Raw genomic sequence first — 484,370 nt, forward strand, 5'->3', positions numbered from 1 at the left:
ATATGATAGAAACGCAGTGTGATACCGGGAACATAACAGTGTTTAAGGGCCGTGTTTACCATCATTTACTTTATATGAGATGAGATGTGAATCTGTAAGGAATATTTAGCTGCTCGAACTGCTGGGGCCACACAGTTTATTGGTTGATCTGCAAAACAGCACAGGCACCGTTTTATTGTCTCTTCTCCCGCATGAGTCTTTCAGCTAAATTATCATTTTCTGATGCATATATAGAAGCAATAAAAGACGCAACAGCTCCCGATCGCGACGTTTCTACATTCCATTAACATGCAGTTACACATGCATGCAAATGCTCCCATATTTGTGCCTCAAATGGATGGATCACCACGGATCAATACTCCAATACGAGCCCGTCAATAAATCTCTCCATCAATCATGGCATTTTAATCGTTCCGTGGATAAAGGAAACAGTGGGAGTGGATAAAACACACGACACGAAGGCAGGATTCAAAGCGAAGCTAAATTAGCTTGATAAATATTTGGTAACATAACGCGTGGGCTCTGCCTACAACAGGTGTATCTCCCCCTGTCCTCAAATGTGAGCCGTCAGAAGCAAACAGCTTAAACAGAAACAATTCCACATAATTGTGGACTTTAATTTGTCTGAGACGGCAGCTATGGGATAATGTGAATAAATGCTGTAAAAATATCAAAATAAATAATAATCATAAATAGATCTTCAATAAATAGAAATAATACATTTTAAACAGAAACTGGGAAGCACGAGTTAAAAATGTGTTCAGGTTTGCCGAATAAATTGTCCAAAAAAAGTAAAAAAACAAAAACAAAAAAAAAAGAAACACAAAAAACACAAAAAGAAAATATGCAAATGGACTTCCACAGTTTCTATGGGCAATTAATATGAGTTTGTATCTTCGTTTACATTGTGTAGATAGGAGCGCAATGGGATGAGTTGAATTTTAATATTCAAATCAGAGCACCAGTCTGAAGCCGGAGAGAATGACAAATCGTCTGAGCCCGTTCTTGCATGAAGAAACTTGCCTTTGCGCTTCTTGCGTTAAGCATCCATCGTTGTAAGCAAATAAAGGTGAAGCCTGATTGAAAACGATGCAAACGCCAATCAAAACATTTGCAGACTTGCCGTGTAACGCACGATGCAGTTCAGGAGTTCAGGGGCAGGTGTTTGTTTGTTTGTTTTGATTTTTTTTTTTTTTTTTTGGCTAGGTCGGTCCGTGGAAAGGGCAGGTGTCCAAAGTGTCGGCGTGTGAGTGCGGAGCCGCGGGCCTTGGGTCGGAGAGTAGCCCGTCTCTCTGTAATTTCTTCTCCTTCATGCGTCTGTTCTGAAACCAAACTTTCACCTGGGTCTCGCTAAGCTGCAGGGCGCCGGCGACCTCCACCCGCCTGGCCCGCGTCAGGTACTTGTTGAAGTGGAACTCCTTCTCCAGCTCGGTCAGCTGCTTGGTGCTGTAACTGATCCTCGGGGCTCCGTTCATCGTGGGATGGCCGTCCGCGCAGATGCTGCGATTTCCAGCCTCCACCACACCGAGGCCCGAGTCAACAATACTGAACCCACAGGTCATGCGCGTCCTGACTGGGGAGAGAGAGAGAACATGAAAACCTTCTTTAGCAAGATCAATGAGGCTACTAACAAAAGAAGCACAAAACCTTTCTGAATTAAATTATCCACGCCCATATCCTCGATTTAAGCTGAACCCAAAGCTGAAAACGTGAAAAGTTCAGTTTGTTCGGCTATACGTGAAGTCATAACTTTCTGTTTCCAGAAAAAAATAAATTCAGTGTTTACTGTGGAAATAAATGATATGCAGTCCAATCTCAGTGATAATGGAGAATAAATAAATAATCGTTATTATATTTTTTTACTTAAAGAGTAGTTCAGTATTGAAGCATTCACCGGGGATAAAATGATATAAAACTCATTTACAGGAATTGGCTCTGTGCCAGTCTAATGATTTAAAGTGGCCCTGTATAATAAAGATGTTTCATCAGAGGTATCAGCTTTACCAAAAAGCCTATAGGCAGGGTGCAAAATCCTGAGCTGCTGTAAAGCAGAGAGGCTTGAAATGTTGTGCTATCTACATGGGACATAACAACAGAAAGACCTGTGCAGCACATTGCAGTCCACAAGCTCACAGCTTGGAAATCAGATTTAAAGTGAAACTTCTGAGTGTGAGAGTTTGGATGTTTTGCAGTATTACTGGGCAGTATTATATTTTAAAAGTGTGTTCATCAAAACATTCAGCGAGTTCATTAAAAACCATATAGAAAATAATATATGCCGTATATTCTGATATAAAGCAGTCAGATGTTTGGCGATTCAACACAACTTTGTAGCATTTACAGTCCATTAACTGTATTCATCGGAATCATTAATTATTTGCCTTCGGGTCTTTCTGTGTCAATGACAGTTTAACAGTTTACAAATCCTTTCGAACGCTGCATTAATGACAAATGTCTCCATTTTTGTCCTCTGAGGTTTCTGGGTTACACATTAAAGTATCATCTGTGCTACTTATGTGCAATGAATGACAGGAAGTGCAGCTATATCTGGATTTTTCATTGCTGACATTGTGGGTAGTCGTCAGTGTGTCTTTGCCTCTGAGAAAATGGGCTGCTGCTTCTGCATAATGGAGTCAGTGTGCCAGGTGTAGAGCAATGCCTCCCACCACAATTCATAGAGAGGAAGGTTAACAGGCCTCCAGCCACTTGGAAAAGCATAGCAGATGGAAAGGTCAGTTATAGGATAAATGTCAACATCTGTGTTTTAAGAAAATGAATGCGAAGGTGACCAAGCCTGAGAATTTGAGGCCAGTGAATATGAAGAACCAATGCAGAGAAACTGTACGTAATTAAGAACTTAAGCTTTGTGGAGTGCAAATCACATGCGCATTCTGATTAATGGCTCCAAAGATAATAGAATTGATGCCGGCCAGAAGGCATAAAAGAATCAAACTAAATATTTGAGGAATGACTTGCATGCTTAAAAATAGCCAGCCAGCAAAGGGAATGGAAGGGCCTTCCAAGCCAAGGAGAGGGAAGAAGAAAAGGGATAGATCAATACACATTGCCTCAGTCATCTGGGCATCCAGCCCACAGTAATTCAGGTGCTGTCAAAGCATAATTGAAGAATGACGCACTGGGAGTATATACACTGAGCCAGGAGATCAGGTTACAGCAGGTCTATGGAGGCCTTTCAACACGGAAGAATACGCAATACTTTTTTTTTTTCTTTTTTTTTTTTTTTGGGGGGGGGGGCACAAAACCAATACAACCTCCAGAGGAAAGCATACTTTCACTAATGACTCTTTTACAAGTTACACAGTAGTCCTAATGAGTTACTCCTACAGATGATCTCCTTCAGAGAGATACAGAAAGAGGTTACAGAGATACAAACAATACTGGCAGGAAATGTCTTTTTGCGTGGGTGGGTGTGAGCAAATGGTTTTCCCAAGCACATGGATTTGGATCATGTGAGTGTGTCTCTAATGTGTTTGATGGATAAAATGACTTTGAGATCAATCAGCAGTGTGCCTGCCACCTTCTACCTTCCTCGCTTTGGCAATATATCTGGTCTAAAGAACATGAACTGTAGGTTTTTCTATTTGTTTGTTGGTTTGTTTGTTTCTTACACCATTTCATTTTTTATAATAAATCACCTGTGTTTATGCCACATTTCTATTTCTGTCACAGCGGCATCTTTAAAAGAATCTGCAAATGCAGATCAGTAGCTAAGCCACTAATGTAACCAAGGATTTTTATTGTATTTTTTAAAAATGTTATTTCATTAGTTTGAGCTTGACCCATTGCCACATAGTTTTTTATTCTGCGACCGTCCGGTGGACTAATCTGAATATTGAGCAAACAGTTGGGTTCTACAGATTTTATGTTTGTTGAGTCACAAAATGATCAAAATTAAAATCAAATGTGATGTCTCTCCTTTTTTGAGAGCATACAAAGGTAGCAGAAAGATTATGACACTATTTTATGTTCAGATTGTTTGTTGCGTCCCTTAAAAGACAAGCTGGGCCCTTCTACCACAAATAGTTTTTTTTGTTTGTTTCAGATTTGGTCACTGGATATTTGGGTCAGCAGCATTCTTACTGCAGACACAAAAAAAAACAATACTGGACCACCGCTGTTGTAAATCTTCCTCCATGTAAAATTTATGAAACCCAGCCCAAGTACAGTGGCCAGTCAATCAAGTGACATTATTGATCAAATGAAGGATCTACATAAGATACTATAACTCACATAAAATTGAGGATTGATGGGCATTTTTCACATTAGTATGTTCCTGATATATATATTTTTTAAAGTCTGGGATATGTATTCTTCTGTGGGCTCTCTGCCCAGAACTCATCAGTCAGTGAAATGATGATCTGTGACAGCAATTATGTTAAAAAGGTGGACACATGTAAAGGTGCTGCAAACTGAAATCAATACACAAGGGCTTTCATTACAAACAGACAACTAATCAATACTCAGGGAGCACTTCAGCTTACAGGAGTAAGTTTTACTCAACTTCCTGTGAGCCTCGACAGGCAGTGGTCTGTTGCATTATTCAAAGTCTGCTGGTTAGTAAGGGCAAGGGTAAATAATTGATTGTTTTCTGGGTTGAATATACACTGAGGCTAAACAGGCTTCTCACTGTACTTCACCTTCTCCCTCTGTGCACAGTCTAAATCCGGCTTGCAACAGTAGGTGGAGCAAAAAAATGTTAAATAAGCTAACAGACATATTAACATGAAACCGTTAAGAAAATTGCACCCGACTCCTCATGAGCATATTCAAATGTGGCGTCGAGTAAGAACAGCTATAGCTGCCTTCGAAGCGTTTTGCTTTGCTGTTTAAGGTGGGAGCATTTATCTTTGAAATTCATCTTTTGTTTGTTGGTGACGGAGGAAATCGTTCACTGTGACGCATCACACACGTCAGCTCCCCCCCCCTTTTTTTTTCTTTTCCTGCTCGAATAGAAAACTTCGATCAAACTTTCTCAACTATAAAGGGAAGTTATTTAAAAGCTAAAAACCGAACAAAATAAATTTACAAATTATCCCAAATTAAATTCGCGGTCATTTCATCCCTCCCTCTCTCGCTCAGTGTCCCTGAACACACACATAAAAAACTTACCCGCCCGGTGCTGACTCCTCTTTACTCTCATCCACTCAAAAGTTTTACTCCTTTCATCCGTATCAGCTCCTTTACAGTCCGGGCTCGTGGAGCTTCCCACGGCGACGTGAATCTCGGGGATATTGTGAGGGTAAATTTGAATTTCCTCCGTAAGTGACCCAAAGCGCTGTGGCTTCTCTTTATTTGACGCGCAGTATCCACGTCCTGGAGAGCCCTGCCCCTGCACCCTGCACCGCCAGGGGACACGGGACGAGTGGGGGCAGGCCAATGTCGAGAATCCCTCCAGAGTCTCAAACCCTGGAGGAGGAGGGCTGTCCGAAGAGGTGCACAAAGTCAGACGCGGAGAATAAAATCCCGAGGCAACTTCCACCTCCACTTTCCCCTCCTCATCACGACCACCGAGTTCAGGATGAGACCTGCTGCCCAGGTCCTGGTTTATAACCTCTTTTGCTCGGCAGCAGCCCGTTAACAGAGGGCTATTCTCCCCTTCGGCCGTTAACTCTTGATAGGAAGTCATTATCACCTTTCCCCTGCATAATCATTGGACGGGCTTGCACTTCATGCCCGGCCTCTCATGCATGGTCAGGCGGCTGGACGACCGTGGGGACATTCCTCAGAGGAGAAACAGCAGTCCCTGATTGATGGAGATGACGTGCCCTCCCCTTCTCGGCCAATAGCTGGACATCTCTGTCATCAGGCTGGACAAAACTGATTAAGCCGAGCAAGCAAGTTGCGAGACTCGCTTAAGGTCAACATTTTTAATGGTGTCCGAGCACAACAAGCAGGCCCACAGAACAAAACTGCAAACATCCTTAGAAAGCAGCAGGAAAGTCAATCATCATCACACTGAGGACCTCTGTGGGCCTCTCACCTTCAGACAGGTAGGACACGACGCCAAAAAACACAGTTTTTGTCCATTTAGACAAAGCCATATTCTTCCTCGCTGGTTATTTTTCAAGATAACAATAAAAAAACTTTTTGTCCAAAGTCGAATTAGCATAATATAAGTCTGCACTGATGTAGTTAATGGATTATGTAAATTTTTCAAGGCTTCTTGAAAAACCCAGGGCCCTCTTTAGCAAAGGGCTTAGGTCATGTGAAAGACACACTTGACGGGTTCAGAGGTCGTGACAGCTGGTATTTAGAAGTTCAGTGGCAGCAGATTTGTAATTAGTCTCGAACAAATACAAAAAATGGCTCCGCGTGAAGATCGAGAAGCTGTAAGTGGGAGAGAGGACGTGTTCAGCTCAAGTTTGACGTGCTCCTCAGCTGGGTTAGCAGCTGCTTTTACGACTGTACTTTTCTCGTGTTTAACCGGAAATGAACTGCTGTGGGACAATTTTCGCGCATGTGTAAACAGGGTTACATGGCTGAAAGTTGAAAGAGTGACAGAAAATATATTTAGATATTAAGAAGCGCAAAAAGCTGCTGGGTCTGCACCGCCCTAAAGACATTTGGTGCATAAGCAGATCTACAGGCACACAGCTACAGCAGCTCAGTATTTTTCACTCACAGATCAAGGAGCTCCACAGTGCAGCTGTTTGGGGTTTTTTTGTTTTCATATTTATTAATGTATTTATTTCTGGTGACCTACTTTCAAATTCACGCATCACTGTGACGCTCAGCTTGGCCGCATACATTTAAAACCATGGGAATTAATAGAGCTGATAATGCCCTGATGCGCCAGTGCTAACTTCTAATATTCATTTGAAAACCACGTTTATTTTCGCTTTCACTTTGATCCCACTTCACAGCTTCTATATATCCAATATTTTGCGAGGGTATAAAAAAACAGAATGACAAACATTAAATAGCTAGCTTGGATTGGCACTTTTATTTATTATCTCTGTAAAAAAAAATGCTGTGATCCTGCAAATAAGTTGAAGACGTGTAAAGTTATTTAATAATTTTAACTTATTTACACCTGTATTTTTGTTTCCCACGGACTCTTAGTTTAGTTAGTTAAAAAAAACCAACCTATTAATTAGTACATTTAGTTTTTATATATTCATTTTATTACTAATTAAATATAGTAACTTCACGGTTATATTTCCTTTTTATTATTATCGTCGCTAGTGGTAGTAGCAGCAGCATAACTGTTATTAACATTATTAATATTAGTATTATGTGCTATCTAACAGGTAACATTTAATTAAAACCCTAACCTATAAAATATCTGCCTCCGTTCTTATCGCGTTATTTTAACTATATTTCCTATGTCTTTTAAGTCTGCAGTAATTACAAAATAATTCAGCGTAATGAACAACTTCTAACTGCATTCTTACAACACAGAAATATGGTCCCAGCTGTGGGAGTTAATGGGATTCTACAGGCAGCGATGTGCTGAATGACTGAGTGCAATATATCCCTTCTCTCCATGCATTTGCATGGTGCACTGATCCATCTTCATGTCAGCTCGGAGGTTACTCAGGGTTCACGCGCTAGCTTGTTTCTCTCCTCCACACTCTAAATAAATCTCTGCAGCTTTCTGTTTACCGCCTGAATATAAATTTGTTTGCAGTCGATCGAAGACCTGTGCGGAGGTATTAGAAATTGTATTTCTGTAATGGCTTTCAGCAGAGGGAGGCGGGGGACGGGAAAGGGTTGCAGAGAGGGGAACAGAAGAGGAAGAGGGGAAAAAAAACAGGTGCGGGCAATCTCGGTTTTTACATTTGCAAATGATTTTTTTCCTTCCCCTTATTTTTGCTGCAGCCACAGACTATTGCAGCCTTTGGATGCATTCAAATTGCATTCAAAATCAAGTAACCTTTTTTTTTAATCTCATAGAACAACAACAACAACAACCCATGTTTTATTCCTAGAAGTGCCATATGTTTGATTAGCATATATGAGGTGCTGTTCCACATCACTGCCCGGTGGAACAGAAGTTGCATGATTTTGTTTAGCTCAGACTCCTTCCTCTGGACAGCTTGTGTCCCCTAAACCACAAATTTTGCACAAGATTTAGAAAGAGTATAATCTCCCTGTTTAAATGAAATGGATCCTGCAAATACAATTCTGAATTTGAATCCCCCTCAAACCAAACTCTGCAGTCTTACACACATACCAGGAATGGGAATATTCTGCCCATAAACACCCGAAATACCCTCTTAAAACTGAGTGCAGACATTTTCTTCCTTTTCATCATTATCCCCGTAGTCTCTATTGTTTTGACTGGAGGTGAGGTAAACATGGCAACACTTAGGTGGCTGTGTCAGGAGCCAGGAGGAGGTGGGGGGAGAATATTGACTGATGTTAATTTGTTTTGCGTCCATGTTCTGATGTGTGTCAATAGGCAGTCAAGGCCCTGGGATCAGTGCGGCCGTGCTCGGATTACCTCCTTGGTTTTGAAGTGAACTCTCATCCTGCTGCTGCTGACATAATGCTGCAACCGCAGTTGACACCAGACCCTTGTGTAGCCCTGCAACACTGTCAAGTCTCATTATGTGTCAGCTCTTGACCCTCACAAGGCTGAGAATTAACCAGCGCTGACAGACGACTGCCACCACCAGCCAGATGGGTCACTGCTGTTAATGCAGTTCCAAGATGGGCAGATGACAGCTATCTATGCCATGTTTATGGTGGGAAGGCTCATCAGACATCATGATAGAGCTGTAATATGGCAGAGGGACAAAGAGAAATAATTCAAGGTACAGAGAAAGGACTGAAGAAGAAGCACACACAGGAAGCGTGGCACACTGACCAGTTGAAAGATGGCTATCTGAGTGATTGATGGAGCCTGTCGGCTTTTTTCCCCCCAAATATTGACATTTTTGAAAAATCCTTAGGTCAGAAGTAAGGTTTATCTTAGCGTATACCCAGACCACACACACAATCCAGGGAATACCAGCTGAAAACAAAATAACCCATCCGCTCAGTGTGAAATTCTAATAATTGTTCTTGCTTCATTGTTGAATAGCAGAAATCTGTCTCGGCACATGAGCCATAATCATAAATCCAGTGCAACTACTGTGCAAATGGCCAGGGACATTACAGATAACTGCATTCTGCACAGGCTCAACAGTGTGACAATGAAGCAATACCTTACTAATACCAGGACTTTTCAACTATAGCCTGTAGTATGTGCTGCAGCGCTTCACAGCTTCAGTGAGCCAGGAGGCTTCGAGTCGGCAGAATCCCAAACATCATGACAACAAGCCATCAGTCATCTTCCCCCCAAGCTGCTGTGCACACTTGTGTGTTTCCGGAGTTCTTACTGTGGGAAATGAGCAGGGTTAAACATGAAACAGGAGGAAATGTTCATCATTGCAGCACACTCTGTAATATTCTCCCTCATACAGCATTGTTTTAGCTGCAGGGAAAGAGGAGTTGCTTTTATTTATTTATTTATTGTTTACTTAAACATCCCCTGCTTGTTCACAGCACAAATCAGTAGTCTACTGTGCATGCTAAGCATGGTTAATAGCAAAATGTTGATAGAACAGCGATGCCATATTAATAAAACACTAATCCTCTGTTTAAGTTAAAGATAGATTATTCTTTTAGTCTTCAGTAGGAAAATGTCAGCAATGGAAAAAACGTAAAGGTTTGAAAGAATGCCGGGTTTTTAGAATATTCATATATTCGTTATATGTCTTTTGTGTCTTATTAAGTAGTTTTAAAGTAGTGAAAACAATTTGTGTCGCCATGTCTGCCAGTCTGTCAGCTTATTCGTGCATTTAAGAAGATTTAGGTATTCAGACAGAAATCATATTTTCGTGGCTCCAGTTTTGGATTTTCATGGATCATGTTAAACAAATTTCCTTAACAGTAACCATGAAATATGTGGAAAAGTTTAATTTAAAGTTCTGTTATGAAAATTACATCAGCAACATTATTACACTGCAAAATTAATACTGCAGTGAAAATGAATGTCTGTCTTTTTGAAGTATTGAATGTTTCATTAAAGTTACTTTCTGATGGTTTCATTGTCCCACAGTGCTGACATAAAAATAATACGTTTGCAAAACTAAACAAGCTACATGTCTACTCGATTTTCCTTATCACAGTTCAGGAAATAGCCATTTAATTGGAACACCTGAAAGCCACTTTATTAGGTATTCCAAGTGAAACCCAGTTGAAATAATAAAAGATAAATCAAGCTGAAAACACCTTTGGCTCAAACTGTTTTAGAAACCTGCTGTTTGTGCTGCTGTTAATAATATTTTACTGTGTACAGGACTGTGTTATTACACTATTTTAATGTATTTGCTAATGAGAGTCCAGTGAACTGGAGCTGTAAAACATCTGGAATATCTGTTGCTATCCAGGTACTTCAGCTGAACAACCTAAAAATGAACTTTACCTTAACTTGTGTATGTCCGTATTAGGCATTATGTAATTGGGATACAGCAGCATAAAATCACACTGTCGACACCACCTACAGATGTAGCTTATAGGATATCTGAGAATCCGAGCCGAGTCTTTCCAATCTAAACTCCTTTCTGTGTGTGTCAAAGGTCTAAAACATTACGTCAGTTTGCAAACTGTGTGTGCAGGCTGATAGGTAACACTATAAAGTATTAAGGAAAATCAATTATGTTTATTTTCTTGTGCTGTTACAGATGGTCTCCTGTCTCCAGGGGAGACAAGACACAAAGCAGTGGGATTTGAAGCTTACATACAGTTCATATTTCCAGCAGCCTGATATCACTATTCTGATAACACTGCAAATCCTTTTATGCTGTGAATATTAAAATGCGTTTTTATGTGAGAACAAAAAAAAAGTCAACTGATTAGACCCTGATGAAGTCATTGGGTATTGAATAAGTCTTGGATGATCAATAATGGTCAACGTGTGACATTTAGCAGGGTGACTGTTGTGATTATAAGTTCATTCAGTTACGCAGATCTCGTCTGGGGCTGCAGTAGGTGACTCCCTCACTGCGCTGAGTGCAGCTCACCACAGCAGAGACAGTTTCATCACCAACTTACCTTTTTATTGTCACCGATCATCCTTAACTGGGAAGCATTTAAAATGCCATTGATCTTGATAATGCTGTGCCATAATATGACAGTAACAGTTGTATAAGATTCAGGAAGTCAAATTTCCAAGATTGATGAGTCGTAGCAGTTGAGTTATAATCCATCTACCTGAGTGATGCTCAGGCACTGTTCCACAAGAAGGAGCAGACAAATAAATAAAACCCATAAAGGTGACACAGGAAATTGATACTTAACAATCATCTTGAGCAACAAGCACCTGGAGAGACTGGTGGGCAGCACTTACTACTGTGGAGGGAGAAAGCTAAGAAGGTTAGCGGGTCATAAAAAGAACAAAACCTCCTAAAGGCCAATCATAAAAGTTCCGCGTTATACACCAGAACTGAGCAAAGTTGTGTTTGTGACATTCACAAGTTTTTATTTTAGTGATTTACTTTAAAAATTAAAAGGAAGATTTCCCAGTTTGGTCATGAACCCTACCATTATGCTTATACAAATTATTTTATAAAGGTAGATATTAGAGTCTGACCATAAGGCTGTGAGAAAACTAGGAGAACATGCAATGCGTGCCGGAAATTTTAAAGATTTTATTTAATGAAGCAGTAATTCACAGGAACCAGTCTGTAGAACATATTCCCGCCAAAGTGGAAATGACTTCTAGGCCTCTGTTGGCTTTTCTCCTGCATGTAGCAGCAGTTTTTACCTCTCTGCTTTTTTCACCAAAACTTTTCCAATAACGTCTTTGTTGTTGAGTGGCATGTTCTTACACTTAACTGTTATTCTTGAGTCTTTTATATGTTGTTAAACATGTGTCAGTTATAACACACTTCCACATTATCGACACCGAAATCTGCGAAAGATTTTATAAATAACAAAAATAAGCCTTTTGATGATATTTCATGTCTTTAAATAGTACAGCCATCCATCTGAACTCCTTTATGTAAGGAACAAAAGCAAATTCACACAAATTCCAAAGGTGTTGTTTGTTGTCCAATGAAAAGTTTTTTAACATGAATTTTATTTCTGCAGGATGGACATCGATGCATACACGCTTTTGCACAAACTTGGTTTCATGTTTATATTGTAAAGTTTTATGTCAGAATAAACAGCATCAAGAACAGTACTTTGGCGCATGTATTCATGTTGTTTAAGAGACACACATACTTGTGTTGTTGTTTTCTTTCCTTTTTTTATTCTTTATTCCTTGCTCGAGCTCGCCTTATGATCTGAACTCATCGGTGATTGAATAAGGCCATAAATTCAGTAAATATTGAGGGTATATGCCTACTTAGAAACTGTGCCTACAGAAATATTTTCCTAAGATACTGTGTGATAATTTCAAAAGGGGATTTGAACATTTTTGTTTAATGACTTTTAAATGTAAATAATGTCCATTGTTACTACCCCTGGAGATGTTTTTTTAATCGCTATATAATGAGGAGGTTACCTTTCTTTGTGTTCTCTGATAAAGCATTGTTTGCCAAAGCAAAAACCTCATAAATAAATCAGTGCTAAATAAATGGAGGTCATTGTACTGAAAAGACATCGTGCTTTTCGGTGGACACCAAGCCCAGCTTATGAAATTTTAAAGCAGGTTAGTCATTGGCATTAATTACTGATGTAAATAACCGCATGCATGGATCGTGGCCAAGGATGGGAAAACAAATTAGCAAATGAAGAATAAACTGAGGGGAAAACCTCCTAAATGGAGCTTAGAGGATTTTTAGTTACTCTCAGGCTTTAGGAATCTCTGATTTAGGCTGCAGGCCAATCAGAAAATAAACTGTTTATGGAAATATATACTAATAAACGAAAGGGTTGACTCATAAGCATTAATTATTATCATCATCATTTATTTGCTTTGATAGAGCCCCGTATAATGAATGGAATTATCACTTCTCCAATGGACAGCAGCAGCTTATGGGATGGTAAAATAAGAAGCAGCTGGCATTTGTTGATTATAGTGAAAGATACTTAAAGCAGCACATCTTTGTTAAACTTAGAGCAGTTTTGTTTTCACTGCAGCTTAAGAAAAGTCTGGATGCAGGGAGCATTTTTCAAATCTAAACCCCAAATCAGTTACACAACAGCTGCAAATTGGACAGTTGCACATCAGTCACTGTAAAGGACATAATGCAAAATTTTGAAATTAATGATGGACCGTAACCAAAGCTGGTTTCACGGTACCACGGCTGGGATCATTTGTCACTTCAAAGATCTACTTAAGGCAAAGCCCAGAATCTGGAAAAACATGTAAGGATTTTTTGGCTTTCCTGATCCTCGCCCCCTAAAAACACATGTGATCAAACAGGGCAAAGAAGTCAAGTGAGTGAAAAGGAAATAATGACTTTATGCTGCTAACTAGGAGTGAGCCAGCGTGTGAACAACTGGCTAACTTAATGTTGAAATGGAAGCAGTCTGTTCGCCCTTGCACTGGGGCCCTTGGGGGAGGCTTTCTTTGACCCTTGGGGACCCCCCCTCCTCCTTGACCTCATCCACAGAATTACTGCACTTCAGTGTGTGGATCCTCCAGCTTTCAGTGGCTGGAAAAAGATCATGTAGAGGAACCAGAGGTAAAAGTCCTATTGAACCTCAGCACCGTTAAAATCATAAATCACCCAGCATATGGAAGAATTTCAGGAATCCAGCGCTGTCTGCTTCTTCTTCCTTACACTCCCCTCCCCTCTTTCTGGCTCTTTGTAAATGAACATGTTTTTTCGAGGAGAACTTTTCTTTTGCCCTTTATTATATTTCTCCTAAATTACCCAGCTGTCACCACCTCTTCTCTACAGATGTGGTGTGGACGTGGCTTTATTTAGATCGAAATGTTCATAGACTTATAGGTGCTATATAACTCCCCTGACACCTACTGAGGCGTGCTGCAAATGGTGTCAAATATTTACCAAATGCCAGCTGATGAAGCAATGAATTAGGAGCAGGAAGGCATTCCATCCAGAACAACTAGGGGATCAACTTCCTTGTTACCCCCCATTTCATAGCTGTCAGTAGTCATCTGTGGTAGCTCATTTACAGCAACACAACTCTTATACATCACATAGCATGCTTATAACTCATGCGCAGTATCGACACCAGGCCTCACATTATCAAGAATAAGACAGGAATTGCTCCTTTGGAAGTTGCAATCTATCTGATAAACATGTGCTCTGAACATGTGACCCACTTCTGTCAAATGCGTGCATAACGCCCTCCCCCCCAATTTTAAAATCAAAAATAGATGATTAAAAATAACCCTTCCATGACTCTGTTTACATTTCAGAATCCACATGTCACAGTGACACAGTGAACGCCATTTAAAAAAGAAGTCTTCTCATTGTTCTTTAAGATAATATGTTGTCATAAGTGACTGAATGCCACTGGTCTCTGGTGCAGCCCTATAGGATGTTGGAAGGGCTTCTACGCTACACAACTAACATGCCCCCTGAGCGGGAGGCCAGCCCCAACTTGCAGCACTACAATTTGGCTATTGAAAAGGCAAAGGCTGGGAAGGAGGAGGCAAGAGATCTTGTCATGGTGCCCAATGGGTTCAGAGCTTGTGGTTGGAGTGCTGGAAAGACTGCCTTGTCTCAGTGATTAATGGTGGGGAACTCATAGGCAGAAGTGAGGGAGAGGCTTATGTGGCGGGACTGTGCAACATGAATGCACAATACTATGGAGTTTTCAGTCAATCTAAAGCACGCCTTAATTTGATTACAGAGTCGTTCTCATTTTTTCCATTTGGGATCTAATCCAGGAATCTTTAATCATAAAAATACTGCTGGAGAAAAAAAAATGTAAGTCTAATCAGCGCTGAATAGGGTAAACATTGCACAAGAGCTACAGTTTTCCCACATTCATTTATTAAGCCTGTACAGTATGTGACATCTCAATTAATCAATAGAAGTATCAAAGACTTGCCGTATCATTTAATAGTTTTAACAAAAATATAACATCATTCAAAACTAACATTAATTTGCCCATTTAACACTTACTAATATTTCACACAACCTGCTATTTAGATGAAAACAAAAATCCTAATGTAACACTTAGAAAATGACAACCACTTAGCAATTGTCTGACAACAGGAAGGCAATGGAAAACTCACTCAAAGTCTACATCATGCATGCATTAACCATGCGACAATACACCCGTAAGATTACAGAACAAAAACATGTAATTATTACTTCATGTCTTGTGCATGCTGTGTGTATGTACAAAAAGCACAGCAAGTTTGAGGCCCTGCAGTCTTCAGTCACTGTGTTTGAGAAACACAAAAGATATCGCTGTAGGTTTCCTTTAATTAAGATGTGTTCATATGGTTTAATTAAAATGTTCCATGAATGCTGAAAGGGTGTGTTGAGGGAACTTCAACCCTGCTGATCAGACTCATCCTCCAGTCTTTCATAAGTAAGTGAAAGTAGATGAATCATATTGAGATTTTGATGAGCACAGGAGGAGTTGGCCATTATGGGGCCCTAGGGCCACTTTGAAATGCCAGCATGGTGATGACTATCTATGCCCGTAAAGGAGGCCGATGGACCATTTGCAACAGATGGAAGTATGCAGTTCAAATGGGCCAGGTCTGATGGGTGAATATACTGACCACTATTGCTGTTGCTGAAAGAGCCAAATAGAGAGGCGTGCAAGTCTGAGGAGGAGGAGGAAGTTCTAACAATGTTTGCATCTGGAAAATTCAGGTGGTCTGCAAAGGAGGTTGAGCTGGAGGACAGGTTGCAGGTGGCAAACTGAGATAAACTTGTCATCTTTCCATACTTCTGCTCCTTCTTGTACCTCATCCTGCGGTTTTGAAACCAGATCTTAACCTGACGATCAGTGAGCTGGAGCCCAGCAGCCATCTCCAGCCTCCTAGGACGACACAGGTAAGGGCTGAAGTGGAACTCCTTCTCCAGCTCCAGCAGCTGGTTGTTGGTAAAGGCTGTCCTCTCCCTCTTCACACTTTGCCTTCCTCTACCTGATAGACCAGCTGCCATGCCACTGCTGACTGATGATGGAGGAAGCACATAAAGAAGAGAGGGTGTTAAAAGGAAAAGCCACACATCTAACAGTTCTATCCTGAAATGTATAACCTGCACATGGAAGACTTCAAGTGCCAGGGAGGCCCGTGTTAATCCTCAGACAATCAACCTGTGACCAAGTAAGAGCCCTCAGCTCTTCCTGCACATTCAGTCATGGTTGAGACACTATACAAGACTGGCTGTCTACTGTGTCATGTGTTCAGGGAAAGTTACCTCCCGAAGAAGCAGTCTGGGGGAAACATCTGACGCCACTACGGCTGCCTGACAGAACACATTAATCAGAGCTACACACGGAAGCAGACCTGTCAAATCCTCATCTCAGTCACTTAAAAGGTACCTTGGGACCACCACTGAAAATAACCACCATTAGGGATTCAATTTGACATGTATATGAGCAGTACCAGGCTCTGTTGATAATAATGTAACAAAGCCAGGGTTAATGGATACTTAATAAGACCTATAGTGAAAACTATATAACAATAATCTGCCGCACTGGAGGACTGTTTCCTTGTTATATGTCAGCTTGTCGACACAGCAATGTTTAACTCTTTCAAAGATTTAAAAAGAAAGAAAAAAAAAACCAGCATGATTAGAACATTAAATTTAAAAAAAATCAAAAAGTTTTTCTCTCTCTCTTTTTTTTTTTTAAATATATGGAGATTTTGCTCTCAAAATAAACACACTCGCCTCTATAGTCATGATGTGATTGAATTAATGAACTGATACAATCCATTTTGAGACCGTGTCAAGAGATGACAGATCGCAGAGTGCTGATTTTTTCTTTTTTGGGGGGGGATTAAAAGAAGTGTTTGTGCAGCATTTGTGCTGCAGCTTGTCTGTTTGGAACATCACTTTGCCTGCAGCACTGAAAAACAGCCCCGTATGCTGTGAGCATGACAGTGGCATTTGGTTAACTGTTCAGTAACACCAGCACTCATTCATTGACAAAGCAGAAAGAGCGCTCACATTAGAACAAAGTTCTCTTAAGTGTGATCAAGCAGATGACTTTGACCACTCCTAAAAAGTTACTTTGCTGTAGCTGTTCTGCTTCCAAAGAAAGGTAACAAAGACAGTGAGTGTTTGAGTTACATATTCAGTCGAAAAAAGAAACATTTAAAAAGAGGGAAAAACGTGTTTGTAAAGAGCCTAATGAAGCTTCTTGTGTCACAAATATTTTGAACACTCAGTGTCAGCTTTAAAAAGGCACAAATAATGAACAAAACCAGTTACCAGATTGTTCAGAGCCAGTGGTCCGTGGATTCATCCAGGGAAAAATTACTTCTGAGCGGCAGATGGCGAGTAGACTGCAGCTCCTGCTCTTGATGTCCAGCTTGCCCTTGCCATGGCAGTGAACCACGGGCTCCAGTGGGCACTCAGATTGTTCATCTGGGTTCAACCTGGAACTGACACGAGAAGAGGAGGTCATGTTTTGCTGATTAAGTTCTGCTTCTTGGCCTCCTCCTCCTCCTTCATTGTATCCCGCGCTTAATTTTGGCACCTGTCCAGAGCTCATAGCAAAACTGTTGCCATGCAGCTGCAGCGGGAGGGCAAACTGTTGGGGGTCCATGGACCCAGCTCATCAAACTGTTTCAAATAAAACCAGGAGTCCCTCAACAGCAGTAAAAGGCGAGGACGTGTGTCTATCTAATATTCGATCACAATTAACCTGAATGTAAAAAGGCACGCGGGAAAGTGCACTTTGAGTAACCATTTGGAACAATTGAATAATATTTACCAGAAGGGTGCCGTGGTCACGTGTGGCAGTCCTCCAATGACGGAGCTTTGGAGTTGGAAAGTAATCCGCCGGCAACTTGGAACCCTGAGGAAGCTTCTGCCATATTTCTTCAGACATTTCTATGAGCAGCCTGCATTTCTTTACCTAGGATATTAAAAAAATATATAATGGAATATGAAAAGACGCCAAACGACTGTGCAATCAGTGTAAGAGAAAGAGGGAGATCTGTTTAAACGGAGAGACAAACATTAGGAGAAAGGGGGGGAGACAGACAAAGCTTACACGTGCGGTGAGGAGCATTTCATTAGAAACTGGGCGCAGATTTCTTGTAATATTGTTACTCTTTTGACAGGACTCATTTTCTCGTTTTATTTTTGAAGGAACCGCCGCTCGCAGCCACACATCCTGAACTTTTTGGTGGTAGGTTTGAATAAATACGATGCGAGGATTTTTTTCCTCTGCGCTACAATACGCGTCTGTGAGGTGGAATAAGAGATGGTTAATAACTGGTTATAGATCACAGCTCATTATTCTGCTGAAGCTTTTCTAGGTGTAAAATTATTAAAAAGAAATTGCGCTCCTTGTTTACTTGTTTGTTTGTTTGTTTTTTCCCCAGTCAAACGCTATTATAAATAATGGTGCTTATTCGCGTATTTTCATTCTACTAGGGGCACTAACTGGAGTAAATCTGTTTTAAGCCTGTAAAACGAAATCATTACGCTTATTTTGGATAACTTAGTCTGAAACGTATTTAAATACCTATTATAAATCGGCGGGCTTTATAAACACACAGAGCGTGTGTTTATAACAGTGTAGCTTTGGCTTAATGGGATTCACTGGGAGTGGTCAAACAAAGACATGACAGTCATTGCCACACAAAGACAAAGGAGGCAATCGTCAAAGATGTTTTTTTCTACAGGACAATTCAACGCATTTGCATTAATCAGGCATCAATGTACAGCATCGAGTCCACTGACGGTGGCTCCAGGAGGCAACACTCAAACACTATGGACATCTTTTGGAGGGGTTAAATTCCTCCTTCTGCACGAAGGCGTGAACCCAAACATGAGATGCTCAGTTAAAGGCTCTTGCGCGCCTATTTGCAGCCACAGTACCAAACATCCAAGACAACTGGGACTTAGCTATGAAGGCGTAAAACACCTAAATAAAATGTGAATTTTTCAACTTCATTTTAAAACCCATAATAAATATTTTTTTCTAGGAGAAGTTATTTGGGATAAAAGCTACATCAATTGTGGCCTAACTGAGTTATACTGTAGGGGAAAAGGAACTCATAAAACGTGTTTGTTTAATTCCAGCAATGCGCAATTTTATGCAAAACGGCCACATAACGAGAATAATGAATCTATCACAAAATTATAAATAGTGCTCCCTAAAACATGTTCTAAATGAGAAGGTTTGGGAGACTATACTGAATATTCCAAGCCAGTATTAATCTTAGCTGAACCATGTTTTGGATGTAAGCTCCTTCTGGTGTTTCAGTACAGAGCTGCAAAGCTGTCGAGAAAACCCTCTTTAGATGTCTCAGAGGTGATGGATTAGGCACTCAGGGTTTGCGTGGAAAGAGAGGAGCCTTCCTCCTTCTCCGTTTCACCCCTGCTGCCACTATCACCGATGTTTTACCTGAACCTTTAGAGTGGTGTCACATCCTGAGATTTTTTATTTTTATTTTATTTTATTAGTTGAATTTATTTTTACGTAATGAAATATTTTATATGAAATCAAGGACATGAAAGCACAATGCTTACAACAATAATATAATTTCAATTTGACTGCTGTGAGGCATTAAAAATGTTTGTTGACACTAAAAACTATAGTGTTGATATTTCTTTTCCCCCCTTTTGAATTGTAGCCAGTTAAATAAAGTCTGTGGAAAGGTTTAGTACTTACATTTAAATTGGCTAAAGGTTAAATTTGTCATTTCCACTGTGAGGTAAATGTGGGCCAGCAAAACTAAATAAACTGATAAAACCCTGACATATGTTTGTGTTTTCGTCTCACGCATAAATAAATCTATTATTAGTAGTAAAAGCAGCATTAGTGTTATTATCAGCTGAATAAGGCAGTGTACATCAGGACTAACTGAAAGTGGGGAAAGTAATTAAATTCGTTTTGTTTTCCTTACCTCACACCCTTGAACATACTCTCTGAATTGGAGATAGAATCTATGATATACTAGCTCAGCAAGACCATAATTTAGCTCCTCCGCGCCTCCACCACAATTCTCCGTGAACTCTGTTTGAACCGCCTCAGTGGCAATAAATCATTTTTCTCTCTCACACAAAAGCGCGCCGGTCGCTCTGGGTGTCAACCCTTTTACAATTCCTCCTTACCTTCTCCGCTCTCTCGCCTGCTGACACAAACAACCAAGGAAATTGTCTATAAACTTTTATTTTTCACAACAATAACGCAGACAGAAAATGGTACTGCAGAATATCCGCAGCTGCGCACAAACGGTGAAATCCGGCAGATGCAACACAATTACGTTTTTCTTTTCTGTTGTCTTTCCCCATATATATGGGGAAAGATACACACACACACACACACACACACACACACACACACACACACACACACATATATATATATATATATATATATATATATATATATATATATATATATATATATATATATATATATATATATATATATACATATATATATATATATATATATATCTTCCATATAAGAAAAAAAATCTATAAATAGCTAACAAAGCACAAAGGAAGCACGGATCAGTTAATGTATTTCCAGGGGACAGAGCTCCGCAGATAAAGGGAGACTGAGAGAGAGCTGGGGAGAAGACGTTAATGGGCAGAGGATGCTGTCGGTTAAAACGGTGCATACAAATGGCGCTGTCTTGGCAGAGCAAGGAGAAGATTTATGGGCCCGGTGCCCTATATTGCTGTAAACAATGCAGAGTGAAATGAAAAGACTAGAGTTTGCAGACTGCACTTCATAAGTGAGTAAAAGACAGACAATGACAATTTCCCAAACTAGTCCCGACTTTCCTATAAGAGTGTGCATTAACATGAAGTATTAATTTGGGCCTAACTCTGATGTAAATCGTGGCCAGTCTGGAGAATAGAGACAAACCTCAGTACCGTACTGAAAAGGTGCAATTTAAAAGTGCAATAATTAAAATAACACTCAAAATATTTTTGCTTGTTTTTGAGTGTTTAGGCCTATCTATCTATCTATCTATCTATCTATCTATCTATCTATCTATCTATCTATCTATCTATCTATCTATCTATCTATCTATCTATCTATCTATCTATCTATCTATCTATCTATCTATCTATCTATCTATCTATCTATCTAAACGTATATACAGAACAACCTAAAGGGGAAAACCTGAACCGTTAACCCCTCCAGTAAGAAGATCAGGGGGCTTCGAGCTGTGGGGTAAATTTTACGGACATTGTTTGGATCCAGTTGTTAGCTTAGAAGGAAGTGTGCAAAAGTTGTCCTAAGTAATCATCTTTATCCTTTGATTAACAATTTCTACCCAAATGGGGTCTCTTCCAACAAGATCACTCACCCATCCACTGGGCACAAGGTCACTGAATGGTTTAGTGGGTATGAGAATGGTCTGACTCAAACTTTATCATATCAGAGCTCAAATCATCTGAAGACCTATGGGAGATTTTAGTGACCTCCACCATCATCCTCAAACCAAAAACTGGGCTTATCTTTCCAGCAGAGTTCAGGAGACTTGAAGAATCGATGCCAAGTTGCATAGAATCTATTCCGGCGACTAGTACCTTACTAAGACATTTTATGTTATTTTTTCCCTTTAATTGATAGATATACATGCTTTACGCGGTATTTATTTGTTTACTTATTGTATGGTTTATTTTAAAGTCCTGCATCTTAGATAACAGAGGTCATATGACCCTTCGCGTTAACATCCAATCAAATACAGTACACACAAAGTTAAACTGCAGCAGCAGCAGCTGTCAAAGTGCTCAAAGTTCTGCATGATATGCAACTGGTGGTCACGCAAATACACCGGATAATCATTTTCAGAGAACAAATCAAATAAAAACCGCATCTCGCTAAACTTCTACATAATCGTGGATCTATAGTCTCAGGATCGCATATTCAGAACACTTTTGCTAATGAAAAGCGAATAACATAATCATAACTCAATCTAGTGACTGTCTGGGCCCCCTTGTGACACCTCTAACGGAAGAAAATGACTGTAATTTCGAAGGTCCTCAACGATGCAGCAAATGGGCTAATTAAATATTTCTCAACGAGGCGTTATGATGACAGAAAGTATACTCGTAAGTTTATCCAGGCCATCATTTCCTGTGCGATGTCAACTCTACAGTGGGACACCAGTCCAAGCTGCTTCGTCGTCTCCTGCTTGAAATGTTTGCCAGCGCCGACACTAAATCATTTTTAACATTTCTGATGGCTTTTTAAAATCTAGTTTTATGTAAATTAATCAAACTCTACCTCCACCACGCATGCGCGCACACACCAGGCCGACGCATTTGCTCCCTTGAGTGAACGGATAGGAGAGAGATTTACGGATTTATGACACACCCACTGCTGGTCAATGTGAGACAGCCTCTCTATCCCTGGAAAATAGCAGCATGACCCCTGTTTCAACTCTCAGCCTTTATGCAGCTGCCATGGCTGCCGTTTAAACACACTACAGGATAACAATGCACCGGCCCCGGACCTTTTATGACAAACCAAAGTGACTGAAGAAGACACTCACCTGGGACGAGTTTGAAACAGTTTGCACTTAACCCGGCGCAGACAACAAAAGCAGGCGATCAAGCGCGCAAGCGTCACAACACAGGCGCTTCGTATTTGGTTTTGTTCAAACATTTCGATAAAATGTTTGTGTGCAAAGTTCTTCTTTTTTTCATACATATATCTTCACAGAGAAAGTCCTCGCCCGAGGTGCTCGTAAAGCACATGCAGCCTGTAGCAGTGCAATGTGAGCTGAAATTCATGTGTGATTCAACAGTCTCAAGTCAGAGACGAAACCAGTTAGCTGAGTAAAGACTGAGGAATTTATACACTCAACTTCAAACACACAAAATGCACCAGATCCCTGAAAGGCGGTGAGTTTAAGAATAACTCATCTCAAATTAATTCTTCAGATTCAGCCCGGGGGGCGGGGGCAAAATAATAAAGGTAAAAAAGATCTACCATGACCTAAAAAGCTGAATGGACTGAAACCAAAAATACTTCATTCTAAACTTAAAGAATTAAACTGCTATCCATTCTTGTAGATCTTGTCACAGGTAAGGCCGTATCACTTTGAAGTTTCTAGAGAATTATTTAGTGAGTTACGCTCTTTCTTGGATCACGTGAGAAGAGAAAACGAAAATATTTGTGTACACGATGATTCATTTTCTATCGTTAAATTTAATGCAGTTAAACATTTGTGTTGCTATGAGGAAAAGTTTCCATTGTGTATTAGAACAAAGTTTAAAAAAAACAAAACAAAACAAAAAGCAGCAGAGTGACACTGATTTATGACTGACTGGCCTTTTGTTTGAATAGCAATAATATTAAACCGCACGTTTTGTTTATTCCCATAATAAATCAGACAACGCCTAATACAGGTGTATTAGTTAAATCCCTGGCAACGCTAAGTCAAATTGTGCCTCATACACTCTCATTCCATTTAACGCAAATCTTCAGTTACAAGAGCTCAAACAAAGAGGACATGTCGTCATTGTTCGAAGTGTAATTCGAGCTGCACCTGTACAGACACGATGAGGAGGATGAATTATCACATAAACAACTGACAGACGGTGAGATTAGTTTGGCTTTCAGTGTCAACTGTTTATCCTGGAAGACGGGCTGTTGAATATTTTTCCATCACCGCTGAATATTTGGTTCACACCAGAAAGATCAAAACGCTCTAACACGCTGAAATCTGCCTGCAAAACCGGATAAGAGTTTCCGAATATCATTAAAAAAAAAAGCGGGTAGTGATTTGCCCCATCAATAATATCTCAAGGATTGACATCATCGCTTATATTTTCGAGCATCTTCTACTTCTAACAAAACTTAATTAGTAATCTGTTCTGAAGTTCGCTCTCCTCTGTGTCAGGGGAAAAATGCATGTGGCTAAAAATACAAGTTTGGGGAAGTGCCGAGCCTCCATGGGAAGTTTGAAGGTTTTTGAAGGTCTTTGTCCATAAACTAATCAAAATGACCAACTGTCCCAGTACTGTCAGAAACATCTATAATTGGCAGCTCACTTCTGAATGCAAGTGCTGACCGGAGACCAGCTATTCTCTTAAGCCACACAGGAGTCATGTGACTGCATCAAGAGACACTCTTTTTAATGCTCCTGTTTGGGTATGGGGTCTTCAGGGAACTAAAAAGGTAGTTTTGTTTACATCTTATTTATAATTTCAATTTAAAAAATAACATTTTAAATAAGTATACAAAACAATATTTCTTCCTTTCCTTCTTTTCTCAGACAGACTTAAAAAAATATGTTGTAAATTTATATATGTATGTTGCCACTCCGTTGACTGCAGTAAAGGTTACCACAAAACTTTGCCACTTTGATTTGGAAACGACTTCACGGGAGATCGAAAGATTGTTAAATTAAAGAAGAAGGTGTCTGTGTGGAAATCCTGCAATTCTGCTGGGTGCAAGGAAGAGAACCGTCCGAGAGTTCAGCCCTGTCCAGTGTCGTCGCCCCCCCCCGCCAAATTAACAAAAGAAGAAACACATTGAGTGATCCCCCGCAGCAGGCCTCTCTATCGGCACAACGCAGAAAAGAAAGCCGAGGCCGAAGGGAACCAGCGAGGGCGCACACAGAAGGTACACGTATAGAGAGTGAGTTGGGTCACAGGGTTGGAGAGGTCGGCCATCCAGACTGAAATGAGCCTAATGGGACAGAAAATGTGTCCCCGAGGTGAACTCGGCCTTCTACCATTTCGCCCCCAAACTTCAATAAAGTACCTTTTCAGCTTCGCGACATGGAGGCGACAGGGCCTAGAAAGAGGCTGGAGGGATGCTGGGACTGTGGCGAGCACATTAATTTCTCTAATCTGTCCAGCAACATAAAGGCTTCTGGATTCATTTTTCAGCGCCGTCTCACCACTATTCTACTGCCTATCCAAAAGCCCTGTCCAAAAAGTAGGTTTGAACCTCTTTGGTCCAGCTTAAAGTCCAACTTAACTTTCACATTTGTGGGAAAAGCAGTCAAATAAAAAGAAAAGTGGCAGAGGATGCGACCCCGTCTACATAATATTTGATAAGATCAAAACTGGTTGTTGTCAGAGCTGTTTTCCAGAACAGAACACAAAGCTCTATGGGGAAAGATTGATGATGGAAAATACCTCATCCTTTTGTGCTCTTTTGCCTCCCACTACGCGAGGCATTTTATAAGGCCTATTCATGTCACAATTTCAATAATCTATCAAATTCTTGCGCGTCTTTGGACTCAAGCCATTTTTAAACCGAAATCCTTCTTCCCAAAATTGTTCCCAAAAAAAAAAAATGGGGGGAAGAATGGGAGACAAAATGAAAGCACTTCAGTTGATGATTCAGTTAAAAAGACTTTCTTCAAATTATTGCATCAGTCCAGCAGGTTTTCAGCAGCAAAGAGTCCTGCAGTGAGCTGGTCTCCCTGCCAGATGAAAGTCGCACGATGACGTTGCACAGAGACGCCTTAGCGCCGTTTTTGAAGTTTCTACAGTCTCGCGAGCTGCAGCATACTACGGAGGCAAACTGCCCACTGGGGAGTCAGCAGACAAATGAGCCAAAGTGTTTATACAAGCAAGAGTCAAAGAGTGAACAGACAAGAAAACAACAGCATTCCTTTTTGTGGAGAGGGCACCGCTTTAGATCAATTAAAAAAAATGTTTAAAAAACAAAAACAAAGGTAAGCTAGTGTACTTCATCAGCATCTTCACTCAGATATTTAACGAAGACCACACGACGCATTATACTGAATCTATCGGCAGATCACGACTTTATTTTTTTTATTCATTTCACATTTGAAAACCCAGTCGCATGGCGCAGAGGACTATAGAAAAGCAGGGCAACCACTATTGTTACAAAATGAATAATTTCACAACAATCTAAAATCTCTAACACATTGCAAATGTACTCTAAATTAAACGCATGCATCTTTGTGTTCAAGTCAGGACGAAGGAAGCGAGTAGCTTCTTTTGTGGCACTGGCAGAGGCAGTGCAGTGTGGACTGGAGGGCCTCAGTGGCTTGTCTAATTGAATGCCCTTCAGACTGATGAGGTTGCACGTATACTGCACAGCGCAAACTATTTCATTTTCATATTTTAGAAATAACTTCAATCCATTATGAGTGAAGCTTTAACACGCACACACACACACACACACACACACACACACACACACACACACACACACTCAGTGTCTGTACACATTGCAAATATAAACACGCAAAAAAGGGAGCTGCAGGATTGACAAACACAGTTTAAAAACACAGTGATTTTTGTTTCCCTCGTGAAATGTCCAGTATTCACACATCTGTACACTTTTAAGGAGCTTCTCCAATTTGCAACAGTAGACCTCACCTTACCTAAAATAACGTATTTAAAACTAGCAGACACTCACTGTTTTATTGACCAATATGATTAGCACAAGTACACTAAACTCCGTTTATTGCATTTCACAATAATCTGCTTTGAACGGTCTAAAACACAACATCAACACCACAAAACTAAATTGCAAAAAATGAAAAAGAAAAAGAAAAATCCTGTTTCTGAAATACACGAGGTAATTCACACATTGTTATTCTCCTAAACATACAAGTTCAAGATCAATGGTGTGTTCCAGCTTTCTTTTTTTATATACCAAAAATAACTATTATTATAGTGATTTCCTTCCAGTGTTGTTTGAAATAAATAGATTGTGCATTTCACCTTGGGCAGCAGGGCAAAAGAATGGCCCACAATAACATTTTGATAAAATGTATATTTTTTTCTACTTTTTCATCCTTCATTCAAAACATTTTTTTTAATAAAAAACATCATTTTAATTGAACTTCAAATAAATTAAACCCTGTGTCACGTAAAAATAATTCATCGGTATTCGCAGTAATCCATGCTATATAACATGCATTTTATATAACTTTGGACTTAAAGGAAACCGCACAAGATAGCTACGAAAACAAAATATATAAGTGTTCTATAAATAACCAGTTCTTATTCTACCCCCAGTAATGGTTCGTGGTTTTATAACCTGGTAATATCCTCGCCATGCTGAGCTCCGGTAAGTTCGTCGGGGGCCCCGGTGTTAGTGGCCGAGGCAGCGGCAACAGCGCCGGCTGCTGAGCTTGTGTTGGACCCGGAGGAAGAGGAGGAGGATCTCACTTTGGTGTTCGGGAGCCTGTGATCCTTTTTCCATTTCATCCTGCGGTTTTGAAACCAGATTTTAATCTGCCGCTCGGAGAGAACCAGGGTGTGTGCGATCTCGATGCGCCTCCGCCGAGTTAAATATCGGTTATAGTGGAATTCCTTCTCCAATTCTAAGACTTGCTGCCGGGTGTATGCTGTCCTAGACCGCTTGGGCTCCGTCCCATTGTAACCAGAGTTCACTGGAAGAAGGAGAAGAGGAGAGAAAGGGAGACAGAGAACGGAGGAAAGGAGGGGTAAACAAGAATGGCCTCAACTGAGATATGGCTGGAAAGATTTATTGGTTATGAATGTTTAGCTGTTTGAGAAATTTAAATGGGAAGTTAAGAACTTCTCAGCGTAATGAGAGGACACTCACATCCAACTATGAGCTAAATTATTAATGCAAGATTACAAAGCTCAGATTTTTTTTCTTATTCATTTCTCCCCCTCTCTCCATCGCGCAATACATAACAGCAGAAGCCACATGGTGATACGGCTGCCCTGAGTATACCTCGGCTATAAAATTTATGGTGGGTGTAATTACCAATGCCGAGTCGTAAATCCGCCTCAATTGTGCCATTTCAAAGGCTTCCCTGCTATCGGAGCAGGGGCTGGCAACGAGATGGGAGTCAGAGGGACTGATAAAGGGAGGGAAGGGGAGAGAGGAGCATGAGGAGTGCAGGGAACATAAACACACAAGTTGCCTACCAGTGCTGACGTGAATTTTCTTCATCCATGGGTACACCACAGGCTGTTTGGAGGAGGCTGTGCTGTTTGGATGCTCCGGGGTAGCTTGGTTGCAGGCGGAGGTTGCGGCCGGTGGTGTGGCGGGGGACATGGACAACTGTGGGGTTTCACATGAAGCAGGTTGCCCTTTCCCTGTCAGTAGATGCGCAGAATGGGGTATTCCATGTCCCCTTGGCGTGTCAGGTTCAGGGATGCTTGCACAGTTAAACTGGCGCTCTTGGTAGCTCGCCCGCGGAGGATATAACTCCTGATGGTGATGCTGGTAGCCAGTGTCCCTTGCGCGGCTGTAATATTCTGGACTATGCTCGGGGATGTAGTTATTTTGCGAATATTCCTCGCATGGAGGAAATTTCGGATCAATGTAGTTAGACTCCATCAAATACGAGCTCATGATCATTAATTTCTGGAGTGGAAAATAATTTTTCTAGCTTTGTCGTTTTTCTGCTCCATAAAGCCCTCCTACTTGCGAGCAGCCCTGTAAAGTTACTTTTACCACGTGACCCAATGGCCCAATAGCAGGGTAAGAGGTAGTTCCCGGATAAGGAACCAGAGGTATTTAGCATACCTACAGTCGCCATTGTGGGCACAAATCTTTCTCTCTCGCTCTCTCTCTCTCTTTCTCTCTTTCTCTCTCTCTCTCTCTGGCTGCGTTACCAAGGCAATTGATCTTGGGGACAAAACTAGTAGCTAGTTGCTGACCAAGGAAAAAATATAACAGGCAAATACAGTGGTCTCAATTATTCAAAGGGACAAGGATGAGGTACAACAACAAACCAGTCATTGTGTTAGTTATAACACCTGATTAACAAAGACTGTCTCTGACAACAAAGCTTCAGCTGTGACACAGCCCAGGGTCTCTTCACAAGACTAAGAATAAAGTCTTTCTTTCTTTCTTTCTTTCTTTCTTTCCTATAAAACATTTCAGCAGTAACATAGGTAGGACATCGTGACTATGAATGTCAGTGGAGAGGTGGAGAGGTGAATGCTCTCCAGCTTTGGAGGAGATGAAGACTGATCATTTGTGGTGCTGGACAGAAGTGGACAGAGAGAAACAATCTGCCTCAGTGGCAGGTTCTTCAACAATGAGATATTTAGGTCTATCTATTTCGAATCCATATTAATTTCTTTAAGACTACACATTTGTATGGATTTTTTCAGCTTTTAAATGAAAATTGGTAAGAATAATCAGAATCAGAATGCTTTATTAATCCCTGCGGAAATGATGTGGCCACAGTAGCTCCAAGACAGTAAGAACAGTAACTAACTAAACTAAATTAAATAATACAGTATATTACAAAATTACAAAATATAACAAAAAAGATTTAAAAGATACAAATGGCTCAGTTATGAATATCCCAGTATATAGCATTAAGACTGGGACTGAATTACAGAAGGATTCTGTATCTGAGGTTGCTGCTTTAAAGTCACAGTAGCCAAAATCTGTTGGAACAAAAGCTGCAAAATGCTTTACAACATAAAAGATTGTAAGAGTGCATCCATGGTGCTTCTATTCTATCCTACAGAAAGACAAAGCTAAACTCTTTTAATCTCTAACCTTTGCTTCCATAAGGCACAACACAACAAAGCAACCATAGAAAACAAAACATTGCATAAATCCAAATTTGAATATAAACCCTGACATGCCACAGACGAAAATGTCATAGACACAACAAAACTGCAACACAAATGTGGGCTAAGCAGGCGTCAAACATCCAACTGATCAAACTTACATAATATCACTAATATGATGTCACAGATCAGGGGCACACAACCCTGCAGAGAAGCATTCACCAGGAGCTCACAAACCAGCCAGCAGTGAAACTACATCACTATTATGTCACAGAGCAGAGGGTGTAATGAGCTGCTGATTTAACTGCAGGACCAGTATTGTGTCACTGTGAAGTTGCTGCAGACAAGAGAGTCTGCTGTACACGCTCTTGACTAAGTGAACATCTGTCCTAAATGCAGGATAGCAATTCACGACACGTGTAAATAGAAATCAGCCACCAGTCCTTGTGATCTTGAGTGGTGCTAATTCCCCTCTTCTTCTGACTGCAGTTTTACAGCTTGAAAAAGCCCTTATCTGTTACCTGGTGCACATGTTTCTGAGCTTTGTAATGGCCCAAATAAAAGCGCAGGAACAATCAATGAACAGCATCTATGTGAGGAAAAACAACACTGTTAGGCAGATGAGACAGGCCATTGAAACTACAAGAAGTGCTGAAGAAGAATTGCAGAATGCAACATCCCGATGATTAGTAAACAAACATGGTTACACAATGCTTCAAACTAGAATTTAAACAGTAAAATACAAACACTGAAAGTATTACAACATTTTCTTTTGTTCAGCAGCCTTTGGGAAAATCCACCCTGAAAATGTTGCATGCTAACCCTGGCTGAAGCACTGACCATGAGCCAAGGCATACAGCACTGGTGGTCTGTTGTTTTATTGTAAACTGATACTGCCTGGGTGTATAAACTTGTCATGTGCTGGAAGCTTCCCATTGTTTTCTCAGAGTCAGCTGTAGGCAGACAGAGTGAAGTTAACCTCCCTATCACCTCAACACCCCCATGTTTCACATATATGTCTTCAGGTGGAGAATAATAATAATAATAATAATAATAATAATAATAATAATAATAATAATAATAATAATAATAATAATACAATGATATATTTCCATTCAAACCATCACATTACAAGTTAAGCATCTATTTTCACAGCAGCAGTTATTAAATACGGTTAAAAACGACGTGAAATTGCTTATCATAATTCCGGCTGTACTGTTTGTAAAGAATGCGCACGACATTTCTATTACCCCTAGTGAGGATGTTAGAGGCGTTTTATAGAGCAATAAAAGCCGTAAATCAGTCACTTTTAAACGACCCCTGGTTCCTAACGTGTTTTACAGGGTCTGACACAGTAGTAGCCGCACACTGCACGTTCTCTGTGGCCTACCTACACATTCTGTGGCTGTCTGAGCTATGAATACACTTTGTGACAGCGTTATTGCACTGCCAGAGCCCGTGGATGGGGTGGATGCTGGCTGTATGTATCATCGTTGATGCTTGCATATGCAAAAGCAGGAAGAAAAAAATGCCAGAGAGACATGAAGGGAAGCAGATGCAGAACAATTCATCGACTGGCGTGGTATTTCAGTTGCCCATGTATTCCTGTAGAGACGTATTTGCGACTGCTTGTACTTCACACAAATTCGGTTCTACAGGGTATACATATAGACAACTAATGTGTTTTAGGTTAGACTCTGTAAAAGGTCATCTGCCGGGCAAATATCTGTGGCAAGCAGGTTATCGTGCATTTCACAGTCGTGTCACAAGAAGCATCAGAGTGGAAATACCACAGAAAGCGTGCGTCAAAGCGGATTCTGTTTATCAGGATTCAAGAAGCAAAGCCGCAAACAACCCCACTCCTGCTATGGATACATCTACAAGCAAGGGAAAACACACATTTTACGTCCTTTCTCTAAAAATAAAATATCCGTGAGTGCACACGTATGCCTACACACACACACACACACACACACACACACACACACACACACACACACACACACACACACACACACACACACAAAGCATAAAGACGCCGTACGCAGAGAACAGAAAGGGTCTCTTTTTCTCAACATCCAGCCTCTGCCTTTGAGGTGCCTCCTATATGAATATTCAGCTACAAACACGAAGGATACAAAGGGACGGCGTGACAGCACACATGAAAAATAAGTTTCTATTGTTCCCAACCATTTCTTCTGCTTGCTATTACCATACTGACCGCTCGGTAACCTTTCTTGCTGCCACTCTGGAAGCTAATGAGAAAAGCCTCGGATGAAAAATGCAATATCAGACATGTGACCTGTTTCGGGGTTATTAAAAACAGCAAACATGCTCAGATTGTGAATCAATGGAATTGATTAGAGCGGTGATGCACAGGGTGCTTCAAACACTGTCAAAAAACATCTCAATCTACATATTTCTCCGCCAGCATCCCGCGCATCAATTTGATTTTTTAAAATTGATTAACAAAGCCTCCCGCCCCAACACACAGTGAACTCCCGAGAAGTGGTAACAAAAAAATCTAACTCATATTCATTTGGATTTTTTTCATATTCTCATCAAAAGACATGCTGTTTGTCGTGCACACAACCAGTGTGAAAGGAGCTACATACACACCATCTACTCCCTCTCGCCCCATGCGCTCTGGCGGACGCATTTTAATATTAGTTAGACAGCCTGACCCGCGTTTCACCCCTCGCGTTTGACTGGTTCCAATAGTTCACTGCCAAGGATTATTGATGGAGAGACAGCAATGAATTCTTTCTCCCCACAAATGGCTTTCAGATCGTGCACCTAGTTCAATAACTAGTTATAATGTAGAAGTACAAAAAATGAGGCCCTGAGGCAGACTAATTTGATGTTTCATTTGTTCATTTGAGAAATTAAGCTTTCCCTTTTCCTCCCCTGCAAAATAACAGCCTTACAAGCGTGTTCACACATGTACATATGTAAACAAAATAAATCTGTGCAAAACTATGTGGAGGTCGTTCTGTCCACGCAGTGCTGCTCTTTTTCTTTTTTCTTTTTTTTAATTTGGTGGCCGAGTACCTGACCTGGATGCAGACAGTGCAGCAATATTGTGCTCCCTGATGAAAACGGTTACGATGCGCTTTTAATCAAACTCTTAACCTAATAGCCTTTCCACGTTTACTCTCCCCAGGTGTAATAACGTTAAGCTGTATCGTCCAGTTAAAATAAAAAGTTTTAATGAAGTGCAGACAGACTGGAGACTAGTTGGATATGAATACTCTTTAAAAAGCAGCAGCCAAGGGAGCAGAGGCGGTTTCAGAAACGAGATTCCTCCTATAAACTGTTGGTTGGTTTCGAAGCAATGATGTGGTTCATAAGACTCACTGCGCAGTTAAATCCGGCTAACTGGCACTGCAAGAAGTTGAGAGGATAGGATGGTAATTCCATCTTAAGTTGGAGTTTTTGTTTAGGCGTCCAATGTTTGAAATCGTAAGAAACGAGACACAGAACATAACGCCAGAGTGTCTGAATAAATTAAGTGGAAGTGCAGATATTAAGGTGGTTGCTGTCATTGAAAAAGCAACTCCGTCAGACAAGCTTTACTCTCAAATAAAGGTCGGCAGATAAGCGTGGGGCAATGCGTAACACTTACTATTAAATCCGCAGTCTCACTCACTTTGGCTCGTTGAAATGCCTGAAAAATAGAGAGAAAGAACGAAAAGAATTAAAAGGGTAATCATGACAAAATGGTTCATAAAGGTCCATAAAAAATTTCCTCATTAAGTGACAAAATGAATTTTTGCACCCAAACTGCAAAAATAAAATTCTCGAGGAAGAAATTAGCTTTATAATTTGTTCAATTAATATTTTATTTTTAAAACATGTATTAGACCCCCCCCCCAACCAAAAAATAAAAGAATAGAAAGAAAATGTTACTCAGTGTTCTCTAAATTAACGAAGCAGCCTATTTGTCACGGATATCACGCATTTGAGGATGGCATAAACATATGCGGTGTCCGTACCATATTTCCGGTTTTTTGCTCCAACTTTAAAAAGCCACTGTATAATCTAAAAATAAATCTAAATATATAAATTGGCCACATACAAATATGAAAAGGAGATTATATAATACAATCGAAAGCCACAAATGTATTTCATTATAATGATTTCCTTCGTGTTTCCTACAGTAAATCACTCAAAGTTCAAATACAGAAAGAAACTGTTTGCATGTGTTTCCTTTTTTCCTAATGACCCGTCAGTCCGTCCCTTTGCCTCTCATATCCTCTGCTATCTACTTAAGCGAGGCTGTCCTAGAAAAGCTCTGACATGTGTAGGGCTGCTGCAGAACTGGGACCGAGGGCGAAAATTTAGGACGGGTCATTTTCAGACAGTAAAAGTAAATTTACAACCATTTTTGTATTTCCTCGGGCAAATTTTCTAAGAATAGAAATCCCTGGACTTCCAGAGCCCTGTGGAATTATGGCGAAGAGTCAATAATAATTCAAAAAAACCAAAAAAAAACAACTAGTTTGTCTTCACATTGTAAATAAATTCTTGCTGAGTTAAACAAAAAAAACCGATGTAATAGGACTTTATGGTTTTTATTTGGGCTCAGACAAAAGGATGTTTGTGTTCACCCGGAAATGACCTCCGAGGTTTGAATGATGACAATGTCAGCTCCACAGGTCAAAGAAAGGAATACGACAGCTCAGAACATGGCAGTGAAAACGGATGTTTGTGCCGTTTCACTTTTATTGTGATGCTATAAGAGTGTTTTTGGAAAGGTCTGTCCTAGTTTTAGTGAGGTTAAACCAGGTTTTTAATTCAAAGTGACTAAAAAGTACTGAGAGTAAAATTATTTCGATTGTAATAAGCGCCCTGCAGCCCCATGAATGTGGCAAAACACACGTTAATATTTGTTTCTAATTTATTGTAAAAGAAAAAATATATTTACTAGTCATTTCTGCAGGAAAACAAATATTTTCCTTTTGTTTTGTTTCATTTTAGTGCGAGAGTTATGGGAGTTAATGGGATATGACAAATGTCTGTATTACGTAAAAAAGCAACGAAATTGCTTTTGAAAAAAGGAGGAAATAAAAAATAATAATGAGAAGAAAGAGGAACTAACAATGCCCTGACTTGGACACGTTGCCCCCGCAGTGTATCACTCACACAGCAGCGTGTTATGCAGTGCCCCCTATTGAAAGTGTATAATTTTTCCCCTGCACACCTGAAAGAAAACCAGGACAGACTTTACGTATTCCACATAAAGAAAATATTAAAAATAGGTTTGTAAAGCCAGGTCTGGAGAGATGCGGTAAGTGGTCAACCTTCAGTGCATTTGTGCACAACCTAAAGCCTCAAAACTCCTCATTTGGAAGAAAGCTGACTCAAATACTTTGTTTTTGTGAATTTTAATTCCCACATTATGCAGCATTTACAGCCTGTAAATCCCTGCTTCACCTTGTGCCTAACAGCATAGCTGAACACACCCAAAAAGTCTTACTGTTAGATTCGTCCATTCGCAGTTTCACACATTGAAGAAAGAGCAGCTTTTCTAAGCTGAACTATTTTTAGGACGTTTTTAAAGTAATGTAGCCTAAAGAAAAGTAGCAACTCGTTTAGGTTATAAGATCACATAGTTTTAAGACTGATAACACATTTCTGCAAAACATGCACATGCACGCCTCGAGCTAACGCTAGTGCTGCCTTTCGTAATATTTCAGTTTGGATAATGGTATATTTGAACTGCAAAAATGCCTTTGACTCAAGCCTGTTCCTTTGGCCCAGACATGACCCTAAAACAATATGAACACCGGCTGATGAGTGCAAACAGTAACTTCGAGTCATGGTAGTCAGGTGGTTTTGCACTAATAAGCCTCTTTTTGTGGACTAATGCATTCTTTTAACCATCAGAGCCACCTTTTAGCACAACACAGAACAGCACAGAACAAATGTCACAAAATATGCTTCAAAATGTTGTGTATATTTTCAAAAAAGCGCATTTTCTTCCATCCAAGCGTCTGAAACCACGGCGCTTTTATTTAGAATTTCCGTATGTCACATGCAGGTAAGAGTACGAGGGGGTATTGGAAATGAGAGGGAGAGAGAGGGTGTAGTGGTTAGTGAGACGGGACGCCAGATTATTTTTGATAGTTCTGCCTGAACTTTGCATTTTCCTCACAGTCACCTTTCTCTCTCCCTCTCTCTCTCTCTCTCTCTCTCTCTCTCACACACACACACACACACACACACACACACACACACACACACACACACATATATTTTTTTCTCACTCTGACACTAAGAAGCAAACTGTTGAATCAAATCACATCCACCGCATGAAAATATGCGTAGGCCTATATTCTGTTATTTGCCAAGAATAAAATGCAACAGCCTTCAAATAAAAGGCTAATAATGGTTTAAAATGTGGCTCCTTAACACAAAATATCAGTGATCGATATATCCGCAAGAGACACGTTTTGAATATTAAAAAAAGAGCAAAGATACAATAAAACGTGTGAAAACAATCATTTTTCCGGGTGCTTAAAAATATGGCACAGTTTCATAAATACTCGCTGCGAATTAGTACATAGCGTCAATTTTGGCGTTAATCTGCTTAACAGTCACACATTCAGTTACACTGATATAAAACAAAAACTACGCAGTTCAGTGAGATAACGGCACAGCTCGCAGGCCTGTAGGCAAAGTAAAAACCAACTTACTGCAACAGCTCTCAGTCCTCCGCACCACTCGACTACACAGTCCAAAGAAAGGTACTGCATCCTCACTGCCACAAAGCCCTTTCTTCCTCCGATAAGGGGAAGCAGGCAGCTGCGATTCCGGACAGTTAAGATTATATATGATGTGTATATATCGAAGGTTTGTCAGCTCTTCCAGGCCATAAAACCCACTTAAATGACACCACGTGCTTCCTATGCACCATTCACAGGCCCTGCTTGAGGCAATTGGCATATGTAACCTTGTAAACTTTAAAATACCCTAAAAGAAAGACATACAAAAAGGGATTGAATGCGTTGTCCATGTATAGGTTAGGCCCAACAGAGCGCAGAGAAAGTGGACGCTGCGCTGACCGGTTCTCATAACCGTCAAGGAAGTCAATAGGAAGCTATTAGTTTAAGAGGTGAGTTGATTTTTATTTTCTTTAAGTAGTGCTAGACAGAATTACCTCATAACCTTGGGCTATTCTGCGTCATGCCACTTCTTCTACTAAAACTGCCGCTACATTCAACAATGGCGTGATTTTATGTCCGCTATGCTACCACATAGCGATGTTTTAACAGCAGTGTAATGATAGCAGGATTAAAGAGCAAGGCGACATGACAAAAGTAGCCATATGGCCTCAGTGGTGATGACGCGCCAGTGTGCGGTCACAGGAAACCAAAGTTTTGCATCCACGTTGTGTCGTGCGTGAGTGTTATCACAGGCAAGTGCGTCCCTTCCTTCCCTGACAAAACAGGAAACGGAGTGTGCGTGTGGTGGAGTGCTGGAGAAGGGGGCAATAAAGTTTTATGGGGGCCTTAGACTTCCGAGCGCGTTTGTGAGTCAATGAAAATCTGTTGATTTCGTGGCTCAAATGGGACAACGCATTTATAAATGGCTTTGATAGTGAACTGAATTCCGCCAGCCAACCCTCGAAATGTGTTTCAAATAATAATAATAATAATGATGATAATAATAATAATAATAAATGATAATAATAAACGTGCATGCTGACAGCAGGGAATTCCCTTACTTTTAATGAGTCTTTATTGGTTACAATCAACGAACAGGCCATCTATCAGTTATTGTAGGCCCAGTGTTAATCAGGCACCTTAAGTTTACAAAGGAGGGAAGAGAAATTGTTCCATTGCACATTACAACATTATCACAAACAGCCACTGAATTGTACATAATGATTCAAGAGTCACAAGAATATGACAGACAACAGGGATGGTGTCTTCACACGAAATCCACTCACGAGGACATTGCTTATTGAACACACATTCAACAGCATCCTAAATGCAACATGTCACAGAGTAAATTTCAAAGAAAAAGAAAAAAATGCAGAGAAGTAATATTTGTAAGACAACTTAACTGTTGCTAAGGATTTTCAGATAAGTCAGAATTAGTATTTATTTTGACTTTATTTGATTCACTGACCCCTTTGATGCATGGTGATATAAAGTTGGGAGCTATTCAGGTTATCTCTCGCTTACATAATTTAAAAACATTTTATTTTTTTCTTCTTTTAGTGTTTGTGTGCACCTTTTCAGTGTACTGCAGACCAAAGCTTTGCAGCGGGACGGTTCCAGCTCACCCTCGACCCCCTGTTCCTCTCGTGCAGTAAAGTGAGGCTATCATCGCATGGGCAGCAAATTAATTTAGAAATGTAAACCGATTGATCAAAGTGAGCGATATTCAATACATTAGGTCCCAAACTGCAGCAAGTGACACATAATTGGTGATGAAGCACACAGAGCGGTGTCATGATGTCATTGCTCCTAGCAGTTCATCCGAAGGTCAGGCGGCACTCCAGCATTGTGCAGTGAGGGGCTGAAAACGTGCTGCATGCACCGCGTTCGCTGATGCCATTTTTACTCCTTCACTTTGATTTTTGAGTCCTTCTTCCACTTCATTCGTCTGTTCTGGAACCAGATTTTGATCTGCCTCTCGTTTAGACACAGAGTGTGGGCGATCTCTATGCGCCTGCGGCGGCTCAGGTACCGGTTGAAGTGAAACTCTTTCTCCAGCTCCAGAGTCTGATAGCGGGTGTAACTGGTCCTGGACCGCTTACCCTCCGATTCTGAAGTGGTATTAAAATAAGTTAGCTTTCAGCAGCATTAGAGTGGAAAAAAATAAGTGGAATATAAATAATAGGCTAATAATATCATTACATTCATTACTATTACATGTTATTACAAAGCCTGGATACCCATAAGCACTACAAGCAAGGATCCATTCATTTAAATCCCCTTCAACCCCCATTTAAAAGATCAAAAATCTTTATATAACCTAATTTTAACCCGATATTACTTACTGTGGACTTGTGCAATAAAAATTTATGTTCATGCAGATAAGGATGGTTAACTAGACCCTTAATATAAATATACTCAGTGCAGGGGAAGAGGGCCCACTTAATCCTTTCACAGCAAAACATAAAAAATACAAAATATTACTTAATGCATCTTATCATGAGTTGATAGCTAAAAATATGTGGGCCTCTCGATAAAACCCTGGCCTCGGTTTAATAACGATGCACTGGAGTAGGATGTTGTGGGGGAGAAGCAGATATGTAAACTATTTTTAAAAAAAAAAGAGGGGGGGGGGGAGAAAAAGTGGGTTGAAGAAAGTGATGTTTTCCAGATACTTTTTTCAGATTTCCGTGGGTACATGCGTGCAAAGCAACAGAGTTGTGCTTTTGGAAAAAATAAAATAATTTCAACAACCCTGCAGTGTGTTTCTAGATATTAGCATATGGAGGCTCATAATAAAAACAGCATCTTTTGCAGCAAATGTGCTCCTTGTACGTCTCGCTGCCTCAACAGTACGCCAGTGGTTTGAAGGCATAGAGAAGAAGCATGTCTATTCAGATCTTTTAGAGGTGAAAAGTTCATGATTGGGTCAGGGCATTGGTGTTTGACAGAGTTCAATTTAAGGCTAAAGCTTCTCTCTCACAGTGTGTATGCTGATGCAAAACACATAGCTAGACCAAGTCTATAAACGAAGCATGGCAAAAACTAATACTTAATGCTGCATTTGTAATATTATTCCATAGTTTTATCGCATTTTTGTTCTCTTATCCAATTATGCCACCATAAATCACAGCGCAGATCACATCTTCACCGTAACAGAGCAGGTTTACGAGCAATGGATGCCTTTGTCATAAAATTTATGACCGCGAGTTTTTATTATTTCCTGCGTTTGGCCTATAAAACTCAAGAGGGACACTGGAACGGGCAAAAAGAAGTGTTGTAGCGTTAAGAGTGAATAAGGGAAAGCATCTTAGCTGCACTTTAGAAAATATGCAAACTTTACCGTGGCTCATGTGCAGTTTTGTCATCCATGGATAAATCTGTGGTCGCTGCTCACTATCCTCAGGCTGGTTCACGTTTGTGTTTCGTTTCACGGACTGCGTGTTATCCGCGTTTCTGTCGCTCTCCTGGCTCATGTTGCCGCCGGATTTTGCGCTTCTCTCCGGGTCTCTGCCAGCCCCACGTCCGAGCAGCTTACTGCTGCCGTAGCTGAGCCCGCTGGCGTCCACAGACGAGCTACTGGAGACCATGGTTATTTGTGGTCCTGACGGGAGTGGAATATCCGTATTGCCACGCAGGCTAGTTTTCATCTCCTCCCGTTGAACAGAGGTCGTGGGGACGGGACAAGAGAATATCCCGTTCACATTAACACCCTCATAATGGCTGGACACGCGCCCAGATAGATCGAAACTAAACATAGTGTTAGGAGAACTTGTCTCGCTTGTTTGCCTGAGACTGGAGCTGTCAACAGAGCTCATTTCAAACTACCACCGACACTTTCTTTTTAAACTAGACAGGGCTGCGGGCTACACGTTGCGGGTATTTCCTTGTTTTTGTTGATCATTGCTTTTCTTTGTTGCCGCTTTTGGAAAATTCACAGCTGTCTGCCCTAAAAAATAATCCAGGATTTATAGGTGGAGTAGGCTTTGGTATCTTTTTTTAATTCTTGATCCGACGTGGGCTGCCCAAATATGGGGTATTTGTACGGGATCACGTGCGCATGTTGGCCAGTCATAAATTGGCTTTGATACTCAATGGGGATATTGATGAATAGGAGAAACGTGTCCGGTAAACTTTGAGCTGTTGGTTGTTGAGGACCAGGCAGGGATCTTTAGCGCAAAAAGGGCAGGACAATAAGACAAGAGCGTCATCTGGTGTCTGGTATGGGGCAAGACGGTCAAGACCGGTCAGCTCTGTGCCCTGGACCCGCTGCCAGTCCACCATCACCAATAATAATAATAATAATAATAATAATGATAATAACAATAATAATAATAATAATAATAATAATAATAATAATAATAATAATAATAATAATAATAATAATAATAATAATAATAATAATAATAAGCTAGGTTAAAATATATCTACGCGGATGGACTTGAAACTTGAACGTTGTTGGGAGTTTATATTACTACAGCTACGGGGATGTTATCGTGTTTAACAGTAGCTTAACAGTAGCTAATTCCTGTGCCATACCAATATCGGCGTCAAACAAACAGGTCTCATGTTTTGGAGAAACAAAAATTGCTTAAAAATATATGTTTAACGTCAAATTCTCCCTTTCTTGCCTATACAGCCTCCTGACCAAACAGGCCACGACAAAAAAAATCTTTAAAATTTAAAGAAAAGCAAAAGAAGAAAGAAATAGCAAACTTTCACAGTCCAAGTTTAGTGCGTATTTAGGAAATCTCTTCGTATTTTTATTACGTATTTAAGGGACCTGTCTTCATCTGACTCATGAAACAGACAAGACGAAGGTGAAAGTTTTACAAACATTTTATTCCGTGATACACAGTTATGACAAAACATTAATGTTTGACTCTCAAACAAAGGCGAAGAATTACTAGTGTACAAATCTATCTCACGAGGAAGCATGTTGTGTCAAATGGTCAATGATCTTGTGTTATGCAGCGTCTACCAAAGCGGCTAAATGCACATTACGTTTCCACGGGATTTACGTTATATACCGTTACTTTTATCATGTACAGACATTATGGTTTTTGTTTGTTTGTGTGTGTGTGTTCGCGCGCGCATGTGTGTCTGTGTGTGTCTGTGTGTGCATGTGTGTGTTCGGACTGGAGACTACTACTTTTAGTTTGATGCAGGGCCCATTTTCCTGCGGACGATTCAAGTAATAGATTACATTGTGATCAAGTGTCCGCCCGCTCTTTTGCCTCCATGGAATGCGCATGTACAGTAATGAGTTTAGTCAGATCAACACTGTATTATAGTGAGGTGATCAAAGAGTTTCACAGTGATGGATGGGGTGTGTGAGAGGGGGGTAGGTAAATATACAGATTTCCTGGCATAGGAAGATAGGTAGAAATTAATACTTCTTTTTATTTCCACAATACAAGTGTGATATTTGCAATAAAAAACAAAACAAAAACAAAAAACCCTCAGTTCTCCACACAACACAGCGGCCAAACTGTGGCTGAAATAATTTTGGATTTCTAAGGATCAACACTCCTGTGGTCCAACACGAAATAAAATTGGTGAGAGCTGCGTGGTAGCAATCATGCGGTGAAGTCGCTCTCGAGTCCATGTAGATTTTTAGGTAGTTATGTTGGTTTGTAATGGTCATCGTGTGGTTTTTATAATTTTTTATTATTATTATTATTATTATTTTAGCTATTCTTTCTTCTTGTCTTCATCCTTCCCTTCTTCCATTGCGCTATTGCGTTCCTGCTCTTGAGACGCTCCTGTCTGTTCAGTTCCTGTCACCGTGGAGGTCAGATTGCTCTCTTTCTTCCATTTCATGCGTCGGTTCTGAAACCAGATTTTGATCTGCCGCTCTGTTAAACAAAGCGCATTCGCGATCTCGATGCGTCTGCGCCTGGTCAGGTAGCGATTGAAATGAAATTCCTTCTCCAGCTCAAGCGTTTGGTAACGAGAGTATATTTGTCGTCCTCTGCGTCTGTCTGTCCCGTAGCCGACTCCTGCTGGGAGACAAAGTAAAGTCACTCATTTAAGCGTTAACAGCGCGAAGTCACGTTTGGATTTCAAATAAAACGTGCCTCTGCCTGGAGTCTGTTCATACTTGGAGGCAACTGAGCATAAGTTGTTTTTTTTTTTTGCCTCGTCGTTAGATTCATAATTGCAATCTAAATCCACAGAGAAAAATAAACGCATTTTAACTGGAAGGGAAAAATATATCTCAAAGGATATCTTTGCTGTATTATCTAAAATTATTAAAGCTTCTTGAGTAGTCTCTCTATCTCACTCTACTGATTATGGCTACTATATCATTCTTAAAATGAAAGCTGTTTGTTTGCACATGTTAAGGCCCATCTACAAGTCGAGGGGATACAGTAATGTTTTATGGGGCCATAAAAAGTAACTTGCTCTCTTGGTAAGACATATCGTAAAACTGGCCCATTTCCTTAATTTATTTGTCGTAGTAAAACTCACCGCCGTGTGAGTTCATTCGCTGCATCCACGGGTAGATCGGGATGTTACTTTTCTGCTCCTGAGCTGCTGCTCTTCCTTGATCCAGACTGTACTCTTGAGCAATGTGGCTTTGTGTATTGAGTCCCATATTTGTTTGTCTGCAGCTGGGAAGCACGTCCTTGTCTTGAAGAAACACGTTTGATCCATACTCATACTGTGCCCTGCCAGACCCAAACACCACATTATCTTGAGGAGAGTAGAAAGGTGCATATATCCGATTCTGGGTCACAGCGGCACCGTACGACGAAAAATGTCTAACTGTGTCATAGGTGGTGGAGTTTAGGGGTACGTTAGGCAAAACATCTTGACCACCGGATAAATGGCAGGAGAGCGACGGGTTTGCGAAATAAGAATTCATACCTTGCTTGTAACCCTCTCTCCAACTCTCCCCACTTCTTTATCGGTCTCTTTTCAATCTCCTTCTCAGTAAATCTCCTTCCCCTCTGTGTCAACCAACCACACCTTTCTCCAAGGTCTTCTTTTTTTCCTCGACTTTCTGCCTCTGTAACTGGACGTGAGCTACTTTGAGGATTCAATATTATTAATTTCCAATCTCCGGTTAAGACGCACAAACCCGAGTGTTATAGCCGAGGCTTGGCTCGGTGAGAGACAATATGACAATGTCAGCTGACCATTCTCAACCAATTGAGAGGCAGGAGTTGAGGAGAAACTGTAGCTTTTAGCTCAGAGCTTGAACATTACTGCTAAATGTCGATAAACACAACGTAGACTTGGAGTGGCACACTATACAGCTTGGCTGAGTGAGAAGTTTTTGGCTTGAAGTTTATGAGCATGTGGCGTTTAAGCAGAAAGCAAGATGGAAAGCGTGGCCAATGTCATTCAGGACAGAGACCACATTCAGAGGAAGGAAGGAGATGGAGAATTCTGATTAAAAACACGTGAAATATTATACAAAATGCCTATTTATTAGTGACCAATAGAAAAAATAACACGGATATTAAAGCTGTTTACTAATGCAAAGCCATGAACTGTCATACTAAGTTCTCGTGTGAGTGATCGTGTGTGCGCATGTGTGTGTCCTATACCCAGTTTTATTCCATAATACAACATACACTGCTGTTTATCTCAGCCATATCAACGACTTTCCAATTTCCATGCTTTTGCAGTGAACTGGGGGAGGGTGTCGGTGGTAAGAATGCGTTTATGGTCTCTCTTCTGTGAGGGCAATAAAACAAGTGACGTTCCCCAGTTCACCAACAACTATCTCTGCAGCAAAGCCTTGAAACACAGGCAGCAATCTCTCCCGCTAAGAATCAAAAAAGCACTGCACAGCATGTGGAGGCAAAGCAAAGACAAAATCGCGTGCAGGACAGGTATGGCACAGAAAGGGGAAAAAAGAATGAAAAAAAATGCTCCTGTGAAGATGACTTCTGCCACCATCTTGAAAAAAGAATCCAATCAGTTGTGCGATCGTGCAAACCTGCTCATCAATGCTCACTGCTATTTCTCAGGTATAGTCTGTTCAAACTCACAACAAAGAACACTTTACTTCAAATTAATTAAGCAAAAAAAATGTAATAGGCAACATGTTAAAACGCTTATGCAGATGTTCCAGTCTCTTTTTTTCTCTCTCCTTGTGATCGTGCTTTGACATTCCTGTGACACACACAGAGGAAACGGGAACCGATTATTATCTCAGCACCAAATGATGGGTTTGGAAATTACTTTAGAGGCGTTTTGCAGAATTCTAGAAAACCTTGATCACGTGTTTTGACCTAAACGAGCTGCCTCCAAAATCTGCATTAGACGAGATCGCAGTGCGCTAATTTTCATTTTCATTTTAGAAAAACTTTTCAGATGAATTAAAACTAAAACGCCACACGTGCTTTCGAAGTAGTTTTCCAAATTAATGTGGCCGGTTTTTGTTTTGTTTTTTAATTTAATTTAATTTATTTATTTTTTTAAAACAAGCCGCATCAGATAGCAATATAATAATAATAATAACAACAATCAATAACGCTATTGAAAATGTCTGTTAAACGCAGCCCCACTGGCTGCAACAGCCTATTGGTTCACCTCATTGATTTCTTCAATGGAGTGAATTCGTGCAGCCTAAACGTGCAACACTGTTTGGTCTGTTGTTTGGGATCCTGAATAGCCCATAAAAGAGACAAGAACAAAGAGAAGGAAGTAGCTGGTGCAGTAAAAGTTTCCCTTCAACTATTTGTGACCATATGTGACATCCGCGTCGCACAGATTTGAGGAAAATAAAGCGCAAAAGTTGGAGCCTGCAGTTTTCCTAAATTTCCGTCCTGGGACTGTTCTTTTTCCCCTCTTCTTTTTGATATCCAGAAACGAAATCACTTGATGACGGAGGTTAAACCAACACTTATAGCAGGAGTAAACTACTCGGGGTCCCAGTTTGTTTAGTGAACTTCTACCCTTCAGTGTGGTGTAATTTCAAAGGAGACCAAATTGTTGCAAACATTAAAAAAAAGTCAGTTCCCCACTTTGACTGGAACTTGAATTCCACCAACGTAAATATGAACAAAAACGCAAATAAAATAGAAGTTTGTGATATCATATTTTTAGTCAATCCGCCCTCATGGTGGCAGAAACGGAATGTGCAATAGATTTGTGAAAGCTTTCCTTTGTTTAACCATTTCTGCTGTCGTCACCAAGTAGTCGGCAGAATTTATTCCACACTGCAAAGTGTTTCAGATTAACACAATTTTCAGCAAGCTCTATTCCATCAAAATCCACTCGAATTATTTGAGTTCCCAACCACAGATTTTCCTTATTGTTATTTACAGAGACACAGACACACACACACACACACGCACGCACACACACACCCACACACACACACACACACACACACGAAGAACAGAGCGGTCTGTAAACTTTGGGTTGTAAATAAAAGCTGAACAGTAAAGCCAATGTGTGGACTGGAGAGACTGGAATGCAGGAGAGCTTGTGTCAGTGTGCAGAATTAGAAAGGTCATTCTTTCCCTTGTGTTTTAGTGTTTTATTGCGGCCCGTGAGGCAAATTACGCGCACGGCATTTGATGCAGGGAGGAGAGGAACCGTTTGGTGCGCGTTTCCACAATTTTTAAAAGAACATTATGTCCAGCGACGAATGCGTGAACCAGGAAAAGCAAAAATATAAATTACTATCAATACCCTAACATCCTGTTTCTAACCATGGGAATTAATAAAGATCATTCATAATTAATTCCTCAGTGTTATATGCCATGAATTTGTAGTTTTATATGGTGATGCGCAACGAAGGCATAAACTAAGCTATTATTATTATTATTATTACACTGGTTTAATTCTTACGCTTTGATGTGTTCTTGTGCTGAAGGCCTAACTTTGATAGCCCGCGCTCTGCAGCACAACATGGCCCATCAACATCTACGGTTGCTTCTATTTTTTCTTAAACACAGCTTTCAATATCCAACATCACAACATCACTCAGCATTAGTTATACGGGACCCTTAAAATTTCTACATTATCGGCCATGATTAAAAACGCAGCAAGAGGGGCAAAGTCTGGTCATCCTCTGATGCTTTTTCCTCTCCCCCGCTTCTAACCTTACTAATAAGGAGTAATTCACATACTAACAATGTAAAGCCCTCTATAAGCACTTTACCATCGCTGGCTAGCCCAATTAATGTCCGGAAGTGTTCGACTTTATGCTCGTTAAGCACTCAGGAAGCTGTTGCCCAATGAGCGCATGTTGATCCACACATCATAAATTATGGCCATTAGTAGGCAAAATTTTGGTCCTGTCGGGATTTGTAAGTGAGGTTCAAAATGTGGTGATGCGGACAGATTCATGACTTCATGGAGTTTAATGCGGGCCTATCTCTGGGTTTAAAAAACACTGCAGGGCAAAACAATGGGCTGTGGTTTTCCCTTATTATTTCAACCAAGATTTACCTAACAACTCAAATGGCATCTATTAAATGGGCCCTCTTTCGCTCTCTCCCTCTCTCTTTCTCTCTCTCTTCTGCAGGCATAGTGCTGGGCAGCAGCGGACACGATCCATTGCAACAGCAATGTTTCATAAGGGAAAAGCAAACAACGTGTTTAACAGTAGGTTATAAGAATTTAAAGGCTTTCACAACGAGGCTTTGCCAATAATTGTATTTTACAAGATTGAAACGCTGGACTGCTGAGACAGAAACAGATCACGTCGCTTTATTACATAAAAAAATATTTAGTCTCTACACAGAGAAGAGAGGACAATTCCTCAAGCTAAGCTCTGATGAAACAGCATCGCCAAACTTCAAATGCACAGCCTGCAGTCTCCCACACACACACACACACACACACACACACGCACACACACACACACCGTGTTATTTAAGATGTCTTTGGATACTTGTGCAATGGATACACTTTGTATATATTTTGTCTTACAGTGATACTCCCATTCATTATCCTTCTGTTTTTTTACTGAGGCTTTCGTGGTTTCTGTCTCTCCCACACAAACACACACACGCACACACTTGACGAGTTTAAACCTCATTCTGTGTTTTTTTTCATATGAAGTCCAGAATAACGTAAAATAATTGATCTGGATTTATTTTAATCAATACATTTATTTAATTGTTTTAGTATTTTTAGACGTGTTTGAAAGAAATTTGGGGAAATGAAATGTATATGATGCAATGTCCCACCATTCATGCACAATATGCTATAAACAATGCACTGTATACACTCATTCTGTCTCACTTATGACGCCACATTTGCTACTGTTAAATGTCCACTGCTGTTGCTCTTGGTGTTGTTGATATTGTGAATATTTGAAACAATTTTGAACTTATTACTTACTCGTCCTATTTTATTTTTCTGCCGGTGGTGTAAATAAAATGAAATGTTAACTCTCACGAATGTCGTGGCGTGCTTATGTGACAAAGCAATATCTTCTACAAATCACTTCATCTCATCATGCTAAAACGAAAACAATAAAACAGACGAATCTCATTCTCCAAAGTGACAACAACAAATCAGAAACACTCCTCGGTGTCAGGTCGAGCAGTTACTCGCTGGCAGCAGTGTATCAGCTGACATCCGCAGTGAACCGCCGCCGAAAACCAGCAGCCATAAACATCAAGCCTGAACACCCGCCCACTTCCACATATAACGCCTCTTGTCGCTAGGGGGCACTGCCGGGAGACACCAGTGTGTCACTGTGTACATACTGTGAGCCTATGTGTTTCTCGTGTGTGCGTGTGACATAGGGGTGTGTGAAATTGCTTATAGATGTTATGCAGGCTTCTGGCAGAAACTGGGTTAAACGTGTGGCAGCAGATATGAAAACAAACCATAATTAGAGAACATCAGCCAGAAATTAATATCATTCGTCACTGCCTGGTGAGAAGGGCCTATGTGAGTGATGAGAAAGTTTACTATCACAAGGCAATCAATTACATCGGGTTGGCACAGCGCCTTTAAAAATACACACTGGGTGTAGGCTGAAGCAGCCACTACCCACACAGGTGCTGCCACATCAGCCAGAAAGAAATAATGACAACCGCCCCGGGCTTCAGCACCCTCCCAGGCTACAGGTCAGGTCACAACTACACTGAATAGACACCTTCAGTTCTCATGATCTCACACGCTCATAATTTTCACAATCATTTCAACGCCACAAGGACCAGCCGATGGAGAAACAGATCATTAAACAGTTAAGAAAAGCAGCTAGTAAAGTGTATAATCTTACCCCCAGCAGGCTCTCCACAATTTCGAGCGTCACTGTGGTCCAACAAAGCAGCTGAAGGGTCACGATGGCGAGTGGGATATATCAACACAACGCACATCTCCTCTGTGCTGCTGGCTGTGTTCACATTCCGGCGATAAGCAGCTTATGGAGACAGGGTGTCTGCCGGGAAAAGTCTTTTCTAGCAGGCTTTCTTCTTCCATTTGCTGTCCCAGTGGTTTTATTGCCTCCGGTGGGGGAATAAACGCAGGCAGCGGCTGGTAGAGGCGGTGACTGTCCCGAAGATCTCTCTGTCAGGAAGTCGGGGATCGAGTGAATAACACGCGCGGCAGTGCCAAGATGACTGTGCAGCATTTTTTTTCTTTAAATATTACAATAAAGGGAAATAATATGTTTCTACGCCCCAGCTTAGTCTGCTGCTGATACAGGGGAAGGACCAGAGAATAGACAACAGCATAAAGTTCATGTTCATAGCGCCTGTGCCACGTGGCTCGCTTCAGCCAATGGCAGAAAGGATTCAGTCGTAAACTTTTATTACTCAGCTGTAAATTTCTCCTTTTAACAACCAGGAATGTTTGCACCCATCTTGTCTTTCCTCTCTTTTTTTCCTTCTTCTTTTTTTCGATTGAACAAAACTAAACCACCAATAATATAATACATGACAGCGAAATTCCCCATATGTCACATATCAGACATGTGTCAAAATATGACAGTTCCCCTGGTGGATGAGCTGTATGCCAAGATGTCCCCCAGACAAGTTGGGAACGAGGAAATAAAAGTGTGTGAGTGCGAAGGCGAGGTAGGGGAGTTAGAAAAGGACAGAAAGCGACGGAGACGCAACTAATTAAACTTCAATTAGGCTAAACTCTACTTCCATATAAGGGCCTGTGCTTCTCATATGGGAGCAAACAGATGTCAGGATAGTCTGCACCTTACATCCAATATCAAATACGCAGACACACCAGGTGCAAGCATAATATCAAAAATTATGCCTGCTGCAAGTCATTTGTAACAAAATATACATTTTAAAAAGCAGTTGAGATTTGAGCTTGAAAAGAGAACACTGTCTTATGAAAAACTTTTAACGAAAGCTAACATCAGCACACGCAGAAAGAAAACAAAATATCTAATCGTTGCGAGTAAAATTCCTCACGCATCAAAAGTTAGGAGGTTAGGTGTTTTTGTCTTGACCTTCAGCAAATATACTGTATCCTAATACTTGCGTAATAACGGAGAGACACGGATCGAGATGAAGAGAACAACAGCAGACGTATTATTTAATTTAACACTAACACGCAGCTTTGTATCTCGTAAATCCTTTTACAGGAAGTCCTCTGGCTTCGCCTTGAAATAATCACCTGATATGTCGTTTGATGACGAGTAACGCGCATTTTCTACAAGCTAAATAACCAACAAAATTTCCCTCACTTACTAGTTTGAGTGGTGCATCTTGTCCTTGCAGGCCGTCATCGCCACACGGAGCTGAGGCACACAAAAGATGCAGGCCGAGCCGCGTCTTTACCACCGCCAATAAAGTTTACAGCAGGTACACTTAACTTTATTGGTAATGTCAACCCTCTGTTAAAACTACACACACACACACACACACACACACACACACACACACACACACACACACACACACACACACACACACACACACACAGAAACACACACAGAAACACAAAGGGGTAATACGGGATGCTGGATAGCTGTGACTAAGGGACACTTCCGGAAATTTTCTAGAGACAAAGCGCACGTAAACAGAGAAATAAACACCCTGAATGAAAAGGTTGCGCTTTGGCGCAACACTGTTTGATCCGAGAGAGAGAAAAAGTCACTGCTAGGGGGAAAGCCATAAAAAGAGGAGACGTGAAAGACTCCGACAGCTTTTGGTCTCAGTCTGGATTGAGATGAAATGGGAATGTTTGATTGAAAAATAAGTTTCCAGTTAATGTGGATAAGTTTGCGTTTTTGCGAGTAATGTTCACATAAAAAGCCCTGAACACTGCTTTCGTTCTGTCTTCCTTCGTTAGGCTGTGTTATGTTGTTACCCTTTAATACTATTTATTTATATTTATTAATTCATTTTGTTAAAATAAAAGAGGTCTGAAGCACAACAAGAGGTTAGTTCGTTTTTTGTTTTTTCCTTTTCTTTACAAAAGAATTCTTAGATGAGGATAATTTTCCAATTACGAGTGTGGGCTTAAATATAAATAGTTTGAATCGCACATTTCAATATGGACACTTTTTAACTACACATTATAAAATCCCCTAACACTTACTCCTTGGCATTGCATTGTGATGTATTTGCGTCCACAATGTTCCATATATGCACTGAAGCTTATTTGAACCGTTTATAAGTGAGCAAATAAAAAGCAACAGACTTTGAATAATTTAGCTGCCTAACGCTGAAATTCGGCAGCTAAATTATTCAAGTCCCGGGTCATGTTATGGTGTATTTACTACTATTATTTACTTTGAAATTACGTCTAATATTGCATTAAACTTGCAATAAATGCATTTTTTAAAAGAAACAATATGTTGAAAATCATTCTGTTCTCAATTTGAAAAATTCAGATCCGGTTAAAAAAGGGGGGGGGGTGAGGGGGGAATCAAGCCGAGAGAAGGGTGAGGTCGAATTTCATGTTTTGAAAAAGAGGGTTCAAATTTCTGTTGAGGGCTAATATGATTGGACTGGTATTTTACCCCGTTAACAGCACGTTCAGAGACCCACATTGGTGTACCGTTTGATACTTATCGCAGTTTAGTCCTACTTGAGTGTGTTACTCAGATTTCACGTTGTCTGCTCACGTCCTCTGTCTATTCCAAACCGTCATCATGAAAACCAGCTGGACTGCCGAAGAGAGATGTTACCTGTTACCTGCACTTGGCCTCCCCCGTTCGCTTTGATTTCAGCGCTCTGGTGCTTTTCCGGCGGATTGTCTGGACACAAGATTCACGCAACACCTTGCAAATGTATGGCCTCTGACAGATAAAGCCTCCCTCAAGCTCTGCCATTACTTTGTTTGATTATTAACATAGCACGTCAAATGTTTGCTCATCTCATCTCTCAAACAGCAATCAGTCATCCCGAGATTCATTAAGGAAAGCTTCGTGTCCTCCCCGAAGAGAGGAAGTTTCTTATTAAGAGGATGAATCAAATACGACTCAGGCTTTGGAGAGTAGGCCTGCTGTGAATGGGATTCGCTGTCTTTCCTTAAAAGGTAAAGGGATACATCCGCAAACGCGTGTCTGGCGCTTTTTTAATCGAACAGTTCTGAAAGTTTAAATTGGGAAAACTTTATTTAGGAGGCTTCTGCACTATCTTCCCTCCTGCCGAAGCACATTTTGGGTGCACAGGCTGAAAATCGAGGCATCATCAAATCATCAGTTTTGAATTATTCAGGGGGCTTTTCTGTTGCACGTTATCTACTTATTGTTGTCCGTGCATAAAAACAGGGGTTCATATTGAACTCTTTACAGTGTGTAAAAAAGAAAATACTACCCTGCATATTTTCACTTCACCTATGTCTGCATTGCATTTGTTTTATGTACACGGAGAAAGGGTGGTGATGATGTTTGTTCTAACAACAGAGTGCACAGTCTTAATAAAACCAGAAATGATAGTGAGCCATCTTGTTTATTCGTGATTTTACATCAACAATGGCGGGGACACACAATTCCGTCTTTCACAGGAGAAACACCAGAAAACGAGCATATTGTTAACATCAATATATAACAAGACGTACATAAAGATTATATTCAGTGCAAAACAACTACGCTATATCACCAGCACATTAAAATAAAAATTCCCTTACTTTAAAATCGTTGTAATTGTAGCTGTTGTTATCATACACAGTACATGTGCGTTATAGGCAGTTTTAGTTGTTGGGGAAATAGCTTGCGATCAAATCAGAGCGATGCCATAAATGTGGAATATAAATTCTGCAAAGGCAAAGCTCTGAGTTTTTAGGTAGTGCTGTGGTACAATCTCAAAAGTGTTTACTTGGCTTTGAGCTAAGTGTCTTCCCAAGACTCGCAAATTGTCTTCAACAAGTGTATACTGTTTGTTGGGTAAATGCTACATACATAACTTAATAATATAAGGTCGATATAGAACACTTTAAAATTAAAACCATATGAAATCTCTATATTCAGAAATCTCTATTGCAATTTCCCCAGGTTTAGGTAGCATCAAAGGATTCCAAACGATTGCATTTCCCTGGTAATCCTAGAGAAAGATGTCTGAGGAGCTAATGGCTGTCACGTGAAAACGAGTAAAACAGTAACAGTAACAATTATAATAATAAAACTTGTGGTTTATACAGAGGCTGCTAGCCAATGCAACTGTTGCGATGATGTTTTAACACTTACTACTAAGTTATAGGCCTACATTTTTTTTTACAATTTCAGAAAGGCTACTTTAAAGTGATGTCTTTTTTTTTAATGTAGGCTATAATCTATTTACAACACAGGTCGGCGTTGGTCACGTTTTGATCTTATTTGGCTACGTTTTTGATACAATTATTATTAAAAGCAAATTTGTAAAAAATAGCTAAGCCATTTTCCATCCAACATGCGTTTTAATTTACCCTCCCTTATTTTTTAAAACAATGGCCAGAGTTCTATGGAAAAAAAACAACGCTACAAGCGTTTGTAGCTTCTACAGAAAAATCCAAATGGTAATGCGCATCATGTTAGGATAAACGAAAGAATGGAGAATTTTGTCTATTTATGACAGCAATATTGGTGGGATTCCTGATCCCTCTTGACAAAATAGAAGGGTGGTCATAAAGTTGACGCTCTCTGCCTCCTTGTGACTCTTCGTCTGTTTATGGGACCTCTCCTTTTTTTCCTCTTTTTCACCCATATAACCATAAAAGGACCATAAAATCACTCCTTGGTCTCTTCTTTCTCTTCCGCTTCTTTCTCTTCTGCCTCTTCCCCTTCACCGTCCTCGTTCCCCTCTTCTTCGGCCTCGGCTTCGGCCTCTCCTCTTTGACCCGGAAACTTGTCTTTGTTGTTCTCTTTTTTCCACTTCATCCTTCTGTTCTGAAACCAAATTTTCACCTGTCGCTCGGTGAGGCTCAGGGCGTGAGACACCTCGATCCTTCTCTTACGGGTCAGGTAAGGGTTGAACAGAAACTCCTTCTCCAGTTCAAGAGTTTGGTAGCGACTGTAGGTTTGCCTCCCATTCCGTCTTCCTGGGGCTTGAAATATGAAATAAAGCCAGAGGTTAACAGGGCTCACCACGATTTTCCCATAAAGACATTCAGATGGCTGATAATTCTTTCTGAATTTACTCATTTCCTCTGCACAATCACTAACCCATTTCAGCTCTCACACATGCCAGATCACACTCAATGAAAAGAAAGAGCGAGTAGATGTCTTCTTGCAGTGTTAAGCTGGGTAAGTTAGATTTTCCATTAGCAGGAACATATATCAGTGTACACACATACCACCCACAATAGAGTCCGTAGTTTGCTTGGGATCTGTAAATAAATGTCTTCAAAGTAATAATAATTTACACACATGTCTGCTTCATTTACAGTTCATTCTGCAGGTCTGATGCAACTTTACAACCACATCCCCCAAGAGTTAGTGGAGTAGGATATAGTATTATTACTTTGAAGTTCAATTTTTAATCTGTACATGAAGGTAAAATTGCCCTAGATCCCCCATCAATTTAATGATGTTAAAACTCTACAAACAAAATCTATATACTCCTGCATGTCAGATTGGGAGGGGTGTCTACCGAAACTACACTGTTTCCTCTTGCAGCAGAGCTCATATAAACTTGACTGACATTTTCATTCATACTCATACAGGAGGACAATAACTGGTAGGTAAAAGTATGAGAAGACAGAGATAAAGTTGGGGACAATATTGGGATGCATGTCTCTGAGCAGAAATGAAAAATGAAGCGCACACCTGTGTGGAGCTAAAGTAGCCTTATAGCCTGGACAGAGAGATCCATGAATGGAAGGGGTAATATCTACAAAGCCCTTATGATTATGGCTGTATGTGTCTGAGCCTACAGTGGGCCTGTGGGTCAAATTACCCCCAAAACTCTAAAACCCGGATTCTGGATAATCGTGGTATGTTGTGTTTTAGCTAACCCCCCTGTCACTCTGCATGCTGCTAGTGTGCATGGTATTATCGTATTTTAGACTATGACTTATCCATCCATTCTCATAGCACTATTAGAGTTTGTGAAATATCTTATGTGAACGATAATTGACTTCAAAGAGCGTGTCATGTGGCTGTAATCAGCAATTCAGCGTTTAAAGGCACTTTGGAAAGCAACCATTCAGCCCTGTATGGGCATGTGCTGCAGAGTAACAGCAGCCTGCACTTCAGGTTCTATGTGCCCCATCATGTTCTCTGACTTATTTCGTTTTATAGTTTAGAGACATACTCTTGTACACCCTACGTATTTAGCACACATGCACAATCACACACACACACAGACAGGCGGATACACAGTGACACGCGCGCACCACACGGCAACACTGAAAGAATAGGAAAAATTTGTATGATTCTGACCGTGGGGTCTCATCCAAGGAAACATAAGACTGGGAGAGGAGTTTTGATTTAAGTGGCCTTGTCCTTCTCCGGGGTTAGAGCTGCTCGACGATTTACAGTCTGGGTATTGCGCTAGGCTTGCGTCTTGTTGGGTACCATAAAGCGTTTGCCTTGGAAGGGCTTCATATCCATAAAATTTCGTTGCGTCTCCGTGGCAAGCCAAAGCGCAGGGGTTTTGCTGGTATCCGGGGTTGGAGATCCCCGTGGTCCCGTGGTGAAAAAAGTCCTGCACATGATGGGATGGGTGCTGAAAGCCCGGTGCGGCTGCTCCGGGTCCGTAAACTAGCGTGTGGCTGCGGGCAACGCTTTGTGGAAACCTGCAGTCGTAGTAAGTTGGCTCCAGTGACTCGCTGCCTTTGTATTTAGAAAAAAGAGGGTTAACAAAATAGGAGCTCATGTTTAGTTAGCATCAAGCAGACGGGCTCTCTCGCAGCAGAATATCTCCTTTAGGATGATGGCAGCCTTTTGTTTAGGGTCCCAACTCGCACAGCGCACACAAGCAGACAAACCGGAACTAGGAGAAACGCTGCCCCTTTGGACAATCTACGGCAGCTCACTCTCTCTGAGCCGTTCCTCTCATCGGATTTCTCCTCGCAGTCGTGAGTGGGTTTTTTTCCAGGTTTTGCAGTCTCAAACCCGGCTCGTGGCATGTGCTTTGGATGTATGTTAGCTAAGGTTACAGCTGGCTCGCTCGACCGGCACAGTCACAGGCGCTGCTCTTTTCTTTCTTTTTCCTTTTTTTAGATTCCCACCCAACCACCCCCACCACAGGCTCCCTCACCCTCCTCCAACCTCACTCCCCCCCCCACCCCTTCATCTTTCCATGACCGGTCAGACGTGGGCCCTACGTATATCCACCTTGAGAAAGGCTTCACTAATCATAACCAACAATCTAGGCTGTAAATATGATCAATGTTAAGTTTATCACACAAAAAAACCTTCCTTACAAGCTGAACAATTCAGTTGTGAAATGGTTACGATATAAAGACGATGAAGCATGATACATTTCCTGTGTAGTCTGAATTTATAGTTTTGCTTCTTTGTATGGGGGTTATGAGGTGTTTAAAGCAGGGAGGATTTCCCCCCTTTCTAAGCGGATTAAGCTGCTGTGATGAGGTATTTTTATTTTATTTATTTTTTTATATTATGCCCTGAAGGTTATATACAAGTTCCCAGAAAACAGTTGGCCTTTCTTGGGCTCCATTGGTTCGGGATGATATTTGGGAGTTTATCAACAGCATTAAAACGGTATTAAAAATAAAAACAACACAGATTCGGAGCTATTCAGTCCCCCGAGCAAAACACCGAATTGAAGACAAAACATTCCTCAATGCAAAACCGAGTAGAGGCCAAGGCGACAGATTTCCGCCAGACGCTCCAAAGCACCGATGCACGCAAATATAAACACGACCTATGAATGCTATAGGTGCCATTTACTGACCCCGTAAAACCGACGAGGATGGGCAGTAAATCTCACACGGGGGAGTTCATAAAATTTAACATTGAATGTTTAGGTGCAATCAACTCGCACGATTCCCAGCTCAGTACTCGCGTGGTCTCTATGCCTGTGTGGGTTTTTGTGGGGTTACTGACGGTTTCTACACATCATCGTAAAATATGAAAGGCGCACTGGACGAATTTATAGACCTTTCACACTCTATAAATATGCAGATTGCCAATCACTTGTTGGAGAATTTGAATTGTTGGTACAGACGTTACAACCGACACGGACTGAGGACTAAAATGGTACAGGTAGCCCTTTCTTTACTGGACATATTATTATTATCATTATTATTGTTATTATTATTATTATTATTGATGCAGCGGTTTATGCTTTTGTTGATTTTGTTATCGATGTGTTGCTTTGTTGCCATTTATTTATTGCACTGATTTTATGTTACAGATGCAACTGTTTAAAAACTGCTAATAAAGGAGTCTCTGGTTGAATGTGATTTTCGGCTCTTTATTAATTGTGGACTTTTTAAATACTTTTTTTAATAAAGTGTCTCAGTCTGGTTTGAATTTACAGCTTGAAAAGCAGAGGCAGCAAATATAAAAAAAAACACACAGATTCTGCATTATTATGTATTATGCTTAATTCAGTTTTTGTAAAAGGCTATGAACATGTACTGCATGTATATTGCAGATATGATTTTGCGTTTTTAGAATTGAGCACACAACTACCACCCACAAAACAGCCGTATTAACTCATAAATTCACAGACAATGAAAGAAGCTACAAAAAAAACGAGTAAATAACAAAAGCATAATCTTTTTTTCTGAAGTGAAAAAAAGAATACTATATTTGCACAGATTGTTTGGCCAGCACAACAACCAGCTGGCAGCATTCCGGATTGCTGTTCTGTGGCCTATTACACAAAATGTGGTTGGTGGCCATATCTGTCATTTTGTCATCGATAGGTTACTCTTCACTCTTCAGCCAAGCCACAGAGCTGTAAAAAAGCTCTTCAACGCAGACACACTCCTCAAAACGTGGACCTACAGCGTCATCTAGTGTCGAAATGTGTCATTAAACCTGAATAACTCCACCAATCAGCGACAACTGCTATGTGGCCAGAAAGGGTTGAATGTATAGAGGATGTGTGCACCCTGTATTTTTCTTTAAATAAAGTTAAAGCAGTTAATTACTGTGGAATCTATAAAACACGCGCCTTCTGTCTTCGTCTTGCTTGTCTGTAGACTTGAAATAGTTGCTGTGCTGTCGTTTCCTGTCGTGGCAGCTGATCACTTTTATACAAGAGATAATAGCGCTCTGCAGCACTCACATTTATGCACAATGGTTATTGACTTTTCCCATCTAATTGTAGACTAATAGACGACTCATATGATGAAGTGCAGGGGGTTTTGCGGCTGGCCCAGTCAGGCAAAAGTCCCCAGAACAGTGCGCATGCTTCTCCTTTGAACGAGTCCACCACCAGCGTCCATTAAAACCATAAAGTAATTTAGCCCAGACGTCTAGCCAGTTAGTCGAGTTTGCTTTGTTGGACTGCATTTGAGACAAACAGCCGAGCTCCAACAGGGGCTGTAAAACTGGCATTTTTGTCCAAGCAGAGCGGAAATGCACTGGATTGGGCTTTGAAATTACAGCATCCTGCCCGTATTGTTTGCCACCACAAAAAGGCAATTTAGGTCTATCCCAGGAAACAAATGCGAGACATGGGAAACTGTCTCTCGTTTAAAACGAAACTTTTCAAATCCGGTCTCAGATTTTCTGATCGCCAATGAGCCTGGCAATGCAATTAACATTTAGTTAGAAATTGTGTTTAATTGCCTAAGTGGTTAATGTTTTCTTTTAGTACTCTTTCGGAAACTGCACAAATGTGGTTGATGGGCTACTTTCAACTCATATAGGGCATTGACCTAATAAAGAAATAAATATGGTAAAAACCTCGTGCATTCATCTCTGTCCCTATGAGAATATTATATGAACAATTTAAAAAGGATCACTTATTTTAAGCCAGCATTTAAAATGTTTTGGTACATTTTAAAACCTTAAAGAGAAGTGCTTTTGGGAGAAATTTATATAAAAAAATTACTATGTATTTTGTTATTGATATAAAACATAATTAATTCTGCGTTGAGAGTTTTTTTCAGGTCTACTTACTCTCCTAAAATGGATAATGTATAAAACGGTATGAATGTGAATGTTTGCGACTAAGAAGCTGTAATTAAGACACAAGTGCAAAGCGATGCCAAGCAAAATTAAAATAATGTTGTCCCAGTAAAGCCTTAAATAGGCTACGCCAAACTTTCTATATCGCCATTATTTGTAATAGCAGAGCTCATTTAGGCCTTTAATGTAATGGGGGCACACTCAGCGGCCAAAACAGTGCGTACTAAAAAATGTGAAGGAATTTTTATTAATAAATCAACCGTCTTTTGCGTCATATAGTTTTGGTTGGGTCCGTTTTCCTGTTGTTTTGAATTTCAGAAATTTTTGTATCCATTTACTTATTTTCTAGTACGGGGTAATACTGTTTTGGATTCCCCTGTACAGCCGTGTAGTCTGCTAAATCCGATCGCAAATACACAGTCTGCAAAGCCACAATAAACACAGAAAACAAGAGCTTGGGATTATGGTTATATTTGCAGAGGTCTATATCTACACTCTATAATTAAACTCGTAGGCTACAGTCAAAAAAAGGAGAAAGAAAATGTGCACAAATACAGCTACAACTATCACAAAAATACAAGACAGACATGTCGACCGCAGATGTTGCTGTACAAAATACTACACCTGCACAACAGCGTACAAAGAAAATAAACATGAAAGAAAACATTCACAGCATAAATTATGGTTTTTGTGATATTCAAAGGAATTCAAGTATTCTCTTTCTCCGGACAGTTTAAGCGTATCCAAACTGCGCTTCTTTAATTTCTTTTACAAAACCACATATCTCGAAGTGAAAGCAAAGTGTAATTCTCTCCTTAGAAGTTTTCCGTTTTCTTTTTTCTTTCTTTTTTTCCTACTTAAACGCTCGACACATAAATGTACACTAAAAAATAATATTCGGCATCAAACAGTCTGGAAGTTAAGGTTAATACAAAAAAAATCCAACAAAAGTGATAAATATAAGGAGGAGAGGGGCGCTTGTCGTGTGTTTTGGTACATCTGTGCTGTCCATTAGACTAGTGGTTATTGTTGGTTGTTTTGTCACTGTAGTCCACATTATTGGTCTTTGCTGTCGGTCTTTTCTTTGTTCATCTTCTTCATCTTCATTCTCCGGTTCTGAAACCAGATTTTGACCTGCCTCTCAGTCAGATTCAGCACTCTGGCGACCTCGTATCGGCGGTCTCTTGTAAGGTACATATTGAACAGAAACTCCTTTTCCAGTTCGAGAGTCTGGTACTTTGTGTAAGGACATCGCTTCTTCCTTGTGGAGCGGGCGTGTATCCAATTTGCCACAGGGTTATCTGCAAATACAAACAACAACAATAATAAAGACAGAATAACAATATAAAGCTAAATTGTGAAACAGATGACATCAGCATTAACTGTTCGGCCTTTAAAAAAATAAAATGAATGAGCCCCTGGATTTATAGGAAATCTGTGGACTCATCAGAAAGTGCAACAAACTGAAAACAGTGCCAAGGCACACACAAGTTTGGGTGTACGTCGTTAAAGCTAAACTGCCAGTTAACATTTTAAGGAAAGATTCTCAGTCTTACACTTTCCAAGCCTCCACTGATTTGCTTCCTTGTCCCCTTAACTTGTGAGTAACACCGTCGTAAAATACTCAATGCGCTTATTCACTTTATTGGCCCATAAAATGGCCCGTGGTTCAAGCCTTTACAGGTCCGTGGTGAAAGTCCTCGAGTATGTCCCTACATTCCTCAAGTTGTCTGAAAAAAAGAGTCATGTGAATTTGTTTTGGACCCAGAGAAGAGAGCAGATAGTCATATGCATCCATACACATGTATGTAATCTTTTCACTATGTGAGAACCGTTTTTATTTCCTTTTATTCCATCTGGGGGTCAAACAGAGCCAGAATGTGGCTTTTCCACACAGGAAGGGCCCATCTAACAATACAGGACTTAAATTCGGCTTACAGGGTTTGCCGTGCCATCTTTAATAGCACGGGGTCAACATAAAGTCGTAACAATGCACCATATGACGAATATGGATTCTTAAGTGAGTTTAGGCCGTTCACTTTAGAACACCTTGCATGTGTTTTAAGCTTATGCAACATCCTCCCAAATTCAACGTCTTCCTGTAGGTTTGAGTCCATGTTAACAACCCCGTCTGGTTTTATTGCCCCAATATTAGCCCAGAAGCATTTGTCTTTTATAGTTCCTAAAGCTTGCTCCCTATAGCAAGGGGCGATTCAGAGCTGAGCTGAAAGGAAGAATGTAGCAGTTTATAATTTTACTTTTAAGCAGGACGTTCAAACGGCTCTGAGCAAAAGCATATTTAAAGCTATCCCAAAACAAAACACCCACCGGGCTGTAAAAAGATCGTATAGGCGCTTGAACTTACTCGGATCTAGCTCCGGTTTCTCATCTTTATGTTTTCCTGAAGCCATGAGCTCCGACTCAGGAGAGGGGAGATTCTGCTGCGTCTTGTCTCGCGTGTCAGTGGATGAGCAGTACAGATAATCCGTGTAGGTCCGTCCGCTGGAGCCGAGACACTCGCCGGCTCTGTGTTCTTGAAATGCATCGGGCTTCAGCCCGTAGTGCCTGTTGTTCCCCGGATAGCCATGGAAAGGCACGGCGCCTGATATCGGCTCCAGCCATGACCGCACATATCTCGAGTCTGTGCCTAAGTGAGGTTGGTGACTGTATGGATGGTAAACCACTGATGACTGGGAGTGTACAGGGGCCCAGGAGGTGGAGAAGACGGGTGGCTTGGGTGCGAAGCTGCAGGAAGGATAGTCAGCACACTCCGGTACTAGCGACGTCGGACGAGGACCGGCTGGGTGCGAACCGGGCGCCGAAAAACGAGTTGCAGTAAGGACATCGTCGTTTTCATGGTTGATCAAGGAGTCCACATAATAATTACTTATGGGACCCGTGGTCGACATGTCGAAGCTTCACCGACTCTTTTACATGTATCCGATTATTATATGGAGTGTATGTGTACTTTTTTTTATCTAGCCATAGAACAATCAAGGCAGGTAATTATTTCTCAACGCTTCCCTGGCTGCTATTGGCTGCCTCACCAACACGTGATTATATTTACCCCCACAAAAATTGTACAGTGGATCAATGCGCCACTTATCTTGGGATACCAGTGCACATAAATCGGATTAAAGAATATAATCTTTTACTATTTTTTCTCGGAGGCACAGAGGCAATTCCAAAAACTATGTTCTTTCATGAAGAAAATACGCATTTGTAGTTCTAGAAGTGGATCTACCTCTAGTCGCACAACAGACCTGCGCACATTACGTCTAAGAGCAAGGCACTATTTGATGGTGTAATCAATCTTTGTCTGGCAAAATCTACCGTAGCGCCATGCTGTTGCAAGGGATAGTATTACAGCAAAGTGTTTACCGAATCGTTTACTCTTATATCTTTATCAAACCACGCTTTAAAGCACGTTTGATAAAGCGGAGGTGTTAGAGTTTCCTGCGGCATGAGGTTTATTTCTTATTTAGGAGAAAAGCCTCCACGGTGGCTAGATATAGCTGGATTGGATACTGGAGAGACTGAATCAAAAATACGAGGATGTAGCATACGCCACTAATAAAGTTTGCACTGTTTTAACGAGGATACAGCAAACATTTCCTAAATGGGATCTGCAGAGATAGGGGAGGAGGGGATTCAGATTCTTGACAAGCAGCCCACTACGGCGCGCTATATTCGGCTAGTGACCGTTCATGTTTTTATGCCCATCAATAAATTTTAACGAGGACCATTTGATTGTTCATAAACGTGTCGTTAATAAGACTGCATCCGAGTTCCTCGCTCAACATTAAACCGGCACCACCACCACCACTATGAGTATCTGAAACAATTCATATGAAACAAGAAGGGCCGAAGACAGCAGAGCGGACTTTGGAAGCAGAAGAGGTAAAATGGTTCATTAAAAGGCTAACTGTGAAAGCTTTAATGACAGGGGTAATGTTACTGCTGTATCCAGTGGCATGAGTCTGCTGTTTTTGCCCTGCAATGCACATGGGTAGCTTGTCAGTTAGCAGGCAGTGAAACAAGAATTGATTCTTAAATAGAGATGCAGAGACACAGCAAATAGAAGAGGATCAACTATACGGTGATACAGGAGCAACTAAAGTAGCCACCGGCGTCATACAGAAGAAAATATAATGCATTTGCGGAGGGTGGATGAGGTAGATAATATAGATGATGAATTATTAATTCCTAAAAGCTGCACACGTTCCAATGTGCCTGCGTGTGTGTGTGTGTGTGTGTGTGTGTGTGTGTGTGTGTGTGTGTGTGTGTGTGTGTGCTTTTACCCACAGTGTTATATTTTGCCCATATGTTGTATTTGGACTATTTAATCTGTTTTATGTAGTATTTATTCTTTTATGTGCAACTGCAGGTTTAATGTTTCAGATAATATCGTTTCTGCTGTGGACTAGTTGTTTATAAAAGGAATTGAACTGGCAAAAAAAAAGGTTAACTGATTGCAACCTTTAAGACAAGAAATCCATTTTGGGACGTGCAAAGCTGACAGTTATGTGCAAACGAGAAAATATGTGGTGCGGAAGAACAAGTCACACTTCACTGTGGCAAACATTATCTCAAACTGGGCTAAAATACAGTTTCATGCACTGAAATATACGAAATAAGAGTTTAACAACAAAGAAAGAAAGAAAAAAGAGCGAAAATAATGATTGTAATAAAATGATAATTATCCCAATTTGCAACATCTGTAGCTTTGGCGTTTAAAAACGAGCCTTTGTCAGCGCCAGGCTAAGGAATAAACGATGCCGGTAATTATCCTAGATCAGCTAGAGTCAAAATACAGTTTTATATTTGTTGATTAACCGACACGATATTCAACATTTTGGCTTCGTGGTGTAAAACAACGTGCATCAAATCATATACGCAGTATGAAGTCCTACGTTTGTCCTCGCTGCTGAGTTCAGATTCAACCATGAAATTTAAAAGACCAGACGGCGGACCTTAACCCGGATAACTCCAAACGGTGTCCTGGTGTGTGCTGATGAATGCGCAGCTCTGAGCCTAGTTATTGTTCACCCACAGGTTAATCGAGACAAAGAAATTTACCAAATGTGCTAATCAGTTATTTTATTCATTTGTTTTTCTGGAGGTTTAACATTTGCAGTCTGCTGATTTCAGATATTCCAAGTATAATGAAATAGTACTCAATGAGCAATTATTACAATCTGATCGTAAAGACGGATTCGAATATATCCTGTATCGATGTCTGCAACAGTGCACTAATATCATTTTTATTGTTTTGAAGTGTGCTTTTGTTTCCGTGTGTGCGTGTGTGTATGTGTCATTAATGAGAAGTAACTTCTGTTCAATTATCTCCCATCATCCATTTCACTCTTTTGCTATAAATAAAAAGTATTTTTTTTATATAAACCATTTGTTGTTTGTCGTTTCTTTTTTCTTTTTTTGAATGTCTGTCCTTAATCTCTATTCTTCCAGGGCACAACTACACTTGCAGCTGAACCAGCTGATAATATAGTGTCGCAGAAAATCCCCTTTTGTTGCATGACCAAACACTGTCCTATTTTAGTTCCATAACATTTTATAGAGAAACACAACCTCGTGTAGCAGAAGTGACTGTTTTTGTTGAACACATGCACTCTAAAATCAGCAAATCAAGAGTGAAACTTGACAAATCAAATGTATACGGGTAAAAGTTTAACTGGAGAAAAATACAGAACCGTCTGTTTGGCTTGTTTATGGGATTTGTAGTCGTCTGTGGCACAGTTGGTTTTATATCTGAGGTTTCAAAAAATCTCATATTGGTCTAATAACGATTTGTAATCTATGCAATATATGACACTGTCTATCCACAGACTCTGTGAGATTACAGCGAGTCTACGTTTTCATTTTACTACAGTCGTTTGTCCTTCTGGCATGCAAAATTATTTATCCAAAAAACGGCTTCTTGAATCAATGATGACAATAGACTAACTATAACTCCGCCAACCTATATGTACGTCAGATTCTGACATGTATCACTTACACACATTTCCCATGGACAAAAATACACACAAATACAGGTGTTGTTGCAATTTTCAAAAGGCCTATTTGTGCCGCATGAACCAAAGCGTGTGTTTGCGCGACTGCAGTGCACTGATGCTTCTTATTAATACGGACTCACAGGCATGTAATCAGTGTTTGCTCCGTCAAAATAATCTTCGCGCCCGCGTTTTTAATTCAGCATCCACCTTTCACCGTAAAAAATGATTGTAGATGAATACAGCAACATGCTTCTCGTGATAATATTAGAAGGGGAACTTCAGCTAAGATCATTAGTACACTTGCATGAAAATCGCCGTGTGTGCAGATTGCGAATTTCTCTGTAAGTGTATCTTTATAAACCCACAAGGCTACTCAAGCTGATATTACACCCAATGCTTATTCAGATAAACTGACTCATCTTGATTGTCAAGTGAGTCAGAACTGTATCTGAGTCTGCTTTTATCAGCAAAACCAGTCCGGGGGAGATAATAAACATGGATACGAGGTGTGCGTTGGAACATGACTTTCTTTTATTGGACATGCCCGTTTAGTGCCAGAATGGAAGCGCATTATTTTTCCTGTTTAGAGCAGAGATACTGAAAGTAATTATTCTGTCAAATGAATGGTAAGAGCAAGATAACTACTGCAAAATTAACAAGACATCACAAGACATCACAAGTTCTCCCTCACACATGCGCGCGCGCACACACACACACACACACACACACAAATACGAAATAAACGCGTCTCATTTCCCTTTTCCAAAATTAGTTAGTCACGTTCAAATACGACATCTAGGCTATGTTATCTGTTTAAACTACACACATAATTCAAAGAAACGTTAACACAATGTGTTCATAACGCCCCAAACGCTGAATATTAAGGACCACAGAGTTGCACTATGATCTACTGAAAGGCCAAAAACTACAATAACAAAATATATATCTGTATTTCTCCTCCTGTATTGGATGGAAATCCCAAGATAACCGCTGCACGTTAGTGTTTCAGAGAATCAATAACTGACATTCTTATTCTAATAAATTAGCTTTAAAAATGTCTTTCAAACGCATTTTGTGTCAAAACAGCCCGTAAAGTGATCAGTTCTGAAGCTGATCAATTACAGTGCTGGTGAGCAGGCCTGTGACAGTTTGAATTTTTCGCGCAGTTAATATATAAAACAGCGTAAGTCTCTTTCTCTCTCGCTCCCCCTTTTTCTAAGGCCTCGAGTGTCACTTATTTACAGAAAAATTCTATTCTTATTGAGGCTTTCCTTTATAATCCATCCTGAGGCTGGAAAGCGTTCTCAGTTATTAAATGTCATTCAACAAATCCAAAAAAGGCGCATTTTAAGAGTCATTCCTGCACCGCACAAATTGGCAATAGAGCAGTCTTCACATTTTCCATTCCAAAGAAAGAAGGATAACGCCCCTTCTGAATTCAAACCCTAATCAATCTTCTTGGTAAAATGGTAAAAATAAAATAAAATACATTTCGAAGCGCTAATTTTTCCTCTCTATCATAAAATAAACATAATGAATGTGGAAAATGACAGTAGAAAAAAGGTAAAGGGGGAAACAAAGAAAGAAAGAAACGCTGTTAGCATATTTGGTTCATGTCTGATCATGCCAGTAGCAGTGAGACATCTTGAGCTGTCCCAAAGGAAGCGGCTGTGTAAAGGCTTCAGTTCCTGTGCGCAACTACAAAGTGGAATAAATTACTTTATGTGTATATGGTTTTAGGGTGAATCTGTGCAGCTCTCGGGGCTGTTTTCGGCGCTGTAAAGTCTTTGTCAGTGGTGCATTCCAAGAGAGACACTCATTCACTGAGCTGAATGAAAGTGACTTTGGATTCCAGACTGTCTCTTCCACTGGTGCTACCGCTACAAGGAGGGGGCTGAGAAAACAAGGGGAGATAGTGACTAGCATAAACACTGGACTGCCTTTCCCCCCCCAAAAAAAGTGCTTGCAGAATAAGCAGCTCTTTCATCAATAAGTTATTTTGTTTCATTGACCGCTGACGTAAGCTAAAAACCCCTTTCCTGACAGATATCTAGTCATTTTTGAGAGTTTCTTTTCTATTTTCCTTCTCCCGCTTTCATTAATTTTAACTATAATAAAACAATGTTTATTACAAGACATAAAGTTTTGCCAACTATCTGTGACCGTCAGTGAGTTTAGATTCAAACATAAATATCATTCATTTCTAAATTCACGCTAGAAATGAATGTTTACTCTGATAATTTAATTAATTTAAGTGCCATTAGTCCAAAAATGTACACTGAAAGTGTTGCGGGTCGACTCCAATAAAGATATAATGTGTGCCCATTATGTTTTGGAAACTTAGCCACAACACATAACAGATGAAACAGTGTAAAACCCAGGATATTCTTCCGCATAGTGGTCCGTGGAAAGACAAAATAAAGTTTCAAACATTTAAGTAGAACCAGAGGAAACACAACTGAAAGACATAAAAGACCCAAGTTCTTTAATGCACCCAAACACACAAAGATTTTTGTAGGAATTTGTACTAAAAATGTAACATTTTGAATCTTCAATGCAAAATGTGGCTAACGGAGCGATTGTTGTTTGTGTGTATTCTAATGTTTTCTAGTAAACAGTCATCAGTAGCTATTGCTGGAAATGACAAAGTAGCTTTTTGTGTTGACGTTAGGGAGCCTATCGCTGCAAAACTTCCTAGCAAATTGGAAGTTGGAACTGAACGGCCTTTTGGTTTTAAACACTTAAAAGAAGTTGTGTATTAGCAGAAGAAAGAGCTCAGATGAAGTCCTAAAAGTGTCATTAGCATAAATTTTCTGTTACACATTTCTCTGATAATTTAATTAGTTAAGTCCGCGACATATCCAGCCACCTATGTATTCATGTCTCTTTCTATCTCATCATAAAACAGCTGAAACAACGAAACCTAAACGGACAACCAGTGATGACAGATGCACCACTACGCAGTCTAAAACTTTACCCCATGTTGTTTACAACCTATTCTCCTTCTGAGAGCCTCTGGGAGGTTTTACAGCCCACCACAAAAATAACAGCAAAGAAAGAAAACGTCTCTGTCCAAGGTATTGCAACTCAGTTCATTTACAATGCCATTTGCGGGGACCTGTGTGACTATAGGGGGTAATTCGGCGGAAATTGTGCCCTTGATGAAGACGAACTGACGTAATCAAGGCAGTTTCTTGTTGCCGAGCCAGGAAGCCAACCCCAACAACATGAAACTACCTAAACCACGCTTCAGCTTCGCGCAAAGGGGTTTACAAAAAATATCCATGGACAGGACAATGCATGAAAAGCCAAGTGGGGATTAACACTATCCAGCACTAAGGGAAAAGGCGAGTATGATACACACTGTGGTCTGCAATCATGCTGCTTTTCACGCTGCCTGTAGACACATTAGATGTGCCATGACTTTTAATTGTATAGTCTCAAAAACCGCATCCATGTAATTTTGCTACTCTTCTAAATTCATAAATATTATTGTGTCAGCGCAGCGTAAATTTAGTCCATTCGTTAAGTAAACATAGCTTAAAAATCCAGTCCAGCAAATCTCCAGAGCTAATCCAAAAAACAAACAAACAAAGAAAACAATCAGCAACCAGCATCGTGATTCGAGAAAGAAACTGAGTAGCAATCAGCAGCACGCTGAAACAACTTCATTCAAACTACGGACGCGAGCAGGCGTGCACCGTGCGTGCCAAATGAGCTGTCAGGCAAACTTCTCTGACAGATGCGCCACACTTCCCGAAACAGGAAATAAAAATATTACGTAAAACCGGGTCCTACCTTCACTTGCCTTCGGTAGACGCCTTCCAGATGCGCTTTGTTATCCACGTGTTTGCCGTGACGCTTGTTATTATTGTCACTGGAGCCGTCGCGGTCGCTGTCCCTTTATCCACCATCCTCCTTATCTCCTGCGCCCATGAAGCTCCACTATCCCCGGGGTGGAGGCGCCTGCTCCTGCCAGCCCAGCGCCCCTCGGCTGGGTCCTGCACACTGCAGTCTCTGCTGTGTGGATTAGCCCTCCTCCACACACACCTTTAAACGCATCTTTACTGCTGCAGCACATTATATTTGCAGATCATAAAATCCACCCCCAACGCTTTCCAGGGCGAACCTGACATTAGAATTTTATGACCTTGACTTACTGTGGTCACCTGGATAATATTTAAATCAACGTTATGGTCTCTCACTTCTATTAAAACTGCCATGATCTCCTTCTCTCATCCGCAGTGTCTCTCCCTCCCTCTCATTTTCATTGCTATGCTAGGGGAAGGACAAAGTTGGAAATAGCTTTTTATCTAATTCGCCCTCCTTTCTTTCTTTTTTATTGTTTTGGAATCGTTCGCCATGACATAGTTTAATATCATCGCGTGCATGCACATTACACACCAAGGAAGAAGCAGCACAAGTGGCATTTCATTCATTGAAGCTCAGCAAAATGAAACCGCTTACATGCCACTAGTTATTTATAGACTGCGTGAATGTCGCCTCCTCCTTTCCTTTGGTTCATGTTATATTACAATTAAAATTACAAGCTAATAGCACCTTACTGTTCCAGTGTCGCTACAACTGTTTACCTGGAAAACTCAGGTCTGGTCTGCAAGTTGCAGCGTTTAGATCGTTCATATAGGAAGGCACGATGTGTGCACGTGTGCTTAGTGTGCACATAAGGAGAAAGATCACTAAATAATTGCTGGATGTATCATTTATAGACACATGCATGTCTGTTGATATCTTTGCCTGGGCTGTCTGTGTGCGTGATTTGGATGTAATGGATGTGATGCATGATGTGTGTGTGTGTGTGTGTGTGTGTGTGTGTGTGTGTGTGTGTGTGTGTGTGTGTGTGTGTGTGTGTGTGTGTGTGTGTGTGTTTGTTAAATATCTGCTCAGGAGTAGTTGTAGACTGCGCTCTGTTCCCTTTCTCGGCTCTCCCTGTTTAGCTTCTTGAGCTTCATGCGTCTGTTTTGGAACCAGATCTTGACCTGTCTGTCGGTCAGGTTGATACTCCGGCTGATCTCCAGGCGGCGCTCCCGAGACAGATACATGTTGAACAAGAACTCCTTTTCCAGCTCCAGCGTCTGATGCTTTGTGTAGGGACAGCGCTTCTTCCTTCCACTTTTGGCTTTTAACCAGCTTCCCGTTGTCTTCTCCGCGGACAAATCATCTATCGGAGCGAGAGAAATAGGACAGTGAGCAAACAGGCGGCCAAATCCCGACATTTTGCGCGGAGATCTTCAAGGCGTTGATCAGTACAGTAGATGCTAGGTACACGCCCACATCTTCTAAATGCACATTCAATACCGTTCAAAGAAATCCAAATTAGTAGTTTAAGAGAACAGCTTCACCTGGGTGCTTTACCTCCGCTCTTACTCGAACAAATGAACTACATCGAGCATCGCACCTTTTCTAACAACTCCTACTGCTTGCAAATTGCTTCTGTAAGATGTACAACTATAATTAGATCGAATCAAACGAGGGTGTGCAGGCACTTCCTTTGTCTATGTTGGACCTCAGACTCCCATAAAACTTTATTACCTTTGCACACCGGAGCCAGATATTTTTTTTATTATTTTTTTTTAGCTTCATCTTAAAACAAGAGGCGGTCTCTGCAGCATGATACCAGATTTAGGGGGGGTAAGGACAAAGAAACAAGGCATCGAAGTACCAGCAGCGGAAAAAATCACACTGCTGCTCTGCACACTCACTTAATTTCTTGATTAGCTCGCAGACTCTAGGGAATAACGCCCCCCCCCCCCCCTCCCCCAACGCCACACACGTATAAACACAGGCAGATTATTTTAATAATTACCCTAATGTGAACAGTCGCTGTGTGCCCAACATTTAATCATTACCAAAACATTTAATTCCGTAATTTAATTCTCACGAACACGCGCAAACACACAGACAAACACACACATCCCACCCTCCCACACACACACACACACACACACACACACACACACACACACACACACACACACTCTCCCCCTCCCAAATCCAAATATACACAAACACAGACCCTACAGCATTGTCCAATTAAATTAAAAATAAAAGCATATGTTGATCTTCATCTATAAATAACAAGGTGAAATTCACTTTAAATAAGCTAATGAAAAATATGTAATAACTTTAAGATTCATTACGGGTGTTATACCAGTGCCACTACGACTAATCCTACTAATACTAATGCTGCTGCTATTACTATAACTACTAATACTACTACTAATAATAATGATAATAATAATAACTAGAAATACAAAAAAACGATCAACAGATTGTGGTCTTACAGAATTAATTTACCTCTGCATATTTTGTCAAATATAACGTGTCAGCTTTCTTTCCTGAAAAAGCAAAAGTATTGTCCAACGTGTTCTTTTAATTTAAATGTTTTACGTACACCGTAAAATTAGTGGCCTTTCATGAGCTTACATTCTGTCTATTATTATTATTATTATTATTATTATTATTATTATTATTATTATTATTATTATTATTATTATTATTATTATATCCTCGATAATTTGGGTCGAAAAGTTTAAAACTTTGGAGACAACCCGTACAATTTAATACTGGCTCAATGCCAGAATTTTGAGGCACGAAATGGTGCTGTTACTTCTGTCAATAAATAACCAGAGCTTGTATGAAAGAGAGAGCGCCGGGGGGGGGGGCTGTTTATTCTAATGATAACTGCCCATCTCACGTTGTCACATTAATGGAAATGTGTTAAATGCCACGAGCACCGTACCCCCTCCTAGGCCAGGCTATCAAATCCCCATGCAGACCGTATGACTGATATCAAACACAACGCTACATTAAAGTTATTAATTATTGCATCTGTGCGATCCTTTTAGTAACACCGTCAACAACCCGCCTGCGTGTGCGCGTGAGCATTGTATTGACACATTGACACATTGTATTGACACATATGCACGTGTCTGAGTTAAAGTTGGGGGTGGGGGATGAGGTGGGGGTGGGCGTAAATTAGCATTCTACCTTTTAATTCCCCGTCCGAGATATCTGTGCAGCTGTCACTCTTGGCCTTCTCTTCCTTCCTGCTCTGACTCTCCTCTGTTTTGGAAAGCTCTCTCGCTGTCTCCTTCGCTTTGCTGCGACTTATTGTCGATTCTGCTGATGGTTCAACAGATGTCGCCAAGTGGGTCAGAGAGAAACTGGAGGGGAACTGCCGACCATCCTGTGGCGGCCTCTCTCCGCTGTACACCTTGAAACATCCGCTGGAAGAGGAGGCAGTTTGCTGAGGCCGGCAGCTATTGTCCCCAAGCCGGATGTAAGTGGCTGACTCTGTTGTCTGTTTCCCCTTATTGCTGTCATCCTGGTAGAGGCAACAAAACGCCTCCTCTTTGACGCTACCCATTGGAAACGAGCAGGGTTGTAAACACTGGGCAACAGGTTGCTCGTCCCTGGAGGTTTTGGAGCCTGGGGTCCATGTGGCCAGTTGTGTTGACAGGTAGGCCTCATCCTGGAAGCCGCTGAGCGGCACACCGCCCGGAGTAAGAATCTCGTCTCCTTTCGACAGTGAAGACAGTCCAACCTTCCCACTGTTTCTCATCACTGAATATCCGTACTCTGCAGCTGAGTGGATGTACATTCCGGGGTTGCTGGAATAACTGTCACCCCTGAAGGAAGATGATCCTCCCATTAAGGAATCCATGAGGAAGTTACCGGGAGCTATGTTGTTCGGACATGACATTTTTGCATTTGGTAACACAGTAATCGTTTGGTGTGTTCCACTGGTCTAAACTACGGGATTCTCCGGGAGAAAAATGACAGTAGGATGCTGACATCTTTTGGAGGGGGGTGCAAAAATATCAGTAACATAATTATGGATGCTCGGAGACATGTCATGTGAGTTTCAGACCAATAGCTGCGTGGAAGTGGCCTTGATGCTCCAGACTGACGTGACGTCAGCGCGGTCAAGTTGGGAAGAGTAAGGGGTTTTTGGTAGAGCAAGAGCGCCACCTAGTGACCATCTGGGGGTCAGACCAGCAGGCCCATACCAGGAAGAACAAAGGACGGCAGGTCTTGCTGCAGTGATTTTAAAGGCTCTTACTACGTGGCTTTTGGATGTTTTATTTCTAGTTCAGCACAAACTTTTAGATGCTTCAAAGCAAATTAACTCAGCCATGCCTCGATTTTCTTTTCGCCTCGGAGCTTATGCTGTGGAGATGAAGCCGCCTGGATTTGATCCAAATGGTACAATTTGTGTATTTTCTTTTTGTTTTCTTCTTTTTAAAAGTCCAACCGCTTTGTTGTTGTTACAGGTTTAGCGAGAAAAGCTGTAAGCGGGTAAGAAGATGTGTTGTTTTCTTAAACAAAGCCTCAGCAGGAATGAGGACATTTTTTTACGGTTGGAAATTTAAAGAAATAGTACAGATGAATGTGTGGAGCAGCCCAAAAAGTAATTGGCCAGTAATGTTTTTCTTTTTGCTTTTTTTGCTTTTTTTCTTTTGACCTGCTTAATATTAAACTGTCATCTTTTGGGGAAAGACTTTTTGACTGATTTTGTAGCATTACCACCATAATTTGGATTCTCTGATTATTCATTTGGATTTGTTTTTGTATTACCATTGTGCTCCAGCTGAAATGCACCAGAATTCATTAGACTAATCATAATAATAATGCCACATCTTTTTAAAGCAATTGGTCAACTTTAAGTAGACTGAAATAACCAACGAAGCAGCACTTAGCTGTTTAACGGGGTGTCGCCTTATAATGTGTTCAACTGTACGGGGAAATTGCAAATGGATGGCCTACAAGGATATTTATGTTGTGGTGTACAGAATTATATTAAGTGTCTTTTACGTATCTATAGCCTAATAAATAGGTATTTGCTTACTTGAGCACATATAGTATTTCTATAAATGTTTCAATTCCTTTGCACATGTTTGGTTGTGTTATTATTAGTACTTTAACTGTTTTTTAATTGTTTGTTGTTTTGCTTTGTTTTTATTACCATTATTATTGTCATCATTATTTCACACGCAGAGTAGCAGTGGAAACAAGGATTTGAAAATAATTTCCTCTATTCAAAATACGAGCTTTGAAAGTGTTTACGCACAGAAAGTTTTTTTAATGTGATTTTGTTTCTTCTGTCCTCAAAGCTAATTAGATCATGTCTAAATTATAATAACAGTTATCATGTAAAAAGCATAAAAACATGGGGAAAAAACATGCCGTTTTATTCAGCAAAGTAGAATAAAACGGATATAAAACAAATATAAATGTAGGCTGTTGTGCAACTTTCATATCACGTAATTTAAAGCCTACATTAAAAGTCAGAAGAACAACAGCGTTATATTTTATACCCACTGGATTGAAACTAAACCGTAGTTTAGCTAATGTTGTTGACTTTTCCTCGTTAACATAAAAAAACTGGCTAAAACGAGTTAGACCTCAGCATATTTTGTATTTCAGCAACTGTAAAACTTGGCTGCTAAAGCAGGCTATGTTTAAACGCTTTAAAATGTTTGTTAAAATGCTTTAACCACGGAGACGGTTCGCCTGCTTGTTTACTCTGTGAAAGCAAATTCACGCGAGGCTGTGTTTCCAGTTCAGAATCATTTCCAAAGGCAAGGGCAACATGTTTTGTATCACTTTGCGCTTTTGGTTATGTGTGTAATGTATATAAAATGGTTGTGCGTCAAGGTGATATAAAACCTTTTGCTTTTACACACACACGCACACACACACACACACACACACACACACACACACACACACACACACACACACACACACACGCACACATGCACACACACATGCACACACACACACACATATACATAGTCAATGTAGGTGAAATAAATACTCAGAGTAAATGATGGTTGTTTTGTGTTTTTTTCCAAACACGCGCCGTAATCATGAAGAAAAATTACACTGGTGCAAAACAAAATCTTGGCCGTGTGGATACATTACTGTAGTGAACGTGTTCATCAAACACCACAGAATAAACAATACCCTGGTGTTTAGCAGCGAGGAGACAATATAGACAACATAGAGAATGAATAGAAATGTAGCCAATTTTCACACCTAAAAATTGTGTAACAAAGGCAGGTTTTTGCTTCATAGAAGGACACAACACCCACACGTTATATTGTCAGCTCATTTCACAAAGTCACACCACTGACAAACACGCACAAAAATGCTTTATGACACATTCCCACCTAGCCCGCAGGCTAACAGCGACTCAGCACAAAGCCTGAAACAGTCACGAGTAAAAGCAAATTATATGCGCACTAGTTAGATTTAATAACAGACGCATTTCACAAAAGACACAAAGAAACCTCACAAACCTGGCATTGCAGAAGAGTGCATACTGGAGTGATATATCTGAAATGATAAAGTAAAATGACACAACGCCTGTTGTTATGGTAGTACCCAAAATGTGTGCTGGGGTGTCACAGATGGGACAGTAATGTGCTGTTGCAGAGCTGCCAGCAGCATGGAAAATGTGCAGCGATTTCACAAACCAGTCATGGAAATTGTGCTTGAGGCTATAATAACAGAAAAACACGAGCGTATGACTTGATTGTTTTTTTGTTGTTTATTTTTTCCTACAGCAGAATGCACATTGACCCTGCACATGATGGCAGAAGAGCTCCACTTGAAACAATCAGATTTGCGTGACTGTGATTATCATAAGCTAGAAGTGAAGGGAGCTAACTGTTGTGAACTACTTGCTGTAGAGCCCAAAGATTGCGGTAGTTAAAGCAAAGCTATGTAGCAGGGTTATTATCCCCACATTTATGCTTTTCTTAAAAAGAAACTGAGGAAAACTTTCAATGGGCATTCATTCTTCTCTGCTTCCATAACAGAATGTTGTTTGTTTATACAGATCCATTTCTCCCGTGGAAACGCGAGAACCACCTTATTTCCCAATAAGTGGTCCCTGAAAATTTCTGGATTTTTTCCTTTTTCTTTTTTTTTCAATTTTTTCCTTTTTTGCAAGACGCCTAAAGCCGGCTTTGTCGTCTGGCTAAACATTTTGAAGAAAAAGCTGCCCCCCCAACACACACACGCACTTTTCTGGCACTGTTTTTTGTTTTGTTTTGTTTTTACCATGGTCTTTACACTTGTCTAAATTTCAGCCAGCAACCAACACTAAATTATCGTATAAATTATTGCAAACCTGGAGGTTGTTATGATAATGCCAGCAGGTATGGGTGTTGAATGCTGCGAGACAGCCTACATGGTAGTGGGTTTCCTGCACTAATCAGGAGCCACTGGGGCGACATAACTAATTTGCTCCTGGCGGCCACTTTAAAATATCTTTCCAGTTGCAAGCAGGCAGGCTGTGCTTTGTGAGCTCTTTCATGCTGTTGTCCACTCCGTGGCTAACTTCAAATTTATGGTGCCAGGATCACGCAAGCGCTTAATTAAATAGCAAAGCGATAACCACCGTCAAAGTACAGCAGGATTACATTATTACCTTTTACCGAATACCTTACACCAGATGCCATGTGCATGGGATTTAAACTTTCGATAAGTTTTACCAAAACTAATTTTGGTGACAACAATCCATAAATGGCAGCCTACAAAAGCGCTAATGTAAATGAAGGCGCTTTGCAAGCTAGTTGGTTGCAGCAATAGGTGCTCGTTTTACAGCGACGAACTGTTTTATGGCCCAATAGAACCGGTTAGGTGCTGAGATGTAAGTACAACATCGTAGTATAAAAGCATTCAATAGCCTATAATCACTTGATTAGAATTTGCAGGAGGCGGGTAACAAAATACCGCCAAGTATACTTACAAGAAAAATAAAGCAAATTTAAAGTCAGAACAGTTTATAGATGAAAACAGCAACAACAACAAAAACAAAAACAAATGTCTGCCTTAAATTTGTAACAAAATGGAAGAAAAAAATGAACCAAAAAGGAAAATGTAACAGTTTTTCCCTGTATTTAACTTTTTTTTATTAACTTTTTAGTTTTTTACTGGTGTGAAATGTTTTCTTTTTTCTAAGTTTATGAGGGGAAAAGACACACACACAAACACACGCACAAGACGGAGACACCCTCTACCCGGTGTTATTTTATAATTTAGTTTTTGTGCATAATAAATAAAAACATGATCTTATTACCAGTTTTCTGGCACAAAAATATTACTTATTATGTAGGCGAATTAAATAAATTTCCTCGTGCATAATAATGGACCCAGGCTACATCGTCTCCATTCTCTTTCCTCTGCTCTAAATGAAACAAACCGCCATGTTTTTCATCACCGCAACACCCAAGTGCACAAGCCAGACTGACGCATGGCAAGAGCCGCATTCCAGCACAGTGGACTGTCCTTTTGTCACACATCGCCAAAACTGATGTCTGCTACTACTACTACAACTAATAATACTACAGTGATGTCACCGAGGCATCTATCAGGAAACGTTTTCAAGATCCCGTTGAGGAAACAAAGCAGTTCAGAGGCCGGGAGAGTCCTGGCCCCCGTGTGGCTGAGAGACAACATCTGCAGAAGACTCTGCAGCACTCTCTGTTAGTGACGTTGGGTGTTGGAGAAACCTACAAATTACCACGTCACTGTCCCAGGGCCAAGGTTGGTGGGTGTGGCAAAGAGGGGCTGGTATAGCCTTGATCTGGTCGGCTAGCGTGCTTCGTCTTTCTTGAGTCAGAACAGCCCCCTGTCATCCCTGATGATATACTAAGACGGGCAGATTAAGTCTGATTTCACTTCATGCAGATAAAATACATGACCTTCTAAAAAGATGCACAAAAAAGCGCCGGTCATCCCTTTTACTCCCCCCACCCCGTTTTCCCACTTTAAACCGTTTTTAACTTGAAGAAAAACCTTATTTCCAAATAACCAAAATCACACCAACGGGAGGAAACACAACAACGTGCAAACGGTGCGGTAATATTTCTGTTGATCAGAACAGCCCGTGCAGTCTTTTGTTAAGTCAAGAATCAAAGGGTAGACTGACTCACAAGGACCACACACCCACGCACTCACAAACCGTCATGTTTGCACTTACAGAACCTCCCATTACGACAAATACACTGGGACAGCCACACACCAGCACGTTTTCTTTTCTTAGAGAATACAAATCCAGATCTACAGTTTACACCAAAATGTTTTAAAACGCCTCATGCGTGAAAACGTATACATTTTACAAGGACAATAAAGTGTATTTACTGGACGTGCTAAAGCTGGCAAAGTTACCTGCTGTAGTTTAATGCGAGGGGTCAAAGTTGTTCTCTGTACACATTCCATTTTCTGTTCCCACTCACTCTTATTGGCCCATTCCGCCGCTGCACACATTTCCGGGCTAAAGGGGCTCCTTGATTCCACTTTATTGCATCGGGTTAAAGGTGAAGGCCTTGACATTATGGAAGTTCAAAGACTACATTTAATTATAAATTGTACTTAATGCACACGTGCAATCATCATGCGCATATGTTTAGCGTACACGCACACAAACTAAACACACATGCGCTCACATAAGCCACACACCCGCATATATATATATATATATATATATATATACATAGACAGACATAGTCGGTCTGTCTCATGTCGAAACCTCTTTGCAACGTTCCTCGGACATGTAGTCCTGCTTGTTTACTATTTACTGCGGAAGTGAACGCCATTTCCTCCGAACAGACGGTGCAATTAAGAGAAAAAATAGGCATTTAGTGCCTGTGTCTTTATGGCAGTGTCTAGACTACAAGAGTGGCGATTCCATTTAGTGGGCACTAAAAGAGGTTATCATTGAACCCTTCTTCTCTACATTTCTAAGATCTGAGCTTCACCTCTCTTTTCTTTTTCTTTTTTTAACAGTTGTGCTAAAATTCAAACATAATCTTTTTTACACCGATGTAACCTTAAAATTGTCAAAAAGCCCTCAAGTATAGCCACTATTCCTTATTTTCCCAATCGACACCAAATCCACCGCACCAAATGCGTGTAGACTCGTGAACTGGCATTTAACAGAGGTTTAAAGTGTGCACATGTTATGTGTGCAAGCCAGCAGTGTTAGGTTATACACACATTTATGAGCAGTTGGTATTTCCAAAAGGTTTTGACTCACGACCAAGACAAAGTAACAAATAAATGCACACAGAACCACTGGTAAGGGTAGTAATTAAAAAGACAAACAGCACAAAGTCATTGTGATTTGCCTATAGATTTTCTGTTTATTTCATAGGTATTATGTTAATGATACACAGGCCGACAATCTGCTTCTGCTCTCTGGAATCGAAAGCAGCAACGCTTTAAGCAAATAATTTAACAAGTGTTGGCGTTAAAGCTGTTAGAGTTGAATGGGCACTGTACTGAAAAATAGCAGCAGGGATAGCGGAAAGGAAATTCAACATACGGTTATTTACAGTCATGATAGCACATTGCATAGGCTACTCTGTACAGGGGGATATACTTTTTTTCACAGATTGGACGTCACAGTTCTCAATGGCGAAATATGCAGCTTAATTAAAGATTCCCTATAATTTGCTCGTACTCCGGTAAAGAAATATTTAGATGGGGATAAGCTATATACAAAGACCAGAGCTGGGGGTGAGAGCTAAAAGTTGTCTGCGCAATAAAGGATTCAAAATGCTTGTTATATTTCATATTGTTTTTAACAAATATGTGAACAATAGAATAAACACAATGAAGAATCATGATAAATAGAGGGACATATTCAAGAACAGCATATAAATGATTATTCTAATCGTGTAGGCCTTTTTCTGGGGACCAGCTAGAAATTCGACGCCGCCCGTAGGGCTATAAGAAAATGGCGATTTTTATCCCATGCAGGCCTATTTCTGCCACTGTCCACTTTAGCATTGCACTGTTGGTGATGTGGGCTGCCTTAGAAAATGGGTATGCCCACAGTGACAACTCAGTGAGATAAGAGGGGGCCTAAATGCCACCGTCCCACACCGTGACACTCTCTGCTCCTGCTCACAATAGGGGATTTCCAGAGAAGTACTGGAGGCGATCTCTGCTCAGCTTCTTCTCTTTCATTCTTCTATTCTGAAACCAAATTTTAACCTGGCGGTCGGTGAGGTTTAACATTCGGGAAAGTTGAAGCCTTTTCTCTTTGTTGATGTAAACGTTAAAGAAGAATTCCCGCTCCAGCTCTCGAATCTGAAACTTGGAATATGGACACCGCTTCTTCCTTGTTCGAGGAGCGCCTGGAGAAGAAATAAAAGTGAAAAATAAAATTCAAAATAAAATCGAGCTGTCACGGAAAATGATCAGCGGCGTTACATTAATTAACAACAACAGCAATGCGTTTTTAAAGGGGGTCACAGCAAGCTTAAGTGCTGAAGAGGCGACAGACTTGCCAGATGCTAAGAATTCAGTTTCAGTGGCATTAGTACTGATAACATTTCAGTCAGCATTCATCTAGTGAACTGGCTGAAGCTATCAGATAAACCAACCATAAAGAGTGTTAAATATCCGAATCGCTTGGAGTAAATAATATCAACTTACAGCCTTTAAGTACGTGTTTATCTGTTATAAATATACAACAACAAAAGTATTTCACCGCATTATGTGCGCCACATTCCCCTGGAGCTAAACTAACAATTTACACAATCTTTTGGCAGTGGGTTTAAATGCACTGCCCTTGCCTGCAATGCCATACCAAGACCTCTGTGGCCCTGTAATTTCTTATCAAACAGGTGACCAGGGAAATGTGTGTGTTTTTTATTGTTTTTTATGTGTGTGTGAAAGAGGGCTAAACACAGGTCTCAGCTTGTGTCTGTTCCCTAGCTGAGCTAAAACAATGCACATGAGGCTAAATATGTTTTGAACACAAGCACCAAATCTCTAAAATTTCCTTTTAAAAATAAAATCCATTTTTAGATTTTTTTATTTTATTTATTTCTTTAGATGAAGTTAGTCATTAATAGAAATGACAGGCGACCTCATGCAAATCATTAGGAGAAAAGAAGCCTAATGTGCGGAAGGAAACATGCACATTAGTGAATTTAAGCTTTTTCCAGCGGATTGTGGGGAAGTGGAATAATGTGCAGCCTATGCAATCTCCACATACAAGGGAAAACACTATTAAGTGTGCTCGTAAATGAAGGAAACGCTTCTAATCTATCATCAGATAGATAGATAGATAGATAGATAGATAGATAGATAGATAGATAGATAGATAGATAGATAGATAGATAGATAGAACGCATTTAACCGTAAAGTGTGTAATACTCTTCGCAGCATGTCTTTTGCGAGCAAACCCTGTACTAAAAGAAAATTCACAAGACGCCAAAAGCAATGTTCTGCCCAATTGGTTTTTACTCTCGACAGCCCAACGAGAAAATCCCTTAAAATGCCCAACGCAAGTTCATGATCAAAGTTAACATTTGTCACAATAGCTCTCTCTTAAAAATTTCACAGACTCTCACCATAGAGGCGTCTGTGTATAACATCCCCTTTTTTTCAAAGCGCTTTCCCATCGTAAAAATTCTTCTCGTTGCAAGAAAGAGCTTTGTAGGGTTATAATAAAATCGTTTGAATGCTTATAAAACTCCACATAAAATCTGACCGACAAAACACCGGGTTAGTCCCCTTAACCTTCCCCCATTTTACAGCTCGGTATACCTACTCGAGTGGCTGCTCTTGCTGGCGTTGCCGTCCTTGGTTGTTGCAGAGGAAGACGTACATGAGCCTGAATTTGTGTGTTCCTCCTCATCTTCTGGGTCTTTTTCCTGCTCCGCGGCTCCGGGTACAGACGCTGTGGGCTGCTGTTGCTGTTGCTGCTGCTGTTGGGAGTCGCTTTCCAGCTTCTCCCCTTCGCCCTTTTGTAAACAATTGTCTGACTGATTGTCCGTGCTGCTGCAGTACGCCGTCTCAAAAAAGCGATCGAAACCTTGCGGGAGGACATTGTTTTTCCCCACGCCGGAATAAAAACCTGTGGAAGGGTGATTGGAGCCCGGATGGGTGTGATGGTGGTGGTGGTGGCTGTACACACTCTCGTTCTTCATAAGCATTTCTGTCATGGTGGATGGTGGAAGACAGTCTCTATGCACCAGATCCTCTCCCGAGTAGCACGACGCATAGTTGCTTCTGTGGTGCCATTTACTAGCAGGGTCCAAGCCGTAAGAAACTTCCCGTACCGGCTGCACTTGAGACAGATTTGTGGAATAGGGGTAGCTGATTTGTCTGGACGGGGCCTGTGGAAGAAACGAGGAGACGGCAGAAAACTCGGGGACGTAGTAGGTGCAGCTGGGGAGGTAGATATTGGACGCACAGCCCGTCCTGTCCCCAAACTCGGATGTCCGGTCTTTGCGCGTCTGGGAGCAGAAGTTGCCCAGATTCACCGAGTTAAACATCTTTCTCTCTCTCTCGTGCTCCGTACTATAGATAGATGTTTTGGATAGGAGCTGCAGCAGAAGGGGAAAATTTGGGAAGGCGAGATGACGCGCAATCCGTCTAAGTCGCCCCGCAGACACGTGATCGAAAGTAGATATTGTCATATATCAATTTGGAAGAGTTGGATGTGTAGGAGTGGTTGGCTTTAGGTAAGATCGAGGAGGTTCAAACGAATAATTTCCAAACACCACGGGACCACTAAGAAAACCAGTAACAGATTCCTGTTTGTTGGCTTATGACAATTAGAAAGATATGTACTGTGTATGTTTATGTTTATGGGCTGCTGGTAGGCTAGCTAAACAGCTACAGCTCCTTAAAAAGGCATAGCACAAACTGCAGAGTCCACTCAATGGCATGCTTTTCATAGTGTTATGGCGTTTTACAGGTAAGATTATTACAATTAATATTATCATTGCAATAATTACGCTCACTCTCACGAGTGAGTACTACTGGATTACTAGCAATGTAAAAGTGTTGACCAATGAATTGCAAATTATGAATACTGATCTTGCACACAACACAAAAGAAAGGAGGATAGTGATTAGCAATCACAGAGAATATAGCCCATATAAAGCATAAGCCCGTTAAAAAGCAGCCCCATGAGCTCAGTCAGCGCTTCAGAATTTATAAAAAGTTGCACAAATCACAGCAAATGACTCGTCTTTTTACGCTTTTTAAGAAGATTATGAGCTATTATTTATTTTTGATGCATTTCCACTCGTAAGTGCTTATCCGAGTTCGCTGCACATAAAAGCGTGATTAATAAACACATGTCTGAATCATTCATAGTTATGTTTTTAAAATTATGCAGCAGCCTATTGCATTACTTTGCCGTTCAGTTATTTAGGGTTCATCAAATGAAAAACGGGGAAGGAAACCGTAATTACACTGCAAGGTGAAGCATGTTGGTTGAGCAAGTTATTCGGTCCACACTAATTATTCCATTTGACTCTGGATAGTGACAGAGTTCATAGAAGACAATCAGACAATTCAAGACCTCGATCCTGGAATCCCTGCAGAACCATGGGCCATGCATCTAACCCAGACCAAAAGTGTGCCCCAATATATATAAACACACACACACACACACGCACGCACGCGCACACACACACACACACACACACACACACACACACATAATTAGTACCTCAAATGACTGGCTTTAGCATTACTCCAGTTTGGAGTGGTTATTGGCAACACTCCTCAGAATATTCAATGTGTTGAATAGCTTACACTTTCAAAATGTTCTGATTTATAAGTTTGGAAAAGGTGTGGTTGGACTTTATTGGCATGAAAATCCTTCTATAAGTATCTATAAGATGCAGAGCAGAGCAAGTATTAGTCCTTTCAGTAATGCGCTGCGCTACTTAAAGGCCTATTGACCGAGTAGTAGGAGTGCATCCGACGTTTCCCTCTAAAATTAAATAAGTCCCAGCTGATGGTCCAAGCTGCTCTGATTATTTTATTTTCACCAGGATGTCGACATTCATCTGTGCGTGACAGACAGGGACGTGTTCCTCGAACTTTAAAAAAATTCCAATAAAATGAATTGTTTGGAGAAAAGATGCGCCTGCGTGTGATTTCCTGCGTCATTGTAAACTTTTAATTGTACTGTTGAGGGCCATCTCAGAATCTTTATAGACTAACTGATACTATCTCAAGGTGAAATTAATATGATGGCCCATTGTTTATGATTATAGGCTGCTTCCTAAACGCTGCAATATACTCTCAAATTATTACCCAATTTTCCAATAACACAATATCGTTCTGTTGCAGTATCTTAGGGGACACCTGTGTTGCTATACATATATAAATTCAAAGAAAGTTAGTGACTTCGGTGATTCCCGACAGCAATGGGAAGAAGAAGCAACATCATCCGACCCCAAGCATTGGAAGTGAGATTCCACTGCAGACGAATTTGTGAAAACGTGGCAATGGCATTAGCTTGTTTACTACCCCTACAGACAAAAGGTTGCCTCACATGATGCATCCTGAATCCAAGTACAAAGAAAGCAGACAGCTGTCCAGACACAGCACTTGAATTTGACCACTAAAATCCTCTCTACGTCCACCATAAAACTGCGAATGGCTGTAGTAACGCTAAATCCCTTTGTTCCATAGAAAACCATAAACGCTGAGAATGAGAGGAATTTGGATTTCAGGAAGTGGATATTGTGCAACCTTTCTACAAAGAGGCAGCGAGATTAATTTCAGTTTGATTTTTTATTTATGTTTGGGGTTTTTTTTACTTCGAGCCGGCAAACGCACTTAAGAAATATTTAAGAAATCTGGTCTTTTTTTCCTCGAATATCGGAATAAAAGTTTCAAATCTGGCGTTTGGGACGTTTGCGAGGCAAAATATCTAATCAAAGTTACTCAGAATAAAATATACTGAGATAAGCAAAGAAAGAAAAAGACAATAAGAATTTATTTGTGATGCGTGAAGCCCGGCTGCTGTATTTTTTTTGGTTTTGTTTTTCTCATTAACAATCACAGCTCTGGAAATATTTGTGTAAACACACTGGCCCTGTGGCCTATATGGACACATGTTTGACACATGCTGCTCCATTACTGTTGTGCTGCTGTGCAACAACAATAATAATTCGCGCATCAAAATGTCATTGCCAATATTAACACTATGAAATATATAATGCACTGTGTGATTAAAAATAATAATAAAAATAAACCCAAGACTTGCATTTGAAGTTGAATTTCTAAAACCCGAAAAGCCGCCATACTAATTGGCCTTGGCTGTAATAAGGGTTCTGAATTATGACATTTAAAATGCATCCTTGTGTGAGCATCGCTCTGATCATAATATCATCCAAGAAATAAAGAATAAATAATAATTAAAAAAAAAAAAACAATAAATAAAAACTCCAAACTTTCCTTTCAGCGGGCAATAACAGAATCGAGGCAGACAGTCCAAAACAATACTGGCAATTCATTTCCTCATCATAATCATTTCAATGATGCGTAATAGCCCGGCATAAATAAGTAATGCGAGGGTATGAATAAGCGATGCACTAATAAAATTTAAAGGTTAAAGCTGCTGATCACGACAACAGAAACACAGAAAGGCTTCTCTGGACTCTGAAGTATTTCTACATTTAAACAAATGGAAAACGGCACTCCTGGTTGCATTTAAGTTGCGGTAATTGTCATAATATGGAAAAATATGACCAGCCAGCGTCCATCACTTGGCAATATCCGCTTCCTGTGGGTTCAAACACTGACTGCTTTCACCTTGGTGCGCAAGGAACAAAAGTGAAAGAATAGGATTTACCATGTGTTTATTTCACTGGATGTGGGAGCCGGAGCAGAAATTCCGCTAGCAGTAGGACCCAGGAAAGTTTGATAAGGCTGCACCAAATGAGCAGGCAAAGCGTATGCAGAGTTTTAAAGCAAAATGGCCTGTATCCCAGATATGTCTCCTTATAGTTCTAATTAAAAATAACTCAGACAATGAAAACATTTTAAGTGCACGTTCCAGTAGTCTTCAGACATAATGTTCAGTTTAGTGCATTGCTAATACTCCCTTAAATATCACTGTCAAAGCACTGTTATAGCTGTGTCTGAGGAATTTACGCTATTGTTGCTACCTAGCACCAAAATTACAACTGTTAGCCTAGGCGTCACCTTCTTGTAAAAAAAAGAAAGAAAGAAAGGGGTTGCGCCAAAGTGTCGATAAAGCCATTGCCAAAAGATACAAGTTTCACCACAGACACAGAGCTACACACACACACACAAATACACAATGGGTGCAGTTTACCAGGACACTGCTCTACAGTTAGCTGAAGTCAAGGCTAAATGTGGGAAGCCTGCGTAATCATATTACTGTCCCCTCATGGCCTAGATAAGTTTAATTGGATGTAAGCCGGGCAGTTAAACTTCCCTGTATGAGCTGTGAAGAGTTCCAGGCAACACTAAAGAGGCTTGTTTTTCTTGTCTCTCTCTCTCACTCTTTTTTCTTTTTTTTTAACTAAGATCTCCGTGAGTGCACCTAGCGTAAAGCGTTTGTGGTGACAACAATAGCTGACAAGATAAGGCTGTGTGTTGCTGTTACATTTAGAGCAATCTCCAGAGTGTATTTCACTTTCAACCACAAGGACATAAAGCTTTCACAACAATGTGTTAACGCTCTTTTTTTATTAGAAGTATTAAATGATTGCACATCACAAGAAATCGCTCAGTATAGTGACTACTGGATTCAGCTCCCATGTGTTATTTCGACGCCCTAAAAAGCACAGAGAGAGAGAGAAAGAGAGAGAGAGACCTGGAAACCATTTAAGCAGAGGAACAGTGAAGCGAGTCTATCTGAACAAATTCTAGAGGAACTAAACGTGAGCTTCTATTTGTGTTTTGCTAGAGGGACACTCGGCTTCACGGTTAATACTATTCTACAAAAGTCAGAATAAAGAGCATTTTATTTGAAGAGCCTACTTGAGGCTATGGTCTGTCACATGCTGATGTATTTTAAAAGATATTTTTAGGCTCGGCGTGCACTGGAATCTTCTATTTACTAGAGTTAATCTTCTAAAATACCTAAATTATCACATCACATAATAAGAAGGGGCATTTAAAATGTGAAAAAATGAATAAATTCGTTTTCTTTTCTTTCCTTTTTTTTTTTTTTTTTTTTTTTTTTACCGCGCTTACGATATTACGCATTGGAGGACCCAAGCGTGACGCATGTGTTTATTTTGAATTTGCTAACTTAAAGATAATGCATTTCCTTTGGTTTCGTCATATTTCGACATAACTCAACTTTAGTGTAATAATTATACTATTTTCTTTTTTTCTTTTTTTTTCAAGCGTTACAAGCAAATTCCTGAGGTTATTGGGTGTTTTTTTTTAAATATTTGATCTAATCTTTTCTGATGTTACCAAGCCCAACTGAGAAAATGTACATATCCACGCATACAGCAGGGTAATCGTGATAAAGTTTTGAACGTGAATGCAAACTGAGATACTGGTGGCTGATTTCTGCGTGGGTGTCAAAAGTCGGTTTTGTTTGCGTTAGTCTTGCGAAAAATGGTTCAGTATGCCCAAACTAAAAGCGACGAGTTTCCTGCTGTCATCTCAGATATGTTTGAAATACTTGCTTAAACTTAGTGCTAATGTTGTGTTAGCTCTGATATATGTTTGCTTTTTAAGGAGCCCTTACATTTACACCGTGCCAATGCATATAAAATAATAGACGGTAATATAGCTCAAGCTACACCACACATGACTTGAACCAACGCTGATCAAACTTGAACAGGTGACACAAAATTTTTCACCATGTATGAAACAGTTAATGCAGTTCCATGCTTGCATACTTGACCTTCAGTGGGCACTTTAAGGCCCTTGGAAAGACAAGTCCTCTATCAAAAATACGGAATGCCAATTAAAAACGCCTTAAGTGTCCTCGTCAGAGAGAAAATCAAACAATTTGTCAAGAAAAAAGAAAGAAAGTTCAATCAAAATACCGGCATTATATAGCCCAATACTGCATAAACACGAGCTGTGCACAATGTTTACATTCTTTATATTATTGCGAAAATATAACATAAAGCCCTGCCGTGATAATATAACTGGCTGATCGAGAAACATTACAATGATTTCAATCGATTCTGAAATGTTTTGTCTTTCTTTACACCAGGGACAACTGGTCTAAAAGGAATTCGGCTCTTTTGAGACAGCAATGAAACCTTCACACCCCGTATTAAGGGCTGTTGGAGGCGCGATGCTATTGAAAAACAAATTGATACGGGCGTGCATTTCAGAAAAAAAGCAGCTAGTGGCGAACTCATTTCAAATCATGTCAAAATCAATATATAATAGTTCTGAAAGACGTAAAACGATATAGATCTCTTACGTTGAGCATCCTACCTATCTTCTTTTTATCACATTAACAGTCTCCTTTAAAACACACACATTCACACTCACGCACGTCCACACACTCCACACTCCCCCTCTGCCACACACTTTAGTAGGAATAACAGAGCTTTCTATTTCTCAGGCCAGCTTTGTACCATAAACGACAGTGGGGTGACGGGGGACGTAGACCACACTCCACACAAGTTCTCTGCGAAGGGCACTGTGAAGCTCAGTGACCTTTGGGACGCGGAGACAGGCTGCCATAAACAGATTTAGCCAGTCTCAAAGTCAAAAGTGCTCAAGAGCTGTGAAAGACCTATTGTAAAATCCTGCAACGCCAAATATCACCAGATTGTCTGGAAACGCAAAGCATATCTTTGATTGTTTTTGGTTTTTTAAACTCATCATTTTGTAGAAAGGGAATTCGATCACTTTAGAATGCAGACAAGACATGTAAAGGCAAACTAAAATTAGATATTACGCAGTAATCATTTTTAGCCTTAGAAGAACAGAGTGGCAGGTAATGGCGTCGTGAACTGGTGTTTCTGGACGTGGAAAACCTTCCAAGCAATGATAAAGTAAAGCAAAGATCCTCTGTCTAAATATACAAGTTACAAAACGTAATAAATAATATTAACAGATAACTCTGGCTTGAAGTTCAAGTTAAAATTCCGTGTTCGGCATTTGATTCGACACAGTTCAAAGGCCTGATTGTCAAGTTAATGAGTCCCAAAAAATCCAACCATTTTACAAATGACGCATTGAACTAGCCTCTAAATACACACGAGTGTTTGTGTCATTTACTCATGACACTAATCGCATTCACGCTGTGCTGAAAGTAGACTTGTTTGGGTGCTTAGTCTAATTACGTAGCTGTCAAAATACATTCGAATTAAGGTGTTATGCAAATTGTTGCTGCTGTGAATTGCACTTTACTCTTTCTTTGTTAAGTGAGCGTTAATCTACCGCAGTTTGTTACAAACCATGGATCCTGGTTCATATCTATTGCTTCTCGCCCTCGTTTTCATGTCAATAGGTTCTTTTGCGGGTTATAGAAGCAGATCCATGGAACCTTAATGAGTTTCTGCTAGTGTTGTCAGCGCTTCATGGCAGGTTTTCCTGACTCCTTCTAAAAATATATTTGTATATTTGTAACATAGTACGGCCACGAAGGTTTGCGATTAAACAAAAAGCAAGAAAGACAATGGTGCTTTTTCCGTATGCCATTCTCTTCTTACCAATTTAACAAGGCAACGCACAAACATAAGATACAATTTTATCTCCTTTCATGGTCAACAACGCGTTTGATGACCTGAAAAGGCTGGAGCTGTTATGAACGACGTCCTCTCGGTGATCAAATTCAATAAAGCCACTTTAAGATCGCCTGGCATTATTTCATAGTCTTAGTTAATTATTGCAACAAATACTAGGTGCGCTTAACGAGTAATGTTTTGCATCAGATTGGCGTCGCTTTGTGAATATGATGCACTGTGTATTCATTAAAACATACACGGACACATGTGTGTTGTCATCGCTGCGTAAAATGGAAAATATGAGAATATTACGCACTGCTTTCTTCTTTTAAAGGTAAAGAAATGATTAAAATTCCGTTGACGTGATATATCGAAACGATTTCAAATCACCGTTTTATCAGGTAGGCCTGAGCAAAATCTACATGATGCCAGCATGTGTCTTTCATTTACGCCTTCCCTTGAAGTGTCATGTATTTAAATTCATAAACAATTGGAGAAGTGTTAATTACATTTACTAGGGTTACTTAAAAAATCAGCATTTCGATTTTTGTTTTCATATCCGCACATACATCGTGCCCTTTTTGAAGCAGTGTGTACAGACAACCTCACGGAGGACCGTACAGCCGTTATATTTATTAAATCATATGTAGCACATAAAAGTACAAAAATAATTCTGAATTGATGAAAATAATAGAAGGGCTTTTGTTGCGGTTTAAGATCCGCCTAACTAAGGAAGGTGGTTGTCGGTATTAAGGTAAACAGGCACACATATCAGCTTCTTTTACTTGCGTAAACAGCAATATGATATAGCTCCGGTAACACTCCTGCAGGACTTTTATCAACTCAAAATAAACGTTTCGAAATTTCAAAAGCTCACTGATATATCTTAAATCATAAATATCCGAGGCAATAGTTAATCGAACACCAAGGGGATTGTGCCAAGTAATGAGCTCACGCCATCTTACATTTGTACATGTATGCCTGATCACGCACAGACCAAGTCAGGAATGTCATTCAGTCAGGCGGCTGCAAGGAGCAGACGTTCACAGTTCACTGAAATGGCAACATCTGATTCCAAATGCAGACAGCACAGCAGTTTCCAGTGAACATAGCCTACTTCACCATAACTCAGACTGCAAACTGTTGAAGACAAACGTACAATTGCATGTTTAGATAGCTGACAGGACAACGCTGCACTGCCGCGCATTGCTTTACACTCATTTGCCAGTAGGGAGAGCCTTGTGGATTTTAGAAACGGTTCATTGTAAAGGAGTGTGTGCGTACTGTGCATGTCATTTAAGGGAAGAATGTTTATTTGGTCTGCGTGCATGTTATAATGAACTTTACTTTGATATATAATTATCACACTTAGAAATCCGCACTGCAAGGCAGAAGATGGGATACACAAGGAAAAGGCAGTCCAAAGGGCTTGACTATATGGAGCACTGGGGTGTAACCCCATTACTGCTTTACAGAGCTATTGCGTGTTTAGCTGCGCCGTTATAGGCTTGTAGCATACCAGTGACATTGATTAGGTCGAACTTCAAGAGAAACCACAAGGACGGGAAAGGGAATTTTACTTTAAACCAGTCTAGGTGTTTTGTAGTTGCTGTTGTGTCCCAGGCTTTATAAACACAATATTCAGTGTTAGTTTAAAATATGCACCTGGATGCAATTTTGCATTTTAACCTATTTGCCTATAACCTACCTTTGCATCTGTTGCGGCAACAATAAAAAAATAAAAAAATAAAAAGCTCCCCCTGTGTGGGCTCTATTTTCTTACGTTTCACAGCATGTGTAATTAATGTGCCAACAAAACACTCTTTCAAATGCTTTCAAATGTCCTATTAATGTTCAAATCTTTATTTCAGTGTGGTGGACGCGTGTAGCTTTTAAACCGTGTTACAGGTCACGTCCAATAAAATAATCCCCACAGTTATCACTGGTGTTGAAGCAGAACATTCAGATAAGCAACATAATAACAGGCTAATACCAGTAACCTTTTCAATACTGTGTTTTATTGAAGACCTTACGCATATACATTCATATCATTATTACTTTTACAAGACAACGTAGCAATCCTTACAAGCGCAAAGAAAGGAATGCAATCGGAGTGACATAAAATAACGATAATAAACAACTACTACATTGAAACGTCGTTTCTTTAAATGTCATGAATGGTAAAATAATAATAATAATAATAATAATAATAATAATAATAATAATAATAATAATAATAATAATAATAAAAAAATAAAAACATTTGTAAAATTTTAAAAAATTAAACAAACCTTACATACCATTTCTTACCATTCTTGACACTATACACTTTTGGCCTACATTTCCAGCCCTTACAACCACAAATAGGCTATAGCCTATGGAATGCGATATTGTTACAAGACGGTCAATAACATAAAGCACTAGCCTATTACATAGCGATAAGGCCTCCTCAAATAGGATGCAAATACCAACATATGTCATTTCATTGAACAAAGTTGTACACAAGTACAGGGTAAAGAAAGGGGCAACACTGAGCACATTGCAAAAAGCAAGTACATTAATAGGTCTAATAGACCGTCCTCCCTCCCTAATAATAATTCTAGTAATAATAATTCTAATAATAATAATAATAATACATTCTTTGAAGACGTTTGAGTCCAAAAAGTTTTAGTTTGTTGGCATTTGTTTGGAAGAAAAAATATAAAAGTCACCTACAGAAAAAGTGTCCTGCAGAACATGACTTCTGATTATTTCACATCAATAACATGCTGAGAACATTTCACTGCTATAGCTTACTCATTGTACATGACGGATAATGCACTGCATTCACTCTGAATTAAGGGAGCACACACATAAGCCTATGATTACATTTTTTTAATTCTACATATTGATTTTAAAAAAATCATAAGCACCGAGTTTCTGAAATGCGCTTTCCCCAAAAAACAACTTATTCTCCCGCTGTTGCAAGTTTAGGCGGGTCCCTCGCTGTAACCGAGTTGGCCTTGAACACAGTTGTGTAGTACTGTTGAATCTTTCCATTACAGGTCCTCGCTAGTTCATTGTAAAATACACTTTTTTTGACTGGTACAGTCTGGACTTAAACTTTTTATAGCAGCTCAAACCCGTTTTCTAACGGTGACCTCACTAAACGAAAGAAACGCAACCCATGCAGGATTCAGTGGTTGATGTTAAGACACGTTTAAAAGCAATAAAAGTAGGGGTGAAAGAGGAAAATACCTTCAGAAATCTATTTGCACATGAACAAAGTCATGGCAATCAATTTTCAATGCGCAGTCATAAAAACATTGATATGAATTACACTGCGGTTTTAGTTCTCGCCTCCTCACGCAGACTCCCAGACTTCCAGATCTGCCGCCCGTGACCGTGAACGTGCCCATAAACGTGGCGAAAACTATGGAGACAAGATAAAGGCGTTGCTCCTCTTACCTAACAAAATATGGCATGTGGAGGTAAAGGCGACCGAAACCGAGATTCTTCTTTATCACTTCATAACTTCAGACATTTCTTTTTGCACTGATTCGCCCCAGCCAGGCTTCCCTGTCTGACTTCAGTATTATTTTTAGGCCTATTTCGAGGGCTCGCCGACTCTCCCGCCTTATTTTCTCTGACTAAAACGGTAACAATCCTGATGTCGTCACTATGTGTCAACCGAAAAAGATGTTACACTAAAGACACATTTAGGCCGTACACTAATGTCATGACAGATCGGGATAAAGTAAAACACACGCACACAAACACATTCTCACAGCTTCTTCTGTGCGAGTATGCCAAAACGTGAAGACTCACTGACGTGTATAGCTTTGGATGCCAGACAGCGGCTTGTTTAGGGTTTTTGCAACCCGCACCTTTGATATAAAAATATTAGAAATAAAGTAGGGTAATAAATGCTTGCAATGTAAAAGATGGGTAGATGGTTGCATGCACTAAAAGAAGACCTAAGGGAGCGTAGAAGGCTTGGCTTTTTCTTTTCTTTTTTTTTCTTTTTCTTTTTTACTGCCTATCGATTCACCTTCTGCCGCATCTCTAAAAGTAGGCCAAAGCTTGCTCCCTCAGCATGAGTCTCTTCTTCTTCATCCTGCGGTTCTGGAACCAGATCTTGACTTGTTGGTCACTGAGGTTCAGACGATCGGAGAGTTCCCTCCGCCGCTGCCTGGTGATGAATTCGTTCAGCATAAATTCACCTTCTAACTCAGCCAGCTGAAGCTTGGAATAAGGTTTGCGCTTCTTTCTGGTCCGAGTGTGCATCGGGTACCACGGGGCACCTGGAGAAGAGGGGAGAGGAGGGGAGCACACAGTGGATTAGTCACCACGGTTGCAAAATCACGGTCACCTCCAAGGTTATGGGGAACCTACTGGGGCATCAGCTGTCCAAGTCAAGTTGCCTCCCTAGTTAAGTCAGTATGCAATGCGCCATGTTAGAGCAAACCTGTTAAATAGCATTGTGATAAGGCGCTTTTCTAAATATGTATATATGTCAATAAATGTATTATTTTGGTTTAGCTGGAGTCAGCTGATGTGATTTGCTAAACATCCATGATGTAGGGCTTGTGCTTTACCTTAAACTGAGAAAACTAATGCCCCTGGAAGCTGTCATTCCCTGCACATGTACCATGAATTTGTTTTGGTCTCTGACTCAAATCCCAATATTTGTAAATCAGGACTTGTCCAGTTTCGTTTCATTTTTGTTCCCCACGTTTAAAAAACCCAAAAAAAATCAGCCACCTTTATGGAGCCCACCAATATACCGCGGTTTGTGTCACAGGAAGTTTTATTGTTGCAGTTAAAGCAGCATTAACGTGGTAATTGAGCCGTGCTTGCAAATACCCCGTACTTATTTGCGACTTTCAAAGCATATTAAATGACTCCTGAGTCTACAGCGACAGAGATTAATTCTGTTTACGAGTCATTAAAAAGAAAACTGTCTCTATTCGATGCAGTCAACCAAAGCGACTCACTTCTTTAAATCACTGCACTGATCTGTGTGAGTGCGAACAAAATAGACCAAAGTCAACCGTTTATATGTCTAAGTAACAGAACCTCGCCTAAGCTATAAAAAATAGAAGACGGAACTAAATTGTTTACTCAAACGCTGCTTGTGATATGGATTGTTGGGGGTTATCTCTAACTGTACACACACACATGGCGCATGGAGTATTTTAGGGCAACCCCTAGTGGCGTTTGCACACCACGCAAGTACCCTGCAGGCTAACCTAAGCTGCATGTTGTGCATCAAGATAACGAGCTCTAATGACGGTTTAATACCGCAAATGTACGCTGTGCGCAGCCTGTTCTTTCTTATAAATAATGTGAAGGTGCGATTGTGAGAACTGTGGTTAAAAACAAAATACGCTCACCTCCGCCTGCGGCTATGTTGCTGGAATGGCTTCCCGGTGACACCAGGGTCTGTGTGTCGCTGGATGAAGGCTTGCTGCCCTCGTTGAGCAGAGAGGAGCTGGAATCGGACTCCATTGACTGACAGGATGGCGGGTCTTGCGTTAGCTGCTCGGTCCCATAATCGTATTTAGAAAAGGCAGCCGTGCTGCCAATTCCACTGTGCATCCCGTGGTCAGATGTTAGGGATGATGTGTCTCTCGCCCTATCCTCTCGTTTGAGACTGCTGCCACCTGAACAGGTCTCCCTATTCCCGTTGCCATTGTTGTAATAGCATTTGCCTTCCTCTGGTCTGGTAATTTCACACGACCGATTGAAGGAAGGGTTAATAGACACGGGGCTGCTAAAGTAGGATTGAGAGTATCCATTGCACGGCTCCGAAGGATTCCACGGGAGGGAGCAAACGTTGTCCCTTCTCGGGTACGAGAGAGACGGTAGCCCCGCCAGTTGTCCCCCTGAGGCTCTAAAATTCGGAAAGTAAAATGTGTCTCCAGTGTGGATGTTTACCAAAGGTCCCACAAACCCTGGATTAAGGAGATTATGCTCGCCCATTTCCGCGGGCCCGACCAACAGCTTCTAGTTTATTGCAATCTGACATTTAACGTAGTTAAACCTGGAGGAGCGCCTGATTGGTCATTCTCAGACCACGTGTCCAGGCTAAGTTCTGCTACACATGGTACCACCCACTTGGTCCATCTCAGACAAAACAAAACATTAACTTCTGTATTACTGAGGTTTATATGCTTTTTAAAAATACTATAAACCTTTTATTAAAAATGTAGAATCTTGTTTTTGCTCACTCGAGCAACGCCGCGTCCAAAAGGAGCCCAGGCTCTTTCTCCTTTTACACTCGTGGAACTGTCCATGGCCTCGTTTAATATCTTTATAAGCTGGCAAAAGTTTTTTAAATGCTATTTCTTATGAAAACTATTTTTTCTTGAAGGAGAGGGTGCATATGACATCTTGTTTTCTAGCAAATTATGGTCGAATTCCGTGTCATATAAAGCTGTGATGTCCCAATTTTACAAGCTTGTTTTAAGAAAAGACTGATGCTCATTGCCGCACTCTACTCATATTTACAGTAACGGGGTCAGCAGGTTGAAGCCACTGGCTCTGTAAAGGAGGACGATATTCTACAAGGTTACTTTAAGAGGGTATATTTCACATAATATTCTCTAGTACACCTCACATGAACAACTTTAACAGATACCGCCAATAAACGTTCGCAGCCAAACTCTGGTGGGATTGTTATACCTCTCACAATTCTTTTATATGAATTTTACAAGATATCAGAGGGCCCTTAGCTGATTCAATCAGCCGAGAGTATCTCTGCTTTATATCGCACTAATTAGTTGATTTGTGGATGCAGCTCGGAAGACACTGAACAAATATGAGATATTCTGTGATACCGTCATCCTATTTTCTGACAAAAGCGCTCTGTTTACGCACGCACACACACACACGCAAACTTTCCACACTCCGCCAAAGTGCAGTTTCTTTCAAAAAATAATAAATAAAAAAATCACTATCATATGCACATGATTTAGGCATTCTGCAAACAGCTGGCCCAACTATTTCTAATGTGGTCTGTGGTCATCAAATTACCATAATCCTCGTACATATTCTTATAATTGATCCATGGCGTTTGCATTCCCCTCATGGATACACAGGCTTCTTATTCTTGAAAATAAATAAATAAATCTAAGAAGACTGCACAGTCGTTTAAACTCTTTCAGTATTATACGAGTCCAGCAACAGTTTATTGCAATCGCCCTGCAAATTCAAATTTTGCTACCACCACCACTACCAAAAATCTATTTATATAATTACTAAAGTTGTCATAATCCAGTCTCCGCTTATTTCAATCAAGGTGGTTTAAAAAGTCCGACGACATATATTTTAAAAAAATCATAGCTATAACATAGCCCACTTATGTCATCGTCAGCCTACTCAAGTTCACGACACAAGGTGGGATGAACTTGATGTTGAACTTTAATACTCCATTAAAATAAAGGAATAGATATGAGGTTCAGCAAACTTCAGTATGTATTGTGAGAGTTGATATCTCCATTAAATTTAAAGATATATAATCCGTATATTTGATAATGCACCGAATTCCATGTTGCTTATTAAAAACAAATGTAGAAATATCACCCTTGTTAACATAGCACCAAGAAAATAAAATCTATTGTAAAGGTCCAAATATAAAATATATTAATATTCCCTTTATTTATTGACAGCAACACTATGAATTTATGCATTAACAGAAATGCGCCGGCTTACAGGAGCCTGCACATGCGTGCTGAATGTCGCTAGTTGCCAATTAGAAATTTGCCAATGAGGTGTTATGTGAGAACATTAGCATTCACTTAAACACTGGTTTGGGAACGATTTGCAAGTCAGCCGATATCTGATAGCTGTGTCCGTAACTTGTGACCATGTATCCAATCTAACCGAAAGGCACCGGGCCTCGCTCTAGCCTTAAATAGAAAGAACAAATATCAAATGTTTAAACTGGAGAAGCTCTTGGGGATCTGTCGGGGTTTATCTCTCTCCCTTGGTCTCACTGCCTCTCCTATCACTGCACATTCTTGCATCTAGTTAGGGAGTCTCGCAATGCAGCACAACATCAATCCAGTATAATATCTTAGGCCTCGGTCTTATGAAAAGCATTTGGGTGCCTCGCTATCACTTCACAGCTTCTCGTTATTATAACAGTTGACAAAAGCAAAACAGCACAGTGTGATGTTTACAACAAAATGTCCCGGACGTCCATGCGTTAAGTAATGTGCAGGCTTAAGTCGCCACTTTACCTCGGAGAAAGAGGCCATGTGTTGCGCCTCCTTGCCTCGTCTCTCCACGCCTCTGATCCAAAGTATCCCACAGATCCGGATTTCACGTGCAAACAACTGCCCGTCTGTCTGTGCATCTTTAGCTCGACGATGATGTCATATGTGACCGTGGGCTATAGGCCTTGTGCTCTAGCATAACGAAAATCTATTATTTAAAATAAAGAACTTAAAGCATATAGCACTGTCAAGGTCACTGTCTAGTACACTGTCTGCTCGATATTGAAAACAGTCTCGTGCAATCCCCTGGTCCCTGTCCAGACAGGGCAATAGCCTAAACAAAGGGCTTTTCTTCCCCTTTTCTCTCTTTGATTCTCGGCAGGCAGGTTGCCACAGTTATAGCTATGTGCAACCCCTTAAAAGCTTCCTTCAAGAAAAACTAACCACCAAGGGAAGTATAAGGAACCACAAAGGTGGTAACGTTTTAGATGAAAGGTTTTGGAAGAGCTTTTTTGTTTGTTTGTTTGTTTGTTTGTTTGTTTGTTTGTTTGTTTACAGCAACACACTATGTTTTATGCGGTTTTCTTGCCAAAATAACTATATGCATTCTTTTGATAAAATACGAATTCTGCTATTTACATCTCTAAGCTACTTGTATCTCTAAGAACAGCGCATATCATTCCGAGGGAAAATGATATTATTATTATTTTGAATTTCAAATTAAGGAAGCTAAAAACAACCCAAATAGAATACGTATTCATTATAATTTAACCCGGAGATTGTTGTGTAAAAATAAAAAATTAAAATACGCAAACTAAGGATCAATAGTAAAGCTTCACTTTATAGAAATGAATATCTGAACCTGACCGTCACTTTGTGCTTAGCTGTATCGAAAGAAACTGTCACAAAATGTTAAACAAGAATATTTTTTCTTTGATTTCTTTATTTTATTAGCTGGTTTAATTTTTAATCCAAACTTGACAACTTTAGTATCCTGTGCGCCTGTATAGTAAAATGTTTAATCAAAAAATTTGACTATAAAGTGTTAATTAACTAGGGCTGTTTATGACTATTAGATTATGAATTTTCGAACAAAACTTGGCTTGTATGCCTAGCAAGATTTAATTCACTTGAAACATGTTTGAACAGTGTGCAGCTTTTTAAAAAAATATGAAGTCGCCTTTTTTTCCAGTGAGGTCAACAAATAAATGCATGAATAAATAAAACAACTAAACGCTGAAAGTCTCGGTAGCCTTTTGCGTCTTACATTGATCGGGCATATTATGCCTAGAATACATCAAATAACACATTTACAGACATCAAATAATTTTGCACTGATGGTATAATATAAGGTTTAATTCAGACAGCAGTGTCCTTGCAAAATAACTAAGATAAAAGTGGCATTCTGTCAGCTTTAAACGTCAGGCTTCAACTTTAAATGCTGACAGAAAACTTTCCTTTTTTAAAAATCTTTTTTACATTAAAATAATTGGACAAAATGAAACAAAGGTAAGCTCCGTGTTCCGCAAATATTGTCAAAAGCACTGAAAAAAAATGTCAACCAGGCGCTAAAACTAGACATGAACGAAAACACATTAAGAAAAATGCTGTTGCAACACTTCCTGATATTTTCCTCTGGTCACCACCAGAGGTTATCAGCCCCCTTTTTCATAGCTGACGGTGGCCTGCTGCTTTCACACCTCCACATACAGCAAAACGCAAGGGCTACTTTTTTCTTTTAGTTTTGAAGCAGTCGAGATTATATGATGCATAATTCCCCGTTTGGCACATAAAATACTAATCTGGCTATTTAACATATTTGGCATAGATGTCGATTTGGGCCTAAAACTGAGCAGAAAAAAGGGGAACCGTGTAGCTTATTGCGACGCTGATACATTTACACATGAGTTTATGTACTGTACCATTTCTCTTTCTTCATATATGTATATGTATAACGCTTTAAAAACATGGCTGTTACAGCATTACACACCCGTATGTTTTAAAGCGCATTTTCCGCTCGTTTCACTGCATTTTGCTGGTGTAGATTAGCCAATTTATGTGGCAAATTACTGGTCGGACTTTAAATACACAGCTAAAGAAAAAATATGTAGCGCACACTTTTGTTCTGAAACAAAATACATATAAACAGCTGTGCATTTTTACATATGAAAACGTTCACGTCGTCGCTGTACGAAGTGTAGCTCATCGACAGAAATAAACCACATTTAAAAATTAAGGTTATGCTTGTCACAGCATATTCTTCTTTACTTTTGTTTTTTCAGTGTACTTTTTTTGAAAGCTACACAATGTCCTAAAACAAAGTCCATGTAGGCCTACTGCCATATTAGGAAGAAAACAGCCGTACCTTTAATTGTTTTATTGTGGGCGACGTCGTATAATTATTTCCTCTTGCTGTGTAGGCAGTATGGCTGCTTGCTGAGGGTTACTGATGTTGGTGTGAGGCGTCAAAAGTTCTACCTGTCCTCCGTGGTCAATAACACACACACCTCATGATGAGTGCATGAAACCATTGGTGGTTTGGGAGGTACGGGCTAGAACAAGTACTTTTAGATGACTTCTTAAAAAAAGCGGGGGGGGGGGGGGGGTGAAAGAAAAGAAAAAAACAACTGAGTGAAAATGTTAATGCACCGCTCTTAGAGATGGTCAGAGTCGCAGGTCAGAGGATATCGCTACACTTCCCCTTTTTATGTATTTATGGCATGTCATTAAGCCCGTCTGTCTAGACTGGGAAATAACACCTTGTTTGCCTACAAACAAACCATCAGCAGTGGTGTCCAACCCCCTATTTATTATTCACAATCCGCTGTGATGTCAAGGTCAAAGTGACTGCATAGTCATGGTCAAGGGTAAATTAGAGGAGCCAGAACTTTTTACAGGGACTGAAAATCCAGGAAACGAACGAACAAAAGTTGAAATCTGGCGGCTTAGAGCCTCAAGTCTGACACAGCGCGCCAGAAATAGGCACATAAAGAAATGAAAGTGAACAACAAAACTTAGACTAATGATCAATTCGGTTGGATTTGTTTGTTTGTTTTTTAGGGATTAACTTTAACGTTAGATTTAATAGGAAAGGCCTCAGACGTTAAATGCTAAGACTAAAGAAAGGCACAGAAACCGTTTTCACGCTTTACATCTCACACGAAGAGTCATATACCTTGGTTTTAATTCAGATAAAACATTTAATCACAGACTTGATGTGAGCTAGTCACCAGGAGCTTAAAATAAACTGACCGCATCTTCAATTATTCTCAGGACACTCGTGTCTAACCGTTTATGTCCGCGTATTATTTTTCTCCAGTCATTTCCTGTTGCACAAGTAGCCTAGCCTAACTTACCTTTGAGAAATTCATGACTAAAGTCTGCATGTGAAACAAGTGGGTGCGTGTAAAATACAACAAAACCTTCTCTTTAAACACATAAAAACATGTACATAAACAAAACCACACAGACTTGTTGGATAATGTTGCCTTGGTGGGGAATTGTGTTTTAGCGTCAGTGCGTAATTGACCTACTATTAAGACGCAGATAGACTGTGTGTGTGTGTGTGTGTGTGTGTGTGTGTGTGTGTGTGTGTGTGTGTGTGTGTGTGTGTGTGTGTGTGTGTGTGTGGCTGGGTGAAATGGCTCCTCAACTTAACTACAACTGCAACCTGTGTATAGGCTTACCTGTAACAACTCCGTACTGCAATTACAGCAGGCTCGAGCCTGTATACCGAATCCAGCGAAGATCCAGGACTAAAACTACATTTACCAAAGCAAATGCTTTGCCCTTTAAATCTACTCAGGTTTTGTCAGTATGTTGGAAAATATTAATCAGCAAAATATGTTATGAATAAATACTCTCAGTACAGATGGTGTCTAATTAAGACAATGTTTCTTGCCCTCTTAAAGGTTGCCGGTTTTTACGTTTCCGTTAGACCCACAACAAAACACTTTTGTACCTGTGGACGGAAAATAATAAGGATTGAAAATAATAACCCGCTAAATGTTCGCGTGAGAGCGGGTAGATCTGATTCGCTGAATGCCAGCTATTCTGAAACTTGAACGAATGCTAAATAACAGAAAAAATTGCGCTGCCTTTAACTTTGATGGAAATTGCGGTGGAATTTTGCGGTACAAACTTCATGAGCACATTTCTCCGTTTCTCAAAGCTGATCTATGTAAATAAACGGGTCCTGTAAGTCTCAACATTGTAGTTCTATGTGGAAAAAAGAAGTAAATTCCAGCATAGTTATTCATTTATGTTTTTCTGACTTTGCAAGTGCCAGTATGCCTTGTTGCGCACTAATCGCGACTAATCACTGTATCATCCCTACTTGCCAACAAGATGACTCCAGGTTGCCCAGTTATTCTTAATCGAGTATTGTGCGAAATAAAAATCCGCCCATCCGTTGCTGGGATGTTGTAGAGGAAAAGCGATAGTGGTCTGGGTCTCTACTTAGTAGCACCGGTGTAACTTGAAACGAAAGGAAATGCTGCGAGGAGGGTGGCTGATTGACTTGGATATTTGAGCATTTTCATAATCATCATTTATTTATGAAACACGTTATCAGTACGTAATTCAACACCACAAAACAGTTCACATACTGCACCAAAGTAGAAATTACAGGCGTCGTACAAGGCGTGTGATCATCTCCAATGTTACACTAACGAAGTCAAAACAAGATAGAAACGATTGTGCATTTATGTGTAATACTCACTGACTTTAATGGTTTACAATCATTCCGGTTGCATGACAGAATCCTTCACTGATAAAAGGAAAAAATACAAGTTTGGGGGATATTCCAGTTTACATTTCCGCCATACTAGATAATATGAATTAAATAAGAAAGGCATTGCACTGTACAGATTAACGACGTAGCAGCCTTTGTTTTACCCCAGGCTTAACATATCCCACACACATAGCTTTTGAAATTCAGATGTAACATTTTTTTCTTTTTCTCTCTTTTTTCTTTTTTTATTTAGAAAAGTATTCTTTCTTCCGAAAGTCTTTTGTTGAAGACGATAAAGTCTCAAGTTCAGCATGTCTTTTCGCCACCGCAACCATTGTCCATGCGGCGATTACAGTTCAAAAATGACATTAAACCGTGTCCTCTGTTTTGATCAGTTGCAAGTATTGAAATATCATCAGTCCTTTTGAAATCTTAGAAAAAGGAAACAGGAAAGGAAACACACAATACTTGTCTTTGAAATACTAATATCGTTTTAAATATTATATATTTATATATGTACATTCCTATAAAACAAAATGTGAAGTGAATTTTTATATTTTCACAGTTTTTAGAGCATTATCTCTAAATTGAAATCGGAGACCTTGGTTGCGTGGTCGGTGGAGTTGATGATGGAACTTAAATTAAAAATACAAAAGAAATTTCTTCAACTACGATTGGAAGAGGTAAATATATGGCAAGATGATTTGGAAAGTGTGACTTGCAGTTTCAAGAAAGTCGCTCATCCATTCAAGTGGTGTGCATATGACTGTTCTTGGATTTACTGACAAATTTCTTTTCCTTGACTCGTCGGTTTTGGAACCAGATGGTGACTTGACGCTCTGAAAGGTTGGTGGCGGCCGAGATGCGCCTTCTCTTGTCTTTGGTGATGAACTTGCTCGCTGCATACTCTTTCTCCAGTTCCTTGAGCTGGATTTTGGTGTAAGGGACACGCTTTTTACGCCCTCGACGATAACTGCTGACCTCGGGCTGCAATGGCACAACATCTGCAAGAAAATAGGAACAGTTCCAGGAAAATATTAGTCGCTGTGCAAAATAGCACAATGTTTCATTTCACAAAACCAGCAATGCTGCGTTTGACAAGGCCGGTCAAATTTGGATGGACTCTACTGGAGTGAAAATAGGAAAATACAATCTCTTTGACTGTGTGTGTGTGTGTGTGTGTGTGTGTGTGTGTGTGTGTGTGTGTGTGTGTGTGTGTGTGTGTGTGTGTGTGTGTGTGTGTGTGGTGACGGGAATGGGATACAGAGTTAAAAATTTCTGGAAGTCAGAATCTCTGGTGTGCTGCACCTGACATGTGGAGAGGTGACTGAATAACTTCCAGTTGTTGTAAATGATCTTTCAATATCAAGTGACAGTTATGGTTCATGTTAATACTTTATCTGATCTCACTGATAATCTGTGGACCAACGTAACTGCGGTTATTGTTATCTTAAACGAATCTCCCGTTGACATCTAATGAAGCTGTGGGTAAGACTGATGTGTAATTATATTTGGTCCGGTTGTGTGTGCCACACACCAGTCACCAGTAACACACAGGAATCACAATCTGGCATCTAACTTGAAGACAGCTGGCAACTTTAAGTTTTTAATTCTTACAATAAAGTTATACATGTTAAACATATTTTATACTTTTCTTTAAAGGCTTTCTTGAAAGATTCTACGTTTTACTCATAATATAAAGCAATTTTCTTTTTTATACTCTATTCACTTTTTTTTGTTAATTCCCCATAGTTCTTTTTTTTAAGTTAACCTAACTTTTGTGACTAGTCTCTTTCGTCAAGAGTAAAGCTAAATGCAAAAACAGCCGTGCAAAAACATGACAGGACAAGCATGGCAATCTTAACACAAATACTGGCAAGCTGTAATACATGCAGTTTTTCACCCCCTATAATTGGCAGCAAGAGATTGTTACGATACACTATTCTTGTGTAAACATGAAATTGGGGGGAAATCCACATTATTTAAGCTAAAGGATTTTAAAGCAATGTCCTAATATTTGACTCACTGTCCTCAAGCATTCAGTTATATCTTGTCATTAAATTGAGGATAACCGACTGGATATGAGAGTCACTGCATGTGTTTTAGTTGCAAGAAAATCAGTTGATGAGCGTGAGAGGACGTCAGTCTGTGTGTGTGGCTGAAACAGCACAGAAAGGCAGCGCGCACTTGTGTGTTCGTGCATGTGTATGCGCGTAACTGTCTGCGTGCCCGTGCTTGCGTGGCTTGCTCTTGTGTATTTATAACATTTAAAAAGCAATGGGGTCCCTACCAGAAATTAAAAATAGCTACAGATTTCAAAAAGATAATAAAGTCATAAGCTAAACAAAGTAGCCTAGTAAACACTCTGTAAAGTGCATACTGGCGCATGCTGTTGATATGAGGCATGCTGTGTGATGGCAAACAACGTAAAAGGTGAGCCTGTCCGTCTTTTTGAACCATTTATACGACATGATGCAAAGATCTGTATGTAATGCAAATGTTATAAATGAATCCTAATATATGCAAAAGACGCACCACGGGGGCGCTAAGATTTATTGGCACCATCCAAACGCAGCAGGCTAGCTAAGCCACTATATTGTCATACAAGGGGCAAAGGTATGCAGTGCTATTCCTCTCTGTTCTACGTGACGAAACTTAGCTATTGTCATCATATGACTGTCAAAAGCAAATACTCAGAAAGGATGGGCTCCAGAAAACCCACCTTAACGTGGAATTCCAATTTACTTTCAATTTATGCATCTTTCAAAGAAATGCATGGGGATTTGTTGAACTTCAAACCATAAGAATATATCCGCATAAAATGAGAGATGCAGGAAAATTACACGTGATGACAGACATGGGAATTTACAGTTCTGTGTTTTTTCATCAGATTTAGTTTCCCGTGGCTCATTGGTAAGTTGATACGGAGACTTTAACACAATAAAATTAGATGACCACAGTACGAAAGCAAAGTAAACTATCTGCCTGCATTTTAATAGCCCTAATGCGTATTAAAATACTGCAAGCAGCTGGACTACTACAGAAATTCCAATCTGCCGGAACACTTTAAAAATCATTATACTTTTCCATACCTGGGAAAGGTGATTTCCAAATATGAGTTGGTTGTGTTGGCTCTTTGTAGCCATCCCAGCTATTAGGGAGAGCCCAGTGCTGGTAGCCCTCCATGGGAATCAAGGCGTCGTGGCGCGGTTCAGGGTGGGCACTGATACTGGGCACCACCGACACGTCGAGATATCCGGGAACAGCCTGATACGAGCTGGCGAAACTCGGGTAGAAGGCAAACTCTTTCGCCCTGGTAGACAGCTCTTCCGTAGGCAGCGCTGTGCTGGGCTCGGCATATTTCTCTGTGGGATGGTACGAGCAAGGCTTCTGCTGCAAGTTCACGTTGTGCGAGTGAGATAATCTGCAGCCGTAATATGGGTTTCCAAAGGGATAACCGTAACTCAAAGATGCACTTGATGATGTTTGAGAAGCGGGACACTGTCGGCCAGTGTCTGTGGAGGAAATATCCGAGTAGACGGAGCCCTGGTGGGTCGCTATGGTGCCAGAATGTCGTCCCAGCGCGGGGTGCGACATCAGGTCCCTGCAGTGGGTCGCAGGGCAATTACCGCTCAGTCCCTCCATTGTTTGGCTTTTATTCTGGTTGTTTTCATTCGGGCTTTTTTCATAAACGTACATCAAGGTGTCCGCCCAGCGTGGATGCAGAACTAGCGAAGTCGTCATATCACGGGCTGCCGATGCTTTTTAAAAGTCGACTACTCCAAGACGGACACCTCATTTCCAACTACAGTTTACACCGAGCGCATGCGCACATAGTGCTCTTGTGTGTCCACTTCATTAAGAATCTGGCACGTGATACGCTAACAAGTCCTACGAGATTGAGCTTGTGAGCAGGAGCAGAGCAGCCCTTTAAAGACCCACTGCCTCAAGTGTCACCGTTTTTCCTGCAGAACACCGAGTCATATCATTGGCTTAAATCACCTAGACCCACACCCTTAAAGGGGAGTTTGGATACGTTCACGATCTGGAGCAAACGAAAGCAACCTGTGAAGTTTAGCCGATTTCTGAAGATGCCAGGGGATATAACATTGTGCAAAGAAAAAATTAAAATAAAATATTTGTATTTACATTTGTGAATAGTATTTTCAGCTTCATATGACACAAACGCTTATCTCTGTCCATTACTTTGTGGTGGATATGTTGCGTCTGTGGTTTTGTTTGAAATATAAAAATATATAATATTACAGAACGATAATGTAATATGGAATATTAATTATGTAGTCAACTTAATCTTTATTATCTCATACTGGTCTCAGGTATATGTGGGACACTATATATGCATATTCAAACCTCTTATCAAGGCTCCTTCCTAGAAGTGCGCATTCAGATCCGTATCTTCTACTAATTCGCACATGAATATAATGAAGAAATTCTGTTTTGTTTTGTTTTTTTGCAGCAGGGAATAATCAGGATTTTACAAATATTACATTTAAGATGTTGATATTGTGAAAACTATAATATTTCATTTTATATATTTCTTTTCTTTTATTTAGTTATTTTTTTAGAATGAGGTAATTATTATTTGCAGCATATTGTTCTTAATTAAGTAAGTATCTACAGGTTGGCCGGGTGTGTGTGCGCCGTGTGTATGTGATGCAGACCTACCAGGCTGAGTTTTAGGATTATCAACCGTGAATGTGCTGAATGACAGTCACTGCACCGCAGTACCAGCCGCCACAGGACGAGATGAAAGTCATAGCAGGTAAGACGCCGTCATTACAAAATAAGCGAACAGTGTTTTGGTATTTAAATATATAAATGCCGTAATTGCCCATACTGACTGATAGCGTTTAGTTTATACAGAGTTTAATCCGTTATATGTTTAAGTAAAGATATATTTAGTTTAAAGATTCACTCTCAGGCCCAAAGTGAGTTTCAGCGACAAGAAGACAATCAAAGTCACCATTAAGCGAATTCATGTGATGTTTCCGTTTCACTGTGCACTTCATTCATACTCTATAAGTGGATGCTGACGCTTCCAGGGGAAAATAAGAACAAGGGCCGCTTTGAGCTGGACTGTATTTTGGCTAAAGAGCTTATTTAATTATACTCCATGATAGATATGCGGTCCTATTTCTTCCAACAACTCTTCCTCTGTTGTTTTATCTGCGTCTTCCTTTAGATTTGTAAGACTATTCAAAAAGTTTTAGTTCTTCTTATTACCACCAGGTTCTATAACCCCCCCTCCCCCCCACACACACACACGCACGCACACACACTTTCTTCTGTTCTGCATTTCAAAAATTACTTCTGAGCTAATATATAAAACTTTACTGTATTTTCAAGTTTCAAATATGGCCGATAGGCTAGGCCCACAGTGAATCCATAAAGGCTTTTTGTAATGCCTGTTCCATGAGTCACTCATAAAGCAGGCTACAAGCTACCCTGTAAAGGGTGGATAGTTTATCAACATTGTTGCTCTTCTGAGTTGTCTTAGGAATAATCGAGCAACCGTTGCGCATTTGCAAACAGCACTGGGGAAGCCGGACCCCTGTCGTTCCTCGGACAGAGACTTTAGTTCTTTTGTCTCAAGGAAATTACAACTGCGAAAAGCTCATCCAAGCGGCAGCTGCACGGAAGTCCAAGGTCAAGGTAAAAAAACGCAGACAAACAAGGTCGTAATCAGAGTCTAGACAGGCAAGAATGAACTTCACACTGAAGTATGCCGCAAACTAGAAGTTATTTGGAGACCCTTACTCTAAAATATTTGCTATGTGCGAAGAGGGGGAAAGAATTCCAAATACTATTTAGTTTCTGCTTGAAAATCAGGAATTTGACAACATTTGCGCGGCAGAAAACCGGCACCTTCCAAACTAAGAATTTAGCTCCTTTTTATTATTAATGACCGTATATTAAAAATCTTCTTTAATTGTTAGTATTTTTAATCAATGCTGTCTACTATAACAGATGCAAGTGCATATTTCTTGCTGATTATAGAAACAGTTCCTCCAGACTGATGATGTAGCGTTGGTCGAATAGGCAGCCTGATAGTTTAACATTAAACAAAGCAAAGCCAAAAAAAAAAGAGAAGGAACAATTGCAATCAACTATCTTTTTTCGTATACAAATATATAAATCACGTGTTAATCTGACCTGTACATTTCTCTAAAATAGACTGGAAATGTCCGTTTCTGATTTTATCAATCATTTCTGAAAAACTAGACTACACTACATTATCACAACAGATTAACATCTTAAATATACGGGTAACTGTTGAATTTGCCTTCTTTAACCCTTTGTAAGTAGGATTAAGTAGTATAACTATCACGTTTATGGTTAGGAGGGGAAAAAAAGCAAAAAAATATAGATTGGATAGTATGTAGGCGTTTAAGGAACAGTAGCAAAGATACCAGTAACTCCATGTTAGCTATAGTGTTTAATTAGCCCCACAGAAAATATGTTAACGTGAACTTCAGAATTCATTATCTTTCATTAACCCTTAACCTGCTTAAGATACACAGATTCTTATAAATATTTCCCGCAAGTTTCCGCATGCCCAAGTTTCACATTGTATTTAAAAATTCAAATTAATATCATCCGAACTACCCATTCACAGCGAGATTTATAAATAATTAATTGTAAAATGAAGATTGCTATTTTCTTGCCCACGCTGAGTTGCTCTGGGTAAGTACGCAAACTTGTCTCTTATGCTGGGAAATCAGACTAAAATTAATTCGCCTAAGTGGGTTTACTTTTTTTGTCACCGCATATTATAGTTCTTAAATTTGCGTATAATGATAAGAACGAAGGAAACGCTTTCAATCAAAGTCGCGATGCTTGAAGGGGTATTAACCAAACTACAAAAAAATAAATGACTAAATAAATTACGCAAATACATTTGCAGTCAGAGACAATAGTGAAAAACTCTCACTGCTCAGTTTTAAGCAAAGGATCTTAGAGAGGTTCTGGATACTTCTCCTTATTCGGTTTATGGGAACTTCGACCAGAAAATTTAAAAAACATGTAATTTTACAAACATTCATCCATCTTAAATATTAAAACTTTTGTTTAAAAACTTAGAATGATCTGCAAGGATGAATCAAATACTCTTCACTGCGAAAGCGGAGGAAGTGTTAATAGAAACGACTATCCTGACCACCAGCAATGATGCCTCGCAGTAAATACATTGACAACCAGACATCACGTCCTGCCAGACAGGCCCTGTCAGGCGGGGAGAGCGCCTGTCTGGTGCATTGGTTTGTGGGGGAGGGGAACCTTCCATCCTCATACAACGGCTCCCTACCTGCAGCTTCCGCTGTCAACTCACTGCATATGCACACGACTTAGCCGATGGCTATTAAGCGAGAAGAATATGCGTTTACAACATGCACCGAGCGCCATTTTGACTCTGCAGTACAAGGCTGTAGTGTGTTATTGTACAGCCCCATTCAACCCAATCCCATTTACCGCAGGCCCATATCTTATTCAAATAATAATGACACTGCCATCATAACCTACAAATTAATCTTTTGAGGTGGAGACAAATTAACATTTCCACCTAAAGCTAAGCCTAAGTGAATAATTTTTCATCTATCTATGAAATAGTATCTTAACAGTTTCATTATGATGCAAATCCTTGGATATATTTAAGAGTTTCCAATCAGCTGCAGGCTGAACCAATGTTATAATGAAGTTAAAATCACTGGTAATTCAACTGAAAACCACACGTAGACGATGACAAACCAAAAACCCAAATAGATGTGCGCAATATAGTAAGGAGCCCATGGAGACTTTTAGCGGCTTTAAGTATACTGTATATGGGCGAAGCAATTGGACCCAAACTGGATTGTGATACTCAATATTAACTTGAAAGCATCGTGTAAGTCACACGTTACTGCTTGAGTCGCAACATGTACTTCCATGCTTGCATTAATCTTTGTTCGTGCAACATTTTCATCTGAAAAATACAGCACTTCTCCTCCTCCTAGGAATCACTTGTGTTGTGCGCATGTGTGTGTGAAGGTGGACTATTGTTCTGGAAGCAGGACAATGCTTTCCTGTCATGAAAGCATTCCTACAAAACTAAAACAGCATCTCAATCTGGTGTTTTCCTCTCCGAGCTGCATTTAATTTACGATCAGAAGAGTTCGTAAGCATAGAAGCCATCATCACTGACTTTCTATGCCAACTGTCAGGGCATAGGGCAGCATGTGATTTTTGTCAAGGTCTGAAATATATAACTAGGCGGTGCAGTGCTTGGTGCGTGACAAAGAATGAATTTGCAAAACAGTAACAAAAAATGTTAATTTAAACGCAATGCGTAAATAGATCAGGGTACAGCTTTTAGTTTGCTAGAACCTAGGTCAACAAATTAGCCTGGTTGTTGCATTTTCTGTGTCTTGCCGCATAGGGATGAGCAGCTGATACTAGCAGCCGAACCTGGATAAGGTATTTGTGACCCCAATCTAATGTAAACTACGTGGCAGTCGCCTATACGTTTTCAGGAGATAAATCTACTGTAAAATCGTAGTCTAATTTCAGTGGTAGGAAGACATGTTTGCCAGGCAAACTTAAATTACATTTAGTATTCGTGAAACAGCATACAGTGAACAGAAGACACAAGTGTATTGAGTTTAGACAATACAGTGCAGGGAGTGTCCCAGCCCTTTAGATTCAAACCACTAATACTTTCTTAAATAGACTCTTACCAACTTAAGGTTAAAGATGTAAACTACTGCAAAGCCAAGTAACAAAATATGGCGGACGTTTGAAAATTAGTACGTTTGCTTGAAGTTGGTCATCTTTAGGATAATCACCGACAGGTTTGGCCATTTTACGCGTCAGGGATAGCACAGTGTAGAGAGTGGCTGTATGTCATGACTCTTTCAAACACGCTGCATGAAAAGGACTACATACACATACATATACATTAGGCGTAATTTACTTCAGATTTGACTCTTTTAATTTCACCCAAAGCAGGTAGACTATGAGAGGATGGCCGTGGACTAACCGCAAACTAAAGGAGGCCAAGCAGAGCCGCGCCCACAGAACAGAGGGTATGGCTGGCAGACCACCGCTCCAGCCAGATGGATTTACAAAATACAACGCAGGCTTTACAACCCTTTTTTAAAAGTGTGCTTATCATATTTTTATTACATTGTCCATTGTTCATCATTCGTTCACTGCACTGAACTGATAGCAGGGTCTTTTACAAAATTCGAGAATAAGAAATTGTGCAGGTCATCAAGTTGCAATGCAAAGTGTATTTCTGAAATGCAATAAATTCGTCAGGAATACAGCACCGATTTAATGGGGAGCATGTAAGCCGCAAACATTTGTAGAATTTCGCACAATTCAGATGACAAGCTACACCAGCATCACCACAAAAACAGACGGATAAATAGATCTGATAAGGTGGCTGGTGTAGTTACACAGCAATTTATGATTTTAGACACATATCTTGCTGTATATTAGGCTTCCTGACGTGGATAAAGGCAGTTTAGCGTAACCTTGCGCAATTATCTCTTAAACTCATCACAAAATGAGTACTGCCACTATAGACTTAAGGTTTTTATTTTAATTTCTGCAATGCATTATTTGATTTGATATTTACTTTTATAACGACACATGACACCAACACGTTACTAAGTCTTATCTCGTCCAACACTGCAGGCCCAAATTTTGTCCAAGTTTTGCCTTTATGTGCGCCGTTGTTAATAAAATATTCTTTTGTATATGCCAAATCTTTGATTTACCACTTAAACAGTGGTAAATCAAGTTTTGCAAGAGTCACTGCTTAGTGTTCCTGCTGCAGTCTAGAGGGTGGACCGGTGAGAAAGCTGACAAAATAAATCCACAGTTTGACGCGTCTCGTCGGAAGTCCAAGTTCAAGTTAAGAGAGGCCGTCGCTCCATCTGCCCAGACAGCAAAACAAAAGACACACACGTTCATCATTAATCACCTCACTCCTTCTCTCAAAGAATAAAGCCCTTAAAACTTTTTTTCTGCGCATTTCAGACTGTCACTACACAAGCTGTCCCTTAAATGAGTTCTACCCACGCCAGAAGTGTGTTTAATATGTTTGAAGCTTCCCAATTGTTGCCGAAAAAGATCTTTGTGAAGCTATTTTTCTGATGAAGAGCTATTCTCCTTAATAGCAGGTCTGAAAAAAGAACAACACAGTCATCGGAGGTTAAGCACGTTTATTTCGAAAGTGATTATCGCGATGAAACTGATCCAAAATATGTTTGGCCATTTAAAATATAGAAATCTGTATTCAAATAATCTTCAAGGGTATCTTGCGGTTTTTCTTGTAGCCTAGTTTCTGTGCCACCAGCGTTCATTACAGTTTCTAACACTATGCAGTCTTCAAAGAGTTCTTATATAGAAAATGTGTCAGCATGCAAACAGAGTTCCGAGGAGACGCGCTCGGAATATTTTTGAGCTTAAGACGCCACTATATCAACTACTGAGAGGGCTGCCAGTTGAATTAAAAACTGTTTCTAAACAAAGTTTACACAGAAAAGCCGAATAAAAATAATCGCTTTCTGATCAGTAACTAGTGAGGAAACGTGCACGAAGAACAGAACACTGCAGATCCAACTCTGCGTGAAGTGTTTCTTTATAAGTATGTAGCTAAAATAATATATTTTACTTTTTGCTCCACTTAAAGTCCAAGTATCCAGACTAAGATGCAAATATTTAATTTGAAGTCCTAAATGTACCCACACGTTCCTTATCATTTTCACTGTGAAATCCATGCAACATGTGAAATGCACTATATACTGTAGTATTACTTATTTTCAAAAGGCGAAACATGCAGATTGCATTTTGAGGTACAAAATGTAAGCAGTGGACTCGGTTGTAACATGCACACGGCTTGTTTGGATAACCCACCCTGTGAAGCTCACTTTACTCTAGCACACCAAATAAAAATGCGGGAAATTTACTGGAAGAGATTTTTAGAATAACTTCCTCACCTAGTCTGCAGCAGTTCAACGGTGACTGTATCAAGAGCTTAAAATCAAATAGGCTGTTGGTTTGGAGGAGCTGCGGACTGGAAAATGATGTCAGCACCTGCATGATGTTGTGATGAAGAAAATCTTGAAGTGAAACGGTGCACTTGAAACCAAACGGAATCATATGTGTAAACCAAAAAATATGTATGTAGGTAACTACTATATAGATTTAGTTTAATTATGAGTTCTTATGAAAGAAGTGAATCATAATCTAATACACCAGAAGCGCGCGGCTGTGTGTTTTTGATGCCGAGGTAACAGATTAGTTATGCAGAGGTGCTTATTTTTGCCCAGGTTTGTCATCTGAATTTGAGAAACTGACATTAAACTACTAAAATTACTCTAAAATCAGTCATTTATCTTTGATTATACAAAGCAAAGTTTTTCAGTTTCACTGAAGGGGGTAGCTTAGTAGAGTTTATAGGGGGTAAAGTGCTTTTTATTTGCGGTTAAACCAATAGCTAATTTGTGAATTTTGAAAAATCGAACAGTCCTTTTTAACAAAAATAAAAAAATAAAAAAAATAAAAAAAATTGAACAATTGAACAACTGCCGCAGTTTCGATGGGCTACACCTGAAATAACATTGCTTAAAATAACTCCAGAAAAGATTTTGTGTGGAGTGCGATCTCTTTCATCGCTTCTACCTGCAACCCCTGTCTTTACATCAACAGGATTACTTTGCTGTGCTGATACATTGGCGAAAACAGCTCGGAAATCTAAATATAGTGAACATGTAATGAACACAGACATTTTTTTTAACTATGACGGAAATCTTTTACACAGCTCCCTCTTTATGATAAACAGATACTAAGTTGAATATGTCACAAGTGTGACTATTTGAATTCTGCTCAGTCAAATGATCTTTTCTGCAGAACTACCGCTGACCCTCCTTCTAAACATACTGGTCCATTTGACCGTTTAAGAGATAAACATAGCTGTCCTCGAGAATGGCTGTTCGTGCAAAACTAACATTAGGCCACACCTGGAGCATAACAGAGAAGAAATTATAAGGCAAACCATAGATAACCAAAGAATAATTGATGGAGTTACACATTGACTACGTCGTTCACTGTCTAGGTGCGTTTTTCGGCTTCAAGTACATAGCCTGGATGGGCGGTGGAAAGGATAAAGGAGAGAGGCAGATCAATTCATGGACCAAAATCAGTTCTGGCTCATTTGTTCCGGTGTATTGCGCACATAAAGATGAGCAAGGCGAAGTTCAAGTTCAAAGTCCCCGTGCTCAGACAGAGCTGTGTGTGCTCAGGAGAGGACACTCCACCTCTCTCATAAACCAAAACAGTAGCCGTGTGCATAAACAGGGTCCAAATTCGAGAAAGAAATGTCTCTCATATAACTCGTGAGTCAAAAATATAATAAAATAAAAATAAAATATAAAAAAGGAAACGAAACTGCAAACAATCTTATCAACCCCGTCATAAGGGGTTAATCTATTTTTTGATCTGTCCTTGACTCGCTTTTATCTTATCTGTAGTGATATTTTAAAGCTGTTGGCTGTAGAGAGAATGTCTTCTTATCAGCTCGGTGCTGGGGCATCTTATTGACTCGGGTTTTCTTTTTAAGTCTGAATGATATTACGAATTCTGGCTGAATTGGGCCACCCCTTTCACCCAACTACTTAAAATTTAAAATAATAATAATAGTAATAACACACCGTTATCAAACTTAAATCTGCAAATTTGATCACCTGTCCAATCACGTCCTCATCTAATATTTCAAAAGTCAAAGCACATACTTTGTCAGGCATCATATCTCAGCAGATGAGGATGCCAAACCTTCTGAACCTTGTGGTGTCAATATTAATTCTGGAATTCATTCATTATTCCCGTTTGAACCCATTAAAAAGTCGTGCATAAAAATAAATTTTTATCAAATATGCCGATATCGAGATATTTGTGGAATGTAACCCACGTAAATAAACGAAAAGAAAATACAAATAAAGTAAAAGGAGCTCTGATTTCATAAAAAACAAAAATTATTTAAAAAAAATAATAATAATAATTACACTTTGCAACCAGATCTCTTTGGCGCTGATTTCTTGCCATTTTCTTTTATAATGCTTGGCTTAAAACGTGTGCCTCCTTTAAGACACGAATTACTTCATACAAATCACGAAATACAAACCAAACTTAAGAGTTTATAACACTTTTATTAACATATTCGAGGACTAATATAAGGGATACATGACCACATTCTCAAACTTTTCTTCGCGTGGGATTTTTATGAAGAAACCAGCAAATTCCAAAATTTCGGACCTTGAACTGCACCTCTGTATCACCAGAGGACTGCATCGGCTTAAGGGCTTTAATTAATTTTTAATTTAATTGCACAATTAACGACTGGAGAAGCTGTAAAATAATCCGCATCGCTAAGATATTAAATGCGTGAGAGCGTTTTACATGTTGTTATGGTGATTATTTTGAGAGTCGGATGCAGCGTACAAATTAATATAAGTATCAGGCCGGCTGACTGACTGTGAACAGTTGACTAACAATGTACAACGCAAACAACAAAAACACGTTTCGGCAACATTTAGTTCGGATATTATCTCTAACTAAGAGGAAAACATGGCATACGAAGAAAAATGTAAAAAGTCTGTTTCTAGTGGTATAAATGCAGTCAAAATAGTAAATACAAATAAACAATTGAAAATCAACGCATTCAAAACATATGCTTAACAATGGGACCGTGGGTGGGGGGTCATATTCATTTAAGAAATTGGAATTATGTATCTCTGTTGCACCTGCTATCGATGCTGTTTGTTTGTTGATGGAATTTTTTGACTTTTTGAATGTATTTTTTTCCAGCTTTTTTTCCCTTCATTGTTCTACAATTACAGCTTTCATATTAAGCAGCTCTTTATTATACATCACCCAGAAGAGAAAATCTGGTAAAGCCTGAGTGACTGTATCAACACACCAACCTATAGTTTCATATAATAACATTTAATTGCAATATCTAAGCATCTATGGAACTTTTTAGTCAGGATTCCTAAAGACCACAAATGTAATTTCACAATATAACCAGGAGTTTAACCCCAGTTTTGGAAAACATGTTTTCAAAAATCTTTTTTTTTCCTCAGTAAAACCAGGTGAAAACACCTCACTGAATCACCTCCCTTGCACATTCCCGTGTGTAAATGGTTCTCCCAAGCCTACGTTGACTGTTGTGGAATCCTGGAAATGACCCAAGGTAGAAACATTTGGTCACAGCCTTGCTCAAGGTCAGAACAAACACAAAAAGACCATTTAGTTTGGCTGAATTTGGGCCAGTGTGCGGAGAAGTCTATCCCAAGAACCTGTAGAGATGTACAACACATCAGAGGCAATTCAGTGTTTATTTATCCAACCTTTCCATAGGAACTGCAATTAACTGGCATTCCTAAAACAGCTAACTGACTGCATGCGCTAGCCCTTAAAGCTAAGAAATTGGTTCAGGCTTCAGTTTTAAGCTGGAGCCAGATGTGCCCTGGAGGCAGCAAAACGAGCCTCACTGTTTTAATTCTGTGACTTGCCCTGTCCTCATATGATGCAGTTTTTTGTTCATATCATTCCTTTAGCAATGTTTAAATTACAACAGGAATAACTAGAAACTGTATACACATAGGGCTAGTGCACCATTTTTCTTTTTTATGTTATTTAGTCTTTGAGTAACATACTGTTAGTATGATGATTACACAATAACAAACAATATAATAAGAGCCATAAGCAACAGCATTTCATCTTTATTACTACCTAAGATTTTGAGGTGAAATGTGATAAAATTAAGAAAATTATGGCATTTCTGAATAAACTAATAATTATCCTATTTTGCCCTTGGAAAAACTGCATCATTAATGCAACGCATCCAGTAATGAGGAAAGCAACATCATAAACTACTAGTAGTTTTTGTCCTCTGACATTACTTACATAGCAGAAGAATGTTTCAGATCTTACATCAGTATTTTGTTTATGCATGAAAATGGACAATCAATAAATAACAGTGACACATTTTAGACAGCGCTAAAAACATTGTTTCAGACACAGTACATGTCTGAAAAACTGAAATGCTTAAATAAATAAAAAATCATGCATACAGTAAATTGTGGAATTTACAACAGTTATCAAATATTACAAAGAGTGAAAAGACTGTTGGTATAGTATTTGTCAAATTTGTACTGTTTTCAGTTTTGTCTGCTGTAAAAAGCTGTATTCATTATATAAGTATGTTCTGTTGAAAAAAAAAGATTTGCAAATACAGATTAACTTTTCAAATAAAGGTCTGGATTGTTTTTAGAAAAGAAGGCTGGGGGGGTTGCTTTTTTTAACTAACAAATTAAAATTCCACACTCCATCCTTACTCATATTGCTAAAATAAAAAACTATTACAAAAATAATGACAGATATTTTAGAGTAGGCTGGGGAAGGAACTTGGTGGGATAAAACAAAATTACATGACATCTGGCACATACCTTTTTGATGAATGAATGTTTTGATTTGCAGCACAACACTAAAGAAAGCAAATTATATTTTTTTAAAAACATAGTAATTTTCGAGACCACAATGGAGATCCACACAGTTCTTACAGCCACGGTATTGCTGCGTGTGAACACCCTGAGATGACAGAGCCGTCTAAAGGATCATGATGGATACTATGCATGTACGTTTCTGAAAATCAACTCAGAAAAGGAAAATGCCTTGCTCTCATTCAACATGAGGGTGCATGTTTAATATTCAGGAGAACCCACAGTTTTTCAACATGCAAGAAAAAGAAACAGCTGATGTAACACTTTTAATAAAAAGTTCAAAAGTTGCAGTTTTGTTTCGTGTAGCACAATTTTGCCATTGTCTGCATCTATCCCCGTCAAGCATTCTGTATAGGATGTTCTTTCACCTTAATACCAAAACACAAGTAGCTAAAAGAATAAACAGAAGTCTTTGCCAGCTATAACTTTTCCTTGTACTTCTCTTTTCTTTTTGTATGTGTTAAGAAGATTAAAACAAAGATGTATTTCACATCTTTTAACAGCCTGTATTTCACTTCTCAAAATATTTAATATAGTGATACAGTTTTTATGTGTACAGTTTTGTTATGCAAACCTATACAAGTATTTAATGCATGTACAGGAACCCTGCAAACCCAAATAAAATCCCTTCCTATTAGCCGATTTACTGCACGCTACATTAAGTGCCATAACAAAAGAAAAACGTTTAAGCTTTAAAAAAAATCTGCATAATTTTTAAAATGTTATCATATTTTGATTCTAGTTCAACTAGAATCAACCTTTTTTTACCCAGTGTGTCTTATATCTCTCTTACATTTCAGGATTTTTAACATGAATTGCTTTTCAAACAATAAACCCTATCTTTCCTATTAGATTTTTCTCATCATCATTTAGCATATTCTAAAGAAAATATTAATGATAATTTCTACTCTGTGAAACTGATACTTAACTAAACAATTTACATCAGACCTTTAGTACTCAAAGTCCAGCTGAGTCAGTTTCGCTGACAACGCCTTCCAAGTGGCTACAGCAGGTTTTACATCCATTTTATGGTCCAAAGACAAATAAATCCTGACTGGGTTTTTCTCCCCCTTCTTTACCTTACCTTGCAGTCTTCTATGCTTTTGTTTCTTCTCCCTGTTAGGTGCAGACGTCAAAACAAGTCTAGTAGTCTGCCTTCTTTGTCACTGATATCCTGGGCTGTGAGTTTGAGCGGGTTCACTTTATGAGTAGCAGATTTATAAAAAGTGCACTCCAAAGCCTCCAAAACTGCAGTTCTAGCAATAAAGCATTTGTGAAAAGAAAGCCTGGTATGCTGTATAGTTTGTTTTCTGTTTTTTTGTTTTTTGTTTTTTAAAAAAAGATCTTTTCCAGTGTGCTGGTCAGTGTTTGAAGTCCGTCTCTTAGTACCTTTAACTTGAGGGAAACAAATTGAGATTGTGACGGTGAGGTGTGGGCACAAATGCTCAGACTGAAAAAAACAAAAGGTAAGCCCTTTTATTCTTATACTCTTATATCAGTGTACAAAATAAGCAAACTATAAACTCTGAAACCAACAGAACAAAACACAGGAGCTCACTGACACTTGCAGGATATAGGGAAGCAACGACAGCAGACTCTTTGACTACAGATACAGGAAGAGAGGGCTATATACAGACAGACCAATTACTAATAAAAAAAAAACAGGAAGGAGAGGAACGCACATGAACACAATTAACAACAGGTGAAACTAATCTGGGAATCCGGGGAACACAGACAGGAAATAAAACTGACACAAGCCACAAAATAAAATAAACCTTCAAAGTAAAACAGGAAAAGTCAAGGGAGACATGAACACTAACACTAAACAAAATGTAAAGACAAGGAAACAAAAGAGACCAAGGTACAAACAGCATATGAAACAAATGGATGTGTAACAGAAACACCAAAGAGGCAATTTCTAATATACACACACACACGCACACACTAACAAAAATGCAAGAAACCTCTCTGGAATTGATATAAAGTAAACATAATAAGCCAAGACTGAAATGGAAGAAGATCCAGACAATAGTAGGATAATAAGAAATCAGAAAAAAAAATCACCAAGTGTAAAATCAGACTCTCAAACACTTTAGAAGATAAATAATGTAAGATAAAAGATTGTGTAAATAACAACTCAGAACCATAAAAAAAATGTATTCTTTGAGACGACCTGGGGCAGTTCAAAGGTGAAATGTCTCAGCTGAACATTTTTGTCCCAGGCCTTCAGCAACAACAGGAGCAGCAGCTTAAAAAAACATTATCAAACATTTAGACAGAATACACTGATTTACTGGACATTTTTTTTAAAGTGAAGCAAACCATGAGGACATGGGACATATACATGCTACTGAAATGAACTGAGATCACAAACATCATTTTAACCATGGAAAAGTGCAAAAACAGAACGGGCAAAGAAGAACGGGAATGGAAAACACAACTGGAGCACGATGGTCATGTTGTATCTACAATTCTTTAAGCATGTACACTACAAATTACTAGCATACAAGTTCATACAATTAATTACAGAAGAGCCATCGCTTTATGTTAAAAAAAAAAAAAGTGCAGCATTATGCACTATTAACTTGCAAACTATAAGTTAAAACTATGGGGTTGTATCTGTGCTATTCCACAGTCATATGCATTTCAGCTGTTCCCTAGCAGTAGGAGGTAACAATGGTTTTCCAACATAATTACAAAGGGAGACAGCATAGAAAATGTCTCTGGATGCAACCAGGCTGTTCTGTCACCAGAAATGTGCTGATTCAGTGTACACGTTTTAATGGAAAAAAAACTGTTCATTTGTTGAAATCTTGCTACATTTGGTTGTCAGAACATTTGTATTTTCTAATTCTGCAAATGAAGTGGAGTTTTGTTTTTCCCACTCTATTAGATGTTGTATTGCATTTAATATTTTTGTACAGAAAATAGTGACTTTAGTGATACTTTCCCTATAGCCACCAGCAAGTTAACATGATTGGATTTTAGAGAAATGTCACCACAAATATTGCATAGACTGGCATTATATTTAAAGCTATCCATTGCACCAAGTGGAAATACCATTGCAATTCTTATATGTGCATGCCAATTGCTCTCTGATTATCTTATGAGTTTGCCCTTAAACGTTTTCAGAACCTTCGACCTTCAGCATTTATTGCTGTTTTAAACTGAATAGTTTCAGACTGTTCACTATGGGCTGGCAAGGACAAGTTGATCCTGTTCATCTGGACATAACGTTTTTAGCGGAAGAAAAGTTTCGTGACTCATCCAAGTGACTTCTTCAGTCTCAGCTGACTGCAGGTTTCCCCACCCTTATAAACTGTATAATGCATAATGAATGATATAATTTGCATAATGAATAAAACTAGCACCACTGTTGAGCAATGTGAGGCTGTGAGGTTGGTTTCTTGATCATTAATATGCAAACTGTCATCACCATTGATCAACAACCGCTGATCAAAGACTATTGATCAATGAACATAAGTACCATTCACATAGAGTTGGGGAATGTCTGCAATCACAGCATTGTAAGATGCTGAAAGATCTACCTTTAGGCCCCCTCCTCTATTCAGAGATGGTCTTTCCTTTTTCACGTATATTGCCTCCTTGACTCCACACTCAAACCAGAGTTCCTCATCATTGAATGGGTGGCCACTGGGCTGTAGGTGTAAATAGACTGCAAGTCTGGCCTGATAAGTTAGCTCTTCTGTGTTGTGCCATCCACTTAGCCAGAGGTTGTTTGGTTTCCCTGATATAAATCATGGCAATCCTCCTGGCTTCCAACAATGTACACTATATTACTCTGTGCCGGGGGACCGGATCCTTGGGGTGGACCAATTTTTGGTGCAATGAGTTTTAGGGTTTGAAAGCCACAGAGATGTAGTGTTTAGAGAAAATGTGTCTCAGTTGTTCTGATAGTCCTGAAACATACGGGATCTCTAAGGGTTTTTGCATAGGCACCAGTTGTCCTCCTCACCTGGATCACCTGGAGCATTCTTTAGTTGCTTTCCCAGCTTTGACATATGTTCAGCTGGGATAACCACATTTACTCAGGGCCTTATTGACAGGATGTTCTTCTGCTTCACTGGCCTTACCTGGCCAGGATGATAAAACACAAAGAGAACAACAAAACTGAAGAAGCTTCTCGGATGAGAGGTGAAACATCTTCAAGCAACTTAAAGAAGTCCAGACGCTTTTCTTTCCAAGCTCCTTAGACAAAGAGAACAACATCCTCACCGTCCTTGCTTTCACCAATATAAATCTGTTTTTGACTAAAAACAAAAAATCTTGCAGATCACCATTGAAAGTGGAAGTCAAAATCTCAACAAGTCCTTAGATAGCTTCAACGAAAGCAAATTTTCACAACTAGAGTGTTTGAAATTATCAAAGCAAACAACCTTTTGTATCTGTTTCTACAGGAAAGCAGCGGGCTCTGCTGTTGAAGTAATACTTTGTAATGGTATTAGGAGAGCTATAAAAGTGTCAGAGACCTGTAAACAGGCAATCAGAGAATGAGCCATGGTCTGTTGCTTTCACGGGCATCAATCACTAAGTAATGAATGTGAAGTCTGAAAAACAGGCATTTGACGTAATGGAATAGGTCTACACTGTAAAAAAAAAAAAAAAAATATATATATATATATATATATATATATATATATATATATATATACATATATTGGTATTTTAACTATTAATTTTAGAGAATCTTTCAATACATGAAAAATCAATAAAATTACAAAAATAGACAAGTAATCTACTGTTTTTAAATTATTTTAAAGACCTATCATTTTGAAAAATCTACTGTACTTTTACAAATATGCAATGTTTATTAAACAGAAAATGAAATAATTAATACTGTAAATATATATGCAAATTTTTTATTCACTGAGACAAAATTAAAAACAAAACAAGTTAAAATTATTTAAAGTAAAAGCAGAAAAGAAGAAAAACAACAATAATAGAAATGGGTCTTCTACATAGATTTATATTTAAGGTTAAGAGTTTGAAGAATAAAATGTTAAATGTCCGTAAAATTAAGTTCCTATAAGTAAAAATACAATTAATAGCATCTTTTCAGATACTTCCATTCATTTTCTCTGCTTATCCAATTCCTTGTCGTGGGGGTCTTTTCAGATATTTCTCGAGTAGCACTGAGTAGCATTAGCTTGCTAATATAAGAAACAAACCTCATTTGAGCACGGTATTAAACATCTATGACCAGACATATTGCATATAGTTAACAGAAGAGTCAGCTAACTATTAAGCAATTAAACTAGCGCTTAATAGGCGTAGCTTATGTGCTGATTAAATTCCCCCCAAAAAATTACCTCAGTAAAATTTATTTATATAGAATTTTTCACAGACAATTCACAAAATACTTTACAGAGCGAAATAACAAGCAAGTCAAGTATGTAGTGGATTCTACATTTAATTACTGATTGCTGATTGTGTTTTTGCATTGAGTTTAACATATGAAAAGATGTACTCCAATCAAAAGAGAAGAACATTTCAAGAAAGAGGATTGTACCACACTCATGCAAGCCACTATTTTCCTAATTTAAAAAAAAAGGCAGAGACCCACTGAGCTGCACATCTTATTGACCAATATCACTCCTCCCGTAGACGTTAAAATTCTCGCAAAAATTCTAGCCCGGCGATTAGAATCGATCATGCCCTCAAATATTTCAGAGGATCAGATTATAAAGGGAAGACGTTTACATTCCAACATAAGAAGACTTCTTGGTGTCATTCTTTCTCCATCATCTTCGAATGTTCCAGAAGCCATAATATCTCTTGACACCGAGAAGGCTTTCGATAGAGTGGAGTGGGCCTATCTTTTCTTCTCTCTAAGACAGTTTGGTTTTAATAATAATTTTGTCTCATGGGTCAAACTACTCTTCTCCTCTCCCTGTGCCTCTGTCTGTACAAATAATCAAAGCTCCACCCCTTTCCCACTTTTTCGGGGAACAAGACAGGGGTGCCCATTATCCCCGTTACTATTTGCATTAGCGATTGAACCAGTATTTCAGTAGCTGTAAAAATGGTGGAAGCATTCAGAGGGATTGATAGATGGGGTATAAAACATCAGGTGTCGCTTTATGCAGATGACTTGCTTCTTTATGTGAATGATCCTTTATTAAATATCCCACACATTTTGTCAGTATTAAACTCCTTCGGATACCTATCGGGATATAAGCTTAACATTTCCAAAAGCGAATACTTTCCAGTTAACCAAATGGCTGCAGACATACCTACATCAACTATACCCTTTAAAATGGCTAAGTCAGGGTTCAAATATCTCGGCATTGCAATTACACGATCTCTGCGATTAATGCGAGAACAGAATTTTACCTTACTTACAATGAAAGCTAAGTCTGATCTATAAAGATGGAACTACCTACCGCTGTCTTTAGCTGGTAGGATTCAAATTATAAAAATGAACGTATTACCTTGATATCTATATGTTTGTCAAAGTTTGCCCATTTATCTTCCTAAATCATTTTTTAGGACTATAAATGACGCTATTTCATTGTTCATTTGGGCCGGTAAACATCCAAGGGCTAGTCGTTCGCTTCTCTATAGGGATAGATCAGCTGGAGGATTAGGACTGCCTTATCTAATTGGGTATTATTGGGCATCCAGCATGTATAAAATATTATCGTAGTGTACGTCTCCCCATACTAATTGGTGTCAGAGCGAAGCAGCCTGCTGTTCCTCGTCATCAGGTGCTTTAGCATGCGATACCTTACAATCATCCTTATTAAGCCTACCTTCCAACCCAGTTGTTGCTGGAACATTAAAAATTTGGTTACAAATAAGACGCCACTTTGGATGGCTCACCCTCCCTCCAGCAACCCCGATTTGCAAAATCATTTATTCGTTCCAGCAAAGATGAAGATAAAGGACTTTGTAGTCTAGGTCATTTATACGTAAATTATGTTTTTGCAAGTTTCAATGAATTATTTACTTTCTTTAATTTCAATAAATCCGATTTTTTTCCAGTATTTCCAGTTGCGACATTTTGCAAAGAAATGTTCAACTTTATTCCCACAAATCCGAACTCCCAGAGGAATAGAGTGGGTTCTTAGAGCTAATACTTTGTCAAAGGGTCATATTTCCTACCTTCACAAACTAGTTTCTCCACCTAGTGAATCTCTTTTACGTAGGACCAAGATGGGAGTCAGAACTCCACATGAGTTTTTCTGAGTCTTTCTGGGAGGGAGCTGTAGGGGCCATTAATTCGTCTTCTAGTTGTGCCAGACTTTCATTAATACAATTTAAAGTTTTCCACAGACTACACTACAGTAAAGAAAAAATGTCAAAATTATATCCAGATAAATTTGATGATAAATGCTCACAGACACCTTGCAACCTTACTCATATGTTTGGGCGTGCCCCAGGCTGTCTGAATTTTGGCATCAATTCTTCAAAACAATTTCAGATATATTAGGTATAAATCTAACTCCGACTCCACACATTGCTATTTTTGGCAAACCACCAAATAACCTTAGTATCACAGCTATCCAAAATAACCTTATTGCCTTTGCTTCTCTTATTGCCCGAAAATGAATTTTGTTGTTGTGGAAATCATCTCAGCCACCATTAATCAAAGTCTGGTTACATGACATCCTAGGACTTCTACATTTGGAGAAGATAAAATTCTCCTCAGAGGCTCGTCGAATAGATTTTTTACTTACTGGAAACCATTACTTAAATGCTTAGAAAAATTACCAGCACGAGAAATCTCTTCGTAGTCCACCATATGACCGTGCACAAATTTTCCTGCTATTGCCGGCAGTGGCTGTTCCACCTCATAACACCACTTCATTTAAGATATTCCAGCATTATTAATTTGCTTCAACCGCGGAGCAAGTAGTCATTAATATTAATATTAACTAATGTTGATTAATGTTAATATTAATCTATAAGGATAAGCACTAGCACTTTATTGTTGATTTATTGTTGTTGTTTGTTTTGTTTCTGTTTTTTTTCTCCTTGTTCTTTTTTTTTCTTCTTTTTTTCTTCTAAAAAAAAAGAGAGTTGGTGGTCTTTCGGTGCTAACAAAAACTGCGCAAGCCTGCTCTCCACGGTGGTGGGCTATTGGCACAGGTCTCACTAAGAGAAGTTGGGCTCTCATGGAGTCGGTTTCTGACAGTTTTGTCAGAAACATGCACGAGTAGCCTCCTCACACAAAGGAGGAGATACTGATCCTGCTGCTGGGTTGATGCATTTCTACAGCCCTGTCCTCCTTTCCGCGTGTAGCAGTCTGTGTGCTGGTCTCTCTACCACACTCTTTACTGGGAGACACGGCAAGACCACATATGAATAGGCTATTCTAGAGGATTAGGTCAGCAATCTGAATGGGCTGCAGCTACTGTTTCGTGATGCTAGTCATAACAAGGACACTAACGAAATGTAAAATAAATAGAAGGGGGAAAAAAAGAAGGGATAAGAAGTGAGCAATGATGTTTGGCCACCTTTCCTCAAGGATGGCAAACTGTTTTATCTGTTTTAGAAAATCCTGATTTTCAATGCTCAGGATTTTCTATGAGTCTGTTGTGGTCAGTGCTGTCCTCTATGCTGTTGCATGCTGGGGCAGCAGGTTGAGGGTTGCTGATGACAATAGACTCAATAAACTGGTCCGTAAGGCCAGTAATGTTGCGGGTATGGAGCTGGACTCTCTTAAAGTGGTGTCGGAGAGGCGGATGTTGTCCAAGATAAGGACAATGCTGGATGCCTCCCACGCAGTCCATGACTAGCCACATGGCTAGCCACAGGAGCACGTTCAGTGAGAGACTGAGATTACCAAAAATCACCACTGATGGACACAGGAAATCATTCCTGCCTCTGGCCATCTCCCTTTCTCCTTAATAATGTTGTCTATTTTCTTGATATTCATTTATAATCACATCTGTCAACCCTGGATATTTATTATTTGGTGATTTGTTTATAGTGTATATATTGTACTATTCCTTATATCTTGACATACTGTATTGCTAATAGTCTAGTGCAGTGGTTCTCAAACTTTTCACAATGAGTACCACCTCATAAAATATATGGCTCTTGAAGTACCACCCTTATGACCGACATTAAAGTACAGTAGTATAGGCCTATTTAACACTACATACAGTTTACATGAGTCAATTTTATTTCTTATATAAATGTTATTTATTTTTAATATCATAAACAGGATGTGACAAATGATAATAATAACAACTGTACTGCATTAAAACATTCACAACAGGTGGAATATCCAATCTTTAAGTGATGACCTGATGAAACCTGCTTCCGAGTCCAAACTACTCTGCATTTATTAATGCTTTTATTTTGTTCTATTTAATCTGAACAAGCCCCTATAAAGGTCAGTGATCACTGTTGGCCTCTCTCGGTTTTTTATCATCAATATTCATTTTAAAGCTCCGTTTTTAAAACCTTACGATGTAACTACAGCCCAGCCCATGCAGCACTAAATTAATGACTAACCTTACATTGCAGTTGTTCTTGTTTGGTCCATTGACAGCATCCTGCCATGCAGTTACATTTGTTCCTAACCATCGGGAACCCTCACTGAGTGGGAAAAAAGTTAGCGTTCATCCTCCAGCTTCACTTCTCACCCAAGAGAAATACACCGCTCTCAAGGCGCTGCTGCTGCGGCGCTACTCCCTCTCTGATGCAAAGCGGCCAAGAAACTCCTCTCTCTCTCGGGCCTGGGTGATGGTACCGCACTCGAGCTCACGGAGAGCACACTGTCCTTGCTAGGAACGGATGACGGCAGATTCCTCTTCACCCACGTCTTCCTCCGACAGTTGCCGGTGCGAGCTGGCCTCGACAACTCCCCGCTGCTGGCCACAAAGGATAACCACTCACTTGCAGAAGAAGCAGATTGCATTCTCCTGGCTACTAGGGGCTTCGGCACCCAGGCGATAGTTCCCGACTCACCAACGGCCCCATCGATTCTCCCGGGGGCCTCCAACTCATCAATGGTGGCTGGGATCGCAGCATGGTGGCTGTGTTTTAACCATCAGCGTGACAGCGCTGTGGCACCTTTGCGGGGAAATGAACCCGCCAGTGCTCCGTAGTGGCCACGACTCCTTGTGATAAGGAAAGGCTACTCTTTATAGAGAACTCAAGCTCGGGGACACGTTTTCTGGTTGACTCCGGCTCCCAGAAGAGCCTCGGGAACTCTCGTGTCGTCTTTGCATACCTCCACAATGGTATATTATTTAATCTTAAAGAAATTCAGAGTTTTCCCGCGTACCACTAGTGTTACACGTACCACACTTTGAGACAGACTGGTCTAGTCTGTTTTCGTTGTATTTTTTTGTTTCTGTTTTTCTTAATGTTAGTGTACTGGCGCAACCGTAACCCACATAATTTCCCTAGATATTAATAAAGTATTCTGATTCTAATTTATTCACTTTACTTGTGAACCTTCGCTGTACCTGTTGTGAGCTGTACCTGGGGTGAAGCACAAGTTTTTAGTCTATAAGTGGCCAGAATTCTTCCGGTATAGGCAGCACAGGGAAACTTGTCATATTCAATGTGATTCAAAGTTTAGCGTTCCAGCTTAAGACCAGGAAGTAATTATGCCCAAACTGTATAAGAGCGGTCACCGTAAAACTAAATCTCATTGTTCAATAATTTATCTAGTTCAACCACAGCTTCAAATGCAAAATATCTCCCTGTATAAATAAGTAAAAATAAAGATGAAGACAAAGTAATGAATCTACCAGATCCCACTTCTTCAAGACTGCTCAAGGAAGTCCTACCATTAATTACTGCTTCAGCCTTAAATGATCGATCTCGCTCTATTAATGGGATATGCACCACAGGTCTTTAAGATTTCAGTAAGTAAACCATTACTTAAAAAGCTATCATCTGACCCCGCTATCTTGGCCAATTATAATCCAATAGCCAATCTTTCTTTTACTTAAAAGATTTTTTGAAAGAGTACTTGTAAAGAGTTAACTGATCATCTGCAGCAAATACTGTTGACCAAAATATTTTATTACAGCGATTAGAGTATTCCATAGAAATAAAAGGTACTCCACTGCAGTGGTTTGAATAATAGCTATCAAATAGATTTCAACTTGTTAATGTAAATGTGGAGTCCTTTTCATACACAAAGGTTAATTCTGTGTACATTATACATGCTTACCTTTGGGACTATAACTCAAAGGCATAGCATACATTTTCGTTGCTATGCAGATGATACCCAGGTTTATCTGTCATCGAAGTCGGATGACGAACACCAATTAGTAAAACTGCAGGAATGTCTTAAAGACAAAGACCAGGATGACCTCTTAATTTCCTCAGATAAAACTGAGGTAATTGTACTCTGCTCTAAAAATCTTAAAAACATTGTGTTTTTAACCAGGAGAAGTCCTTGACTGCTTTCTTGTGTAATATTTTTAATTTAGAAACATCTAGTTTCAGAGTGATGCTGAAAAACTAGTTGATGCATTTTTTTTTACTTCTAGGCTGGACTATTGTAATTCATTCCTTCTTCAGTAGAACCAGCTCCCAGTTTGGACTCAGAAGACAGACACTCTCACTACTTTCCAGATTAGGATTAAAATGTTCCTTTTTGATAAAACATAAAACACATCAAGTGATCCCAAATCCTCCTTTAGTTATGATGCAATAAGCTTAGGCTGCTGGGGTCATCCCATGATGCGATGAGTATTTCTTCTTTACTCATCTGTTTCTCTCACTATGTGTTTATAAACCACTCTGAATTCAGTCATTAATTATTATTAATCTCTATCTCTCCACAGTGTGTTCTGTCCTGTCTCCCTCCCCTCCCCTCCAACTCATCACAACAGATGACTCCCCCACCCTAAACCTGCTACTTCCAGAGATTTCTTCATGTTAAAAGCCAGTTTTTCCTTCCCACTGTTGCCACTGTGCTTGCTCAAAGGGCGCTGTTTGTTGGAATTTTCTCTATTATTGTAGGGTTTTTCCTGACAATATGAAGTGGCTTAAGGTGACTGTTGCTGTCATTTGGTGCTATATAAAAAATGTCATTGAACTGAAGCAGTCTTACAGTAGCAGAGCTACTGTAAGACTGGAAGCTACTGGAAGCGTCTGGACTTCTTTAAGTTGCTTGAAGCAACTAAAAGAAGTCCAGATGCCTTTCTTTCCAAGCTCCTTAGACTACGATGACCTGGATGACCGATAACCTTCACAGACATCTGACAGTGTAGCAGACTTTTCACATTGTAAAATATCACTTTACCTGACATTAGCTTAATTACATTGCATACAATGCTACTACTGCACATTCACCTAATGTATATAATATATAAAGTTCTTCCTCTCTCCCCCCTTTTGCACAAGTCGAGGAGCATGTCAGGTTACATTTCACTGCGTGTTATACTTGTATAACTATGCATGTGGTGAATAAAGAATCTTGAATTATAGATCAAGTACAAAATAAAGTTGCACTTTATATTATCTGTAATTAAGAGTACATTGTAATTGCAATAACATGTTCTCTTACATATATAGACTATATAGTAATATAAAGTACATATTATAATTATTAAATCATTAATGGAATCTATAACATTAACAGCCATAAAATTAAATATGGATCAAATGTAAAAATATTTAAATAAAATGAAATACAAAACACAAATTATAACAGTGTTTTTTTCTGTGATATTAAGCCTGATTATTTGTATTACAAAAGTATTTGATTTTTTTTTTTTTTAAATATAAAGATATTTATACACCTTTTTTAACATATATTATCTGCTAAACTCACAAGAACCTGCGTAATTTAAAACTCTTAAACTGTATTTTACAGTTTTGTGGGTAAATGTCTGTTACTGTACAGCATTTATATGGCATCCCGGCTGCAGAAATATTAAATCTTTTTAAGATTTTTTTCCTACTGTGTACACTTTTTGGTTATACTGAAGAGTAATGTTTATTTCTCTTTGCCACAAATGTTTGTGTAAGAGTAGTGATTCAGACAAAAAGACAAACATAAAAATGACATTATGAAATTTGAAAGGAAATTTTACAACTGCTGAGCATTGTTGTGTTTTGCCATCCTTCCTTTAATGCAACGCCATAATTATGGAAAGTAACTGGCTGTTTCATATTTTACTTGTCAACACACTGTTTCTCATTTTACTTCCAACAGTTTGGATATGAAATCACAAATGTAATTATAGAGGAAAATACATGCTCCACTCCATCTTAGGAGTGGTGGTCAGGATTTTCACCAAGAAGACTGGAGTTCATGTATGACCATTGGTTTTAGACTGATGTTTTGTTTCCACTCACCCTTTGTTTTTGTGGTTTGTTCTTTATTGCACTTGGTACCATTTGGTGTGGTTTAGGAAAAGATTGTGATTTCTGCTTAATACATGCAAGCATAAAACACCCACGGGTTGCTAGTTTATCACAGAGCTAACACAAAGAGAGAAAAATAACATTAACACTCACATCCACATCTTTGGCCCCTTTAGAATCATCAGTTAACCTCACAGCGCGTCTCTGCACCCTAAAATCAAATCATAGCACAATTACAGTCTCAATAATGTCTTTTTATCAGTGAAACTTTGATCCTGACTAAAAATTCTCAATGAGTGTTACATGGTACATATTACATGTGTTAAGATCTTCACAGATCATAAGCCTCTGGTGTTCCTGTCTAGGATATATAATCATAACCAATGACTTTTGCCCAAGTCCCTGGTTATTCAAAGCTATGTCCCCATATCGCAGACATCCATTACAAAAACGGTTCACAGAATATTGTAGCAGACGCTCTCTCTTGTGCTGTCTAAAATAATAATAATAATAATGGATTGGATTTATATAGCGCTTTTCAAGGCACCCAAAGCGCTTTACAATGCCACTATTCATTCACTCTCGCATTCACACACTGGTGGAGGCAAAAGATTGTACCCAACCCTGGGTTTGGTTTTTAATGGGTGTTACATGCCAGGATAGGTGGCACGGTTGTTTTTCTGTCTCTCTTTTCTCTTCCAGGTGTAAAGCTTCCACCTACTGGCCTATTCAAACTTTATTAGCACATGCCTATTGGCTGATCTGGGCACAGGAGACCAATCACTCACCAGGGATCATCACAAAGGGGGCAGCTCCTTGACCAGCTGGGCAGCTGTTAACGCTGTCTGAGTAGTGTTCTGTATTTTCTGTGGATGGGTAATGTGTTTGTGGTGGGAGGCTGGATAGGTTTATTTTGTGGTACCCTATACATACGCAACACATAGACACACGTTAGAGACACTAGGTTATGCGGTTGATGCCACTTCTGTATGGGTTTTGGCTAACCTTTTAGTAGACCAGCTAGATAGGCCTTTTTATTATGAGTTTGTTTGACTTAGACCTTAGAGATAAGATAAGATAACCTTTATTAGTCCCACACGTGGGAAATTTGTTTTGTCACAGCAGGAAGTGGACAGTGCAAAAGTTATGAGGCAAAAATTAGGATACAATAAGAATAAGAATAAGAATAAAGAGAGGCTGTAGGCTGCTTGTATTTTATTAATTTCTTTTATTTGGCGCAACCACTTGGTCCTCCCCCCTCACCCAATTTTTATCCAGTTGAGTATTGTGCTAACATGCAGTAAATAAACACTGCATGTCTTTTACACTTGCCATCAACCTTCTCTTTCATTAATTTTAGGTCGTCACGTGCTACTGTGGCCTTCCTTCCCACTGGGAAGGGGCCATAACAACCAGTATTAAATAATTACCAGAAATGGTACCTAGCAAACAAACTGCAATCACCACATCATAAAAATGTGTTTCTATGAGCTTCAGTTGTACTTTGTATTTTCTGTCTAAACTAAAACAGTGTACATTTTACCCAGTATACACAAGTGTGTTAAAATTGCCGTTGTGCTCAGTACAAAGACAGAATGATTAGCACAGCTGTAAACACAATGCTAATCTTTTCAAAGAATATGTAAGAATGTGTGTGATAACAATTTTTCTAGTCTTACTGACCACTTGAAGCAATTTAGACTAGAGATGGCACGATACCACTTTTTTATGTCCGATACCGATATCATAAATTTGGATATCTGCCGATACCGATATGAATCCAATATAGTGTGTTTTTTAATCAATAAAACAGTTTTTTTAATATCTTGCTGCTTTTTGTATAAGTTCATACAAAAAAAAAACAAACACTAAAACTATTCTGTTATACCTGTATGCAAAAAATACACTGCACCCAAAATATTTCATAGTTCAGCAATACTGATCAATCTAATAAACTTAAACCTGCTCCATCCTCCCTATTCTGGTATTTTAAAGAGTAAGCAACCTAACTAATAGGGTTCTAAAACTCTCACCAAAAAAAAATAGGGAACCACCCCCCACCCTCCACCTCATGATGCTTAATTGACGTAATCAACTTTAATTTGATGCAGTGTGAAAAAAATGCACAGAAATCAATTATTTTTCAAGAATAATTAAATAGATTCAAGATCTTTCTTCAACAGAATTGCAGACTGCACAGATGGTACCTTCCCAAAGGAAAAAGTACTATAGCTTACTAGGGTATATTAGACTTAATAGTTACTATATACAGTAATGGACTTCCATACATTTTACATCAGATTAAAACTTTGGGTGTAAGAGTCAGATAATGTTTTATTAAAAGCTCGACATTTTAAATGAGAATAAGAAAGAAAAGTATGTCTTTGTGCCCCCTTCTCCCTGTTCATGCCCTATCGGCCCCCCTGGCTAAACTTTGCTAGATCCGCCCCTGCACAGTTACCAGCCGTCAGCTACATAGAAAAGGATCCTGGTGTAAAAAGTAATATAAATTCTAAAAACAGCTTATCAAGCTTAAACGTGCTGCTGTTGTTCAGCCGCTGGTTTCCTCTTTCTGGCGAAGTGAGCAATAAACAAACAAGAGAGACGGACTCGCACAGAAAAGCTGATCAGCTGATCATTGATCAGTTTCATGATTGAAGTAGCAGCAGGAGAGAGAGGGAGAGAGAAGAGGCAGCCGCTCCATAGGTTGTTAAGCTTAAAGCGGGAATGCTTTACAAACATTCAGAGATGAACTTACACATTTGCTTTACTTCTCTCTGGGATAAATTCCTCGGAGATGAAATGATGGATTGCTAGCGAGGCTACAAATACACACAGCCGCTCTATCACTTGATGCATACTGCTCCATGTCGCAAGTTTTGTGAGGTGCTTTTTTGATATTTAATGGATCGATTACATTTTTTATTTTTCTCCGATATCCGATCCAGTAATTTACGTCAGTATCAGGCTGATACTGATATGTAATATCGGATCGGTCCATCTCTAATTTAGACTAGTTAAATTTTAACTCTACATTCACAGAGCACTTACTGTATGCACTTCGAGTACTTTATCTACTTCACATCCATGCCAAATTCTCCATTAAACCTACCATGCATATGGTGTGGAAGGAAGCAGGAGTACCCACACAGGCATAGGGAGAACATGCAAACTGCAGAGAAAGGCCCAACTGGCATTCGAATCAGGAAGCTTCTTGCTGTGAGGCCACAATGCTAACCACTCCACCATCATACTGTCCGTAAAATCAAATAGACAGCAAGAACTTTGCTTATGTATACACAAGAAAAATTACTTCAAAATCTTCTTTGGAAAATGGGTGTTACAGAGTGTTCATATGGACCCAAATATAGAAAAAAAGAATCATTGTCTCCAGGCCCCTCTGATAGCCACCATCAGAGTCTTTTGGTGCTCTTGAAAATATATGCCACATTAAATTGGAACCTTCAACTTGTGATGTTAAATGGAGTTGCCAAAGTTGACCATGAATTTCTCTTCCAAAATGTAGCAGCAACCTTTCAAATAGTTGAGATTTTTTTAGTCTGGACTGGAAAGGTAAATAAAAGAAAAGTATACTGACTAATGGACAGAATGAAATTGTAATCTTTGTAAATAATTTACTCTGACTTAGCTGTGTACACAGTTCTAATGCAGAAATCCAGTTAAAAGTCATCAGTTATGTACTTTTGATTAAATGTGCATACATAATATACATGATATTTATTATCTATCTATTTAAAATAAAAACCAAAGAGAATTTAGAGGAATATGTAGCGATTTGAGACATATTTCTTCCTTGTTTCTTAGAGAAAAGGGGTTAAAGAAAGGGTATTTTTAATATATTTGGACAAACAAAGATGTAATCTTCTTTACAGCAGTCAGGATTAATAAAGAGAACACAATCCCCACTAGCTTTCAATTCCATACAAGATTTCAGATTACGAGCTTGTAATTACAACCTCTTTATGCAGTGGAACCCATCTTATGTAAACCTCAAATTTACCAACAAGTAATAAGAAATCACCTAATTGTTAAATAGATTTTGAACAACGACTGCTGACTGGTTATGCCTGGCTTCTCCAATTCAGCCCCAGAACGTAACTTTAGATGCACAGAGAAGTCAGGTTTTTCATTTCAAGATCTGCAGATAATTCTCACATTTGTTCATGTCCCCATGAATACTTGTAAATCAGTAAGAGCAAATACACAAAAGGGTACAGTGTGTTTTTTTTTTAATTGAAATGATCATTTCAACCTTTAAACTTTGCCTTTATCAATACTTCGTTTATAGCAGCCTTTCAGTCCCTATGCCTCAACATCTGAAGATCCCCAAACATTTACTCAAAGCTCACAATGAGTCCCATTTTAAGATGTCCTACTTTAGAGCAAAAAGAAAAAGAAAGAAAGAAAAACACATCTTTATAGCACAACCCCCAAAAAACAGGTTTTGTTTTTATAGCACATTTTCCCCTTCATTACAGTTGTATGGGGTGCATTTTTATTTGTTTGGGTGTTAACACATGAGCCTATAGCCACCAGCTGATGGCTAGATGACACAGCAGCTAATTTCACTAACTTTGGGAATTTTGAATTTATATTTCCTGCAATTTTCTAACATAATCCTTACCACCTGGTTAACCACTTAACCATAAAATATCAATAACATCACCATGAACTACAATAGTAAATACTGAAACATAATTTTTTGAGGTTCAGATCAAATCTTTCAAAAGAGTCTATACGCTTGTAGAGTCAGTCGACCACAACAACATGTATCAGAACACTGCAGTCCTAGTTGAGCTCAGATCTTCCTAAGCTGTCTGTAGAGCAGCCAGGAACAGCCATTTGTAATCTGTGCTTCACATCCTGTCTTCCTACGGCATCCTTATAAACACAACTGTACCAAAGGACCATCACAGTAAGGGCCACATATGCCATTCTATCAAAAGGATCTATCCATCCAAGCACAGCTAAATTATATCGAAGCCAATGAAGATGTGACAGGTTTCACAACAAAGCCAGGATATAGAAACCACACATCCAGCCAATACACACACAAAGCAAGAAGGCTATAAATGCACATAAGAGAGCTAAAGCCAGCTGCAGAGAAGCATAAATCAACAAGACTGATTTCTATGGTTTTTATTGGTTTACAGTACAGATAAACAGACATACAGAGATAGAGAGCGAGATAAATAGATACAGATACTTGAACTGCTTTAACTGCGCAAGTCTAACAAGTTAGTTCGCATTGGCTTCTTTTGCTATTTCCACACAGAATGCATGAAAATTGAAGGGATCGCTTAGGGTTAGGGTTTTTGACGAAGCCATTATTATTTTCAATTTAGTTTATGTCTAAAATGTTTTTAGTTTATTCTCTATATTCAGTGTAAATTCCAATATATATAAAAAAAGAATGCATAAAGAAACAAATTGGGTTGGAAGTTCATAACCGTATTTATTGGACATCAAATGTGAATACAGTGTTTAAGAAAGAGAGAAAATGGTTACTTAAAAACACATACTTGTGAGATACATACACAGTTCTTAATATTTTACACCTGGACACTTTGTACTTAAGTAAAGAAGCTAAGCATGCCTTTATCTGTATATCATTATTCCTACTGCAGAAATTAGCTGAGTGATGGATCTGCTCCTGGAAAAGTCTTTTACCAGCATTAAATGTTTCACTGATAATATGGAATATGTGTTATAGTTTGTGTCTCCATTTAAAATTAAGTGCAACAAAATTTATCACATTTTTGTCAACATTCTGAGTATTTATAGATACTTCATGAGCCATAGCTTTCAGTTTTTTCATCACATCGTAACTTAAAACTAAAGCTCTATTTTTTTTTTTTACTAGACCTTTAACAGTCAGTAAAGTGTTTTGTTTTTTTTTTAATCTTGTTTAACAGTCACTTACTGTCAGTTATTGTATAAAGAACTCGGGCTATAAATTTAGGAATGAAATTTACTTTCAATCCCTTGTTTTAACTTTTGGTGGGAGGTTGTCTGTTTATTTATGAGATGATTTGGCACAGATCCTTGAAGTCATCAAAAACTGTAGAAGCTGTGAATCAAAATCACTTTTTGCCACTGCTTTACCTCTTAAGTGCAACCACTAACGGACATTTGACATGGTCTTTAATTCTCTTCATCTAAGCAGTTTTTTCTTGACTTCAGTGAGTTTTCCATGTGTGCATGAGCACACACCCCTGTCTGGTGCCTTAATGTGTCCCTGTGAATAATTACGCAAGTATATGCATATACCATTGTCATAAAATTCTTGCAGAAGGACAACAGTATTATTTTTAACCAGACCACAAAAGCCTTGGCTTTGTAGTACAGAAAGGTGAAGTATAGCATGGCTTTTTGGACATCTTTGGTCATGTAGGTGGAGTCCAAACTCCACGACAGAAAAGGGTGTAGTATTTCTTTGCCACTTCTGATCAAATGGAGGAAATATGCATCCGCACAACATGTCTCCTCCAAAACCTTTTCTGCCACGATCTTCAATGATTTTTCCATCGATATCATTCACAAATGTTTCCCGTCTTTCAGTTAGACATCTAAATCTCCAATTTCATGACGGTAAATACAGATAGTATGTAATTAGACTTCATGTGTTTCCATTTACGTATGCTGATTTCACTCTCTTTTACTACTGCTTTCCAACACTTTCCAACCATGACGACTAACCACTGCAGAGCGACATGGAAGCGATTAGGTGGTCTCTAATTAAATAGCCAAAATGCTTCTGTCACTATTCATTTTCTTGCAATAGACTGCATGGGTTACATGTCAATGTATAAATTTTGCCAACTGTCACTCCCAAGTTCCCACCTAATCTGTAAGTATATTTGAAATTAGTCCTTAATTTCCCACGAACATACTCATAATTTACAGCTACTGTGTGAAAATGTATTGACTGCTCTGTCTCTTCAGTTGGATTAAACTGATACAAAACTTCAAGCTAATATTTATCTCTCAGTAGCTTTTATAGTTGTGTGTGTGTGTTGGAGATTCTGCTTGTCTTAATCATTTTTCCTTATGTCAGGCTTTGCTTAGGTACTGACATCTGGGCATTTATAGTGCTGGCAAGAAATTGCTGCTGGCTGCAGTTTAGCATACTTCAAGCCATACCTTAGAGGGCTAGGCAGGGGTTTGTTCAAATGAGCAGATATTCCAGCTCTAATTTAAGTGAAATCCTGAGACAAGGCAAAAGTTTCCCAGTTTGGATTGGCAGAGGTAGCAACAATATCCTCATACACAGACTTATTTAAGCCTATACTAGCACAAATGTCCAGAAATTGCTGATCATAAGATTGTTTTGTAACCTATTTGAAATATAAGGAATTGGATATTGAAATATACAATGAAATGCATATAATATGTTAGTAAAATACAAAAAAATGCTTTTTTTGACATGGTGAAGATGATCGTAACAAAGGTGTAGTTCATGTTGTGAAAAGTCACACACAGACTTTTTAATCTTAGTCTTCACTGTGGTTTCAATCGCTGAGCCATATCTACTAGAGTATTTTATAAAAATAAATACAGGCATGGTAAGGCATAGCATTTGACAGCAAATATGTCTTGGTCAAAAAATTTAAATGGTAATGGAAAACTAAGTGAATTATTTCTCTGTGTATTGATGAGATAAGCAGGAAGCAATTGAGATAAAGAAGGAGGGAAGCATGAGATCATCTTTAGTTCTAGGTTACCTTGCAATGTCTCATTTATGCACTCTACACAAAAAAGATTAAGCAATGTAACAGAATAAACAATAATATGGACCTACAATTACAGTATACTGTTCAGCACTTTATGTAGCAGCAATCAATAGATAACTAACATTAATTAAATATAGTGTTTGAAATAAACTCTAAAAGCTACCTCACGAAGAACATTTTCTCCTTGCATTTAATCACCAGCATTGACAGAGAGACTGCTGTGATTATGAAATCCACAGCAGTAACCAAACCTGCCAGAGAATGCAGCAGCAAAGGCATAGCATACAGGTTTCATTTATATGTATACTCCTACAGCATTATGATTTCTATCAAATAAAGATAACATAAACAAATGAAATTCATTATAGGAATTCAACTTTGAGACTTCGGTTGATTATTAAGTTGTCCTTGGCTCTAAGAAACAAAAGACCTAAGGGTCAGCAATAAATCAATGCAGACCTTGTTTCCCCTAGGCTATTGAGCCACTTGGGGTGTAAAACACTCAAAGGCAATGAGCACTTGAAAGTCTGGAGCTACGGACACATTCTGCTCACCAATTATCCTGTCTGCGTGCCTTCTAAACACTGCATACCAGATATGTTTGGGCCTCTTCGGCCAGTTATGGAGACACAGATGCTAATGACACCATATTTTCTGAACTGCATAGACAGAGGGCCTCTGGCCATCACTTCTAAAACACATGCCACACAGCCTGCACCACCCACACCACACAGACGTGTTATTGACGACCACTGACAGCTCTCCTCTTCACTCGACTCAGGGTGGCTGCCATAGGCAACAAAGCAGTAAATACAACTTGTCAAGGTAACATAACTTACTGATAACTGCTTATCACTTACTTACACTTGTTAGTGAGGATGAAAACCATATTAAGATTTGTTCATTTAACTGATGCAATTTCTCTAGCACTGGTAACCTTGCAATGTTTAAAACTTTTTAGGGTGCTGACCAGTGAGGCGCTGACTGACAACCACCTGTCACATGGATTGATGTGCCCAGCTGGTGAGCAAGAGGCAGGATAAGAGACAGAGCAGAAGGAGCATTGCATACAAAGTCTCATTGTCGAGATAAGAGGGATGTGGCTGAGACTTGAGCAGAAGGTTTGAAGGTGATAGAAAGATGAGGTAAGATAGACAGTGGAAGGGAGGGCGGATTGGAGAAGGGATGAAGGAAAAGGTGACAGGAAGTGATAGTACCTTAGATATCTTCAAGGTGACTCAGCATGACAGATCATTCCTAAGGGTTTACTACTGCAAAGAGAAATAGACAGACAGAGACAGAGAGAAAGAAAGATTGGGAGAGGGAGAAAAGGAGAGAGAGAATTTCAAGGTGCAAGAGCTCTTTGCAGATGTCCAAATACATAGTAAATCACTCCGAGGACCTGAGGGTTCTCGGAGCTTTTGACTGAATCTGTCTCCCAGCCCAGCGGCACCAGAATGACTAAAACATTAACAGAAGTCTTCATGGTAGCGGCAGTAGCTCGCCCATCCCCCACTTGCAACTGCACAATCCCAGGACTGTGCAAACATAAAGCCAAACCAAAATGGCCTCCGTTCAGATGTTGTCCAAATGCATGTTTTGTTTGAAACCAGGGGAATATTCAACCTGGAAGACAAGCTTGTACACAAACTATCTATTTAGCTGTGTGTCCCCATTCCCATGAGTCATGGCCCTGGCATTTTAGTAGAGGGGTCTGTGTGTCGAGTTACAGGTGTTCTTTTTAACACGGCTACTCAAAAAAGAAAAAAGAAGAAGAAGAAAAAAAGGTTTATGGCTTTTTTTTTCTATGGAGGCCTAAGGAAACAGCAGCGACATTGGGCTTAAAAGCCAAGTTTAGACCTAGGATGTAATCACATTTATAGCACAATAACAAATAAGGTTAAACAGGCTACTATGAATTCACAGCGAACACTTCCTGACATTTCATAACAGCAGAAATGCTGATGAGTAGACAAATTAATTCTGAACGAAAACATGAAAGCAATAGCAATATTTTATTTTAATATGTTCTATAGTAAACATACAATGAGGAATTACAATAAATATAAATAATAAGAAAAAATGAAAAGTACTTCCAAACTAAATTATAAGTGGTCTGGAATCATAACTTGATTTTACTTTTTTGGTTAAAAATAAAGGGAAAACACTGAATGCTCAAGAAGAGGTTTAGTGCAAAACCATTATTCAGAAATGCAGTAACATTAATGTATCTATTCTTATTGCTCATAAATGGCTGAGTAGGAAAATGAGTGGTAGTGAAATGAATAAAATTCTTTCAACAGTTTTATTGGTACAAAATTACAGCTCTCCAACTTAACTTCATTGAACTGTAGCTGGCAAGCTTACTTATGAGAATGAATATGTTCTTGTTATGTATGCTGTTTAAACTTGTTGAACATTTGAACATAAATTTGTTGTAATGCACATGTAATATCATCACTACACCACTGCATCACCATATTGTCTCCTCTGACCTTCAAATAGAGAAAATGACAGATATAATTAATTCTAATTAAGCGAACCTGAATAGGTAATATAAACCACAGTGTCTATAATTAAATAGGCTTTACAAAATTATATCCATAATTCAAGTCAAATACATATAACAGCAATAATATGAAGAAGTTTGCATATTTATTTAAATACCTTCAGACTCAGAAACAGAAACAGCAATATTACCACAAAAGAGGGAGTGAAGCTCTGCAAAGGCAGGGCTGCATGTGGCTCTCTGCTGCCTTGATGTGTGTGCTTGCCTGCCCCCTGGCAGATACAGCTGTCACTGCAGTAACATGTCAGCAAGAAGAAAAACCACTCCCTAAAACTGTATTCCACAAAAAGGTACTGCGCTCACCCATACCCACCCGGCAATTAATGCCATCAACATTATTTGGGGGACCATGTCAGGACGAATCATCTACTGATTCAGGAATGATAGAAAGAAACAAAGCGTCTGAAACTTGGAGAAGTTTTTCTTTATGAGGAATCGGACTCTGAATAAAAAATATATGACGCATAATGGATTTCAGAGCACTGCAAAAATGGAAAAATCTTAAGTGGAGACCAGATCTTGTCAATTTACGTTTCACAAGTTTTACATTAGGACTCACTCTAGCCTAGATACGCGTAAATTAAACCAACCATTCCTAGTCTCTGACTTTGTGTATTAATACATGGAAGAAATCTACTGCCATCCAGCTGAGATTAGAGTCTTTTGTGTTCAAAGTAGCATGTCTGGAAATGTCTAAATGTCAAAACCTATAACTGCTAGTGCTGATGCAAAAACTACACATGAACAGAAAAAGGTTCAAATCTGTCCTGGGGATCGGTGTTTTAACGATGCATGGAAAAAGGCAGGCTCACAGCTTTAGCAGCAGCACCATGACATATCTGAATGCACACTCTTGAGTTTTTTTTTTTTTAAAGCCAATAAAATGCCTAGCTAACACAAGGCAATACTTGAGACACACATGATGCAAGACAACACTGCTTACAAAGTTAGTTGTTTTCAAATCACACTCACAGCATGGAACAACTTAAACATTTATTCTATGTGACAGCCCCTTTTAAACAAAGTCTGCATGTTCACAGGTACACTAGCTGTAATGCAGTAGGGTTAGATGTGTTGTTAAACTACCCTCTGTCACAAAAAGATGCTGTGTGACTAAACTGCAGAATAGCCCACGTAGAGAGATGATGTGGAAATGGGTACTGCATTACAGTACCTCAGGCTAACTAAAGGTGGCAGCACAGCACCTGACACAAGAGTTGGATAACCACTCATCATCAGTACATCTTTAATGTCTGAGCATAAACCCACCAGAACCACAAAGATCCACTGTAGATGATCAGCGACTTTGGTGAAGAAGTCTTCTCTGAAAATATAAGAAATTTTACAAACGCATCCAGACAACAACAATAAGCTCTTTACACATAATATGTAGAGTCTGTACAGTAGTTCCTCTTCATAATTATTACAATGTGAAAAATAAAATTACAACTTCCACTTCTTAGGTAGTGGTTCATGCACAGCAACACCTTCCCGTGATATATGGTCACAGGGCAGGACATACTGAAGGGCCCTCTGCAGATGAACATGCTTCACTGCATTCATTTCACAATGCTTAAAGTCAGCTCAGTACAGAATGACATCACTCATCCAAGACCACTGGAGCAGAACCAAAGCCTGTAGGGCTATTCAAATTAATTAACAAATGACCTTAGATTACAGGGGGAGTCACAGATCACACAATGGAGGCATTTATCAATTCAATAGGCATGGATACTCTCACAGGATGCCTTTATATTATTTCTACGCACTAAAGGCACGTACTCCTTCATACTGGTGCAAATAAGACACATTCTTTAATATATATAGTTTAAATAAAGAAGCTATGGGATATTGCATAATTTGCTTTTGGATTTCGACCATTTCAATAAAGACATGACTTGTAGTAGAATGCCTCAGCATATAAAAGCATCACTGGTTGTTTTTCTATTTGGAAAAAATCCCCAATAAAGAAGCAACCAGGAATCCCGTCACAGTGCTGTCTGATAAAATGTGAAATAAGCTGCAGACAAGATGGCATTTTCTTTTATTTCAAGAACAGACTATATCGGAACCATCTCAGAGAGACAGGTCAATTTCGGGGTTTACTAATACAGTCCCATGGACAGGAGATAAATCCCTGCTAGGCAACAAAAAGCAGATCAATAAAGAAAGCATGTAAACAAACCACAGTGTAAATGAAGCTGAGACAGATAGAGAATGGGGAAGTGAGAGTAACCAACAGTGCTTCGAATAAAGAACATCGCCAGGGACTGAAAGAAGAATAAAGGGCGGAAAGCCAGGGGGACCGTCAGGGTGGGAGTGCAAATGAGGAGAAGAAGATGCACAGCCTTGAAGTACAGAAAGAAACAGAGAAAGAGGCAGAGCACAAGTGTGGGGATGGGGGAAGTGAGAAATTGAGGGAGAGGAAAAAAACGGTAGTGTAGAAGTGATTTATGGTAGTTGTATAATTTTCTACAATGCTGCCCCCACACCAATGCACCCCTCCCCCCCTTGCTACGGCTCTTCTTGCCTCCTCCATATCCCACCCTCCCACTAGGGTGTGCTCCTCCTCGCTGTCACAGCGAGGAACAGTCCCTGACCACACCAGCCAGTGATTAAGATTCTGCAGTGATGCGACTGCAGCACTTCGCAAATGGAAGACTGGACATAATTTCCCTAAAATGCTGTTTTTTATCACCTATTTCCCCTTCATCAGCTTGCCGCACACGATTGATAGCTGATGGCACCTCTGACAACTTAACGTTTTTATGGCTAGATTTATGGGCTATCTGCTCCTCTCCTTTTACAGCTCAAACTCTGTAAAAATGCTTATTTCTCAGATAAGGAGAGGGAGGGTGTGTGTCTATGTGTATGGAATGGTATCACACCCAGCTAAATGTATGTATGAGAGAGAAGGGCCCCTCTCACTGCATTGCAGTCGAGATCTGTGCTAGGCTTCCAGCACTTTATGGCTACTCTGAGACTGAAATTACCTCTGCATAGCACCATGGATTAAATAATGTCTCACTTCTTAGACACAACTAGAACTCTGATCACCTCATTAGCAGCAAACATTTGCTGTCATCCTCCTTCAAGGAAATAATAAACACTTGAGCACAAATAGAAACTCTTCTTGAGTCCAACGATATGCTTATTCATACACAGACAATTTGCCCACAGATACAGGCCTATAATCATGTCATTTATTGTTTTAACAGGAGGCAAAATTGACAGTATTGCAAAATATTAACAATAACAAACACAGACACTCTGTAACATGTTAATCCTCTCAACCTTTATATAAAGAGACAGAATGTCTGCATCAAAATACCTGGTGCACATGTAAAAAAAAAAAAAAAAAAGCCTAAAATCCCATTCCTTGGGTCAGGTTGCAACAGGATTAAGTGAGGTTAACTTTGAACAGTAGGAGAACAAACCCTTGTTGAGTACTTGTGTGAATGCATTTGCACATGCAGACAGATTGTAAGTGTCTTAAGTGTACTGGGGGCTGGGGGGAGGAGAGGTGGCTGCTGGACTTACTAGGCTGCAGTGGACGTGTGGCCGCTGCAAGTTCTCCACCCTCTCTGGATTTACAGCCAGTAAGGGCTCCCAGTTAGCCTTCTCCTCTCCTCACTGATGAGCCTGGCAGATCCCAGACAGACGCCCCAGGGGACTGGACGGTGACAAGCAATGGGGGAGGGAAGCACACAGGGCGATCTGGAGGGAAGGATAGAGAAAGAAAGGAAGAGAAACCCAGTTTGATGAGATCAGTGATTCATAGACACCCAGGAGGACATACCGTGGAATGGGGTAATACCACACATGTTTTAACTGGGCTGGCCCATAATTCATTAGGGTTACCAAGGCTACAAGGAGCACCTTAGGAGATAGGCCTCAGAAATAATCTCTGCATGTTGCTGGATGCAGCCCATATAGAGTGAAGATTAACATTCACAGCTCACCATTACTGGAGAGGACCGTTCGTGATGATTTCTGCATATTTCCACATCAAGTCACAGGTTACTCTGCAGCTAAGGGTGTCAGTGGAATTTTTATGACATGAAATATGTAACTGGAAAAAGCACAGTTTTAGGGAGCTTAAATTCCGCCATCTTCCCATGCTATAATTCCAGTATGCCCTAACCTCTTCCAGAAAAAAGAAATATGCAAGTTTGCAAATACCACTGTGCTTTGTGCTTCATTGACAGCACAAAGCACAGTGCTCAAAACAAGGGAACACTTGGTTAACCTTTGATTTTAGTGTGATTTTGAGTATGTCTGTAAAGATTTTCACCATGAATATTTCATTCAGATGTCCAACTTAATTTTGGACACCTTAATTTTATGAGCAGTACAATAATAACTGAACACTAGGAGTAACAAGCTGGACCAGCAAAATGAAAACAATAACCTCACACACTATAATCTCTGTTGATTAAGGTCTTCTAAGAAAGCTGCCACTTTTATATAGACCCTATGCAGCCTATGTCTTAATCATCACATTTCATCTAAAATACAAAATTATTTGCTTGGATCTCAGCACAGCACAGAATACTCCAAACAATATAAAACAATATGCTCTAAAAAAAATTAAATTGCACCTACAAAGAATTTACAGGATTTGCTTAACACATTACTATCATTTTTTTTAAACTACTCAATATTTGGAAAAAATGTAATTGTTGTCTTTTATTGTGCTTTTCTCTGCTGTATCCATTTTATTCTTGCTTAAAAATAATCCTCAGTCTCAAACTATTTACACAAAGGTTATTTAGATATGTATAGACAAAATAAACGTTTGTAACACATTATAGTGAATCTGTATATGTACCAAAAGTAAACATTACAATTTCTCACCTGAGTATCAGTGCAAGACACTGATCTCTGCCAGTAGCCACTAAAACCATAGTTTTTAATGTAGCTCAAAACAGTCTTGAGTCCTCACTGAAAAGTTTAAATGCTTTAACTACTCCCAATAATTGCTATCACTCCCTCTATTTTGAGTTTTATAAGGTTTCAGTGAACAGGTGAGGTTGGATTGTGACCAATTATGTTTAAATTCAAGCCATTTCTGTATTTAAATTATTCTGGTTCCTCATTTCCAGGGGATGGTGGTCCTGAACAAGTCATTATGCTTTTACTCAGCACCTGGGAGGTCCTGCGTGACTGTATTGCATTGTGGTTTATGATAACCCGATTTCCTAACATGGCCCAAGCCTATTGACATCATACTATAAATTCTGCACTAATATTAAGACAAATGCTGGACTACCAGGTAAAAGAACTATGACCTCAGCGCAGTAAGAACTTTTTATCATTTCAAAAAAAAAATTATTAGAGGCCTATTAATCACATAATGCAAAACATTGGTCTCTTCTAAAAGGCCACAAACTGTGTTATTCATTGAAAAATGGTCTCTTTCTGATTAAGCAATCATAATGCAAGCCCTGGATGCCCAGATTTCATAAATCACTTCAAACATATGTGGCATTTAATTAGACCCCATTAGCAATGAGCAACAGTATGTGTATGACGTGCATGTCGGGAGGCACATGCATATGTCTCTTTTCACATTTTCCATGGTCTGCTCTTTAGGATGTTCCTCATTAGTGTGAATATTAATGCAACCAGAAAGGGGGGAAGAGGCAAAGAAAAATGTAAAAGGAATTTGGAAGAGCTTTTTAAAGGGGCCATTTCATCAGAATCGTTATTTTTTTGCGGTTCTCTGAAGGCTCGTAACTGGCGATCTATGAAGAGAGACGTGCCGCAGTGGGGCTTAATTTAAAACCAGAAAGGTCACTGCACCAGGAAAGGTCCTCAGCTCAGCCAAAAATATAAAATGAAGAGGAGAAAAAGAAAGCAATGGGGGAGGAAGAGTGGGCCAAGAAAAAGAGCAAAATGAAAGGAGATTAGAGAATGCCAACAGGGAAGGGGGGAACCCAAGCAGGAGAAAACACGTTCAAATAATTTGGAATGAGTGTTATGGAAGGAAGGACAAAAACTCTAAAGTACTGAGGAAGGAGAAAACAGAGAGGATAATGAACTGAGTTGCAATTGAACTGGAACAAGTTTTTGTTTACTTTAATGGTGTTTTTGGAAGTGATTTGTTATAATTGTGCACAATTTGAGGGAAAAGTACTGCATCAACACATAGTGAAGGACTGCCAATCTGTCCAACAATCTGTGTTGGCAGAAACAACCCTCCCCAAGCCTTTGCTGAATTAGGCTCTCCATGCTTTGGACTTGACCAGAGTACTAATGGTCAGATGGGAAATTAGCTTTGCCATATGCAACTCAGCAAAAAAAATAAAAATAGGTGCAACTCTGAAAACTGTGTCTCCAGTTCAGTCTGTCTACGTGAGATGTTGTGTCTTGTTAACAATAATAAACCACTAAAGTGTCCCTCCCCCCAACACACAGGGCATTCCACAAACTAAGATTCTGGTCTTCAATCACTTCTTTATCTATCAGCTCACTTTAATTGTCCACTGGGTTTTTGACTGCACCACATTACATAAAAGCACAGTGGGGCCTCATGGCAGTAGCACGACAGCCTATGATGTAAAGCCTCGCGGTTTGCACAGATAAGACGAGTTCAATTTTAATGTTGCTAGCACACCGAGACGCACCAGGCTCACTTGTAAAACAGAATGCCCCCTTCGCTTGTAAACGCAGCAGCCCAAGAGGAGGAAAGAGATGGGGGTTGGGAACACTGAGGTGGGGCTGAATTAAAACGACGAGAGGTATTCCACTTGTCCAACTCCAGCAATCCATCCAATGGATCAATTTTTTTTCTCTCTCAAATTCCCAATCCACTCACCATCTCTTTTAAAAACTAATACCCAATTCCAATCACAGCTGCAGTAAAGCATATCTTGTAAAAGGTCATAGTGTGACCTCCGAGTTCTCTAAATTGGATGCTGGTTGTCCCACTTTTCTTTGAAATACCGCACAGCCTAATATAAAAGTGCCCTGTGCACATTCACATTACCAGTGGGACCTGCATCCAGCACATCAGTAGGTGTTCACATTGATGTGAAGTGTCACAGCACAGAGAATTTTACAAGATGTTGGATGTTTTTGTTGAGGGAAATGCGAACCAGAACCTAAACATAAACTACAACATGGGGGCCCAGGAATTACTCTGGGATAGGTGTATCTGTGTGTGTGTGTGCTTGCCATAGGCAACATACCGGCATATAGTGGAGCATCTCTCAGCAGCCAGCCAAGGGAACTGATCAGATGGACGATCAAACACTAATCATTCCCTCACGGCCCATACCGAGTAAAGCTGTCATTAATTTTGCGGAATTACATCAAATCTGAGACATTCTTTATGTGGCCCACGGCCTGCAGACAGTTATACGACAGGGACTGCTGCGCTAAGCAGATGGGGCAGCTTGGCCGTGCATACTAAATACCACCGTCCCCCATTTCTCTATCTCCACCCTCCCAACACTCTACCCTCCTTCTAGGCACTCTGCTTCTGCTCTTCTTTCTTTGTTTTCTACCTTGTAATGCCTTTCTTTGACTATATCTTAAAACAAGACAACATTACTTCAAAACACAGTAACTACCATTATTAAAGTCAAAACTGCCCGTATAGTTTTAAGTAATACCCAGCCAGGAAAAAAAATGCCGCCAACTTATATTCTCAGTTTTATTTCCACGCAAGACACGCTACCCATTAACTTAGTATGATGAGAAAATAAATTGTTTACTGACATAAATCTTTAATGTTTGTCTCTTGGATCTTGACAACTCTAACAATTTGCTTGGCTATACACAACAGAAGGTCATAATCCCATTTGAGGTTTCCTTGGCAACTGATTACTGCTGAAGGCTAGTTGCAATTTATGACTAGTGACACATACCTGCCATTCCCTTTGAATGAGACATGTGGTAAGCTATATTCAGACAAACCACCTCAGGTAATAAAACTGCAGTAACACTCAGGGGCTATACCATTTTCTAGCATTGAGAGAAATTCCAAGCCAAGCTGCTAGAAATCAGCAGATGACAGGGATTAAATTTGTGTGGAGTACTTCCACAACAGATAAATAAACAACATGTTGAACGTTTTGTGCCAGAACACTATTTTTACCCCCAACCTAATGCCTCAAAGTGTGAATGTTAGCCATCTCCTCCCAAAAAACAAAAAAGAGCTGTAAATTCACACGGTCAGCATAACTGCATGTGTGTGCAAGTTTGCAGGGTAGAGGTAGGATGTTATGATAGGCAGAGGAGCCATAACAGCAGGCAGCCAGGTCAAGATCAAGCAGTTTCATGGACAATCCACTTTAAGTCTAGCCTCTATTATGGTGAAGCCTTCACACTCCTACTGCACAACCGTCTTCTAACTTTACACAACAATGACGCTTCAAAGTCAAGGCTATGTGAAATCAGACACAACACTATCATAAAATAAAATAAAATAAAATAAAATAAAATAAAATAAAATAAAATAAAATAAAATAAAATAAAATAAAATAAAATAGGGTGGCACAAAACCAGCAGAAATAAGCATATAGAATTAATTCATAAACAATACTTATGCTAGTATTTTTGGTATATCTGATTTTTCTGTGTTCCAGGGAACTCATAAGACATCCACACTGAATTATGTTGAAGAATTCAACAGAAGAAATCTTTTTCTTTAATAATACCTAAGGCTAAACACGCATGTAAACAGTGGCTACTGAATAAGCCAGTCATCACAGTAGAACCTATTTAATTATCCCACTGTGAGAGCGAGCCACTATTTCCATCACCACTTTGCTCACACAGGCTCAGCACACTATTAATCCACTTAAACACAATTTATAGGGTCTCAGCATTGACTGTCCGTCGGCATAAAATTACATGAAGCATCCTTATAGTGTCGTCAACAGACTAAATTAGCCAAACTGGACTTACTAATTGAGGAGGAGTAAAGTATTGTGTGACTGGAGTGTCTCATCAATGAGCAGAGATAAATAGGCTGGCTATGGGCAATGAGGTAACATCAATAACTATAATAATACAGGCTGAGCATTATTTAACTTGTGGTTGTGGAGGACTAATAACCTTTAATAGAGAATGCTAACTTTTAATTTCCATTTCTGTTAAATAGGTTTTTGTTATTGATGGCTTTTTGCAGTTAAAGACTTATTTGCCATTTTAACTCGAATTTAAATTTAAATCATTTAATATAATCAGTTCAACTAAAACCAGTATTTTAATGGGTTTTTTTTTAATTAAAAATCTCAAAATAACACATTGTGAACCCAGATAGACAATACTACTACTGTAGCCTTGAGACCTATCTGCACAGCCATATTTGCATTTCTCTTCTGATATATCTGCAAAATCAAAACTATGAATTAAGGAAAAGCTAGAGATGGTGAACCCAGGCTTTGTTTTTAAAATTTGCAGCATAGAGAGACAGTGCCCCCCTCCCCCCCTTTATCTTGTATCTAATAGTGAAAGGACAAAAAGGCTGTGATATATTTTCATTGTGGACTTAAAAGACCGCACTGTGTGTTTAGACTTGCATGTGTAATTTTGGTTTTCAAGATGGTATACTGCCATCTGCTGCCCGGCACTGTAACCTCGTCATGTGCTCTATTTGTCCTCATGTTTGAAGACGTTGTGGGATATCAAGCTTATCCTAAAGAAACTGCCAAATTGGGACGCTTCCAAAATGCAGGATCACTGGATTATTTTGGAAAATGTTTTTGGCTAAAATCCGAATTCCCCTCCATCAAATCTGGAACGTGGGCTGACGTCAGAGGATCTGCTGTGGTTCCTGATTTTCCTCATCAAAGTACAGATAATACATGAAGTGGAAAAGGCTCCCGTGGGACACTGATTTAAACTAAAATAAATAGGCAACAACTATACAACCTGTAATACTTTAACATCAAATTAAATAACCGTTATAGTGCGAAGTCTACCTGCATGGAAAATAATGCGCAGATTTGTTTACAGCGCAATGTAGCAAATATTTATGAACTCGAACAATCACTGCAAATAAAAACATCCGTTTTCATTATTACATCCGCTAAGAGTGTCTTCCTCTCATCGCAAATAACACACACTCTCTCCATTGGTGAACGAGCAGGACAGCCGCGGTTTGGCAGATATCCGATGCGAAAAACAACGGCGGCCGATGAGACGCGTCAGATTACATTCAGCGGATCTGTTAGTCTACTGTGAGCCTGGGGGCTGTAGTTTAAAAAGGAGTATCTCAGCATAGTTTCAGCTACATCGTGAACAACAGCTCCCATAATTCCGCGGTGCAGAAGAAGCTGTGGTGCTTGTGTTTTGCTTTGGCTTTTTTGTTGTTATTTCGCGTTGTTGGTCCAGCTGAGCTCCGTGAGGAAAGCGAGTCTGCATCGGCCGTGTTCTTTCGTGGGTTTCTTGAGGACTGTCAGTCCGGTGTCTCGCACGTAGAGGGCTCCTTTAGACCGTCTGCAGAGGGCTGAGGACCGTAAAGGTAACAAAGACATCAGAAACGGGTCGAGATAATGTGCGCAGATCTCTTTTGGTAGTTAACAAAGCCCTGCATTGTCTCTTATTATTTGCATTTCCATCAAATTAACAAATATAACTAACGTGCACGGATTCAGGTCTGTCCGTAGTGCCTGTGTTTGTTTGTTTGTCATCTTAAAGCTTTCATCGACGGGCATGACACTGTTTTCTTGACATGTGCTACTGTTGGGCCTTAAGCCTCGTGCCATGTAAAACGAGTCCACGGAAAGCTATTTTGATCACTGGTGTATTGTTTTACGCACTGTCTGTATTTTATCTTGTCCGAACGTTGGGTGTTTCACCAAAAATAGAAAACTTTTATCATCTGTGATTATTGACTCTACCACAGGGAATAAATGTAAAGTACAGAAAGTTAATCCAAGTTTAAAGAACATGCTCGCTGTAAATCCTCACTGGGTTTATAGTGCGCTTGCTTTATTTTTGTTCCTTTTGAAAATCTCATCATGCTTGTCTCTGCTGCTCTATTAAAATGTATATTTACCATGTGTTTCACCCTGTTTGTGTAACAGTGTACCATCACATCATAAATGTTGCCTATACCATAGTTATTACGCCACACACAAAAATAATGCTTTCTGTAGGCAAGCAGTGTGGTTAACTGCAGGGACACCACAAATTCGTGGGAAGTAACCTCTAGTGGAATCTGAGCCCATATCCTGCATGCTTACACGTGATGCTGTATAATAGCAAATGATTTTGAAGATGACTGAAATAGCCCCTGGTGACAACCTGTGTAACGTGTCATGTTGCCTTAAGACCATGCTGTCACTGAGGATTAGCTGTGCATCGGTGCTGTTTCCTTAAGTGTGCACTCAGTCTAGATCTTACACTGAACAAAAATATTCACACACTTGGGGCCTCTTGTTTGTTCAGCTGGGACCACCTCTTACCTATATTCCAGAAATAGCTGTGTAATGTAATGTGTAATGTAACTGTGCATGTTGGTTTCTAGGTTGATTTGGGGTTTGTTTGTTTTTTACCTTCTTTCTTTCTTGTAGGTGCAATAGAGCATTTGTTTTGTGTTGCCATGGACAAGGACTGGCAGGTGGAGTTTAGAAACGTGGGCTGCAGCTACTTTCCTGAGAGCAGAGTCGACTGCCACTACACGCTGAGCTCACGGCACATATGGGCCAGTAATGATTGGATAGGGCTCTTCAAGGTATTGCTATTCTGACGAATTTCTGGAAAAGCAACTAAATAAATAATATCCAACTGGAAGTTAACACTGTGCACACATTTTCTTCTTCAGGAGGGATGGACATCAGTAAAGGAATACCACACCTTTGTATGGGCACTAGCCCCGGCTGACTACCAAGAGGGCACAGATGTCAACTGCTGTGTTCAGTTTCAGGGTATTCATACCTTTGTTTTCTAACTGTGTTTACCTCCCATAGTCACACAGGATCTGTACTAGATCAGCACATAAAACCTTCAGCAGGAGATTGATGCCTCTGTAAAATGAATTGCTCTGTTGTTTACAAAATGCTAGCGAATCACATACTGAGTGGAAGCAAATGTTTATTTCTATCTTAAAATAATTCTTCAGCAGAAAAAAGGGAAAAAAATCCTGTGCACAAGACAAACATCTAACTTGGTTTCTAACAGAGACACTCTCTGTCATGGTTTGAATTCATTTCTTTAGTAAGCAGGAGGTTGAGTAATGAGGATGACAAAGACAATGGCCCAAAGGCTGCTCTGCTGACTGCTGCTGCTCACTGGAGAATACAGTGTTCACTTTGTCCTGTGTGTCAGGGGCAGCTGATAAGCCTGATTGAGGGTGAGGGGCACGTGTGCAGCAGGTGTGGCATTGACCCCTGGTAAAGTGATTTATCGCTAACTTAAACATACTGTCAATGTCATTCTTCAGTACAGAGAAAGGAAACTAAAGAAAGTAGAGATGGTTCCTTATCAGCAGCAATGCTGTGATTTAAAAAGAAGGTCGCCTCTTCTGTGACCTTAGCCGGTGCTCGAAGTTGAAATACAGCTCATAAACTTTACCGTGTGTCATTCCCTCTGTCTGTTTTCTATCTTGGCCCTTTGCTGTAGCCGTATTGTGAAACAGTAATTCTAAGTAAATCACTCCAAACATGAAGCTATGGTCTGTGTGAGATAATGATATTAGATCAGCTTACTTTATAGGCTGGAAGGAGTCACAGAATAAGGCTGACTGCTTTGTGGTTAGTGTGGGAGGCAGGAGGTGTATCATCATCAGTTCCAGTATGCTTGGTTAAAGGTGCATGAAAAGGAAACAGATTCAGGTGATAGTGAAAGTCTTAACGTTATGCAAGTAGCACAGCTGGTCTGAAAAGCAGTTATTTTGCTCTCGAAATTTGTAAGCCTTCAACTTTATGAGCGACAGTCTTATGCGAAACAGTGATTGCTGATGTGTTTTTATGACTAATAGCTTTGCTTATATTGGTAGATAGGCTGTAGTCAACAAGATTTATTAAGTGGTTACGTACAAAATAAAGAAATGACCTGTTCTGCAAGTGTCTTTTAACTCAGCGTTATCATACCCACTTTGTGCTCTACATTTTAACCAATCCAGTCCTGTTGGGCCACTTAAAATATCTTTATAGAGCTGTTATGTTATATTTGTTGCAATTTCTCCTGCCCTCTTGGCCAGCTCTCTTTTGAAGAAGACGTTTTTACTGTCAACGATAGTTTTTACATCGATTCATAAAGGATATATAAAAGTCACTTTGCCAAAAACTGATTGTAGCTTCTACTTTGTGACAGGAATTTTCTTTCTGGCACATAATGACTTGATATCCTTCATGAGAGATACGTTTGACAGATTATAGGCCAGCAAGTCATTTACAGCGGTTTAAATAGCAGGAAAACATTTTTGGCAGGACAGCTGAAAGCATGGACCGCGTCATTAACAGGATGTTTGTTGAACTGATACTAGATTAATTTCTGTGGTTTCAACAGGACATAGCAGCATAGCACAAACAGTCGAGGCGACTGAAAAGCTATTTTATAATGTGTTATACAAACACGTGTTGTTTAATGAGCGTTTAGCTTGCTGGAGCTAGCTGTTTTTGACACTACAGGACAAAAGCAGAACATACAAAGTTGTTTAACTGCTTCTGTTACGCCGAAGATGTATACAACAAACATAAATACAAGAATGAATAGACGCTTACAGACCTCAGCCCATGGGACACAAGTTACATACAAGACGTCATCGTTTTGTCGCTCACCTGCGGTGAATGGCCGCACTGCTGCCACTAGTGGCCAGAAGCTGTATTACAACATTGTGAACCTGGTGTTACTGAATTGAAGTATTATCAGACAGCTTCTAAGACTAAATGAGAAGATAGCTTTATTTAATAAATGTTTTAGTTTAGCAGTGGGCTTAATCCAAGTTTGCAAAGCTAGGCCATTTTAGACTGCAGTAAGACAGATGATAAATTAAACGGTATTAAGTTTACAGCGAGCAGTTTTTACTTGAATTTGTCACCCGTGTATTTTTAGTTGTCACAGTAGGGGAGGAGCAGGTCAAAGTAATGTTTTCCTAGTTCCATTAAGTTTCCTATTTCATGGCAATAAAACAGAATGTGCAAAAGGGGGACCTCCCCTAAGTGGAATTCAGCCATTATTCATACACTTTCCCTACTTTGACAAGTCAAAATGTTTGCTGTAAATAGGGTCTGTGAAATGGATTTTTGATGGCAAACACATCATCTTAACCAGCAATACAATGCAAATAAATGTATTAGACTCATAGTTCATATTTACCAGAACATTAATTTAAATTGTGATTAGATGTTCCAAAATTATAGGTATGTAATTTAGACTGACTAAAAGTATAATGGGAAGTAGGGTCTAAATTAAAGCACGGCTACTTTGAAAAACAATTATTCTTCTCTGCAGATTGTAATATAACCTTTTGCTTTTTTTTCTTTTTTTTAAATCACTATTTTAGCTTCCTACCTACCCAAGCCCAGCTCCCAGGAGTATGAGTTCGTATATATTGATGCTAAAGGGAAGGTGTGCTCTCGCAGCTCTAAATTCACTTTTTGTGCACCAAAGCCACTTGAGGATCTGGTGACTCTTGAGGAAGACTCCCATGGAGAGGAGGCAGGCACAGATATGCTGCTGGTAGTCCCCAGGGCTGAGCTGCTGCAGGTGAGTGGATAAGATACTGCATGGGAGAGTGTGTTTTCAGTTTTGCAAAATTAACGAGTGCTTATAAAACACATCTGCTGGGGGGGGGGGGAATCAATACTCTTGTTTACTGCAGTTACACAAAGACGAGCACACAATCATGCTGCTTGCTTCCTCTGTTCTCTGTCTTGTTAGAATCGACTGCAGGAATGTCTGCGAGAGCGCGCTGAGCTTTTGCAGGTGCAGGAGGCGGTTAAAGAGCAAAGAGAGAAAGAGAATGAGGAGTACAAGCGAGCGAGAGAGGCCTGGGACAGAAGACGCAAAGAGCTGGAGGGTGATATCGCCAGGCTTCAGAAAGAGCTGAACCAAACTCTAGAGAAGCTTGATGAGCTGGAGAAGAAGCAGAAGGTGATGTATGAAGCTTATGCAAATGGTGGGCACAGTCATTTGATTAGAACCGATGTGCCTGCTTCCATTTCCCTACAGCAGTGCCCTCATTCTCAGATAAAGCATTTCTGCTTAAATTATGTCCCTGTGTGTTAAGTGTAAAAAATGTAAGCAGGAGACATTTAAGAAATTGCCTGAGTTATTATATTAACACAAAAATTAAACACGCCTCTGGTCTGTTAGGAGGAAAAGGCATTAGGAGAATCACTAGCCCAGGAGAAAACTGCTTTAATGGATGCCAGGGAGGCAAGCAAAGCGCGAATCCGAGAGCTAGAGGACGACATCAAAACCCTGGCACAGAGAGCTGTGGAAAAAGAGACAGAGTTAGAGAGGTTTGACATGGTTTTCTCATTTGTCCTTCTTTTACTTTTATGTGGGTCCTGTGAATAGTTTTGATTGTCTATAACAAAATCTGTATGTGCAGAATTAAGGAAAGAGCCAGGAGGGCAGGAGCTCTGAGAAAAGAAGAGGAGAGTGAGAGAAGGAGCCTGCAGGTGCACAGTTCAAAACATACTGTGTAACATAGTAAAACATGGTCCTTTCCCCACCCCCAACATCTCAGTTTTCCCATCTCTTGCCTTTTTTTCCTTAGACTAAGCTGGAACAAACAGAAAGTGAGCTCAAAATCCTGTCAAAGGAGTTCCAGGGCCTGAGGAACTCCCTCGCCCAAAGAGACACCAGTGTCCTGCAGCTTCAAAACACCATCACCACCCTCACCCAGAAACTCACCACAGCCCACAGGAAAGAGGTCAGATCATTTTTGGAAACCAAAGGACTTATTAATGAATGATTTAGTGGTTGAAACTCAACCAGGATGCTCACTCAGAGGATGTAAAAATAGGATTTTTGTTTGTTTGTTTGTTTTCAACTCGACTCTTGTTAAATGTGTTACAAGTATTTGGACATAAAATCAGAATTGATTTTTGGGGGGAAAGTGATCACTGCTACTTTATTTGGAACATGTTTTTTTGTATTTTAACTCAGCAATTATGTTTTAAAAGAATTACAAACAAACAACAATGACCATTTCAAATTCACTCTTAGATATTTTTGGGTCTGGCAATATACAGAAAATCACCTAAAGTATGGGATGAGTAAGCAACATGGTTTCTTGGTCCTTTATGTACAGGCGGAAAATGAAGCATCTCTGAAAGAAATGCGTAGCCTGCGTGAGCGGCTGCACATGAGCGAACGAGCTGCTGAGGGCTTGAAGAGTGACCTCAGCTCTATGGTTGCCCAGAGGGATCAGGGGCAAGCTGGACTGCATCAGGCTCGCCTTCAGGCTGCTCAGCTCACCCTTCAGCTTGCAGATTCCAGTCTGGCCCTGAGGGAGGGAAGAGCCCACTGGGCCCAGGAGAGGCAGAACATGCAGCGCTCGGCTGAGGTACTGCATCGCTGTAGAGCATGAAATCTGGAAAATGTAGAATGTCACTAATAAATGCCACGAGGTTTCAAAGTGAAATATTCCCATGGCATTAATAACAATTGTATGCAGCATAATAAAAGAAGAAAAAACGGTCAGTTTTTAAATGCTTAAAGAGAAATCAGAAAAGGGAGATTTATATCAATATTAGCAGGTGCGACATTATGTTGATATGAAGGTGCAAGGAATACATGTATAGAATATTTTTTAAAAGGCAGAGGGTAGCAATATATTGCTATTATACATCTGAACAGTTTGTTTTATTTTTGATAAAAATGGGTTAAGTATGTCACACCCAGTAGACCTGATTTTATTTTTACAAGTCTTCGTTTTGATTCAGAGTTGTTGCAGGGTTTTTCTCTCTCATCTCTTTTAGTATGTGTGTATTTGTAATATTTGATATATGTAACATTCGATGTATGAAGTGGATATTAATAATAATGAGAAAAAGAACAAAATGTTCTATAGTTCTCAAAATGGGCCTATATGGCTGGCACTACTAAAAGTACTGGGTCACACCTCTGACTCTTTGAATTCAGGTGTGTTCAATCCTATTGCCTGATGTGTATTACATGAAGTGCCTATTCTGAAGAGCTTAAATTGAGCGTGGTACCGTAATATGATTGCAATGAGTCAGTTTGGGAAATTTCTTCCCTCCTAGATATTCCTCAATCAACTGTAAGTGGTATTATTGGAAAGTGGAAGCATTTAGGAACTACAGCAACTCAGCCATGAAGTGGCAGAGCATGTAAAGCTACAGAGAGCAGGGGCCCCAACGCTATTCTGACCCAATAACTCCAGAGTTTCAAACTCCCTTAATATCAGCATGGAAACTGCACCAGGAGCTTCATGACGTAGCTTTGCATGGCTGAGCAGCTTCTGTAGGTGTAATGTGTAGGTGGTATGACATCGAGTCAATATTTTAGGCCATAACCTAAAGATCGAACGGCAGAGGCAAATAAATTAAAGTAAATACAGTAAGTAGTAGTGTCTGTGTGTCACCCTCATAGAAAGACCATGAGCGTTTGGAGAAACTCAGCCAAGAGATGCAGGCGATGGAGGAGAGGCTGCAAGAGGAAAGGATGGAGAGAGTGAAGCTAGAGGTTGAGCTTGGAAGAGAAAAAGATTGCAACCGGGTGAGAGAAGCTGCTTCATATACATTATAGCCTACTCTGTATCTGTGTGAACAAATAGTTTTGTTTGAACTGGCAAAAACAAGGTCAAACTCAGTATGAGCATCATTTAGATGTTGGCAAAAAAATACCCTGTTTACTTCTAGAACATCACACAAAAGTCAAAGTGTCTTTCAAGTGTTCTAATATACCTCACCCTGCTGTTTTGTGATATCTGGCTTGTAGGTTCAGCTGAGCGAAACCCGTAGGGAGCTTCAGGAGCTGAAGGCCAGCCTGAGGGTTGCCCAAAAAGAGAAGGAGCAGCTGCTTGCAGAGAAACAGGTTAGAAACATTGTCTGCCACGGTGGATGATTTGAATCAGTACTGACAGAAACTATTTTTAAAAAGCAGCGAGCGATAAACTCTGGGTGGGTAGTGTACTTATTTAACACTGTGCATGTGCGGTGTCACAGACTTTGTGCCATTATCAGTTGCTGAGGTCTCATGGTTTAGTTTTTAAATGTAAATCTAGTTTAGTGTGTGACTATAAAGCCCGGGCACACCCCTGCAATTTTTTCTAAAATCTTTGCATTAATAATGAACGCATATCCTTACTGATATAACAACAGTAATACTCTTATTGTGAATGACCCTGCTGTTGGGAATCATCTCCCTGTGGTTGTCCTCTTGTTATTGTGCAATATAATTTGTTTACAGTGCAATATAAATCGGTGGATTTCAGGGCAGTCGGTGCTGTTGTTGTTAAAGTGCCTGCAGAGTTTTGTTGGCTAACTACCATAACATTTTCACTCTGAAGGCAGAAGTAAATATTCAGTTCTTTTTCTAAATTACTGTCCAGCCTAATTATAACTCCAGCCATATCTAAGTACAACAGCCAATGTGTGGCACATGAGAAACCAAGGAAGGACTTAAATGTTCTTTGTACTGTGGTAACATTTATATAATGGCAAATGTTTCCGTTGTGTTTTAACAGTGCAATAATGTAGTGCTGGTTTGAAGAGGTCGGCATTTTGAGGGTTATAAGGGTGATGACTGCATTTTTCACCACAGGAGTTGATGGAGTACATCTGTCAGCTGGAACAGAAGATGGGAACAGTAGCAAGCGCCAAGTGGAACTCGGCCCCAGTTGCCTCTACAGGTGAATTGAGCTACACATTAATCTACTGTATGCCCTGCAGATGTGAACAATAAAAGTGTTAACTATCATTCAAGAGCCACACTAAATATTGTTCAGATTGGCCCGTGTTGTGGACGCCAAGAGCAGCGCTCTGAGGAAAAGTGACCGCTATTTCTTAACTAATGTTTCTGTCTGGCAGGCCGTCCTGACAGTGTGTTATCTGACTCGGAGGATGAGAACCCAGAGGCTTTGCAGATCCTCCACCCACCGACCCCCCTGGCACACTACAGCCTATGTGAGCAGGGGCAGCCTGACTCGTTGCTCCTTGCCACCCCTCCTCTCTCCCCCAGGGAGGTAAGCAGGAGGGAAGTGGTCATCAACCAGCCGGCACCGCTCTCCCTTCCACACCAGGCCACCGCTGACACTCTGGCACACAGCTCTGATTCGGTGAGACGTGCACCATAATTATATGTGATATTGAAACTGAGCTATGCCTTCATGCTGATAGCCATGCACACCAGTTAAACACGGGCAGTGGGTCGTTTGATATAGACATTATCTCCTAGTACCAATTAGGCTGCTAGTGTGCAAGTTATTGGATGGTAATAGCTGCTGGATAGATATGTGTTAAGTGTCATCCTGTGCGTGTGTGTGTGTGTGTGTTTTACTGTATTAAGGAGGAGGAATGCGATCCACGTGAGTGTAGAAGGAGCAGCTCTGGAGAGGAAACGGCTCTTTTGTTGCCTGACCCCATGGATACTTTTCTCAGGTACAGCTTTCCACTACAAACGCGTACCCTTATATGTTTATACATGTAACACTTACTCTTTATACCCATTACTGTAAAGTATTAATGGAGTAATACTCTTTTTCTTTTCTTTTTTTTAACCAATATTAAAGTATAAACTTTACAGAATAATTTATTTACAGAAAATTAAGTTAAAATGTTAAAAGCCAAAGTTATCCCTTTGATTTTGATCAGCGTTAGGATGGGGTACGATAGTATAGATCATAGAATACATTGCATTGTTAAAAAGTATTTTTTACCAGTGAAAGAGAGACAAAGTGTACAATATATAAAGAAGCAAAGATTTGTGATTATTTTTCTTCTTCACTTCTTCTTTTAAACACTTAGAAATCATTGGCTGAAAATACCTTAATTCACAAACAATACCTCCATATTGACATGCACCATGCTATTTTCAGATTATTGCATTAGTAGTAATAATCTATTAATATCATATCTAATAATATATCAGTTTTTACTCAAGCATATTTGTTCTTCAACCGCTTCCTTTTACTATTACAAGGAAGTATTTAATGTCGCAGATGATATAACAGTTTCATAAACTGCTAGTGTTATAGCCTCTAAAAGTCAGAAATAACTTCTTGTCGGCACTCAAAATACACTGAAGGATATTCTCAATAAAGGGTGTAGGATTGCTAAACACGTGAGGGATTGCAACAAATTGTGCACAGGTGAAGATTTAAGGTTCAAAAAAGATTTGCGTTGCTGACTGCATATGGAAATGAAAATTTCTCTGAGGCAAAACAAGCCACCAGATATCACCCCGTCATGCTGGCTGGTTTTAACTCTAGCATTGTCTTTATGTTTTATGAGCTCATGACTTGATTTGTGTGTACAGTCTTAGTCGGCAAAGTAATTAAAGAACAAAGCCGCTATAAAACTGCAGTGGGGTAAAAAGTATCGTATTTCTCCCTGGAACGTAGAAAAGTATCTCAAAACTGGGGAGTGAATTAATGTATGTATGCCCGAGTAAATGTACTCCGTTACTTTCCTTCACTGGCTTCTCGCAGAAATGGTTTGATGCGTGCACAATGAATTCAAACGTATCTAATGCACACAGACATGTGCAACTAGTTATTTATGGTGGCACGGTGAATATGACTCGAAGATGGAAGTTTTGAATACGTGGTCGTAAAAGAAGTTGAGTCAGGGTGAAGCGAGGGAGGCTGTTTGAGACACATTCGGGGCATGGGAGGGGCGAGATGGGAGGACAAGGGGACAGACAAGTTGACAGCAAGCTGTAGCAATGATTTACCTGAGGGGTGTACCGCAGTCACGGGCCAATTTTCAGCATCATTAAGGCTCTCGCTCTCCCACTCACCCACTCCTTTCGTCTCGCCTGCTCTTTCAACCAGAATGTGTGTTTCTTTGCATTTTTAACACACTCACACACACACATCCTTTCTCTCTCCTTTGTTTCTTCCTCCAGTGGTTCAGCTGACACCTCGCTCTGGTAACCAGTGGACACCTACCCACAGCAAGTGATCAAAAAGGGAAAGAGGGACCTTGTTGTTTCCGCATTACTTCCTATAACAAGCACAAATACAGCTTATGCTCTATACACAGACAGAATTTTAATATGCAATTATGTTGTATCTGCCATAAACCTTGTTTTTTGTCCTTCTAGATTGCTGTGTTTTTACCCTGACTGTTTTTGCCAGCGGTGGCAGGTCAACACAATATTTATGACTGACATAAGAGTGGTGCACAGTTTGAAGCAGCAGGCTTTTAGACATGGGCTCTGGCATTTGAGAGTTTGCAGGCTGTAGCAGAATGATTTCTGTTGAATCATTGCTATGTCGAGAGCTTTACGATGGATGTTATGTCGTTTTTATGGCATTTGTGATCAGGAGTCATGACAGGCACTGTAATTATGATGTTTTGTGCAGGCCCAGCTCCGCTGGAAATCATAGCAAAACTCTCTTCCAGCATTAAATTCTCCACAGCAGCTTCGAACACTTTTCATGGCGGCATAAAGTAATGATACAGCATCATGCTAAATTATATTGCAGTAATGTAGGTCTATGACATCATATTTCTCCTCCATTTACTCAGAACTAAGATTTGATTTGAACTTTCTTGTGTGCATTAGCAGGTGATTGTTGTCATGCAGATGCAGTTAAGGTGATTTAGGGATGCTGACGCTTAGGACGAGCTTTTGAAATAGAAAGCTTATTCAACAGATTGTGCTTCAGGTCTATTTAAATAGGGACGACATGCAACTTTCTACTTGAGTAACTTCACATAATTGTTATTATGAAATTAATGTTCATTAGCTTTACACTGCAAAGCTGCAATTTTTTTATTTATTAATGAAACTGGGTTTATTGAAATTCTCTAGCTGCTCATTTGGGATATTTAGCATCAGCCTTTATTACAGCTAGATTGCACAGAAATCATTGTGATGCAGTTCTAAATTTGTGCCTAAAATAATGAAGTAGAATCATCTTTATAGATCCTGACATCAGAATCATGGTGTTGATACTTTCCCCCAGCCCTGAGGTAATATACTGCCTAATAAAAGAAATGCTGCCTACGTTTTAATCAATATTATATGCATTTTTCATGATTTTCTATTTATAATTAATTTGAGTTATGCTGCAATTAAACTATATTCAGGTTTAGTTTGAAACAGGTGTACAGTTTTCACAGTTTGTGCAATGTGTAACAAAATTTTCCATGCTTGGCTAAGAGAATTTACTAGATACCTTGATGCTTGATTTTATCTGCTGTATTTGCACCCTATTTTTACTAGAGAAGAGTTTTTAGATGAAAAGTTGATATTGATACTCACCAATATGCCATCTGTGTCCTTCATCATTGTTATCATAACCATTACCCACGTGTGTTGTGTTTACTCACGTTTTATCTCTTTTCTATTTTTACTTTATGTTTTCAAATACTTTAATGGGTTGTTTAAAGGCTACGTTGTTGCAAGGTATTGGTGCTAATGGAAGGGAGTGATGCCAACATCGCATGGTAAAGGTAGATGTAAAAAAAATACATATGGAAGGAATTGATCCTAATGTTTAAGTTTATAAAATTAGGAGTGAAAGAAGTAAACGTCTTTCCGACGCCTCATTTACCTTGTGTTACACTACGTATGTGGATGGTTGAAAGGTTTTAAGGAGCCCCGTGTTCTTTCCCAGAAGATGGCACACTAAACGTATTCTCAGTAGTCCTTGTTTGTAGTTGTAATCTGACTTTATGTCTCAAGGAAGTTATCTTTTTGTTGTTCCACTGAGATCTCCAGTGCGAGTGCTCCTCATCAGGACACTGTCTCACACCGCAATAAAACTCCAGTGGTTACGGTTTGTTTTGAACTTCTGTATGTGAAGGTTATCCCACATGTACACTGTGTATTTTCTTACCAGTCATGTAATGGGGTTTGGGTGGGGTTCTGCATAATAAAAACGTTTATGTATCCATTATTGGGTCTAATGTGTCTTTTTCTGGCCAATGATTATAGCAATATTTTGATCCTCACATGACATTTCACTGGTAATTAACTATGCCATTTCTTTTCACACGGCTATATAGCCTATATTCCCTTTTGGCTCATTGCCTGTTTCATATACATTCCCATTCTGGGTTTTTTTTCTCTCTCCTCACCTTTGACTCTCCTGCAGTCCCCCCTCAGGGCTGACTTCCTCATCATCTTCATCCTCCTCACTCCACCAGCAGAGTCGCGCTGCTCTGTCTTTTGAGCTCTCGTCGTGCCCCTCTACCACACTCCCTCCATCTTAAGTCTGGGGTGACGATAGCTAATTATAAAATCAATGATGCCGGGCTGCCTAGTTTACAGCCCCCTCTAAAACCTTAACTGGGAAATCACTGTGGGATTGATGACTCCCTCACTCTTTATCTCTTTTAATTAGAAATGTAAAAGATATGAAGACCCAGAGGCCAGAACACATCTCCTAGTTTTTATGACCCCGACGCCTGCCCGCCCGCCCGCCCGCCTTCCCAGTGCTTGCTCCTCATTCCCAAATCGCCCCCACCTCTACCTGGCCTTGTTTATTTCCTCTGGCTCCCTTCTGGCACGCCCTCCATTCTCACTCTTGTCACAGATACCTTTACCCGTTTCTTCATCACTTTCTCCATTACCCTTTCGGTAAGATGGCCCGTCTGCCTTCTTGCTCGTACAGGGGAAGGTGTTAAATTTATGGTCTTTGCACATGAAAACGTTTCTCACCTTCTCCTCACCTCTCTCTTTCTCTCCCTCCTTGACTGTGATTCCCAACCCTCAGTGGATTCGCCGCATATGTAACAAATGGCAAACGTGTCCTTTTTGTCTGTTCTGACCCAACCAGGAGGCACACAGTAAATGATGTGGTATTTCACATTATGACCCTGCACCCAGCTCCATGCTTCCAGCACATGACATATGCACCTCTCTGTCTTGTATATAGCTTCAGGTGCACACAGAAAGACCCTACAGTTTTTTATCACATCAAACCTGGGTCACATGCACCAACACTCTCTGCCTTTATCACACCCCGAGCCCAGCACCTTCCTCACTAACTGCTGCCAGAAGCATTTGGGTTCACTGAGCTTTATCCTGCAGATCACTCTCTGAAGCCCTGCAGCTGCTGCTGGTCCATTATCTCTCCTGTGTGTTGACCGAGTTGTAGCTACAGCTCAGATGTGCAGCGGGATATCAGTGTGGGTTTAAATATTCAAATGATATTCGTTGGTATGCACACTCACGGCCTGCTTTTATGGATTCTTTACTATTTTTAATAATTGATGTCCTTTGGTTGTAAGAATATTACAAGGGTGATTTTTTTCTCACACTTTATTAAATCATTGTGAAGTTGTACCTCTAGGTGTCACATTTCCATTCTTTAATTTCAAATGAATAAGCCTGCCCATCTCAAGTCATTATTTAATCAACCGTCACTAATGTGTGAGGATGAGCATATAGAAAACTAAACCGGCTCCTTTAAATTCCCCCCAAGCATGCCCAAACCCTCGCATGGGTTCCCATGGCAACACCTTCCAGGGTTCAGTATATGAGGCAATTTGATTGTTCCTTGTAAAATAGTGTATAATGTATGGGCCTTATTTTAATTCCAGTCTGGTGTTATTGATCTGTCTTTAATGATAATTAAAGCAATCATATAATTGATAGAATCTCATCTGTGTTTATCACCCTGCTCTGATTCTCTCTTTCTATTAATGAAATAAAGGTGTGGCATTAGTATCAACTTGGCCGGGTTTTAAAAAGAAAAGGTTTACTGTCAGAAGCCCTTTATAAAGAGGATTCCCGCTCTTGTGAGAGTGAGTGATCATATCAGCAGCAGTGATACAGTAAAGATAGGCAGTATAACCTTGACACAGACACGCGGGCAGATTTTTGGTCCTCTTAAAAAAAACTCTTCTTAACAAGGCCTTTCCTTGTTTTATTTATTTGCTTGGTTTAAAGTTTGCACAGCATACTCTGACAAAGCTTTTGACTTGAGTTCAGTGACTGAATGTCCTTTCACAGGCCATTAGCGAGTGCTGGATCACTTCTGCAAGTTCAAATTTCACACAGTTTCAGTATAATTTGAGCGCACTGGCTTGAGCAGCTCACTGACTGTAAAAGAATCGCTTTCATTTCCTCCAGCAGACCTCTAACATGAGCCACATTAACAGCTATGCAGGAGCTAAATGATATTTTCATTATGAATGGATTTTCTGATTAATACTTGGGCGTATTTTTTTAAACATCCTTACCACAAATTTGCACAGCCAAATGTAATTTTATCTTATTTCATTTGAGCCAAAGCTTAATGGCACCAAATAATAATTGATATATCATGTAATGCATCTAAAAACTGAGATAATTTATTGTGCTGTTGCAGCCTTCTCATACAGCTTTCATTAAAGAATTCATGGCTAGATATACTTTAACTTTCTGATCACAGTGAGATGAAAGCAGAGGAAAAGAGTCGTTCTCTGATGATTTTTATGCTGCCACCTGCACTCCTTTAACTGCAGAGTGAACAAATCTTAGGAACAGACCTTTATCTGATGTCCTTGTTCAGCAGGAGGCTGTGATTTATTAGCCTCTGCACCCACAGCTCTCCATGACCCAACAGACCCTGCCCTTATCCTCCAAGCAGTAAACGCAGCTGCATGCAGCACACCCTACAGTCACAGTGCAAGAGCTCCCTCTACTGCTGCACCCCGGTAATGAATGATTATGTTCATTCAAAAGTGCAGTTTACAGTGTTTCATAAGTTTGACACTGGTATAAGCAACTTACACATCACGTCATTTTTAGCACAAAGAAATGGTAATAAAGAAAAGTCCAGGAATCTCTCAAAAGTAGTTTATTGTGCCTCTCACTGTTTATATGGCTTTTCTTTGTATGACAAGAGTTGACATAAACAGAGGAAGAACAACACCTTGGCCATGTTGAAAAAAAAAACCAATAACATAACACATAACATAATCTCAAAGTTTTGCCTGCATTACCGTCACTATCACCGTGACGGCGTAGCAGAGAGAGAAAGGATGAGGTCACACAAGAGTTTCTGTGTGACAGCACCATGCCAAGGACATCCACCCATGACTGAAAACTTTCTAAAGCATTCACACTCACGTGCACACCCACGCGCACACACACACAATGAGGAGACCTGCCCATATTTAGAGGATGGGACCTCTCGCTGCTACAGAAACTATGTTCGTATTGCTTCAAAGAGGGAGAGAAAAAAACCTCTGTACTGTATATCAGCCGTGCTTTCCAAGCTGATCGCCCACTGTGACATTTTGGCAATAAAGAAATGATACATGAGAACACATAATCCTCCACTGTTCTTCTTCTTCAAAAAAAAGTGAGAATATACACGAGAAGACAAGATGATATAATGGCTTTTTGGGATGAGGGGGCAGTTTCCTGCATGGATACCAGTGTGAACGCAGGTGGGACGGTGATTGTGATGAGGATGACGACGATGGTGGTCCCTCCTCGCTCTGTGGAGAGTCAGACTGGTATCCATGCTGTTTTTCAGACTTGTCATCTTCTATTTACACAAAGTGGGGTTGAGAATCGCATAGTCAAGAATGCACGCATAAATATTGCCTGTTTCTAGCATGCTGGGAAGCAGCTAGGGTTTGGTCCTTACTGAAAAGCCCTGAGTCTGATTCCAAAATGTCTTCCATAAAGATTCCTGCTTTGCATATGCCTTTAATGGTTGTGTTGATGCTTATGATACTAGTATGTTTGGAGTGTGCTAATCTACTGATATCATCAGGGAGTGCTCTAAGATCCGTCGTATTTAATATGTTGATGTTACCATCAGTTTTGACATGCTAACTGGGATATATGCTCACAGACAGCTGCTCTATACTTAATGGAAGAGATGTGCCTTGCTTAAACAGATGATCACAAAGGTGCTACATATATGCGGTCAAGTCTAAATCTCCGATCCCGGCACTTTGTGCCAGGTTGGCACATCTGCTACCACTCAGCATAGAGCGAAAGGAGTGTGTATGTTTGTTCTGCGCTTTTGTGGATACACTGTCCAAGATAATTAGAGTGTGTTTTTAGTGCATATGCGAGTGAGCATTCTGCCATGAGGACCGCTGGATTGTATCTGGAGTCCCTGCCAGTAGTTAAACTCATGCTCCACAGATGACTGTTCCTAACTTTGGCACAAAGATACTTCCTGCACTGACAGCACATGCTGGCCGCAACAACAGCATAAAAGAATAATGCCAATTACCTGATAACAGAAACTGGTTAAGTCACTGCAACAAAAAAGAAAGTCCTGGGTTGATTATCATCCACAGGGAGCCAAAGTGCTCCAAGAAGCCCGAGCTAAGCATATGTAGCTGATAAGGAAGACCCAGCCAGTTCTGATTACCCTCCTTTCCCTCTGAATATCTTCTCAGGAAAGCTCTTCAAAGATAAAAACTTGTCTAAAGGATTCATATATAAAACCAGAATAACAAATAAAAAACAAAATATAATGGTATATAGATATGTAAGGACTTATTCATAAACTGAAAAAAGGAAAAAAAGAATGAAAACAATATTTAAAAATAACAACAAAAGAGTTGCATACTCAATTTGGCTTTGCCCTGTACTCTTGCTCTAAATGTGCTTGTTGTAATCAATCAAAGTCAACTGCTTAGTTCTGGTGTCTAATTTGGAGGCTCCCCTGTTTAGATATAAACAACAATAGTAAGGGGGGTAGGGGGGAGAAAACAACAAACATTTAGCTTTCTCAAAGAGGTTATGTTCTTTTTGTCACGTTAACTTCTCTCTTGGCCGTGCCAGGAGTTCATCTGGTTTACCGTCATCTCTCCCTTGACCTCTCATTTTTTCTGCATTTCACTTGTCATGGACCGTGTGGCCTGAGTTAGAAATGTCTATACGCTTAAGGCTCTGCTGTGCTCAGTGGAGGAGGACACAGTGATGTGCAGTCAAGAGAGAGACTGGGAGAAGGGAAGGCCAGCATTTTCTTGAGGTGGAAGAGTGAATGAGGTTGTGCTATATATGTGTATGTTTACTTATATGCTTGTATGCGTGTGTGTGTGTGTGATGAATCTGTGTGTCTATGTATGAAATGCTCTTTTCACTGCGCCCTCCGAGCAAGGCCTTTCCTCAACCCATCTATGGAAGTTAAAACACCCAGGGCTCCCCGTCACTGTCCGAGCCCCTATCTCGATCTTCATCTCCCACATCGTCATCGTCGTCTTCGTCCTCCTCTTCCGGTGATGGCTCGCTGCCGTTTTCGGTGGCCCAGCTGTCGTCCTCATCCTCAGCCTCCTGCTTTACAACCAGGGCTGGAGGCGCGGGTGGTGGTGGGGGCGGTGGTGGAGGCGGCGGGCTCTCATTGCTCTCTGTTTGGTCGTCGAAGGCCTCCGGATTCTCGAGCATTTCCCTGATCAAAGGAGGCATCGGCCCTGGGATCTCCATCTTCAGAGTGATAGCTCTCTCTGCACCTGAAAATAGAAAGCAAGGCGTTTGTGGATAATTTATATAATTACCTCTCAAAATACATGGACACATCATAAAGAATAAAAGGAAGAGTGAAGCTGAACTAGTAGAGTGTCCTGTAAAAGATGTATTCTTCTGGCAAGGACCTTAGGAAAGTGTACAGAGTTCAATCTTAGAAAGCACTCTCTCCATTCTTACCCTTCGTACTGATGCCCCTGAGGTCAGTGATCTTCATCAGCATGCGTGGGAACATGTGGGGTTTGTTGGGGCGGCGACGACGGGCATAGATCTTCAAAGCCTCAAGCAGAGGCTCCTGTAGCTTATCCACTTTCTGGGGCTCTTCTAAATCCATGCGGTCTAGTGAAAAAAGCAGCAAACATATGTTCTCATTCTCTCTTTTTTTAAATAAATGGCAGAGTTTTAAATAATCTCTTACATACAAAAATCAATTATGTTTAACTTTTATTTTGTTAAAGTCCTTTCCTCTTTATAACGGACCAATCAAGAGTAAGTGCATGCTGCGGTACCTCCACAGATGAGGCAGATGGCGCTGAGGAGACCGGTTTCTGTATCATCCATCTCCAGGGGTAGAAGTTGGCCTGCAAAGGCAAAAACCAGGTCTGTAAGCGGTCCAAAGCCCGCATTGTGCATCTGAGTCCGGTTCAGAGTCAGGCCATCTGAGAACGTCATAGTGTCCTGTTCTGGAGTGTAGCGTGTGCAGATTCTCAGCATCTGAAAAGCAAAACAAGGTGTAAAACTTTTTGAACATTAAAAAATTTAAATAAAATGTAAAGTAGTGTAATATGACTTCTTACAACACTAAAAATATCTGCAGTAGCTAAAAATGGTAGCCAACTACTCCAGTCTGGTTGTGTATATTTATATGATAGATTTTGCATTATCTGGGAAAACTTGAATGCACTGCCACTTCTTACCACCGGGTGGAAGCATACCCATATTTCAGCATAAGCTTTGACAGAATCATTTATTTTAAAAAAGTGAGTGAAGAGGGCAGAAGGGAAAACAAAAGCTCCTCACCAGTATGTCCAGGCAGGCGGACTTAAGCAGAGTGATTTGGTCAGCGATGGTGAGGCTGGTGAAACCTGGCAGCCGCTTGGCAAATTCTACTATCTTGATGATGCATTTGGTGGAAAGCTCACTAAACTTGTCCCATAGCCCTAGATCGAGCTGGACTCGATGGTCCGAGCTGGAGTTCTGAACAAACAAAAACACCCACAGTTCAGCATGTCATACAAGAGGAGGTGTGCAACCACGTTTGTATCAAAGGCAAGATTCACCGAGCCTCACATTTACATTTTACATCAGTCAACTGTGGGGAAAGAATTCCATTTACATGTTGCATCAATCATTCCGAGGCCACACAGATGGCTTAATGGGGAACTGCATTAGTTAAGCCACCACTATGTTGGGAAAGTTACTGCGAATTTTCATAAGCATGCAATCTGGGAGCCTTCACTGCTGACGTAGCTGAGAGAAAGTTTCCAAATGCAGCAGTGAAAGATAGGGGTTTTTGTGCATGACTTACGGTGGTGTATTTGCCCAGTTGGCAAAGTGATGGGAAAGTTTCTTGGTGAGCTTTGCTGACTTTATTGACTAGTTCCTCTAGCTCTCCACTTAGCTCATAGCTCTCCGGAAGAACAACCTCCTCCTTCACGTCTTTCTTCTTCTTGTTTCTGTCATTGCGCACGGCTATGTAAAGGGGAGGAAACAAAATTAGTTCCACATACAATGTTAAAGCTCATACAGAAAGTTAATTTAATCTATCTGTAATGACATTCGAAAACAAACTCAGCATTCATGTTCAGTGTCTTTCACTGCTGCCAAGGAGATGTTACACGCTAGTGGAAACCAGAACCTTTCTGCTCTTAACAGCATTAACATATTTCCTTGAGGCCCGGCACGGACACTGGCTATCTCCTTCTTATCACCCGCTGGCTTCCTTGTCCATCTCTCTATCCACTTGACCAGTGCACATAAGCCAGTACACTCTCTCCCTCTCTCTGCCTCTTCTCCCACCACCTCCTCCTCCTCCCATACTTTCCTTCCTCTCAGGATATCCAGTAATAGCAGAGGCACAATGTGATCCCGGTCTTAACACACATCCCACACAAACATTACACCCACATACATGTCCCCCGGGCTTCATGAAGGGCAAGAAACTGCCACTTACACGCAGCTGGCTACACAAAAGATTGAAATAAAAAGCCCCCCTCCCCCCAACAAGCTGGTGTTTCTGACTGCGCAAATGGCGTGAATCCTGTTCTCAATACGTTGGTCAAAACTCCCAAATCTTGTTTTCTCCCGTGTTGTCTTTATGAATGAAAGCAGTGTCTGTGTGCTGGCCAGAGGGGCGAGGTTTTGTGGTGAAACAGGAAGTCAGATTCATTTTGTAAAGGGATTAGTCATATGATTGGTACAGTGCCCAGCCTCACCCTGATCACCACCCCTGGTGGGCTCATCATCTGCTTCTGTCTTTGCTGCCTAGTTTCTCAGTCTCTATGTGCAAGTGAGAGAGTGACCCTGTTTTCCAAGCGGGTCTCTCTATATCTTCAACGCTGGGGGACTCACCTTCCTTGGACATGCCGACCTCGAAGCACTTCTGCAGCCTGCAGTACTGACAACGGTTGCGTGTGACCTTGTTGATCTGACAGTTTTTGTCTCGGTGGCAAGTGTACACCATGTTCTTCTGGATACTGCGACGGAAGAAACCCTGGAACATCAGGAAGCAAGACACAAAAGGGAAGAGGGCAAGGGAGAATGTGCAATACAGTTATCATTATAAAGGCTGTGACATATCGCTGCATCTCTTTCAGCCTGCCCTTTGTCCATCCCTCTTTTATCATGTGAATGCAAAATAGAGAATCTAATTTTTTTTTATTTCAGAAAACCCAGTGTTCAAAACATTGGTTCTTCTCACCTTGCAGCCTTCACATGAGCTGACCCCGTAGTGGTACCCGGAGGACTTGTCCTGGCACACAAAGCAGGGCTTGTAGACTCGAGGTGGGGGAGGTGGAGACGGAGAACTGGGTACCATCTCCTCTGAGCTGTTGCTCTGGGTCTCCACCGCTGTGAACATGGAAAGAAAAGACAGTGGAGCACATGATCAGTTACTAGTCATTATCTTACAGCTATTACTAACTCTGCAAATGCCACATGTGGAGCTGTGAATACATGTAGCAGATGTGGATAGATAACTGAGGTTCCACCAACAGACACCGATTAACAGTCATGCTCGCTTGGTAAACATTTTGCCTGGACGTGGAGTGAGACACATTTAAGTCTCAAAAGATAAATAACATATGAACTATGAAGGAAGTGTTCCTATTTCCTGGTACCAATTATCACTAAGGAGCCAAACTCAGGGGCCCTTTGGGGATATCGCATAGAACATATTGTCATATTGCCTTCGCATATAACTCTTGTCTATGTAAAGGCAATAAATAAGAGAAGAAGGGCTCTTTGACAGCTGTGAGAAAACTGCTTTTACATCACTAAGATGTAACTGACAGTGTCTGACAGGTTCTTTGATAAGGACAGGTAACAGAGCGAGCTAATGAGTTGAGAAAAGTCAAGAGTCAAAGCTGGCTTTTCCTCATTCCACACATTGACAACATTTCATGTGAACATCTTGCACGCACAGCACAGGCACATGACAAATGCACGGACACGCAAAGCTGGTGCAGAGCCCTGATTCTATGGCTCAAAAACTGAGGCACAGCTGTGACATCAGTGCTTACTCGAGTCACATACTTGATATGGTACATTACACTTCATTATATTCCAAAGTGGACCCCATATAGGCTCTTTTGGAAGGTTCAAGTGTGCAGGGTATGGATTCCATACTCCCCCTGAGAAATATAAGATGCTAACCACACATGCCACAAAACCACAAACACACACAGACACACACTTGCACACAAACAGTTTCACCCTTGGTCACCCTCTAACTTCAACCCCCTACTCTGCATCCCACCACCATCCCCTGACACACAAACCCTATTTTTCTCTTGTTTCCTGGCCCTAAATTCCTCAGTGCAGCCCTGCCAGGTTTTAACAGAGGACTAGGCTCGTAAGTTGGCTTATAAAGGCAGTCCCATGGCTGGACTGGAGGCCCCAGCCCGGCTGGCCTGCACTTTATTGGGACTCGGTCACCTTGGGCAGCTATTCACACCACCAGCTGTAGCTCACAGCCCGTAAAAAGAGAGCGAGAGAGAAAAAAAGCCAATCATAAAATAAAAAACAGGCAGGCTCTAAAATTCTAACTTTTACTGCCCCCACCTCTCCCCAGCACCTTCAATGGAAAGCACAGAGGACTTGCCTAAACTTAACCTACAACCCCCCCACCCAACTTACTCCCCCCTCTCACACCCAAAGCAGAATCAAAAACCACCAGCATGGCTTTTTTTACTAGAGAGAGGAGACTTCAAAAAGGAGAGAAAAAAAGAGGGCGTAAAAAGAGGAATTTGATATAAAACAGAGAAAGGGGAAGAGGAGGGGGGGGAGAGGGGGAGGACAAAGTTGCTCCTGAGGGCAAGTCTTGTTCAAGACCAAGTTGACGATTACTACTACTTCTGCTGTAGCTGCTCTGACTGGCCTGCAACTACCTCATTAATGATAGTAACAGAAATATATCAGACATTTTTTATTTGTTGCCTGCTGCCTAAACATCTGTTTTTCATATGCATTTTTATATGCGACTCTTCAGAAATCCACAGTCCTCCTTTGAAAACCTCATTTTGCTGAAGTCAAAGATGTTTTCCATTAGGTTTTAGACCAATCCCAAAGCCAAATGCACAAATCAATCTAAAATCCAAAGTTTACGCCCCCTGAATGTTTCTACAGCAAGTCTCATATCTCCTTGGCCAGAATGTAACAAAACGGCAGGGTCAGTGGGAAAACAGAAACCCTCTGAACGCACCATGAACCACTGTTTATGCAATAATAACAGCAGCAAATGAGGCTCCAGACCGAGCGCTGACAACCCCTTAGAAAAGGACAAACCATATGTGGCGTCAAGTAACGAACACTGACTGACACCGTCTAAACGGATAAAGAAAGCGGGCAAAACACAGAAAGTCCATCTTGGAGAAAACCCGGGCAGCGGTGACAGACAAAATACATCAGGCTCTGTCAACACGTTGAACCTGGTTCCTGCCAGAGAACATGACTCCTGAATCCACCTCCAAGACTTTGCCTCATTCAGCCTACTCCATTCAAATCCCCTGTACCACTTACCCCAGGGCGCCACAGTCAGAGGGCCCATTCAGACAGCTACCCCGAGCCCCTTTTCTCAGTCTCTTCAACTCAGCTCATCACTGTTTAGAAAACAAAGCCCAGTGAAATGAGAGGCCCTCCTTATCAGCGCTTTGAGGCTTGGGGCACCATTTGCATGACAATCCGCTGTCTAAGGCCTGTGAGCTGATGACAGACAGATGAGAAGAGGAGTGGGGTAGGTGGTATGGGTGCTGCTGTTGGGGGAGGAGAAGAAGAAAAAGAAAGGCAAGAAGAAGGTATAGTTAAGTTATCAACAGTCACTGTTAGCTTCCTGCTAAGTATCAGTTTATTCTCTGATCCCGTGTTGCCTTGCTGTGCACAAGTGGTCCCGCTGCCACTGAGCAAGTTGGTCCCATATACACACTCAGTGGCTACAAACTACAAACACACAGCAACATTACACTAAAATACTTCAGCGTGATGGGATGAGCATTGCAGCATTCACCACAGCCTCATTAGATGTGAAATATAACTGCACGAGACAGAAATAGCTGTGTAGCTGAAGGTGAATTCAACTAGGTCAATTACAGTGAATTCTAGGTCAAGTTAACCGAGCCAATCAAACTCCCTTTAGTACCAAGAGATCCAACAGAAGAGAAAAGAAAGCCAGAACAAGGAGAAACACTAAAGAAAAAATCAGAAGACTTCCTGGCAACACTGAGGCTGCCTGCTGTTCACTCAGCTGGAAAAAAGGAGTGTTTCTAATGTATGTGAGCAAACACATGACTATGCAGCTCCTGTTTTGTGTTGCAACACACTCCTCTTAACTGAGCAGCATATGACATTCTGGCACTGTAACAAGTATTCTTTCACAATAGGCTTGCAGATTTTGTGTACGTGACCTGTTGGAGTGATTGAATCTTCAGTGCGACACTGCTCCAAAAGTTCTAGCCTTGGCATGTGAGAGCAAACGCTTAGACGTATTCTTTCTGGGCGCAGTGCACTCACAGTGCAATACATCTGTAGGATACGTGTAGGTGTTTATTTTTGTGCTTGTCCAGCATTCACGTGCAACTCCAGCCAGCGGCTCTGCTCTGTCTCTGTAGTGTATATTTCACTTGCAAATGCCCGGACTGTTTGTAACAGTGCACCACTGAATTCCAGTGTTCCCCATTAAAACACCCCCTCCTCTATGTGTGCGACTCACTCTGTTGATGTTTTCCCTGTTAGTGCTAAACTGCAAGCATGGGCATGCGTGGCCTTTGTCTCCACCTCCATTTTCACTAAAGATCCTGTAAAGTTGTACCTCTTGTCGAGACTTTGAGGCAGAGGGGGAGAGAGGGGCACACAGTAGGGTTCAATGTGAAAAGAGGGTTGGGGACTGGGCAGAGAGTAGTGGCAGAAGGACAGCAGATTGGGAGAGGATGGTGAACAGTGGGCTGGGAGAATTGCTGGCACACTAGGTGGGGCTTTCAAGGGCGCCTTTGGCCCTCTACACCATGGCAGAGGCTACAGCACCATAGGGTACGACTGACCGACCATCAGCACACAAATAGGTTTCCGTAAAGAAATGGGTTTCATGAAAGAGGAAAAGAAAGTAGTACCACACCCTTGTCAGTGGTGCCAGCACATAATACTCTCCTTCTCTGTTTTGTTTCCCCATGTCTTCCTGCTATCACTCTTGAGGCTTCTGCTACAAGGTCCCACACAACAGACCTGCTTCCTTCCTCTTTTCAGTACCAGCGTTTCCAGAGGATCTTCGTCACTGGCTTTTGTAGCCACTTCTCAGTATCCCTTACTGCTACACCTCCATACATGTGCTCTCATTTCCCATTGCTATTCTGTTTCACCTATATATAACCCATATATATATATATATATATACACAAGCACTCAAAATGGCACCGGGCTATAACCGAGAGAAACAAAGAAGTGGAGGAAAAAAACCACTGAGAAAAATGGGAGGAATTCCTGACTGTGTTGACAGGGGAGGGGGGACTTTCATTAAAGGTGATGAGCAGTAGCAACGCCTTTCAACAGCTGTCAGAAAGCTCATCACCTGGTCTCCCACAGACTCACACACTAACACGCCTGTAAAGAGGCTTCACTATATAGGAAAAGAAGACGGCCAATCAGGAGATGGCTCGGGTTTGAGAATAGAAAATAGATATTAAGAAACACATTCCTGAAGGGAATTAAACCCATTCTCTGGGAACGAGAAGAAAGCAATGAGACAAACATCGATAAACATTTGTGACGCATGCATGCGATCTGACGCCAGACCAGCATGTTGAGTAAAAACATTTTCCCATTTGCTCATGGCTTCTGTCAGTACTAATGACAAAACTGTGGACTTTTGAAGAATGACACAATGTGAAATGGCACACAAGCTGCGCCAAGGCACATTTTAATCTTTTTTTTTTACCCCTTTTTCCTTTAAAAATGAAAAAAGCAGGAAAGGCAGCAGGTGGGACAAGAATGTATCCTCGGGGCATGTTTTAAAAAGTGGAATTACCCTTGGAGTCTGGTGGTGTTCTCAAAACACCTGGTCTTCTTTACAGCACCTCATAAAGGGCCTTTTGATATTTTCTTGATGGAGTCAGCAAGAAAACATTTGGCAGCGTGCACCCCCCTTTTCCTGCACCACACAACCCTGTCAACAAACACACAAGCTGCTTTCAAACAGCCAAACTCGTCTGCTGAGCCGCCTGTCCCCAATGAACCCAGCAAATAAAGTTTCCTTCAAATGTCCCTGTACCAAACCAGTGCAAGAAGGTATTAAGGACAGGAAAAAATGAAGAAAATATAACGTCAATAAAAATATTTCAGACAGTCAGTGGCCTTTTATGACCAGCGCTGGAAAAACCAGACAGTCAAGTGCAGATCTGTGGAAAAGATGCACCTCCTCATCCCTGCCGTGAGCTCCAGCTGACTCTTCATCTGCCCACCACAGAGGAGCACAACTCACCTCCAGTGACTGAGGAGTGAACCCAAACCTGGCAACCCAGCACAGTGCTGCGCCATTGATCATGTCAAGAAGACAGGACAGTTCACAGGCAGGCAAGGGAGCAGACAGAGAGCAGAAACAGGCGCGCAGGCGAGGTGAAGAGAGAGGAGAGGAGAAAACAGTCATCGAGGGAAACCCTGAGTCTTTGATCCTCGGTTGTTTCTCGTCCTCCCAGACTTCCTCTCACCATCTGTAGCCCTGGCTCTCACCTGCCTGTCTTTGGCAAGGCCACTAGCGCTCGTTCAATTGCTATTGCTTCCTCCCCACAACAATAGAAACCTACAAAAGTAGAAGTAGCCCAGCCGTGGCTGCAGCCTTGCTCTGTCAGAGGAAGTGAGTGGAAAGGCGGATAATGTAAACAACAACAGTAGTATTCACTCCGGCACATTGGGGAAGCACCACACACCAAAGCATGCAAACGCAAACCTATTGGAAGGAACAACACGCCCACGACTAGCAGCACACAGTTCATTTCCACTCAACATGTAAATGTCCACGCCAAAGAGTTTGCACACACTACACAAAGCGGTTTCTCTTGCCTTTTTACTTGGCGTTACATAGGATGCAGATCACTGTTAAAATTTAAAAATCATGCACCCAGCTTTTAAACTGATTTCTGTTGTGAGTTTACTCTGCCAAATACATATTTATCGCAGCATTTTCCTCTATACAGTCACTTGGAAGAAGTTCAGAAGGAAGAACTCAGAGAGACTAAGATCAAAACTGGCAGAGCAGTGACAAAATGACTGTGGCTTCCTGACTTCTGAGTGAGCAATCCATGCATAAGTAGTAACTTTTGAAGAATCAGCAGTCCCCTTCAACTGGCATAAAACCACAGAGTCCTGTAAGGTATTAAAGCCACTCTGAGAAACTTCTGCTTTGAGTGTCTCAGTGAAGCAGTGATGCATATCAGAGTTTTTCACTTTTGCTTGGCAGCAAACCGCCAACAGGTTGCCCAACTCCGTTTGGGTGGAGGCGCTCAGATCACTGATGTGACAGCCAGATTTTGAGCCACACGGTAATTCATTTCCTTCCATTACGGTCTCTAGAGGTGTCACAAAACAAAGTTCCACATAAGACTAATACATGAAGTATTAAAGGTACATTTTGACAATTACCACTGAATGAACACATCACTGGGAACGTAAGCAATACCCAGCCAGTCAGTTCCCTTAACAGCAGCTAACCTGAGTCAATCGAGCATTCCTAAACAGGCGATAAATCATCCCAAACAGCCCCTAATTCATTTGCTGGATTGCTTCCTGTCAAACTGGCTGTCCGTCTGTCTGTTTGGTTTTGTCTCTAGTGTTTTATGGCAAATGGGAGATGTTCTTACCGTGAGGCAGAAGTTTATAAATCCAGGCGTGATAACAGGCTACTGCAAGTACCCATTCACTCACAGGTCAAGCTATGGTGGAGACATGGACATATTATCTGCTCCTGTGTAGCCACTGAAGAGCATGTGCTGCTTTTTTTGTGCTTAAGAGTGTCTCTCACGTGTCTGGGTGAGAATGCACTTCTTGTGTCAGATTTAGAGCAAAACATTGACTCTAGGGGCCCAGAGAAACAGTAAGTGTGTTAACATTACTCTAGTAACCTGGTAGTAGCTCTTTTTCTGGAGTAACCTGATTTTGAATGAAACCTTATTTTGCAGACACTAGTTTACACTTAAATGGATTAACAGGATTAACAGGGATATTACAAGTGTGCGTGCCAAAGAGGGAGCAGGGAAACAGGAAACGCAGCACTGGAAAGGCAATACAGTGGGATGAAAGAAAAGATGAATGCTGAAACCGTTCTTTTATCCAAAGTATAAATATCCAAAATCTGCCTAAAACAAAGCTACAATGAATAAGTCAGAGCAGCTAAAAGGCAGATTATTCCTAATACTGAGAGACAAGAGGAGAAACTGTATAGCGTGACGGTATTAGTTAAAAAACACAACAGAGCAGAGAGATCTGATTACTGACCAGCTGTATGTAAAGTTCTGATAATGTGAACACATTCTCCTGTTTCCTGGTTTAACCTGATTTCTTCCAATAACCTGGTTTCATGTGCACTCGTAAACGCACACACACGCACTCAAATAGACATCTGTTAATTTCTCCACTGGCATTCATCATCTTTCTGTAAAAAGTCCCAAACTGTCAGCTAGGCTCACAATTACAGGCATGCCAGCTTACACGCACACACACCTGTTCCTCCTTAGAGAAAAATACACCCACAAGGAACACAAACAATACAAGCTAATGCATGTGTACACAAATGAACTCATGCACCATTTCCAGAAGGATGGTCATGTCAGTTGCACATATGCGCACTGGCAGAATTTGACTAATGTCAAAGAGAAAAACAACACCAATTTGCCTCCCTCCCCTCGGTCCTCCCCTCCTTCCACCCACTCTAGTCCAAGTCCTCATCCATCTCTCTCCACCCCTGAGCCCAGATAATAGCTGTACTACACCAGCCGCTCACCACTCCCTGCCAAACGCTGTCGGCTGCATAAACACAACCCATTCACACATACACAGGAGGAGGACAGTTGGACTCGTCTGGGTTTCTAGACCCGACTTGGCTATACGAGGGCTCCACTTCTTCTAACGCCGAGCCCGTAGCAACACTCGAGCCAAGCCGTCAGTCAATAACACGCTGGTAACAGAACTGCTCGTTCCACAGCCAGCTCACACACAGCTCTGAGCTTACATGCACACTCTTCTATGCTATAAACAAACATGCTTGTGCAGTGATACATCACATGCTCACCAGTGAAATAAACTCTTTCAGGTGCGTGCACTAATACAGCACACACACGCACATAAGTATGCATAGTTTGCCAAATGTCCACGCCTTTGTGCAACGGAAAATGTGCCTGGCAGGCAAAGAGCTGTTCTCAGTAAACAGCTACAATAGCAGCAGCCAGACACGGGTGTTAGGGTGGGCAGCCACAATACCTCTGGGACCAGCAAACTATTGTGAAAGAACTCACAAAAGTCCAGATTTTAGACTGATCTGGAGCTCACGCAAACTGCTAGCCCAGTTGCCTCATAACAGTCACGTTTATCGTGCTGCAATCCACAAATCATCAGCTCATCATGAGTCCACGTAAAATTTCAGAGTACTCGCTCTTGTGAAATACTGTTTAAACACGACGGACAGGAAAACAAAAACAGCCCTTTCAAGGACTCGCATTCGGTTGACGAGTTTTATTTACAGCGGTGCGACTGACGCTGCTGAGGGGCTATAAACTGCTGTTAGAGCGGAGCCAGATTCCAGCACAGGCCTGAGGAATCCAGCTTGGCACACTGTCCGTCTCTGCTTTTGACACAGCAGTCTGGGTGCCCAACAGCAGCCAAGTGGACACGTAAACTTGAACTGTACATACATTGATCAGAGGAGTCCGCATACAGGCACCACACACACAAGCATAGGTTAACACTCTGATTTATGCATAAGTAAAACCACGCACAGGAGGGGGCTCTGTGGAAAAAACTTGAAGCAACTGCTAGGATTGAATCTGTTTATTTATAGACAGCGCTGCCTATTAATGGGCTCAGCTATTACTGCAGGGCTGACAGAGATCTGTGAACAAGGTGGTGTGATACTGCAGCACAAGCAGGTCTGACACCAAAAATGGCTTCACCCTATTAAAATGATTTCCACAGCGTAATATAACAAGTAACATAAACTATTGTGAGGTTAGAATGAACCAACAGGCCTGCGATTTTATTCAATAACTATCTTGGCTCTGATGCTATGTATTATTTATTACAAAACAAGGAATACTGCAGCTGCCTGAGCTACTGTATTATATCACGCAGGACACTGTATTCCTCAACACATTAATAAATAATTTAGAGCCTATTACAATGTAGTGCAGGCCTGGATATAATGACAGTTTAGAGTGCACTTTAAATGAGGTACTTTTTATAATTAAAGCTTGCGACCAAAAACCAAAAACAGACTTTTCTTTGATGCCAGTTTTTTTCACATTTCTAGCTTAATGGTTTTTTTTGTTTAAAAAGTTAATTTAGTTGCAACCTGCTTAACGTTTTTTCGCTCCTTCATATCAATTACAACTCATTGACCCTGGACTGGCTTATTCCTTTAAAGTTGAGCACATTGTTTTGACATTACCTTGAGAAAATCAGCGATATAAACACATGAGGTTAGTGACAATGATTAGAAGTGTAAGTATGGGTTCTTTTTACTCTCCCTCTTTCTTTCTAACACACAAACACACACGTCACCCACTAACCAACATACCACCATCTATTTCCAGCCCTGCCCCCTCAGGCATTCTAATCTTTTAATTGAATCTTTTGTAATTATAATGAAATAACTGCAGACTTCTATCAGGGAGAAAATGATCGGGCCAGAATGTGCCAGCGGTCACAGGAAGCTCTTATTTCTCTACCGCTGCTGCCGAGATCTATACCCCCCATTTCAATTAGCCCCTCAATTCACATTTGAACAGCACATTAAGGGAAAACAAAGAGGCGTGTGTGCCCGTGTGTGTGTGTGTGTGAAGGCACACATAGTGACAAATTGCTCAAGTAATCTGTTACTGTCATGTCCAGCTCTTATATATACCGTTTGTTAGACTTACAATCCAAAGTGTGCTCAAAAACATCGAGCTAAGAGTGTACTTTGGTGAGAAAAAAACACTTTCCCTTCTTTTGACCCTGGAGAACTGCTAAACGTAATTGCCTCATTCTTCTAAGCAAATGAACATTGACAGAGAGGGGATTTGTCGGCATGGGCTGTCTCAAATGGCTTCCCTGGCAGTTGACTAATTCAGTTCTCATTGACGTACGACTAAATCAGTGTCCATTATCCTTATGTGTAGGCCAGCTCAGATGTAGTACCAGCTCTGTGGCATAAGGCACTTAAGAGCATTACACAAGCCAAGCTGGTTGAAAGAGTCTCCTTTTCAGCAAGCTGACAAGCTTACCACACATGCAGTAGATCTGACATTGGCCAGGCTGTAGCCTCTGCCTAACCTCTGACATTAAGGTCTCCCGCTCCTGAACAAAAAAACAAGAAAACTGACCACACACTTTTAAGTCCTCTGATTGTCCCTGGCTAATGGCCAACAGCAGTGACACTTATCACCGCTGAAGATTTACTGCAAAGAGAGGAGGTTATACTCATTTTGTGAAAGATTTAGGGCAGACAAACATTTTCTCTTCACATTCTCCACACAGGTTATCAGAGAAAAACAGTTTTTGCATTTCTGGTAAACCTTGTTTTTTTTTTATCCTCACATTGCAGAGAGCATTGCTAAAGAGTTGAATTCTTTTTACAAATGGAAAAAAAAAACCCTGTGTGACAACAGTATATTATTGTATTAATCCAGGGCCAGGTGACTTGCTTTACAAACACAGTGGCTATTTTGGTGTGCAGTGTGCGTGCTTGTGTGACTGTGGCATTAAGAGCCAGACAGGTCCCTCTGTTGTGCAGCTGGGCTGGCTTAATGAGATATCAGACTCAAACATCAATTCATCAGCTTCATTGATGAGGACAATGAGAGGCAACTGCTTCAGTAAAGAGGGGCATTATGGCTCCTTGTGCAGGGATAGGACAGCTTTGTTTACAAAGGTTATTGGGCACACTGGGTTTGAAACAGTACACCACACCAGCCACTTTGCTCTGCTCTGCTAACTTAGATCTCTCACCCTCAGGGCAGCGTCCCTGGACTTTTTTTTCCCCTTTCCTTTTTTTAACTTTGATTGTGTGGAACAAAGACCTGAAAGAAAAATATACTTCTGGAATCTGAGGCCTAATTTTTAAATGTGTGCATGTGTGTGAATGGGTTAAAAGGAAAGGACCATAGAGGCCTGATTGATTAAATAAACAAATCTCATCTTGTTATCATCAGGGCTCCCCTAGCTAAGCAGAGCAGGCTGGCGTGGCTGGAGTCCCCTCTGGCCTCAGCCTCCACTGACAGGGCATCTGTCTTCATTAAAGCTCAGCCAGTGTGCATGACGGCCACTGAAATGCTGGTGTCTTCACGATTAATGAAGACAGATGACCCCCCCCCCCAAGGAAGTAAAAAGGCACAAAAAAGAAGGGAGGACGAACAAACGGAAAAGCATGGAAAAAAATTGAAAACACTTTCAAGCAGCTCTGAAAAATCGAGAGCAAAGTTAAGCTGCTTATCTGATCGCTCCGGCTCCTCTTATATTCTTGATTGTTTTTCCACTGTCATATCTGGCTTGGCTCCCTCCACACTTCTCCCACCATACCATGCATACACACCCCACACCCCCACTCCTTTCCACTCTCACACACTCTCTCACAGCAGTAGCAGCCCCCTGGAAGTAGATGAAAATGGACCCCAGTTGTTGTTAGAGTCGGAGCCTTGTCTGAAGTCAGCGGCAGAAGAAGGGAGAGGGGGGGAAAATGAAGTGGATAGATGCAACGAGCAAAAGAGAGAAGAGAACGCTGGCCAGAATATATCTCTGCTTTCTTGAGATTTGTATGTATTATTATTTATTCATACATTTATCTGCTAAATAATTAATCCGCTTACTAATTCATGGCTGTTTGGCTCTGGAGGAATATCATTATCCATCTAGTATCAGCAGCATAAACAAACCTCTGACCTATGAAGACTGCAGCAGGCCCAGCAAAACTTATTATTAACTAACTGTATCATTAAAAACAGGCAACATTTGTCATTAACTTTTCATGTGAAATTCATCAGAGACCTCACTTCTAGTGTTAAACTCATGCTGTGAATAGACAATAACCCAGACAGAGTACATCTGACACGTCACTGTCATCTCTTCCTGTCACTCACCAAAACCTTTTCCTTTTCTACTATGCAGCACCTGGCAAGGTCAAACCCCAGGTGGCAAACATTGTTACTGAAACTTGACTCTGTGGGCTCAAACTCACAAACTCACCACACAGACGAATACACACAAGCACATTTTTTTAAAACCCAACACACACACAGTGCATATAATATCATAGCAGAGAATTTTTTTCAGATGGCTGAGCAGCTCAAACTGGCTATGGGCTAGGAGAGGAGAGGAGAGGAGAGGAGAGAGGAGAGAGGAGAGAGGAGAGGAGAGGATTGTCTCTGTCTTTTCCTGTGTTGCTCTGTAGCCCCTGACAGCAGCCCCCTTGGCCGAGCCCTGAGGGGTAAACAAGCCAGCAATGAGAAAATGAAGGAAGGAGTGACTGAAAGAAAAGGAGAGGGAGAAGAGAGGGGGAAACATGATTGTGTCATAGAAGAAATCCAAACAGGATGCCACTTACATTGAACACTGGCAGTGCTCGTCCAAGCAAAGGGGTCCAACCCGGCAAAAAAGGGGTTCGCTTTCCGCAGCATGCATGCACCACGGCTGGTGACATCATAGAGCTGACGGGGGCCCATTCCCAGAGCCTCCATACAGTCGAACATGGTACCCCCCCACCCTCGGCAAAAGTCAGTGAGAGCCCTCAGTCCTGCCTGTGTCCTACCCTGCTTCCACTGCTCACGTCACTCACTGAAGCAGTGACAAGAGCACACAGCAGCAACAGCTATCTGGATTCACTACCTTCCTTTCCCTCCCTTCACTTATCTCGCGCTGTCACTCTCTCTCTGCTGTCTTTTCCTTCCGATGCCGGAGTTTTCCTTTTTCCCTCTCAGCTGGAATGCAGATATGGTTCCTGACTGGCTGAGCTGAGCGTGACTCTGACTCTCTCCTCTCCCCCCTGCCCCTGGGTGAGCTGCTCCCAGTCTGCTGTAACAGACCTAAATAACAGCCTCTCACAGCTCTCGCTGAGCCCCAGACACGGCGGAGTGAACCAACTGCTTTGGCATGACGCTGCAAGAGGGGGTGGAGTGAAAGACAGAGAATGCCAGAGAGGGAGGGACAGAGAGAGAGAGGAACCCAGGAGGAGGAGGGGAGGTGTAAGGGGCCGTCCAGCAGAGTCTGCACTGGAGTAAGAACTGATCTGGCTGGAGCACAAAACTTTATTCCCCATTCTTCTTGTGCTTTTTTTGTTTGTTTGTTTTTTTGAACACACGATTTTTTGTTTTTCATATTTCAGCCCTAAATGCAAACAGTGCCCCCACCTACCCCAACCCCACCGTCTTCCATTCAGATCTGGTCCCTGTCTCTGGCTTTCTTTACATTGCACCTCCCCCAGTTCCCTGCAGTAAATAAGACCCCCTTTCCCCCTCCCTCCCTTCACTGAGCCCCCGTCTCTAATCATAACCATATTAAAGTCCAGCCACTGGCCCGGGTGTGTATGTGTGTGTCAAAAAGAGAGCCAGAGAGAGAAAGAGAAAGAACATTGTGCTGTGGCTGAACCCAGAAACCAGATGCCAGGGTAAATCCCTCCCTCTTCTCTGTCTGTTTGAGGGAACAGAGGATGGGCAGTTCTTTCTGTCGCTCCCTCTGGAAGTGCTTTAACAGTGATGAACGAGGGCTGCCTTGCTCAATCCCCGCAGTGCATTTACACAGACAAATATCTCCAATATACAAACACACCATGCGCTGGACACACTTCTCACAGGTTTACTTGACCTTGGTTGTGATTTATATCGCGACGTAGCAATAGCAAAAGACGTCCAAGGAAGCAGCGTCGATGAGGTTGTTCAAGCAATGATTTTAATGCAGTAAAAAAGCCTCGTGGCAGCTGAATATTTTAGTGGTTGTGGATTCACAGTTAAAACGTATACCCTACACATTTAACCTTCATTATAACAATGGTTTTTCTGTGCACTGATTAAAAAAAACAATTCAGCTTAAAAAATTGCAGTGCCCTCAGAGTGGCAGTAAATCAAAGGAAATCAATGGGCAGTATGAGGTCAATAAAAAAGCCTGACACTGGTCCTAACTGTTGCTCAGCAGAGGGATGGACTCTGGCTGGGCTAAAGCAAACAGCGTGATACAATGGGAGATATATGATAATAGAATAGCTTCAGTCTGTGAGCTCCTCACATTCATCTCCCCCTGTCAAAGCAGTACAAGTGGTACAGCCCAGCAGGCAAAAAAGACACCATTTCCTGTCAATCTGTGCTGCTGGCTACGCTCTCCATAAACACACAGCGTCCTCCCTCCTCCCTCCCTCCTCTGTCTAACACTTCACTCTTTTTCCTGTCTCATGAAAGAAACCATGCTTTCACATTTCTGGCTATTTTGAATGATTTTCATTACTATGTTTATTGGTTTAAAAGCTATTCCTCCAATGGAGACTTCAGGTTTATTTTCTTAAGCTGGCACACACACACACACACACCTGTGAGTTGAGATTCACACACTCAATCTCGCAAACTGACCTTCTTGCCGCACAGCAAGAAGGTCCTGAGTTCAATTCCAACATCAGGCCGGGGTCTTTCTGTGTGGAGTTTGCATGTTCTCCCCGTGTTTGCGTGGGTTCCCTCCGGGTACTCCGGCTTCCTCCCACCGTCCAAAGACATGCAGCTTGTGGGGATAGGTTAATTGGGTAATCCAAATTGTCACTAGGTGTGAATGTGCGAATGAATGTGAGTGCGAATGGTTGTCTGTCCTTGTGTGTTGGCCCTGCGACAGACTGGCGACCTGTCCAGGGTGTATCCCGCCTCTCGCCCTATGACAGCTGGGATAGGCTCCAGCGCCCCCCGCGACCCTGAAAAGGATAAGCGGTAGCGAATGGATGGATGGATGGATGGATGGATAGCTCTTTTTATTTCATCAAATAGTAAACAACATCAGTAGTTTTTATGTGCTTCTTCATACAGCTGTCAGGTCATACAGTGAAAGCTTTATGATGGCAAGAATACAACACAGGGATAACAAACTGGCATCTATCAGAGATGCCAATGCTTAGCTGAAGTTTTTTGTTAAAAAAAAAAGGGGGGGGGGCACTTTTCTTTTCTCTAGCTCTCCACCCATTTTCACAATAATTCAAAAAATGTCTTGGTCTGGATACATTTCAGATTAAATCATCACAGCCTAGAGTCACATTTTTATGATCCACAAGCATTCTTCTCACACTCGTCTTTCGTCTCCTTCCTGTTTTCTTTTCCTCGCTGCTAGTTTCATACAGCATCCTGGAAACTAAGAACTGGCTAATCCCCCGGTGCTCAAATGTTCTATGTAACATCAGCGCGGTTTGCCAGGGCTGCTCTGTGGACTGACAAGCTGCAAAAAAAAATCTATTTAAAATATCATGTGTTCACACTCTTTTGTTTTTAGAGATTTACGAACCCTATCCGGTTCCACTGGTTTTGACATTTCTTTTTACTGTGTTTGAGACTATAATTCAGACCACTAACTCCAGGTTCTCCAGTTAGTTGGCAAACTACACTGTGAGCTGTGAGCCTTCCAGGGCTTCAGAGGGTTTGCCGAGTGAGTTTAGACATCTAATCTACACATACTCCATACTGCTGCTGACCCAGGCTGGTCCCTGCCTCCCCTTCTCTCCCCTCCCTCCTTCCCTTCCTTCCCCAGCCAGAGAGGCTGAACTCTGGAAGAAACCCCCACTGGGCCACTAACTTTCCCCCAAACTTATCCTGCCCTCCCTTCTTCTCTCCCTCACTCACTGGCTCACAAGTCTCTCCATCTCTCTCCATAATACTCCCCCCCCCCCCCCCGTTTCTCCAAATACTCTCCCCATTTCATCAAGTTCCCTATGGCCACTTTTTCCTGACTGCGTGATTTGTTTTAGTTGACAAAGTTTCTGCTTTTGTTTCTGGTTTTGGAAATGGTTCATTTTCAGTGGCTGCCAACTCACTGGCCACTCCACGTTGACGTCTGCTTTCAATCATGTTTCATTTAAGCAATTAGAACAAATCTGAGCACACGTTTAAAATGTTGAAATAGGTTTTGTTTTTTTAATTACGATTTTATGTGTGTGTCTCACGATTTTATCCAGTCAGCTGGATCTGGTCTGCTTACTGCTCCACGTGTGCTGGAACCCAGTCAGGCTTTACTACTGTCTGACACTCTGATGCCAATTACAGATAAGACGTATACAACACATTGTTGCCACTTCCTCTGTATACAGTCATTCAGGTTCTAGCCAAGCAGTCAACAACGCAATTGTGTGTGAGGTAATAAAGACAGAGACCTTTGCACTAAACGCAACAGAGTCATTTTGAAAGGAATGTAAAGTTTTTCCATTTCTGATGTGGGCATGTGTGCAGCGTGCGGACATGCTGAAACAGATTGCTGGTGATGATAGAGACACTGAACACCAGCCCAGGAAGCCTTCCCACCACAGCCAGATTCAGGTTACGCAGAACACGCACACTTAAAAGTGCACACATCCCATCAAGGGTTGTTCAGTAAGCAGAGCAGAGTTTCTTTTTTAAACTAAAAAAGTAACATCTTATTTATGTGATACTGTGTTTTTGTTCATCAGCCAAAGAAGAAGAGCAATCCTTGTGCTGTTGTCCATTTCATCCATCAATTACTCCACCAGTCAAAGATCTGACACATGCTAAGGTCTTACACTCTTGGCCATCTTTCTGCAAAGTCTTTTTCACATTTTCTCCCTCCTTCTTTCTCTCACTCTTTCTGCACTGTCGTGATGTTCTGCTACCCATGTTTTCTTGTGAGAAAAAGAGAGATTCAGCCAAAAATGCAAACCCCCGTCTTGTTTTCATGGGCACGTCCTGGACCCGTGTGCCCTCCCACGTCTTCAGAGAAGCCAGCCTTCCTCTCTCGCCATTGCGCAATTTTCATCCTGCACGTGCCCACAAAGACTGTCTGAAAACAGCACCCTCCCACTTTTGATAGTAGCATGTTTATCTTCATCTGTCATCATGTCAGAGCTGTAGTACACTTTGTGGTCCCTCTGTTATCGGCAACCTTTGCTGACTTTTCAGATGCACACACACACACACACACATTTAAGTCCTGCAAAGTTGCAGAAAGTTTCCAGCACTTAGGGCAATCTGGCTCCCACTTGCAGTGTGGGATAATGAGAGGAAATCCAAGGTAAAGGCAGAGGAGAAAAGAGGGAACCGAGCGAGAGAACTCTGAAGTGCATAAGCCAGCGGGGTTTAGGTGGATATCATCATGGAGCAGCAGATATTCTACTTACTATCATTTTTTACGGTGTTGTTGCAGACCTATGCTCCACCAGGAGTCTACAGGAAAACTGATCATTTTTTACACAAAAAAATCAGTGTTACAGAATCAGGGCTAGCATTAGTGAAAAAATAATAAGTGCAACTGATTGCCAAAAAGGAGTGGAACACCTTAGAGAGCTGTCATTTGAGGCCTGTGATCGCCTAGGGAGATAAAAGCAGGGATGTCAGACAATGCAGAGTTGTTTATTACAGCCAATAGACTCCAGTCTCACTGACAGATGAAGGACAAAGCCAAACAGCGCTGCATATGTTGTCATCACACACAAGTATAGTCCAAAATGGTCCAGTGCTTGCATTGCTAATTTGCAATGAAGATCATGGTCACAGGAGCAGAGATGCCAGCAAGAAAACAGCTATATGAGAGCTTTTGTTTGTTTAGGTGTTGACACTCACAGCATTTAGTACCAGAGTCAGAAATAAGAAGAGCTAATAATGACAGTGTGATGATCAAGCGCAAGAAAAATTATTTTTGTTATTATTAGTAGTAGTAGCAGAAATTTAATATTATTAGTTTTTCCTTTCCACTGTTGCAAAGTACTTACTCGTAGGGGTCATCTGATTGTTCAGATTTTCACTCTATTACTGTTGAGGTTTTACCAAACAATATAAAGTACATCTTTCACAATTCAGAAGCTGCAGCCAAACTAAGATTATTGTCTTTGGCAAATGAGTGTAGTTCACTATATCCATCCACCTGCTCTCTTTCAATGACCTAAATGATCTGGTATTTATTTCTTGCATGGTTTTCATTTGGTCTTTGAAGAAACACAATTTATGGGAATTTGTCTGGATCCACTCAAAGGAAAGATCACGGCAAATGAATACAAACTTGAGTTTTTATCCTACGAAGAAACATTTCAATGCCGATGAGAACGGATTCTTCCAGAGCGACAACGGTCAAGCACAGGGGGTGGGAGTGGGGAGCCACAGAATGGTTTCATGTGGATGAAAATGATGTGAATCATGTAGTCTTCAACCCAATATAACATCTAACTTGTGACCAAGCTGATAAAACACCACGATCAAATCATGTGTGTATGTTTAAGAGAGAATATTTTTTTAGAAGAAAGGTTTGTCAAGCAAAATCAATGCAAAGGTGCACTGAAGCCATTGTAGTGATATGTCGTGACCTAAGCTGTTGAGCCTTACTAATGAGGAAATTTTGTGTTGTGTTTTTCCCTTTAAACCGACACCCAACATAGCAAAAAATGTAATGTCAATTATTTATAGCTGTTCAAACAATGAGAAACACAGATGAGCTTGGTTTGGTTTTCCTGTGTGTGTAGGGAAATATGTACCTACAAGGAAGTATTGGGTTGCGGGGCTGCAATCATCATTTTCAAATCCATACATAGATCACTTCATCTTTTTTCTCTGCCCCTTGCTTTCATCAGATATGTAGTATGCCCACATTAGCATACACATGTGCACAGAGGCAAATCCTATTAATCCTACTCTACACCACCAAGGCTAGGCTTAAAGCCAGCACTTCAACCTTATGAAAATAAATAGAGATTCAATGTGCCGTTTGTGCTCTGCTTCACCTCCAGTGGAGAAAGCTTCACTCTGCTAGCTGACATCGTTCGCCTCCATTTAAAGGTTTGCTTTGACGTTCCCTGCCGTACCACATTTCCCACCAAAATGGCTCCTTTACGCAACTCCCTTAGCTCCCTAAGCCAACATGACCTCCTTATGTTGTTTCTGTGTGTGTGTGTGTGTGTGTGTGTGTTTAAGTATGCAAAGAGTGTTTTTAATTATGTCACTCTGCGTGTTTTTTTTTTCTTTTTTGTTTTGCTGGAACATTTTGGCCATTTTCACAATCTGCCTAACTAGATGTTTTGTGTTGAACTGCATATGTGTGTGTGTGTGCAACCGCAGATCCATGCATATGTTCTACACTGCTTGTATGCTAATGCTGGTGCACGAGTCCATCATGTCTAACAGACACTTTAAACGAACTGCTATTGCCCTTCTCTCCACCAGAGGCACAAAAGAGCAAACCCAGCCAGCTTTTACACAGGTTTCAACACGCTATTCATTCCATTCTATTATTACAGTGCTTTTGATTTCATCCCACTGTGATGCAGCTCACAGCTGGGCCTCTCATGGGTTTTCTGTATTCATCACTCAGCATAACCCTACAAATTATGGCATGAATGGAAAGTTTGAGCCCAGCAAAGGACTTTAGATTTTTCGGCCAGGCCATGTGGGCTGAAGGAAATGACCTACTAGCTTTTCAAAACATCCCCACGGCTGAGTTTGAGGCCAGCGCTCTGGCCCTGATTGGTGAAAGCTTAGCGAGGTGTTTCAGGGCTCAGTGACGATGTTATCACATAATAAGTGGCCTTAATGGGCTTCCAACTGTTTGCTTGAAAGGCTCCCGTAATGACAGGGATCAACTGATAACAGCCTCAGCAACACACTGCAGAGAGCCATCAGACCTTCTCATAGATGAACAAACGCCATTGCACGCTTATTCAGATATCAGCAGCTACAGTGGGAGTCTGCAGCACACCCAGGTTGAAGAGAGGCACTGAGGTTTTCTGGATCTTCCATTTATGCATTAAGCAAAAAGAAAAGCTTACTATGCGGACATGTGCAAACACAGTCGGCCCACCCCTTCCCATCCCTCTTCTGTCTCTTCCCACCTCCTTGCAAAACAGGTATTTCCAAAGAACTCTGGTGCCAAGACAGAGCACCGCCACGGGAGGTGCTCTGGCAGGTCAGCAAAGTGTGCACATCTAAACAAAAGGTAGGTGTCACCCAGGGTACCTTTCTTACAACAATTACGCAAAAAACTCTGAAGTTGTGCAAGCATGAAGAGCTACTGACTACACACACACACACAAAGATACACGGTGAAATTTCCACAGTGCTACTCCCTTTATGTGAAAGGTATTTTCTCAGTCTGGCCTACAGACAAGCCTGACAACAATGAGCAGGACTGTTAAGTCAACTCCTGAAGAAGGAGAAGGAGAAGAAAAACAGGGCCTGGGGAATGTCCAAACCGAGGCCCTTTGTCTTCCCCACTAACATTTAAGAGAGCGGGGAATGAGACTGGTGTCAGCAAAATGACTTGTAACATTCCTTGTCAAGGGATACACCAATAGGATGTTTTAAAAGCAGATAAAAAAAAAAAACAACAGAGAGTTTTCCACTGAGCTGCCAGCATTTAAACTGAACTAAGATGTATTTTTGTACAGTGAAACGCAGAATTAGTCCAGCAGGCAATTCTTTTATTATTCAACTGACAGGCATTTATTTGACATTCAAGCAATAGCTGCAGCTCGTAATGTAAACATAATGAAATAGTAAATTGTGACAGTAAACACCACTCAACCAGCACGGCTATGTTAATATAGAGACACTTAAAAAAACATGTCAGTCTCGACAAATTGAAGCTAACTGTCACTGTGATCCTGACTTGATCTTTGTCCCCAGCTTTTCTCACACTCTGACCCAAAGCTTAAACCAAATAACTGCAGTCCTTAACCCCTGCGAACGATACTACTGCCAGCGTGGATGTGTCAGTACAAGCAGTCGTGTATGAAGCCCCAGTGCATGTGGTTGCCTGCGTCTGTTTGTGCTTTGATACTTGTTTTTGTTTTAAGTCATGCCAGCATAAAAACCATAAAGAATCCATCTGTCAGTGTGGTGGGATTTCATTCTGCGTCAGGGGTATGTTTCTAGTTTTTAGATGAAAGAACTGCTCTGTGTGTGTGTGTGTGTGTGTGTGTGTGTGTGTGTGTGTGTGTGTGTGTGTGTGTGTGTGTGTGTGTGTGGCTTCATGAGAGAGAACCAGACAGAGAGCAAGAGAAACTGAGAGGGAAGAGTGTCTCCGAGTGCATGTTTGTCTGTGTGTATATATATGTGTGTGTTTTTTTGCTGGGTGTGTTCTTGGATTCCACCACACCAGGACATTACCCCCAGGTGCTCTCTCTCTCTCTCTCTCTCTCTGGTTCTGTGAAAATACCTTGAGGATTAGGTGGGCAGTGGCAGTGAGAAGGAAGAGAGGGGGTGAGGTAGTGATTGACGGCTGAAAGGCTGGAGAGGTGCTCAGGCATGCTGCGGTGGTGGCGGGGGGAGTAGGGGGCTGCACACACAGGCAGGCTCCGCGCTCAGCTGTTGCCACCCACACCCATTATTACTCCTCCACTACCACACACCACCACCACCTGCCGCCCATTTAACACTGCACCCAGATCAGATTTCAAATAACTTCTGCTTACCTTTACCTCATGGCTTAACCTCAACAAAAGTGCTCATTCTTTTCTCTTTCTCTCTCTTCTGGCATTATTATCATCAGTGAATTATACCGCAGTGGTTCCACACAAAGATCCTCCCTGACCTAGAATCCTGTTGCTGATTAGTGGTTTTGAGACAAGCAGGTGTTTTGAACAACGAGAAATGTACGTCGGCACCGTGCGTTTCATCTTGCTAGTTTTTGCACAACAGAAAAAGACTCTGGATTGCCAACAATCTCCTCTTTGTGCTCTGTTCTCTATACATCATCCCCATCTCAGCGCTTCAGAATGTAACAGTGCCCCCTATGGTCAAGCATAGAAGTACACAGTTGACAGGGGAACGCTGCTGTGAATCAAGTCCAGTGTCTAGCTCACCTTTCATTTTAATTATACAATCAGTCAGCCCTGTCCAAGTCAAATGTTTGAACTGCATTAGTACTCATTTGTAACTATTTTGATGCTCATCACTTAATACATAATTCAATGTGTTTTGTCTATAATTACAGACTTGTGCATTATCTGCCTCACAAAAGCTCTGTGAGAGGTCCAGGCACGCACACGCGCACAGATACACGCACGCACCGTGAAGCCAGAGCCAGAGCTTGCGGTCATAACCACACCATCTACAAGCATAAAGCATATAAGGAAACCACAGGAGCAGAGTAATCATTGTACTGATGAAAGTAGACTTTTTCCTCATGGTCTCTTTGGGGGATTTTTTTCTACCACTGGTCCTATATCACAAACAGACGCTAAAGTTTTCCATTTCCACAAAATTACACATAATGTAGTGCAATTTAAATTAAGCCATATTTCCCCTTTTCCAGTAGATGGTGTTTAATGCGACCTGACTAAAACTAAAGTAATGGCCGTAAGCATACTTGGAACTGAGATGGAAAATGAGAGGAAAGGCAAGTCGAGCACAAACACACAGAGTAATGAAAATGACTTACAGAGAGCAGCCATCTCTTTGGGCAGGTCAGCCCCAAATCTCCCAAACAGGCTGCTGTTGGCCAGCAGGTCGAAGGGGGAGTGGCTTCTCATGGAGTTGAAGGGAAAGGGGTACACAGCAGGTGGGAAGCCGGTCATGTGACCCACCTGCTGTTCCCTGTTTGTAGCCATGGCGACGGATCACCCAGGGTCCACAGCAGGCGGCTGGCTGAAGGTAACGGCTCTTTCGACACCTGGAATCCTCCACAAGGCTGAGATGTGTGTCCGTCGAAGAGTCTTAAGACGTGGAGAACGTATGGGCGACAGGGGGCCTCGGAGGTACTGAAGGATAGGTGGACTCCACTTTAGAAGAGTCCTGCTGTCTCTTTTCTGCAGATGAGAGGATAAGAGTAAATAATTTCCTATTAATTTAATTCCACATAAAATATAAGAATAAGTGCCTTTGATTGCCATGAACATGATGATACGATTAGTGTTTTGTTTGATGCTAAGATCTGCTCTAGAGTCAACAAACAGGATTCACCTCACATCAACTCTGATTCCATCTGGGTCGGATAATAGTTCATCCACAGTTTTAATGCGAGAAGGATGTGTAAACTTCATACCAACAGGTATGAGCGAATGGGAAGCAAGGAGGAAGTGAGGAAGGACGAGATGGCGAGAACCATAACAGATAGAGACGGGAGAGAAAAAGAATGAGTAGGCTCGGAGAGGGAAAAGCCAGAAAGAAAAGAAAAAAACTGGGACTGGGTGAGGGGAAAAGAAAATAAGAAAGAAGTTTGGAAAAAGTTATAACAGTGAAGAGTGGGAAGGAAGGAGGGAGGAGGAAAAGAGAGGGGGAGAGAGAGAGGGAGCTCTTGTACAGTTTTGAAGAGCTTCCAGACTTCTACAGTGATTCCAGGCTATACCATATGATTTAAATCACCAGAACTCTATTATAAAGAGCTCCTCTGTTCCTGCTGCCAGCCTAGCACAGCAGCCTGCCTCTTTGCCTCTTTCCCCTAGGACCAGGGGCCCAGACACGGGGTCCAGAGCATGAAGAAGGGAGGAGGGGGGGTCGATGAGTAGGGAAAATGAGATCCACTGATTGCTAACTGCTGCTGTCACTTCCAACTATCTTCTCTTGAGGTCAGGCTCCCATCCCACAGAGTCATTTTGGCTGTAGCCTCCTGCAGCCTTCTCGTCACTTTGACACCACACAGTGGGCATAGACAAGTCAGGCTCAAGTGCAGACAAGGCTGCAGTTATGCCCCCTCTGTCGACTCTCAATACAAAAAGGGGGGGTGAAATATAAAAGAGGCCTCCCATTTTCTTTTTCATGTTTTCCTTTTGCTTGTGCTTCCTTAGTGTGATTTCATGAGTGGGTGGTGTGATCAGCTTGTTTTTTATATGTGGCTTTGAAAAAGAGCAGAGCCAAGGAATTTGGAACTGCTGTGGCTTGTGAATCTGGGAGAAAAGACAGGGAAAAAATCCTGGTAATGAATTCGGTATAAACAAAGAAATGGAGGGGTGGGGTGGTGGAGTGGGGGTGGTGGAAAGATCTAAGGCTAAACCAGTGAACTGCTGAACTGAGCGAAAAAGCACAGTGGAACAGTGACAGGGTCTGGGCACATGGGGGCACTAAGAGGTGGCGCCATGCCCGGGAAAAAAGAAGGCAGAGCTTTCCAAGAAGCACACATATGCGCCACACACGCAATCAAGCACTCAAAAACTCCACACATCACATGTGTGAGAGCATCCCCTAACACACGCACACATATGAACGCACACACACCTCTCACCCCGTGCCTTTTTCCAGGGCTCTGGCTCCCTCCCTGCCTCTCTTTCTGGCTCTTTCTCTTTCAACAGAGCCAGTTAATTACACCCTACTGCTGCAGGCAGCTTCAAACCACCACTAATTTAGAGTTCCATTACAGTAAACTGTTCCACATGTGCATCCAGGGCCCAGGCAGGCTCGGGTGGCCACGTTTCAGGAAGGAGCAGCCGCGGATAGGCACCCACCCCCATCCTGCCAACACAGCCATACTGCCATCTTTCTTCTTCTTTCCTTCTTTCTCTCTGTTTTACGTCTTTACTTTTTCCAGTATATTTCTCCTCCAACCTACCTTGGACCCCACCCCACCCCTTCCACTTCTGACCCGCCCTACACCTCTTCTACATAATCATATCCTTATACCCAGTCTTATCCTCTGTGCCCCATCCCTCCATCCTTCCACTGCTTATACAACTTGTACCATGACCCTGTGTAGTGATTCCACTGTGCAGCCAAGGCGCAAAAACATTACTGGAGACATCACACGATTTCACACTGGGCCTAATGAGAGAAGAGGTACAGACTGCAAAAACAAGACTGCCAGCAACGCGTAGCCTCATAATGTGCATGTGTGTGCGGGTTATGAGTATGTACTTGGCTAGCGTTCGGGCCATTTGGAGATCTGCTTCAAGAACTCAAACCAGACCAGGCCCCATAGAGGCAGCACAATGTGTCTGCAAGAGCTGGAAGAGAGAGGAGGATAAAAAGAAATGGGTGACTGTGTGAGAAAAAGAAGACTGACAGCGGAGTTTACAAATCAGTGCGTGTGAATTATGTATTCTGACAGGAGGAAAGCGTGGCATATTAATTCAGAAATTAAGTTTAAAATGGGTCTGAGAGACAGTCCAGAGGCTGAATTCTACCAGAATAAACCACAGCCCCACTCCACATTCAAATATGTGTTGCAAAACAAAGGCATTAAAAAAAGAAAGAAAAAGAACACTTAGAAGGAAAAGAACTGAAGCACAGAGACGCAGCCTTTTAAAATAGAACCCAGTAACTTTACGCTCCCTAAACACAATAATGAATTAATAAAAGAGTTGGCGCCAGAGTTTTTTAATGAGTCACATCAGCCCAGCAGCTTTTTACAGAGCCATTTATGTTTTATGTTGGGTCCTGTGGTAGGCTCACTTCGCCAGCCCGTCTGGGGCTATAAGGGGATAAGGGGAATTTGGAGTGACCTCATCCCCTGTTAGCCAGGGCCAAATGGGCATGGAGGGCCTCCCCACTTCCCCTGAGCCTGGGGGGCACACAGGAGGCAGCAGGCAGCCAGGCAAGCAAGGAGAACCAGGGCCAGCTATGGGTGGGTTTACGGCTGCTGCTGGGACTTTCCATCATTGCCTAAGAGAGGTGCACTGTAGCAGTTTAAATTTGCTTTGGTTTGTTTCTGTAAATAGTGTCAGAGCACACTGTAGTCCATCATGTTAGACTAAAGTCATTGGTTACACTTGAGATAATCCAATGATTTTCATGTAGCAAATGAAGTGGGATCAATCAACCTGGCAATATGGAGACAATGCAACAAGATCAGGCATGCTGGCGGAGAAGGAGATTCTCTTGTTTGCTGAGGAGTTTTGCGGAGGAGACGGAGCAAAATGAAAAATCAAGTAAGAGTTAAAAAGACAGAGAGAGAGAGAGAGAGACAACAGTTCCCACAGATTGAATGTCTGTCAGACAAAGGGTATCAAATCCTCTGTGAGCAAAACAACAATTGTGCCTTAACTGTTGTGACAGAGCCCCTCAGGCAATAAGAACTGCAGTCAAACATAACAAATAAATCACGGCATCACAGGAAGCTCTGCACCACACTACCAAGCGAGGCAGCTGGGTTTTTTTAACTCTGCAAAAGAAACCACAGGTGATTACTCGGCATACGCGAGCAGAACTCTGGATGCCATGACTTTCCTGGTTTGTTTACCGGTTGAGGTTCTTATTCCAGTCAGTGAGAACACAGAAGAATATTCAGTTAGAATTTTATATTTGTATGGCTATAAAGGCACTTTTTTCCCACTCTTACCACACTGACACAGAGACCGCTCTTTGTTTCATTTCTCCAGAAACTGAGCGAGTTCACAGATTTTTTTGTCGAGCTTCATCAACTCAGCAGAGGGTCAAAATATACACGTTTCTGTGAGGTAAAATTAAAAACTGTGGAACTATCCTGTGCAGAGCAGAAACCCAGCGCCTTTACCAGAAGTTCTGAATTGTACATTCACAGCCTCAAGATAAATGAACTGTGCCATCTATCCTGGCAGGGAAAACATCCTCTCACTCTTTTTCCACTTCTGACTTGCCCACTCCTGTCAGTTTTTTGACAGAAAACTGTGCATGCCTTCCAGGCACTGTCTTTAAACTGCTGACATCACAAAGTGAGTTATGTTCATTAACTCTATAAAGGAAATGATGTGTTGCAAAGAGATATATTTTAAGTAGTTTGTACACCAAGCTGTTAAAGAATGATTTCAAAGTCCAGGTGTCCAAACTGCACCAACGGACCAGTGTTTCAAACAGCTCGGAGCTAAAAACACGTTTACTGTAATAATCACTGCTTGATATGCCCGCATCGAGCCTTCAAAAGCCGTTAATGGATTCAGAGCTGCACAGGCAAATTTAAACGCTCCTACTGAAACAGGTTCACAGGTGATCTTGTTGCAAACGTCAGCAGTACTTTACCTGAGAAAACAATAGCCGTGACGCTTTTATCTGATGCAAAGCTGACAGCTTCCACTCTTTCAACAAGTAGCTGGTTAATGGCTCCAAAATGACAGACGCTCCAAACACAGTTGCATTCCATCACCTGAAACTTGTTTGACATCTGCCTGTTCTTGGCATCACACAAATACCATTTCCTTGAAGCAACAATGCAAAGAAGCACCTCTGTGTAATCGTTTGTCACTTACAAAAAGGGTTTGGTTTTTTCCTCTTTTTTTAAAAAAAGAGCGCCATGACTGTTGCTGTCACCTAGTCACTAATTTAAAATAATTTTTCTGCTCTCACTCTGTCTCACTTAATCATAATGTCACATAACGATCTGAGTTGACATGCATTTGTGAGAAGAGCTATGGAAAGAGTGAGAACACACAGTGAGACATAAAACACTTTGCGACATGATGAAGTCATCCTGACTGCTTGCCGTTTCCATGATGCGCCTCTCTCTGCAGTACACAACACAGAGACTTTTAGCAGTTGGTCAAGCAAAACAAGAAAACATGCAATGATGAGGAAAAGGGCAAGTGGCAGTAAGCAAACATGACAAATATAGAGAGAGGCGGAGAAAAAAAAGGTGAGGGAAGAAACTTTAAAATAGCAGCAGTGTGAAAGTCAAAGTCTGTGCTGCTAATATGTCTGTGTAGGAAGACGTAAAGGAAGAACTGGTAAGGATCCACAGAGGCAACAATGGAGGTGTTTCCCTTCCTAAACACACACTGAAAACAATCCTCTCTGTATAGAGCGAAGAGTAATGGATGGGTTTCACCACTGCTGCCTTTAGCCGCAGGACTCAAAGCAGCAGTCAGACACATGCAGGCCCAAACACACACACACACATAAGCGAGCACAGCATTCAAAAGGCCACACTTTCACACAAGTTCAACTTTTTTTGCCATTGGCACAAGGTCTTTTAACAAGAACTTGGGTGGAGGCTTAGATGTAAATCCTCACATCAGAATGGCACACCTGCAAAAACAGACATAGGAAATGGCGTGCAGATAGCTTCCTGGTTAATTATAGTGCGGCAGCAGAGAGCCCCTCGATTTTCCTAAACCACCTGTCTAACCCCTCCCCACCACTTCGCCTTAATTGCTAAAGAAATTCCAGAAGAAGACAGGTATCAACAACTCCCTGATTTACCACTCAAAGTCATGTCACAAAGAAGGATTGTTAGCAGATTTTGCAATGCAGACGATTTTATGGCTCAACTGCTGTTTCAGTAATTCCACCAAAACCAAGGATTTATCAACAGCACCTACACACAGAAACACACACAAAGAGACGTACACACACAGCTTTGGCATTACTAAACTTTGACGGATTTATAGGAGATAAAATATTCTTTTATTGCTGTCTACCATACTTAGAACTAAAGAAATTACCACTAGCTGTACAGGATAATAAAATGTATTATCTGCTATGTATTAGTTTTAAAGTTATTGCTTTAATTGAAATACAGCATATTGCTGCTAATCAGTAATGACAGATGATACAGCATGTGAGCAATATTGATATTGAGAGGATGTTTTCAAGGCCAGTGATGCAACACTGCACACAGGTATACTGAGCTAAGGCACACACTTATCTGGTGTGCAAAACAGCAAACATATTAATAATTGATTCCAAACTGTCATGGAAGACAAGCAATTTGCCGTGGCTGTGCACCATGAAGGTAAAGCTGCTTCTGTATGGGTACCCTGTCCTTGAATAAGGCCCAAGAGCGCTTTGCTGAAGGCGAAAAGTGCTGTGACATTTTTCTGCCACAGAAATGAGCTCGGCTTCTTCCACTCCAGATGACACGACTTGTCACACTGATAGACCAAAGCGGAGCGGAAACATAGAAACCACTGGCCTTCGAGCAGGCATCCTTCACTGGGCCAAGTGGCTGTTTATTTCCAATTCACTTTAATTAGCCTGTTCCTCATGCGAAATACATCCAGTTCACCGCCGAGTGTCAGCAGGTGGAAAGCCAAGGGATTCAAGGAAGGCAGTTTACCGTGGCTTTGTTGCTCACCAGTGGAGCGACAAAGCCAAACACTGTGGAGGACACTCTGAACTCTATCTGATATCCAGATCACACAGCATTAAATGCACTGTGTTACACATGGCTGTAACAAGCTGAACCTGTTAACCTAGCACAGATGCCAGCATCAATAAATAATCTTCTCTGACATCATAGCTAAATAACTATGGGAGCACAATTAATAAACATCCCAAAAAACTAAAACCGGGGTTACGGGCACACCTCACTCCAGAGGAATTAGTCTCCGCTGTTTAAAATATGGAAAACAACACTCGTATTTTCCAAGTGTTCATATGGTGGTTATAAAAAATGGAGAAAAAAACAGGTCAAGGACTGGTGACTCCTCTAGTGAATACACATCAAACACATGCAATTGTGTACACACTGACACACACATACACACGCTCACATATGCTAATAATAAAGAGCTCCACAGGCACTGGGTAACACTTGAAACACTCGCTAATAAGCACATGTGTGCACATGCAGGCATACACACATGCTCGAGTATGTTTTCACATAAACTCTGTGTCGCTCTCGTGTTTATGAAGCACAAAGAAGCAAACATACTGAAACAGGCGCATCCAAACAAACACGTGTGGGGACGTTTTAGTGTTTACACATGAAAATCTGCTCGGACTTTGTAACACAATGATTAATTGTCTCAAAGTCTCTCAAGTGTCTTGCACATTCGGTCTCTGTCTTCAATTAAAACCGCTGAACCAGTCTCAGAAGAGAATGCACTCTCTCACTCTCACACACACACACACACACTCTCTGTTAGCAGTAAAAGAGAGAGAGAGAAAAATAAAAAGCAAGCATCCACAAAAGTTAGCGACTCTAAACTTTTAAAGTTCAAATTACTTACGAGATGTCGAGCTGATGATGCAGACGGGGAGATAAAGCACTCGACAAAAGGGTCCGATGACCGGAGCGAGCCAATGAAAAGGAGAAAAGATGTGTGCACATTCAACAGAGTCCTTCTAACAGCAAAGACAGAGCAGCAGTGAGTCTCTCTCTCTCTCTCCCTGTCTCTGCCACCCTCCTCCTCCTCCTCCTTTTCCAGTCTCTACCTTTTAAAAATCAGTCTTTCACTCTCCAAATACAGGCACACACTCTCTCACTCACTTAGAAATAATTATACTCTGATTCATAAAGCCTTCCTTTGTCACGTGACCCCGATGCTTCAAATATACAGCACATTTTTTCACAAGCCACAAAATGCCTGGAGGGAAGAAAAGGGCCCAGAGAGCTTAAGTTTCTGTTTTTAATTCTCTCTCTCCCTTCTTTGTCTCTTGGGTGAATTATTTTCTCCCCCCACCTCTTAACTTCTTGGCTGAACAGTCAGTTTACCTACAAATTGTTTGTGCATGCTGAACCGCATGTCGTGATCTTAGATCATTTGTGTTTCATCAATAAGTTAAGTAGGTTTATTAGGAGAGGATGTTTTCGTATCCCGAAGAACACAGATCATCCACTTTATATTGTTTTGATTTAACACAGACACTGTTTTAATAGCGAGCCAATCTGTTTATCCCTCTAAGAATTTCTATGATGTTTCACTATGTAATTTATCCCTGGTGTGATCAATTTATGGAACAATCTTAATGGACTGTCTGCTCGGCACAGGCCCACACTGGAGGTGCTCCTTTTGTGTGACTCATATTTGCATTGGCCTGCGTTTTACTGCTTACAATGTTTCTGTGCCAATCTTCCCACAGTTGAGACAGTAACTTACTACTATTATTGCTATTACTAATGCTACTACAACAACAGCACTTTAAACACATTAAAACAGCAAGCATGAGGAGACCTTTGAAACCTTTAAGCCAGTATTGGACACCAAATAATTGATACAATAACATTTGGCACTGGGATTAAATAAAAAACAGAACTGGGCCTTGACCGGCATGATTTTTTTTTTCTTTTTGGGGGGGGGGGAGATACATGACATTTGCCTAATTACTGACAAACTTTATAAGGTATAGTTTGGGGTTTTTGTTTTTTGTTTTTTAAGGCAGAAAATGTGTTTATAAAAAAGCAGACCCATCTCTCTAAATATATCACTTTGGTTCCTGAATCGAAACTAGCATTGGCACATAAGCTGCAAGGAAGTCACGAGTGAGATGGCAGGGCTGTGCAGCGACAGCAGCAGATCTGGGTGTGCCCCTGAACGTGCCCCTCTCTCCATATGAGATCATATGTTTCAGATCTGTGTTTATGTGTTTGTGGTTCTGGGCGTGTGCCCTGTTTTTTTCTGAATGTCATGTTTCTCAAGTTGTTTTGGTTATGAGGAGCACCTCAAACCTCAAAACTGGGAGGGGAAGGCACACCTCAACTGGCACCTAAACAGGCACCTCTTCATATCGACAATGGTTTCTCAGATTACCCCCCCACACACACACACACACCCAAAAAAAAGAGAAAAAAAAGGAAGAAGAACAAACCACATACGGTCAGTGTAACTACATGCCTACTTCATTCAAACAACAGATAAGGAACACCTAGTCTAAACAAAGCAAGTACAACACTAAAAACAAAATTAAATCTGAACTAACCTATACGTGTAATACTTACTATGGAACTTCATCTAAAGTCGTGACTTTCAGGCCTGTTGGCCATGCATCACGGCACAATCTCCTAAATAAGATAGAATAGAATAAAAATATCCTTTATTGTTCTTCATTGGGGAAATTCATGAATCTCATAAAGCTCATAAATCTCATGGTCTGAACTGGAACTACCAAACATTGCAGCATGTGGATTCTTCTGTTTGTCTCCAAAGCTACCTGCACATCCACGGCCATCCGCCTATTCTGTTTGTAAACCTCAGCAACTGGCCTGATGCGGAGATAGATCTTATCCTCAAACACATTGACCCCAATATGTCTGCGGGATAAAGTCAAGCCATCCTAATGAGAAAAAAAAACCTTTCGGCTTTACTCTCGTTATTCCTGTGAGCTTTCGATCTTTACGAACACATGTGGTCTACAGTAGCCCACCAAACTGTTCCTCCAGACATTTCTGATGCCAGTACAAAATCAGGGTGAATGAATGGATAAGTGGCGAGAGGCACTGTTGCCTTTTTGCAGAAACCTTATGTTCAGGAAGCACAGATCTAAGCCACACTGCAAAAAAAAAAAAAAAACTTTGGCTGATCTTTATCTTGTTTATATTTGATTTATGTGCTGCTTATGAGGCTACTAAGGCTGATAGAAATCCCTTGACTGTTTATGAAGCACTACTAAACCAGCAGTTGTGTAATATAAAACAAGAAAGTAAATATAGCCATAGGATGCTTAAAAAAATCACCAATTCTAATATGAGCTTTTCAAGTATGTGAGCAGCCATCAGGCCGACTTAGACCATGCATCTGTGTCAGAATGTGTAGTCAAGTGCATGAAGAGTATTGTGTGTGGCGGTGCACGGAGCATGCTGTGGCCCTTATTAAATTATGACAGTGAGCTTTTGAGCACTGTGCGTGCACAGCCTCGCAACACACGCATGTCGTGCAGTTGCAGTAAGTGTGTGGGCACCCGTGTCTGCGTGCATGGATGAGTGTGTGTAGGCAGTAGCAGTGAGAAGGTCAGAGGTTACTAGTGTTTGTGTTTCAGTGTCAGTGAAGTGTGCTCCAGGCTGAGATTTATGATCATTGTGTCTGGGAGGCTGCAGAGTGGGGGGATAATGAAGACAGATCAGGGTGCTATCTCTCTCTCTGGGCACCACTGGAAACATGGCCTATGGCCCTTGCCATTCTCGTATCATTAACTTCAGCCCGTGACATCATAACACACTGCCCCTGACATCAATCCTAACACAGTGTGCTCTCACAAGAAGTCAAACACAGAGAGGCAATTCCTCACAGGAAGTCATCCGGCAAACAGGCATTGTTGAGCGCATAGCTTTGCAGTTTCTCCGGGTGTGTTTATGAAGATATGAAATATTCATGGAAACATCATACTCGGGCGTGTGTTTCCACTTTAGATTCCACGTATTTGCATTTGCGGAGCAGAGGAGTAGAGGCCTGGGGCTCGCCGGCAGAGGAAAGGGAGTAAGGGCAGAAAGGAAAGAGGAAAGGGGGGATGATGCAGGGTGCAAGAGAGGGAGGAAGTGAGGTTAGAGGGGTTAAAGTGAGATATGGGGGGGGGGGGGGCGTAGTAGTACAGGGAATGTGGGAGAAAGAGGTGTGGAATAAAAAGAAAAATGGAGGGCCGGTTTGAGACACAGATGGATGTGGTGGAGTGGGGTAGGTTGAGGGGAGCATTGGCGGTGGGGAGGTGAGAAGGGGGGCAGGGAGTCGGTGTCAGTGGCGGCGGGTTTCAATCAGTAACAAGATGCCTATAATGAGATCACTATTTCCCCACATTCAGATTGATGTCATGAGAAGTTTGGTGCCGCGCTGAGACGGGCAGGGGACGCAGGGGCAACGGCACACAGCAGCTCATTTGCACAAACACATTTATGCACACGCAAATGTACGCACGCCTGCTCTTTCTTGGTTAGAGTCTTATACACACATCCTGTGAAATGAAGGAGCTCATTCATCCCACCTGGCAAAGTGCGCTCATTTAGAGTCCAGCAGCCTTGAAGTAAAAACATACACAGAGGAATACTACTCACAGGAAAATGAGTTACTCATGAGCAAAGGAGAAATGTATGTGCGAGGGACCGGAGGGCATATACCAGTATGAACTCCTCTAACACAAACAAATGAACAAAAAGCTTTGAGCAGAGACAAGAGGGAGCCAAAAAAACTGTTTTACTACTACAGAAGAAATAAGAGGGGGGGGGGGTAAAAGTGTGTGTGTGTGTGTGTGTGTGTCGGCACTTTTTGCGTATAACTTCGGGTGCATCCAGAGTTTGTCGACACAGCTACCAGCGTGTGTGCCAGCACATGAGCGCTCTGCCTGAACCCCAACATGTGTGTCCAATGAAAGGTGAACGGTTCTCCTGTCTATACTTTCCTCAAAAAAAAGAAAAATACAAAATCAGCCATGATGTCACCATGAACCCATCTTGAACCCACCTCTGTCAAAAAGCATTACTCCAGCCCTCCCTCTCCCTGCCTCATTTTCTGTTCCACCTCTCCCTCCTTCACACTCCTGCCTCTCAAATTCTTCACTGAGCTCCTTTTCTTTTTCATATTTCCGTATTTTTCAACGTTTCCCCTCTCTGGTCCATGTCTCTTCTTTTTTTTTTCTCTCCCCCCTCCCTTCTCTTCTCATACTAAAGAACACAAGCTCTTTTTATTCTGGCAAGCATCATCTAATTGAATCACCAAAATGCACAACCGTTTGCCAAAAATGCCAGGATGTTCTGATTATCATAAACTTTGTTTAAGCTGTGGTTTTTCAGGGAGAAAAAAGAAAATGCTCCGAGTGCACAAAGAAAAGCCAAAAATAAAATAAAAAAATAAAAGCAGGGAAAAAAAGAGTGATTGGGGAGAATGCAAATGAAAGAGGGGAGAGGGAAAGAGAGAGCAGTGGGGAAGAGAAGGGTGGTGGGGGCAGCCAGAAGGCAGCCAGAGAGCCACATATGGAAGTGATTCTGTAATTATTGCAAATCTGTGAGCTCAAAAGGAAAGGTCTTCTTTTCCATGCCTCCTTCCCTGCATATAAAACTGCCCTTGTGAGAAACGTGGGCACTAAATACTGCACAGGGAGAGTGAACAAAAAAAGTACAAGTTTTCCTTTTCTTGAGCACTTAGGCATATGTTTAGTATGCTGAAGTCAGACAAAGGTTTAGTTTTGTGTATTTCTGTACAGAAGGGGGAAACAGAACAAAACAAAACTGATCATGAGGCTAATTCCGCACATTCTGCTACTGGGAAATTTCTGAGCTCAATCAACCATCCTGGACGTCAATCTAAGACTACTTTGGTGGTTCATTCTGGAATAAACTTCTCATCTACAGCACACCCGGCGTCATTCACATAACACGCAACAAGATATATGTGTGTGTGTGTGTGTGTGTGTGTGTGTGTGTGTGTGTGTGTGTGTGTGTGTGTGTGTGTGTGTGTGTGTGTGTGTGTGCGCGCCCGTGTGTGTGTGTGTGTGAGGCAGGGAGGGAGTGGGCGGTGGGGAGCCGGGTGATAGACGAGGTACGCACAGGCAGAAAGACTAAGAAAGTGACGAAGACTGTGTTTGAAGCCCCGGGCAAAGCAGTGCTCTCTGCAGGTGTGTATGTTGGCAGAGACTTCTCTCTCTCGCTCAGTCCCCGAACAGTTTTAGCAGCCTGTAATTATCCCGTGCCCTGCCGTAACGTGTTCTAATGAGGAGTGCGTGAGTCTTCGCATACATACAGTAAACACACGCCCGGGTTGACGCAGTTTGTGCTCCGTTTACTCTTAGACACATGCAATTAATCACGGCGGTAGATGATTTATGTAAAGTACACAGTCTTACCTTCTTCTTCTTCTTCTTGGCCTTGAGAAGTTTATGCTTCGGCTTCCAACGCGAGCTTATTTATTCCACAGAAACTAAGAAGACAGAGGTTTTCTATGAAGGAGACAAAGCAAAGTCAGTTACAGTCTTTAAAGGTGTCGTCTTTGGTGTTTGCTCTGCTTCAGGGATCTTTCAGTCATTTGTCAGATTACGATCCTTTGCCAGTCGGTCACTGTCGCGGCAGCAGCTTCAGGGGCGTCGATGGGAACCACAGTGCGGACAGATTTATGACACTACTACGCCACCTAGTGTGCGAGGGGAGGAGTGCAGCAACACTTCCGCTCAGTACGATGGAAACCACAACAAAGGTGAGCAACAAAAAAGTACACGTGTCAAAATGAAATAAAGAACACTTCAATGTGAACTTACAGAAGCTAATAAATACTCAACCTTTCCTCGTTGCCTAAAATGATATCTAATTTGAAGGAATGCAAACTTGCTATTAGCCTACTACTATACTACTACTACTACTATTACATTCGTGCAATGTTATAATAAACATAATAGGCTATTTAATACAGTTTTCCGATGTTAACATTCTCCTTATTGGGCTAATAGAGTCATTCAGTCTAATAGGGCCATTAAAACAATTAACTCAGTAGATTGGTTGCTGAGAAAGACTAAAGGTTTTTTTTTTAGGTTAGCAAAATGGTCAAATCATTTTCATTACATGTTAAAGCAAGGCACTTCTTCCTATAATAAAATCCATGATAAATCCGTTTATTAGTAGTAGTAGTAGTCGTATTATTAAGAATAAATTAGAAATAAAGTAAATGTTTGTTTGACTTGATGGCTTGTTTGTTTTTATTAAAATTAGCCTATGTCTAGGGTTACTTTAGATGTTTAAGCAAATAATAAAAACGTGTTTGCGGCATTTTTTAAAGTTGAACGGCTGGTTTTCTACACAGCGGAATCACCGGGAGTCACGTGCATTTGTGCTTGTGATCTGAAACACTTGTTAATGCTTTGAATTGCCACCGAGGGGCGCTTTCCACAAGTTACCTCCATATGCGCCTGCTTGTTCAAAGCTAATGTTCAAAGACTGCACTATCGACAATTTGTTGTCCCCAACCAATTTAGAAACTTATTTTAACTATTAATAATAACAATAATAAGGCATTGATGCAATAATTCACCCTCACACGCAAGCCACGTGCAAAAAAACAAACGCGAATATAGCCTATCACAAGCGCACAGGATCCACATTTTGCTGAAATCCAATTTTGACAAATGCTTTGTGTTTGCACGTGGTCTCCTCAATGAGCATGTTGTTCATAAGTCCACTCGCGCGTCTACATTTTCCCCTGGCACATGCGCTTTGGACTTGGCATTTGCATGATGTTTGGCATGTCTCGATGTTTACCATCCGTTTGCGGCGCTGCTTGTCAGAGCAGTCACGGTGAGCCACGCCTCTTGTCCATGTGCTCCATCCTCCAATCTCTCCATCCCTCCTCACCACACGCTCTGTATTTTGCATAAAATGTGTATCAGTAGGGCAGCGCTCTCTCCGGCACATGCACCGCGCACATGTAGCGTGGCTTTACTGAACACACACCACACTCGAATAAGCGCATCAAACTCCCCTCAGCCCCGGATCCCCGCCAATGAAAACGCACAAGAGCGTGAAGGAGAGAGAGGGAGAGACGGGACTCCGCTACATACAAAGAGTGAGCCAAATCCTACACAAACAGCCACAACACAAGTTGGGGAAAACGGAAAAGGCGGTCACATTTCCTACTCACCTGCAACGTGATTGATGTGGGTGTTTGTATTAGTGGGTGTGCAGCTTGTGTCAAGTCCGACAGTGTGTTCAAGGATATGCTGACTCCACTTTCCTGGAATTCGTGAGAATAGTTTAATCTTCGCTCGTGCAACATCACGCGCGCTAGAGCTAGAGGTGCAGTACTCAGAGAGCAGAAGGTATCCAGGTATCATTGGTGGAGACCAGTGTGACTAATTCAGATCTAACAGAAAAGAGGTGCCATCTACTGAATTACCTACAGATTACAGAAGAAGAAAAAACAACAACTTCAGCAGCACTGGACTCTTTCCAATCAGTGCTTCCTATTTTTGCGCTCTATGGAGCAGGTGTTTTGCGCAAAACTCTTTTTTGACTTTCTCGCCTGCCTTTAAAAGACTTTTGCTCCAGTCTAGTGACGTGACATTCACGGAGGTCTGCTATCAAGTTTATCCAGAGATTTAATCATCCACAAGAGAGAAATGGATAACAGCCCCGGCGGTGGTAAGATTCTATTTTATGTTTGGCGTGCTGCAAATGTCTAGCAATGGTGAATATGACAAAAGTTAGAACTGAATGACTGATCGATATTCATTCATGTTGGTACCAGCGATCAATAAACGACAGCAATTCAGCTCGATTTGACCATAATGTGTTATTAAGTGTAAAACAGAGCTGATTTTGATTGAAATGAAGCAGAGCTTAAATGAATACATCACAGAAATGCGATATCCCACTGATTTAATAATTGTGCAAACCACTGATTTATTTATTTATTCATTCATTTTTACTTGTGGCGATTTTTTTATAATTACATGCAGCAACAAGTGGGTGAACTATAATTTTGAGGGTTTTGTATTTTACTCATTTCTGAGCTGAGTGGTTTTAATTAAGACTGTGAATTTAAAGGTCAAACAAAACCCGATTTTAAAGTAAAACTTCATGCAAAGCTACCAGGACGTTGCTGTGCTGCGTTCAAATGTCCGAGCGCAACAACGCCTGGGAAGGTGAGCCGCTCGGGACTGAAGGGAGGTTGGCCACTTCCTGTTTCTCCCCACGAAAACAAACTCACGTGGAGTTACAGTATGTTGGCCGGCACTGTAATCATAATCTGTCATGCCAGAATTTAAACTGCAGCCCTGTCATATCATGCAGAAAAACACTGTTTGGCGTAGGGGGCGTGCCTGTTTTCCTTTATCAAAGCCATTGCTGGAGTGCCTACAATATAAAGGCTGATAATGGAAGGACCTTTATCCGTTAAGTGGTATTAAGCAGCGTTTTCTCGAGATCAGTCAAGGGTGCACATGCTCTCTGCTTCCCTCTCCTAATTGACGGTGAATCATTTACAACAGCCACGGTCACGTTCTGGCACAGGTGATGGGCGCACCCTGTGCAATAGATCTGGAAACGAACCCACTAACTGTGTTATGACTTTGAGATTTCACTGATAAAGTGGGCCAGAGTAAATAGATGAATAATCATATATTAGCTGTAGTATTACTCAGCCGATAAAAGCAAAGATTGGGGTACTGGGTTTTGTTGTTTGTCTGTCCAAGAGGCAGAAGCAGTGAAGCAGAAGGTTTTACCAAAAGTTTTTATATCTTTATTTAACTGTTTATTTATATTTTTCTTATTTATTTGTTCAATTAATAAAATAAAATGTCTTTAATGACATCCCACTTTTATCCTCATTTTGTAGCCCTTATTACTTCAAATGGTGACCACATTGGCTTGACCTTTAATATTTCAATAATGTTATTGGGACCAAACATAATTAGATTTATGAGTTCAGTCATCTAAACAAAGCTATAAACATTATTATAACCACATGCCTCCAATTGCCAAGGCTGTTGAAGAATGAGTTACAGACTGAGTGAGTGAGTTGTTGCATGTGAAGGAGGCATTCACCCAAAGGTTAATGCAATAATTTATTCATACATAAAAGATCTTATAACTCAAATAATAGACCCAAATACAAGATATATAGCTTAGCAGGCTTGTTATGTAATACTAGTAAACATAATGTAGGGGAGTAGGCTACAGTCAGCTGGAACAGGTTACACAGGGCCAATTATTGGGGAAATATAAATCAGTAAAAACTAATATTTGGAGCATATAATAACATGGAAAGTATTTATCAGCATTAGTATTCACATCAGCTTGTACTGCATATCATTTTTTTAAAAAAGGCAGTTGGACCAGGGTGTGGAAGTCAGAAAACGTTTTAAGACACCTGCAATGACAGCTCTGTAGCACTATAATAGTACATAGCTATAATGTTTGCTCGCATTTAGCCGTCAAATGATAACCAGATGGTGTAAGCAAAATTGGAGAAAAAGAAGAAGTTCTATGCCCTTCACTGCTTTTTTTTTTTTTTTTTTTGCGAGATCTCGCAAAAGTTTTGCGACATCCCGAGTTTCCCTTCACTGCTTAACTTCACGGACTTTAGTTTCTTCTCTAAATCGTCCTCTGGCACGCCCCTGGTGGAGATCTTCTGCAATATTTTCAGCATCATTAAAGTATTCAAACCATTTTTCGACATTGGCTGTAAAAGAGCGCGTTGGTGCTAAGGCTGACTAACTGGCACAAACATTCAGACAAAAAGCCCCGTTTTTGTCAACGTTATGTCCTCAAATGTTAAACATTTGCTAGATAGTAATCCAACCCCATTATTTTTGACGTATGGGGGGAAAATAGGCCATATAAATAGGCTAGAAGACGTTTCAAACTCAGGAAAAATGTGTATCCCAAAGTAAGACATCTGTGTCCTCAAAAATATGAGTAGCCCTATCACAATATAGGCCAATTTCTTGTCAGCAGCCTGTATCGCTGCACCACTCAGAATGGAAGATGCTGAGTGGTGCAGCTGACCTGAGTTACAAGTGAACCAGTCCTCTGACTGGTTATAAATTAAGACTCAGCCAAATAAAAGAAAACAATTACATTTAACATCCCAGGGCATGACTAATCACAAACTGATGGATTTTGAATTAAACGTGTTTCTATCTTCACGCGAATTTTCTCCCCATACTTTGGTCTGGTCACACACTGACACACAGTTTTCGCCCTGCTGTTTTAAACTTAGTTGCACCGCCCGGCTGTGCTGCTGCTGCTGCTGCTGGTGGTGGTGCGCGGTCAGACCACCCTGCCGCATAACATGCTGCTCTATTTAATTTGGCTCTTTAATTATAAGCCTCTGGCGGACTGTAGAAGCTCTGGCTCCCGGCTGGAGCGCACGCTTCACATCTTCCCGGTGAAAGCCCTGTCAAAAAGCCCTCCTCACGTGGCTTCCCTTGCAGAGCCGCGTGCGACGCGTGAGATATCCGGGCCCTCCTCCTGCCGCTACCCCGCTCTCACGGACGCTTCTGTGTTGACGATGCCGCCTGCGGTGGTGGTGAGGCAGAGCTTGGTCAGTGGGTCAGCAATTCCACACGTTAACTCTTTTCTCTCTGGTCACGTTTCCCCGCCTCATGCACCACTTGCTTCTACTGAACACCGCCCCCTCCCCCTCCTTTCATTTAAATCAGTGCGAGCTTGCAGTGTGGTACAAAGCTGAGTCGATTTTGATTCTGCAACATCTGTCCCCGACGCATCGGTTCAGGGCACTCGTGCATTTAGCGTGCGTTTGGAGTGGAACGTGACTGTTAAAATGCTGAAAGCTTGCATAGCAATGAAACCGACGCTTTATCAAGACCACAGAACAGACAGAAACAAGACAGGATGTTAGACGACGAATCATATTCTTGGGGTCTCTAAAATAGGCCATAGCCACCCACTGTGATACTCTAATACAGCTCGCCCTCTTAATTGCATGAGCCAGAGCTGCTGTGTGATGCGGCACCAATTTCGAGAGAGATGCTAGAGGCACATAGACACAATTCTATCAAGTTCCTGCGATATTGACCTACTTTCACGAGCCCGAGGTAACAAAGTCTTCTGCAAACAACCCAAGTAGAAACTGTGTTCAGCATAGCACAAACTCATTTCATTGGCCGCAGAGACCTACATATTTTCTGTTTTAGAATAATACTAATAAAAAAATAATATTTTCCTAGAAAGTCAGGATCTATATTTATAAACTTTACCCCCAGGGGAAAAATAATGACTGTAGTCACTTTAACTGTGGCTTCTATCCACTTCAGCCAGTGAAAGTAAGAGATAAAGAGGGAAACAGAAGGGAGAGAGAGACCGCCTGTGGAGGATCCAGTGCTCACGTTTCTCTGCCTGCTTTCTGGTCCCAGGCAGATTAGCGTTTGCACGGGTACACTAAACTTAAGATGGGCAGTGACCGCGTCCTCAATTAATGCTGTCTGCGTTGACCTGAATTGTGGGAGTCTTGTGCACGTTGTAGCAAGGTGCATGGAAATCCTCTGAGTACGTGGGAAATCCTGTGCAAGGCACAGGATCAGACAAAACTGGAGTTTGGTTCAGGTGCTTTAATATGGCATGTAGCCTTGCAGGAGTTGCATTACCTGTGTTTGCAATCAGTAGATCAATACATTCCTGTATGTATTACAAATCTTTAATAACCCTCCTAATGGACTATTTGCATAAGATGAAAGATAGAGTTTCGTTTAAAAGATAAAAATCTATGTGTAGAACAGAAATGAATTACAGCAGCACTTCACAGCCTACTTGGATACTTCCTGCACCACTATTCAAAAGCAGAAACGGATTATTCATTAACAGTGTTCACAGTACAGTGGCTCAGGAGGGGGTCATTCATAAACACAAGGCTACTGTACATGTGAGTTTTCAGGTGGACATGCAATGTGTTTGGGTGGAGTGAGTCGGCGTGGGCTGGGCATTCACTGTCTGCGTGTAGGCTCACAAGGAGGTGAGGCTCAGGTCTGGTCTGCTGGATCTGTCTATGACTCTGGCATGAGTCAACAAATCCTCCAACACGTGCTCGTGGAAGGATTATCAAAACATTTGCGCTAAACAAATGCTGTTCGCAGCAAAGGGATCGGTCTCCAGGCACATTCAGCGAAAACCAGCGTGCCACACTCAGCTGCGTGTGCAAGTTTGAAAAAAAAAAAGAGTTTTAAGTTGGAAACATATTTTTAGACTGTTTTTAATACTGAAATAAGTGCGTACAGAGCCTAATTTGTAATCTTGAATGTGTCTCTAGTCGACTCTGCTGCACACTGCCTTGTTATTACGGCAGTCCAAACCACAAAATCGAGGTTTTACCTTTGCACAAAAAACAAAACAGAAAACAAAAACGTGACTCACATTCTTCTACTGTGGAACGACAGTAGCAGAGGCTCGCTGCTACCTCAGTGAGTGAGGGTGGCGGCGGTTGAGGGCTGTCCCATTCAGCGTATGTTTATAAACACAGATCTGACTTCAAATTGTGTTAGATTTCAACACGAGACTGCGGATTTGGTTCGGGCAGTAACCGTGTCAGGAGTCCACGCATGTGAGGCGGCGGTCAGGTGTCGTGCTGTTAGCTGGCGCTGGGCACGGTGCCAGGGGAGCGAGGCTATTATTGGAGCGGAGGAGGCAGCAGACCCCGCAGACACGTGAGGTCGTGTCTCCGCTCATCCACAACGCCTGACTAGAAGTGAGAGAGCGAGAGAGAGAGAGAAACGAAAGTTCGGAAACAGCCACAGTTGAATGACAAAAAAGAATCCGCTAATATTTACAGGTGCTTTAAGACTGCATGACGCAAGAATTATTTTTTTAAGTGATTCTTCTAGTGTACGTCTCTCTGATTCGTTGCTGTGCCATCGGCAGTATTTTTAGCGCCCACTTTATCCTCTTGAGCGCACCATTACGCCTATTACACTCAGCATGCAGCAACGTCGCTGCAGATACTCAGAGCCGCTGTCCACAGATTGTGCAACATTACATCACAACACATCCACAGCTATAAAGTAGCCCTGCAGGTTTTCTAAGCAATTATGGGTAGCCAGATTCATTTTTTAAAAAAATTATAAATCATCCAATCCAGCCAAATTTAAACAAGGCTATATTTTTTTAAAGTCTTTTTATGTGAACATCTCCATTCTTTCTCTTCAGGAGGAGTAATCCTGTATGCTGGCTCCTCTGGCAGTGCCAGTCCCAGCCCTGGCAGCCCTTCCAGTGGATATCAGACACAATCACCTTCTTCACACTCCCAGCCCTCATCTCCAGAGGAGGTTACCTTCACGGAGATTGGGGCATTGAAACAAAGGGCAGCTGGGTGCAACACTCCATCCTCCAAACTGGTGTTCCAATTCCCAGAGGTCTATAGTGGCCCCTCAACACCAGCAGCTACTCCACAGCATTCCTATGCACACCCCATTGCGGGGAAAAGGCCATGCGGATTCCCGGGAACTTTCACCAGTAAGTTTTCCTAACTGTCGATATGCATAAATATTTATTCCTTCATATACATATGTGTGTGTTTTTGCAGCTTATCTCACAGTTCACTTTTCTTCCTCAGAGACAGGTGGAATGGTCTTGCTTTGCAAAGTCTGTGGCGACATTGCATCTGGTTTCCACTATGGAGTGCATGCATGCGAGGGATGCAAGGTAAGGCAATAATCAGAAGAAAATGTGAAAAAACTGTGGAATATTTCATATGTGTGTTGATTTTTTTTGTGCCCTGGTTTCACATGGTATATATGTAAACATGTCTGTTTGTGTCAGGGTTTTTTCCGACGCAGCATCCAGCAAAACATCAACTACAAGATGTGCGTGAAGAATGAGAACTGTCTGATCATGCGCATGAATCGGAACCGGTGCCAGCACTGCCGTTTCAAGAAATGCCTCTCTGTTGGCATGTCAAGAGATGGTGAGACATCCTGACATATTTTTATTTTATTTTACTGAAATTTCTCCTCTCGCTCTTCTGCCAGAATACCACAGTGCTCTGATTAGCCAAAGCAGCAGGGAAATGGGCACACAGAAAGTGGTGCAGTACTGATATGTAGGTCTGAGTGAAAAATGTAATGCGGGAAGACTTTTGAGGTCATCATGCCAGTAGCTCAGTCACTCAGTTTGTAGGAAGACTTGCACCTGTCTTGCCCTCCTACTTTGTCACTGCACTGCCTGTAAGTACCATCTGGCTTTGTATCACTCTTTTTAAGTTTCTAAGTGTCTTTCTGCTGCCCTTTGCAGCATCCACCAACACCTACCTCTATGCTCTTGTTCAGTGCAGCCCCTCCCCCTTATATGTACCCACTATGTTCCCTCAGCTCCCCTTACATCTCTCCCTCAGACAGTGATTTATGAGTAGAGGAACCTTGAAGTCCCTAAAGCTATCTATCATCGGGAAAACTGCAGCAAACACAGGAATTATTTTAGGAAATTGGAACAGGGTCAACGTGATTACCTTGTGTATGCCCATAGAACATCTTACTGCAATTAATAAGGGACAGGGCAACAATTAAGCAAGGGATGCAGAAACCATCGTTATGACAGAATTTTTCAGGCGTAACACTCCTTTCACCTCATTCTGGCTCTGATAGCTGAACAGTGATTGATCACCTATCACCACAAATTAAGAAAACAGTTGGGCTGACCTAGAAAAACAATACAGAATCAGCCCTATAGTGTACTCATACATCATGACCTACTTGGTGTAGTTTGCCTGTTTTCTTCCTCTCAGTATGGTTTCTGCTTATCTCCACCCTCCAGTACTCTGCATTGCCTAATCTAGTAAAGAGGTTAGTGTTATTTCTGCATGTGCTTGACACTTTTGGTGCACAGCAAAGAAAGAAAAAAAAAAAGACGGTGGCAAAATGCATCCAAATGAGAGAACATTCAGGTTGACCCTCTTACGGGAGATTTTTGAATGCGTTAAGGACCACAACCTAGAAACCCCTTTTTGCTCAGTTTCAAGCATTACGAAAACAGGAAAACCGCAGGCAACTGACTGCAGCCCACAATAAATAGTACACCCTGATTTCACACCAGGCAGCTGTGTGACTCTGCCGCTGCAATATAGGCAAATATTGAAGTCCGTTGGCATGGTGGCACGCTTTTCTTCCCGTAATCAGACAGAATACAGGAAAGTTTCTTTAGGTTTCTTCCTTCTGGTTAGATTTTAAAATGCCTTTCAACATAATTTGCATATGGAGCTCAGTAGTGTGCATTTGCTTCTTTTTAAACCATGATGACAGGGATTAAGCTCATGTTACGTTATTGGCCACATCCTCATCAAGTTACTCTGCAGATTACAAAAGCTTCTTTAGTATATCCTGCAAACTACTACTACAACTACTCTTGATCGCTCAGTTTTGCACAGTTATTGTCATTCTGCTTTTTATTCTAAATTGTGGTTGTATGCAGTATGCAACTGAAATATATATAAATACATGTACGTATACACCACTATACCACTTATATGCTTTATAAAAGAAATCGGGTGTGCTCTACTTTCAAGTCTTTGAAGATGTACCATTTTTATCTAACACACACTTCTTCACTTGCATTCGCTTCCTGGTGACGTGCACTACCCAGAATAGAGAATAAAATAACCACAACTTGCTCGGTTCAGACCTTAATCCTCCCTTCACCTTAGTCAAATCTTGAACTTATAATTATATGATTTACATGATGAGTACTTTTGTCCCCAAAAGGGAGGCAAGTCCTCACAGTTTGACAGTATGACTGCACAACAGGAGCGCCACGCACACACAGTCATTTTCCAGCATCGCCATCCCTCGTGTCAGTCTTCTTCATGCTCTCACTTCTGTCTCCTCAACTCTGCAAGCCCACCACTCTCATACTTCTCCTTCTCACGATCTCAGTGCCAGTGACATCATGCCGATGTTGCCCCACTGCCCTACTTACAAATGGAGGGAGGGAGCAGTAGAGGAAGACGATAGTGGTGGATAGAGGAGAGGATGAGGCAGATGGCAGCAGGGGGTCTATAAATAGCCTCTCCAGCTGATGGTTACTGTGAGAAGGGGGATGGGGGGTATGGATGAAGAAAAGGAAATTTTCATCTCCCCACTTGTGTGATTCACCTTGAAATCACTATAAACAGTTTAAGCATGTTAAGCTGCGAGTTATACATCTCTTAATAAAAATGAATAAATCTATCAATTCATTTGTAACTTTCGTTGTTGTTGAGCTGGTGATTTGGATTATTGTATTTGATCAAATAAGAAAAAGGATTACCATTTATTTAGAAAAAGACAAGAACGGAGAAATGAAAAGCAGGGCACAAAACAAACATTTACTGTGATTGCCCGTGCTGTCGGTGACAGGAACCTAACCTTTTCTCTTCTGCTTGTATCTTCCTTAGCGGTGCGTTTTGGCCGTATCCCTAAGAGAGAGAAGCAGCGACTTCTGGATGAGATGCAGAGCTACATGAACAGCCTAAATGAGTCGGCTGCCATGGACATGGACTCCCCTTCAGTGAGGGAAAATCCCACCAGCACAGACGACGGTACCTCAAAAGAGGCCATTGGAGCCATTTCCAGAGCCTATCGTGACATCTTCACCAGCAACAGCAGCAACCAGGAGCGAGCATCCAAGTCAGGCAACATCATCTCCAACAACAACAACAACAACACATCTCCCTTTTCTCAGGATGGCAATTTTCCTCAAGTCTCATCTCACCCCTCCTCAGCTCAGAGTTATCAGTCTTGCCCAGTTACCCCCACCAGTGTATGCCCAGTCTCCTCTAATCACAACCAACCAGCATTTAACAATATGGACAGCAATCGGTATACCTATTTAGTGTCATCAAATCAGAATCACAACAAGTCAAATGCTACAATACCTCAAAGGGGAAGCTCTGCCAATCATGACAGTTTCCGCATTGCAGGCAGTACCCAAAATCAGCCCTCCTGCCCATGGAAGTTAGCTCCAGGAGCTAAAGTGCTGGTAAGTACAAGACGCTCGCTGAATTAGGACTGCTGTATGATTCATTATTCGACAAGCTATTTATGACTTGATGTTTTTTGTCTTTTCAAAGGCCTGTCCTCTCAACGCGTGCCCTGTGTCAGGGGCAGAACGCACAAGTCAGGAGATATGGGAGTCTTTCTCTCAGTGTTTCACCCCTGCTGTCAAGGAGGTTGTAGAATTTGCTAAAGGCATCCCAGGATTTCAAGAGCTTAGCCAACAGGACCAAGTCATGCTGCTAAAATCAGGCACCTTCCAGGTAATGACATACATTTTCATTTATACATTTTGTTAATGATAAATGCATCATAATGTGTCCAGATGTGTTTTTGGCTAAAGCATTTGTCTCACCTTTATCTTTTTGTTCTCGTCTTTTTTCACCATTTCTTGCGTGTTAAGGTTCTGATGGTGAGGTTCTGCACCTTGTTCAATGCTGGGGAGCATACAGTGACATTCCTGAATGGCCAAACTTACCCACTGCCCACTTTGCGCGCCTTGGGCATGGGCTCTCTGCTGGATGCAATGTTTGAATTCAGTGAGAAGTTGAGTTCGCTGGGACTAGAGCCTGATGAAATGGCTCTCTTCATGGCCGTGGTGCTGGTCTCTGCAGGTTAGAGAACAACAGTTACAAATGCTGCACGGCAGTGACAGTTTGATAATGAATCCACAATGTGCTAACTGTTTCACATCACTCACACCGGTATCCTCTGTGTTCCTCAGACCGTTCCGGCATTTCGGACACGAGGGCCGTGGAGCAGCTACAGGAGGGCCTTATCCGCGCCCTGCGTTCACTGATCACTCGCCGTCGTCCAGATGACACCACCCTCTTCTCCAAGCTGCTCCTGCGCCTTCCAGACCTCCGCACCCTCAACAACCTGCACTCCGACAAACTGTTGGCCTTTCGCATTGATCCTTAAGAAGTCCCCTCTTTCACAGAGTGCACAGGAAAAAAACTATTTCACACAGAAAAATACACAGTACATACACACATACAGATATTATCTTCCAAGGGCAGGACTTCCTTCAATATTGAGGAACAAGGAATTGTGCAATTGATGAGTGTTGTTTTGAAAAGGATAAATGAGGGCTACATACATATTTTGAATTGCTGTTGATCGTCATGCAATGTTTTGAGAGGAAAAAATACAATACAATAAAAACAAACTCATGTACACGCATAAACCTCCACACCTCTTGAGAGACATTGTTCAGTTAAAAAGAAAAAGATTAAATCATTGTGTAGAGTTACTAGCACCGTTTTGGAAAAAGAAAAAATCATTTGTGCACTTGCTCATTATATCCTGTATACTTAAGAATAAAAGCCAGTTCACTTCTGTTTATTCCGCAAGTCATACAGTATTAACAGACCATCACTAAGCAGCCGCTAAATGATGGATGTTGTATATGATTTTTTTTTTACTTAGGGACCACTGGTGATGATTGACCATGTGTCAGTTTGTGTTTAAGAAAAAGGGAATCTGTATATAATACATAGTGATACCTGAAATGTTAAGGCACTTGTGTGTCACTGTTTTACAAACATGCCATCTGCATTAGTACTGGAATGGGATCCCTGCTTTAACCTGCACATGACAGGATGCAGTCTCTTTCTAAGTTTTGACTAACCTTCCAGAAAACATTTGGCTCACCTTGAATTTAAATGTGTCATCGTGATAAGACGGCACGATTATAATATTATTTCACAAAAACATAATGTCTGTCACTGTACCCCGTATCACATCTAGACTGATGGAGTGCACATGGGGTTTTGTAGTTCCTGTGTTTATTTTTTGTTGCTGTAAATATTATGTTACCCAATGTTGATGTATCGATTATTGAACTGATATGATGGATCAGACATACCTTCCTGTATTTGGTGGGGATCTGGCTATGCCAAGGGAGCTTTGCTCAGGAGAATGTGTAGTAGGGATTCTCAAACAGCTTAGACACTCCTCCTGCTATATTAGATGATGTAACAAACCAGCATAATCCCTGAAATCACCAGCATTCACTCCACATGCACCCTTCCTCTGGCCCCAATGTTTGTCATACAAACACAAGAAATATTTTTTTTTTGGGTGAGAGATCTAATTTGATTGGTCATCTCACTGTTTGCTTGTTTGATTATGGCTGATTGAGCACATCTTGTACATTTTGTACATTTTTTTCTTCCTAAATAGAAATGATACAATGATATAAAGTTGGAATTATGTATTATTCTGCCTCTGTGTCTTTTTTGTAAACATTTGTGGGGGAAATATCAGTTTAGAAAAAAAAAACATAGGCTATGTTGAGTAATTAGGCCCGTAGTTGTGCAACACTGTACACTGGCAGTATGCTGTCAGTGTGTTAACCAAGTTTATACAATGTGCAATTATGTGAACGTTAGATAATTTATTGCTAGCAGACTGCATTAATAGATTAGGCTATTATTACATTATGCTGTAAGCAACTTTATAGTACCTATGTAGACTGTCAATTGCAATGGAAAAGATAGATTAGAAATTTGCAATACAAGATGTCTAGAAGCACAAAGAACCTTCTCCCCAACAAAGTGAAGTAAGGGCGCCACCTTCTGGTAAAATAATGTACAGCGGATCCCGGAAGCGGATGGTGTGCTAGCGAGTGCTCACTTCCACGTATCATTTGCTGTCACTTAATCGCTTCACATGCCGTCATCGTTTTACGCCTCAGTAATAATAATATGGGACCACTGTTAAACGTTACGGTAAGCTCTGTCACATAAAAATGATAGAATAGAGCAAACGGGGGGAAAGCCAGCACGAGCAGGAGCTGTTGATATTAGTGGCAGGTTAGCTCGCAGGCTAGCCTTAGCTAAATAATAATAGCATGCAGGTACATCTGTTTGCTGATAATTATCTGCTTGTTTTGAGCGACTTAATTGTCGTAAGTTAGCGGTTTAATCATTGACGTTGAAGTTACGGTGCCATATCTACCTCGAGCTGTTGTTATTCAGTTGTCAAAATGTTTTGGGGTTGGGTTTTTCCAAGTTAAGCAAGAATGAAGATGCCGAGTTCCTAACTCAAGAACACTCGTCTGTCTGTAATAATTTGGCCACTTTGTCTGTCCGCAGGCGCTAAGAAACAGAAAGAAAAGTGCTGCAAATCCCCCGAGACCTCAGCTTTGACCTCCAGTGGGAGCATTTCATGACAGCATGTTGGTGACAGCGTATCTTGCCATAGTTTTCCTGCTTGCTCTGTGCGTTGGCCTCGAGCTTACGGCACGCCGCGTCACCCCACCTCAGTCCACCCCTACAGCTGTAGCCAACCCAGCTTTCCGTGGCTTCCAGACAATATTCCTCAGGGCATACCTTCTGGCTTTGTGGGCAGACTGGCTCCAGGGTCCTTATCTCTACAAACTTTACCTCCACTACAGCTTCCTGGAATCCCAAATAGCCATTTTGTATGTATGTGGTCTGGCCTCTTGTGTTCTCTTTGCTCCTTTTGCAGGCTGGCTCCCTCAGGCTTTGGGCCGCAGGCAGACCTGTCTTCTGTTCTGCTTGTCATACTCTGCTTGCTGTCTCACCAAGCTTTCCAGAGACTACTTTGTTTTGATTGTGGGCCGCATCTTGGGGGGACTGTCCACATCCCTGCTAGCAACCACATTTGAAGCCTGGTACGTGCACCGACATGTTGATGTCCATGATTTTCCCAAGGAGTGGATCCCCAGCACCTTCACCAAAGCTGCTACCTGGAACCACGGACTCGCAGTGGGTGCAGGGCTGGTGGCTAACTTACTGGCTGAGTGGCTCCACCTTGGGCCAGTAGCCCCCTTTCTCCTGGCAGTCCCCTGTCTGGCTTGCTGTGGCTGGGTAGTCCTGACTGACTGGGGCAAAGAAGAGGCTCAAGGGGTTCCTGAAGTAGACAAACAGACTCTGCTCACTGGCACTCCAAATGGAGGTGTGACCCATTTGTCTGCAAAAGCACGGTTCTCACGCAGCTGCCACGAGGGGCTGCGCTGCCTACTGTCAGACAGGAGAGTCATGCTCTTGGGGGGAGTCCAGGCTCTGTTTGAAAGTGTCCTCTACATTTTTGTTTTTCTGTGGACCCCAGTACTGGACCCTCATGGGCCTCCTTTAGGAATAGTCTTCTCTTGCCTGATGGCTGCCAGCATGGTTGGGTCCTCGCTATACCGCCTAGCCACCTCAACCCAATACCGTCTACAGCCTGGGCACGTACTCTGCCTTGCTGTGCTGATGGCCTTCTTCTCTTTTTTTATGCTAACCTTTTCCACTGCCCCAGGACAACCTAGACCTCATGAATCCTTTCTGGCCTTCCTGCTCCTGGAGCTGGCCTGTGGTCTCTATTTCCCTGCCTTCAGCTTTCTTCAGGGCAGGGTGATCCCAGAGGAGAAGCGGGCCGGTGTGCTGGCCTGGTTCCGGTTGCCTCTGCACCTGCTGGCCTGCTTAGGGCTGCTGGCCCTCCACGGAGAGGTATCGGGAACAGGTGGAGGGGAGGGTGGTGGGGGCACCAGACACATGTTTGGAGGCTGTGCCGTCATGATGCTGGCAGCTCTGATGGCTGTGGTCAGTCTTTTCACCCTGGGTAGAAATGACACAGATCTGAGACTGGAGGGAAACAGAGCAGAATGGGAAATGTAACAAGTCGATCAGCCACATGTCCACTCCTGCTTGTCTGATTTAAAATGTATTATCTCAGTTTTGTCTAACTGAACCTAGAGACATCATATTCGACCACCAGGTGCACATTTTGCCAAAAGCAGAGTTGAATGAAATTGTCGGGTGTTTTGGTAAAAATGTTTAACATTTTATGTCTTGTTAATTCCTTATTGTTTATTGGTTACAGACTTTTGTTAATGTCTTTGGGAACATTTGTCAATTAAACTGTTGAAAACTTGGCTGATACTTTTTGTATCAGTCCACTAATTATTCCGGATGAAGTGTTTCTGTCTGTAGGCATTTCACCTGACAGAATCCCAAGAAGATTTGGTGATGCTGAGCCTTCACCTAATGCTTAAAGACAAATTTGAAAAGATTTTACTTAAGAGACCTGAATGGATATTTGAAATTAGGTGATGGCTAGTAAGTAGACTAGTAAATGAATGTTAGTGTCTACTATATTTCTTTTATTTCTTCCGCAGTGCATTGGTTCCTGTATGTATGTTGAGCAGGATGTGTTGTGTTTTTGTTTTTTTTTTTTGGGGGGGGGTGTCCTTTAAACCAGGCAAGCAGCAGCTTTACTTTGAATGTCTTTCCTGTGTCATCTGCAAAATGCTCTGTTTTGATGTTCTTTATATGGCTCTTTGTGTTACACTTTTAAATAAAAGTGTTTGTAATATGTTAAATTATATTGGGAGGGAGTTCTATTTTGTGGCATATGGTTGTTTTTATAACATTTATTCAACAGGGGTTTACAAATCATTATTACAAATTATATAACATGTCTATTTTGATGTTTTTGAGAAAGCGCTTTGATTTGAGTTTTCTTCATTAAAAAAAATCTCAATTCAGATTCAGTCAGAATCGTTTTAACTACCTGTTAAGAATACTGATGGTGTGATTTGAATGTCATTGTCAGATGTTGACTAAAAGCACGTTTGACAGCATTCAGATGCAAGAAGAAGAAAGCAAATCTTAACTGGTGTTGAAAATCTGAAAATGCCACTGTACCCTGCAAACCCCCCGCTGTCCTGGTTCTGCTGCAGACCATATTTCCAGATTCGTCTGGACTTCTGTCCTCATAACGCATCATGCAGAGATCCGTACTCCCTATTTTTCCCGGTGCTGTGGTACAGTCCCAGCGTTTCTCTATGGTGCAACTTCATCTGGATGCTGCTAGAACATCCCTGGGTGGGTGAGGGAGGGGGGTGTCTGCTCGAGTCTGAGCGTTGTTTTTGGATTACATCACTGTATCGTCAGAGGTTGGGTATTCAGTCTAAAGAGGCGAGAAGACCACATCAGTCCCAGTCCTTTCTCACAGCTGTCAGTCTTAGTCTTGCCAGACTCCGAGAAATATCCCAATAAAGAAGACCCCACCGCGCTATTGTGTGTTTGGAATACGCACCGGGACTACCTACTGCTGGACAATACACAGGCATCATGACGCAGGGCAAGGTATGAGCTTTAATGTCGTTATTCAGTTAGGACTTAATTAAGACGTCGAAATCAATATTTTTTAATGTATTTACTGTGAATATTTTCCTAACAGTTGATGTGAGTGCCTACCAAATCCATTTAGTCCCATTATTATCAGGTGCGTAATGGCAATGCGGACTTGTAGATGAAACTGGCTTTCGTCATTTTCAGTAATCATAGAATTACTTGAATAACTAATTTTGCGCCCTGCACCGTCACATTTTCTGCAGGACTCGAGCGTACGGGGTTTCTCATTAGTGAGAAGTTAATCTACTTCATTAATTTTTTTCTTTTCATATTCAAAGTATTTTTCACATTTTGTGCGCCGTGTAAGTGATACTTTAGCAAATGCGTCACATCACCATGACAACCTTTATTTGTGTAGACCTGGCTGCATGGTTACATCCAGGCGGTTACATCAGTCATTGAGGATTCTGGATTATTATTGTTTTAAGCTTAACACTGTGCATCTTTTTTTACTTTAACATCGCCTGTCTGTTATGTTTTCCAGACTGACGATATAGGTACGAATGATCCCCGTGGGTGTTTCTTATCTTTAAATATAGATCTTGACAGCTGAAGGCTTCGTGCGCGTAAATCTGTCAATCAAAACCTTTTGTAATTCGTTATAATTACAATTATTAAAACTAAAAATGGGTTAAAACTTGACGTACCCCACTGAAATTGTGACAAGGCAGCCTGACGTGTCCGGTGAAGTGTTAATTATTAAGAGCAGCTGCTATTTGAGCTGAGGGTTGGATCGTCGGTACTATGAGCTGAGGTTTCATTTAAATTTAAAGCACCAAATTAAACTTTAATGGGAAAGTGAACAATTTTACACTTATATAAGCTGTTGATAATAGCTGTTTACTATTTTTACAAACAATATTTATTTATGTTTTTGTTATTATATATTTCTTTAGTCATTACTCCAAATCTTTGGCACAGTTCATCCTGGTATAGAACAACACCTATCAAAAATCTACAAGTCCTCACTTTCATATCAATATATGTATTTTGTTGACATTAAAAACTACAAATTAAAACCCCTTTACCCCAGTCATATGTGATTCCAGATATGGAACCATTTGCACTCAAGATTTAATATTAAATAAAGAGGCCAAACATAGGGGATAGTCAGAAAAAAAATGGTTTGCTATTCGTTGAAATCAAAGTGTTAAGTTGAAGATAACAAAGTGTTCATCTTGTATCCAACCAGCTGGCACTTGCAAACAAGACCACCAACGGCTCTTCCAGTGGAGAGGCCTTGGTGGCGCCTGCACCTCCGAGCTATGAGGAAGCCACTGCAGGTATGGCTGCTTTTTATCCCTCAAATCATCTTAAAGAGTCTTCATCTTACATATACTCTTAAATATTTGCCAGGTGTTGAATTCATGTGGTAGTGATGGGATTACATAAGCAAATATTGTCTAAAACATGTGTTGTGATGATCCCTTTAGGCGTCAGTGCTCCTTGCTACAATGATGTTGAGATGCTCACAGAATTCAACTGGGATGATCGCAACATCAGGAGGGTCTTCATCCGAAAGGTATGAAAAAGCTTAATTACCTAAAATGCTTACTGATGATAACACTGTGACTGAATGCCGCACATCACTGATAATGTGTTGATCAAGTGCTTTTATATACTTTATAGGCCAGTACATAGAACAAATACTTTCTTTCTTTTTTTAAGGTGTACAGCATCTTGATGATCCAGCTCTTGGTTACTCTCGCGATCGTGGCTCTGTTCACATTCTGGTGAGCGTCTGGTGAAAGCAGGTTTTTTTTCCAGTATCCTCTCATGTTGAATTGTATAAGCCTCGAATGGTAGCACACTTACCTGAGCCACTCTCTTACAGTGACCCTGTGAAGGACTACATTCAGACTAATCCTGGGTGGTACTGGGCCTCTTAGTAAGTAACACCATCCCTCAGCAGTGTACACTTATTTTGTGTTGATGTCTTTTCTGTCTAAAGACATATCAAACATTATTCTTGTTGTTTTGCAGCGCTGTTTTCTTTGTCACTTATCTGACCTTGTCTTGCTGCTCTGCACCAAGGTGAGGCAGAAGTTATCAAAAAGGAAATGCACATCATATGGAAACAGTTAAATCACATCAAATATTGAAACACTGGTCTTTGTTTACCCCTACAGGAGACAGTTTCCATGGAACCTGATTCTGCTTGTCATCTTCGTAAGTATATCGCTGATATGTGTTATCTTTTTAATATGATTGCTTCCACATGGATGGGATTCTCTGAACTTTTTATAGCAGTAAGATATAACTCATTATTTTGTGCATTTAAAAGCTGACTTGCAAGTTAACTCTGGAAATCTAACAATAAATATATAGAGATTTTTTTTTAAGGTGATGTTATTTGTTATGCTGTTATTCGCATATAATGCCTTTATTTTCCGACTGACTGTCCTATGTTACAGACTCTCTCGCTCTCCTACATGACAGGGATGTTGTCCAGGTATATTTTGCATGCCTTCTTTAGATTTTCTTCTTAATGGATTTTATATTCAAATAATTTTAGCCAGCAGTGTATTTTCTTTACAGCATGTCAATTTAAAGTTAGCATACTTTATTTATTTTAGCAGGATAATCCGATCTGTGCCAGTGCTTTTTAGGCCACCTAAAAAAAAAGTATCCTGAACCCCCAACCCTGTGGTAACAATTGCATAACATTTTACACGTTTGCTGTTTTAACAGCTTTTATAACACCAAGTCAGTGGTGATGTGTCTGGGCATTACAGCAGCAGTCTGTCTCCTGGTCACAGTCTTTAGCTTTCAAACCAAGGTGAGAAAACCAAAATGCTCTTCTTTCTGTGCACTTGTGAATCTAACTTCCCTGAATCACCTTTTCCTACATGTTGACTTGCATATGTCTGGTTTGATGTGCTTTCTTCTTTGCAGTTTGATGTGACCTCATACCAAGGTGTGCTTTTTGTCTTCTGCATGGTGATGTTCATCTCTGGCCTGGTGCTGGCCCTTGTCCTCCCTTTCCAATATGTAAGTGTGATCAAACTAATCCAATAATCGCATAATTTTTCTGTCAGGTAAACATGAGTTAGCTGATTGTACCAGAACGGCCAGGGTTTAAGACACCAGACACAAATTTGGACATAACTTCTCATTTAAGGTTTTTTCAATTGTTATTATTTTCTGTCATGTAGAACAGTAGTCTACTGAAGAGATTAAAAACATGTGGAATTCGGTGGTTAATAAAGAAAAAATAGTTTCACATTTTAGATTCTTTAAAGCACTGCTTTGACAGGAGTTTTGCACACTGTTAAAATGTCCTCACCCTTCTGCATGAGGTAGATACCTGCTATTTTCAGCAGTATAGCTAACTCTCAGACATCCTTTGACTCTAGTAAAAAATCTTCTCGACGTATTTTTAGACTGCCTAACCATTGTGTCTTAAAAAACAATAAATAACTACACATTTCTTTTTATTTGTTTTAGCAGTTTAATACAGTAGTCAAATAGGGCTGGTTGTTGTTTTGCTTTTGCTTAAATCTACAGTATTTAAAATAGTAAAAATGAATAAAGTCCCTCAAATGAGTACATGTTTTCAAACTAATACAGCCTCAACTCCAAATTGAGAACATATAATAAAATATAATAGTATTTCAGCTGATTGCTTATTGTAAATTAGTAAATGGAATCACAACTAATAAATGAATATGTGTCATTCAGGTACCCTGGCTGGATGGTGTCTATGCTGTCTTGGGAGCTATACTGTTTACCATGGTGAGCATATAAATACAGAGGAGCTATTACTAATAGGCCCAGTCACATTTAATAGAACACATGCAGTAGGTGCCTACAAACAATATAAAAGTTGAGTTATTTGTTTTTGCTTTTTTAAAAATTATTATTAATATGTGTTGCAGTTTTTGGCATTTGATACCCAACTCCTTATGGGGAACAAGCGGTACACCATGAGTCCAGAAGAATACGTCTTCGCCACTCTCAACATCTACCTGGATATCGTCTATATCTTCTCCTTTTTCCTCCAGATCTTTGGAACAAAGCGAGAGTAAACCTGTCGACAAGAGCTGCACCAATTACAGAAATGTAGTCAAACATAAAAAGAGTCTTTTAAGCTGTTGTTGATAGTGGTGATGAGGCTCCCAGTTAACAGCTTTATTTATTTATTTTGCCTTATACAGATGAGGTTGTCAATACTTTGTACAAGTAAACACCAATTTTGGGGTATGTGAGTATTCACACATAAAATGTCTATAACCTTTCCATCGTCTCTAGCATGTTTGTGAACCCATGAGCCAAACTATGGCCTATCACCCAGAAACACTCAATAATCAGTGATCATCTTCATTTCGTGTAGCGTTATCAGACTGTGAGTGTTCATATAAAACTATATGGGTCTCTTATTGTCATGCTTGCATAGGTATAATAAATTTCCTGCAAATAATAGATGTTGATAGTCATTAGGAGATACTTTATGGATGACCCAAAAAAAATCTAACTATGCCAAATTCAGTCATTATATCATGGGACTGTTGCTGTGGGTTTTCATGTGGATGACTGGAAGCACAAATGAAACTTTAAAAAGGCTTAAAAGACTTGAATAATTTGCCCGTTTTCAGTCGTATCTATTCTTGTCTTACTACTGTGAATTACAAGAAACCCCACTGTGTCTAACAGTTTGAGGGTAGGAAACACGTTCTCTGGAGTTTGAATGACAATCTAAAAAAATGATTTATTCAACGTGGGATTTTGGTGTTGATTTCTGCCTTGACTTGTTGATTTATGTTAATATTATACACTGTTTGGTCAGTAAGATATTACACTATATTCACCTTGTTGTGGTGTTTATGGTATGTCATTGCATTTGAATCTGAACTCTTTTAAATCATGGTTTTTCATGAATAGTACTTAGTTTGAGGAAGCCTTCATTTTCAGCATTATAGTTTTTTTGGGGGGGTCTGTATGTACACTTCTGTAGTTGGTTTGAAGTGGTGAGAAATGGTAAAATATAAACATAACAGTGCCATATGTGCATGGATTGACTTTTATTTTTGATAAGGCCTGTACTTAGAGAGGGATTTGAACGCTATATTTCATAAGATTTGAAGTTTATTTTTTTAAGACAGAAAGATGTATTTTAGAAAGTGTATGAGATAAAATGTGTAACGAGCTAGATGCTTAAAATAAATATATAAGTCTTCTAAAGTGGCCTTGGATAACCTTTATTTGATTCCATTGATGCAGTTTCACGTTTTATCAGGGCCCTGCATTTCACGCTAGATGTTAATGTTATATCGGGTGAATGTGTATGACTGTCATCATGGTTCTCTCTGATTAAATAAATTGTGCTAAAAGTATCTTGTTGTTTCATCTGTATCAGTAAAGTCTTTGACTGAACAAAGGGATTCATGGGTTTGGTAGTTTGGGGCATCCCCTATACTGAGCCTAAAATTATGTGAGCCTGGCGGCTGGGAATGGGTTAAGTAGCAAATGCTAAAAGAAGTTATACATTGATTTACCAATATATTAGGTACACCAATTCAATTCCTTGTTAATGTATATATCCAATCAGTCAAGCACATGACAGCAACACTGTGCACTTAAGCATGTATAGATCACCAAGATGACCTGCTGAAGTTGTAAATGACCATCATAATGAAGAAAGAAAGGTAATTTAGGCATTTCAGAAACTACTGATCTACTGGGATTTTCCTACACAACCATCTCTAGAGTTTACCAAGGATGGTCCAGAAAAGTGAAAATATCCAGTGAGCAGCAGTTCTGTGAGGAACTGCCTTGCTGATGTCATGAAAAGACAGACTGCTTTAAGCTAATATGAAGTCAAAAGTAACTCACATAACCACTTTTACAACCAAGTAACGCAGAAGAGCATCTTTCAATGCCCAGCATGTTTAACCTTGAAGCAGACAAGCTACAGCAGCAGAAAACCAGATGCCACTCCTGTCAGCTAAGAACAGAAACACAGGCTGCTCTTCACATTGGCTCACATAAATTGGATAACAAAAGACTGGAAAAAGTTGCCTGGTCTGATGTGTCTCAATTCTTAATGCAACATTTAGATGAATATTTGCTGACCATATCCATCCCTTTATGAAGCAGCCATCAGAGAAGGCTGCTTCTACTGGGTCACAAAGCTCAAATAATCTCAAGCCAGTTTCTTGGTTTCAGTCACCAGATCTTGATTCAGTCAAGTGACTTTGGGATATGGTAGTATGGGAGATTGAATCAACTGTGTCATCCTATCATGTCAAAATAGGCCAAATTGTCTGAGGAATGGTTCCAGCACTTTGTTGAAAAATGAAGTCAGTTCTGAAAGCCAAAGGGGGTTCAACTGCATACTAGCAAAGTGTCCAGTGAGTGTATGGGTTGATAAAGACTCATATTTATCATTTTTATTGTACAAGCCCAAAGTCATCCAGAAATAGACAGTCCACTTTTACAGTTCACTTGTGATTTGCTGCAGAAACACATACATTTTAAGAAAATATCCTTACTGGTGTATCTCTCATGGAACAAATCGGTTTATTGTGTGTTGCAGAACTTTCAAAAATAGCATCTGGCAACACTTTCATTTAAGATTAAAAAAAAAAAAAGAAACGTGTGAAATTATGGCATTTCATCCACTTGGGATAAGAACAGTTCCGTAAGTGCAATTTTTTTTTCTATAAGAATAGAACAGAATAGCCCTTTATTATCTTTGTACATGTACAACGAAATTATGGATAACGAAATAACTCTCATTCACCATTATCCTTGACCTCATTGCTTTTTCCATCGAGGTCAAAGGCAATTGATCAGTAAAAGAAATACACAGGATTTAGTGCGCTTTGATTGTATCCACAAGTCAAGTCCTACGGCTGTGACGTAGGACTAAACGTCAGAGACCCTCCGTTAAACCAGAGCCCTAAGGCGTCCCACCATTCTGCAATCGACCAGTTAGCCTTAGGTACACTGAAATTTACAACATCCAATCACCCAATCATAATGTACGATGGTCAGACGCTCGGTTCAGCCATGTTGTGGTTTTGAATGAGGAAGAAGCGGGAGATGTTATTCTTCAACGAGTTTATTTACAATTTATTGTCACGTTAAGGATATATAAATGAGTTAGGGTGTAACCCAACATGATTTTCGTTTTCCTGAACGCGTCGGTTGCGACTTATCGCATTCCCGTTGTAATTTAAACATACTTTCATAAATTAGCCGTGTAGCTAACAACGTTAGCTAGCAGGGTAGTTAGCCTAGTTTGCTAGTTAGGTAGCTAGCTAATTGTAAGCTAAATATCAGGCGGTTTTGCGAGTGTTCGTGTGATGATAAAATGGCATTTGTTAGGAGTGTTGGTGTTTGAAGCAGTCTCGGCTAACTTTCCTCGGTCGAAAAAAGCACATTAGCTTAATTGGGTTTGACTACATTGACACTAAGGCTGACTCAAATCAGTGACAGCGATTTGTCTTGAAACTAGCGCCGTTATTTCCAAAACTTTTGAGCCATGTTGAATAAAATCTGCGAATGGATAGAAACGAGCGTTGCCAGTCTTCGCAATGGTGTTCCAGCTGCCGAACACCCACATGCTCAACGCACACCAAGAGATGGTCAGATGAGGAGGAAAAGACCCTTTGAATGGTACGAGCAGATATATCTGAACTCCCTTGGTAATCAATGCCAAGAAGCTTAAACCCAGACAGAACTATGAGTACAGTGTTTGTGTGACCGCAGTGTTTTAGCTCGCTGTCCATTTAGCCGTTATCTTAAGTTTGACAAAAACGAGGTAGCGTGTTGTTAACAGGATACCGTTTGTTTTTCTTTAAGTTTGGAAGATGGCCATAACATCGACCAAGATGGCTTGGTGATAAAGAAATCACGAATGGGTAAGTAGAAACTCACTCACTTTGTTACGTATGTTGTGCATGTAATTGTGGGGAGTATAGGCATTATTTTCTGTGTGTTTGAAATTTCTACAGGGGATCTTATCGACACAGTCAAGAATGCAGCTGAAGGGGTTAAGAATCACAGCTCCAATGTGGCTGCATGGATGAAGAACAATGTAAGTCCTGCCTTGAGGAATATGCTGACTACCTCCCCTGGTTTGCCACCTGGAGAACCTCATCCGCGCCCCTCAACATCATCAGCAATTTGGACAGGGAGGCCGGTATGGTGCAGATTTATGGGTGTCCCTGTAAAGACTGTTGGCACACATGAATTTTATTTAACTTGTATGTGTTCGGATTTAGATCCTTGACAGGAATTCTCAGAATGAGACATTTGCTGCTCCCTCAACAACTTTGGAGTGGAAAACGTCAAAATCTGGTAAGCTTAACATTTTAAACTTTTCGGAAGTTGTTGTATTAACAAAACTGAGCTGAACAGAGATGGGCATATGCAGCATTTCCAAAATTCCACCCTCCCCGAATGCCTGTCCACTCCAAGTAACTATGATTAAAACTAAAAGGTTTTAAAACATTCACTGGGTTTTGGATGTTGTGGCACCAGTTGAATTACAGTGTTTTCCAGGACAGTGCTGTTGTAAGAGCTTTCAGCTTCCAAGTATGTCTTTTAAATTGTCTGACAACCTTTATATTTTGTTGTTTGTAATACCTTCTTACTCTACAGTCTTTGATTGGAAATACTTTAGCAAATGTACTGTATCAGACTGTATGGGCTTTGTGATTTTCATACCCCAGTTCTGCTCTTGTACTACTTAATTGCATAGACACTAATTTGTCATCAATCTCAGGTATGTTAGGTCCAGAGTATTTGGACGGTGACACAGTGACGTTAGTTTCAGCAGCATTGCGAATAATTTTTTGATAGCAACAATACAACAGGCCTTGTTACATAATAAAATATAGAAGTATTAGTATTAGAATGTAATGCAGTATTAAGGGCTGATTTAGGCTTCGATGGTGATGAATACGCCAGTCACAATAATTGCGGGCTACATTGACCCGACATGTAGTTGGGTGTCTTGGAAGATGCACAGGTTACTTAATAGGTTATGGAGTAGATTTTGCACTGAAGCATATATCAGGTGTAAGTCATGATGATATGCGATCTGCATTTAAGGTTTCAAAAACCTGTCTGGGCTGTAACTCTTACTGTACTTTCTCCCTGTATTCCAGAGTGGTTGCGTAATGAGAAGTCAAATACGGGATCAAAAGTTTGTAGGCGACAAGTGTGCATGAGTCCTGTGCATCGTGAGGTGCCAAAAACAAACGGGCATTCGGTTAATTTGCCACCCTCCATCACCCCTAAATGGCAGCCTTCTCCAAGGCTAGGCAGGCCTTTAAGTCTCCGAACGCATGGAACTCAAAGGTATTCTTGTGTTCCTTACATCTTTTGCGTGTCTGTGTCTGATAGAAAATTCTTTTTCAGCAGTTGCTGCTTGTTAAATTATTTATTATTGTGACATGTAAGCAATATTCAATCATTATTATAATTTTTTTTTGTAAATCCAAAATTTTGTCTGCAGTTCGTTTAGTGGAGTAGGTGCAACAAGCAGCTCTTGCACCAGCATGTACGAGAAGACCTTTCCCATCAAAGTGGTGCAGAGCCCAACACACAGTACCTCATCAGGCTGCTCACCCAAGACCAGGCCCCGCTGCACAGCACAGGAGGTTATTTATGAAAGCAGTAATGAACTGTGTGATTCCTTCATATCTATTTGTTGCATGTCTGTGTGTTCATACTGGGGGTTTTCTTTGTTTAACAGTCTGTTCGAGAGGAGGAGAAGGAGGTCTACAGGCAGCTTCTTACTATGGTCTCTGGTGGTCAGTCGTCTTATCTTCACAATGGCAGCTCACACACTATTGTGAGGTCTCACAGAGATTTGTACGTATTGAATCAATGCCATGTTCCTGTTACAAAAAATGTGTAATGAGATATAATTTTCTTTTTTTTGGGGGGGGGGGTGAAAGAAGCATGAAAGGTAGTTTTCATATCTTCTTATTTTGCGTAGCATGGAATGACATGGCTTTCATGTGCATTGATCCAGAGACTTCAAAGGGGATCTTCTTTTTTTCCTGGTGTGCACATTATCATTAGTATTAGTAATAATTCATGTAGCTATGGTATGTGGGGAACAGAACAGCCTACCCCACTTTATCATGTTGTTGTAATCATGTTGTTTCCAGACCAGTCACTTATTGTACCATTCTACTTGTCATTGTCCCATTAGCACCAGCTTCCTGACCACCAGCCGCAGACTGCTGCAGTTCTCTTCTCCAACTGGGTCAGCAGCAGGAGGAACTTCAGAGGGGCCCAGCAGTCCCGCCAGCCCCAGGGGAGTCTCTAGCCAGTGCTCCAGCAACCTTCCCAGTCCACTGGGGGGCCCCAGCAAGCCAGGGATCCAGACATGGTCCCTGGACAGGGACCTCAGTTCCAGCAGAGGAGCTACTCTCATATCAACTCCTTCTCCATCAGCTCTGCAGGATAACTCTTCTCAGGACACACAGTCATCAGGTAATCATACTGAGTACTTGATGGAAATGGGGAGAGCATTGAACATATTATTGTAAGTGAATTAAACGTTACTTGGTGGTTGTTCATGAGTCTTATTCTTGCCTTTTCTTACAGCTCATGATGGCGACTCTGTAATTATTGTAGATGAGCAAAAAAGTAAAAAACAAGACAGCTCGAGGTTAGTATTTCTTTTGGTCAGGCTTGCTATTTGAAGTGTAACTTGGTTAAACATAATACAAACAGAGGCATTTATAGCCAAACATTTCAAGTTGTTTTCTTATTTTGTTTATAAATGTGTATGTGTATTAAGTATTTAGGTAGATTTCAGCACAACCAAGGTTTATACATATCACGATACATTTCTGTCTTAACAGTGTGCCATGTTTCCAAGCTGAGTTATGGATCAAAGAATTGTAAGTGTACTAAATTATTTATTTAATTTACACGACATTTGAATAGTGCAAAAAGATCTTTTTCCTTTTTTAAATTCTTCCTGTAGGACAAGTATGTATGACTCCCGGGCGAGGGAAAGACGGAGACAGATAGAAGAGCAAGAAGCTCTGGCTGCTCAGTTGCTGCAGCAGGTGAGTGGTCAGCTCACAAAACCTTATTGGGTTAAGATTTGACATGTTCATTATTTTTCCTTTTGCGTTAATTTGCTTTGTAATTTCTGGTTCTCAGCGCCTGTCTGACGAGGAGCAGCGTAGCCCAGATGTCGAAGTCTGTGTTCGAGTTCCTTTGGAGAAAGAGCTTCCTTTGAGTCCTATCATAAAAGAAGAGACGTCTTTGGAAGAGAAACCAGAATTCCCTGAACTTACAGAGGTATGGAAATTGTACCCTAATGTACTTGCATAGCTCATTATATATTTATTTAAATCAGTGACCACAACAGACTGTCGCAGGAAAGTATGTTTTCTAACTAGTATTTATCTTTTAAAAAGTAAAACTGCAACTACATTTTGATGATAGATGTGCAGAGATTTCTTCTACAATCTTTTGAAAATTAAGTGCTCTCTGTTAGTTTTGTTAAGTTTCCTCATTTAATCTCATTTATTTATCAGTAATATTCTGATTAAGAATATGAAGGGACTTTTACTTTTAATTACTGTCCTTGCATATTGTCAGACTAATTTTTTATCATCTAAATTGTGTTCAGATCCATATAAAATGTAAGTACTATTTCATGGTTTTATACATGTATACTGTCTCATTCTTCCTCTTAAGGAAATGGAGACTGAAGTGAACAGGGTGCTGAGAGGGGGCAATCCTCATGAAGTGTTAAGTGAAGGTTTTGGTCTCAGCCTTACACGTAAAGACCTGCAAACCCTGAGCAACCTCAACTGGCTCAATGATGAGGTGCGTAAATGTTGTATTAGAAATGAAGGGAAAAAATAGAGAGATCTTATTGACACAATTAAGAATCACAGCTCCAATGTGGCTACATGGATGAAGAACAGTGTAAGTCCGGCCTTGATGAATATACCGCCTACCTCCCCTGGTTTGCCAGGGGGAGAACCTCAGAAGATGTACAGAAAAAGAAATTATCTGTTTCTCTACATCTTCTATTTAAAACAAAAAACAGTACATGATTAAGATTCATGATCCACAACTAAACGAGTGCACATGTCCACTTGATCTAAACGGTCTCTCTTTAATTTCCCAGGTGATCAACTTCTACATGAACCTGCTGGTTGAGCGCAGCAAGGATTCCAACATGCCAACAGTCAATACGTTCAATACTTTTTTCTATCCCAAGCTGCGCAGCAGTGGCTATTCTGCTGTCCGCCGCTGGACCAAAAAGATGGACATCTTTTCTAAAGACATCTTGTTGGTTCCTGTCCACTTGGGGGTGCACTGGTGCCTTTCTGTAAGTCCTAATGGCTGTTGTAGAAAGTAATCTAAAGGTTTAAGGACGAGCATAAACAGGCCTGCTTTGTCAGTGTTATACATGCGTTATGTCAGTGTTATATGATGATTATAAGCTTTGACAGGACAGGGAACCATGTTTAAAAATGGCTGTAGTTCCTCAATGGTGTTTTGGTTTTTCTGAATTATCTAAAGCTGAAAGTCTTCACTTTGAGCCAACGGTTTACAAATAAATACACCTTGATTATTGGACCTAACTGTGTAGTAATACACAGTATACAAATGTACATAGGCTCTTAGTCTCAAATGTGAAGCCAATATGGAAGACGCACCTTTTCAGAAAAGACATTTGGTCCATTTGGTACAGATTTTTTGCCTGATTGTTTGAAAGTTGTTGGGCATAATGGATGTGATGTGATGTCGTGAGGGGAAAAATCTTTTTTACCTGAGTGGTTGGTGAGTGAATTCTGGAAGCTGCGAGAGACGCTAAATGAGTGGCGGTCACAAGATGGCCAAGCCAACTTTATTTCTAAAGCACTTTAAAATAGTAACCACTGACCAAAGTGCTAGACATAGCAACAAAAATAGAAATTAAATAGATAAATATATTGAAAAAATGAATAGAATTAAAATGATAACAGAAGAGGTGGGGTCTTAAGAGCAGATCTAGAAATTGGGAAGAGGCTTGTCTAATGTGAAACTGCAACAAATTCCACAATTTGGGAGCCACTATGGCAAAAGCCCTATCCCATCTGAGCCCCCTTCTATTCAGGCAAATCCCCAGTAGAAGTCTAGGGGAGCACAACTCTTGGCCCTGCCCTCAATAAATCACTTTATGGGCTAAGTCAATCATTCTAGGTCACACCGAATACTTGTGATTATTATAGTATAATTTAATGTAGTATAGTATTTTTGCATACAATTCCTTTGAAAACCAAAAACCAATAGTAGATTTATGCTGTCTTTAGTCAGTAATTTAGGCACAGCAACAGAAATGCATCTTCTGTTAGTATCTCAGCGTTTTTGTACATTGAAATTACAAGTGCCTCTCAAATCATGTTTGAATCACACATCGGGGAAAAAACCATTTTGGAAGCACTCATGGAGACTTTGATTTTGCTTTCAGCATTATTTCCATTATTTTACAATAAAGTAAATAATGAAACTTCATAATGTTGGACTTAAACTGGAAACAGTAGGATCAGTGTGATTACAATAACCATTGCATTCTTAATAATACTGTTCTGTCATGTAATAAAATTATTGAATATATTGTTGTTTTAAGGGTCAGTTAAAAATGTGGATATAAATATTTTGGGATTTATTTAGCATTTTGTTTTTTTTCAGGTGGTGGATTTCCGCAAGAAGTCCATCATGTACTTTGATTCTATGGGAGGAAACAACGATAAAGCATGTGAAATATTGTTGTAAGTTTCTGTAGCAGATGTGCAATATCTGTTTAAATGGGGTATGTGTTTTGAGAGGTGAATATAACTCACTGAGATCGCACTTTTTGCACTTCAATTTTGTTTTCCAGTGAATACCTGCAACAGGAAAGTAAGGACAAAAAAGGCAAAGAACTGGATACCTCAGGCTGGATTCTGCACAGCAAAACACGCAATGTAAGTTCTACAGACAAGGTTGTTGTGACAAGTGTTCAAATCACATGGTTTCAGGAATTTTAGATGGGATTTCATTATCTGCCTCACAGTATCATTTTATTTATTTGGCATTTTACTTGTTTCTCTTTTCTATCAGACACTATGTTCTACAGTTGAATCTGATAGCTGTAGATCTATAAAGTCCTTTTGGTTTTTTTGTAAAGCCCTCACTAGGTTTCTGGTAACAAATGGTTTCAAAGTGACAAAAAATGTTAGTAGTCCAGTCTGAGATTTTAAGTATTTGAAATGTTTAAAGATCCAGTTTCTTATGTTTGTGACTTTTGTTTTCTGAATTTTCAAATTAGTTTCTCAGCAGCTTTTACTGTCAAGACATTTTGTAGATAATTTGTCAAAGTGTCACATGTCATTTTGCACTGTAGGTTAATCCAGGTTTGATTTGCACATTCAAACTTGTCTTCTTTCTTTTCCTGTTCTTAGGAGATCCCTCAGCAAATGAATGGTAGCGACTGTGGAATGTTCACGTGCAAATATGCAGATTACATTACCAAAGACAAACCAATCACTTTCACGCAGGTAACTTCAAACAGCATCAATGAGAGTATCTTTTCAGTAAGTAGTCATAATGAAGGCTTAAAAATGTCTTTCCTCTTTTGTTTTTGACAGAAACATATGCCATATTTCAGAAAAAGGATCGTTTGGGAGATTGTAAACCACAAGCTGTTGTGATGTGAGGATGACAATTGTGAAGTTGTACAGTTGCCTCACACATCTTGATGATGGTTGAGTTTTACTCCCCAGGAAAGGACTCACAGATGGGAGACTTGAATTCTGGGAACAACATTCACACCAGCTCATCTGATCAGGAACCAGCTCAGCGATTTCCATCCTCGGCTAAAAGTAGCTGAAAGGATGTTGCTGGAGCAACAAATCACTGCCTCCAACTTCTTCTACAGTTTTTTTTGTGTATGTGTCAGACAGCAGCTCAAACGCTTTGATTTGTACGGTCCAGTCAGAACTGTTTTTGAAATTACACTTGTGCAAATCATACTCTGAGGTGGAATGTTCATTACATGTTTTTGTGCCACAATCAGTTGTCATTGATCACTCATTGATTAACATGTATTGTGTTATCAGTAAAAATGGAAAAAAAAAAAGTGTTTTAAAAGCAGATTACATTCCCAAATGCCAAAGTCTCTCCCCCCCCTGATCTTCACACATGAGAACTCCACACAATGGTGGGACAATCTGGTGGCACACATGAGATTACACACATCGTGTTGCTATTAAAAGTGCTCAGTTTGTTTCAGGCAGGCCTGCCTTGGTTAAGCATGTAGGATATTTGACACCCATTGGTTTGCTACACATTCTCCAGTTACCTGCTGATACACTGGTTTTCTGTCAGGGATCTGGAGCTTAAAGACATTTGGAGGTCTGACTTGGACTTTTGTGTTACTGCATACAGCTTTGCTGTAATGTCTACAAAGTTCAGGGTTGCAGCTTATGTGTGACAACAGCTGTGTGGATTTTACTTTAGTCTGTGTTTGGACAAGAGAATTTTGATGTTATAAGGTGAAGTTAATATTAAAATAGGTAATTACCTCATTGTTGCAGGTAAATTGATAGAATGTCACTCAGTTCTTTATGACATTTCAGTAAAGCTGAGAAATTAATGTGACATAACCTCAGAGTATGATTTAGAGTGAAAAAAACATTGTTTCTCCTTGACGCTGGTTTGCAGGTGTAACCAAACCGTTACACCGTAAGAGTACGGTAAAAGTTCTGTCATTTGTTTATCCAGTTTTCTTGATGGTGTAAAATAAGGTTAAAAGTCTATTTTATGTATTTTGGTGTTCTTTTGTTCAACAACCTTTTGGTATATTCAGTATATTTTGAACTTTGTATATACTTAAAACATATACAGCAAACAATGTAAAATACTTTTTTTTAAGAACGTATTTCCTATCTATTTTATCTAGACTCAAGTCTGTTTTAGAAATAAATTCTCATGTATTGTGGCTTTTTTCTCCAAATACTTTCACAAACTCAAACTAATTTGTGGTTTCAAAGACACGAGTTAAAGCATGAACTTGTCTTTGGTGTTGAGCCACCACAGATTTCTTTATATTTTACTTCTAAGGAGAGGGATGTTTTCAAAGTGCTCTTGAGCAGTAGTTCTATCATTCTGAAGGTCTTTCAAAGATTTTTTGGTGGGGGGCATTGGCTCCTCTGACCATTTCAAATGAATGTTTGTTTTGTTTGTTTAAGCCACTTACATTGACTATGAATAATTCAAGCATAAAAAAGCCTCTCAGCCCAAAATATGAACCATTGGCATGTCTGCGTATAACATCAAAGAACCCATTTTAAACTGCTACTAGCAGCCTGTTGCTAAAATACATCATTTGTTCACATTTCTTTAGCTGAATCTTGAAAACTTAAACATAAGTTTAAAAAAAAAAAAAAAAAAGCAAAATTATTTATACCTGCCAAAGTGCGATTAGATGAAAACATGGCATATCTCATAATGTCGTCTTGATGCACGCTCAGTCGTCCAGGTAAGTAAATCCCAAAGCATCGTTTCTGGATGTATTTTCAGTGGGAGAAACATTTCATCACTCATCCAGGTGACTTCTTCAGTCTAAGCTGACTGCAGGCTTCCCCAGCCATAAACAGTACATTTGCACAATGACAAACTAGCCTACTGAATGAACAATGGGCTGTGAGGTCAGTTCCTTGATCATCAATATGCAAATTTCCATGACCACTGATCAACAAACACTAATAACAGGTCAGTGACAACTGATCAAAGATCAGTGGTTGTTGGTTGGGTTTCAGCCACATGGCATTTAAGATGGATTATGTGTAGGTTTTTCCTCCGCATGCCGTAAAGTTTTTGTCATGGTCAGCACATCCCATGTTATCTTCAACCTGCTAAAGGGACTTTAGGTAACAAACAAACAAACAAACAAAAGCACTGTCACAGTGAAAAAAAATTTATTTAAAAAAAAATGGCAAGTTCAAAAATCAAACCAGGATGAAAGTTTAAAAACTGAAGGGATTTCTTCTCTATGAAGGAAAAAAAACAAAAAGCCCTGCATCATGGCACAAACACTTACGGAGAGGTTGATGCACACAATAAACAGACAAATTCATGGACATGGTTACAAAACTGACCCCATTTTTGACTTGATATATTAAATGACCTTCAGATGAAATAATTTAAAAATTAGCAGCAATAAGCCACAATTCATTTTTTTTGTCTTCAATATATTTGGATTAAAATCGTGGAATGGTAAACACACAATAGTGAATCAGCATTTAAACATTTCTTTGCTTCATAGATCTAGTATCTCAAGGAGTTTAAAAAAAGAAAAACTTCAACAGTTTGCAGTGCATGAAAACAATTCCAGTCAGAGATAAAGCCCAACACAGCTGAGTAGCACTTCACACTCCCTTCCAGTGAAATCTAAGGCATTTCTGTGAGGTTTATTTGTCACCTGGAAATAAAAGGTTTTGTAGTTAAAGAGGAAAACAAGTAACAGCTAAGAAAGAACGAGATAGGACGATATTTATCCAAACCGTAAAAGTCGAAAATGAGCGGAATGATGAAAACAATGCTATGGTGCCTGTGTTTAAACTAAACTAAACAAAAAGTGGCAATGTGCCTTCAAAACATATGGAGAGAAAAAAAAAAAAAAATCTGCCATATTTATTTATTTATTTTAGGAGTTCTTACTTTTCCTACAGTCATATTAAAACAACCGCGTTTTGGTATGAAAAAGTTCCCTTTTGATGTTGCAATTCTGCTTACAATTAATGAACCATAGACAAATGTGTCACAAAAACCAAACAAAAATTATTTAAAATGAAAAGAGAAAAGCCACGTCAGCCAGAATATAAAGTCACTGTGAGGTGATCCACTGTCGCAACACGAGGTGTCTCTTGGATATTCGTAGTATTGCATTTGTAAGGACAATAAATTAATTGCATAGATCAACAGACCTTGGGGCATGTTTTCCAAACATTGGACGGAAGAGTTAAAGGATGTGGACACAGTACCAGCTGTGATCAGCCATGAGACCTACTGTAGTTGGTTATTGCCTGTGAACATTGAACACAAACTGAATCTACATTGCTCTGGCAGGATGAGGTAAGTCAAGGTTTTCAACATAAATTGCTCTTACACCGATCCCAACTGCATGCGGTGCAACTCTGTAACAATGCATCTGAACCTAGCATACATGTTTCATCCATCATGAGAAGTTATGTCTAAAAGTGCCAACACTGGTGACACTGACAGAACTGAAATATTAAAGCCTCTTTGACATCAACACTGAAACCACAACAAAGCAAGTACGCAAAACACAAAGAAAAAAAGTGAAAACCTCCATTTCTCACTATGAAGCACACAACACACTATCAAAAATAAAAATCAAAGCTTCTTTGAAAAATAAGATCAATCTTAAAAGTTTTGAAACTGAATTTAAAAAAAAATGAAACCTTTAAATAATGTTTAAGAACAAAAACAAAACATGACGGTAAAAACCAGAAATGCAGAAGAAGATTGCAAACACACAGCAATGGCCAGTTTCAAAGCATCCATAGCCTGGCCGTTATGAATCACCTAAGTAGTGTTTTCTGCAGATATAACAGGACAGATTCATGCGTCACCAGTTAATCTCCATGTCTGTGTAATTACATCTTTATACTTTAATAACAACATTTCATTCCCGCTTTAGAAAATTTGATTTTTTGGGGGATTCAGGGAAGAATCTGCATCCTTGTTTACTTAAACAAAAAAAAAAAAAAGGGGGGGGGGGGGGGGCACTGACACATTACATCACATGTATCAAGGAAGTCAAGCGAAAGTGTGAATACATTTCAATCTATTTACAGGCAGCTCTGAGTGAGATGTGATCCCTGTTAAACAACTTTGGATTTCATCACGTGAAGCAGCTCAAAGAGAACCAATATTTAAAACTCTCAGATAACAACAACTGGAATGCTTTAAATCTATTCATCTCTTTTAAAGTAGTCCGCTCTGAAATATTTCGGCAACGAACATCAGCTTAAAATGTTCTCTTCTGTGTAATCTTCTGATTGTCTGCAGCTTTGTTGAGATTGTTGGAACTAAACTTTTTTTTCCTTTTAAATATATTTAAGTGCCAAAAAAATTAAGTGAGACTGCTTCAGGTAAGGTTTCATACCTGACAAACTTGCTGCCTTTGTGAGAGAAAGAAGCTAATCGATGTCAGCACCATATCAGTCTTACAATATCAGCTTTTTCTAAAAGGACTTCAGTTTTTCTGCTTCCGAATATTTGCACCAATCAATCAATTGGACGAGGCTAGAAACACACAAAAAAAATAACCAAAGAACTATTTACAAAAAGGCAGGTTCAAGTCTGAAAGCATCAGTCAAAAAGGAGAAAAATGTAAAAAAAAAAAAAAAAAAAAAACTGCATATCTTACAAAAGCAGAACATGACCTAAAACATGGTGTTGAAATGTTCTTTTCCTGGTTTCATCCTTGCTCCCCGGAGTAGTGTTTTGAAGAGAGAAAAAAAAAAAAAAAAAAAAAAAAGAATATGATCAATGGTCATACACGACACATTTAACAGCTTTTTGAACTTTTCTTGACCGTTATCAAAATAGATGCTCATTGTTCCATTCTTCCATTTCCCCACTGTCTGCTGTCCTCCAGCTTTGCTTGTCTGAAGTAAAAGAGTTTGTTTTAAAATCTGAGTTCATAGAAAATATCTTTGTTTTTGTCCTTTGTGTGGAACAGTTTGTGTTCCTGGAGTGTCTAGTTCTTCACACAGGGAATCTCAGCTCTTGGGACCCCTCAAGAGTCAGTCGGGCCCCAGATGAAGATCTAACGCAGGGTGACAAGATCAGCCAATTAGAACGCACGCACGCACACACAGTCACTTGGGGGAATCAGTCAAAACCCACCTCTTTACTTGTTATGCTGGTAAGAGTAGGTTGCATGTTCTGTTGGTGTCTCTATGGCAACAGGTTGTTGGACGGCACTTTCCTGAGAAAGAAGCACCAAATATTTAATTAATCTGCAGTTATGTAAAAGTTTGAGTGGTAAATGTTTCCAAAGGGAGGGGAGAGGTGGAGGGCAGTACCTCAACTGAGATGTTGGTGGCAGGCACTTGGGTGTACTGGGGTATGTAGGTCCCCTGCATAGATGTGTTTGCAGGCATATACTGGAAGAGAATGGAAATTATAAGTTCATCAGCTGTGTGAATCTGCACCCGGAGAAGAATTCAATTACAAAAAAGAAGCTGAAACTCAAAAGGCACAAACCACACAATTCTTACCCTGGCCTTTCTCATAGCCAAATACTGTGCACTGTACTTACTGTACCACTGCTGCCCATAGAGAGGTGACTGAGCTGCTGTGTTAGAGGCCCCATCATTGATGCTGGCTGGATGGACATGGTGTGGTCCATCCCAGGTGTCAGGACAGCTCCCTATGGGGGGAACATCAAGAATCAAAGCTAAATTAAAAGGGTCTTGAGAGAAACAAAAACAAATAAACTGCCAGATACTCACTGTGGGTGGCATTATGTATGACTGGTGATGTAGCCAGGACGGGTTGTGTACCTGCAAGAAAATCAAAGACGTGTCAGTTAATATAAAAACACACGTGCAAAAACATTACAAAATAGTTGCAGAAAATAAAGAAGAAAATATGGCTGAAATATTAAAAACAAAATTTCAAACCAAAAGCTATAAAATTGAAAACACACAACAACCCCAGTACCTGATAGGTGGACACTGGTGGATGCATATATGGGGAAAGGGAGGTTGGTCCAATCATCCGATTGGGGGTAATGCTATAGGGAGAGGAGTAAAACCTGCAGAAAGAGGCACAGATTTCTTAGTGACCACAGCTTAGACCACCACTCCTTGGGGCTATACAAAAGATTAGCATGAGCCAGCATACTGACCCATTCTGTAAGGCTGTGGTTGGGTCATAGGTGAGGGTCATTCCTCCCTGGAGGAAGAAAACAAAAGAGCAATGTCATTATGAGGGAGAAACATGAGGTGTTTGGATTTTTCACCCCTTACAGGCATAAAAAAAATAAAATAAAAAATAAAAAATAAAGCTCACAGTCTCTCCATCTCTTGTCCAGGGCCGACCGTTCTGCAGATATTTCCCCTGGCTCTGGCGCTTCTTCTGGCCTCCATCAGCAAATTTACACAGCAAGGGTTCTGACGGTGCTGAACCAGAGGGTTTCCAAACAGGAGATAACACTCAGTTTTCTAAAACCGTTTTAATAAGACTGTTGTCTTGATGCTGAAATATGCTGAATAAATAAAGACAGTCTACTCAGCCACAACAAATCAACAAAAAAACCCTCCAGAAAACTCACCTTGAACTCCAGGTGGAGTCTTGATATATTTCCCATTGAAATGCTGGATGATGGCCTCACATTTTTCTGTCGACTCCATCCTAAGGGACACATTTTGTGCTTAATAAAACTGTAGAGTAAGCGCCAATCCATCACTTCTTTGAATGACAGTTTCTGCTTGAAAGGTTTCTACCTATAATGACCACCAGAGGGCCCACTCACCCAACATTATACTAAAAAAGTTGCTTTGAACTTTAGTACTCCCATTTGACTTGAGAGTTACTTAAATACACACAAGGTTACAGCACAACTAGTCAACTTCAGCCAGCTGTCCTACAACGGCGTGTACCTGGCAAAGCCCACTCCTCGACTGGTTCCATTGGCGTCACGGAGGATACGTGTGGAAATGGCCTGACTGAAGGGCTTCAGCATGTTCTCCAGCTCCTGCTCGTCCATTGACAGCGGCAAGTTAGAGATGTACAGGTTGGTGGGGTCTTGTTCCTGTTGCTAACCACAGAGAAGCCAGGGGGAGATGAATGATTTGGGGCTCTTGGTTTCCTTGTGACAGAACAACAGCTGAGGCACGACCACAGAAGGGTTCCAAGAAAATACAGCAGCCAGCAAACATTTGGGAAATTTACATAACCTTTGAACAGGAAGTGTGTGAGATGACTGATATTTGGAGGATGTAAGGCAGAGGACATGAAAAAAAGAAGAAGCAAGAAAAGGTAGAAGGTCTGAAGCTGAAGTCAGATTTCATTTTGGACCCGTGAGACGCCTGGAATGAGGTCTGGAGAGAAAAGAGACGGTGAAGAAAGTTCTGGCTGGATTTCAGCTCAACTCGCTCATTTTAAGTCAAGTGAAATTTTCAGTTCTATTTCTATAGCTCACTATCACAAATTTAATCTGCGCAGATCTTCATTACACTTTTCTCTTATTTTCCATCACTTATATTTTATTTCCAAAGGGTTAAAAAAGGGGATCACTGTTCAGAGCCAGGACCTTAAGAGGATGAAAGCAGGCGATTCAGCCACTGTGATATCAAAGCATAATTACATTTCATATGGCTTGCCATCCCTGGATGATCTAAAGCGATTACGTGCTCTCCCTTTCTCTCGCTTGGTGGAGAGAGAGAGAGAGAGCAGTGACATTTTGGACAAAGACCTTCGGGAACAATCTGGAGAACATCTCAAGCATTGTGCTACCAAAAACGTGGTCGTTCCGTTTCCTCGATCATGTTACTAATGCACTGCTTGCATTCAGGCAGCTATATTCATGTGGTAATCCTGACCTTGAATGCAGGCACAGATGCTGGCTCTGTCGGCTTTTATAAACCAGAGAAAATATGCAGCGCTTCCAAATCTGAATTTAAAATGATTAGAAAACATGCTGAAAGAAAGTTTCACTTGAACTGTTTTGTAGGCTTTTCCTCCCCTTCCAATTTCCTTCGTGCCCTGCTTAAAACAAATTTAATGTGACCGACGGTATCTTGTGAGATGCTCAATCTGTATCGCCCTCTAACCATTATGCATATTCATTATCTCAGAGTGCAGACGTGATTAAAAACCTGTAAATGCAGCGCGAGTTAATTTCCATGCCATGAATAATGCATGTGTAATCGCTGCGACCTGCGATGAAGGTGATTTCTCCTTCACCTTCCTCCCTCCCCGCAGTGTACACTAGCAATGAGGCTTGAACCCATGAGAGCGAGCAGCAGAGAAGCCCCAGTTGTGGATTTCATCTGTGAATGAGTCAGAGTGAGTCAGAGAGAATTCTGACGCAAACACACAAGTCTTGTTGTAAACCCGGGCTGAAAGGGTGACTGAAATCAAGTTCTTTTGCGAGCAAGAAGCCGTATGAATGTCAGTGATCCAGCTTAACGAGAGATCAGCTTTCCCAGGGCGCCGGTGGTGTGCGAGTCCGTGAGAGCGTGTCATAATCCGGTTGAGGCAAGGCTGCTGAAGTGTGTGTGCGATTGTCAAGTGGGCTCTGTGTGTCTGTGGGCGTGCGTGTGACAGGGCGGGTGGCTGGGCACTGTGCCCTGCTGACTGGGGAACTGCTCAGACACTGAGTCAGATGCCACTAGGGAGAACAGACAGGTCCTTTGTACAGGGAGCTCAAAGAGCAGGCTCTGGGACGTGCTCCCCAAACACCATCGCCACTATAAACACATACATACATGTAAGCATCCGTGGACTCTTTGTGCACAGAAATATTCTTATAGTGCACTATTATTGTGACAGCGCCGCAGTGTGCTGGCTTCACCTCTGAACAGCACCCTGGTTACTTTTCTGCAGAAGTTGTAACACTGCTGATGTTATGAAAGCGTTTAAACATGTAGGCGATTTATGTCTAAGTTTCCAAATGCTGCCTTTTAATCATATGAGCAATGTTGCATTGAAGCTGTGCAACATGCTGAACTCAAAAAGCCTGAGGTAAGAACATCCTCACTAAAACAGGGCAGATGATTTTTTCTCTCTCCCTGTTTAGTAATTGGTGTTTGGATGATTCTCTGGTTTAAAAATCCCTGCAACCCTTTCATTCTCTCTGTTACATAAACTAGTAATGAAAATCTGACACTAACTAAGTCACTTGATATACAGTCAAATGTCAAGCACATGACATATGTTCCAGCATTACCAGAGGGCCTGTCTGGATGAAGCTGCAAGGAAAATTAACATAAAAATGACCGTTTCTGATCAACATAATGCAGACTGATGAAGCCAGCGATTTTATGTATGAAAAAAGCAGATTTAAGCAAAAAGGAATATCTGATAGATTTTTTATTTATTTATTTATTTAATTTTTAAAGAATGGGGCGCTAGAAACAGCAAGAGAGATCTGTTATTTCTTAAGAGGCAGAAAAATCCAAGGAGCAACCTTTTCCCTCTATGATTAATGAGTCAACATTTAATGTGAAATTAATGAATCAAATCATTATTCAACATTTTTGCTGAGACGCTGATAAAGTGCTCTTTCAGGCTAAATTAAACTTACACCAAGCCGTTATAAATTAACCCAATGAATTTTGATACCTCAAGCTGAGTTCTCACCTTGGCCATCTGAGCCTGCACTCCGCCAGCCTTCAGTGCCGTCACTGCCTTCTGAGCAGAGGCTGGGCTATCAAAGTCAACAAAGCCATAGCCTGCAGGGAACAAAATATATGACAGTGAGATGTGCATACTGCAGGAGAGGTGCACAGTTTAAACTCATGAGGTACTCGTGGTAACGGTGTATGAATCTGAAGAGACAGCTGGCTAGGACTGGAATGTGCGTCCCTCTGGGGGACAGACGGAGGACGCTGCCCATATTAAAAAAAAGAAAACACACACCTACTCAGTAGGTACAGTGTGAAGCTGACCGCTTCATGCACTTGTCAAACAGCTTTATTGACTTCATCAGCAGCATGCTGTAACCTTGCACATTACCGACACCAGCCATAGATTTCACATCACACCAACATCTTTTTTTTTGGCTTCCCATGAAGTAAAGGAGTGATTTCTATAAACTATCAGACCCCACATGATCTTGCTCTTTTATAGATTTCTGAACTTTGGCATCTCGGATCATCTGATCACGGCCTCTTATTTATACGCAAGCCCATTCGCCCAGTCCAAGGTTGACTGTGCTGTGGGCTCAGAGTAGTCCTCTCCTTCTCTGCTGGATCTGCTGACGTTACAATCATTTCTCAAAAACTGTTTTTTACAGAAACTCTATTCCCTCTAATATGTTCATATTGGTTATTTTTTTATTCATTTTCTGTGCAGCGATGTGTAACTATGAGCATTTTCACACATGCGTGCAAGCCTGGACCATGTTTTAAAAAACACAACAGAAGCAAAACTGTGACACAAGGCAGGATGAAAATGTTTGATACAGTCAGATCTGACAGTGAATCTACGGAGACCAAATAGGTACCAGTTGTGCTGCCTCCCCCACATTCTATCAAGAAAGTATCTTGCCTAAATAAAATGAGGTATTTCTCCTCCTCCCACACATTTCTGTAAAAACCATGATGAGAAACTAGTTTCATATTTGTGGTGTAATTTTACCACTTGATATGCTACACAATTATCAGCTGACTAGAAGAGGCGTTAGTGAACTGAAAGGCCACATTTCAACAAATATTATGGATGAGCATGGAACGGCTGTGTTTTTTCATTTAATTAAAAAACAACAACAACAAAAAACCCTCACCTTTGCATTTGTTGGTAGTCTTGTCCAAGATGGCCTTTGTGGACACAATTTTCCCATACCTGAAAAACAGTGAGGTTTGCACTCAGAGGTCGTCCTTCCACTGTGTATAGATGTAATACTCTTGATAACTAAATTGTAAATCATCTAAAGATATCAATGAAGCTACACAATCACCTCATCTGATAATAAATTCAAGGCAGGGCAAATTCAGTTAGAAAAAAATGATACTGTCCCGTGGGCTTCTGCATTCTAGGAGGTCTATAGATTCACCATATCTTATTCATTCTAGCTCACACACAAATGTCAATAGGGATCATATCTCCAGGGAAATCCAACATGCTGTGGCAAACTGGTAGATATGAATCCCCCCATCAATTTTTTCAGAGATTGCATCATAATTCCCCATAAATATGAAAATTCTACATTAACTACCCACACCCCTCGCCCCACCTAGCCGTAGATACTGCAAATACACAGGATAGTGTTCGACTTGGGCGAATGGTTCTGTGCAGCAGGGTCTATCAATTCCCATCTCTCCAGGCATGTGCATGCAGTGTAATCTGATATACCTCTCCTTGGCTGTCCTGTCCAATACTGGCTCCCAGCCACACTCTCATTCTACTAACCAGCTTCTCTCTAGACAGCCTTTAACCCTCCACTGGGTCTTAGTGCCCCCTGAAATGTAATTCAACTTGCATCTAGTGGCACAGCACCACTGCCTCACTCTGAGAAATCAATTTCATAAATAATTTGACTTTTGTAAGTAAGGATTAGCTGATGACCTGTTAGCTGTAACGTGACAGTCTAACATATTCTTTTTCTTTTCTTTTTTTCCATTTAAAACAAAAACCACAAGCCTGGAAGCATTTCCCCCACTTTTTTTTAATGGCTTAAGGTCATCTATGTAGGATGTAGGACAAGAAGATCAAACAGTCATATAAATTCACATTACAGAACTTCATCTGATTATTCTGTTTGATTGTGCCAAACTCTCGAGGACTGTAAGGGGGGAAAAAAACCAAACACTTTTCTACCTTGCAAGCAAATCACAACCTGAATGCTGATGTGGGCTTGTTCTCTGGGTTTTCCTTGTCCTTATAACATGCACGAGAGCATGTTGGGCTGTGTTGACAATCACACATTTTTGATATTTTATCTACTATAACAGAGATATTTCACGTTGCAGTCATTCATTTGGTCTATTTTCTGCAATCCCATCCAATGTGTATAAGCTGGAGGGCCATTTGCCCTCATATGCAAAACCGCAATTTCACAATGCATTTCTGACTGGATGGATATGCCAGCATTGCGTTCCTACATTTGCATATACACTATATGGCAGTGCCATCAGCCTGCTTATTCTCACAACAACTAGCATTTAAGTTATGAGCTCTTCATGCTGCACACTTGCTGCATAACCAGAGCGGCAGCAAGGCACCCGGAGACACAAATGCAGGGCCCGGTGGCCAATGGAGAGCCAACCCCCAATCCCATCCCCGTCTCTCATCCCTCACTTGGTACACAGTACATCACAGAGCTTGCATGCAACAACTCTCAGTGTGGGGGAGGGGAGCTCTGGAAGTGCTGCGTCCTCAAAGTATACGCAGATTTACGGTTCCAACTAGAGCAAAGTAAGTCAGAGTCCCTGCATGAGTAGTCTTCCTGCTGCTTTACATCCTCATCTACAAGCCGTTACCCTTTTAACTATTATTGGACACAATATCCTCTTTCATTCTAGTTTAACTGAAAATTACATCAGCCTTAATGTGCTCTGCTAAAAGGCACATTTCATGCAGTGATTTTTATCTGCTCCGTAAAAGCAGAAATATGAGAACTACCCCCACAGAACACCACCTGACACACAAACCCTGAACTCCACTCACTCCTCCCCCTCTGACCCCCCCACTACCATTGCCCTTGTTTGTCTTTCCCTTTCCCCTGGGCTTGCCGTTTCCTGTAGGGTTGGGCTGCCTCATGTGAGCCATAGCTTCCAGACAGCTGTAAAATAGCAGGCCTCACCCTCCCTCATTCAATCTCTCTAGCCCTCTTTTCCCTCCTTTTCTCCCACTACTCTCATCTGCTCTTCTGGTTCTCATCACCAGGCTCCATAATTCAATTAACTAAGAGCAGATCATTCATCTCAGCCCTGCATGTTTTGATGTCTTCCACTGAAGGCCTAACAAACATATCAGATGGATTGGATGATGCTGCTGTTTGATGTCTGACTACATGCTGTCCACAACAAAGTTCTCGAAGACTCACAGCCACACTGATGAGCAACATGGTGTGATATTTATAGTGCAGAAGTGACGCTGTATCTGGATGACAGGGCTCACTGTCATACTGTATCATGACTAAAACATAAGAGCGAAAAAATAATAATCATAGATTAAACGTGTATGAATGAACACGAAGAGACAGAATGAATTAGCATGAGAGAGTGAGAATAAAGATTCTGTACCTAGTTGTTGGAAAGTCTGTGCTCAGCTATGTCAGGCTGAAAGGTCTTAGTTTGCAGCCCCAGTGATTGTTAGTTTTTCCAAAAAGCCACTACATGTGTTAAAAAAAATGCATGGATAAATGTGGCCCTCTTGTACATTACATAAATACCAAATATGGTATGGTTTAGTGTTCCTGTGCACTTAAGTTGTATGGAAACTATACATCTTCTTTATTTGCCAAAAGTAGAGATGCAAGCCTTTCATCCTTGCAGCCGACCAGCCATCACCCACCAGTCACCCATTATAATCTAGTCTGCTCTAGCCGGGTTCATGCTTCCTCAGACAGCCAGAGAAATTTATTGGGTGTAAGTGCACGCTGAAGTAAATGTGTTTTAGGTGACTTACGGCTGACAGAGTTTGACCAGATCCTGGTCTGTGGTTCCTGGGTGGAGGCCACGGATATAAAGGTTGGTTTTGCTCAGCTGCTCTCCCCCGCTGCTGCTGTTACTGCTGCCATTGCTAATTGTGGTGGTGTTGCTGTTGGGGCTTGGGGGAGCCATTTGATGATTGGACGGGGACACATATGTCTGCTGTGGAGGAAACAGAGGGCTCTTTTTAGGTACATGAAATTGGATGTACGCATGGATGCAGTCATTAACTGGAAATAAAAAAACCAACCAGTTGAGGCTAGAGAGACACAGACAAGATATCAGCATCAATTGAATGCTTAATCTGGCTTGACAGGTCAGGCCAGTCAGATAAATATTATAACAGGTCACTGTGAGGGAAAAACAGAAATACAAGTAAGATATAACAAGTATTACGATTACACAATTTATACTATTTATATGAAGCAAAATATGAGAAGAAATGGTATGTACCATTGTAGCATTTGCAAAAAATAGAAATACTAAATAATAAAAGTCAGATTGCATTCATATACAAAGATTCATTTAATCAGCCACATTTACAGGGGTATGCAAAATTAATATGGAGACATCTTAAAATGCCTGTTTTTATTTGTACATTGGATATTTTCATGTACGTTTTGGTGAACTGACTTTTTAACCTCCATCAAAACAACCATCTAAAGCTAGTTCACGAGTTCTAAAAGCTAGCCAGTGCCTCCTCTCAGCACACTGTGCTGTGGCTGCCATAGAACAACAGAATGGACAGGTTGGCATGAGTATGTCTTTGTGCAGATCCAACTCTACAGGCATCTCTACAAACCATCAATGCAAGAGATGGCACATAACTCGTGTTGGGAAGATTGCTAAAAACAGATGGAAAAGATGACTTTCTCCAGCGAACAGTGGAAAAATCCACAGTTAGCCAATCAGACTGAATGGCTTAACTTTGTGTACATTAATTCTTTAATTGCTATTCCTGCGTACTTTTTACAGAAGCACCTTTCATTTAGCAGAAGACTGCTGCTAGACAGGTGCATTGGAGAACAATGACGGCTAAAAAAGTGAGTTTACATGCACAACATCCATTATCAAAATCCTTGAGGACCTACAGAGGCCTCTCCAAAACTACAGAACTTGGTTTAAAAATTAAACTATATACAGAAGCAAAGCTGAAAAGCTTAAAAAGACACCCTAATTCTTTTTTTGCTGTTTTGATGAAGCAAACTTTGTTCACTCAGAATGATACCATTACAGACTCTTTTAGGAAGTTTTATAAAGCATTCCTTTTAGGTGGATATTGACAAAAACCTGCTAAAACTAAAGCTTTCTATTAAGCAGAAATGGGTGATTGCATACATTTCTGAAAACATACTTAAGCTTCCCATCAGCAGCAAAGTGGTTTAAAACAAACAAACATTATACAAGCAACTTCTAAGACCACAGCGGACTCATTTAACTGACACATGACTTTTTTGAATGCCCAGAGTGTTGTCGGTGGCCAGATAGCAAACAAACAATGACAGCTGTATACAGTGCTACTCCAGCTGATCCCATCTTGTGCCAACCAAATGAAATTAGTAGGGAAGTGAAGTAAAATGTATGCAAAACGCCAGCTACGCTTGGCCTTGGTGTTGCCTCCCCTCCACTGCTGGAGGAGGAGGAACAGTTTGATTAACTGAGGTCAGAAGGTCAAACCACAGAGAACAATGGGGTGGCTTGTAGCGGTGGGTGAGTCACAAAATGTAGTTTTAATCCATTACCAAGCAACAACACACAAGCCATGTGTATTAACCCTTGCCTAACAGCAGGCATGTTTAAATATCAGAAAGTTCTGTCATCCGACAGCAGCAGAGATCCCAATCCTGCAATAAGAAGGAATGTGATGGATGTATTGGATCGATTAAGCCTTGTATCCAACTCAAAGTAAGACTTTAGCTATACGCGGCATCTTTACTATAAAGGGATTGATCTTCCTGCACCAATGGCTTGTTGGACCTCACAAGGTCACCCTCAGGCCATCGGCTGATTAACAGAAAGGAAGAAAGACAGCTGGAATCAGCCTAATTATGACCCATGTCTTCTTCCCTTCCTTCTTAAATACCAAGGGTAACATTCAACAACCAACTAATATCTCTCCAAAGCTTTTAACAGTGGTTTAAAAAAATGAATGAATGCACATCTATTGAAGATATAAGTGAAAAATATTTTTAATGCACACCCATGATGACAAACAGAAACTCTGTTATTCCGATGCACTTCGAATTTAGCCATTACCTGAACGATCTTGAATCCGTACAGCTTTCACCAGACAAACATGCTTAGCTAACCACCACGCTCAACATTACCATACAGGAAGACAACACTGCGGTATGCAGATCTCAGTTTCATAACTGTTAGATCCCTACATTCGTAGGAGTTCAAAATTCAGCTTTGAGTAAATTGTACCAGCCCAGAAATACTGAAACAGTCTTACACACATGGGCAAGAAGAGCAGAAAAACAGACAATCAATGGCTGCTTCAACAAACCACAGTGACAGGACTAATAGGAGTGCACTACATTTAGGACTGGTCACATGCCAGCCAGCACAGAAATATTGCTGTTTAAAGCAGGAAACAAGGAACAGGAAGCAAGATGGCGATATCAAAATTTAGTTCGGTGCCATTTCTGTATTTCAGCAATTTTTTAATGTAACATGAATTCAAACCAAAGGGTTTCCAAGCTGTGAAAGAAAGGCTGGAGGGCCTCTGTTGTGTTTTGTTTACACTGTAATGACACACTATTAAGGATCAGAGACACATTATGTAAGTGGCTAATGGTACAGCATTCTACATGAGCTTGATTATATAGAGTTTGAATTTTTACAGCATTAGAGACTTAAAGATGTTTCCTGTCTGTGGAGCCTTTATTTAAACTATATTTATAGCAACCTCTGAACAAACTAGATGAATATCAAAACCAAATCTTTAGTCAAGCTAACAACAGGCTACAGGCATATAAAATAACTGAAAGGATATGAAGTTTCTCCTAGTACAAACCTTGCTCTATATAGTGATTTATGTGCAAACTTTTATGCTTCCCCACTACTCAGCTGCCTTATGATTTCCAAACCGATATGGAGTCATCCTTCCAAACTTGAAAGCTATCTTTTTATTCGAGCTGAGAAAACCACAGACCCCATTCATCTTATCCTGCTTCTCTAATCTCCCTCTCTTCTTTAGCATCAGTACACTGTTTGTTTTTCCACAATCACAGTCTTTTCTGGTGCTTTCCCTCGCCTTCATGATAAGCGGCCTGCACAGGCTGTCAGTAGGGATGCACCTGCAAAGGCTTGGGGAGACAGGATCCGACGGGAGACCAAGTCCGGGCCCGATTCTGGCAAGCGAAGCCTTACTAATTGGGATCTGAGCTTGTTAGCGGAAAGTGCTAATCCCTCTCATGTGCTCTCCAGTCAGAAGGTAGTGTCTCATTAAGAGCGCTCTGCTAGGCTCCATCTGAAAAGAGGATGGCAGTGAGTCAGCTTCACACCTACTCCCCATCTGCCCCAGTCCCGCTCCAGGTGTTTTGCCACCCGTGTAAGGTAATTTCCAATGTAATGGTGCAAACACATGAAAATATGCATGGAAAGGTGACAAATACCTTTAATTCAAATGATTAGGAATTAAAAATCTCATTTTACAGGCTACATTTCTTCTCAGTTAATCATTGCACAAAACCTGACTTCCTTGCATACCACTGATTTCCCAGCTGCAAGCATGTTATTTGACAATCCACAACCGCTGACATACAGTATCTGTTTACACTGCTCCTTATATCCATAACAGTGTCAGCATTCTTTACATTCCTCTGCAGCACATCAATACAAGGAGTAACGAGGACCATGGGTTCAAGATTAAAGTTCTTTAAACTGAACTACATTCCCAGAGACGCCACCGTTCGGTGCGATTCACGTCTTTGAAATGTTGATCATGAGGTTATATATATATATATATATATATATATATATATATATGAGATTCATACACACGCACATTGAATGAAAAATACATGAGGATGTTATTTATTTATTTTCACTATATATTAACTAATCAATGCAATCTGCCTGTGAACAACTGATGCTCCGTTGCTTCCCTATGCAGTCCCCACTTCCCAGTTACTATACGTTTATCTCTTTACAGCCTCAGAAAGATAAATCAGCTCTGTGTGTTGTCACCACAGCTGTGCAAGCAGCATAACTACAAAAAAAAAAAAAGGGGGGGGCCTACACCATGTTGCAGAGAGCAGCTAAAGACCGATGAGGTGATTACAGTTGGAGGGAGCACAGGTGATTCCTGTAGGGAGAGCAGGTGACTCAAGGACTTTTTCACCCAAGCAAGAACAATGAGTGCTAAATGAGGCAGAATGCATGCTTTTAACTGTAGGAGTCTCACTGTAAGACGCTTTAATGCTAAATCTGTTGATACAGAGTATGTTGAAACAAAATGCAACATCGGTCAGACACCACATTTAGTTCTTTTGTTTGATTTAAGTTCATATTAATCACAAGATAAGAACACAGTAGCCTATAAAATCCCAGATGAATTAAACTGTACAAGCAAAAATTCATTTTGCTTATCATTAAACGCATATTTGCTTATTTCTATTACCATACAGTAGCCTTTGATCTATGCACAAACAAACTACTAGCATCACAAAGTCGATCATGTTTGCACTACGCAACAACAGCATCTTTTATAAGTTTATGATATATTGTATCACAGAAAGATAGATCCATCCTACCTCCTAGGTTAAAGAAACCTTAGGTGCAGTGGAAACGATTTTAGTATTACAGATGCAATCTTTTTATATTAAATTTCTGTTGCTTCAAGCGAAAGAAAAAAAAAAAAGACGGTGAGAAAAACAGCAAGGTGGAAAGAACCACAGAAGAAAACCCCTGATGTCCTGCGGCTCGAAGGTGAGACCTATTTGCTCTTCTCTTCCTGACTAAAACCTGGGTTCATCTTAACACTTAGACAGCCTGTAAGGCTAAAAGAGAGAAAGTTAAAAAAAAAAAAAAAAAAGATCAGGGAGTTAATCAAAAGCAGAGGAAGAGGGGGGTGGGTGGGGTGTCCCTTAATCCCTCTCTTTTCTCCACCCTGTTTCTTGTAGTAAATGACACAGACCAGGGGCTGCCACTTGACACTGGATTTACAAGTCCCTTTCTTTGTGAAGGTGTGTGTGTAGGGGTGAAAAAAAAAAAACTGTGTGTGCATGTCTTCTTTCAGCAAAAAAAAGGGTTTCAGTTTGCAAAGCACCTCTAGAAGTGAGCACAATGTCTGAATCCAGGATTCCAGGAATTCCAGATCATTAATCTGAGCAATCTGAATTCTTTCCAGTCTTCTTGAGGCAGGAGAGAGAATGACGAGGAAAAAGAAGGGAAAGACGGGAAGCGTTTCAGCTGTTTCACACGTTATTCTGAAAAAAATGGCGTTTGATAGCGTGCGGGCATATATATATATATATATATATATATATTGATGCAAAATACCTATAATACCAACATAAATCCAAAAATTGGGGTTAAATATTAGTTTTTAAAAAATTCTGCCACTATCACGAGCAAAAACAAACAACTAAAACTTCAAATCGTTGACTTAAGTAACATTTCCCCGTGACTGCAAACGTTATATATATATATAATCTTTACACATGTGCGAGTTCCAGAATTTTAATTAAGAAAAATCCATACAGCCTGCACAGAAAAGTGGTTGGACGTCACCTCATCAATTACTTATCTCAGTATGCAAAATAATCAACATTTATCTTAAAAACTATTTGTCATCTTACTGAAAAAAAGAGAAAAATCAATTACACTAGACTTCTTTCGTGGGCTCAGTAACTTTCCTTTTCCTTATAGTGCCATCAGTAATCATTTGTAAGACAGAAGGGGTGGGGCATGCTGGTGCGCGTGAAAGAGGGAAAAAAACTTTGCTAACTTGTGGTTAATTCAATGAGAAGAGAACTTAGCCGAATATATATGAAATTAAAACCCGGCGAATCCACATTAAAGTCAAATATGCTTCGTCTTTATTAGGTTATCCTGAGCCTAGCGTGCCTCCACAACACATTTATAAGCTGTACTGTGTGCAGGCTCGGTATAGGAAGCGAGCAGACGCCGTATCAGAACAAACGAAAGCAAACTGTAGCCTGCTCCTATTTCACGAACAACAACGTAACGGGCCCCGTTTTAATGTGTAACAGTTTAAAGAAGAACAAGCAAAAAGCCGGAAACGAACACCGCAATGGCAAGTATGCGAGTTTAAACGTCGCCTGTGATCCACTTTCAAGGACACTGCAGCTTAAACAGCCGAGCAGCTTTTAACTGGAGAGCCAGAGCTCGAACAACACCGCATCGAGAGGGGAAAATGACTTACTTTGAGAAAGACGCGATAGAAGTGGCCGGTGGTGTCGTTATTTACCTTCTTTGTGTTTTTGCCGTTGTAGCTGTTGTAAGGGTTGATTCCTGTCCTTGGCGGCACAGAGAGCAGCATTTTTACACGGCGCTGTGTCCGGAGGAGCGGAGAGTGGAGAGAGCCAAGGCAGTCAGCTGACGTCAGCCAGGGAAATTGAGCCAGGAACAGCGGTAGTGATTGGAGCCGCGTTTCCCAGCACTCTCATGTACTCCGCTCTAAACACTGGGCTATATGCTTATTTATACTGACTTCATCTTCCAGTTGTGCCTTCTCGCCAAATAATAACACCTTTTAGGCAGGGAGATAAATAACCTACCTAGCAGACTTTTTTTTTTTGCTTTAACTTCCAGTGTTGTGTTCATTTAAGTCATCCCTCTAACCCAGTATGATTAGGAAGAAGAAATGCAGATCTACCTGCGCTTAAAGTGTACTTTGAAGAATGGGAATGGTGATTTAGATAAGGTGATCTCCCTAACAGTAGACACTTTTTATTGGCTTTTTCTTTGCTCAAGCCATACACAAGCCCTGGGTCAAGTACCTCTGGTGCACATGAAATGAGGAGGACCAGATCACTGCTACTATTTCCTGAGTTGGAAGTAGACATTGAAATACAGCAGCTTACTGAGATTTAAAAAGAAAAGGGAAAAAAACTGGGACATGTTGAGATAATGTTTTTGCCTAAGGCCAATGTAGATGGAAAGAGAAGCATTAATTAGTATTCTCCTTAATTATATAATTAAAGTTAGATTGACTCTCTAATAACGTTTTCAGCCATCCCTTCTTTTCTCTATACTTTTGCCAAGTGCATTTCCAAACCTTTCAGAGCACCAGGCCAAATTCACTAACAGAAGTTGACCCTTGTCATCTGAGGAAAATGAAGCCCACACATCAAATATGTTGTCTTACACAATCACTTGTCCCATCCTTGCCTTATTATCTGGCCCCTTTTGTATTAAATTTTAACTTCAACACCACACCAAGATGTACAGGTGCAGTAAACAAACACAGCCAGCAGCTCTTTAAGGCTAACTATTACCTACCAGCTCTATGAACCACTGCTGCATATTCAAGAACGTTGGGATCCTGTGTAAAATGTAAATCCGAACAGGAAGCAGGAATTTGCAAAACCTTTAAACACTTTGTTTAACTGACAATAGTAGAAAAACAAGATGGTACAGCTGATGATGTTTACTTCTGTGTAATCTTTTTCCTTTTCTGCTTGAAATAAATTGCTAAACAGTTCAGGGGAGTCCATCAGAAATGTCACTTCTTATTGTGTCAGATCTTTTCAGTGGGTGACAGGTCTGAACTGTAAGCAGGTTACTATAAAACACCCAGGTTATTGCACAGTGGAGACATGCTGTTGGAACAGGAGCACGGTTAAGCATTGTCTTGCTGAAATAAGCAAGGCTTTCCCTGAGAAAAACAACATGCTCCAAAACCTCAGTTTAATGTTTGGTATTCATGGTACCTTCACTGATGTGTAGGATACTCGTACTATGTACATTATAATCCATACTCACTATTATATGCCAGTATAGGATTCATGGCATATAATAGTTGCCCATCTTAATTTTTTTTAAACATGAGGCTGACATCTAAAGTGTTGATGTTGTTCTTGAAATAATAAATATCAGCAGTATTGTAATATTTTGTCTTAATACTTTTTTTTTATTATTAAATATGGTGGTAAAATGATTTTCACATCATTGCATCATTCTGTCTATATGTAGATTTTTACAGTCTTTCAACCATGTTCAAACTGGTTACTATTGGTTGCAATGGGTTTAAATTCTTAAATCATTTTTACATTAAATCAAATCTTATTTAAAAAAATTTTAAAAATAGTTGAAATAGGCAAGATGATGTCTAAATTATTTGCAAAATTTATATGCAACTGTAGTCACAGAGGGATCCCTCAACAGAGGAGAGGAGGGCTAATATTGATTATTGAGATTAGAAAATGTTGCTATGCCAACTTTTGTGTCAAAAGGGGAAATGTAGTCATTAAATAGTGTGTGTGTGTGTGTGTGTTTAATGGGAATGATCTAATGATAGGTTATTGTCATGAAAAACTTGTTGGACAACTGGAACTACTAATTGTTTCCATACTTCTGTATTAAAAATAAATAGAAAATGATGTCAAGATTTTCTAAGTAAAATGAAAATGAGCTCCCACCCTTCTATTAATGTATTTTCACAATGCACGATAACTGTTTTTATTAACACGAGCTGCTTGCCATATAAATCTTTTTACCCCCGAGCCTTTTCTTGTGTACTCTGATTAATCCTCATGTTTGCAGAAAACATAGGCAACATCAGCTATATTGTTTCTTACCTAACTGTCGTATGTGAATATTACATCTCTGACTGTAAAATTCAGACCGAGCCCGTAAACTTAGGTTGATCTACATGCACAAGGGATTTCATCCAGATTTCATCATGATGGTCTAGTCAGACAGACGGGAGAGGCTCAGCTGAATTCATAATCTCTGTGTCTCTCTCCACCCTCTATCGCTGTCTCCCAAGTATGTGCATGCGTGCAATGTCAAAACTTGATGCATTGGTTGACAAAATAACATTATTCTATGTATGGCATCATTCTCTCCAGCCAGATATTGACTCTTTTTCAACTGGACCAGTTTCAGACCACAACTGGGTCACCCATAGTCATTTACTTCCCCTGCTTAAATCTATGCAATGTTTTGATGTGTGTGTGTGTGTGTATCTGTGCAAGTACTCAGCCAGATGGGCTGTGAGTTCCACAGAGCTCAAGGACAGTTTGGGGAGTGACTCAGTCAGCAGTGTGCCTGAGCTAGCCAACACACTGCAAATTCACCAGTAACGGGAATAAAAGGGCCTGTTGGGAAAGAGGAGGGTTTTTTGGATAGGATTTTCCTCCACACTAAGAGAAAAAAATCATAATTTCATTGATTTTTTTAATGAAGAAGTTTAATCTGCAGTAACCTAGTGTTGATTCATATTTCCTGGTAGAATCACGTCAGTGCTGCGTATAACATCTGCATCTACAATCCCTGTGAAAGTAGTTGCTATTTGGCTGCAATGGGGGAGGGTTACAGATGGGGGAGCAGTGAGGTGTGGTGAGTGGGGAGAGGTTGGTGGGTGGTTAGAAGAACACAGCCCAGTGCTGCATGCTTTGCATTCCTCAGGTGTTGTCAGCATTGCTTGCTCAGTAATTACCTTTTAGCAACAAAAAAAGAAGACGAAGAAGAAGAAAAGCACAGCGCCACATTCTACCAGTAAACCAAAGGGCAGAAAGCAAGAAAAACCTTGAGGGGAGCTTAATAGGAAGTGGGATGCGTGTGTGTTTAAAAAAATATGTACATCGGGGTAAAAATGTGTGGAAAATCACATGCATCTGCAGCCATAAGGCATGCATACATTAAAAAAATGTAGACTGTGGCTAAGTGAGAGTCAGCAGCTTTGTCTATGCAGCAATCCGTCTTCTCTCAAGGATACAAGTAATGACTGCAGCCAAGCAGACCTTGGCATGTAAACTAATTGTGTGATACAGATGTACAGATTTGCAATGATGGTGGCGAGTCCTCAGTCACAAAACTTTACTTCTTTTTCAAACTGAGTAAATTTTTGTCTGTCTGTATTTTAAATTTCATCATTTCTCTCTCGCTCTCTGTCTTTTTTGTTTTGTTTGATTCTTTAAGTCAGATGTCATCACTTTCATCACTGACACCATGGTACTTTTCACATAACAGATAGGTTCTCCCTGTCTGGGAACGCTTTTCTCTCTCCCTCCTCCTTTCCCTCCTTTGCCCCGCTCTGTCTCCTTGGCTCACTCGCTGAGAGCTGAGGGATTGTGTGCAGATGTGCCTGGAGAGAAGCCAGCCCTTCTGCCCTGGGAGAACATGTGGTCTGGGAGTGTTTATGCTGGCACTCTTTCAACCTGTCTCCCACACAACATGCTGGCGTCTGTCTTTTTTAAATGACAATGCACAAACCTCCTTTCACAAAAGGTGGAGGTGACACAAGGGTTTGTGGTAATTGCGTGCACTGACAGACAGGATGTACAGCAAGTTTTTTTTTTTTTTTAAAAAGGAGACAAATTTGCTGGCAGTAAATATGTTTTCCAGAAAAGCTTCAACTTCATTACTGAAATGCATGCAATGCGTGGCTGCAAAACAGTTAAGTTACCACTACAGCATTTCCTTGCAAACCTTCTTTGTATTTATATTCAAGTTTCATGCTTGAACTGAAATTAAATATGCTTGCTTTAAACAGATATCCAGAATTTTCAAGCATGTTTCTCACAGATTCTCTGCATACTTGACATTCTCTCTCGATTCAGGTTTCGGGTAAACATCTGTAAGGTGAACACCCCTGAAAAGAAATTCCTATTCTTAACACTGGTGGCAGCAAAATGACCGTCAGTTTGGGCAGCGAAATGCACAGCTGTTGTTTTTAGTACCCATGACTGACTGAGTGGGAGACATCCACTGCATTACCCACCATACACTTAGAGAAAGAGTCATTTATGAGCATTTTTCGCATTCAGAGGCATTTTATTCTCTTTTTAAACAAGCGGTTCTTTGATCAGACATTTCTCAGATGTTCTATCATGTAAAATTTACCAACCATTGCAATAAACTGCTGGACTCTATTTTGCTTTGTTAGTGAATTGAGTTAGTCTGCGTGCCTCTCTCGAAATCTAAGTTTCCAGTGCCCCCTGTAGGTTTGGATGGTTAATGAACCTATCCGGTCTTTTCACAAATTGAAAGAATTAAAAAAAAAAAAAAGCTCTGTTTAAAAACAGACAAACAACCCAAAGAACAAAAACAACAAAAAAACAGTCTGTATGTTTTTGGAAATGCGTTTAGTCTCATTGCTCATTGAGTAAAATGGTGATTGAGATATATATATATATATATATATATATATATATATATATATATATATATATATATATATATATATATATATATATATATATATATATAAGTTTTTAAATGCAATTTAATTGTTAACTTTGGTAAAACATATCACATACACACATAGATACTTAAACCCCCCCACACGTATTTCATAACAATCGCATCGAGTTGTCATTTTTACGTGCCACCAGGGGGCATGATTTAGTAACGAAACCAGAGGTTGACGTCTCCCCCACCCCCTCAGGCTACACGATTTATTGCACTCAGACTTCACGCCTTTGACGTGTAACCTAAATAAAAATGTGATACTGGGATAATGACGAGAAAACCGCGTTTACATTTAAAGGCAAGGTTTTATTTCACTCTTAATTATTTCTTCTACCTGTATAAAGTTAATTGCCTTTAAGTTATTTGGGGAGGGGGGTATACTTTAACCCAGACGTTGCGTTCAGCAAGTTTTAAAACAGCTTGCTGTTTTTCTAAAAAACCAAAACAGAACTTACTGCGTTACTCTAACTCTTTGGAGAAAGAAAATTGAGCCAACATGGCTTTATCAGGGGGACAGTTGCAGATCCACCTCTCTATCCCACCTCCACGGTTGATGAAAAAGCCCATGAAACAGGAGGGGAAAAAAAAAAAAAAAAGAGTCGTGTTGGGGCATGCGCAGATGGGTCGTTTCCCTCTTAGTTATCCTTTTTTTTAGAGGAGTCGGTCGTTACGTCACGGACTCATCCACAGTGCTGGGGCTTGAGAGGCTGACCATCCACTCATGCTGCCACAAGCACAGGGAGACGTTGGCGCTTAGTCGGGAAAAAAAGATTTTTACCATTTCATTTTTCTTTTTTTTTTCTTTTCTTTTTTTTTAAGTTTAGCACGGAATGAGCTGAACGGAGTCGGCGGCTGCAGAGCTTATTCTATACCAGCGGACGATTCTGGTGGCATGGTGTGGTGAAACAGAGACCCCAGCAAGCACAGGGAGACAGAGGGTACACTGTGCATCATGTTTGAATGCCGATAATCAATTAGAAATATACATGACTGTGCTGCAGCATTGCCTATAGCCTCATCGGGCTGTAGCAAGTCTCCCTTTATTGCAAAAGCCCGTCTCGAAGCGGCCAGCGTGCCGGACAATCTCACCCGGACCACTGAGAGGGTTCGGATGAGGTGGCTGCTTGGTTTTAGAAATCCGGCCAACTTTTTCATCTATTCCTTTCTAACCAGCAGTGCCATCGGGCAGTTCATCGGGAGATGGCGATGAGGTTGTTTTACTTGGGATTTATACTCTGCTTGGAGATCGCATCTCCTAACGGTGCGACCGTAGGTAAGAAAGCCTGTTGTGTTAATCTTGCATTGTGATACTCGAGAAAAGCATGAGCACTTTTTTTCCTCCCGTCTGCAAAGCATCTGCGCACAGGCCTGTGTTCACCAGAGTTGGAGCGAACACCGTGAATAGGTTGCCGTGATCATAACACAGTGTGGCTCCTCGGAGGAGGAGGAGGAGGAGATCGATCGTGTTTTGGGAAGCCTTTAAACGAGAGAAAGTAGCGCACGGATAAAGCGGTGCTGTGGTTGTTTTTGGCCTAAAATCTGGCTGCGTTTTTTTTTAAGCAGAGCCCCTGTCTGAGCAGACAGAATGGGCCTCCCTGTAAGGATAGGAGACAGTCAGGTTAGTCATGCTAGAATATGAAGCAGGTAAAAGGCTATCACAACACTGGCACGAGCGACCTATTTTCTCACTGAAGACGGGATTTCTCACTGGCTGTGTCAGAATACCTAAATCCACCTTACATTTAATAAAAAAGAGAAATAAAAGATATATATTACATCTTACGGTTTTCCATTCAAACCAAGTCGGCTGGGTTTTTTCTTCTATTCACGAAATCGGTACAGCACGACTTCAATATCAAACCTGTGGGGAGGCATCGTTTAGGTCAGTTTACATGTTTGTTTTCAGGTACTTGCCACAAATGCAAACAACAGTTGTGTCTGCTTGCTTAATGGCGCGCTTGCCCCGACGTGTAGCGTTTGGAGATGCCTGGAAATCACAGTGTTTGTGACAGCCAGGTCCTGAGTGATAGTGAAACGAACAAAACGTGCATTTATCCTGTTAAGTCTCAGCTCCCCTACTACTCCTCACATTTTTCCCTGATGGCAATAATGAGCTATCAAATGCGCCAATGCTCTGGTGAGAATGCATTGCAGACCTGTTGAGTTGACAGCTTTCCCTTTTTTCTTAAGTATTTTCAGATTTCTTCTTTCTTTTCATATTATATATTGAAACTACACTCATATAATATAAAACTCATTCACAGGTGGTGCCATCATCCGCCTCTGGTCTGTTTATTTCTCTAGCGTAAGCTTACTTGAGTGCCCGAGAGTGAAGTAAGGCATTAACATCTGTTAATGCTACAGAGGTCAGCTCATTGTTTGGAGTTCTTATATAAGTTTCATCAGATTTTTTTGACGGAGGCTGTCCAGAGGGAAAGGCATAGCTGAGGTTACAGGAGGGGCAAGCTCCTCTTCCCCCTCCTCCATCACTATGTAACATCTGGACACAGGGAGGAGACCATTAATCCAACTTAAATGTGACTAAAAAGGAGGGGAGGAGGAGGGGTGTTGTTGCTGAAGAGCTGGGAGGGTGTAGCAAAAAAAAAGAAAAAACTTCACCAAGAGTCACATAACAATGAAAAATGTGATAGTCTGAAGTTAGCACAAAAGTTACATCACAGGGAATCAGGGATGGAAACCATGGAGCTATATGTGTCTTATGTCATTATTAGCAGTTGATTTAGCTGAGGAACTGTGTTGGGCCAAGGGGAGGGGAGGGGGGGGGAGCCCTAAGGCAAAGTTTTCAATCCTTTTTCTTATAGTGAGTGGGGAAAAATGAACAATTAATCATCTGGACAGATCCCTTTGTTACTGATCTTCTAATGAATCCATGAGTTTGTTGGAGAGTATGAGGAGATACAGGCTGAATTTGAATTGATGCGTGCTCCAACTGTGTGATCACTATGGCTGTAACAAATGGATATTTTCATTAGTGATCTGGCATTTTAAAAGAAAAAGAAGAAGAAGTCTCTTACACAATTTATAGAGCCCAAACTGTCTCATTCAAATGGCTTGTTTAGTCCATGTCTCAGGCCTAAACCCCATTGCTGTTTCAGTCAGAGCAAACAAGCAAAAAAAAGCAGCAAATTCTAACATTTGAGAAGATGGAACGTCGTACGCTTTGTGTTTTGTGTAAAAGAAAGTAATCAGCTGAGATGTGAGAAGAAGAAGAAAATTGAAGCTCCAGGTTTTTAACTGATGCTTTTCTTGGGCTGTTTATCAGTGTGGTTTTTAAAAAATCTAAAATAAGCCAGCTAAAGTTGCCAAATCGTGTTAAGAATTTTTAACAATCTTCTGACCTTTTAAAAGTCTAAGTGATGAATCAGGAATATATGTGGCAAACCTAACTGATTAATTGGTAGAGAATTGGCTAATCATGTCAGCTGTAATTGACATTACAGTAAATGTAGTTTAGAATTAAACAGGCTATTACTTCATTATTTGATTCCTTTTTTTAAGGGTTTTTGTGTTTCAAAATAACAGATTTCATCATGCTAAATGATCCAATGTTAAATAAAACCTTAGATATTTTGAACCAATTATAGAGTATCCTTACAGCAACACTCCTGTGAGGCCAAAGATATTGAGAAATGTTTAAATGTGGGTCAGAGGCGGAAGGGGTTGAATTCCTGAGGAGTCTAGAGTGAGTTTGCCTGACCCTCGTAACGAGACCTTTTCCTCTGAGCTGTCACTGGAAACATCTGCTGGAAAAATTTGGCGTCCTTCGTACAAATTCAACAGATAATAGAACTTGGATTCCTCTCTTCAGCTCCTTCGAGTGGAGGTCACTGGGGAGTGGGTTTTGTAACTGTGTACACCTGAGAATGACTGTTGACTGCAAACCCATCTGCTATAGATATCCCTCAGAAAGATTTGTCAAAGAGAATTAAAAAAAAAGAAAAGTAAAAAGTAGGAGTAAAATAAAGCCAGATGTCCAGACTGTATACATTCTTTGATTTCTATGTGGAATTTAACCTAAAGCTTATGTGCAGGAGGTTTTGCATTCTTGTTCTTCTGGTTTGAGCAACAAATATTTGCGATATGATGATAGCTGAAAGCGGTGTTCCTGATTGTAGTCGGTGTGAAGATCCACTTTTATCCTCCCACTTCCTGCGCTGCATCGCAATCAACTGTGACTGGAAGGTAAAGCGAGATTAACACAAGTGTCTTCACTGTTATTGGCCACATATCGAAGGAGTCAGACCACAGTGTTTGTTGACTTTGAATAGCAGGGATGTGCTGTAATTGGTGTTTTCTACAAGTTACATCAGTGTTTATTCTGTTCGGCTTCTAAGACCACAAAAAGAACCGGATTGGCTTTTTTAGCCAAATAGGAAGTGTGGGTTTGTGGTAATTAAGATCTGTAAGATATACTGGGTTTGTTTTGCTTTGTTTTGTTTTGTTTTTTTTGCGACAATTGACTCAGGAAACGTGTTTTAATTTGCTTTCGGTTCCCGTCCAGTGTTACTCTGATAACTCTTAGAAATGTCATATTTTTTAAACCTGCAGAACATGAACAAAACTGCAAAAGATTAAAACTTTAGTTTTACATCTGGCACAGCTGTGAGACTACTGATCCTACAAGCTGAACACCAAGCTTGTCAGCTTTTGTTTGTTTTTTTAGAGACTTCCGATTTGTGTGTCAGTATTGTTGGCATGCACGCTAAGACGTTGGCAGCGTTACTGTCTTTGCGCTTGACTAGAGATCCGATCGATTGCAGAGACACTCGGCTGCTTTCACACCTGGGAAGAGGAGCGGATCTTTATACATGAAGATAGCGTCCAAATTTCATGGCTTGCTGCAATTTATTAAACTTGTTTACTTTAGTCTCAGTGGTTTTTTCCACTGGACGGTGACAGTACATGCAGAAAACTTTCATGGCATTCATGTGTTGAGATGGCAAAGGCACATCTACTGCTAGTTCCATAGTATGGTGTTTTACACATTGATCTTACAAGAGTTCCCGGTTCAATGCCAAAAAGAGTCACAAATCCCTTTAGGATTGCATCAGGAAGGGCAAAAAACATATGGAGGTACCTGCTGTGGCAACCCCTTGTGAATAAGTGAGCAGCAGAAAGTCGATTTTATGCAGTTGTTGAAGTTAGTTAGATATTTGGGAAATCTCATTGTTGGCAGGGTAAATTTGCTGTCATATGCTTGAACAGCTGCAAAGTACAAGCACTTCTCATGATGTTGCAGGGAAAAATAATTAGCGGTGGTCTTGCTGAACTCTTGTGTAACTCTTTTAACCTGTTGCAGTTTATTCAGAGAATACTTCGACGACTGAACGCTAAGTGGAGTATTTGACTTTAACTGTTTTTGCAGCGATCCATAGCTTTTTATGACAAGTTAAAAAGTTTAAAAAGCTGTGTCCTCCTGTTATTCTGAAGGAAATTTATAATTGAAACTTTTATTTACAAGAGACAACTGTTCATTAGCTTTAACTAATCGATGCTGGTGCTGAGGTACCAGCTGTGTTTTAACATCTTGAGAACATTTTGTGAAAACACACAAAAACAGTTGGGATTTCACAGCCCGGATTGATGATTTCACCATTAACAAAGAGGTCATCTGTTGAGATGTGAAGTGGATGACAACTCATTTGTGTATTGTTTGTGACTCATTCCAGGCATTTATTGAGCCAGTAACATCCCCCCTCCTGCCTCCTTTAGTCTAATAAGGGATTCATAGCAATCCAGTCACATTAAATCAAAGAAACAATCATCTTCCAACTCATGTCAGCCCTCTTGTTTGTGGCCATAGTGAATTGGTTCCTTATTCCTACCTTTCAGGATTTGCAAGCATCTGACTTGCAGTGAATGCCTCGATTTATGTGGTCCAGCATTAATTTCTAGCTCACAGATTCTGTTTTCATAACTGCTGAATCTGGGTTGACTTTTCCTCTGTGGCTTCACGGAGCCGTGTTCTGCAGAGACTACAGGGTTTAGAAGAGCTTTCGTTCGGCAGACTCTGAGCCTATTTACATTTTCTTTTATATCCATCAATCAAATTAAGTCAATGCATGTCTTCTACTGCATTGCATTTTACTGCGCAGGCTTTTGAAAACCTGCAGAGCCTCATCGGGTTACATGTGAGGTCAAAGCTGTAGACTTTTGTTGTGCAGTGGCACAACAACAAGCCTCTTAGGCGCTAGAGAGAGGCTAACTCTGACTCGGGCTTCTGCTGTTCGTGCATGTTTAGCCTCAATGAAATGCCTGGTGTGGTTTAGATTTTGAATAGCCAGTGGATACAAATTCACTGTGAGCTAGTTTAAGTGCTTCAGCACAAAGCCAAGTTGTTGCTGCTTCAGTGGCCTGTGAAGGGCCTTAGGTTAGATTGTGTTTATCACCATTGTATTGTTCTGTTCTTTACATATGAGGCTGTACTTTATTTTCCACCCTCTTCTCACTGAAAGTGCACTGATTTTGGTTAGAAAAAATGCTCTCTTCCATCTGAATAATTAATGGAATACAAAAAACATTGGCTACTTGATTTTCATTTTTTACACATAATGCAGGGATTCTTGCTTTGACTTTCTGCTAAACGAAGCACAGAAAACTCGCTTTAAATGTGACCTCAAGGCTCTAATTACAGCCTGTAGTTGGGTTGTGCGTGTTTTGGAAGTTTTTGTTGTTGTGTGTTTTTTCTCTCTCTAAGCTGCTCTGAAAGGTTTGTGTGCCACATAGAAGGAGCAGGAAGGGCAGAAGTGATGGGTGATGAGAAACAGCCCTGGTTTCATTCCCACTTTCTCATGTCACTGTCATCACACCTAGTAGCCCAACTGAGACCCAGAGTCCCATTTATTTTTTCACAATAAAATCCATGCTCTATTGCTCAGCCTCAAAATATTCCACAAGGGCATTGATCGGGTTGAACTCTGGGATGTGCTCAGTTTTAGATGCATGCTTGTGAAACAAAAGTGCCTTTTAATATATCAAGCTGTTTGTTTTTTGTGCCTATATAGGACAGTCCGCATAGCGGTGATCTACTGTTTTAACTATGTTGAGCTTCTGGTACATAGCAGTCAAACTGAACTTTTTTAACCCTTTGCTGACAGGCTAGCAAAGAGAAACAACCAGTTTTTCTCTGGAATTCAAAATGAAAACTGTAAGGCTCCTTTAAAGAGTAGCTGTTCATCTGTAACTGATTGTCTTTTTGAGGCAAAGCTATACATATGAAACCAATTAGAAGGTGCTGGAATGTGCTACATGGATCTGGAGTTGATCTGTACAGCACGGATGGCCATATTGAGTCAGACAGATTGGGAGGGACGAAATTGGGTCAGTGTGGTGCCCCAGCTGGTGATAGTGTCTGGAGGCCTCCATCACTTGGCAGCTGAATTGGTGCCACAGCACCATTTACTCACCACCACATCCTGTTCCACCCAGCGAACTTTCTCTCAACCTTAAAGTTTTTGGATTGGATAAAAACAAAGCAACACGTATATTTCATCTTTATAAAAAGCAAAACAAAAAGGAGTGAAAATACTATATTCTTGTAAGGCACTCGGGAGGGATGTTTCTAGAAGAGCCAGGCTCTGTATACATTCAGGTATTTGCTCATTCGCTCGTATTTAATGCTTTTTCCGATGTACCGTGCTTGGGGGCAAGTCAGTGTGTGCTGTTTAGACAGTGCAGAGCTTTAGCTGCTCAGCATAAGGAAGTACAGTGTGGGCTCCATACAAGTGATGGTATGCTAGTAGTCAAACCCAGTCAGCCAAATGGAGCCTGAGCATCCACATGGGAGGAAGTAGCTCAGTGATTTAGAGCATTTTGTGGGTGTCAACACAGCATTTGTTCAAAAACCTTTAGTGACAACAGTGTGGAGGATTTTGTGTCAGACAGTCATGCTTAGTCCTTTGGTCTTTCCTCACAGCACCAAGGAAGGAAGGTGCAGTTAAATTATATCAATGAAGTAAAATGAAATTTGTGGTATTTGCTCAGTTGTACAGTTAGTTTTCATTGACTATTAACCAGAAGAAAACCCTTGAATCTTGTTGTTTGTTTGTTTTTTATTGGTAAGTAAAATTGCATAGCACACAACATCACAAATATCAAGGTAGAATTGGTCTCTAATTTCTAATATTTCAACCAAGATCTTCATTTAGTGTCCGTACAGTTCTCCTTCACCCCCTAAGAGGTTTAAATTATTGATTTTTAAAAAAAAACAAAAAAACTAATCCTGTTTCTATTGGATGAATATTAAAGACACTTTGGTAGCATACTGGCCTTCACTTCTAGCCTTATGTTCACATGGAAAGCTTTTAATATCTTTCTCTCTACAAAGATTTCTTCAGTGAAATTCATCGTCAGTGCAACAGAACTGAACTATAATAAAATAATAGACTTTAGTTTATGTGGAAGCTTTTTTTTCTTCTTTTTTTAAATGCTTTAAATAACAGCCAATAAATATTTTTGCACACAGTGTAATTTGTCTGCAGAAGCTCGTTTTCCTGTAGAGTTTCCAAAGTTGCAAAAACTGAGCAATGGTATGAAGTTCTAACCTCTTGAGGATTTCACGTTAGGCTCTGAAGGTTATTTTTCTCATGTTTCTCCCTAATTAGATGAGTTTTTGCTTTAGCAGATACCCACAGGATGTTTTTTTTTTCTCAAATTATCTTTAGCGTGGAAGGATGTGGTTGTCATACCTGATCTTTTTAAAAGTTGTGAAAAACAGAAGGAGTTGTTGTTGTTGTTGTTTCTTTCTAAAATGTGATATTCCTCTTGTTTTGTGGTTGCAATATATTCGATGCTGTTGAATTTTCTAGTATTTAGTCACAGAGGTTTTATGAAGTTGCTGTTAAGCTCTGCCAGGAAAAGCTTTAGTTGGAATGGCATTATCGGGAGGGAACTCTGTTGAACACTAGCCTTGTACAAGCTCATGAAAGTAGAGTATATTCATTGATTCAGGAGGCTAAATAAAAGGTGTACACATGACTTTTTTTTTCATACGAGTACTAGTACTTTAACAGCCCAGTTTAATTTGGACCCTCACCTACCCACCCATCCCCAAAACTGGCATTAGCTGTGGAAAAAAACAATGACTTTGAAGCCTGAATTAACAATTCACATCTCTGTTTGAGATATTTCAGTGGGCTTTGAAAAAGCACTGCTGAAGGGGAGGGTGGCCAGTCTTCCTCTCCTTCTCCAACCCCTCCTCAGCCACAACCTCCAATTAGACTCGGAGGTTCTCCCCTCTGCGGTCATTTCATGCTGGTGTGTAAAGGGATGATAAAATTAGATCCCACAGAATTTTATTTCCAGTTTCATGTCAACTCACAGGCAATAACTGGATCAGCTTAGCTGCTTCACACAGCGTCTAAAGTAATACCTTAACATAGAGGAGGTTTCAATACTTCAATTCATTTCAGCTCAACCAGTAACGCTATTTTTGGGGTGTTGGCTCTCTAGATGGAGTAAATGAAGACATATGAGCACAGGCTAATGTGTGTTTTTCGCCATCCAGAATGCACCAGGGCATCAGTAGGCTGAAAGAAAGCAAAAGTAACAGGCTGGCCTCAGGCCATGGCTAGCTTCCATCTCTCATGGTCTCTGTCCATTCTTATACTGCTTCCCTTTCTCACTCTTATCTCAGATTTAGCCTCCTATCGGAGCCTTGTGACATTTAATAGATTCTGGAGTATGATGTCTTAAAGCTACATTTAAGTCTTGTTCTTCTGCACCACTTGAAACTGTTTTTAAGCTTTCCTCCAGCCTTTTTTTAAGAAGAGAGAAGAGAAAAAAACTCAAGGCTGTAGCTCTGCATTTTAAAATCTAGCACTCTCTCTTTATCTCCTTGAGTATCAAGGTGTTGCTGTATAATGGGAGTGCTGCAATTTGATCCCTGCAGCCCTTTAGATTCTTATTGTAGTACAAAAACATGACACTCAGAAGTCTTATTGCTTTACCTAAACATAGATTGTCCAATGGAGAGAAAGAAAAGTCCAGTTCCAAAGCCTTTAGTCTGACAGTCAAAAGAGACGTGATTGCAATGATACACTAGCTCCGCGCTCTCTTGTGATTTCAGTCACATCCTGGCCCGCTTGCGGTACACCCCTCCACCACTCACCCCAAACACCTCCCTGCCTGCCAAGTACATAGGGAGGCAAGTCATCCAGGGTGAGCGAGGGCTCAGTCACTGCAGAGAATCACAATGAGACTGTTGGCGCTGTCCTTCCCAGAGCATTGCTGCACAACAGTACAGTAACAACAACCATTGTAGTCTCTCTCTTTTTTTTGACCACTCACATAAAAGAAAGCAATTTCTTTGTGCTTTTCTAGCTGCCCATTTTCACTCTTCTGTATGCTGAGAGGAAATGTTTGCACAATTTCAGCTTTCTCAAGGTTAACTAATATATTGAAGAATAATGATGAAAATATAAGCTTAAATGAGCTAAATTACAAAAACTAAACCCTGGTGGTGACTTGTGCTGTTACTAGTAGCAGGGGTGTCTGAAATTAGGAAGCCTTAGGTGCCCCCACCCCCTTCTGTCTGCTTTTGGTTAGGTTACCTATGCTGTACTGTTCAAAAGATCCTGGAAATATCACTGCCAGGTGAAGAGAATCCCACTGATAGTGTGTGATATATTTAACCTAAATGTTTTTGTTTAGTACAAAATAAAATAAAAAAACCTTTCCTGCACTCCGAGCAAAGTTATTATTTTTCTCTTTTAAGTCGGGGAAGAGCGAGGACCAAATATAATATCAAAATTGTTCCTGTGGCTTGATACCACTAAAATATGTTTTCAAGCAGCTTGCTGTAGGTAGAGCTCTGTTTGACATGGGTTTTTGTAAATTCAAACATGTCAGCACTGTCAGACTGCTGATGTGTCAGGAGCATTGCTGTGGTGTGGCTAGCCTGTGTGGTACGCCTCAGCAATCTCTGCTGACTTGCTGCCCAGGACTACCGTGTTCTGCAGTTTCCCATAGGTCAGGCAGCGACCCATGGGACCCATGTGTCGTGGCCGAGTTGTGCTTGAGCCACGACACATGAAAGAGCCTGTATAGTGAGAATTTAAAACAAAACAAAACACAGCTTCACTAGTAATTTAAAAATAGTAGCATGCTGAAGAAGAGGGAGAAACAGCAAACAAACATAGAAACGCTGTTGGTTGTGGAGCTTTTTTTCTGAATGGCTTTTCTTTTTTTTTTTTTAAACTAAGCACAAAAAGCACAGTTGTAACTTTTTCATGTTGCTTTGCCCGGCTGAGTTAGGATCTATGCGGTTTGAATTTGGAAATTAGAGTCTGTATGGAGGAGAGTGTTTTTTTCTGCTTCCATTATAAAAATAAAGTTAGTCTGAGGTTACCAGTATTAGAATTTCATTCCTTTTTAATGTGATTTTTTTCTAAATTTATAATTCTATGATCATCACCTTTCTTTCCTGCTTTTCTTTTTCAGCTCCCAGCTCCAAAGCAGACGAGCAGCCCAAGACTTGCAGCTCTAAACAGTTTGTATGTAAGGACCAGGTGACCTGTATCTCCAAAGGCTGGCGCTGTGATGGGGAGAAGGACTGTCCAGATGGCTCAGATGAATCTCCAGATATCTGTAAGTATTCTACATGAACAGCTACCAAAACCTGTGTGTCACCTGCAGTAAGGTTGGGCGATTGGACAAATATATTGACTATCGACGATGGGCTGAGGCTATCGATCGTTTTTACAAGGGCGATTTATTTATTTGCCCATCAGTAAGTTTGCTTATAATGTTGGTTGAAGCTAACAGAAGCAGTCAACAGAAATAAATAATAGCGCTGTTTTAACGGCGCTCTCCTTCAGCTGCGAGCAAATGCACCCTCCTGAGAGTGCAGCAGCGATTCATTTACTCAAACTCATAACAGAAAGAAAGAACGACAGTCGCCTGTTTTCAGAAAAAAAACAAAAACATTTTATTTAAATAAAAAAAAAAACACAACGGTGGGGAAGGAAACAAATAGAAACTTGCTTATTTTTTCCAGTATAACCGTGTTTACAGGCTGTTCCAGTATTTTTCTGTCTTACACACTCAAACAAACAACAAATAAGTTAAAAATCAAAATGTCTCTTCCAGCCAACATTTCCGTGCCATGTGTGACATCAATGGGAAACGTTTTTCATGCATTTTCCACCAAGCCAATTAGGTTGTCCATGTTTGGACTTCTTTTGTGTTCTAAGCACGCAAATCAGTCCATGCATGATTACATTGCTACGCCCATCAAAAAGCCTGTGCATGCGTAACTATATCGCCTCTCATCAGTTTATTGGACTGACGATTGTCAGTTGGAAAATTCTTACATATCACCCAACCTTACCCTGCAGCCATATTACTGGTACTTTCCTGCTTTGGCTCTTGAGCCGGTGTACTGTAATCAAAATGAGGAGCCTTTTGGAGAAAAAAGTGACCTTTTTTATAGCCCATGCCATCACGGTGTATTTTCTGCATATGATGTAAGACATCAAAATGACTACCCTTAAATGGCTTTGAAGACACAGCAGTGCAATGTTCAGACAGTTTAATTTAGGACTGAATAAGGAGGCAGGTTTGTCTCTTTCTGCAAAGAATGCTGCTCGGCTGAATTATGGCTCTTCTAATGTGGCCTTGTTTAGTCTGAATCTTCAGGGATGTGTCTGCTCTTGTCTGGACTCTTGCGGGATCTGTCCCAAAGACTCTTGTCCCAACCACTCACATCTAACAGCTTCTCCATCCATAAACTCTCTCTGGTCAAAGCCTTCCTGCTGTTTATATGGAGACGCTAATGATAATATTATTGTGCCACACCTTACATCTCTCATACCACAAGGATTCTCACCATATACTGGCATGCAAAGGCAAGGCAGTGACTCGCAGCGTTAACGATCCTAGTTACTGTGGCTGTAATATAGCCGAGCAGTAACGCACCACTACTCTTAGGATGCTGTGATCTCCTATATGTAAAAGTGCTGAAATGGAGAAAGTCAAAATTAGCTGGTAGTCTCATTTTCCTTTCCTATAAAGTAGAAAGAAAGAAGAGATGATCTATGTCTCATTCAAACTAAAAAGAAAGGATTCTCTCATCTACTTCATCTGTCACGACCCCATATTTAAAGAGTCATGCACATTTTACCGTGATAATTTACTGCTAACAGCCAAACTCTTTCTTTATTAGTTTAGCTAAGGACTTTATTTTTTTCTTTTTAAAGGCGTTTTGGAAAAACAAAACTTGTGTGGTCCACCTAATTCATTCTAGCAAGATGCAGTTATTCAATTTCTGCCCTTTTCTACCATGCAATTGAACTGAATGAGGTCTGCAAAGCTCTTATGTAATTTTGGTGACACAAACAATGGTGTGATTCATCTTCTGCAGGGAGAGATGGAGAGCAGGGTTTCACCAGAACATCAAGATATGTTCTGCTCAATTACCCGCTTCCCATGGGCTCTACGCTGCCTCTCGTTTTACCTTTTAGTTAAGGCGCTTCTTTGCTCGCATTTGTTTTTTTTAAAGCATCCTTAATAAACATGTTACTGCAGTAAATGCACGTTCTCGCTGTGCCGCTCTGTGTTTGCAGTCTAATAAGTAAATTAAAGGCCGGGCGCCTTTTAAGTATCGCAAAGAAAGGCGGCCAGACTGTGATTTTATCCAAAGTCTTTTAGTTGAGCCATCCATTAAATTTGAGTAGTGTTTAGAATGGAGGGCTGCAGATAAAGCTACAGAGCGAATGGGCCTGAGCCAGCAGAGATGGAGTCAGAGACTCTGAAAGAGTATGGCTCTAAAGGTTATTTAAAATCCTCCTCTGACTCAGAGGAATGGAAAAGTCTTTTTCCCTTTATCCTGGCTTTTCCATTCACGGGGCAAAACAGTTTGCAGGTCATCGGTCTGGTTACTCCCCTACTGGAAAGCATCATAGGATGATCTGTGCAGCTGGCTGTAAACAAGGCTGCTCACAACTGAGCTGTTATGGAAATGGTAGATAAAAAGGAAGGCAATGATCCATGTGAAAGGGCTGAAATCTGGATTAACTGCAGAGGCTTTGTTTAGGTGCACTGTTTTTATGTCGAAAAGTTCACTGTGTCCTGTGTTTATCCACTGCTTTATTATATCAGCTTCAAAGTTTACAAAAGCAGTCAAACTTTTACTTTCAAACTTATGTTGATGGCAGAGAATTACGAGAAGTTCCCCTCTCTCTAGACTTGCGTTTCGACATGCCTCCAAACCACAGTCTAATTTTGTGTGTTAATGTTGACGCGAAATAGAGTGGTGCACGCTACTATAATTACGACATTATCTACCGTTTAAGTTAATTACCATCTGCACACTTGGTCTACAGAGAACACTTACAGGGATATCGGCTTAGAAAAAAAAATCATTTCCTCCCAATCTTCCCCTTTTTCTTTGCTTTCTAATCATCTGCTCCTTGGCTGTGCTTCTATCCCGCTAAGGGATTGCCCCACAGTCTGTCCATCCTGTAAATCAAACAGTGACACTGCAGGCAGTGCACGCAGCCACATATGAAGCTTTTCAAAAGTTCAAGTAAGAATCTGCTTGGCTTATTCTGCTCATCCTTTTGCTTGTTTCTTGACGCCGGTCCAGCTAATTGGACTGATGCATGTGTCGTTTCTGCTGAAAATTACACCTGCTTTGCTTACAGTGATCATGAATTCACTTGCTATCAGAGTGTGTGAGAGGGGAAGTCGTAAATGTGTGTATTTGTCTGGATCTTTCATCTACACTTCAAGTATCCTTTCTGGAAGTAAGGGTGCTCCTCAGTATCATACTGTCTGGAGGCCTAATTGCCTGTCATTTCCAAGCCACTCATCCAGGCTGTAATTATGTTGAGAAGCTAAAGACGAGCTTCACCCACAGTAGCAGGGTAGTAACACTGCATGAGGCGCTAGCTGTGACTGGGGTGCTAGCTTGATCCAGGTGGGGGTGTCAGTACTGTGTGTTAGCGTTATTAGTCTGAGGGCTTATTTATCGCAGTGGCATTGAAGCTGAGTAGTGAGGCGGTCCATGTATGAACATGTGGTTTTTGGAGGCGGGGTGGGAGGGGGTTGCACATGGAATTACGCAGGCTTTCGGTGTATGGGCCAGTGTACACCTCCCTCTCAAACATCCATCATGAGGTTGCCTGTACAGACTCCTGGCTGTCAGTGTGACCCTGTTAGCCACTCCCAAGGACTGCACTGGTTCCCCCTCACTGCGTGGCTTCAGTTCAGTCCAGACAGGCCATTTCACCTCAATTACATACAGGCTTAGGTCTCAGGAAGTCCCTGACATGTGGCCTCGGGGCAGGAGTTTGTACTCTGTGTGTCTCGGCGATGGTGTTCTGTTTAGGACTGCTGCCTTTTAAATGTTACTATAGGTAGTTGTAGTGCATTGCAGAATTGGCCCTATCTGGCAGATATAAAGTGGTCAGGGACGGGTGTTTGGGCTGTTATATCAATGCAGGCCTTTAAGTGCATAGAACTGATGCAGTGTGGGATAAAGAGATGTGGATAAAAGCTTGCTATCACGCTGTGCTTATTAACCATCCAATTTACCTTTATGCTTGTGCACACACTTCCACACGAGCGGTATTTCTTAGAATACAAAGGTTTATATAACTAGTTAGTACCACAAACAAAAGTAAATCCTTTGAGACATTGTTACTCGCACTGTCACTGACATTCATTAGTATTCCTGCTGGTTCCGTTCAACAGCAACAGCAGCTTTTTTTGGCACTTTTCTTTTTTAGTTTTAGAGGGATGGGGAAAGCATTTCACCGAGGTCTTGAGATTTTACAGCAATAACTGACTGACTAATCTTTTTTTATACATGACAATTATAGCTTTCATTTCAAGCAGTCCTGGTTAGGGCTTATAGAGGATGCTGCTGGTAAAATCAAAAGTGCTGTGTAGTTACTTTGCTTCCTTGTCACAAGCACTTGCTCTAAAAAGAAGGGGAAAAAGACTCCTCCTCTCTGTATGTCAAGTCTGTATGCAATTATGATTCTTGCATGACCCACATTCAGTGTGGTTGAGCCAGAGAGTGGGAACAGATGTTTAAAGAAGTCTAGCATGTGAGCACTTTCTCAATCACGAGAAGCACTTTCCATGCAGGAATCCCTTTTAACATCAGATTCAACGATTGTCTGCCTCTAATTTGGTAGTTTGGTTTTTTTTAAGTCTTCTGATTTAACATGAAAATGTTCACAGGATGACTATAAAGAGGCGGTTGAATTGCATCTCAGTCATGCAAATACACAGCTTTTCTTTCCTCATAGGGTATCATCAAGTCCCATTCAGGGGGGAGAAAATGACCTTTTAATTGAAAGTAGTTAGCTCTTGTAAATATTAAGATACTCCCTGTACTCACACTATCAGTTTGGCATGATAACTGTCCCCATTGGCTTATTGATGTGGCGAGTATGTTGTGTAGATGCAGTCAGACACACACGTTGATTTGTTTTCCTTGTTGATGCCGGAAAGTAATTTTGAGGGGATATGCATTGGAATGCACTTTCATAATGAAACTGAGGGGCCCTTGTCCAAAGAGGCTAAAGATATTTAATGAAACTATGACCAAATCTGGACCACAAAACACACACTGCTTTCTATGAAATGTTTATTTCAGCTTATTATCATATTATTTCATCTTGGGTGTTTGCACCATTACAGTTTGCTGTAATGAACATATTGGAAACTCCTTCAGAGACTTTGATGCAATGGTGTAGTGGCACAGTGCTGTACAACGCATAGTACCTCACAGCATATAGTTTGCCTCTTAGCCCAAACACTGTGCTCCATGTCAGTGCATGCTGTGGCCTGGGGCCGAGCTAATGAGGAGGTCTGATGGGGAGATTGAGCTATCATCTCCACGCAGCTGCCTGAGGCGGCTGCAGGCCACACAACAAGGTTATCTGTCCATCTCTTGCCCTTGCGCCCCCTCTGGACGCTGGCCAGCCTGGTCCCTTGCCTGTCATGCATCAGCAGCCTCTCCAGGACAACCATGTCTTGGCGGCCGCTGTCATGGTGGGATGGGATGCAGGCATGGAGTCATGGGAAGAAGGAGCTATTCCTACAGAAAAAGCCTTTGTATAGGAGAAAATGAGCAGATTAGCATTTAGGCTGAGGAGGAAAATGGAAATGTCTTTTTAAGGCTCTGATCCGCTTTCTGTTGAAACAGCCTTTTACAGTAACGTTTGGGGGGTTGGGAGGGGATCCTTTCATGGCCTATAATCAGTCATGTAGCTGTAGTCACAGGGGGCACTAGGCAGGGGCAAGAGGGTCTGTAGTGGCAGTGGCTGACACACTGCTTCCACAGAGGAAGGAGAAAAGCCCTGTAAATCCCTCTGGTCTATAGCCCTGAGCCCTCCTCAGCTTCACCAGCCTATCAAAAGACCACGATCGCAGGGCTTTCACACACCACGCAGACACCACTTCCCTTTCTCTGCTGTCTCCGACACACCCTGTCTCCTTCCCAACATCTTTCTCTTTGTCCCGTGTCTGTCCGTCTTCCTCCCTGTCCGGTGGCTTAAGTAGATTCATCTCTGTTCCCTACTCGTTATGGTTCCTATGCAGTCTCTTTTGCTTGCGGAGATGACTTTTTTAAAATATTTTTTTGCAACAGCTTTTATACAGTAATGGTTTGAGTGAAACAACCTATCAATTATGCCAGCACATTTGGGTAAACAAGGAGGTGAATAGATGCGATGTGCTGCTTCACTCGAAGGATTCAGCCTGGAGAAATAATCCACACAAGCTTGGAGGGCTGCTAAAATAGTTGCAGTTTTTAAATCTGTGGATTAGTTGTTTGATTATTATTATTTTATTTAGGATATTCATAGGGCTAAAGTGTCCATAGCAGGAATAACAAAATCTAAACTTCAACCATTTTCCAAACTACTAGTTTGACATGATTTTCTTCTGTCTGCAGGCAAATCCTGTGCTTGGTCTGTGTTTAGCTTGAAATGGATAAATTTACTTTTCCCAACAAAATAGTGAAACTGAAGCAAAGTGTGTATTCATTTTAACGCTCATTGGAACTTTTGGAAGAGAAGTGCTAGTTTTTTCCAAATATGTTTTGATATTTAATGAGTTTACCGTTGCTGAACCCTCTTCTAGTCATGTCTGTGTGCATGATACTCAAACATGAATTTTGGGTCATTTGCACACGATCCTTGTCAGTATCTTGATTGTACCATGCAGAGAAAGACAGAGGTATTAGATACACAAAACCTACAATACAATTCAGTTGTTGGATTGTATTTATTGTACTGTTTCATTACAATTGGGTAAAAACTAGCACACACGTCTGCTCCCAGTGGATTTCTCCTCAGTAGGGTTTGCCATAGTCATGTGCTCATTTTGTATGCCGCTGCAAAGTGTGTGACTCCAGAGTGGGGAGAGTCCATCAGTGGGCAGGCCTGCCTGTCACCCTGCGTAACATATTAATTCGAGCTGACAGCAGACTGTATGGGAGTCAGTCAGGGGCTGCTATGGAACCCAGAGAGCAGGAAGAAACGCGGGCTTTTATGAGCAGAACAAAAGATCGACAGGGGATCTAAATTTAAGGTAATTGCATAACTACTGAGGATGGGGGATGGTTGGATCTGAAGCCTGAGGTGTAGGAGGGAAGCGCACATTAGGAAAGACCGTCTTTCACTGGTGTCCATCAGTAAAACCTTAATGGAACCCACGACATACAAGGGATAGCTGTGCCTATTTTTGAAGGTGATGCATTATCTAAAGTGTGCACTGTGCTCTTGGTAAAGACTGCACACTGCAATAGAAATGCCGTGAAAGATAAACGAGTTTGGCATTGCAACTCAGTTTGTCTTACGATGAATCTCAGATAATTTTTTTTCATACGTGATACGTAGAGAATGAAAGAAGTAAGTCACGGAGAACAGTTAACAATAAAGATCCCGGAGGGCGCTGTGAGGTTATGCTTATATCACTGTTAAATGATCCTGATGTTTAGTGCAGCGATGTAATGATCCTCATTCTGCTCACTAATAGGTGTGGGAGTTGTAATTTCCCCTTGTTTTTCTGTCTCAGTAAAGAATCTCTGCAATCTCAGAGTGAGGTGGCTTAATAACGATAATGCTAAAGAGTAAGAATGTCAGTAAAATTAATAAAATGTAAATGACAGCTGCAGAACTGCAGAACTGGTCTCATAGAATTAAGGGAGGTATTTCTTTCTGTACGTTGACAGCTAAGATGGGGGTTTTTTGGCGGGGGGGTTATGTGGGATAACAAAAGCATGAGGGACTTAATCCAGCCAAATAAATTGTTGGTTAATATTCTTTTTTTTTTTTTTTAAAGAAAAAGTCAGGCTTGACCTCACCAACAAGCAAACAGAACAATCAACAGTCCCTTGCTGTGAGCTGTGTTGTGATTGAAACTGATGGAAAGTTGGCAACCATAAGACACAGTGATGTGCATAACCGTGAAAATAATAACTGCTGTGGAGAGCAGTAGATAAATTATGCTGTGAGAATGTGAATAAAGTGGAATATAAACTGCAGGATCAAATGCAAGGTAAGGCCGGAGATACGGTAAAGTTGTTTTGTTATGTGCGAACCTCCTGGCAGTCAATGAATAAATTAACTAAGACCTGAGGCTCAACGTAGAAGTTTCTCTGTGTTCCAGTTTTGTTTTCACAATCGCTGCCGGGAAGCTTTTCATGAAACTCCTCGCCTTCTTATATGTGAACACTTGAAATGATGAATCAGGTGAGGACATTGTTACGACAAGTTACGGTACTCGACTCAGTGCGTCAGCGGCATTCTTGCTGCTGGAAACACTTCAGAGACGTATTGCACGTGTAAAACTTGAGCACGGGCAAAGGAAATGCCCAACCACTACAGACTTTAACACCGGTTATTGTAAGAGTAATAAACCATAAAGAAGAAATGAGCCCAACTTTTTACATACTAACAACATGGATTTAGTGATCTTATAACACAGAAACGGCACTTCTGACTTGTTTACATCTTTACATCAGTGACACCACATAAGTCTGTAAAAGCTGGGTGCAAATGAAAGTTCATCTTGTTTACATCATTTCAGTTCTGGGCTCGAGCAGTGAAGACGTCTCCTGTGTTTGGTTTTCTCCTGTCATGGAGCACTTTTTTTTTTTTTTAATCTGTTACAAATTGCATTTCATTTTCATCGTTATTATTGTCATAGGATTTTTTTTGAAAATTGTATTATTTTGAAAGACAATGCAGAGTCAAAACCATCTGTGAGAACCAGTCAGTGTAATCGGCTTCGAAAGGTCACTAACAATTAGTCATGCCTGGGAAACCAGATTTGAGATTAGAAACCATTCAAACTGAACAGTAGATAGAATTAGTCACTGAAAGCACCGTGTGGGCCGTGTAATACTTTGAAGTACTTCAAACCAGAATGGGATCAATCCAAATACCCCTTTTGTTCATATAATTTATATTTTGTCATTGTACAGACAAAAAATTGAACTGTAGTTCAGCTGTTACAAACTGGGAAAAGCAAACAGCTAAGAAACGCCACCTGCTGTTGTCAGGATTCAGCAGCTACAGAAAACCTATCCAGATAATGTTAAAGCAGCCCACTGATGAGATGTTTTACCTGCTACCTGGTTTACCTGGTCTAAGCAAAAAATGCTCACATGCACACCAAAAGCTGCAGAGCTGTATTAAAACGTCTTATTTTCCCTTCAGCTTTGCAAAGTAATAGAAAATGGCTGCTTCCAGTAAAATACACTGCCAACAATTTCCCAAACTGGAGCAGCCGGTACAGGGTTCATGTCTATTGTCCCCCACAAGTTATTTAATCCTCCACATTGTCTTTTCTATTTAGCTTTCTGCTGCTGGTCGTTATTCAGCTCCTGCCAATGTATTACTGAGTTGTGAAACACAAACAATTCAGTCTTTTTGATTGTTGGCAGTTGTTAGTGTGTTTTCCAAAAAGTTCTGCTGCTTGCTGCCCTGTCAGCAGAAGTAGAGATGTGTGTAGAAGAAGAGCCTGTTGTGGGTGTGATGGAAAGCAGAGATCAATCTTTTTAGTCTCTCGGTGGCCGTAGAGCACAGAAATCCGATTCCAGGTTTACTTTGATTAGCGAGTATGTGAGTTTACCTGTCTGCTCAGTCGTCAGCAGATCACATTTCAAGAAAAAAGCTCCCTCGACACACAGTTGCAAAGACACATGTTTCTGCTGTTGGTATAATTCAGATGTCTTGCACTCCGACTCGTCTTTTATACTCCCCCGAGAACTGACGACAAATGCTAAATCCATGGCAGGGTTTCTTTTCCAGTGTACATGGCAGATTATTCCTGGTACTGTCGTTTATGTAAAAATCCCCACATTGGCAGTGTGTTGAATGTAAATCAGGCTGGCTTAGAGGCCAAGGCTGTAGGAGGGCTGCTAATATGCTAGCATCCCCCATACCGGAGAGCTACTCTCCTCCCTAAGCCAGATGTATGAGAAGCTAATTCTAAGTTTGAATGTGGCACATTTTCCACGCAGGCTGCTGATGTGGGATCGTTATGGAAGCTCATGTCACTTTAAGGCACTTGTTTTAACAGAGTTAAATGTGATGTTCAGTGTGTGGTTACTAATCTCTCTTGGATGGATCAGGGAGCCTCAGAAGGAATGCTAGTGGTTTTCATCAGGGAATGCCGACATGCAGGCAAATATTCTTTCTCCCACATGTATCTTATGGCTTGTCTTGGGCATTAAGAGACGTGTAACTTTCTTTTAAGACTCAAACGATATGCATTATACAAAGATATAACACAGCAAGCTTTTAAAAACTATGTTTTCATTCCCCTGCATTTGCTTTGCTGGGTTTACAATCAGGAAAGCTGCAACTAGTGTCAGATAAACTGCAGTTTGGCTGCATCAGCTGGTTAATATTCAGAAAACTGAGAATTTGTGTATGCGAACATCTGAAGCAGGTTTGCTGCTCGGGCTATGTGCATATTCAGATACCGTCCTCTGAAAACATATCCCAGCACAACATGTATTCTGCAGAACTCTGCAGATCGTTTCCTGTGAAGGAGGTGAACTTTATTTTTTCTGCTTCAAGTGTTTTTCTAAAATGGGTCAGCAGATGTTAGAAAGAAAGAAAGAGAGAGAGAGAGAGGGAGGTGGAGGAGGAAGAATAATAATAAGAAAAACAGCCAAGGCAAACTGTTTGCTCTGCAGTGTGGGCCGAGAGGAAAGCTAGAGAGAGAAGAAGAGTGGGAGAGATCGAGGGAAGAGACGCTGCCTCTTCTGTATGTTTTGGTCTTTTTTTTTAACTCAGCATTTTCTAGGCCAGAGGACATTATGGCCTCTGTCCTCTGCACTCCTTAAGATTCAGTATTTATCAGTGTTTTCTTTTAAAAATTTCCTTCAGTGTCTGCCAAGTGATCTTATGCTGCAAACTCTCTTTTAATATGTGGGCGCATTAAAGGTAACCGCATGTTTGCATGTGCTGTGTATCACTTGTGCTGTAACACATGCAGGAAGCCTTTAGTGTCAAATTTGCACCTAAGAAAAAAAAACACACACTGTGCACCAATCGTGCAACTTGTTGCCTACAGCAGCAAATCTAAAAGCAAAACGAAGTCATTATGGCCTGTAAATACAGGCAGCAAATTAACTTTAGGCCCTTTTTATAAAGCTAAATGTTGACGTTTAGTTCTCTGATAATAGAAGTGACCTAAACCAACTGGAACTCAGAGTCAACCATAGTAAGTAATGTGAGCCATTTAGAGTAAAAGATAAAGCATTTTTATCTGCAAATGTTTATTGATGTTAGTTTTATCTCTTTAATTTTAGCCCTTCTATGTAGCCAGAGACGACTGCTACACCCCTTTTCTGAATTCTGCCTCTCTGGCACACAGCACACTGGTGATACTATTTTAAAACTCTATTATTAGTATATAAAGCCCAGAATAGTTTTAATATATGTTGTTGTTTTATGATGGCTCTATTGTGCAGCAGTTTACACATTTGCCTGACAAGCAAAAATATTGCTGGTTGTGTCCCAACAGGAGACACAAATAGGGATTGGAACTGAAAACCGGCACCAAATTTTCAAAGTGTTGGAGCTTATCAATTCCTGTATCAGTGTCCGCAGGTGCTGGCAATGCACACTGATTGCAAATCAACAGTATTGCTACATGCACGTCTAGTGTTATCAGAAAAAGGGGGTCACGGCAGAGAGGATGAAGCGATCCAAAGCATTGCTTCATGCAGAAACGTGATAACAACTTAGTTGTAATGTCTTTAACATCATTATTGAGGTGGGAACGCCAGAAACATGCTGAAACATCTCCTGCAACACAGGATTCACTTGCTCAAGTGTCATGCATTTGATGCGATATGGATGAGCACCACAAGTGCTACCAACCGAGCAGCTCGTCTGTACAGATGCTTAACATGATTTTAGTTGACTTCAAATAAAGCTTTCAATAAATGACATTCTTTCATTTCTTCATCTAGCATTAAGCGATAGTCTGTTTGGGATTAAATAATAAATAAATAAATGATAAATTAGTTGTACTGCATTGGAAATCTGCAGGCATACTTGTTTTCTCATATAAAACTGGGTCAAGAATCAATAAGGGAATTGGATTGATTAGCAAATTCAATAATGGAGTTGGTATCAATAAAACCTCATCAATCCCCATCCCTAGACACAATTCCCTTTGGGGAATCTTTCACCTGTGATGATCTTAAAGGTCGCGGATTTAACTATAAGGGTTTTGTCCATATAATACTAGGAAATAATAAGCCAGCACCTCACCAGAGTCGTATGCAAAACTAATGGACAACAGAGGAAAATGCACAGTTTTATCTTATCTCTGTACAGTTTGTCTTTGCACATGACAGCCTCCTCAATAAATGTTATAAAATTAAGCAATATTAGAAGAGTTCTTTAATGAGTCATAAAGAAATTTAATTCTTTTGATGCCAGGAATTCACTTTTAAGTATGTAAAATGCGTTTAATAGTTTTATGAAGCCTCATTAAGCTCAGTTGTGAATTTACGATGTGTTTTTGTTTTTCTTGTTGTTGTTGTTGGGTTGTTGTTGTTTTTTTTTTTGGGGGGGGGGGGTTAGATGCATGCATTATTCTGCTTCATCTTTGAGTTTTACTGCCTTAAAATATTGCCTTATACATCTGCTTTTACTTAAAAAATCTTTTGCATGTTTTCCAGGCACACACAACAAAGTGAACCAGTGTCCTGTCAATAAATATCCATGCCTGGATGTGGAAGTGTGTCTCCATGCAAGCAGATTTTGTAACGGAGTCCCTGATTGCACTGACGGCTGGGATGAGGGGCCTCACTGCAGAGGTAGGAAACAAACTGACACACACACACACACACACACACACACACACACACACACACACACACACACACACACACACACACACACCCCTTCCCCTTCCCCTCTGTCATACTGACACTTTTGCCCTTTGTTGTGGGTCAAAATTAACCAGACAGCTTCTGTTATAAAGAAAATGTTCGTCTTGCCATCCCAAACCATCATTTTTATCGAGTCATCCCCTCTGTTGGGCCATTTAATGAGTTGGCCTGTTCTAGCTTGTGCAATTACTATGGAATTTCTCTTTCAAGGGAAAAAAAAGTCATTAATTTATCAATCAGCTTTGCTACGAGGCTGTTTCCCCCAATCCTAGCAGGAATAATAAGCATTCAGACCAGATGCAGCTGAGAAAAATCCCATCACATCCTCCCCTATTAATTAGAGACAGCAGAAGAATGAGTGATGGAGCATATTGAGTCCATAGTGTATTTCTTTGTTGCAGCTGACAAAAGAGCAAACACTGGCTGCCTTTTGAGAGCTGACTCAGTATTCTGCAAGGTAGTGCTCAGATATCCTGTAACTGTCTGAAGTTTGGCTTTGTCACATCTGCCAAGAAGGATAGAATCAGAATCAGAAATTATTTTTTTGTTACAGTGCTCCATTATAAACAATAGGGTTTGTTTGTTTTGTTTTTTTTGGTTGGGGGTGGGGGGTGGGGTTGTTTGTGTGTCAGCAGAATTATTTGGAGACTAAGAAACTTGGTAGTGAATCAGAGCGATAATAACGGATCTGGATCAAGGGTGTGGATCGCAGCAGTTTATATTCACTATTCGGTTATACCAGCAGCCTGTCAACAGACATGCCAATTCAATTCAGTTTTATTGATATAGCGCCAAATCACAAGGTGCTTTATATTGTAAGTTAAAGACCCTGCAATAATACAGGCAGACAAACTTTAACCACTCCTCTTTAAACTACCTATACACCATTTGCAATGACATTGCAGTAGAAAAGCTCCCGAAGGGGCCCCACAGGGGGGTGTGCAAGGCACAGCAGCTGTTTGGAGAGAGTGGGGCAGAGTTCTAATATGCATTATTATGAGCTGATATTTGATGTAAACTCTTAGTTCAAGTACTCTCTTTGCAGAAGTGCATGCACGGTGTTTTTCAGAGTATTGGCCTTGACAGAGCTCTGACTCAACGCTCGTAATTTTGTGCCTCTCCTTTTCCATTGTGCTGTTCTTTTCCTGGAATATAAAATTACTAAATCTAAATCAGATATTTACCATCAACAGTAAAGTTTCAGAGTATCAGAGACCTGGATCAAGGGTGAGTCTGCTGAGCTCTCAAACATTGGCTAATCTTTTGCCATTTAAAAAAACATATTAACCAAAGCGTCTGATGTCTGTTGCACTATCAGCAACACAGAGATCTGATCTCTTTATCATTTATTGGCTTTAACTTTGTATCAGTTTACAGCTTTAGGCATTTGATGCAAGGTTCTATCTCTATTTTCAGTTTGCTTCCTTCCATGTGCTCAAAGAGTAATCGTGAACCACTCTGTATCAATATTAATCCGTAAGTCCTCCACACTGAGTTGAGTCATTACAAAAAAAAGTTTGTGTGATTAGTTGAGACCAGAAGAAAATGAGATGTGTTGAACCACAGTGTGGGTGAAAGTGTTAGTAACCCACACAGCGGTCATCACTGCTACACAAGCCTTTTATGCAACGCGGTGATGATGTCATCCCGTTACAACATGCACTGCCTGTCCCTGAGGACACAGGTCCAGCTGTTTTCAGTCAGGCAGCGGTCTACGCACATAAGTACTTAAACACACCGGCATGTGTGTGTGCCTGTAATGCATACATGCATGCCCTCACATGTGCACACAAATATACACTCACAAAGTCACATTCTTACTCATGCAACCAAACACATGAGCTGTGTGTCCAGAACTTTTGGCATTTGCCATTTGTGAGACCACCTCATTTCAGGGAAAAGGCTTTCACAAGCTTTGTAGTGTTTGCTCGTACAAACTGCCAGGTTGTGCAAGTATACCTGGCCACTGATATTTGAAAGCACACTTTGTCATTCAGCGTTTCTGAGTAATTCTGTCAAAGTTGTTGACAAGCGGTTAGAAAGGGGAATGCTGCACGGTATTTCAAGCTTTCTAAAATATGTTTTCTGTTTTTTCACAGTGTGCGGAAAGCTTTGGGGTTAAGTAGCTCGCTTTATGTACTGGATAAAAGGGAATCAACATTAGTGCTTTGATGGGATGTGAATCAGACAGTTAATTTGACACCTGACTGTATGCAAACATTTATAATTATCAGTGAAATTATAACACAAATGCATGAATATACTCTAATGTTGGTCACCTTTAAGTTTGATCTTGGGTGATTATACTAGTTGGAGCAAATTAGAAAAAGATGATATCATCCAGCTTTATATACTGGTCATCCCATATTAAATCTAGGAACAAAATTAGGTTGTCAAAGAGGAAGGTAGTTGTTAAATTGATATTATTAAACTGCATAAATGTCTAATAAGATAATAAAGTAATTGTGATCATATCGTCTGATAAAGTCTGTGGCCGGAGCCTTCACTACATGGGTACACAGGTCTATAGATTTGGACAAGGACACACAATTTGAAAAATGCCCTTTGAAGTAAAGCAGTCAAGACATCTCAACTTTAATTCAGGATGTTTAACAGAATATTGTTCAGAAAATGTTGGACTTACTTATCCAAGCTCAAAAGGAACCGGAGCATTGACTAATAAGTATGTTCATGGCCAGTTGTATCCAGTGTCCTCCCTATTTCATATATTAAAGACATAACAGATCTGGAGTTGGTTCCAAGTGTTTCTAGCTGTTCATTGGACCTCCTAATGTGCAGGTATTTAATGCAAATGAGGCCATCCAAATTTTTGAGTGGTCAGAAAATAACTGCAACTTCCAAAAGTTAATTATGACATTATTTTGTCAAACCTCTTGAAGACTACACTTCAGTCATTATACTGTTTGCTTCATTTTGAGTCTGCTGTGTTGGTCTACAGAAGCAAAAATATGAACACTGTGTCATTGTGAGATGAATGTATACAATGAGTCTGCAAAGACATGGATGCAAACTGAAGCTTCACTAGCGAATTGAAGCATACAACCTCAAGATAGTAGTTCTAGTTTATTGTTAATATTGCAGATAAATGCGATGTATAATATTTTTTTGTGCCTTGCTCAAGACAAGAGCATTTGAAAAGTACATTTTACCATGTGGCTTTGCGAGAGTTCAAACCAAGTAAGTGAAACCTGTTTAATCAAATAGACTGTTGGCAGTTATGAAGTCCTTCTGTCGTATAGGTGAGTGATTTGCAGGCCTGCGTTTCTCTTTTCTTTGAGGGTGAGGAAGCCTCTCTTTCAAGACGCAACTTTAGACCTGCCTCTTAGATGTGAATGATTGACAAGGAAAGAAAAAATGGGGTCATGGCAGTGTTATTGAGACTTTCCCCCCCCTCTCTTTCAAGGCACCCCACTGGAACCCTGATTATTGTAGTGACCTATCGCTGTTGTTTATGCAGAGCTTTAATTGTCCTTCACGTTCCATTGTGTAACTGTGCAATGACAATCGGTCATCGGACTTCAATCGGACTTGAAGCTGCCTGTGGAAATACTACATTATAAGCTTCATTCATGAGTGGGTCTTGACCTAAATTGGTTTATGGGCTGCAGTTAAAAGTGAAGGCTCTACAGTGCTGTAATCTAATCATAAATGATCATTGGCTGAAGATAAAAGAAAATGCATGTATTTAATTTATTTAGCAAGTTGTGCTGCTGCCATGCACGGGAATGTGCTACAGCAGGTGTACTTTGTGAGTCGTTGTACATTTGTGTTTGAGTATTTGTGCAAGTTTAAATTTAGACATGTGGGCAGCATACTGCCACTGTTTGGGAATAAGCTAGCTACTGTTTGCTCATTACTCAAGCTGCACTATGTGTGTTTGCAAATGGTTACTTTGCCCTATTTGATCATCAAGCCTGCAAACAACTGGCAGTAGATACATTGTATGCTCACTGACATATAGCTTTATAGTAATGTTAGCTTTTGCCATCAGCTACTACAATATAAAGTGTGTGATAGAATCCACAATTGCTCATAGTCACAAAGTAGTTTAAGGGATTGAAGCGTCTCAATTCGAGATGCAATAACATCATATTTAATGTGAACTGCTAAAACATGTAAGGTGCACATATAGACAATTTTTAAAAAGAAATTTTCAGATTGCCAGAACTTTTTTTTTTTTTTTTTTTTACAAAACATGGGGCCAAAAACGTGAACGTGACAAATGCCATCATTTAATGACACAACGTAGGATAATGTGAGGCTTCCGTCTGTGGCATGTAGAAGGCAAAAGCATGTGTAAACCTGTCTGCAGACAGTGAGAGCACAAAGAATGTCCTGTGAAACGCCTTTCTTTAAAATGTCACACGCTGAAATCGCCTCTTTATACAGTTATGATATCAAGTATGGAAATAAAGGCTTTTTATAAAATAAAGCTGATTCATTTTCAAGCCACTTGGTGGATAGATTATGATAAATTGTCTTTTGTTGACATTTATTAAGTCACTCATTTGTTTTTCAACTGTATGAACTCAACACCAAAATGTGTTTGTCTCATTCAGCCTGTGTCACTGCTGTAGCCAGCCTGTCAGCATCATGATTGGGTTTTAGAGGAAAATGCCAACTTTCATAAATTTCCTCATGGGCTGAGGAAATGAGTCCAAGGACAGTTCTTCCCTTCTTTCCATCTCCGCCCTCTCTCCTATTATTATTCATCATATTCATGCTATTGTGTTGTGCTAATCACACCATTTACTTGTGTGTGTGTGTGTGTGTGTGTGTGTGTGTGTGTGTGTGTGTGTGTGTGTGTGTGTGTGTGTGTGTGTGTGTGTGTGTGTGTGTGTGTGTTAATTGAAGGCAGGCCCTAATTTAGCACAAATAGTCAGAATACACATATTGGTGGGATTTTGCTGAAACCTCAGAGAGTTCGAGTAGCAACCTTTTCTGTCATTACTATACATGAATCATATTTTCACTGATGCCTTTAAGACATTCAAACTAAATTTGTTGTTTAAAGACTCGTTAGCCTACTAGTCCTCACATCAGATGTCTCCCTTCTTCCACATAGAGGTCTATAGTGAAATTGAGGGTTGCCATCCTTGCAGTAACAGGATCAATGACTCTGGCGTGCTGGTTTAAGACTGAAGGTCTCCAGTGTGTCACTGTGTGATTTGTTTGCTTCGTTCATTAGCTCTGGTCAAACGTCTGACATACAGCTGTTGTTTGTTTGCTTAGGGCTGGAACGTTCTAACCTCATCCTCGAGTCCTGTATGCGCAGTTTACACCTCCAGCCTTCTCCTCTCCCTTCACTTTCTTGTTTTTCTTTTCTTTTTTTTAATTGTTTCTTCAATTCTTTCTCCATGCATCTGTTCTCCTCTGAGGTTGGATCAAGTACGTTTTTCATATTCACATCCCAGAATCTTTTTTTTTTTTTTTTTTTTTTTTTAACTGTGACTAAGGTAAAATATTACATTTGTTCAGCGATACATTAGCCTTAATTTTAACATGAATTCGCTCTCCATTTACATCCAGAACCTACTTTGACCAAACTCTGTCAAACATATGAAAACCAAATCATCCTTTTTAATTCATAGGACCGTTATTATAACGGATCATTACAGATTTCACTTATTAATTTTTCATTTGTTGGATTTTTATGAATAGCATTAATGGTATATAATAGAATAGTCCTTAATATTAGAATATTCCTTAATATAATATATAATATTTAAGTATAATGTCACTTTGTATCACCCAGCCTTTGCTAAACGGAATCCATGAACCTGGGCTGTGATAAACATGCTGGGTATTTTAGCTCTCTGCTTGCCTGTGGTCTCTCACAGCGTGAGCGTTGCTGAATGGATTCGATATGGGCCACAATGTTTGCTGGGAGACTCTTCCTTTCAACGGGGCCACAACAAAAGAGTCATTATTGCCTAAAGTGCCACAGGCTTTGTATAATAAGGGTCCTTCAATAGGTCCAGTCTCCACTCTTCACAGCTGTGCCACGACTAGCTGCAGTACACATAGTGTATGAACAATTACAATTTTTTTTGTTGGAGGTTGGGCTAAATGTCTTTGTGCTGCTAGAAGCCTCCTTTTTTACTTATCTTTTCTATTTTTGGGTTGAAATTTGCTTTAACCTTAAGTTTTTTTTCTATGCTCTCTCTCCTCGGTCCTGCTGTTCATATTGATATGAGGTTAGAAGATGAATTCTTATCTAGCTAATAATGAGTCCTAAAACCAATTTTAAAAAAGAATTGACTTGTTAATCTGGTAATTGAGCAGCCAGTCTTTAAATACAAGCAAAATAAGTAATGACTTAAAGTGGTTGGAAGTTCCTTTACAAAACTGTTTGTTTTAATGCAAATAGTTGTATGGTGAACACTGTGATGCATCCGTGTATTTTACTTTGGAATATGAAACGATTTATATGCGTGTCTCTGCTGAGGGGGCTTTGGAAATCCTCACCGAATGAGGAAAAAGTCACCTTAAAGTACACCATGACAAACAGTACATACTGTTTTAATGTATTTAGTACTGGACTCATGAACAGTGTCATGTGACAAGAATCTATCACAGCCACACAACCCTATTCATGCTCTTGCCCCGACACACACCTCTGCATGCTCATGCACAACCTACAGAGGCCATGATGAGAGGATGTGCGGATTCCCCTCTTTCATTTCATGCCAAAAGGATGTGACCGTGAGTTTCCTCTGAGGCTGGAAAAGAAGAAGCTCTCTAATGTGTGCACATTCAAATCACCGCGTCTGTCACATGCACAGATGAATACACACGCTTACCCACAGTCCTTTTGTCTCTCATACACACATTCACATGCACTTGCAGTCTTGCAGTCCTGTAAGACAGGATAGGATTGGACACGATAGCATGCCTCTGTAAAGATTGCCCTGGGATCATCCCTGCTATCCTTAATAGTATTCATGTTTCAGCAGTATTTAACACTCTCTATGTTGCTCTGTTTTCCCTGGTTTAGCAAACACACCAGACTGTGCCTCCCATGGGTGCGAGATTGGCTGTGCAGTGACTCATGATGGGCCTCGTTGCTACTGTGGAGATGGTTACGAGGTTGCTGCAGATGGAAAGAAATGTAAAGGTGGGTGGTGATTTGGCAAATTCATTTTAGTTTGGCCTAAGACAAACAGAAAGTAACCATCTGGTTGCTGACTGCAGGGGACAGCATGTAGAGGTGATTCAACCAGCCTTTGGAAGAGAAGAGAACAGAGCACTATCTTAAAGTTTCATCATTTACTGTGTGTGTTAATGCGCTTTTGTGTTTCTTTGTGTAGATTTCAATGAGTGTGGTGTGTATGGAACATGCAGTCAGACATGCACAAACACTGAAGGCAGCTACACCTGCAGCTGTGTGGAGGGCTATCTCCTGCAGCCAGACAACCGCTCCTGCAAAGCCAAAAATGGTGAGGGGGTGGACAGGAATCGACAGAGCCCAATGATTATAGTTCATGCTGAACCAGGAAATGGATGGCCAAAACATTATGCAGGAGATCATATTCCTTCCTAATATTTTCTCTCCTCTACTTAAAAATTTGTTAACCTCACCCAGAGCCTGTGGATCGTCTGCCTGTTCTGTTGATCGCCAACCTTAACAACATCCGATGCACCTCCCTGAGTGGCTCTGCGACCCGGGTTCCTTCCATCGCCACCAAACAGACCATGGCTATGGACTTCATCTATGCGGAGGAGACTGTTTGCTGGATAGATGTGGGTGATACCCCCGCTGCCACCCAGCTTAAGTGTGCCAGCATCCAAGACCTGAAGTCTGTCAGTAACAACCGCACCATCAACATCTCTCTCAGCTTGCACCGTGAGTAGAAGTTTACAAACAGTTGTTGACATAGTTTACATTTTCCTGTTTTCTTTAAAAGTGGTCAGCTGTGGGTTTGCTAGCTCAAACTCTACTGTAAGCTTGTCTCTCAAAAGCAGCTCAAACCAACTTGAAAGTGCCAAGAAGAAATGCTGAGGCCAACTTTATTTTTCAAAAGATTTTTTTTTCCTCTAAAGAACAGGGGCACCCTGACACACCACTAAACTATCCCATAGAAGCAATGTGTGTGTAGCAGACTTAGTTATATAATACATACAAGGCTGCCAGCATGCCTTTAGTTATTCATTTGCATACTTCTTGACAGGTAAAAGCAACCTGCTGGGAAGTTTGATTCATGTACTGACTGTGCGGAGCTTTTCAGGAGCCTGGAAAAGTATTTTTCCGCTGCTTTTGTTTGACCCATGCTAGTATGATCAGACACTGGTCTCTTACGTGATGGTATTTGGCACTAGGGTTTGCCAGACAAAAGTGCTCTCTGCCTTTTTCTAAGTCTTTCCCAGGACTGTACATTTTGTCCTCTGAGATGTGGTGGATAGGCAGCACATCTGTTTTGTGAAGGTAGCATTGTCATTGTGCATTGTCTGAACTCACAGGCTCCGAGTAACAACCAGATGCACACAAATGGATGTGCACAGTATATGATTACTTTCTATTGAGAGACTTAGTCATATAATGCTGAAATGAATTATCTGTGATTGCAAGCCTGCCAAGGTCTGTTTTTATTCGCCTGGCTGACAGAGCCGTTACTCTCTAAGAATGGGGGCAGAATTTGCAGACAAAACACAAAAAGCAAGGGCGTGGTTTGCATGCTCGTAAACACATCTATGCATGTGAGAAGCTTTCCCTTGAGAACCTGGCCCCAGGCGAAGAACAGCAGACAGGAAGAAAACAAGTGGAGAATCTGGGGTGTGTAGACCCTGAAGTGTGGGACACAAAACCTGTGTCATGATTGAAAGTGCCTTGGCTCATATCCACTTCAAATGAAGCTTGTGTAATAGTCGTCACTGTTGACAGCCGGGGCAGAGGCTAGGAGCTTTAGAAACTCTGGGGTTTTTCCAGTCTATTGATTCAGTCATGAGTCCCTCATATCCCGTCTCTCCCTTATTGTGTTGGCTTTTTGCTGTTGCTGTTTGGTCCAGTGCTCTTTTGAACCCCATCTTCTTGAAAGCACAGCACAGTTATATCGGGGAAAAACATTTCTATCAACCTGAAGAAGCACTGCTGATAAATGTATTTGGCGAGTGTCAGATATCAGATGTCATACTGAAGATACCTTTGACATACTCACTGCAGCTCTCGCCTAAATTTAGGAATCCGTGATCTGATTTGATATAGAAAATGTCCACAGTCACACAGAATGTTATTATCATTTTAATAAGAGAGTCAAAACTCACAACTGGTCGTAGCAGATGGCTCCTTATTCCTGATCCTGGTTGTCCGGGTTTCTTCCTGTTAAAAGGGAGTTTTTCCTTCCCACTGTCGCCAATTGCTTGCTCATGTGGGATCATCTGATTTGGGGTTTTCTCTCTGTTAGGGTCTTTACCTTACAATATAAAATGCATTGAGGTGACTGTGGTTATGATTTGGCAATATATAAGTCTAATTTAATTTAATCGAATCACCGATTTTTCTGTTTCTGGTATGCAAACCCGAGTCCGTGTTCCCTGATAGTGTGCTCTTTTAAGTGGTCTAAGGGATAAATTATTGTGAGGTGTGGAAGCGGGAGAAACACCAAATGAAATTTAAAGGGAAGGATGAAATTGAGAATGAGAAACCGAAGGTAGTTATATGATACACCTTGAAGCAATATGTATATGTGAGTGGTCATATCAATGGTGTTCACATTCCTCTGTTGGTTTATCTCAGCCTGAACACTCACTTACATTCTTCGAGCCGTCTCAAGTCATGTCCAGTCAGGTCACTTCAGCATGCGCACACACACAAACCCAAATACCTTTGAGTCGTTCAGCCATTACTTAGTAACATATTATGTTACATGAAGTGAGATTTGACACTTTTCATCCATTCTTTTGTTGGATTTTTTAAATTATATATTGTTTTCCTCTGTATCCTTTTTACTGCGACGCTTAAAAAAGAAAGCATTTTGAGATAAGCGCGCACCCGTACAACCTCCTTCAACTCAAAATCGGCTCATAAAACTGGTCCAAACCTGTTCGCTATAGAGGTTTTAACATATTCGCTTCTGCCCTGAACTTTTCCAGATGCTACCCAGAGGAATTTTTTGTGACAATTAAAATAGGCAAATGTGTCGGACCAGGCTTTAAACAAATTTTATCATTCCAGGTCCCTTAGTGCGGCGTCTGTGTAATGTACATTAGACTTAATAAAGGAGGTGATTGTCCAGAGAATAGACAGTAAGGACGTGAGCGTGCTGCTTTGTGTCATATCCTGTGAAACCTGGCAGCAACCGTCGCCCAAACCAAACATAGTATTTCAGGTAGTAAGTATCTCTCTGACATGGATAATCTGCTGTCTGCTACATGTGTGAAAAGGAAGCTGCAGACAATGTCTGGACCTGATTCACTGGACATTATCTGGAATTCATGTGTATAAACTGCTTGTGTCTGTTCTGTTTAATAGAAGCAGGGATCAGGTACTCTAGTATTAGCACGTTGGGCAGACTTAGGGATAGGTGTAGGGTTGATGCAGGGTTCACATGAACTGGTTGATTTATAGCTTTTGGGAGCCTGAAAGAGAAGCGCAGATAAGTGTACAAAGGTTCCAGATGTGGCCAGCTCTGTCTGCATGTTTAATTCTCCTACTGTGAAGATAAAAGGAGAGCAGAGCTGACCCGTCCCATCCTCTCCACCCTCTAAGCGGAACTCCACAGCAGGGACCAGCACATCTCACCATGTCTGTCTTTCTGATGTTTCCTGTCTCCTTCTAATTTCTCCTTTTTGGGCATCTTTTTCTGAAGGTTTCATGTAAGGTTTTTGTCTTTCATCAGATCTTCTTATCTAGGTAATTACATCTCCTTTTTACTTGTTCCAGGGGGAGATTTGCCATAGTATAACTGCCTCTTAAATAGAGGTCAAATGTCACATCCCTGTAGACAAGCATAATCGCAGTACTCCTAAAACTCTGCTCTTTAGGAGTCAGTGACGTTTTTGTGCAGATTAATAGGATCTTCTTGGCACAAAGAGGATTATGGAAGCTGAAAAATCACCATCTTTCCTGCTTTGTACTGACATGTAAATATAAGAATACATTTGTCTAGTTTGAAGAACTGCTAAGGCTGTGTCCTTGTATGCTTCCTATTTTTTTAAACCTTTCCTCCAAGTGCTTTAAGCTGTAGGTGTAACAGGCAGGAAGAGAAAAAGGGGGTTGTGTGGGTAGAGTGGTTAGATGAGAAGAAAGAGGTGGGTTCATTCAGTTTCCCAGCAAACTTTCCACTTACCAGAAGCTGCATCAGTGGAGACGTCAACAGACTGCCTGGCTCTCTGGAGTAAGGGGCTCCGTAGGTTGTTACACAACGCAGCAGTCACTGGGTTGCACAACTGTCTCTGTACTCTGTATATGGATCTAATCAATGCCTTGTGCAGGCGTGCTTCCAGCTGGATTTTTGTAGAGGAGTTGGGTTTTAGAAGAGATACCAATGGGAATATCACTATCCCTTTTAACTTCATGAGAAACTTTTTCTTTTGTCAGAATTCTGGTCCTGGTGTTTTTGAAGCACCCAGGACTGCTGAACATTTGCTACTTGCCTATATACGTTTGGCCATGTTGTTTTTTAGTTTAGTTAATGTATAGTCGGTTTTGATGGTCAGAGTTATCAATCTTCTCCTCAATCGCATAAAAATGTGTTATTTATGGCATTTCATCAAGCAAACTTCAAATCTCATGTAGTTCTTGCATTTTGAAGTTCTGTGTAGCTTTGATTGAAGCATTGCTGCAGCGTTCCAGTGCAGTTATTTCTTTAAATGCTCAAAGCTTTGGGAGAGGTTACTGGCTCACTTTCAGATGTGTTAATGCATGCAGCCCAAATTAAAGTTGTCGCTTTCTGATTTTGGTCCCTTTGTTTTGGTCATGATGTGGTCTCCATCCAAAAACAGTTTTTGGTGTCTAAGATGATTAAATGGGGACATGTTGGCAATTACAAACAATTAACTGTGATCGATTGGCAAAAACTACTGATTGACTCAAACTGATTGCAACATTCTGACAAACTGTCTGCATTTACAAATTGGACAACAGTTATTTACAAACCTGCCAATCTGTCTGAGAGCGATTGCAGTCAGTCTGAGTCAAAATGTAATTGTTTGGAGACGGGTTGCCTCGAACCAGGTGACCACTGTATGATTGTGAGTGGTTGAATGTGTTGCTCAAGAGTGTTGCACGTTGCATGCGGTGACCAGCAATGCCCCAACTGGACAACCAGTTGATCACCACAGTACCTGCAGTCTGATTGCAAGTAGCTGTGGTGATTGTGGAAAAGATTCAGTGCCATCAGCGGGTAGCCACCGATTTATTTATTTAACTCTACCTAGCGAGGATATTGCCACCCTACTTTCGGTCTAGTGTAAGAGAGCCATTAGATTTGATCTGTTTACATCCTTTTTAAAAAAATTCTTATCAGAGTTTATATTATAATCTAAATGCATATAATGAAGAGTTGGAAATTTTAGCAGTGGTTTGGAAAGGCAGCTCAGGTTAACACACTTGAAATGGTTAATGGGAGCATATGTAAACAAGAGCAAGTGTGGTCACTTTGATAGTGTGTGTGTGTGTGTGTGTGTGTGTGTGTGTGTGCGCGCAGTGATCTGGTTTGCTTTTAAAGAATATGCAGTGGAATCTGTTAAAACAACCATCTCTTCCCATCAGTGCGTCCATCTGCAAAGTTCCTTCCTTAAACTGACTTAAAGCGGATACAAAATGTTGACATCCTTCATGTCGCAAGAGTTTCGGGTCAGTTTGACTCATATTAGCAATCATGTAGACCCTTGAGCGCTGCACTGCACACATGCAATTAATGGGTCAGTGTCAGCTTAATACAGTACTTAATAATCTTACTCAAGAGCATGTCTTCAGACTTGAGGTCTGCGAGGGAATTCTGTCTTACTCACTGATAAGAGTTTAGAAAGTGCTGGACTTCACCTCTAACTCTTAACACAACACCTTTTTCTTTTCCTTTCCTTCCCCGCACTCTACATGCCTTAATCAAACACAAGTGGAATGTTTGTAATGGACAACCTCCAAGATTACACAATAAATAACATTAATTCATTGCTGCTATTTTTTTTTTTTTTTTTTGTATCAAGATAGCAGGTATTCTTGGAACGGTTCCTGATATCATAAAATTAAGAGTATTTGGATTTATTGTGGTTTATGACTAAGAGTTATATGACTGTACTCCCACAACCCTGTGTTTTTTTTCTTTCTTTTTTTTATCCTGTTGTTTCATCCTCTCTCTTTCTCTCCTCTGCGTCCATCAGATGTGGAGCAGATGGCTATAGACTGGCTGACTGGCAACTTCTACTTTGTGGATGACGTGGACGACCGGGTGTTTGTCTGCAACAAGAACGGCAAAACTTGTGTGACCCTGCTGGACCAAGAGCTGTACAACCCTAAAGGCATCGCCCTGGACCCAGTGATGGGGTCTGTATTTGCCTCCAGGCTCCTTGACTTAAGATTGCCCTCAATCCTGTTTTAGCACTGCTCAACAGGAAAATGCTGTCTTATGATCAGGCGACATGCTGACCAAGCAGCCAGGCGAAAATCAGAGCACTTTCTCAAGACACGGACCTAGACGGGATCCTTCTTTCCGACATAAATACTTCCATGTTGGTTGTTTCAGGTTCCTGATACTGACAATCTGTTATCTGGTGTAGTTCCTTTTAAAAGGATCATTTCTCTTTTTTGCGATTGTCTTTAAATCATTTTACTTAATTCCGATGTCTAATACAGTTGTCCTAGTTGTGGTCAACTAAATTTATCTAGTCAATTTCCTTTTCTGTGAAACCTTCTGTAATTTAAATCTATCCTCTTCCCCCTGCTACAGAAAAGTGTTCTTCACAGACTATGGGTCTACACCGAGGGTGGAGCGTTGTGACATGGACGGGCAAAACCGCACTAAGCTGGTCGACAGTAAGATTGTCTTCCCCCACGGTATCACTTTGGACCTGGTGAACAGGTTGGTGTACTGGGCTGACGCTTACCTGGATTACATCGAAGTGGTGGACTATGAGGGCAAGAATCGGCACACCATCATCCAGGGTCTGATGGTGAGGATTTGAGGATCAGTGTAACCATAAGAAATACACCTAATCACATGCAAACGCACTCAAGAATAAAGGCTTCGACGTGCATCTTATCAACCCAGCTTAGTACTCACAAAACATCTGTTTTCCATATCTCTGATTTAATCGTATGTTTGGAGAAAAAGCTCTTTTCCCGTCGTCTCCTGTGTGTCCAGGCAAAGAGTGCATGCCTCTCCTGGGGATAAGTCCTTTTTATTGCCTTGATTGATATTACTTAAAGAGTGTGCGATTTTCCTGGCTAGTGCCTCGCTAAACATATTAGTCTGGCCCTAGTGGAGCTTGGCTCAAACTTATAGGGAAGTAATGATCTTAATGAAATCAGGACTGTGGTGGTGGTGTGTGTTTGTGTGAGAGGTGGAGGGAGGTAATATGATCTCAGCCCATACATCTTTCTGACAGTAGAGGAGAGCTGCACAGAATAGACCCTTATAAAAGTAAGACCCCTCTCTCCTTTACAGCAGATGGGGAGTGAAGCCTTTGTGCCGCTCCGTGCCAAGTTTACTCAGACACTCGCTCTTTATCTCCCTCTCTGTCTGTCTGTCTGCAGAGATTATTCACATTCTTAAACTCCATAATTTAAACCGATCAATTACTCAATAGACAAGTTGAATTAAGATGGATTTGCAGGACAGTGTTGAAGATAAAATTATGTACACAAACGATATTGCCCAAACTATTAGTCAGCCAGCATGAGCAAACCCTTTTGCTAAGAATGCAGAGATATTATGTCTAACATGCAACATCCCTTTTTTCCCCTCAATGTTTTTCTCCTTTATCTGATTTCAGATCGAGCATCTGTATGGGCTGACTGTATTTGAGAACTATCTCTATGCGACAAACTCGAACGAAGGCAACCTCAACTCCAAAACGACCGTGATTCGAGTAAACCGTTTCAACAGCTCCGACTTCCAGGTGGTGACCCGGTTAGATCGGGGAGCTGCGCTGCACGTGTACCATCAGAGACGTCAACCTCAAGGTGCGCAGTGACACTTTTATAAACGTCCACAAATAACAGTTACTGCCAGGCAAATGTGTTTTTCAAAGCAAATCGTTACATAACTGTTGTGCGCTTGTTTTCTCGCTCAGTGCGTAGTCACGCGTGTGCTTTGGATCAGTTCGGAAAAGCTGGGGGCTGCTCTGACATATGTCTGCTGAGCAACAGCCACAAGACCCGAACCTGCCGCTGTCGCTCGGGCTTCAGCCTCGGCAGCGATGGCAAATCCTGCAAGAGTGAGTGAAGAAATTGAAAGATGAATACCTTTTGACTTGATGATGGGAGATGGGAATGAAGTAGTAGTGGTTTGAAAATCTCTGACAGAATAATTGTTCATTTATGATGCTTCTCTGCAGAACCGGACCACGAGTTGTTCTTGGTGTATGGCAAGGGTCGTCCTGGAGTCATCAGGGGCATGGACATGAACGCCAAAGTGCCCGATGAGTACATGATTCCGATCGAGAACCTAATGAACCCCCGAGCATTGGATTTCCACGCCACCAATGAATTCATATACTTTGCTGATGCCACAAGCTACATCATCGGGCGGCAGAAGATAGATGGCACAGATAGAGACGTCATACTGAAGGATGGTAAAGACTGAAAATTCAGGCTACTAAAAAGAATTTGTGGATAAAAAAAAATAATGAAGTCAGCTTATTTCAGATTCAGTTCTATTTATTCTTTTGGATTGGACAGCCAGTAGCTTTTTCACACTGACTACTTTTGCTTATCTCAGGTATCCACACGGTAGAGGGAATAGCAGTAGACTGGATGGGAAATAATCTTTACTGGACAGACGATGGACCAAAGAAGACTATCAGTGTTGCCAGGCTGGAGAAGGCTTCACGGACCCGCAAGATTCTCATTGAGGGCAAGATGAGCCACCCTAGAGCCATTGTTGTGGACCCCCAGCACGGGTGAGACTTGAGGGAGGGTGCTGTTAACTTAATGAATGTTCTTTCCATCAGCATTCAGTTGAGATGAAGTATGTTTTGAGTGCCTTGCAGTTGTGTGGGCTGCTTACACGGTAGGTTTTTGTTTGACTCGCTGGTCACATTTATGTGTGTAGGAGCTGGCAGGTTTTCAAGAGATTCTTTTCTTTTAGATACTCCCTCATTTGTTTTGTTGTGGGATGTTGCATCAAAGAGCATCACAGCGTAAAGCTATATTTAAGAGGTTCTGCAGGTCAGATCCAGAAATGTCTCACCTTTCAAATGTGGTAATACCTCACCTTGTCTCCCAGATGGATGTACTGGACTGACTGGGAGGAGGATCCCACAGAGAGCAACAGAGGCAAGATCAAGAAAGCTTGGATGGATGGTTCGCATCACCAAGTGTTCCTCACTAGCAAAACAGTCCTGTGGCCCAACGGGTTGAGTCTGGACATTCCCCAGGGAATCCTGTACTGGGTGGATGCTTACTACGACCGCATTGAGATGGTTTACCTAAACACCACTGAGAGAAAGGTTGGTGAAACTCTGGGACTATGTCGTATTTGTTGTCTGATTACAATTTTATCCTACTAGAATTTGAGATGCATTCTCGATTTAACAGGTGGTGTATGAGGGGCAGGAGCTTAACCATGCCTTTGGCTTATGCCACTACAAACAATTTCTGTTTTGGAACGAGTACCGCGGTGGCAGCATCTACAAACTGGACCAAGTCACTAAAACAGTCACTCTACTCCGCAATGAGAGGCCGCCCATATTTGAGATCAGAGTGTACGATGCACACCAGCAGCAAGGTACGTATCCTTCTACTTATTTTTTCCCTTTTCCCATTAAATATAAGGTGACGTGACATTGTTTTGCGTCTCTTCCCACTTTGACTTTGTGTAGGAACCAACGCGTGTCGAGTTAACAATGGCGGCTGCAGCAGTCTGTGCCTCGCCATTCCTAATGGCAGATCCTGCGCCTGTGCTGATGATCAGATCCTTGATGGCAATAACGTTACTTGCAGAGGTACCTAGCTGTCCTACCAGTAGAAGATGATATTGCCTGGCAGTACAAGAGATGAGTTAAAAACAAAATCCACACTTTGCTTTCAATTTGCAAGATATTTTAAATGTTAGTTGTTTCCAAATGTGTGCAGAAATTCTGACTTAGCTCCGTCAATATTTTTCTAACTTTAAGAGCTGACTAACAAAAGCCGACTTGGTCACTAAAAAGCTTTTGTTCACATGCTCGCTTCTTGTCTCAATGGCTCATCTGTTCCTGCTCCTACCCCTGATCTCCTCTCTAGCCAACCCCGCCTACGTTCCCCCGCCCCAGTGCCAGCCTGGGGAGTTTGCTTGCAAGAACAACCGCTGCATCCAAGAGCGCTGGAAGTGTGACGGGGACAACGATTGTCTGGACAACAGCGATGAAGCCCCTGAGCTCTGCTGTAAGTGTGCCGCATCATTGTCATGGTTACACAGCAACACAAAGATAAACAAAAGGGTGTTTAAGGGTCTTAGCTAACGCAACCCGACAGAGGGCAAACTAAAGTTTCCAACATCTGTCTCTTTCCATGCGGCGTTTACGTGGCTGCTAACTCTGACATCATGAGTCGATACCGAAAAGCAAAGGGTCACATTTGACTCGAATGTTCTTCATTTGCTTCTTTGACAAACTTTGAACCGTTTTCTAAGATTTTGTTCTTTTCTGTTTCTTCCCCCAGACCAGCACACCTGCTCAGCCGAGCGATTTAAGTGCCAAAACAATCGTTGCATCCCCCTGCGATGGCTGTGTGATGGTGACAATGACTGTGGAAACGATGAGGATGAATCAAACACCACCTGCTCTGGTATATACGAGCTGAGTTGCATACAGAGAGGGAGAAAGAGAGTAAATTCCAGACCATACAGCTGTGCTCATATCGGAAAAGAGTAATGCAGTCAGTCAGAGGATGACTCCGCTTTAAAACAGTTTTAATTGGAGGAAGCTTGTAAGAGTAAAGCGATCCAAAGTGATCTGTTCGTTTTCATTTAGTCATGCAGCAGATGCCAGCAACAATCTACAAAGAGTTCAGGAAGATGTATAAATCTTTAGCACCATTAGTTAAAGCTCTCTGAGTGTGTCAGATAGATTGAAAGCGACTGGAAGTACTTTTTGAGGTGATTTCACATGGTTTGGGTCTGTAACAGCGCAGACCCTAAAAAATAAGCAGAGAACAAATGTATAATTTCCCCTTTCAGCTCGCACATGTCCACCCAACCAATACCCCTGTGCCAGTGGGCGCTGCATCCCCATCTCCTGGACATGCGACCTTGATGATGACTGTGGAGATCGCTCAGATGAACCTGATTCCTGTGGTGAGTCTTTATTGCTCTTTCATTTTGTTGCTCTTCGTTGAATATCACATTTTTTTCTATAAATATTTTTTAAATACACTCCTCTTTTGCTCCCTTTCCGCAGCGTATCCAACCTGTTTCCCTCTCACCCAGTTCACCTGCGCCAATGGCCGCTGCATCAATATAAATTGGCGCTGTGACAACGGTGAGTATCATCCCTCCCTTCCCCACCTGTCACGCTGTACTGTAGAATCCAATCTAAGAAGTAAATGTAAAAATCTTGCGTGTGTGCGCTGATGTACAGACAATGACTGTGGAGACAGCAGCGACGAAGCAGGCTGCAGCCACTCTTGTTCCAGCGTCCAGTTCAAATGTAACAGCGGCCGCTGCATCCCAGAATACTGGACCTGCGACGGCGACAATGACTGTGGAGACTACAGTGACGAGACTCATGCCAACTGTACCAACCAAGGTAATTTAGCTCAAACTGAAATAGCCCTGCTCTAACTTGTTTTTGTTATGGTAGCGTCTGCTCTCTTGTCTTGTAGCTGAGTCAGGTTCTCGTTGTCATTTATCAAAGATGCTATCATTATATTTACAGGTTGCTATTTGCACTCATAAAGGGGTTGTCACAACGTCACAACGTGTTTAGCTTCTCCCTATCCCACTTCCTGTACTCTGCATGCCCCTACATGCTCTCCAGCTTCCTCTGATCCATTTCTGTTGCTATGTTTTGTGGTTAGACAACAAATCTCATAACTCTTTCATGGTGTCGTGCAACTAGCACAGATGTTTTGACTGTGCTGTAGCGATATGAACTTACATGTTTGGAGTGTTTCCTCAGGGTGTGCTGCTTTTTCATATGAACGACATCACATCTCAGTGTTGCACAATTACCTTTAGCCTTGCTCTGCCTAGAAGCTCCTGTGAACTGTGAGTGTCCGATGTTGTATGTACCGTTTGATCCATGCCGAAATGCTGTTAAGTCCCAGCATGCAAAATCCGGGCCCAGCGTGACCTGCTGGTCTAATGAGCAATCTGTGCTCTGTTGTGTGTGCCCGGCTGCGTGTGTTTGTGAGTTCTCTTGGCTGCCATCTGGAAGTTATTAAGTGAAATAAAATAAAACGGTTTCATCACTTTCCCCTATTATATATTGTGGTCCTGTGCCGCGAGGAGTCCAGTTTTATTTAGCTGTGCCGAACGCTGTCATAAGGAGATGTCACTGTGCCGGTTCTGCAGCGATGCATTTAATCTCTCTGCTACACCAGTCAGTGAGCCATGTGTGTTATTGTTATTTGGGTTGGCTCAGAGTCAGGTTGTCACCCAGCATCCCAGGATACCTACACAATAACTAATGACTGTAACGGCCTATTCTTTCTCATCCCAGTTTTTTTGCTTTTGTTTTTTGGGCATCTGTTTGTGTGGTCTTTGTAGCTGTGAGCTGTGATTTCTGTTTTGTTCGTGTTTGATTGCTTCTCTGCACACACCATCACTTTTGCTGGCTAACTATGACATTTTGTCTCTCTAGCAACCCGACCTCCAGGTGGCTGCCACGGAGATGAGTTCCAGTGTCGCATGGACGGCCTGTGCATTCCCAAGCGTTGGCGTTGCGATGGCGACACAGACTGTATGGACCTGAGCGACGAGAGCAACTGCGAGGGCTTCACTCAGACTTGTGACCCTGCAGTCAAGTTCAGCTGCAGGGACTCTGGTGAGGGATTTGCCAGATGCTAGTTAAGGGTGAACTTTTTGGACAGTATGAATAAAAGATGTAATTATTTGTTGTGCAAGAAAGCAATCAAATGCTTTATCACAGGAGGAAGAGAAAGTGGAAGATTTACTGACTGTCATGGATAGTGTTTGACTGTTGCCAGTGGTTTCCATTTTGTCATCAGGATTACATAAAAAGTGGAACTTGGAAATCACCGTTCTCGTTTTGTTTTTCGTTTTTTGTGCTTGTGTCAATATAATGATGTGACTGTATTTAACTGTAAACTGTATTTAATAGAGGAATATAATAGAGATTGCCTCCAGACATATGCAGTGATGTAAAATAGCAGTGCTTTCACTCATAAATGATTTTTGGATTTTCCTACAAGAAATGTGAGTTACATAGAGATTCTTAAAATTTATTATAAACTTAATTTATTAACTGTTTTTTAAATTTCAAAACTGCTACATATAAGATTTGTCCTAAATATCTAAAAGACTTCTCTTTACTTTGTGGACAAGTTGCAAGTTGGACCACGATTCGCTGTCAAAGTAGCTGCGATGTCACAAATACAGCTTCCAGATGTAACGTTTAGTGTGCTCAAACTAAATGTACAAGTTTAAAAGAAGATCATCATTCTGTCCACTCAGTGCTGAAGCAGCATTGACCAAAATGTATTTTTGAACGGTGCGCTAACTAAATGACACAAGCTTAAAAATGAGTATTTTGTGGTGTTTTTCAGCTCGCTGCATCAGCAAAGCCTGGGTGTGTGACGGTGACAGTGACTGTGAGGACAACTCGGATGAGGACAACTGCGAGGCATTGGTGTGCAAGTTGTCTCACCACGTGTGCGCTACCAACGACTCCATCTGTCTGCCTCCCGAGAAGCTGTGTGACGGCACAGACGATTGTCCGGATGGTTCCGATGAGAAACTTTGTGGTAAGAATATTCTGGAAAAACTTTGAACTCAGAAAGCACAACATCTGTTCAATGTTATGTTGTGATTTAACTTACAATTTAACATTCAAAACACCTTTCTGGATAAACTCCAACCCTTTCATTTTATTTCTTGCCTGCAGACTTGTGTTCGCTGGGCAATGGGGGTTGTAGTCACAACTGCAGCATTATTCCCGGGGAAGGCTTCATGTGTTCTTGTCCCCTGGGCATGGAGCTGGGAGCTGACAACAAGACCTGCCACATCCAGAGCTTTTGCGCCAAACATCTCAAGTGTAGCCAGAAGTGTGAACAGGAGAAATCTAGTGTCAAGTGCTCCTGCTACGAGGGCTGGGAGCTGGAGTCTGACATGGAGAGCTGCAAAAGCACCGGTAAGCCCCCCCACGCCACCCCCCAAGAAACAGGGACTTTTGTCATGCAGAGATTTTTGTCTCACTTTGCTTTACACTATTAGAGGATTTACTCCACTAATGATGTTTCTTCAGAAGGCTGAGCAGCAAGCATTTTGACATATTTATAACTAGAAATGTTATATGGAGCAAATGTGTGAGATGTGACAGGATTTGATCCATGACCAACATGGGGTTTTCGTGAATTTGGGATTTGGTTTTTCCGCACACTTTGCTGAGTGAGATTTCTTTTCTCCTTCAGATCCCTTCAAGCCTTTCATCATCTTCTCCAATCGCCATGAGATCAGAAGGATTGACCTTCATAAAGGAGAGTTCAGTGTGCTTGTACCAGGCCTTAGAAACACCATTGCTTTAGACTTCCATCTCAACCAGAGCACCCTGTACTGGACTGATGTTGTGGAGGACAAGATCTATCGTGGGAAACTGTCTGAAAATGGAGGTGAGTTAGCTTGTTGTGTTCTCTTTTTTTTTTTTTGCTCTGATTTTGTATCTTATAATCTTTTTGTTAAAGTAAAACAAAAATCTTGCAAGGTGGTGATTACATAAGCAAATCGTGATTTTGACTGAGCATTTTGTGGAAATTAACTTCCGCTGAACAAATACGCTCTAATTTCTCAGAGCCAATTGTTTTTTCAAAGAGGCTGTGGTCAGCAGTGGTGGTCTGTGACCCTGAATAAATCCCGCAGGTCATGGTCAGCCTTTCGTGCTCCAAAAACCCAGGTCTGCTCGCCAATCAAATTGTGTTCTCAGCACAGCACTAAGGGGGCACACGGAAGGCTTTGTCTCTTCCTATTTGTCTCAGTACTTGCTGTGCCCGACTGCAGCCAAAACACTGATGTAGCGTAGGAGGCACAACACACTGCTGTTCCAGTTCCCAGCCCTCCAAGTTTAACATTAAAACAAGGTTCCTGAGCAGGAACATTGTGACCAGCTCATAGATCACCTCCTGCTGCTTGTTAAGTAGGTCATTACAGCAGCTCCAAAGTAGTGGGCATAAACTGGGTAGTGCCAGCGCCTTAATAAAGGAACCCTGGCCCACACAAAGACACATAAAGCAGATATCACTCCACTGTTCTTTCAAGCAAACTGCAAAGACATACCCGTCTCGCTCTAATTACTACTGGAAGGCATTTTGAAGAAATGTGTGCTTTAACCCTGAGCCAAAGATTGATCACAAGTTGTGGTTTTGCACTTAGTTTGCACTAAAGCCAAATGTTTGAGGTCTTGTGTGTTTTCTTAGATGTGGGGTTTGATTTGTCTTCAGGGGTGTTTGTGATAAATGTGCCATCTTGAGATTTTCTCTCTTTTAGTCAAAGTAACACAAACCATGCTTTTTTCCCCCCATTCTTAAAACTTTACTATCATTAAAATTTCACATGCTATAAAATTGTCATGTTTGATGTGTAGCTTTAAAATAAAAAAAGAAGCATTTTCAAATTTTCCGTACGGATTTTCTCTGCTCCGGTCAGCCCTGACCAGTTTTGAGGTGGTGATCCAGTATGGGCTGGCTACTCCAGAAGGCCTAGCTGTGGACTGGATAGCAGGAAACATTTACTGGGTGGAGAGCAATCTGGACCAGATTGAGGTGGCCAAACTGGATGGGACCATGAGAACGACCCTGCTAGCCGGCGAAGTGGAGCATCCCCGGGCCATCGCCCTAGATCCTCGAGATGGGTAAGAACCATATATGGATGGATTCCAAACTGGGATATATATCTGATGGATATATTCATCCTACTGTTTCTTTCATTAACCAGTTCTCATGCGATGATGCTGTACACATCTGTAAAATCCCTCCTCACATTGATCATTTTCTGTCGCCAGTATCCTGTTTTGGACTGACTGGGATGCAAGTCTGCCCAGAATTGAGGCAGCATCCATGAGCGGTGAAGGCAGACGCACCATCCACAGGGAGACCGGCAGTGGTGGGTGGCCCAACGGACTCACTGTGGACTACATGGAAAGACGCATTGTCTGGATTGATGCCAGGTAGCATCTGCCACTAGATTCTAAATATACGGCTCAGGTTGCACCGCATCTACCCACTTGCTTATTCCATCACCCACTCGCTCAGTTTTCTTCATCTCTGGCTGCTACACCAGTGTTTTGTTCTTTGCTCACAACAAACTACATTTAAAGAGCAAATAAATAACATGAACATACTTAACCTGATATGTCTCTGCTCTTACATACTATACATCTCTCTGTTGTTTCTCAAGGTCGGATGCTATCTACTCAGCAATGTACGATGGCTCGGGGCTGATTGAAGTGTTGCGGGGTCATGAGTATTTGTCCCACCCCTTTGCTGTCACTATGTACGGAGGCGAGGTCTACTGGACTGACTGGAGGACTAACACTCTGGCCAAAGCCAATAAATGGACAGGACACAACGTTACTGTGGTGCAGCGCACCAACACGCAGCCCTTTGACTTGCAGGTCTATCACCCATCCAGGCAACCCCAGGGTATGTAGCATACCAGATAAAGAGGCATAGACATTCACAGAGAAACACATGCTTGCATAGGGAGAGCGACCGTGTCACACATTTACCCCTGCTTGTCAGCATGGCTGAATGTTTTTGGGCTGTAACTCTAAGGAGAAGGTTTGCGAGCTCACAGTTCATTGCTCACCATGTTATTCATGGCTCCTGTTCCCCCAAGACAGCTGACCTTTTATACCTGCGAGACTTCTTGTCTCCTCACACTGTGAGCATTTTGGACACCTCCCGCTTTTGCCTTGTTGATCAAAAAGTCACCTCACTGTTTGGCATTTCCCACGGCCCGGGTAGGAAATAAAATCCTCCCCCTGCAACTTAAATGTCATATGTTGATCTGATCTCACAGACACACATGATTGACAAGATTACAAAAGGGTCGTCGGATTTATTTTTGAGCGTTTTGCCATGTCGCACTGTCACCTTGTTTAGTAGCCAGTGGTTAGGGGATCCCAAGGGTATGTGGGCAGTAGAGAGGCACTGGGTCTGTAATTGGTGACAGGGAAAGAGGGATCTCACAAAACTGTTGATTGACAGTTGCAACCAATAACTATGACAGTGACGAAGCAGCAAGCTGGGTTGACAGATCTGGGAGACAAAGTAAATGGAAATGGGAAAGTACTTTACACTGCGGGCCAGCTTTACCCTTTCACACACAAATTTATATTCCGCTATGTGTTAATAAATACAGCTCTTGGCCCTTGGAGGGTTGGGGGTATTTCTGTTGTCTTAAACTACAGGGAGTGCAGAATTATTAGGCAAATGAGTATTTTGTCCACATCATCCTCTTCATGCATGTTGTCTTACTCCAAGCTGTATAGGCTCGAAAGCCTACTACCAATTAAGCATATTAGGTGATGTGCATCTCTGTAATGAGAAGGGGTGTGGTCTAATGACATCAACACCCTATATCAGGTGTGCATAATTATTAGGCAACGTCCTTTCCTTTGGCAAAATGGGTCAAAAGAAGGACTTGACAGGCTCAGAAAAGTCAAAAATAGTGAGATATCTTGCAGAGGGATGCAGCAGTCTCAAAATTGCAAAGCTTCTGAAGCGTGATCATCGAACAATCAAGCGTTTCATTCAAAATAGTCAACAGGGTCGCAAGAAGCGTGTGGAAAAACCAAGGCGCAAAATAACTGCCCATGAACTGAGAAAAGTCAAGCGTGCAGCTGCCAAGATGCCACTTGCCACCAGTTTGGCCATATTTCAGAGCTGCAACATCACTGGAGTGCCCAAAAGCACAAGGTGTGCAATACTCAGAGACATGGCCAAGGTAAGAAAGGCTGAAAGACGACCACCACTGAACAAGACACACAAGCTGCAACGTCAAGACTGGGCCAAGAAATATCTCAAGACTGGTTTTTCTAAAGTTTTATGGACTGATGAAATGAGAGTGAGTCTTGATGGGCCAGATGGATGGGCCCGTGGCTGGATTGGTAAAGGGCAGAGAGCTCCAGTCCGACTCAGACGCCAGCAAGGTGGAGGTGGAGTACTGGTTTGGGCTGGTATCATCAAAGATGAGCTTGTGGGGCCTTTTCGGGTTGAGGATGGAGTCAAGCTCAACTCCCAGTCCTACTGCCAGTTTCTGGAAGACACCTTCTTCAAGCAGTGGTACAGGAAGAAGTCTGCATCCTTCAAGAAAAACATGATTTCCATGCAGGACAATGCTCCATCACACGCGTCCAAGTACTCCACAGCGTGGCTGGCAAGAAAGGGTATAAAAGAAGAAAAACTAATGACATGGCCTCCTTGTTCACCTGATCTGAACCCCATTGAGAACCTGTGGTCCATCATCAAATGTGAGATTTACAAGGAGGGAAAACAGTACACCTCTCTGAACAGTGTCTGGGAGGCTGTGGTTGCTGCTGCACGCAATGTTGATGGTGAACAGATCAAAACACTGACAGAATCCATGGATGGCAGGCTTTTGAGTGTCCTTGCAAAGAAAGGTGGCTATATTGGTCGCTGATTTGTTTTTGTTTTGTTTTTGAATGTCAGAAATGTATATTTGTGAATGTGGAGATGTTATATTGGTTTCACTGGTAAAAATAAATAATTGGAATGGGTATATATTTGTTTTTTGTTAAGTTGCCTAATAATTCTGCACAGTAATAGTCACCTGCACACACAGATATCCCCCTAAAATAGCTAAAACTAAAAACAAACTAAAAACTACTTCCAAAAACATTCAGCTTTGATATTAATGAGTTTTTTGGGTTCATTGAGAACATGGTTGTTGTTCAATAATAAAATTATTCCTCAAAAATACAACTTGCCTAATAATTCTGCACTCCCTGTATGTCTGTTTCAGCTGTCCTTGATAAATAATAGCCAGTGTAAAATAACTGTGATGATATTGCTTCATACCACTGGTCACAGTTTGAAATTTGCAATTGTTTTATGACGAATGATAGCCTGAGCCCAGAATTTAGGATGACCATCTCACACTATGACTGTTGCTGCTACCTATATGAATGAAATGACTATTACTGCATCATGGAGAATGCAGCATGAAATGGCAATCTGACCATATCTATGGTGCTATTGTGGGGAAAAAAACCTAAACTAAAATAAAAATGGAAAACAAAATATTTGGAATTCCAATGCAGAAGAATGTGTAGCTGAGTTGTAGCAGAAGAAGCCTTGTTTGTACAATGAGTTCTCCAGCTGTTATCATAATCCTGTCAAGAGGAAGTAGCTTAGAAGTAAATAGTGGAGGAGCTGCAGCTGTGCAACCCACAATCTCACTGTTACACTGTACAGTCTCCATGCATCTAACTTCATGTCCTACACAAGTTGAATGATGCACATTGTAATGAATTTATACGTTTGTTATAGTCACGCAGTCTGTGGACTCCTTAAGGCACAAATCTTTTTTTTCCCCACTTAATTACCTTAAAGGCCAATAAATAAAGAGTAAAAGGTTAATTTAATTCCTCTGACACAAGCAGGCTCCAGCATGTCTCAGTGTAATACCACAATGCAGAGTTATTAGTATTATATTCACTGAAATCTTCAAAGCTCACTGTGAGCCTCCTCTTCCTGTGTTCTCACAAAACACATCTCATCTGCATTTTTGTCTCTCTTGCTTTCTTGAAACATCCTAATTAATGTTTTTCCTTTCCTTCCTTTCAGCCCCCAACCCATGTGCCCCCGCTGACGGTAAACCCCTTTGCTCCCACTTGTGTCTCATCAACTTTAACCAGACCTTCTCCTGCGCCTGTCCTCACCTCATGAAGCTGCAGCCCGACAAGTACACCTGCAAAGGTAAGGACAGACCCGTTGTTTCAAAGCAGAAAAGCGCACATCACCCACATTCTTTTTCCCCTTACCTTCTCAAATCCGCTGTGATGGAGGATATACAGACAGCGCTGTCACATATAATCCATTTCATCAAGGAGGGAGAGAGGGGCTTTGTGTTTGCTGGAATCTTTTCATGCAATTGTTTTGACTGCTACGGTGAGCCGTGTTGCTGAACAGGATATCTTTTCTGATAGAAGATCTGATTACGTCGCCTCCGTTTGCTCCATATTCCATTCTTAGCTTTCAGTTCCATGTAATTTCATATAAAATCCTGTCACTAAAGATGAAGGGAGGTCTTCATTCGTTGCAGTTTGATTGCACGAGTGGGTTTCATGATGGTTTCGGTTTCGAAGGGTAGCTGTGGGGAATTTTTGTACATGTGTGCAGACGCTCTCTTTTTCATCACCTCATATTTTAGCATTTCTCCAAAAATGATCCAAACATGAGCCATTTAGATGTAAAAATAATTGGATGCACATTAAAACGAGAACTTTAATTAAGCACTTATATTTCACTCTGAACCAAATAAAATAAGTTTGGACCAAACTTTCTAATTCAGTGCTTAAAATCATTTGTTGTTTATGCTGATTATGCAGATTTTCAGTTTAGCAGGTGATATTTTATCTCTCTTAAGTATAAGAAGTAAAAACCTAACCCTGCCTAATTCCTTATTTAGAATGTATGTAGCTGAAAAAGGGGTGTTTATGCCTAATATGAAATTTCAACTTCAAGTCATTCTAAATCTTTACTGACGTCTTTATTTCCAACATTGGAGTTGGAAAAACTGACATGTCTAATTTTACATCTTAAAAAAACAGCCTGAAATATGCATTTTATTGCTCTCTTTCTAGTTTTGTATTCCTGCTAGAATAACGTGCTTTAGTAGATCTCATCTCATCCAGTGTTTGTTTCTCTTTTCCAGAGTCTCGCAAGTTCCTTCTTTACGCTCGTCAGATCGAGATCCGAGGTGTTGACATTGACAACCCCTACTACAACTACATAATCTCCTTCACCGTGCCGGATGTAGACAATGCGACAGTGGTGGATTATGATGCTGTGGAGCATCGGATCTACTGGTCAGATGTGCGAACACAGACCATCAAGAGAGCTTTCATCAATGGCACAGGGGTGGAGACTGTGGTCTCTGCTGGTAAGAACAGTCTCAGGAATATCCGTCAATCCGTGATTTATTTGCTTCTTTGTTTTTCTTTGTTTTTTTTAAATAAGGCTCATAATTTAATATTCGCTGTAAAGTATAATAAGAGGGTTTGTGAAGATAAATAAAAACAGTTTTTGTTAGCACGCTGCATGTTCTAAAAATCTGCAAAGCTTCATTTTGCTTCTGAAATTTGGCAGACCTTCCTAATGCCCATGGCTTGGCAGTAGACTGGGTGTCCAGGAACCTCTTCTGGACCAGCTACGATGCCAATAAGAAGCAGATCAATGTGGCCAGACTGGATGGATCTTTCAAGAATGCCGTCATCCAGGGACTGGACAAGCCCCACTGTCTAGTGGTCCACCCTCTGCTTGGGTGAGTGTTCCCGGCACTTAATATGTCTGCATTCAGTTTAATATGTCAGTTATTTCTCCTAATATTACTCACTTAGGTCTCTTTTGACTTTGAAGACAAAGATTGAAAGGTTTTTCTTTTGTTATTCCCTTCAAGTTTAGTCTTAATCTTTGATCTACTTTATCCTTGTTTAGTACTGTAGTCTTCTTGCCTCTCTCCATATTTCATAATATTCACACTCCCATCACAGGAAGCTTTACTGGACTGACGGTGACAGTATAAGCATGGCTAACATGGATGGCAGCAACCGCACCACACTTTTCACCAACCAGAAAGGACCAGTAGGTGAGCAGATGTACCCCTATCAGTAAATAATACAGATTCTCTGCAGAGTAAAAGCCCAGAACAAACATGTTAGTGTAGCACATATACTATACATAAATAACAGCATGATTTTTATTTGCTTTCAGGCCTCTCTATTGACTACGAAAAGGAGCAGCTGTACTGGATCAGCTCAGGAAACAGCACCATTAACCGCTGTCAGCTAGATGGCTCTAAACTCGAGATCCTTGAAGGTGTTAAAGGCAAATTGACCAAAGCGACTGCGCTGGCTATTATGGGTAAGAAGAAAAGTGTAATGCTTTAAGTTTATCATCCTTGTCCTCTGTATATTTATCATTTTTCTGTTGGCTTATATTCTGGTTACATCAATTATGTAGGAGACAAGCTGTGGTGGGCCGATCAGGGAACTGACCAGATAGGAACATGTGACAAGAAGGATGGAGGAAACTGGAAAGTTTTGCGAAACAACACCTCCCCAATGATGCACATGAGGATCTATGATGAGGATGTGCAGAAAGGTAACAGAAAAAGAGTTACATGTTCTGAAGTGGATGTAAAGTCTCCTGCATTTAATGCAAATACTAGTAAAGAAAATGTTTGTCTTTGTTCCTCTGATCTCTTTTTTTTCTTTAGCCGGTGTCAACCTGTGCAGTAACAACAATGGTGACTGCTCACAGCTGTGTTTGCCCACCTCTCCGACAACCAGGGCCTGCATGTGCACTGCCGGATACAGCCTCAAGACGGGCCAGCAGTCCTGTGAAGGTAAGACACGGCTACAGTAACTAGAGTAGGAAAACTGGGAGAAGTGCATCGTGAGGCGAGAAATCAATAACCTAATCTCTCTGAGCAGGCATGGGCTCTTTCCTGCTTTACTCTGTTCATGAGGGAATCAGAGGAATTCCTCTCGACCCAGCAGACAAATCGGATGCCTTGGTGCCGGTTTCTGGAACCTCTCTGGCTGTTGGCATCGACTTCCACGCTGGTGAGTGACTCTAAGGGACGTCGAATAGATAACCCAGCTTGAGAGATATAATTTTAAACCCGTTTTTGTGTGGTCTTCAGAGAATGACACAATCTACTGGGTGGACATGGGTCTGAGTACCATCAGCAGAGCCAAGAGGGATCAGACGTGGAGGGAAGATGTGGTAACCAACGGTATTGGCAGGGTGGAGGGCATCACTGTTGACTGGATAGCAGGTGTGGTCATGCAAAATGACAATCAAAATTAAACTCGCTCCAACATTTGTGCTTACTGCTTGAGTAGAGATAAAAGATGCAGAGTGATTGATGGACGTGTTCTTTTACAGGAAATATTTACTGGACTGACCAGGGCTTTGATGTGATCGAGGTGGCCAGACTGAACGGCTCCTTCCGCTATGTTGTCATTTCCCAGGGCCTGGACAAACCCAGAGCCATAGCTGTCCACCCAGTGAAAGGGTAAGGCTCCTCGCCAGAAGATTAATTTTGCTTTCTGTAATAATGCTGCTTTAAGTTACTTGGCGTGTATTCCCAAGCATACTTCTTCCTCCGACTAAAGTTTCAAATACTCCCCTGCTTCTTTGGCTGCAGGTATTTGTTCTGGACTGAGTGGGGTCAGTATCCTCGTATTGAACGCTCACGACTGGATGGCTCCCAGAGGCTGGTCATGGTCAATGCGAGCATAAGCTGGCCAAATGGAATCTCCATTGATTATGAGGTGTGAACAACAACTGACCGCACTTAAAATCCTTCGAAACACACTTGGCTTTATTAATAGAGGGTGTTTCCAACATCTAGTGTGCTAATTTATACTGTGATAGATACTTCCAGAGACTGGACTGTTGATCAGCTGATCTTTAAATGGATGCACTGTCTTATGCCAAAAAGGTCTTTGTTTATTTTGAATATTAAAGTGGTAAAAATTAAAATACAGTGAGACAACAGAGATAAAAAATAAAGAAAACTAATTTTAATCATCTCCTCTCATTTGATCATTTCTAATCCAAATCCAAAACATTTTTAGATTTTGAAAGGACTTTCTCTTGGATTCAATTTTTTTAATAAAGTTAAAAAAGGATCTTTAAACCTTTTTTTATTCTTTGGAGCATCTTATCCAGTCTGGGAGTTTTATTAAAAGCCTAAAAGCTGTTAGATATTTAAAATTATAATTTAAACATTTCTTAATGTAAATGGTAATAATATTTTAAAAATAATGAGAATTTATTTTTAAATCGGACTCACCTAAATCCACTTGATATTCACTAAAAGCTTACATTACAAACTGGTTATCAGCTAACTGGTCTCCCAAATACAGGTTCCGTTTAACTGAAATCTTAGAATTTTGGTCTTTCCTGAATAATCACAGTTCTTGTATTTTTTTACTTCCTGTGCTCAGGAGGGTCTGCTTTATTGGTGCGACGCCAGGACAGACAAGATCGAGCGCATCAACCTGGAGACTGGAAAAAACAGGGAGCTGGTTCTGGGCAACAACAACATGGACATGTTTGCTGTATCTGTATTTGAGGAATACATCTACTGGAGTGACAGGTCAGTCTTTATGTTGTTTTGAACAATACTTTATATTGTAAGAGTGTTCATTTACTGACTGTTTTATTCTTGTTCTGGTTGTTTTTAGGACCCATGCTAATGGCTCCATTAAGAGAGGCAGCAAAGACAACGCTACAGATGCTGTGCAGCTCAGGACAGGCATCGGTGTACAGCTCAAAGATATTAAAGTTTTCAATAGAGCCAGACAGACAGGTAAAAATGTGCACAAACACATATTATCGTAACCTTAAAAAAGTCGCTTTTACTGTTGAAAATGTCCTAATAAGATGGCAGCTGCCTAACACAATGACAAAATTAATCACCACCTTTAGCATTTAACCATGTTCAGTGTTCGTGTAACAGCAATGCTAATAAACTGTGTAACTCTCTCCACAGGCTCGAACGTCTGCAAAAACAACAACGGCGGCTGTGAACAGCTGTGTCTTTTCCGTGGGAATGGGGAGCGCACCTGCGCCTGTGCTCATGGCATGCTGGCAGAGGACAACCAAAGTTGCCGTGACTACGACGGCTACCTGCTGTACTCCGAGCGCACCATACTGAAAAGCATCCACCTGTCCGACGAGACAAACCTCAACGCGCCCATTAAGCCGTTCGAGGATCCCGACCACATGAAGAATGTCATCGCTCTCAGCTTTGACTACCATGGCGGGGGAGGGAGGGGAGCCAACCGCGTCTTCTTCAGCGACATTCACTTTGGCAACATCCAGCAGATCAATGACGACGGCACAGACCGCAAGATCGTGGTGGAAAGTAAGTGCGGGGTCATCAGATACATTTCGCTTTTCTGTCAAAGCGTCGGGAAAACTTTACGTTTTGCTGCTCTTAAGACTTCCCCACCTCTGTTGACAAATATTTCTGCTGCGTTGCTCTTTGCTGCCATATTTTTTAAAATTCTCTCCATTAATAATTGAATGTTGTCCCCTCTACGGTGTCAGCAGACATAATGCAAGCATCCGGGAGGATCCGGTGTAATGAACACGCAGCTGTAACTTCTCAACCAGTAGAGATTGACATCACTTCAGAGCTGCTACTGCTTGCGCACACCAACACCCACGCCCTGGTTTTTGCTTGTTTCACCACTGAAGAGCCTTTTAAATCCCGCTCTCTTTAAATAATTCAAGAGTGAAGTATCATATTTAAAAGCCCCGGACCAGAGCTGTTCACATCTAACAAGCTTCAAAAAATGAATTATTTTGTTAAGTACAGCAGGAGAACAAGGAAGGTGCACAGGGTTTGTGTTTTTACTCATTTTGCATTGAGAACAAGGATTTGAAGCAGTTTTAAGAAAGACGTCTTACATCGTGTACTGAATGTAGAACTTATTCAGCTCCAAATAAGCTCCAGCTGAGGTTAGAGGAGTGTATTTGTCCAGATGAGACTGCACACCAAATCAAAACAATCATATTAACTTTTGACATGATTACATAATCACATTCTGTCATGTTTTAGAGAAGCCTGTTGTCCAAGTTATTAACTTTGAAAAACGCACTGTTAATGAAACCTCCAAGACTAGTCCTGTTTCCACATGTACTAATGGAATAAAGTCAGTCATTGCTGGATGAAAAACGAATGTGGAAAAACATCAAGAAAGTGATCACTTTGGCAATCTGCAGTAAATCTCTTACATCTGGAATTAATTTTATCATATTTAACGTCACTGAGAGTTTCTTATGTAATATTTCAGCCTGTTTGGAGGTATTAACTAGTCTTAATTCCAGATCTCCTTCTGTAAAGTCAGTTTTGGCCTCTCCCTGAGGTACTGTCCTCCTCAAAAGGCCGTACCATGTCTCTGCTCATTGCATAAGGGCAGCCACTCACACAGTTTCTGCACCGTGCCCATTGCCTTCTTCCAAGCTCTAGTAAGTCTCGCCTAAACTTCTGAGACACAAAGCTGTAGAGTAGAGGGTTTACCACACCCACTGAGGTTGCCAGCAGCCTGGCCACGATGGCAAATACTTTGTTGCCAGATGAGTCTTTTAAATGTCCTCCAATTAAGGAAAACATGAGGACATAGGAGGGCAGCCACAGGATGGTGAAGACGGCGACCAATAGGGCTGAAGTGTGAGTGACTTGTCTCTGGTAGCGTTCTAGCTGAGGGGCATTCCCCACCTGGCGTGCATATCGAAGAAAACAATAAATCTTTGCATACATCAATATAATGATGCCTAGTGGCAGAGCGAAGCCAAACAGGAAAAGGGCGATGCTGTAGACCAGCTGGCTGAAGTCAGACAGGAAGGCGAAGCACTGCACAACACTGGACACGGTGACTGTGCGAAATGCAAACTGTGGTGCTGCCAGAGCTGAGGCAGGGACCCAGAGCAGAGCTACTGTCAGTTTAATGCGCCTGTGCATTCGCAAGCGGAAGGCCCAGGTGGGGTGTACCACTGTAAGGTAGCGAGTCACAGCCAAAGCTGCCATGGTAAATACGGAGGCAACCGAGCAGGTCACGCCCAGGAAACTGATAGCTTTGCACAGGAAGCTGCCGAACGGCCAGAAGCCCAGGGTGATAGCGGAGGTGTGGAAGGGCAGGCAGAGTAACAGCAGCAGGTCAGCAGCGCTCAGAACCAGAAGTAGGATGTCTGTGCTGTGTGGGGGCTGGTTCTGTTTCCTCCTCCTCCTAGTAAGAATGATGATGACCAGAGTTTGCCCTATGAGCCCAGTCAACAGAATCAGCCCATCCAAGATGGGGACTAAACATTTAATCAAAACCTCATCTGTTCCATTCATTTTGCCCAGATCGCTTCTGTTCATCTGCCGTAAGTCTGCTAAGTAATTAATCTAATATCTTGTTAATGTTAAGCAGCAGAACAGCTTGTTCATGGAGTCTCTGGGTGTTACAGCTGTTGGCTCCAGTTCACGTCTTTAAAAAAAAAAGAAAAGAAAGAGGGAAAAAAAGACTCCGCCGAGGCAGTTAGTGGTTTCATGATGATAGTAATTAGTTAAGCAGATAAGATCACACTGGTCAGCTGGCTTTCTCACCGACTCACAGGAAAAGGGGAAACAAAACAATGTGCCTCGTTTGCTCAAGAAGAAACAGACTTGACTATATCTGGCACTTGCAGAGTCTTTTTCACACTCTTATGGTTTCCGAGCCGCTTGAAGAAATGTAAATCACTTAACGATGGTTGGATATGGTATTCCCCATTTCTGGGAAAATGGATCAGAAAAATGCACTGTTGTTATCAAGCTTTTCTTTTCCTTTCCAGAAAACATGAAAGGATGACCTTAAAGGGCAGTCTTTGCAGAGTTGCATTTCCTTAGCTGCATCAGCTCGTCCTTTATAATGTTGTTACTCTGTGGCTGTATTGATCCTTGAAACCAAGCAACAGTGGACGAATCCATCCCAGTAGCTGCTAGTTGGCATTCCTCTCTAAAGGCAGTCAATGCACTTGACTTAAGTATTCCCCTCAACCGGAGACTCATTGTCCATGTGAAAGCTCTTCAACCTGTAGACTCCGCCGGAAGAAGAGTTGCTCTGCATCTAATGCGGTGCTAAATCCGTTAAGGAAAAAAAAAAAGATGAGGTGTGATGAAAATGAAGGGTAACTAACGCTTAGTAATTCTCAGGCGCCACTCGCCCTGCTTTTGTTCTCCCTCGTGAGTGTTAGAAAGACTCTGTTCTGAGAGGTAATCATCTTCCTGTCAGGTTGTCTCTGTTGTTTGCACAGTCAGGGGGCTGAGCTGAATTACCCAGTGGGAGGGTGGGCCCTGGTGATCCTTATTACGCAATCCTGGCTTGAATCAACTTTACTCATCACTCTTACTTGTTTGTGTGACTGTATTTGGCCCCAAGATGCTCTTTTGGATTTATTTAAGTCTGTTAACAATGTGTTCAGCCTCAAAATTGTCCTGCATTACTCCTGATTATGGCACTTCGACATTTGTCTATTAAAAGGCAATTAAAGGCTTTCAGCTGAGAGCAAACAGTTATGTAGAGTATCCTTTTTTTATTGTCGGCTGTAAGTGGTCATAAATGTGGTTGCTAATGTAACTAAGCAGAGATGAATGCACACCGTGGAGCCTGCAAGGCTGCAGCACGGTATTCTTTTCCATGATGATGTGTGTCGCGTGGGTACCGAGAGGGGAAAAAGAGGAAAAATCGATGCAGGGGGAAGCTGCTTTGTCTTTACCCTGGCCTTTATCCCTAAAGTGACTCAACCTGTCCCAGTTGCAATTTTCTTCCCAGAACAAGAGTTCAGAGCTTGAATGAGAGTATCCAGATGAAGCTGTGTTTGTATGTGCAGGCGGGTCGCCATAAAATGACACGATGAGACAGACTCTTAAAGTCTGTCCAAGAACAACAGCTGTGACGCACACTCGGTTCTGTATGGCATCACTTCCATTTTACTGTTCCCTGTTTCACTGGCCGCTGCTTCCCCTCTATCTCAATCTTCGTCCATGTTTCACAGTTTATTAGATAATGCATGTGGATGGGGAAACCTTAAAAGCTCCACAGTCTCATAGGTGCTCCGTGGTAACACCCTGACAGTGATTTATGATGTGTTGAATTCTCTGTAAAACTCCCACTAATGCCTCTAAGAGGTGATATTTTTTTAGTGTAATCTAAAGCATTTGTTAAGCCTTTTACTTCTCAAAGTGTTGGCCCGACAGCAGGAAAGAACTCAAATCTGAAAAATCATGGGTTCAATATATTATATTCCCTATCACAGATGTTGGGTCAGTTGAGGGCCTGGCATACCATCGTGGCTGGGATACACTCTACTGGACCAGTTATACAACGTCCACCATCACTCGCCACACTGTGGACCAGAGCCGTTCTGTGGCCTACAACCGCAACACCGTAGTCACCATGTCTGGAGAAGACCACCCTCGAGCCTTTGTGTTGGACGAGTGTCAAGAGTGAGTCATTAATATTGAAATTTGCTGCTCTGCACTAAATCAGGGCCCAGTTCCAATACAATTATTCTTTTTCTCTTAAGCACTGGATTTATTTTTGGCTCAGTCAAGTGTAACTTTTTTTTTCTTTTACCAAGACGTTTTGGGAGCTCCCACTGCTCTTAATTCTTGTTTTCTGTTTGTTCCCACCGTAGTCTCATGTTCTGGACAAACTGGAATGAGCAGGCTCCGAGCATTATGAGGGCCTCTTTGAACGGAGCCAACGTGATCGTGATCATCGGCAGCGACATTAAAACTCCCAACGGCCTGGCCATAGATCACCGCGCCGAGAAACTCTACTTCTCTGACGCCACGCTGGACAAGATCGAACGCTGTGAATATGATGGAAGCAACCGTTACGTAAGGCGGCGCTTTCCTTTTTGCTTGTTTGTTGTTGTTTTTTTTAACTTTCCCTAAAACATGGACTTGCGCCTCGTGTTTATGGAATTACACCTGCTGTTTTTTATGCCTCAGGTGCTGCTGAAAAACGAGCCCGTCCATCCGTTCGGTCTCGCTGTGTACGGAGATTACATCTTCTGGACTGACTGGGTGAGGAGGGCTGTCCTCAGAGCTGACAAGTACACTGGAGGAGACATGAAAGTGCTGCGTGCTGACATCCCTCAGCAACCAATGGGCATCGTTGCTGTAGCTAATGACACCAACAGCTGTGAGTATCACCAGTGCTGCAATTTGGCCCCTACCCCGGCATTGCCATCAGGTCAACATTTTAATTTGCCCAGTAATTTGATTTACGTTTATATAACTGCAAAACGAATGAAATTCGGCTGTAGTTTGTTTAGTGTATGACACTGTGGCAGGTATCATGTTTACTGCATGTGCACACGTTGCCAGGCTGCTAACACTTAGCTGTAAGTGGAGGTATACAGAGCTGCTGCCATGTATATAATAAAAACCCAACTTCCACAGGCTTTTAAATATTGCCAAGCTAGAGAGTTCATGCAAATGTTCATAATTGCAAGAAATTTAATATCAGCATTCTTGTCAGTCATTCGACGTGCAGTTTAAAGAGCTTCTAAAAAAATTCCTCAGGTGAATTTTCTCCTTGCCGAACAAACAACGGAGGTTGCCAGGACCTGTGCCTGCCTACGTCCGACGGCCGGGTCAACTGCAGCTGCCGTGGAGACCGGCAACTTCTCGAAGACAACACCTGTTCTCGTAAGAAAGAGGAAGAATTAAACTTCATAACGTTGCCGTCTTCATCAGAATGGATAAATGTTTCTGAATTCGAACGTTTCTCCCTCACCAGCCCTGAACGTATCATGCGGAAGTGTCGATGGCTTTGAGTGCGGGAATGGTGATTGCATCAACTACAGTCTGACCTGTGACGGCATGGCCCACTGCAAGGACAAGTCTGATGAGAAGCAGTCCTATTGTGGTGAGTTTTTACAGAGCAGTTAGGTGGTGAATTTAATTTAATGACTAATTAGCTGCAAGAGATGTTTAAAAAAAAAAAAAAAAACCCTCTGTGCCTGAGCTAAATCAGCTGGTCCTCCTTCACAGCCAATCGACTCTGTAAGAAAGGCTACAGGCGCTGCATGAACGGCCGCTGCATTGGTCACCACTTCTGGTGTGATGGCACAGATGACTGTGGTGATCATTCAGATGAACTGCCCTGCAACAGTAAGTGGTTTGTTTCCAAAGTAGCAGCTGCACAAAGGATAACAGTCTAAACATTCTCACAGTTTGAATAGTGTCGACATTTTTAATGACACCTCTGTTCTGCCTGCATGTTTAAGGAAATTATAAAATGTGCTTAACGGAGAGTTTGTGTGTGGTTTTGAGGATGTATCTTCTCTCCATTTGTCATTTGTGAAACTGCTGTATGTGCTTGCAGTGACACTTTGCAAAGCAGGAGAGTTCCAGTGCAAAGATGGAAGCTGCATCTCCAACTACAGCCGCTGTGACCAGGTGGTCAACTGCGAGGATGCAAGCGATGAAATGAACTGCCGTATGTAACTGCCACGATTTTCAACAATATTTCTTCTTCTTTTTCACAAGTGCACTTCTTAATCAGTATATTAATATAGAATTGACTATCTACTTCAGTGCAATTCGTGTGAAACGGTCTAAGATTTATTTTGCAGAATTTAAAGGGCAGCTCCTGAAATATGTTCTTGTTTTTTCTCAGAACCCACTGATTGCTCCCGTTTTTTCCGGCTTGGAGTTAAAGGAGCCTCTTTCCAAAGCTGTGAGAAAACCACTCTGTGTTATCTGCCCTCGTGGGTGTGTGACGGCAACAATGACTGTGGTGACTTTTCTGATGAAAGAAACTGTCCAGGTAAGTGTTATCTTTCACTACCAAAAGACATTCAGCTTTTCTGAACCTACCAGAGGTTCTTGATTATGTTTTGTTTTCTTTTTTTCTCTGTTGTGTTGCAGATAAGAGGAAGCTTAAATGTCCAGTCAACTTCTTTGCTTGCCCCAGCGGTCGGTGCATTCCTATGAGTTGGACCTGCGATAAAGAGAATGACTGTGAGAACGGGGCTGATGAGACACACTGTGGTCAGTCTTCTGCGAAGTTGTCCTCTAATACCCCTATCTTTATCTTGAAAACACACAAATCATTACCAAAAAGAAAAGAAAGCCAGACTGTTTTTCTTTGGGCTTCCCACTGCAGATGGAAAAACACAGCTTACACAGCTTAAATGTAATAATGACTGTAAAATGCTCCCCACCCTCTCTTGCAGACAAGTTTTGTACATCCACCCAGTTTGAATGCGGGAACCATCGCTGCATTTCCAGCCACTGGGTGTGTGACGGCTCCGACGACTGCGGCGATGGTTCTGATGAGGACCAGAAATGCAGTATGTGACATTTTGCTCGCTACGTCTCTTCTCACATTTAAAGGAGACCTTAAACTCCATGACAATTCCTGACGTCCTGTCCATGTATGACTTTTACATGATGTCGTTACAGAATCCAAAACCTGCAGTCCTGAGGCTTTCCAGTGTCCAGGCTCCCATATGTGTGTGCCGCAGCGCTGGAAGTGTGATGGAGACAACGACTGTCCTGATGGAGCCGATGAGAGTGTGAAGGCTGGCTGCAGTGAGTGACACAGTTAGCAGATTGAAGAAAAAGTGCAGAGAAGCGATACAGTTCCCCATGCATTAAAAACAAATGTTTCCATCTGCTTCCAGTGTACACCAACAACACGTGTGATCCTGAAAACGAGTTCATGTGCCAGAACAGGCAGTGTATCCCCAAGCACTTTGTGTGCGATCATGACTTTGATTGTGTCGATAAGTCGGACGAATCCCTCGAATGTGGTGAGCTTTCAATCCTGGAAGCTTATTTAGCCTTTTGCTTAAAAATGAATGAACAAATGAACGAATGCGTTTTGATGTAGAATATCCGCCGTGCGGTCCCGATGAGTTCCGCTGCGCCAATGGCCGCTGCCTTAACCAGAAGAAGTGGGAGTGCGACGGAGAGTTTGACTGTCAGGATCGTTCCGACGAAGCTCCCAAGAACCCTCGCTGCACAGACTCTGGTATTCATTTCCTCTCTTTCGCTACATCTTTTATTTCTCTGCCAGCATAATAAGGTGTGAATCATATGTTAAATTTCTTGCTCATAAAGACGTAGCCACATCCCGCTTCACGCTCTAACATAACCTGCTATTTGTCTATGATTTCAGAGAGGACGTGCAATGACTCAGCTTTCATGTGCCATAATAAAAAATGCTTGAATGAGACACTGCTGTGCGACCGCAACGACGACTGTGGTGATGGCTCCGATGAACTCAACTGCTTTATCAACGAGTGTCTCAACAGCAAGCTGAGCGGCTGCACACAGCTCTGTGATGACCTCAAGATCGGCTTCAAGGTAACTAATTCATTGTTTTATGTCAAAAACAAATATCATGACTAATGAAATTATTGCACAGGCTTCATTGGGCCAAAAAGTTTTACTAAAATTCATGGAGTTAACACAGGAAAAACAATGTATATGCCAGTAACGATGAGTCAACGAGGAGCTGATTTTAAAAGGTTGGGATCCACTCACTTCAGGCACGCAGTTATGTTTTGCCTCGTCCTTGAAAGTAGGAGGCCAGTCCTGGAACAGGTTGAACTCTGCGTGAACTCCTGTGTCTGTGGTGGCGAGGTTGTGGTCAGAGCTTAATTTGAAAATGATAAGATTTTGTTCACCTCAAGAATGCTGATCTGGGATTTCAGAAGTATTGCAAACTGACTAATTATGATTGCACAAAACTTAATTGTATATATTGAAACTTTGCCATCAGAGACTTTTCACAAATGTGGCTTCCTCTGTGTGTATTCTGGATGGCAGAGCAGAATTTGTGTGTGTGTTCTTTCGAAACATAGATGTGTTTATTGGAAGTGACAGTTACAACGATTCCGACTAGTAATGAATACGTGTTCTAACCGTTCCTTATGCTGCGATGATGTTCATGCCATATTTATTTTAAACACATATTAATGTCAGCTTATCCTTTACCCCCGTACTCTGTTGGAAGACGACTTTGCAAATGAGATTTGCAGCTATTTACGCAGCACTTTTGACAGCAGCAGCTGGATTTCGTTTTCAGAAAGTGAGCAGAAATAAAGCTTTTGGTGAAAGGTAAAGCGCACATGTCTGTGGCCGATTGAGAGCTGATCGAGACACACTGGCACGCCTTTGTAACCGGTCCAGGCTAAATGTGAGAAGTGGCCAGATCCGTAGGCTGTGAGATTTTGACACATCTCCTGTGCTTTTGGCACCTTCAGTGCAGGTGTCATCCTGGTTTCCAGCTGAAGCGTGATGGGAAGACATGTGTGGATATAGATGAGTGCACAACCACCTACCCCTGTTCCCAACGCTGTATCAACACACACGGCAGCTTCCACTGTCTCTGCGTCGACGGCTTTGAGCTCAGCCCCAATAACCCCACTGTTTGCAAGTCCACATCGGGTAAGGCACACATACGTGAGTTTCAGTGCGTCTTCACAGCAAATGCATGCCTAAAGCAGTAAAGTATGTTTTCTATGTGATATATGCGTGTAGATGAAGAGCCCTACTTGATCTTTGCCAATCGGTACTACCTGAGAAAACTGAACCTGGATGGTACCAACTACACTCTTATAAAGCAGGTAAGACACATAGATGACAGTTTAAAGAAACATTCAGTGTTTTTCTTCTCTAGATTCATTTTTAATATTGCTCCTTCCTTTCCCCCCCTCAGGGTCTTAATAATGCAGTAGCACTGGACTTCCACTATGCAGAGCAGATGATCTACTGGACGGATGTGACCACTCAGGGCAGCATGATTCGACGCATGCATATGAACGGCAGCAACATGGAGGTGAGTGAGAACATCTGAAATCCTTTCGTTTTGATTTAATAGTCGAGCAATATTTATTGTGGAATGCTGGATTATTGATGCAGCGAACCCGTGAGTCTCTGATTGGGAACTACATCATCATCATCTTACTTATTGATTGATAAACCTGGCAGGTTTTGCACCGAACCTCTCTGAGTAATCCTGATGGCTTGGCGGTAGACTGGGTCGGTGGAAACTTGTACTGGTGCGACAAAGGCCGAGACACCATTGAGGTGTCAAAACTTAATGGGGCTTACCGAACGGTGCTGGTCAACAGCGGCCTGAGGGAACCTCGTGCAGTGGCTTTGGATGTACGCTATGGGTGAGAAGTTACACTGCAGATCATCACCAGCTACACTCACTGTTTATATAACTTAAATGTATAATTTCCTAATTATTTTTCATGTTAAGTTGGTTCAGATTTGAATGTACAACTGTAATTTCAAGATTGTCTTTCTCCAATCTTAGTTATCTTTACTGGTCTGACTGGGGTGACAGCCCTCACATTGGGAGAATTGGGATGGATGGCACTAATAGAAGTGTCATCATAGAGGATAAGATCACCTGGCCCAATGGATTAACCCTAGACTTCATCAATGACCGTATATACTGGGCTGATGCCAGGGAGGACTACATTGAGTTTGCCAGCCTGGATGGCAAGAACAGACACACAGGTAAACAGACCAGTAAACACATTCACTTTTTTTAAACTGTTTGACTGGTGGTGCCATATCTTCTAAAGTTATGAGATTTCAATTGTTTGTTTTTGATTGTTGTATTTGTCTGAAGAAACACCGGCTCTGAACCCACTCGTCATTTCTTTGTATTTTGCTTCTTGTAATTTTTCAGAGTTGTCTTGAAAGTAAATATACAAACTCAATTTTTGTTTCCAGGCGTGTTTGCATGTTTCAATAAATCACAGCACTTATTTCCAGTTTTCCCTCAAAGAAATACGGGTTGTTTCAAGACTTTTGGAAAGTACAGCATGTGAGATTCAAAATACTCTCATCTTTAGTGACTTTTTTTTGTCAAAGACTAATTATGTAAAACCTCTCAGTAAAAGGCAGCAGCGTGCTATTAAGTGTCACAGTTTCTGTCCATGAACTGATTTAATCTTTTAAATAAATGTGTCAGGGAGCTGAGGAGCTTTAAGTGGTTTATAGATCATAACTCATTTAACAGGATAAACTGTTTATGACAAGACCATAGTGGTGATTAAAGAGGGGTTAGGTTTTCCTGTGAGTAAATTTTGCAGGTTCACATGGTGTTGAAATCTGAGTGACTTTCTTCCGTACACACACACACACACACACACACACACACATATTTGAGAGACACCAGGCATGAGCAGGCAGGTTACATGGCTGTCTGCTATTCTGGAGTCCTGCAACTCAAGTCCAGAAGACACAAACTGTGAATAGGACAGATTGTTCTGGTAGGAGAGGCCTCTGAGCGTGTGCGATATCTGCATAGTGCTCAGTTGTTTAGTACATGTACTACAATAGCTGGAATTGTTAATCGGCTTAGCATGCAGGATTTCTGGAGTGCATTGGTCATCTGCATTGATACTTCCCACATTTTATAAGTTGTGCTCAAAACCTATAGATAGCATAGGGATAGAATCCTTTTTTCTTTGTTTAGGCATATGCATTAAATTATGGGCTAGTATACAACTTACAGAATAGACTTCCAGCAGAGTGTTGTGCTTCATGAACATTTTTGATTTATCAAGATGAATTGAAGCTTTTTGGCATTGAGAAATCATCATAAAATGTCACTGACTTCTTTCAGATTTAATGCATCCTATAAATTATTATTCACCCAACCCTGGATACACATATGCCATAAAACACCAGTGTGCCTCTGTGTGTCTTTGTGCAACAAGACTTGGCCTGTTTGAATTGAGATAAGAATGGATCAAAGGGCAATTAATGTTAATCTCACCAATACCTCAGCTCAACTTGATGCTATAAAAACCGCTATTACATCACAACGTCAGTCGTTTAAGGTGCATTATTCTTTAAAGTCAGCGCTGAAGCTACGGTCTCTCGCTGTCGAGGTATTTTGAACTTGTGCCACACACACAGCATTTGCAAATTTGTCAGTATGTGATGCATTGCTATGGTGTGCTTCCATAACACACAAACACTGAGAGTGAGCATAAAACATATTATACAAGAGCAGGAAAAGTGATTAATAGTGTAAAACCTAATGAGGTGTAGAACCTATTATATAACAGAGATATGGTGCATGTCTGCGCCACACCCTGCCTCAGTTTGCCATTAACAGTGCAGGATTTTATCAAAGGTTTCACTTTGCAAAACAGCAACACAGGAGCAGCAAGAGCTTCAAATTCTGAATATGTTGACATATTCACATGTATATTTGAGATACATAACATTCACGTATTTATTTGGTGACTGTATTATATGTTATTTTAAGGCATTTCCTCCAATCAGCCTACTGAAGGCTGCAGTAGGAAACATCCAGAACCAGAATGATTTGTCTTCAGATATAGAGTGCGATTTGTTTATTCTTGTGTATCCTCACAGTTCTCAGCCAAGACATCCCTCACATATTTGCCATGACACTGTTTGAAGAATACATCTACTGGACCGACTGGGAAACAAAGTCCATCAACAGAGCTCATAAGACTCTGGGTACCAACAAGACGACCCTGATCAGCACCCTGCACCGACCCATGGACATCCACATTTACCATCCTTACCGCCAACCTCCGGGTAGGAGGAGTAAATGTGGTCTTTTGAACAAGTTTACAGTCTTAGTGCGCAAACTGTTGCTATTTACTGCTGTTAAGTAACATTTCAGTATTGATTTAGTTTCTGTCTGTGGTGTAATAACTTATTTTCAGTACATTCAAATATATTCCCTACATTCAGATCTAAAACCTAAGGGTTGGGGGTGGGAAAAAAAAAAGTGAACCATGTGGTGAAAACATTTTCCCTCTTTTTATCTTTTCCAGTGCTCAACCACCCGTGCCAGATAAACAACGGTGGCTGCAGTAATCTCTGCCTCCTTTCTCCTGGTGGAGGTTATAAGTGTGCCTGTCCCACCAACTTCTATCTGGCAAACGATCGGCACGCTTGCATGTCCAACTGCACAGCCAGCCAGGTAATGATGTAAACATCATTAATGGAAAAATGGCCCATTGATAACTGGCTTTTCATATCTCAGTTCCCCGCTGTGGCCTATTTGATAAACTACTCATGCCTGGTCATTGCTTATTGACAGTTGGCTGGCTGCCCGGTGATACAATACCTAGCTTACGCTTTTGTCAACTACAAATGAGCCAGTGAAGCCCTGATATAATGCCCTATCATCACTTTGATTCACTTCTCTTCCTGTTGCAGTTTGTGTGCAAGAATGACAAATGCATTCCTTTCTGGTGGAAATGTGACACAGAAGATGACTGTGGAGATCGTTCAGATGAGCCAGACAACTGCCGTAAGTGTTTGAAGAAGATAATTAGGACGTGATGGAGTATGACAGTCATCTAGCATGCTTTATGCATGCTATACCTTTTGATCTTACCTCAGCTCACAATTCAACAGTGAAATGTATGTCGGTATGATCTTGAAACACCGTGTGACTTCTTCTTCTTCCACGACAGCCGAATTCAATTGCAGACCAGGGCAGTTTCAGTGTGGTACAGGCATCTGCACCAACCCTGCATACATCTGTGATGGAGACAACGACTGCCAGGACAATTCAGACGAGGCCAACTGTGGTATGTGCCTGTTTTTTTGTAATATATGTTCATTTATGTACAAAAATTGTCACTGTTTTATTTGAAATTTTCACAAGAGGACCCAGTATAAGACAGAACAGGGACTGACAGGAAAAACAAGAAATTTTGATAAACAGATAACGTGGAGCAGCAGGAGTCTAAAACTCTGACAAAATCAACATTGACAAAAGGAGAGAACAAGAGAAAGTCTGGAACATGAGGGAGTCGAGATCATGTGATGATTTGACAAAGACTCACACTTTATATTCAATTCAATTCAATTTTATTTATATAGCGCCAAATCACAACAAAAGTCGCCTCAAGGCGCTTCATAGATACAGAGAAAAACCCAACAATCATATGACCCCCTATGAGCAAGCACTTTGGCGACAGTGGGAAGGAAAAACTCCCTTTTAACAGGAAGAAACCTCCGGCAGAACCAGGCTCAGGGAGGGGCGGGGCCATCTGCTGCAACCGGTTGGGGTGAGAGAAGGAAGACAGGATAAAGACATGCTGTGGAAGAGAGACAGAGGTTAATAACAGATATGATTCAATGCAGAGAGGTCTGTTAACACATAGTGAGTGAGAAAGGTGACTGGAAAGGAAAAACTCAATGCATCATGGGAATCCCCCGGCAGCCTACGTCTATTGCAGCATAACTAAGGGAGGATTCAGGGTCACCTGGTCCAGCCCTAACTATATGCTTTAGCAAAAAGGAAATACACACGAGGCACATGTGAACTCAGTCAAAAATAAAGAAAGCTACATGAGGAACCAACCTTCAGAATTTAACAGCAAATAAACTGGAAAAAATTACTTTAATGTTATTTGCTCATTCATTTTTAATCTCTTTCTTATCTCACCGCAGACATTCATGTTTGCCTGCCCAGCCAGTTCAAGTGTTCCCACCCCAGCCGCTGCATTCCAGGCATCTTCCGCTGTAACGGCCAGGTCAACTGTGGAGAAGGCGAGGATGAGAAGGACTGCCGTGAGTATACCTACTTTTTCAGGGTTTTTTTCCCCCTTTTCTCTCACTTTTAGTCCACATTTACTGCAAACCTGTTATTCCCCCCATCTCCACCCCACAGCTGAAGTCACATGTGCGCCCACCCAGTTCCAGTGTGCCATCACCAAACGCTGCATACCTCGTGTCTGGGTGTGCGACCGTGACAACGATTGTGTGGACGGATCAGATGAGCCCGCCAACTGCAGTAGGACTCGCAGTTTACTCTGCATGTTGTTTATTCTGAGTTACACTTAAAGCTAATTAGGATAACTGCCCCCCATATGTTTCCCTTTGCAGCCCAGATGACCTGTGGTGTGGACGAGTTCCGATGCAAAGACTCTGGCCGCTGCATTCCCGCTCGCTGGAAGTGCGACGGCGAGGATGACTGCGGCGATGCATCAGATGAACCGAAAGAGGAGTGTGGTAAATATTGTGTTTTCTTTTTTAAGTAAAAATTCTCTCTCTATTTTCTTCTCTGTTTTTGATTTCATTGGCAATAATAATTTTGTGTCTTGGACAGCTGAGAGGACGTGTGAGCCATACCAGTTCAGATGTAAGAACAACCGCTGTGTGCCGGGCCGCTGGCAGTGTGACTATGACAATGACTGCGGGGACAACTCCGATGAAGACAACTGCAGTAAGAATCACTTTGAGCTTGGAAACGGTCCCTCCATATGTCATTTTACCTTGTCCACTGTCATTTACACTCATGCCCGTGTCTTTTTCACTGGTAACAGTCACTTTGCACCTTTTTAACTCTTAACTGCTACAGCGTTTGTTTGGTGCTAATTCATTGCCCATTTCTCATCTGATTATTTGTTTCATTTCATACTGTCCTGTTGGCATGAGCCAGAGGTAAGTTACTTCATCTCCATAAGAGAACCACTCCCATTTTGAGCACCTCTCTGTATCTGTTATTAAATAGTGTCTTCATTCACTGTCCCTCTGACCTGCGAGAGTCTGCAAGCTGAGCTCTGTACAGACTTCATCGTCAGTGCTAATTGGCTATCGCAGCAAATATAACCACAGTAAAAAAAAAAACAACAGTTATAAAACCAGTTATATTGACAATAATTTGTAATAAAACAGCTCCTTTCACTCTCTCACATTAGTGTCTATAGTCATCCTCATGTAACTGTTACACTCTTTGTCTTGTGCTGAAGGGTAAAACGGCCATAGCTCACCGCAACTGTGCTCATGTTGTCAGTGACACAAGCCTTGTGTTCTTCTGTAGTGCCTCGACAGTGTTCAGAAAGCGAGTTTGCCTGCACCAACGGCCGTTGCATTGCTGGGAGGTGGAAGTGCGATGGAGACCATGACTGTGCGGACGGATCTGACGAGGTTGGATCTGTTGAAATTGTTTGGAGAAGAAAAAAAATCCTTTTTGCACTTCCTGTTATGTCTGTGTTTACGATGGACAACGATGTTTCTTTAGCATGGCTGTGATCTGAAGTGTGACCAGGACCAGTTCTCGTGTAAGAATGGACACTGTATTCCGATCCGCTGGCGGTGTGATGCTGATCCTGACTGCATGGACGGCAGCGATGAGGAAAACTGTGGCAGTGCTGGTAAGCATATTTCTGTGGGTGTGTCATTTTTAAGAGAAAAGTAGATCCCAGATGCCTTAAAGCTGACTCCCAACAACTGAGCTTGTATCAGGTTTTACACGAGCACACACCGGTAGTAAAAATCAGTTTCTTCCTGCAGCTGGCCGTCACTGCCCTCTGGATGAGTTCCAGTGTAACAACACTCTGTGCAAGCCCCTCGCCTGGAAGTGTGATGGAGAGGATGACTGTGGGGACAACTCTGATGAGAAACCCGAAGAATGCAGTGAGTTTTGCCGTCTTGCTGATCAAAATCATGTTGAATTCCTATTGCATTTTTTTCTTCTCACCTATTTTTCTTTCTTCTTCCCTTCTCTTTCTGTTCAACTCTTAGGGAAGTTCCAGTGTCCGCCGACAAGAGCGTTCCGCTGCCAAAATGACCGTGTGTGTCTGCAAGTGTCAAGGAGGTGTGACGGCGTTAATAATTGTGGAGACAACAGCGATGAACTGAACTGCCGTAAGTTAGGAAGTTGTTCTGGTTATAAAATCTCCTACTTCCTCATCTTTGACTGAGGAGATGCTGACTTATGTCTGCATTTTTGTCAACAGAGGCTCCTCCATCTGTTCCCACGTGTGAGAAAGACGAGTTCTTGTGCTCCAATGGCAGATGCATCAGCTCCAATCTGCGCTGTAACTTCTTTAATGATTGCGAAGACTATGGCTCTGATGAGATCAACTGCAAAACGGGTAGATCTTCACTCACTTCTGCATAACTGATCATGGACCTAAAGTCTGAAATTTTTACCCTTTAAATCCACAGGCTTATCTTTCACTTGTGTTTTTTGTCCTATAGACACAAAGCTAAACGACTGTCGGAGTAACACAACTCAGTGTGGTGATGGAGATGAGGCCCACTGTGTCACCAATGGCACAGACTCCTTCTGCTCCTGCAAACCAGGCTTCCAAAAGATAGGACACCACACCTGTGGAGGTACGCACGCACAAAGTGAATCATGACAGCTCTTAACCCTCAATGTAGAGGGTAAGAGCTGGGCAATATTTTTAAATTTCATGTGACTTTCTTTTTCTTTTGGGTCTCATATTTTTAAGATAAGAACGAGTGTCTGCAGTTTGGAGTCTGTTCCCACATCTGCAATAACACCAAAGGCTCCTACAAATGCAGCTGCCACAAGTACTTCACCAGGATAAATGACACCTGCAAGGCTGACAGTAAATGCGCTGCTTATTTTATTAATTTTTTTCCCTCAAGTCTTGTAATAATTGTTCACTTCAAGGTGAGCATCACTGCAACGGTTTCTCTCTCTTTCCTTCCAGACATGAACAGCAGTCGGCAGATTCTATACATCGCTGACGACAATGAAATCCGAAGCCTTGACCCCGGCATGCCCAACTGGCGCTATGAGCAGACCTTCCAGGGTGATGCCAGTGTGCGCATTGATGCGATGGACCTGCACGTCAAGACCAACCGCATCTTCTGGACCAACTGGCACACGGGGCGCATCTCCTCCTACGAGCTTCCAGGATCATCCTCATCGTCATCTTCTAGCATCAACAACCTGCAGGTAATGCTGGTCAAATAATGCAAAATCTCTAGAGCACCAATATACACGCCATCATTCAAACGCCTCAACTTTGTGCTTTTATCCAGATCAAAGACCTGAAGATGCCCCGTGGTATTGCTGTGGACTGGGTGGCTGGTAACCTGTACTGGACTGACTCAGGCCGAGATGTAATTGAAGTGGCTCAGTTGTCAGGCCAGCATTCCAAGACCCTCATCTACGGCATGATAGACGAGCCTTATGCCATTGTAGTGAATCCACAGAGAGGGTAAATGGATCATTCTTTTAAGGATTTTTTTTCTGTTGTCTTATATTTTGCACATATGTGTTCTGACCAGTGTTGGTCAAGTTACTTGAAAAAAGTAATCAGTAACTAATTACTGATTACTTCCCAAAAAAAGTAATCCCGTTACTTTACTGATTACTTATTTTCAAAAGTAATTAATTACTTAGTTACTTTTTAAAAACACGATTTACAACCTGAATAGGTGATAAAGCGATAGACCTTTCAGCCCAATTCTACTTTTTCTGCATAATCCATCATACAAAATGTAATCAAATGGAAAAGTCTCTTTTTAAAACTTGTTTTATTAGTTTTAATCTTTTAACTTTATGCATCAAGCAAAAATTTAATTATATGCAAAATTCTCTGACTGGAAGAAATTTGTTTAACATTTAAACCTATTTTCTGCACATTCCAGCACATAAAATAAAATATTTTTTGTGTTTACACTCAGTCTTTCAAATAGATGCAAGTAAAACACAGCAGAAAATAAATAAAGTCAAAGACTAGCGGTCCTTTTGCTCTATTTTCACCTGTAAAGCAGGAGTAGGGTAGGCGGAGGTTTACCCTGGTGCAGGTGAGCCGCAGCGGTCAGTGGAAGAATCCGCGAGTTTCTCTGTGAGTTTCCCATTACGTCGTAGCTACTCGGTGCTTGCTCGGAAGTTTAGGGTTTTTTTCGCTGTAAAAAGAAGTTTTCTTCCCACGCACAACGGACGCTAATGTTTTTGTCACTTTTTATGGAATCAAACTCAAAGTAAGGTCAGTACTTCCACGCTTTAAACGCTGCACGCTCATACTCTCTCCGCACTGATATATGATCCATTGTTGATCTGCACACAGCTGTTGTCACGAACGTCGCACTCGCTTACGTCACTGTCATGAGACATTCTCGCAAAAAAATCACTGTTTTAGTAACGCAGTAACGCAGCGTTCCTACGGGAAAGTAACGGTAATCTAATTACTGTTTTTCCAATAGTAATCCCTTACTTTACTCGTTACTTGAAAAAAGTAATCGGATTACAGTAACGCGTTACAAGTAACGCGTTACAAGTAACGCGTTACTGCCCATCTCTGGTTCTGACTCTGGATTTTTTATTAGTACCATGTACTGGGCAGACTGGGGAAACCACCCTAAAATTGAGACGGCCGCCATGGACGGCACTCTAAGACAAACACTCGTCCAGGAGAACATCCAGTGGCCGACAGGTAAGTACTGCTCCGAGACTGAATTTATTTGAATCCAGATACGCATAATTATTCATCCACATAGTGTAACATTCTCATTAAGGCTCTCTAATTGTGCCTCTGCAGGCTTAGCTGTGGACTACTTCAATGAGCGTCTTTACTGGGCAGATGCTAAACTATCAGTCATCGGCAGTGTTCGTCTGGATGGCTCTGACCCTGTCGTTGCTGTCTCCGGGATCAAAAACAGTTGAGTTTATTCTGCAACTTTCCAGACTACATGCAAGTTTGCTAATGTGACATTAACACTTGCCCGCCCATATGTATTTTGCACTTTTTTCCCCTCTAGATTTGCTCCATCCATTCAGCATAGATATCTTTGAGGACTACATTTATGGGGTCACATATATTAACAACTTTGTCTTCCGGGTCAACAAGTTTGGTAAAGGCCCTATGGAGAATCTCACTACAGGCATCAACCATGCTACAGACATAGTCCTGTATCACCGTTACAAGCAGCCAGAGAGTGAGTATCAAACATATTGCTGGTTGATTTGTCCAAGGATTTTTCTTCACACATAGTCAGTCTTAATGTAAAATGGACACCACACACCTTGTTTTGATGCACGCTTTTTGGATTTTCTCACTGGTCATGTTTCTCTCTGCACCAGTGACTAACCCGTGTGACAGAAAGAAGTGTGAGTGGCTGTGTCTCCTCAGCCCCAGTGGGCCGGTGTGCACCTGCCCTAACAACTACGTTGCAGACAACGGCACATGTGCGGAGAGACCAAACCCCACCCAGTCACCGTTCTGTATGTACACTACATAAACAAGTGGCTTCCCTTCTAGCAAGGTTAACATGTACACACTAAATTCAAAGTGCCGTGTCCTTTGACAGCCCCGCCCTCAGTTCCGTGCGATATCCAGTGTCAGAACGGTGGGAGCTGCTTCTTCAACGACCGTCAAGTGGCAAAGTGTCGCTGCCAGCCCAGCTACATAGGCGAGAGATGTGAAATCAACCAATGCAGGGACTACTGTAAAAACGGAGGCACCTGCACTGCTTCTCATGCCGGTGAGAGATTCAATTCAAGGTTAATCATACGGCACCAAAGCACAACAATGGTCGCCTCAAGGCATTTTTATACTGTGTGGTAAAGACGCCACAGTCTAAGGCAATGATGGCTCCGGAGATGGTAATGTTGGTCTGCCTGATTTGTGTTATTCAGGACAAAGTATCTCAACAGGTTTTGCATGAAATAACATCAACATTTACATTTCTCATACCCAGAGGAGAAACTCTCCTTTGGAAGAGCCGTTTTTTCTTCTTCTTGTGCCACAGCGAATTTGGCCAGACTATTGAAGTGCTTGCCATAAAGTTTCTTCTAGACCTTAATAACACAATCCTTTGACATTATCCTTCTTCAGGCTAAAAAAAAAAAAAAAATTTCAGTTGATCCAGTGCTTTGGCTGACGATCATCAGCCTGAGCTGTACCCTGAGTTTACTGCTGATTAGCAAACGTTACTGTGCTAATCAGGTTGAATTTGACGTGCCAAGGCTTTTGATCACAGGAAAGAAGCTTTTTTTTTTTTTTTTTGCCCCTATTCCAAGAATTGTTTAAATCATTAAAAAAAAATCCACTCTTTTGATGTCTGCGAGAGTATTCTTGAGTACTCATTAGTGATAGCAATTACAGGCTGCAGCAGAAGGCATGAAGCAGGGGAATTCCACATATTTCCAAACCTTTGGCTCACTGGCACTTCATTGGTTCTATCATGTGTGCAAACCAGTGGAATTTCTAGTTTAAGAAACCTGAGAAGGAACTGAGTCAGCAGTTTTGGTTGTGTGTTTATCAAATGTTAAATGAAATGTAATACTTAAAATTTCATAATAATTGTGTATTCTAGGGTTGCCAACTTGCAGATGTCCTAAAGGCTTCACAGGGCCAAACTGCAATCGCCACACTTGTCAGGACAACTGCCTGAATGGAGGCACGTGCCTGGTCAGTAGGGGCAACCAGCCAACCTGCAGTTGCCTGCCAGAGTACCTGGGAGACCAGTGTCAGTACAGTAAGTAAAAGCACCTGAGGATGTTTCTGTTTCTTTTAATAGATTGCTAAGCAGGGTATTTTGCATCAACAGTATGTGACCCTCTTCTCTTTCTTTGCTGTCTTAAGGTAAATGTGAAGGCTTCTGCGAGAATGGTGGAACCTGCTTACAGACCTCCAACGGCACCAAACTTTGTCTGTGCCCCACCAAGTACGTCGGGCACCAGTGTGAGCTGGACAAATGTCAATTCTGCGGAACGGGCAAATGTTTGACGTCAGCCTCAGGGGAGGTTTCCTGCAGGTGAGTATCGTGTGGGACGTGGTTACTGTGCTACATCGATTAGACTTGGATTTGTAAATATTTGCTGGCTTTTATTTTGAACTGCCAGAATATTCTTCACCCAAGGTCACCCAGCAATCTGTGGATTTTGTGCTTCCTAACAGTGCACAGCATGGAATATATTATTCTGAAATCGTGGGAATCATTATTATTATTGTTATTATTATTATTCTGCTGCATTAGGATCTGCTTTAATATTTTTTTTCCTGTATGTTTGAAGCTGTCCAAATGGTCAGATCCAACCCAGCTGCTATACCTGTTCAAACTACTGCACACATGGACAGTGTTCAGTAGACAATCGCACACTGCTGCCACAGTGCACGTAAGATCCCATTAGACATTAACAGGCATATATATACTTAATAATATTTTATTGTTTTAATGTCCGCTTAGCACACTTACCCACATATCCACTGTGTACCTCTATACCCAGGTGTGCTGTTGGATGGAGGGGATACAGATGTGATATCACAGCTCCTATAGAGTCTCATACTTCTAGTGGTAGTAAGTCAGCCACTCCCTGACAAAATCAAAGTTTGTTCATAGAACATGCACTTTGGTCCTATTTGCTTATCATTATTTGTTCACTCATAGGTACTGCGTCAATCATCGTCCCAGTGCTGCTGCTGCTGTTGCTGGCACTGCTGGTGGTTGGTGCCATCTTGTGGTACAAGCAGAGAATGCGTGGGTGAGTACTAGTTCAGGACGCTTTTTCATCTTTAAAAAATTCAAACTCCATTTGTCATCTGGTCCTCACCGTTCTGGTCTTTCTTTCTCTCTTACCTTTTGATAACCATCTATTTCCCTGTCTCCCAGGTCTCTATGCCCGGGCAAATCTCGTTCTCAGTGCTCGCGGTAACTTGATAGGGTTACATAATTCACCTGTTGACCCCCAATTCCTCTCCTCTCCTTTCCCTAAAATACAGTCAGACTGCCTTTGCTATGCTTTTGTCTGTCCTTTTGTCCATTCTGTCGTTCAGTGCCGAAATCTTTCCATTGTCCTCGCTTGCCATCTTCTGTTTGGCTTCCATGGGGTTTCCCACCCAACAACACAGGGGGCCTACTCGCTCTGGAATAGCTCTGGTGATGCACGAGTAGTTGAACTTTTGACGTCCTCCCATTGTCCTCCATGCCTTTCCCTGTTTACATTTGTAAATATTAGGCTCAGGCAATGTGCTTGCAGAGTAAAATGTATAACTGTGCATCTATGAAAAATGTTTATATGCTTGCAAACAGCCGAATATTTGCAATCTAATCCAGCATTGTCCGCGATGGACATGCTGCAGTATATTCGATAGGTTTGATCAAATGGCCTTTTGACACAAAAGCTCATTTGAAAACCTTTGATATATGTTGTCTTGTTCTTGTCAATTGTACACAGCCAGTGTTGAGTGAATTTATGATATGGGTTTATGATAAGACACCTTTTAGTCACTCTAGCTTTCTTCTGAGGTTAGCACATCAATTCTTTTAAACAAGGGTCTGAATCTGCTTCTAAGATAATTGTTGATCTGTTTCTCTGCAGTGCCAAGGGCTTCCAGCACCACCGAATGACCAACGGGGCCATGAATGTTGAGATTGGAAACCCTGCCTATAAGATCTATGAAGGAGATCCTGATGATGATGCTGGGGAACTTCTGGACTCCGACTTTGCTTTAGACCCAGACAAGGTAACAAAGCTTAAAAAAGCCGTTTCATTAAAAAAGATCTGAAAATGCCTGGTAGCGGCTAACCATGCAGATATTTCCACATCCTTTTGTGAGTTTTTTTTTTAATGAATTGGTTTTGGTTGTGGAGTCATTATAGACAGTAAATAGACTCTTCTATGTGATCTAAAGAACACTGGATGAAAGTAGCTGGGTTTCTCAATATATTCCTGTCCTTTGGAAGTCTAGTGAAAAACAGTTTTCTGTCTTGACTGATCTGTAATCACTTTTCTACATTTATATCCAGTTTTTTGCCATCGAGATCGCCACAGTCCAAATGCAAAAGCTTTAAAGCAAGACTTAGGAAACCAGTGGGTGTCGTTATGATATTTACTTCTGGCATCTGTAATGAATTTTGGAATGAATATTGTTAGAATTATGTGAATCATATACTTTAGTTCTGATGAGTGGCTCCATAGTCTCATGGTTTACACGTTGTGGCTCGAGTGGTTTGTATACAGATCGATGCTTGGGCAAGATACTGAACCCTGAGTTACCTCTGTGTGTGTGAATGTATTCAGCAGATAAAAGCACAGTATGAAGGCACTATATAAATACCATTTCTTTTACATTCACCTAAGAAGTGAAAAAATCTCCAGTTTAATCCCAGCTGGAGACAAAAATCCCTTGGGGGGTGTCAGGAACGGAAATCCACTGTGAATAAGGGGAGCAGCTGAATAAAGCTTTTATGCTGGAGCCCTCATGGTCACTATATTCAAACACTTTTCACCACAATCATAAAACATCAAATGAGGAATTGTCCATAAAGTCCGGAGTGCTTAAAAAGAAGTTGCAAGTTCTTCACTGGAAATACACCTACTGGTTTGTTGGGGGCAGATGATTAGTGCCCAGAGTTTCAGAAACAAATAACCAAACACGGAAAATATAACAAACCACAACTGTCTGCCAGGGTTTCAGCACTGAGCTGGGAAACATCTTGTTATTTATGCGAGCTGAGCCTATTTGAATAAGCAAAATACTGCTTCTTTCACAATATACCAAATCTTTTCATTTCTTTTGCCTGAGTCACCGAGTAATTTTCTTCACTCCGCAGCCCACCAACTTCACGAACCCAGTGTATGCCACCCTGTACATGGGTGCCCACAACAGCCGCAATTCTCTGGCGAGCACTGATGAAAAGAAGGAGCTCCTCTCCCAGGTCGACGAGGACATGAGCGACCCCCTGGCATAGACCTCGGCATGGACTGAACTCTGCCAACATTGCCCTGCCTCGCCCAACCTAGAGCCAGCGAGCTCTCTCATTTTATGCCTTTACCAACTGAAAAGAAAAGCAACAAAAAAACATAAAAACGAGAACACTGTATAAAATGTATAAAATGAAGAACTACTTTTTTTAAGTGATTGCAGTATTATATTTTGTTCTTTGACAAAAAGGAAAACAAATCCTCTGGTGACGGAAAAGAAACCATTTTATAGACATTTTATTCAGTTCTTTTTCATTTTTGCTCACTTCCTCACAACTTTCTCTCTCACACACACACACACACACACACACACACACACACACACACACACACACACACCTTTCTCACGCATATAGCCACTACCTCTGTGCAAATGTAAAAGATACAAATGGCAGTGGAACAATTTTAATTTTTTTATTTTTGTATAAATTGTGTAGGGGAAAAGAGAAAAAAAACATTTTTGTTCCATCCTAGAAAATGTTGCCAAGTCTTCGTTGTTCATGAAAGAGAGGAGATGCGTCAGTGCTCACCACGAATGCTTCCTGGATGCTGGTTCACATTTTGTGTATATGTATGTTTGCTACTGGAGGTCTTAGAGGGAAAGGCGAGGTGATGTTTAACTGCACATGTATGCACAAGAGACTCTGCATCTGATCTGTTGTTGCAGAGAGCTACATTCAAGTGATTGTCTTTTACCTCCTTGCACAGACTAAAGTTATATATATATATATATTATAAATATATATATTTCCATATATATGAACCTATTAACAAAGTGTCTTGAAAATATACCCAGGAATACAAACATCAGTAACAAATAGCAGTCTGTACTTTTTAATGTTTTTCTTTTGTTTTTTTAAGTCATTGTATAATTGACATACTTTGTGTCACCGATGAATGAATCATGGCAGTGTGTTAGTGTGCGCTGGATGAAGATGATTGTAATTAAGTCCACATTCCAGGATGAAAAAGCCTGGGATGATATCCGTGGCCTTGGCTTAGCCTACTGCAGGACACCCTGGACAGGAGCTGGGGCTTTGTTCTGAAACTCTCCTGGAGTAGAGACAAGCTTCTGTGAATTTCCGGTCATCCTCTAAAAAAAAGAACCTGCGACCAGTAATTAGCCGAGAACGGTTGCGTTCAACTTTTGTTCCTCGTCTTTTGATTGTAAACATACTTTCAGGAAAGGCCAGGGAGACCGTCTGATGGTACGTACTTCTGTGGGAGGTTGGATTTTTTTTTCTTTCCTTCACTGTATGTAATTACATGGACATGTAATTTAGGTTAATGCTCCTTGTTAAGTGCATTCTCGGGAAGGAGACTGATCGGCTTCCTGATGAGCATTCCTTTCTCCATTCCTTTGCTTTGCTGCTAACCATCCGGATTTTTAGTCTGGGAAGTGCGGCTCTATGTCTCACTGCTCACCGTATTGCTTTTAATCACCTCAGCTTGTCAGCCGTACCTACCATATCACTGCATGGTGCTCACACACACACAGACACACTTAACCAAGAGGAAACTCTGGCTTTAGTCCTCAAATGTTAACAGTATTCATCACATTTTTTCTTTAAATTCTGTTCTTTTTTCTTGTTTATTTGCTTTTAACATCCTGCTCTGTTAAATCGCCATGTAAGTTGGAACAATCATATTTCATTTGGAGAATTTCTTTAACTGGCAAAAACCCACGTTTGTGGTTCTGATTGTTTTGTTATAATTCGATTTCTTTTTGATATAAGGAATTAAATGGATTTTTATAGTAGAAATGTACGATGGCCGTGTCTGTCATTTGGAAAGATGGAGAGGAAATTCAGTCTACTTCATACTTCAGTACATTAGAAAATAGCCTCACTTATCATTAAAGAATGAAGAAATAAAACACAAACATGTAGAAAGCACTTGTTTGGATGTTGCTTAATCTGGAAAGGCTTCTGAATTGTAATGAAAGTCTTTGGTCTTGTTACATAAATCATCATATTTATTAAACAGGAAGTGTTGTCTTTCAGTCAACAGACAATCCCAAGAATAGCTTTTTCTTAAAAAAAAAAAAAAAAGTATGTTTCTTTTGATTTCAATACACACAAGAATAGTGTTTTATACAATCTTGAGCCAAATTTAAGTAGTGTTAAGATGTATTGCTCCCTTTGTGCCAATGTCATGCAAGTCTCTAAAGCTGTTAGGAGGAATAATCTGTATTAAAACGGATAAGAAAAAGAAGCTTTAAATGCACTTCATCCTTCATCTGTTAATACATTTACAGCAGGCTAACCAAACATCAAGTGTGCCTTTTAAACAGTTGTCCACCTGGAGTCTCCTTCATGCTTCTGTCACCTCCTAACTGTCACGCACGGTGTGACAGGAAGTGTTGTCAAGGCACGTAATATTCTGTTTTTAACCACCACTTGGTCAAGGCCCAAAACTCTGGGGACTCGTGTCAGCTGTTCTGATGTACTAGAGGTAAAAAGGAACTAACCTACCTTTAAGCTTTTTTTGTGCCTTCAACTTGCATATTGTTGTCAGGATTATAAGGCTAATGTTATATTACAAGGCGGTAAAAAATACAATCTTTACCAAATGAAAGACGTAAAATAAACAAATTATGGCTGACTGACGAGAAATAACACTGTTTACACAAAAAGGCACTTCTTAAGCAGAACATCAAACTTTGGAGTAATTTGGTTTGGCTAGCTTGACAAGAAGAACCAGTACAGTGATGGTCTTTGCTCCCAGATACAATCAAAATAAACAATATTAAGTCTGATTGAAAGTGTTTCGAAGACTTGGCGTAACGCTGTGAAACAGTCCACGAATGTCTGTTATGACATCGCACCTCCTCTGTTATTTGGAGGAGGCTTTTGCAGGTGTCTTAAAGGCAGGCGTCCCAGCAGCAGCAGAAGAGTTGGCAATTCATCTTGGCTGCCTCCCAGTTTAAATCCTGCTATCCGAAGATTACGAAGATTCTGCGTAATCTTCGGATATTAATGGGTTTTAGGAATGTCCACATTAAGATCCACATGCTAGCAGGCACTTGTTAGTGAAAGCACAATTCCTCCTCCAGTCCTCAGATGGCCTCACCTGTGCTCTGGTCATCCTCCCAAAGGTCAGTGCCGACAGAGCAGGGAAAGCCTTCTGCTCGCGGTGACGAAGGAGTAGTAGCGCGTTGTGCTTCTGTAATCATGCCTGCTCATTTAAAGTGGTTGTAAAAGGGCATCCATAAATAAATAAATTACCGGGCTAAAACAAGGGCTTTGTCCTGTCCTCGCTTTTCAGTCTTTGTGATCTGCAGCCTCAGGGTTGAGATGCGCCACTGGGACAAAGGGAAGGGTTACAATAGGGAGGGGACTATAAGTGACGAATAAGTGGTTTAGGGTCTCTTCCAACCGCTCCGGATCAACGCGTCCGCTCGCAGGAAAGGCTGGTTTCGGAGATCTGTGAGTAGGCATGGAGAGGGGGGTGAGAGACAGGGGGACACACATGTTAGACGACCAAGAGGTCAATCTGGACATTTGCTTCTGTTTACATCTCAATTTCTTAAAAGAGTGTTTTTAAGCAAGAAGAGCAGAGGATGTACACTCAGTTCTCACTTTATTAGGTACACCTAATTTATATCAGTTGTTCCACCTCATTTCTGTAAATGAGGTTAAGCTAAAAAAAAGAAAGAAAATGGAAACACCTTACTGTAAAATGCAGTACATGAAAACAGCACCACAAACACTTCCTCTTTTTTACAATGAAGATGAAACTATGAAAAGTTGCCTTTATTGCAGGACTGTTGTTAGTCTGCATTAGTTTGAGCTCCCTAATAAACTGACAACTGAGTGTTTATTGTTATAATTTTCAAATCCAGAAAATCTGGAAACACTTGTGCAGGTAAAACTTTGGGTTAAAGCTGAAATTGCCCATTAGAGCTACAAAATTAGCAAATGTGGCAGGAATGCCACATTCCCATAGCCTTGTATTTCAACTGCTAGAAGTTGTGCTTCAAAACGGAGAAATTCAAGGCTTTGAGACGGTGATTTTGGCAAATCAGTAACACTAAACAATAAGGACGTTACAAAGTAACCACTGGGGTTACGATACAGTGGTCAACAAGCTCTTGAGTTTGCAGATTACCAAACAGGATGGCTGTCACAGAGGAAACAAAAGTGTGGATACAGACTGTGTTCATGTAAGTTTGATTCTGTTTTCTTCTAGAGCCTGTTGACCAAATAGCTGTTGAGCACACTGCAGATGACATTTAGCACAGACAAACATGGCGGACGCTGCCGACAGGTGAGAGGTAAATAAACAATGGACAACATGCAACACGTAACAGGAAGGGGTGAGGATGATACTCATTTCTAAGGAAGAAATTTGACATTAATACTAAAAGAAAAATGCCACTGGTGTTGCTTCTGAGGTGGGCTTTGTAGACACTTAAACACCTGAGTTCATATTTTAATGGCTGTTTTAAAAGCAGGTAAGTTGTTTCTTTTTAATACTATGCTGACTTCTTCTTTTTACAAGTTCAACTTTGTGTTGTTTGCTAGCAAATTTTATAGTGTTCTAAAACTTGTGTGTGTGTGTTTGTGTGTTTCTTTGCTTGCAACTGAAGCACTAGCTGAAGCAGCTGACATCACTGTAGCAGCACACAGGAGCTGGAGGGCCAAGCAGGCTGGCTTTCAGCCAGGCTACCTTTCTTACCCTCTCCTAGGAGTGGGAAATACTGTCATTAATCTTCTTTTCAGCTGGAGGGGGGCAGAATAAACAGTGGTGGTTGAGGAAAGAAGAGTCACATGTTAGCCGGAAAAACCAACACCAAACAAGTTAGTCTCATAGAACAAGGCAGTGCTGATAAAATAAAACAGTCTGCTTGCCAAACCTCTTTAGATTCAGTCCGTTGGTATCGGATAATTTGAAAGAAATATGGCATAATAACGCAAAAGCCTACTGTGTCATGCATGATGTCCTACACGTGATCACAGTCAGGACTGTACTGCAAGCGTGTCAACATATTTTACACACAAAAACATATTGACACTCAATGCAACTTTCTCAGCTCCAGGCAAAGAGGTTTGGCTGACTCCTATCACCAGACACCTGATAGGAGTCTTCTCAACACAAACAACCAGTGACGGCCCGAGTTAGTCATCAGTAGTCATAGTTGAGGGTGGGGTGGGATGACAGAAATCATGCTGCATGCACATGGAGGTAGTGGTAGTGGGTTGCGAGGGAGGGTGGGGGGTTCAAAATGCGTATGAGAGAAACCTGGTCAACCTTGGCATTAAAGGGGAAGGGCTAGCAGTTGGCGTCGTCACAGAGGTTGGCTTCACAGAAGAAACGTGAGCCGCGTTTAGCAGTGCGGGCCGTGAAGGGCACACTCTTCAGTACTGGGGGGAGGAGGCGGAGGAAGAGAAAACATGTCACACCTGAAACACTGCCCTAAGGGGGAGGGGCAAACCTTGTGAAAGCCTAACGTTCTTAATAAGGTTAAGGACATGTCCTGAAAGCCGTCCACTGGATAAAACACAGTTAGAGCTCTGATAGTAGTGACACACAATTATTCCTATTATTAACACTAAAGTAATTATAATGAAGCAACATTCATATTATTTACACTTTAGACAGTTATTAATGATCATCACAAAAACATCAGTTAGTTTATGTGCTACGCTGAGGCTGTAGATGCAGGGTTTTCTCCCAATAAAGGCTTAAAATACGTAGGTGTGTTGTAAGATGATTTAACTTTGGCATCTCCAAAAATTTAATGTAGGAAACGAAATTGCACACTGCCCAATCACTGTCCGCTCTTTGCAAACAGAATATTCTGCTATTCTGCTCGTGTGCAGTTTATATCCATGTCTGTCCAGACTGGTATAGTACGAGCAGTGAAGACAGGCACCTACCTACCTCCCAATCTCCACTTCTGTCTTACGACATTCAAACAGTGGGCAGAAAAGCATGTTTGCCCAACATTATAATGTTGCTCAATCACAGCTAAGTTAACCTTTTGATCTTTTGGATACAACATGTCATCATTTTATCATTTTTCCCCCAATTTTGTCATAGTTAGACTTTAGTTTTGAGAAAAAATTTTGTTATGAGGTCTTTGAAATTATAGTACAAGTGAGTTTTTTGCCAGATTAGAAGAAATTAAAGAGGTATGGAGGTATAGAAAGCCAAAAACATGATCCCTCCAGGAACAGCTGCTTGAGGCTGTTGTGGATCCTAATTATTAGTACCTCAATTTACTTCTTGAGACCGGGCCTTTCTGAAAACACACACTTTGATACCCAGCAGCATTTCCCCTAACAGACTAGACAGCATGGCATGGAACAACGCTTGCTATTTGCTGTGCTCCAGATGTGCTGGTGTCTGAAGCACGTAGCACAAGGTGCACTTCAAAGGAGCTGAGCAGTCGATGACCACAGTCATCCTCAGCCTGGGAACACCGGGGCTGCTGGCACGCACATGGGTTCTTTTAACAATCCTGTCTGGCCCACCTGTGATAATGTCTTCAATAGTGCCATCCTTGCCCTCGTACACAGGCCGGTGGTCTTTGGCTTGCCGCCTGCGCAGCTCTGCGATCAGCTCCTGCTGCTGGTGCCTCTTCTTCTGGGCCTGAACCTGAACCAGAGGAAAGGATATTTGTTCGTTTTCACTGTGATTCTTGGCCTACGAAAAAGCTTTATTTAGCACTGAGCAAATACGTGATAGAGTTCATCCAGCGGGGCTGCACCTTAGGGTCATGCTGCTTCGCCTCCTGAGCCAGTAACTTTTCTCTCATTGCTTCCTCTTGCTTTTTCCTCTGTTCATTTTCTTCCACTGCATACTGTTGAGACGAGAAATAGATGACACATCTGTGACAAGAAACTTCAGTGGAAATAAACCCAACAACGTGCTTTTGTGTGGCCATGTGAAGCAAAGAAAAAACAGTTGAAAAGCTGGGCATAAACAGGAAAGCCACGCTTTACTAAACATGACCAGGACCACGCACGCGCTTAAATGAACAGTTTGACAAACAGAGAAAGATAAACAAAGGGATCAATAAGTATGGTAAATATGACACTTTAGATAATTATAAATCAGCCAAGCTGGGCAGAAATATTAAAAACAAGGCAACAGCTTCCCTGACTTGAATCAAAATGAACAAAATCTGACAATGTTTCGTTTTGTTTTTTTAAACCAGATAATCTGAGCTGATCTGCTGTGGATGACAGAAACAATAGTGGCTTCAAACTCTCTCCAAGAACACAAAGAATCTCAGCGATAAGTTGTTCCTAGGCCACTAAGAAAAAGCAGTTTCACAGTTAGCAACAAATTATTTAAAGATACTCTTTCTTCTTTAACGTCTTTAACTGACTGACAGTAAGCTCAACGGACACAGAACATTTTCAGCCCATTTTCTTCCAGTTTTTCTCGTGTTAATTTGAAGTTTGGGCTTGAAATTGTAACCTTCTCTTTCTCGTTAGCTTGTTTAGTATTGTGGCTTTACGGCAACTCCTGGCTGTTCTGTTTATTTTGGCTTATGCTCTCACTTAAGTTAAATTAAAGCTTCTATGTCTGACAATAAGAGGCCTTAAAAACTGTAGAAAGCTATATTCTATTACTCGAGGCAACAAGTGTTTGTTAAACAGTTCCTTTAGAGCACATGCGCACACTCAAACAGACACATGAAATCCTTGTGTTGCACATTTCCTTGAGCAGATCCCATAAATCTAGATGGAGAACAATCTCAGGATGCATGCTGTGTGTTGGGGCAGGGCGAGGCAGTCCGGAGGTAAAGGGGGGGGGAGAACGAGTCTAAACACCACAGCTGCAGCTTCTAAAGTCAGACCCAGCTGGCCTTTCCTGTTATTTGGCCTGGGAGTATACGCCACGTCCTGTGCCACAAAAGCAGCCAAAGCTCTGCCCCGCTCTGCTCTCAGCAAGGCTGACAGCAAACCAGGGAACTTCCCAAATGACCAGCTGAGGAAGTGAGGAAAGCTACAGAGATGTAGCTTCTGCTTGGTGTCCTCACCTTGTACGCCTTGATGAAGCGCACGAACACAGGGAAGAACACGGAGGGTGGAGCCGTCTTGGCACTTTCTCCAAAGTAGCTCACCACACTGTTAAAGGCTTCCTGGAATTGGGAAAGAGAATGTTTGTAAACACTGTCGAGTTAGTGGCTGCGCATCAGATGTCAGTGAGATGAATGAACGACAAAGGTTTCATTTTCATTTGTTCCAGTGGATAATTTGAGGTTTTGGAGGTGAAGACGTTGTCGGATACCTCTGCCATCTTGGCGTCCTTCTGTAGCTTGTCCAGCTGTGAGTCGCTAGCCTGGACAAAACCTTTCAGGACTGAGTGGTCGTGGAGACTGCACTCTCTCCGGATGAGGTCCATGCCTTTCCCCAGCTCTCGAACATCCAGCAGGACGTTTTCCAGAGACACTTTGCACGCAGACATTAGAGCATATTTTAAGTATATTACGTAGCGTTTTATCCAGATGTTAACACCTGACCTTTCTGTGAAAATACTGCGTCTCGACACGGTTGCTGACAGAGTTTAATATTTGGTGCACGCTCACCTGCTGCAGCTTTGTCCACAAAGTGCAATTCATTGTAGAAGTTGGCCAGTTCAGGGTACTTCTCTTTCACAATAAGAGCTATGTAGTGGAGCAATGTCATCTTTCTGTCTGTAGACTTAGTGTCCAGAAGCTGTGTAAAAAAACATTGTTAGGAAAAGCAATTTAATAATAAACTCTACAGCACACTTTTGTGCTGACTGGAATTCCAGTAAACTTCGCTACTGATTACTCACCAGATCAAGGCTTTGTAATTTGAAACCATAAACGCAGCCTCGTTTGCTGCTGTTCATGTAGTTTCCTAGGGCTAAGATGATCTACGAGTAAACCAAAAGCACCGAGTGAATATATGCATTAAAAAATACAAACGCTGCTGCTGTGAAAGTCAACAAACACATCTCACTTCAAGCATCCTCTTGAGCTTTGGTGCCGACTTGATTGAGCCAGAAGCAGCAATGATGGCGTTGAGCTGTGGCGTGAGCATGCTCACGTTGTCGGCAAAGTTTCCAACAAAGGTGATAATGTTCATTCTCTGCGTCAGCCTCTCGATCTTGCTGAATAACAACATGAAGCGATCCTCCTCTGCTAACTGATCCAGCGGACGCCGCTCGCGCTCGTACTGACGCAGCACCTTCACTTCTGCCTCGGTGGGCAGGAAACGCATCAGGCACTCCACAAAGTCGACAGGTAAGGCCTTGAGGTCAAACCTGAGTGAAGATAACACGTTACCTGGAATTTGTTCCACAGAAAATTCTTAAAGTATGTAAAGTTTACGTAAAAGACAGGTGCATACTTCTCTATGGCTTTGCAGATCTCTTCTGTTGTCTTGTTAGCCTTTCGCAGTGTGATGGCTAAGTTCTTGGAGCGATTGGCGTCCAGAAGTGTGACTTTGTTTGCCACCTTATTGGCTACTTTGCTCTTTGTGCAGGAAAGATCCACAACTGGACCCTGGGCTCTCGTCTTAAATAGCTCCTCAAACCTCTCCAGATCCAGCTCCTGCATGTGAATAACAACTCAACTTTTACTTGCTCTAAATTTATGTTAAAAGTCCTGAACACATAAGTGTTATGGTGTTGGTATGAAGCTGGTTATTTCGCGACACAATGCTCTTATCATTTAAGTTTAGTTTTGCTTTACTTTTTCCCCTTATTAAGGTTTGAACTCAACTGGAAGAGACTAGAGAAACCTGAGCTTTTGACTATGGAAAAGTTTTACTGAGATTAATACTAATTTACCATAAATTCAAATTTGACACATATTAACCAAGACCTACATCTTAACACGAAAGAGGTTTTATCTTCTCGAGTTACCTCTAGCACACGTTCATCATCGATCTCGTTGAAGACTGTGCCATTGATCTGATTGGGCTTCAAGGCCGTCCAGTTAAACACAGGCAAGCGGAACTTGGTCTTTATAGGCTTCTTGATCCTGATAGCTGTGGTGAAGAAAGTGTTAGTTGAATACAGAATGAACGGTACTTATATACCACTTTTCAACGCAAAGCTTTATTCAGCCACTCACACACATTCATACAACCATCTTTTTCTATGGCTAAGTGATTTTCGCCTATCGTTCACACACTTATACTCCGACGGATGCATCTTAGAGTTCTGGACACTTCAGCGCACAGACTAGAGGAGCCAGGGATCAACCTACCGACAATCCACTCTACCTCCTGCCACCCACAATCCTCTGATCTAGTCAACCTTGAACATCAAAATCGAAGGCAAAGACAACCAAGTTTAATTTTGTGTGCACGCTCACCTGACAGACCTACGCTCAAGATGACAGAGGGGGAAGCTTCTGGCAGAGGAGGAGCAAGGGGAGGAGGTGGTGGTGGTGGGACTGGCACAGTGTGTCCTGTAATTAATGCAGAAGAGTATTTTTTATTGCATGTTTAGTAACAGCTTCGTGTTCTACGTGAGCTGCCACCTTGGCCTGACAATCGCTGAAAACAGATTTTTAAAGTTAGTGAAACCTGATAAAGTCTAGTTTGGATAAAAGGCTGGAAAGTGCTCCAACAGTCAGTGCGGCCTTTCCGGAGACAAAGGAAACCAGCCTTATGTTTCCCTTTCCTGTCTGGCTGAGAAGAACACTGCTGTGACCCATCACTTGGTTTGGCACGAATGAACAAATATAGGGAACTGAAAATAGATCTGCTCTGAGGGTCCACAGATGAGAAAGTCAACTTTCACATACATATACATGAATCACTAGACTGCGAGTCACAGTGTTGTCATCACCTGAAGCAGATGGCAGGGGAGGTGGAGGGGGAGGAGGCGGTGGAGGCGGAGGTGCTTCGCTGGCTGGTGGTAAACTTGTGTCGGGTCCTCCTAGTTCTGTCAACCCTGCCGTTGAACCCAAAGACAGCTTTCCGATGTTTCCCAAGGGTATCCCGGCACTGCCGACGCCCAGCGGCTCGATGGCGATGTCTCCATCAGGTTTCTTGTGCAAGCGGATGGTGCCCTGCTGTTCGAGCTCCAGCAGACGCTTCTCAATGTTGAAGTGCCTCTGAAATGCAGCATCCTTCTCCTTGATCATCCTCCTCAGGGTGTTAACCTGAGTGCTGGTTGACTCGTATGTCTCCTGAGCAGTCACCAGGGGGTGATAAAGAGCATAATGCACAATGACTCCACAAGCTAAACAAACATCCTGTCTCTTTGTGACCTAATTTGCTAATACAGCAATTTAGCCACAAGCATATGAACCTGATCTCTGCTAACACGCGCGGAATCTGAAGCCTTTATGATGCGAGGAGAGCAAGAAATATCACGTCAATAGGACTGTGGCTTACCCGTATTACGTTCAGCTCCTTATCTTTCTGAATGAGCAGCTTCTCCAGGTCGGCTACTTTCATCATTGTTTCATTCTCAACCTCCAGAAGCTTCTCAGTCACCTAGAAGAGAAGATGGAGCAACACTGAGATGAGAGAAGGAAAGAATTGATCCACACAGTGGGCATCTTTCCCAGCTCCACTTCCCCATCTCTCCTCCCCATACACTGCATCATCACTAAGAAATAAGATACAGCGAGCAGCATGATGCAGCAATAACATGACACAGCTCTCAGTTTTGATTTTACATTACACATCTTTGCTAAGGAATTCAGAGAGAATCTTCACCCTCTTTCTCCCCCATCATTTCTGACCTCGGAGAGCAGAGTTTGTTTTCAAATTCCAAGAATGATGTCAGGGGCTGCCTACGACCTTTCCATGTGAAGAAGGTCTTTGCAAAGCAGCGTGGGATACAAAGGCAATAGCCCAGAAAGACCGAGCCAACACGAGAACAATAATAAGATTGTTTCACGCACTCCATTTTCCAGCATTCCCCACCCAATTATTATCCTGAACCACTTGTGAAGTGCAAACACCGAGTAGATTTCTAATTGCCATGTAGAAACAGCCAACTTAAGTACATAGCTGGTGAACCACAACAATCTCATAAATGTGTATAGAGAGCAGTGTTGGTGGTCCAGACTGGGTGGTGCACTTACGTGGGACAGGTGCTCCTCCAGTTCCTCCACCTTCTCCAGCGCTGCATTCTTGGTTTCGGCATCTTCTAGCAGGCCACCCACATCAAATACGTTATCAAGGTAAGCCTGGATCTGAACCGACAGCTTGTCACTCTCCGTGTGTTTAGATTTCTGGCACGAGAGAGAATAAATTCAACATTAGTGACACTCCGCGAATAGTCTCCACGTAGACAATGAGAACGATTGGCCCAGTTTAAGCACAACATTATTTCTTTACCTCCAGGAAGTCATCTAGTCCCAGTTTGGTGAATTCATACTGCAGATGCACTCTGAAGTTCATGTCTTCAACTGAGTGGACCACAATGTTGATGAACTGCATGCAAGCAACCTGGAGAACAAATGCAAACAGACACCAGCTCATTAATATTCTTTATATACTTGATACGTATAATCTGTATCAGGATATTTTATCTTACAACTGACATATAGTCCACTGGATTTTGCATTTGCACCTTGTATAAAAGTGTGTTTTCCTTTATGCAGATAATAATAAAAAATACCTTTGGCATTTGAGCCAGACATTTTTATTTGTATTGATGGATGTACTCTCACACAAAAAAGACACATCTGTATGTAACTAAACGCTTGTCTTACCATGAAGTCAATGTTTCCCTCTTCACTGCGGAAGTAATCCATCAGTCTCTCAAAGCGATGCTTCTCCTTGCAAACCTGAAACACACCAGGTGAAGCAAAACAAAGATTTATTTTCTCTGGTTTAAAAAGTAGAACAAAAACTTTGTTCTGATGTAGACAAAAAATAAGAGACCCGAGAAAGGAAGTTTTAATTGAATGTCAAAGTGGTACCTTAGGGAAATATTACCTATATTTATCACCTAAAATCAACCATACTACATGTTTTTTTGTCCATGGCACTTTACAAATTATTTCTTTATTAATTAAGAAAAAAAATCATGTCTTTGCAGCAAACCACAATGCTGAGGTGTTCATGAAGTATGCAGCAAAAATCAATGAAGCCAATGGCTTCATAATGTTGTGCTGTATATTTTTAAGTGGACATAACAAATATCTGATAAACTGCTGGTTTCACTGATGTGTTACGACTCTATCAACAAAAGCAGAATCAGGATAAATGAACTATTTCTTTTATTCTGTTTTTCTACTTGCAAACAACATAATCTCAGTGTTTGACTTAAGTTGTTTCTTAAGTTGATGAAATAAAAATCCTTTTCATTGCACACAAACACTGTAGCTGTGGATCTAAAATTTGACGACCAGTACAGCTGCTATGATTTGCGGTTCTCCAGTTGGTTACTCTGGATTTTCTCTGAGCTTTATAAAACAGCATTCTCTTATTTAGCACCTCGGTCATAGAATAACAGAGCACATTACAGCTGAATGCTTTTGTTTCCTTGGGAGAGTTCAGAGCTTCTGCAAATGAACAGCCTCTAACTTTAAGTGTTATGATGTTATAGATGATTTTTAACTTCTTGTAACATTGTAACGATGTGCCTTCTTGGCCAGGTCCACCTTGACAAAGAGATGTTAATCTCAAGAGAATTCCTGGTTAAATAAAGGTTGAATAAATGAAATGAATAAAAACATAGAATGAATAGCAAACGTGACCTTCTCCCTGTGAGATCTCAGACACCTGTCACTTTGTGTTAATGCATCATTTTGGAAAAACAGCAGTACTATGTTGTTTTCCACTAGAGAGTTGATTAGCTCTTGCGTCTCGCTGAAGCTTTCGACTGTAAGGCATTTTGTCTGGTTCCGGAGTTTAGGTGACTGTACGAGCAAAAGGTAAAAAGGCTAAGCAAATCTTTCTGGTTCACTGGCTCCCACTGGGGAAGTCATCCTCTGATTATTGTTCAAGGTTACTTAACATCTGATGTCTTAATGAATCCAATCATCTCAGACACGCCACCATAGAGCTTTTCTTGCAACCTCAGATAGATGAAATCTCTCAGAGCTTCTCAGTTTTCGGCCCGCTACACTTGACCTTTATGCCTTTATGCACGCCAGTGATGTGGGAAATTAGGGCAATTATATTGATGTTACTTAAATTTTGATTAGTATATTCAGACATAGCTAGGCTAGCGATATGTTACAACTTAATCCTGAACATAACAACTTGAGAGCTTGTTAAAAATTCATTAAAAAGTTGCAATAGGCACCTCTTTGAAGTTGTCAAATGCTGAAAGGATGATCTCATGACCTCCTCGGACAAGACAAACAGCAGCCAGCAGCTCAAGGACCAAAGCTTTTGTCCTGAAAATGCACCAAACGTTCATCAATACGACTCTCTCACTTATTATTGGAAAAAATACATTTTTTTAAAAAGTACAGTTTTATATGTTCTATCACAAAATTCAAGCATCCTCAAAATTGGTGTAGATATTAACATACAGGGCTCAAAAGTCATAATCTGTATTAATGTCTGAAGCTTTGGTGGGTGTTTCCATGGTTTTTACGTGTTTACCCTCATAGACTTTATTATGAAGTAATCAGTCTCAGTGGTTTACCACAAATCTCCCTTTAGAAAACATTCCCTTAACGACCCGTGTATACACCTCTGATCCTCGACTTCAGAGAGAAGCAGAGGCCCACGGAGAAGCATATCGTATGAATTGGCTGCAGGGTTTCCACTTTTGTTTGGCCCGGCCCTGCTTTTAAGTGGGTGGGGTCCTGAGTTCTTACCGTGGGTTCTTATTGTTCAAGCTGAGAGCAATTTCATTGACTGCATGTGCATGAGACATGACCATATTGAAACCGTACTGCATGGAGAGAGACAGAGAGACAGAGAGGATGTGGTCAGAAAACCTGCATAAAGGTTCAGCACTTGACTGCACAGGAAGCATATCATGCTCCAAGTTTATGAGACATATCTGATTGTGGGTCGTAGGTGGTTCCTGGTACCTGGTAGTTCATGATTGCTCTCAGGCACATGATGCACACATGCACATCATCCTTTTGACTCACGAGGCGGGAGTTCTTGATGGTTTTGCTATTCGCAACTGAGCCGTAGCTGCAACAGATTCAGCACATTAAAGCAAATTCAGCAATGAAATTCATGTTCTGGCTTCTAGTCTGTTAGTCAAACAGAGCTCTGAAGTGTATCTACTATTTTCTATGATTTTTGTTTTAAGTGTGTCGCAGCGAGAGACAGAAAGAGAAAATTACAGAGAATGAGGTCTGACAGAAAAAAACTTAGATGGCTTTTGAGGTTACAGATGCATTATGGGAAATGCCTGGTTTCCTTGTTGCTGTTAACAGACCGAATTCTGTTCACAGACTGCTATTATGTAACTATATTGCACAGTCATTTCATGGTAACTGTTCTGGTAAGGTTTATAATCGGGATAAGCAGACATCAAGAATACGTTTTTTTTCCATGCTTTGTTACAAATGTGGGCGGAAAAACTTTTTATACCTTCTACCAATAACAGTTCAGCAGTAATTTATCTGACAATATATTTATATAATATTTATAAGTCTAGAGTCTGTTCTTGTGGACTATTATTGTGCACCCTTATATAATATCTGTTTTTCCGATCAGACTTTACACCCTATCTGTCTTTAAGTCATGTCTCTACAGTGGTGAAGAGGAGAATCACAACTGTCCAACATATGTTGCTGCTCACAGCTGGATCTCATCTGTGGACAGTGCAGATGCACATCTGGGCAGATGAAGGAGAACCGTTAACAAAGAGAGACAGATAGCACTAAAGGTCAGAGACTTTTTAACACACCAGTACTAAGACAATGGGCTTGCATGCAAATATAGCATTCAAGGTTAGCAGAGCAAGGCAGTAACAGAGGAAGCTGATAGCGGGGAAGCTTGCTTAGCAATACGTACCGAAGAACAGACTGGCGGGCAGAGCGCACCAGTGTGTTGCAGAAGGGTTGGGCGTTCGTATGGTGCAGATCCTCTATGGACCTGCTCCAAGATTTAGACTTGTCCAAGAAGCTATCCTCCCCATTTTCCAGCCCCTCAAAATCCAACCTGGGCCATAGACAAACAGAGAAGCCAACACAGAGGCACAGGGGTGTAGATGAGAGGCATGGGGGAGGTTAGGTTTGCAAGGCAGCTTAGTAGAGAGCCAGGCATTATCACAAGAACTGTCATCAAGCTGCACGATAAAGCTCAGCACACAGATTCTGTCCCAAAGTATAGCTCAGCACTCAACCAGGTAGCATCCGTCCAGAAATGCATTCACGTTACAAAGTATGCAACAAGACACAGGAAATACATCCAATGAATGCAATGTACTAATATCACAGGCTCTAAAAGACACAATGTGTTAACTCAGCAGCTGGATTCACAGCCCAACCCAGTTCCTAAGGAAAGGTTTGGTCAAGAGGTGTGTATGATTTGTGTGTGTGTGTGTGTGTATGATTTGTGTGTGTGTGTGTGTGTGTGTGTGTGTGTGTGTGTGTGTGTGTGTGTACTTACATGACTGCACACTGAGCAAAGGAGAGGTATTCAACAAGGACATCAAGACCTCTGTTTTCATCATTGAGGAACTCCCTGACCCACCTGTGACGCATGAAAGCAGAGAGAGGTTAGCGGGGCGCCAGATCCAGAACACACCCTTATCCTTTAGGACAGCCCGTTAACCGACTAACAGAGTAGCGAGAGAGAGACATAAAGAAAACTAGGATTCTTCTTATTCTGAAGCCTTCTCATCAATCCTTTTGTACTTAAAGAACTTAAAGAACTGGTTTAGAACAACTCAGGTCTAGTTTTGGCTTTTCTGCTGATCAATTGTAATACCAGTTATTTGTCCTTTTGGGTTTGCTTTGTTTTGCTTTTCTTTTTTAATTTATAAAAAGAACAAATAATAAGTGAAATAAGGACAGCTAGCAGAGCACATTACAGAAGAATGAACTTTAAAATTCTGAGGGAACATTTATCACTGTACTGTGTGACGTGGAATCATAATAGCAACTGATAAAACAAATGTGTACAGATGTGTATAAGGAAAGGCTGTGTGATAATGTGTAACTAGATGTAGAGCCCCAGTACTTCTCTCAACCGCAAAGAATATCAATGAGTTTTTAAGCAACTGTTCTAATAAATTAGTAAATTACATAAGTGAAAGGAAGACTCTTTATATTGTCTTCTTTTTCTTATTGCTATTTATTCTTTATTGGATCTCTTTATTGTAGCTTTAAATGTAATTGTAAATCATGGATGGACTAGCAGGCAGGTTTAAACAAATTATTCATGGTTCAACTTTGGCTGAACTTTTCATAGTTGTTATTTAAGTAATGCTGGAAGTTTTTAGAGGCATTTAAGCTTTCATATTCCGCTTCATTCACATCCAGCTGAATTTTCGGACTTTTGTTTCCGACACATCGTGCTCCTTGTTCATCTGATTTGTAGTTATACAGATCTACCATATATCCAGGTAATGATACTTTGGTAACTATTATAGGCAACATAATTACAAAAAAACAAGAGGAAAGTTGTAATAAATGAGAATTATTTGGGATGACGGCTCTTCAATAGCTCTAAAAGAAAGTGGAAAAAATTCCATGGAAAGTAAAGCAGAGCAAGGCTTCAGTTTTCCTCACTCCAGTTTTCTCCAAACAAAGGAATTCCCATTGCAACTAGAGAAAGAATGTGGAGGGCATATGGCTAAGAGAGCTGGGCTCAGGAAGAACCCCTGACACTCAACAGTATTTAGTCTGCCTCCCCCACAGACCCCTTTACCTCCTCCCCATTTTTTGAGGGAACTCCAGGGGGAGATGGATTGGGGTAAAAGGTTCTTAAAATAGTCTTGAAATGATGGCTGTGATGACAGATTGCTGGTCAGCCAATGGCAAGTTAGGCAGGAAACCAATCAGGACCCTGACAGCGGAGGGAAGGAGGAAGAGGGAAAAGGAAGAGAGGTGAGCAGAGGAGCAGAGGAAAGCGAACAAAGCAACTAGACCGGGTCCAGGAGGGAGGAGGGGGGACGAGGAGGTGGGCTTGATCATCAGCTTCCTGCCCCCCCTCCCTCATTGCTGTGAACCCTCACTCTTTCCTCCCTGTACTTCTCTCCAACCAGTTGCTATTTCAGATTTTCTTGGCAATCTCAGGAATAACACACCAGACAGGGCTGAGGATTCAGACACACAATAAACCAGCATCTGTTACACTTAATCCCACCCACAAAAGTCTTCTGAAAATAGAGCTCCTTTTCCTTTGCCTGTGAGCCTTTCTGGAAACTGCATTGAAAAAGAAAAAGTCCTTTATTGATGAAGGCAAATTGTATAAGAGTTATTCACGTGGCTCAATGAAGTCCATAAAATTGAAGGCATGTTTTATTTGTTCCACTTTGGTTCACGGATTAAGTGGCAAGTCACTGCAGCACCTCCATGACTACGGACTAGAAGATCATGTCTGCGACACTGAAGGCTAGGAATCGATAAAATAGCATCCACGTGTGTGATGGATGAGAAGGAAAATGTACTGCTTTTGATTCTGCAATGCAAAAATGTGGTCTGCTTTACTATGCGAGACTTCTGTAAACATACATGTATCCTTGTGTTTGTTCTTGTGCTTTTCACTGGGTTCAGCAATGGTCAGCCGGGCTTCCTGTCCCTCTGGCATACAACAAAGCTTCCTGCTGCCTTCTATGGGGGAGTGGACAAGGCCACACAATGGCTACCATCTGGGCATTATGAGCACCAGCTCTATGAAGTGGAGCTGCAGAGCTTGGCAGTTGGAACAATAGGAGGGGGGGGAATCTGGGCACCAGAAAAAGCTCTGGGTCCCTGCAGCAGCAGCAGCAGCAGCAGCAGCAGCAGCAGGGACACACAATAGAATATTCTTTACCGGGCAAAACAATAATGTGGTTTCCTTGAGCTTTAGATGAATAGACCTGCGTAATTCACCAGAAAAATAGAAGATAAGACATGATTACCCAATGTGATTTGTCCTCAGTGAAATCTCCAGTTCCCTCAGGACTTTTGTAGATTCCTGCACACGCCTGCGAAACTTCTGTAAGACACGACGAATGCTGGTTATTACAGGTTACATTGAAGCTGTACTTTCTAGGCAGTTTTCATGAGAACTTTTCAGTTCCTTAAAAACAATAATAATCCTACTCAGCAGATTTAGTGTTGCCCTCATCTTCAGGCTGAACTGTAAAATAGAGGATGAATAAAGGAGAACCAGAGAAGTCAAACACCCTGCAACCTGACCAATGAACTTCTGATACTTTAAGCTGGTAACAGCTGATAATGCCTCAAGCAGAGATAAGGAGAAGGTGCATCAGAGCTGTCACAGACGTTGTGTGTGTAACCTGTAAGTAGACTTTGACACGCATCAATCAGCCGGGTTCTACTATATAATTTTTGTACGGTCCCACCTTTCGTGTTACTCCAGGATCTAAGTACCCGCGAAGCTTCTGGATGTAGGTGTGAGGAGGATTCTTCACCTGAAACCTCTCCTGAAGATACACAAAAGAGCGGCGTGATGTAAGTTGCTGCAGTCAGCCACACCAAAATGTGGACAGGTGTGTGTAGTCTTACAGCAGGTTTACTCATTAATGATACAAAGTTCACAAATTCACCTGGTCGCAGATCAGGTCCCACTTCTTCTCGTTGTCATACTGTCTGAGGAGCCGGGCTTTGTCTGGAGGCAGGTTCATAGAGTTCTGGAAAACAGAAAAAAACAAATAATGTAAGCATTCGTTTCATTCATAGTGTCTTTATGAGTCTCTGGCGCCATCAGCAAACTGATGACAAAGTTTTCAAGACTTATACCGTGACCTCACTTCCTGTGTTGACATTTGGCATCCTGTTGAAGGAGACGACGTGCATCTCCTTCTCACTCTTTGGTCTCAGTATTGTTCGGGCAGCACATTTCTTCATAACACAACATGCTGCTATCAGGGTACCGGCCTATTACCGGACCTGTCATCAGACTTGTTATGTAAACCAGCAACACTTGAATGCCACACGAGATGACCTGATGCAGCCGTTTTTCTGGGCTCAATTTAAACCCCATGTTATGTAATCTGTATTTAGAAACTAAGCACAAATTTAGGCTCTCATGTCCTCATGACCGCTATAAAAAAATAACGCAAGCTGAATGACACTAGTGTTTGACTAATTACTTCCTCCAATGACACAAATGCTTATAAACAGAGGTTGACATGGAAATCTTAGATAGGAGGAAGTGCAACAATAAGGAGCAAACTAGTCACTGAAACCGACTGCCTCACTGATTCTCTTTGAAGAAATGTGCGATTGTTTTTGCACTCAGACCCCCTCATTTACAACAGTGTCAACAGTATCCCATAAGCTCAGCCACAAACGGCCCGTCAGCTTGACTTTTAACCTGCAGCTATGACTCAGACTGCTGTCTAAAATGCAACAGCTTGCCTTTTTAACCCATCCCACCAGGCCAGATGTGATGTTCACGCTGGCATGTTCCAGTGTGGAAAACAACACATACTTGTTTCTATGGTAGCAACTCAGTCACCAGAAGTGGTGGAAATATCACACGAGAATATATTAAAATGACTTTTCCAAATCATTGCTCACTCCATCACAGCGTCATGAATCATTTTGTCCTTGCAAGCGCCAAGTATGGAGGCAAACAAATCATCCTGCCAGGACCATAAAGAGCTAATAATTTCTATACACGTTCACAGCTTTGTGATCACAGATTGCAACACACATTCAAAAATAAGCGAAACAACTTTGAGCTGGCAGTGGATGCCCAAGAATAGCTAACAAGGTAAACTAAGAAAATGCAGGGCAGAGCTATAACAGGCTATCACCAGAGTGGAAAGCAGTGTGAAGATTTCACATATGGCTTATTTTGACTAACCCAAAATACCCACGCTGGAGAGAAAAAAGAAGTAACATGGGTACCAGATGTTCAGAATTACAAGAGGAATGTGTCCTGTTTATAGTAGTAAATTTCTCTCATGTCTGACCCCCAAGCTGCTCTCTCCTCCTTTGCCTCTCCTGGGACAAGATTTACCTACAAGACCATCTTTAGGAAGGTCATAGATCTTCCACATGTCTTTAATAAATGGTTTGTCTGAACTTTTGGGTTTTTCCAGTGATTTGACATGAACTCTAAAAAACAGATCAATGATTTTTAATTTTTAATAAGACGGTTGTTCCAAATTGCCTCCTATCACTGCTCACTGATTAAAAACCGTTGTATATTTTTGAATAATAATCTACAGCTGGTCATCATAGGGCAAGATAAATACATATATGTATATATTTATATTTGCTGATCAGAGGATGAATTGAAATTTATTTTGATAATCGTAGAGATGACAAACATTAGCTTCTTATTTTGGAACGTTTTTGTGATTTTCTTAGACAAATAAACACATATGATTGACAGGATAGCTATGAAATGAATAACTGACCAACACAATCATAAGCAGCAGCCCTCATTTCCTTTATTGTACACTCTTCTGTGAAGGTAAGGTAAAGAGTTAAGCGAAATAGTCACGACTTTTCTATGGTCACACGCTTCGGGTTGTACCCCGGGCCCAAAGCCGCCTTTGGTTTCTCAGTCAGTGCACATGAAAGTAGAGGCGGGCTAAGAGCAGGGTCTCCTTTTTGTACTAATTTAATTCTGAATTACTGGAAAACATGCAGACCAGATGTATGCACAGATACTCCTTTTAGCGCCTTGAGGCGACTTTTGTTGTGATTTGGCGCTATATAAATAAAATTGAATTGAATTGAATTGAATTTTAGTAATGAAAAAATAAAAATAGGAACATAATTGATTATAGTTAAAAAAAAGAAAAAGAAAGTATATTTCGCTAAAGACAAATTAACGACCAGAATCCCTCAACTCACCGAAAAGCTATTCTGAGCAATGAGGACACATTACATACTGCTGTTTAATGATGTTCAACTGTCACCTGAAGCCTCGGGTACTATAAATAAATAGCAGTGTCAGCGACAGAGGGGCAAAAGGCGGAGGGAAAGTTTCCTTTCTGACCAGATTTGGGTAATTTGAGCCAAGTAACCCAATTTAGCTAATTTCATTTCACTTTCTCCCACAGTGATATTATCGCTCGCTTCCTGTGTTTAGAAGAAGCTAAAAGAAGCTAAAGGAGAGGGGGCAGGAGCCTTTTATAATTTCGAAATCACTGGAATGTTTTAAAGGGAAAATACTACAGCTATGCCAAAAATGTTTTGGCGCTCGTTGCCCACATATTCTCTCCTCCAGCATGGCCTTTCTTGTTTGACCTGAGACTGGCATGACAAAGGATTCAGTGTGGAGCTTTGTTTTGATTCGGTGCTGTGCCATTCCCATCCTTTGACATTTGAGCCAACTTTTTTCCTCTCACAGAAAACCGCTAACAATGGCTGGTGGGCAGGGTCAGTGTATGCCCTCTGGTGCTGTGTAAAGCAAAATCCAGCTGAACACAACACCGATACACTTCACAACCAGATGAACTAGTTCTATTGTCACTGCTATCTGACAAATCGTTAGGTCCCAAATGTGAGCAAAGGGTGGAGATTGCAAACACAGCCGTTTTGATCTCAGTGCATTAAACTGTTAATTTACTGAGGTTAAATCAGTTAAATGGTAAAATAAAAAAAAGTGAAATGCAGACACCATAACATAAATGTGCAAAAGTTCTGTCTTTAAAACATTTCTTTTGGTTTTATTTAGTGTACATGACTGTAAAGTGAACAAATAAAGACGGAAAACTCGATGGTGCATAGCAGAGGTCAGCCGTGAGGGGATAAATTCTGAAACAGGCATTTCCGTCATTAACAAAGGATGACAGAGGTTTTAAAGCGTCAACAGTTAAAGTGGTTCATGGGGTCATGTTTCTGGTTAAGGAGAGTCCAGGAAGTCCTAAGCAGAGCGCTCAAGTCGCACACAGACCCCCACAAGTGAGGGGATGTTTTGAAGAGCCCATGGACCTTTGAGAAATTAGAGTCACCAGGGCAACTCCGTCCTTCCCTACGCTGGACAGCTTCCTAATCCAAATGATTTACAATCGGCCCGATGTTACATTATTGACCTGCAAGTCCCACCAGAAGTCCCCAGAGATACCAGTCTGAAAGCACGACAAGATGTTTCCTCCACGGCTTTTCTCAGTTTCTCTCACACTTACAGTTGGGATAGCGCGTCACACCAGTGTGCACAAAACTAAATGATTTTTAATTGGAGAGCTCTGCTTGTGCAATTTCCTCAACTTGTTTGTTCTTGCAGAGGACAACATGCTGCTCATAAGTTGTTCCCAGGTACGCAACAGACATTTACTCTGTAAGTCATCACAAAACATGATGCAGGATAAACTGCTCTTTTTTTTTTTTTGAGTTGTCTGATAATATGGATTTAAATTGGCAACCCTGCAGTTTGAGAGCAAGACTGCCAGCTCTCAGGCTTACTTGTGGTGAGTTTCTAAAAGTAGAATGGGAGGCCAAGCCTTCAGCTATCAGGCCTCGGTCCCGTGGAACCAGCTCTTCAGGATTCAGGAGACAGACACCCTCTCTAGTTTTGAGATTAGCCCCAAAAATGTCCTCATTTTTAATAAAGGTTATAGTTAAGGCTGGACCAGGTGGCCCTGAACCATCCTTTAGTTACACTGCTATAGGTTCAGACTGCTGCAAGACTTGATGTGATGGACTGAACACTTCTTCTCCACTCCCCACATGTTTATATATCATGGCAGCATGTCATTACATTTTTGTCATCTCTTTCCCTTAGTCTGTGTTTTGTCCTGTCGCCCTATGCTCTTTTTTTTCTTTTCGCTTCTCTTCTGTCTCTTCTCTTTCCCTTCACCCCCCAGCCAGTCGTGGCAGATGGTTGCACCTCCCTGACTGTGGTTCTGCTGGAGGTTTCTCCCTGTTAAAAGACAGTTTTACCTTTCTGTCTGTACTGTAGGGTCTTTATCTTATGGTGTAAAACACCCTGAGATGACTGTTGTTGTGATTTGGCGCTTTATACTTTTTTAACTGAAATAAGTGACTTACTAAGAAGATACATTCAGTGTGATTCTTTCTTTTGTGGTCTATCGGTGGGATGGAAATGCAGAGTCTGTGTCTTTTATCTGCTTTGATAGGTTTACACAGAGCAGACAGTTATCATCATCTCACAGGAAAATGAGTGGGTGGCTAAAGAGCTCACTGTCGTAGTTCAAACATGGAGGCCCAGACGGCCCTCGTTCCCCCCAACCTGTCTGTCTGGTCATCAGGGTGGGGTCCAGGAAAACGGGATCTGTGGCTTAACTCAATTGCTACCATAATCAGGGCCGACGACACACTGACCCTATTGCAGGACAAAGCAAGGACTTTTTAAAAATACGTCTATGCATAACAGTTGTTTCACAACGGCCAGTCAATGACCTTCAACAGATTCTACTAAAACTAATCAGCTACTTACTCTTACTGTTCATGAAGCCATCGATCATTAAATCATGCACTTTACTTCATATGTGCATTCTTGTTGTCTTATTCTTCTGTTTTCTCTGTGCAAACTATTGCTCCCCAGCAACACAGCTGTATATGAACAAGAGACATCCTTCAATAATCCAGTAACACAAGGAAGATAATGAAACAGCCAATAAGGGTAAGATAAGACCTGGTCCTCATTATTAAAAGGTGCTGTGTGAGGAGGGTGGTAACAGGCAAACTACTGACTGTTACATCCAGCAAGGGGGCAAAGAAAGCACAATGAATAAAGAACCTGGCACAAGAGTGTTTCCCTTAAGATTATTAAATGCATAGCTTAGATTTAAAGTGATACTCGGAATCCTACTGTACCAGAATATGCTGGACACAGTTCAAGATAAATGTCTCCTTCAGAGATTTAAAAAAACCTGACTACATCCGAAGTGAACGCGAACATACAGAACCAAATGGATAATTGCCTAACATATTATACTTGTCATATACATGAAATAGAGTTCTACAAGCCAGAATTGTTTATAAGACATGTGGTAAAAGCATAAATCAGACTGGCTGTTTGTGACACAGCCTGTAGCTTTTTATTAATGAAGGTCGCTGCCTGGGCTATTGTTGAAGTCCTCCCTTTTTCTTGGTAGGGAAGCACAATAAGAGGAGACAGGATGAGTGGCTCAGCTGTTGTCGTCACTGGGCTGCAGACACTTCCTCAACGCTTCAGGAAATCAAAAACTGCCCTGAGTATTTTTAAATTTGTTGTGTAGCTGTGTAATTGGAGCCTGGCCAGTATGTAATGTTTGGAGCTAGTAGCAATATTTGGGGAAGTAAAAACAACTCCACGATCAATATAATGGGTTTAAAAAAAAAAAGTATATGTTCTATTGAAAAGAGATCATGAAGGGAAATCGTTTAATTACTTTCCAGCAATCTGTTTAAAAACTACTTTGCGACTTAATGCGAAGATGCCGCTTGACTGCATCAATGTCAGCTTACTCTTCTACATAAGCTGGAGTCAGATTAGCGCTGCTGAAACACTCTTAAATTTACATTAAGTATTTTTTCTGCATTGTATTCTGCAAAAAAATATATTTTTTAAAAAAGTAACCTTTTGGTTTCAGCATCTTTCAGCAGAACATATCACAAATGCTGATATTTCTGATTGGCCGGTACTCATCCAATATATCGGTCGGTCTTGGTCTACATGTAAAACGAACATTTGTCTTCTATTGCATATTCACTCAAACAATGTATTTACGTATGCAGGTAAAGCTTAACTGATTTGACAGGAAGAGGAGCAGAGTGTGAGAAAACACTGCCCCCCTTTGTCTACGAGATATCTGATCACCTGTCGCTCTTTTTGCAAGGTAACCCAAACCGGGCAAGCGCAACAATGCGTAGGTCCTGCACAAAGATCCTGAAAGACAGAGGGGCCAACAAACCAGCTGCTACCAGTTCTACCAAACACACACTGAAAAGAGGAGGGACAAAGAGTGGAGAGGGGGAGATGCATTTTCTTGAAGGCAGGGCAGCAAAAGTTTTCTTGGGGTCAGTGCCCCTCCCTGCTCGCCGCTCATGATGGTGGTTTGTGTTTACAACGCAAATATGAGCAGGCACAGTCACAAGCTTCTTATTAAAACATTAATGTAACAGGTAGGGCAAAGCACCTCATTTATGTGGAAACACGGTCTCGACAGGCAAACCACATTCTCACTATGCAAAACCTAAAGCATGTATTTTAAGTGAAGACACAAATACGGAAATCACCTGCAACTGCTTTCGATTTTCCAGCACTTAATCAATACAGTTAGAAACTTCTCTTCTTAATTCCCCTTTATATATCACTAGTTCGACAAGATTAAAGCCTAATCTCAAAACCTATTCATCTATAACGCCACAAAACCGAGAAAAGCAGCTGATTCTCATTTATGTGTTAGGCTGGAAATAGAAGTAGACGCCATTTCAATTTGATAAATGACAAAAAACAATTAAATTATTATCAGATTGATTCTTGATTTCTCTATTTCTACACACATAAGGCACGTGAGAGCAGACAGATTCACTAGCTGAAAAGCAGTGTGTTAAATCCCCATTAGATGAAGACTTAAAGGCAACAGTTTGCAGCTGTGGTGTAATATTTTCAGCCTCTTTCGCACTTATCTGTCCTCATTCTAGTCACCGGCCTTCCCATCTTTAGCCCGAACGCTCTCCAAACCCTCCCTTCTTCGTCATTGACCTCTGGCTCAGTCTGCTGAGAGATATAGCTTTCCCTCCAATCTGCTTTTCACAACACTCAACAAAATAACAGGAAATTGGAGAAATGCCATTTCCAGTTCATAAACCCGGAGCTACCTCCCAGAACCCCTTTGTTAACCTGATTATTTAAGCAGTGGTGCAGCGGTGATCGACAGCAGTGATAGCTGGGTTGAAATGAGAGGCCTTTATCATCACAGACTTCTTTGAAGGCTGATTCACAGTCAGAGCCTGAGATAACAGCAAAAATGTCCTGAGCTCAAGGTCTTCTTAAAGACAGATGTTCCAAACGGTTCAAATATGACCTCATGTGTAACGCAAACTTGTTTACAGGTCTCCAGGAAGTTGTTGTGTTCCAAAACAACAGTGATGTAAAATGACTGCAGCAGCACCGATATTGTACAGTTTATTTACCGTATCTAGGAAATGCGACCACAATGATATGAGTGATGTAAGAAGACACAAAAAAATACAGCAATTAGCCATTAATCGGAAGCAGGAGATTATTGCTGTGGAGAAAATATCCTGTTAGTTCATCCCTGTGAGTTCATGCAAGAGCCGTGAGCACACCAGCCAACAGGGGATATACACAGTGAATGCCAGGAATGCAGGTGCATGAAGGCTTCAATAACTCATGCCAGTGTGGCCTTTAAACACAATGCCCAGCCCAAATCTGAGCCTGAGCTATGGAGAAACATTTCAAAGTTTTCTGAATCAGACAAATACTTGGAGGAATTGCTTCCTCAAAGGGAAGGTTATGTTTTAAGAAGAAGTGGTGCAAATAAAATAAAGCAGAAGCAAAACCAATACAAAATCAAGACTCCCATCAATAACCGTAACTATTAAGAAAGTTTCCCATTGTTTCTCAATATGACTTCATTAAGTTCAGACGTAACATAAAAACAGAACTGTGATTGTAAGAAATGAGCACATTAAGGAAGATTACTAAATGACACTGAAGATGAGCATGAGACATTATTCATCATGTTACTAAGGCAGGTCTATACCAGAGACAGCATCAAGCTGTACTTCTTAGCATCTGTTTAAAAAACAGTATAGCTGCAAGGTCAGGGTTCCCACTGTACTGAAAAGGAAACCACTTCTTTAACCTACAGCCCTGGTGCAACTGCGTTAGCGGCACATGCAACCCCCCCAAAAACATTTAAATAAAAAAATTAATAAGTAAACTACTTGTACAGAATAGTATAGTATTTTGGGGCAATGTACTTATTTGAACTATGAGTAAGTTAGCTAAATGTGAAGCTAAAGCTTGACGTGACCAAATAGCTAACGTGGTTCTGTCACCACAACACTTCATTTTTATTGGTGTAACACATTAATAAGAAAACTTCAAAGCCTTTTGACTTTATAGAGACTTACAGTACTGTGCAAAAGTCTTGAGCCACCCCTCATGTCTGTATATTTTGTTTCCAGGGAGACAGACCTTTTTTTCTAATTAGGTAAGCTAGTTAACAGCCTTTTTCACAGTACTGTACATGCTTTAAAACAAAGTAGCCTCTTAGACTTCATCCTTTTTATGGTATTTATGCTAACAACCCTTATCTGTGGGGTCAGTATTCACATATAGCTCTAAGCAAGCATTGAGCCAAGTGGCCAAAATGCCAACTTTTTCTTTAAAAAATCTGATCTGATCTATATGTACATATTATATCACCCAGCTGTAACTTAACCCTTGCTTTCCAAAATAACTACCAGGAGAGAATAAGTGAAGCAGTAAAGCCCTGAACCAGACTGGAGAATAGCCTCAGGGTGCAGAGAGCCAGGTGGATAGCCTTGTGCTGATCCCCCCACCCCACCTGCTTGGCTGCACTAGGACTAAGTTATTAGTGTGCACTCAATTCCCATAATCCCTTTCTTTCTGAGACAGAGTGGTGGGTGGCTGAGCCAGATGTATATAATTAATGCAGCTTTTCCCTCTGAGAAAAGAAGCAATGTGGAATTGGGATATCAGGCAAATAAAAAAACTCAAATTATCATCAAACACATTAAAATGATTTAGGTTTTATGTCCGATAAACACATCAATCAGCTTGAATCTATTAGTTCCTCTTAAGTGGAATCCAGCAGACACTACGGCTTCCCTTAGATCTTCCCCATCAAGAAACAGTGATGTAAGACATGGCACTGGAGTTACATTGTCAGCATTTCACTACATCTGACAAATGACACAGATCTAACCTTCTCTTTAGTTTTCCCAACATTTGCTGCTGCTTATTCTCAAAACCTCTTTCATGAGCAATCAAAAGACGAAAGAAAAACTGCAACAGCACATCCACGCATGACGCAACTTGATGTCAGCGTTTAATAGACACGGGGAGCTGAGCGGAGCAAGATGAATGGTTTAGGGCGGTTTCCAGCGCAATCAAGAAGTGAAAATAATCCTACACTGCTCCTGTAACAGCTCTTAAAGATGTGTGCGGCGTTTAAAGATGTTGGTAAAGCCATTATAACCAAGAACAGTGGCAGGCCGCCAGTTCAAAGGGAATTTTCCTCCTTTTGAGGTCTCCTGTGGCCTCAGCCTAGACCAGGCCACAGGAATCCAGCAGTGGATTGGTGCACAAACCTGGAACCTTAAAAGATCCCAAGCTTTGAAATGCCACTCACTCATCTCACATTATTTTTATAAAGACAGAGTCATATGGAGAAAGTTACTGTGCAGGGCAAAGCCACACTGAGAGTGAGTTCGGGGAACGGGAAGGTAGGAAACACTGACTGGGTGAGTGAATGAGAGGCTCCATATCCATCTGGAATTGCACAAAACCAAGGATAAGTGAGAGTTACCAAGGACAAAGAGGGGGTAAAAGGAACCAAAACTATTAAAAGAATTCTACCAATGACCAAGATATAATTTTACAAATATGGCTTTGATGTATTTACACTTGTCTGTCTGTGGGGTCTACAAAGATCTGTATCGCAAGCTTAACTTAATGGCAACGTTATGCACCAGTAGCAGCATGGAGGGAACACAGTTCTCATTGTAAGGCAAACCAACCACAACTACCACTGGCTACAATGCAATTTCCCCTGTAAAATACAGGAAGAAAATACCAGGCAGCTGTTTCCAGCCACACAAAACTGGGCTGAAACTGTTTCTGAAGATGCTGGACAAAAGAGAGGAGATGGAATGAGAAGATGCTTTTAGCACATGCAGCCGGTTAAACCTGACCCAGGCATTTTATTAGCAGACGGCATGAACTAGTCGAAGCCAACCCAGGGTTCTCGCCCCTCCTCCACCGCCTTCAACAATCTACAGTAGAGAAATTCTGTTAAAGTCATTAGCCCACGCATATTACTACGCTCGCAAAGGCTGCTGAGCCCATGACATCATTATGGGCTGCTGTCATTCCAGTGGGATGTCTGTGTGCTCTGTCTGAGAAAGAGTTGGGCAGTCCCAACCATTTGCACCAGCATGCCATCATGAAGCATAGAAAACACAGTGGTCCAGAGGAGGGGAAATTACCCATTTCAAAATATCCATTTATGGAGCGCTGAAGCTGAAGCGAAGCCAGTTATGTCTCTGCAAACAAATACTGAAGAAAGAAATCAGCTCAGTTTAGAAAGAGTGATGTGAAGTGTCTCAGATGCTTGGCACATGCGGTATGATACTATGGGAAGTGCACCTCGGGATCCAGCCCCAGACAGCCAAGCCATGAGGTTGCCTTCCAGAAGAGCTCTAACTGCAAAATCAGGAGCCTTTGATGTAGCGCTATCTCACAACAAACAGCTAGCAGGGCCGAGAGAAAAGCACTGTCTGATAAGGACTTGAATATATAGAAGAACGTTGCACTTTCCCACAAAGTAAAGGAAATGTGGAGCTATTATGGGCCAGAGTGAGGTGGAGGTTGGAGAGGTTGAAAACTTTTCCCACTCGAAAACACAAATGAAATGTTGAGTCTACTGCTCCATGCATAGAAATCATCTGCTCTGCACGGCTGAACATAATAACAGGGACCGATTTGTGCTGCAGTACTTTCAAACAGCTAGACTTTTCCTAGGCAGGATGTGTTGATAAAAAAATATCCAAAAAGTGTTTTTATATGTGAAATACGAGTGAAGTTCTTTTTATTCTGACTTTTTTTTTTTTTTACAGCCACTCACTTCATAAAGAAGTTATCTGCATCAAAGGGACATGCCGTGGGCTGTCGTAGTAGAGCTTGTAGCATAGCACAGTGTGTAATTGTCGCAATAGCTGAGATATAGCACAGCATTCAAAATCAGGGGCTGAATGGCTTCTTGCTGCGTTAGTCTCCTCATACGAGAGCTTCACTCCGTGGCTGCTGATTGCTCTGGCAAGCAAATAATGGCTTCATTCCAGAAACATGGAAGGTCCAAGGAAGAGACCGTCTGAGTGATGCTGCGAGGATCCACTCACATCTTCGGTGCTTGATGCTGTAATTAGGGCCTTAGACAGCTGAAAGTCAGAGCTGGGTGTGGTAATGTTGAAAATGTGGAGTGAGGAGCATAAAATAAGCACCCATGGGAAATTAGGATGCTACTGTTTGACAAGGAAAATAAATAGAAACAGAAAAAAGTCTAAATTTTAGATCTTGGATTACTCAGATTTCAGCTGAATGCTGTTATGTGTCAGTATGATAGGCAAGGAGCCAGGCGGAGGTGGAAGAAGTATTCAAACAAGCAGTTTAAAGAAGTCCTGTGAGTAATACACTGTGACTAAAACAGTTAGGAAGGAAACATGTCCTGGTGATCGTTCCAGTACCAAAGTTCCCTTCAAATGTTGTCTCAGATACAGTGCTGTGCAGAAGTCTTGAGCCACCCCTTACTTCTTTATAAATGGCTAGGAACATAGGAAACGGACATAAATGAGAATGCAGTATATAAGGCAAAAGATTTTGTGCAATTCTAAAGAGTTTGAAAGTCAATATTGGTAAGTTGTCGTCATGAATATTTATCCAGGCGTCTTCCTGGTTGTTTCAAAGCTCTTCTTTGGTTGTTGGCTGCTTTTTGTTTTTATTCCATGACAGAACTCTCCAGTGTGTTAACAGTGGCTGTAGACACCCGCTGTATAAGACCTGTTGCAGCTGATTTTCAGTCCACTTCTTGTGTATTTGGGCTCAGCTGAAAGCCCAGGTGCATCTCTCAGGTCACGACTCAAACACGTGACTTCCACATGTTTCAGAGAGTTTTTAGGCCTGCAACTTTTTCCTCTACTTGTTTCCACCAGTTTTCTCAATTTTTCTAAGATCACGTTGCACATTATGGTGAATGTTTTCAGCTATTAGCTCTTTTGGGATCACATTAATGATGCAAAAATACTGTTTTATGCCTGTGAAACTGTTATGTTTGGCATTTTTTATAGATTCAACCAATGAACCAACCTGGAGAAATATTGTTCAAGACCGCTTTAAAAATGGCAACAACGTCAGGTTACTTGGAAGCAAAATATACAAAAATTAGAGATAGTTCGAGACTTTTACTGTATTACTATGACAAAAGTGGACCGAAGTAAAATCTTCCTTTGAACCCTCATCACGGCCTCAATATTATATCATACTATAAGGACTCCATGTTGACATGATTTGCGACCAGCACACCCGGGCTGTCCCATCTAAACTCAAAGTTTCCTGGCACGCGCTTACTGGCTTCCTTGTTAAGATGAGAGGGCTGTCACCACTCATGCACGACAATGTTTAAGTCTGACATGGTTGAACAGCAATCTCACAAGATGTGCGCAGGAAATGAAAGTTTCAGACCAAGTCTTGCACATTAACCCTGATAAAACCACAACTTGTTGCCACTACTCTTTGAGTTTGTTAAACTGAATTAAATCGTTAAGTAAATGCCATGAAAGAGATTAAGGGGGATTCTCTGAGAGTTTGGAAAACTTTTAAGAGTCAGAGGCTTTACATAAAGAGAAAATTGAATTAAAAAAAAGATGGACGGATGGAAACATATGTTTTCTTATTTTTTCATCAGATGGCACAATACGACACTTTTTGTGGAATCCCCAAATTAAAAGTCAAAGTCGAGCTGCTGGCTGATTACATTCCGCCCACCTAAGTGGAAAAAACCCCCAAACAAAACCAAAATTTTCATTACAGCATCTCCTCTTCGCTTCAGCGCATGAATAATGAAGGAATCTAGACACGCGATCGTGCTTGAAAGAGAAAGTAGCCGTAAAGTCCCGCTTTGTGATGTGCTGAACACTGAAATGCCCCCTCTGACGCATAAATGACACCCTGTCATCCTTGTTCGACTCCGCTGATCGACAGGGAGGTGGGTGTCGACGGTGTGCTCGCTATTATAAAGCGTCTAAACGCCTAAACTCGGGCCTGATGTGGAGGGTGTAGGGAGGTAGGAAAGGGGAGGGGAGGATACTTCGGGTGTGGGAGTTTTGGGGGAATTCAGAAAATGTTGTTTTTTAGATGAGTCGCCTGCAGCGAGAGGGGCTAAACTAAATAAACGCAGACGCAGAATGCTGTGATGTTCTCCGTCAAGGATATGCAGGAAAATGTCCTCCATCCTGTAGAGGAGAGGGGGAAAAATCCCGTTTACCTCTCCCCCTACCAAACACCACCACCTCCACCACTCTCGCCATGCCGCGCTCAGTATGTGCCACTTCAGCCAAACGCTGAGTTGTCTGACTTTTGGAGAGACAAAAGAACCGCAGGAGTGGGGAGAGAATGAGGGGCGGGACGGAACGGCACAGGTCGGTTCATTTAATACATCAGCAGCTCATAATGGTCCATAATAGTCCAAATAAATAAACAAATAAACAATAAATAACAAATAAACAAAAAAGAGCAAGAAATAAACTTTTTTTCATATATAGAAAGAACAAGACAGTCCACTATATGGGTTGTTTATAACTGTGATCCAGTGTTTTAAGTGAAAATAAACCCACCACCGACAAGTTTAAAAGCTCAACAAGTTTAAAAGCAAAACACAGACAGCTACTACTCGATTATTCGACCGCACCGTGGCAAAAGTGCGGTTATTAGCCCGCTAACTTACCAAAACAATGGCAAATTTCTCCTCCAGCTCGGTGGGGTCAGGCATGGGCACCTTCAGAGGCATGATGTGCTGCTTCATCTCCGACTGGCCGTCCACACTCTCTATATTACCCATTTTTAATGCCTTATCCTGCCGTCGACTTGAAACTTGCCTCAGCTTCTTACAGCGACAAGAATAATCCAAGTAAAAGAAGCAAAAAGAAAGAAATCTCCAAAGTATTCCAAGAGTCTCATCCGCGATTTAATCCGAATAATCCACTTCTCTCCAAAAACAGATTATTGAAGAAAAAAGAAGAAGAAAAAAGCTGACACTGCAGTAGTCCCTAAATGCCATTTACCCCTAATCACGCGTTTAAGTTGACAGTGTTTGACTCTAGTCTCTTTTTTAAAAGTAAGAGTGCAGCTGCTTCATCTTCCAGAAAGTAGCCTCTGTCTTGCCTGGCCAATCCATTACTTACAGCGAATTTTCCCCAATGACAGATAACTTTCAAAACCCGACCGACAGTTACTTTTAGGTGCTGCTCAACTTTCTTGGCTCCGACGTGTTTCCATTCATTATTGTTGTGTGATCCTGATTAAGGTCTCTGCTGTTGCCTCCACTCAGAGCTCAGGGTTTTCTTCTAGAGTCCTGCCCGCATTGGGGGTGGCATGCCTCCTGTTGGTCTGACTGCATGTCAGTCATTGCAATCTGTCTCCCTCCCTCCCGCCCCTCACATCTGTAAGCAGTGAGCCTGCATACAGCTGGACGGAAAAGCCAATTGTCAGCACTTTATCGCGACCTGCTGGCAAGAAATTGCCATGACAAGAAAGATCATTAGAGAAATAAATAGATGACAAAGCTGGCTGGATTCACAGGAGTGCAAAGTTTAATCAACAGCTTTAGCAGATGCATGATGATATGTTAAAATTATCAAAGCACAGCAGTTTTCCTTTTTACTTCTGACACTCTGTTTTTTTTCCACCCTTTACCACAAATCAGTGTCTAAGTGTCTGCAGTGAGGTGAGACATTATGGGACATGGAAGTTGTCCCGGAGCAGGTATACAATAATCTGCTTCTCATGAGGTCAAAAAGGGTTTTGCGTGTAAAAATAAAGCATAAACATGACTGTAAGCCATCAGCCATTTGCATTTAGGACTACAAACACATAAAAACACAAAGGAGCTCTGGACAAAACATCTACAAAGTTTTCTCTTGGTAAAAGCACAGTGATTAAGACTGCGTACAGTATCGTACCTCTGTTCTCAGTGGAAATTTGACGGTGAAGGCTTGTAACACTTTGATTTAAAAAATTAACATTCAGAAAGTTCTGGTTAAAACATATAAAACTTCATCTGGAACATATTTCATAAACACTGACAAACTGTGCACAGTTTTGAAATACTTATGGCAGTAATATAAACCCACATAAACAAAGCCATAACAGGAACTGTTTGGAGACTGTAAAAAATAAAATTCAAATAAATGTTTTTCCGTTTTGTTGGATGCTGAAAATCCATAAAATGTTGTCGTACCTTTGGAAATTGGACAAATATATAAGCCCTTTAAAGCTAAAATGCAAGAGGACTTTTTGCATGCTTTAAACACACATAACCTTGGTTTGTCGTGCAACATAGTTGCATTATTATCAAATATTTATTCAGCTTAAATATCTGCCTGAGACAGAATGGATTCAGCACAGTTATCACTTCACGAATATTTAGCGACAAGTAAAGTTTTGCTCATAAATACTGATGGACTGTGTTTTTCTGGAGCAGATATGTCATCATTTTTTTTCTTCAGTGATGGTGGAAATTTCCATTTAAGCTGAATACACACACACACACACGAATCACAGATCACAGAAGCAATGCTTATGTTTGAAAGTAGATGCCTGAGGATCAGGCATTGATTCTTTTAGTTGGTCTCTGCTGCCAAGTCGTACCTGAAAATGAAAAGAAAGAAAAGACAATGGATTGTTTTTTGTCATGCTTAAAGAAGAATAAAAACACATCACTGTGGTTCTTATAATTGATGCATGAAAGGGTTAAATAGTTACCACTGTGTGACACCCGTCTTGAGGTCAATTTGGTCCAGGTCCAGCTGCAACTGAAGGCAACGAGAGAGAGAAGAAGAGTCTTGAGATTAAAGCCAAGAATTTCACACAACCTTGGGCAAAGACGAGCTGAATTTCAGACGTGACCGATTACAAATACCTTGCCGATAAGCTCCCTCTCTCGGCTGATGAAAGAGACACTGTTCTTCACAGACAGGTCCAGTCTTCTCTGAGAGGATTCCTCGACTGATAAGTCAAAGTCAAACCTACAGAAACAAGCAAGATTAATGTGGGAGAGGTCAGTCGCTATAATCACAGCCTATTTGTTTGTCTTGCCTCTCATTAAATTCTGGGCTGAGGTCTTTCTTCTTGGTCGCAGTTTTCCTCTTGGTGGTAGCCTTCTTGTCAGGCAACAGGATGAAGGAAACATACGGGTCTGCGCCATCCTTGGAACGCGCTACCAATGCTCTGTCAGTATAAAGAGATCACATCCACAACGCATGATGTTTTTTTTGCTTAAAGTGTGATGATGATGATGATGATGGGATGGGTAACGTATGGCTTATAGAAACCTGCAGGAGTGAACAGTGATGAAAAGCCGGTTTTCCTCCATGGAGTAACCGATGGTAAGCTTCACCTGCCCTGCTGAGTTTGGGTTGTCACTCACCCTAAAGACACAGATGAGAAATGATATTTATTTACATCTGGGTGTCATTTGGACAGTCACTTAAGTATATTACTGCGCTTACAGTGCAGGTATGTACCACACAGCAGGACTACTATACCCCTATGTGTGACTCACATGGAGAATCCAGGTCTGTGTCTGAGGTCCAGATGAGAAGGATCCCATTTAGGGATGACGTCATCGACACCTCCCTCCCCTACAGCCCCACGACACACTGCCAGCTGAGTGTCCAGGATCTGCAAGGTATATTAAAAATAATCACTGAATAAAAATCATGACTCAATAATTATGACTTAATAAACATCATGGAGTAGTTTAGATAATGGCACACAGTCAGTAAGCACTTAGTATAGCATTGCTCCAAGAAAAGCTACTACAGCACAGTGAAAATAAGCAGCCTGTCTGCAGTACCTTCAGCATGACCATCAACAGTATCTGGCTCTCTGGCAGCGCTCCATCCAGATTGAGCCAGCGGTCCAGAACCAAGTCTGTCTCAGCCAGCACCTCCTTCAGAGGAAGTGTCAAAGAGCCGAGAGCCTGGCCCCAGCTGTGGGAAAGCTACAAGGAAACAAAGACATATAAATAAACGCACACATTTTCTACTTCTTTTATTGGTGTCAAATGTTTTAGTTTTGACACGACCTAACAAATGGTGTGAATCAAATGCATCTACTTTGCATCCTCATGATTCAGATAAATATAGACAATGACTCGCACCTTGACTGTGAGTATTTCACTTCTGGGGTCACTAATCAAAAAGTGAAAGCCTTCATCCCATCGAGGGGACGTGGATCGCTCAGAGACCTTTAGAAAAAACAAACAATAAATCTGACATTTGTGAAACACCATTTTTTTCCCTTTATTTTCAGTGAACATCTTTAGTGAGTTAAGAGCCTACCTTGGTTTTGTATGAAACATTTTTAAGGATAATCTCAGCTCCAACTTTTGGCTCCTTTCCATTCTTCTTCAGCTGAAATAACGTACAAATGATTACACTGCACTACAGGAACTGTAAGCAACAGCATCAGCGTGGAAATATAAGACAGAAACAGTTTGTACTCTGTCTAACCAGCTTGAAAGTCAATATTTGATGTGACACAGCTTGAACACTCTTAGGCAAGCTTTCTTGTCATGTCTTTAAGTAGACTGCAGGAATGGTTCTCCAGGCTTCTTAAAGGACGTTCAAAGCTCTTCTTTGGATGTTGGCTGCCTTTTGTTCTGTTCTCTGTTGGTACATTTCTGCATTCATAATTCCACCACTGTGTTTTAAAGACAACTGTAGACACTCATTGTTGTACCGCTCTGCTGAGCAACACAGTGCATGATTTTGGCATGCCACTTCCTCTTTTGTCCTCCACTTGTCCAGTTTCCTCAGATGTTTTTAAGGAGATGTCGTGCCACCATGTGAAGCTAATAGCTCTTTGGGAATGACCTTGTTGATGTAAAAAAAACTATCTTATAACCGTTTTTCTTAGAGTAAAATAAATGGGCTGCGAGTCAAATAGTTCCCACAGATACAATTTAAAATCGGTTCTGTTAAAGCAAATTGTTATCTGTTATAGTACGTGTAGACACAACTGCAGGGCTGTAGCTCAGGAGTTAGAGCAGGTCACCTACCAGTTGGTACGTTGGTGCCAACTGCTTGCCAAATATTCTTGGCCAAGATACTAACCCCAGTTTCCTCTATGAATGTGTGTGACTGTTAGAGAGAAAGCACTTGGTTTTGAAAAAGCATGTGAATGGGTGTCGCTGAGACTAGTTGTATATGGCCCTTTGAGTGCACAGGCAGAGTAGAAAAGAGCTATAAAAGCACCAGTCAGTTTACCATTTAAAATACTGGTTCATCCTTGAAATAGGTAAAACATAGACAAGTGTTTGTGGCTAAACAAACACAAAAAGGCATTCTTCTGAAATGACCAGGCACAGCAAACTGAAAAAGTCTGAAAAAAACAGCCAATGTCCAAAGAAAAACTTTTTAAGACCTCCAGAAAGTCTCTAGAACTATTGCTCATTGGAAAGTCTGGCTCATTGGAAGCAAAATATTAAAAAAATGACCATAAACACTCATCGATATGGTCTCACCGGAAGGCCGTGGGCACGCTCCACATACACAAACACCAGAGCGGCTGACGGCACCACCTTGTTTTGGAAAGACTGCAGGGACTGGTACTGCAGGATCTGTAGAAAAGAGGGGCAAAGACAGCAGAGAGAGAGCGTTTCAGGAAGACACTTGAAATAGGAAACTAGCGGTTCATGTTTCCTTTGCAGCACCAGCTTTAAGTTTAGGACACAAAATCTTTTGTGTATTTTATTTAACTGTAAGTGTATTTAGCTGGGCGCGTCCAAGTCATTAGACAATGGAAAATAGAAATACTGAACCTGCTCCAGTCTGGAGAGGTCAGAGACCCTCGGCAGCCACTCCAGCATTAGGTGAACTCGACCAGACTTCACATCATTTAGAGTGTACCACTAAAACAAAAGTATTACAAAAAAAATGCAAGTTATGATAAGAATACAAATGTAAATATTTGCTGCATTATTTGGTCACGTCTTTTTAATAATGGCACACACCGTATCGGTGTATCGTGCGCTGATGATGTCTCGTAGGCTAAGTTTGAACCTGCAAAAAAAGGCACAAAATTTTATCCTTCATTTTTCAGCAGGTTTAAAAACAAACTAGTCAGAAATGTTCACGTCAGGACTCACCTTCCCAGGAAGTCATCCTGATCAATGTCCTTATCAAACAACTCAAACTGGATTTCTTGACCTGGAAGCTGGGTCAAAATAACCTAAACAGGGAAAAAGAAATCAAGTATTTGTCGTCTAATGATCTGATCAGATGGATAGAATAGCTAAGTGAAACTTTTAAAAGTGATAGCACCTCATAGAGTTCGTTCCAGACAGGGTTGAGGTTCTCTTTGATGGTGTGGCTGCGGAAGGTTATACCACCGACACGAATCTTCACGTAGGGGTCGCTCTTCCCCTTCACCATGCCACCCATAAAGTTGTCTTTGGCAATCAGGTTTTGGGCCTCCACCAGATGGATTCGCAACACTCCCTGCAGGCAGACAGTGGGTGTGGGTGTTTTTGGAGTATGTGTATTAAAGTGCTGTCTGCAGCTTTTTCACTTTATTACCTCAGTTCCAAACTCTGGATCGGGGGTGGTGTGCTGTGGTCGTGTTGGCTGAGGTTTAGTCAACCCACCGGGTCCTGAAGGGTTCTGGTTTGATGTAGTTCCCCCCTGACTTGATGTAGACCCAGGGTCTGTGGGGCGAGGAGAAGGAGTTGTAGGACTGGCATCATCACTTAGCCACAAAACCTAGCAGGAAACAAGAAATATGAGCAACAGTGAGAACCAAACAGTGATGTTTTATTCCCTGTGATAATCAAAAAAGAGGTTCACAGCTTTATATAGAATTTCTGCAACTGAAAAAACGTTTTTCTGCTTCCATAAGTCAAAGATTTGGCTTATTATATCAAAATTTCATGTTGTTTTCTCAATTTCAAGTTATTTTCTCATAAAAACCAGATAAGAATTTCAACATTTTTAGATAACAACCCAAAATTCTGACTTGTGGTGGGAATTTGCTTTTGGACATTTGATATGAACATTGGAGTTCATATCTCACTGCTTAAGGCATCTTCAGGTATTAATTTATTAAAGCAAACTACCCATTAAAGTCTGTGCACAAAATAAGTGCTTAAGTATTTGTGTATGTGAAATACCAACCCTCAGCACAATTTTGATGAAGATGCGGCTGGCTGAACCCGAATTCTCCAACTGGAACCACTGATCCATGGTGAGCTCGGGCATCCCGACAAGACGGGCCAGAGGGATTTTTAGACTGCCCAAGGACAGAGCTCGGTCGTCATCTTTTACCTGATTGAAACACAACAAAAAAGGTCGAGTTAGGGTTATAAGAAAGGCAAAGTAAGGAGGAGAGTGCAGTTTATAGAAAATACATCAAGTCTGAATTTAAACAGATGGAAAGGTAAGCTATAGTGAGGTTTTTAGGTATTAGGTATATAGCTATACCTCAACTCTCAGCAGCTAGCTTAATGAGTGAGTTCGGTTGCTACTGAGGATGACTCACCTGAATGTCGATATTTTGTTTGTGAGGATCCTTAATGAAGAAGGTAAAAGCATCTTCCCACACTGGGCTGGTTGTACCGTAGCAAGTCTGCAAATGCAAGAATAAATCATTAACAATGTCCAGAGGCCGGAGGGAGGTATTCATCACTAGTTACTCTTCATCTCATCACTCTTACCTTGCTCTCTTTAGTTTTATCCTGAACAGAAATCTGTACCATCGGGCTTGGGTCCTTATTACCTTTTCTCATCTATGACATTTGAAACAGATCAGTTTGGGTAACAGAACAAAACTGAATCCCACATAAATCAAACTGTGATGCTCTTACAGGCAGCTGATAAGCCTGATCGAGATAGACAGCTAGGATGGCAGCAGACGGAGGTTCAGCCACCTTACTGGTCAAATTCTGGTTCTTCGCAATCACCTGGTAGAAGAATAAAAGAAAAACATGTGAGCAAAATTATGTACAAGTCCAGTGTCCTACCAGTAGTTATTTTTTAAAACATCTTTCCTATTATTATATGGGTGTTTGATGTGTCACAGTATTTTGTTGTAGTGAGTATGAATACAAGTTAAACTTTTTATTTTGTGATCTGTGATGGTTAATCAATAAATAACTGGATGCTCAAATCAGCAAGGTTTTTTTTTTACACTTTTATCTATGATTGTGGTTCTTTCCATTCTCCATTTGTTTTTTCAAACATTATTCTATTATTCAATTATTAGCATTTTGAATTTGACAGTAGAAACAACAAGAAGGTGCATTCAGCATAGCTAGGTGACACGTATAGAGTGAATAATAAAAAAATCTTTTTAAAAAATTATATTAAGAAAAGAATTCAGGTCTCCCTGCCACTGACCTACTTCACTATTATTCTTCTTCAGAAAATTACAGATGAAATTTTTTCTAGCTTGTTTTTTTGTGCGGTTTTGTGCAATCACTTCGGTTATTTCCTTAAGCAAGTGTGAAATTACACAAGTTGTTTGTTTCTTTCATGGGAAAGCTATACACAATGTGGCAAGCAAAGTCCTGGCATCACAAACCCTCTGCACAAATATTCAATAAGTTCAAATTAGGTTTAAGAGCCATCTCTTCACCAGTGATGTGACTACACATATATGTATGTGAAGTCTCTTTCCACATACAACAGAACAGAGAACCCTTCTAGCAGTTACATTTAATGTAAGCATTGGGGATATGAGGGTTAAAGTCAGAGCAATGTGATGACCAGTTATTCATTTATACTGCAGTCATTTACAATGTGTGTTCACAGTTTGGGATTGAACTAAAGAACAAGCTCTTCCATTGGTCAGTTATCGTTCACATCTGTTCTCCATGCATGCAGTAGATTCTGCCATGACTCTTTGCACTCACTAACAGCTTATCCCAGATGTCATTGGTTGAGAGGCAGCGTACATCGTAGACATGTCACCAGTCTGTTGCATGGCTCACACATAGAAACAGACACACACATGCATGCCTATGGCTAACGTTTGTGTTTTGTGGCTACAGTCAAACTGCTCAAAAATTGATCTTTTGATAGTAGAGGCCGCTGGTCCTGTATACGACATGAACCATCTAACCTTAGAGTTCTCAGGCTGATCGACCTTTCCGGTCTGTATTTCCAGTTTATTATCATATTATGAAATAAAACCAAAGATTACATGGCAAGAATATAAGAAGACGGAAAAAACAATGATCACTGTCACTGCACAGCACTGAGAAAACAAGAGTGTTAGACTCTGCTCTAGCCTCACCTCACTCAGTCTGTCAGCAGAGGACAGGAGAGAGAGCCACTCAAGCCGGAGGTGAACACTGCCAGATGCGACGTCCCTCAGATCGAACCACTGTGTAAAAAAACAGAGGGCTCATTACACAAACATTTTTTTTTATCTGGCTGAATTCTTGAGCCTGAGCAGGATGGCAGAACTGAAGGTGGCGTAACAAGAGCAGATCACGAGGAGGCACGTGGGTGTCTCCTGTGTCACATGCTAACCGTTATGCTGCACTGTTTCATCCCATTTTTCAGGTCAAAACAATTTCACAGTTTGCTTACTGAGACAGAGGAAAAAAATGCAACTTTTAAGTCAGAAACCTCCCAAGCGTCGCTACTCACATCATCCACAACTCTGGCCTTCTTTACAATATCAAGATCAATTTTGACCCTGGAAGAGAAACAGATAGAAAGACACAGAGAAGAAAATTGATCAATCCCAGAATAAATGAGACCAAGCTGTTCAAATTTCAGCAGAATCGTGGCCCGACATCGCAAAAGCAGTTATGGAAATGGCACGAGGAGCACATAGAGACAGAGTAAATGAATGAAAATGAATAAGCTACCTCCCCAGGAAGTCATCCTGGTCTGGGTCTTTGTCAAATACTTCCACTTCCAACTCCTGACCAGGTACTTCATGGACAATCACCTGACACACACACACACACACACACATAAATGGACAAATACACAACACACACAACAGATACACAAATATATACACCAATCAGCCACAACATTAAAACCACAAGCAAGCGAAGTGCGTAACAGCGACCATCATTTCATTACAACACAAGGTTCTACTGGGAAACCTTGGGTTACTTTAATATGTGCTACCCTCCTAAATGGGTCCCACCCCCCAGCCAGTGCCAATGGTAGTCTCCAACAGTGGTGGTATTCCCGAGCAGGATAATGATTACTGCCACACCACAAAAGCTGCTCAAAAATGGTCAAAAAACAAGAAAAATTAGGGCCTCTAAACTCCCCATATCCCACTCCGATCAAGCTGTTCCAGGACAAATCCAGCCCCCACCCTTAAACCCATATTCCAAAGGATCTGCAGCCAATGTCCCAGTGCCACCTACAAAGGTCTAGTGTCCAATGTCCTAGTTAGAGCTCTTTATGCAGCACATGGGGAAAGTGCACAATATTAAGCTGGTAGTTCTGATCTTGTACAAGAATGGCGTAGATAAAACCACATATGGCATACAAAAGAGCATGCAAACAACACAATGGCAAGAACTCTTCACTACTGTGGTAGGCAAATATATGTATATAATTTCCTGGCTCATGGCTTGAATTGAAAAGATAAACATGTTCTGAGCAAGCAGTTTTCACAATTCTTGCTTATCTGTGACACAGCAGCTTCCTGCAGAACTAGATAAAATCTCCACAAAGCTGTTTATCTTAGAAGCACCAGTGACATACTTACTATCAAGGACTTACTGCAATCCCTACAAAGCAAGGACACCAACATGAACCTTTTGGCACATAAATTGGTTGGAGGAGCTGTACTCCAATGTCAAGGCAAAGCCATATATCTCCTGTTTCTTTACACAGGGTATATATTCCGTACTTGCAGCCCTCTCACCTCATACATCTCCCTCCACTGCGGGTTCAGGTTGCTGTCGACGTGATGCGAGGTGAAAATCTGAGTTCCAACACGCAGCACAGCGTATGGGTCTGACTTCCCATCGATTAAGCCCTTGATGACCGTGTCCTTGGCGGTCAGGTCCTCAGCCTCCAGCAGGTGAATACGCACAACTCCCTAGCATGTGCGTAAACATGCAAAAAAACAAAAAACAAAACAGGGATACAAAAATAAAATCAAAAGGTTTGTCGACTGGTATCGCCACAAAATTCGATTGCATGCGTTATATTTACTGTACGGCCTTAAGTCTATGTGTTTGCAGCTAATATGACGATCACACACACATCTGCATCAGTCTATGTAATTTGAAAAGGTCATTCGTCACTGAGACAGTTACCCTTGGGAGAGGGGAGCGGAGTTGCGCAACGTGCAGGTCTGCCACCAAGGGAATAGTGAGACGATTGGGGAGCACCAGGTGGGAGGCAATTGCATCCATTATCATAGTGTCCGACATGGCACTGCAAATGAATGCAAGGATGATGTTGGGCACGCACAGGGAGGCACATACAGACACACACACAGGTTATGTGCATCTGTCCATGCATAAAAAGAAAGCATGAAAACCAGCAACAGAACAAAACAGAAACACCCACTGGTTAAAGACGAGGAGATTTCTTAAAGTTATGTAGACTGAAGGATTAAAAGCATTGCCAAAGGGAATACTGATGCTGTATCAGAAATACATTTACGCCTCCGACAATGCTTTAATTCTATGTTTACTTTTATTGTTTGGTTTTTCTGCAAAAGTACACTTTACTGTTTATTCCACACAGAGTAGAATAAGCCAGCATACACATAAGCACACTGAATATGAATTGACAATCTATCCCACTGGTGAGACTATGCCTTCTATATAAAACTATACACAGTACATTGTGATTAAATTCTAGAAACATAAATAATGAGGTTGTTATTGTCCACATTTTTGTCTGATTGTTGCTGAAGAATTCCCAGAACAAGACTTGAAATCCCCCAAATATAAATGAAGGCACTAGTAGTTGAAAATCTTTATTGATGTATTGTGTAGTTTGTTAATGAATAAGTACTTTTTAATGCTCTTTTCAATACTGCACCAGGAATGTCTTAGAAGGAATTACTTATAATAAGATGCACTGTTTGTTTTAGAGGAGTAACATGTTAACCTACCCAAGAACTACACACACTGTTTTTTAAGAGTTTTTTGGTAGCAATGGATATGCATAGAAACAGATGAATAAGCTACAGTGGATAATTTACTCTTTTTTTTCCTTGTAATTTCATAGAGTTTGCTGACAAGAATAAAAACTGAAGCTGTTACCAACATTATCCTTTAAGGATGCGACCACACAGAGCTGCCAGTGAACAGATAGGCTCTTCAGCTCTGATCTGTTTGTTTTGGAGTTCAGTTCAATTCCAAGAAAAGCCTCTGTACTACCAGCGGCTAAATAAACAATAACCTCTCTGAAACGTGTAAATAAGATCCATAACGTGCAACTCCAACTTTTTCGGCAGGTTGCACAACTCGAGTGAGCATAAAGATCAACTCCATCATATAGACTCACTTCAATCCAGGGATATCCAAGAGGTTGGTAAGTCCAGTCCAGTTGATGTCCAGTTTCTACACATATGATACAGACAAATAGACATGAATAAGTAAAAGGCCTTGCATTACTGCAAAGTGCAAAGTCATTAAACAAAAAAAACACTCACAGGCCTGCGAATGAAGAACATTGTGACAGCTCCAACCAGCGGTATGTTTCCAATCAGAGGCTCGAGGATCACACGCAGCATCCCGTGAAGCTGCAAAGAGAAAATTAGATTCTGAAAATGTGTTTTCAGGCCACTTAATTACAGCAGCAATGTGAGAGTATCCCAGTGATTCTTCTCGTACCTGGACTCCTTTTACTCCAGCTTTGCAAAAGTACTTTTTGATTTCAACATTGATCTCAACATCACCGGCATAGCTGTAACAGAAGGGAAGTGACAGATCTAAAGACAAGTGTTTAAACAAAGGAAACAGCTTGTGCGAGTTATGACGGAGCTGTTTTCTTATTCTGTATTAAGCAAACACAGTTCTGTTGTTCAAGACAGGGCCAAGCCCTTGCAAGAAGCTTTAGCACACTTCAAGAACATTTTAGCATTTGACTTGACCGACCTATTTAGGCAGGTAGACAGAGGGATAACACATGAAACTAATCACAGATGTGTTGGATTACCTTAAGTACAAATCCAACATAACTTGTCTCTTATCATTTTCCGTATGAGCCTTTACGCCAGCCACCTTCAGCGCCTGTGAACACAGCAGCTGCTATTAAACAAAGCAAACAAGACTGACAGAGACTTGATGACACAGCATTAGCAGAAAAAGTCAACTGTAACAAACTGAAATTGCTGTGTGTGGGTGTGTGTGTGACAGGCCGCTCAGATACCTTGTCGCCTATGTTAACCTTGGTGAAGCTCAGAGTCTGCAGATGAATGCTGGAAGTACGGATGGCAGGAGCAATGATTTCCACAAGTAACTTCTCCAGATACTGGCCAATAAAGGGCCAAGCCTGCTGCAGGATCTGCAGAACACAACACATGGCCACTGGAAAGGTTTTTATGTATTAATAAGGAAAAGAAAACCTACCTCTAAAAGAGCAGTATGAGATTGCATACCTACACTGAGGAAAACAAAGCTCCCTTCACACCGTGCACTGAGGATTGCATACATTGAAGGACATCTGGATTAAGATTATTTTATATTTTCCCAACAAGACATCAAACAATGTTTCCTATTTTTCATTTCTTCACATTTCTGTCTGATATGAATTTATGTAGATATTAAGTCCAATAGTGCCCATCCTTGCAATTATGAAAACACAATTCTAGATCGAGCCCCACCTCTGCTAACAGACAAACCACACCAATTGCACAACCTCCTTGTTAATCAGATTAGAATGCAATCCATATCAATGTAACAAGTTCAAGTGAGGATGTGGGTTGCATTCTAATTTTATTAACTCTGTCAGGGAGGTTATGTAATTGGTTTGGTTTGTCTGTTCGTAAAATAATTTCAAAGAAAATTGATGGGAGTGAAATGAGAAAAAATTGTATTTCAGCTGTAATGGGACAAGAGGTTGACTAGAGAGAGAGAGAACCCGTGCAGACATGGGGAGAACATTTACATCCAGGACTTTCTTATTGAGAGCCACCCAAGTCTTAAGAAAATAATTAATAAATTATTGGTCTGTAGAGTAAAACATTAGTGCAGTAAATTTAATTTAATATATTTACAGGGAGTCTGTGTGATGCCTTACTTTCACCAGTCTTATCAGTCCACAGAGCATCACACTGGTGTTATCTTCAGCATGGCAGTGAGAGAAGTGCAGCAGTGGTGCCAAATCCTTTTACAGTTTACCAATCTGACCTCTACACTGTGACTACACTGTCACTAGTCATTACTAACATTTTGCAGCTCACCTGTGCATTATTTATGTTACACTCATGAACATGCTTATAACAATACAACTCTGTACATTGTTTTTCATATGCACATGCACTACTTTTTAAAATTCACACATGCAACAAAAGGTGAGAACATTTTGAGGCTGCCTCGGCTTCTTTACAGCTGGAAGTGAGTTGCTAGGTCATGTGTCAGGAAACCTGCAGGCGAGAGACGTGGGCCGGGTGACAGATGAGTCCAGCACATTGCTATCCCACAGTCTGGGCTTCTGTCATCGAGTTCATTGTATTTTCCCCCTCCAAATGGGTGTTTTGTACTATTAGTATTCACATCCACGCTTTCTCTGTGCCTACGTGAAGCTGCTGCACTGACAGAGACAAAGAAGCTGCGATATGATCCCGGCCACTCTCACTGCCTCTTAATCATACCAGCAGATTATCTGCACTGATGGAGAGCATGCAACCGGAGCCGGGTCCCTCAAAGTCCACACAAGCGCTCTTTATCTTAATATTAAATTGGAGACACTGAAGCTAATATACAAGTTAATCAAGTGAATCGTGAATGCCTTATCTTCAGTTTGGTTTTTTTGCAGCTTCCTTTGCTTTGCTGAGACATCAAATGAAGAAATCATGCAAAGAGTTGCATGCTGAACCAGATATTTAAAAAAAATATGAATTTCTCATAGAAATCAACACATGCAAAGTTATGCAGGAAATTAAAAAAAAAAAAACATACCTTATTGACCCACTCAACTTTTTCCACATCTGGAAAGTTGACCTGTGAACAATAGTGTAAATAAAATATTATTGTTTTTGTTTACTTTTTTATTTGAACAGAAATTGATACAAAGAGATTAATTTCAATGCACTTTTTCTTTGTTACATCATCTTATTTCTACTAAGAGTGTGTACATATATGTTAAAGCTAAAAAAGAGGAAAAACAACAAGTAACACTAATATTGTCACTAAAAATATTTCAGGAAACCATAAACCGCATGATGCACATTTAACATCACAAGGACACACACACACACACACACACACACACACACACACACACACACACACACACACACACACACACACACACACACCTCCGGCTCTCTTTCCAGATATGGTGGTCTTTGCTTCTGCTGTGAATGTTGTTTATGACTCATCAGGTTTTTTAGGAGCCAGATAATCAACAGTAGCGAAACGGGAAGAGGAAAGCCCACGGATAATTTCTCATACCACTGGATGAAATGATTTTTTTCACTAGAATCACAGATTGCTGTTGCTGTTTCACAAGTTCCTCTAAAGTCATCATCGTGACATATTAGTTCACACTCGGTGAGAAGGCAGCAGTTCAGACTACTTCCCCAGGCAGTTCACATGAGGAATATCTAAATATAGGGAAATTAATCAGAAGGATTCTCCTGCACATATCAACATTATTAACTATCGCTTCTATTCGTGAGAGTGCCATGAAGTAAAAGTCGACCTGACTTCGTGTTTTCACTTGAAGAACTATAAAAATGAATAATATTGCCAGAAGTATCACCCTGACATTTGTGGCAGATGTGGCGTGTGATTCACTCTGCAGAGAATGACCCTAACAGAGGGGGGTGTCAGTACTCACCCAGGGAGGCAAATCTCTTTTGGCTCTGAAAACCGTTTGAGTGGTGAATTCCCTCTCGTTCTCCAGGAGGTACATAGCAGACTTGAGCCTCATCACTTTCTCTTGTCGCCCGTGTTTCCATCCCATGTAGATCACCAGACCGAATAGAACAATGCTGACGCTGAGGCCGTAATATCCGGCCAGGTACACTGGTAGCAGAGCACCCAGGCATTTCCCAAACGACCACAGCACACTCACTGCGCGTTCACCCTGGGGTTGGTTCTCTGAGACCGGGGCTAGAGGCTCCGTGCCGATGCCCGGCTCTGCATCCGCGGTTGGCATGGCAAGATCCGACTTCACCAGCTCGTTCTGGTCTTCAGCTTTTCGGCTTCTGCGTCTTCTTCTTGAGTGGCAAGGGATGGGGAACACTTACTACCGTTTCACCGCGATAACCATGGACAGGTCGGCGATAATCGGCGAGCGTCGGACTGTCACTTCATGGTCACTTTTCTTCGACGTGCACCGCGCAGTTCCGCAGGACACTGAGGGTTATTCCGTCTTGCATTTACGTCTAAAGCTCTTGAGAAGGCAGTGCAAGCACGAACTAAGTCTCGAGAGGGCGGGCTTGGCTTCAAGCCCTCCTTCACATCCAGTACAAACCCAGACCCTAGAATTTACTTGTAGCGTCATGCACTGCTCAGGCGGAGCGTATTACCGATACGCAAAGCGAACGAATGATTATCGTGTAGGAAGACACCACGGGACACTTTTGATTCAGAGTAGCAGTTAATCCAAACGACACACTACTACCAGAGCACAGTAGTATGTCTAATGCACAGGCTGCTCACCCCGTTATCTTTCTTTGCATGACCGGAATAAATCCTCCTGCTCGCGCAAGCGCTCATCCCCACTGCAGTATGCAGCAGCAGCTTTAACAGATGATCATGAAGGCACCAACAACTGATAAACATGTGCTCAGTTTCTTTATCGACAGGTCTGTATCAGCTGCAGGAAGTGTTGTTGTTGTTGTTGTTGTTGGGTTTTTTTGTTTGTTTTTTCCAGACTGGGTCCAGGAGGCACAGTCGTGACACCTAAGGGATCTGCGCCATCTGACTCTGGCGTAATAATTACGCACCTGTTTAAAAAAACAAAACAATAATAATAATAATAAGAATAATTAATAATAAAATGTTCATGTCATGTGTTTTTCAACTCCCACTCCCTATTTTCTTAATAGCTTCATTTATGGCTAGAAAAACAGGCCAGGTTTTAAATAGCCCCCTTGTTGCCTTGGATACAGCCAGTTATCAGTATTTGCTTGGAGGGATTTTACGGGTTTGATGATCCTTTGTGTATATAGACAGGAAGAACACGCTGTCAGTAAACAGCCAAGTCCTATAAAGCAACAAAATTTCACTGTGAGAGTCCACGAAATGTGGAGCTCGTGTTTTATGAAGCTTGTTATTCTCAGAATTTGCAGAGTTTTATTACAGCCACAATTTCTGTTCTTATAACCGCCACAAACCCATCATCGCTTACATTTCGATTTTGGCATGTTATAGCTTGATATTTAGACCCTGTTTGCTTCTCCCCTCCAAAGATTTTGATTTTCCTAAATACAAAGCACAAATTCAGAGTGTCAAAGTTCAAAATAGTTTCAGACTATTTTTTATTGCTCAACTCCAGTGTTGAAGATAAAGCAGTTTGCATTGCATACTCTGGAATCATAGAGCAATGTTCAGCGCACACATACAACATTCTTTTCTGCATGTGTATTTAGGAGTGTTTATTTCATGTTTGTAGGCCTGCGTATTTACTTATTATATACGGTGTAATGTACCGCTAAGTGAAATGTATACGTGAATTTGAAAAGTAATCAATCGCAAAGTGAAACAGCCATTAACAGTATATTTGAGCCATCCGTGAACTATGTTATTTGTTTCAAACAGTGTTTCTTATGTTCACAGCTGAATGTAAAAATCATCAAAATGTCCTCAAGTCGTCCCCACAAAAAGGAACCAAACACATTAAAGAAAACAAGTTATGTTTGCATCTCGGTAACGTAAGATAAAAACCAAAAAGTGCTCCCTAGCTCTACAGCAGAAGCAGAAATAGTGGTCACAGGGTGATGAGTGATCTGTGAGGAAATAATGTGGGCAGAGAAATGCAAGAAGTGTCAAAGTTAAAGCCAGCACACATGTGAGCTGATCGTCTATTTGGCTTTGCCAAGTACTTATCAACATTGATTTACCTACCAGCGTGAGAACAGGCATGTTGCATGTTGTTGTTCAAGTAATATTCGAGCTTGTGTAATCAATATTTTCCCCTATACAGGAAATTTCCTAATTACAGAAGATGCCATTTATTTTTAAGGTCATTGTCTTTAATAATAATTTGTAGATTTGTAAAGAAGGGTTTTAGGAATCTTTAATGAGGATACTGCACATACATGTCTTATCTTCTTAATTTAGTTGTTAAAAGAATGAAAACTACCTGTTCGCTTCCCACAACCTCACTAAACATGTTCATTTCCTTCCTCCTCCTGGGGGCAGACCTTGTTTCTCTACTGTGAGCTGAGTGGTTTCTGTCATATTTCAGATCTGTTACAAACAAAATGACAGAGTGTGCATCAAGAGTGGGAGTGCTTATACAGCTACCAGGGCTACCCTTGGAAAAACTCAGAACAAAGCTCATCAATATGGTCATCAAACCTCATCTTTATTGGGGGAAAGAGCTTTACCTCCCTACAATTTTGTGATCAGGACTGTAAGCAGTGAGTGCTTCTCCAATTACATTTACTCCATACTATTGTCATTTGCGTTCTCCAGCAATGGCCTCATTATACGTCACCTTGTAGCCAAGGAGAGAATGAATTAATGGACCGGCTTCAAGGGTAAAAACATTACAGACATATTTCACAAGTTTGTCCTTTGAGTCAGCTTTGTCCAAAGGTTAAAACATTCACACACCCACTTAAATCATGGTTTCTGGACAGCATCTAAAATGATTTACTTTCTATTTTAATTATCTGTAGCTTTGCATTGCAGGCCTGTCTGTAAGCAAGTCAGGTCCCTAGATATGCACCTGCCACATGATCTGAACTGCAAAACTGAGAAGAAAGTCATTCTAGAAGCACGGCCTGCTCGTCTTGAAACATCCCCAGGCACTTATTTCAGTGGCCACTGGGTAAAAAGTGCATGTACAGAGTCACGTGTCACATCGTTTAAAAAGCCTTTCAGAGTTGTTTAAAATCTATTTTGCTTCAATAAGGTTTAAAAAAAAAAAATCCTGAGTTGTACTTCTATCCCTGTCTTTGCTGTTGCAAAATCTTCCATACATTTCCATTCAGCATTCTGAGCGCCACCTCTCTTGTGTCATAGCTTTAGAACCACTAAGTGAGGATATTAATATCTAACTGCAAGTGACTTATTTCTCTTTGTCAGTCTTACTTATGAAAATATTAGAATTAGAGGAGATAAAATTCAAATATCTTTGTTAGATCAGTTGTCTTGTTATTCATAGACAAGTACATATATACAGCATCCTCAGGTTTTAAAGAGTGATGACAGACATATTTACACAACTTTACAAAGAAATTTTAATTTTTAATAAATTTGCCCAAGCACTAGAAAAACCCCACCACTTTCTATATATAACCTCTTTTTACCTACATTATCTTAACCATATGAGAATGGTGGGGGTTAAGTTTAGGCTGGATTTTAGCTACAGGCTTTTTTTTTTTAAGAAAATGTTCTCACAGTTTGAAGGTTTCTATTTGGCAAAATCTAATAAGGAAAATGTCTATATAAAAAGGGGGGTAGATGTGAACCTAGCACACTTCGTTCCCACCCTTAAGCCGGTCCCAAACCTTAAAATGCACAAGCAATGCTCCAAAGTATGAAACATTAGTAAGGAGGTCATCTTGTATTAAGATGCCTTGCCATACTGTACTTGAGTACTACAGGTTGATCAGTCAGTGCAGTTTGTAGGTTTACTGGCTTAGTTCCCTTTTGAAAAGATTGCTTAAATATAAAGAAAGAACATTATTCAAGTCTTCTTTTTTAACCAAAACCTTTAATCACAGTATAAACAAAAACATATGACAAAAGCTGAGGAGTTGAGAACAAAGAGTTCAGAATGTCCCAGAGGAAAAGCTGTCGTCCAGCAGATGTTCAATCACAGCTCCAAGCGTGAGCCAGCAGCTGCTGCCTCTGGTAGAAATGGATGCTCCAGGTCTCAGACTTGACTTGGGAGGGTCCTGGGTCTCCAGCTGTGCTCACCGGTGTTGTTGTCGGCATGTGACGTCACAGCCATGGCGGAGAGCACGGTTCACTTGGACCTCTGCCTCATCTTTCTCCTTTTGCGCTTCAGCCTGTACAGAAGTCGTCACAAAGTTCAGTCACACTTCAGGTGCTATAAAAAAGTAAATATATAAACGGGTGTGAATGCAAAAGGGATAACTCTTACCTGCGCATGCGCTTCTTTCGCCACTACGGAAAAGAGACAATGTTCAATTAGCTATAACACATTCATAGAAATTAGCCAAAATATTTCATAATGGGCTGCAGCTGCCAACATCTGTTGAAGCATGACTTTAAATTCTGATGGCTATGCTAACCGTCAAACTGCACAAGCTTGCTGACTAGCTAACAAATGTAGCCCCGCTGGGAAGTGTATTTATCCCACACAGAGACACAAAACACCAACCTTAGCTCTCATGTCGACGAGGGGACGCTGCAAACAGAAAGAAAATGTTACGGATACTTTCGATTGATTTAATATTAAGACGATTAACTTGGATTCTTACACCGACTATTCCCACTCACCGATCGCTACAGAATCGTCTCCACGAAGGACGTCATAACGTTGAGACGTCCGATTTATATGGCCTCCTACGTCATTCTCAATGGACGCCAGCGAGACGTGGGAAATTGAGTTTTCAACATGGCAACGCTCTTCAAATGATTTTATTATTGGACCATTTATTTTTAAATAATACTTACACACCGCGCATGTGCGAGAGATCGCATCAAATCTTACTTATAATAGACTCACTCCCACCTCTCCACCCGTCCACGATATTCCTACATTTAAACTCTCTGCCACTGAACGTACCTTCCCCCTTTTCTCCTCCGTCTTTCTCAACAATAGCATGTTTTCCTCCTACAACCTGCTACTTTATTGCGCTGGTAGGCATCACTGGAAAACCTTGCCTTGGTTGATCCAGTATGGAGATCTCATTCTTGAGGATTTACAGATTTTTATGTGCTGTCACAGGAAGGTTTGTTCTTTCTCTGTAGATCGATCAAATGGATCTGTATCTGCTCCTTTGTACATGGAGGAACAGGTGTACTGCCAGATCTCTTCAAAATGACCTCCAGTGGGCTACTTACACCGGTCAAAAGTTTTAGAACACCCCAATCTTTCCATTTTTTAATTGAAAATTATGGAGTTTAATGTCTCATTGCACTCTGAAATGAAAGTATAGCACAAATAAGCAACTGGACTGAAAAACGATATCATGGAATAAATTTATAAACCAAAGTGTATTCTAAACTTTTGACTCATCAAAGTAGCCACCTTTGGCAGATATAACAGCTGAAGCTCCCATAAACGTGTTCAGTTCATCCCAAATCAGCTCGATAAGATGCCTGTCACTGTTAACTCTCAGAAACTTGTCCTCTGATTCATTTGTGGTTTGCCAGACCTCTTCCTCTGTCAGTTTGCCCCAGTTTCTGAGTGACTTTTGATGGTAAAGGAAACTGTACTCATTGACACGTTGACTTTCTTTGCAATTTCTCTGCAGGAAAGACCTAAATTTTTAAGTGTTATGATGGTCTGTCTCTCTTCCATTGTTAATTGCCTTTTTCTTGCCAGTTCTGTAGCAACACACTAATTTCTGCAGTACAATACTGTTCAACTGATCACGAGGTACCGCAGTGTGTTTCACAGAGTTTTATGCAGACAGAGGGGGTTTGTAAGTAATCCAGAAAATGTGGAACCCCTGCAGGAATTTGTAGCACCAGCCTTCAAGGCTTTATCAAACTCCATTGCTGCAGAACAGCTTTACATTGTTATCCTATTTTGTGTTACCTGAAAAAGGCCTTTTTGTATAATTCTGATTTGTACATTTTCAATTTTGGGTAACATTACCTTTTTTTAACCTCTGGCAGTTCACCACTTACCTTTGTACCATTTTAAGCTATCAGTGGACTTGAATTGCAATAAATAACTGGAGGGTGGGGTGTTCTAAAAGATTGACCGGTAGTGTGTGTATACTCCATGAAGAGGCATAGGGGTTCTGTGCCCGGACCCCAGCACTATGGAGTCACCAGAACTGCCCGTTCACTTCACATATGAAACACTGAGCATGTGTGACAGGCATGAAAGAGTCTGCCATCAAGTCATCAAGCATGACCAGTTTGGTAGAGAGTCAGGGGGTGATAGTGTGAAAAGGCATCCTGGAAGGTTGCACAAACGTCCACATGCTAATCTGTACCAAACTCAGGCTTCTGTTGTTCCAGTCGCAGTAATCCTCCTGGTATAAGGTAAGACCCAGCCTGACAGTTCTTGGACGACAAAGTCACTGGAAGTTCACATATTCAGATCCAAGTCTAGGACATAAGGCCCAGGACACCATCTGCTGTCTCAAGAGGAGCATATCTAGGTGTTAACATAGTGCACACAGGCACATGGGGCCACACAGTACTGAGCATCATTATGATACAGGAGTGACTTTGAATCCAGCCCTCAAAGACTTGGAGATTCTCTCGACAAATTACACAATATATACCAGTAAAGATATTCAGCTTGTATATTTGATCCATCAAAATTAAATGTGATTAAATTGTTCCCTCAACTTTTTTATGCAACTACTGTGAACCAAACATAAGATCTCTCAAACATGTGGGCGTAATTTAATCCCGATCCTCCAGCATGGCCAGTGGCTCGCGTCCCAACTCTCTGGGATCAGACCCTCGATAAATAAGATGGAATAATGAGCAGAACTACTCAGAACGGTTGTCCATTAACCTTCTTAAAATGTACAAACAATCTTTTATTCATGAATACACCAAAACAGAACGCACACAAATGATGTCAGGTGGTTTTTTAATGTTTCCAAAAATAGTCTCTAAAAGTGGGATTTGTTTTACAAAAGCATCCATATATTTAACAGGTATGGACTTCTTATGTAAACACAGACTGTCAGACTCAGTGGTGAACCCTTGGCAGGAGTTAAGACCATCCACAACCGAGGAAAAGAAATCAATTTGTTTTTACTGGTTAGATGTGGGAGGTCCTAAATGTTGACTTTAGAAACTGTTAGGAGTAACTTATAGCAGAGGCTTACGAGCGTACACAGTGGAGCACAAACCAAGCGAGAGCGGTATAAATGCTGCAATTAAACTGAACGATGGGGGGATGATGTGATGAATCGGGACAGACGCCCACATTTATGCCCACGACAAGTTAAACTCATGACAGAGGCGTGGCTTCACTTCAAAGACTTCAAGAAATGTATCTTAATGTCACACAATTACACTGACGCAGTGCTGTGCAGTCGCCATCCTTGGCTGCTCGGTCAAACTCTTTTTATTTTCCACATCTTTCACTACAGTTGGAGAATGAATGGAAGGCTCAAGGTCAGTCAAATGGTGGCATTTTCCAGTGAGAATATGCCCTTGACCAAAATATCCTCTCTGGTAGCAGACCACTGTTAAGAGAATAAGGATGTCTCAAAGGCAGTAAAATTTACTAGAGATATAAGTGTGTGTTTTGTAAGAGAGAGTGTGTGTTCTAGTGGGAGTGACAGATTTAAGGAGCAGCATCATCCCAAACTGACATCAGTTAGACTCAGAGGTATTTGCAGCAGTTTGCCCACAAGTGCCTCACACAGCTGGGACAGAAGGATTCGTGACGTCTGTTCTTTGGATCATCAGATGTCTGTCACAATTTATTGGAGCATCGATTTATTCTGCGGCCTCGGTCTCCATCGGCTGTCCTGTTGCATTCTCCACTGTCTTTGAAGCCTTTTTTTAAAAGAAAGGATCGACGTTAGAGCAGACACTTGTCAACAGCATTAAAGTGAGATACAGAATCACACCGTCCTGGATCTCACCTTCTTTTTCTTCTTCTTCTGAGTCTTACGGCTGGCTGAGCTTTGAAGTAAAGCCTTTAGTGGGAGAGGGAGGAGTAGACAAACATGACTTTCACAACCCGATGAGCTACAGCATTAAATACATCAACACATAATGGTTTTGCAAGTGTGAAGTCAGCTAACAGGCGAGACACAGCAGTCCCATTAGTCTAATCCTCCTCAGGAGGAGGACTGTGTATAAAAACCATGTATTACCTTCAGCTCTGGGTCCTCCACCTCGTGCTCAGACTTGTAGAGTTCTGGCTCAAAGAGGCTGTTGGTGATCCGCAGAGGTCCGTTGGCCATGAGCAGCACGGTGAACTTAAACTGGGCAACGAACTCGCCTGAACACAGAGGGTTCACAGTTATAGAAGTAGTAGCAGTAGACACCTCCACAGTTCCTGTTTTTCCATCATTGTTTGTCAACAGAGACATCTAGTGGCCAAAGAAGGTTGTTGTTTTTTTCATTTTTGATGTGCGACAGAAGAGTGAAAGATGATAGTGAGACCTATATGGTTTGGAGATGGTGGCACTAACAAAAAGACAGGAGGCTGAACTGGAGGTGGATGCTGAGATTTTCATTGGACGTGATCGAGACGGGCAGGATTAGATGGTAAATGGCCTGTATTTGTATAGCGCTTTTACTAGTCCCCCCTAGGGACCCAAAGCGCTTTACGCACCCAGTCATCCACCCATTCACACACACATTCACACACTGGTGGAGGCAGCTACAGTTGTAGCCACAGCTGCCCTGGGGCAGACTGACAGAAGCGAGGCTGCCATATTGCGCCATCGGCCCTTCTGGCCAACACCAGTAGGCGGTAGGTGAAGTGTCTTGCCCAAGGACACAACGACCGAGACTGGCCAAGCCGGGGCTCAAACCGGCAACCTTCCGATTACAAGGCGAACTCCCAACTCTTGAGCCACGATCGCCCCAGATAGATGTGATCATATCAGCTTAGGTCGAGCAATTTGGAGGTAAAGTGAGAGAGGCAAAGCTGACATGGTTGGGACGTGCAGAGGAGCGAAGATCACAGAGAATATTCATAGATGTAGTGAGGGAGGAGGGTTGGCGTGACAGAAGGATGACAGTGACAGGATGAGCTGGAGGTGGGAGAACTATTGTGGAGACGGGCAAAACTGGTCAACAAGATCTATGCAGAGAAACTTAAAAGTCATAACCAGGCTTCCTTTACCTAACACACTAAAAGACTGTTAAACTATGGCCTGTTGTCCCTATACTGCAGAGAGTCTATCACTCGGAGCTGACCAGCCAGTATTCAGCCACCTGGACCGCAGTTTCCCCCACTGCACTCAGACATGTAACGGTGAAGGCCATGAAGTGGCAGGGCCCGACTGCTGCAAGAAGGGCTGCACAGTCAACACATGCTCGTCTATACCTAACTCCAAAGCAGGTCCTTCCACTTTTTGTCTCTCCCTTTATGTCTCTTTTTAAAAATGTTATCATTTACTTTAACTGTAACAGCAAGTTTTTATTACTTGTTGGATTAGAGTCGTATTGCTAGTGCTAAGTTTGCAAGAAAAAAGTTGCACACCCCTTTGAAATACCAGGAATTCTGACTGGATTATTATAATACTGGGTCAGAATAAGACATGAACCCAATCAGGCTAAACAAATAACAGCTGCATGTTTTCACGTGTCGTCGCTGAACACATCGACCGACCACTTATAGTGCACGCTCACTCCTAAATACACAGTGGTGCTCACCCTCTTTCTCTTGCAGTACAGTGAAGGGCTGCACCAGCTCATGTTTGGCACACTCCACCACCCCCAACCTGGCCTTCGCTTCATCCTCAAACGCTCTGAAGACAATGGAAAGAAAAATAAGTGGATGAAGGTGCAAACCAATTTCGGTAATAATAAAATGAAAAGGCAAAAATACAAGAAATCTCTAAACTGGGGTTAAAAGATGCTACCTCAGAGTGAAAGGCATGGTATCGAAGCGTCTCTCCATCTCGCTGAAGAATGTCCGAGACGTCTTCATCTTCAAGCCGTACACCTTGTTGGGGTCTCGTTTGTAAACTGTGGTCCTTTGACCTCCATCCTTTGCCTTATTTAAATAAATAAATTAACAAATTCTTCATACTGAGCAGAAAAAAACCCCCCAAACTAAACAGTTGACCATACACTTCAATCCTTCTCACCTTTCCCTCTCCGGTGCTGACGAGCACATCCACTGCGTATACTTCATGCACCTCAAACTCGGCCTTCTCGTGGTCCTTTCTGCAAATACCACACAACGAGGTGAGCTACTGGTCAAAGACGACACATCGACCACTATACGCACCAGCTGACAGAACTCACTTTTGCTGGTCCGATGGATTCTGGATGATCGTTTTCTCCCCGTCGATTACGTGCTGTTTGAGCTGATGAGAGAGCATGCCTGCGGACATTCAAAAACTAAAATGAGTCAAGTGGCCCAAAATCACATCTAGAAACCGAAACCAAAGAGTGTTCACAAACACTCACCCTCAATGGGGGAGCACTTGAATGACTTTGCAATCTTGTTCCAGGCTTCCGTGACCTGCGCGTTCTGATGAAAAACAAACAGCGGTGATTATGAGAAGAGGTCTAAACGGCTATCTGGTCACACAGATCTGGTCAGTGGGAGAGCTTTACCTGGTTTCCTGGCTTGACGAGGCGGAGAGCAGCTTCAGCACAGAGGTGAGCTGCCTTAATGACGTCCGCCTTACGTCCTGTCAGTGGGTTGTCCTGCAGAGACACGAGAGGTAAGTTAAAGACATAAAGACCTATTGGAATTATTGGAGGAAATCAAGCATTTGATTGCTACAGGGCGGGTGTATTCCTCATACCTTGGTCACGCCGACAATGAAGCTGTGAGCCACGTTTGAGATGAAGCCGTCGACGTGCACACCGAGATCACTGCACGCAAACAGGAGGTGGTTAAATTTTGGCTTAGTTTATGTTTTCAGTGCTTTTTTCCCACCTTGCCGTAGGATGGGGAGCATAAAATCAGAAGCTTACATTTTGACAAGATCGCCATCCTTCAGTATGACTTCAGGATCACTCTTCAGAGGGGAGAAATGGCACACGCAGTTGTTAACAGAAACGCATGTAGGAAAAGCGATACCTGGGAAGGAAAGAGAGTGAATGAGGGAGTGCTGAGTCAGATTGGTGACTAATGAAAAGCCCAAAAGAAAGAAAGAGCAAGAGAAAGTAAAAAAATACCTTTCTTCATTTCCTTTTCCCTCTTGAAGATCTTTCCAGTTTCTGCCACAATGAAGGCATCTCCCTTTTCGCACAGGCTGAGCACGGAGACGCCAGTTTTAGCTGCCTCTACTACAGCCTTCAGAGCTTCTGCAGGGCAAGTGATAAGAGAGCCATTAAACTGGTTAATATGGTTTTTAAATAACAGACGGCAGACAAGTGCCTGAAATACTGTTTTCATCATAACTTTACTTGCTGATTAATCCCGGGTCAATCAGCTGTTTAGGCCCACGAAACGTTTAGAATTAGCAGGAAAGACAGTGTTCCTCTTGTCATCAGAGGGCACAGATAAACCCATTTCACATTTGCTATGAGATTAACGTTTGACAGACTGCCTGACAGCTGCGGGTCTGCCCAAATCTGCGCATTGACGAGAGTGAATTAGGTGTCTTAAATCAAGATCAGTTTATCATACATAAATCATAAGGACATGCTGCCACTGATGTAAGGGACCAGCATATCATGTGATCTCGTGCATCATACAGAGAAGGGCTGGGGATGAAAAACAACCAGTCTCTATATTGAAAAAGGATCGTGAACAAATGCTTTTTTCTTCTTTTTTTTTTTCCAACATCAGGTATGTTTATAAATGTTAATGTCTGATAGGCAGCCTAGGATTAAAGCACAATTAATAGTGCCACAGAGAAAGTCGGTTTAAACGGTCTCTGCTTACGCCAATTATTACCTTGAATTACATCGTGTAAGTCAATCAGGTCACCAGCAAAGTTAAATTAAACTTAATTTGTACGGATCTGAATTCACTGCACACATGCGTTTAAATGTGAGCTGCCTTATTTTGAACCCTTGCATGTCATTTGTACTTGCCATTGTTATCTGTTAACGTTAGCAGTTACAGCTAGCTAACGCCTGATAGCCAGCTAGCCCAGCCAAATAGCTTCCTAGCTTACCGGTGTGCTGCTGTGACAGCTACATGGCGCTAAATGTGTGCGGATAGCTTTGAAAAGAAATCTAGGCGTAAATGATCATAAAATCCGTATTTTATTTGTTTATTAAAAAAAAGCCCCCGCTTCCTAATGTGATCTTCCTGTTATCGATGCACTGCTGCGGCACATGGCATAGCTGCTGCCTGCATATGACTAGCTGACACTGCTAGCTAACATCAGGCACGGCTCTGGTACTTGTAAGAGATCAAAACGCCTCGTTAGCGATGTATTTACTTACGGTTTGCAATCTCTGCGCCCATCTTGTACTTGGTAACCACCAAGTCATCGGCGATGGTTTGCTCCTGCGTCTCATCATCTCCAGACATGTTGGCAGTGTGTCCGCGAACTCGAGAGTAACTTTTTCCCCCGCGGGTCTCAGTCAGGCTCAGGACGGACCACGCTGCTCTGCACACCGGCCCGCCCCGACTCCGGCCGACAGCGCACGATCAGCAGATCCCGCCTGCTGCCAAAGACACACTCTGCAGTCAAGATAGTTCACTTCCAGCTCGGTGCATTGACCGACCGATGGTTGACGGTTTTGCCAAATTTACTAGCTTGTTCGTTAGCTTTACGTTTAAGTTTTTTTGGGGGGGCTTTTTTTGTTCATATTTTATTCGGGGTTTTTTTAACATAATATTTGTTCACTTTTACTTTACTGCACCCTAATAACATTGTAATAACATGATAATTAGCTCATAAGAGGGATTTAAATTGGGAGATATAACTACTCTGATATATACAGGTTTAATTGGTACATGCACAATACTTTACATTTTTTTCACATTTTGCTAAGAAAATGGCAAGTAGGTGAAGCGGTTTATTGAAACGTGCGCACATACATGTAAATGCAGAATTTAAGGCAAAACTTTGAAACTTTCAGCGCTTGAAAGTAAACATTTGGTATGACCACTGTTATACCACTGTTATCTATCTATCTGTCTATCTATCTACACACACACGAATACACATTAAGAAAAAAAGTTTATTTGGGGAATAAAGTTAAGATTTACATTTTTTGTTTCAAGAAAAGCACGCTCTGAAAAATACGGTGGAAATGAAATATGCCCATTAGTTTCACGGTTTACTTGAACAAAAGCGGAAAAATGTGACCGCTGACTCTCACTTCCGTCATCTCTGATCTGCATCTGAAATAAAAGTAGCGCGAGCGCGTCACCAGTGCCGTCTCTTGCCTTTTACGTTTTCTTACGTGTCCCCTATAGCCGGTAAATCTTTAGAGTACAGTCTCTTTAACTCTGTCATTTTATTGAATGACTGAGCAATAAACAACCACAAAAACAACGTTTTATTGTTTTATTATAAAAATGTCAACATAATGTAAAAAAGGCTTCTGTTCACATATAGATGACAAATGGTAGGATAGCTGCAAACTAGTCACTTGAATTTATATAATAATTCATGTTACTATAAGGAGTACTGTAGGGAATCATCTCATGTTACTGCATTCACTGTGATACGAAGGTCACTTAATACATGCTCGAGGACAACCTCCAGTTTGTTGGCTTTGTACCATCTCACAGTTGGTTTTCATGAATTATTATTCACCGAATAAAGAAGTAAGAAGTAAGAATCAAAAATATTTTAAATATTCTTCTTCCTCCTGAAACTTTGTGGCTGAAAAGAACCCATAAAAAAATGAAAAAAAAAAAAAAAAAGATGAACATGAATATGAAACAGTCCACATTTATGACAGCAACTGCAGCAGTTTCTGTGACTCTGTCCCTGGCCGCATTATTAGGTGCGCACAGCATCTGGTTTGAGGAACAGCCTGCTGTGCCAGTAGTCTGGGTTGTCGAATGATGTGTTGCTTGCAGGTTCCCCCACACCAGCGCACACCTTGATGTATTCCCCAATCTCTGTACACCTGCCACTGCCCATCTCCTCACAAATAACCCTCCCCTTTACTGGGAGGTTCTGGTATTCTGTTTCCTTACATCTGCTGGGCACCACCCCAAATCTGTTCATCTCCTCATACTCCTCCACCTTTTCTCCTCCACCTTTCAGCACATCTGGCCCGGGCATGGCCGTACTGCTTAGAGTGGCTTTGTTGTTTGTGTTCTGGGTTTCCTCCTTTTCCTCTTCCTCTTTGTGCTCCTTTTTCAACACCTCCACTGTTTGGTGTATTTCCTGTTCTTCTGCTGCACTCTTTGCAGATGTTTGACTCCCACGTCTCTCTTGTGATGATTCATCTCGTTCTGTAGAGTCAGAGTGCCTGATGTCCATGTATTCATACCTGCCATTCCCTTGGGCTGGCTCTCCTGGGTCATCCACAGCTCCGATATCACTAGTGAAGTCACTAGTGAGCGGCTGTTTCTCTGCAGAGTTTATTCGCTCTTCTGCAGTTCCTTCACAAGCCTCATGAAGTGGATTCCTCCTTACAGCTGAGTCTGGTGGCAGAGTTTCTTCGTGTGCTATGTCCTCTATGGGTAACAGAGCCATGAATGTTGGGGAGGGTAAGGGTGGGGTTTTGCAGCAAATCCCCACAGTGGGGTCGTCTTCCTGTCTTGAAACGCTGCTGGCCAAACGAGGAGGAGCGCTCTCCTCTGTGTTCATGATTTCATATTCCTGGGTGGGATTTATCACCATGAAAAGAGGCCTTGAGTTTCTTTGGCCAGAATGAGAAATTCTGGAGATTTGAACTGTGATAGGATGTAAAGAAGGAAGAAGATTAGGAAAAACGCTTTGGTTAAATACATGATTTAACTATTTGAACCAAAATGTAACAAAACAACAAGGCACTGTTCCTGTTTTACTGCTCATAATTTACCTCTTTCTGGTGTACTAGGTGAGCCAGGTAGGACATAGCCATAGCTGTCCACCTCCTCCTCTTCCTCTGCCGTCCACACCTTGTACGAGGGTGGACTGGAGGCTGTTGAAAGTTTTCTCTGTTGGCTGATCGGTACACGACGATTACTCCTCTCTGAGCCAATCCTGGCCCTGTGAAGACTCGCCGTCCGTAAGCCTTCCTCATGCACCTCTGCCTCTCTGCCACTCCCCCTGACCTCTAACCTCTCAGGCAGAGTCCGGACTGAGCTCAGACGAGACCTGTGAAACCACAGCTGGGACAGAAAAGCAAAGAGGGATGGATAGTTTGTTACTTCCTGAGGAGGGAGAGAGGTATGAAGGTATGTAGGAGCGCAGGTAGGTAGGTATATCTTGTTGACCTGCTGGCCGTGACACCAGTAACATACTTATTCAAAGTGAAGTTCTTTGGAAATGAAGCTAATCATATCAACTTTGAGCAAATCAGAAATCAGGAATGTGTCTTTGCATTTATTCGTGTGAAAGTTTGTTTTTGTAAAAACCTGGCGGAAGCTGTCTGCTGGGCTCGTGGTCATTGGCAGGTATCCTATATTTCCAGGCTGATATGAGCCACTCTGCAAAAAAAAATTGGTGTGCTGATTCTGCAATTATCCTGTAACAACAGTGCAAAAATCCAGGATGTCCTTCTTTACCCTGCATGAATTAATCCGAGAACGAGAAACACTCCACGACGGCGAGTTCTGAAGAGGAGGTGTAGCCAAACCTTCCTCCAGTCCCTCCTCATCTTGGTCTTCTAAACCTGGATCCAGAAGTCCTCGCTCTGACTCCCTTCGATGGGTTGCATCTGGGACAGGTTCTTCTCCTTCCAGCTGCAGGGTAATCAGGAATAACAGGCATTAAGATTAAAGACTATATTTCAGAACTAAAAGTTGTAAAATGAGTAGCCATCATAGTCTCACCTTGATGACAAGGTATCTCGGTGGGTCCCTCGCCATGCGAGTGAAGTCACTGGCCAGTTCTTTGAAGGTGGGCCTTATATTTTCATCAATCATCCAGCCTAAACATAACAAGAAAAACATCAATTTTTATTATGTATCAGAATGTATTTGTGAATAATACCTGAATAAATGGTAAATATAGTCCTCTTCTACTTTAATCACTTAACTTGATTACTCAAAACACTTTTTACTACAAGCCAATCACACACATTCATACAAGCACTCTTTTTATTTTATTTTTTATATCTAAGGACCTTGTTTAACATCCCTGCACACTCTTACACTTCAGTTGCATCATGGGCATTTCAGGGTTCACTATCTTGCGCTGGGATACTTCGACATGGAGACTGAAATAGTCTGCTCTACTTCCTGAGATATATGTGTGTGCGCGTATGTGAGAGAGAGAGCGAGGGAGAGAGACTAATGTTTTGACTAACATTTCACCATGACCATGTACACGTCTATAGTGCAGATGTGGGGCTGTGACAGACGTTCGCCCTTCTCCAGCAGACCCGGCACTTCCTGAGGCGACACGGATGCATATGGCTCCGCCCCAAATGACATCATCTCCCACACTGTCACCCCTGTCCAGGAAAAGAGGACAATTTAAATGCTCCACGCCAAAATTCACAGACAGTGACGTTTCAAGAGGAAGGTTAATTTATTAGTGCATACACCACAAACAGACACACACACACACACACACACACACACACTGACATCCTCTTACCATAACTCCAGACATCACTCTGATGAGTATATCTTCGAAACAAGATGCTTTCGAGTGCCATCCATTTTATTGGTGTCTGAATAAACAGAAAAAAATGCAGACAGTCTACTCAAATTGGTTTGTGTTTGATTGCATTACTGGAAGAGACAATAAAAGCTGTTTAACAATTCAGTGTGTATCGCAAGCTCAATGACTCACAACAACCTTTGTGTCTGTGTAGACGTATTTCTTGTCATCAGGGTAAAGGAGGTCTGCTACGCCGTAGTCGGAGATTTGGACCTGATAGTCATTTTTCAGTAAGATGTTGCGTGCAGCCAGATTCCTGTGGACCATGCAGTGCTCTTCCAGATAGTACATGCCCTGAGAAACAGATGTGTAGTCCTTGTAGTCACAGATTATTAATATATTGGCATGGAAAAGCAAAGAAAAAAAAACTGTCCTCACCTTTGCAATCTGCACACACCAGTTGAGCAGGAGCTGGGGATCCAGGCTGTTCTTCTTTTGCCTGATGTGCTCCAGCAGCGAACCTTGTGAACTGAGCTGGGTGACCAGTTGCAGACTGGCACCTGGGCAGATGCCCAGCAGCCTAACGATGTAAGGGTGGTCCAAGCCGCCCATGGAGAGCATATGCTACACAACAAACAATGCAATGATAATGTGATTATTGGGCATCTTTTGGCATATGATAAAAGACAGGCATTCAATCTTTACATTAACTTCTGTGTGTGATGTTAAACCTTATTTCAGAGGAGACTCACATCAGTAATCTCAGTGAAAGTCTGTCGGCCTGAGCTATCCTGGATTGTCTTAATGGCCACGGGTATTTTTACCGTCTCTCCTTCTGGAGTCCAAAAGCCCTTAAAAACAAATTAAATATAGAGCTGCACACAAATCTGTGGATAATCAGTGAAAGTCTAACAAATCCAGGCCAATTAGTACCTTGTGCACAGTGCCAAAAACACCCACGCCAAGGGCTTTGACTTTTTTCAGCTCTGAGGGCCTCAGAAGGCGGGCATGAACCTTGGTGCCTTTCTCTCCAGGATCCAGCGGCTCAAAGCTCTGCTACAAACAGACCAGTTATTCCAAGGGGATTTTCATCATCACAACAAATGCAGTTAAATCAGTCCAGAAGATATAGTTGGGTGTTTTGTAAAGTCTCACCTCTCCGCTCTCCAGGTACCTCCTCATTGCCCTCTTGCGACGGATGGCAAGTCCTCTGTGGTAAAGCATGCCCAGGAAAAACAACACCAGGCAGAAAATTAAGCCAGCTGGGACACCCAAGGCTATGCCTGTGATCTGACCACTGCAGACAGAGAAATAACAGAGTGAGCACATCAGCTAAAAAGAAAAGATTTTATGTCATGATAACCCAGCTTACTTTTGGGGAAACTGAAAATTACCCTTTTAGAAATAAAGTTTTCGAGTTCAAATATTTTTTTTGTTATAACAGTGGAATGATTTGTGATTTAGATTTGCAGTTCACTGGAATGCAAATTGCAGTGTACTGTTTTATGTTCACCAGCAGGAGGAAACACTAACCTACTAACTGCCAGTCTGGCTGTCTCTAAACAGTCCATTAATCCTGGGCCAATGCATCTGAAAAATGAAAGACAAAGTTTTCTTTATTATGCAGAGATTCAATAACCTAATTGGGACACTTCACTTTGGGGAAACATGTGGGCATATAGACTTTTTTAAGTCCAGTCTCACCCCTGTGTGCAGTTGTGGTGACACGGTTGACAATGACCCTTCCTGTCGGGGTATTTGAAAATGAGTCCCTTCTGTCCATCATTTATCCCAGTGGGACAAGAGGACATGCAGAAAGGACCATCTTGAAAACTGGCACAAGCCACGCAATCATCTGAACCCTACCAATGAGAGAGAGAAAGGAGGATCATAAATAGAGACTATGTGAGATAAACTCTGCTAGAGTGACAATGAACCAGAAATGAACCACAACAGTGATGCCACCAATATACGAGGTATCACAAAGCCCTACAAGAATACAATGTATACGAAAAAGAAGAAAAAAAATACAATAATCGCATGTTTGTTTAGAAGTATGCAGAAGAGCATTCCTGAATGCACTACAGCAGCAGAAGACCGCACCAGGTGCCACTCCTGTCAGCTGAGAACAAGAAACTGAGGCTGCAATTGTCATCAAAATTGGACAATAGAAGATTCAAAAGAAGATTGCCTGGTCTAATGAGTGCTGATCTCTGCTATGACATTCGGATGGTAGGATTAGAATTTGGTATAAACCAACCAACCTGACACTGGTAATGTGTACCTAATGAAGTAGAGTGGAAGTAGAGAGTCTCTAAGTACCTTTCTTGTTTCATCTTGATTTTAACAAATTTACTGCTTATCTATTTTATGTAAATAATCATAAATATAAACTACTGGGCTACAGTGTCACTGGATTATCAAAGCTAGTGATTACCGGTCCAGTGCAGGTGACTTTCCCACTCTGAGTCTTGCATTCTGGATGACAGGCGGTACACTCGCCATCAGGACCTGCAAATTCCCTTGGTGCCCTGCAGAAATATTATCCAAGAAGCAAAACAAAATATTACATATACGTTCAACATACACACATGAATCACGAGAATGTAAACTCACAACCACTGACCCGTTGTAAAAATTACAGCTGTGCACACATGTGCTGTCTCGACTGTAGTTCCTACAGGAGAGACACTGTTCAGGCCCTGGGCCCCAGCATCCTGCATCTGAACATAGTGGATCACACACGTGGCCTTCTGCAACTACATCACAAAACTGTGTAAGAACAGCACTGATTACTTGCTTACAACATACAACACAATAGTGAATTCTGAGTTTAATATGCTCAAAATATAACATTTAGAATATAGCGAAGGTTATCTGTTAGTCCATCAGCTCACCACACTCTGCCAATGGCTTGTTGTTGCTGAGGTTGTTGCCTCGAACTCGGCGGCCTCTGAACAGCTTCGTCCAGTTTACAGTGTGGTGGTAGCAGAGATTGCTGTTCAGACTGATGTACATGCTGCCGTCACTGATTTCTTTCAGAGAGCGCAGACCCAGTGAGGTAAGAGTGGGGACGCGCATGACCGTCAGAGAAAAATGGCTTTCGTTGGAGGGTTGGAGGATGAAGAGGGGAGAAAAGGATGATTCAAATGGAAAAACATCAGATTGTCTGTAACAGATTATGTTGTAGTTCCAAGCCTGTTAGGTAATGCATTCAGTCTCACAATGAACCTGTTGGAGGTTTCTTCCCCTTAAAAAGGAGTTTTTCCTTCCCACTGTTGCCAAGTGCTTACTCATAGGGGTCATCTGATAGCTGAGGCTTTCTTTGTATTATTGTAGTCTTTACCTTACAATATAAAGTGCCTTTAGGCAATTGTTGTTGTGATCTGGAGCCTTATAAATAAATGAGTAATTCAGCAGACAGTCTTATAGATAGATATTAGTCTGAGTAAGACGAATGCCTCCATGGTTTAAGAGTAATATATTTCCCTTACACACAAACATAGTTAGTCCCTCATTTTGGGTCATATTTAATAAAAAGTCAATTTTATAATTCTTAGTCAAGCTCTGTTTTAGAAAGCTAAGATTATCCGGGGCACAACATAACAGGCAACCTGACAAAGAATGAATGAGGATGATGAGGGAAATGGAAACGCACGGGGAACACAGCTGATACAAATGAGTATGATGCCACAGGTGAAGCAAAACTAAACACACTGAACATGGAACACAACACTTTCAAAATGAAACAGGAAACATGGAGACGTTAACTGGAACACCCAAGCTTGACACCAGACAGCGAGAGAGAGGAAAACATAACCACAGTGGACACGAGAAAGAGGAAACTAGACATCACTGGCTGCAGAAACATACATGGATACACATGACAGACAGGGGAGACATGAACATGGGGAGGAGACGTAAACAGGAAAGGGACACATGCACATTAACACAGACACACAGAGAGAGACACAGAGGAGAGTATACATGACAAATGGGGGAGATGACGGGAGACAAAGACATCAATGAAACATATAAAGGGTGAGGGAGACTTAAACACAGGGGACTTGACAGACTCACACACTGAAGACAGAACCTAGACAGAGGAGAACTAAATATCAACAGAACTGACTAAAGCTTAAATTTTACAAACAGGAACATCATAATACAAAAGGGCATGAAACTCAAAATGCTCGGTCAAATGACCCAGCCCATAACACCAAATCACACATTTGAATCCATCAGCTGTTGTGATAAAAGGATCCTGCTCTGGCCTCTCACTGACACGTGCACGGTATAATCTGCAGTCTTACTTGTAGAGCGTCCTCCCTTGAATGGTAGTGAGGCTCGAAAAAACAGACAGATCATTCAGCTCTTTGGGCCAGGACTGGATGTTTAAAAAATCTGAGAATAAAACAGTGATTATATTAAGGACGATAGAAAATGACACTGTGCATAACACATCGCAGATAATTTGGATATTTGTTTTCCCCCAAAGGAGAGCATATATCATTTGATGGATACAACCTTTGCGTGCATTATCAAGGGATAGAAGACAGCCTCATGTGTGACAAGAAAACCAAGCAGTTTAATGTTAATTGTGACTGTCACCTCACAGAAGTTTAAATGGATAGTTTACCCCAAATCAAACATGATTATGCTTTGATAATCGAGAGAAAGGAGACATCTTTGCAACCAGTATTTCCAAAGGCAGCTCGCACCAAACATGGATGAATAGCACTACAGGTCCAGGCAGGAAACATGCATACTTGATTGTGAAATTTAATATAAAAAGCGGTCAACTGTTACACACATAAGCACACCTGTTATTTCCCTGACTGTGCGGAACACTTCCAACTTTTTGGCATCCAGTGGTGGGATGTTTTTAAAATCATCTCTGTGAAGAAAAAAGACAAAAAAAAATACTATAAACATACCAAGTGTACGGCACTATACCCTGAGACGCTTTAACTCATACATACTGACAGTTACCCCATAATCCCCGTGACCAGGAAGTGAAGGCTGCCCTGAATCTTGGTGCAGTTGATGAAGCTGTTGATGTTGCTCGAGTCCACAGTCTGCCTGTCTTCAGCACCAGTGCCTTCACACACTAAAGGGATGACCAGAAACAATCACATCTGACTACTGAGATATAATCTTGGTGGAAGAAGTGAAAAATCGCATTTGTATTCATTTCAACCTTTTGGGCAAAGTCCGCTGCAGAGCTCACACTTCCTCTGACCTTCTTTCTCCACCTCCATCTTGTCTGACGGACAGGCGCTCACGCAGGAGCTACCATCCACCACAAAATGAGCTGCGAGGAGGAGGAAGAAAAGAAAAACACAGGGAATATGTTTTATTATACACATGCAGAGGAGCAAATAAAACGATTCACGATACGACTCTAACATTCTTAAAGCCAACCACCAGCTTTTACCAGCTTTGCTCTATTCTCTATGTCTCCTATCCACTCTAGACTCCTTCCTGACTATATGGGACACACATGAACACACCAGATCCAACACAACACCTGAAAACTTCTGTTTCCTGGTTAGAGTTGCTGTACCTGTCCCATGTTGTGTTTAGTTTTTGGCTTTGTTACATTTTCTGGCTTACAGTTTAACATGGGGACTAGCATTATGTTAGATCTGATACTATATATTAGTGCTGACTGCAGCTTCATGAACAGGCTCAGTGTGTAGTATATGAAAAGGTCGCCAAACTCCCGGGGAGATTGGCGGCTGAGCTGAAAGTTTTCCACTTGTGAATAATCTTTCTCGTCGTAGAATGATTGACTTGTTTGGAAGTGGCCTTGTTTTCATAAATGTGGTCATGCTTGCTAATGACTAATTAATGGCAGCTAATTAATTAATCCTTCCTTAATCTTTTTTCTCTTTATCAGAAAGAGTGTACTTTATTTTTCACATGCTGCTTGTGCATTTTGGCACACTGTAATATGTCATGTGTTGTTGCTAATGTGAGGTTGTTGTTAGCCTGCCATGGACCAGATGATTTTTATCATTACAACCTGATGCTTCAAACCTTAGAACTGAAAGAGACTGCTGTTGTTTTTTTTCACATGGCTGAAAAAGTAACAAGAAAACTTTTAGACTTGTAAACACATGCAGGCCACTCACTGGGGCACTGAGAGACACAGATGGATCCGTATTGGTATTTGGCATTAGGGTTGGTTTCCATTTGAAACGTCTGCTTGTTATAGATCAGAGCCCGGGGACACTGGGGCACACAGGCGCCAGAGTCATTGAAATGACGACATGCCTTTACAGGAACACACACAGAAAGAAGAGAATCAAAATGAAATACTAAAAGCCCAAAGGTGAAGCTGCTGAAGTACATCACAATTCAAAAGACATTCATGGCCCGCAGAGGCTGAATCATACAGATTTTGGTTATAAATTACTTTTCTTCTAATGACACCAAGAGGTCAAGAATTTTGTTTTTGAATAGTGTGGATAATTTTTTTATGGCATGCTGTTATATTATGTGCAACTGTGCACTTCCAAATTTAACTTGATGTTAAACCTAATTTCATCAAAGTAAGGTTGTGCGAGCCACAAGCATGAATATAAACTCCAGTACAAGAATGTGCTTGCATGAACTATTGTATTTACAAGCTACATCACATGGCAACAATTAAAGGCAGACTGACCATCCATACCACAGAAGAACAAAGGAAACAAAGGATTAGTTTCCCTTAAACTCTGGAAAACCTGTTCAAGATTTAGAATTGGGCCCAGGAAGTAAGGAAATATTCCCAGCATGAGACACAGGAATTTAGACTTAAATCCTCCATGCAATTAAAAAAAAGAAGAATAAAACCATTTTCTTGTTTCATCAGCAAACCTCTCCAAAGACAAAAAGATAATTCACTTACAAAACAGTCCACATCTTGGGGGCCTTTACATCCTGCTGCACACTCTATGTGACAGCAGTCCCTCGGGCTTGTGCCAAAGCAGCGGCTGTTACACTGTGGAGCGCACACCGTCTTAGTCACTAAAACACACAGGAGAGACGAGTTCATCAGAAGTCACATAAATGTGTATGCGTGTTGAATCCTTGTGTGCGTGTCTGTCTCTGGGCATTTCTGTGTAGCTTTGAAAAGATATAATGAGGTGAAGTGAAGAGAAGGCAAAGGAAAAACAAAACGTGGGCGCTCACAGATCTGGCATTGCTTTTCGTTTGGTCCCCAGCAATAATCTCCGCAAGATTTATGGCATGGGCCTAAAAAAGAGAGACATAGAAAGATCAGTGTTTCTCATAAAAAGAGATGATTTAGAGATAAATTGGAATACATATAGCAGATCAGTAGTGACCTTTCTTTCCATTGTATTTGATATCAATAGGAGCGCTGCTGTCCCGGACAATATCCTGCCAGAAGATCCAGGGACCATAACTCAGGTATTTGTTATTGATAATCTGCACCCCTCCCTCCAGAATCTCTGTGAAAACATTAGTGAAACATAACGCAAGCTAGACAGAGAAAACGGTTCAGCAGATATATCAGGATCAGAGGTGAATCAAAATATACACTTTAAAAAACAGTATGAGGATCATTTTTTTCATGAGGTTTTTTTAAGCCTCCAAGAAAATACTAATAAAGTTTGAAAGAATTAGACAATAAAACCAATAAAAGATGCAGAATTTGGAACAAGGTAAAAGAAATGATCTCTCAGGTCATTTCATTTCAGTTTTATTTATGTAGCACCTGTTCACAATTGTAACGTAAAAATCAATATTACAGTTTAACAGATGTGGTGAGAAGTTCATCTCTACTCATCATGGGCCTGAATGTCATAGTAATTTTGGACAGATTTTTTTTAACTGTTTTTTTCCAGGGTGAAATGATTTTGCAGCATACATCTTTAATGTCTTTAAAAAAACAAGAATTAGGTGCGCAAGTTTGATTTTGGGGGGATTATCTCTAAAATATACACACACACCCACACTAAATGTGCTTTAGTAAGTTGTACCTTGTCGAGATACTTTTGGTAACCATTCAAAAAGCTTCTGGGATAATTCTAGCTGGACCACTCTTTTCAGCAGGTCTGGTAGAGATCATTGAAACTGTCACTGCTTGGCACCAAGGTCTAGAAGATTACTCAAACTGTCACTTCAATTCTGCCAAGAAGAATTATGCCAGAAACTTGCTGATGGTTGCCAAAAGCATCCTGATGAGATGATTGATAGACAATGTGCTGAAGGACCATCCATCCATCCATCCATCCATCCATCCATCCATCCATCCATCCATCCATCCATCCATCCATCCATCTCCTCCACGTATCTAATTCAGAGGGGGGCTGGAGTGCATCCCAGCTGCCACAGGGCAGACACAGGGTACACTCTGGACAGGCTGCCAATCTGACTCAGGGCTAACACAGAGACACAAACAAGCATTCAAACTCACACCTACAGGCACTTTAGAATTACCAATCAACCAAACCCCACTAACTGCATGTCTTTGGAGAGGGGGGAAAGCCGGAGAACCATGCAAATACAGCAAGAACATACAAATTCCACACAGAAAGGTCAATTCAAAGGAATCATTTAAAGCCCAGACTTCCCATGACATTCATGCCTATCTTGAGTGGATGTAAACTTCTGACCACAGCTGTATGTGATGGAAGGGACTTCCAGTAGGACCAGGCTTGATCTGAGATGTTGAGTTTAATTGTTCCATTTTATGTAATGCACCACTCCCCACTGTCACAAACGCCTTGGGTTTCAGAAAGCATTTTCTTTTACAGAACAAACATTGAACGTTTTCTTTCTCTAATATCTGTTTTTCTGTTGTTCTTCTAACCTGTCAGGTTTGCGAGTCCCAGCTGCTGTAGGCCGTTGGAGCCGTCCTTGGGGTAGTTGAGGAAGATCGATAGAGCAAAACGTCTTTCATACAGGCTGTTTCCTCTGATGACGCGCAGTTGGCCCAGAGGAATCTCTTGAAAGTGGTTCATAGCAATAAGGACATAGCCAGTCACCTCACGGATTCTCTAGAGTGAAGAAGACCATTAATATAAGAGGCTACTTCTCCAATATGCTCTCCACTTTTTAACGCTTTTTCCAAATGTAACGACTGGAGGACTGGAGAGTAAGGAAACATGACATTTACCTTGAGGAAGGAGAAGTCCCAGTTACTCTCAATCTGTGTGATCTCCAGGTTTCCCATTACAATCTCACAGCCATAATACCGGTTTCTAATCAGATTGTACTGGTTCTCCTGAGAGCCTGTGGAACTGAGTCCATTCTGCGTCCCTGGACACACTTCTGACACAGATAGGGAATAAAGATGAAAATGAACGTAAATAACACTGGGAAAGTGAGTACTGTGGGCTGTGTTGTGTCTGTGGTATTTATAGGGTTGGTGACTCTCCCTGATGCTGTGTTCGTGCCTGTGCTGGCTACAGATTTTGATGTGAAGCAGAGAGAAACAGGCAGGCTGTTACCCGCTTACATGGAGCAGTCCAGGCCTGGGGCTGATGAAGAGGAGGCCAGGGGGGTCAGAAGAGAGAGTGACTTTTTTTTTTTTAAATTTTTCCCTCAGACAAAGTGCTTCATTGTTGTAAAGCTATAAATGTGGACAGTGTGTCTCAGTGAGTGATGAGTGCTGCAGTGACAGACAGTGCTTCTGTGTATGCGTGTGCATGTGCGTCTGCAAGCCGCGCATTGCTGAGATCATACCAAAAGACAATGGGCCGTGTGTGAACGGGACTCTCTGGCAGAGGGAAGGGAAATATCGTGAACGGAAGGTGACATACACACCATCTCTGAGTGCCCAGCAAAAAAACTGAGGAACTGGTCCTTTAATGTGCCAACGTTCGCCACCTGCAGCACTCACTCGACACAAGTCATATCTCTTGTCTTCATTATGAACACATAACACACAGCTATAGGACCCTGAAGACTGCTGCATAATAACAATGGAAAGTTACATGCTGACAAAGGACTGTTGCCTAATGCACACTTATATTCATACGTGGCAATTTTAAGCAAACACTGGCCCTGAAATATTCAGCTAATCTGGGAGGACTCAATAATATTTAACTCATACTTATGATAACTCAAAAACAGGCATTAGTACTTAAATAATTTGTTAATATTTTGTATTTATATGAAGCATAACACATTCATGAAAGGGCTCAGTGATCGGAAATTAGTAAGTAAACAAAAGCTCCTGACAGGAAAGAAAAACAGTGTGATTGTCTGACAGCTATCGCAAAGGGAGATCTGAATGTTGGCAAAGATTGCACATTAATGTCCTTGTAACTGCAGAAAACCACATTAAATTTTATTAGAAAGAATTTACTGACAGCGTGACAATCAGTTAATGGTAAATAGAAGTTCTTCAAGTGAATCTTTGCTATTCTCTGCAGATTTTTAAAGTGCACTGCAAGAGCCTGGATCATAACAATAAAAAAGCTTTTAAGGAAGAGTGGTCTGCTGTGAACCAAACAAAGGGAGGCTGAGGTTTATCAGTTTATACTACGACATCTTTAAGTACAGTTAATTCTATTCTATTGCTATAATTTGTCTGGTAATTTCGGTATTGTCTAAATTTCACGAGATCCAAACTAAGAAAGGATTTCAGATATAGAATCACGTTTGTCCTCACCTTCATGCGTTTGGGATGATGTTCGAAGCCTCCAAGACAAAATCACTCCCAGTAAAATCACTCGCCACTGCTCCATGCTGATGTCCAGCCTGTTCACGGAGATCTGTGCATATCAAAGCGGTTTAGGTAGTCCTCCGAAGAGCCAATATGTATTTCAGGGGAAAAAAATCGACTAAAGAATATACAGTAATGTGGGTATAAAAGTTTTTTTTTTTAAAAAGTGTCTATGAAAGGGAAAATCAGATCAAGTCAAAGTGAAGGACAAGTGCAACTCCTTCAAAACACCTAATAAGAGCGCAAACATCCCTCAGACTACTTGCAAAACTGAAAACAGTGAACAAGTTGTAGTTTATTGTGATGAGGGAATTTCCCTCCCAGATGGGGACGTGTGATTGGCCAACATCCCGACCAATCAGCGGTTTGTCCGTCATTTCTAGCTGAAGCCTCGGTTGTTACACTAAAGCAAAGAATTCTGCTAAATTTATGAAGCCCTCGAGAAACGACTGACTCAATAGCACTGACAGAAATCTTAAAACATTACAAACACCCCCACCTAAAACATTATAATAACAAAAAAGCTGAATGACATACGAGCCAGTGAGACAGACAAGTACAGGTCGTTCAGTGCAGCAAATAGCTGATTTTGGATGTGAATATTTGCCGTGTGCAGCAGTTTGAACACCAGTTATTTTTGTTTCATGCTGTCAGCAGTGGAAGCAGCGTTTCGGTCCCCCCACCCAGTAAGAGCCCAGCGCTCTGAGTGGCCGCACTGTTTCCCCCGTAAAGAGCAGTATTGTCCCCGCAGCCCTGTCAACTGGTTAATCACCTCTTTGATGCGTGTGGAGCAGCCTGCCACAATGGCCACATTGTCAGACAGTCAAGTGACTTCTGAACCCAAAACAAGAACATGCTTAATTTGAGAAAATGGCCTCGGAGCAGACAAGATTCCTGAACACGGAGCTGCGGGTGAAAACGGGCCACTAATGGATGGAAATCATTAACCGCTTCTGACAGATGTACTGTTAATCTTATTTTTGAATGCGGCAGGGAGGGAGAGCCGAACAATCCACAGTTTGTTTGTAAGCATCCATGTGCAGGAAATGGGAAGAATGGTGAGATTGAGATGAACTTGGATTTTAATGTTCGTCTCAACAACCTGATGGTAAAAGACGCCAAGAAATAACACCACAGCTCGGTTTATGTGTCCAGTAATTAATGTCTCTGTTGTTCATCTGCCTGGACTTTTAAGCAGGAGTCTCAAATGCCCTACTCCAGCCTCTTTTTCTGTCCAGCAGGAGGAGCCAGAGTCTGACACTTGGGCATCCGAATTCACAGCTGCTACAAGGCCCTGTGATGGGTAGACTCGTTTGCACATGGATGGCTATTTTTATACACTGTTTATTGGACATTTGATCCAATCTCTAATTTCTTCTAATAAAATAATGAGCCTTTAATCCAGTCAGTCACTGAATAATGGAAAACTTTGGGGGAAAAAACACCATTGCCCAAAAACTGTTGGAAGAAATCTTGAAGACTGAGTCAATCGTTTTGTTTCATAAACAGCAATGTGAAACTTTCCTGTTGCTGAGTAAAACGGTGTAAAGTGTAAGATTGTCACCAGATGCACTTTTTTTGTGTGTGTTCATTTTTCACATGAGAGTTTCTCTGTTTGCCCCGTCAAGAAAAAATAGCTGCCTATAGTATTTACAGAGCTTGGCACTTTCACAACGCCACCATGGTGTCAGTCTCTGTGTCAGCCCTGGTGGCCCTGTCCCTTCCAAGGGGAACTGTGAGGGGTGCCTGCTGTGGCCTTTTGCAGTTGCCACTCCCTTCAGAGATTGATGAATTGATTGTGGGGCTGCTGCCAGTGTGTCTGTGCCCTGGGCGAAGGTGTCCCGGTTACGAGTGGGAATCCCAGCTATGGCATCCGCCCTGGGGCCACTATTGTAGCGGTCCTGCAGGGGGCCAAGGGGGCTGGTGGCCCCGGGAGCAGCTCCGACTCACATACTGCTGTCACACCCTTGGAGACACAGCAGCACTCTCCCCTACATGGACCTCTGATTGGCTCAGACAAAATGACTCTCTGTGAAGTGCAGCAATTCCACAGGCAAACTACCTGATTGTGCCAAACTTCTCTTGATAATAGTAGTTAATAAAGGACAAAAGAAAGGCTGTGTAGAGCCAGATCCCACAGTTGTGTAATATGTGCTGTTAGTCTGATTTTAGTCTTAGCTGATGACTGGTACGGTAAACAGTTTACTGAGTTAAAACTATTCTCGATCAGCTCCCACTTCATGTAAAAAAAAAAAAAGAGTCTAACTCACATTTAGATTTTTGACCTTCATTGTGCAGGGTGATACATGCGTCATAAGGGACGTCAAAGCTGTTTCCCATTAATCTGCTGAAAATAAGGCTCACCTTAAATCAAAGTTCAACATGTGTAGGCATAAGAGGATATTGTGACATCACAACCAGTTTGGAGGCCAGATGTGCAACTTAAAACCTCCGGTGCACACATGAAATCGATTGACTTTCCATTGAACATATATGTGTTGAGGCAACAGTTAGAGTTTTAAAATATTTCACTGTTTATTATGGATTCATCAATGAAGGAGAAGTACAGTTAGGTCAATAATGTGTTGTGCAAAGAGTTTTTGTAGTGTTGCCTCTGTACGCCGCCACAGCAGATTTTAAATCAAACAGTCAAGATGTGACTGACGTGCACACACGCCTGCTCCTATAGTGTGGTCTTGATCTGGTTAGATGCTGTGAAGCTGTTTTTCTTAACCATAGAAATAATTCTGTCATCATGCACTCCAGTTGTCCTCTCTGGTTTTTCAGGCCTGTTGGGAGCTGCTGACTTGATCACTGCATTTATACTTCTTAAGAATGTTGTTTCGGCCATTCCTAATTATTTTATTATCACTCATATTTATTTGGGTTTTTCAACCTAACGTGGTCTCCCTAACTTGCAATGACATCTCTTATGAGCCTCATGTTTTAAAAATAACAATAAAAACTATAAAATAAAAATTCTACACTTTGAATCGACCTCAGACATTATGTTTCATTTGTCCTTTGACTTAAAATGACTGTAGAGAAGCAAAACTACAAAAACAGTGTCTCTGTCCAACAAATTGAGGATCAAACTGTTTCAAGAAACCTAGCAGGGCTCTTAAAAGGACACATCACCTCCAAATCAAATACAGGAGTTTGTGTGAGAATTGCCTTCGTTCTACCGCATTGCACTCACCACCCACATCAAACGCAGTGTCTTGGTGCTTTGAGCACCAGAAGTATACTCTGTAGCTTCCTTTTATTCAAGCAGACAAACATCTTCAAAACTGGGCAACTTATCCAAGAACAATGATGGATAAATACGGACTCGCACATTTGATTCTGGGGCGAACTGTCACCTTGAAATTGAGTTTGAGCCACAGACAAGAGAAGATAAAAGCAGCACGCTCGTAATCGTGATACGGTTTTCGAATCATGACCGACATGTGCGACAATAAACAATAGCAAGGAAAAAAATGAGCAAGGCAAAGCAAGTGTATACTCTGGTATCTTTATTGATTGATGTAGTGTCAGGAATAATTCAATCATTCAACACTTTTGCACCTGCTTGGGTTTTTCTGTCTTAAATGTCCTCCTCTTCATATTATACTCAGTTTTTTTCTCAGAGCAAATCGCCAGCTGGAATGTCGTGCAGCCTCATTTAATATTTTTCTTTATTTGAAAGTTAAAATCAGAAAATAGTCGCTGAAAGAGGGAGGGATGTTTAGCCACATCAGAACTGCTAGTGCATCGGTGTCACAGATCAAAGGTGAGATACTTGAATGCTGGATATTTCTTACATATAAACCTGTTATCAAAGAGAAATGAAACCACTGACTAAATAAGGCCACGAAAACAATTTTCACACCAAACCGAACGGAATATAATGCACGTCACACACGCACACACAAGCTGCTGTCAGTTATCTGCCAACACGCTGACCCCATTATCTACAGGTGTATCAACAGTGCTTTTGGTTTCACCTCGAAAACCACGGTTCCACTTTCCCGGTTACATCAACATATATACAGTTGCGCCAACATAGAAAAGCATGCTTTTGCATATTAGAAGGTTGTTCGGTAAACTTTACACTAAATCCATAACATTTATTAGTACAGCATTGTTCCAACCAGCAGCAGTGATGAAGACTAACAAATATAGTCTGAGGAAACAGGCTATTATAATTCGCTTTTATTACAGATCTTGTACAGTATTAACATGCCTTACGATGCAGTATTACTATCATCCTCTCTCCTTATTTTATTTTTTTTGTGTGTGAAAAACTCCCCAAAATAAACCCAAAACAAAAAATGCAACAGTCTGATCTAATTAGCTAATTAAGGAAAAAATAACTCAACAAAATAAAGAAACACTCCATTAAAAAAAACAGACAACACCTTCTATACAATAACAGTGAGTCTAGAGTAATTTTGTGCAACATGAAAAAGTGAGACACGCATGATGTCATGCCGATTGAGGGTGGATAAATCAGCATGAGAAGCGATGCTGCACAAACGGATCGAAAAAACAAAAATAAACATTCAAAACTATGTAAGCTCTCTTAATATTGCCAGTCGCATGCTGTGTTGCATCACTCTCCACAGGGCAGGCCAATAGCAGCATTTTGTTTCTGAGCCACAGAGCTGGTACAGAGTGCCTGTTTGTCATCTGTATCACTTTAGATATCACACCTCGCTGATACCAGACAAACTGTTTTAACCCCGTCTGTGCCAGGCAACTCAACGAGAACAAATCTTTATTTACAGCAGCGGCCTGTTACAAGCCCACGAGCCAGTACTGGGACATCTCCATGCAGATTGGGAAGCAGTAATGTACAATGATACTGGGGTTTCTTTTCTTTTTCTGTTTTTAACTAGCTGCCTTTAGCAGTAAATGCACATTAGAATAAAGAAAAAGAAACTATATGACGCAAAAAAATCAATAAATATCGATATTAAATATATTGTTTCAGACTGTCCAGAAAGTAGACACGTTTTGTTTAATTCAACATAAATAAAACTAAATCATAGCTAAAAGTTTTGATCTATGAAGAGCATAATTTGGTTGCAGTATGGACAGTTATATTACATTTATCTGTACGAGTATAATAGTAATAGTACTCCCACTATAATATTACGACATTCTTTATAATTTACACCAGGTCTGTAGTTTCTGAGGGAAGGCTGCTCTGCCGTCACGATTTGAGATCCATCACAATTGCTGAGCTAATTAAATGTTGGTGGAGGTCTGCAAAGTAGAGCAAATTCATATACCTTTACAGTAATATTATACAGTACATATTTATTTGTTTATAGATTGTAAATAACTTAGATAAAGTTTGCTTGGAAATGATTAAAAATGCTCACCACAGATTCAAACAAATCAAATTAATCAAAGAACGGAAAAAAAATAAAGAAGTATTTCGAGGGTGGATGGTGGGGGGGAGATGGGGGGGAGGGGAGAAAGCCACTGAGAGTCACCCCCTGGGAGCTTTTCAGCATTTTTCTTCTCTATGTAAACACAATGGAACCCCTATAACCACAACCTGGAGCTGGCACCCAGGCTCTTCCCCACTTTACTGACCCGGCCCTTCACTTTTTGTTCTTCAGCTGATTGGCCAGCCAGTCCAGACCCTCGTACAGGCCGTCCCCACTGGTGGCACAGGTGGCTTGAATGTACCAGTTGCGGTGACGTAAGGAGTGCAGGCCCAGCTTGTCTGTGATCTCTGCGGCGTTCATGGCGTTGGGCAGGTCCTGAACAAAATCACAGAGGACAAAGTGTCCGTCAGGAAGTTGGTGAGGCAAGAGGCGAAAAGCAGGGGGAAACGTAATGTGGCGGATACCTGTTTGTTGGCAAAGACTAGAAGAACAGCATCCCTCAGCTCGTCTTCAGCCAGCATCCGCATCAGCTCCTCTCGAGCTTCGTTGACCCGCTCGCGGTCATTGCTGTCCACCACAAAGATCAAACCTGCAGGAATAAGTTGAAACCGAACAAAAACAATCAGGTCACATCACATTGTTAGGAAAGCATATTGTCAAAACATGTTTAATGGTTGTCCGGGATTTGAACATGACTAAGATGATGATCATTTGAAACATCTGGAGCCTGTATGCAAATTACATCATCTGAAGGATTAGTCAGATTTTGTCCTCAGGTGCTGGGGGCGAGCGTGCGCTCCAGGATCCGCAGCAGGACTGGAGAGGCCTTTTTTAAAAAACAAAACAAAACTCTAACCATGCTGGCTGGTCTTTCACCTAAGATGCTTTTGATGCATCTCACCCTGGGTGTTCTGGAAGTAGTGTCTCCAAAGAGGACGGATCTTGTCCTGGCCACCCACGTCCCACACAGTGAAGCTGATGTTCTTGTATTCCACTGTCTCTACATTGAAACCTGGGGTGGATGAGACAACAAGCAAATAGAAAATGGGTCACATAATCTGAACAATCTCTAAGACACATGTTTTTTTTTTTATTTAGAGGCAGACAGTCACACACCAATTGTGGGGATGGTAGTGACGATCTCCCCCAGCTTCAACTTGTACAGGATGGTGGTTTTCCCTGCAGCGTCCAGCCCCACCATGAGAATCCTCATCTCCTTCTTGCCTATCAGGCTCTTCAACAGGTTCCCAAAGATGTTTCCCATGATGACTCGGGAGGAGAGGAGGTGGGGGCACAACTGCAACAAAACTGTTACACGGGCTGCTTTGTTGCTATACATAGCAACAAGCAGACAAAACAAACCGTGAACCACGTTTAGAGAGTCGAAACCACACATGCACAAACACACACACACACACACACACACACACAAAGAAACATGTGGTGTGACAGTAGCTGTTCAAAAACACATCTCAGCATTGGCACCTCCCTTACGGCTCGCAGCCGTGCCCCCTCAGAGGAAAGCCAGGAAACGTATACTTCACACCCCGGCAGGCAGCTGACCTGACTCGAAAGCTGCTCCTTTACAGTGACAGCTCACTGGGAAAAGAGGCAGCCATGCTGGATCTCTGTTATGTGGCTCAGCTTTCATGTGGTGCTGAGTAACCACCTTTTTATGCTCTTTTTAGGCAACTGAAGATATGCCAGGGTAACACTCATTTCATATTACGTTATTATGACACATAACCTAAGGCTGTCTATGGTTGCACACAGTCAGGCTCACAGAGCTGAGGGAGGAGGGTGGCCCTTCAGTGGTAATGGGCCCTTTACAGGCCAACCTTGCCTGTTAACTTGTGCTAACACACACTACACGGGTCGCATTGGTTTTTAGAGGGTTATTTTAAACTAGCAGTCTTCTGTGGGGCAGTGAAGTATCCCTCTTGTGTGTTTTAATGACTGGCCGCTTTACCTCTGACTAGCTAGGTTTCCATTCATTTCTATCAAACGCACGGACAGCAGGTGCTAGCGTAGCCCGTTGCAGCTGCAGTGGCCGCACATCCACACACATCTGTCATAATGCGAGGCGAAGACGGCGGATGCTGCAGTCGAAGCAGGCGATGAATTTTGAACCCAAATCACGTTTCTTTCGGCTCGATAACATTCACTTTCCGAACATAATCTGCTTGCTATCCTATGAGCTAATATCGTCGGTATTTAATTGAAAACATAAATAAAATCTCCGGGTCAATTTGTGTGCTATAATCCCCCCTCTTACAGTCACGACAAGCGCGCCAGTCGGCCTCATGTCGTACATTAAGGGTCGTTCATTTCCCCCCTCGCAGCATTTAAAAGGCAACTCAAGCGGTGATAAATGAAACCACCTTTTTAGCGCTCGTATACCTCTTTCAGCAATTTCACCATTTGCATCTCGTTCACACTTACCCGTCAACGGCAGGAAGGGTACCAGCTGGATTCAGGCGAAGGACTGGATGATAGTCTCGCGATGAGCTGCAGCTGTGACACTGCGCGTTCTCGCGGTACTTGGATTGCCAATCTCTCATCGCCCGGCGACTTGTTAAAAGCCAGGAGCTGCTGTCTCCAGCTCTGAAAAGTTACTGTATGCACCATCACCTTACAGCTTATTTGAGGCTTATCTTGTTTTCTTGAGGAATATCAAAGAATAATAAATAGTTTGATAGCGTTATTCCCACTATCTCACATATGACGTTTTAGAGGGCCCAAACCAGTTTTAAACGAGAGCCTGCAGGCAAGCACGCTTGAATAATTAAAACAGGAATCATCTTAATGAATAAGTAAATGGCTGACTGTAACAGGATGCCAAGTGATACTTCCTGGCAGTGTTTCACAGATAATGAGGTGACAGGAGGGGACAAAAGCATAGACTGAATCCATGTTGCAGTTGGTTTACCTTTGAGCATTATTTTATTTATTAAAAATGTCAAATATTACTATGGCTTTTTGGCGCCTATGCTATCTAATGAGATTGCTTCATGCATGTGAGTCCAAACCACTGCAGACTCACGTCCCTCATAGTTATAAGATGTTTTTCTTCTTTTCTGTAGCCATCTCTTTAAAATAAAAAAAGGTTCTGAATGAAGTTAAATAAAACCAAACCTGGGGTCAATGCCTTCTCTCTTTCTTGTTTTCTGTCATGCACTTTTGCATTATACACTTGCAAACTGCACTGCACTTTGAAATTAAAGGACTTTTTTTTTTTTAAAAAAAAGAAGCCGCCTAAAGAAGAAGCCAATGTGAACAAACGGCACTCCTTCAAACCGGCCCTGCAGCCATAGGTGAGTCCAACATTTGCCTCATTCCTCCTCCGTGCTGTGTGCCAGTCAGTGGTCCAGTAATAGATGTGTTTATCAATTCAGCGGTGGAGGCAGCGAGGAATAAAGAGGGGAGCAGATGTTTGCAGCTGCAGACCAGATTATGGGGTGGAGTGGATGGTGGGGTGAGCATGCAGGAGTTTGTGTGCGCGGGGAGTTTGGAGAGGGTTACAGGGGGGTTAAAGCGGGCCCGGGTGGTGGCAGGAGAGGTAGGGTGGGGAGTTATGACTTAAGGGAGCCTTTCCTCTGAAGTGTCTGCCAGCGTGCACCCCAGCAAACACAATCACAAGTCTCGTTGGTTCTGCTAGCTGAACTAATGAGGGCCTGCACGTTGAGGGCAGGGGCTTTGATGTTCTGGGTAGCTGGCTCCTTGTGTTTTCTCTCCCGCTCTCCTCTGCCTGTCCCACATCAAAAATGAAAGAGGAGTTGAGAAGCAGATGTTTCGAGGCATATATTTATACAGAGTACACTTTATTCACCCCGTTCGCCACACTCGATTTGTCCTTTGCTTGTGCATCTCTGCCGTATGTGCAGCAAAGATCTATCTCGCTATCTTCATATCCAACTAAACACGCTAAATCGCCTTATTTATACATATAATCATGCTGTCAGTCAAAGTGGGTAACTTTTATCTCTCCTTACTTCCTCTCTCTCTGCCTGCCTCTCTTTAATTTCAGCCCAGTCTGGATGTCATTACTGCAGGGGGGGTGGGGGCAGTCAATGTGTTGCTATGTATGTGTCTCTGTCTGCAATGATGAAGGGGAGAATGGGGAAAGGGGTGAAGTAAGTAAGAGAAACAGAGCGAGAGAGAGAAAGCAATCCCAGGCTGTCCACCAACCTCTGTCTCACACATGGTTAGAAACAGTGACAGGAAATTCCCTTTCGCAGCAGCTCCAGGGTGAAATGATAAAGGAATGAAGAAATCCAAACCAGAAATCCAGGCCCTTATCATTCCATACCTCTTCGCTGTCTCCTTTTTTTTTTTTTTTACTCCTTCTCTAAATACCAAAAAAGATCAAGTGCTCAATTCAGCCACTGGCGCTGTCATTCCTTCGGAGTTCAGGGATATTTACCAAAGTCCATGCAAACAGGACTTAATTGGCATTAAATCCTATGTGGCAAAAAAAGCTTTTCCCAGCAGGCCAAGCATGGAGACGGTTTGGATTATCTAAGATATCGAGGAATGCTGCTATCATAAATCGAGTCAAGTGGCGACAGGAGCATTTTGCTAAATCTACAGTTCATTTGTGTGCAACAACATGCATGTTTTTGATTGAGCGTCGGGTGCCAGCGTTCCTACATGTCTTGGTACGTAAACCAACCCATGCAAGCATTTATGTGCATGTGTTTATATTTGTGTAGTCTGTCTCCCAGGTAACAGGGATACAGCGTCCCCAAAGCACGTGGTTCAACAAGTCCCTTCCTTGGCTATGAACTCTGGACAGATGATCCCCTTAGATGCTCGCACAGCAAAGACTGGTATAATCACCCCCATTCTCTGCTCTCTTGATGCTTCTCTCCAGTAATAAAAGTCATACTTTAAGGAAACAATATCCTGCAGCCATAAAAAGTCCTTCTCTCAGCATGAAGTGGCCATAAAAAAGGCTCTCACCTCCCAAATCTGTAGTGCACAGAGCCTACCCCCCATTTACACAGCAACAGACGCACACACATTTAAACACACGCACACCCTTCAGCGTCATTTCAGGACTAAAGTAGGTCCATCTCTCACTTTGACATGTAGTACATGTGGGAAGAATCTAAGGAGTGCTCAGACTGATGAAATGGACAAAAGCAAGCACGAAATATCAAGAGCCCAGTCACAATTTCATAGGAAAGTGACACAAATCACAGTACAGTTATACCCAAGAGAGAGCATTTTTGCTGCCACAATAATGATACAGAGTCATAAAAAACATGACCACTAGCAACCATTCTTATGAAGTGATTACTATTGTTACCATTATATAAATATATAAATCTGAATCATTAGTCGTACAATCTAGAGATTTGTTGCTTCCAGTTTCCCATCTTGAGTTTTACAAGAGTACAAGCTTGGACGAGCATCTGAAAGTCCTGCATGTGAGAAAGCGCTGAGTCAAATTCATTCGCCCTTCCAAAAAAAAATTGTCTTCTTTGATCAGTAAAGAGAGATTATGAGACAAGTTCCCAAATTAGTACTTTTCAGAGTCACACATGAATATTATTTTGGTGCAAATGGAGAAAGAAAATGAGACTGTTCTCTCTGCACACTGCTTCACCATGCTGACCACATGGCCACCATCAATCTGTCATTCACTGAAAAAAGACAGGCTCTAGTACAATATTAATATTAATAATAATACATTTACAATTATAGACATACACATTCAAATAAACTGTTACTGTACAATGAGATGAGTCAGCTTGTAGACGCTGAAGCTCCTCTGCTGTTGCGTTTTCTTTCTTTTTTTTTCTTTGTGGGTCTCAAACGATGAAGTATGGGCCATTTTCATGGCTGAAAGGCCAGCGTCTAAACAGACCATGGGAAGACAAATGACATGAGTCACCTCTTCAATCTCTGACTTGGCATTTTGAGAATAACAGCGTCTACAAAAAGAAAATAGATCCCAGATGATGGACTTAAAAAAAGAGGGTGGGTGGGGGGGTAAACAGGATCTCTGGGAGAGTTGCACAACGAGCAAAAACAAAAGCTCGAACAACACGAGTGGGCGAAGGGACAGGCTCGCCATCTTGAGTCCTGGGTGAGTAAAAGCCGCTCGAACTAAGGGGGGAACAGACTGACGTCTACTTGCACACGTTGACCCACTCTGTGTGACGACACTCCTCGCACAGCACGTAACAACACCAGTGAAATCTGCAATTGCAGCGCTCGCTGCGTGTCTGTTTCAGGATGTTGTGTCCACGGCCGCAGCACAGCGAGCTGCAGCTGTCTGTGCTGTAGCTAGTTTTGTTGCAGATGCGTCCGTGTGTTCCCGGAGAGTCTATGGACGCGTCGTGCTCACAAAAGTCAGGAGACTTCTCAAAGTACACCAGCTCTCTGGACATGATTCGACGACGTCCTCCGCCGAGACCCCCTTGGGTTCCACTGGCGCCGTTTTCTGTCCGAGGGTTGAAAACCCCATTATTCTTGTTCTGAGAGTTGACAAAAATGGCTGTCAGGAACTTTTCTTTGAGTATGGAGCCCACAAGACGGAACTCTGGAGATACATGCCAGCAGGTCTTAAACTGACAGCTCCCTGATGTGCCGTGACATTTGCATTTCCTTGTCATGTTGTCAGTCACTATCTGTGTAAAGAATAACACTGTAAGCAAACTCCAACAACAACCAAAATGATAATGAGTGAGTGCTGAAGGTCGGAGGGACAACAGCTGAAAAGCACAATATTCACCTGTCGTCCCACGCGGTTGTTATGTATCCTCATGCGGGCGTGGATATCTCTTGGAGACCCCCGGGAGTCGAGCCAGTCCCTGGAAAAGCGATCCCCAAAACGGATGTCATGACTGCACCCCCCCCACTCCCAGGTGTCTTGCATAGAGCTTAGCTCATCCGGTAAGGGCTTGAGAAGGGCTGAGGGGTGGGCTGAGCGCAGGTTAGTGGGCAGGCTGCCATGATGACCATTCAGCTCTGAGGGTAATGACCGTGTTAAGTCAATGCCTGCCCCACCCTTCTGAAGTGTCTGCAGCTGCAGCTGTGTGAGTTTCAGCCGGATCTTGTCATCGTCCTGGCGACGCTTGGCCTCGCAGCCACACCCCCGCAACTTGCCCATGCTGCAAGCCGAGGCCACAGAGTGAGCCACGCCCGCCGCCAGCAGGGCCAGAGAGAAGGCACTCTCCCGAAAACCTAGGAGCAAGAGGAACACACTCAGAGAGGTTGAAACCATAAAGACTGCAGCTCTAAAAATGTCATTTACCTGTGTACAGCACAATCTGTATTCTCATACCTGCACTTTTCTACCATAAACCCCAGGATCACATACTGACTATCACTAGCCTGCCTCAGACTCTCACCCCTGTTGAGGATGGAGTTGTGGTGTGGCAGCTTGCCAAAGCCCTCCAGCGAGGAGCAGTTCCAGCGCTGGTCCCGGAGTTGGTGCTGGCATTCATGGATGGCCACTTGGATCCCCTGCAGAGCAGATGCTGTCACATCAGGGTTCCTCACACACATCCGCATCTGACGTTTACTGAGGCCTGCCAGCCTGAGGCACACAGAGTTAGGGGTTAGCACTGGATCTCCTGCCACCTTCAGGCTGAGGATATCATTACACAGCACCCTGCAGGGAGAGTGGGAGAAAGAGTGGGGGAGTGAGATGGTGTGTGTGTGTGTGTGGGTGGGGGGGTCATCGGAGATGGTCAACAGTTCATTAGTCAAGCACAGAGGAATATGAGGCAATGGGAGGGGGTTCAGTACACTTAAGAAAAATACAAACCCAATAAATAATTAAGAGAGATATGATATAATTTATTCTTTATGGGAAATACACCTACCAATAAGATGCGTCCAAAAGTATTTGCTGCACTGTTTCTGCTCCAGTGTCAGTTGGTTAAAGGAGGGAAAATATAATTCTAAACAGATTATCCAGCTGAGAAATATCAAAAACAGATTTAATGGCCAAATGCATCTTATAAAGAAATAACGAGATTGAAAGTGAAATCACTTTGGAATTATTTTGACTCGTTTAAAGCTAAACCACTCAATTAACACTGATTGCACTTTTTTTTATTTTATTTAACTTTACACGAAACCAGACTTCGAAATACAATGACTAATAATTCGTTTTTAATGTTTTTGTTTTTTTTAAAAATAGCTAAATTATTCATTTAAATAGTAACCTATGCAAAGAACTTCCCGCAACTCTGCCGAATCTCGTGCAGCCACAGTCTGCAACTCTACTGGCGCTCTCAAGTGCACTTACGTGATTGCAGGTGACATAAGTGCTGCTGCCAAAATCAGGAATTGGTCCCAACGGAGTTTGTTTGATAGCTCCATTTTGTTGTGCGTCTTTCGCGACGTGACATTAAAACACTGGTAGTGATGGTCCGCGTCGAATAAGAAAATCGAAAGGACGATGTCTGCAGTATTATCGATGCACCGCCAAACGACCGAGGAGTGAAGACGGAGAACAGAGGAGGTCGGAGGAGAGAATAAAGTGGAGGAGGAGGGGGGAGGAGGGGGGTGAAAGAAAGAGGGGAGGGGAGTAGATGCCTCTACAGGCGGCTGTTTGCAAAATATTGGCCAGGATGAGAACTGGATCACCAGTTGATACTTTAATTATTCGATAACGGGATCATTCACCCGAGCGTAAAATGACGTCTCCAACATTTTACGCACAAGAACTTTACAAGCATTGCGGAACAGCGATTTCGAATTAAGCAGGTATTTAGAAATACTGGATCCAATGATCATATTTATAAGGATAAAAAAATACATATTTATATATGCATGTACTTGTTCCTACTCTCTGTTGGTGTGATGGGAGGAATAAGGTAATTTGGTCCTACATTTTGGGGGAGAACACAGAAATCCTCGATGAGATGAAATATGGAAACTCAAGGAAGATTTTGTTCATAAAGCGGTGAGTTATTTTAAATAATGAAGGGGGAGGGGAGAGCTGCTGGTTCCACTGTACGACAGGGAGGCAGCAGCAGGCAGGCGGCTCCGCTAACAGACCCTCCAACAATACTGTCTTTAAGTCTTGTGCTCCCCCTTCCTCCCACCTCCATCAGAGCGGCTGTGCCTCATTGTTGTGCTTGAAACAACTTCACATTGTCAATCTAAAGTCTTTATTTCAAAGCAACGAAAGAAAAAAAATGGCTAGAGTAACAGACTGTTATTTACAACGTTGTGCAATTACGACCTCTGACAAAACTCTAATGACACATTATTTTTAGGGATTCAAAAGAACTGACAGACTAAAACACCTTATTGGAGACAACATATCTATTAAAATTCTTTTCTATGGTCACTGTTGAGTAAGCTTATGTAGCAAGTTGCCCGGGCCTTCAGTGTGGACGCGAATCAATCGGTATATCGATCCAGGTTATCCAAAATTAAACATAACATTGCTGCTGGGAGCGAAAGGTGCTTGTGTGCTACTTTCATAAAATTAAGTTAAAACCCCCCTCGAACACGGTTCGCTTAGTGACACCAATTCATCTAATCTCCTTCCATTCCCTAAGCTGCAGCAATGAAAAGTGCATTAGCATTCTGCCTTGGTGTGTATATCTAAGTGGCTTAAAAAGTGATTTGAAGTTGATTTGTATATAAAAGGCCCCCTTTATCCGGATTGAAGCTCTAATCTGCTCGGTGTCGCATGACTGCTCCAGGAAACCCGTTTGAGCAAATTCATATAAGGCTCGGGTAAAAACGTAGGGTGGCTGTCATTAAAGCCTTTTTTCTCTCTTTTTTTTAAAGCCTACTTCCTTTTACTGTCATCTGAGGGACAGACAGAGAGGTGCGGAGGAAGGGGGAGAGATTACTCAACCTACAACCTCTGCAATGACTAATGTGGAATATGCAAATTAGCAGATAAATGTCACAAAATGAACCAATATGGAGAAGTTTGGGGACATTTAAGCTTGCTCCTAGTCTGGGGTTTGATGGAGATGCCGCAAAGTGGCTCAAGCTGTGATTACACTGGGTTACATTGCGTCGAGGGAGGTCTGCAAGCCAGATGTTTGGACTGGTTTTTATCCTTAGTCGTCCCCCTCTTTTCCTGGTTCATCATACATCAAACTTCTGATTGGAGGCCATATTTCATGTCTTCCGTGTTTGAAAAATATTTAAGTAGCCCAGCAGGCAGTGTGAGTTATAGGACAATTACGAGCTTATTATTGCTTCTGCAGGCATTCACGTTTCGCTGTGCGTGTGCGCGTTCGCTCTTAGATGATAAAGACGGCTGATAACACGTTTTATTGAGAAGAAAGTAACCTTAAGGGATAACATTCACTTTTAAAAATACATATATATTATTTACATGTAATAATGAATAAACTCGATCTGTAGGAGTTTAAGTGTGAAAAAAAGAACATGTGCAGAAATGGCCTTAGTCACTGCACATTTTGAGAGCGCATTTGGAGAGAGGAGGAGATGCGGTTAGGGAGTAGGCTAATCCAACCACCGGGTAAAAAGGGCAGTTTCAGATGGCTCATATTGCGCTGTAACTATACTGTACCGTGACACCAGCTTTGAGCAGCGGCGAAGCACCAAAGCGGGCGCACCCACAGCATCTGTACCAACTCATCACTGCTCCAGGGCTCCGGGGGAACTTCTCTCAGCAAGACTGGATGCGGAGGCTAGCTGCGCGGTCACTGAAAGGGGAAGAAAATACTTTCAGCCGTACACGTTTACAGGGAATCGATTCTGTGATGACCGTGAGATTCCACAATATGCGTAACACCGTGGACTGCCCTGCTTTTCTCTCCCTCTCTCTCCCTTCCTTTCTTTTTTCTGCTCAGTTGTTTCCTTATTCATTGTGCGCCCTATGAAGAGCATTAACTATCCCTCCCTCCAATCCTATTGAAAAGGCTCCGAAAAAAAAAAACAGGGAGATGAGAGCAGCAAATCCCTTTTTTATTCCCCTCGTAGCGCTCAATAAGAGAAGAATGTGTTGCCTATCAGTCACCGAGGGGATCAAGTCTTCGGAACTGTCCCACGCGTTCAATGCGCCGTGCAAAGCATCACTGAGAGAGACAGAGTGAAGAGGACTGCAGCAGCAGCAGCAGCAGCAGCAGTAGCATCCTGCCCGGACACCTCACAGCAACCTGTCTCCACTCAAGAGCCATTTAAGTTAATTAGGACTTCCCGGCGTCTCTCACCTTTCAAGTCCTCTCCTCGGATTGTGGCGTGGTGAGTATATCCAACCTGCTCATTTTCAAAACTCAGAACTCAAAACTCAAGTTGATCATTAAGATAAAAGTGACACAGTATGTTTGCATGTTTGGAACAAGAAACAAAAGGTGTTGTATTTTCTTGTTTTTTCATACACACCAAATAATAACATTCTCCTCCTCATTTTTGAACTGAAGTCACGATGAGGAGTCTGGCGCTGCTGTTAGGGGTGAAAGCCGCTTGCATCCTCTTGGTGTCTTCGCTCTCGGGCACAGGGGCAGTCAACAACAGCGGCCGGTGGTGGTGAGTTGAGCAGATACTGATGATGCACTAATCGCGTTATGCCACTGGAAAACCTCATCCGCAAAGTTAAGTGCCAGCTTATAGGAGCCCTCTGGAAAACAGGGCGTTTTATTGAGTTGCCACATTTCGTGCAGCTTGATCGAAATAATGTGTTAGTTTTGGAGCCGCTCGCAGCTTCTGTTTGAAAAAAAGAAAAAGAAAAAAAGGGCAACCATATAGGATTGATGCTTAATGCTTCCAGGTTGCCCTACGTGAGCGAAACAGCCCCAAAAAACATTTAGGGTGTTTTTTTCCAGTCTTTAATTTATTGTGCCTCCAGTGAAATTAACCACAGCACACAGTTTAACAATAAAATAATTACATAATAATTACAGCATTTTTATTTGCGGTTGATTTAATTCCCTCTCTCTCGCTTTCTCTCTGGCTCCTTTTTTGGACACTGCGGTTTGAACACGAGACAAGATTTTTCAGTCCAGTGTGGAATAAATTGAATATGGATTTAGAGGGGTTCTTTTTATTTGTTTTTTGTTTGTTTTTTTGTTTCTTGTTTTCCGGGGACACGTTGATCTAATGCTGGATATAGTTAAGCGATTATAAACTTTGCGGCAACGGTACAGAATTTAGATTTTTAAAACCAAAATAAAACCGAATCTGTATAGCTTCGCACATTTTCTTGTTTTTAACAAAAAACTGTGGGTTAGGGTTTGTTGAGGTAACGATTCAACAAACGGTTTTTGCGGTTTTATTAGATGGACAAGGTTTTCGCACAGTGGCAGTGCGCTTTCAAGCATTTGAAATCTCAGCTGGCATCCAAAAGACGCCTAGAAAGCACACACACACACACACACACACACACACACACACACACACACACACACACACACACACACACACACACACACACACACACACACACACACACATCGCTGACTTTGGGAATTAAGAAAATATTCAGAAGATGAGATTATTATTTAAGTTCCCAGGCCTCTCACCGCACCACTGTCTGGGTCAAACCTCTAACAGGCCCAGGCTCGCCCGCTTTTCCGGATGATAATGCTGAACAGCAAAACGCCGCCAATACACGACACATGAATGAAAAATGTTGACACATAAACCACAGAAAATACCAAATGAAGTGGAAAATTACACAGCCTGTGTGCTGAAACGCTATAAGTGTTCTAAAACCAGCAAAATGGGTGCATTTAAACCCCGTTCAGTGATCCAAGGTTTGGATAAAGCTGAAGACGCACAGGTGCCACGTTTGGGCACAAATATGGACACGACACTTAAAAAAAAAAAGAAAGGAAAAAAAAAGCAACATCTCTCTCTCCCTCACTCTCTCTATGCTATAGTAATAAATAATTACAGTTATTTGTTTCTATATGCTGTGGATAACAGCATTTTTATAGCTTTTTAAATATTTGGCACAGAGGGGTGTTTAAAGGCCTACGTCTTAATGACATTTTGACAGAATGGACATATTTTTAGCTGAAGTTGCACCTTAAATCACATTTGGAGGAACCTTGTATGCTTATCTTTAATGTGATTTAACATATATATAGGGAATCTTAACTGCCAAGCTAATAACATTAATTTGATACTACACAGATAAGAAATCATGAAGCCGTGTCCTGAACTGTCTATTATTGTAATCCTTTATTATTATTATTATTATTATTATTATTATAACATAATGGATCCTGAGTATTTAGCAGACAAATGTGCTTACATATTCTAATTGTGAAACTGACAAGTAATCGCAGCCGGTCCAAGTTTTTATGAAGACATAAAAATAGCTTCATGTTATCTGCCAAGAGTGAAATATACACTGTTAGTCAGAGACAAAGTGTCTTCTCATGATCTTGGAACTGAATGTGAGACTCTGTTTATTACTTTAGCACATAATGAAAACTGTAATTTCAAAGGAGCAACACTCATTGGATGCCAAGAGCCATCAGTTAATGAGTTTAGAGGGTCACCTATAGAGCTTCATGCATGAACTGCCAGCTCCTTGACTCTGAATTCCCTTGTCCTTATGTTGCGCCAGGGGTATTGTCAATGTGGCTTCCTCGTCCAACCTCCTCACCAATTCCAAGAACGTGCAGTTGGTCCTGGACCCAAGCCTGGCCCTTCTGAGCCGTCGCCAGCGCCGGCTGATTCGGCAGAATCCTGGCATCTTGCATGCCATCGCCGCTGGACTGCACACTGCCATAAAGGAGTGCAAGTGGCAGTTCCGCAACCGCCGCTGGAACTGCCCGACCACCCACAGTCCAGCAGTTTTTGGCAAAATTGTCAATCGTGGTGAGCCCCTCTTGTCTTTCTCACCAGGAAATATTTGGACAATTTTGGACAGGATGTAACAGAATCGCTTGTATGCGTTTGAAAGGCTTTGTCTGTAAATGATTTCCAATTTTGGGCAAAAAAGAAAAAAAAGGCAAATATAAAGTCCAAAACGCTGGATATGGTTCTGATGGGAAGTTTTTATGTTGTTTCTTCAGGTTGCCGAGAGACGGCATTTATATTTGCCATTACCAGCGCAGGAGTGACCCACGCTGTGGCTCGTTCCTGCTCAGAGGGGGCCATTGAGACGTGCACATGCGATTATCGCCGCCGAGGTCCTGGAGGACCAGACTGGCACTGGGGGGGCTGCAGTGACAATGTGGATTTTGGCCGGATGTTCAGCCGTGAGTTTGTGGACTCCAGTGAGAGGGGCAGAGATCTGCGCTACCTCACAAACCTGCACAATAACGAAGCCGGCAGGATGGTAAGACTTGCTTTACTCGTCTACTAAGACTGTTTGTCCGAGTTCTACTTGAAATGAATGTATTAATGAGTGAGATATCATGAGTAATCTTTGGTCTTCCTTTCTCAGACTGTGTCATCAGAGATGCGTCAGGAATGCAAGTGCCACGGCATGTCTGGCTCGTGCACAGTGCGCACCTGTTGGATGCGCCTGCCCAGCTTCCGCACAGTGGGAGACTTTCTTAAGGACCGGTTTGACGGTGCATCCAGAGTTGTTTATGCCAACAAGGGCAGCAACCGTGCTTCTCACCGAGCCGATCCACGCCATCTAGAGCCTGAAAACCCAGCTCACAAACCCCCTTCGTCTATGGATCTTGTCTATTATGAGAAATCACCCAACTTCTGCTCCTACAACGGCAAAACTGGCACTCTGGGAACATCGGGGAGAACGTGCAACAGCTCTTCTCCGGGCCTGGATGGCTGTGAGCTGCTATGCTGCGGACGTGGGTTTAAGTCCCGGACTGAGAGCGTGACTGAACGCTGCCACTGCACATTCCATTGGTGCTGTCATGTCAGTTGTCTGAACTGCACCAGTACAAGGACGTTACATCAGTGTCTATGATCAAACATGGGCACATAGGCACTCATGTGCTTTAAGATGTTAGGCTGAAGCTGGAAAAGGTTCAAGGCGGGTAAACTAATACAGGGAAATTCTGGCACAAAAATTCAATCAGTGTTTTTAAACTTAGGAGAAAGGGAAAAGCACAAGTATGTGAACAGGGTATAGAAGGAGTGTGTGTCTTACTCTTTAATACTTAACCTTAAGTAAATTAACACTACAACGATACTTGTAGAATGGGAATTGTCCCTCAAGTGTTTACATGCTAGATAAATAGGAGTAAATGGACAAAAGGATGTGGTGGAGAATTGATCGTTGTAACCAGGTACCACTAGGGCCTTGTTTCTCCCCAACAACGGGCAGAAACTGGACACAATGTTTCACAGATGTTTCTGTGGCCACAGAGCCACAAACATATGCTCTCATAAACTGGCGAGGACCTCTAACAAGAGGAAGCTTATTTAAAAAAAAAGAAAAAAAGAAATCTGTGTTTTGTTTTCTCTTGCTGAAGTTTGGCGTCCCTCCCGTGAAACTGGCTGAAGTTTATCTCCCTGGATGGGATATCTGTTCCATGCTTGTGTACTTAGGAATTGCATGCAACCCAACCACTTCTAGTTTCCCTGCCACATTTGCCCATTTTGTTTAGATTTCTCCAGATCTGAATTCACCTCAGCCACATGTACCACTCCAGCTTGCAACAGGATGGTCCTTATTGTACATGACTAGGAGCAGGGAGCACAGAAACCGAGTGAGTGAATCTTACTGAGGCAATGTAATTTGAATGTATTATCAATACACTGAATATCACGACATGATTTAAGCAAATCTGAGGGATCAATACGGAAAATATCATAAAACACTAATAAAACAATGAATAGAAATGTGACCAATATACAAATTTCCCACAAATGCATGCAGGAAGGATTAAAATATTGCAGGTTAAAGTAGGCAAATGGTGCGTTGTTGGGTTTTTTTTCAAGGTAGGTTGAAGGAAAATATTTTAAAGAATACAGACTAAAAAACAAACAAACTGTGTATCAGCTAAGAGGACCAAAATCTGTAAATATTAAAATATCTGATTATATTTATAAAGATGTCACTTGTATGTTTTCTAAATGATTTATGTGTCTGTCAGTGGCTGGAGAATATGCTATCATTAGAGTCAGGCCAGAGGATGTTTTCATCGTTTGGCTCTTTCTATGTAGGTGTAATGTAGCGGATTTAAAAAAAAAAAACCTCTTGATAGAAAAAGACTGTTATCACTTCTTTGCTTATTTTCTGTAAAAAAACACTCATGTTTGGTCATGCACTGAATATTTCCCTTTTTTTTTACTAGTGTAAATATATAAAATATTTATTTCTGAGGATTTTTATACTGTTCTAGAGAGTAAGAGAATACTTTTTTTTTTAGATTTTAATCAAAAGACTTAGGTTCCAGTTGGTTTTGTACTGTACGATAGAACAATAAAGTCTATATTTTCAATTAAGCTGCCCTTGTGAATGTGTCAACATTACAACCATTATGTGTGTTGTGTTTGCTGTATTTGAGAGTGTTTTGACTATGGACCGAGCCAACATATAAGCCTGTCCCTGGGTGTCCTTTGGTTAATCCTATTACCACCACCAAAGCAGCCTCTTTCTCCGGCTCCACAAAACATCCCTGCATCTGTGCGACCAACCACAGAGACAGACTGTTTATCTGCCCACATACCTTATTTTATACAGTATATGAGTTGCTTCATTTGCTTAAGGCCTGAAAGAAATATGAAAAACGTCAACACCTGGCAGTGTAGCTAACCACAGGAGTTTGGAAAGCGTCACACTTCTCAGTTCACCACAGAGAAGGAGCAATCAGGGTCATCCAGAAAGGGCAGAGTGGAGGAAAAGCAGTAACATGCAGGGATGAGAGTGCTTCTGAATTAGCATCGTATTACAGTGTAGATTTAACAGGGGTTCGTGGGCTTGTGGCATAAAATTAGAGAAAACATTATAAAAAAGAAGAAGAGAATGGCTACAATATTACTTATCTGGAAGAACAGATCAGAGTGAACTGAAGTAAAATACTGCAAATTCAGAAGTAAAGTGAGGAAATGTCTATAAATACAAAAAAACAACAAAAAACTAAAGTGATTAGAAAAAATGTTGTTGACCTATACATAAGTAAAGCTCTGTCTTCTATCACTGGAAAACAGGGGTTAACACACCAGAACATGATATGCCTTACTGTGTAATAACTGACAAACTGAGAGAAAAGTCAGGAGCTGACGGAGTGAAAACACACGCAAAACGAGGCAAATCTGGCTGGAAAGAGAAATAATCAGCAATCATGGGCAGACAGAAACAATAGAAAGTAAAAGTGGCTGTTTTTTTTGTTTTTTTTCAGAGTTCAAATCCCAGGCATGAGAGTGAGGTGGGAGAGTTGGTGGAGAGTGAAGTGGAGGGGGCGCTGCCTGTGGGAGTGCTAAGGAGTCAGTGATAATTAGCTCAATTAGTGACAAAGGCAGTGTAATAAATACCGACTTAGTGTCTGGGTCCCTGCTGGCCTCTCCCTGCGCAGCCTGCGATGTGGCTCTAGCCTGACGGACAATTCATTAAACTGACAAAATACCCCACCGTCCAGGCGTGACGCAGCGAGTTAGCCCCCTACAGGCCCAGCTCATTGTTCTAATTGTCTGGCCTGGAGTCACTTTGTGGCCGCCTCCTCTTTCACCCACCCCGCCTTCACACTCTGCCTTCAGAAAACCCATGGAGTTAATGCCACTACCTTACTCTGCAAGTAGGTGATCGGCAGGTTGGAAAAAAAAAACAGTAAGAGTTCCTTGGGGTGGGGCTGCTGGGAGGGGGGGGCGGTGGGTAGGCAGTGGGATTAGCGAATGGAGGTTGCCTGGGAGTGCTGGGAGCAGCACTGATCGGAATGTAGGAGAGATGAGTCCAGAAGCTCGGATGTGGGACAAAGCGAGAGTTAATAAGGAAAGATTGAAGGGGCTGGCGACAATGGGCTGCCACCCGAGTCGAGATGAAATTGCTTCCGAGGATTATTGGGAGAGGGTGTGAGCGTTGTAGGGTTTTTGTGTGAGTATGAGTTTAGTTGGGTATTTGTGTGTTTGTGCTTCAGTGTGTGTGCAGGGGTAGGGGGAGCGCTGGATTGATGGCTGCCCCTCTGGTTGGGGAGCAGGGGACCAAGGAAGGCTAACCGGCTGTTCCCACAGTCTGTTCTGCTGTAGCCACCTTTGACACACGGAGCTGTCAGGCGGCAAGCAGGCAGCTATGGTGTATGGTATGGTGAGAGGGGCACAAACAAAAACAACAGCTCCACTACACAAAAGTCACTCGCTTTATGGAAGGCCAGTGGAGACGCGCAGACTTGGAGGAGGGAAGGAGGACAGGAATGTGTGACAAGGAGGATTAAAAAAGAAAAAAAAAGAAATAGAGATGGTACGAAATTGTACGCTTGAGTCCCATTTTGGTTTTGGTTCCTGCCAGCTACTGTTTTGCCAATATCTGGAGATAATAATACCGCGCTGACATCCAGTCGCAGCCTGCTCATAAGTGAGATACGTGGTGCATCGAAACGTTAGTTCCTTTACACTTTGTTCCCGTGGCTTGCTCATGGTTACTTTTCCCGTCGCTGTAAATTCACTTTCTATTTTTATGAAGAAAAAAAAAGTATCTCTGGGTAGTATCATAACAGGCCACAGCAGGCTAAAGGGTGAAGGTTAATGGGGCAATTTTGCTAATTATGTAACTCGATAACGAGAATTAAAAAGCCACGCTGCCTGCAACTAACCTGACAGCCACGAGAACACGTGCACAAATCCAGCAAGCAGGTCACATGCAAGAAACATGGCATACTGAAGGCACAGCAGCTTCATATTAAAATTCCTGCTACAGCTAGGAAAAATGTTTGGCCTGTTGGGTGGAGTTGGCTGTTAATTCGAAGGCAGCATGATAAATAATTTATAATTGGGGTGGGCCACGGCACTGAATGAAAGGCTGTTTACAGTGCTTGTGATTGACAGTGCGGTGTGGCATGAGTCTGGCACGCAGTAGTGATTTGATTTCTGTGCTCGCTACATGTCTCATTGTAATCCTAGCATTCAATTATGGGTCAATTTGAAATTAATTTGGGGCATTGTTATTATAGAGACACCCATATCAAGCTTGTGTAATAATCAGAAGAATTGAGTTTGGTGCCATTAGGTGACCACAGGGGTATTATGTAACAAGATGTGCAATTACAGCTTCGTCACTCGGATATTAAATAAAGAACTCAGACTTGCAGAAAACTACCAAGTGGATTAATAGCGGTCAGTGTAGTGGGTCAAATTTACTCAGATTCAATTCAGGATTCTAGGAAGTGCTAAAAAAAAAAGAGCATGCGTGTGCGCATGTGTTAAGTTTGTGCACACAGTCGAGCCAGTGTGTGCGCGTGTGTGGGTGTGTGGATGGCAGCTGGGAGGCAGACACGGTCCAGGAGAAGAATCATCCCCTAGCAACTGACCTTTTCGCCAGATGGCAGCTCCGGAGTAACAGCCACCCAGCATCACAATGGCCGTGGCCTCCTAACATCTCCATCACTTCATCATCTTCTGGCCTTCCACAACCTGTCACACAGGAGAGGAGGGAAGGTTAGATTCACCCCAGCAAATATACAAGCTCGAGCGTCCTGTTTGTGCGTCTCCTCTCGCTTCAGTTCCAAAACATCGCTTTGAGCCTGCGTTCGCTTGTTCCCATGTTTCTGGGGTGTGCGGTGGGCCAGTGGAAGACATGAGAAGAGGACTGATTTAGGAGAGACACAGCGAACGCTCACTGCTGTCCGCAAACTTTCAGACACTCTCAAACCACTGTTTTCCGTTGTTGGGTTTTGTGCACATAGTGAATCAGGGTGGGAATGTGGACAGACCACTCGACCATGGTGAGCAATCAGTATGATGTCTGTGGTCAGGCTCAGTGCCCCTATGGCGTGAGCTGGAGAACTAGCCCTGCAGTTAAGGTGGGAGGGATATAACTGTGCAGCATGTATATATATATATTTATATACACACACATATATATATATGTGTGTGTATATAAAAGTGTATTGGGGTCTGTGTGTGTTTAATAGGCCTCTTCACACGTGTAAAAAATGTTTTCAATTGCGGCCTCCTGCATGTGAACACACATGAATGAACGTGCTTGGGGTGATAATATATTTTGAGCTATCAACACGCTCACACGCATACGCACACTGCAGGGCCTCTGGATTGTCTTGGCTTGATGGCTTTTTCTCTGCTGGCCCATTTTTTGTTGATATTAAATTCTTTGCTAAACCTCAAAACTCCTGAGATGAAAACCTCACCACCATGGAACATCACCTCTAACTAAACACCAAAAAGTGTCCCTAAGTTAATCTAAACCACTGACGTCCAGCTTTAGGTACCATTTGAAATGCACAGGCAATGATTCTGTGAGAACCATTATGGAACAAGAAAAAGTAAAACTCTCTCGTTACACATCTGTGAATGGTTAACCTGGCAAAGCCAGATATGTGACAACAAACAGATAAAGTGCCATGTCAGACTGTGTCCCACTGAAATTAAGCGTTTCAGATGGAAAACTGTGCGTCAGAGTGCGACTTTAAACCGCACCGTACTCCAGGGGAGACAATATGCTAGCAAACACTGTAAGAGCTCCCGTAAACAGAGCCGTAATGATAGGGAAAGACTTTGGGAAAGGACAACCAACAGTAGAATATGTTTACAGACATCTGACAATGTACGGGTACAGCGCAGCAACATTTCAGCTCTGAGATCCACATGAAACATGAGCACAAACTGTGGTGGAATCCATGTGACACAACACGAGCCTGTGCATAATTTCACCTGTCAGCATGGATGAAGCACACATTCAGTTAAATCAAACAGACAAGCCAGTGATAAACTTCACCGAGACGTGTCTGGCTACGCTGAACGTTAACACTTCTCCTCATCCGAACGTATCTTCGCGAAACTGTCCGCTGCTGGATTTCTTTTACTTGCCTAAGTGCGAGATCAATGAAATCTGAGTGACCACAGCACGGATGGAGCAATTTACTGCTCTTCACTTAACCAGATGAGTCAGCTTGTTTTATTGTCTGCAGGCTATTGTCTGAGGCCCAGCATGGCCTCATTTGAATCAATAAACAACACTGAGACATTTTTGACGGCATGTGCTAATTATCTCTGTTCTAGTAATACTCTTGGGGACAAAAAGAAGAAGTGCCCTGCTTTTGGTTTTAATTCCGAGCTGTGTTTTACAGCGACAGTGGGCGAGCGCTCCAGCACTGACACAGCAGCAGAGGAATGTTTATTTGCTGCAGTTTTGGAGCTGGGTGGCTTGCAGGAACTATGACACATTCCTGTGTCACCGGCTATCCCGCTCACAGACACACGTTGACATTCACACATTGGCGCCCCATGTGTTCATTCACAGCTTCATACAGAGACATAGACACACACAGCTATTCCTTGCCATTGTGTTTTACCCACGTCAACAAAACGTGGCACCTCTGGATTCTGAAAGCGTGCCCAATCTGCATGCTCATTCACTTACTACTTAGTATGACATGCCTTACTAGGCCTAACACTTCCCCTGTGTGTAACAGAATGCATGTGTGGCAGTCGTACAGTGACTTGAAGATGAATTATTCACAGCTTACTTCAGCGCTACAGGGGACCGCTGCCCACAAAGTCTGCTAGCGTGCACGTGTTTGTGTTACGTGTATGTGTGCACTTTGGTGTTTGTGTGGCTGGCTGAGCGCACCTCTCCATCTTTCCCTCTGCAGTCCTATCCATTATCCCCAGCATCTGGCAGCCAAAGCCTGTAAAGAAGACATTTCTCTTGGCAAGTGTTTTTTAAAGGCAGTGACACAGGGGACAGCCAACCACAGGAGCCACACATCTTCCAATCTACATTCATACTGAGAACTGCTTGCATAAGAGAACCGCCCCAGTCTCCTTCTCTTGCTCACTCGAAACAAACGCACACACACACACACATTCTCTCATCGTGTCACACTTAAAACACACACAAGATACTACTCCCACCCGCTTCTGTCTCTCTGCAATATATTCACCCAACCTTTGAGGTCTAATCACTTCCAGAGCCACAGCTATCCTACAAAATGTGCCAGCAACCTTTCAATACTTTTTACACTCTGAAAAGGTCCTCGGGGGCTTTTAAATGCATATCATTTTATTGCTGATTGTAACGTGTGGCCCGGCTATTTGGTTTAGAGACATTGAATATCGCATCTTCGTGACATGCAATACCCAAGGTGCAAATTTAAATGAAGATAATTGAGCTTTAAATGTCATCGTTTGGCATGAAAGGCCCTGAACCAACAACGCCGTCTTGAATATTGAAAGAATAATTACACCCTGAGAACACCTGAATGTGACCTTGCTCGACACTCATCTGCTCCATAAACACATTCTTAGCCTAAGTGAAATGGCACAATAAGAGCATTAATTAATACCACATGCATCTTGTCGCTTGTTGAGGGTACAGCTGCAGTGAGGAGCTTCTCTGAACAGCAAGCATGTGGGAAGACACTTTTGCTTTACTTGGCGCTAGTCGCAATGTTTTCTGGCATCTGGATCTTTTAGAACACAAATGGGTGTGTTAGCTTGATGGAATAATGATTCTGATTTTGATGGGCTACCAGCTACCCATCTTTCTTGCAAACAGATGATTCTGATCATAAATCTTCTGGGATAGAAACAGCTTTGTTTGACAGCAGCTTGATTCACTTTTTAGAAGATGGATGACTTGTGAAAACCTGCAAGTCAGGTGAATTGCTGTTTTCCCTACACACTAGCCTAAGTTTAAATCTGTGGAAGTGTACTTCCATGGAGACCTTGGAAAATAAATGTTAAAGGCACATAAAGGAAGATAAACATATCTGCCTGAAGAAACTGAACCAGTGCTCTTGACCTATCGTGTCTCTGAGGTGATTCTGTGGATTGGACGCTCTGTGATTGTGACAAAATAAAAGAAAAAAAACTTGATGGTTTTCTTATGATTTGTTCAGCGTGAATGCACAGATGTCAAATGTGACTGCTGATCACATCCTGGGTTAGAATACATGTCTGAACTAGGTTTTGAAATGAACCTCTGCACTGAGGCACAATGTGAGAAAGCTAAGAATAACATGTCTTTGTGCATGTCTTTTCTTTAGTGCTTGGTTTCATAGGTCATCTGTTATGACGAATGCTTTAAGACAGTAAGTACCCTTAAGGAACAAAAGCCATTCTAATCATGTAAGCGTCAATGAGCTGTGCTGACCTGGAAATTGATAAACACTGCCATCTAGTGACGACATTTCCAAATTACAAGCTTTAATTTGGTTTGTTCAATTAACTTGATAATATTCTGATAATATAACTCGCCTGACACTTAAACTTGCTGGTACCAGGTTGGACCCCCTTTAACCTTTAGAACTACCTTAGATTTTCACAGCACAGATTCAACAGTGGAAAACTAAAGGCATTTTTGCCCATGTTGACTCGATAGCATCATGTCAATGAAGCTGTCGTTGACATGATGACAGAGATTTCCTGCACATCCATGTTGGCGATCTCCTGTTCCATCACATCCCAAAGATGCGCTATTGAACGTAGATCTGGTGACTCTAAAGCGTATTTGAGTACAGTGAGATGATTTGAACTTTAACATCTTATCCTACTTGAAGCAGCAATTAGAAGGTGGGTACAGTGTGGCCATAAAGGGATGGACGTAGTCAGCAACAACAAGGCTCATCAAGATTTTTCCAATCTTCTACCGTCCAATTTTGGCGGGTCCGTGTGAATTGTAGTCTCAGTTTCCTGTTCTTAGCTGACATGAGAGGCACATAGTGTGGTCTTCTGCTGCTGTAGCCCATCTACTTCAAGGATTGACTTTTGCATTCAGAGATGCTCTTCTGCATAGATAGATAGAAAGATATTTAATTTATCCTAAAATTAATTTTAGTATAAATTGGATAGTCTACAATAAAAATAAGACTACAGTGTGAGGTAGCGCAGAATTTTATATACAACAGTGATCAATCTAGCAATGAATGCTTGGATTTGTAGTGCAAATGCTCATCATAAATAATATGTACTTTATACATCCCAGAAAGAGAACCAGGAAGGTTTGATACAGAAAGGTGTGTTCACTTGTCACAACCTGTTGTACAGCTTCACAGAGAACAGGTGGACTGGTTCTCTGAAGAATTCTTAATGGCAGCCAGGAAACGTACATCTGAGAGAGAGTAAGCTGCTGCCTCAGTAATGTGGAATGGAGTGGGTGTGGTGTGATGGAGAGCAGTTTGTTCAGTGACCTCCTGTCTCTCGCTGACTCAAACACCCCCAGATTCTGGTCACTTATGATTCCAGTCTTGTTGATTAGTTTTTTCATCTGCTGGCATCTCTGGCACTGATGCTGCACCCACAGCAGACAGCAGTGAAATACTCACTACCACAGACTGGTGGAAGATCTCCAGTATCCAGTATCAGTATCAATATCTATCCCAGAAAATAGAGTCTGGTCATCCTCTTCTTGTACACAGCATCACGGCTGGTCCTCCAGTCCACGTTGTCATTCAGTGAACTCCCAAATACCTGTAGCTGTCCACTGTTTCCACCTCATCAGCCATGTTTTTAATGGGCTTATTCACAGTTTTTCCTCCAGGGAGCCAACCACCATCTCCTTCATCTTACAGACATTCAGAAGGAGGTGATTTCATTCAGGAGACAGGACTGTCTCTATAGTGCTAACCAACTTAACCACAATGAAGTTAGCTATTAGCTAACAGAACAGTATCCAAAATGTCTTGATGACTGTGAAAAGAGCAGGCTAAAACAGACAAAGTGAAAACGTAAATAAATCAGTAGGATGACTTATTTAGCTGTAAACCCTTCATATCTATTAAAAGAGGGGTTGTTAATTTAAACCTGAATTGCCCGAAGCTCCTTCTCCTTGGAGAGCTGCTACAGTCTGCACCAGCCGGCTATGCTAAGGTAAGCTAGTAACCTTCCTGGAAGAAGCTTTAAAACACAAAATGTCCCAAGTAGATCACGTTTTTTGCAGATAGTTAACACAAACTGTCTGCAAGGTATCTCCAAAATGAGCTCACTCTGAGATCAGCTCAGTTTTACAAAGCAGAGATGTTTAGCTAGATAATAATTCATATTCAGCTGCACTGTCAAACAATAACAATAAAAGTAACAAAAATAAAGGTTAGACTAATTAATATTCGCATTTATATTAATTAATTAGTCATCGTAATGTTAACACAGATTAATTATGTGTCTGAATTATATATATTATATAAATAATGCAAATAGACAGCTGTAGTGATTTACTGGAAGTGTGTAAGGTAGGTAAAAACGTGATAAATAACCATAATAGAGAATCAAATGACAGTGCTGACTGAAAACTTCCTGTTGAAGACAGGTGGCATTTCTTTGTAAATTCACTATAAGGCAGAGTACTCGCTCAAGTATTGTTCTCAGACTGTTTTCTCAGAATTGTACTGCACACCACAGATATATGATGTTTTTCAGGTAATTTTCCATAAAGAGCTTGTGCACTGATGCATGGAAGCATTTTTGATGAAATCAAAACCATTTTTAAAGCATTCAAAATACTGCGCTTGGTTAGTGGACATGGTGATGTAGTATTTATCTTTTCCATTTAAAAGCTGAAGATTACAAAACTAATGAGAGGAGAACTAAGAAGTGGTTTTGAACTGCACATGCAGTCAAGGGTTTAAGTGACAAAAACTCCACCTGTCAATAATGACACTCTGCACTCTTCTTCAACATAACAACTGCCTTCATCAGAGAGTTTATGGGTGCAATGACATTTGCCTTTTTTTGTTGTTCTGCTTTTATAGCAATATCCCTCAGTATATAGAGAGCGTTGCAGTTTTTATATAAAATAATAACTTATATTAACTCATATAACTTAATCTGTACACATCAGAGCATAATCTATTTAAGTTAAAAGATAACTTACCAACAATAAGTTCAAATCTTGTTTATTACTTTTAACATTAGTTTACAGAAAAACATCTATACAAAACATTAACTACGGGATTATTTAATCCTTTGCACTTAAACATTTTGACACACATACTGATTGTTTGTGTCATGTTATTATTTGTATAGTTATAGTGTCAAGTTTGGCTTTTATTTAAGTAAAAATACTGTTTCAGTTGCATGGAATTTGTATGTGCAAGCAGCCAAAAGAGATTTTCCTTCTGCAAAGGACAGAAAAGGTTAAAACTAACCTAAAACAGGAAAAGCAAAGAGCTGTGATATGGGCGCAAAGGTCACATGAGGAGAGAGCAGTAATGTTTAAGGTTATCCCTACTTAAACCTGCTGCAGGTGTGCTTTAAACAAAAAATACACTGCTTACTCTATGAAGGCAGAAAAAAACCCTGAAAAAAGTGCCATGTATTGGATTTTAAATCTAAAATATTCAACTTTTTGTGTCATGTAGTAATATTAAAAACACGTGTTTGAGGGTTAATCTACTCTGTAATGTACAATATAATGCACCTCCTGTGCTGCTAAACTAATAAAACATTACAATTATAATTATATAAATAAATTATTGTTCTTTCTATCCACATGTTTTTGTAACACCTGGGTTATACAATTTTAAGTGATGCTCGTGTTTGATGCTGATTAAAATTGATGGTCCTTTACAATCCGAACAGACTGATTTGTCCTTTTTCCCAAATTTTGAATGTTAACACTCTTCATCAGAGCTTGTGGCTTCTTGCAAGATGTCATATTGTATATTCTGTCATTTTTATCAGTCATTCGGTCAAGCTAAATGATCAGATTCCCTGCCAATAGTAGACCAATAAAATATTACCATTAGGCTAATACGTCTAAAAATACCTAAAATTTAAAATGGAAACTTGCTGTGTATATTAAAATACGAAAAGGCAGGTATGACACCTATTTCAGTATAATTGTTAAATGAATAATTCTACAGTTTCTCTTGATCAGTTAAAACAAGTGTGTCTGAACAGTCGTCTGAGGCTACGGCACCTGACCTGCAGAGCAACGACGTTCACCAAAAATGAGACTTTTTTTAAAAGTCAGCTTAAGACGTGTCTGTTTACTCGAGTACAATGTATTTGTAACCTGTTTGTACCAGTTCTGCTTAATGCATATTACATTTCTGCCTTTTCATTCCCGTATTTGTCGTAAAACCACTTTTATTTATAATGCATATCTTTTTTCTTTTTTTTTTGCTTTAAATTAGAGCAGTTTTTTTTATTTATTCCATGTTCTTTTGTTTTTTCTTTCATCTCCCATCGTCTTCTTTTTATTTGATTATTTCTCTGAAAAACACTCTGTGGCTGTCTATGAGCGTTATAGAAATAATTATTGCGTGCATCCTTGGATAAATCTATAAAGCCATATCCTGTCAGTCACTGATGAAAATGTTTTTTTGTTTTGTGTTGCATACTTCAGCTGCTCAGTTCTAGTCTCCTAGATTTTGTTCAAATGTGACACCACGAAACACTTCAAAAGCTGGCTTTTAATTTATTTATTTAGAAGCATATGATAAAATTTAGTGCGATGTGAGAAATGCGTTTAAACAACCCAAACTCGCTGTCACAACATAGCCCATTATAGGGCAACTAGTTTTCAGCCCAGGTAGAGCAGACACTATATTTAACCTCTGGATCTGTTAAGCGATTGGAAATATTTAAGATCTACAACATCCAAACTCAGACATTTTGAAGAATGAAGGCATTTAGATAAAGCTCAGAAGTTTTGCAAAACGACATCGACGTAGTTAAATTAGTTAAATTAGCCCCCCACACAAACACCCGTTAGAAATAATGAATTAAAGAATTCACATTACAATCTACTTGCATCAAACAATTCTGGAAAGCAACATTTCACCAGCGGATTGCGATTCACTCAAATGGTGAATACACGCCTCAGATTAACATTTAAACTGGTTAATACAAACATATGTAAATCGTGTCAAGTTAAATTGTATTGAAACTACACTGTACATATTCGCTAAATGTATTGTATATGTCTAATATAGTCTGATCTGAATTTGATTTGTATCCAAAAGAACACGGCTGTAATAGATAAAATATTAAACTCGCCACTAGAAAGGATAACGTGTATCTTTGTCATTTTGTAGTTCAAATCTGTATTGTACCATTATTGTTCAAGATTAAAAGAAGATATTCTTGAGAGGAAAAAAGAATGTAAAAATCCCATTTACAATAAATGTAACTTTATTGACAGTAAAAAGTTTTTTAGAATATCGAGGGGCGCGCATTTGTAACTGCAAGAACATCTTTGAAAGCAACATGACTTTTTTTTTTTTTAAATAATGAGGCAGTTGTACATCTTGAACTTTGAGGTAAAGTGTTTTGTCATGTTACATCATTCACAAAATATTGTATAACATTGAGTCCACACAAGGAGACAAAAACCCATGCCTCACTTTCACTTCTTGAAATTACTTCACATTTCAAAAATAATTCACAATTTAGATAAAAGCAGAAAATGACGAGCACACATGCTATATTCCATTCACACGCACACACACACACGTTTCTCTACTTATCAAACCAAGTGCATTTTTAGATTTACTTTTTTTCTCTAACAGTTTCAAGTACATTTTGCTTGCTATTAAAGGAAATCAAGTTAAAACTATGAAGCAGCAAACCCACAATAACAAGTAAGAATACTGAGTTTGGTCTCATTCATGTTCCCAATATTAACATTGTCAGATAACTCACCATACTGTAGCAATAAGGTATTTGGGTGCTATAAAGAAGCAGGAGGTAACATTTCATGGACTTGAGGAATATGCTGGATAAGTTTTGGAATATAGCTGATTAAATACACCAAGGCTGAAACAAACAACACTAAATAGATAACCACAAGTGACAACTGAACATATCCAAAGTGATTCGTTGTTAATTATTTTTTAAATAATTTATTAACTCACTTATATTATGGAAACTGTCTAAAATCTCAGCTTTAACCGCTGAGCGCGAAACCACAAAAGGATGGTTTTAGTTGAACTGATATTTAATTATCAGTCACACAATGCAGCAAACTTGAGTGCAGACCGCTGTAGGACTCTGTAGAAGGCCGGCTTCGTTAGAAATATACTGGCGTTGCAAATTAGAGGACCAGTTGTTGTGAGTAATATGCGATTCATCAGTGCAGTCGAACAATCAAGAAAAAAAATTGTAAAAGCCATCAAGTGCTTCAGCAAAGATGTTCATATATAAGCAGGGAACCTAAAAGTGCAATCCTGTATAGGTATAGCACCCTGGGCTATCTCAGTCGGGCTCTTAATGTACACTGCATGGCTCATGGTCTGATCTGCACCAGTCTTCTAAGGCTCACTTTAAAATCCAAAGCCAACTACTTTTTAGCTATAATTCAGCCCTGAACTCCCATTTTTGAGTTCATTTCGTCTTCGATTTTCCTTTGAGTTGACTCCACAAACTGTTAAAACCATGCTGTAAACAATATGTATTCCTACAGCAGCGCACCACTGTAGGAGTTAAGGCAATCCCTTTCTGTGCTTTGTCTGTGACCAAAGCTCCTCCTGAACATAGAGGCACAAAGCTCTCAGTGCATATTAAGCGTACCTGACACAATTCACAAAATACCCTCCGCAGCAACAAAAATGAAGCTCTTAGTGCACGCTAAGCAATATATTTCTTAAAATGTACATGCCATGTTTTTCTTAACCGCATCTCCTAAAAGTGCTAACTACTTAAAATCACTTAGGAAAAGATGGCTAGTCAAGATTTTTGAGCACCAGACCCCCCCTAATTTTTTTTTTCACTTAAGAGGAAATCCCCAAAGAAGGCACTTTTAAAGCAAAACCAGGGGTTTTGCAGTATGATTTGATATGGGAGTGCAATCAATCGTAATTTGTCTCTGCTAAACTTTGACTGGTGCAGTGCTAAGTTTCTTCACTCGCGTCTGCCTTGGTACAATAAATTCTCTTACAATAAAATCACACAGGATTTAAAGCAACTGATCTGGTGCAGAACAAACGTGAGCCAACAACTTTATAGAGCAGCAGTCACCTCTCCTCATCCTGCCAGCGTCCCCTCTCCTCAGCCCACCTGGTGCTCTCCACGGCTGATGTGAGATGAGAACTCGTAGCGGTCCTGGCTGCGGTGGCCACAGATGTTGCACTCGAATGGCTGGCGGAAGCCGTGGCAGCCCATGTGGATGGTAAACATGACATGGTCCAGAAAGAGGATGCGGCAATGCCGACAGTGGAAGGAGCGCACCTGCCTGCCTTCCCGGTCTAACACCTGCACAGTGTCCCTGGAAGAAATGGGTGAGCCAGGGCTCCTCTTTACTATGGTGGGGGGCACAGGACACGCTCTCTCCCACTCTGGGTCCAAGTCTTTGGCCTGGCTGGGGCTGGAAGTGGGATGGCTGCGGGGCAGTGCTGAGGTTTGGTAGTGGAGGTGGTGGTTGTTGGAGGTACTTGTCGGGGCAGCAGCCCTTGTGCTCTGCTCTTCTGCTGTGCTCTCTGTGTCTGTGGAGTCGGGGCAGCCGTTGGGTGAGGTGGTGTGGCTGTGTGCTGTCGGCTGGTCATCGCGGCCTTCACCTGCCTCCCGCACAGCCAGGCCGAGAGACATTGGTGCCAGCCCACCACCGCCATGGGCCCGAGGGCCATGAGGGGTCACGTTGCTGCCGATGGAACCCATGACTGTGCGGAGCTCAGACAGGAAGGTGGGATGGAGCTGAGACAGAGCAGGCGACTCGTGGTTCTCACCTTTAGCCCTGGCACAGTGTAGCTGTGAACTGGCTAGCACAGTTGAGTTGCCAACAGACTGTGAAGTCATGAGGTCTCCCTCTTTTTCAGAGCCAGACGACAATTCGTAAGGTGCTTCGGGTGGGTCAAGGTGCATGTGCTTTTCGCCTATGAAAAGAAGAAATATCGGTTGAAGCAAAGCGTCCCCCAAATTATTAAAAAAAAGATTTGACCAGCTGTCTTGGCACAACTGAATCCCAGTGTCTCCATTTGGCACAAGGATGTAAAACTGCTTAGCTCTTATGAAGCTAAAAATATATGTCACTTGTACTGTAGAAACATAACAAAGATATCCAACAGAATAAGAATAGGCTTACTAATATATTTCTACTTCTACTTCACTCAAAAAAAAAACTCACCCAAAAACTTCTGTGGCGTTGACCTCTTACGTTTCGTGATGCTTATAGCCAGTCGATCCACAAACTGGATTTTGTCATTGGTTGGCTGGAGTGCAGGTTTAATAGCTGTCCCCATATTTACTGACTCTTCACCTACAAACAGAAAACATCAGTCAAACATTAATCTATTGCCAAATGATGTGTATAAATATGCTAAGCTGGCATTTACAATATGCATGAAGTCAGAAATTAGTTAGTTTTATGTAACAATAGTGAGTTTTATGTTATATGCCATGTATTACCCTGTGCTGTCTGTGTGTTGACAACCGCCTTTTGGTCCAGACTCTTTTGATAAGTATGGCAGCGCTCCAGATGTTCCTCCAGTGTGCTTTGTTGCTTGTAGCTGCGGCTACAGTAGCTGCACTTGAAAGGTTTTCCCACCGTCGGAGAAGGAACTGTAATTCAAAGAAAAAAACATTATATTGATTTCATCTAGAATAGCTAATAAGTTGCCATAGCTGGTGGAACTTGTTGAATAAATATAGGACTAATTGTTGTTTATTTATTTATAGTTGGGGGAATTTTTTTGAATGAAAAAAAGGTTTGGATTTCCCCCCTGACTAGCAATTCCTGAAACTGACCTATGTTACTTGACAGAAAAAAACGCCTAAACCTTTACCGCAAGGTTCCACCCTAGTAAGCTGTCGGAAAGACTGACGTCAATTCACTGAAATCCAGTTTGTAATCATCTTTTCTTTGAAAATGAACCTTTTGAGACCTGAGGAGAGCGACCAAGACCTACTGTAACAAGACTGTACTTGAACACCTGTGAATATCTGTTCAAGAGCACCAGCAGGATTTCCTGTTTTGATACTGTTAAATGTCATTTTCTGTCATGTGTTTTACAGAAAACTCTCATAAAGACCTATTTCCTCTGAGATAGAAAGAAGGGGGAAATGGACCTTTCTAATAGAGCTCCACTTTTACTGCTTACCTCTGTGTCACACATTGCACGTGTTCACGCTATGGAATCGTATTACTTTGCAGCAACAATAACTAAACAAGTACATTTGTGAAAAAATCTCTCCATGGACTGGATATGATGTGTTAGGTGCTGTTGTATGGCTATAAAAGCCCAGAGCTCTCAGCTGATTCTGGCTGTTCTCCATGCTATCCACCAGAGTTGTCTGGCCAGATTATGTATGTAGATTCCAAACTGTCCATATGTGATGTGAGTGTAGCACTTGACAATCTGGCTCAAGTGTTAAAGAAGAATAATTTTGCTGTCTGGGAGGTCACTCATTTACCTGCATGTGTGCGCAGATGTCCAGCCAGTGCATCTCTCCGACGGCAAGCGTAATTGCAAACGGGACATTTGAAAGGCTTCTCTCCTGAATGCAATTTAATGTGGCGCAACAGGTTTCCCTTCTGGGTGAAGGAAGCTCCACACTGGTTACACTGGAATGGTCGCTCCCCTGTGAACACATGGATGGAAAGAGGATGTGAGAGGCAAATCCCACTGGGCATTGCACTCAACTGATACTTGTCTTTCATTTATTTAAAAACTGCCTTGCTGGGGGGGAGGGGGGTGTTTTCTTTTTTTTCTTACCTGTGTGGCTACGCTTGTGCACCATCAGCACGTTAGGTCCAATGCAGATCATCCCGCACACCTCACACTGGAGCTTCCCATTGGGCAACCTGATAGGTCCTGGTGAAGCCGAATTTGGACTGGCCATCTCACTGTATATGCTTGCTAGGTCTCTTCCAGCCCCAGCGAACTCTGCAGTGGCTTCTTCCATGGGGTCTCCCCGGTCATTATTCCCGCCGTCGATCCTCACAGCCTCTTTCTTCTCGGGCTTTGGAGCACCTGATGACTCGTCATCACTGCACAACTCAACCTTGATGGAGTTTGCTTTGTAAAGAGAGAAGGAGAGGAAGAGATATATATTTACTTACTTATGTAACATGAAAAAGGTATTCTATACAACCGTATGGCTGCAATGTAACAAAGGAATGATAACTAACCACTAAGGGAGCGGTGTGGTGAGGACTGCTGACTGTTTGGAGATCTCGCAGAAGGGCCCTGCAGCCCGCCATAAAAATCCTGTTCTGTTGATGATTCTCCTCCATTACCTGAAATACAAATATGCCCACGTTATTAAAGTAAACATGAAAGTCTGTAGACAGCACACACCAGCGTACAGTAGTTTTTCCTTTATATCTACAATTACCTTGTGTGTATGAGCGTCCATTGCAGTCATCAGCATTCATTCTCTCACCAGATGCCTACAGAAATACAGTTTAAAGGCAGACTGTAAATACTATAGTTTGCCATTCATAGTTATAATTTCTGAATCAAACAGACTGAAATTGCACTCCTGTAAAAATGCTGTATCACACCTTGGATAATTATATAAAATGTACTTTTACACAACAGCCTGTTGCTTCAAGAATATGGTTCAAAAATAAATAAATAAATGTATGCTTTCTCTAATAAGGTCACTTAAAAAAATGACAAAGTATTATAGTAAACTTCAGGTCTCCCCTACGATGTCTGTATCCTTTCGATTCTTCTCCGCCAAGCAAATGACTATGAGAGGCTCCACATTTATGGCCAAGAGAGCTGAAGGAGGAGTTAAAGCTCGCAGAAGTAGAGAGGATAGCTGCCGCGGCTTTAACTATGAGGCATTCCAGTGTGCAACCACAACAAGACTATGTGCCTGATTTGATACTAACAGTGCACTGTATGTATATTAGATTACATTACAATGTTGAAGTTATATAGCATTATGCTGTATTACATTGCATTATGTATGAGATACAACATAGTTACAATATTATTTTTTATTGATGGATCAAGTTTGTCAATTTGCACTTATTATTTTTATGATGATGATGATGATGATGATGCAGTAGGCTGAATCTATGCCAGGCCTCCATAAAACGATTGTTACACAGCAAATAAAGTGAGGTATGCAGACTACACCAAGACCAGACTACACAGGCGTTGCTGAGTTACAGCGTCTTCAGACATACAGTAGCCTGTGCTCACTGTCATTGACCAGAATAGGCGATGCTGTAACGATGAACACAATTTCAAAGACGAGATAAGCAAAAGCACAAGACGTTCAAGGCTGCACCTTTTGCTCAAATGGATGACAGCAGTGGACAGAGGAGACTTTGGAGTGATCGTGGAGGGAGGGGGGGCGGAGACAACACATCACAGGAAAAAAAAAATTAATATCCTGTCATTGGCCGTGCATGGGGAGCAACAGGCGCTGATGCAGCCGGGAGACGCGCCAGTCACACCAGGGCACGGCGATTAAAAAAATAAAAAATAAATAAAAGAAAAAGAATAATAGAAAAAAATAAGGGACGCGCACCATTGCCGCCCCTTGCTTGACAAACCTTGCTGCCCCAACCCGAGCTACTATGTGCAATAAAACATATTCCTGCATTTACAAATAACTGCCATGGCTCTCCACACGCAGGGTAGCTACTTGTTTTAGCTGCTCGCGGGATTTGCTTAGTTCTGACAACAATCGGCTGGCGGACGGTCGAGACAACAACGAGACACAACGGCAATTTGTTGCAAGAGTTGCGATTGTCCACATCCTCCGCATGAACGCGGCTGTCATCCAACACTGAGCACGTCAAAACTGGCCTGGGCTATACAATGTTTCTCATGAGCCGTTGCTATGGCACCCGACCACACGACAAATGGCATTCACCCTACCAACTACTAAAAAACATGCCGTACCTCCAAATTAACACCGATGGATGGTCTTACCAAGAGCCGCAGCGGAGTCCACGAGCCTCTTCCTTACCTGGCGACCGATCGATGTTTTCCTTTTAATTGTCTGAATAGCTGTTTGTTTTCCCAGGCGGCGACAGCATCTCCGGGATTTTTTTCTTTTTTTTTCTTTCTTTCTTTCTTTTTTTTTTTTTTACCTGGGAATCGGAATCCCAAACAACTTCCGGGCCCATGCTGGGATACAGACCAAATAATTGTACAACAGAGCTCCTGAGTCGGTGATTGCCGAATTCATCGATGCGTGTCTTCTTTGCGGAGTTGTGGTCATAATGAGGGTGAAATGTGTGCTTTTAGATCATGTCGGACTCTGCACCGCAAATTGCTGCTGCGCATGAATATATTTTGTGAAATACTTGATGCAATACGCTGAGTGACCCTCAAATGTTTAATAAAAAACAAAAAAACAGTGCGCCTGTATAAACAGTACATGTACACGCGTCTTACAGAAAGCAAGCAGATATTAAAATAAAAGCAGGTGAAAATTGTTATCAGGAGGTGGTTTACAATTACACTTCATCTTTAGCTCCAGAAGGTGGCAGCAAACTGCTGCTTGGTCCAGAATTGAATAATGGACTGGACAGCTGTGAAACACACAGTCGATAAGTGTTATAAACCACAAAGTCTAAGTGTCTGTGCGTGCCCTTGATTTATTTTTTCATGAACAATAAAAAATAATGACAACCAAGCAAGCCCTTAATGAACAAAAGGCAACTAATTGAATTGATTGGGCCTGTGCCAACGTAGAAGGACCTCATAAGCCTCCTGGAGCTTCACAAATATTTCCTCAGCATCCTTGCTAGGGTTGTGGTCTGGATGCCACTTCTTGGCCAGCTCCCTATAACTTCGGGATATCTCCTCAAGAGAGGCCTCTGCTCCCAGAGACAATATCTGCAACATAAATACAATAAATCCAGATGAAACGGGCTAAATGGCAAGCAGAAAATGTAGACCTATTTACAGCATGCATTTCTTACCTTCAGTGCCTCTTTTTCTCTCTCAGTGTATTCTTTGAGCAGTATTTCTAGCACCTTCCTCCAGGCATCTTCATAGTACCCTCCTCCAGTAAGCACACACAATATCCGATATGGCATTAAAAGAAGGTACTCCAACACACTTCTGAGCCAAGGCAGGAACCAGAAAATATCCAGCAGTGCTGCTATAGAGTCAGACAGATAGTACAGGGTGGCTGTGGTGTTGTGGAAAATACAGTAAGCCAGCGGGGCAGAGAAGGCCAGCCAACCTAGACCGATCCTATAAAGCCGTGGACCTGAGGTTGGAACAAAAAATATTTAACTTCAGGAAGCCACTTAAAACTGAATCACTGAATGATTATTATCGACGTGCATAGTGAAATCATCCAATCATCTCAGATTGGTGTAACCAGCCCACCTAATTTCTGTTTGCTCCCAGGTGTCCGTGGAGGTTTGAACGTGCGGTGCTTTGCAGCAGCGACACTGGCAGCCAAGCTTATAGGAAGAGGAGATAATGTGCTGCCATAGAATAGCAGGGAGGTTGCGAGACAAGAAGTCAAAGTCTTTTGGAGATCGGATGTCTGCTGGCCAACATTGGACACCAGATGCACCCCTGCACCCACACATAAAGGCAACACAATGAAGTAGAAGAAACTGAGGGAGTTCAGTCCTATCATGGCCACAGTGCCAAAGTAGACTCCAACACACACCTGTCCTGCAAATCTGACAGGACTCACAGGAGGGATTGAGGTGGGAGGCCTTTTTCTCTCTTTATTTCCTTCTTGATTGGCCTCACTAACATAAGCAGGGATGCGTATAAATTCCCTGACCCACCCAAATCCAAATCCTCCTAGTGTTAGCATCCATAGCAGAGCATGGGTGTCTCTACCTAAGTACAAATGGTGAAGGCCCAAAGGCCCACCTACTGCCCACAGGGTGTAGGCAACAATTATACTTTTTACCATGAGGCCTCAGTAGATTACCTCCTGTACAGGTGAATATTAGTCATCCTTGATACATACCTGCAATAGAGTAACAAAAAGTGTTAGTTATACCTCCAAACCTCCATCAGTGTTTTATAATTATATTATACTTTAATCAAATAATTAAAATCAAAATGTTCATCTTATAATTTATTGGCTTTGATCTTTAATCCCATGCGCTTACATCGCCTGCTAACATTTTATTTATTTATTTAGTTTCATAACTATACTGTGTTACACCCTCCTCTGTGATCTGTCTGTTGGTCTTTGCCAGGACACTCAGATTTTTAATCTCTGCTATCCACTTCCCTGGTTAAATAATATATTATATAAGGGGATTTATCTTAGCTCATGCTGTGTATTGTTAGTTTTACTCAACTCATTATGTGAGCCAAAACATGCCATTTTTGACAAAGAGTGCAACTATCTTTTCTGATCGATCGAAGATATTTGCTGTTCTTATACATCCAAATTGTATTTTAAAAAAGAGTTGGTTACTTACTGAGCCCATAATTTCAAATCCTTATCCAGAGAAATCCTTTTCCAGTGCTTTCCGTAGTTGAAGTTGCTGCATGTTGTTGCAATAGTTGGACTTTGGATTATGACAATGGGATTGCGCAGCGGCCTCAGTGCATAAGGCACATCAACATGAGCCTGTAATCATTTAAACTGATAAGACGAGTAAAAAGGCTAAAAGCGACATTTATGAAGAAAAAAGGACACTGTTGACAATGCTTCAAAGAGGGCTTAAGTTTATTTTGTAAGGAAAATAAGGACATAGCCTTAGGCCTGTATGCTAAACTTCAGCATAGGATAAGAGTATAATCCTGCTCCCCAGTGAAGCCTAAAACAACTTCACTACAAGGTTTTTCTGTACAATTTTACTTAAAGGTGTATAATATAAGCTTAAAGTATAAAACTTAAGTTATATCATATTTTTTTAAATCAAAGCAAAGCACTTTTATTTTGTAAAGTGATATTCATTATCATATAAGCTATAATATGAGATAAATATTATTAATACATCAGTAATACTTAGCATTATGCCTGATTATGAGGCTAACTGTATGTGATATAAGTAGTATCCTTGTGTGCTGGAATATATCTGTTAATAATAATAATTTAGTCCAGACAGAAATAAAGGCTTAAAACTTATTAAACTTTTGCCTATGATGGTATTGTTTAGCCTTCCATCAAAGAATTGTCACCAGAACTATAATAGGGGAACAACTTGCTTGATGTTCAATTTCCTCAAGAATAAAAACATTTTGTTTTGGAAAATGGCCAAAAATATAAAAAACAAAATACACATACTTCAGTGATGTAACCTAACAAAGGCTCCTTACCTTAACTATATACTGACCAGGGGTATTTATGTGTGCAGAACCCCAGTGACCACTTATGAGCCAAGAAAAACCCCAATTGACCCTGATATTAATACCCCAATAGTCAGAAAATGTTTGACAATTTATTAGGCACACCAATCTAAAACAACCATGTGCATCTGAAATAAACCTAGTTTTCATCAAGGTCATATTCCGTTTCGTTAAAGGTGTCTAGGAGAGATGATTCTCATTTAATTTTTTAATTTTTGTACGTTCTGTGCACCCCATTTACATCAGTGAGGGTAAGTTAATGCGACCAGCATCTCTCTAAAGTTTTGGGTTTAGCCAAGTTTTAGCCAAGTGTAGCTACCTGTTCAGTCAGTGGGTGTGGACCACACGCATACCTGGAAAGTAGGCTGGGTCCACATTAATATTTCAAATCGCTGGACTGCCAACACAATAAGCTCCCGTGGCCCCGCCCCCTGCGACCCCTCCTTTGCTGGGCTTTCGTCGGAGCTGAGCAGCCTTGCAGCAGCAGGTTAGCTCTTTAAAACCGAGCGAGCTCTGCTAGCTACACATCAACAGCATATCCAGAGAAGATGCAAAGTCGCTTAACTTTTTAACTATTCCACCCGCCTCCAGCGCTTTTAAGCCTGAGGACACTGTTATGGTTTCGGAGAATGGAAACGGACGACGTGTCGGTTAGAGAGCAACTTTTCCACAACCGTGTCCGGGAGACTATAGTAAGTAACGCCGAACCAACCCAACCGTCAGTTACTATGCTTATGAGCCCCCCCCGCAAACAATGTAAGTCGCATCACTGTAAGAAAGTCGCCTCAGTTAACGCTGTTTATTTCACGTTACCTAGCGGTAGCACGACTTTTGTTTCTCAGCTGTAGACTGCACGTCTTACTTTCTCAAGCGATAACAAGTTTGAAGTCACTTTAAAAAAAGTGATGATAACGATTGAAATTTGCTCGCTCCCTGGGCTAGCTTAACCCGTGTTCAAACTTTAACTGTTGCACGGATACAGCTGATAAGCAGGCAGCAGAGAGGCACAGCATTTTGTTACTGTTGATCGTCTTTTTTTCCCCTCTGCTGTTTTATCGCAGTTTTGTATAATAGCAACAGCAACTATGTGAACCTTAGACTCGGTTCAGTTACAGCAAAGCACACGGCTTCTGACCTTTAACCCTCACATCACATCAGACGGAGGCCCGACTACTGAGATTGGAGATTGCTGAACCAGCCTATCATAAAAGCATCGTCAGGCAACACTTTATCACCTTCGTATCTTAGCATCAGGAGTCGATTCATCAACTTGTTTTGCTTTGCTCAGCTCCAAGTAGTTCGTTCTGGTTTGCAGAAGATCATGAAGTGAAAAAAATGTGAGGTTTTAAGGAACAACGTGTGTGTGTGTGTTTTTATAGATGAGTTGTATAATATGAAAAATAGTGATTCCTGTGGGAGATTGAGTCACTGCAGCAGCAAAGAAATCAGAACAGGGCTTACCGAATCCAAAAGAGCATACATTAAGATTGTGATCAGTTAGACTGCTTTTATTTGTATGACGAGTCAAATTCTTGCTTTTAACTGTGAAACCTCTAAAGAATGTAGGTTTTTTTTTTCCCAACAGACTAGGAAACCACCCCCCCCCCTTTTTTTTTTTTTTTTTTTTAAGTGGTAGGCTGAGATATTTGCACATTAGGGCTGTTGGTGGCTTTTTTGTCTGCCCACATTAGGTATCAGAAGCAAGATTACATCCTCTGGAAAATATCACTTAAAATAGCATTCTACATTTGGTAGGCGGTATATATTTTCAGTGATAGATAGGATGCAGTTATTAATAAACCAAAACCAAATAAACAGCAAATAAAGTGCTTGCATTTCTTCTAATGCCCTTGTTTTGTCATTGTCCCTTTCAAATACCTAATGCTATTAGCAAGTGGCAAGTCTCAAGTCTCCAGCTTACCTCCTCATCACAGTACTTCCTCTCAGGCTTGTCAGCTGCCCCAGCACCTCTGGTTATTAATGGCTTTAGGCCAAGCCTATCTTTAATCAGCTTATTTTAAAGTCATAAACCTGTGGCAGAAGTGCATGTATGCTAGACCGAGAATAATATTTTGCCCTAACAAAAAAGGCTGGATGAGACATTTTTTAAAAGTAGAAGAGCAACTCTTTGATATCCAAAAATAATTAAATAAAAATAATTCCTTCCATCCATCTTTTTCCACTTATCCAAGTCAGGGTTTCAGTTGAGCTGAAGTCCATCCCAGCTGTCATATGGTGAGAGGTAGAGCGAACTATTTACACTTATGGCCAGTTTACAGTCACCATTCAACCTAACAGGTATGTCTCTGGACTGTGGAGGGAAACGCACACAGGTAGAACAGAGTCCACAGCCAATGGATTCGAACCCAGCACCATCTTGCTTTGAGATGATGATGCCAACCATCGCACCACCATGCTGCCATTTTACTGCATTGTATTTGTTTTAGTTATCAGTTAATCTGGTGATTATTTTTTTACAGTTGTTTAGCCTATAATGAAATATTCCAAAAGGTCTTTGAGAAGCTAAACTGACTTATATTTGCTTTAAAATAACTGAAATGGCTATCAGAACAGCTGCTGACTGAGTTTCTGTGGATAAACTAATGGTTTACTTGGGTAATTATTGTAACTCTTATTCATAAATAATATAATAATAGATATGCATCAATTGTGAGATGCCAAAAACTAAACAAAAGAAAACAGTGTTTTAAATTCTTTCAGTCTTTTACAGGTCTGTATTTGAAGCTAGTGTAAAACTGATGTTAGACTACAGACTACAAACATCAGCCACTGATATTTCTAAATGTCTGTTTATTTGCCAATAGGCCAGAGGCAGTCAACGAGGCGTATCATCCAATAGAGATGTGTTTATACCAACATGTCCTTAGCCGATGCATATAAATGCTGGTTTAGCTACTGAGAATGCTCTTGTATTAGATATCCAAAACATGCAAGCAGTTAGTGCTTCTTTTTTGATTGTGAGGAAATGTGATGGAAAAATAATGCACTTATCAATGCACAGGGTAGATACATTTTTCCATAGGTGCATGACAAAGATATGCTATAAAGGCTATTTCTATAGGCAACAAACATGGTTGCAGCTATTTGCCTGTCATGACAACAGATGAGAGTAGTTTAATAATAATAATCAGTTAGATATCTTGTTGGAGTGAAGACAAGTGGTAAAATTCTGTGCTTGACTAAAAGGGGGGAGACTGTATTTATGTGAAGTATGACACTTTCTGGCTTCTGGTCAGAAGCCTCCCAGTTGAACCAGTTGGTACCGGATTCCTAAAAGTCGACAGTAATTCCAAACAAATTCTAATTCGATGAAATGTACTAGGCATAATAAACAGTTAATAATCAGTGGGAAAGTGCGATTACAGCCAAGTGCATGTCTTCACTTGAGCTGATTGTGTTCTTGTAAATCATCTTGGGTATCAGCAGATAGTAGAAAATTGAAGCGTAGAGAGCCTAGCTCGGCTGTGGGGGTAAACAGCCGAGCTAGGAGTACTCATCCACAGACCACAGCCTGAGCCTGGTCGGATCAAGAAGGATCAGTGTCTAGCACGATAAAAGGTCATGATGATAAAATCTTGCAGTAGAGAACTGGAACAGCCAGCATCAGCACACACTGATATCTATTCCCCGCTTAGAAAAGAGCACTGTAATATTTGTATAATACCTGAGTCTGAGGCGCTCTGACTGAAAACTATAATAGCTCAGAACTGATGGGTTTGAGTCTTAGGAGTGACTTTCTGCAGTACTTTTGAGAGAAGGAAAACAGAGGACAATGTGTTTATTTCCTGATGGATCATACCCCCCCCCTTAATTTTTTATTTATTTATTTTTTTTGTTTATTTGTTATTGAGAGACTCGATGTTGAAACACTTAAGTATTAATTAATAATTATTGCAGACCATTAAAGTGTGCTTAAGGTGTCTACTTTAAAAGTGAGTCCAGTTTTGGAAGAGATGCTTTGTCTTCGTTCAAGGAAACTTTATTGTCATTCACATCACATGTTTCCATGAGGTGAAACAAAATTACATTTCTGCTCTGTTCTTCTGCTCCTTTGTAAATTTTTACTCAAACTACACGGCTGGGCAAGATGAGAACATTTGCACTTCAGCTGTTTTTTGTTTTCTTCGGCAGAACAATTTTTGAATTACTCTGTGGATTGTGAAATAGTCTGCATTGACACTTTGTGTCACGCTAGAGCCTGAAATTCTCTAAACTCTCCCCTCAGCAGCCCTCTGTGGCCTGCCAGCTCTCAGTATGGCCAATTTAGCACATGTCCCCCCCCACCCCACTCTACCTGTTTCTCACCCAACCTTTGTTTTCTACTTTTCTTGTTGTTGGATTAACCATAACAAGGTCCTTTCCAAATCAGACTGCATTATTCAACAATTCACGCAGACTGAGCTGATTAGTTGTTGCGCACAGTCGTTTGTTTTTTCCATGGTGCAGCTTTTGTGCTGCCACTGATCATTTCCTCTCGCACAGACTCTCAACTGTTTTTTTTTTTTGTTTTTTTTATCTCACACAGCAAGTGCAAGATTAAACTAAAATAACAAACTTTTGTGTAAACTCGATTTAGCAACAGGTTTTATATGACGTTGTATTTCTGCAGAGAGCCTCTCCCTCTGTGTTTGTTGCTGTTGTTACCTTAGGGACAAACGTCTTCATTGTGCTGTGCATACAGGGCTCCCCAGAGGCTCTGGAACAGGAATGTTTTCATTGATACTTGTGGTTTGGCAGCATCAGTTCATTCATGACTCACATCAACACTTTGTTGCACTGATAAAAATGTATTGACATGAAATTAATGCCACACAGTTTAGCTGTCAGATAAATCAGGATTCAGCATTGAACAGTCACATCTTCTGCACGTTCAGCAGCTTAGCTTACATTGCTGAGCTTGTCCAAGTTGCTCAGGTATATTTTATACTTGGGTGCGTTTCTGAGCAGGAGCTACCATTGGTGCTTGCTTATTGTCTTATCTGTGCTATCGGTTTGATCCATTGTTGTATTAATGTAAAGAGATTTAATTAGAGTTGGCATGTTGAGGGCTTTCCCAGACAACAGATTGCTGGTGGAAGACTGGTTTAACCTAAATTTGTTGCTTTAATGTAATGGTAAGCAGTGTAGGGGGGGATCACTCACCCACTGGCATTAACCCTTCTCTCTTTTACTCTCTCATAATCCTTCTCAGTTTATCACAGTGACCCTTTTTTTTTTTTTTCTTGGACCAAATGGGTAATGTTCAGACGTAATCCGTGTCTCTCTTGGCGTAGGCAAACTTGCATAGCCAAAGTGGAAAGCATTTGGCTGTGTGAGGAGCACATTCTGTAATCCCCAAATGTCTTTTCTCTGCTTTCTCCCAACTTACACTAAACCAGACATGTCAGCAGTTTAAAATAAATCTATTGCTCATTGACTCATTGATTAACATAGCATGACAGGTGGTTTACATAGCTAATCTTCTTTATGTAAAACACCAGTCCCTTTTAATGCCTGTCCTCGGACCTTTAAATGCAAAAATAACACTAGAATTTCCTTTGTTTCTTCTGCAGATCTGTGTTCTCCTGTTTACTTGCCTTTACATGCTCTCCTACCTCATCCTTAACCAATTCAGGAAGACTGCAGAGTTTGTCACAGGTGAGTTTCCTGCAACACACGAATACTGCTCTGTGAGAACCTTTTCTATCAAAAGCTTCTAAAGAATTGCCTGCAGCAGAATCAGTGATGATGTTGACAAGCACACTGTCTACATTGGTGAGTGGGTGGAAGTAGGCAATACTTTTCAACCAAGCACAGGTGTTGTTCAGAAATTACCCTTTCTATTTTGAGCAGTCTTTGTTTTCTAGTTTGTGTGCTGGCTGCAGCAGGATTTTTCTTTTGAGCTTTATTTGAAGATTCTTCAGAAACCTGAATAATGCTCAGGCAAGCAGTAAAATCAATATTGTTTGCATACGTGAATGTACCACATATGCACCCTAGCAGGAAGGCAGCTGTGAGCTTAGGGATAGAGTAACTTACTGCATTCACCTCGTTAGGCTGAATGCATGTGAACCATACGCATGACAAAAAATGTTTGCTTTTTGTTTTCTGACTTTTTGCTGTCTGGAAGGGTGTAGCAAGATGTGTTTTGGTGAACACAGGCATTAATAAAATAGCACTATAGCTAATAAGCAACCTTCATGTAGTTACAGTTAAGTAATAACTGTTGGTGTACATGCCCATGTCATAACACTGCCTCCACCATCTTTGTGGTGTCCTAAAAGTTTTCACCTTTTTGTGAACCCTCAGTATTTTCATGAAGGTAAATCTGTATTGTAGACACTGACAGTAACACTCTTACCTCTTTGCTCTTGAATTGTTTAGATGTTATGAAGGTTTTTTTGTTAACCATCAAAGTAATTCTGTATTCATGGACTTTATATTGTTGGTGCTGAGCTGGGCAGTAAATGTATTCTTTTACAACAGCTGAAAATCTACAGTTAATTCACAGCTGGATTGTTTGATGTAAAATCCATTGTGTCAATGTACATAAGGAACATTATAAATAATTTTATTGTAAAAAAAAAATGTTCTTAATGTTTAACACAAATGTTGAAAGTTCAGAAGTGTGACTGCAGAACTTTCAACAGTTACATAATAAATCCAATAACTTCCCACAATTGGAAGCAGATGTGAGATGTCCAACTAGTCAGGTCTCTGTGCTCCACTGTGATTGGGTGGGAGTCTGGGAGATGGCCAGATGCTTTTTTTTTTTTTTTCTTCTAAAATAGGGAGCGAGGAAAACCTGCTATATATTAGCTCACTGCTGAAAAAGTCTGTGCATCAACAACAATGGAACAGTTGTGCCCTGCAGCTAAATGACAATTGTGCAACAGCACTGCACAAAGTTGTTTTTGACTATAAAGATTCAAGAACTGGTTTTTGCTCCTTAGGCTTATCTTCTATATCTATATTTCTCCTCTGTGCCAATATTGACACAGTAATGACAATACTGTAGTGCTGAGCTACAGAAATTCAAATAGTGAATTTAGACATTAAGTTTGTAGCAAGATCTTAAACATTTATTCATTTTTAAAGCTTAAAGAGGAAATGGAGACATTTATAGAAGTGTTTGTTTGGTATTCTTAATTCCCCGCTCTTTCTGTATCCTGCCTATAGGTAGTTCAGTTTTATTAGAGTCTGGGTTTTGCTTGAACAGAATGTTCCAAACATACTCGTCCCCCGCTTACTCCCCTTTCTGAAGCCGTTGCTTTTTGCTGCACTTCTACACACACCCAAACACACGCACACTGTATGTGTTCTAGGCTTTCCTACAATGTAAAAGTCAGGTAGTTACATGTGAAAACAAATGGAGGTCTGTCAGTTATGTAATGAGTGTTGCTCTGTTCTCTTGTAGATGATGTCGAAGATGCCACTGTCAACAAAATTGCGTAAGTGAAAAACACAACTGATTAACTAGCTGGTATCAGTCTGTTCTCACTCGCTTGTAGTGCCACTCCATATGATTGAGCAGATACCAAGTCAGTGTGACATGTGTAGTGACCCAATACCATTTGGCTTTGGATTTATTGCCCTGCCTTGTCTGTGTGTGTCTGTGTGTGTCTGTGTGTGCGTGTGTTCGCGCGTGTGCGTGCGTTTGTGTGTGTGTGAGACTTCCATGTCACTCTGCCCTTTGTCCTTACACGCCGGCACTATATTACCTTATTCATGGCCACTGTAGCCTTTCATCTACGCTGTGGTGTTTGAGGCTAAACATAAATAAATGCACAACACTCACAAATGGTCTTTCTTCTTTTTCCAGGCTGTGGCTGTGCACATTCACCCTGTCTGTTGCAGTCTGTGCTGTGCTCCTTCTCCCCATTTCCATTCTGTCTAATGAGGTGCTGCTCACCTTCCCACAGAGCTACTACATGCAGTGGCTCAATGGATCTCTTATTCATGGTACATCTGTCTGTTTTTTAAGCAGGGATGACACCAAACCAAACATCAAATAGAGATCTGTTTTAAAACTGGAACAGAATGAACAGCAGTGATGCCCTCTAGATCAATATTAAACAGGCCTGTGTCCAAACTGATAATTATTACTGACAGAGAAGCTGTGACCTCACTGTTCAATTCAGTCAAGTTTTCCAATCTCAGTGGAATGCCAGTGTCTCATTGTGAAGAATTGTAGTGCTGATTAATGTGAAAGTAACCTTTGCTGTAATGTTTTAATGTTTTTTAATGTATGTATACAGTCTTGTCAGTGTTGGGAAGGCTGAGCCTCATGGTGGCCGATCTGGGTACTGCTAACACTAATGCTAATGAGCGTTTGCCCCAAAAATAACAAATGAAAAATCTGTCTTGACAGGTTTGTGGAACCTAGTTTTCCTTTTCTCCAACTTGTCCCTGGTCTTCCTCATGCCTTTTGCATATTTCTTCACTGAGTCCGAGGGATTTGCAGGATCCAGAAAGGTAGCATTTTTAGCACAAGCTCACATTGGAGACTCAACATGATTTATAGATGCGAGTCCACGGTGCCTGTTTTCGCACCCATCTGCTCACACATCATCTGCTTTGGTTGTGTAGGGTGTAATGGCACGAGTTTATGAAGCAGTTGTGCTGCTGTTGCTGCTGGCCCTGCTTGTGCTGGGCATTGTGTGGGTGGCATCAGCCCTCCTACATGACAACATAGCCCGGAAGAGCCTCTACGGTGAGTCAACCACAGATTCCTCAATGACAGGTAGTTTTTATATGTTTCATATAGCCACTTATGATGCTCTGTCTCTCTCTCTCTGGATTTCAGACCTGTGGGAGTATTACCTTCCCTACCTGTACTCGGGGATCTCTCTCTTTGGAGTGCTGCTGCTTTTATGTTAGTATATCTCATTCACAGTTGGTGGAGTAGCTATAAACCTGGTTCTATGGCTTTTGCATATCATCATCTCTGTGCTTCTCTCCTCAGTGTGCACTCCCTTAGGGTTGTCACGAATGTTCAGTGTAACGGGCAGCCTGCTAGTCAAACCACGGGTGAGTCACAGGCTCAGTGTCTTGAATTGACCCACTGAGTCAGTACAACTTTTCTTCTAACACAACTTATTCCATCTTCAAAATCCACACTTCCTGCTGGTTCCAATCATGTTGTTAATTTGTAGTGTTTATTACATGAGATGCAACTAAAGAAAGCATACTAAATTATCAATTTTGAGTGTGCTGTTGATGCACACTAGTCAGGGGATTACACAAAGTAAATGAGCAAGCTACATATAGCTAGTAAACAATTAAAATGAGTTGGTTGGTTTTTAAAAATGGGAAGCTTCTGAAACCGAAACCTTTTAATGCCTCTGAGGTTTAAGTAATAGTTTTCCAACGTCTATTAAAATGCAGAGCACCATGACTTAGAATAAATGTACGGAATTGGTTTATACTAGTCTCTTTAAAGAACAGTATGTACTACTGTTTGGTCATGGCTTTACTTTAACATGTTGAACTTTCCCAAATAGCAGTGAAAAACTGCTATGAATGGCCTAAATGTCTGTGCTATATTTCACTGCAGTGGTGTCAGAACACCTGAACATGACCATTTCAACTTGTGCCTGTGAACTCATTAAAAATTGAATTGACTGACTGGTCCTGTCCTCTCTAGCTGCTGGAAGATGTTGAAGATACTCTGAGCTGCACCACATTTGAGGAAGACTCTCTCTCCAGGAAAATCAACTGTAAGTAGGTGATCGTGTTCACAAGAACGTTTCCTCTGGTTACTTCTCTCACGGTCCAAAGACAAGCATGTTAGGTTAATTGGTTATTCAAAATTGGCCATGGATGTGAGGTGTTTGAAGACTAGAGGAAAAAGTACTTTATCAATGTGTGGTTAAAATGTGTAGTCTGGAGTGGTAGAAAGGTGCTATATAAATACATTTATTTGTTTTTTATATTCAACCTTAAATTAACTGGTTGACATATTTTTCTTTTTCTTCTTCTTCTTCTTCTTCCCACCATCATGCGTGTGATTGTAGGTGGCAGTACATCCTGCTGGGTCAAGCTGAACATGGAGGCTCTGAAAAAAGAGTACCAAGCCGTCCAGAGTAAGCGTGTCGCCCTGGGTAAGACTGGCTGAACAGGCCGTCTCTCTGCTGGAGTTCTCGCACAGTGATTACAGAGTGTAGTCATTTGTTGTTGTCGCTTTTCTGTCTTTCTTGTTTTCCCCACAGAGATGCGGAGGAAAGCGTCCCCATGGCAGCGGAACCTGGGCTACCCGCTTGCAATGCTTGTGCTTCTCGCACTGACGGTACTTGCATGACTATCAATATAAGCATCAATTCTACTTTAAGTTTAATTTATCAAGACTACAATTGTTTTTTGTTTTTTAAAGTGTTATTTTGTAATTGTCTCTTGTGTCTGTAGGTGATGTGTGTACTGATGGTCTGTTTCAACGTGTTGGAGTTGCTGCTGGATGAAACAGCCATGCCCAGAGGAATGGAGGTGGGGTTTCTGCCAAAACAGAATTAATAAATGCGCCTTTTAAAGGTTTATGTGCTACAGCTAGTCGTGATGATATGTTGAGGATTGTTATTTTTGTGTGTTGTAGGACCCTCACCTTGGGATGGCCTCCTTTTCAATGTTTGGCTCACTGGGTGCTGCTGTTCAAGTAGTTCTCATTCTGTATCCTTTCATCCTCCCATCTTACAATTGGGTGCACATAGAGTTAATTAGTTGTCTACATTTGGCGCAGCCACTCACCAGGATGCCCTTGATATTTCACCAGGGCGTGGGTGATGTTGACTCATGCTGTCACATTCACACATTGGAAGCACCTTTTTTTTTTTTTTGTAGCCTTCTTCTTGGGTGCTCTTTACCACTCTGCCTTCCACTGTTATCCTTAAAATTATTTTCAGTTATCTGATGGTGTCCTCAGTGGTGGGCTTCTATAGTTCCCCTCTCTTCACTGGCCTCCTGCCTCGTGCACAAGACACCAACCTCACACAGGTACCCAGTGGTCAGCAGGTTCACATATTTCATCCAGAAACTGTTGTTTTCACTAAAGATGGTAACCTCTAAATTTTTTTTCAGATAATCGCCAACTGTGTTTCACTGCTTATCCTGAGCTCTGCACTGCCGGTGTTTTCACGCACTCTTGGTAAGCATGAAGCACAAATGAGACGTGGGGCATTAACATTTCAAAGTTTATAGCCTTGTCCACAGTTTTGCTCCTCTGTAATTCTGTGTGTAATGTGTGACTGAGCATATAGTCGATGCATACCAAGATGCATACCAAACCTTGGTCAGTATTTGAATGTCTTATGTTTATGTTTATGTACATTACACAATCTTAACATCCACTGTGTACATGAAATACTAATAAGTTAGTTAGACTGTAATGGAAAACAACAACATTGTCTTTTGAACAATTGTCTTTGACGTTACATGAAATAAAAAGTTTACCCTGACTCTGCTTTGACAGCATCTATAAAATGGAAAGCATTTGTGTAGTTTTAATGATGTCCACAGGAGGGCGTTTGTATGCCATGAATATTGTGCCTGCAGGTGAATTGGGGCTTTGGCACATTTTTCACAAGTTTTGCTTCTGTTATTTTGTGTTAGGGATCACCCGTTTCGACCTACTGGGAGACTTTGGTCGATATAACTGGCTTGGGAACTTCTACGTTGTATTTCTATACAACATGCTGTTTGCTGGCCTCACCTCTGCCTCCCTGATAAAGACGGTCACCTGGGCAGTACAAAGAGAGCTCATCCGTGCCTTTGGTCAGTCTACTTTCATTTTGAATTTATGAAGCAAAGTGAAAAACGTTTGTAAGCATATGCTTTTTTTTTTTTCTGTCAGTGAGACTGAGCTGTGCTTAAATTCATTGCACTTGGATATCTCTTTCATAACTTTCCCCACCTTTGGCCCCATTTCCCTATGGGCTGGTCTCTCTTCCTCAGATAGAAAGAATACAATTCTTTCAGGAAATTGTAAAGGGACAGGAGGAGAGTCAGGTCTCCTTGGGGACCTTCAGGCACACCGCCCTAGACCCCTCACAGCACACACACACACCCTCCAAACCTCCACCCAACACAAACAACCACTGGGAGCATGGGCACGCCAAACTCACACATGCATACACACAATCCCCTTCCTCACACTCCAGATAGCATCTCTGCGCTGTGGCAGCTCTGCTGCACTTTCCCATTGCCTCCCAGCATACTTTTGTTCTGTGGTTAATAGACTTTCAATTCACCTAAATCACAATTTTTCCTCGCTTTGCAAATGTAATGCTCCACCTTTTGATTGTGTGATATTATAGTCCTTTTTTCTCTCTCTTTACAGGTCTCCACAGACTACCTTTAACTGTGTCACGCTCCACCGTCCCCTTCAGGCTCCTCCTGGCCAGTGGATTGTCTAAAATCCAGTGACTTTTTTTGGTTTTTTTTTTTCTTCTCACGACTGCCTTTCCTAACCTTTAAAAACTGAGCCATTTCAGAGGTGTACCCGGTGGATTAAAGGCATTCACAGTTCAGTCTCTTTGCCAGCTGGTACATGGATCAGGTCACCACGTGTGAAGAGACTGAAGAATGTGAGTCTGTTTGCACTGTGTCCAGTGGGAGCACCGCTTGATGCTGTGTTCAGTGACCAATATATCAGGGTCCAAGTTTATACTGCTTTTTGACTGCCAAGGCAAATACTGGTACAAGTGGTTACCGAGTCACAGGTGTGACTGGATCAAGGGGAAAAGGGATTAAAGCCATATTAGCAACGATAACAGAGCAATACCCCCTGCAAAGTCATGCCTTGTAAAAAGAGGATCCTTTAGCAGCCGTTTGTCTGACATATGTGAAAGTCAGCAGAGTTATTTTGACATATTGCATTGTAGCTGTGACATAATTTCCTCTTCCTTCTTCAGGTCGACTGAGTGCTCTCTCTTTCTTTGCGGCTTCCCCACGCCTTCCTCTTTAAGTACCACCACTATTTTAAGATTGGAAGATCTTCTACTTCCATGTGTTTGGATGTTCCAGTCTGCACCAGTGTTATGTTGGTTAATAAAAGGAAGTCGTTAGTGGGGAGCTGATGGGACAGAGAGCGGTTCAGTTGTCTGTGGATCTGCGGGTTACACACAGGGAATGTGAGGTTGACGTGATAGTCTCAGTGTTGGAGCTCTTTGTTTTTTGTCTTTTACACACTGAGGTTACCAGTAGGATTAAGAGCATTTTGTACGACGGCTTGACTTTACAAAAAAAAGCAAAAACAAAAAACTGAAAGCTTTACACTTTGTCTTATAAAATGTATTTGAATGCCATGTGACACTCACTAGTGGGAACTCGCTGCCTTAAAAAAACAATCAAACTGTGAATCATTAAGCATTTGTGTGGGGAACGTGCAATATTGTATATGTAAAAGCACACTTTTTAACTTTAGCAAAAGTTATGTTTTCAGTTAATTTTCTGTGATGTTTATTTTTCTTTCATCTCATTCCTCTGTGTCGGAAACTGGAGTGAATGCATCTGATGATGTCAGAATATTTTGGAACAGCTTTGTGGCTGTCAGGCTTTTTTTAGAGGTTAGATCATCTACTGTCAGCATTATCTCATCATCTGATATGTGTTGGTGATCCTGTGTCACAGGTTACTTTTGCTGCTGTATCAGCAGGTTATTTGCTGTTGGTTTGACCAGCAGGGGACACTATCTCTTAAGTCCAATGGCAATATAACCCCTAACTCTGTCTGGTTAGTTATTGTATGCATTATATGTGGACAACTCTGAGGTTTACTCATTTCACTTGTTCTGAAAAAGTTCTTATGGATTTTTCTGGCATTGTGTGTTGTTTTTATTATTTATGGTTGTTTGGGAATCCATACTTTACATTCTCTTTTAAAACAGTTAAAAAAAATGTTTAGTTGTTCTGAAAGATTTCGAAAAGAAAACTTGAAATGCTGTTGTTTCAGATTTTCCTACATACTACTTTTTTAAACTATTATGTGAATGTTTTTGAAAAATAATCAATAAAATGTGTTTTTGACCTCTTTGTATGCGTTTTGTTTTGTCTTTGAACACACATCAAGGTTATTATTATTTATTCATGTCTTTGATGCAGTTACATCTTCTAACATGTGGCCTCTAGTGGGTGTGTTACTGGTAAGAGACATCTGTCCTCCATGTCCCTCCACCCTTTAGTGCACTACTTTAATCAGCAGCAGAAGAAAGCTGTATTTGGGCCTGTCTGTCAGCGGCGTCCACCCGCGACGCCACTGCAGCCGTTGCCCATGCTTTCCCCACTTTGATGCAAATGCCAGATAACCTTCCAAATCAGGAGAAGCGGCGTTCACTTACGATCACTCCTTCACATCCCCACCACCCACCTCCTTTGTTTCATTCCTTTTCCCTCGCCTATTGTTCATTTCCTATTTTTCTTTCTTTTTTATCTAAAGTCTGTTCAAGAAAACCCCAGCTGATTAATTTCTCCCTGTTGATTTTTTTTTCTTGCATCTCTTGTTTTGCTTCTTTGGATGTTTTAATTAAGATTATTTTGTTTAGGTTTTGTTTTTGAACTTCATTTCCTTTGCTAACAGGAAATGAACTCAGATGTCGCCGTAACATTACTCGGACATCTGCAGGCCGGTTACTCTGAGGCAAGTGATACTATAGGCAGTTAAAAGGTGCATACGAAAGAAAACTGTTGGTGTGATTTCAGAAACAGGGTGAAAATTTAGATTTTGTTAAATGTGATTTTATATTTGAACAAACCCAGACTGATGCATTTAATCATGGGGCTAAAAGTTGGTGATTTTGAATTTACACCCATTATTCTCTATTTTCTTTGAATGTGACTAGAAAATTGCACTTCGGACTTCTGGTGATTGATGCTAAACATGTTTTTTTTCTTTATTTATGAGGGTTTTTGCCCTCTCTGTGCTCCTGAAAGTCCTTCTTGACAACAACCAGTTTTGCACCTTGGAGAAATGGTGCAGTTTGTGCTTGAATCTTTTCTTTTCTTTTCTTTTCTTTAGCCTTAAGAGCTTACCAGCTGCAGCCCAACTGGATTGAATGATTTGTCTTACTGGAGCACTGTGTGCACACATTTGCATCGTAAAACAACCCTAACTATCACTGTCAGCCTTGAAAGTGGTTGGTGTAACACTAAGACATCACAATTCCCCTGTAGCAGAAAGTAAAGCTTGATAGCGATGCAATCAAAGTGTCTCAGCGGTCCCTTTCGGTAACACACTATAGTAATGCATGTCGGGACTGCCAGGGAAAAGGCGGGAAACAGCCAGCTTGTTATGGGATGAGATAGGCTATCTTTATTGTCAAAACATAAGAATGAAGTGGGGGGAAAAAGACACAGAGTAGCTTTCCTGACAGTCGGTCATTTGAAGTTTGTGCCAAAGTGCATTAAGGGTTGTTATTCCCTCTTTTCTACACTTGCAAATACAGAATCACTCCGGAAAAGGCGAGACTTGCTCGCTAATCAGCTGATAATGGGCCACACTGTCCACTTGCTATAGCTGCCCGCCATCCTGTGTGCACACTCACGGCACACTTGCTTCACACAGTCGACTGCCACAGGCCTTTTGTTTCATCGGGTGAAGGATGCAGTGTTGAGCTTTGTTTTTGTGTGAGTGGTTCAAAAACCTTATCATCACAATTTACACTGAGAAATCCAAGTGAACAGTATTTAATGCACATATTAGTGTGCAAAAGTCTTGAGACACCCCTCAATTCTTTATATTTTGGCGGTGGGAAATGGGAAAATAGGTGCAAAACAAATGCAAATGTAGTGCAAAAACCTAGATTTTTACAAATCTAATGGACATGAAGTCTATGATGCGACTACTTTTATTTTTCGACACAGTCCAAACTAAAGCTTTTTTATTATTTCTTAAAGTATTCTTCAGAAATAGTTCTCTGCTTCTTGTTTAATTTGGCATACCTCCGATTTTTCTCCCTATTTCCCTTCCTTAACAATGACACCCTCACAGCCACCCGTCCACTGAGACAGCTTCTGATGAGGGTTCAGTGAACGGTGGATGTATCTCTCAGGTCCCGTGTTAGGCCTTGCTGGATTTTCTTTTTCCTGTTTTTTTGTGGCTTTCAGATGCTGTTCATCTGCTTCATCTATTTTAGGCTTCCCACTACTTCCAGTTTCCTATTTTATTTTTTTTTAGGAAACTGCACACCATACAGAGATATACAGCAATAAGTTTTTGGTTAATAGGTCTTTGTGAATCACCTTGATGGTGAAAATACTATTCTGTGTCTGTCAAACTCTGTTATCATTGGCATTTTTGTAAATTCAGATAAAGAAATGGGAACAGATTACATGTTTCTGTGACATGCTTCTGGTAACAACGTGCTGAAAGACTAATGGCTCTGTGCTAAGTTTTTAGCTGAATAAACACAATTCTGTTTCATCCCTTGTGTTAAGTGCTTTTTTATGCTTGCTTAAACCAATATTAAGTGGATTAACAAACAAACAAAGAAAACAGAACCATTCCTCCAGTTAGGTAAGAGGACTGGACTGAGATCGAGACAAGAAAATCTGGTTCCTTGGGAGGAAAATATATAGAAATGAGGGGTGACTCAAGTCTCCCGCACACTACTGCACAATGTAAATGAATTTTGGGGATGGAATTAGCAGAAGGTATAGCATCATGTTTGACCTTTGACCTGCTTGTCAGCAGCCAGGAAGTTCCACCCTTCGCAGTCTATTGTCCACTTTCGTGCAGCATCGCCTCAACTTCACTGGTACTCTGTTTATTTTTATTTTGTATTTTTTATGACCTGCACCCCTGCTTAATCTTAGCCATAACATGCTAAGGTAGACGTCTCACATCCGTATATGTGGCACACCTGAATTAAACATGAAAACATGACACAAACTGATGTATTAAATACAAAACCAGAGTTACAATACAGTGTGTGCAGCTGCACTAGAATGCACCACCCTGCGCTTCCTGCACTGATAACACAGTGACAGACAGTGGTGGGCAGTGAAAACGGGTGTGTGAGAGAGGGGGAGACAGTTAGGTGTCAGTTCCTTGACTTTCCTTGCCCTCACCCCCCTCGGAAACCCTTCTAATGGCCTCCATCTGAGGAAGTGGATCCTGCAGAATGTCTAATCAGCTCTATGAGACAAGACTAACACTTGAAAAGTCAAAGCTGGAATTGTTTAAAAAATGCTACTTCTGTTTTACTGAATCCTAATTTCAAACCCTTGCTGCATTCTGAGATATCGGCTATTCGTCGAGTATGACCCAAATTCACAGTGCACCTGTAAGTGCAAAGGCACTCAGTGTGACCACCAGCTCAGGTGCAAGCACAGCCGTCTGTTTGGAAGAAACAAAGCAGGGTAGCCTAACCCAAGCAGGAAAGATCTCGTTTTCTGTGCTGTGGCTTTGCAGGAAACTGAACCATTCACTCAGTCATGTACTCCCATCCTGAAATGGGGGAGTAAAATGCTAAGAGCCAGAAGGAGGCAGGGGGAGGCTGGAGGATGGGGGCACCAAAATAAAAACTAATAATAATGACCTTTTTTTTCTCTTCCATCTCCAGCCCACAGATGTTTGCTTCCTTCCTTTCCCTTTCATGTCAGATGGAAATCTTTTT

At 41.2% G+C, this 484,370-nt stretch overlaps 30 protein-coding genes and 1 long non-coding RNA gene across 59 annotated transcripts; 8 read left to right on the plus strand and 23 right to left on the minus strand.

Moving 5' to 3' along the window:
• Window positions 1–1,176: 1,176 nt before the first annotated feature.
• On the minus strand, window positions 1,177–5,647 carry hoxc1a (homeobox C1a). Its single transcript, XM_084918103.1, has 2 exons — window positions 5,131–5,647; window positions 1,177–1,573 (listed from the first exon to the last, which is right to left on the minus strand). The coding sequence occupies exons 1-2, from the start codon at window positions 5,645–5,647 to the stop codon at window positions 1,203–1,205; spliced, it is 888 nt and encodes a 295-aa protein (XP_084774229.1). The 3' UTR covers window positions 1,177–1,202.
• A 9,275-nt stretch (window positions 5,648–14,922) lies between these two features.
• LOC146363737 (uncharacterized) lies at window positions 14,923–17,820 on the minus strand. The gene is made up of 2 exons (XM_084917460.1): window positions 17,337–17,820; window positions 14,923–16,072 (listed from the first exon to the last, which is right to left on the minus strand). The coding sequence occupies exons 1-2, from the start codon at window positions 17,671–17,673 to the stop codon at window positions 15,546–15,548; spliced, it is 864 nt and encodes a 287-aa protein (XP_084773586.1). The 5' UTR covers window positions 17,674–17,820; the 3' UTR covers window positions 14,923–15,545.
• Window positions 17,821–17,862: 42 nt separating this feature from the next.
• hoxc4a (homeobox C4a) lies at window positions 17,863–30,591 on the minus strand. Of its 2 annotated transcripts, XM_084917462.1 has the most exons (3): window positions 27,948–30,591; window positions 27,085–27,439; window positions 17,863–17,985 (listed from the first exon to the last, which is right to left on the minus strand). In XM_084917462.1, exons 1-3 carry the CDS (start codon window positions 28,381–28,383, stop codon window positions 17,982–17,984), a joined length of 795 nt encoding a protein of 264 aa, XP_084773588.1. In that variant the 5' UTR covers window positions 28,384–30,591; the 3' UTR covers window positions 17,863–17,981. The 2 variants fall into 2 exon arrangements, with proteins under 2 accessions (XP_084773588.1, XP_084773587.1); XM_084917461.1 differs by lacking the exon at window positions 17,863–17,985 and having other exon boundaries at window positions 25,806–27,439; window positions 27,948–30,588.
• Window positions 30,592–37,259: 6,668 nt separating this feature from the next.
• Window positions 37,260–40,272, minus strand: hoxc5a (homeobox C5a). The gene is made up of 2 exons (XM_084918214.1): window positions 39,567–40,272; window positions 37,260–38,334 (listed from the first exon to the last, which is right to left on the minus strand). Exons 1-2 carry the CDS (start codon window positions 40,039–40,041, stop codon window positions 38,126–38,128), a joined length of 684 nt encoding a protein of 227 aa, XP_084774340.1. The 5' UTR covers window positions 40,042–40,272; the 3' UTR covers window positions 37,260–38,125.
• A 774-nt stretch (window positions 40,273–41,046) lies between these two features.
• hoxc6a (homeobox C6a) lies at window positions 41,047–43,725 on the minus strand. 2 transcript variants are annotated; one of them, XM_084918147.1, is made up of 2 exons: window positions 42,698–43,725; window positions 41,047–42,228 (listed from the first exon to the last, which is right to left on the minus strand). In XM_084918147.1, the coding sequence occupies exons 1-2, from the start codon at window positions 43,092–43,094 to the stop codon at window positions 41,918–41,920; spliced, it is 708 nt and encodes a 235-aa protein (XP_084774273.1). In that variant the 5' UTR covers window positions 43,095–43,725; the 3' UTR covers window positions 41,047–41,917. The 2 variants fall into 2 exon arrangements, with proteins under 2 accessions (XP_084774273.1, XP_084774274.1); XM_084918148.1 differs by having other exon boundaries at window positions 41,047–42,225; window positions 42,698–43,722.
• An 8,327-nt stretch (window positions 43,726–52,052) lies between these two features.
• hoxc8a (homeobox C8a) lies at window positions 52,053–55,704 on the minus strand. The gene is made up of 2 exons (XM_084918172.1): window positions 54,978–55,704; window positions 52,053–53,641 (listed from the first exon to the last, which is right to left on the minus strand). The coding sequence occupies exons 1-2, from the start codon at window positions 55,411–55,413 to the stop codon at window positions 53,325–53,327; spliced, it is 753 nt and encodes a 250-aa protein (XP_084774298.1). The 5' UTR covers window positions 55,414–55,704; the 3' UTR covers window positions 52,053–53,324.
• Window positions 55,705–59,170: 3,466 nt separating this feature from the next.
• LOC146363742 (homeobox protein Hox-C9) lies at window positions 59,171–61,558 on the minus strand. The gene is made up of 2 exons (XM_084917043.1): window positions 61,015–61,558; window positions 59,171–59,950 (listed from the first exon to the last, which is right to left on the minus strand). The coding sequence occupies exons 1-2, from the start codon at window positions 61,556–61,558 to the stop codon at window positions 59,706–59,708; spliced, it is 789 nt and encodes a 262-aa protein (XP_084773169.1). The 3' UTR covers window positions 59,171–59,705.
• An 8,006-nt stretch (window positions 61,559–69,564) lies between these two features.
• On the minus strand, window positions 69,565–72,401 carry hoxc10a (homeobox C10a). The gene is made up of 2 exons (XM_084917589.1): window positions 71,672–72,401; window positions 69,565–69,842 (listed from the first exon to the last, which is right to left on the minus strand). The coding sequence occupies exons 1-2, from the start codon at window positions 72,384–72,386 to the stop codon at window positions 69,565–69,567; spliced, it is 993 nt and encodes a 330-aa protein (XP_084773715.1). The 5' UTR covers window positions 72,387–72,401.
• A 7,205-nt stretch (window positions 72,402–79,606) lies between these two features.
• hoxc11a (homeobox C11a) lies at window positions 79,607–82,134 on the minus strand. Its single transcript, XM_084917381.1, has 2 exons — window positions 81,264–82,134; window positions 79,607–79,839 (listed from the first exon to the last, which is right to left on the minus strand). Exons 1-2 carry the CDS (start codon window positions 82,132–82,134, stop codon window positions 79,607–79,609), a joined length of 1,104 nt encoding a protein of 367 aa, XP_084773507.1.
• A 10,982-nt stretch (window positions 82,135–93,116) lies between these two features.
• hoxc12a (homeobox C12a) lies at window positions 93,117–95,109 on the minus strand. The gene is made up of 2 exons (XM_084917397.1): window positions 94,521–95,109; window positions 93,117–93,428 (listed from the first exon to the last, which is right to left on the minus strand). The coding sequence occupies exons 1-2, from the start codon at window positions 95,107–95,109 to the stop codon at window positions 93,190–93,192; spliced, it is 828 nt and encodes a 275-aa protein (XP_084773523.1). The 3' UTR covers window positions 93,117–93,189.
• A 7,716-nt stretch (window positions 95,110–102,825) lies between these two features.
• Window positions 102,826–105,826, minus strand: hoxc13a (homeobox C13a). Its single transcript, XM_084917209.1, has 2 exons — window positions 105,171–105,826; window positions 102,826–103,082 (listed from the first exon to the last, which is right to left on the minus strand). The coding sequence occupies exons 1-2, from the start codon at window positions 105,820–105,822 to the stop codon at window positions 102,826–102,828; spliced, it is 909 nt and encodes a 302-aa protein (XP_084773335.1). The 5' UTR covers window positions 105,823–105,826.
• A 45,705-nt stretch (window positions 105,827–151,531) lies between these two features.
• calcoco1a (calcium binding and coiled-coil domain 1a) lies at window positions 151,532–164,277 on the plus strand. The gene is made up of 15 exons (XM_084917478.1): window positions 151,532–151,749; window positions 152,804–152,964; window positions 153,055–153,157; window positions 155,737–155,939; window positions 156,114–156,326; window positions 156,549–156,697; window positions 156,790–156,859; window positions 156,958–157,113; window positions 157,495–157,749; window positions 158,799–158,924; window positions 159,147–159,242; window positions 159,972–160,059; window positions 160,238–160,485; window positions 160,716–160,807; window positions 162,276–164,277. The coding sequence occupies exons 2-15, from the start codon at window positions 152,833–152,835 to the stop codon at window positions 162,301–162,303; spliced, it is 1,959 nt and encodes a 652-aa protein (XP_084773604.1). The 5' UTR covers window positions 151,532–151,749; window positions 152,804–152,832; the 3' UTR covers window positions 162,304–164,277.
• A 2,874-nt stretch (window positions 164,278–167,151) lies between these two features.
• On the minus strand, window positions 167,152–208,337 carry rarga (retinoic acid receptor gamma a). Its single transcript, XM_084918080.1, is given in 10 exon segments — window positions 167,152–169,475; window positions 169,478–169,789; window positions 169,983–170,141; window positions 170,312–170,516; window positions 170,823–170,999; window positions 171,331–171,494; window positions 172,374–172,515; window positions 172,723–172,871; window positions 195,300–195,666; window positions 208,247–208,337. Coding segments are annotated over 9 exon segments (1,533 nt in total). The 5' UTR covers window positions 195,469–195,666; window positions 208,247–208,337; the 3' UTR covers window positions 167,152–169,419.
• Window positions 208,080–222,083, plus strand: nr1d4a (nuclear receptor subfamily 1, group D, member 4a). Of its 3 annotated transcripts, none has more exons than XM_084918076.1 (8): window positions 208,080–208,593; window positions 216,048–216,353; window positions 216,454–216,542; window positions 216,660–216,804; window positions 219,265–219,848; window positions 219,940–220,125; window positions 220,266–220,476; window positions 220,587–222,083. In XM_084918076.1, the coding sequence occupies exons 1-8, from the start codon at window positions 208,197–208,199 to the stop codon at window positions 220,781–220,783; spliced, it is 2,115 nt and encodes a 704-aa protein (XP_084774202.1). In that variant the 5' UTR covers window positions 208,080–208,196; the 3' UTR covers window positions 220,784–222,083. The 3 variants fall into 3 exon arrangements, with proteins under 3 accessions (XP_084774202.1, XP_084774205.1, XP_084774203.1); XM_084918079.1 differs by lacking the exon at window positions 208,080–208,593 and adding an exon at window positions 209,769–210,527; XM_084918077.1 differs by lacking the exon at window positions 208,080–208,593 and adding an exon at window positions 212,440–215,673.
• Window positions 222,084–222,443: 360 nt separating this feature from the next.
• slc61a1 (solute carrier family 61 member 1) lies at window positions 222,444–225,356 on the plus strand. The gene is made up of 2 exons (XM_084918081.1): window positions 222,444–222,594; window positions 222,961–225,356. The coding sequence occupies exon 2, from the start codon at window positions 223,042–223,044 to the stop codon at window positions 224,485–224,487; it is 1,446 nt and encodes a 481-aa protein (XP_084774207.1). The 5' UTR covers window positions 222,444–222,594; window positions 222,961–223,041; the 3' UTR covers window positions 224,488–225,356.
• Window positions 225,357–225,694: 338 nt separating this feature from the next.
• On the plus strand, window positions 225,695–231,341 carry LOC146363751 (protein lifeguard 2-like). The gene is made up of 12 exons (XM_084918082.1): window positions 225,695–225,960; window positions 227,201–227,291; window positions 227,442–227,530; window positions 227,677–227,741; window positions 227,843–227,896; window positions 227,992–228,042; window positions 228,138–228,177; window positions 228,423–228,460; window positions 228,700–228,787; window positions 228,904–228,999; window positions 229,690–229,743; window positions 229,887–231,341. The coding sequence occupies exons 1-12, from the start codon at window positions 225,946–225,948 to the stop codon at window positions 230,034–230,036; spliced, it is 831 nt and encodes a 276-aa protein (XP_084774208.1). The 5' UTR covers window positions 225,695–225,945; the 3' UTR covers window positions 230,037–231,341.
• Window positions 231,342–232,964: 1,623 nt separating this feature from the next.
• Window positions 232,965–241,966, plus strand: senp1 (SUMO specific peptidase 1). The gene is made up of 18 exons (XM_084917062.1): window positions 232,965–233,628; window positions 233,815–233,873; window positions 233,967–234,154; window positions 234,237–234,312; window positions 235,125–235,317; window positions 235,475–235,619; window positions 235,715–235,833; window positions 236,180–236,463; window positions 236,578–236,641; window positions 236,838–236,876; window positions 236,963–237,047; window positions 237,145–237,285; window positions 237,688–237,819; window positions 238,127–238,330; window positions 239,677–239,756; window positions 239,867–239,951; window positions 240,429–240,524; window positions 240,615–241,966. The coding sequence occupies exons 1-18, from the start codon at window positions 233,495–233,497 to the stop codon at window positions 240,675–240,677; spliced, it is 2,187 nt and encodes a 728-aa protein (XP_084773188.1). The 5' UTR covers window positions 232,965–233,494; the 3' UTR covers window positions 240,678–241,966.
• Window positions 241,967–242,535: 569 nt separating this feature from the next.
• LOC146363753 (RNA-binding motif, single-stranded-interacting protein 2-like) lies at window positions 242,536–261,165 on the minus strand. 3 transcript variants are annotated; one of them, XM_084917063.1, is made up of 14 exons: window positions 260,776–261,165; window positions 254,359–254,543; window positions 251,513–251,571; window positions 250,369–250,460; window positions 247,665–247,822; window positions 247,337–247,416; window positions 247,075–247,184; window positions 246,911–246,957; window positions 246,724–246,817; window positions 246,513–246,563; window positions 246,320–246,430; window positions 246,084–246,164; window positions 245,905–245,986; window positions 242,536–245,824 (listed from the first exon to the last, which is right to left on the minus strand). In XM_084917063.1, the coding sequence occupies exons 1-13, from the start codon at window positions 260,890–260,892 to the stop codon at window positions 245,909–245,911; spliced, it is 1,263 nt and encodes a 420-aa protein (XP_084773189.1). In that variant the 5' UTR covers window positions 260,893–261,165; the 3' UTR covers window positions 242,536–245,824; window positions 245,905–245,908. The 3 variants fall into 3 exon arrangements, with proteins under 3 accessions (XP_084773189.1, XP_084773191.1, XP_084773190.1); XM_084917065.1 differs by having other exon boundaries at window positions 242,537–245,824; window positions 254,359–254,540; window positions 260,821–261,164; XM_084917064.1 differs by having other exon boundaries at window positions 242,540–245,824; window positions 260,821–261,160.
• A 5,290-nt stretch (window positions 261,166–266,455) lies between these two features.
• On the plus strand, window positions 266,456–348,515 carry LOC146363754 (low-density lipoprotein receptor-related protein 1-like). Of its 2 annotated transcripts, XM_084916878.1 has the most exons (90): window positions 266,456–267,042; window positions 277,230–277,376; window positions 289,957–290,094; window positions 297,188–297,307; window positions 297,501–297,629; window positions 297,776–298,036; window positions 303,511–303,673; window positions 304,077–304,299; window positions 305,122–305,311; window positions 305,422–305,565; window positions 305,686–305,922; window positions 306,069–306,249; window positions 306,576–306,798; window positions 306,887–307,076; window positions 307,171–307,293; window positions 307,574–307,714; window positions 307,991–308,116; window positions 308,508–308,624; window positions 308,728–308,808; window positions 308,908–309,075; window positions 310,132–310,314; window positions 311,057–311,254; window positions 311,395–311,640; window positions 311,921–312,118; window positions 313,149–313,353; window positions 313,504–313,668; window positions 313,899–314,143; window positions 317,312–317,443; window positions 318,402–318,629; window positions 318,836–319,010; window positions 319,240–319,334; window positions 319,460–319,609; window positions 319,709–319,849; window positions 319,965–320,093; window positions 320,182–320,313; window positions 320,394–320,528; window positions 320,639–320,768; window positions 320,901–321,027; window positions 321,706–321,857; window positions 321,946–322,070; window positions 322,254–322,628; window positions 326,549–326,738; window positions 326,930–327,134; window positions 327,249–327,441; window positions 327,825–327,950; window positions 328,042–328,170; window positions 328,296–328,415; window positions 328,630–328,743; window positions 328,924–329,073; window positions 329,175–329,297; window positions 329,483–329,599; window positions 329,712–329,840; window positions 329,933–330,061; window positions 330,142–330,282; window positions 330,430–330,617; window positions 331,520–331,703; window positions 331,797–331,882; window positions 331,975–332,094; window positions 332,247–332,434; window positions 332,581–332,786; window positions 334,665–334,853; window positions 335,096–335,244; window positions 335,484–335,577; window positions 335,744–335,860; window positions 336,729–336,848; window positions 336,949–337,071; window positions 337,164–337,289; window positions 337,387–337,503; window positions 338,101–338,207; window positions 338,302–338,434; window positions 338,574–338,696; window positions 338,805–338,927; window positions 339,020–339,157; window positions 339,264–339,401; window positions 339,521–339,640; window positions 339,746–339,993; window positions 340,080–340,258; window positions 341,373–341,479; window positions 341,585–341,704; window positions 341,805–341,981; window positions 342,127–342,267; window positions 342,354–342,527; window positions 343,362–343,523; window positions 343,631–343,802; window positions 344,062–344,163; window positions 344,275–344,345; window positions 344,436–344,529; window positions 344,658–344,696; window positions 345,367–345,511; window positions 346,602–348,515. In XM_084916878.1, exons 1-90 carry the CDS (start codon window positions 266,970–266,972, stop codon window positions 346,737–346,739), a joined length of 13,665 nt encoding a protein of 4,554 aa, XP_084773004.1. In that variant the 5' UTR covers window positions 266,456–266,969; the 3' UTR covers window positions 346,740–348,515. The 2 variants fall into 2 exon arrangements, with proteins under 2 accessions (XP_084773004.1, XP_084773005.1); XM_084916879.1 differs by lacking the exon at window positions 344,658–344,696.
• On the minus strand, window positions 323,080–325,484 carry LOC146363755 (galanin receptor type 1). Its single transcript, XM_084916888.1, has one exon. It carries the CDS (start codon window positions 324,627–324,629, stop codon window positions 323,613–323,615), a length of 1,017 nt encoding a protein of 338 aa, XP_084773014.1. The 5' UTR covers window positions 324,630–325,484; the 3' UTR covers window positions 323,080–323,612.
• fmnl3 (formin-like 3) lies at window positions 347,812–381,028 on the minus strand. 8 transcript variants are annotated; one of them, XR_014798885.1, is made up of 26 exons: window positions 380,425–381,028; window positions 366,349–366,432; window positions 366,145–366,225; window positions 365,698–365,774; window positions 363,240–363,323; window positions 362,643–362,789; window positions 361,703–361,811; window positions 361,484–361,560; window positions 360,961–361,054; window positions 359,420–359,494; window positions 359,043–359,153; window positions 358,787–358,936; window positions 358,089–358,190; window positions 357,538–357,880; window positions 357,059–357,154; window positions 356,605–356,729; window positions 356,088–356,290; window positions 355,698–356,001; window positions 355,531–355,611; window positions 355,298–355,427; window positions 355,000–355,160; window positions 354,749–354,850; window positions 353,468–353,560; window positions 353,232–353,355; window positions 351,433–352,118; window positions 347,812–350,178 (listed from the first exon to the last, which is right to left on the minus strand). XR_014798885.1 is itself a non-coding variant. In XM_084916885.1 (26 exons), exons 1-25 carry the CDS (start codon window positions 380,536–380,538, stop codon window positions 351,439–351,441), a joined length of 3,105 nt encoding a protein of 1,034 aa, XP_084773011.1. In that variant the 5' UTR covers window positions 380,539–381,028; the 3' UTR covers window positions 347,812–350,178; window positions 351,433–351,438. The 8 variants fall into 8 exon arrangements, 7 of the variants coding, with proteins under 7 accessions (XP_084773011.1, XP_084773008.1, XP_084773007.1 ...); XM_084916885.1 differs by having other exon boundaries at window positions 351,433–351,476; XM_084916882.1 differs by having other exon boundaries at window positions 351,997–352,118.
• A 239-nt stretch (window positions 381,029–381,267) lies between these two features.
• esyt1a (extended synaptotagmin-like protein 1a) lies at window positions 381,268–396,786 on the minus strand. Its single transcript, XM_084917147.1, has 31 exons — window positions 395,702–396,786; window positions 394,819–394,860; window positions 393,068–393,202; window positions 392,855–392,928; window positions 392,530–392,602; window positions 392,349–392,438; window positions 392,201–392,256; window positions 390,997–391,117; window positions 390,600–390,776; window positions 389,575–389,657; window positions 389,351–389,399; window positions 388,992–389,081; window positions 387,562–387,657; window positions 387,412–387,483; window positions 387,237–387,323; window positions 386,873–387,022; window positions 386,279–386,461; window positions 386,024–386,200; window positions 385,849–385,931; window positions 385,714–385,762; window positions 385,522–385,611; window positions 385,225–385,320; window positions 384,041–384,112; window positions 383,860–383,946; window positions 383,554–383,700; window positions 383,260–383,378; window positions 383,030–383,125; window positions 382,794–382,925; window positions 382,618–382,723; window positions 382,461–382,510; window positions 381,268–382,346 (listed from the first exon to the last, which is right to left on the minus strand). The coding sequence occupies exons 1-31, from the start codon at window positions 396,020–396,022 to the stop codon at window positions 382,319–382,321; spliced, it is 3,231 nt and encodes a 1,076-aa protein (XP_084773273.1). The 5' UTR covers window positions 396,023–396,786; the 3' UTR covers window positions 381,268–382,318.
• Window positions 396,787–399,734: 2,948 nt separating this feature from the next.
• Window positions 399,735–400,567, minus strand: LOC146363758 (uncharacterized). 3 transcript variants are annotated; one of them, XR_014798900.1, is made up of 4 exons: window positions 400,507–400,566; window positions 400,388–400,414; window positions 400,148–400,170; window positions 399,735–400,052 (listed from the first exon to the last, which is right to left on the minus strand). It is a non-coding gene; the product is annotated as an uncharacterized LOC146363758 (long non-coding RNA). The 3 variants fall into 3 exon arrangements; XR_014798899.1 differs by having other exon boundaries at window positions 400,148–400,414; window positions 400,507–400,567; XR_014798898.1 differs by having other exon boundaries at window positions 400,388–400,532.
• Window positions 400,568–402,773: 2,206 nt separating this feature from the next.
• On the minus strand, window positions 402,774–408,463 carry pa2g4b (proliferation-associated 2G4, b). The gene is made up of 13 exons (XM_084916931.1): window positions 408,250–408,463; window positions 407,029–407,157; window positions 406,825–406,930; window positions 406,653–406,722; window positions 406,459–406,551; window positions 406,309–406,372; window positions 406,144–406,222; window positions 405,984–406,062; window positions 405,756–405,889; window positions 405,547–405,641; window positions 404,034–404,161; window positions 403,800–403,853; window positions 402,774–403,710 (listed from the first exon to the last, which is right to left on the minus strand). Exons 1-13 carry the CDS (start codon window positions 408,335–408,337, stop codon window positions 403,651–403,653), a joined length of 1,179 nt encoding a protein of 392 aa, XP_084773057.1. The 5' UTR covers window positions 408,338–408,463; the 3' UTR covers window positions 402,774–403,650.
• An 845-nt stretch (window positions 408,464–409,308) lies between these two features.
• On the minus strand, window positions 409,309–423,706 carry erbb3b (erb-b2 receptor tyrosine kinase 3b). Of its 4 annotated transcripts, none has more exons than XM_084916930.1 (28): window positions 423,157–423,706; window positions 421,657–421,808; window positions 421,351–421,537; window positions 419,861–419,986; window positions 419,706–419,768; window positions 419,422–419,540; window positions 418,664–418,805; window positions 417,727–417,840; window positions 417,519–417,636; window positions 417,350–417,423; window positions 416,840–416,930; window positions 415,424–415,626; window positions 415,153–415,285; window positions 414,964–415,057; window positions 414,231–414,388; window positions 414,060–414,116; window positions 413,682–413,823; window positions 413,460–413,579; window positions 413,279–413,377; window positions 412,965–413,150; window positions 412,725–412,880; window positions 412,521–412,596; window positions 412,228–412,374; window positions 411,752–411,849; window positions 411,485–411,661; window positions 411,335–411,406; window positions 410,797–411,088; window positions 409,309–410,668 (listed from the first exon to the last, which is right to left on the minus strand). In XM_084916930.1, the coding sequence occupies exons 1-28, from the start codon at window positions 423,230–423,232 to the stop codon at window positions 409,764–409,766; spliced, it is 4,377 nt and encodes a 1,458-aa protein (XP_084773056.1). In that variant the 5' UTR covers window positions 423,233–423,706; the 3' UTR covers window positions 409,309–409,763. The 4 variants fall into 4 exon arrangements, with proteins under 4 accessions (XP_084773056.1, XP_084773055.1, XP_084773054.1 ...); XM_084916929.1 differs by having other exon boundaries at window positions 413,460–413,582; XM_084916928.1 differs by having other exon boundaries at window positions 421,657–421,811; window positions 423,157–423,705.
• Window positions 423,707–426,705: 2,999 nt separating this feature from the next.
• arf3a (ADP-ribosylation factor 3a) lies at window positions 426,706–431,139 on the minus strand. Of its 2 annotated transcripts, none has more exons than XM_084917344.1 (5): window positions 431,034–431,139; window positions 429,708–429,922; window positions 429,493–429,603; window positions 429,056–429,180; window positions 426,706–428,966 (listed from the first exon to the last, which is right to left on the minus strand). In XM_084917344.1, the coding sequence occupies exons 2-5, from the start codon at window positions 429,853–429,855 to the stop codon at window positions 428,805–428,807; spliced, it is 546 nt and encodes a 181-aa protein (XP_084773470.1). In that variant the 5' UTR covers window positions 429,856–429,922; window positions 431,034–431,139; the 3' UTR covers window positions 426,706–428,804. The 2 variants fall into 2 exon arrangements, with proteins under 2 accessions (XP_084773470.1, XP_084773472.1); XM_084917346.1 differs by having other exon boundaries at window positions 429,708–429,899; window positions 431,034–431,124.
• A 409-nt stretch (window positions 431,140–431,548) lies between these two features.
• wnt10b (wingless-type MMTV integration site family, member 10b) lies at window positions 431,549–439,222 on the minus strand. 4 transcript variants are annotated; one of them, XM_084916728.1, is made up of 4 exons: window positions 439,117–439,222; window positions 435,953–436,140; window positions 435,334–435,785; window positions 431,549–435,229 (listed from the first exon to the last, which is right to left on the minus strand). In XM_084916728.1, exons 2-4 carry the CDS (start codon window positions 436,113–436,115, stop codon window positions 434,729–434,731), a joined length of 1,116 nt encoding a protein of 371 aa, XP_084772854.1. In that variant the 5' UTR covers window positions 436,116–436,140; window positions 439,117–439,222; the 3' UTR covers window positions 431,549–434,728. The 4 variants fall into 4 exon arrangements, with proteins under 4 accessions (XP_084772854.1, XP_084772852.1, XP_084772851.1 ...); XM_084916726.1 differs by having other exon boundaries at window positions 435,953–436,215; window positions 439,117–439,205; XM_084916725.1 differs by lacking the exon at window positions 439,117–439,222 and adding an exon at window positions 436,858–438,309.
• Window positions 439,223–439,681: 459 nt separating this feature from the next.
• wnt1 (wingless-type MMTV integration site family, member 1) lies at window positions 439,682–444,828 on the plus strand. 2 transcript variants are annotated; one of them, XM_084916729.1, is made up of 5 exons: window positions 439,682–439,790; window positions 439,970–440,075; window positions 442,123–442,376; window positions 442,574–442,839; window positions 442,948–444,828. In XM_084916729.1, exons 2-5 carry the CDS (start codon window positions 439,975–439,977, stop codon window positions 443,437–443,439), a joined length of 1,113 nt encoding a protein of 370 aa, XP_084772855.1. In that variant the 5' UTR covers window positions 439,682–439,790; window positions 439,970–439,974; the 3' UTR covers window positions 443,440–444,828. The 2 variants fall into 2 exon arrangements, with proteins under 2 accessions (XP_084772855.1, XP_084772856.1); XM_084916730.1 differs by lacking the exon at window positions 439,682–439,790 and having other exon boundaries at window positions 439,966–440,075.
• A 3,126-nt stretch (window positions 444,829–447,954) lies between these two features.
• On the minus strand, window positions 447,955–463,565 carry ikzf4 (IKAROS family zinc finger 4). Of its 5 annotated transcripts, XM_084916720.1 has the most exons (9): window positions 462,765–463,377; window positions 461,856–461,910; window positions 461,650–461,757; window positions 461,234–461,536; window positions 460,932–461,099; window positions 459,927–460,079; window positions 459,646–459,777; window positions 458,544–459,394; window positions 447,955–448,040 (listed from the first exon to the last, which is right to left on the minus strand). In XM_084916720.1, exons 1-8 carry the CDS (start codon window positions 462,843–462,845, stop codon window positions 458,574–458,576), a joined length of 1,821 nt encoding a protein of 606 aa, XP_084772846.1. In that variant the 5' UTR covers window positions 462,846–463,377; the 3' UTR covers window positions 447,955–448,040; window positions 458,544–458,573. The 5 variants fall into 5 exon arrangements, with proteins under 5 accessions (XP_084772846.1, XP_084772848.1, XP_084772847.1 ...); XM_084916722.1 differs by lacking the exons at window positions 447,955–448,040; window positions 462,765–463,377 and adding an exon at window positions 463,385–463,565 and having other exon boundaries at window positions 456,702–459,394; XM_084916721.1 differs by lacking the exons at window positions 447,955–448,040; window positions 462,765–463,377 and adding an exon at window positions 463,415–463,562 and having other exon boundaries at window positions 456,702–459,394.
• Window positions 463,566–463,728: 163 nt separating this feature from the next.
• Window positions 463,729–466,122, minus strand: dnajc22 (DnaJ (Hsp40) homolog, subfamily C, member 22). Its single transcript, XM_084916731.1, has 4 exons — window positions 465,895–466,122; window positions 464,828–465,431; window positions 464,413–464,705; window positions 463,729–464,326 (listed from the first exon to the last, which is right to left on the minus strand). Exons 2-4 carry the CDS (start codon window positions 465,372–465,374, stop codon window positions 464,150–464,152), a joined length of 1,017 nt encoding a protein of 338 aa, XP_084772857.1. The 5' UTR covers window positions 465,375–465,431; window positions 465,895–466,122; the 3' UTR covers window positions 463,729–464,149.
• Window positions 466,123–467,220: 1,098 nt separating this feature from the next.
• Window positions 467,221–480,783, plus strand: lmbr1l (limb development membrane protein 1-like). The gene is made up of 17 exons (XM_084917438.1): window positions 467,221–467,460; window positions 472,342–472,426; window positions 474,186–474,219; window positions 474,591–474,730; window positions 475,140–475,243; window positions 475,358–475,481; window positions 475,575–475,643; window positions 475,734–475,798; window positions 476,415–476,487; window positions 476,785–476,871; window positions 476,980–477,056; window positions 477,173–477,250; window positions 477,357–477,430; window positions 477,664–477,754; window positions 477,839–477,905; window positions 478,370–478,531; window positions 479,097–480,783. The coding sequence occupies exons 1-17, from the start codon at window positions 467,398–467,400 to the stop codon at window positions 479,180–479,182; spliced, it is 1,479 nt and encodes a 492-aa protein (XP_084773564.1). The 5' UTR covers window positions 467,221–467,397; the 3' UTR covers window positions 479,183–480,783.
• The last annotated feature ends 3,587 nt before the right edge of the window (window positions 480,784–484,370 follow it).

This window comes from Perissodus microlepis, chromosome 20 (assembly GCF_051167445.1).
Source record: "Perissodus microlepis isolate ML-2025 ecotype Zambia chromosome 20, ASM5116744v1, whole genome shotgun sequence".
Lineage (NCBI taxonomy): Eukaryota > Metazoa > Chordata > Actinopteri > Cichliformes > Cichlidae > Perissodus > Perissodus microlepis.

What these genes read in the sequence shown, in the direction of transcription:
- LOC146363754 (XM_084916878.1), top strand. Translation starts at nt 266,970, where the DNA reads ATGGCGATGAGGTTGTTTTACTTGGGATTTATACTCTGCTTGGAGATC. An exon ending in GCCCTGGACCCAGTGATGGG is followed by an intron (nt 303,674 to 304,076) that starts GTCTGTATTTGC and finishes CCCCTGCTACAG; the next exon opens with AAAAGTGTTCTTCACAGACT. An exon ending in ACCTCAAGATCGGCTTCAAG is followed by an intron (nt 330,618 to 331,519) that starts GTAACTAATTCA and finishes TGGCACCTTCAG; the next exon opens with TGCAGGTGTCATCCTGGTTT.
- hoxc11a (XM_084917381.1), bottom strand. Translation starts at nt 82,134, where the DNA reads ATGACAATATCTACTTTCGATCACGTGTCTGCGGGGCGACTTAGACGG. An exon ending in CAGCAAGAGCAGCCACTCGA is followed by an intron (nt 79,840 to 81,263) that starts GTAGGTATACCG and finishes TTTCTTCTCCAG; the next exon opens with GCGCTCCTCGAACAAGGAAG.
- esyt1a (XM_084917147.1), bottom strand. Translation starts at nt 396,022, where the DNA reads ATGCCAACCGCGGATGCAGAGCCGGGCATCGGCACGGAGCCTCTAGCC. An exon ending in TCATCAAAATTGTGCTGAGG is followed by an intron (nt 386,462 to 386,872) that starts GTTGGTATTTCA and finishes GTTTCCTGCTAG; the next exon opens with GTTTTGTGGCTAAGTGATGA. An exon ending in AGAGGGAGCTTATCGGCAAG is followed by an intron (nt 382,511 to 382,617) that starts GTATTTGTAATC and finishes CGTTGCCTTCAG; the next exon opens with TTGCAGCTGGACCTGGACCA.
- dnajc22 (XM_084916731.1), bottom strand. Translation starts at nt 465,374, where the DNA reads ATGGTAAAAAGTATAATTGTTGCCTACACCCTGTGGGCAGTAGGTGGG. An exon ending in TGGGAGCAAACAGAAATTAG is followed by an intron (nt 464,706 to 464,827) that starts GTGGGCTGGTTA and finishes TTCCAACCTCAG; the next exon opens with GTCCACGGCTTTATAGGATC. An exon ending in GAGAAAAAGAGGCACTGAAG is followed by an intron (nt 464,327 to 464,412) that starts GTAAGAAATGCA and finishes TTTATGTTGCAG; the next exon opens with ATATTGTCTCTGGGAGCAGA.
- fmnl3 (XM_084916882.1), bottom strand. Translation starts at nt 380,538, where the DNA reads ATGGGTAATATAGAGAGTGTGGACGGCCAGTCGGAGATGAAGCAGCAC. An exon ending in ATCCTGGAGTAACACGAAAG is followed by an intron (nt 365,775 to 366,144) that starts GTGGGACCGTAC and finishes CGTGTCTTACAG; the next exon opens with AAGTTTCGCAGGCGTGTGCA. An exon ending in TGGAGGAGCACCTGTCCCAC is followed by an intron (nt 358,191 to 358,786) that starts GTAAGTGCACCA and finishes CTTCTCTTCTAG; the next exon opens with GTGACTGAGAAGCTTCTGGA.
- senp1 (XM_084917062.1), top strand. Translation starts at nt 233,495, where the DNA reads ATGTTGAATAAAATCTGCGAATGGATAGAAACGAGCGTTGCCAGTCTT. An exon ending in CAATTTGGACAGGGAGGCCG is followed by an intron (nt 234,155 to 234,236) that starts GTATGGTGCAGA and finishes GTTCGGATTTAG; the next exon opens with ATCCTTGACAGGAATTCTCA. An exon ending in TGCACAGCAAAACACGCAAT is followed by an intron (nt 239,952 to 240,428) that starts GTAAGTTCTACA and finishes TCCTGTTCTTAG; the next exon opens with GAGATCCCTCAGCAAATGAA.
- LOC146363751 (XM_084918082.1), top strand. An exon ending in GGGTGGTACTGGGCCTCTTA is followed by an intron (nt 227,897 to 227,991) that starts GTAAGTAACACC and finishes GTTGTTTTGCAG; the next exon opens with CGCTGTTTTCTTTGTCACTT. An exon ending in TGATTCTGCTTGTCATCTTC is followed by an intron (nt 228,178 to 228,422) that starts GTAAGTATATCG and finishes CCTATGTTACAG; the next exon opens with ACTCTCTCGCTCTCCTACAT.
- hoxc1a (XM_084918103.1), bottom strand. Translation starts at nt 5,647, where the DNA reads ATGACTTCCTATCAAGAGTTAACGGCCGAAGGGGAGAATAGCCCTCTG. An exon ending in GAGGAGTCAGCACCGGGCGG is followed by an intron (nt 1,574 to 5,130) that starts GTAAGTTTTTTA and finishes CTCTCTCCCCAG; the next exon opens with TCAGGACGCGCATGACCTGT.
- hoxc13a (XM_084917209.1), bottom strand. Translation starts at nt 105,822, where the DNA reads ATGACGACTTCGCTAGTTCTGCATCCACGCTGGGCGGACACCTTGATG. An exon ending in TTGGAAATCACCTTTCCCAG is followed by an intron (nt 103,083 to 105,170) that starts GTATGGAAAAGT and finishes ATTTTCTTGCAG; the next exon opens with ATGTTGTGCCATTGCAGCCC.
- nr1d4a (XM_084918076.1), top strand. Translation starts at nt 208,197, where the DNA reads ATGCAATTAATCACGGCGGTAGATGATTTATGTAAAGTACACAGTCTT. An exon ending in CTCCAGGAGCTAAAGTGCTG is followed by an intron (nt 219,849 to 219,939) that starts GTAAGTACAAGA and finishes GTCTTTTCAAAG; the next exon opens with GCCTGTCCTCTCAACGCGTG. An exon ending in CGTGGTGCTGGTCTCTGCAG is followed by an intron (nt 220,477 to 220,586) that starts GTTAGAGAACAA and finishes TGTGTTCCTCAG; the next exon opens with ACCGTTCCGGCATTTCGGAC.
- ikzf4 (XM_084916720.1), bottom strand. Translation starts at nt 462,845, where the DNA reads ATGTGTTGTCTCCGCCCCCCCTCCCTCCACGATCACTCCAAAGTCTCC. An exon ending in TGGACGCTCATACACACAAG is followed by an intron (nt 461,758 to 461,855) that starts GTAATTGTAGAT and finishes TTTGTATTTCAG; the next exon opens with GTAATGGAGGAGAATCATCA. An exon ending in CAACACACAGACAGCACAGG is followed by an intron (nt 459,778 to 459,926) that starts GTAATACATGGC and finishes TTCTGTTTGTAG; the next exon opens with GTGAAGAGTCAGTAAATATG.
- wnt1 (XM_084916729.1), top strand. Translation starts at nt 439,975, where the DNA reads ATGAGGAGTCTGGCGCTGCTGTTAGGGGTGAAAGCCGCTTGCATCCTC. An exon ending in TGGCAAAATTGTCAATCGTG is followed by an intron (nt 442,377 to 442,573) that starts GTGAGCCCCTCT and finishes TTGTTTCTTCAG; the next exon opens with GTTGCCGAGAGACGGCATTT. An exon ending in ATAACGAAGCCGGCAGGATG is followed by an intron (nt 442,840 to 442,947) that starts GTAAGACTTGCT and finishes TTCCTTTCTCAG; the next exon opens with ACTGTGTCATCAGAGATGCG.
- arf3a (XM_084917344.1), bottom strand. Translation starts at nt 429,855, where the DNA reads ATGGGAAACATCTTTGGGAACCTGTTGAAGAGCCTGATAGGCAAGAAG. An exon ending in CACTACCATCCCCACAATTG is followed by an intron (nt 429,604 to 429,707) that starts GTGTGTGACTGT and finishes CATCCACCCCAG; the next exon opens with GTTTCAATGTAGAGACAGTG. An exon ending in CTACTTCCAGAACACCCAGG is followed by an intron (nt 429,181 to 429,492) that starts GTGAGATGCATC and finishes TTATTCCTGCAG; the next exon opens with GTTTGATCTTTGTGGTGGAC.
- hoxc12a (XM_084917397.1), bottom strand. Translation starts at nt 95,109, where the DNA reads ATGGGCGAGCATAATCTCCTTAATCCAGGGTTTGTGGGACCTTTGGTA. An exon ending in CAACATAGCCGCAGGCGGAG is followed by an intron (nt 93,429 to 94,520) that starts GTGAGCGTATTT and finishes CCTCTTCTCCAG; the next exon opens with GTGCCCCGTGGTACCCGATG.
- hoxc8a (XM_084918172.1), bottom strand. Translation starts at nt 55,413, where the DNA reads ATGAGCTCCTATTTTGTTAACCCTCTTTTTTCTAAATACAAAGGCAGC. An exon ending in TCCTTGGATGAGACCCCACG is followed by an intron (nt 53,642 to 54,977) that starts GTCAGAATCATA and finishes TCATATTTCAAG; the next exon opens with CCCCAGGAAGACGGAATGGG.
- hoxc6a (XM_084918147.1), bottom strand. Translation starts at nt 43,094, where the DNA reads ATGAATTCTTATTTCGCAAACCCGTCGCTCTCCTGCCATTTATCCGGT. An exon ending in GCGAATGAACTCACACGGCG is followed by an intron (nt 42,229 to 42,697) that starts GTGAGTTTTACT and finishes TTTGTCTCCCAG; the next exon opens with CAGGAGTCGGCTACGGGACA.
- hoxc4a (XM_084917461.1), bottom strand. Translation starts at nt 28,383, where the DNA reads ATGATCATGAGCTCGTATTTGATGGAGTCTAACTACATTGATCCGAAA. An exon ending in GAAAATTCACGTCAGCACTG is followed by an intron (nt 27,440 to 27,947) that starts GTAGGCAACTTG and finishes TCCTTCTTCCAG; the next exon opens with TGAACTCTGGTTACAATGGG.
- wnt10b (XM_084916724.1), bottom strand. Translation starts at nt 436,931, where the DNA reads ATGGAGCTATCAAACAAACTCCGTTGGGACCAATTCCTGATTTTGGCA. An exon ending in CAACTCCATCCTCAACAGGG is followed by an intron (nt 435,786 to 435,952) that starts GTGAGAGTCTGA and finishes TCTTGCTCCTAG; the next exon opens with GTTTTCGGGAGAGTGCCTTC. An exon ending in ACAACCGCGTGGGACGACAG is followed by an intron (nt 435,230 to 435,333) that starts GTGAATATTGTG and finishes TTCTTTACACAG; the next exon opens with ATAGTGACTGACAACATGAC.
- LOC146363742 (XM_084917043.1), bottom strand. Translation starts at nt 61,558, where the DNA reads ATGTCGACCACGGGTCCCATAAGTAATTATTATGTGGACTCCTTGATC. An exon ending in GAAACCGGAGCTAGATCCGA is followed by an intron (nt 59,951 to 61,014) that starts GTAAGTTCAAGC and finishes TTGTATTTGCAG; the next exon opens with ATAACCCTGTGGCAAATTGG.
- erbb3b (XM_084916927.1), bottom strand. Translation starts at nt 423,232, where the DNA reads ATGGAGCAGTGGCGAGTGATTTTACTGGGAGTGATTTTGTCTTGGAGG. An exon ending in CAAGGGAGGACGCTCTACAA is followed by an intron (nt 415,627 to 416,839) that starts GTAAGACTGCAG and finishes CTCCAACGAAAG; the next exon opens with CCATTTTTCTCTGACGGTCA. An exon ending in ACCTAGTACACCAGAAAGAG is followed by an intron (nt 410,669 to 410,796) that starts GTAAATTATGAG and finishes ATCCTATCACAG; the next exon opens with TTCAAATCTCCAGAATTTCT.
- pa2g4b (XM_084916931.1), bottom strand. Translation starts at nt 408,337, where the DNA reads ATGTCTGGAGATGATGAGACGCAGGAGCAAACCATCGCCGATGACTTG. An exon ending in GGGCGCAGAGATTGCAAACC is followed by an intron (nt 407,158 to 408,249) that starts GTAAGTAAATAC and finishes CTTGCCCTGCAG; the next exon opens with AAGCTCTGAAGGCTGTAGTA. An exon ending in TGGAGGACCCAGAGCTGAAG is followed by an intron (nt 403,854 to 404,033) that starts GTAATACATGGT and finishes CTCCCACTAAAG; the next exon opens with GCTTTACTTCAAAGCTCAGC.
- slc61a1 (XM_084918081.1), top strand. Translation starts at nt 223,042, where the DNA reads ATGTTGGTGACAGCGTATCTTGCCATAGTTTTCCTGCTTGCTCTGTGC.
- LOC146363737 (XM_084917460.1), bottom strand. Translation starts at nt 17,673, where the DNA reads ATGGACCCCCAACAGTTTGCCCTCCCGCTGCAGCTGCATGGCAACAGT. An exon ending in CACTGGCTCTGAACAATCTG is followed by an intron (nt 16,073 to 17,336) that starts GTAACTGGTTTT and finishes CTCCATCATCAG; the next exon opens with TCAGCAGTGGCATGGCAGCT.
- calcoco1a (XM_084917478.1), top strand. Translation starts at nt 152,833, where the DNA reads ATGGACAAGGACTGGCAGGTGGAGTTTAGAAACGTGGGCTGCAGCTAC. An exon ending in CTGCTGTGTTCAGTTTCAGG is followed by an intron (nt 153,158 to 155,736) that starts GTATTCATACCT and finishes TCACTATTTTAG; the next exon opens with CTTCCTACCTACCCAAGCCC. An exon ending in CCAGGGCTGAGCTGCTGCAG is followed by an intron (nt 155,940 to 156,113) that starts GTGAGTGGATAA and finishes CTGTCTTGTTAG; the next exon opens with AATCGACTGCAGGAATGTCT.
- hoxc5a (XM_084918214.1), bottom strand. Translation starts at nt 40,041, where the DNA reads ATGAGCTCTGTTGACAGCTCCAGTCTCAGGCAAACAAGCGAGACAAGT. An exon ending in AAAACTGCACATGAGCCACG is followed by an intron (nt 38,335 to 39,566) that starts GTAAAGTTTGCA and finishes ATACCACTTCAG; the next exon opens with AATCGGAGGGTAAGCGGTCC.
- hoxc10a (XM_084917589.1), bottom strand. Translation starts at nt 72,386, where the DNA reads ATGTCATGTCCGAACAACATAGCTCCCGGTAACTTCCTCATGGATTCC. An exon ending in CTCGGACGGGGAATTAAAAG is followed by an intron (nt 69,843 to 71,671) that starts GTAGAATGCTAA and finishes TCGCTCCGATAG; the next exon opens with ATGATTTGTCCGCGGAGAAG.
- LOC146363753 (XM_084917063.1), bottom strand. Translation starts at nt 260,892, where the DNA reads ATGCTGCTCTCTGTGCCGCCAAGGACAGGAATCAACCCTTACAACAGC. An exon ending in GACTACCAACAAATGCAAAG is followed by an intron (nt 250,461 to 251,512) that starts GTGAGGGTTTTT and finishes TGTTCCCTGCAG; the next exon opens with GCTATGGCTTTGTTGACTTT. An exon ending in TGCAGGCTCAGATGGCCAAG is followed by an intron (nt 247,823 to 250,368) that starts GTGAGAACTCAG and finishes CTCTGTGGTTAG; the next exon opens with CAACAGGAACAAGACCCCAC.
- lmbr1l (XM_084917438.1), top strand. Translation starts at nt 467,398, where the DNA reads ATGGAAACGGACGACGTGTCGGTTAGAGAGCAACTTTTCCACAACCGT. An exon ending in GACTGCAGAGTTTGTCACAG is followed by an intron (nt 472,427 to 474,185) that starts GTGAGTTTCCTG and finishes GTTCTCTTGTAG; the next exon opens with ATGATGTCGAAGATGCCACT. An exon ending in AAGACACCAACCTCACACAG is followed by an intron (nt 477,755 to 477,838) that starts GTACCCAGTGGT and finishes ATTTTTTTTCAG; the next exon opens with ATAATCGCCAACTGTGTTTC.
- LOC146363755 (XM_084916888.1), bottom strand. Translation starts at nt 324,629, where the DNA reads ATGAACAGAAGCGATCTGGGCAAAATGAATGGAACAGATGAGGTTTTG.